The sequence below is a fragment of the Balearica regulorum genome, chromosome 1, assembly GCF_011004875.1.
Source record: "Balearica regulorum gibbericeps isolate bBalReg1 chromosome 1, bBalReg1.pri, whole genome shotgun sequence".
Taxonomy (NCBI): domain Eukaryota; kingdom Metazoa; phylum Chordata; class Aves; order Gruiformes; family Gruidae; genus Balearica; species Balearica regulorum.
This window is the reverse complement of record NC_046184.1, coordinates 50,625,037-51,201,752: the sequence shown is the minus strand read 5'-3', so window position 1 is coordinate 51,201,752 and position 576,716 is coordinate 50,625,037. Positions and strand designations below refer to the sequence as shown.

The 576,716-nt window shown below is 40.6% G+C and overlaps 9 protein-coding genes, 1 long non-coding RNA gene and 1 pseudogene across 27 annotated transcripts in view; 7 read left to right on the top strand and 4 right to left on the bottom strand.

The window, feature by feature from the left end:
• LOC142600060 (uncharacterized) overlaps nucleotides 1-6,027 on the top strand; it is a 7,767-nt gene extending 1,740 nt beyond the window's left edge. Inside the window, exons 3-6 of the mRNA XM_075742872.1 lie at nucleotides 1-494; nucleotides 1,015-1,095; nucleotides 2,809-2,908; nucleotides 5,802-6,027. The exon at nucleotides 1-494 is cut by the window's left edge and continues 87 nt beyond it. Coding sequence (XP_075598987.1) covers nucleotides 1-494; nucleotides 1,015-1,095; nucleotides 2,809-2,908; nucleotides 5,802-6,027 — 901 coding nt within the window. The remainder of the gene's footprint in view (nucleotides 495-1,014; nucleotides 1,096-2,808; nucleotides 2,909-5,801) is intronic.
• LOC142601066 (uncharacterized protein C3orf20-like) lies at nucleotides 5,806-53,529 on the top strand. 3 transcript variants are annotated; one of them, XM_075748951.1, is made up of 9 exons: nucleotides 5,806-6,906; nucleotides 9,744-9,864; nucleotides 11,638-11,769; nucleotides 14,921-15,074; nucleotides 17,006-17,237; nucleotides 19,632-19,911; nucleotides 21,814-21,930; nucleotides 33,458-33,600; nucleotides 53,325-53,529. In XM_075748951.1, the coding sequence occupies exons 2-9, from the start codon at nucleotides 9,760-9,762 to the stop codon at nucleotides 53,467-53,469; spliced, it is 1,308 nt and encodes a 435-aa protein (XP_075605066.1). In that variant the 5' UTR covers nucleotides 5,806-6,906; nucleotides 9,744-9,759; the 3' UTR covers nucleotides 53,470-53,529. The 3 variants fall into 3 exon arrangements, with proteins under 3 accessions (XP_075605066.1, XP_075605073.1, XP_075605082.1); XM_075748958.1 differs by lacking the exon at nucleotides 53,325-53,529 and adding an exon at nucleotides 40,430-45,710; XM_075748967.1 differs by lacking the exons at nucleotides 33,458-33,600; nucleotides 53,325-53,529 and adding an exon at nucleotides 24,063-25,247.
• On the bottom strand, nucleotides 47,046-108,413 carry VEZT (vezatin, adherens junctions transmembrane protein). 5 transcript variants are annotated; one of them, XM_075748824.1, is made up of 12 exons: nucleotides 108,275-108,413; nucleotides 89,868-90,002; nucleotides 82,481-82,570; nucleotides 79,845-80,020; nucleotides 76,770-77,045; nucleotides 71,576-71,725; nucleotides 63,615-63,762; nucleotides 59,642-59,973; nucleotides 58,817-59,010; nucleotides 53,521-53,621; nucleotides 52,098-52,305; nucleotides 47,046-48,242 (listed from the first exon to the last, which is right to left on the bottom strand). In XM_075748824.1, the coding sequence occupies exons 1-12, from the start codon at nucleotides 108,308-108,310 to the stop codon at nucleotides 47,659-47,661; spliced, it is 2,430 nt and encodes an 809-aa protein (XP_075604939.1). In that variant the 5' UTR covers nucleotides 108,311-108,413; the 3' UTR covers nucleotides 47,046-47,658. The 5 variants fall into 5 exon arrangements, with proteins under 5 accessions (XP_075604939.1, XP_075604947.1, XP_075604964.1 ...); XM_075748832.1 differs by having other exon boundaries at nucleotides 71,576-71,713; XM_075748849.1 differs by lacking the exon at nucleotides 47,046-48,242 and adding an exon at nucleotides 48,288-49,037.
• Nucleotides 108,414-108,511: 98 nt separating this feature from the next.
• Nucleotides 108,512-183,779, top strand: FGD6 (FYVE, RhoGEF and PH domain containing 6). Its single transcript, XM_075748811.1, has 21 exons — nucleotides 108,512-108,760; nucleotides 118,245-120,663; nucleotides 137,953-138,100; nucleotides 141,511-141,578; nucleotides 141,671-141,701; nucleotides 150,845-150,996; nucleotides 151,836-151,992; nucleotides 153,219-153,306; nucleotides 158,666-158,716; nucleotides 161,735-161,793; nucleotides 161,906-161,977; nucleotides 162,484-162,552; nucleotides 164,160-164,243; nucleotides 165,374-165,453; nucleotides 170,545-170,647; nucleotides 171,154-171,300; nucleotides 172,033-172,135; nucleotides 174,137-174,264; nucleotides 174,986-175,114; nucleotides 177,807-177,955; nucleotides 180,667-183,779. The coding sequence occupies exons 1-21, from the start codon at nucleotides 108,748-108,750 to the stop codon at nucleotides 180,701-180,703; spliced, it is 4,287 nt and encodes a 1,428-aa protein (XP_075604926.1). The 5' UTR covers nucleotides 108,512-108,747; the 3' UTR covers nucleotides 180,704-183,779.
• A 19,501-nt stretch (nucleotides 183,780-203,280) lies between these two features.
• Nucleotides 203,281-242,642, top strand: NR2C1 (nuclear receptor subfamily 2 group C member 1). Of its 3 annotated transcripts, none has more exons than XM_075748872.1 (15): nucleotides 203,281-203,442; nucleotides 205,872-205,947; nucleotides 210,503-210,610; nucleotides 215,545-215,775; nucleotides 219,157-219,238; nucleotides 221,810-221,989; nucleotides 224,419-224,566; nucleotides 224,648-224,738; nucleotides 226,058-226,242; nucleotides 229,642-229,804; nucleotides 231,923-232,044; nucleotides 235,199-235,338; nucleotides 237,260-237,397; nucleotides 241,473-241,578; nucleotides 242,085-242,642. In XM_075748872.1, exons 2-15 carry the CDS (start codon nucleotides 205,894-205,896, stop codon nucleotides 242,257-242,259), a joined length of 1,923 nt encoding a protein of 640 aa, XP_075604987.1. In that variant the 5' UTR covers nucleotides 203,281-203,442; nucleotides 205,872-205,893; the 3' UTR covers nucleotides 242,260-242,642. The 3 variants fall into 3 exon arrangements, with proteins under 3 accessions (XP_075604987.1, XP_075604983.1, XP_075604995.1); XM_075748868.1 differs by having other exon boundaries at nucleotides 203,281-203,464; XM_075748880.1 differs by lacking the exon at nucleotides 215,545-215,775 and having other exon boundaries at nucleotides 203,281-203,464.
• Nucleotides 235,337-252,738, bottom strand: LOC142601068 (uncharacterized). 2 transcript variants are annotated; one of them, XR_012834648.1, is made up of 3 exons: nucleotides 252,650-252,738; nucleotides 247,734-247,863; nucleotides 235,337-236,364 (listed from the first exon to the last, which is right to left on the bottom strand). It is a non-coding gene; the product is annotated as an uncharacterized LOC142601068 (long non-coding RNA). The 2 variants fall into 2 exon arrangements; XR_012834649.1 differs by lacking the exon at nucleotides 252,650-252,738 and adding an exon at nucleotides 251,872-251,893.
• Nucleotides 252,739-253,076: 338 nt separating this feature from the next.
• On the top strand, nucleotides 253,077-268,007 carry NDUFA12 (NADH:ubiquinone oxidoreductase subunit A12). The gene is made up of 4 exons (XM_075748980.1): nucleotides 253,077-253,237; nucleotides 257,380-257,462; nucleotides 258,423-258,510; nucleotides 267,738-268,007. Exons 1-4 carry the CDS (start codon nucleotides 253,149-253,151, stop codon nucleotides 267,916-267,918), a joined length of 441 nt encoding a protein of 146 aa, XP_075605095.1. The 5' UTR covers nucleotides 253,077-253,148; the 3' UTR covers nucleotides 267,919-268,007.
• Nucleotides 268,008-298,113: 30,106 nt separating this feature from the next.
• On the top strand, nucleotides 298,114-446,590 carry TMCC3 (transmembrane and coiled-coil domain family 3). Of its 5 annotated transcripts, XM_075748931.1 has the most exons (5): nucleotides 397,754-397,976; nucleotides 407,340-407,499; nucleotides 440,069-440,967; nucleotides 442,480-442,615; nucleotides 444,974-446,590. In XM_075748931.1, the coding sequence occupies exons 3-5, from the start codon at nucleotides 440,084-440,086 to the stop codon at nucleotides 445,274-445,276; spliced, it is 1,323 nt and encodes a 440-aa protein (XP_075605046.1). In that variant the 5' UTR covers nucleotides 397,754-397,976; nucleotides 407,340-407,499; nucleotides 440,069-440,083; the 3' UTR covers nucleotides 445,277-446,590. The 5 variants fall into 5 exon arrangements, with proteins under 5 accessions (XP_075605027.1, XP_075605053.1, XP_075605036.1 ...); XM_075748912.1 differs by lacking the exons at nucleotides 397,754-397,976; nucleotides 407,340-407,499 and adding an exon at nucleotides 298,114-298,261; XM_075748938.1 differs by lacking the exons at nucleotides 397,754-397,976; nucleotides 407,340-407,499 and adding an exon at nucleotides 388,248-388,367.
• Nucleotides 446,591-456,437: 9,847 nt separating this feature from the next.
• On the top strand, nucleotides 456,438-482,988 carry CEP83 (centrosomal protein 83). 4 transcript variants are annotated; one of them, XM_075748781.1, is made up of 20 exons: nucleotides 456,469-456,592; nucleotides 457,971-458,034; nucleotides 458,364-458,583; nucleotides 458,718-458,812; nucleotides 461,121-461,211; nucleotides 462,396-462,567; nucleotides 462,935-463,085; nucleotides 464,317-464,409; nucleotides 464,690-464,821; nucleotides 468,244-468,495; nucleotides 469,835-469,966; nucleotides 472,577-472,691; nucleotides 474,250-474,394; nucleotides 474,529-474,678; nucleotides 475,381-475,456; nucleotides 476,569-476,726; nucleotides 479,468-479,597; nucleotides 480,452-480,555; nucleotides 481,203-481,383; nucleotides 482,111-482,988. In XM_075748781.1, the coding sequence occupies exons 5-20, from the start codon at nucleotides 461,142-461,144 to the stop codon at nucleotides 482,294-482,296; spliced, it is 2,247 nt and encodes a 748-aa protein (XP_075604896.1). In that variant the 5' UTR covers nucleotides 456,469-456,592; nucleotides 457,971-458,034; nucleotides 458,364-458,583; nucleotides 458,718-458,812; nucleotides 461,121-461,141; the 3' UTR covers nucleotides 482,297-482,988. The 4 variants fall into 4 exon arrangements, 3 of the variants coding, with proteins under 3 accessions (XP_075604912.1, XP_075604896.1, XP_075604905.1); XR_012834616.1 differs by having other exon boundaries at nucleotides 479,468-480,555; nucleotides 481,203-481,261; nucleotides 482,111-482,247; XM_075748790.1 differs by lacking the exon at nucleotides 461,121-461,211.
• A 2,321-nt stretch (nucleotides 482,989-485,309) lies between these two features.
• On the bottom strand, nucleotides 485,310-558,235 carry LOC104638873 (plexin-C1). 2 transcript variants are annotated; one of them, XM_075748758.1, is made up of 31 exons: nucleotides 558,185-558,235; nucleotides 544,259-544,381; nucleotides 542,737-542,871; nucleotides 540,667-540,767; nucleotides 535,356-535,470; nucleotides 534,217-534,361; nucleotides 530,964-531,033; nucleotides 529,502-529,577; nucleotides 529,328-529,381; nucleotides 524,742-524,881; nucleotides 523,481-523,660; nucleotides 522,107-522,194; nucleotides 521,011-521,217; nucleotides 520,706-520,897; nucleotides 517,102-517,201; nucleotides 515,967-516,068; nucleotides 515,475-515,578; nucleotides 511,571-511,612; nucleotides 510,951-511,075; nucleotides 510,187-510,385; nucleotides 508,674-508,820; nucleotides 501,010-501,187; nucleotides 499,714-499,817; nucleotides 495,445-495,499; nucleotides 494,283-494,314; nucleotides 494,081-494,188; nucleotides 491,975-492,138; nucleotides 491,362-491,509; nucleotides 489,349-489,489; nucleotides 489,185-489,259; nucleotides 485,310-487,487 (listed from the first exon to the last, which is right to left on the bottom strand). In XM_075748758.1, exons 1-31 carry the CDS (start codon nucleotides 558,218-558,220, stop codon nucleotides 487,383-487,385), a joined length of 3,591 nt encoding a protein of 1,196 aa, XP_075604873.1. In that variant the 5' UTR covers nucleotides 558,221-558,235; the 3' UTR covers nucleotides 485,310-487,382. The 2 variants fall into 2 exon arrangements, with proteins under 2 accessions (XP_075604873.1, XP_075604881.1); XM_075748766.1 differs by lacking the exon at nucleotides 558,185-558,235 and adding an exon at nucleotides 555,292-556,380.
• Nucleotides 555,288-556,245, bottom strand: LOC142599998 (plexin-C1-like; annotated as a pseudogene).
• Nucleotides 558,236-576,716: the final 18,481 nt, after the last annotated feature.

Below are 576,716 nucleotides of genomic sequence, written 5' to 3'. Positions count from 1 at the left end.
AAAATATCCAGTTTTGCAACAAGTGTCTTGTCATTCCCTGTGTAAAACTACTACAGAGGACACAAACCCAGAGATCTCCCAAACATCTTTGATCCCACAGGCAGATGAGGCCTCACCACTGAACATGTTGAATAAGTCTGTGGCTGCCATCATGTTACAGGAACTTGGAGAGAAGTTGCAGTTCCTTGCTAGCTATAAGACTGGCTTCCCTCAGGGACTTGTGAATGTGCTAACCTGTAGCTGGAGAGAACTCACTGAGAGGGTTGATTACCGTAAATGGCACCAGAAGTCACTAGCATACAAAAGTGTGAGATCCAGGAGAAGCCAAGCCTCAGAGGAGGTTAAGAGTGGTTCTCCAGGGTCCAAATGTACAGAGCATGAAATCACTGCCATCAGAAAAGAACAAAACAAGGACAGCTTTGCTCTACCAGCCTGCACTACAAAGGCAAAAAGAAAACCTGAAACAGCATCAAACATGCCTGCAGGAGGTGAAGGTAAGGTTGTTCTGTGTAAATGTGCTGTGTTGTAACATTTGGCTGGAAAAGGGAAAAAAGCACTTTGTGTTAAGACTACACTCTCTGTTGGCTGGGTAGGCCAATGTGCTCCACTTTATTGCTGGTTATACTGCAGTTCTCTGCAAAGCATTGTTTTAGGACATGATGAAATAGCTTTGCAGCTGAAGCAAGAGCTACAAACACTTAGAAGAACAAAGCCGGTGAAACTGGGCACTGTTTCAAACCATTTATCAAAGCATTTTTAGTCTCCTCTTTCAAGGTGAGTGATAGAGTCATAACATATTGCGCCAGTAAAAATCATTTGCATCCAGAGCATTTCATTCAGCAAGTGTCAGTAATCTCCAGTGTAGAACCATAGATTGGGGTCAAGCCTGTTCCAGCTCTCCAGGTGCCTCTGCAGTCTTCCTCTTTAAAAAAAAATAATCATCTTTATGTTTTTGAAAGCTGACTCAACCTTGCATGTATGATCATAAGCATTGCACTCTGCTTTCTTGTCTAGCTCCTGTTCTGCAAAATGATGCTGGCCAGTCACTTGTCACAATCAGCTTCTCGCTCTCATCCAACATTTGTGAGGAAAGAGGTAAGAGTAGCAGGCAGCTCGGCTGAACGGCTGGTGCTTAGCAGAGGTGGTTAGAATTATGCACTACCTGGGCAGCTGTTCTGAATGCCTGAATTAACTAAAGTATGGATTAGCATGAGAAGGGAGTAATTGTTAAGCAATAACCCTCCCTGCTTTTCGCATACAATCTGTTTTTAAATACCCAGTCCTTCTCTGATTGATCATCTGCCAACAAGGTTTTCTACATAGCAACTGCAGGTCCACTAGTCTTTGCTAGCAGAATATGCTTTGGGATATTATTTTAAGCCTGTCCCTACTGGAAACCATCTGACCACATATATTTGACTTAATAACTTTTGCTTTGAATGGGAGTACTAATGGACTAACTGAAAAGTTTTTCATAAGGCATTATACCAGTTCTGTCTAAGACGTGGACAAATTTGATGATCTGAAGGGAAAGACTGCTTACTCTGCACCTCTTGTTGGACTTCTTTAAGAACATTGCCATGTGAAAAAAAAAAGAAAAAAAGCATTTGTGCATTTTCTTCCTAATCCTGGCCATGAAGTTGGTCATGTGCCACCAGGACTGCAGAACTGAAATTCCTTGGCTGATGAAGGTTAAAAGTGCTGCAGAGACACCCAGCATTCTAGCATGGAGGATTAGCTCTATAAACATATATATGTGCAGTGAAGGGAATTATACCCTCTTCTGTTGTTTTCTGAAAATGTGGCATCCAGTTTCTTCTGGTTGTAACAAAGCAACAGCACTTCTGAAATGCTTTGCTGTAGACTCTCATGCTCTTGGTGTCTCTGAGCTATTATGTTTGCAAGAGTATTGATTCCACCTTTAGCTCTTGTGCTCACAGGCAGCCTCTTTATTCTTCTATCTCAGTGATTTCAAGATCATGCACACTTCCCTTCAGCACTCCACCAGTGGATCTGCCAGTGCACCATACAGTCAGGCAGCTGTTGGAGTTTTTTTCATCACAGATGAACACCAAAAGGGTCAAGACAACCAGCTTTCCCTAAACCATCCTTACCCTTTCCTATCTCATGGGAGCTCCCGTTTGCTTGGTCTGTCATCACAGTGAGAATGGTTGAGAATCTCCATAAGTTAAGGAACTTCTTGCTCCACACATCCACAGGCCTTCTGAAATCATCCACAAATGCTGCAAATGTGAACTAAGTAAAATACACCTGCCGTAGTGCAGCTGCAACCACAGATGTCTTACAGAAATGCATAGTAAAAGAACTCTCTGCCCCTGCTGCTCAAAGTGATGCATGGTTTAATTTTCAAACTACTTCTCCAGAGTGCTGCTGAGAATAATTTAAGGGTCTACATTACCTGCATTCTTTTTCAGCAGTGATCCTGGGCTGTAAACCAATCAAATTGTGACTGTGACTGAGGTGTGAAGTTAAGGTTGTTCGTATGAAGGTCTAGCCTGGAATTTATCTGAATAATCCATTTTTTCTGGATGACTATCTTCTTCATAGACATAATTTTCTGGTTTTCAATTCCAGGCACATACAATGCACATTCCCTCTTTCTTCCATTGTATTCTCAAGGCAAAGAATCTGTTTAATCTGTTTAAGAAGAAATTCCCAAAGCTTCAGCACTTTGTATTCATATGAATGAACCTTACTTTCTATTGACAGATGCCATAGAACAGGACTGGCATTAACATCAGTCTTTACTTATGCAGCTAATTCTGATCTCTCATTCTGTTTCTCTAGGTTGGATTTTCCAACTTGCTGACTCAAATTCTGATGATATTCACCAGAAGCTGCCTTATGTATGGACATCCAAGAGGCTAGAACAAATTAAAAAACAAATGTAATAAACTGAAGTTTTTACTTCCATAAGCAAAGTTAGAATGAATGGCAATGTTTTCATGATGTAGAATACAGATTATGGGAGACCACTTAACCAAACCAACACTCTAGTTGGGAAAGCATTATTACTTTGAAAACTAGAGTTCTGCTTAACATTTCACTATTCATGAAAGAGAAACATATACTTTTATTTTAGCTACTGGTAATGGAGAGTAAGAATTATCTCAACAGAGACATTTTCAGGGATTAGTGGTGAGACAATCTTTTCTGATTATGATTAATCTGCAGATAAACTTTCCAATAGTTGTGAAAAACTGTTTGAATATCTTTTGCAAAAGAAACCGTGCTCCATGAAAACTATTTTGCGTATTGATAATGTGCTGTGATCTGTAGCCTTTTGCCTTGCCAGGGCAAGGCCTGAAAAGAAGATTGCCATAGCATATCATGGCCAGAATCAGGCCTTTAGACTTCTTCATGCTGCTTATACTTAAGCCTTCTATTTTTATATAGCATGAGATAGTCTTAACCCCTGGACACTCCCTATAGAGAACTGGCCGTGTGTTTAAAATATATGGTAGCTTTCAAATACATCAGCCATTCTCTGAGTACCAACTATAGTGCTAAAATAGTATTAAGGGATGGAGGAGGTGTCAGAAATAGTTAAGATTTACCCTGCCTGATCAATTCTCTGAGGAGGAAGTGCTGGAACTTATAAAGCAGGCTAGGTTTAAATGAAAAAAATCTTTGCTGATAACTAATTATAAGCATTAATTACTTACAAGGACAGTTATTAAAGTTAACCTGTATAATTTTGTATCTACAGCACAGTTGCTGAATTTCAGCTGTACATATTTAACTGACAGTTCCTGTACACTGCCAAATATATAAACATATTCAGATTTAATAAAATCAGCATTGTATCTTAGGTGAAAAATCATCATTCCTAATAATAGATTTAGCAACTAGTGGCTGTATAAAATCAAGCAGTTTGTGGTGTTTAAGAGTGTATATGCTACCATGCGTTGTACACTGTACAATATAGTACACTAGCATATTATTCATTGTGGAATGGGTTATTACCACAGCTTTATTCCTTGGGGAAATGAGTAGCCCGAAGTCCAAAGGAATTGATCTGCAGCAAAAAACTCATCTGTTTTTGTTGTTTATTGTTTGCAAACACATTATATAGCTATTGTATGTCTGCTTCCAATAGCTATATAATGTGTTCACAAAGCCAAGAGAAAGAAAAGCAACAGAAAAGCTTAATATTTGAGGATTATACTGGAAACATCATATTTTCTGATTATTTCAATGGATACTGTTGTCTTCCCACCCATGAGACATATCGTGTCTCCCTACAGGCAAGATGTTCCTTTCACAGGACCTGAGCGTGTTTGCAGGATTTGCAAACCCTGTTGGCCCTTCAAGTGGGAAGTAAAATGCTGTTCCTCATATTGCAGTACCCTGATGCTGTCACCAGATTCCTGTGTCAATGCTATGAGAGTTGGCTTAGTGTTCTTGAATATTTATGCTTAGCCTGGTCAGCAAGAAGTTTATACAGAGCAATATTTTAGGCAAAATTGAAACAGCAAGAAATATTGGCTTAAAGACAAAAATATTCCTTTGATTTCTAACAGCTAATGTTTTATATAATTAGCTTTCCTCAAAATTGATCAGCGTTTGTGCTCATTTTTTTCTTTAATGCTATTGTGATGACCTGCATATTTTTATAACTGTTTGAAGACTTACTTAACAGATAAACATATGGATGCATGTGCTCATGTATACACATGTAGAACAGAACGTCTAATTGAAAAGGAGGTCAGCCAAAGGCCAGCAGGACCAAATAACTGTCTCCTAGGTTTGAGTTAATTTAGCCAGCCTCAAACTCTCTGTGCTTCTTTCTTATGATCAGTCATGGGACTGAAGTAGATATAAATTTGGCTGTTTGATAATGAAATTTTTAAATATTTAAGTATTGTTCTTTCTCAGAAGGTTGAAGTAAGCAATAGTAATGAAGAGTAGCACAATAGATGTATGAAGTACAGGATAGTGAAGGTGAAGAAAAAAAAAATCAAGCGTACAGACTTTCAACAGGGATAAAGTTGGCTGCTCCTCACAATCAAAGGGTCTCTGCTATGTATGTGTAGAGGGTTGGTGCAGTCAGTTCTAGCGCCAGCTTAACCACAGCTGACTTACGTGATCTTGGGCAACTTACTTGACCCCTTTCTATCTGAAAGTAATGTGTTAAATAATATTTATCACCAATATTTACAAAGTTCATCAGGATTCTCATGTGAAAAACAGTTTAGAAGAATGCAAAATCATATTGTTAGCTATAGAGAGGTCCTAATGAGAGGTTATTGATAAAACAGATATCTGCCACGTCAGGCTGATACTGCTTGGGGAGGGAATTGGGCAATCAGCAGGTTCTGCATGAAGTAGGAAGGAGGAGAAGAACAATCATTTGGGCACATTTTACTCATACTGTAGCTGAAGATACAAACCTAGTGACTTGCTAAGGTAATTGTAAGTGCAGAATAGCTGAGACTTTAAACCAGAAATTTTCACTGTCACTCACACTGGCCATGCTGATCAGTAAGAAGTCTGAACCTCCATACTCTATTGCAACTCATGGGCTGAGTCCATTGACAAAGCACTGAAATGTCTGTAACAAAATCAACAGGCAATGGGGCTGTTCACTGACATTTGTGAGGCTGTCTGAATTCCTAGCTAAATTAGTAACCTTGATCATTTCTATCTTAGCTGAGAAGCTCACAAGTCAAAGTATGTTTTCTGCTTAGGTCAAACGTCATTCTAAATTAATGGAAGTCTTGCCTGAGGATTCTGCTTAGCAAGAGCTAATCAGAGGTATAATTTTTTTCCTCCCTCAGAGAAGAGCAAACATCCAAGCTGAGGGAAGTGGGATTTGACAAACCAATTATTCTCCGGCATTACGGTGATCACAGAGAAGAAACTTTCTCCAAGACATGGAAGGTTCAGACTGGCATGACTGTCACACCAGAGCTGACATACGGCAAACCTGAGATCCCAGGGGCTGAGAAAGCAGCACAGAGAAAACTGCACTACGGGCTGAATGATGGCTCATCTTTCATTTAATATCCTTTCCCTTTACACAGCACATGTGAATTCTAGCAAGAGTGTGAGAGGTAGAGGGAGAACTTCTGCAGGGGGAAGACTCAGAATTAATGTGTGGCTGAACAGCTTCTAAGACTCAGCTACATGAAAAAGAACAAGACATCATTCTTTTGTTTGTTTCTTATCAGACTGTATTTATATCATGCCAGAGCTATAGCCAGGTAGTCAGATTATAACAACAAAGCCTAGTATGTGTCAGGTGAGTGGACATGCCTCAGAAAGAAATATTCCAGAATGAAAAATGCAGTTACGAATTAATGGCATCAAACTGCAATACAATTAGAGTATTACCTTGTCTTGAACAAAGATCACTGTATCAGTTGTGGTCATCAAACTGGATTAGGAACAGTCTGCTCTGTCACAGGGAAAACCACCAAAGATACTGTGCTTCATAAATATATTTCTGATTCATATGTTGCTCCTGCAAAGGTAACTTTTGGCCTGTACCAGCCATGTTAGCTTAGTCAGCTGGGTGGATTTTGTACTGAGACCTCTGCCCATCCTCCATCTCTCCCAACCCACTTGTTCAAGGAAGTACATGACTAGGTTAGTAGCTTCACTTACCCGTATGGATCTGGACCTAGGATATAGAGCTGATAGGGTTACTCCCCATGTTCTCTGCAAGGGCATGTAACAGAAGCCATAACACTGGAGAATGATAACAAGTTAACCCCTTGACTCTCATTTTAGCTATCCTTCTGAGTACCTTGCTGTTTGCCAAAGCTGCTGCAATCTCCCATGTGGGGGTTTCTATACCAACATATTTAGCCCTTCTCCGGATCACTCTATAGTTGGAACTTTCACCCCGTTTGGACATGGCAGCATCTGCCTTCCTGGCAGGTGAGTAGATGCACTATGAGCACTTGCTTGATGCTGCAAATCAGAGCAGAGAAGCTATAAAAGGATGTGAACAATATTCAAAACCATCATGGACATGAGAAAAGTGATATGTTGTGTGACACAATTTTTTTTCTGCAGCTTAGAGTCGTATCTTAGTTGGGTGTCTATAGGTTGGGTTTATTTAGGTTCACTGTTTTTCATCTGCCCTTTTCACTCAAAAAAGTAAAGCCAGGCACAGTATTTGGTGACCAAACTTTTGTTCAGACAGACTGCTTGTCCATGGAGAGTTTGGCATTGGAGGAGATTGACATCTACATGTGTGGGAAGATGAAAAGCAACACTTCCATCTTGCTTGCAGGTCACCTGGAGGTGAAGGAACCTGGAGGTGCAGGAACCTGTCCTCTCTACGAGTCCCCTCTAGGAGTCAAACGCCACCGTTTTTTCAAGCAGCCCAAAAGCACTATGTTATCTAAATTGCTAAGCTAGACAGAAATCACTTTGAAGATTGAATTTCCCATTTGTGAAACCAATACTATGAGGACAGGATGCACTTTGGCTTACTAGAAAATTTACGCATACAAAGGAGACAGCAGGCAATTGGGAACCAACCTTCTGGCTGCCTTGAATGCATGATGTCAGCTGCAGATGGATGTTCCACACAGACACCCTCTTGTCCCCTCCACCCCTGCTGCTTCTTAGTGCCTCACAATGTAGTTCATTTTACAGGTCGTAAAAAGAGCTGATCAAATGCTACTTACTCTATGTGTTGTTCAATTATCATTATTATTTTCTGTATTAAAAATAATTGGCATAACTTTATGGAGAAATTAGAGCTACTGACCTAATCTGGAATAATTTACACACAACAAAGAACTTGGTTCTTAAAGAACCTTTGTGCCTGGCCACCACCAAATATTTGCAGAGTTGTTTGGTCCCTGCCTCTGTTTATAAGTATCTGAGCAACTTCTCTAAGTCTCTTCCAGCTCCTTTTTCTATGCTCTGTTTTTAATAAGGATGGAAATTAAGACTATAATTGTCTTCACTAGATCTTAGTTAGATGCATGTTTTAAGAAAAGTCCTTTAAAAAGTAGGTTTTACTCATGGTTTTAAATTTTCGTCTTGATTCTATTTCTTTTGCTAGGTTTCATTTATTCTCCCAGGTTTGTGTTACACCATCTTGTTAAAACAGTTGCAAGGATTTGTTTGGATACTTATCCTATACAGTTTTCTTCCTTTTGTGGGAGGGTCCCCTATCTAAAGGGGCATAGATCGGTCTGTTGTTAAAAACCTTTCTAACGAAAGCTGCAGGATAAACACTGATATTCTCAATATCATCTGTGTCAATTTCAAATGCAGCTGTAAAGAGCAGATCCCCACTTGTGGAAAGCATACACACAGGTGATTTCCTCTGAAGTTTCAGGCCCACCAGAGCGTGTAAAATAAACATCAATAGTTCTCTTTTGGATAATGTTACTATCTGTTGATATCTCTCTGTGTAGTTCTCTGCACCTCTACATGATATGAACAAAGATTATCATTGATTCCTACTTACAGCACAGTCTTTTCCTTGGTTTTCCTCTTTTATGCCCCTTTAGTGACGTTGTACTCAAGTACTAGTGACTAGTACTCAAGACATCTGGCATCAGAATTTCATACTCTGCATAGAGGAACAGTAGCTAAAAATGAGGGATGCATTAACTTGCAGCTGCTTTCATTTTTAAAGAAGTCAAGTTCATTGGCTTACCATCCTGAATGAGCTCTTGGGATTGGAGGAATATGTTTTATTTGAGCTGTGCAGAGAAGGATTGTTCTGCTCTTGTATAAAAGGACTTTAAAAGGAGTTAAATGCCCTCATAGCTAGTGGGAGGAGCTGGCCCTCCTTTATTTAAAAAAAAAAAAAAAAAAGTCTTGGAGTCCAAAATATTAAAAAAAACCCTTTTTAAACAATTCTCAATTAGGATATGAAATCAAATCGAGCAAATTTACCTACACTGGCCAACCTTACATTATGGAAAAGCAAGCAAAAGTACATAGAAAATATAAAGCATTAAATATCAGGATTCCTGGTGCTTCTTGCTTTGTCCTTGTTAATATGTATGTATTTATTTTTCAAAACCCAGTGGAAACTCAAGAAAAACATATTTTTTATTAAAGATTTGGCTGCTGTATTCATTTAGGTTGTGAGAAAAAACAGGAAATCCACAACTATGCCTGGTGCTTTAAACAATAAACCCCAAATTCTCCAATCCCCTGTGTCCAGGGAAGATGATCAACACACAGAATCCATTTAAAAAAACTTTGGTGATCTGAGGACCTTTTCTGTGTGTTTCAAAATTTATGTCTTTCTGCAGGTCACCAAGTGTTACTTGCTTACAGGTAGATAAAAGAAGCATCAGAATACATATTATTCTTAATAAATATTAAAGATAGAGACAGAAAAATGTTCCTGAAACTGTCAAATGAAGTCCCATCTACATGCCATTTTACCTTATTTGTTTCATCCTTTAAATTTACAATAGAATTTGAAGTGTTTTAGAACTCCTAGGAATGTACTAGTAAGTGGAAATAGCATTAAAATCACACCATTTGACACCAGTTTCTTTTTAATTTGAATTATTAAAACAAGAACCGAACCCAACTCTTTTGTCTGTATCACAGGGACAGTAATTTATACCTGCCTCACAGGCCTGTAGCATGAGAAAAGCTTGATGAAGGAGCGGATATGCAAAGTGACTTTTTAATTAAAGACTCATAGATCAAAGAGAGCTTCTTGGATTGCTTAGGCTTTACTGAGATACACCAGGAAAAACAGGTTTCATATTTCTGCTTGTTTACAGCAACACCGTAACAGTGATGTTTAATCAAGACGGAGGTCTGGTGACTAATAAAGATGAAGAAATGGTCAGAGAATGGAAATGGCCTGGGGATGGCAAGCTTGCCCAGCCAGTTATAGCACAGGTGATATTTATTGCTTTACTTTTCTTAGTGTTGTTCTTAGCTTTTTTTTTTTTTTTTTTTTTTTTTAATTTCACATCTTCTGGTCTCTCTGAGGTGTCTTAATTGCAAGGAACATGATGCTTTTCTTCTTTCTTCTTTTACACATTGTTTACAGAAAATGGCTGTCCCAACAGCCTCTACGTGAGTGGGTATCTTAGCCTCTGTTTTACTCAAGTGGCATCTTAGTGAGAAGAAGGAAAAGCAAATTGATTGGAACTGTGGTAATTCAGGATTTCAATAGAACAGAGGCACATCCTCCCTGCTGGAAGCATCTTGGAAGTGTCTTTTCTGAGCTTGGGAATATGAATGAGCCATTCCTCATGTTCAGTAGCAGGCAGTTGTTTGCCTTATTTCAGCTCTGATCCAATTTCAGCTGAAGTCCATGAAAAGTTTCCCACTGCTTTGTAGTTACCAGAGCGGGGCCTAGCATGTTGCAAAAATACCAAAAACAAAGGTAAAACATTTGTGACCAAGTCAGTAAGCGTGCCTTCAGGCGCAGAGTTTGTAAACACACCCATTATTTACAGGAGTTGGATCAGGTGATTTTTCTATTCTTTGCTACCTAATATAGAGCTACTGGCATCATGCTTAGTATTTTATACAAGGCATACATAAGGCCCTGACGGAATGACAGGTAGCCAAATCTGTGCCAGGTTTTCTTTACTTGGCTCCTACTACCAGGTTGGCAGCTGACATGAAGCAGTAACTTCAAACAAATAGCAATAAAATTTTTACAGGTGTCGTGACTGTTTCATATAGGCAGATATTCTCATTTGGATCTGGAGTTTTTTCTGTAAACTTACTTTTGTTTATTCTATAAAATCTGGAAGAGTTTGAGACTTCAAAAATACCATGCCATATCTGCAGTTTTGGTTTTTACAAAGACTGCAAAATTAAAGCAGATAATTATTGAAACAGTTTTGGTTATCAAATACAGATTATGGAATGTTACAGATTATAGAATGTGACTTATGTGCTATATCAGATTAACTGGACATTCTTGAAGAGCCATCTGAGAATGGAAATTAGTTTAGTAAAGCTGTTAGGTTTTGCAACATTTTGAATGGGTAGGAGTGTCAGAGGCTGGAAAAGGCTGGTGCAAAGTGGTTTTGGATTAGATGGAAGTCATTCCAAGTCCTCTGCTTGCTCTCACCAGGGCTTTCTTCATGGTCTATGTGCACAGACAATGCTAGTGGCTTTAGTGACCATAATTTTAAGAAAGTACTTTGTATGTGTCAAAATGCTAATTCTTTACTGGGGACTAAACATTGTCCAAATCCCGCCTACTGGCACCAACAACAGTATGTAAAGGGCAAGCAAGGACTCGAGCTTCCCGAGTCTGTCCATGTCTGACTCCACAGCCTCTGCCTCAGAAGTGTACATGCTTTCCTGAGCGGTTTGAGAGGTAGGAGAGTTTCTCAGGTCTTCCGGCTGTACAGCATCACCTTCCAAAACATGCACAGTGGTGGTGCAGTTGCTTTGGGCAGGAGTTACCCAGACAAACGGCTGGGACCTGTCTCTGCCCACAGTTCTTATGCTACAGCTTTGTAGGATCAAATGAGAGTGACAGCATTAAAACTTGTTTGTAGATTTACGCCTGGAGAAATTGATCATTCCCTCACCTATGACCAACTGTCTTGGATAACCCTTTGAGACTTCAGTCTGTCTCTTCCATCCAAACATAAATACGAAAACTTCTTTGAGTTAATACATCTCCTTTTTTTGCTCTTTCAGGTTAATGAATACATCACAGTGAGGATTGCAGGGCGCTTTGCAATTAGCTTGGTCTACAAGTGGCAACATGAAAGTGTGTGCTTGTCTTTGTCACCGCTGCAGGGTGCGGCTCTTCCACAGTTAGAAGAATTGGTATGTCATAACTGCTACAGTATTGCATTTTATGAAGGCCCTTTAAAAATATTATTTGCTCTGCAAACTCTGGAACTGATGAGCTTTCCCATAAAATACACTTCCCAAGTTTATTTCCTTTTAAGTGTGCTAAGTGCAATGCCACAGAGTGATCGAGTAAGAGCTTCTAGCGATTAAATATAAACTCCAGTGGATTTATGCCAATGTCTACCTACTATAGGTCTGACAGTTACTTCTATGTACTTAGGTTCCTATTTCTGCCTTTTTTTTTCTGACTGATTTCCTTAATTATTTAATGCATTCCCTGCTCACAGCTTTTGGTGGTTGAGTCCTTACCACCCTACATCCAGTGTTTATAGGTGCAGCTAGAACACAGATTAAATGCCAGCAGAACAAGCTTTCCTATACAGAAGAATGGAGAATTTGAGCCTCTCTCAAAGTAAAACTAGGGAAGATGAAACACCATGAGGAATTCACTGAATACCTTTCCCTGGTGGAATTGGAAGGGTCACTGCTCTGAGGGACTACAAGGAACTAGGGAAAATTGGTGTAGCAGGAATAAGTCTTTTAGCTCATTCCCACCCTTGAGTAGGTGTTTAGAATGTATGCAATTCTCAGTTCAGACCTACTTCTTTACATACATAGCCTTCCTTGACACAGCACTAAGGTGGAGAATTTGACTGTAAGAGGATTTGACTTTAAATAGCTGACATAGCAAATTCCACCTGGAAAAAAGTACAGAAAATCTATGGCAGACAGCTAAGGTATGAGTCACAGAGAACCTGTGTCTTTAGTTACCCTACTGGCATGGGGGTGTGTCAGTAAAAACTTATGAAGAAGGTATGACCAGAAGCTTTTATTGAGTAATTTTAGTTTGATTATGGGTCTCTACTCTTTAAGACTCCAGACTGACTCATTAAGAGATACCCCAGCAACACACACCTGATGTATATAGTACTCTGTAATCTTACTGTCCTCCTTCCTCCAAGCAGATCTATGTCATTTTAAACACTACTGGTCCAAAAGAACCAAATATTTTGAAAGGTCAGGCTTTTTTGAAAATGGATATCAGAAGGTGGCATTTGCTCACATCAGAATATCAGCTGTAGTTAGTGGCATTTTTAATACTTGTACCTGTTATTTCATTATAGATTATCTGACAACATCAAAAGTGGTCTAAATTTGAGGTAAATCAGCATTTGTATTTGTACTTTGCCCTTTGTTTCTTATTAATGAAAATTATCTTTCCTCTGAATTTTAAACAGTGCTTCTTACTTATAGTCAGCAAGAATCTCTCTCTCACACAATTAATCTTCTTGTCTTCCAAAAATAATCTCCACTTACAGCAATTAAAATAGCTCTGATTTTTGTTCAGTTGTCAGCAATCCAAATAATTAAAGACACTGCACAGTAAAACCTCATAAAACAACAAATATTTAAATGCCACACAATGAAAACTGAATCATCATAGCAGAAGTGATGAATATTTTCTTTAAAGCCAGTTAAGCATACTGGGTATTTATTCACTGGGTAGATTCTTTATTCACTTGTCTTTATTCAAGTGATAGATTCTAAGAGTAGTATCATTCTTTTTGGAGTCTTTCGTGTCAGTCTGTGCTCTCTATGAAGAGAGTTCTTCACCCCAAGAACTCTCCTGCACTAGGCATGGTGATTGATTGTTACAAGGAGTTAGACAGTAGACAACATAATCCATATTCTGCTGCTGGCTACACCTTTAGAAACCAGTTAATCCTTTCAACTCTTTCTGCCCTAAGTAAGCATAATCAGAGATCATTAAAACCAGATCTATTGCCACTACCTGTCACCTAGTAGTTCCCTTGCATCTATATTTTCCACCAGCAGAAAATTATTTTCTTCAACGCTGAGATAATTTGGACAAACTACGGGAAATTTAGAGGAGATTAGAATTCATTCTGAGGAAATCCTTGTCTCTCTAGCCCTCCAATATGTTAAGCCACAGAGACTTTGTGTTCATTTCTCCTGAAAGGGCTAGGTTTGCAGGGCAAATCTGAAAGAGAAAGAGGAATATTTTCAAATTATATACATGTATATATAATTTAAATTAATAGTCTCACTGCGGCATGGTAGAATCTGTAACGTTTTTAGAGAATACAGAATGTTCGCATGCAAACTAAGATTTTGTTAAAAAGAAATAAAGCTAGTTACATTAACCTTCAGCGAGTAAACTGACAAATTGCATGTAAAGAAGCAGATATTAGGCTGATTTTTTATTTGAAATTAACAAGACCAAAATCTGCACAGAATGAAAAATACACTTCAGTGTTAACTGGAGAGAATCCTACAGCTCTGGAGAAGAGTGGGTTATCTGGTATCTACTCCAATTCAAAAAATTGGGGGAACAAAAATAAAACCACAGTAGTCCTGCCATAGCTACCTTCTGGCTGAAAAAAAAAAAAGAACCTCAAGGGGCACAATATTAAAAATGTTTCTTTTTAATTTAAGAGTATTTTATTTAAGGTATGAAGTAGAGATTCTGTGTGGAATTAATTTCATATTAATTTGAGGTTACATTATGTATATTTTTCAGAGGGGCCTAGCCATCTTAGTTGTTAATTTTCATTTTCCGTAGTTATCAAGGGCTTTTTCAAACATACGCTGATATATGACTTATTGTTTGTAAAATGTTATTGCATGTATCATGCCGTTACTACGTATGTTCAGAACAAATTAAAGGGTAGACCATTTGTTTGGAATGCAAACATTCTAGATGCAGTGAAAAATCTAGCAGTTATATCTGCTTCATGCTTTTTTTTTTTTTTTTTTTTTTGCATAGCACAAAGCACTATCTTCTTTGGCCACTGGAGTTTTCATGAGCTCAGCCAAGCAGACAAATACTAACTCTGTCTGCTCTGCTTTTCAGTATTTATACTTCGTTTTGTCCATGCTAGAAGAGGGCAGGACTTACTATTGCAACCATTCTCCAGTGATGGTTGAGTTGGCTAAAAAAGTTTCTTTTAAAATTACACCTCGTTCTAGCAATAACTTGTACTCAGAAGGTGTTTGTATCTCAGAGGCATTTAATAGTGTTATGCCAGTGTCAACACCATTAAACACCAGATGGAATCATTAAGTTCTTTAATTTGTTTTTTCCATTGTTATTTTTTTAAAGCCAAAGTTGACAGAGCTGTTGGTGAAAAATGAAGTTCCAGAGGCAACTTTAAGCCACATAAATGACATCAGTGCAGCCAGAGAACTGAGGAATTTGCAGAAGAAGATCCGGAGCACTGTGGATGACTGGCTGCGGTATTATCGCACAGCCCTAGGTCAGGCACGGTCAGAAACCAGCTGGGGAAGTGGTTTTAGGAGCTTGTTTCTCTATCAGCAGGTACCAGAGCAGACTAAATAGTCCTCTGAAAATCAGCCCCAGACTGACCACTAGAGAATGCAGACACTGCTGGTTTGAACACTGAACTAGAAAGGAGGCAAATGGGCGACCTGTTACTCAAATTGGCGAGCAGGTATTTGAGATACATAGTTCTGCTGAGGTCAGCAGGTGTTTCTATGCTGAGTGTTTGCATACAGCATGGCATTGAAATTGCCAGGCAAGTGCTGAAGAAGCCCACCCCACAACCGACAGCAGTGGAGCTGGGTCAGAGTGCCACCAGATTCGAGCTCATCAGTCCTACAGGGGCTGGGCCATTTAGCACAGACACAGCAGCCTGTTAACACACTGTACTGTTCCCAGGACCATGCCCTGTGTAGATCCTTGAGATACATTTGGGCTGAACAGACAGTGAATTTCAGTCCTGTACTGAGGAAACTGCTGGGGACAATGGGACAGGTAATGACCTCTGTGATTTCCTACTTCCCTGGTAGTGCAGCTTTTGTTAGAATGAGACTGTGGAGATGGATGAAGAAGGGTTTGGAAAAGAGGAGGAAAAAAAAGGTGTATAGTAACTACTAACCTTTTTTGAAGACTGTTGCTCTATATGCATTAGCTATAACATTTAAATGAACTATCTGATACTGTAATCCACTGTGAGTTCATATAACTCCTGACAGTATGAAAGCCAGCCTGGGCAGAAGGCTAATATAAACTTGATTTCAGCCTTGAATGGAATGAAATTAATTTAGAGAGCTCACGCTGGTGCATTACATGGGAATTATTCTGTGAGTGCTTGATACATAAAAGCCTCCTTAATAATACAAACAAAAGCTATAAGAACATGCTCCAGTTTACTGAACGTGGTTCAGTAAAATTGGCACTGCCTGAATTCTGTATCTTTGCTGATTAAATTAGTAAACTATTCATTCCATATATTGGCGACCTCTTATGGGGTCTTGTTCTTTTGGCAGGATTCATTTTCCCTCTTCTACCTTGTCAACATTATTGTCAACACTGATAATTTTTTTCGTCTGGATTGTAATCTAGCCACCAGAAAAACCTGCCAACCTACCAATTAGTTATACCTAATCCAACAGTAGATAACTGGTTCTGGGCAGGAAGAGGGAGGTATGAAAGGGTGAGAATCAGATTTAAGATCTACCACCCGAGTTAAGCCTTTGGCCTTAGCAGGCCAAGGAAGGTGATTCTTTTCCCCTACTTAGCACTAGTGAGGCCACACCTGGAGTCCAGTTTTGCGCTCCCCAATACAAGAGAGGCAAAGATATATTGGAGAGAGTCCAGTGAAGGGCTGTGAAGATGGTTAAGGGACTGGAGCATCTCTCCTGTGAGGAAAGGCTGAGAGAGCTGGGACTGTTCAGCATGGAGAAGAGAAGGCTTGGGGGGATCTCCTCAATAGATGTAAATACCTCAAGGGAGAGTGCAAAGAGGACAGAGCCAGGCTTTTTTCAGTCGTGCCCAGTGACCACAGGCCATGGGCTCAAACTGAAACACAAGAGTTTCCTTCTGAACATCAGGAAACACTTTTTTTACTGAGCACTAGCACAGATTGCCCAGAGAGGTTGTAGAGTCTCCCACCTTGGAGATACTCAGAAGCCATCCAGTGATTGTCCTGGGCAATTGGCTCTAGATGGCCCTGCTAGAGCAGGGGGGTTGCACCAGGTAATCTCCAGAGGTCCCTTCCAGCCTCAACCATTCTGTGATTCTGTAAATCTATGATTAACTTTGACTATTACTTTTCCAGTTTGGATCACGCAGCAGATGAGTTACATTTATAAGTGCAAAAACGCCATCAGTAATCAAATCAGGGCCTACTTTGTCACTGATTTCAGCAGTGGTGATGTATTTCAGGAATTGACCGCATATGCCTTCAGAAAATGTCTGACCTTCCTCTGCGACCCTTAAGGAAGGGCACAATTCAGTCTGCAGATGCTCTCCCAGTTACTTCAGGTTTGCAGAGATCACAAGGGAAGAGGAAAGAGAACAGCCAAGCTCCCAAGTCAGAAACTCCTCTCCTTCTATATCAAGTGCAGTCGGCTCCTCCTTACAGCATGCAGCAGGAACCATACTCTTACCCTCTCAGGTAAATGAGGGGGATAAGGGGAGGAGATGAAAGAACTACTTTTCTCCCAAGTCACAAGTCACTAAATGGTTCTTTTATGATCACTTACTTACACCACACAGTAAGAATTTACCTCCCTTTTCCATGAGATGTTGTTATCAGTACCTCAGAGCCTTCATATATCCCTGTATGATACTGTAAAAGCAGCAACAACAATGAAGCAGCAGTTGAGAAGGTTTGGAAAAATGCCCATATTAGATCTTTAAATACTATTTCAGCAAATAAGATTTTTTTTTTTATTATTATTATCGGTCAACATTTGTGATAGTAGCATCCAAAAAACTCTGGGACCAATGTCTCCCTACACCAGCATTTATGAAGATGCAAACCCCATGTGTCAGTGGGGTTACATCACTTGACTGATGTTCTGCTCTTCGGAATGCCACCGTCTGCCCATTATAACGTATAGAAAATCTGAGCTTCAGAGTTGCTTTCTAAGAGTTTGTTAGGAGTTGTAGTCATGCTACTTTGTTTCACTTCTTAAAAATATGTAAGGGAAGTCCAAGAAATGGAGGGAATATTGTTTTCAGCATCTTTCTCAAATCCTTGCCTTTTCAGCTACAAGGCAGTTTGTATTTGATTTCAAATTATCTGCTAGTCTCAGACAAATGTCTTTTTATTCAGTCCATTAAAGCAAAGAAGTTTGCAATATCCTTAGCAATTGTCTGAAATCTGACTTCGCCTATCTGTGGCACATCTTGCTAATGCAAGATGCTTGTCTGCTTTGTTTTGCCATTAAACTTTCCCTTGCTGTTATTTTCTCATACAGGACTTCTGTCTTACTAAATAGCAATACTAAATCACAGAAGCTGCATACAACTCGGTTCAATTTAAATAAAAGAAGGAATGTACCGAATGTCATTAATTCATGGTAAGGAAATCTAAGCTAAGATTGGACAATGATGGCTCCAGTGTAAACATTGATGGTAGCAGTTTACTAGCAGTTCGTTTCTGGCTATGGTAAAGTAGTTCATCTATGCCTCCAAGCCATTACACTATTGCATAGGATGCATTGCATGTGGATCAAAAGCAGTATTAACTTTTTAAGCCTAAGTAAAAAAACAAGATGACACATTTCTGGCTGTATTTTTGGTGGCTTAAGGTTCCCTTGTGTCTTTGAGGCAAATTTGCTTTAATTGATAACTTTTCTATGAGTGAATAGCAACAGTGCTTTTTTACAAACTCAACGATGTCTAAAAATAAGCAAAACTAATGGAACAAAGTACTTTTAGTTTCATATGACTGGTTTGTAACTCAACTAATAAAGTAAAAATATCATAAATCTCAAGTATTTTATTATTGCTCCTAGTATGCTGAAATTGTAATCTTGTTTTACATACATGCGAAGCTGAAAACCAAAGTTTTGTGCATTCTCCTGCTGTCTGTGAGATCACCTATGGTCTCTTTTCCCTGATCCATATATTGTATACTTATTTCCTTTTTCCTTCTGCTCTCTCCAGCACAATGTACCCCCAGCAAACATCTGATTCAGGCCAGTGGTCCTCATAGCCGTCTCTGTTTTAGTGCTTTTCTCTGGGCACAGCCATTTAGCGATTGATCCAACATCCCCAAATACAGCAACAAGCTTTCCATTAGCTGCTGAAGGCCACAAAGGATGCCTGTGAGCTTTAGTCTCTTTTTTTTTCTTTTTTTTTTTCCCCCCTTCTTCTAGTCCAAACCTTTCATAGGATTTGCTCTCACTATAAGGAAGTTGTGTTCAAAAGATATCATCACCTAGAGTGGTGTGGCAGGTTCTTATTGACGGCATGATGTCTTCACTAGAGGTATGAAGATAAGGCTCTGGAACTTGGCACTCCTACTGCCTGCTTTACAGGACCAAACAACCTACAGAATCCCCCCCCCCCCCCAAATGTCAAAGGACTTCTCAAACAAATTAGTCTTCACCACACTCATGAAAGACAAATAATACCAACACACATAGCACATACACATGAATATAAAATGAGTATTCTACAATCAGCTGTCAGAGATAAGAGGTGCCTGTAAGACCTTCAAATAATTAGGAGGTAGCCTTTGAAGTCTGATCTTGGCTGCTACCAAAGCCTGCCTGGCTACCTCATCTGGTTAAAACACATCCCTCGTTCTCCTGTCGGCTTGGTTTCAGAGGCTGTGTTTTGGCAGAAGCCAGGAGCTCCACAGCACTTAGGGTTGCATCAGACCTTAAGAAATACCTGAAACATTTAGATGACTGCACGCCTCAGATAACAGGGGATGACTGGGCCTAGGCCTGTCATTTGTAGAGATGATTTTAAATGATTCTTCAATCTGTACTTGATTTATTTGACAATCTAACTTGCTAACTCTTTCCCCTATATTTTCTCTTCCTTGTGACAGGGGCAAGCTGTGGGTCACATCCCAGGTGGCTTGTCCTGCTGTGCTTCGAAGAATTATGATGGGGGAGGAAGGGAAGACCTGCAGGTGTAGTAGCTATCGAATTCCCTGTGTGTCAGACCTGGAGTATGATCACCTCATTAGCAATCAGATGTCCTTTAATGAGCAGATAATAGTGGTCTGTGTCTCATCTTCTTCACAAACAAACAAGGATCCTAGTGAAGACAAGATAGAGCAGCTGTATGAAAGAAAGAACAAGAATAGAAGTATGCCCTGTGTTCAGGTGAGTTTTAGCAGACAGTGGTTTTTTCAGCACATTGTTGAAAACTTTAGAGAGTCATTTGGGAATCATTTTCTGTTTACCTGGTTGCTAAAATATCTGAAAAGTTTTCTCACCAGAAATGTCTAACTGACACCAACTCCAAATATGTGTTCTATAGAAAATTTAATATTAAAAAAATACTTCCAAAGTAGGGAAAAAAATCTATAAATGCCAGAGTTTCCTACAAAAAAGCGCATTTCAAAACAAATTGTTTCTGAAAACTAAATATTATTTGAATCTATATCTTTGCAGATGGAGTAAATTGCAATTCCCAACTTAGAGGAATTCCTCACATCATTCTTTGTTCTGGAACAACTGAGGGAGTAAGCGTGAATAATCCCTTGATGTAGAGCAGGGACCTCAAACCTTGATTAAAAATCCCTAGAACTGAGTCTTGGGGGGCTTTCTAGCTCTGTGGCAGAGTACCAGGAAACCCTGCAGGGTGCATGTGTGACTACTGTGGCATTGTAGGCCCCAAGGATTAGTAACCGCAACAGTCTATTGCATCAGTTAAGCAGAAATCTGTGATTTGGTAGCAGTGTGACAAAAATATCTTTTTTTGTTGAAACATTTTGGCTTCCAGGAATCAGAACTTTCTAATAAAAGTGAATGAAAAATATTCCACACAGAAGTATGCTGCTAGAAAATTTCAAACCAGCTCATTTTCCTTACAGTATAAACTTACTGAGTAGTGATTTAACACAAGACTCTGTCCTCACATTCACATAGCCAAGTAGTAAGGAAATACACAGCACAAAGTATCTTTGTGTAAGTAAGTCCGTATTCAGAAGGACTGGAAATACGAGTAAGTAAAAGCTTAGAAGGGCAAAAAAGCAAAACATAGGTAATATGATAAACACTTTAAAACAAGGAATGGTTTTTGTTTCAATGTCTCCAGACATTGTCTATTATAATTACCGAAAATTTCTCAATCAAGCTAACAGTGGAAGTGGTACTAGAGACTCAACAGGCGTTTTTCTCATCTTGGCATAGCGGGCACGACAGTAAACATCAGTGACTGCTGTATTCAAAATCTTCCGCTTGTCACTAGACATTAGTGGAGCTGCCCTGAGATGAAAATGTTAAGAGGATTTGAATCTGCGTAGATGCAGCTTTAGTACCAACTAAGGCATTAAAATGACTTCTTTCACTATGTCTTATTTATCCATTCCTTGAGAAACTGGTCACACAGCAACTATCATTTCTGATTTGCATTTGAAAAAGTTAGCATAGAAAGGGTCAAATTCTGGCCTTCATGAAGTCTTTGGAAAAACTCCCATGCATTTCAGCACCAGCAGGATTTTTGGTCCAAGAAGCAGAGGCTAAATCTGAATGAAATATCTACAGTTTATATAAAGAGGAAGAAAGTAAGGATGTTTTCAGACCTACATTTTCATATTGTTCTTTCCTCCTGGAAGCCTGACCCAAAAACCTGTTTGGGAAATCAGTAGGAAAAAGGCTTGTGTATTGCCTCCTTCTCTCACGGTGTGGTCCTGTAGTTGGTCCCTGTCTGTTAATGGCAGGAGCACAAGACTTTTGGAAGCCAGGATTGCAGAGGATTATGACAAATCCATAAGGAGGTTGCACAGCTACCACTGGTGTTCTCACAGCTATGAGGTGTAGTTTTATAAATCAGAGGAGCTGTTTCTTTTAAGAAGAGAGAAATACACCCACAAAGAGAAATTGAGAAATTTAGAAGCCTCTGTCATGAAACTTACAGTGTAAAGAACCATTGCTACCTGGTCTGAGATAATACAGTTGAGTTTGTAAGGACTTGTTTAGAAGGAATGTTACCAGCTTAATTGGTCAGGCAAAATTTACTACCTACTTAATTATATAATTTTACTTCCCTTGTTGCTTCAGGGTTGTCTGGATTCCTTTCGTCTCCTCAAATATGACATCACTTCTGCAGATGCATTTACAGATCATAAGGGTTCCTTACTGGAAAAGAGACATAATGTAGCTCCTGGCATGGTTTTGGTATGTTAAAACTATTACAGTCAATTATTGAACTTCTAATGCTATTACTGTGATCTGGTTACAAATGAGTGACTTTGGGATTGCCACCTGTCATGAGTATTTGGGCTATCAGGAGAGCGGAATGCTAGCCTTCCCTCTTCAGGAGTACCAACTGTTGTCCCAGCAGCCCCACCTTTATCTGTTAGCAGTTCAGGATTTACAATGCGTCAGGTTATTCTCATTGCACCTGCAAAGGGCAAGAAGCACATGCTAGTTGCTACAGCATCAGAAAGGGAACATGATTTCTTCCTTTGGACTTGGTTAGATCGAGCCATCTATGCACTTAACCCCATTTCTGCTTCATCTGTGGCAAAAAGTCTTGAAGCACATCCCACAATAGCATGTTTCAGTCTTTAAAAAAAAAAAAAAAAAAGAAAAACCTTTTTTTCCCCAACATTCTGAGATGTACTTTTTGCAAATCAGGAACAAGTCTAAGATGAAACATGCCTTGAAGTTAGTTTTAAGCACTTGTATAGTTTTCATATGTAGTCTGGAAACATTAGGATTTCTTGTCACCTTAATAAATCACCTTAATTCATAGGTGATTAATTCTACTGAAGTTTTGCATGCAAAACATACATAGCATGTTTTGAAATACATGATTGTTGTAACACTGTGAAGAGAGGATTCTCCGGGTCTTGTTCACTGCTGTTGACAAGCTGTTCACTTCTGTCGCAAGCTGTTATTAGGCTAAGAAAATGCAATCTTGTTTTGCATCGCACAGAATTGCGTTATAATTGGATTTTAATAGTCCTCACATCTTTCCGTAAACGCCTGCACATACACTGTTTTCCGTGGTTATTTTAGTTACTTTCTCCCAGTAGGAGAGAGTGCCCACTAATTATTGTTTGGTTATTCTTTGTCTACTTCTTAATAATGGTAAGGAACAAGTGCTGCTTCCTGTGTTTGCTCTGTACATTTTTAGTAGTGGCCATGGCATTAGAATGAAGCACCTTTCAAATATCATCTCATCTTAACTACTGTAAAATTAAGCCTATGTCTATCAGTTAGGAATGAGCTATTCCTGCAGAAAGAACTTTTCTGCATCACATCCATCTGTGATCAACTTCTCTGTCCACTGGGTGACACCAGCAGCCTATCCAACGCTGCTTAGCTGTGTATGAACACATGTCTGAAGAAGATTAAATTCTTAACCACACAACTTCTTTTATCTTGATAATATTAATGACGTTTTCTTTCCTCTCTGGTGGCAAAGTGATAGAACTAAATAGGAAAAACAAAATGCAGAAAATCCCAAACTTCTTCCAAACCTACTACATGTAGTTTACAAAGCTGAAGGAGACGAAGTGGGAAAATGCTCTGTAAAATACATAATAAATTGAGGACCTGTTGTAGAAAAAGAGGAAGATGATATGCTTTAGTATGAATGACCCACAGTTGATGAAAATGATTGTTAACAGCTCTGAGGAACTCAGGTAACTAGTTACAGAGGTGCAGTTTGATTCTGTTCCATGTTATCTTTTTTCATTCCCATATGGAAAATATTTATTATTTTTGAAAGAGAAATCAAGATAACAGGAGATTTTTTGTGGCTGATGAACTGATTAATCCTTAGAACAGCTCATAAACTACTTTTGTTTTAAAATAATTTAAAGACATCCTATGGTATATGTGCAGCATTTTGGGTTGGTTTGGTTTGGGTTTTTTTTTTACTATACCTATAATTCACTACTACAAAGATTAGCCACCAGTACAAGCTCAGTTTCAGTCAGTACCTAGATACAGACAGATTGATGCCAAAGATGCATAAGGAGTAAAACCTGAAACCTAATTAGCCTGTCAGCATGGTCTTAATTACTGTTTTTAAAAACTGAACGGTAAAGGCAAAGTGGCTAATTCTTTGGCTTGAACAAGAAACTAACCATTGTCAAGGAAGAATGGAGTTTGTTTTTAGAAGGAATGTGTTAATAGTCCTTTCCATCAATACTTCTAATGTCTCTCAGCTGGCAAATAATTGGTCAGAGCAAACACAAAGTCCCAAAGGAATGAGCCTATTTCACCTGGTTACAACCCCTACAACCTTTCAATGGTACAGTGGACATCCTATACAGATGTTTCTTTGCTGTTTCCAGAGAGGTGTTCACCCCATCCTCGAGCAGTTCCCAGTCAGACTCACCCAGCTGTTACCATGCTCAGCCAGAGCAGTTTAATCTATCAACAGGAGCAGTAGCAATTCAGAACAGTTTCACATGCCTGGATTTGAAGGTCTAAAAGCTTGACCAAAGCTGGACTGCAGGATATGAGCATTCTGTATGGACCGGGGGCACTCAGGAAACCTGCCAGAGGCAGCAGCTCCAGCTCTCCTTATGTTATCTGCGTACAGTGGTGACTTGCAAAGACCAGGAGAAAGATAAGCTGTCAAATGTAACTCTACCGATCACAAATTACAAAGGCTTACAGCATCTTATATAGTCATTACCACAACAGCTCAAAAGCAAAACAATAAATAATATTCAGACATTCTGGAACCTAAAATGGGCTATGGTTCTTTTCTGTTGGACAACAGCACGACCTCTGCTGAAGAACTGGGAATGGCCTGATTGCAGTTTGGGAGTAATAATCGTTAAAAATGAAGTCACTACATTTAGGGTGGAATGTGGTTTGTAGTTCTGAAAAATCGGTCATGTGTCAGAGATGACAAAACTTCAGGTCACACTTGATTGTCTGGAGTGTTCAAAGCTGATCACAGAGAGCTCCAGAAGGATCGTGCAATGCTCAGTAATTGAGAATCAGTTGGTATATGAAATTCACTGTCAATAAGTGCAGAGTAACTTATATGGGGGAAAAGAATCATAATTATTTATACAGATGCAGAGATGGACCCAATAACTCTTAATACTGAAGTAAGAGATCTAAGACTCGTTCGTTGAACATATCCCTGAAAACTTCTGATCAGTGCTCAGCAACAGCCGTAATGCAAGCAGAATGTTAGTTAAAGGGTAAATAAAACATTCCTGAGATTCTGGTGCACAGCACGTGACTGTCTTTACCACATCTCAAAAAAGGATATAATGTGGAATGGCTGTTTGCATAAGGCAGGACTAAATAGGGTAGCTTACAAGAGAAACTAAGATGAGATACGAGAAAGCTTTATAAAGCAAAAATGGTGTGGCAAAGGAATAAGAAATAATTATTCATTGTTTCTTAAAACAGGAATGATGAGGCACCAATGAAGAGATAAGCAGCAGATTTAAAACAAAAGAAAGTTCTTTTTCTAACAGCACATCATTAAATTGTGGAACTCTTTGCCACAGGATGTTGTGGAGGCCAAAAGCATAAGTGTGTTCAAAATGGAATTAGATACATTCTTGGAGGTTAGCTCCATTGGCAGCTATCAAACGTTATGGACCAGACAAAGCTTTTGGTTGAGGAAATCCCTGAACTGTTAACTGCATATGGCTGCTATGGGTCACAAAGAATCGGATTTTCTTATAAATGCTCTTCCACTCCTCCCCCCAGCTACCAGCCACTCGCAGGGACAGGATACTGCACAGGTTGCCTTTGGTATAATCCTACACAGCTGCCAGTATGTGCAAGGTTATTGCTTTAATTGGGGTAAAACTTCAATAAAAGGATTGGTGGAGGAAATACACAGAGTTCACGAGAAGAAGGTTCTTTGCCTCTGAAATCATCCTCAGCTGCATATATCAAACAATTTTGCATATATTTTAATTTGTAAAGCTTCAATAAAGCAGAATGAGTGTTCCCAGGAAGGGAAGGTCTCTCTCAAACTGTGTAAAAGTAGGATTCAAATTTTACTTAATTTTACATGCTTTCTTCTTGAGGCAGATAACTAATTTTCTTTGGTCCTTGGGAATTTCCTCAGATGATCAGGGAAAAAAACTTCAAAATGAAACATGATTGTCCTCTGTGACTAGTGAATCAAAAGGTTACCTTTAGTACACTTAGAAGGACAGAGTCCATCCTTAATTTCCTACTAAAATAACTAGATTGTTCAGCTAAATAAATACAAGTGAGTTTCAGAGAAGGAATTCATGGTTTCAAAGAAAAAGAAATAAGTTCAAGTTTTAATGAATGTATTATGCAAGAAGGAAATGTTGTATGATATTAAACATTTGCTTTTAGACAGCTTTCTATATAGTCTTTTAGATGCCTCAAGGAAATGGTTTTACAGAAGCATTACAACAACGAAGTTACTCCCAGGGGCAGTTGCTTCTGATTGTGGCATGTACTTCCTGCCATATGGACAATCCCCCTCTCTCCCCCTGCCCCCCATCTAAAGATCTTCAGCCAGGGCTTAATTCCTGTGCCTTCAAAACGTTAGGGAGTTGTGTGTTTGAGGACCAGGAGGCAGAAGCAAACCAAAGTTGGTTGTTGGGGTTTTTTTTTGCAAGAAGTGGCTTCTCAAAAGCATTGTTTGTGCCGAGTTAAAAAAAACAACCACCAAGGACCAAACATTCCTGCTCTTTTCTTTCCCATAGGATTTTCATTCCTTTTTTTTCCAAAGTAGATGCCTTCTCTGTGTAGTTTACAAATTTATAATCATAAATTATTTGTTAAGAAATTACTAGGATAACAAACATATGAACCTAACAATAACAAAGCACGGCGTGCTTATATACATACAGACATGCAAATACACACTGCTGTTCCAGTTTAAGAATGAACTTAAGCCAATAAACTTGCTTTCATCCATTAGTGCTGTACTACATGGGATGATGGTTAAATATCGTGAGAGCTAGCTGAGGGAAACTGGCATCCAATGATTACATTTCTAGATATATAATTATCTCTGGATGTGACTGCCTGAGCCCTAGCAGCACAATTCTTAAAAGGTTGCATTTGCCAATTTCTGGAACGTGTCAGACTGACACTGTGATGCAATGGAGAGGAGAAGGCAACTTGAGGTCAAAACCAGATCCATGGGCCTGGAAATGTGTTCCCGCACTTGAAGAATGCAACATGAGCTGTGAAAGTTACTGACGTTTACTTAGATTTCACTTACAGTGTGGCCATAGAGTCACAGATGAAAAGCAGCAGCTTTAGATTTCAGTCCATTAGTCCAGATTCTCTGTTTATCCCAAACAACAAAGGTAACTGCCCTCTCCAGCAAGCAGCAGTGTGCCCGGTTTGCGCCATTGGTAACCTTCTGCTAAGTGTGAAACACAGACAGAAGTCCCCCAAATGTGTGAGGAGGCTAGAAGAGGAAAAAATAAAAAGGAAACACAGCAGGAAGGAGACAAAGCTTGCCCTCAGTAACACCTGCTGCATTTGCCATTAGTGGTGAAATTTGTACACACCTATAAACAGACATCTGCAGAGAAATCAGCCATCCAAGCATAGATGCAAGGCCTAGGATGAAGACCAGAAGAATCCACGTTTTCCCTCCTCCAGGATGTGAATATGCACAAAACTTCCAGAGAAGGTCAGGTGAAACCACAATCTGACCTTAACCTAACTTCCCCACCCCCAGCCAGCGTTCCAGCATGCAGGTGTGAGATGAGAAATGTAACAAAGATTTCATGAAATCCACCAGTGACTTTTTTATTGCCGTTCCCAGACTTCTACGGTTGAAAATATTGAGACAGCATAGTGATAAGGGGCAGAACACATAGATAACTAGTTGTACAAGCTAAACTATCAATATGAGAAACTTCACAGGTGAGGTTTTCATTATTTTTCTCCCTTGAAAACTAGGATACTGCCCTGAAAAAGGTGAGGGAAAATCACACCGATTCATTTAATTCCAGCTGATCTTAAGATCCAACATATTTAAAGGAAGGCTGGGTTCTATAATTGCATTTACCTTGCAGCAGACTAAAGCCTTGCCAGCTTCTTAAGTGCAATCATTACGAAACAGGCTGAATGCTTCGAGCTGATTGTACAGCTTATCAACAGCATGGAAGGAATTTGTGCTATTATCAGGCCATTCAGTGACTTTGGACTTCTCTGGATTCAAGAGTTGAATGGGAACCTTCTGGGTAATATAATTCAAAATTGTTTCTGCCATTTTCTGCTGCAGATGATCAAGATGACAATGTTTTTAGTCATTTTTCTCCAGAAAAATAACACTTATGAATTGAGCGCAGGGTGTGGAATCCTCTATTTATACACAGAACCTGACAATACACCCAACAACTGTTTGTGTAGTTTTATGTTTCAGAAAAGCGAGTCTGGAAAGGCCATAGTCAGGAATTTACAGGATAATCAGGCTCTATACTTCTACTCTTGACTTCTTTAAGAATGATGGTTTGCTCATTGTGTGGTGATGATGTAAATTGTTTGCTTATTAACAATTTAATTATTCATTATCATCTCATGCCAAATTATTCAGCCAAGCGGCCATCAAACTAATAAATTTCTGTTACTGTCATCCTACTGAATAGGTAACTTCTGGTTTCAGTTAGTCCTTCAGTTAGGCAGACCTTCTGCAATGACAGGTTCATAGTCTAGAAACAACCTCAAGCGGTCATCTAGCCTCGCCATTTTCACCAGTACAAAACGCACTACATCAGTGCGATGACTGGCACAAGAGACGCTACAGTCCTTTGCAGAGCTTTAGACATCTACAAAACAGACCTTTAGAACTGAATCGGTTTTCTAGAGTCTTTCACAGCTCCTGAAGAAAAACAGGCACTTCCATGGTGTAATTCATCTTCCAGTGTATAATGGAAGTGGGTCAAATGAATCACATGCTGGAAATGCCTGTTTGTCTCCCGTGGGATTCAGCCGTGGGTGAGGTGAATTCCACTCTTGCTGCTTAACCTGTTCATAAAGAGAAGCTGTAATATCCTCACAAAAGTATATCTGAGTGCTTTATACTCTTACTGCTTGACAGCTTTTCCCATTTAATTTTTCTTCCTGCAATTAGTCCATTATTTCTTGCTCTGTTTATCATAGACATGGGAAACAGACCGTTCTCTTTCTTTCTGCCATAGCTTTTATTTCCCTTCTATCTCCCATAACTATACTCCCACACTCAGTCTTCACGTCTATATACTAAACAAGGACAGGTTACGCAACCTTTCTTTATAGGTCATATTTTCTGGAGCTCTGGTCATTCCCCTTGCTTTCCTGCAGATGGTTAATAAATATTTGGCCACTCCAGCACTGCTGAGCTTACAAGTTATACTTTGTATTTCACAGGTTAGATTCCTATTTGCACACCCCAAAATGATTAAAAGTTGTATGTCATCATCACCACAGATAATCTATAACATGCAAAGGCCGGCTCAACCATCTTGTTTGTACATTACCAGCCCAAGAAGGGTGGTACTACAAAACCCGAACAGATAACAAAGTTTCATTAAATGTGTTTCAAGTCTGGTGATTAAATTTAAATGAACTTCAGCGTAACCAACTCTTTTTTACTTAAACATCTGAACGCACATGCCCATATACACATTGATTTGTCAAGTTGCTTCTCTAAGGGGTGGTTTGATTCAACAGAATTGTTTCTATAATAAGAACTTGTGAAGTTTGCTAATCTGCATGAAATATTCCTAGACAGAAGGAAGAAGGAAATTAACCTCGAGAATGACCATCTTGGTCAAAAAAAAACAGGCAAAGAGAACTTGTGATAACTTGAAGACAGCCTCATTTTACTCCTTCAGTTAGCTGGAAAGATGCAGAAGGGCACATAAGGGGAAAAATATGGGCTGAACTCCCAAAACCTCTACTGTGGATTGCTTAATGTCTGTGTTTAATATCTAAAAGTTCCCCTTCTTCCAAAGGTTAAAAGGAATCAGGACAGAGATATATATGCTTATAAAACCAACCTACTGTTGCCAATAATAAAACATTTTTTATTTAGACTTTTTTTTTAAATGTTCTGATATATTACCGCTATGAAGTTCAGAATTTCATTAGTATTAAAGTTCATCTTTAACCTTTCACCTTTTTATGTGTAAGAATTAGTCAGGGAGAAAAAAACATTCGTCTTTGCCCTGGCTTGCTTATTATGAGTCCCTCAAGAATTTCAGTCTGAGGCTATTTGCCAGAACTATGTTTAGCTCTGAGAGGAGAAAGAACCTCCCCCCACTCCAAAATGCCGCCATGCAAATTTATCTCTTGGCTTTCACTAAAGACTTGGGGTTTAAAACACTCTAGATTAAATTTACCCCGGTAGGGGTAAAAGAGCTTTGTTATGCCAGTTTATACCTACTGAGAAAAGTTGGCCTTCAGAGCTGCTTGCTGATGAACTTTCTTATTCTATAAATTCCTGGTGTTTTAGGAGTGAACCAAGCCAGAAAGATACCCTGTAGGAGATAAAAATCTTACTCATGCCATAAAATACCAGCCTGTGAAAGTAACATGCTACAGAAGGCCGTAAAGAGAGTGACAGGAATCTGAAAAACACCGGAAAACTTTGACTGGTAACATTGACCTATTATGCAAGCAAAGCTAAGCTTCAAGCATACTTGAATTTTATGCTCGAAGGCACAAATTGATTGCTTGTGGTGGAAGGAATAATGAAATTCCTCCATGTCATAACATCACGGAATCAACCAGGTGAATTGTAATGGAAAGGGCTACATTCCTCTGACAGCGATGGTGATTGCCACAGGCAGCCTTCTCATTTATATTCATTTAGAAAAGTTTCAATGCATTGTGTATTCATGCATCAGATCATCTTTGGAATAGATTTATCTACCCCTTCTATCAGCCTCTTCATTTTGTACAATTACAGAACACATATGTATCGGAGAATAGCAATCATATTTCCAAAGCATTCTGTAGGCAACCCTGCAGTGGCAAAAGGTTCCTTCGCTATCTGCCTGTTAGAGTTTTCATCATTAGCCACAAGGATGAGCTCTAAACAAAATAACAAACCTGGTATGCACCCCACCACTTTTTGGCAGTAGGACAATGCCAGTGGTTAAACAAAGCCAACATGAGAGGGGTGTTGTGTGTTGCTTCCTCATCTGTGAGGCGGTGCAAGGCACTGAAATTGGACAACGTAACACGTCAGGGCTTGCAGCAGTAAGAGGAAACTAATTCAGATCATCTGTATGGGGAAGTCAAAGGCTAGAACAGACCAGGGTGTGGTGACCGAACCAAAGCACAAATTCCTGGCATGTGGAGCAGAGGCAGTAAGCCTGGCTGGAGGTGGCTGGAGGTTTCTTATCTTGTTCGCTGTGCTCCCACCATAGGCAAGGAAAGAACATGCAGAATTGAGGGAGAACAGCAACAGAGGTACGGAGGAGAAGTATGAGAGACTAGACATCAGATCAGAAGGATCTGTGTAATGAGCAAGACGATAGAGAAGGGGAGGTGAGACCAGTTATGGGAAGCAAAGTGAGGCACCGATTAGGAGAGAAAGAAGTAGGGAAAGAAACATATGTACAAGTAAAGAATGAGGGAGAAACTGAAATGAGAATAGGAAAATCAAGAGAGAGTCAGGAAAATCAGAACAAATGAATGCAAAGAGCTTGCCTCAAAGGGAAAACCCACAGGCATAAAGGGGTACATAGCACCAGAGAGTGAGTAGCTGAGGCCAAATGTTACCGTCATATCCGCCTGCTGACAAAACTGTACCCCGAGGAGACCTTACAGGATTCCCTTTGTTTTGATGCTGACACTGCTCACAACGTTGGATTTAAGCAAGAGAGCAGAGAAATGAGGATCTGTGTCATAGTGTAACATGTATTAAACTGTTCACTTTCAAATCTGCACTGCTGTGAGTGCTGCTCTCACACTCAGTTAAACAGAGCTTTTCGTAGTAATGAGACAAGCTACTTGACTGAAAGAAAAGTTTCAGAGTTGAGTAAAACAGCGCTATGTAATAACTTTTGCCTATAAAACTGAAAAAAATGCATGATGTAAAATATTTTTTTTTTCTCTCAATTACCCACAAGTAAAAGCCGTGTTCTACGTCATGTTCATTACTGGATATATTACAGATGAATACATATTGGTGTGAGCATAAGATGAAGACAATTCAGTGGTCCTCTGGATTTCCTTCTAGTGAATATATCCATTGTTACTCGAATATGCATTACCCTGAAGTGTTCAGAGTCTTGACTTGGAGCCCTGCATGCTGTGAGCTTCCATGAAATAAGCCAGATGCTTCCAGTTGTGTAACACTGGGAACATCCCACAACATAAGCAGCTTTGGATAGTACATCAGCTTAAGTGATTCTTATAGTTTTAAAATTGAAGCCAATATTCACTTAAACAAAGGCTCCTTTACACTGCCAGAACAATAACATGGGCCTTCATGTCAGTGAGAATCTGGCCCAATTATGTCACTGTTTCTTTACTGACTGAGAAAAGGCTGATGCTCTCACCTTCATTCTTTTTACATCTAATATTTCAACAGGCTTTTCTTCAAGCCCTAATTCTGAGATCATCCATATGTTACATCTGTGTGGAACACTCTTTGCAACATGTTGAAAAAGTATTTATCTTTTCTTGAACTTGCTCTGGTAATTTTGAGTCTGGCCCAACCCACCAAATTGATCTAAAACCAATAGGAACACTCTAAAAATCCAGAAGGCTGCCGCCCTTCAGTTGTTGAGATCTTACTACAAAATGCATCATTAATCTGGCTTCTTTAAGAATTCTAAGTTCTAGCAGCACAAAACCGAATTTGCCTTTTAACTCATCTGTGTTGTTGAGGATGTCATGATAAGATAGTAATCTACAAATGCCAGCTTTGGGAAACATGCAAATGATTGAGACATCATGAAATATACTTTGAATCAAAAGCAAGTTCAAAACCGCAGAAATAGAATTGAAAATGTTTCTGGATATTTCTGAACGGCTCTGAATTAGCTTTAGTCTCCTGGTTTACTTTTCCAGGGAGAGAAAATTGCTGAAGTTTCAGATTTTTCCCATGTTTTGAATCCTTATGGCTTTGAACATCAGGCCTAGTTAATTCCAGTAGGTTTTACATCGTTTCTCAAATGACCTTGGTCACCTTTCTTCTCTAGAAAACTGTTTCCAATGAGATACAGTACTTAAACAGGAAAGTTTATTCCTACTTATAAAAGTTTAGAAGTACGATACCCTCTTCTACTCCTTCTTAGCAAAAAACAAAACAAAAAAAAAAATCAAAGAAAAATACTTAGTTAACATATGCAAAAGAAAAAATAAATCAACCAAACGGCTGTTTTTTCCTATGCCTAACATATTTGTCTGTGTTCATCTTCAAATATGTCATGTTATGCCATACCTAAATTGAAATATTACCAGGATGGATGGTGGTGGGTTTTGGTAGTCCATGAAGCAGTATGCAAAATGTTGTTTTATACGCTTCAGTATGCTGTGTTTTGAAATCCTGGAGGGACTAGGAAGATACAAGTTTTATTTTTTAATTTTTTCAATGATATAAAATATTTTATATAACAAAGTCATGAAAGGTGAAAGCTGTAAGCCATAACAAAGTTGTAAGTCAGGCTGCCTAACAACCTTCTTTGTTTCTCAACTGACTGTCTTCATTTAGAATAAGAGGTTGCTTTTGCCAAGTCTGCATTTTTTTTTTTTTTGTTCTCTTCTTTGGCAGATGTACGTTCAAGGAAAGCTACTCTTTGCCAACTACATTTTCAATGGGTACAGCAAGTCAGCTAAAGACCTTCAGAAACAAATAGCTAAGACAAGGAGTGATTATCACATGGGTTACTGTCTTCCAAGTGATTTCAAGTTCAGGTATTTTACTTTCCGTCATCATGGCTTTTAATCACTTCCTTCTGAGACCTTTGGCTCCTTTGTCCAGTTTCTTCAATATGAAGCACTGTGACTTGGAGCAGCCAGGACAGCAGTCTCACTATCAAAACATTTGCACCTTGTTGGTGTGTTTACAAGCTCTCCATCTTGTGTATTCCTTCCTATCCCATTCAACAGTTAGGACTGTCTAACCCTAACTGCTGAGCTACACAATCTTTACTGGTGGTTACTGGCGAGGAGGAAATAAGAAAACAGGGATGAAGGTCCTGGGCACATCCCCCATTTCTTTTGTGCACGTCTAAGACTTACTTGTTTTATAGGCTGTTAGATTTACATTTTGGCATTATCCGTAAAAATTTAATAGCAATTAAAGAACCAATTACTTTAGTCAAGTGTCTTCTGGCAACTAGCTTCTTCGTTTAATTAATAGTTGCAGGGAAGCTTTAGAAGCATAACCTGGAGAAACTGCAGCAGATAGTCAGATACTTCACAGCTGCATACTGAGCATACAGCTCACAGAGAGAGCGTTCCCAGGAGCGAAAGCATATGCTGCAACAGTTAGCTTTCTTGTAGAAGTTTCCAAAGCAAAAACAAAGACAGGCAGAAAGGAAATAATTGCAACTTTTGCAATGTATTTATTACATAGCTTTTGGGAACCATATCTTTATTTTTATTTTAGTGGTGCTGCAAACCAGTAATCAAACCAGAACTTCAGAGTGCCTGGTACAAATACAAAGACCAGTGCATTCCACTACTGATTTAAGCAATACATCTTGCAGGGTGTGATGACGATGATCTATTAAACTGCTGTTAATAACTGAGAAGCAGTTGTCAGCAGTGACACAGCAGAAGAACACAGGATGTAGCCCAAAATGAAGTGTGCAGTCTTGTGCTGAGCTGCTCTTAGCTAGCTTTGACAGGTCACAGAATGTCTGTTCCTGTCTTGTATTTCTTTTTAGCTTAACAAAATAATGTATTTCATTTATATTGAACAACAGCAGAAAACAGCATGTGTTATAATTGTAGTCCATTCTTCTCTGAAGGAAGCTTGTCACTTCACATATGTACACAAAACAATTACTGGAATAGTAAATTCAGGGATTAAATATGACAGGTAATTAACAGTAGCATTTTCAAATGCATTAATTATTGGCCTACCGTGCTTTCCCTCCAGGTCAGTGGCAAGATTTCTTGATTGCAGTCAGTACAGATTAGCTTTAGGCTGAGTGTTTTTTTGCAAATGCGTCTCTGAGTGACTGGAAAGGCTGCACTGGCCTGTGGAATCTCCTGTGCTGGTTCTTCTCTACACTAGAATTTTCCTAAATATTTCCCACGGTGGCATCACCCCTAAATGCAACTTTAGAAGCAAATGTACGCAGTCGCACAGATGAGCATTTGCCTAACCAAAATCTAAGTGTAACCAATGTCACATGTGGTCAGAGCCACCACGGTTATTCCACATGCGTGTTTCTGCTCCTTGCTACCACAGCACCGTGACGAGAAATCCTTAAATGGTACCCCTGGGACATTCCACCGGCTTCTTTCATGCACAGGCTGCGAGCACAGGAGCAGGTGCAACTGGGGGCACAGAAACAGTCTTAATGAAGGAGAGGGTGATGAAGAGTCTGAGAGAAACCCAAGGCTAGGTGACACAGCTATTTCCATATACACCACTGTTATTATATAGCTGGTGCTAAAGTTGTCATTAATTTCATCCTTAAGTAAGTGTCTAATTACAGATGAAACAGTAGGTTCTCCAAGAGCAGATGCTCCTGGTATTTTCCCTCTTGCCAGCTGATCTCCCAACCTCAAAAATTGCCAAATACTCAACACACAGGTGCATGTGCACGTTCTGTTCCCTTTGTTTCAATCCCTTGGATCCACTCTAACGGACCTTTGAACTCTTTCCTCCTGCATACCATGCCGTGGAACAGATACTATTGAGAGTACAGCTGTAGGTCAAGGAAGATCCTGCACTGCCAAAAAGGGATTAGCATCAGTGAAACGTTGACAATCTTGCTTTTCACTGGGAGGATAAAAGAAGCACTATCATTTCTCTATCTGTTCATGCAGTGATTTCTTGGGAGATGGCATTTTCTTGTTTGAAAATCAGCTCTTTCTCTAATGGAAATAAGCAAACAGGTCCTACCCTGCATTCACTTCTTCCTTTTCATCTATGTGGAAGAGGAGTTAAGCATGGAGACAGCATTGAGAAGTAACTTAAGTTGAAGGCCACATGTCTAGAAAAAAAAAGTGCCCTTAGATTCTTCTTGCAAATCTCCCCTCAAAACTTGCTTCCCTCAGGAAGATAACAGGTCTCTTAGTGTTATGTCAGCAGAAACAACCATTCATTGGAGTTACGGACTTAATCTCTGAGTAAATTTTTTGTCTTGTCCATTTGCTTATACCATGGATATGCCATTCTAGGTTTCTTCTTCACTATCTCATAAAAGTATGGCCTATGCTGCAAAATAACCTTAGGGAAGTTTCATGCAGTAAAACTGATTACATGTTGGGATCAGTGGAACAATATAGTAGAAGTCTGAATGACTGGTCTGACTCCATCTCAGCCAGACCCACTATACTAAACCAAGTTACCTGATAACGGTGTGAGTATTTCCAATATGAAGCAGCACAGTAGAAGGATGAGAAGAACAGGTTTTAATGAGAGAAAGGAGAAATACAGCAATACAGCTGATACAATGTAACACAAGTGTCTAATAAATTAGCAGAGAACTCAAGAAACAGGAAGAAAGTTTCAGATGGTTGAAGAAAGAGGCTTGCTCAAAAAGATACAATCTTAAGTCTTCATAGATATATATACATTCTTGGCAGTATAGGAAACGTACAGTTCTTACATAGAAAATATTGACTGTCTGAAGTGGTAGTATCAATTCCTGAAGAATATTTGCATATGGTACATTATGAAGAATACACACAGGCAATTTAGCATACAAAAAAATCTCCAAGTAAAGGAAAACATTATGGACCTCTCTTGGTAGACAGGCTTCTCCTTCTAACAGCAGCAATTGGATCTGTTCATATGTATTCCATATGAAAACAAACAAACCTGGAAATAGCAAAGAATAAGCAATACCTTTTGTACCGCACAACAAATTATGCACCAATTAGGCAGCAAGATTCAATACATAAGAATAAATACCTCTGCCCCACCAAGCATCCCCTTGCCTTTCAAGATCAAATTATTTCCATTTTTCTCCATCATCTCTAAGCTTTCCTTTCTGGGCATATGAATTAGGTGAGAGTGAGTCATGCCTAAGTGAGAAGAGTGGTCAACAGCTGTTGACCTTAAAACCAACAGAGGAAAAGTTTACAGGAAGAGGTGTGCATCAGCCACAGCTCCTGACACCAGCAGAACACAGCCTTTGTTCTGATAATAAAGTCTAAGCATTATGAGAGCGCCACAAAGCTTCAGATAAAAGGAGCCAGTCTGTACTGTTGCCACTATTTTGGCACTTCCGAAGCGTACAAAGTCTGTTTCTTAGGAGTCAAGTAGAAGACAAGTAGAAGACATCTGCAGAGCACCTAAGCCCAGTTCCTAGGATAAAGATCTACCTGCGACCAGTCTCCTCGACTGACACATTATTCTCTTCCTAAAGCCCCACCTACCTAGCCATTTATGTGATGCTAAAAAGGGTTTTGCTAATAGTTGCCACATGGCTGCACAGCATACAGGTCTCTGAAAGATGATGGGAAAGTGCGACTGGAAGCATATGACACACAGGAAAACATTTTTTCTTCAGTCATCACTTATTTAGACAAGAGTAACCAGTGTTCATTACTCAAGTGCTTGTACTATGGAGCCAGCAAAATATACTGCAGAAACTAACTATTGCCAGGATTGCTTAAAATTAATTTCATCTTCAGGATGAAAGAGGAATTATACATAAACTTCTGTATAAAAGATCAAAAAAAGTGCTGATACAGCATTTATGCATCCCTGTGAAAGCATTCCCTATTCCATTCACTCATTACTAATTGAAGGACGGATAAGCCACATCCACACCACCTAGGCAGCTGGCAGAGATACAGGATAAGGAGAAAAAGCAATACATGCAGTAGCAAGGCAGAATTTTACTACAGATGCTGAAGAAATAATAGCAACCAAAAAGACTTTGAGAGTGTTAAGCATTACAATTGATAAAACTACTTTTGAAACTGGGGAAACCTAGCCAAAAATTTTTAAAAAATGGCTTAAAAATAATCCTGGTGATGCATATCATCAAATATATAAAAGAGACTTTAGGTCCTGATTCATATCCATGGGAAAAAGGAAGGAAGTAAAGTGGGAACGTAAGAAAAAGAGAAACAAAAGGGTTTGGGAAAACATCACAGGCAAGAAACTCTATCAATCAGAAAGAAAGAGCAGAACCCAGGAATGTCTTCCTGCTACTGCCTACACCCAACCCAGAACTTTAGTTCTTGGAGCCTTAACACAGCCAGCCACCAGGCTTCATACCTGCTTTAAAGACCTGCTGATCTACACCTGCTAATCAACTGTGTTTAAAGCAGCATCAGCAACTGGCAGAGTAGGTGCAAAAGAGGCTCCTGGCAGAGCTACACCACTTGGGTTTTTGGTGCAGTCAGAGGAAAGACACTGATGTCATACGGAGCTTAAAGGAAGAGACAGGGAGATTGTTTTACATACAGCTTGATACACCAGCACAGCAGGACTGAGTCTTTCTGTGGACATAAAATGTGGATAAAATAGAGGGTTTTTTAAGAGCTGCTGAAGACTACCAGTCTGGTGAACATTTCCTGTCTCCACTGCACACTGAAGAGAAACTGTGGATCCTTCCCAGTGTCTGCAAACTTCAGAGTATACCACATGTGATTTCCCTCTGTAGCCCTGCCAGAAGTCTCTTGCTGCAGTTTGTGCAGCAGTGTTTTTAAACATTTCCTCTTATATTTCAGCTCTCATTTATTAATCAATTAAACAGCAGCTATCGAGATTCTTTTCTTTCCCTTCTCTGTGGCTTCCTTGGCAATCTATGCTACCCTTCTGCCTTGTTTTGGGAAATGCTGACTTAGCAGGCAGGAAATGTTGAGGAACGTGTATTTGTTTACTTGTTTAAGGGCAGATGGGCATCCAGGCACTCACAGCAGCTTAGGTGCAAAGCCTTGAGAAAAGAAAACAAGGTTAAATAGCTTTTCTAATTAAGGGTGTAAATTTGATATGAGAAAAATACCACCTCTTTGCTAGATAAGCCGTTCAATGTGATACCTGGCAATACACATGTACGATATGAAATGTGTGTATATATATAAACTCACATAAACCCCTCAAATTAAGACACAATCCATTAATAGTGCTCAATAAAAATTCAAAATGGTTTAATTCAGGGGAGATTTAGTAGTAATTGTGTTCTGAAAACACTTGCTCTCTGACAGTAGGAAAGGTTTAAGCACAACTGCTAGATCCCAGAGCTTCCAGAGCTCAAGGCTAGGCAGCTGTGGAGCCAAAGCACGTTGGCATAGCAGCTGGAGAGCCTGTTTTCAGCGCCTGCTGCCGGAAGAAGCCAGCTGGTCTGGGGGAACGCAGGCTCAGCCATAACTGTGCCACCCTCCTGTTAGAAAGAACAAGTAAAGCTCATGTAATAAGGAACTAGTATTCAAGGATCAGTCTTGCTGAGGAGACGTTACCATCTTATGATCATTAAGGAGGCAGATTTCTGGAAGTGAATGTTCTGAGGTCCAGGAAGGAATAGGAGGGCCAAGTTGAAATGTAGATCAAAGCTCCCTGGAAGGAGAGTCAGGACAGACAAGTTACCAGCCCTAAGAATCCTTCTGTTTACGAGTTTATGACTGCGAATGCACAGCAGTACCTTGGTGTAGATTCCCTCTAACCTGCCATTTCATAAAGTTTAGACAGTGAGTTCAGAAATGAAGGGAAAAAGCGATCAAGTTCCTAAAGAGTTGGGAGCAGAATGCTGGAGAAGAGCTGAAGACTGCTAAGAGGGAAGACAGGCACCACCAGAGGAAAGAAAGGACCTAGCAAAAACTGGAACTTTGACAGATACCTGCAGAGTCATTGAGCCCAGCTCAGCACCTCCACAGTCAATCACCTCAGCACAACCCTCCCCAGAAGCGGTCAAACCAGAAAAGCTCCTCCAGCCTCTGTGCCCCCAGGCCCCATCTTTTGCAGTGTGGCCACTAATGTTTAAGCTTCTATTGGAGATAGATTACCTGGTGCATTATCATAGTAACCTAGGTGAGAAACAAACCAACCAACCCCTGCACAATTGGTTTGTGTGGCCTATGAACAGGAAAGCTGAGAAGGAAAAAGTTTATGAGTGGGATTACATATGGCATGGATGCTGCAATAAAGCAAGACAGAGACAATAAACCCAAAATGCCTGTGGCATCCCGCTCCTGCAGAGGTTTCACTTAGCACTGTTCCGTGATCTCTACAGCTTTGCAGACGTCGAGCACGCAGGTGCACACAGACTGTCTGTGAACACTCATGTTAGGACATTAAAAACTTTTGAGTACAATGTCATAGTGAGCAGCGCAGGAACAGACAGCATGAACTTGTTTAAATTTGACCAGCTGTGGCTTTGGATGAAAGATCTGGAGGACAATTCATAGCTTTCTGGCTTTTATCCCATAATACATTTAAAGCCTTTTATTTTTATTATTATTTTTATTATTATTATTTAGAAACACAGATATCAAATATTATAAACAGTCCTCATTTATGGTGCTTCTATAGAGATCAAATGCATGATTCTCTGTTAGTAATGACTACTGAAGATATTAAGCACTGACTTTTCTCTTTTTGTTTATTTAGGAATGGACCTCTTTTGAATAGCACAAAGTAACGGAAGGCATTGGTCACTTTCTATTTGGAAATTTGAGATCATTTTCAGTTCTTGTCCGTGCAGCTGGAGAAGGTCAGGAAGCAGTCTTTAAATATTAAGATTTGAGCACAAATCAAGCCAACTAATGACACTTATTTTGGGACCTTGTACTAGAATTGCAGTTATTTCTAAACCACAACTGGTGTTTTTCAGTACGCCGGAATTACTTATAAAAGCCAATATACACCAAAAGTGTGGTATAAATTTGAGCTGCTATGCATTATTATTTCTGTTGTGACTGTAGTACTCCCCATTATGGTGTCTGCCTTCTGTTTCAGTTCTCAGGTGGGAAAGTCAGCATACATTTCTAGATCTAATCATTCCAATGCTGAAGATACAGAAGAATCAAGCTGTGTTACACACATACACAAAAAGAATTTGTGTATTACTTTAAAATCTGAACCTCTTAGAAGTGGTGGTAAAGGGACAGGACCATGGGTGTCAGAGGGACCAGAAGGGTGAAAACAGTAAGCAGAAAAACACATGCACGGTAATTTCAGTTTTACTGGCAGTATAGTAAACGATTCTTAGAGACTCTGTGGAATAAGATACAACAGGTCTTGGGCAGCCTGGGCCTGAAGAACAAAAAAAATGGAGTCAAAATAGGCGATGAGTTGCATCATCCTCAATCAACAGAAAATATGGGGATGAAGGAAGCAACATAGAGAGTTGAGTTTATCCCACTTCAGTACAGACACTAATGATGTAACTCACAGCATGTAAACATTAATTCAAACTGATTTAAATTTGACCTATGGCATTCCTCCTCATCACCCAGGCGTGTATTCCCTCCTGCTCCCCTGAGATGCTACTAGTGCTCTTTCAACCACGTGATGAAGTAGTTGAGGGAGCCAGCTGAAAGTTAAAACAGTGGTGCATTTTCAGCCATATCCATGTCCTAAATCGCTGAGTGGTTACAAAAGCCAGCCTAATGGAGGGACTGAGATTGCAGGCAGCCTGGACCTGGATTGGTTTAAGCTGCTATAGAACTGCATCCCCTAAAGCAGACTGTCCGTGAGGCCTTTAAGATTTAAAGCTGAGAAGGTATCAAGGTTGAAATATGCTGATCATGTGAAAGTACTCAAGTTTTGGTCTTATTCAACCCTTTTAAATTAAACCACCTTGTTACAGAAACAAACTCTTTTTCATTGTCTATTAAATTATAGTCACTTCTTCAGAATCCTGTGTTCAATTCAGAACACGTACCGTGGGCTAACAGAGCATTCCAGCTGTTGAGTCAAGTTTTACTCTGACAAACCTGCCGATAACTTAAGAGATGGCAGTGTGAAAGGTGAGGCAGAATACCGAGAACAGTTACATACTGATCTGTAGCTCAAACTATGTTGCTGTATCCATCTACAAAGCAAAGTTCATGGTAGGTAGATTTCACCCCTACCTATGACCCTATCTTGTTATCACAGTTATAGTACCATTACCACTTATCTGATTACTGCAGAAATTTCCAAGTCAAATAAATCAAAATGTGGGGTTTTTTTTTACATTTAAAATTCAAGGTGGCAAAATAAAAACGTATACATGAGGGAATTAAATATCATGAGAATATGACTAAAGCACACCTCCAAGGATTAAAAAAATTAACCACAGAAGCCTTCAGTTTGATCTCTGATATCCATATATCCACTGCCATGTTTCTTGTGCGATAATATATTTTGTGATACATGCTTATTCATCAGAGACCGGAACAGCTCTGAAAAGTCAAGCTGAAATTTAAACAAGTGTTGTTTGGCATCTTTAGTTTGTGTGAGACCAGGTGGCAGCTGTTAGAAGATCATTTTGATTTAACAACTTTTTGTTTTGTTAGCAAAGAAAAACATTGTTCAGCCAAATCCTGCTGACAGTGAATAAATATTTCTCCTCCATTAGACCAAATATTTTCATTTGTCATCCTAATAGCTAGGGGTAAAAGATCTGAGAAGGTTTTTTTTTTTTTTTCCCCTATATGAACTCAAATATATTTGAATGGTACAGTGTTTTATGGGAGGTGATTACTACTCCATACTCATCACTGCTGAGGATACATCTGGAGTACGGCACCACACTTTAGTCATTATACTTCAAAAACTGGACAAAATGCTAAGGAAAGCAACGAAAAGGTGGAAAACATGACCTCTTCAGAAGGACTGAGAGAAGTGGGCTTGCTCAGTTTAAAATAGAAAATTAGAAAACATCATTAACAAATCTTCTCGTTTGTAAAAGACCGTAATAAAGATGAGCGCATACCGGCATTGGGACTAGTAATAACTGACCAAACATAAGACTGAACAAATTTATGGAAGAGAATTCCATAAAGCTGACAGCCACCACCACTGGCTCAAGAAGTCCCTGAGCCACAATCTGCTGAGGAGTAGCTTGGGGAAACATCACTACCCCATCTCCCTTTCCTTGTACTCTTCCCTCAGCATCTGCTATTAGTCCCTGTCACAGACAAGATCCCAGAGTAGCGTGACCCTTTACACTGACCAAGTGCCTTTTCTCACACTTTGCCTGCTTTTTCAGATGAGACAGTATGAAAACCTCCTAATTCTAAAGAGTAATGAGCCCTGGGAACAAACCATTTGCAGAGCAACAGCAGCCCTTCTCTAAATACTTTAAAGAACAAGAGCAGTTTAGTATACTTGACCCCTTATTTCTGTTAAAAAAAAAAGGATAGACTACAAGATTACAAAGTTCAGTGTGGGTCAACAACTCTACACAGAGTTTTTTTACTACCAAAGAAATTAATAAGACAGTTGCAAATACACTTCGGATGCACATAAAATTTCCAATACTGTAAACAGTCAGGTCACACACAGATAGGTGTGCTGAGGGCAAAGTCTGAAACCTCAGTAAAACTGGCTACTCTACCAGATTCCATCTTGTATTTAGAAAACTAAGCGCAAGACTCAGTGATGTCTAGTAATCCTCTGTGGGGAGTAGAACTGTCTCGGGAAAGGGGGCCTACAGGAAAGCTGGAGAGGGACTGTTCATCACGGAGTGTAGTGATAGGATGAGGGGTAATGGCTTTAAGCTGAAGCAGGAGAGATTTAGATTAGATATTAGGAAGAAATTCTTTACTGTGAGGGTGGTGAGGCACTGGAACAGGTTGCCCAGAGAAGCTGTGGAGGCCCCATCCCTGGAAGTGTTCCAGGCCAGGTTGGATGGGGCTTTGGGCAACCTGGTCTAGTGGAGGGTGTCCCTGCCCATGGCAGGGGGCTTGCAACTAGCTGATCTTTGAGGTCCCTTCCAACCCAAACCAGTCTGTGATTCTATGATTACTGCAACTGATAGCAGAAGCCTTCACATTTGTGAATCTTGCTTATAGTTGACACAGGCACATTTTGACTCCATTTGAAAGATGCTCGATTATCTGTAATTCTCCAAATTTGCTTCTGTTACACCACTGTTTCATTTCTGTCATGAAGACTTAAAAAAAGGGACACGCAATCTTCTTATCACAGATTTTTGCCCCCATTTAAGCCTTTACCTAGATCGTTAGCTGTAAAGTTAAGTGACAAAAAGATGTAGTGCTAGATTGCAATCCGACCTAAGAAGCAAATAGCATCTTTGGAGTGCCTTCCAGGTAGGACAGGAGCAGAAGATATTATTTAACCCTATATAATTACTTGCTTCTTCGCAACTTCACAGAGCTGCTAATTGGAAATGGAAAAGGGAAAATGCATTTATTGTTAGCTCTGCTCTTTGCAAAGAGTTTTGGCTGCTGCTATCCTTTGGCATAACCCATTATTTAGTACGGATTTCCCGATTAATGGGTTTCAAAAAGTTACAGACCTCTAAGGAGTAAATGTTCTGTTTTCAAAAAATCCCTGTCTAGGGTAATGAGCCAAAGAACACAGGACAGCACTCAGACCTTGACATGCTCAATATATTAACACCTCTCTTCAGCGCTAATACACATTTCAGTGTGTTCATATATATTATTTTAAATGCAACAATAAATTATGATTGCCAAGAAATCTGTCAGGTTCTTGAAGGAATCTACAGCATGTATGCACAGTCCTTTCACATGACATAATTATGAGGAAATCTGGATTATAACAGACTATGTATATGTAGATGGAACCCGGTTATCAAATCAAGGGAAGCTATGCTTCGTGTGCTGTACACTGTTAGCTGTATTTTTCTGCAAGGAGAATATTAAATCAAAATAAATGACCTGATGGCTGTTATATAGAGATGTGATGAGAGGCAGAGAAAGGAAGTTGAGCCCAAGTGTTCATATGTGCAGCTTCTAAGACTGCATTAAATAAGATCATGGAAATCAGTTAAATTGCTTGTAGAAAATCAGGAAGGTAGGATCAGAACCTGCTCCAAAAAATCATCCGTTGATCATACCCATGTCTATTGTCAAGGCTGTAATTTCACACTACACCGTCTTTGCCAATATCGTAAATGTGAGTGATCCTGAGTCTCACACCAGCAACACGATATGTGCCAATACAGCTGTTTGTTTGGAGGTAGATGCTGTAAACTGCATCATTGCAATAAGAACGATGAAAAGTAACCCTGAAAAAGGGTAGATTTTTGACCCAAGTGGACTCATGAGCTGGTTTATAACATGGCCACAGAAACCTGTGTTGACCCAGCCGATGGGTGAAAATGAACAACTAATGATGGATGGGGTTTCTTAGGCCAGTTTCATCACCAAGACAAGCGTATTATAAAACTAGGTTCCAAGTGAGCCAGCAAAGTAGATTCTCCAGGTCTTTTGCTAAGGACTGCAGCAAAGGAATAAAGAGCTAACAGCTTTTATAAATGTGAGATCTGAAACCTATTTTAGTAGCAATACAAAGCACTCAGGCTACTACTGACCTCATCCAAAACTGTGAGGACAGCGATAATTCGTATCCTAAACCTGATCATTTTTTCAGGTTGGTATCACAGCCATACACATTGTAAACTAAGATCTGGAGCCCATGGGAAAAGCTGAGGAGTATCATTTCTGGGATACACAACATCAAATCATGAAATGGTGGATGAATTAATGGAAAAATACTAAAGGAACATGCATTTCGGCAGAACAATTAGCTAGGAACAAAAAAAAATACCTGGGCACTTTGTGAACTCAAGGATCTCAAGTCACAGATGAGGAAGACTTCTTTTTCAGAAGCATGGACAATGCTTCAAACACAATTTATCCAAAGCAGTTCTAGACTTGATAAAAAAAAATTGCTTATCACAGAGAAAATAAAACAGTTTCATCATCTTAGCCTAACCATTACAGGTTACAGAAGAATACACTCTACCACTAAGAGGAGGCTTAGCTTCTGAATACACTACGAGAAGCATCTTTTTTTTTTTTTTTTAACAAGTTCCCCAAGACATCATCCATCCAACTTCCAGTCACTTACACAAAATTAAGAGCACAGAACACAGCGTTACTGGTTAATGAAGAATGGCAAACCATTCTCTTCCCAAAGTTTGTGTGTTGAGGGAGAAGACAGGCACTACATTGTGAAAGAACAGTGTAAGTCACATACTCCCTTCTCTATCAATTGATATTTTCCTCTTTACGGTCAGTGAAAAAATCCACATATTTAACAGTGTTCATAAAAAATCACTAATAGAAGAGAGGGAGGTTGAAAGAAAGCACTTGTTTTCGGACATATGGTCAAGAATTCCACCCTAACTGGCTGACCTTGGTTAGCTTCCCCACTTCCCATGACAGCATCCTAAGAAAGATACTGCTCCGAACCACTTGTATCTAAACACCCCTTTATTCTACAGAATCAGCAAGAGACAATAAATACCCTAAGTAACTCCTGAGGTGTTTTGGGACTGGAAATGTATTGTATTCCATGCAAAGAGGCAGCTCTCTCACCATTAGACACATGAGACCTTTGCTTCATTTTGTGTCAGAGGGCAAGAGGAAGAGAAGGCTGTGAAACCATTAACCAGCTCCTCTGTGAGGTGAGCATCAGTTTGCTGCAACTCGTAACACCACCACAGAGAAAAATCCAGCCCACATAACCTCATACCAAATATCGAGACTTCAGTGTCAACTAAATTACAAGATACACCTTAGAAAACACACAATTCTTGTTCTCTCATGGATTCTTAATCACACAGGTTATAGTTGTGATCTAAGGAAAAAGGAAAGAACATCAGGGAAAAGCAAGTATGCTGTTTAAACAAAATACTGTATGGTGTTAAGCACTCGGATAATTTTGCTTTAAGAAAATTACTTCAGGACATAAGCAAAAATGTACAATCAATCATTATATCAAATCAATCAATTATATTAAGGTTCCATTTACAAAAGGTTAACAAATAATTAATAGCTGTTTTAATAAATAGGTATTTACTTCTCATCTATTACCAATCCAACAGGTAGCTTCTAGCTGTCTATAGTACTTTCTACTGATGTGCTTATAACCCTTCGTAACATATACTACACGTTTCTCTAACATGAATTACAACATCTAGAAATCATTTATTAACCCTTCATAAAATTCTAAGTAAACCTTAACATGAAGCATGACTAACTTTATACTATTTCAGCCCCATACCCCAGGACACATCAAATACTAGCTCTTTCAAGTTTTTATTTAAAATTCTACATTTTAGTTGGGAGCCACATCACTAGCCACAGAATCATAAATGCCTATGGTGGCTTAGCCAACACACTGCAGACACAAGAAGTGAAATTAAAGTGGTGGGGGAAGATCACAGGGAACAGTTCAGGTTCTTCCAAAAGAAATGTCCCGGCTTTTTTCTTGGAACAAACATTGACACCATGACAACAGAATCAGAGAGAAAAAAACCAAATACAAAACCGGAGTCTGTTGTAATTCAAGGCATTGTTTTTCCTTCTTTTTAGGAAAAAAAATAAAATCAACCACAAAACATTATAATATAAATAAATAAAACAGAAAACACAAAGGTAAATTCCAAACCCCACCACCAGGATCTTAAAAAGGCAACAGCCAACTCCTTCGTGGATGCAGCCTAAACTTCTCTTACCTGCAAATTGTCAATATACTTAGAAGTCCTATTTAGTGTATCAGACTTAGGGAACAAGATGTATTCTATTTAGGTTTCCTTCTTTTCCATTCAGTATTTTCATCTTCAAACCCCCACCTTTGTTTTTTCCACCAAATTGCCTGCTGCTGGTTTAACAAAGTTCAGCTCAGACTTATACTTATCCTTCACTTTCAGAGCCTCTATCTTCATTCTCACAGTCCTCCACAAGGTCTTCTCGCTCCCGTGTCTTCTCTTCCTCCTCCCCCTCCTCCTCCTCCTCCTCCTCCTCATCTCCAAAAGTCTCTTCTTGCATTGTAGTAAAAGCAAAAGACCTGGCAGCAACTTGTGCAGCCAGACCAGATGTGAAATTTAAATCTGTTGATATGTGAAGCTGGGCCAGCCTATGCTTGATTTTCGAATGCAATGCATCCTTAGAGGGAGACTGTGAAACCTCTACTCCATCCATATTGCTCGGCTTGAGTTCTTCAACTTCCCCTTCATGCTGATAACAGATTCTTTCTTCAGCCCCTGTAGAAATACCTTCATCAGTAGTACTGTCTTTGTTTCTCTCCATCTCAGGATCTTCATACAAATATTCTGTCCTGCTTTTAACAGCAGCATTCACTTTTGGATTACAGTCTTTTTCTTCAGATTTATCACAACTTTGGCTGCAGTCCTGCTTTTCTGTATCTGAATTCATATGTGATTCCAAATTATTTAGCAGCTTCAGCGGTTCTACAGGAGACAAGGGTTTCACTGCAGCTTAAAAAGGGGGGAAAAAATTAAATGATAACTAAAAGCAAGCTGCTATATATAAATAATTTATTTGTGTCAACGCAAGATTGTAAGGGTCAAAATGGCTTAAAAAAACCCCAAAACAACAGAAACAAAACCCACAATCAAACAAAACTTCAAATAAAACAGTGTTTTCTAATGACAAAGCTGAAGTGAAATGTGATAGCTACTTGTTGTAACTACTTCTTAAAATCTGTGACATAAAGAGACAGCACAAAATTGATGATGTTTAAAACCGGCATCAAACACAGACGATGCATTCAATGTTAAAGTAAAAAACAAGTAAAACTACTGCACTGTATACAGATTTGAACTGTCTTCATTTTAAATAACAGTTTACCTAATCCAATAAAGACAGCTGGTACATGAAAAAGTCCTTATAGGCAGTATCTGATCTCATACACCACAACATATAAATACAACACGTATTCATACAGTCAGGTAAGGTGTCCTCACAAATAAAGTGTGGTTTAATTTAGCCTCTCTTGAAGTTAGTAGCAGCAGCGAGTCCCATTGCCAGCAACGGGATGCTTGCCAAGAAGTCTCTCCTCCCAGTGTTAAGGGTTAGTATAACTCGGTACAATCACTTCTTGAAGAACAGACGTCTTTCTTTTTAAGAAAACGATATAATGTCCATTTCCAAGTAACAGATTCCCTAAACTGCAGTAGCTCCATTAGAGTAGCAGCACGAACATAAATGATAGCGGCAACAGCAGATTCCCAAGTAGCATTTCCCTTTCTAATTCCATTCTGACTTTACCCCTGTAAGCAGAGATGAAAATAACTCTGGGAAATACACAAACTTTTCACGGGAAACAAAATTTACGGTATTAGGTTTTTTCCATTGCATCCTATTTCAGTAACATTTACTTTAGCTAGCTGAAGGCAGGCGCATCATTACGGTTGTCACATTGATAATTATTGTCATTAGCACACTAAAAGACTGTGGATTTGAATTTGTATGGTATTGTTTGATTTAAAACCTTACATACTAAAGGAGCACTGCACCAGACTCTTCTCAATTGTTAACGGGGTAGTTCTTTCCCCATCCTGTAAAAAACATGTTGCTGCTTATTTCTGCCCATTTGCTTGAAAAGGCAGGAATATGCACAGTAATCCTATCATTTGTTGCCTACTTCCTCCAAAGAATACTTCCAAAGCCAAAATGTCTCAAAAAAATAAAGAGATACTTCAGACTGGTAGCTGGGCAATTTGCCGAGTTGATTAGTTAATAAGCAAGGTGGAATTAATCAATTCTCAGAGTGTAGCTTTCCAAATCTGAGGAAGAACTGTATAAGAACCGTTGTATGGACAAGGTGGGAGAAGGGGAAACAGCTGGGTACAATGCAACCACTGACAGAATGAACTTTTTTGGGGGGGAGATGGTAGGGGAAAGGCTAGAAGTGATTTTGCACCAGAAGAAAGTTGTTTTACAATGTTTGCCAAGTGAAAACAAAGCCACTACCAACTTCACAGACCTTTTCAAAAGCACTTCCATTTTACTGGCTCAACAGGATGTCAAAGGACCAAAAATATAAGCTCACCTACGCTCCCAGCAGTTACATACAGCCCAGACTATAAGCAGTGGTACCCTGGTGCTGGGCTGGGGCAAATTTGCCTCAGTCTGGTGCTCTGCTAAGATGATGTTTTTGTTCTGGAATCCAACCTATCAGCTCCAGTCAACTTCATGCTCTGTTCTGTAGACATATCAGCTTGTTTGGAGCTGACCTCATCAGCCCCTCCTTCAACGAACCAAAAAACCTAACAAATCAGAATGGCTTGCTGGGTGCCTTGACTAACAGATTAAAGCCTTTGAATATTTCAGGATCTTTGTTCACAATAATCACAAGTGAGAGGAACACAGGATTTCTGGAATATGATTGTCCTGTAAAAGCAAGATTTAAGAGGGCTATGGAAAAGTGTGATATCATGGCCATCTATTGGCTTGGGCCAATGGAGACAAGAATATGAACGTTTCTGTGTTTAAATCTTCAAGATAAAACAAGCCACAAATGTGGAAAGCACAGCTCTCAAAAATGTTTCTTTAAGGAATGACTTGTGCATATGGATAAATAAGAGTCTGCAGCAGTAATATGCCAGGGTCCATTATGTCATATTTTACTGGCTTGTGTTTCTTTTGAAGAAATAATGAAGAAATTCCCTAAAAACTAGTAGAAGAAGTTACATCTGCCATCCATAACAGTCTTTCAGATTAGACACACGCAGCCTCTGAGCCAAAAGGAGACAATATTAATTACTTTAATGAACTGCCCCCATGTTTTCCAGTTTTGTACAGGATGGAAGTAATCAATGATTGGTCCCAGGCAGCTGGAGGAAATCACACTTTCCTCCCTCCCCACCACTGAGTCTCTAGTCCTAAGCCAATGTAATACCTACACATGGAGAGAAGCGGAACCAACATGAGCCACAAAGGCTTTCAGGTGAACAGTCACTGAAGACTACAGGAGTCAGCTGACTCTTTCCAGCTATGACCATGAATGACCTGAGGATATCCAGATGCGGACAGGTATCTGCTGCTAACCTAGATAAGGAAATATCCTCTGCAAGCTCTCCTGACAAGAACTCTTTCTGCAGCGGCCACCAGATCTGTCAAGACTTGAACTGGAGGTAGGATTGTTTCCTTCTCCTTTCAACATGGAGGAAAGGAAAACTTGAAGAGATTTAGGTGAAGAGTTGTGTGGTGTTGCATCTAACACCGGAAGGATAATACAGAAATCCTACTCTTGAGCAGACTCTGATGCAATCTGATACCTTAGGTTTTTTTAACTCAGCTAGAAGAGAAGTCAATACCAATGGCCAAGTGATTTCTTTTACCATAGTTGTAACTAAATGGACATAAAGAAGAAGGTTGTAAAGAACAGATATTTTTGCGTGTTTGATGTCAAAAGAAACAGTCTCATAAATAGGTATGGTCTGTTACTGTGTGTTCCCACTAAATTATTGAAAGACACAATCCGTGGTCTTTTTTTCTGGTAGACCCTGGCAGAGGTAGAATCCTTGAATATGTTGCCAGACTTGAGGGTTGGTTTTCATAACACAGAACATGAAGTTTTTTAGAGGGCTTTTCCTATCCTGTCTTTAAGAGGAACGAATGAAAATGGGAAAAAGAAGGGGGAAAGGAAAAAAACTACTGCCAGTTTTAAAGATAATATATCAAATAACTCAAGCAGTGAAAGGAATCAAGTTGTATCCAGTCTTATTGCTGGAACAGAGACAGACTGTCTTGTTGAGGCAAAAGAAATTTTCATATTCCTGCCTTCACATGTAAGTGGATGGAGCTACCCAGCAGTCCTCAGAGTTAGTAAAGGCTAGTTTGGAAGAACTCTTCTTGTTAGTTTTTTTAAAAACATATGCTGTATACTCACTCTCTCACGGAAACAAAAGCCAGTCTTACTCTTTTATGAGCCTTTAATATTTCAAAGTTTAGCTCTTTGCTTTAACCTATATATTTTTGTAAGTCTGTGAGTTACTGGAAAGCCATGAAAGAAAGTCAGTTCAGTTTGCGTGGTTTATAGCCTGACAGTTCTCTTTATGCTGTCTTAATATTTTGTATGTTTAATATTTTAGCTCAATATTTTGTTTAGAGCCAAATTCCCATTTCTCTGAGTTCTTTTCAATATATAGTAAAGTGATTGCTACAAGTAATATAAAGAGATGGAATAGCAAACTAAGGCCACACAGCTCTATCAAAGACACTACTGTAGCTAAGCACTGTCTGAATTCTAACATAGTCAGGAGTTGATGGCAAACAGACACCTACCCTTTCTTAGAAAGGAATTAATTTTCAAAAGCAATGCTTACCATGGTCGCTGAATAGCAGCTGTTTCCATTTCTGCCTTTCTATTTCTGAAGCTTTAAATCCCAGTACAGATTTCAATTCTTGTAACACCCTCTTAGATTCCTGTCTCTCTCGTTCTTGTCTCTCTCTTTCTTCCTGGGAAAAGCAGTAAAAATCTTCCCTTTTGTATTCATTCTCCGTATCTGAATAATCAACATATGCTTCCAATTCCTAAAGAAAGAAAGAAAGAAAGAAAGAAAGAAAGAAAGAAAGAAAGAAAGAAAAAAAATTTGATCTTCACTGCCAGTACAGACCCTGTCCTATGATCTGATGCATGACCAAGTGATCTCAACACAAACCAACCACAGTAATAGGATGGAGCCCTGTTTGAGCAACGCCAGTAGATCTGACACTGCTCTCACTTATATTTGTATACTTTTGGATCAAGTCTGCTCATTGAAAGTTAGCATTATTGCAGTCACCTGATTTACTTTCAGACACAAGTACAATCAAGTGATATACCTTGAAGATGGAAGTCCATTTCCCCATAATCACAGGTGGAAATATGCAATGCCAATGCAGGGTTGTTGGTTTTTTTTTTTTTTAATTTGCTCCATAAGCATTTCTTCCTCAGCCAGGCATCTTGCTAATTCAAAGTATGTAAGTCCTTATTGAGAGGATGTTGAGAAAAGCAAGCTCCTCCTCCAATTTTAACTATATTGGCTCACAAGCATGAAAGAAACAGCTCCATTTCTGTTTTAACAGACAGCCAGTAAAGTTATCAGCCCCAGTTCTTTGATATGGAAAAAAAAATCTAAAGAAAAATACATGTGGGGTAGGCTGGGGAGAAGGTGAGGGAGGGACAGAGCAGAGCATGGGTGTCCAATCTGCTTTCAGAATGCATCTGCAACTCAGTTCTGGGATGGAGGAGACCACCTCTCTTCAAGACAGCGCCACCATCACACACAAGTTCCCCAAATCACACAAAGCTGTTCAATATCACAGTCTGTTTTAAGTATCCAAAACTGCAGAGATTACTCAAACTGAAGACTGGCTGGTTTGTTCTGGAGCTTCTCACTTTTGCAGCTCTGTCAGTTCATCTAACAATACACAAGTAGGACTCTATATACCGCCTTTTAGCAATTCACATTTCTTCTATATTACTCTGACTGTGTTGCTGCTCTCCTTTTGTCACTTATTTTTAATGACAGATATGAGAAGAACTGAATGCTAGTGCTCTTTTATTCCAGGATGGGGAATACCTCCCCATGGAACAGCAAAAGGAATATACATTTGTTTTTTTATAAGTCCAATTATGAAATGGCATTGGCTACCTACTTTGTCTGTCTTGGCAAGACAAGAAGGTCACTGCACAAGCAACTGAAAAAGGAATAGATACAGCAAACAAGCCTCAATTATTATTTTAAATGGTCCTTTTTTTTTTACCTGCTCTTCAGGGATTGGATCTTTGTTTTCTATGTATATGGCAGGCTGTGTTAAAGATACTGTAGTACGCTGTAGGTTGTCACAGGAAACTTCAAGTTTGCCTTTAGGGGGAAAGAAGAAAAGGGATTAAAAAAAAAAAAAGATTGGGTGTTGAATGATGTTTTTGACTCACTCAGGCATTTTCATCAGGCAGGATTGGCATACACAAAAAAAAGTGGTGAGAAGGCTGGTTAGAAAACATTGAAAAACTATGTTAGAGAGCATTTAAATAACTTAGCTATTTTGATATAAGCTGGGCTTGATGAAACTCATCTTGAAATACTTCAATTAACAAACCTCAAATTTTTATAGACTTTGAAAACCTGCAGATGGCAAGAAAAATTGGTAAAACCAGAAAAGACTTGGTGCCCAAGTTTAAAAAGAGACGTAAAATAGTAAAATTACAGGCTAATCAGCTTCAAATCATTGGAAAACATTAGAAGAAATAATCAAGCAAAATTTACAGGAAGCTATTTGGAAGGTAGCTAGGAGGTAAGTGACAGCCAGTGTGGGCTTGTTGCGTAAAGAAGATGTCAAAGCACTCCAATTTCATTTTCCAGTGCAGTAACAGGTCTTACGAATAGAAAGAAGCCAAAGACGTTCTGCTTTTTTGTTTTCAGCATGGCTTTTGACATGCTGTCATGACATACTCATAAGCAAAATGCATAGGTCAGGAGAAGTTGCTATTAGGTGCATAGAACAGTCTCTTGGATAATCAAGGGCGTCGTTACCATTTTCAGACAGGAACAATATATTGAGTGAGGATTTGTCTCAAGTCCAATACTCTTTGATATTTCCAGTGGGTGAAAGAAATATGTTTCAGCTCATTAAATCTGCTGACATTAGGATAATCTGGAAGGATATTGAAAGGCACAATTGGAATCAAAAATAAAACTGGAAAATCAGAGATACAGCCCAGGAAGAATTGGATTTCAGATGCTGCAGTTTGATGACAGTGGCTGCAAATTTTTGTGCTTTGGAATAGTCAAATGCACAAATATATGACAACTGACTAGGCAGCACCACTGAGAAAAAGGTGTGAGGAACCTAGCAGTCAGCTATACCCTGCTGCAAGCAAAAAGCCAAGCTACATACTAGTACATATAAACAACAGCAGTGACTGTTAGACACCTGAAATTACATTTCTACTCTAGCACTGATCAGTCTGTGGATAGAACACAGAGCCCAGTCTCAGGCTCCTTCATTCTGTAATATTGTGGACCTAGTAGAGGGAGTCTGGAGGAAAACAGTGGAAATGATCAGAGGACTAAAGAAAGTATAGTCATCAGGGAAGACTTGAAGGATAGTCAGTCATGTAGAGAAGATAGAAAGAAACATATTAAGTGTCTTCAAAAATGTAAGAGCTATAAAGAGGAAATGGATTTCCATTGTGGGTGGATCAAAAGTATTGCTTTTAAATTGCAGCAAGAGATATTTATATTCAGTAATAACTTTCTACTGGTAATGGAGCTAAATGCTGGAAAAGATGCCTGGAAATACTGTAAAATGTCTCCAAAGAGAGGGTTTTAGGAACAGGTAAACTACATTTACTCATAAACACTGATTTACCCTTGAGAAGGGAAATGGGCTAGATGACCTCACCAAGCCCCAACTATCCCTATTTTCAGTTTCTAATCTATACGTTGAATACTTAGGGATGGTATTCTGAAAGGAGGCAGTTCACATTAATGACAATTTTAGTGCTGCTCAGTTACCTGCTTTTGCAAACAAGGCAAGTATGTAATTCCCTAGCTGGCTGAGCTCGAGATTTGACATTCCAGAAATATCTGAATGCAAAGTTTAAAAGAAAGGTGAAGCATGTACTGAAATTTGAAGTAAGTGGAAAAGTGGCATGAGATATTTATTTTATAACTATCAAGCCCCCTTGTCCATTGCATAACTCTGCCTTGTAATAAAAACATTTTAATAATAATAATTACAGCAACAATAAAAATATGTTCCTGAACACATTTGGAAGAGTATATGGAAGTTACCTATTAAAAGATTGCCTTCCCAAATCAGAGGAGTAAACCAGCTGCTCTAATACGTACAGACCGTTCTGTTTGCCACCTCTATGGGATGATGCCATTGCTAAGGATATGCTTCAAGATCATGAATTCACAGTGTTTAAATAAAACTGCTGCTGCTGCTTTAGTTCCTCTCCAGTGGATCAAAGGACTGCAAGATCCAGGAGCTTGCAGCAGAGTATTATGGCCTTGCTCTTATAAACATCTAAAAAAGTTGTAGACATTTGCAAAGATAGAGACAGTTTAAAAGGAAAAAGGATGGAATTTAAACAGTTTGAGGGGTATTATTTCAAAGATCATTAAAACAAGATTGTAACTATCCATAAAGAGTATTTCATCCTGTAAATTTAGCAGCAGATTACTACAGGCTTAAATTGTCAAGGCCTTAAGTGGTAAATCAGTTTTATTAGTGATGAAAAAAGGTGAAAGAATAAAGAGAAGACAGCTGAAAGTCTAGAATCAATCATGTTGGAAATGAGCAAAGATCTACATGTAGATCAATGATAGATAAGTCTATCATTACCTAATGAATTTAAGTGGAGGTGAATTCCCCTCAAGGTCTTAAAGCCCCCCTTGCTCTCAGGCTCTGTTCTGTATCTGACAGGATCAGTGACTAACGGCACTGGTTCTAGAAATATACCAGTCAATCAACTGATGTTCAATCAGTTAAACTTAAAGGCTTTGCTTTGACAGAGTTTGACACAATGAACTATTTAACATTAGCTGTAAGAAACCTGCTTTGGTGCAGAATGATTTAGGGCAAGAAGCATGCAGTGCTTGCTGAAGGAGACTCATCTGTTTATACAGAAATCAATTAAAGATATGCAAAACTGCTCTGAAAGTAAATGACAGGCAGCTACGTAGGATGCCACAACTAGGATAGCCCACAGTTCCAAACAGCTCCTTAGTGATTGGAAACTTTCAACTCCTGGTTCAACAACAGCACGCTGATGCTGGACAGACCAATGAGTTCTCAGTTTCTTCCTCCCCGCGGAGCAATGCGGGCCCTTTGCTGCTGCAACTGCAGAGCTGGCTTCTACTTCTCATGGAAGGAAACATTCCTGTGTGAGAGCCGTAGGAACCAAGAAGGACAAGCAAAGATACATTTTTGCTCAGTATAGAAACATGGTAAGAACAAAACCCAAACAAACAATAAATTTAAATACTGGATACATTTTGTATTTATAGATGAAGAAGCAAAACAGACTTATCTTGTTTAAATACCAAGTACAATTATGAGATATTGCTAAAAATATTTAACAAATACATACAGCTTTTGTGTAATGAAAGATTTCCTCTCAAAACTGGGTCTAAGCCATCAGAAACAGCTCCCTCTTCAACAGTGTTCATAACTGACATTGAAAATGGTATTCCCACTGCTCTACTGGTTGAACTAGTTAGTTGAACTAAACATCTATTGCAGCAAAAGTGTTGGGCATCCACTTAGACACAATGTTCTACTACCATGGGGTTCTCGCTACAGTTCTTGTCAAGATTCATTTGGTTTTGGGTAATAGTGCATAAAGACAAAAGAAAGATGTGCTTAGCTGCTCTATTATTTCAGCAGGAAGGTATTCTCTTCCAAAAAGCTTTCAGGAAGCATTGAAAAAACCCCGAGATAATTTAATGAAGTAATTCACATAATCATGACTGACAGACCAGCTGTTAACATTTGTGGAAAGACAGAAGAATTAGACTTGATTTCACGCACAGCTTGAAAAGGTCAACTCACAGAAGCTGGACTGCATAGAAAAACACCAAGAAAGTCAAATGTAGTCAGATAAAAATAGTTTTCAATGACCAACATAATTTAAAAGTAGCTTCTGTGGAGTAATTCAGTAACCTTGTTGCAAAATAGAGATTCAACCCCAGCAAATTTCCAGGAAAGTCACTGGGCAAAAGTGAAAGTGAATTATTTTTTTATTTCCCACGCAATCCCTTCTAGATCACACACTCGGTTATTTTTGTACTGAACTTTAAAAGGAAGCAAGTTACAATAAAAGTGCCTGCTGTGAAATTTATACATGAAGTAAAAATAAAACTAAAGTAACTAAAAATACTATGGCGTGCAGTCTAGAAAGAACATTTAAGGAAAAGGGGAAAAAAAGGTCAGTGGAACTGCTGGTTGTGGAAGGCATCAACAAAACACAACGGGCTAGCACATGCAAATGTATCAGACTACATCTAATAGCCTCATAGGTTGTTTTATGCAGCACTGAGAGGGAAGCTGTAAGACGGCTATCAAAGTACACACAAATTTGGTTATAGTGTCTGGACCTGCAGGGAGCCCACATTAGGCCTCCCAGTGCTCCCAGTTCCGATCTAAGCACGAACAAGGTCAGCTTGCACGCCTCTATGCCCACAGCAATATTCATCCATCTACTGGATATCCCACCTATATATCATTAAGAGCTTAGCTCACTACAGATTTGGATTTCTGTAGGTAACTTGCTGATACCCCAAGTCATAATTTTCTAATGCAGTCTCCATTACCAGCATTACTCAGATGCTAGGCTGTGCCTTCCTAGGACACTAAAAAAGCTCCTGGAAAAAAAGAAAGATTAGAAATTATAGGTTCAACTCCATGTCAGAAGAACCTAAGTTCACTTCCATTATTTAAGCTAGTTGACATTCACAAGAACAGCATGGGCAGTACAGGTCATTAAGGAGAGGGACAGAAGGCAAAACTTTGGGAAATGCTGCTCTGTATGACTTTTAAGCACACAGCAGATTAGCTCATCCTCTCTGAGAGAGCAGGTAAATGGGTATTATATGCTCAATACATCCTCTAAAATTTAAAATGTTCCAGAAAATGTCATTGTCAAGAAAGTTTCATGACAACGCCATTGTCATTTCAATTAACTATGTAATTTTTATGCAGTAACTAAATGAAAATCTCAGGGATGACTCATCAAAATCCTACCCCTTCACATGTGATTCACCAATCAAAGGCAAAAAGCCACTATCAGTATACACCTGGGAATGTAAGAATCTGAATCCACATGTCCAACAGACTGAGTTAACATGTTTACACTTTTTGCTGAAACAAAAGCTTCAAGGTCATCACAATAAAAAAGCCTGACACATGTATATAGTTTTTCAAAATTCATGACTGTAAGACCTCCTTCAGCTAAAATTGACACATGGGCTAAATGCTGTCTTTGACATATTTGACCATTCCATCTCTAAAGTGTATCCCATTAGTTGCTAAATTAATCTGTCATATTTACCTTTTTTATTTGGGTTTCTTCCACTCATTTTTTCCACCTGAGAAATGGCTTCTTCCCAGCAGCTGTTGCTTGCCTGGATATGAGGCTGAATAAACTTTAGTTTTTGTTCCAGAACCTGATGGGCTTCTGTTGTCAACTCGGGTGTCTCCTTAGTGCTAACAAGTTTTTCAAGTTCATCCTCAAGAATTATTACCCTAAGTGACAAGGAGATGAACAGAAATAAGTAACAATAAATATTTGACTTCACCATTCCTTCAAGTTTTTCATTTAATATCCTGTGATTTTCTTCAAGTTTTAAGAATCTAATTCAGCCAACTCCTCAAAGATGCCCCAAAATTTTAAAAATAAGATCGTTTTCTCCACATCAAGATACATTGCTCACCTGCATTCATTATAGTAATTCTTATATGTAAGATTGAAGGAGTAAGACAGTTTCAAATATTTCACCAAGGCAGTAACAGATCTTTAAAAATATTTAATAGCTAGTTACTATGAGCTAAACTTTCTTATAAAGCATTTGGTATGTTGCAAAATCAATGATTTTTTTCAAGGGAGTGACAAAAGCTAGGCAAGATCTTAATGCACTGCTTAGCTTTGAATTTTCACCAGATACTTAAAGAATAACCAGGAAACAATAACAGATTCCGTATTGAACCAAGGATCTTTGACCCCATAGTATGTGAACACATGCCTATGACTGCAATGACTATACGTATCTGCCTTTTTTGCTTTTAATCTGGGACACAAGCTGAAAACTCAAAGAACTCCAGAAGTCTGAAGCCACCTTCCTACAGGCATATTCTCTTAACTCATGTGTAAACTTACTCATTGAGCAGTGCCTTGAGATGAAGCTGCAAGCTGCGTACCGCTGTCTGAAGACTGTTCAGCTCTCTTGACTTCTGCTTTGTTCTGGCTGGCCGTTCAAAACCCGACTGATGCTGAGTTTCAAAGTACCGATAAAACTCATAGCTTCGCTTAAGCTCCTCTAAGCAGGCAGCATGTGTATGAGGTAGGCCTTGAGTCACATCAGACAAGATATGATGAGGCAGCCGTTCGGGGGAGACCAAGGGCTTGGGGGATGCGTTGGCTGGGGAGAGGAGCAGCACCAGCCTCCTGAAGAATTCTGAGCTCTGCCCTACCCAGAGCTGAAAGAGGACCTGCAAAACAGGGCAGGGTTAGCTCTGTGCACCTGGGAAGACAGCCAGCTTCCAAAGCAAACGTACAGATACATCAACAGAAACCATTCCTTGGCCAGCCACAGAACTCTGAAAAACTGAGGCAATCCACTGAATGTTTTTGAAGGGTATGCTGGTTTTGGCTGGGATAGAGTTAATTTTTTTTTAGTAGTAGCTACTATGGGGCTGTACTTTGGATTTGTGCTGAAAACAGTGTTGATAACACAGGGATGCTTTCGTTACTGCTGAGCAGCACTTACACAGAGCCTTTTCTGCTCCTCACCCCACCCCACCAGCAAGTAGGCTGGGGGTGCACAAGAAGCTGGGAGGGGACACAGCTGGGACAGCTGACCCCAGCGATATCCCATACCATATGATGTCATGCTCAGCATATAAAGCTGGGGGAAGAAGAAGGAAGTGGGGGGGACAATGTTTGGAGTGATGGCGTTTGTCTTTTCAAGTAATGGTGCCCTGCTTCCCTGGGGATGGCTGAACACCTGCCTGCCCATGGGGAGTGGTGAATTAATTCCTTCTCTTGCTTTGCTTGTGTGCGTGGCTTTTGCTTTACCTATTAAACTGTCTTTATCTCAATCCACGACTTTTCTCACTGTTACTCTTCCAATTTTCTCCCCCATCCTGCCGGGGGGGCAGTGAGTGAGTGACTGTGTGGTGCTCAGCTGCCAGCTGGGGTTAAACCATGACAAGGGGTATACCAGTCCATGTGAGTTTCAGATCTTGTGAACGTTAGGTGACTGTTAATTCTTTGATGAAGGACATGGTATGCAATTTTGCTCAGCAGGTTGTCAGAGGCCTAAAAACTCATATTCTCATCAGGCAGTCTCATTATTTGCTATAATCTCCACATACCCTACAGCTCATAAAGGACTGCCAAAATTCCAGTGTCAGCAGAGACTTTTTTTCTTTATAATGCCAGGCTATCATTTCTGTGACCAACTAAGTACTGCATTGCCCCACATCCAACCTTGAAGCACAAGTCTAATTGTACTGCAGTTCAATAAAAACCATTCCACATCTGAAGAAAGCTGAACTGCTAAGTTGACTTTTTTTTCAGCTGAAGTGAGAAACTTCACCAATGTCACTAAGGAGGAAAGACTTGTAAGAAAGGAATCGATTGACAATGTTATATATGGTACAAAAGAGGTCAGTCCATCTGGGAGCAAGGAAACCCACAATTTCGATTTCTCAAGAACTTCCACTTCCAATGAAATGAAAAGAAGTGTTTTCTTAGTTTAGAGAAGACTGTTGGCTCAGTAGACCATGACAGAACAGTAGCACTTTATGTTTCTAAAATGAAAAGGAAAGGTTATGACACTTCTCTCTGCAATACTGGTCGTTATTAAAAGGAATCAACTGTAGGTGAGTATGAAGTGTAGTCTGAAATCTGTTCTGAAGCATTCCAGACTGAGGAAGACAAAGTAATTACTCATAATGCTTTTTTCTGCCTCCTTCAGCTACAGAGCAGGACTAACAATTTACTTGTTCTGAGATTTTGGATCTAAAGGATTTGTAATAATATATTTATATATTTGTACTCATACTACTATGGACAAGTAACATTTTTTTCCAGTGTGCGAGCAAGCAAAAGCAAAACATCTCATATGCATCCATCAGCAAAGTGATAAAATATTCCAAAAGAAAAAAAAAAATCTCAATTTAAAAAAGATGGTTATGAGAAGCAAGAACACAGAATGATATGAAATTTGCAGCACACATGCAAAACGCTGATTTGGCTGGGTGCTAAAACAAAAAGCAAACAAATGGGCAGCAATCACCCAAGTGTTCCTGAAGGTGTGGTGCCCTGGACAGAAAGTCAAGAGCTTGTGCTGTAATAAACACAAAAGAAGACCAATCCTTTCCACTAGACATAAGCAAAAAGCAATGAAAAAGTAGCACACAAAAGTAGTGAACTTCAGGAATTGACAGTAATAATCCAAAACCTACCTGAAAAAAGGCACAATGATGAGAGAAAAGGAAATTCCAAATCTATTTTGGGTTGCAAATCGCTTGCTCTGCCAATGAGTTTTGATGATTTTTACTGGCATTTAAACTTCACCCAAAACATCCAACTGGTTCTCCTCAGTTTAGATCAGTATTTATTTTCAAGCCAAAAATTTTCACTCTTTAAACTGGTTTAGTTCAAGGACAATGTATCCAAAACATGTAGGCTACATTTGTTATATGGCCTAGACAGGGGCTTGAATGAAAATTAATATATTAACTAAATCTGGATACGTGTCTGTATTCTACCTGCATTTTAATATAATGGCAAGTTCCTTCAAATTTAAAAAAAAAACAAACCAAAGAGGATTGCATATAAATCCAGGGCTCGCAACACAAGTATGTCCCAAGGTTATCTAAGTATATCTATTTTGTTATCTAAGCAGGAATCTGCTTAGGACTGATCTATGTTAATTCAGCTTGGTTCAACTACACCACACCCAGCCTACATCACTGTTACCAGTTAAGGTAAACTGAGATTTACTAGTTGTGAGTTTAACTTTACCCAGAGAGCATCCCAACCAGTTTAACTAAAACAGATTTCAGTTAAATTACTGCAAATTGCAGGTAAACAAAGACTTAGCTTACAAGCTTGGACAACTCTGGCTTCTTGTGCTTAAAAAGATGTGGGTAAATAAGTGGGCTTGCATGGTTGCAATTAGAACTTCAGCTAATGAAAAGGCAAGAAAAAAATCCCAAAAGCTTACATCTGTGTAGCTCTTAGCTTACAACTAATTAGACAAAGCCTCAAAGCTTAGCAACCACTATTACTGGTAACATTTACTGTCAGAACAAAAGAAGTCAAGGTCTAGGAATTAAGTGAATAAAATGCAACATGAGCCAACCCCATAAAAACACAGAAGTCACACAATAATGGAATTTTCCATTTTGAAAAAAATAAATTAAAAGGGAACTGCCTCGGCAGAGAACCACTACAGTGTAGAAGGCTTGCATTCAAATTACATCTTCTTTACAACAACAAACATTTACTCACGCAAATTAAACATACTTAACATCTCAAAAACAAAATAGATAAAAAGGCCATTATATAGTTGTCATTCTGTTCAGTTAAATGTTTTTCAAAGATCAAAGCAGCAAACTGTTTCATGGCAGCAGGGGTCCAAGCCTCTGAGCTCTACTCCACAGTGTAAATAAATGCAGCTATTCCCTTCGGCAATTACAACTAATTTATATCTTTGGATGTCTTTTTTATTCAAGTCAAGAGATTAGCTAAAAAAGACATAAATACAAATCTGGAAATGACTTTGCTCAGCTAGGATCAAATGAAATCAAAGAGCAAAAGATCATGTTTTAGAAGGTGATTGATCAAGCTAATTATAAAATGCTGACTTGAATTTATGTGATTTGCAGAAAAAAATCATCACGTTGTCTTGTGCAACTTCTCTTCAACTACATGCAAGAAGAAATCACTTAAATGCCAATAAATGTAGAAAGACATGATATAAGACTGATTACATCTCGCCCTCAGCTGACCGCGTTACTACGACGGGCTACTATGTACGAGCCACTGGGCTTCACGACAACTCAATGAAATTTTCCTGAGGACCCTGCATGGATGCTCATATCCTTCTAGGAGAGGTTACCTTGAGCGCAGGCAAGCTGAAGCCATCAGTGAGATTGTGTGCCTCCTCTTCAGAGACCTGCTCTTCGCTCAGTCCCAAACCCAGCTCCTTAAAGGGGACTACACAGATGTAGCTGGTCACGTTGTCACTCTCCGAGTTCAGAGGGTAGGTTTAGCTGGAGTTAAGGTGGTTAACACAGCAACTTGTGCATTAAACACACAGAAAAGGAAAAAAACCCTCCTAATAAGGTTTCTTATTTCTGGCAATTTATATGAAAGAACATACAATCCACCCAAATCAACCTGAATCCTGTTTAATTGAACATTTTTGCAATCCTTGTTCCGAGCACCAGTTTTAAAGGCTTTTAAAAGGATGAGATCTAAGACATTGACAAAACACCTATGTCTGAAGACAAACACATAAAAAGAAACAAAACAGACTGAGGAAGGAAACAAAACTGATTGAGCGAGGAAAATATCTTTAAATCTTAAGTTTCCAAGAAGTAGCTCATGGCAATCTTAAACCAGAAATCATAAATTTACCAGAGGAAAGAGGAGAATGATATTTGTGCAATTTTCAGTTTCAAAAGTAGCCCATGCTATAGACAAAACTCAGGATGACGGGAATTCCCTGCGAGTTCTGTCTGTGGAGGTGCTGCTCAGAGATCTCTACAGTAACTGCTCTTTGACATTTCAGATAGTACTGTGAAGAACAGGAGCTCCTAGATTGTCATACCATTAATTTAATTGATTATATGGCTGTAAAGCCACCATGATCTTGGCAGGAACAGTGGCAAACTGTTATCTACCAACGCTATTCAGCACATTTAAATTCTGAGTATGAAAACAAACTTTTCAAGTCCTCAGAAATGATTAAAAAGTAGGAAGCAAACACAATGTAACTGATACCAGAAGACAGATAAAAATAAATCATAGACTAGGCAACATTTATTTTAAAATAGGACTCATTTTAGGCTAACCTCGGGCTGGGGAAGGGGGAGGAGGAACATTTTAAGATTTCTTCACATTTTGGATAGTTACAAAATAGTAAAATTTGCTTTAAGACAGAAACTTACACTTATGGTCATAAGCACATTTGTTCCACAGAAATACATTTTTATAAATATTTGTGAAGCACTCATGAAAATAAGGCCTTAATTCAAACAAGGGTTTTTTCATTTATGTTTTGATTCATAAACTGAACACTCTCAACTCTTGGGGCACGTAAAGCTTAGAAGCACCCATCTCCTGTCCAATTAATGTGTTTTCTGGGGAAGCTACAAGTTTCACCCGCTTTCACTCCCAATTTTTCCACCTGGTAAATTCTCATAGGATTAAACTTGTAATAAGAATTTGCTCAAGAAAATTTTTACCACTTGAGTAGAAGAACATTGCATAAAATAAAATTTCTGTGGCCCAGGAGACAGGAATACTAAGTGTCCAGGCTCTAAACAAACAACTACATTTCTCCCTAATTTCTCCCCTAAGTCGAGGAAGAAAGAAGCCGATGAAGTGTTCTCCAGAAGCATGAATGCAGATGAACTCTTGCAATGCAAATCACTGAGAAACAGAAGATATTGTTGCCACCAGCTGCTGCCTCACATAAACACAGTGTCTATTCTAAGTTAACCTGACAGCATGCCCAGCAGATGGAGTACGTGGAATGAGGATGGTAATTCCACCACAGATTGAAAAGTCAGGTCAAAACCCTTCAGAGACCAGTTATCTCAGAGACTAATTACATTCCTTGTTAATCTTTTTCCACAAGAAGACATTTCCAACAGCATGAACACCATAAAAAGCAGTTTGGACACATGTGAATTTCTAAGTCATGCTAAAAAAAATTTTCCAGGGAACCTCTAAAATATGTGGTTTGACCAAAGGAGCCACTTATTGATAACTATGGCTCAGCTAGGGATTCCCAGGGGACTTCCCTGCCTTCTGCCTTGCCCTGCTCTGTTGTCACCCTCCCTCTCCCATTTCTCTGTCTTAGATGAAAGCAGAGAACTGGTCCCATGCCCCTCTTAGCTTCCTAAGCACTCACCTTTAGAAGGTTTAAAGACATACACATAAACATACACACACCTCCGTCAAGCCCTTTGCTCTAAAACAAGTATTTTTAGTGCTGATGTTTTCTATTAAAGCCAAAAGACAGTAACTAACCTTAGGTTTGTTAACTTTTTCTATGTCTTTGTGAAAATATTTCATTCATCTGTTTAATTTACATTCCTTATTAGCTTGGAAGAAGAGAAGGCAAAGCTACTCTAGTAATAAACTGTCAAATCCAGAATAAAATATCTGTACAGTGAAGATCTAACCTCTGTCAGGAGGCCAATCTTACTTATCTATAGAAAAGCAAGAACACTAATGTACCTCTATATGTAACATTTTAATATTCATACTTTGCTCTTCCAAAGCACATTCCCATCTAAAGATCTAACAGGAGGGCCTCACAATTTCCCTGAGAAATCCAAGCTGCTCCTTTATAAAACTCACCACTGCTGACTAGGCAGGAAGGGATGAGCTAAGCATGTGATGAACTGGCTGGTCAAGGAAGAAACATGGCACTGAAAAAGGCCCATGCCTCTTTACTCAGACGTTCCAGCATCAGAGGATTTCTGATTTAGGCTTTTATGACCCAAAGAGGGTACTACTTTTTGTTTAGCTTACTGATTTCATGTGTGAGCTTTCTCTTTCCCAAGTTAAAAGGTGTGTGTTTTTCTAACATTTCATGATGCAATAACTAAATTTGAACAGAGGAGAAGGAACAACTTTTTACTAGATTTACTAGAGGAAATTTGCAAGTTTCCCTGTGCTCAGTGCACCTCAAAGACACAGAACACATTTTATATCCATCCCACCTTAAAGGGGTAAGATATCATTCAGTTTAAAATACTGCTGTCCAGTATCTGTTTTCATAACACTATTTATGCCTTGCCACCAGAGAACAACACCTTACACTTAAAACAAAATAAAAGTTTTTTCAGTTTAAATGGTCCAATGCCCAGGTCCTACCTATCAATAGAGTTCAATGGAAAAGGAGTATCACACCATCTTGCACGAGCTGAGGGTCAAACTATTAACACCATCCAGTAACATAAGCTACAAAATTTCCTCCATCCAGCTTGCATATAATTAAAGGAGTGAATAAACCATTGATTCCCATGATGCAGAACCCATAAGGCTCTTAAGTATATAAATATTAAACAACTAGCATGCCAACAGAAGTATCGCCCAAGTTACTACACATTTCAATGGAGTGTAGTGCAGAGATTTGTTAAACCAGGAGTGACTGGTCTGCACAACATCCTGTAAATACTTAACCCAAAATACCTAATTTCTAGCTTAAGCTTTCAGCCATTGCATCCTGCTATACCCTCATCTTCCAGATTACAAGAGAAAAACTCTTCTCTTTTTTCCCTTCTGACTTTTTCTTATATGATTTTGAGCAATGTAGTCACATGTATGAATATACGAACAAATCAGAGTAAGAACAGCATGAGAAAATGCTGAATTGCTTCTGCAAGTACCCAACTGTCCCTTCACGTAAGATGTAAGGAATATGACTTTCCATCTCATTAAATTCCTGGTCCACCAAGTTTGATACAAATGCCTGGTATAAGGCTAAAGTATGATTGTATATTTTTTCTGTTTTACATGGGAACAAATTCTAATTAGGACTGTATTAATTTATTCTACTCTCTGAAAGCAGCTGTCTAGCTAAAAGGGGGCACACTAGCCAGAAGCAAATATTGCTGGACTTCTAGTTGTATTGAAGTGAGTAATGATAACATATCAAGTTTATGCAAATTGTATTGCCACGAATATAACTGTGAATTAAGATTTTTAATTCTCTGTAACTAGGAATCTGATCAGACAGATCTCCCTCTAACACATTGAGATATACATTAACATAAAAGCCTAATTTTCTGCAGATATTTTGGTAGGAGAAATAATACTGATGGCTCTAAAATCTACACTTAATGGATTAGCATAGCTCAATATATCCCTTAACATTCAAGGTGTTTGCCCTGATTTATTTTTACTTAGTCACTCATTTATGTCTACAATTAAGATTAATACTTAGATTAGCCAGTTTTTAAGACTCAGCCCAACAGTTACCAGTTCAGGTCCTAAGTCTATTTTCTTCCTTGTCTCTCTTGAAGTTGTAACATAAAGCAAGTGGCTTAAGTTCAAAGCAGTTTCCCTTTGGTTTCCAATAGGATTAGTCTTACTGATTCAAAGTATGAATTTGATACTTATCTCAGAAATAATCAAATACATTAAAGTACATGTTTAGCAACCTACTTAAGATTACTAACAAAAAAAATCTCTCAAGGCAGCATAAAATAAAGCAACAATAAGCTTTGCAGTTTGCATTTGTTGACAAAATGAGATACAAATCTATACATGTTTTTAAGATTAAAGATTTCTCTATTTTACTGTATAGTTTTAAAGGTCTAGATTTAAAACAATGCAAGTATGAAAATTCACAGTGGAATTTAGCTCAAACATATGTCTGTACAACATCATACACTGAAATTACTTGTTCTGGGAAAAATAACCCATTGAAATAGATTTTGCCTATTTCTGAACACTTTTTTGACTTAATATTACATACATGCAACTGTCTTAGAAAACAGAGGCTGTTGGGCTGGTTTTGTTAAGCACATATAAATGCATATTTTCAAAGTAGAGAAAATTATCAGTCTGTATTAAGCCATAAATGAGTAAATTGATCTTGTTGCACATCATTTTTGAAAGGGATATTCTGACATAGTAAGCTTGAAAAATAATTCAGCTACAGATATTTCTAGTAAGTTCTGAATATATAAGGATATTTTAAATGAAAGCTTAAATCAAAGTATACCTTTTACTACATTAGTAAATTTAACAGCATTTTCTACAATATTTTAACCATTATATCTAATAATAGACATGTCTCAGTTCAAGACTTGTTTACCATTGCCTTAAGGCAAGAATTACCTTCACTGCGTTATAAACTTCAATCTCAGATTTCCAGGTTTATTGTAAGAAATGCAAGGATGAAGGAAAATAGGACATACTTCACTTTATCGTCCTTTTGTAGGCCTGTATACCATGCAGAAGGCCCAGTCACAGATTAGGACCTTGTTTTGATAACTGGACATCACAGAGAAAGGATCTCTGGAGTCAAAGGCTCACCACTGTTGTTGAATGACAAGAATCATGCCCACGTTGCAGTTTCAACTGAATACCGCCAACCAAGGAAAGCAAACTGCAATATGGAAGTTTATTTCCCATTTATACATGCACACAAATGTTTCCGTGAAATGCACACTTCATGGTTCAATGGCCTGTCCTTTGTATTTGCTCATGCTCTTAAGAAATTACACCTTCCTTATTCTTTAAAGAGAAAAATCGCCCCAAAGAATCATCAGCCATCAGTTAAAATGGAACTAAGATTCGATCTTTAGTGTATTAGCCAGGAAGATTCAATTTTTGTTGCCCTTGAGACTAGGAGGTGTTTTGCATATTAAATTCCTATTGAAGATTGTTCCAAGCAAAAATAATTCCGTTTTTCACTTGCCTAAATACAGAGATACATCTGCTCTGCAACAAAAATACAAAGCAATATCCAGTAAAACAAAAAATGTTTATTTAAACAGCATTATGATAACCAGGGAAAGTAGATTTTTTTTTATGTCATTTTGTAATATTAATCCAAATTTAAAATATTCGACATGTTTCTCTAATAAAAACATTTTGTTTTGCTATTGCCAGTGTAAATCACTAATAGTGCTACTGCATTCATGTCTCTCTCAATGCTCAGAAAAAGCAAATTTCAAATAGCAATTCATTAATCCATACTCAAATAAACTAGAGGAGTTAAAGTTAAGAATCCCTCTGATTTTGTGCAAAGCAGAATGAACTAAAAAAGAAATGTAAAAGTCAGAATTGGGATCTCATTTCCAGACTTTGGATGGAAGTTCCTTTCCTTTAATTTATCAATATTCCTTTCCTTCAATTTATCACCTCGGTTCTTTATTTAATTTCTCCAGTTCCTCTTTCTCCTTGCTGTAGGCCAGATTTGTACTAACAATCTGATGATGGACAAGGGCATTAAAGTTTTCACAAGTGGCAGCTGTGTTTTTGACATGACGGAATCTTTGGCCCCTCCAGCATAACAGTACTATTTAATTGCACAAGGCACTGGAATCTATTTGAAAGATGCTCCTTGCCATCAATACCCACATAATACACATAATATTTTCAGGCATTCATGATATGCAGGGAAAACAATCAAACTACAGCAACTTGGAACTACTTTAAAGCTGCTCTTAATTATCCTGGTAGGTAGGAGGAATCCTTTACTCACCTTCCTTACATTTAAATTCCTTACTTTCAGTTTTCACGTGCTGCAGAATTGGCCCAGCCTGCATCTCCGCTAACATGCTACCACTGTTTTTGCCACTATGTTCTGCACAAATATAATGCTTCTCTTTCTGTTTGTCAAGAACCTATCTATATACACACAACTTCAATACATTTTTGGCCATCTATTTCTGCTGGCCCTTACTGCAGTGACATCTGCATGGTAATTTGGTATAATGGAACTGCCACCTTAAACATTTTTCAGAGACAGATATAAATGTCAAATTATCCCAAGTAAACAAAACTTTCTTCTCTCCCATTCCTTAATTTAAAAGCCATTCCTTAAGTTTAGTAGTTACAAAACTAGCAGACAGTCTAATACGCACCAATATTCCTTGAACCCGTAACTTTCCCAGCCACGGCAACAACCTACACACCTGTTGTAACCACAGCTGGATCCTCTTTCTTCATGCTGGAGGATATGTGGGAAGGCCATGTTAACTGATCCTATTTTCTGATCTCTCTTCCCATGTTCTTAGAAGTCATTCTTGATTATTTCCAAGCTAGGTATCAGTTGCTCTTATCAACATGTCTGAACCAGTCAGAGTTTTTCTTTCTTTACATAGCAAACACACCTTATTCCTCAGAGCTAAGAGTTAAGTCTTAAGCCTAGAATGAGGATGCCTATCCCTCCACAAATTATTATTTTGCAAAGAAATATTTGCTTCCTTCAAAGTGAATGACACAGCTGTAGCTTTGTGTGTGCCTCTGTGTGTGTGCATGTCATCACTCAATAAATCCATCCGTTTGCCAGGCAAGATATATTAGTCAAATATTATGTTCAAGGAAGACATAGCAAGTAATTTGTCATGTCAGATTTTCAACATTTGCATTACCACCAGCTTTTGTTTCCCTGCATGTGTTTTTTCAGATCAGGAACATACCTGGTTTATTTTTTGCTATAATACGGGGTGAAAACATTGTTATTTCCTATATGGTACAATAAGTAAAATAAATACACAAAAAACCTTGAAATGCTAATGCCATTAAAGAAAGTATACAATTCACTGAAGAAATATAGATGACACTTCACAAAATGGAATCTGAGCAAAGTCTTCTGCTTTGATTCAGAGTAGAAACTCCTTGCTCTAAAATGTGCCTTTTAGCCAATTAATGTAATCAGCGTTTCACCCAGTTTGTCTGAAGCAGGAAATCAACTTACCTTTGAACACAGGGATGTCGAGTGAAAGGCCACAGTGTTCAGAGAAGAGGGTTTTTTGGTGCAAGGGAAAAAGATGGCTAAGAGGAATTATAAAACAAAATCCTGAAGGACTCTGAAACACATTATCAGGACTTACACCAAAGGCATGGGTATCAGTAACTGGGACAATGTTTTCAGTGCACAGAATCTTATCTCACACTGCACAGTACATAAAAAGATAAAATTTTAAAGAATATTCCAAAGCAAGCATAAGCCCCAATTTACTGTGCTACCTTTTCTTTATCTCATTTAGACATGTAATTAGATATTGTATCTTCCTAGACATGCTAGCTCTAAAATTGGCACAATTACAGGTAGATTACATTAATGGAATATCTGAACTGGTGGGTTTTTACAAAAAAGGATATTTTTTCAGCATGTATAGAGTAGCCAGTCTTGAAGCTCGAAAGTTGGCTCTGACAGATCGATAAACGGCTTTCCGGAGACCAATAAGTTGCTGACTAGGATGCTGTCCAGCTTTATTAAATGGGCAAGCGGCACTGACCCTGTCAAGCAAACTTGAAAAGTAAAATGTGATACAACTGTACAGATGTCCTAAAGTATTTTTAAAAGACAGTACATCAGTTTTCTTATTCCATTACTTAGAAAACTTTTTCAAACCACTCAGTAACTATGACAGCAAAAAAATTTCCATCATAGCAATGATATATTTAATAAAAAAATTAGATAAGCAGCTAGGACTCCTCAGTAGTCAGTCTGATTCTGTTCTCATCTAAGCCATGGCAAAACTCCTGAGGATATTTGTTTTCTCCAAAGTTTTCCAAGAACAATACACTAGAGGTAGACAGACCACAACATTATCTCTGGTACAAAACTATCACAAACCCACTCTAAGTTTTGGAAGTTTTAACACACAGATAGCCACCGTATACTTCTTTAGATGCAAATCTGGTTTTTTTCTTTTTTTTTTTTTTTCCCAAAAAAATGTGCTACTACATATTGGTTTTCATGCAAAACACTGTATTCTTTCAGCCTTCTCCAGGCAGAATCTTCTCTAGGACAACAGAAACATTATTTGAGTGGTGACATAGAGTTTATCACCATGGAATGAATGACAGCTGTGTTTGTGGGAGTCTGACAGGTAAACACATGAAAAGTATGCCACTATACAAGTATATTTGAAAAGACATTTTGGTGCCCACATATTCAGGTGAAATGAAAAGAAACTGTGCCATTTGTCTATTAGAATATACTTCAGAATGGCTTTAGAACTGTAAGAAATTGCCTCATCTGGAAATAAATTGAATTGTAAACTGAATGTTAAACATGTTTGCGTAACATTAAGCTGTAGAAAAGGAAAAAAGATTAATATCCAGTTATATCTAGTCATATATCGTTTGATGCCAAAACTATGACTGAGACACTGTAAATAGCCTAGGTGCACCCTACTTGCTGGGACTGTTTTTACTGGAATCAACTCAGGAACGGACCTAGTGTGGACAACAGGACGATGAAACGTGCTGAATTATTTGGGGACTGGGAGTCTACTTCTGCTCTCCCCTTTCCCAGGGGACGGTGAGGAGGTGATTTCACGCCCAAGGGAAATGCATACAGGGTACCTGGCAAGACTGAGGTGGGTTGCTGCATTGGTAACTATTTCTGTAGCCCATCTGACTGAAGAGCTGACTACGCCAGCAGACCTGACCCTGCTGGAAAAATGTCCGTCCTGCTGCATGTGCTTAGCTGGACCCTGACCGGGAGGGGAAATGGCTTATCGCCTTCACTGTCAAACATGAAAAGCAATGCAGCCCACCCAGTAAGCACGGCTGGACCCATATCAGTATGTTAAATATGATTAACACAAGGAGATTCAAGCCAAATACTGCAGTATATTGAATATGCTAGCTGAAACACCATATTAAAATACTGGCATACCATATTAAATTATGTGAGTGATATTAAAATGGTTTATATAACACCTCATAAAGTACTTTAAAATCTGAATAAAATAAAAACAAACTGTGTTAATTTCAATTTCTAAACATAAATTTAAAATGCTGGTCTTGCCATACGTTTCATCAGGGCAGACAGCACGTAACGTAGTACATCCAATCTATGACGTTTCCCTAGCTTTTGAAGGTAACAACTGGAAGTGTTTATATAGAGACACTCTCACATCAGTTTGCAGACTCAAACCCTGGGTGAATTGTCAGAAACAGGCTCAAAGAAAACGAGCAAAATTCCTCTACTGTAAAAAAGAGAGATATATCTATGTTCTGCTATAGCGATATAAGCATTTCCAGCTCCTATACAGAACAAATAAAGCACAACTCATGCAGAGCATGTACTGCCAGTATTCAGCAAAATAATTTGCTTTCCTTCTGGGAAGGCTCATTTCAGTGTTTTTTATAAAAGAATTCTTATTTATTCCAGTAATCTTAAATTAGTATAACTTGCTATAAATGTCAATGTGCCAGACATGCCATATCCCTAACTTCCTAATATTCCATTTATCTTCTATATATTTTAATTGGTTGTACAAAATGTTATCAGCTTTGCACATCAGCCACAAATAGCATGAAGAAAAAAAAAGGTTAAGGGTGAATTTCCTCTTTCCTACTGGTCCAAACCCATTTTGCTTGTAAAGAACAGTGACTTACTTCTCCATTAATCTCTCAAGCCAAATTTTAAATAGGCTCTCAACTTCCAACAAACTTGTATGAACACGTTACAAAAACCTATTACTGTACTCCAACATAAAGCAGTTCTATAAAGATGCTGTACACACCAATATGTGCTCGTGGATCTTGATTCTAGTTTAAAATGCAGTAGGAAGGGAGCATTTGGGAGAAAAGCACGTTATTTCAGTGACAGACAAAGAAATAACTATCTGCTGCTTATTGCTGCAGCCTTTCATTACATATTCCTACAGTTTTCTTTTTATAATGTGCAAGACAATGGACATACTTTCATAACCCAGCAGAAATTCCAGGCTGCAACCCATGATCAGGCTTCATTTGTCTTTGCAAATTGTCTTTTGCAATTAGACAGAAATACTGCCATTCTGCCCAAGCAGAGCACTGCCCTATCTTGCCTACATAATTTCTACAATCCAAACCGTCCTGGTGAGGCCTCAGCTACCTCTGCATCGCAGAGCTTGTACCACACAGACATACCTGAAATGCCAACAGCAGCATTAAAACACTTCTGAAGGCCATTCTGAAATCAGAATATCCAGTTGACTTTGAGAGCAGCTAATATAAGAGAGGCCTGACAGGGATCTTAGTTCCTTTTCTAAGTGGCTGCTGTGTTTTTTTGGGGTGGGAGGGGAATGAAGGCAAAACAATACTTGAATTGGTTAAGCATAAAGCAGTCACTACCACACAGTAGTGAACCAGTGGACAACTGACCGAAACCTCATCAAGAATAATTTAACATGCACAGAGACAGTCAAATGCCAATTAACAAAGGGCAAATAGGGTAGAATAAAGCAAAGCATATGTAAATTAGCCTATGAGAACATAGCAATGGATGGTGCAATGGGGATAAAAAAATGCAGTAGAACACAAGGAACTTCAGGCCATAGGTGCAGATCTGGGCTTGCTGTATCAGAGTTTAGCTAAGTACAGGCTTGCCAAAATCTGAACTCAGTACTATTTAAATGTCAGCTTCGGTATCTTTCCGTTCACAACATGGTTAATGCACAGTCCAAACTATGCTGAGCTACCAGTATATTAAAACAGCAGCATACGTATTGTTGAACAGGGTGCTGTGCTACCTGGTTGAAATCCCATTCCTTCAAGGATGTAAAATGACATAAGAAGATACCCATTAACTTTTCAGATGCATCCATTTCTATTGCCGTGTGACTCTTTCTGAAGAAGCATTAAGACTTTGACAAGGTTACTGTAGGAGAACATACTAAACCTTGCTCTGCTACGGTATAGTGTAGCACAATTCTGGCAGAGGGGTAGCTAGTTTTTTGGGTCATACATGAAGCACTATCTCAAGCAAAGAATTTCATGGTGCCCTGTGCAGCAGCATTTCTTGCATATGCGGATGTGGAAAAGGACACTCTGGAGTTAGAACTTCCTCCAGGTTAAACCAAACCAAAACCTGTACAGCACTGCCTTCCTCACACTGGACAATTGCTCCAATGAGGATGCTGGCACAGTCAGACTTCTCCCACTCCATCCATACTCCAAAGTCTTTTGAAAAGCTTGCCAAAGTTTTAAGTAAAGAGGCTATTAGATCAAGCATCAGCTCAAAGACCAGTCTGTTTTTTGTTAATCTTTTATCTAAGATATGTAGTAAAAGAACAAGGCACCAGCAATTTAGACATTGACCACAAGTTCGTTTGCTTAAACTTAGGAAAAAATCCAAATGTTTTTCTCATCTGTAATTTGGACAAGCCCTAACAATAATTTCTTTTAAGAACCCATTTGCAAAGATAAGACTGCCTATTGCTTAACTATATGCTTCTTCAGCAAAAAACCAAACCAAAACAAAACACATAGCTAGGCAGACTGAAGACATGCTCATGCATTCCAAAGGGAGAAGGAAACATTTCTTCAATAAAGCATACTGAAGGTATCTCAAGCTAGAAAATTAATTCAAAATGTTAAGTCTACAGTTTCAAGCTTGCATGTAAAAACATGTGCCTGAGTGCAGAATAGTTGGTCTGGCATGAACAAACAATTTCTTGGTGCACACAAGGGAGTTTTTTATTGTTTTTAGAAAGAAGTTGACTGGATTTCAGCTGTTGGTATTTCCCACTTCCTTTAACCTTAAGTCTAACTGGCACAGGTATGCATCTAAGCATAGGTTGCTCCAAGGGAAAAGCATACATGGCAATGAGAGCACACAGAAGTGAGCCTGTTGGCTTTGGGACCATTGCATGCACTGCACATGTTCTGATGTCCTTTCACATAGCAAATAAGCAAAAATTACCAAATAGCTACAAGAGCTAAATAACCAGGAACACTTTCACAGGAACACTTGTCCCTTATGCGGACAAGAGGCAAATTAAGCAGTAAATAATTTAAGAATCTAAACATCTCAACAATTGTATGCAGGAAAAGAGTGTAATGTAAACTTTATTTACAGGTGAGGTGGGAAATGACATTTGATCATCTTTGCTGATTGCTGTGTTCTCATTACTTCAGACTGTTATTTGTTAAATAAAAATAGAATGGTTTTCATGTCATCTTGTTTTCTAAAATATGAATGATTACTTGCAGGTCAGTTTATTTACATAGATTTGGTAATACAAGATACAGAACCCCAACCTTCTAAATGACTCCCCAAAATAGTTAACTAAATTGGTTCAAAATACATTTCTTCATGTATTTCATTACTAGCAGAAGGTTTCAAAGGCATATGAGTTTTGTGAGACTTAATTCTCCTTCAGGATGCAGGGTTTTAACACTGAGTTGTTAGAATTCATACTTTTAGCATGAAAATGTTATGAAAATGAAAAGCTTGAAGTATTATGTTTTTCAGTAATTCCACTTGCTATGGAAGAGAGTGTAACAAGACAATTTTAGAAGACATCTGGCTTGAATGGATCTGTGTATTAAATAGAGTGAAATATAGACTCACAGGGTAAATCCTCTGGAAATTACTTCAGTCTCTTGAATGAGTCGTAGAGCTTTCCTCACGAGATTAGTAAAAGCTCGGCTATTCGCCACCGTTTCTTCCAGCTGGATACAGTATTTTCGCAGGGACATTTGCAGCTTGGCTGTCCTCCATGTGCCCCACACTCGAAAGACTGCATAGACAAGCAGAACGAGTCCCCACGGCAGCCACGATGATTCCTTCCACCACGAAGGAAGCATAAGCAGTGCACTTACAAAGGCAAGAAACAGTGAGATATCCCTGCAAACAGAGAAAGTAGCATCAACCGCAGATTCCTGAGGTCAAACAAGTGGGAAAATCATGAAGCTTTCGGTTACATTTGAGATTACAACATCTTATTACGGGGCTTTTATGTAGGTCCTAAAGGGAGCTGTAAACACTGAAAACCACTCCTAGTGGCAGATTTAGATGTGTACGCACACGATATTACTTGGTTGGTATACTCTAAGGAAACATTTCTCTGGCTTTTTTATGGCATGAGTAGAAGAATAATGTACCTCTTTGAAAGGTTAATTTCTCTTATGACTTAAAAAAAAAAAGAAAATTTACAGAAAAAGAAAAAAACCTGACTACTCAGCATTATAAGCCAGTGTGGGTAGGAACTGGAATATCTGTACTTCCAGGTTCAAGAGTACAGTAGGGAAGGGCATGTTTCTTTTGGTCACAAAACTATCAAGTAATGCCAGCTTTATTTTTTCAGAGTCTGACTCATTTAACTTGGACACAAACACACCACTAGTTTTTAACACATTTTTATAAAGATGTCTTGAATTATCATTTTAAATAATTTGGCCGCTTTTGAAAATCCTTAAAGAACAGAGTTACTAGTATCTCAGTTCAGCTATTTCTCAAGGACATCTTAAAAACTTCATTAAGCTGTTATTTTCATCTAGAAAAAATCAACAAAAATAAGTGACTGCTAGAAAATACAGTGTTTCATATATAGTATTATAGTGGCAGTTTTGTAAAATTATGACAGTCTTCACAGAGATGGATGGGATATGGGCTTCAAGGTGCATAACAACTTTATCTTTTTCAGAATTTTTTGAAAGCAAAATACTTTCTTCACCCCTTAAGCTGCATATCCTGTATTTGCTTTTGGAAGCATTCACAAGGATTTTTTTCCCTTTTCTAAAATAACACATGATCTCTGAGTTTCTATTTTCTGGACAGTTTTGTGGTCATATTTCAACAAGCTTTCTAAGTGTTAACCATTTAGGGCTACTGATAGGTTTCAGTAAAGGTCCAGGGTTAAAATATTCCAGATATGAAATTAACTTTAAAAAGGACAAACACACAGCCCATAACTTCCTTGGTACATTAAAAAAACCAAACTAAAACACACACACACACAAATTAATCACAACAATGAGAGACTGGAAGGGATTTAAGAGCTCACTTTGTCCATTTTGAGTTTCTGGTTAATCCAGATCATCACGGACAGATCGAAGAAAAAAATGGAGACTCTCCAACCCACCCAGGTAGCTATTCCAACTCATAAGTACCCTTAGAGCTCAAAAGATTTCCCCCAAGTCCAGTCTGAATCATTGGCAAATTAATTGCATTTTTCTTCCTCATATCCTTCCCTTTTCTGAACAGAATAAACAACAACTGATCACCACCTAGTTATTAACTACCTTCTACACATCGTAACACTGTTCCATCCCACCGCAGTTTTTCTCCATTTTGGCCAAACAATCCCAGCAGACTCTAACATTTCCGAAAGATTACATTTTCTAAACTCATTATTATTCTTGTTCTGCTCTGGCCTGTCTCTAAATTACATAAATGCCTTTCCAAGTGTGGCATCCAAAACCAGATGCTGTAGCCTAACACAAGGTTTAGGGAAACAGACAGAAAAGTAAACCCTCATGTCCTGCATATAACAAGGACACCAGGATGAGATTTGCCATTTTTTGAATAATTTGCTGATGCATTAAATTTATGCTCTTTAAGGATGTGTAGATCCTTTTCTGAAGTAGTACTGCCTACCCAATTATTCACCACTTCGTGTTTGTTAATTTGATTTTTCCTTCCCAAGTGTAGCATTGGATTTTTGTCTTTAGTGACTTTTCTATTGATTTCAAGATATTTCTCCAAGCTACTTCTGAACTCCATTCGGCCAAAACACCTACAAACTTGGTGTCATCCATAAGCCAAGCAATATTCACAAATTTTGTAAGTGTACTTTATCATCTTGTTGTGGAACAGTTAAAAAAACAACGAATAGTGCTAGGACCAGGACAAACCACTGGAAAAATCTGCTTCAAAAGTTCTCTTGTTTGACAGAGAGCATCAATAATGACATATTACAACTTAAACAGTTGGGGTTTTTAACCTGCTGTGGCTTTAAAACAATTTTATCTATTTCCCTAACATATGTATGAAAATACAGCACTAGGCTGTGTTATGAGATATTTTTATCTACTGATTCCTGCCCATTTCTGAGCAGGTCACTCTGTCAGAACACCCACAATCCTTGTTATTTTTCAAATACAAGTGGTAGCTGTTCAGACGCTGCCACAGCTAGCTCCTTCAGTATTCTGGGGTGAATTTTATCAGCCTCTGCTGACATGAATGCATCTTCTTTAAATATTCTTTAGTCTGTTCTTCTGATATTCCTTGTCTGAAAATTAATTGCACACACCCTCCCACCAACGTATTTTACGAAGACCACAGCAAAGAAAACACTTTTTGGTTCAGTCTTCACAATCATGTCTCATTTAGCAACATCACCATTGTATAGCTTTAGAAATTCAGGAATTAATCAACCCTGTTAGTACTTCCTTATAGCACATATTAGGGTTTGGAAGTATCCATTCATGTTCATGTAGCTATCTCAGATTAAAATTCACTCTTTCAATAAAATGCCTGAGGAAAAAACATGCTTATACAAAAATTTGGGGACTAGTAGACCAAAGACTCAAAGACCTGAGAAAAAAAAGTAGTAACTTTATTACTGCATTTTATATAAAGAACACAATATATTTTTTGCTTGTTTCTCAGTGAATATAGTGGTAGATATTCTCTGTACAATACCAAATATTAGGAGTTGCTAGGGAGCGTAGCGTTGGAAGCTGTGTGTTTTCCTGTTGCTTACACTGCCCTGCAGACAGGATACTGGGGTCAAGGAACTCAATCAGTTCCACATCCTCCTGCAGCAGAACTTCCTGTTGCAGGATGGTACGGAGCGTGTCAAATCGAAATCCAACATCCTTACCACAAAGAAGCAGGAGAAAAAAAACCAGCCATTAGTAAAGAATATGTAAATTCTTAAAATTAAGTTAGCAGAACAAGGAAAACACCCGGACACTTTACACTTTACTGACAACAATCTGTTCCCAAAGACTACAGGAATGTTTCAGATGTATCACAAGTAGCTACTTCATTTTTATTGAACTTGGTTAACTTTAAAAACTCAGATACTACCTAACAGTTCAGACTTGCAGGATGCATCACATTGACTTTGTGATCTGACCTAGACAGTAACAATACCTGGAAACATGCCACAGATTATGCCAATATATTTGTGTAAGAATCAGAGAGGTACTATATGTATTAGAAGATCATTAATAAAACAGCAAATGCTTTTTTTTTTTGTCATGACATAATTTACATCATTAGCAAACAAACAAAAATTAGAAAGAGAGATATTACAAATTAATTAACAAAAAGTCACCTGTGGACACTTAAAAACAGTAGGGTCAATGTACTGGACTCAAGCCCTCAGCCAAGGCAATGAAGTCCTCTCCTGCAGGATTCTGTGCCTTTCCAAGGGAACTTGATCCAAACATGAAACAGCATGAGACTCTGAAGACTTCACACTTGCTAAACTCCAGGTAAACTTCAGGGAGTTAGTTACTCATGGATTTGATGCCATGATAAGAATTTGCTATTTCTTCCCCTACAGCTATAGCTCTTCAAGACAAATACACAGCTCTTGAAGACAAAAATATCCATCAGAGAAGCCCCCTGAAATTTTAATTTGCATACTGCACCAAACTATAATTACAAAATACTTCAAGTTAAGAATGTCATAAAAAACCCCAACAAACACTGAACACATGCATCTTTGCATCTAGATAGATTACAGGAGAGAAAGGAGAATATTTCTGTAAAACTCTTTAATAGAAGTTAACAGTAGTATAACATTTCACAGTACAAAATCTGTTTAGTTCTGTCATTGACAGAATGAGATTATTTATGAAAGCATAAGATAGCTAGTCAAAAGTTTAATTCCATACATTGATGTCACTCATGATAACTTGCATTCTACTTTTAATGGAAACCATTTGTTTCAGGACTGTGTGCAAGAGGAAACTCTGCCCTCCTCCAATGCATCCTGTGTCATTTCAGTACCCTGCTCTAGCATGCAGCAGGAGAAACATGTTTTCCGTATTCTTTGGATGTGTCTCCATCTCAAGAAAGTAAGGCTAAAAAAAAGCTGTGAAGATAATACCTTTGATTCATAGGGGAAGAAGGAGGAAGAAAAAAGACAACCACAGATCACTAATGAGAAGTTTCAGAGGGAATTTTCTTGTCTTGAGATAAGGGAGAAGAGATACCAATTGGACTTGGCAGAACTCTCTGAGAAATGGAAACCCCTCATTTCTCATGTTGCTCAATTTTTTTTTTTAAGCTACATTTAAAGACATCTTCCCTATATCATAGTAGAAAAAATAAATAAAAATTCTAACTTTTAGATACTGAAACAGTCTGACTAATGTGACATTTGCAAGGCAGACTAGGAACCTTGAAGCAGCTGGATGCAAGTTAAAGCAGATCTCAGACAAGCCCAGGCTAGACACTGAACTGGCTAGAAAGGTGTAAAGGCAGCATAAAACTATTTTTAACTATCTGGGGTTGAACTATCACCCTTCAGGTCTACCCCACAGAGGCTGACTTGGGCCCTAAAAGTTCCTGCAGGCTCCAGGAGCAGGAGAATACAACTTCTGGTGAGGCAGATCCACATCCAACCTGCTTCTGAACTGCTGAGATGAGAGCACATAGGTAGTACAGAGAACTGTTCTTGCCTTTCCCTATAGCCAGACTGCTGCACATATGTCGTCTGCTCTTAATGCTGTTCTGAAGCATTATAATGGAGGTGTATTAATTTGCTTTGCTCTTCCCAAATGCAAAAGCACTGTGGAGAGTGGTGAAGAAACAAAGAGGCCAGGATGGGTCCAGGGGTTGTACACCTGCACCACGTTTGTCTTATGCCTGAGCTAACAAGCTGAAACAGAGAGTGAAGCAATACTCAAATGAAGCTCTAGAGCCTTCTGTCTTGAGCTGTGCCTGCAAGGCACTAGGCTGCAACATACGGACTTTCTCAGTCAGTGTCTCCACACTGCCTTCCACCGAATGGGGTAGCTACACCATAGGTTAACTCCTTTCAGCTTTCAAGAATTTCTTTAATTGCTCACACATTTTATTTTAATTTGTCTTCCACGTTTTTAACATCTTCAAACTGGCTACTGATGTTTTTCCTGTTCTTGTGTGCCCAATTTACCTGGCACAGTAACTCTGAAAACCAGAATCAGCATTATCTGAAGAAGTAAAACTCTCAGAGCCAAAACCAACAGTACAGACCAAAGATGGTGCTCAGAGGATGAGGCACAGAGGAGAGGAAGACTTGTGGATGAGGAAAGGAAATGAAAAAAAAAGTGATCACTTACCAGTCGGTGAAGTATGTCATCATTTTTCTTATATTGTGGACAAGGAAACCAGCTTCTAAAGAACTCAACTAGTTTTGACAGGATGCCTTGCTGAAGGGAACAGAAATTACTCAAATTAAAAAAAAAAAGAAAGCCAAAAATAAATAAATAACATCAAACAATTTCTTTTTTCGTTAACTCAGCCCCAGGTACCTGTAAGGAAGTTTCGTTTACTGTGTCTGGCCTAACTTCAGAGTACGATAAGGAACATCTGCTTCCCGTCAGTTTGCCTGTACACAAGAGTGTGAAATAACCCCACCTATTTGGAGTATAATGGCTTGTTCTGTTGTACTGTTAAAAATAACTACAGCTAGAATTAGTTTGATCTCAAGTTGGCAGCTACTGCATCGATATGAAAGACTTTCTTTCTCCTTGAGGAAAAAAAAAAACAAAACAGTGAAGTTAAATGGCTGATAGGGACTGAAGAAAAGTTAAAGACCAGGAGAGGAACAACCTCTCCTTGGCAGACCACCACAGCTTGAGGACAAGGCTCAGGAGGAGTTGTGAACAGAGACAGGGAAGAGTAACTGTAAGACGAGGAACTGTCCCAGAAACTCCCTGTCCCAAACTATGCGTGCAGTGAGGTACTTTGTCTCCATGCTGCTTCCCATGCAACCTAAATCCACACTTTCACCTGAGCTGTAAACGTAACTTCCAACACCACTAATTTGAAGGTCTCCCTCTGGGTCATCACACATTTTACTCATGTATCTTCCTAAAATATGATGCATGAAAGACTATAATTAAATAGGTGCATGATTTTGCTTCACTCTTCAGCCATTCAGTGAAAAAAAAAATGGAGTTTTTGACACACACTGTATATCTGCTTTCCTCATACTGAGTTGACAGGAAGTATTTTTCAAAATATTTACTTACATACATATATTTCGTGAATTCTGAGGCCCTACCTCTTAATCTTCAGACTGCTCACATGTAATACAATCAAACAAAATGTATACAAAAAGAAACAAGTGTGGAGCACTTACATTTTGTAGCATATTGTTTCAAACTAAAAAAAAATACCAAACAGATTGTAATAGCTTAATGTATAAAGGGTGTCTGCATTAAACCAGCTTATTCCATTTCTCCCTCTTGTTTTTTTTTTTCTCCCCCGCCCCGTGGGAAATAGAAGAGTAAAACCAAGCAACAGAAGCTTGGAGCTTTGTTGTTAGCCCTGTGATGAGCCTGACAGCCCTATGAAAGGCAGCATGACACGAGTTTGAAGCAGCATGCCAGGGCAGAAAGGCTTTGAGTAAAATCAGAAATTGCCACCCTAAAGCCCTTAGGCTTCAACAATTTTTGAAATAACTTACTTCAGCATCCATTTAGGTAACCTAACTCAAGTTTTTTCTTTACGTATGCCTCACCTTTCTGTGTACAGTTAGAATTGCAGACCTACACCAAAAGGAAACATTTTTTAGGTCAGTGTAGAGAGAAACCAATAATAGGAGTTTCGTAATGATAGCTCTTCCCGATACACAGACACCGTCATGGCTCATTAGAAGGAGATATCCCAGCAATCCACACTTGTTAGACTATGGAATAAATCCAAGTGATTGTATTTTGATGCTGCTCAAGGGCACTAACGTAAGTTGGAAGAGGAGGAGAGTGTCACAAACTGCAACACCAGATTATCCTCTAAGTTTTTTGCACCAAGTGGTGCAAAATAAAACAAAATTTTCCAATTACAATTTGTAGAAAATTGAGATGAAATAAACAAAGGTTCTTGCTCTGCATTTGAGTTGCAGACAGATACTTCATCCAGAAGTACTTTTCCCTGTACTTTGAAAGCAGACTACATGTCCATTTGTTGTCCATTTACTATTTAAAATTATGCCTCTTGGAGCCTACAATTTTCAACTGCTTAGCCTTCATAAGTCTTTGGATTTTTATCATGAACATTTAAACTTACACCAAGGATAATTTTAAACTGCTACCAGCTGACTAAACTAGACTGTGAAATTACTTAAAAAAAAACAAACCACAACCATATTAGTGTGCTATGTAAGTAATCTTTGGTTTATTTTCCATGTTTTAGTTTAAAAATAAAAACCTGAGCTTGCATAAACACTCAACAGGCATGTCACTGCTTGAAAACACCAAACAAGACAACCCACTGTCTTGGGCTGTGACCCAGTAGAGTACAGTAACACATTAAATTATTCAGATCCTTGGAGTAATGTCTCACAGTTTGCATTCCCATTGGGAGTGTTACTGACAAGTAAAACAACTTTTATCAACACACAAGTCAGGTCATGTTGCCAATGCTTCTGGAGTATTCTTCTTACAACTTTAGAACACCACTCAGTCAAACTCTCTGTAAACTGAGTAACAAAGATGTATAGCTCCTAAGATTTAAAAAAAAAAATAAAATAGCATAGGACATGCACATTTTAGGTACACTCATTTGAATCTGAAGTAAAATTCTAAGGACTCTTTCTCTTTTGTACAGGGCAAATGTACAAAAATGGCAAACTAGCAGGTATCTAAAACATCATCATTTGCATTTGGCACCTTTCAATTCTGTGCACTTCAGAAAGAAGACAATGGTACATATTCAACACCTTCCAGCTACCCAGAGCAAGCATTATATGGGTGGGAGCCCTAGACAAAGGCAAAGGACTGGTCCCTCTGCCTTTCCACATTGGGTCACCTGCACAACTACTGATGGCTAGCCTCAACACAATCCTCAGTAGCTGCATCCAACACCAGCCCTGTTCTAGTGCTGAAGTATTATCACATCTCAGATCGGATAAGGTGTGACAGCATAATCAATTGAAACATTCAGATATGCACAGCAGTCTAGGAAAATGACCGAGAAAGGAAAATTGTAAATGGAAATAAATACTTTCCGGTGACATCAAGCAGAATACCCAAATAGGATTTAATTCCAGAAAACAGGTCTAGGAGCTCTTGCAAACAGTGCTTTTCAGTATCAGGTGATGATGAGACCAGAACTTTAGCTGTAATTTTCTCCAGAGATTGGCACAGCCAGGAACACTGCACGTATAATTACCATGCTAAATCACATCTCTGTACTCCCTCAGATGGGAGCTTAGCATTTCATCAGCTCTCAGAACACAACCTTGAAGAAACTTTACAGCTTTTCAGCTCAATGTTCATTAAGACCATGTTCCGATTAAAAAAACCCCACCAAAACCACACACAGAGAGAACTACTTAAGATGCGCTTCAAATTCAACCGATGCCTCTGCCTTTCATTAAGCCTGAACCATATGCTCTGCTTGGCAGGACAGAAAGACACAGCAGCAATGTTTGTATCAGTCATTGGGAACCTTTATTTTTTTTCCCCCCAAACTTAGTTTTTCAGTCGCTGAAGACCCCACACTAGATCTTTGCCCTGCCAAAATCTTCCTACATGCCACCAGATTGTACCTGCACAGGGTTCCTACTTGACTGAACACAAGAGGAATAAACAATCTCAACTCAAAGCAATACTGCAGCTTTTCTATTTTTATTTTAATAAAGTGTTTAAGGCAAGTTTTGTAAATTTGCTTTTCAGAAGGAAAACGATACACACCTACTAGACGTGACTCAGCATGGAACATCATCTACCCCCTGTGATTATATTTTGCACTACGCTAAGCCTCAACTAAGATCATTTTACATTAGGACTGTCTGTGGGTAGGTACACATTCAGAACTCAGAAACCATTTGTTTCCCAGACATTTTGTATTTTCAGTAGATTAGGCCAGTGAAGGTTGAGAGAAGGGAAGTGATAATAGTCTCATGTAAAAATGAGGAAATTATTGATTGGATGGAAATGTAAATTGTTTGCCTGTCTGTCATACAAAAGTTGCAATAAAGTCTCAGATCCTCCTAAATCCAGATCACTTCTTTAAATGTGTGGCCAGCTGCCTCTCTCTCGTTCTCTTCCCTTTTGAGACACCCTACCAAAATGACACATAACAAAAATAAACTTTCTGACATCAGATTACAAAATAAAAGTGTTAACCTTCCCCAACTGGTACTGGAACAGCAGCAGGAAGAACCTATGACATGTTATCACAAGAAATTACACACAGGTTTCTTCCTTATTTCTACTACGTATCCTTGTCTAGACAGAAGTGAGACAATGTGAATGTCATCCTAGTATTTGTAAGAAATGGACAGCCCATTTTCACACACCCACTCCCTTCAAGTTGCAAGGCAAATCATGACGAATTACTTCTTTATCTGACACAATACTGGAGGACTTGCTCTCAACGCAATAAAATTAAGTGTAAAATGCTTGAGGGAAAGAGAAGTGAAAAAAACCAGAATACTTGAGGCTTTTAAAAGCAGTATATCTTAAATACTTTTGAGGTTCTTAACCCCACAGCACTTTTGTATTAAATTTGGTGGAAATTATATACATGAACACAGCATCATACTGCTTTATTGACTTCCACAAAAGTAATTATGCGAAATAAAGTAATGCAACTAACAAGCGATAGGCCATGCATTACTTCACAGCAATGAACAGATAATCAGACAATGAAATATGTCACCCTAATTTTTAATTAACAGTGGTTTAATTAAAGCCTTTCTGCACTAAGCCAGAATAGGTATCTTCAATGTAAATGTACCACAAAACTGCCAATAGCTTTTTGGTTGGTTTCTTGAGGGTTATGGTGAGTGCCAGCTGACAATTCTGAAAAGTAAGGGTAGTGGACCTAATATTTCCATGAATACTTTTAAAGGTAGTTTAAACTAAAGTGTAAAAAATTGTGAGTTAAACCCTGAATTAAATTCAGCCTTGCCTTGTGACCACTGATAGAAGCAATCATTATTACAAATGCAATAGCTATCCACACCAACAGTAACTGGAAATCAATTTATTAATTAAATTTAAAATAATCTTACATTAGAGAAACCAGCCAAGGAAGCATGGAGACACTGCAAGAATCACTTCTCCTCCTCCCCTCAGTTAATCTGTTTCTTGGGTCACAAATCCTCAGCAGACGAGACTGGAGTTCTGTATAAAGCTCCTTTGTAATTTTTTTGAAAAGCTGTAAATTCTACAAGAACATGTCTGAACAATATTAAACTTAGGGATTCTTATTATAGTATGATTATTTTTTATACACTCTGTCTAATCCATGTGCTGGGCACGGAGTGGTACTTACTTACTGGTCTGCTCAATGGATATGCACCCTGGATCTTATCTACATGGTCATCTTTGATCAGAAGTGGGGCATGAGAGAAGGGACATGGCACACTTTCATAGGCCTACAAATCTCAGAAACTGGGGATCGAGGCTGTGAAGCAAAGTGCACAGTGCGCCTGCCCAACAGGTAAACACAAACTATGACCAATCCATCCATGAAGACAGACTCCAAGAGGACTGAAGACCAGAGCAAAATGTTTCATTGTTTATTACCCTGTCTTTGCAAACAGACTAACAAGTGTGTGAGGAAGTTTATATTGTCTATACAGAGAGTGGTTGAAATGAATATCACTATATGAAAATACGACCTACAAACACTTCTCTGAATACTGCTAGATGAATAAGCTTCACACTGTAACTTCTAAATTTCAGCTTCAAAGACTGTGCATGTCAGTCCTTGCAAGTACACCATACTATTGCAAACATTTCAAAAACCACACATTTTCCCCCCAGATCAGAAAAAACCTGATTGATGTTATCCACATCAATTCATACACTTCTGAATTCTACCCCACCTAAGATCCTACACAGAGCAGAACTGATTAAAAATCCCACGAGAAAAAAATAGTTCTGATGTAAAACAAAGGAGGAACAAGAGGGACACATACAAAACTGAAAAAACTCTGTTGAAATAAGGCCTGTGACTATTACTCAGCCAATTCCTTGAAGCATCTTGAGAACTGAGTAGTGGATATAGATCAAGATGGCATTATTTGAGAGAAGATCCTAAGAAAAGCATCAGCTCTCCTCATTTGCCATATGATCTCCCATCCACCACAATCTGCAGGGAGAACTTCTGGAGATCTCAGGGCCACTCATATTGCCTGTGTTTGGGAAAAACAGGATGCTCTCCCCAGTTCACTGCCTACTAATTGGGAGGGTGGAACACTGTGGAGGGTGAAGCAGGGAAGCAGCAGAGCTTCCAAATGAGAGGGAAGGCTTGTGAACTTCTGACTTGAAGATAGCTGAAGAGGTATAAAACAGGAATGAACAAGGGGAAAACTGAGCTCCAGTGGAAGGTTAAAAGCCACAGTGGGCAAGGATCAAATGACCTAAGGTGCACAAAGAGGGAAGCTACAGTACATGGTGAGGAGAGAGGAGAAAGAAATAGTAATTCTTCAGAGGCAACACATCAACCCACGAATGCTTGGTTTGGGTTCCTAGCCATGAAGCGCTGCCCACCTCAGCCTGCAGTGGCCAGGACAGAGAAGTCTGCATGGAGGCTTCTTTCTTCTCCTGGCTTAGCACGTAGCTGGAACATGTCCACCGAAATCTGAACTCTCCACTGTGGAAGTGGAAGAGGTAGGCAGAAAATAACTGTTCTTTGCATGCTCCATGTAGATGCTAAAGAGCAGACAGGTTAACTACTGAATTTTCAATATATTTGTCGCAAAGAGATTCTTACATTAGCTGCCTCAAAAGAGGAATTTTCCTCACCCACACTACAGCTCCTCATCTCAGTCACATGGCCTATACACTACCAGTAACAGTAAAATACCATTTATTTTTAATAAGGAAAACAAAAAATGTGTAGGTGTTAAATGGCCAAATTCTCAAGCTTAATTTTAATACCAAAATGTTTTTAAAAAATCGACAAGCCTTTACTTAGAATGATAGAGAAATAAGATGTCTAAGCTTATCAGTTGATGATTCCTGTCAGCTGTTACTGTTAGACAATTGCCATAACCTAAGCACAGTTCTACTATCTCATTCAGATTGGTTGTTGTATTTATATTTCCCAGAAATCCTCTTTCTTAATGTTTTGTCACAGAGAAAGTGGTACTTAGCAACTGAATGCCTGAGAAGGGCTGGGAACTATAAATATTCTATTCCAGAAAATTACAGGTTTTGTTCCCAGAATGTCATGCTAAGCTAACATAATAATATCCAGTAAATAAGATAATTTACAACACTCAAAAAATTCACTATCAAAGTCTCTTGCTTCCCTAGCTTACATAAGTGCAAAGAAACACTTCAAAATACGCTGGTAATCCCTGCATTTCCAAACACATTTGCAGACAAGATATGACAACTGGTTGGTGGTTTTGGTTTTTTTTTTCCTTTTTTTTAAAAAAATACAGTAAGGGATTTATCTTTATCCTCTCTGATTTTGCCTATTTGTGAAGTAATGTGGTTCTCTTTCAAGAAGATAAATACTCAGGAACAGGAGAGCACTTACTTTCTGGGCAGCATGCACTGTCCGCTCTTTTTGGCTTTCCACTGCTGCACATTGCTCTGCCTTCTGTGACACAGATGAACATACTTCAAAATCTGTGTGTCCCAAATCCTGCAGATATTGGTAGAGTGGGGAATTCTGAAAGAGAGTTAAATAAAGAAAAATGAAAAAAAAAAACCCCAAAACAAACACAAAAGGTAATAAACAGTTTCTATTTCCCACTAAACACAACTGTGACTACAGCAATCACACAACCAGCAGTGAATGGATTAAGAACAGCAGAAAAAATAGACATGAGCCAGCAACGTGCACTTGCAGCCCAGAATGCGAACCATATCCCGGGCTGCATCAAAGGAAGCGTGACCAGCAGGTCAAGGGACGGGATCCTGCCCCTCTACTCCACTCTTGTGGGAGCCCACCTGGAGTGCTGCGTCCAGCTCTGGGGGCCCCAGTACAAGACAGACATGGAGCTGTTGGAGCGAGTCCAGAGGAGGGCCACGAAGCTGATCAGAGGGATGGAGCACCTCTCCTATGAGGACAGGCTGAGAGAGCTGGGGTTGTTCAGCCTGGAGAGGGAAGGCTTCAGGGAGACCTTATTGCAGCCTTCCAGTGCCTAATGGGGGCTTATAAGAAAGACTTTTTACCAAGGCCTGTAGTGACAGGACAAGGGGTAACAGCTTTAAACTAAAACACAGTAAGTTTAGATTAGATATTAGGAAGAAATTCTTTACTGTGAGGGTGGTGAGGCACTGGAACAGGTTGCCCAGAGAAGCTGTGGATACCCCCTCCCTGGAAGTGTTTAAGGCCAGGTTGGATGGGGCTTTGGGCAACCTGGTCCACTGAAAGATGTCCCTGCCTATGGAATGTGATTGGATTAGATGATCTTTAAAAGTCCCCTCCAACCCAAACCATTCTGTGGTTCTATATAACAGGAAAATAAACAACACAGTTAATAGCAAAGAAACCAAAATTTTGCTTTAAATATCTCCCCTAAGTTTTAATTTGACCATAAGGAGAGGCTGCAAGACAGTAAACATAGAAAGCAATGTGATGAGAAATAAGCGTGCAACCAATCAACTTTTTCCACAGCAATATTTTTTCTAGGTTACCTGTTAGGGTTCTTTAGCTTATAACTTACATGTTTTCAAAAAATAAACATGGATTTGGTAATATATTTTAAAACATTCTTGCATGACTCTGGAACATTTAATGACACTGTTTTCCAAAAGTTTATAAAAATTGAATAGATTATACTTTGAACCACTTCTACTGAAACAAACTTTAAAACTAGAGCACTTTCAAAGCCTCAATAAAGCAAGCCTTGGTGTAACCTGTTTAGGTACTTCCAGAGTGTTTTACAGAAATGGAAAAAAAAATTAGAAAAAGGCTTCTGCTCTCTCCAAGAATGGTACTAGCACTTCTGGCAAAGGAGTGACACAATTATTTAAAAAAAACCAAAACAACAAACATTCCTCCACCCCTCCAACTTTTTTTTAAGCTGCTGGCAAAACTACTACTTTACAAAAAGTTCTTAATAAAACTTCTTAGTGAAAGTATGGAATTCTGATCACCAGAGAGTGGGGTTTTACTGTTCAGATATTTATCTATATAGACTTCTGAAACTTCTTGATGTCATCTGCCTCAGATATCAAAATTTACTTAACTCATTTTTCTGATTACATCCACATATATGGCAGTATCTAGGATAGATCTGATGGAAAGGATGTTTATGCTAACTCCAGTTCTACTCAGGACATGTAAAGAGATTTCTTTTTTAAGAAAACCTCTCAGCAATCAGTCTTAAATAGCCTAGTTGGTTAGGGATTCATTTTGACCTCTGAAAAATGTTATCAACATCCCACACTAGTATGTGAACACTAGCAAACTGCACAGGAATAACACAAACCATTTTAGGAATTACAACATACTATCTGAGAGATAACAAAAATACTGTAAATAAAAAGTCAAAACTTTACAGTAAATAATGCACAGTTGTGAAGGTCTGCAGAAAGAACTACCAACAGAACATCTACTACAAATTGTTACATTAACTATCATTAACTTGCTGGTGCAAGTTGTGAAGGTGGCCCATCTACTATGACCATGTACCAACATGGCCAAATCTCAAATGACCGCTTGCCATACAATAAAACTTGGAAGCAATCATTCATACTAGCTGAACAAATTAACTTGTTATCTCTAGGGATTTTTTTTTAACCTCATCACTAAAGTGCTATTTTCATCACTCTTACCTATTTAATACATGTAAATTCATACTTTTGCACGGTCTCCTTGAGTTACTCACAACAGATTCAGTGACCTGTCATGATCTGAAACTCAAACATCCGTACCAACTCACAGCTCTGTACAAGTACTGACAATCCCTTTCACCCACAATGACGATGACTGTGCAAACTGCCTGGATAGGTTAATGCCTCATTTCCTTGTGGGAATTTTTCCAGTGTGGCAACTCAATCCGATCTTTTTTTCAAGTACCCTTCCTCTATGGTTGAGTACTTTTTCAAATGCATCCAACTCTAATTAAACAATGTGCCATTCTGGACTGGCTGGAAAGAAGGTATGTTTCTCTTTTTACCAAAATGACTTAATTAAAATGGAAAACATAATAGACTAGAATACTTCTCTTATTTAAGACACTGTTAAATTCCCTTAATAACTTCAGAACAGAACTTGGAATATGAATGGACATGCATAACCTTGTCTTCTTAAAATGGTTTTCATACAGAACCCGGCTGCGCACTGCCAGCACACCTGGAACAACCTGAACATCTCCACCTGAGAGGCTTTAGGGTAGCATGGAAGTTTCAGTCAGAACCAGCCAGAATTTTCCCCATAGATGAAGACGCATAGACAAAACAGTGCGTGAACAGAGAATGTTTTATTCAAAATCATAGTTTTGATGCTTGCTCTAGGCTGGACTCCAAGGAAATGGTATGTAGGCTCTTGGCAGACTTGTCTGTCATCTTGACCACCATCCTGATCATGCTTGTCACAGGCAAGGCCAGCCATCATGTGACACATGACTATTCTTGTACGTTATTGGTACTCACCTACATACAGACAGCTGGCAAAATAACCCAAATATACCAAGGAGTTTTCCACTAGTATCTCAGGGTGCACCTCGCATCAGGGTCCATGATGAGATAATTTTCTACAAGCTAAACAAGAAAACCCATCTAATGCTGTTTAGATTGGTTCCATCTCCTCACAAAAATGGATGAAGGAAGGCAGAGAGAGACAGAGACTGTCCACTGAAGACAGAGAGAATTAGCTAACATCCTGAACGCTACATTTAGTAAGTGAAATATTGCACAGAATGTCCAGTTATTCCCTCTTACTGGGTGTTTGGCAACATCAAAACTTTCCATCTAACTATAATTAGTACATTTTCTACTGTACAGAAATAGTAAAAAAATGTATCACCTCTCCAAATGTTAATGAAACTTTAGCCCCTAGCTAGGATGAATATTTTATTTGTTCTTGTAATCAAGGTAGAATACAGGCACCTTACTAGTTTTACACAAATTCCTTCTGATTAACTTTTTGAAGGCTTTTACAGGTTCTCATTATGGGTAGATTTGCAATTTTTTATCACTGCTCAGAACTGGAAATCAGTTTGCTGACTACTGAGGTAGCAAATGGTAATTAATTAAAATTTAACTTGAATGTTTATAATTTATTCCTTCAAGTAGGTAAGGTTTCTCTTCTTTCAGTTTCTCAGAAAGTGTTCAGGCTACAATGATCCTCCTCTAAAACATTTCTCTGGCTCCAAATGCTTTTTCTTTCCCATTTTTTTTCTAAAATATTATTAGTGGAACTTAAATGCACTTTGGAAAAATCTCAGTTCTTATTAACTTAAATAACCAAAATCTCTGCTGTGACTAAAATCCCTTCTGCTGTAAGTAAACCCACCATTGTTCCCCGTTCTGAATCCATTAGAAGCATGTAAGATGTGGGTAAAGGAACGCACTGAATAAGAAGCGGGTTGAGGCCCTTGTGAAATCAGATTATCAAGAACCTTAATGAACTGATCATAAAATTCTTCCATTAAGAGTGAGGTCTCTTGTGTAGCACACTCAGCTTTACATTTTGCTTAGAAAATTTGAAGATCACACTCTTCTTCTATTAGAAATATCACTGATGGCATACATTCTAAGTATGGCTTATGCTAACATAAAAATATACACTATTTATTTATTATATTTCATGCCCTAGATACTGCCCAATTTTAAATGATACTGACAAGCCTGTCACTTATAAAGCTGTGTGGTCTGTATAACTTGCTGTGGATGTCTCCCACAGTCTGTAGCAAATTTCTCTCATGATGTATGTAAGTAATAGCTAGAAAATCCAGTAAAGGAATTTAAAAAAAGTCATAAGGTAGATTTTATGTATATGAACATTCACACAGAAGTTCCGATATTATCAAATAATCAGAAAATTACTAATTATGCACTACAGAATTGCAATGACACCATTAAAATATCCTATTCTATATACTGCTTGTTTCAATATGAGAGAAGTATTATACTTAATGCTTACAAAGCATTCTTCATCTTCACAAAGCTTTAAAAACAATAATTAAATCTCATAATGTGTCTGATGTCCCACAAATTATAGCTCTGAATTTCTAGCTTACATTCTTACCCAAACCTCTCACTCCTAAATGCCTTCTTTCCCATAAAAAAGATCAGAGACATGCACGTATTCTTGCACATGCACTTCTAACTGTGAGAAAAATTCATTGATTTCAATTCACACTGTCATTCATCAGCATTATCAGGCTCAGCTGTTTTCACCTACAAATGCCATGATAATATTTAAAAAATCTCCTTCTTGGTTGGGGAAAATAGCAAGGGTCTGCCTTTTGTCCTCTTAATTTTCTTTGCCCAAAATTCATGCATTCCTTTTTTCAACAGTCCAACATTAAAAAAACCCACAACAAACCCAACAAAAAAACCAAACCCAGAGTAACTTATTTTACATTTTTGCATATATTATAGATACTATGCTTCTAGTTTAAGAAATTCAGGACATATCAGAAAGTTTATCGTTGCAAGTAGTAATAGGTTGTAATTTTTAAAAAATATAATTTAGACTTGAGAGAAAGCATTTATGTTAGCATGTGAGGTAAAGGGACAGCAAGATTGTTTCAGTGGATGGCATGAAAAGGAAGTTTAAAATATAAAATCTCATCTTCCTATTGATACATCATCATATTATTCCAGAGGAATCTATTTCCATTTATTTTTGAATCTTTACTTTCAACCACTCTCAACATAAATAATAAGTAGACTAGTTAGTGTTACTCATGTTTGACAGTCAGGTTCGTTTATTTATTTCTAGTTATGGTTGGTAGAATGACATGGTAATGAATCATTTACAAAGTAGAGAAGGAAAAAAATTAATAATTCAGCATATTGTTATGTTACCATCATACTACCAGTTACTGATGGGAAATCTAATCTAAAGTAAGTGAGGATACCAAGATGGGGTTTTTCAGCAATATGCTCTATTTATTTCTGAAGTTTCTTCTAAGTTTCTTCTTCTAAGTCAATCTCTGAGACCACCTAGATGCAAGAAATGGGCATTACATTTACAGCCAGGGCATTTTTTTTTATTATGCTACTTGTCCAAAATGTGTGCTGGAAATGGTAAACAGTTCCAGGAAAGACAAAAGAGAAAATGACGTTATTCTTTAGTGTACTTCATACTGATTATACATGGAAAATCTTGTTAATCAGTGAAGCAAGGTAGTCTGAAACAATTGATATACTGAGTAGGAATATACTTGTTGAAAATTTCAAGAATTACAGGTTTCTGCAGACTTCGCAGAGATTGACAACAAAAAAACCCACTTGTCTTTCTATGACTTTTCGAATTCACTACAGTCAGTCATACTGCAAAGCCATTCAATTGTAACTAGACATTTATAGTACAGTATAGGTTTACACAAGCTCCCATTTCCATCATTTCCAGAATCAAGAAAGAAAATCCCCAAGCGTATTTGTTTTAGATCCACACTACTAAAATTATTTCACTCACACGCATATGTTTAATCACAACTCTCCTTTTTTCACTGTTGAAAGTGGTTGAGTCTCATTCTAAACCCAAGACATACTATGCAGGATTAAAGAACAGTTTTGTTCTTTAACCCTTTCCCAACGCTTACTTTAATGCCACTTGCCATACAGTACTGATCTGATTAGAAAAAACATCACCTGAACTGAAGACTAAACATCGTGTTTGCAACTCTAAGCCTACAGTACAAATAAATTAAAAAAAAAAAATCAAAACCAAACCAAACATTAAAAGATAATCAAACATATATAACATTGCCTACTGCTATGTGATGGATAGGTTGTTACAGGAGAGGAGTCCTTAGCTTGGGAAAAGAGCTTACTTTGATACATATCCATTCAAGTACTTACATCTACTGCAGCCTTGCAAGCACAGATATTGCACTTTAATACGTGAGGCATTTTGTGTGTATTCTGAGAAAAACCTTTGCAATCACAGATCAGATTAAGACACTGTTAGCTTTCATAGCCTTGTTACAATAGCAGCTGAAAAATCAAAGCCACACCCAAATTATTTTTGCTGATGCATCATGAAGTAAATGACTCAGGATTTCTCCACTAGAGACAGGGGCTTCCCACACCCAATGTTCTTTACTATGATAAAATTTACTACCTAGTAAACCCCCTGCTCTGGTTTCCAACCACAGCTAATGGAGCAGGTTAACCTTAAAAGTAATATTTAATGCCATTGCACAAAATAAGAGGTTTAAAGATCTCTTCTTAAAATACAGATATGTTTTTCCAAAGCTGAGGTTTCCAATACGCCAAAAACATTGTGGGAGCTTAAATGACCTCCAAAATAACTACAAGTTATGAATTATGAGCTTAAAAAATAAAAAATGAAAAAAAAAAAAAAAGATTAAACATTTCTACCACAGTGACAGCAAAGGTTAAGATATGCTGAACAGGTGGCTAAACACAGAACAAAATACACAGTATCGAAAAAATCTCTCCCCCCCCCCCCCCAGCCCCAAAACACAGATTTGAAGTTGAGCTAACACTCACAGACAGCGCAATTTTTGTCTCCTGGAAGAGGGTGTTCCATTTTTCTCTTCGGTACTGCTCCCATGCACCTGACAGAATCTCGCCCACCTCCCCGTTTCTTTCCGCTTGTCCCTCCAGGATGACCCGAGCCGAGGATGAGAAGCAGCCGTCAGTGTAATTGCACCTGTGCCCCTGCACAGTAGCATTTTCCTGACAGCATCAGCGGATGCAGTTTGAAACTTCCCAGGACCATGCGATTTCTCCTGACTAATGTGGCTTTCTAACCGGGGGGGAGGGAAACAAGGATGACAGATCGCTAAAGGCTTTTAAAAAGATACTGCTTGAAAGAATTATTGCACATCGATCTTATATGCAGCCACTAATAAGACTTTCCAAGCAACAGTATTTAAAAGCCTTGGTCATATTCTCCTGGCTGGTAACCACCTCCTCCTGTGCTCCGACTGACAAAGAGCCAGGCACTGACAGGGCTAATATTAGACAATGACTTCAAGGCAGCGAAAGAGTCATTTAAATTTCCTATTCTGCTTTCACCGCTACAGGAGCGTAGACCTTGGTTTCTCCTGCACTACTGTATCATCTGATTTAGAAGCAGGCACCAAGAACTACTTTGAAGCCATTAATCTATTACTGTTCTCGGATATTTTCTGATGTGCAATATATATCTAATTCTGCATGCACCCACATGTCCTGAAGAGTTAGGAAAGTTTTATAGCCTGTGGATAGTTCCGTATCACTGGATCAGTGCAAGGGAAAGCTCTTTCCTTTGCATTTTCAGCAGGTGGTTGCACATTGCTGCCACTGTGGAAAAGTCTTAGAAAGAAGTATTACATACTAGACAAAGCCCTGAAACTCACTGAGAGCTCCAGATTATTTACCCACTCAAAAGTGGACCTGCAAACACAGGTGAAAAGCTGAGCAGCATCTTTCTGACAAGGACAGAGATCAAAAATACCTGAAAAACTCCAATTAAAGGTAGTGAACGTGACTTTCCCTGGAGGAGAGGGTACCAGGCCAGCCAGGTTCTGTACCTGGAGCTTCGGGTGGGAAGTCACTGATCATGCAGGTCATTAGACTAGGTTGATACAGGAAAAACAGTTTGGTTTATACTAGTTACTAACAACTCATGGATTTTACCCTTCAATTACATTCAAAACTAAATTAATGAAAGTAATGCATCTGACTGGTAAACTAGTGGAGTATTTCTGAAACACTTTGGAAACCTCTTTAAAACACCAGCTCCAAAGAATTAACTTCCTGGGGAACTACAGACCAGTAAGTCTCACCTCTGTGCCTGGTAAGATCATGGAGCAGATCCTCCTGGAAACTATGCTCAGGCACATGGAATGTAAGGAGGTGACTGGTGACAGCCAACATGGCTTCACTAAGGGCAAATCATGCCTAACAAATTTGGTGGCCTTCTACGATGGGGTTACAGCATTGGTGGACAAGGGAAGAGTGATTGATGTCATCTACCTGGACTTGTGCAAAGCATTTGACACTGTCCCGCATGACATCCTTGTCTTTAAATCGGAGAGACATGGATTTGACAGATGGGCCACTCAGTGGATAAGGAACTGGCTGGATGGTTGCACTCAGAGATTTGTGGTCAACAGCTCAATGTCCAAGCGCAGAACAGTGACAAGTGCCGTTCCTCAGGGGTAGGTATTGGGACTCGCACTGTTTAACATCTTTGTTGGCAACATGGACAATGAGATCGAGTGCACCCTCAGCAAGTTTGCCAACGACACCGAGCTGTGTGGAGCAGTCAACACACTAGAGGGAAGGAATGCCATCCAGCGGGACCTTGACAGGCTTGAGAGATGGGCCCATGCAAACCACATGAAGTTCAACAAGGCCAAGTGAAAGGTCCTCCACATGGGATGGCGCAATCCCAAGCACAACTACAAGCTAGGCAGAGAACGGATTGAGAGCAGCCCTGAGGAGAAGGACTTGGGGGTGTTGATTGATGAAAAGCTCAGCATGAGCTCGCAGTGTGCGCTTGCAGCCCGGAAAGCCAACTGTATCCTGAGCTGCATCAAAATCAGCGTGACCAGCAGGTCGAGGGAGGTGATCCTGCCCCTCTACTCTGCTCTCATGAGACCCCACCTGGAGTACTGCATCCATGGACTTGTTGAGCGAGTCCAGAGGAGGGCCACGAAGATGTTCAAAGGGCTGGAGGATCTCTCCTGTGACGACAGGCTGAGAGCATTGGGATTGTTCAGCCTGGTGAAAAGGTGGCTCTGGGGAGATCTGACTGCAGCCTTCCAGTACCTAAAGGGGCCTACAGGAAAGATGGTGAGGGACTGTTTATCAGGGAGGGTAGTGACAGCACAAGGGGTAATAGTTTTAAGCTGAAGGAAGGTCAATTTAGATTAGATGTTAGAAAGAAATTCTTCGCTGTGAGGGTAGTGAGACACTGGAACAGGTTGCCCATAGAAGTTGTGGAGGCCCCATCCCTGGAAGTGTTTAAGGCCAGGCTGGGTGGAGCTTTGGGCAACCTGGTCTAGTGGAGGATGTCCCTGCCCATGGCAGGGGGGTTGGAACTAGATGATCTTTGAGGTCCCTTCCAACCCAAACCATTCTATGATTCTAACTTGTTCATCCATTATAAATCACGTTAATTCTGACTCCTAATGACAACACAGTGCAGGCAAACATCTTTACTCAAGTGAAAAGCATCCAAGAAACAGAGACAGTCACATTATGAAGACTAGAAGAGTTATTTTTTTTTATTCAAGTGTCTCAAGGAAGTTGATTCATGACTTCAAGTCGTGAGAGCAGTACTGCAGTATTAACCCTCCTGTAAACATGACCCCAGAGTAATTAATATAGAGGAGGATTAAAAAATTTTTGGACCAATAGACCTCAATATTTACTATGGATCATCATGTACTTTTGTCTTCAAATTTTCTATTAAAAATAATAAAGGCAATATGGGTTCACACATCATACGGCCCATATAATACTTTATCCGTTCAGATACGACATTAGTGTTATTCAAAAACACCTGATGAGTTTACTTGGCCTCTGCAACAGCCAGACTGTTCCTTACACAGTTTTAAGCTTGCAGTTTCTTTTTTTTCTCTCTGGTATCACCTGCCTCTCAGTCATGCGATGAGAAGGAGCACAGCCTGTCCTCCCCTTCCTCTTAGCAGACTGCTGAGAAGCAAAACATCTGAAATAGTCCATTCGTCACTAGTCCAGGTGCCTCTACAGTACACTGCAATTTGCAGCAGAGGTATCTCCCCAGGCTGCATTTACATGGTCAATTTGATCTGTCATTACCAGTGGGTATAGATGAAAGCTGTAGTACCATTTCAGAACACTAATGGTAATATTTATACAGCCAAACGGTGAGATGGAACAAGGATCTGATTGTAAAAAATAGCAAAATCCATCTTTTTTTCCCTTTCTTAGCCAGGTTAGTTTATAGTCTAATCAGTCTCCTGAGTCAGCTTACAGCATCACCCACAAATCCAGGTGCCAGCATAAGGAAGAGGATAGGAATAAACCAGAAAAGAGGAGTGAAGCCTGAACACCTCTTCTGGCAACAGCCCACACTTCAGGCAGATGATGCGCAGTCTCAGAACCAGCTCATCAGAATGACAAGTGAACTGTGGTTTTGACAGAACTGTGTATTTAAAACTGGCTTTATTTCATGCATGTGTATAAAATGAGAGTACTACATCTTTAGGCCACCCAATATTCAGTGAGAAAAATCCTGTTGAGGGAGCATTACTGACACTACCATTGAAGTTGTGTGAATGTTCTTTTTCAGCTGCTTCTTCTTCCTAATTTATAATGTTTGAGACTTTTTTTTTTTAGAATACAACATTTATAAGCCTGATGCTTGACAAAAATCACATTACTTTGGAAGTCCTAAGGTTTTCAGGTCTTTGAATTAATGTGACTTAAAATGTTCATCACAACAAAAAGTTTCTGAGGTTAGGTTTCCTGGAGTTTTCATTTGTTTTTGTTTCATTTTTTAAACAAAATAATTTTAGAACGGCTCAATTTGTGTGGAGAAAGCATTTGTGAAAACAAACATCACTAGGTGTTTTGATAAAAGCTATATCTGGTTTAAAAAGGTTCAGATGAGGATTTGAACATCTCCATTTAGTGATGCATCAGTATTCTAAGCAAAGAAATACCATATTTTAGACATGTTTTCTACTGAGGGGATGCAGAGAACACATCAGCTAAAGGCTGTTCTGTATATAGCTGTACTATGCTGGGATTTAGCTGTTCTGAATATAGATGTATTATGCTGGGAAACGGTGGTGCCTCTTGCTGGAATCTCTCTTGAGCCTTACAGAAAGCTGTGTATCAGAACATTATAAGTAAGCATCCTCCATGTCTCTCAGCACCAAGCAGCATCTTGGCTTGTTGCCTAAATAAGCAGTGAGAGTTGTCTTTCTGAACCTGACATTTGAACGCATTATGATGTTGCCCAATATTTCCCAAGCACTTTTGTCCCACGTCCCTCCTACATGGACTCCACCATTCCTACCTCCCCCCCGCACCAGCAAGACACAGTGCCACGTAGTTGCCAGCTCTGCTGAGCCCTGATGCTTCCCTTCTCTCAGGATGGCATGCTGTTTCTAAAGCACCTGACTGTTTTCAGGACTCATTTTTCACACTAGCTTCATCTACTACAAGCAAGAAGACAAAGAACGCAGACCATGAGCCTCCAAACTCTGGAAAGGGTAATTCCATTTCTGTGCATATTTTCCCCCAGTGATGGGAAGATGAATGCTTGAGCAAGGGCTGGCTGAGAAATGAGAGCACCTGATATACGTTCAAAATCTTTGTTCTGAGTTTGTGGGTTACAATTCTAGGTTCAGCAGAGCTGTGTTCAGTATTTTACATTGATATAAACTTTTGCATTTGGACATGAGATTTTTGACACTCTGCATTCATCCCTATCTTGTTTTCTTTTTAAATACAGATTAGTATGGATTCTGAGATTCGATGCAGATAGGTTAGCCAAAGAAAGTCTCATTTTGTTAATTTGGTATTATTCTCCCATTTGCACAAAATAAAATTTGAAGTCGGGAAAGATCACATATACAATTTATGTTGTATTTTTCAGTCTGGGATTGCTAATGGGACAAACAATAAACCCCACATTTAAAAGCCTGGAGTCATATTGGTGATCAGATCCTCTAGATCTAAGAATAAAAGATCAGATTCAACAGTGACACCACCATCATGATGCTCAGCCAGCCTTTACTGAGGCTATTCTTTAACTCATTAGTACTGAAATAGTTAGTGAATTGCAACATTATGTAAATAATATGGACAGAACTGGTTGTAGGAATGGCACAAAACTCATGAGTCAATTAAAACAATGTCTCAAGTGAGGAAAGCTTTCTTTACTAATTAAAATTAAAAAAAAAGATGTTTATGGCAATTAAATTAATTCAGTACTATATTTTACAGAATTCTACATGCAAATATTTATATTTCAAACACTGTGTATGAAAAAGTCCTTAAAAATCTACGGTGGTGACAGTTTGACACTGTGGGTGTCAAAATCTCATTTTTTTGTGCAATCTGGTGAAAAATCTTGCATGGATTAACTTTCTTCTGCAAACACAGCATTAAAATGGAAAACAACAAAAAGTCAGCTCCAATCCTTCCACCAGAGCCATATAGCTGACAGAGTCTGGAAGACTTTCTGGGATTAGGTTCCAGCAATGGGTGAACCTGAAGGAAGGAGCATTTTACACATGAGGAAAGGCTGAGAGAGCTGGGACTGTTCAGCCTGGAGAAGAGAAGGCTCAGGGGGATCTCCTCAATGTATACAAATACCCAAAGGGAGGGTGCAAAGAGGACAGAGCCAGGCTCTTTTCACTGGTGCCCGGTGACAGGACCAGAGGCCATGGGCACAAATTGAAACACACAAGGTTCCCTCTGAACATCAGGAAACACTTTTCCACTGTGAGGGTGACCGAACACTGGCACAGGTTGCCCAGAGAGGTTGTGGAGTCTCCATTTTTGGAGATACTCAAAAGCCATCTGGTCATGGTCCTGGGCAATCGGCCCAGGTGGCCCTGCTACAGCAGGGGCATTGGACCTGATGAGCTCCAGAGGTCCCTTCCAACCTCAACCTTTCTTTGATTTTGTGAGCACAGCTGTCCTGGTTTCTGAAGGGATAGAGTTAATTTTCTTCCTAGCAGCTGTGTATAGTGCTGTGTTTTGGATTTAGGATGAGAATAATGTTGCTAACACACTGAAATTTTTAGTTGTTGCCAAGCAGTCAAGTGCTTTTCAGCTTCTCATACTGGCCTGCCAAGAAGAAGGTGGGGGGCGCCCAAGAAGCTGGGAGGGGACACAGCCAGGACAGCTGACCCACACTCGCCAAAGGGATATTCCATATCATATGATGTAATGCTCTGTATATAACTGGGGGGGTGGGCCGGGAGACAGGGCAGCTTGGGGTCTTGCTGAGCATCAACTTTGGGTGGTGCGTAATTGTGCTGTTCATCACTTGTTTTGTATATTCTTCTTTTATTATTATTATCCTCATCATACTATTCTTTTTCTATCCTATTAAACTGTCTTTATCTCAACCAACGAGTTTTATTTTTTTTCCATTTTCAATTCTCTCCCCCATCTCACTGGGAGGGGGGGAGTGAGTGAATAGCTGTGTAGTTGTTTTAGCTGCCTGCCGGGTTAAACCATGACAACAGCTTTAATATCTATTCAAATGTAAAAAGCCAGACTTGCACAAGCTCATTAAAATATAGGACAAATGACTTAGCTGGAAGCAGAAATCAGGAGTCAAAAATGCACTCAAAGAGCAGTGTTTGGATCACCTTCACCCCAGTGTTCTGAAAGAATGGGCACAGGAGATCAAAGATCCAGCAGAAGGGATTTTTAATAAATCTATAAATTCAAAAGTGGAAAAAGGCAAAACATAGCGCCTATATTTACAAGGAGAAAAAAGCAATCAGGAATATGTCAGGCCTATCAATATGATCAAAAGCCAGCATGCTACTGAGAATAATTATTCTTGCTTGCAAAATTCAAAGCCAAAGAAGAAAACACATGATCAACAAAGAAGATATCACATGGGTTCACCAGAGGCAGATTGTGCCAAACTCACTCGACATCTTTCTTTGACAAGACAGCTAATTTTTCTAGATAAAGGAAATGCAGGAAGTTTATATGGACTTTTTATACTGTGCCATATGGAGTATGGACTTTTGATACTGTGCCATATCAGTCAAGATGAAAAAGACGGGAAAGGAACCAAATATGTAGATGGCAGAGACAAAAGTGGGTTATGGAAAGCTATCAGATCAGAAAGTGGTTACTAATGGAGCTCCTAAAGAATGAGTCTTTGGTCAAAGCTTATGAATTTTCCTTAGTTAACCTTATATTAAAAAAGCACGCTCATGCAATTTCCCAATAATACCAAGTAACATCATATATGCAGAAAAAGATTGAAACATCATACAAAAAGAACTGGATGATGACCTTAAGTGGGTACTGACAATGGCATGCAATTTAACAGTAGACAACAGCAAGACCCTCCACAGAGGGACTAATAAAAACAAACTCTCCAATAACGTGGAAGCTGTTGATAAAAATAAGGACAGACATGAGTGGTTACCCTATCACATCACAGATTCACAGGTGTTGGAAGGGACCTCTAGAGATCATCTAGTTCAACCCCCCTGCTACAGCAGGATCACCTAGAGCACGTTGCACAGGTTGGCAACCAGGCGGGTTTTGAATATCTCCAGAGAAGGGGGCTCAGTACGAAGACTTGAAAAAGTTATTTGTAGGCCTAGGGTGTAAGAAACAAAGTATTCCCAGTCGAAGCAAGTGAGAATAGTTGTACAAGATCCCAGTAAGAAAGACGAACTCAAATTGAAGTAGATGTAAAAAACCCCAAAAACCTAAGCAAACAAACCAAAAAACCAAACAAAAAATGAAGAACACCTGAAAACCTGTTTTGTGACAGGAAGCTAAAATATATTGGATTATTCAGTTTAGCAAAATCCTTAGCCAGGATAATATTGCTTTCTATGGGGAGAGGTAAATTCTAGAGAAATATAAGAACTATATATGCTAACAGACAATATTAGAAGTGCAAGTAGGGATGAAGTGGCCATCAATAAATTTCAAGTCAGAAATTAGATGGCACTTATTAACTATCAAAGCAATGAAGTTCTGACACAGTCTTCCCACTGGAATAATGATGCAGAAATTTAGCCAGTTTGAACAACGAATTTCTTTAATTTATACATTAAAAGACGAAAAAGAAAATGAGGAGATGTCAATGTCCAAACAACAACAAAAAAACTTAACACAATTCCAGTCTCATATCAAAATACACAAAACACTGCAATTTTCCAGAGGACTCTGGGGTACACGGTAGCTGCAGTGCACACTACACTGTAACTATAGAATTCTGTCTTCTAGCTTATTTTGTAAAAACTCAAGTAACTTAAGATCAAATTTCCTATCTCATGATCTCCCTTAATAAATTCAGACAGACATTATTAAAGAATGTGATTCATAGTTCCTCCATTTTTTAGTACAATCTGCTCTACACTGCAACAATTTTTCATTTGACACACTGCTGGCCAAGGATACTAGGGGCACCTCTGCGTTTCTTGGGTCCTGTTACTTCTCCCTCAATATTTGTAGCATTTTAATTACAAGAGCAACTGGTTATAACAAATGCAAGAACTGAAGTGCTGAGGACTATGCAGCTGGTGAATGAAAATGGCTCGCTGATGTAAGAATTCATTTATAAACTGGATAGAGTATGGCAGCACTTATGGGTAGAGTAAACTGCCCATCATTCATTATTGTTCAGTTACAATGATCTGCAATGGCTCTTGAACTGAATGGAAAACACTGCTTTCCCAGGGCAGTGATGCCATGTTTGTGCTTCCCTTCCTTCAGAGATTCATTAATGTAAAAGATACTTTGATGGTGAGAAAAATGATCGGTCCTTGGAAGTTCATAAATATCTATCAGCGGGCCGTTATCTGTTTGATGCTGCAAAATTTGTAATGCAGACAGCTGTCATTAACGTATTCAGGGCCTGCTGGACAGAGCTATGACCTGAAAAACACGCAGAAAATAACACTGGGCATAACTGTGATGTGGAGCAGGTGAAGTATACCCCATGTGCTTTTCTTTCCACTCCTACCCATTCTGTTGGGTATGAAAAACATGAAGAACCATGTCTTTCCTGATTATGAATTTGTTAGCACACCAGTACTGCTTATAATACTGACTGATATCTTGTTCGTAAGAGCTCCAAAAGTACAGAAAAAAACAGCTGCTCACAGCAAGCTGGTCTAAACGCTGAAGACCTCCTTGCAACAGTGGCTGCTGAAGAACAACATGGGAAATGACCTACTGAGGTGCAGAAAAAATGTAGTTGCTTACCAGAAACCACAAATAATTAAGGGGGAGAGTTTGGGGCCTGAGAAAAAAATTAAAACGGTAATTAAAAAATAAATATATTGTAGCATGAACTACCCAAATACTTTTCGGCTCCTTGCTAATTCCCATTTCTGGCTCATCTGTGCGGAGTATGCCTATAATTCTCTGTGGAGCCTTCATTTTACAATAGTATGAACCCTGCTGAGCACTTCTGAAGATAATTTTTGCGGGTATTTCAAGGTACCTGTCATTATCAGTGGGTATCTCACCCAGATTTGCACCCCAACCAATCAACTAACCAAAAAAAATTATCTATTTTTCCTACTATTGCTTATCTGATGCTCTAATACACGAAAGATACATTCCTATGTCACTCAGTATACCTGTATGTGTGTATATACACACATACTAGATATATATACACACATACTGGATAGAGTAATGTATCAAAGAGCCTTTACTAGTGACGGAAACCCATTCCCAAAACGCAAAGAAAACAGTGAAGTGCATATGCACATGCAGGAAAATCTTTTACTCCCTATGCAGCAGAACTTCTTCAATCAAAACAGTAACTGCTGTATGAATTGAAGAAGTCTAGAACTGTAAAACAAGTATCACTTTTACTGAAGAAGTCATGCCTGCCCTCTGCGTTTCCACTCACAAAATAAATTCTTGCCACGGATTTATGTCATTAAAGGAAGTGATTTAACATAGCAGCAATATAAAGAACAGATTTTATTGTTAGGATTCTAAGTTGCTTGTGCATAAACGCAAAACTTTGTGGTACAGACTAAAGCCATGAACAGGTAGTACTTACACAGCTGAGAAAAAAAGTATGCCTTATGCAAGGAGCTTTTTGCGTCCTGGTAAAACCAGAAGCATTATTACTATTATAATAATTAATCATTTTAAAGACAGTCTTTCTCTATAATCACTTTCTCTGTACACCTACAAAATCAGGTGTACCCTCCATGAAGATGCAATTAAATTCAGCTGCTGCAAACCAGTCTGGTTTTGGCACTGAACTGCAAGAGCAGATCTATTTAACCGTTGTTTTATATAAGGCCGGCATGATATTGTAGCCCCATTATCTAAGACGACAGGTAATACAACTGTAAAGGTTTTATGCAAATCCTGCAAATAATTCAAACACTAGAAAAATAAGGTAATTTTAGTACTTACTACACACATAGTGTGCTGAAATGTACCCTTTGCGTGAATTACACTGATTTAGAAGCAGGATTTATTAGCTAGCAGAGCGGTGTGAAGCCTCGCACACGCACCGTCCCTTCTGCGCTCCCCGGCCGGCCGTTTACCCGCCCTCAGCCCCTAACGGTTCTCAAAGGCCGGCGCAGGCGGCTCTGAGGGAACACCCGCCGACACGGGCCTCCCGCTCCGCCGCGCTTCCTTTTCACCGAGATCGCAACGTCGGCAGGCCGAAACCCGGGGACAAGCAGCCCGGCAGCCGCCGACCCGCACAGACTAGGCGGGCCGCCGCACAAAGGATCGCCCCTTCCCCCGGCTGAGCCATCCCCGGCCCGGCTCCCTCTCCCGCCAGCGGTCCCGCTCTCGGCCTTCCGCAAAAGGGCGCGGCGCGGCTCTGGTCCCCAGGCTGCTCTGCAGCTCGGGACATCCCACGCCGTCCCGCCGGTCCCGGCGAGCACCGCCCCGACCTGCCGGTCTTGCCGGCTCCCGCCCTCCTCCGCTCCCCCGCCCGCCGCAGGTTGCTCGTAGCAGGCGGTGCCCCCGGCCGGGCCCTGCGCCCGCCTCACGCCCAACGGTCACCTCGGGCCGCCCGGCGCACGCCGTCCCCGGGGGCAGCGGCGCAACGCCCCGACGAGGGGCGGAGAGACACGGGCCCAACCCGCCCCGGGTCGCCCCCGCGCCCACCTCAAACACCACTTCTTCGTCAAACTCCGGTGTCATCCTTCTCCGCCATGCCACCCCCTGCGGGCACTCTGGGAAACGGAGTCCGCCGCGCCGCCGGCGGCCCCTCCCCTCCCCGCCCGGCCCGGCCCTGCCTCGCACCGCACCGGGGAGAACTACAGCCCCCAGAAGGCAGGACGAGGGCCCGCTTCCGGGCGTCCTGTGGGAGGTGCTGATTCGTGGGCGGGGGGAGGCGGGGCCAGGCCGGCGCGCGGGCCCGGCAGGGGGCGCCGCTGGGCGGCGGCGCTGTTGGGGAGCGCTGCCGGCGCTCACTCTGCTGCCAGCCGCGGGGCGTTATGCGGCGGCGGACGGGGGGTGCTGCTGCTGCTGCTGCTGGGTGGCGGCGCGGGGGAACAATGGGCTCCTTCTCCTCGGCCCTAAGAGGGGCCGTGGCGTAAGGGACGAGGGGGAGAACGGCGCGGCGCGTAGGGAGCACCATGAGCTCCGCCGGTGAGTGTCCGGGGAAAGTTTGGGGAGCGGCGGTTCCCTTCCGCCCACCCGGCCGGCGGCAGGCGGGCAGTCGGCGTGCTCCCGCGGCCAGAGAGCCTCGCCTCACCCCGTGGCGGCCGGCGTGGTCCAGTGCCGCGGGGTGGGGGGAGGATGAGGGAGGGACGCCGCGGCTGCCCCGTGGTGCCGGCGCGGGACGGGAGCCGCCGCCGCCGCGCTCCTTGTCCCGGCGGCGCCGGGCGATTGCGCCCGGCTCTCCCCCACCGTCGCGGCGGGGCCGGGCGCTGCGTTCCCCTCCTCACCCCAGGAGGAGCGCAGGGAGGCGGGCTGGGCGCGCCTGCCTCAGGGAGCGAGTGGAGGGGGCACTGTCCTGGGGGGCAGCCCTTCCCCGAGGTCCGCTGCGGGCGCCCCGCTCCCCCTCCCCGCCTCGGGGCTATACGGGCACGTCCCTGCCCCAGCGGCCGGCGCTGCGCGGAGCTGAGCCTGGCTCTCTGGCCGCTCTCCCCTGTCCGGCGGGGAGACTTTGTGCCCGGCGGCGGAGCGGGTCACTCCGCGTGGGGCTGAGCTGGCGGCGGGTGAAACTTGCCAAGAGCCTCCGCCGGGGGCCGGGTTTTCTAGCGGGAAAACCAACACCGGGGTTTGGGTTATCGCTCCGTCTGACTTTCGCGGAGCTGCGAAAGTTTGTCAGCGGCGAGGCTCCGGCTTTGCTTCAAGGCTATACCTGCCTTGATCGAGCTCGCACGGGCTGGAGCCCTCACGCAGAGGCAGGGATACTGGAAAGGGTTCAGTTCCGGCCTATCCAGCTGCTGCTTTGAACAGACCTACTTCAGTACTTTCCTCACCTTTCCTCCCCTTTTTCTTTACCGCTGCCAATTTTATGGGTAGAAGAGCTGCAAGGCAAATTCTTGGTTTAAAACAAGAGCTCCCCGTGTTTAAGGGAGTTGCTCTTATTTTTTGTTTGGCTGCACGATGGTGTGCTGTTAGTACTTTCGTTCACCCGTCCGTTAGATTAGTGGATTCCTCTCTTAGTCTTGCTTGAAGATGAGAATAGGAGTCGTTTATGCGTTTAAAAGATGTCATGTGTAGGTTATGATGCATTGGGTGGAAACACGACTAATTACAGTGTAAATCTGAAGCAGTGAAGTGCTTCCTGTAAGGATTAGAATGGGAGGTGTTCTACACAGATACCAAGCAAAACCTTCAGCCTAATTCTCAGTGTTTTCCTCTCAAAGATGTCAAATTGTTATCAAGTCTAGCGTTAATTAAATTATCTGGGCTCTCTTCATTTAATATATTCCCATTTTTAATATATATGACAGAACAGATTTTGTTTAGATCTTGGAAAACATGTAATAAAGCAGCATATTATCTCTATTTAACAGCTGCATTGTATATTCACGTTGTTTAGTAGTGACACTTGTAGCTTTTAAAAGTTAAACAGCTTTTCAGGTAAAAGATATGTATTAGGGGGTGCTCAAGACCTTAGAGCTGGGCTGTTAAAATAAATTTTGATGTGGTACTAAGTTTCAGAAAGTTGAGTAGATTTTCAGTGCTAAACAGTGATTTCAGGACTTCTAGAGCTGATGTTGTGTGATGTTGTTTTAGTTGATGTTGTGATGGTGTTCGTGGGGAAGGTGAGGAGGAAGGGGTTCTGGTGAGCAAAGTCACTTAGAAGGCAAAAGAGAAAGGGATGCTAAGGAATATCAGTTAGAAGAAAGTGGGACAGTTTAATGGAAAATGTGAATTTTAGCCAGGGATTTGAAGGGGAAGGCTTAGAGAGAGTCCTGGTCGGCAGGAAGAAGGAAGCTGAGGAGTATGTGAAGGCTGTTGAAGAGGGGAAGAAGAGTATTTTGTGTGCGATGGATTATTTGAGGATAAAAAAAAGAAAAGGGAAATAGCTGAGACAGGATCAAGGATTTATGATTCTGCTGACAGCGACATGACAGCTTTTGACGTCTCGGTTAAGGAGCTCATAGGCAGGGTATGAAGAGACTGAGGACTGCCAGAGGATGGTTCCAAAGGTTAAATGTCTGTATGTCTGCACTGCTGCAGGATTTAGCTCCTGAAATATCTAGGCATGCTTTATAAAGCTATTGCTCAAGTAAAAACTTACCAACTCCTATATTTTAATATTAGTCCTGTGATCTATAGGATCTATTTCCTCATTGAAATTCAGATTGTGAATTCAGTTATTACTCTGGTTTGTGCTATGTAAGCTCGCTTTCTGACAACTGATTGGTTAGACAGCATTTCAGTTAGTGTTATCATCATGTGTGGCTTCAGATGGAACTTGAAATGCCTAGAAATCCTTCTTCTCTTTCTTCGGTTTAACTTGAAGGGCTTGAGTGTCTCTCTTGTGTGTTCCTTTAATGTACCTTTAGAACAAAGCAACCTGGTGCAACCTAATCAGTATTGATTTAACATTTTAAAGTAGAATTTGTAGCTAGAACTTCAGCTTGATATGCAGGATTCTCCGTAAGCGATACTGTGCTACTTGAGGGGACTATGCTACGGAGAGAAATACTGAACACAGCTTCTGTCCACGGACAGAAGTTGTAAAAGATCTGACATTGATAACCCAGCCTTCACTCCGGCTTGCCTTCTGCCTTTCTAAATAATGCAGTGCGTATTCAGTTTGTTGCTATATATCTGTTCTAGTTCCTCTACAAAATTGTTTCAGTTACATCTCCTTACAGAGCTGGACATAATTCAGTGATAGGTGAAGGAGTTCTGCCATAGGTGTTGCTTACATGTATAAAAATGTATATGTAAATCTAGACTTGTTAGAACTAAGGAACTATAGCACTTTTTAAAAATACGTCTAGATAATTTAAAAATTATCTTACTATAGTGATCAACCTGTATGTTGGTTTCTACCTTCATTTATAGCTATTTTCCTCTCATTGCTTTCTCACGTACTGCATATTCTTTATATACGATGCTGATGAATAATGCACATTTACTCATTTTCTGCCTGGAACTATTGTGCTGTCTTCAAGTATGTGCTTTGCCTTTAAAAGGGAAAAACAAAAGCTCAGAGTTAGGAGTTTGACATTTATTATTTCTTGTTGAAGAAACAGTCCTTATATGTGAATCTATACAGCTTATTTAATGTGGGCAGAATGTACAGCTCAGATTTTAAGTCTGATTTGACAACAGCAATGAGAAATATGTAGTGTATTTTAATGTCAAAAATGTAATTCAAAGGGGGGAAAAAGAAAACAGGAACAGAATAAACAAAATCAACATGACTTTTCCAATCAAAATTCATTGCTTTCAAGGATTGAAAAAATGAGGCCTACAGGGTTTAATGTCCCTTTAACCCTCTAATATGTCAAGTCTTGTTAGAGTTACTCAGCTTTATCTCCGCATGTAATCTTAAAAGGTTGTTTATTCATCTCTTGTCCTTACTCTAAAGTTATCCCCAATTTTCCTGTTTTATTTCAACAAGTCATTGAACAACCTGAGATTTTGAAATTAATGTTTTCCTTTTGCAGTTTATTTGGGATGTTTTCTAAAACTGTAATGGCTTGGAAACCATCGTTTTCCCCTGTATTTTAAAAACTATGTGTGTTATCTTCCGGGATGTCATGACTCATTCCTTTTTTTGTTTTCTTTTGAGCATTGTGGCACCTGAGAAAATCAGAGCCTCTGCATAATGAGAAAATAAATACACATTCACAGGAAATAAATTAATGATCTCAGAATACTTTGTTGAGGTGTTTACTGAATGAAAGTTACTTTCTGTAACTGAAAGCAAAGGAATTGAACTGAAAAAGCCCGTTGCGAGTCATTAAAACTTAAGTTGCTGGAGAACGGGAGTTTTAAAATACTTTGTTTCTCTGTGCAGTGTATTAGCTGCCATTGCAATAATATCTGAATGTACCCCAAACATACAGCAATAATTATTTCTCTCCCTACATGCTTTTTAAAAGATGGATTGGCTTTCTTGGTTTGTGTCTGAGAGTTGTAGTATTTTATGCCAAAATAGTCCCAGGAATAGTAAATGGGCGGTTGGAGTTTGCTCCTCCTTCACATAAGACAGAACAGCACATTGATCCCTTGGTAGATATCATATTATTTTCATATGTAGCCCACAGATGTGATTTCCTAACTCTGAGAATACAGTATGCCTATGTAAACAAGGTACCATGAGAAAGCTAATATGTACATTTACAGTAGGCCAGCTGCTAAGCAGTAACTGTTTCAAGCGCTTTTCCTAGTACATGTGAAATAGATATATGAAGTAGTATGTGAAATAGATTTGATCTCATAGGTGAAAAGGAATAAACTATGTCATATACTGTGCAGTAAGATAAGAGTATACATATGGCCAGCTTCTATAGAGTAGCAGGTTTGTTAAATTCACAACTTGGCTTACCTTGTAGTAACTTGATTGTGTACTCGTACCTTAAATTAAGGTCCAGCTGCTGTCAAAATCTTATGTCATACTTGATTGATTACTGTTTTCCTACTGTTTTGTGGTTCAAAAAGGATGTGGCTTTAGGGAGGGTTGCAGGATTCTGCTACGGGGATACCTCTGGGTGGCTAGAGACAGTCCCCCAGGGGACCCAAATACTGGGAGAGAGGCCTCTCGTCGTGTTGAGCGTTGCAAGGAAAGGAATATCAAGTTATGTTTGCACAACAGAATCCAGAACCATTTGTCCCTGTTTCTTTGAGATGCAGGTGAACATAACTTGTTCTTGCTCTTTTGCTGTTCCCAGGTGTAGAAGCTGTTAACGTAATCTCAAAAGTATGGGCGTAAACATAACCTGGGAAAATGTTCCTTTAGCAATAGTAGGGCTTATTGCAGAAGAAGTAGTGCTGTTTGATTCTTTGCCTCAGTTCAACTTCATATATCTTCTTTTCTCCTGATTCCTGTGCTGGGCAAGCAAGATAACGAGGTAAAAATTTGAGGAGAAGATTTAAAGCTATGTAATAACAGTGCTTAAGACTGCACTGTCTTACTAGTTTTCCTGCTCGTTCATGATATTGCATAGGAGAAGACACACAAGTATTTTTAAGTGAGGTTCTCAGTTGCCAAATCCTATCATCAGAAGAACAGAAATGGACACTTTAAGGCCAAAACAGAGAGAGTAGAAGTTGCTCCAGGGTGTTCTCATTGTCCTCTAAAAGAACTTGAAGGTAGGACAGGAGTGCTAGTTGAGCAATAACGAGTGTCGGTCGCAGAGAAGCTCAGCAGGATGAGAATGGGTGTTCCTTTTCCTCAGCACACTGGAGGAGATAATTCACCAGAGGGACAAATGTCTGTTCTCTGTGCTGTGACCCAAGTCGGACAAAGAGCTTATGCATTGACCTGGTGCTAATGGCTGTTTATTGTTAGAAAAATAATACCTTTTTAAAACCACTTTTTTTAAGGGTGTTGACTGCGTTGGTATTTTTAAGCATCTTTTTTTTTTTCGTCAGCACTGCACACAGTGTTGGCTGTTCCTAGATGAGCAGCAGATTTCCTGTTGGTGATGGCAGCTTTGTTAGTCACTTTATTTATGGATTTCTTCCTTTGCCTAGTCAGAGGATATCTCTGGCTGCTTCTCTGGCTCCGAATCATTCAATCTGTTTATGCAAATCAAACTTTGTGTTTCTGCTCTTACATTTGAGTTTATTACTGGTAACACATAATGCTAGTCTGGATGCGGGGGTCTTCTCTGAGAAATGGGGTAAGATTAGAGTGGGGGGAATCATTGTGATTCTCTATTCAAATCTCCTGAGTAAGACAAGCCAGAGAATCCAATGTCCAGTCCAAAATTTCCTCTGAAATATCTGCACGTATCAGAAAGTCAGTTTAGGTTGACTGTAAGTGCTGGTGGGTCCACCACAACCCTAGGCATGATGTTCCTGTAGTTAATTATCCTTGGGGTTTGACGATAGTTTTAAAGCTTTGTTTCTAGTTTGAACTTGTCAAACTTCAGTGGTCAGCTATGGCATCATGCCTGGTTTTTTCCCCTGATTAAAGAGCCATCTGTTATCAAAAATCTTTCACATATGCATAATTAAATATACTATTACCATCTCACTTCTTAAATTTGTGGTTAAATTAAGCAGGATGAGCTTTCTTGGGATTCGAGGCATGATTTTTAGACCTTGGATACTTTAGTTATTTCTTGCATTTGTCCCAAGTTTTCATCTAAAAATGCCTGAAAGTGACATAGCATGTCACTAACAGTCTGGCAGGTGCTGTGTACAGAAATATTTTCGGCTCCCTTCATGTTTTTATATTTATCTCCTTGTAATTTGGAGGATTATTTACCGCTTAGCTGCAGGTCTGCATGGAGCTCTCATAAAATAACTATCTGAAATGATTTCCAAATTCCCTTCAGGTTTTACTCTCCGAAGCATAACCAACCATCTCTCTTCTTAGGTGAACAGCACCAGGAAAAAGCTCGTTGTCCAAACAACTCAGCACTCCATGCATTTGTTGTATAATTTATTGTTTTTCACCAAAGAGGCTTGCTTGTGCTTGTCATTTAACAAAAAGTCATTCTCATATGACTTCCAGTCATTCCTTACACCTTTATATATAACAGTTGCCTCCTACTTAGGTTTCTTTCTATTCAGGATGGGAAATTGTCCCTTTTAAAGCACTGTGTTATGTAGAACTAGTTTTTATCCACACACAATTAGATTAGTTTATAATCAACTGAACTTTAATTCTTGATTTCTAATTGAAATCTAATATACTTTTACCCTTGCCTAGTTGCTGTGATTTTTTTTCTAAGAAGTTGTATTCTTCAGAAAATTAAAGATATGTTGTTGAGGAAAATTACTGGTACGCGTTCCCTTCCTGGAGTCTGTCCTCTCATGTCATATTTATGTTTGAAAGGGCTTTTTATCACATTCCTTTCTGATTGACTGGTTGACTGCAGATCGGTATTGATACCAAGACAGTAATGTGCCTGTTAATACATTGACCCATATCTACTCTAGATGAAATGAGCAATCACTTTAAAGCAGATAGTAGAGTCTTTGTTATACCACACAGCTTGCCTATCTCTTCTGTCTGTCCTGATGGTTTTTAATGTTGAAGTCATTTGAAAAATTCTAGTAGGTTTCAGAAATAGTAGTGAATCGCACTTATTATCAGAAGTGAATTTTTCTCGCTCTGTTCATTATCCAAGTTTCACTGTTGACATGTAAACAACTGTTTTGGTTTTCTTTGCATCCCTTTACATTTTCATGTTTTAGTTTTGAATCTTATGTTCAGGTAATGGTATCATACCTTCTGAATGTCCTCCCTAATGGATACTAGTTGAAAGTCCTGCTGAATAATCTAGTTTGATTGCTATCCAAAACGTTAGGCAGTCCCACTAGAGAGAGAAACTTCCAAGGTTTATGGACTTCAGTTTGCAGAGTGGGCCAGATAATCCACAGGATATCGCTTACCTAGCCAGTGTTTAATCTCCTGTACCTTCTGCAATCTGTTTCTCTCATTTGCGCATCAGGAAGGATTCCCAAGCAGACTGTCTCTCCCCTCTTTTCAGGGAGCTTTAATAACTTAATAAACATTACTGAACATGGCCCAGGTCTACTTCTGCTTTATGTTCTGTGATGAACTGGGCATCCCTTCCTCAATTTTTTACTGTAGAAAACAGGGTCCTTTATTGCCATCACTTCATTCTCCGACTGAATAGGTGGTTGCCTTGTCTCTGAGTGAGTGTACAACTCTTTTGCTCTTCAGGATGAGTGGTTGCCCATCCAAAGGGTTAATTATTTTTTTTCCTGGCAAACTATTGACTTTCCCTGTGTGGGAAGCCTCTGTCTTTGGACAGGAAGCAGAAGGTGCATCCTTTGCAGTAGCTGGTAGCTGGGTCACTCTTGGCTAGTGTCAGTGGCCATAGGGAGCTGTACCTTTGGAAAGAAATTCTGTGTTTCCTCTTGCAAAATGTCTCAAAAATTGTTTCTACCATCAGGTTTACCTCTTTGCTAGTGTAATTGCAGCAAGGGCAGATAGCCTAAGTGTAAGTGGAGTCGGTGTGGATACATCTAGTGATTCATGTCCTGGAAAAACATGATTTTCCTGTTTCTGTAGTAGAGACATTGTTTCTGGCTGTCTGCTTAGAGCAGTGGCTTAGTGTTTGGGAAATGTTTGCAACTGAGGACATCTGCCTTTTTTTTTTTTTTTAGATTTCTTTCTAACAAACAAAATCCTAAACAGAAAAACTTGCAAGCCTGAAACTTTATTCTCGTATTTCTAGGCTAGATATCAGGATATAATTGCATATCTATAATAATAATGGTGATAAAACCCAACCAAACAACAAACCCACAGTTCAAAGGGAATAATAAATCAATGGGTTACCCAATCTCTTTGCATGTGAAACATTCATTAGCATGTTGTTTTGAGTTTTATTTAATGTGTATGACTTCCTGAAAGTATACCAAAATATTATTCAAAACAAATTGATAAATACAGAGGTAATATTTAAAAAAACAGAATGAGAAACTTGCTTACTTTATAAGTCAGTTTTCATATGTCAAAAAATCATTCAAAGCACTTAGAAATATGAAATTATTCCAGCCTATGGACATAAATTCATCATAAATGATCTCCTTCAATGTTAAAATGTTTCAGGCATACCTTAAGAAAAAAACAAACCACCAAACAAACAAACCCCAAACCACCGACAAACACCACCACAATCAAAACTCCATAATCTCCAAGTTCCTTGTGTGCTCTTTTTCCTGCTGTCCACTATTCCCAGGGTTCGTCATCTTGTGCTGTCAAGTGGGTCATAAGTCATACCAGTGGTGACTGTTTCTAGGTCAGACGGTAACATGTTGGGAAGAGTAATTTTGTAAGATGCACAGAAATAGTATTTTACTTTTACAGTAGGAAAGTACTGACTTGCTACAAATCACTACATTAACTTCACACCACAGACTCGTTTCACTGAACTGATAGTAGTGACCTACCAGTTTTACAGCTGGTACAGTAAGCCATCTCAATATTTTTTGAAAAGAGGAGGAAAGGAAAGGGGAATTTTAGGTTACATGTTTCCAAAGGTGGTAGGGGCAGGCACTGAACTGTCTTGGTAGTTACCCTAGCTGTTCTGTTATCTTCATGGCTTATTATGCATCAGGCACTTAGCATATTTGCACTGGTTTTAAATGGTATTATAGTAGTTCAAACTGCAAAACCAGGCTAATATGCTCTGTCTTTATTAGCATCGTACTTTAGCATCTGAGCAAAGACATGTCATAAAGTTTTTATTTAATGAACAAGTTACCCTTGAAGACTTTTCCTCCCGCTCCTTGATTGTATCTGTTAAAACAAAGAAGGGCAACTAGTAAAAAAGCAGTGGTAGGGAGGGAAGGCATGCTTTTAAGAGAAAAATTTATACATACAAACATTGAGATCTTGTAGATCAGATCACATGATTTAAATGTTACAAAACTTCTGATAATAATGCAGGTGAAGTTGTTCTGCGGGCTGATGGTGACTAAAGTCTTTGTTTTCCATCCTTCCTAGAAATTAAGAAGCCACCAGTGGCCCCCAAACCAAAATTTGTGGTAGGACACAAGGCGACACCTCCACCTGTTGCACCGAAGCCAGACGTTGTACTTTCTGGTGTTATACAAGCAGCAAGGAAAACCAAGCCAGCAATTGCACCAAAACCAAAGGTTTTCAAGAGCTCATCCATTCCCGAAGTTAAACCTCCATCCTCTACACAAAAAAGCACAAAAAGCTTTGAGGAGCACAGGGGAGATTCTTCTCAAACGCTAGACCACTTGAACTATAAAAATGAAGCCTCGGAAGGGAGTACTGATAACACAGCGTATATTCTACCAATGTCATCTTGCAAATTTGAATGCTTTCATAAGCTTGGAAATGGGGAGAACACCTGTAAAACTGAGATCATTTTTGAGCGCTTTGAAAACTTAGAGAACATCAAAGTCGGTGAAAAAACTGCACTGGCTCTGGGGAATAGTCACAATGAAAAACTGGCAAATAGAAATCAGGTGGTTTTGAAAGCCAGCATTTTGGAAGAGAAACTTAAGGACGTTCTAACTCATAGTGTGTTTCCTAACAGCAGTCCTGTGAGGCACAGGTATGCAGACAAACTTGGCAAAGGGGACAGCAGTAGTTCCAAGAATGACATTAAAATAGAGTTTATGGAACTTGTACAGTCTTCATCTTCTGAGGTAGCTAAAGGAAAGCAACAAAATACTGACCGTAAGCTCACTGTGGATGAGTTTCAGATGTCTGAAATTTGTTCAAGTTTGACTGAAAATAACCACAGTTGCTCTTGCCCATTGGACCAGAAAATCCTAGAGAGTGAAAATTTAAGTAGCAATAGTACGTTTTCAGGTGAAATGCGTATGAAAGCAGATGCTGATGAAGCTTCCTCTGAAATATCTTCAGTCCTGACCTCAAAAGTGCTTCCTATCCCTAAGCCTAGAAAGCCACGTGCTGCATGTCTAGTCCGTCAGGATGGCATAGACACCACAGGAGAAGGAACAAAGGAACAATCTAATTCAGAGAAGGATTCCTTTGGACTTGTGGAACAAAGCTTTAAAAAGCCAGCAAAAATTAATATCCTTGGTCAAAGTGTTTGTTATAACAATAATACAGAAGTGCTTCATCCTGAAAAATGTGAGATAATTCAAAGCAATACAGACAAAATACATCAGGTGAACGAACCTGCTACAGAAGAGTCAACTTCACTGTCACACAAAACTTTTGATTTGGTGGAAAGTGTCGAATGTTCTTTAGATGCGGATCATAACTTAGTTAACTCCATGGATGAGATGACAGATGATACCAGTATGCTAGATGCTGTGGACAAAAGGACTAACTTTGTCAGATGTGATACTTTGTCCATGAGTTTGCCAAAGCAACTCAAATTAACTTGCAGTCAGCACTCATCAGCTTCCAATAGCCTCCGTGTTTCCCCACAAAAATTGGAAGATAAAGAAGTTAAAATAAAGGATGAAAGTTCTCCAAGAATCGTTCCTAAGAAACCACAGAGGCACAGTCTACCAGCTGCTGGCCTGCTGAAAAAAGCTGCATCAGCAGAGCTTGTGGAGAAAAGTTCTTACACTTCCAATGAGGACAAATTGAACAGCGTTCTGGAAGGATCTCACTTCACGCGTCCACCTGCCAAGGAGCAAGGCGCACTGTCATCCTGTGACATACCAAAACGTTCTTCTGAGAAACCTGTCTGGAAGTTACCTCATCCTATTCTTCCGCTTTCAGGAAACTCTGAATCATTAAAACCTGCTAACATTGCTACCAGCTTCAACCACTTGACTGTTGTGACAAAGCCTAGGGCCAAATCTCTCTCTTCTGTGGACATGGAAAGGACAGGCAAACCTTGCAAAGATCATCAGAAGAAAAATAGCTTGAAAAAATTTCTCAACATGAAACTGTCAGTTTGCTTAATGAAAAGTGACTTCCAAAAATTTCTGTCTAAAGGCAGCCAGTCAATGGATAGTGCTATTGCCAACCTTTCCACTGGGGATGGGTATGGAAGTGGTAGCAACCGGAATATAGCATCTGTAGGCAGTGAAAGGAAAGCTAAATCTGCCAAGGTGCATTCTGTAGAAATAAGTAGTCCAGCATTACAGAAGAAGAGGCAGAGAAACAGAAGTCAACCTGAGATGCGAAGTAACCAAAGGCTTGAATCTTTAGATGGGCATGTACTTTTGGGAGACAATTTGTCACAAATGTGTTTGAATTCTGTAACCAGCACTTATGCCCCAGAGTACGAGAACGTTCGTCACTATGAGGAAATACCTGAGTATGAGAACTTGCCTTTTGCTATGGGTGCTAGAAGAAATCTCTGTTTTGAATGGCAGAACTCCAGCAGCGTGGAAGACCAGAGTCCTGGCCTCTATGAGGCTGAGGAGCCTTGTGAAGCTACAAACAGCCGTTTGAGACTTGGCAGGTAAATTAAAGAGAAAAGGGAAGTTGAACAGGTCCATCGCAACTCTGTTGGTTGTAAACATGCTTAGATGATGACTTGGGAGGCTTTACCGCTTTCGTTAAATGTCAGCAGGACAGTCGTTGCTGTGTATCTTTATATGCTGTTGCTGTTTTGAAAACTATTGACACTTGATAAAGAGTCAAGAGGAAAAATAAGCTAGTTATTCCTCATATATGGTAAAAATTTGGGAAACTAAAGTATGTGCTTTTCCAGATTTAAAGCAAATCAGATACAGTCATGTGTTCATATTCAAGAATACTTAAATGAGGAGGAATGAACCTTACCAAAGTCTCAGGATGAACTCGTATAAGCGTCCATGGAGTGTGTAGTTGCTAGGTTTGTAGGGGGAATTAATATATTTTTAGATCAGCTGATAGAGCTGGGAAAAGCAGACAAGCTTTTAAGTATGCAAATTCTTCATCAGATCTTGAAATCTTTTTGGGTATAACAAAAGCTATTGCCTCTCCCTGAATATAGTGAGTTTTCTGTATCTCCCTGTGCTAGCACATGCAATAAAGGTAGTACTTGTGCACAAATTGAGTATGACTTGCACAGAATATTACTGAAAGACAGAGTTTGGTGACTCTGCGGGTTGCTGCTGTGTTGCGTTGTCTTGGGAGGTGGTGGAGACAGATAATATCAGCAGATACAAAAAGAGATTGGACTGATTCACAGATATGCCCAAAACAGATGCTAAATGGAATAAGCAGGTAATATCTGTAATACTGTGATTGTGGATGCTGGGAAGAGAAACGGACCACAGAGTGGCCAGGCTCATAAGGTCTCCCTAAATAGCATCGCTTACTGTGTCCGTCAGAGTGAGGTAACAAGTGAAGCATTGTTTTGACCCAGTATGGTATTATTTAACTTCTTAACTTCAGCTAATCAGTTGGTCTTATAGATCCTCAAGATTTATCTCAAACCACCAGTAAGGATTTGAATGAAATATGCAGCCTGTATACTTCATAGTCCCCCGCAAACTTATTTTAATTCATTTAATTTTGGATGTGTGTGGAGCAAACATGTGCTACAAAGAATCAGAGAGATGGCTATTCTTTAGGGGAGCATATCCTCTTGTATAGGAGATGACAAATATTTTAAGTGGCATCCTGTATTAATAATTGTTTATGGAATTTATATCCACAACATTGGACTGTTTGATGGAAAGCATGAAGCCTTATCATGGGAAGTAGGATTTCTGGTTATGGGCTTGGTATTGGTATATTTATTCATGTGGTCGTTGAGTGTTCTTCTTTTTTAAGTAGGGTGTTTCTTGGTTTTGTCTTGGCATAATTTAAGTTCCTGACTGAGCGTATACTTTTTGTTTAAATCTAATCTTTGGGTATCTTTTGGGGGTTTTGACCACACTCTCTTAGTATTCCCTTGATTTGGTTTACCTAAGAAGGGTGAGGCCAAACTTAAATAAGGATATATTGTATGTGTTCGTGCAATCTATTTTGGTTTGTGTTGTGGTTCTGGATCAGGTGAATGTATGTCTTTGCTTTAGGAAAAGAAAAGGACAGTTTTGCTGTATGAAGTGTGGTAGGCATGAGACTGCAGTTGCTCCTTGAGTGAAATTCTGTAGTTTTCCTATCTGAACGAGCGTGAGAGGTTTATAATTATTCCCTCTCCACGCAAACCTGGGTTTAAGTGATCTCTTGCACCCTGACACATCTGCAACTGTAGCTGCTCTCTGAGCTGGATGTTCTTGACATAACTGAGTTTCTGTTGTGTTTTCTTTAAAAAGCACATGTAGAAAACCATAACCAGACCCCTTTATGTAATTGTTCAAGGCCAAGCTGGATGGGGCTCTGGGCAGCCTGGTCTAGTGGGGTGTGTCGGTGCCTATGGCAGGGGGGTTGGAACTAGGTGACCTTTAAGGTCTCTTCCAACCCAAACCATTCTGTGAGTCTATGAAATGTTTATTTTAAACTAAATTACATAGTCAGAAACTATCTTAGGAAACAATTAATGCATGTAGCTACTTCAGCAGATCTCAGGGAACAAAGGAGACACAGCAGGGCAGCGATCTCCTGACCTGGATCACTTCTGCTGGAGGAGCAGGTACAGATATTCATTTTGGCTCTGGTCTGGGAGGTGTAAGGGTCCTTGCCAAGCGGAGCCAGGCAGGCAGCTGCTCCAGTTTTTCTATCTGTTATCTCAAATCCTTTGAAGCTTCTTTATCAATGTCATGTTACCTTTTCTGCATAGTTCTTTAAGAGCCTGTTATCATTTCCTGGGCCAGGCGGTATTATAAAACTGGTTAGAGAAACAATGCTGATGTTATTGAAATAACTACTGCTCATGTTTTCCTCAGCCTGTCAGAACATGCACTTAGCTCTTTTTCATAGATTGTGGCACATAAAACTCCTGTAATGCACTGCTAATGGAGATCTCAAAGCAAATTATGATTAAAGCCAAAGTACAAATGAGATTGTTCTTCTGAGAAATTCATGGACCGATTGCCTACGTTTCTAGTCATAATAGCACATATGCAGTGGATTAAGTCTGAATGCCAGATTTACCATTACCAGAAGAGTTTGGTGATGTCTTTACCCCATGTTACATTTCTTTCTGGAGGAAGAAATAAAATTTTCATAATGTACTCAGTGCTTTGGTGGTTACTGAGAAATTTCCTCCCAATCCCCTCTGGTGAAACCAGTATGTTTTAATGGAGAATGGTAATAGCTTCTGACGCTCTTATCCTAAATTCATATATCTTATTAAATTCAGATACATTTTGTTTGCTTGGGCCTTCCCACAGGGATTTACATGCAAATGGTGGGCCTGGGTAATTAATGGTGGGGCATCTGTTGTCACTTACCACTTGATTTTTGAGTTACTTGGTGTCATTGTCCCTACTACTGAAGATGGGCTTGGCTTTGAAAGGAAGAGAACCATTTTTTTGAGAAATGAATGATTCAGGCCTGAAAAGTGAGGTGTAAAGTCAGTGCTGCTGGTACCACCACAATTCATTTTAATGTTGTCAGAGGCCAGTGGTTGAAATGGTTTTGTTTTGAAGTAACACCTTTTTTTTTTTTAAAACTGTCCTGGTTTCAGCTGAGAGGATTGATTTTTTCTTCATAGTAGCTAGTGTGGGGATATGTTTCGGATTTGTGCTGGAGACAGCATTGATAATATAGAGATGTTTTTGTTCTATGGACCTATTGTTGAGCAGTCTTTACATGGGGCCAAGGCCTTTTCTGCTTCTTGCACTGCCCTGCCAGCGGGATGGCTGGGGGTGGACAAGAAGTTGGGAGGAGACACAGACAGGACAGGTGACCCAAACTGACCAAAGGGATATTCCATACTATATGACATCATGCTCAGTTTATAAGGAACTTGGGAGAAGGGGGCGGGGGGGACGGCGGCGTTCGGAGCAATGGCGTTTGTCTTGCCAAGTAACCATTACGCGTGATGGAGCCCTGCTTTCCTGGGGATGGCTGAACACCTGCCTGCCCATGGGAAGTGGTGAATGAATTCCTTGCTTTGCTTTGCTTGTGCGCGCGGCTTTTGCTTTACCTATTACACTGTCTTTATCTCAACCCGCGAGTTTTCTCACTTTAACTCTTCCAATTCTCTCCTCCATCCCGATGGGGAGGGAGTGAACGAGCGGCTGCGTGGTGCTCAGCTGCCAGCTGGGGTAAAACCACGACAAAAACCTCCTAATGAAAGAGCAATATTTATGCGTTGGTTGTCCTCTTCTTAGTGACAAACCTTTATTCTGAGGACAGCAAAATCTTACTTAAAACCAAAAGTAATGTTTGTCCAGTAATCTAAAGACGCAAAGCAACAGTGAAACGTGCCGTGGAACATCTGTCATGCTGCAGAAAACAGAAACTTAAACTGTTCTGGATTGTGTGGACTTCCTTTTGGTATTTGTTATGCTATTCTAGGCAAGAGAATTGTACTTCAGGTTGAGTGAGTCTGCTTCTTCACCCTTCAGGGAATAGCACACTGTATTTACTGGCTGCTTTTGACTGTTCCTTCAAGATGTTGCAAATGTACATGACTGTTAATTGATTTTGATGAAATTTATAGCTGTGTCATCATCATTGTGTTTCCAGCTAGGATTTTTCTTTCAAAAGGGCTGGGGGGAGTACCATGTGACAACAATCCTTTGAGCTCTTAATGTTGGTTTAATTAAACACTGCTTCCTATTTTCCCCACCCCTGCTGATTTAGAATAATCCATTGGTTTTCCAGAAATGGAACATCTCAATGCAAAATGTAAGTTTAGTTTTCCGGACTAAATTCTGCTTTGGTGACTGAGTCCCCAGAGATCAATTAAGTGTCCATGAAAGCCTTCCTGGAATATTGAATTTAGTATTGAAATCTGTGTGGTTAAGCACTTTGCTTTGATACATATTCCTCTTTGATGTACTGAACTTTGTTAGGGTTGAGACGTGCTTCTGATGAGCAGTATTGCACCAGATAAATGTGGTGTCGTTTAGGGATTGGCTACGTTAGAGAAGGGTTTTTCTTGCAATTGCAAAATTCCCATTGAAAAACATTTCAAGAGAAACATTAAATTCATGAAATACTGCAAGGTCTAAATAGTATTTAAAAATGGCTTTCAAACACTTATGCTGAGATTTGAATGCACAGAATACATTTTAGGCATTGAAGGTGTTATACATTAAAACCAACATTTTCTTTTTACTGAATTTTATTGAAGGATATAATTGCCTGATAAGTAGAGGCCAGGTATGTCGATTTTTTTGGATTTCATCTGCTTCTTACAGATGATAATGGCTTAGTTGCTGATCTGAAGAAGGCAGGTTCCTTTTCCTCCATCAGCTCTACAGTCTTGTCCTGTCCTCTGATCTCCCCCTGTGCTTCTGGCTGGTTTCTGCCACCCTTAGTTGTACGTTAAATTCTTTCTCTGCAATTTTACCTCAGGTTTTAATGGAATAGCTTTGATAATATGCTATTTAGGTTTCCTATCAGGCTTCATTATCTTCGGTCATGTGTTATTACTAACTTTCTTTTGTATTCTGCTTCCTTGAGCATGCCTTTTTCTTTTCCCCTCCCTACCTTGTGTTCTCATGTACATGTTATGCAGCTGGTAAGCTTCTGCCAACTCCGAGCGCTTGTCAGTAAAGAGTGAGTCAGATGACTCAAATCTCCGCTTCCCGTCCCCTGCGAGGCTGAATGCAAAACCCATCTGGCAGCTCAGGAGCAGGGAATGGACAAAACAATTCTTGGCTACTGGACATAAGGAATATGCTGTCTTGCTGACTTGTCACATTGTGCTATTTTATGGACTACGGGGTGTCTAATCAGGGTCCAAACCATTGAGAAATGGAAATATTGGTAGCACTGTTGCTTGGGAATATTGATGTTCTGACAAAAGGACTTTGGGAAGGAATTGAGTGTATGCAGATGGTGGGACCCTCATCCTGAGGCTGTATGCTGCTCTCGGAGCTCCTTCTCTTTCCCGGGGCTTAGTCAAATCACTGACCTTGGGTCTGGAATTATTCTATTTTGTAGTGTCAAGTTAATTATTTTATACTACGAGGGTAGCATGTGAAACTACATTAAAGACTTGCAGTGAATTTTTTATCTCGGGAAAGCATATGGGGGTGTTTTGGTATTAATTTTTTTTTTCTTTCCTTCCAAGAATCTTTATGCAAGTCAGTGTCTCCATGGTCTACTTTTCCAGTAAGAGTTTTCCTTAGTATTGGTGTAGTTTTTGATCATACCACTTCATAGTTTAGTCTGCTATACAAACTGAGATAAAATGCATATAGTATAAGAAGATATGTGCTCTGGGAAAATACTTAAATCTTCTAAAGCAATCACAGAATGGTAGGGGTTGGAAGGGACCTCTGGAGACCATCTAGTCCAACCTCCCTGCAAGAGCAAGATCACCTAGAGCAGGTTGTACAGGATATCTGTGTGCAGGATAATCTGGAAGTATGCCAATTCCCCTTTTTTTCTTAAATCAGAATAAATAGGAACTTTATTGCTTTAAAAGAATCCTGACACACACTTGTGCAAGTGTGTTTGAGATGTGCTGATTTCATCTGTTTTGACACTGGGGAAAGATTCTGAGTTCCGATGCTCTCCCTCTTCCATGAGGGAGAGGAAGCAGTTGGAGAACTGGACTGCACTTTTGCAATACCAAGTCCATTATTCTAGTATACAATCCACTCTTGAAAAGGTTTGAAAGGTCTTATGAAATGAAAACAATTGTGAAGATCTCCAAGACTGTCATGAAAGAGAATTTTTGTCTTTGGTATTTCTTTCACCCCTCTTTTCAAGGTCTCCCTGTTCATTTTTGTAAAAGAAAGAGGTGAATGAAGCCGGTTGACATGGACAGAGCACATAGGGAAACTTTTGACAGAGTTGGAGGTGCAATAATGAAGGACTTCTAATTTATCAGAAGGTATTACAAGCACTACATAAAAATAGATGTGGTTTAAGTTCTTGACGTTATCTTTTATTGAGTGTAGTTGGGGCTGGGTGTGATTGTGAGTAGGAGAGGGAGCAATCTGACAGTGGTGGCGGCGGCGATGAGGTGCACTGCCCAGCTGCTGGACAAATCCCTCTGCAGCTCTCCAAAAAGTTTGGTGGTTACTTTGGTCATCATCTTGTGCAGTCTAGAAAATTATATCATGTTAACCTTGGAGCATGTGCAGTCCATGTGCATTAAAAGAGTCATTTTGAGAGTAAATACAATGTTTATTATGAACCAAACAAGAAACTTTGCTGTCCTTCATTTCCCACCGAAGAAGTGCTCACCACAGATGGCAAAAAAGTCCTAACTGTGCTATTCCCATCAATTCCCTCTGGTACAATACAAGGATGTCCTCATCCTTCCTCCCGGTGTCGTTGCCTCAGCTCTGTGTGTCAGCTCTCACCTTCAGGCCAAACGGTGGCATGGTGTGATGTGGGGGAGCCCAAAGTGAGCAAAGCAGTGCGTTAAACCCTGCATCCTTTAGCCTGCGTCCTAACCCCCCTGTTTATGGATAGCAGGAACTCGGGTGTCACGCACTTTCATAAATGAATCTCCAATGTTATCTTCTTCTTTCCTCTTTTATTCCACGTTTGTTTTCTTCCTAATCTCAGCATTCTTTGTGTGTATTTCCTTTTCCTTAAGATGGAGGAAGCTAAGTTAACGTGTATTTTGTCGCTGGATGTTGGCCTCTCTCCCCTGCCTCCAACACGCATGCTCTGTATCCACTTGCCAACAGTGGTATAAATTGCAGGTTAAGAAAATGTAACTCAAGAGAGTATCAGATGTAGAATGGAGAGTCAAATGTGCCATGAGAATTGATGAAAGACCCATTTATATGCTTAACAACAGCCTTTTCCTGTGGGTTATTTTCAGCGTTGGCTCAGGAAATGTGCTTGTGAAGCTCCCTAGTACTCTGGTTTGTATGGTGATATTTTAACTGCAGCAAGGTCTAATGCAATTGTATATAGTAAAACTAAGATTTTTTTTTTTTTTTGATGTGGCATAAAATAAATGTTAGGAAAGAAAACAATCAGAATATTAACTTCAGTTTTTATTTAAATGCCAATAGTGGTATTACCCTGTCTCATTTACCCAACATTTATATTTGATCTTGTTAAAGATCATAGAATCACAGAATGATTTTGGTTGGAAGGGATCTCAAAGATCATCTAGTTCCAACCCCCTGCCATGGGCAGGGACACCCTCTACTAGACCAGGTTGTCCTGTTTCAATGAATTGACTTACAAAACTGTACCCAGCTGTTATTTCAATGCACTAGACAAAATTTAGGTTAAGGAATGCAAGGTTTATTTTAGCTACTAGAATCCAAGAAGTTTCTTTTAAAAACATTGTTGCACAAGTTTTAATTTTTCCTTAAAATTATATCTTTGTGCTTATGAAAAACTGTTCCACTCAAGCAGAAGTGGACTTAAAATCTCGAAGATGCATGTCAATAAATAAAAGGAGTTTTTATCAAAATTGCCATTTTGATAGCTTCATCTTGAGCCTGATGGCTCAGTGATTTCAACTGAACAGAGTTCAGTTGATTTTTCTATTGGTTTGTGGGGGTTTTTTTCCCCTCAGTGGTGTTCCTGGGGGTCGGATGTTCTATATTGATTTTGAGATGAGCTGAAAAGCTTAGAAGAAGTGTATAATCCCTTTATTCTTCTAATTTGTGCAAGAGATTAGAGGAAGAGAGAGCACAAGTCCAATCTTGCAAGCAGTTCATTTATTCTTTACAGCTAGTCTGTGTTGGTCTCAACCAACCTATTTCATCCTCTGTTTTTCGGCAGATTACCCAGGAAGCTGCATCAGCTCCCGTGCATGCAGACAGTCGTGTGTTTAAGAGTTAAGTCAGTCCATGTTTATTTTAGATCTAAGTCACTACCTTTTGAGTACTCTGCTACTTAGCTCTCTTTTGTCATCTTCTAGGTATCTGAAATGTAGAAAATGGAGTGCAATATGTTGTGCGTTATTTTTAAATTGAACAAGCAACTTTTTGAAGAGAGGTATTACAGCCCTGATTTCAGGCACAAAGTCATCCAAAAGTCATAAAAATAATGATGAGTCAATACAGAAGATACTTAGGGCCTTGCGTTAACTCTGATTTTAGTGAAGCAGAAGTAGTTATACATTGGAATGTCATGATAGCTCTGGCGAGGTAAAATCAATTTTGTTTGAAATGGGTATTAATAGCAGGTTTTATTCTCACTTGGTCTAAGTTTTCCCTTTCCTGTTTGATGCATTCAGTTTGAGATTTTGTCACATTTTTATTAGTTTTCTAGAAGTCTGTTCATTGTGTGCTGGAGCTGTGTGGTGGTTTTTCTTTTTTTCTTTTCTTTTTTTTTTTTTTTTTTTGGTGTGTGACTGGAAAGTAAGGTGTTACTTTTCTTCTGATCCTGCTGTCCTTTCCCAATAAAGGTTTTCCCACTAGGATCTGTTTTATAAGTTGAGAGAAGTTAGAATAGCAGGTTCTGATTGTAAATGAGTGCTGTATTTTGGTGGTCCTGTTTTATATTGTTTATCACTTCCATGCCAAGAGTTTTTTTCCAAAGGTCTTGCCCGTGAGTTTTGTTGATGTGCAGCTCTCCCTGTGAAATGAGAATTAATGATGAAGGCAGGCAAAAAGCTGTAAAATCTGCAAAGACTTCCCTCTACCTACCCTGGGAAGACAGGTAATCCCTCACAGTTTTGGGTGGTAATGGGAAGAACTGATGCAGTGACTCCTTCCCCTGTACAAGTCTCCAGGCAAGGGTTTAAATCCCTGGGTTTTGCCGCAGTGTTCCACTTTCCAGTACCAATGTTTGAGACCGTCCCCTTGTATCCTCTTGGATTATATTCTGCTGCGTCTTTTGGCACTTTTTCTGGGGCAGCCCCAGCAGAGAAAGGGTGATGCGACCATCTCCTGCTTGTCACGACGACAGCTGTGCCGCGCTGCTCGGGAGCTGAACTGGCCCGCTGCAGGCACCGCTTTTCTTCAAGTCTTTTAAAACTGAGACTTGTCCTTTTTTTTTTTTTTTTTAAATGTGGCTTTTCTATGGTGAGCGTGGAAACATCTAAAGCATGTGTGTGTGTTTATGTTGAACTTTCCAAGGAACTGAAGAATTGTCAACAAATAGTCTCACTGAAGATGGCTCCTGTGAGCATGGGAGGCTGCCTGTGGGGAGAGCAGTCCTTGGGCGCCTCTGGCCGCGGGGAGCTCGTGTTTCCAAATCGCAGCTAAATATGGAGATAATCTGAGAGCTGTTTGCACCTTTTTTTAAACCCTGCTTCTTAAAATTGTGCAGTGAAGTATGCACATGAATATATTGATCATAGCATGCCTGAAGTAGGGTGACCGACAGATTGCTTAAAAGTACAAAATTTATTAAGTGTGAAACACATATAAATACCTTGCTTAATTTTTTTGCTTAGAATGCGAGTCAGATGTATTTTTTTTCTTCTTTTTGGGGAAAGAAATAAGTGCTGTCTTGGGCTGAGGATAACAAATGCTAAACTAAACGCTGCTGGCTGCAAATACAAAGGATAACTTGGTTCCAGCAAGTCAGGTGTTGCAGTTTGCAACATGCTCAGCCAAGTATAGAAGGAGCTGCCAGTGGCATGATCTAACAGGCTAAATGTGGTGGCAGTTCTCGGCAGTGTTTGTGATATCCTCCATGCCCAGAAAACCCAGGTGTGAGCAGGGAGTGCCAGAGGTAAAGGCCGGGACAAAGAGGGTAGTTCTTGGTGTTTCTCTTGGCAGGAGCAAACTCCTGGCATTCCCACCTGGCCTCTTCCTGCAGCCAGTCAGCCCTTTGCCCAAGAGGCAGCAGACAGCTTTCAAAGTACAAGCAGCTCTGAACCAAAATCCATTTTAAATAATTGTCTTGAACTTCTCTTTTGACAGTGTATCACGGTCATCGAGGATCCTGACTTCCTATAAAATACGAAGCTGCTTATGCATGCATACGCTACATATCATATTGCTTAAAATAATTCTGTTTGAATTCTTGAAGTCTTTAAATTGCAATTTGAAGAAGTAACCTGACATGCACAAAACATTTTCAATTTGAGTTGCTCAGCTGGATACAGGTTGTTTCTGTTTGCTAGCTGTGATTCTTGAGGAGTGTATGCTTGTAATTGTATCCTTAAAGATCCTTAACCAGCCTGGAGAGAATATAGCTCAACTGTTATATGTGATGCAAATAATCGCGGATTCATTGCCCGCCTCTTGCTTCGTGGTGCCTTTTATTTTATTTTTTTTTAAAAAAGACTGGTGGTCTGATTCAGTCTGTAACCATGTCCCCTACAGAAGAGTAGCTCACAAAAGGAACTAATGAATCTCACAGGCATGATCTGTTCAGGCAGTTTTAAAAAATGTAAGTAAAAGGGAGATAAAGAGTAACTGTCTGTCACGTACCTTAACATCAGACCAATAAAAACTCCTGGTCTGTTGCCTTTTATGTTTTTGTTGGTCCTAATAATACAAAGAACTTATTTAAATCATTTAGTTGTCACTGCAGGAGAACAAATGGCATATCTTTAACGCTATCACGTTAAATCCTATTTGAGAGGACACCTTGCTATCTCTCTTGCTGTGAAAAAACACCATTTTTGGTAGAGAAGTTGAAGCTAAACCAACTTGGCTGTAATAAGATAACTGGTCCCCAGTGCTGGCAGCCAAGCCAGCACTGTGAAAGCTGCAGCCTTTCTCACGCTGTCCACTGTGCCTGGAGAGGAGAGACGTGATCACAGCTTCAGATCTTTCCATCTGTTTGTCTGTTGTTAAACCAGAGAGGTGACTGGTGCTGTAGGAATAACTCAGATAAGTAAGCCACCTGGTCCAGGCTGCATTTCATCCTCATTTACTGCTTAATGGTCCGGTATGCCTGCAGGAGAAATGAAAAGCTGGGGGACATGAAGAGGGTGATGAGGGAGGTATTTTTTTTAGCTATACTGGCAGACAGTTACCATTGTTCAGAGAATCTGAAGTTTAAATGATGAGGTGAATATGATGGATTAGGGTCCAGGTGCATCTGTAGTGTTACGAAGTTCATCTTTATGCTTTCCAGACTGGTTTGCAAAAGGAAATGTGTGCTGACATTGGCTGCTTCAGGATGGTTTTGGAGCTGAGATATTGCAGCAAAATGTAACTCATCCAAAAAGTACATTAATTGATGTCTTCATTAATCTTGCTGATCACTAATCCCTTCATATATTTTCTTAAAACTTCCACTAGTTATCTTGGTTAGTATTAATTATTATCTTTGTGTTTGGCCATGTATGCTTGCTTTCTAGAACTGATTTCCTTTTTAAAAAAAACTAAACCAACCCACCCCCCCCAAAAAAAACCACCCCCAAAATACCCACCCCAAAACCCACAAACAAATCAATAACAAACCTGCAGTAAATAAATATTAAAGACATTGAAATGTTTTAAATAAAAAGTTTTAAATTAAAGCAAAAGGAAATTCACTAAACCAAATAAGTTTATTAACCAAGCAATAATTTTCCTTTTGCTTTGGCATTCCATGAGCATCTTCTTAAATTGTTTTGGGATCTTAAGTTGATTTTTGTATTTATAGCCTTTATTTCTACATCAAAAGAAAGATTCTGAGTTTAGATAGGCCCTAACAGAAAAGACGTTGTAGAGCTTTTTTATTTCCCTTTAGTCTTCTAAGTCTTTTTTATCCTTGGGATTTTCCAGAAGTGTACAACTAGGATCCATTAAGAGAACTGGTCAGGCATGCTGCCTTACCTACAGCTATTACAAGTATGAGGTGCTATGAAAAAATACAGCAGCCTTATCAGCCATTGCCTCCATAGAGAGCCAGTGTGCTTTTAGGTCTCGGGGAAAAAAAAAAAAAAAAAAAAAAGAGCTGAACATGCCTTAATTATTGAAATTGATTGCAGGGACTGGTGATACTAAATACTGAAAATGGATGAACAGTAATAGTAGTTGTTGCCTCTCTGGAGGAAAGTGAGATGCAAGCGGCTGTGAAAGGATTGTGAAATGCTGTAGCAATACAAAAAGGATTTGAGGTGAAATATTATCGTAGGATATGCTTATGGGCTCTCTGATGTTTTGGTGTGTGTGTTTTAGTTGAGCAGGAACTTCAGTTTGTGTAATTTTGCCTGTATGTTGAAGGCTTTCTTTAAAAATAAACAAACAAACAAAAACACCCACCAAGTTCGCAATGAAATATTGGAGGAAGAGACAGAAGAAGGATAAAGATGCTGGGACGCTCTTACAAAAAGCAGAGTAGAATGGACACTTCTTTTAAAATAACTAAAGGATGAGAAAAGAAGAATTTAGCAGAGTGTTGAGTGCGAGGTTCTGTTCATTCAGCATTCCTACATATTTTTGATTACATACTGGAAGTAGAAAAAACATCTAAAAATAATGAAGATCACAAGGAAACGTGTAAAGCAGCAGCGTGGATGAATCTATTTTAGCAAATACTTTGGAGCTGTGGAAACTTGCTTTTTAGTAGTTCTGGTGATGCTAACACTTGAAGTAATTCCAATATACTATAAAATTCTGAATGTTGGGGCATTCCAAGGCAGAGAAACTCTCTGAATCATCTCAGTCAAGCTTAAAATTCTAATTGCCTTCTAACTGAATTGGGAACTGAGACTGAAATGTTAATTGTGACTTCAGGCTATAATGTCCTATGCAGTGTCTAAATCAACAGTGCCTGAAAGTGGAGCCTCAGGTCTCTCTGAGGCTTCTATAATAATACAAATAAGCTAGTCTGAACTAGTCTTGGTCATCTTTTGAAGACAATAAGAGGTTTTTATGCTGATTAGGATTTATTTTTCTGGCTGTAATAGCTTGATGGCAGTTCTTAAGTTTTGACAGTTTATCTTGCTTGCATGCCTAACTAGGACCAGCAAGTTTTGTTTCATTAATATTTTACTATCACATTAGGAAAATACAGCACAATGTATATGCTTTATCCCATAAACTGCTCATTCTGAGGCAAACTAATGATCCCTTCATTTTATGTGTCAAAAAAGCCCCACATCTATATTTAGGTAACTTGCTCATGAGATATGGCAAGATATTCTTACTCAGTGGGCAGCATGGTGAGTTGGCAGTGACGGTGTTTCACATGACTGATAATGCAGAAGTTTCTCTTGGTAGTGCTGTGGGTATGACAAAGAATCGTGACGAAGAGGGAACAAGATAGAGATAGTTCACAGTATCCCCAAAATACCTATCAGAAGAGCTGCTTAAAAATTGATATGCGGTAGAAAAGAGTCTGTTTATTTAAAGATTTACTACTATTTCCAGAATCACTTAAAGGCTACAAAGGATACCACTTCGTCCAGAGGTAACTTTAAGAGACCTATATATACACTTACGTTATAGTTGACTTCAGAGGTAAAAGTACAGAAAGAGTAATAATTAAATACAAAACTGCTTTCTGTTTCGACAGAAAAGGCAGAGCATTTATGAGGAAAGGTTAAGGCGTAAGGTACAAGGAGAATCACATGTTCTCCAGTACTGATAAAGGCAGATCAACACAGTGACTTTGTCACCAGTTCCTCTGAAGAAGAGGACGCAACCGCAGATACCACCAGGAGTGCATCTACCCATGGCTATGTGGGGATTGCATCCTATCCCTGAACTGACGGCTGCTTTGATTCTGGAAGATGGCTGGGTGTGAACTGACTTTTGATCATTAATCATTTAATCATCCACTGTGTTTTTTCTTTAAAAAAAAAAAAGAAGAAAAAATTAAAACCACTAAAAAACCCTGAATGAAATGTATTAGGTGGAAGAACCTGAGGGCTGCGTTAGGCTATGAGCTGAGCAAATATAGGATAAAGACATATAAGGACTACTCTGAGGTGCTTTGACTGGTAGGGCAGATACTGTAGGCAAGATTTGGTAGATGGTTCAGCTCTCGTAGTTTCCTTTACGTGAATAGTAGGTGCATATGTACCACAAAGGCAAGAAAAGGAGTTGACTGCTTAGACGTTGTTGTGATTCATAGGAAGGAAAAAAACCCCACATATACATTGAGTGGCTCTCATTTGTGGACTTTTACTAAACATTCGAAATCATCAGTACTTAATTGTTAAACAGTTTTAGTAGTTTTTTACTGAAACTTTCTATTAAATAAGCCGATTCTTCACCCAATGCAGGCCAACTAGTTTGATCTTCATCCTTCAGTGTCGACAGGATTATGTTTGTGCAAGCAAAATACAGCCTCACCTAGAAATATGTTTGTTTCTGACTTCAAAAAGGGCAAGTTTTCTACAATTTTAAATGTTAGTACAGTTGCTCTGAAAAGTTTAAATGGAAAATGATAGCAAAATCTGGGACTGGGCATCCTGTTGAATGTGCTTAGGCAAAAGAACTGTGATTTCACAAGTGTGGCAATAATGTTTTCTTGCTGGGAGGGAATCCTAGTTAAAGGAAGTTAAAGCAGCAATTAAATTAATATTAAGGATAGGAAAAAGGGCAACAAAATGTACATAACAAAAGTAAATGTTAATGAATAGGGGACTAAAAAGTGAATCCCAGTGTGGTTAAAGTGCTTAAGGCATTTTACAGTGGTGGGGGGGGAAATCCCAGATCAGTTGTAGATTCAGTGACAGATGTGAATAGTAAAACTGTAAATAATATAGTAAAGGAAGGAGTAGCAGTAGTTATTTCTGTTGCAGGCTTTGAATAAAGTAGGGGGATAGATCTGCCTCATGTAATATTACAGATGAAATAAAGACAGTTGTCATCTATAAAATGAAAGGATATGAGATGGCATCTGCTAAAATAAACATTCTCAGGCCAGCAGGCCATTTCTCTGTGAATTAGATAGACTAGACAAGGAGTTTTCTGAATTGCTGAAGTTAACAGGCAACTGCAGAAGTCTTAGCATCCTGCCAGTGCAGTTCCAGGGGAAGCTCCAGTGAAAAGCCACTTTTATTCACCTTCCTGAAGCTTGTGGAGGTTCTATGGGATCTGTCCCTGGGGTACTCCATGCACTGTCGTCCTCAGTGCTCGTCTCCTTGGTGGACACTCTCTTTCTGCACAAAGTTGGCAATTTCCAAACTGAAATAACTGGGTGTCTTTTTGCACCCTGGGTGCTGCTGTCTTGGCTCAGGGTCTCATTTGAACTTGTGATAAGCTTGCAGTCTCCTTCCTCCCTCCCATCCCATTCATTTCCGGGAGACAGCAACTGCTTGGGTGTTTCCTGAGTCCTTCCTGTGTTGTCTTAATAGAACCAAGCTATTTTAATCTCTTCTACATCTTTGCAGCTGACCAAGGTCTGTCCGCAGGCCAACTTATCTTGTCTTCCTCTTTAAATATATTTCTATTTATGATCAGCATTTGTGCGTTGTCTTGTTTGTTTGGTCTTGACCACTGAATAATCCACACCTTGCTGTGGCTGCCAGAGCATCCTTACAGAGCTGGTGTTCCTTACTTCTGCTATACATGTTACTGGCAGCCACTTCCTGTGGGATCCATGCTGACATGTTTTCTTACTGGTACCTGTCACATTTGGAGGTTGTGAGTGTGAAGAGTTGCCCTCCATCCCTGCTTGCTTGTGATTCAAAGTTAGGAAAAGAAAAGATCAGTTGTAACCATCCCTTGTGTGGGGAGGCAGAGGGCAGCTACGTGGAGAAGCATGTAGCCCTGACATATGTTGGCGGCACAAAATTAGGTGTTGATCAGCACAGTGAGATCTCTGCTGGCTGCAACAGCTTGGGGACAAGGGTTTCTGGATTTGCTTTTTTGTTCATAGGGTAGCTAATCACTTTTGGCTCATATCACAATAAGCTTGTGGCATTCCAGCATCTCTTTGCAGGCCTTGAACGCAGATTATGTGAATTTAGATGTAGCTTTAGTGTAATTGGCAATTACCGGAGGTTTTTAAGGATTAAAAGTAGGAGCCCAGGGATTTGCTGTGTTTCTGAGTAACTTCACCAAACTTCAGATTCTGTTTTACTCTAGGGTCTGTTTTCTTCTTTATCTTTCCCAACCCCCTTTTTCTTATTTTCTTCTAGAATTGCATTGCTTAAATCTCTGCTGAAGTTGTCAAGGCTAGTTAGAGGAAGAAGGTTGTGTGCCTGTCTCATCCAATTTCTGTATTGCAAATATGGCTGAAACTAATGAAAAGGGACCTCTATAATCATTGTACAGCAGCAGAAGGTTATATTTTATAGCTGTGACAGCTACATGGAAGGAGTCTATCTCTGATGGATTGGAGTGTTTAATCACAAAAGATTCTGCTTTCTTGTTTTTAAGAATTATTGGACAGAACGATTATAATATCCCATCCCTGATGCAGTTGTTTAGTGTATGAGTTGAGAAACAACCCTTTATATATACACGCATCTAAAATTTCAGACAGAAAGCTCTAGTCTGAGTATCATATCTGGAACAAGTCCTGATGCTATGAGGTAGAGGAGAGCAAAACAGCTATGATCTTTCTTTATCCTTCCGGCGTACAGTACAAATGTTGCACTATACGTGCACATAGCAATGAAGGACTAGATTTATCAAACTTTGCTGTCAGGCAAACTCTGATGGACAAGAATAACATAAATACTCTAAAGGTACCATTGCTTTTGCTCGCTGTCAGCGAGCATTGTATCAATATCAGCATAGATAAAACATTGCAGAGTTATGAGTCCACTGTGGAAAAGCCTACCACTGTCATCATCATCTTCAGACTACCCACTACTGGTTTCAGTATTTCTGATACCAAGTAGATGATTTATTGTGGAGTAAAACAGAAAGCTCCTTATATAAATAAAGTATGGTATGTTTATCGACTATACTTATTTTAATTTTAGGTCCTTAGAAGAACACCATGAGCATGCTAACGTGGTAATGGGAGATCTTCAGTCAGATGAGGAAGATATTATAAACAGTTCTGATGAAGATGATGACACAAATTCTGATTCCAGCAAAGGGGAGGCTGATCTTCAAGAAGATAAGCAGGTATCTTTTTATCTTTATATTTTGAAGATATTCCTCACTCTTGCACTTTTTATGTAAGCTGTAACCTGTTGGGATATTTTCAAATAAAAGGTGTTGAGTCAACTTAACATTATATATTTATTTTTTTCATTCTTATTGTTTACTTTTTTCTAAAATTTTAATTTAATATTTGTACATTAGCCTGATTAAGAGGTCAAGTTTAGAAATATGCCACTAGACAGCATGTGTTGCCTGGCATATTTGCTCTTAATCTTTCACCAAGTCGTGGAGCTGTAGACCTGCCTACCATGCCCCTCTAGCAGAGCTACATGCATAGATGTATGTTTAGAGATCTTCAGTTTTGAGACTTGTAAGGACCTTTTAATGAGGCTGTCCCCACCTCACAGATCCTAGAGTGCACAATGTCTCTTGTGCACTGAACAGTTAAAGTCAACTTTTGATTTGTCAGCCTTGGTGAAGCCCAAGGAAAGGGGCCAGGTGAAGGTTGTAAGGTCTGAGAAGGTCCTTCTGAAAAATCTCTCAGAAGCTGTGCTTTCGCCTGGATGCTCCTATTTCAGGGATCTCTGTCATGCAGCAAAGGCTGTGCCCCATTAACCATTTCTGTGTAGACAGCTTTCTTGCATTTGCAGGTTCTGCATACTAACCTGCCAAATCACAGCTTGGTGCACAGGGGTTGGATGACTGAACCAGTTTTTAATTCTTCCTTTTCAATGGCATGATCGCAAAGGGCTCAACCTGCCCTTCAGCATTTTCCTTAATTGACTGCTTTGGTGCTGAGGGGAGGCTGTTGGGGTGTGTGCGAGAGACCTGTCATTGTAGGATTGCAGAGCCACCTCTATGGCCCTTGGAGGAATGTAAGCCACACTTGACTGTTGTGGTTGAGGTCTGACCTTGTGCTAGCTTCTTATTTCATCTTCAAATGAGGAGCAGGAAGACAGCACTAACTAGTTAGAATGAAGTGAAGTTCTGGGGGTCCTATCCTTCTCCTTGGGGGCACCTGCTTTATTAGTAATCAGTTCTGGACGCCCTGACACCAGCCTGCCCATAGACCCGTGCCTCTCCTCAGCACCCATCCTGGCAGCTCTGTTTCCTTTGATAGTAGATATATTTGCTTCCTCTCCTTAAAACAAATAATACTTTAAAAAAAAATGCAATGAGACTTTTTAGTGCTGGAAGAGAAGGCTTGATGATGATATGTCAGACCTGAATGTCATTTAACCAAATCTCCTGAGAGGAATAAATAGGGGGAGGGAAAGAGAATCAAGGAAAAAGCTTGTTCCTGTGAAACTAAGCAGGACTGTACCTGTATTAGAAGCTAACTTACTTGCCTCTAGAAATGCCCTCAATCTTTCAAGACAGAGTTTTACAGGAAAGCGTCCCCAGTACGAGGCTTCTTGGGCAGGTTTCACAGGGTAATTCAGCGCTTGCTGTGCAGCATCTGCTCATCGGCTTGCTTCAGCCACCTGCGGCACGTGCGGCCGGCAGCTGGGGATTAACAACCACCTTCCTAACAGGGAGAGCAGCTGCAGAGGAGAACGAAGCAGCCTCCGCATCGGTCATCAGCTGGGCTTGTTTTTGTTTTTCTTTACCACAAGCATCTGGCTGTTTTGATGCTTTTTTTGTCTATTAGAGCAGCTACAAGGTTCCTTCCCAATGCCACGCCTGAAAGCCCAATTTGTATCCCTTCGGTTCTCCTGTTAGAGACTCTCTTAGGCCCAGACTATCTTTGGCTGAGCAAATGCAAAGTGGCCTTTTCAGTGCCAGCTGGTATGTGAAAAGTCTTTCAAATGGGGTTGAAAACAGACTGTGCTATTTCATTTTGTAATTGTTCAGCGGTAGCATCTTGTTCTCAAAATACTAATTTTCATCTCATTTGCAACTATCACATCTACAGTGATGGCAGATACCTTGCTCTGCATAATTGAGTTACATGTGAATTCAGTCTTGTAGGGAACGTGTCAGCTGTGCTTTCTAAAAAGGCATCGAGGCCTGAGGATGGGTGTTACAGTCTTGCCTGAATCCGATTGACCCTCACTGGGTAGATCTAAGTGGTTTTTGGAAATAAGTTTAATTTGAGATGTAAAATCCCAGCTCTGTATAAAGATATCTATGCAGTATATAAAATAAATGATGTATTTTGCATATATGGGATGCAACACCAAATTATTAAATTTAAAAATTAATTTTAATTTAGTAATTCTGCACTGTGTCAATTAAATACAAATAAAAAAATAATTCAGACTTATTTTTATTTTGAATATAACAATATTAAAACCAGCCTTTGAATAGTACCATCGGTTCTGTGGTTTGATTTCCAGCACTTGAGACTTGTTTATAGGTTCAGAGAAGACCTAAAGCTCCAGATGAACCTTGCAACACCAGTGCTTATGAACCAGTGGTTCTTACATGCAATGCCACCGATATCTGCTTTTCTAGATAAACTGTTCAATGCCTATATTATACTACCATACTCAATACAGTCTCCCCAGGACTTCATCGCACTCATGTTTTATATCCTGTGATGTTTCAGTGCCCCTCATCCATGCTCTTTCTTTGCAGCCCATTGAAATGAAAGCCTGAATATCTAATAGATGTGGTGACAGCTGGCAGCAGAGAAGCATATGGCAAACCATGAGAGCTGTTATGGAGAAAGGTGTTTTATCTGAGGAAAATTGTACATGGGAGTTACACTGTGTAGAAAACACATTTGCATCCTGACACCTACCCTCTTTTGCTTTGCTATACCTGTTCCTTCTATCTGATGTTGAACAGTAGCATTGATTTTTTGGAAGCCAAACGCATATACATAAAACGCAACATCATCTCCACAGTGTCTCAGGTAGATGTTGAGGCTCACACTTCTACGTCTTCGCAGTACGGTTGCTATGTATTCCAGCAGCTCCTTTAGTAGATTGTCAGAAGCTGACTTTTCAGTGTGATTTTTTTTTTCTCCTTTCATCTTCTTTTTCAGTAGAGAAAATGTGTATTTCTTTTAAGATGTTCCTGAAACCCATTTGAATTTACTGCAAATATTACTGTTGCTGTATTAATCAGAAAAAAAAATCAAATAATATAGAAACATTATCTGTGCTTTACTAGTTTTGCTAAACAATAGTTGTCATTTGCTAGAGCTTCATTCATTATGGGCTTCAGTGTTTCCTGTAATAATTAAACAGAAAGACTGATAGTGTTATAAAAACTACTCTTAGCTGATGTTGTTGTTTCCAGCTACAAGCTAAATTGATTCTCTCACAGATCCTGAAGAGCCAGAAGATTTCAAAGCAGTATAAAATGTTTTTATTAGAAATAACTATTGTATAATTACATTGGATTTGAGGAACTAGTAGCCGGAAATTATGTCTACAACAGTTTTAGTAGGTGCATAGTATAACATATAATTTTATTTGCAGAGTAAGGCAGCTGGAAAGAAAACAAAGGTTTACCATATTGCCAAGGAGATCATGAGCTCAGAGAAAGTGTAAGTGTCAGTGCTAAACTTAATAGCTAGTCAATTTAATTTAATTGGGCTATTAAAATATAATTATTTGCTTTTTCTTGCTTTTCTGATAGGTTTGTGGATGTGCTAAAGCTCTTACACATTGTAAGTACTGGAAAAAAAAGTTTCCTCTTCTGTTTGTTTAATCTGTTAAAGTTCTATGTTTAGCCTTTATTGTAGTGAATGTGACTTTTTTCTGCTGTGTTTACATGTTCAAAATATAAAAATTAATCTATGCAGAACTTTAAAGTTTTGGATTTTATATAATGGACAAATATTTTGGTGGTTCCTTCTGCATCTCCTTAATTAATGTATGCAGTCTTCCAGCTGAGTGGGGGTATTGCTTGAATATTGAAAATGGCATGAAAATATCCATTTATGTTAATCATCATCATATTTATAAGCCAGCTTGTACCATAGCAACCAAAATAAATCTTTGATTAGAATAACTTTTAAAGTAGTGGGAAGAGGCAGGAACAATTTACCTTTAGAAATGGTATAGAAAAATACACATTCTTTAGGTAATCTAACTAATTAGCTCTAACAGTGCATCTATCACCATGGTAGCATATTTTTTTGGGCTGCAATTATTTGACAGATGCTTGCTTTCTGATAACAGCTGTGATTGTAGTGCATGCAATGTGTTGTCCACAGCAAGGGTTAAGTATTAATGCTAGGCTTATGCGGACCAGTCATCTGTTAAACATGCTGTGTTGAAGGTGATAACAATAAATTAATGAAGAATTTAGCTTTCTTTAGCTCTGTTTTATGTGTTTTTTGTTGACTTCTAAGTGATATGTGTTTGTACCATTTTGTCACTCTATTAAGTGCAAGCATAGTGATATTTTTTTCCTTGGGCAATAGAAGTGGTTATATTGCAAACAGATGCATTGGTCTATCTCGGTCTCTTGAGAAGCATGTTCTGTGAAACTGGGAACAAAGGCTCTTACAGACGGATATATACAGTCCTGTAATACAGAGGTCTTTCAGGAAACAAAAAACTTACCACACCACTAGCTGATTCCTCTTTTGCCTTCCATTTTAGTAATTGATTTTCTTATTCTGTTTAAGCTTGGTTTTTAAAAGCTGGATCAGGCAGTTGTGGCCAATGTATAATTTATATTCAACATGGTTTCTAGTACAGAACTCAAGCTTCAGTACTGGTTAAAGGAAGAGAATTGTCCTAATGAGCATAGACAAGTTTTAAGCTATATGATTTTTAATTATCATTTTTTTCAGGCATATAACTTGTCTTAAAGGTGTTTCCACTTTTCAGTGTACCATTCTTCAGGTAACACATGCAGTACTGGAAGGAAAGGCCATTGGTGAGGAGGATGCAGGCAGGCGGAGGAAGAATGTGGGAGAGGGAAAATAGTAGGGAGATTAGGAAGTTTCTGGGATAAACTTAAGGTTGTCTGCACAGTGTAAATGTGCAGTGCTGTAGGATGCTTTTTGCTTTGTTTTAATGGATAACTCGCAGCTCTGTTCATGACACTATGCTAGTTTCTAGCTGCCAAATACAAACCATTAGAAATGTTTTTGTTGCCCAGCAATAACAATCAACATGTATTCACCTTGGTCTAACAGAGACGATGCTAGGCTAGGAGTCCAGGAAATACCTTGTCCTCAACTTGTCCGTGTGCCTGCAGCGTGAGCCTTGGTGAGTGTCCTCGTCAGAGTGGGCACCAGTTTTCAGGCTCTGTGCACTTGCATTCTTCATTACATAAAAATTGCCGTATCTGATAAAGGTTGCAGAAACACATTTTTTTTATGTCTACAGAGTGGTATGCCTGAGGATTTGCATATGTTCGTCACAGACATTATTAAATCTGTTCATTTAATCATATCTTTCTTACAGATACTATTTAAATGTTGATAAAACTATCCTTTTGATTTCATGTGCACTGAACCACTTTGGCTTACTAGCTTCAGTGTCCAGGTTCCAACTGCCAGTGAAGCAACCTCTGACAGATTTCTGGAATTAAAACTTACGTTTTCCGCAGGCTGGGCTGTTTTACCCTTAGTAAAGATTTGGCTGGTCAGGTGAGGCTCCATTACACATTCTGAACACTTTATCAGTGGTTTTCCAAAGAGTAAATACTTGAAATTTAGTGACTAAGTCCATTTAGTGATGATCTGAAATTAACAGTATTCTTCTCAGCCTGTCTTACCAGTGGCAGTTAATGCAGCTCATTGCTCTTAGTACAGCCAGGGAACTGGACTGTTGATGCAAGAAAGAGGTTTTTAAGTTGCTACTGCTTAGAGCATTTGAAGTAGAATCTAAAGCAGTTGAGAAGGTGGGAATGTGGTTGCAAATTGGTTACAAGTACCAGTGAATATTTGGTTTTAGCATTTTTTTCTTTTGTATTGACAAAGTCAAGTTAGGTGGAGCAACTCTTCCAAGATATCAGAGTGCCTGCCTGTTTGGACACTGTCGTGCTTGTTAAGTACACGTGACTGCTTCTGTTGAAGACAGACTACAAAAATTCTCTAGAAAATGATAAACACTTGGGGACACTTCTAGAATATGAAATAAGCCGGTCATAGCAGAGATAAGGGACTTAACTGACTGCACGCTGGCACGTTCTCAAACATACTTGGCGAATGGGGTTGCTGGAGGAATCAAACATTAGATGTAATCTTGAATTCTCTGTATTTCTGTTAACTGTTACAATGCTCTTTTAGAGGATGAGATTCCAGTAAAATGCTGTTAGAAACTCATGGAAACAGAGGGGCTTAATTCAAACTGGCTCATCTGCATGTATCTTTGTGAGATGGTTCATGTATGGCTTCCAGAGAATAAACAAGGGTTGAGAAGATGCAAGAAGTGCTATTTCTTCCCTAAGGGCACTTGCAGGAATAAAAGGAACCGAGAATTGGATGTAAAACATAAGTGGCAGAAACAAGTAAGCTTGTCACCGCTGTCTGAGGTGCTTTGTGCCCAATAAACACCCGGTGTTCCTGGAAAAGGAGTAAGGCAGGAGCGTGCCATTTGTACCTCTTTGTTGTGGGATTTTTTGGAAATGGTTTGCTTTGCACAAGTGAGAGGACCCCCTCAGCAGCACCCTGTTGCTGTAAGGGCAAGCTGCCTGGCTTATTTGCTGTGATTTCTTTTGTACTTTTTTGTTCCTGATTTTGTTATTTTGCCAAAAGCCACCACTCTTTTTTGTCTTTACATCCTTTTTGATTTCGTTTTCCCCCTCCTGCTATGGTATGGGCAGTGAGGTTTCTAGTCCAGCTGAGGAACATGCTTTTTGGGGGATGGCTCCTTCCACTGCAGGGCTTAATATGTGACTTTGTGCTATGTGAATAAAGAAAACCTTAGGCTTGCAGGCTTTTGCATGAGCCTTTAGATCTGTGCTTCTGACTTACACCCCAGTTCTATCCTTATTAGGACTCTGAGAGCAAGTAGGAGGTTGTCAGGAGGCACCTGTAACTTTTCTGCAGCCACAGGATCAGCCTCTTATTGGAGAAGGCAGATAAGAAGTCAAACTTTTTTTTTTCCCCTATTGTGTATCCTTCCAGAGGCACTTTTCAGTGGGAAATTCTGTTTTAATATGTTTCCATTTTCAGAAGACATTTGCAAAATTATATATATATATTAAAACTATGTATATAGTAAACTTAGACTTTTTATATATTGTAGCCAAACGTTATGAAAAATAATTCATAGTAGACTTGGAAAGAGAATGTACTAGGCATATTGAGGAATAAAATAGCTATGGCTTTTGGAGCAAAGGAAGTCCTGACCTCTGCTCCTGGCTTACAACTGACCTACTGTTTGGCTGTGAAAAATGCTCTCAACCTCCAACTCCTCTTTTGCCAACTGTAAAACTTTAATATTTGACCAGTCTGTGGCGAATATGTTGCTAATTTTTTAGTCTACTAAGTGTTTTTAAATTGCTGATTGAGGCATTTGATAATGAATTGCAGCTGTAGTCATCTTATTAAAAAGGCTAATGAAATAGTTTGGGTTTGGAAGGAAACATTGGTCATCTACCCAGCCTATTCCTTGAAATAACATTCTGGGAATATGCCACAGTTATATCATTGATTATTGTAAAAAATGAACTATATTATGTTGTTAAAGACTTATTTTACTACCTGAGAAAAAGGTGTGAAACTTCTTGACAGCTTTCCAGAGACAATCTCATATTTTTGAAAATGTCATGATCCACTGCTCATACTCATGGTCTTCATTGACAATCACTGCTATAGTTTAACTTAACAGTCTATGGCTAATATAACTCTACTTCAGACTGCCTATTTATATTTTGAATAGTGTATTTGTGAAATCTTCTGTAGCAGTCATGTTTACAGTTTGTCACATACAGCAGCCTGGCTGTTCCCCAGAGCGTGAAACTTCCTCCCCTTCCCTCCTCCCTCGCGTAGGATGTGTGTGTATTCCTTGAAAATCGTCCAAGCGCAAATATATTTTTTTCCTTAAATTAAACTGATATTTGAGCTATCTGCAGGTGTATTTAGCTGGGAGTTGTACCTCAGCGGAAGGGATTATGGCTTGTTTTTGCTTTGCTGCTGGTATGTTCTAGGAGAACAGATCCAAGATGAATATTGGTTGAAGCCTTAGGAGTAAAATACGTGACCACGTTTAGATCATGTAGTTCTTTCTCTTCCAGTTAAATTTACAAGAAATTTTAATTTCACCCATTTGAAATTATCTTCATTCAGCTATTAGATACCTCAAGGTGCTCTTAACCTGGTCAGCAGGTGAGCGAGGGTTTAGTCTGGTCAGTACCTATTTTGGTTTACAACTAAACTTGTTCCTTTGCTCCCTAGACTGATGTGGGCAGGTTGCTTCGTGGTGTGCTGGGAATCCTCTGGTGGAGAGAACTGAAAGGGACTGTGAGTCAGGGCCTTTGCAGAGGGGAAGTGCGTGGGCTGATCACAGATGATTCACAACATGGTCGGAATTATTTCAGATATCACTGCCCTTTGCTTATTTAAGGAAGCTGCGTTGAAGGAGGGGCGGGAGGAAACAAAAGCAGTGATGGTGGTATCCTCTTCAAATGTTGTTTAAAAGCTGAACAGCTCTAGGAGGATTGTATACTAATACAATAAATAAAATTATCTAAACATTTTCAAGTTGGGAATGTCTTATCAAGCAGTAATTCAGCAACAATATAGAATCATAGACTGGTTTGGGTTGGAAGGGACCTTTATAGGTCATCTAGCTCCAACCCCCCTGCCATGGGCAGGGACACCCTCCACCAGACCACATTGCCCCAAGCCCCATCCAACCTGGCCTTGAACACTTCCAGGGAGGGGGCATCCACAACTTCTCTGGGAAACCTGTTCCCGTGCGTCACCACTCTAACAGCAAAGAATTTCTTCCTTATATCTAATCTAAATCTACCCTCCTTCAGCTTAAGGCCATTACTTTGTCCTGTCACTACATGTCACTGTAAAACATCCCCCTCCAGCTTTCTTGTAAGCCCCCTTTAGGTGCTGGAAGGCTGCTATGAGGTCTCCCCTGAGCCTTCTCTTCCCCAGCCTGAACAACCCCAGCTCTCTCAGCCTGTCTTCATAGGAGAGGTGCTCCAGCCCTCTGGTCATCTTTGTGGCCCTCCTCTGGACTCGCTCCAACAGCTCCATGTCTCTCCTGTACTGGGGCCCCCAGAGCTGGACGCAGCACTCCAGGTGGGGTCTCACAAGAGTGGAGTAGAGGGGAAGAATCCCCTCCCTCAACCTGCTGGTCATGCTTCTTTTGATGCAGCCCAGGATATACAGGCTGTATCAGAAGCCTTTAAAACTGCCTAAACTAGATTTTGATATAGAGAAGTATCCAGTGGGATCCTGTCTCAGTTTAGTATAGACTGAGACTGTTTCTGGCTTGAAAAGAATGAGCTTTCCAGGGACAGTGATGAGTGCCATCCTCTTAAAGTAGCTGTGTGAAGACAATTGCCTTTGTCTAAGCAGCAGAAAGTGGTATCAGAAGATTACTATTGGACCAGTAAACTGTAAACCAGCACTTCAGAAAGTGTACAATAGCCTCTCTGCTTCTGAAAGGAAAAATTATCCTGCTTAGAAGCTGGGATGATTCAGTATAACTAGCATAATCTTCTGTTTTCTGTTGTGCAGCATACAAAACTTTTGTCTAAAGTGGCAAATGGTGTTTTTCAGTGAAATACGCACATTAATTCCAAAGCATGGCAAGTTGTTTGGGGTGGGTTTTTTATGAGTAAGATTGTAATATTTGAAAGGCTCATTTTAAATTATAAATCTCTGTCTTTAAAATTCACTGTAAGGGATTGCTACATTGCTTCAAACAGAATAATTTCTAGGACAACTCAGGTGATTGAACAGACTGCTGAAAGCAGTGTTATGTAGTACTATATGCTAAATATGTTTGTAACATGAATCACTTCGTGCAGGTATATATAGATATCAGAGCAATGTGTATGTTATTTGCAACAGCAGTTCTGTTTTTATTTAGCAGTGAATGGATTTAGTTTTAGAAGGAATTAGGTTCTGGTGCATGAAATTACTATTACTGCAATTTCTAATCTCTAAGTCATTCACCTACTTGTATAAAAAGTATATTCAGTTGTCCGAATACCTTCTGCCCTTCGGAGTGAAATTTCAGGGTTTACTTTCTAGGTTAACATATTTTATATTTGGTCATTAAACCAGACCTATTCTGTCTTTTGTCCTTTTGGATAAGAAATTACTTTCTCAGAAGGCCAGTACCTCCAAGTGTAAACACTGTTAACTCCAACCTTGTTACATTTGTTTGACTTTTCCTACCCCCCACTCCTCAGGCATGTGCTCTCTGCCTTCAACTCTTAAGTTTATCTCAAGATGAACTTGGCATGACAGTTACTTCACACCCACTGCCAGGTTAAAAATAAATCTTAAAATGATTACAGTAACAAATGCATTGTACTGCTTCTGTAGTGAAGACTTGATAATTAAAAAAAAAAAAAAAGCAAAAGAAGAGCATTGAAGTTTAGCTCTTTTGTTGTTTAGCAGGCTGGTTTGCATCATTTGAAAGCTTCACATTATCTTTCTTCCCTGCGTTTCCTCTCTGTAGGGCTTCCTCTGTTTACTCGGTTGTGGAGGGGGACGGAGGGAGTGATGAAACAAAGTTTTGGTTGGCTGTTTTAATGATGGAGTCTTTCATGGTGTGATCCAAAGCCTGATGGACTTTGGATCAAGCCAGTCAAAAAACCAAATCTGTATTTGGAAAACATCCTGCAGACTCTTTGAATGCTATATCTAGAAGTTAAATAAATGCTCTTAACTACAAATGACATTCCTGTCTTATCTTCTGGTACTTAAACCTGGCTCCCTGCTCTCCTTTTATTGTTTGGTCAGGGAAAAGCCTGGGTTGTTGATTACACTACAGAGAAAACTGCTTTGCTTTTCATCGTGCAAATAGCCTTTTAACATTCAGACAAAATTCTTGTTTCATCCCATAGCAAAGTACATAGAGTATATTATTGTGTGTGCATGTGATTGGGGGGTAGTGTAGAGAATATTATCATAATATGATGATGCATTTTGCATGAAGCTCTCCAGAATGCCTCATTTGAGCTTTTGCCATTGTAATTCCATGTATCATTTCAGTGTTAAGCAATGCCCTAGGGTCAGGAAAACCCATAAGATGCAGCTGGTAGTTAACCTATGTGTCACTAGTCTGCACAGAGGATGTAAAACAGAACATTTCCATATGAATAACGCCATCTGTTTTTTAACTCCCTTGCATTTAGTTCTCAGCCTTCCCCCATCACAGCCATCGTCCTGTATCTCCTTTCAGTTTCTTGTCATAACTCTGCCCAGTCACAGCCTTCATGACCCAGAGGGTCACAAAGCAAGAAAGTGTGTCTGGAGCTCACGCTGCCGTCAGAGCTGATGTAATGAGGAGACAGGGCAAGGGAAAGTTGAGACTTAAGTTTGAGAGACCCTAAATAGTGCCAGATGCTGGACTGATGAGATAGCTGTTAAGACCTGTAGTAGTAGACCTGGGGAGTGGGAAGGAGGGGGCTTAATTTTTCTTTCTCCTCATCCCTCTGTTTCTTTTTGGTTTTGTGTTGGTTTTTTGTGGGTTTTTTTTTCAATGTGAGAACCTTACAGATTTTCAAAGGCAGGTGTGGACCCCAAGCACATTTAAAATGTAACTCATCATTGTACTTAGGAACACATTGGTCACATTTTCAGGCCACATATAGATCATGCACGCATTATCAGGTTTCAGCAGACCACAAACTTAAAAAGAGCTGTTACAGATTGTCTTTTTTCTGCTGCTGCCCAAATTCAAGTGAGAGATGATAATACAGCACACCACCTAATTTGAATTTTCATTTTTGTCAGTTCAGACAGTATTATTTTTCAAATGAAATGCTACATTGCCAACCTTTTCTGAAAATTGTGTTTACATGTGTTTAGGGAAAATACCTCACCTAATGGATGCTAAGTTTTATTATGGATGCAATCCTGGCCATACTGACTTGTGTGGGGCCAAGATTTTAATTCTAAATAGTTTAATGAGGACCAATAAGCCTCACCTCTGTCGTCTTGGGAGCTTGTTATAGCATAAAAATGCTACAAGATGATCCTTCAAGTGTAGGTGGAGTTTTCCTCCTCCCTGTAAATGTTTTGAAGGCACCAATGTCGTTTTTGACCATTATTAACAGTTGAAATCTCATGGTCCCTATGTGTTCTTACAATATATTTTTGTTAGCTGTTAATTTTCCTGTATATAGAAGAGCTGCTACATATAGTAACTTTGTGATGCTACCTTTTAATCCGAGGCACGTCTTCCGAAAGGACATTTGTAGATGACTTATGGAAACTAGTATGATTTTAAAATAAGATATTATGATTGTATTAGCTGATATAACATTTTTGGGTTTTGACCCAAATTTTAGCAAGAAGGTACTCAAGGCTATCAGTGCCTTTGCAGATAGAAGCTTTCCCCCTCTCAGTTTCCTCGTATGTAGTACCAGCACGTTTCTTAAGGGCGTGTTATAAAAGTAATGAACAACTTCTATAGTAGGCATACAGGAGCAAGAAAGTAAAGCTCCAGCATCAAACCAAAGGGATTAAGGCAGTCCCAGGGGAGTAAGTTGAAGCTGCAGAGAAACATAACCCAGATGGTACCCGCCTTGCCTTCGGTAATAGGGAGCAGCGCCTGGAATGTCTGCAGAGAAAATGCTTGTCTGTGTTGGTGCTTTGAAGGCTGCTCGCTCATGGGAAGGGGGGTTTCTGTCCTCTTTGTACTCTGGCAGGATTTCCGGGACGCTGTGGCACATGCCTCTAGGCAGCTTGGAAAGCCAGTGGTTGAGGACAGAATCCTGAATCAGATCCTGTACTACCTACCTCAGCTGTACGAACTCAATCGGGACCTCCTGAGGGAACTGGAAGAGCGGTTATCTCACTGGTGACTATCAATAAAGGGATACTACTCCTTTGATGTTGTTGAAATTTATCTGTGGGGCTTACGTGACTCCACGTGACCACAGTTTGACTCTCGTTTGTGTTTCATGTGCCTCCTTAAATGACAGAATTGACTTTGAAAGTACAGGAGATAATTTTCTGTTTAGATGTACTTTTTGCCATCAGATGCATCCAGAAAGGTCCAGAAGGCATGTCAACACATGATTTTAGCAATCACACTTTTTTAAATTTAAAATTTCATTTTTAATTGAAAGTTCTGGTCCCTGCACGGGCATGATAAATGAACTGATTTCATTAGTGGAAAAGGAGGACTGTCCTGAAGATTGGTGTGCCTTTTAAAGGCAGTTGAGATCTACTAACCAGACACAGTACAGATTGACAGTTGCAGTCCCACTGAAGTCCATTCTCAATTACACTGGTGGGTGGATCTAAATCAGCTATATGAAGCATACTGACAAAGGCACTGAAATGGGTAAAGACTGTAATCCCATCTTCCTATTACGGGATGGAGACCACGTCTTGAAGTTTGAAGATACGTCTCATCAGAAGTCCGGCTTGTATTAAGGTGTACAAATATTTCAAGACCATTTTAAGCAGACTGTGTATCCAGTGGTTGTGATCTAAGACTAGTGTTAGATGGAAGTGTGCCTGGTAAGATTTTTCAGAGTAGTTACTGAGATGGATGCCTGTCTGCTGGACTTTAAGCTTTTTGTTCAGAACATAACATGGCACATCTTACAGTGAAAAAGATTGATGTTTTGCTGTAGAGTTAAGATATACGCTCTTTTGAGCTCTTTCTAATTGCTCTGTTCTTGTTTCTAGGCTCGAACATCAGAGAATTGCCGATATATTTGTGAAAAAGGGTCCCTATTTAAAAATGTATTCAACCTACATCAAAGAATTTGATAAAAATGTTGCACTGTTAGATGAACAGTGTAAGAAGAATGCAGGTTTTGCATCAGTAGTCAAAGACTTTGAGGTACTATAGTCTTTTGTAAGAAATACCCTATTTTATGGCTTTTCAGCCGTTGTGGTCTTCCATAAGGCTTTAGATACCATCTTCCAATTTGGTGTTGTGGGTTGGTTTTTTTCCTTCTTTTTTCTTTTTTTTTTCCCTGCAAAATCTTGGCTTGAGACTTAGTAGGGTGGAAGTGGAAAGAAGTAAATTCAGATTTTGGCTACCACTGTGAGATATGATAAAGAAACTTGATTTTCAGAAAATTCAGCACTTGCTACAAATTATATGAAAGACATTAACAAAATCACTAGCTGCTTTTTTTTAGTTTAATCTCCTGGTCATACTATGCACTGATTAACTGTCCTATTTTAACCAGGTTGATTTCTCTACCACATCATAGGGCAGTAGCTTACTCATGGGAATGGTGTTTCATTTCAGTTGGAAACATAAAAAAGTGAATTTTCTGATCTGCATATTTCTGGAAGTTTCAAACTCAGCACATGCAGCAATCAGATGAAAGATGATTCATTTCTCTTAAGAGCATTGCCAGATTTTTACATAATTCCCTTTAAAACAAATCAGAGAAGAGGTGCAAGCTCCCTAGAAACATGATCCACTCAAACTGTGAGTTTACCTCCTATTAGGTGGGCTTCCCCTTGGGTAATCCCTGCTCTGTTTGCTTACGTGGATCAAAAGGCTACTTACAGTGGGCAAAGGAAGAACTTGAGGTACTGTCAGCAAATGCAGGAAGGAGATAAGAGGCCTTTTTAAGGACAGATGCGTATTATTATGAATGCAAACTCAAGCTAATTAACATTTTGAAGCATGGATCTTTTAATTCTGCCTGGTCTTTTAGAGGTGCGGATTAATTAAAACTTCTGCAGTGAGCACTGCTGTCTTCTCTGCCTTTCTGCCTAATGGGTGTTGACAGCGATTACAAAGGAGCAGTTGCCCTTGACACTGGTGTTTCCTTTATTTCTGGAAAGCTTCACCTCTTGTCCTTTTAAGCAAAAGCACCTGTTTTGAATCCACAGAGAGCATGAGTGCTTACCAATGCCTGTTAACTCATGATTAATTTTGCATACAATCTCCCAAACAGGGAAATTCTTGCTCTGTGGTGCAGTGTAACACTTAAGTAGTCTCATCTTTTCAAGATAAAGCTTATCCGATGTAATCAGTAGTTGTTTTCTTTTGTTGGAACCCTTGACTACCACGGAATCATTACTTATTTTGGGTGTTTCTTTCAGATGAGCCCTCGCTGTGCTAGTCTGGCCCTCAAGCACTATCTGCTCAAGCCAGTTCAGAGGATTCCCCAATACAGGCTCCTGTTGACAGGTACAGTCAAGCTCTTTTACAGGCTTACGAAGCCAGTCTTCACACGTCCCAGGAAACTTGTTTTCAGGTGCTTGTATCTGTAAAACATGTTTATCTGACTTCAGATACGTGAAGCTTTTTTAAAAACATGGCATGGGTTTAGAGGCTTTCTTTGTTAATATTGATTACAGTAAGATACACAAGCGAGGTGCTAATATTCCCAGTGCTGCGATGTGTTCTCTGACGGTACGTTCAGCAGCACTTGGAAAACATGAAACCTGTGGTGGTTTTGTGGTAATAGAAGCCCATAATTTCCTTAGAGGATTGGAATGCTCCTGTTTTGCTTTGGGTTTTGGTTTTTGGGGACTGTTTTTTGTTTGTTTTTACGAAGGAAAAAGTATGGAAAATTGGGACTAGGAGAAGGAAGAGAGAGATGTCTCTGCAACTGTGAACTTCTGCAAGTAGCCATTTCTCCCCCATCCAGGTGTTTTGTCTGTAAAATCCATTCTCTTTTAAAGGCAAAATGCATGTTTTTAGTGTTTGTTACCATTAAGTGCTTAAGACTTGTTACAGGGGCATTGGAGGCTGAAGAGCTGGCTTGGGGTTAGGAAATCTGGGCTCTATACCCTGCTCTAGCACTGACATGTTTGGGTGACCTTGAGCAAGTCATGTCCATGATGCAGTGCTTTCTTTTCTGTAAAAGGAGGGCAACGATAGAGGCCTCCTTTGTGAAGTATTTTGAGATGTGTTTGTTGTAAGAAGGGGGGATGGCTCCTGTAAGGATTTGGAAATACTTAAGGCATTGTTTTTGAAAGCCATTGCTTCTTGATGAGCAATTTAAAAATAGCCTCTGTTTATGTAGTAACTGCAAAATAGAATGCTCTGTGACCTTTATTTTTGGCTCTGTAGCAGCTTATTGGCATTTCCCCAGCAAGTACTTAGACTAGTGATGCTATGGGAGATACAGACTTAAGCGTTATACAGCAGTTACCAAGTTATTAACCTTGACTATTTTCATTTTGATCATCTCATTAAAGTCACAGGTGTTGAAAAAAGGGTGAAAAGCCCTTACTAAATGGACTACTTCCTAGGGGAAAATCTTAGTGACCCTTAATTGATGAAATCAAACCATAAAATGGCATTTGGGGAGCTGCTTTATTTTAAATGCTGACTTAGGGCATGGTATAGGCTTGTTATACACTCCAAAATCAGTGGAGCTTTGGATAAGTTCAAAGGTTTTAATTAAAAAGGTTGAACAGAGGATCAGGATGGAGTAAATGCCTTTGTCAATATATATAGCAAACTGAGAGATGTCAGGGGTGAATGGCACTGAAACGAAACTCAGATGTTGAAGAGGAATTCGTCATGACCATTAACTATCATTGTGGCTGGAACAGGCTGTTTTAGACCTGAAAAAACTCATTTTGTGGCTGATGAGTGTTGCTGTGGGTGTCCGCAGTCTGCAGACCTTACTGTGGCTGCCCAGCTTTAAATACACCTGCAAATGCAAATACTACTGACGGTAATGGGATTGCAATGCTGGCTGCTGATTTAGGAAAGTAATTGTCTCTTGTTCTGTTGGAGCAATAAAAGAGGTCAGAATAAGAATTTAGTTATGCTGGGGCTGGGGAGTGTTATTTGGGATCTGTTGTATTTTCAGTCTGTTCAATCTGTCATGCATTTCTGTTTTCCTTGAGATTCTTCTCACTCTTCCGTATCTCTGTGGATGACCCATCTGCTCTGTTACCTTCCAGCAGCTCTGCATAATATTGAGCAATCTCTATATAAACATGTGCTGCAAAACCTTTGGAGGACACATAAAATATTTGGATCTCTTGTTGCAGTGGGTGAGATGCAGTGATGCAGCAGCTAGTCCAGCCGAAAACCAGGGAGGGGGGGGATCTCTGGGCAAGGGATGAGGGGGCAGCAGGAAAGAGCAGGGGAGCGAAAATAATCCAGGAAACGAAGCTGCTAGGGTTGAGTCAGCAGGGATTTCTTCCTATTTAGATGTTCTGTGTCAGTGGGACAGCTTTGTACTGGTAACCTGCTGCTACATGGTCACATCACAAGATTGTGGCTGTGCTTTGAAGTGGAGTTACTTTTACGCTAACAAAAGCAGGAGCAGGTGGACTCATAAATCAGCCAAGGAGAGGCACAGCTGAGCTGTGTTTCTGTTTTAATTTTACAGCTTTTCCAGTCCAGCAAGTGAACTTCCACTTCTCCACATACTGGCCCTGAGCTCTGTGCAGCAAATATCAGATGGGTTTTTTGGGAGGTTAATTAGAGGCCTCTGATTTCTAATAGAAATGAAGGGGAGGTGATCCTCTCCTCCCAAAAACCTCTGATTTGAGTAGATGACTTGAGACTCTACAATATGAACAGGGTCTTTGTTGTCGTGGGATAAGCCTCTCTCCTTTTTTTCTGAAGATAAGGTTTGCAGAGAGAGAATCTTTTATTATCCTTAACTGGTATATAGTGAGTGGAGGCTGAGGGGGATTTAGAAATAAGCCTTTGAGCACACTGCTCCTTTGCAAGTTGGAAATAGAGTTGTCAGACTTGAGGCCAATTACGTGTTGAGGAACGATTGCTTTGAGTTTAACGTAATTAAATTAGACAACCTGAGACAAAAAGTAGTTAATGAAGCAGAAGAGAATTTTTAGCAGGAGAGGCTATAGTTGCTGCCCCCCAGCAAGAAGGAAGAGAGAATTGCTGGCTGCTGTCAGGTAGAAGCAAGGCATACGGCAATTTTGTTCCTCACAGAAGCAGTACTTGTGTGCTTTTGTGTTGATTTTTGTTGTGTTTTGGAGTATCTAGCAGAGTTATGAATTTTAATTTCTAAGTCTGCCTTTCTAAAGGTATGCTTAAGGTCTTCCTAGTCTGAACAACTAAAGTACATTTCAGAGGGGAAAAATTTTGGCAAAGACAGCAGATACCATTCCACCTTAATGTTTGACTTGTGTATTTATTTTATCTAGGAATATTTTTGCTAAATTTTTACTGTAATGTTATTCATGTCTGTGAAATCCTCTTGTCAGTATAGTATAAGCCAGTACCTCCAGAATGTTGTTGCAAGCACAGAATTTCCAGTGTCTATTCACAGAAGAGACCAAAAATATCTGTGCTTCCCTGGAGCTGAGTTTTAGTTATGAACTGAGGTCCACTTACCAGATATACGTAGAGAGTATTAAGATGAAAATTATGTATTTATCACTTTCAGTATTTTACAGTTGCAAGTTTTATTGGCTGCTTCATTTTTGTAGTGCAAAAGTTGCCTTCATTTAAAATTCTGTATTTAAAAAGGAAGGCAGTTGTGTTAAAATCTCTAATTTTCCCTCTTCTATTCACTGATTAGATGATATAAAATGCTAGAATATACCTATTCAAAAATGTTTTTGACTTATATGAAGTGTCATTGTTTTGGGGAATGTGTCATAAAGTATGAATATACCAAGAAACATATTTTTCCCATGTTACGTCTCTGGATTTAAGTTTCTAGTGCAATTACTTTGGATATTAAATTGGATGCCTCCATGTATTAGGGACAGTTTCTTAGAGTGCCAGCAGTACATTTGCAGATGAGTAAATTATACCCACCTCACCTCTCGTTCCCAGCCTGTAGAGGTGGGTGTGTGGTTGGCAGCTTTAAGAAGCTGGTGTTTCTCTGTACGCTGTAGGGACTCGTTCTTTGTTCTGGGAGGTTCCTACTGGCGTCCTTCCTGCTGGCCCAGATTAAGATTGAGTTGCAACTGTAAAGCTTTAATTTGTTTAGTTTATGGTGGTCTCCCAAGAGTGCTCTGCCTGGGCAGCGTGGCACAGTGTTGCACTGGAATGTCTGGTAGCTACTAGGGCACAAGATCTTGAGGGACATGAAGGATGCAATATTTATGGAGAGTAGCTGGAGAGGTTTTGGTGCCATGTCAGACTTGTCTTAAAAGATCACGTGTTGACTGGTACCTGTTAATGAATGATCAGACAAAGCTCTGAGGAGAGCAGAAAGCTGTGGGTGTTCCGCAGCCCAGCCAGCCAGACCTCCCAGTGCTTCTTCCCTGCTTCCCTGCAGGAGACCCCAGCAGTTCCTTCTGCTTCACCCCAACCTGCTCTTCATGCTTCTCTCTTGGATCCTCCCATAGGTCTTTGCCAAAAAGTAGTATTTCACCACCAAATATTTCTCTTCCCGTAGTTCTGTTTTTCTCAAAGCTTTCATTAACTGTGACAAGGTTTCTCACTCTTCATAGCGTTTCTACTGCAGAAACATGTTTCATAATTTCCCCTCCTTTTTTTTCTTTTGGCATAAGGAAAAGATTACAATACACTGAGCGGTCTCAGAGGGGCATGCACGAAGCAAGATATCTTATGAAGGCAGGAATAATTGGCTCCTGATCCTTCTTGAGTAAAAGGATGAATTTGGGTAGGGCAAGCATATGGGAGTTGAATTATTTCACTCCTACATGAAACTTGTACAACTGCAAAGCTAAAACTGAATGCTTGCTACATCACATATGATTAATTTTCAGTAGATCTGCCAGAATCTTAATACCTCATTTAAAACGTAATTATAAATCAGTATTTGTTGATGTTATCAATCTAACACGTATATGTCTCTGAAAGTTTCTGATTTGGTTTCTTTCAATATTAAGCAGTTCAGAGCTGTAGTTTATAGAGAATAGATGCTCGACTTTTTACTGAGGATATATATTAATCTTTGATAGGATATTGTACTTTTTGGTGAACTAGACACTCAACCAGAGAATGGAAACTCGAGGGGGATGCTTTTCTGTATAGTCATACATTTGGAGTTAATTTTAGCTAAGTGAAATAGATTTTAGAAGTACCAAGGCTTTAATGGATTGAGGGTGCCATCTCGTGGTTGAGGAACTAAATTTATGACTGAAAACTAAAAATGTCTATGTGAACATTTGGGGGGGGTATAATAGTTTTATTATTGAAAACTGTTAATCATAATCAGATCTTCTGTAATGGACTACCTTTTTTCTTAGACAAGTTAGGTGCTCACACAAATATCTGTAATTTTCAAATTTGTTTGCACAAGCTTAAATCTAAATGATTGCAAGTATGTACGTATTTTTCCACTTACTTGTTTTGTTCTGGAATAATATTTACAATATATCATTTATCTTTGGAGAAGGCCACTGCCTTAATAACCTTCTCTTTCCTGAGCAAGATATCATGATATACTTTTATTACTGAAACGCTACTTTTCCTTTTGTTATTAGTTTGACAGATTTAATGATTAAGTAGTAGATCTTTGTGGCATAGATCTGCCTGAAAAGCAGATTTCCAGGAAAAAGGTGGTTTTTTCTACTTTCTGGTGCTGTTTATTTCTTTAACAAAACTACTTCTATTTTTTTTCTTTCTACAGATTATTTAAAGAATCTTTTAGAAGAATCTGCAGACTATAGGGATACTCAAGGTAAATGTCTCTTTAAAGAAATAACAGCTTATGTACATATGATGTTTCTAAATTTTAAATGCATGCAAAATGCTAAGCCAGTAATAGAAATGTTTTCTATTTAGTTCTAAGCTTCTCAGCGGAGATACTGAAAGATTGCAAACTTGTGTTTCAAAAAAGTTTGGAGCTGACAGTGGTATCAGCTCACCCTTGAGCTGAAACCAAGAGATAAGAGTGAAGTTTCCACAGGCAGTTTAAGCAGATATTTTGGCCACTGTTATTGAAAGAGACAGTCCTTGCACCTGTAGACCTTTGATGATAGGCAGTCTGGTCTACCAGCTGTTTTCCCCCAGCTATGAGCCTTTCTGGCCTCCTCCTCTCTCTTTGTGCCCGGACATGTGGCAGGAGTGAACATGATCAAGGAGTTGCTCTGGGTTATATTTAACCTGAGGAGTTCTCCAGTTTGTCTTGTCACAAGTTGCACAAACACAAGCGACTTCCACCAGTTTACCTGCATGCGAGGGGAAGGGAGGTACGAGGAGATGAGAAGGAATGGCTGCTGATGGAAGGGGACGGGACTACATATTTCATGGTAGTTTGGGATTAAGCTGGTTTAGCTTGAGTATAGCAATGCAATGCACATTCAGACTGCTTCCTTCTTCCATGTGTGTACCTCAGCAGTACTAAAAATACTCCCAGTCGATGTTTCCATTTCATTTGCATGAGCCTCTGTCACTTATTTCAGTCTCTTTAGTGACATTTGTGCAAGCCCGTTGCCTTTAGGAAGGTTGTGCAGATGTAGTTGATTGGACTGCACTAAATGAGTGCCTTCAATGCACTCAGCCAAGTTTGCTTTCTTATTGCTTTGTCTGCTGATACAGTACTGTAAAATTTATAAGTAAATATCTTTCTTAGGATATTTAGGCATACTTGTTTGAATATACTGAAAATATAAGCCAAAAATATTTTAAATGATGGCTCTTTAAGAGATATAAAAGTTGTGTCTTGCATTTCTTATGGCTGTGAACAAACTAATGCTTGCACTGCACATTAAACAATTGACCACTTGAAAAGTGAGCAACTTAAATATATATTTTACGTTACATTTTCTTGTGATTTCTCCAGCTTCTATGGGGTTTTTTTTTTGTAGTTCTACCTTCCACAGTATTCTTCCTTCACATGTCAAAGCTAAAAGCAGAAGCTTAGTTGTAACAACAACAGTGTTAATTTTATGCATTTGACATGTTTGATAGTCTATCTTTGGGTAAGAAAAGAAAATCTAATCTTTACTCACCAAGATCTTTCTTGTGATAACTAAGCTTAACTTAGTTCTGGCTTTGCTTAGTTGGTTAATTCAATTGCAGGGAGGGGGGAAGATTAGATTTGGTTGTGGTTAGTATTCTTGGAAAACATCCCAAACAACACAATTCTTCCTGATGACCTTAATTTGAATACATGATATAAGAAGTAGAATGCTCTTCCCTGCCAAAACCCACTTTGTTTATGGACTTTGACCCTACAGATTATTTTGTGTTGCTGTTTAGATTAATTTAGTCTTGACTGTGTAAGTAGCCCTGAGATTCTGGAACTTTCCTTCCAATAACCAGCAAATTTTCTCTAATCTTTCAATCTTTCTTGAAGTCAATGACTACAATTTTAAGTTTTTAACACATATAATAGCTGATAGATGAAGGAAAGTATAACACAAAATTCAGGTACTCATTCCTACCTTTGTGAATTTAGCTGAATTTCCCTTCATTGTCTTTCAAGTGCATGGGAGCTAGGGAGTGTTTTGGCTGGAGCAGCTCCAACATTTCCTACTAGGAGACCACCAGCTATTTTTCAGCAGGCTCAGTTGACATTGTGACATCTATATCTAAGATATGTGCTGTGCTTTTTAACTGTTTGACTCCTGTGCTTGCATTGTCTTGGTGAACAAAAATTCTCCTCAGATTGACTTAGGAGGAGCTTTTTGTTAGCATCTCAGTTTAGCTTCTTACATGGCTTCATGACCTTCTGAACCTTTCAGTTCAGAAAGCTGTATGTTTTTACATGCTTTCTTTCTGAATACGAACTTAACAATAAGGGAAATATATCCATTTTACAGTACTAATACTTCAATGATTCTCTGGGAAAAAAACCCCAAGGCTTTGGTTTTGCCTGGTTTGGTAGGCTTCTCACTGGACTTTTAAGCAAATGGAGTTTCTTTATTTGGAGTGCCTGACTGCACTTCAATTACTCAGAAGGTGATAAATGCTTTAGAGACTATATTTTATCACAGTAGTTGTTCTAGCTTTCAATTAAATGAGTATCTTTTTTTTTTTCCCCCCATACTTAAGTAAATTACAGGTTTTTGGATAACATCCTTGGATGGGTTCTGTCTCACACTCGCTGTTCAGTAATTTACATAATCTTTTTATGTAACCCCTTTCTGCAGTTACACCTTAGCATGTACTACAGTTGAGTTGCTAGTTATTAAATATCAGTACTTAATAAAATCCCTTATCTTTGGTAACTTTCAGAGAATTTTTTTTTTTGTTCTGGTATTAAAAGTTTGAAATTTAGAAATTTGAACGTTATATGGTTATCTTTAGGTGCAGCAAAACTAAAGGCAGACGAAAGAAATCGCAAAGATTTTTCTATGTAGTCTTCCATGACTGACGCTGGAGGCAGTTGTGTAAAATGGAAAAAAACTTAATCTCTGCATATGACTCAGTTAAAATGTTGTTAATTTTTCTGCTCTAAGTTGAGACATTGAAATTAAAGTAATTCTTTGTGTGAGCAACTAGAATTTAATTTTGCTTGTGGACTGTTTTGATTAGCTGTAAGAAATGATTGACACTGTTGGTTGAAGCAATGGCTTGCTAGGGCACACTTATTAAACCACAATCCGAAGACTCTGGGATCTGTGGGAAGTACTCCTGAATGCAGGTCCTTCAATCTTGGCATGATGTGGAAGGGCAATATTGTACCTGTGCTTTACATAATACCAATGGTAACTAGTCTGTATAACAAAAGCATAATTTCTTCATCCTTCAGATGCTCTTGCTGTTGTCATAGAAGTTGCAAACCATGCCAATGACATCATGAAGCAGGGAGTAAGTATTTTGACATATGAAGCTGATTAAAGCTTTTTTTTCACTTTTTCAAAAAAAAATAAAATCTTGGATGCAAGGGCAATTACTTACCTTTTGCTTTTTCTCCCTGTAGGATAACTTTCAGAAACTCATGCAGATTCAGTACAGTTTAAATGGACACCATGAGATTGTACAGCCAGGAAGGGTAGGTCCTCCAGATGGCATTCAGCAGATTGCAGTAGAAGTGCAGCACAGATGACATGCAAGCCAAGTACTGAAGCTGACATATACCAAGAAGAAAAATGGTCCATCGCTTAATTATTTGGTTCTAACAGTCAAATGAATACTGTCTCTCCATATGTGTATCTTTTTTGTTTGTTTGTTTATTAGACATTTATCTGATGAAAACTTAAGATTTTTAGAATATTATTCCTTGCCAAATCTTGCAGGCAGGTTTTTTTCCCTGAAGCTTAACCTTGTATTTGTCATGGTTTCAAGTGCAGCGTGGAAAACTGTAATGCAGCCATTCATACTCACTTTCAGAGAAATGTAAGGATGTACAGCCTTTCTTAGAAAGGGAACCTTGAATCCCAAAACTTCTGCAGCACTTCAAGTGTAATAGTAGTGATAATGATGATGAAAAAGTCAGCTCATTTGTACAACTTGTGCCTTGTAAGGCTAGGTTTTGAATTGCTTGTTTTAATTTGCTAGGTCTTTCTGAAAGAGGGAACACTGATGAAGCTGTCCCGGAAGGTCATGCAGCCACGAATGTTTTTTCTGGTAAGACGCTGTGTATGTTGCTGTGTGCGTAATACTAGTGTAATTTTAAGTGGCTGAAACATTACATTGCAAACATAAGTAACTAGTAACTTCAGGTAGTGGAAAAAATGACCAATAGTTGCTGTTCTACTTGCTCAGTTCTAATTCAGAGAGATCATCTGTTGCAAATACACTAATTTTAATAGAAAACCATTTCTCACTAAAATGTACTGTTTTGAACAATGCTCATTTAAAATTTGAGCATTCTTATGAGAACACGTTATCTGTGGTAGTGGGAAAACTAAACCAGTTACTCCATCCCACTTAACCTTACCAGATCTTAAAACCTACAACTCCTCCGCTGCTATTGCAGCCTTCCCTCCTCTTCTTCCCCTGCACGAGCCTGCTTGCATCTGAGCAGAGCACTGGGCTGGAAGTTAAGCGCTGGGTTCTTTTCCTGTCTCTGCTACTGTTTTGTTTTGAAACTTCTGTGCATCTCTGAAGTTTCTGTTTCCACTTGAACCCTTTATCTCTTCTATTTAGATAGTAAAGCAACCATTGCTGTGTGTAATTTGTGGCATCATTGGTCCACAGTCCCGGCTGAAATCTCTCTTGTAGTTACTGTAGTACAATAAATATTTCCCTAGGCAGTCACGGAGGTTGTATTCTAAGCTTTCAAGTGCCTGTCTCATGCTCTGGAGATGACTTTGTAGCGTATAAAGCACTGAGATAACTAAAATTATCTCAGTTAAGGTCGTACTCTCAAAAATCTGGTGCTATCTCAGCCACTAAAGGAGATGTTGCTAATTTGAGTGTCGCTAGCTCAGATTGTCTTTGGGTTTTTTTTTTTTAGTGGGTTTTGGTTTTTGGATTTTGGTTGGGTTTTTAGATACAAAATGTGCAGACTAGTGTTTAGACACTTAAGCAGTGATTTTTTCCATTGATCACATTGTGAAGATTTAGTAAGGCTCGTGAAACATTTGGTTATTTTGCAAAGAATCTCATAGCAAAAACTTATGAGACAGTTCAGTTTTCTGGTCTGTGTTTATGTGCAATAAATGAAATTTTGATCCATGTGTTGAACAACACAGAAAATTAAAAAAAAAATCTTAATAGCTGTTCAGTAAGTGCATCAAATGAAGCCAAGTTTGGTAGAATGGGAAACAAACAGTAGGTGTACATTTAAACCAGTAAAATTCACATGGTACATATAGATAAGTTTATCCTTATAATCATCAATTGCTAATCTTAATTTTGCTGTCTTCAAGTTTCTGGAATGTTTTGCTTTGGTTAATTCTAATATCCTTTTAAAGTAGTTTGTTAGACAATATAGCTGCGTACATGAGAAACGTTCTTTTTGACAGCCTGTTCTTTGACATCCATGCACTATTTAGTCATGTGCCAAATGTATATTTACGCAAGCAGGATATAAATAGACACCTATTGTTATCTAAATTCATACATGAAAATGTTTCTTGGGTTCTAAACAGAATATAGGAAGTAGAAGATGTCCTTCTGGTCAGTTGGTCTCAGTGCTGTATGAGTTCTGTGCTTCAGTAAAATGCATCTGAAATTACCTATCTCTAAACAGACTTTGGTCATTAAAAAGCATTGCTTCTATATTACAGTTCAATGATGCCCTGTTGTATACTACTCCAGTTCAGTCAGGGATGTATAAACTCAACAACATGCTGTCGTTGGCTGGAATGAAGGTGAGTCACTTGTTAAAATAAGTCTTTCTCCAAATCTATTTAAACTGAGGCCTTCAAATTTTCAAAACACAACTATGTTTATCATTTGAAAGAGATCTTGAAGATCCTCATGTTACAGAGGAATCCTACAGGCTTAATGTTTCTTGCATGATGTGAGCTGTGGGATTGCTGTCTAGATGTCCCTAAAAAAAAACTCTGTAGCCCCAGGATCATGTCACCTGCATTTCATCCAGTATTGGCCTACTCTAAGATAGTCTGCCTACTTATTTTTTGGTTTGTATTTTGTTTAGACTGCCTCACTTTTGCCTTGTAACTGTTTTTTATTGCCCACACCCAGACATTAGGCTTCTCTGCCTGATAATCTTCTGGTGGATCAAATCTCCAAGGTTTATAGAGATCTGCTATAGGTCTTTTGTTTCTAAGCCTTCGTGAAAAGCATCAAAGTTAAGCCCCGAGCCCCTCTGGGTAGTGATAAGGGACATGCATGCCATATATTGACACGGTGTCTGATGTGACAAACCGATGCCTCGGAATTAAGCACCTTGTCTCTGGTCTTGTCAGAGAAAAGCACCAAGTCCAGCTGCAGTCCAGCTGCAGATCTGGTGCCCAGGTCCAAGCTTTCACAGGCAGAGCTGCAAAATCTCTTCTGCCAGCAGATGTCTAGTGGTGGCTCAGAATCTTTCTTAAATTTTAAACCTTCTTATGTTTGAAACTCGGTAGCTCAGAAGGGTCAGCAAGATGATCCAGCCCTTGGGGTATTGGGCAGATGCTACATCTTGTCCTGCAGCAGCAGCAGTGCCTTTTTTTGCCCAGTTGCAGGAGATGCTTAGTGGGCAAGGGGCCTGGGCGTGTTGAAGCACAGCAGGGAGATGTCTGGCAGCTCCTGAGCTTCGTTCCCCCATATGTCTCCAGTGTTCGTATGGGGCCACAGTGAAATAAAATGGTGGGCTGCATGTAATCTTAGTGCAGCTGGGCCCTCGACTGGTGTATGATGATCTACTTTTGAGATTTTCCTCTCCAATATACCCCCTCTGCAATAACAATGTAAGAGATTTTACAGTAAGTAGAACTAAAACAACTATAAAAGTACTGTTTCAGTTTCAGTGTCAAGTTTTCTCTCTTGACTGAAGGTTAAAAAGCCATCCCAGGAAGCATATCAGAATGAACTGAACATTGAAAGCGTAGAGAGATCCTTCATTCTTTCAGCAAGGTAAGTCTAACAAATGAATAATGATTTAAACCCCATGTGATTTCAAACAGGCTATGTAAGTTTTTTATACCTTATTTGGCACTTACATAATGAAAAGTTACCCTTTGCTAGGGTAATTGCAGAATAGAGGGAATAACAGACAGGTTTCTGGAAATAAGGTAGGCTTTGTTCTAATTTACTTTTGTTCACATTCAAAATCTGATTTTGAAAATTTAAGTTTATTTTTAAATGGGCCAGCAGAAAGGACGCCTGGTCACATGTAATAAGTTTCACAGATACCATATGAATTTGTAGTCCCTAATACAGTTCACCCTGACTTGTAAGGAAGACTGCCCATTGTGAAGTGATGGATAGAAGCACAAAAGCTATAGTAAATGTGGCCGGTATTTGAGCAATTTGGGCTTAAGGCTGCAGCTGGGAGGGATTCTGCTGTCCTCAGGACAGTTAGCTGTAAATCAGAGTGAATAAAACTCTTGGTTCCTCCTTTTCAGCTTAGCTACCCCTTCAGAAACTTGAAGTAAATTGAAATATTATCCTCTCACTGCCTTTCCTTGAGAGGAATAAGAATTAAAACTATTTCAATTCCATTAATTTTAGGCTTTGCTTTTCAGTATTTTTTTGTTGTTCCAAAATTACTGATATGCTCTGTCAGTGCATTAACAGGACAGGATATGAAGCATGACAATAAATTTTGATATTACTGGTAACTGATATAAATTGGAAGAAGTGATCATGGTCTTTTAGCTAAAATAACAGTGTTATTGAAACAAGAAATGGATCTCAGTGAACCTGAAATTATGGAAATCGCAGCAGTTACTGGAGTGATGCTTATCTTTACCCGAAAACAAAATTGTGTCATCAAAAGGATACACGGTCACTAAACCAGAGCAGCTCTGGTCTGCCTTCCCCGAGGTGCCTTTAGCAAAGACCTGGGTTCGTGGATTGTTGTTTTTACTGTGTTTAAATTGGAGTTTTATATGTTCTGACATTTGTGACAGTGCTGATACCAATGAAGACAGACATGTTTTGTCTTTTGTTTAGCAAAGCTGAAGCAAGGGCAGACTGCTTCGTTTGATGTGACCTTGTAAATACTGACACGAGGATGTCTGCACAAAGATAGCAGTATCTCTAGCTGAAGGGTAGACCAAGGTTAACCTTGTCAAAGTAGCCAAAGGAAGTAGCTCAGTTGTCTGAGCAGTAGTTATTTACAACAGACTCAAAAGGAGTATTTTTATAGTTTTTCAACAAATCTAAATGTTTCTTATGGTTCTTTTGCACACTGGGAAAATAAGATGCATTCCACAGTGTAGGGTATGATTCTCCTCCAGTGTAATATGAGCAGGTCCGTGCTGCTTAGGTGCCTTGGCGGCTGGGTGTCACACACATACGTAAAGACATTTATGGGATTGCAGTAGACAATGTGGATTTATCTCTGCTTGACTTGAAACAGCATTTCACTTTGAATTCAGTCGTTTTAAAAGATTGTAAAATAAATCATTGGAACTTGTGAAAAGATTATCATCTTGAAAAGCAACCTACCTACCTATTTTCCACAAAACAGGATAGACTTGTCTTTTTGAGGAACTGATTAAGCGGTAGATTAAAAGCACCTCCTGTGAGTTGCTGGTCCATAGCAGAAAACCCCTCTATATAACATTCTCATCAAATTGGACAGAGTTTGTGATGTGCTTTTGTCTTGACCTTGAAATTACTGGAATTATCTTCACATTACCAACTAAAGCTGCTCTGATTTGCTCTTTCTTTTTTAGTGTTGTTGATCTTGCATCTTTGGAGAGCATTCAGCTCTGTTATTTTTATATTTGCTGGAAGCCGTGTGTGTACAAGAGCCCTAAGTTACACAACAGTGACAGAGAAAGGTTGCATTTGCTTGGGATGAAGGAGATGCTGGGGGCTGCAGGTGTAAATGACGATTTACAGATTGTTATCTGGCTGCAAGCGAGACCTGGGTCTGTTGTAGTGTAGGAGGGAAACAAGTGAAAAACTACCAGAAAAGGGTGCTTGCATATTTTTTTTCTCCAATTAAATTATATTGTTCCTATTGATAAATATCCTGGATGAAGAGAATCAGTATCTTGTCGATACAGACTGCATCTTCCTTTGGATGATACCTCATTCTAACAGCTTCTTGGTTCCTATGTGGTAAAAATCTCAATTAGAAAATTGTTCAAATTAATCTTACAGATGTTGGAGACAAATTCCACTTCTGTGGTTTTTTTAAATATTATGTGGAGTGTACACCAAAGAAGAGATTCTGAAATGATCCTGGGGGCAGAAATGGAGAAGGGAGCAATTAAGCTGGTGAAAAATTGCTAGTAATAAAAAGTAAGCCAGTTAATAACAGAAGTATAGATTAATGCCTAGGCAAGAGTCTTTGTCACTTTGGGTTTAGTTTTACTGACTGCATTAGTATTCTCCTTTATCTAGTCTGGGTTGAGGTTTCAGTTTTCCTGGGATATCTGTAGGAATGTGTATTGCTTTACGCAGTAAAATGCAGTATTGTACTAGAAATGTCTTAATCAGAGAAACAAGTTAGTGCATCTGCGCGATACAGCACTGTGCAGAACTAAAGCTTTGGTCCTGAAAACAATAGTCGTGCCAGCCTGACGTGGTCGGAGGCCAGCTGGCTCCGTCCCCCTCAATAAGGCTAACGAAGAGCTACCCCAGGCAGACATAGCTGCATCGCCTCCCCTAACGTAAGGATAGCTCATGCAAGACTAGCTCAACTGGGAGAAGAGCCCTAAGGCTCTCATCCTGGAAACTAGAGGGCTAAACTTCTGTGAGCCCTCCTGGGACCACCACTGCTTGCTTAGCTCCATTGAGCACCTGCGACGTGTGCCCCTAGCACGCATGTTTGCCAGTAATAACAATTGCTGGGGCTCTCTGCAGTCCATTTAAAGCTTTCTACTGTGTTGTTAAATCTTAAATGAATTTTAAAAATAATAATTTAAAAAAAATAAGAAAACCTTACAATTTTAGTAAATCGACTTTTGGAAGGATGTAACAAATAGTGGACCTGCAGCAAGGGAGGTGGTAGGGCTTGTGCAGCTGTGGGGGAGGGCTGGAAGTGACAGCAGAAGAAACACTGCCTGTTTTGCAGCTGCAAACCATTACATAAATTCAGTTGCCGATGGCACTGCCTTTGCTCTTGAGTTCTGAAGGGTTGTAAACAACCCTAAAGGCTAGCTACCACTAGCAAACCTACCAAGCGCAAGCTCCCTCGTGAAATATTAGGATGTAAGCCATGTAGGTCGTTGTGCAAGCAGCCCTGTATGTAGCAATCCCCACGTGATGGGGGATGCTTAGTCTCAAAAACTGGGCCAACTTTAAACTTAATTATTTAATATAGTTTTAGGAACCTAATTAATCATAACCAGATTTTGAAAAAGCCAAAGGAGTTGTTTTGAGTTATGAATGTTACGTAGCTGACGCAGACCAGTTCTTCTTACCGGATGAGGAAGCAAAGGTAAATAAACTGAACAAAATGTTCTACTCAGAGGGTGAGGTATTGGGACAGACAATAATACATTGCTTTGCCCTTGCTTGTATCTTATTTCCTCTCCTTTTGCTCTGATTTTGTTGCTGTGTGTGCTAGATTGTCTTTTTCCCTCGTGCCTCACAGGCTTCCCCCGTGTTTACCTTACCAGATTTGTCCTCTCTGATTCTGTATAGCACTCAATTTCATGCAGTTCAAAGTCCCAGCTCAAAGTATTTTCCTTAAAGGTTCAAAGATGATCAAAGCTTCCAAATTCACCTACAAAAGCCATTAAACACTAATGAGTGTTCCACACCTAATTTGTGTAAATCATTGCTTTCCTCTTCCCTAACTTTCCTTTTTATATATTCATCATGTTCAATCCCTTTGTTTAAAAAAAATGAATTTATTTGACACTATTTAAGAAGTGAGGAATTTTAAAAATGTTGGTAGTAGATACTCGTTTAAATTTTAGAAGCCCATTTTAAGTTGGCATAGCATCTTAAGCGGTCTAGCTGTTCCTCTGCCACAAAACTGCTCCTTCCTTCCTCAGAGCCTCCTCCTTGGCGCTGGCACAAGTACTTGTTCAGCTGCGTGATGAACCCAGTCGGTAAATTGATCCAGAGGAAGGGCCGGTCGATGGCTTGCTTTAATACGGATTTGTTTCCCAGTCCAGCTCATTGCGTAGACGTGTGTGTTCTGGCACAAGGGAGAAAATAAGACCTAGTGACTGAGAAGGAGTATAGTAGGCTGCCCTTTGCAGCAGCATCAGCACGGATTTATATTATATGAAAGTGATGGTGTGCCCACGGCCTGAGGAAGTGCTTTGGCGTTGCACGTAATCCACTGTGGCTGCAGGCTCCTGCAGTGCCAGGCACTCCTTGTTCTCCCCGCTCCCCATGCCGTGCCCCTTCAGCCTAATGCTTTCCTTGCACTTGATTAGTGATCCACCAGCTGTGGGATAAAGAGATACAGCAAACTCATCTGTTTATCTCCTTGGGTTAGCTAATCTGGTGGAAAAAAAGAGAATTATTTCAAAGCAGCATGACGTAGTAGGAGCAAACACACAGGAGCACAAGGCTGGGGAAGAGACAGCACATTTTTTCTGACAGAAGCTCAGGGTTTCACAGGGTTAGGTATAACAAAATGCACCCTGAGGCAGAAGGAAGAGGGGGGGAAGGCTTGCTGAAATTTCAGAGTCCCTCTCAAGAGGAGGGCCCGTGCCTTTGTTCTGGGAGCACCATTTACACCAGTGTTACTCAAGCTATTCAAGTGTCCAGGGAGAAGGGGGAAGCAATGACATACAAGCCTTGCAACAATCACAGGGTGTTTTGGAAGGAGGAAAGGGAGGGAGGGAATCCACATTATAACAACACACACAGGAATCTTTTTTAGTATTAGTCAACACAAAGAACTGACATCATGCACAGTTAAAAAAACAATGCCAGTTTCAGTAGGAACTGGAGATGGTCTATAAAACTGAAATTGCAAGAGAGTTAAGTCAATGTAATAAAGCTAATGGAATTCTAATCAACACTTGCTTCTTAGTTTTAAATGTTAATAATAATAAAAAAATCGATTTTTTTTTTCTCCAACAGTTCTGCTACAGAAAGAGATGAGTGGTTAGAAGCTATCTCCAAGTCAATTGAAGAATATACAAAAAAGAGAATCACATTTAATCCTAGCAAAAGTCTTGAAGAGGTATGTCACAACATTAATATTGGTTTGTTCTCTTTTTGAATATAAAGTTTCTTTGCAGGTGTTTAAAGAAACAAGAGGCATTCCATAATGACTAATAAAACAGGATGGTAAATAAGTGAACAGATGATAGAACAGAATGATATTTCCTAATGTTATCTACTTCATAAATTTAAAATTATTTTCCTCCAAATACCCCAAACACACTTTCTCAGTTCTCTCAGTAATTCTGCAAACAGAAAGATGAAATGAAAAGATTTTGAAATATAGCACCTACTAATATAAATAGGCTGGTAAAGCTTGAAAGTCACACAGCCTTTTTGAACTAATTAAATGCAGCTCTGTCTTCAGGCTTGCATTATAATGGTCACTGATGAAATAGTAGATAGCATTTAAGACCATGACAATTTATCAGAGAAGGCTGATTATAGTTAACCTATAATCACTGATTAATATTTATCTTATTTCTCATCGCTGACTGTAATGGTATTCTGCCAATGTTCTCTCAGGCAGACCCAGAGAAACAGGAAGAAGATAGTCCGCTGGGATCAAAGGCTCCGATCTGGATCCCTGATACTAGAGCCACTATGTGTATGATCTGTACAAGTGAATTCACATTGACATGGAGAAGGCATCACTGCAGGGCATGTGGAAAGGTTGGGCAATTTTCTGATTATCATTTCTGTTTCTCATTCAGGCTTCTTGAGTAAGGTGTTTTTAGAGTAAGGTGTTATGACAGACCAGTGTTCAACCTTTTATCCAGTTACATGTTTCTTATTTTGCATTTTGGAGTACTATTTATGGTTGTCTTCTGGTTCTGCAGTTATGTAGTGCAGATGAAGAATGTTAGCTGAAATGAGAAAAATATCTCCCTCACTAATTTTTGTAAGATAAATAATGATTTTATGTTAGTACCAAGCTTATTTTATATTCAACAATTATGAAAGGTATAGCTAATAAGCCTTTATTTTTCTTGTTTTAATCAAGTGAGAATACAGAATTCAATGCAGTTGAGACATCCATGTTGTGGAGAAATTGTCAAGAGAACAATGACTATTTGTAGTTACTTCTTTAAAAGCTTATGATTTAAACACTTCAGTAACTCAGTAGGCTTGTTCTACTTTTCATGTATTGTTAATGTTGGCTTATTGACTTGTGTAATTCAGTGTTGGGGTTTTTTAATATTTAAATTTTTATCATTTATAGGAGGAAAGAGCAGCATGTTGAACATAAGGACATAGGGAAAGCTAAGATCTTAACCATTTTCAATGTAAAATAGTGCTTATTTCAGGTTCTGTTACAGGCTTAACAGTGCTGAAGTGAATGTCTTTGAGCATTTGGTGATTTACAGGTGCACATCATGTACAATAATGCTTTTATGTTTCCAGATTGTCTGTCAAGCTTGTTCATCAAATAAACATGGTTTAGACTATATGAAAAACCAGCCAGCAAGAGTATGTGATCATTGCTTCAGGGAACTACAGAAACAAGGTAAAATCTTCACAAACTGTCTTATTTTTGCGGCCCTTATTAACGTGGTACATCTATGCCTCATCGTTACTGCTGGGTTCAAGTGCCTAATTCTGCTAGTGCCTGCAAAGTGATAGGCATCTCAGGTTGTAAGAGCCCAAACAAGTTTCTGTGGAGTAAGCTGGGAAGTGAATTTGCAATACATGGGCTCTTCCTTCCAGAAACACACATGCATTTGCCCTACTGTAATGGTCTGTAGCTGATGCTGCTTTCTTTTTGAGATAACTAGCGTTACGCTGCTTTCCATTAATCACAGGGTACAAGTGTACGTTAAAGTCCTTGCAGCTTATCATGACCTCCCAGTGGCTTCACGTGTACTTTTACTCTCTGTAACTTGTATGCCTGTAAACTTCATTTTTGTCAGCTAAGCTGCTGAAATAGCTGAAGTTCTGGGTCTCTATAAAGACATAGGCTTTCATCTTCCTGAAGCTGAGTCTTGTCAGCCTCAAGCCTCAGCTCATCTGGAATTCAAGAAGTTGGCATATCTGCACCTCGGTTCTGAGGGCAAACTCCTAACTGTTGCCTGCTGCACACTGGCAACATGGATTTCAATGTAAAACACCACAGCTAGAGCTATTTTCATTGAAACGCTTTCAGAGAACATGGTACTACTGATGCCTGCTGGAAAACAAGGGTTAGATAGCCTGGTGGTAATAACATTTGCTTAGAGAGGAGGTCCAGGGTCAGTTTCTTCCTCATCCTGAGAGAACTCAAATTCATCTCTTTGAAGGAGCTTCATATCATTATGCAGAAAACAAATGTAAAATCAATGGGGGCACATCCCAGTGAGGTGGGATTCCAGTCACATCTCACAAGGCTTGCTCTGAATTCGTGGTCCAAAGATTCTAGTATAAAATACACAATTGAGCCATAAACAGGAAATGAAACAGTTTGCTGCCCTTCCCTCTGGCAGGGGCTCCGGTTCGACATGAGCTCTCTAGGGTATCAGGAAATCTGTGATACCCCAGTGAAATAATCAAGCTGTGGCTTCCGGCATGCTGGGGGTGACATTTCTCATGGGGATGTGGAAAGCAGCATCGACAACCCTTGAAGTGGAGGTGGGAGTCTGTGATGATGAGGAAGGTGGATTGTCTGGGCCACCTGCAGGTCTCTGCATTGGGCACTAGAGGCTGCTGTGCTGCAGGCAATTGCAGGTGCTTTTAGCTGGGAAAAGAGCTGCAGAGCAGGTGCAGTAGAGCTGGCAATCCAGTTACTCTCCTGCTCTGCTCATTATTTCAGAGCCTCATCATGTTCAGGGACAACTCTAGAAGTAGACTTAATGAAGCTACTTGTTGCAGGCTGGCTTGTAAAATAGTGGTGGGTGTTGCTAGAAAAGGAAGTTTTAAAGGAGTGAAGTGTTGCGGAAGTCTTCCAAGAGAGATGAAGGAACTGCCTGCGGCAGTGGAGAAAGACAGCACGTTGTCTGGAGATGGGAATCTCCAGAAGTGTGTGTGTGATGGCATGATGCTGAAGAGGAGTCCTACAGCATCCATACTGAAAAAAGCTGAGAAGATAACAGATGTAGAGAATTGAAGGACAGAGAGTTGGGGAACAGAGGTAAAGCACAAACTGGACTGCAGAAGATGTCTCTAAAAACTTGGCGTGTCTTGGGTTTTTAGATGTCTCTAAAAACCTCGTGTATGGGCAAAGGTAGTTCAACATAAAAAAAAAAAACCAAACAAAACAGTCTTTGAAAACAAACTAGACCAATCTGTTTAGTTGTAAACTTCTTGATTTGGGTTTTTTTTTTTAGCCTGACTGTGATTTGGGAGATTCTAAGTCATGGTGTTGATGATAATACTGGCAAGTGAATTCAACACTGAATTTAATGTTACTAGGTGCTAATCTGAAGTACTGTAATCAGAATAAAAATATTAACAGCTTTTTAGAAAAGAAGTCCAAGAAGGCCTGTGTTTAGTCATGTGTGACATGAAAGCAATATATTCATCCTATACATTTTAGATAACCAGTGCACTCCTAAGAGCGGATCCCCAGTCAACCATAAATCTCCATCAAGTGCCTTGTCTACAGTATTACACAGCATTCCCTCTGGAAGAAAGCAGAAAAAAATTCCTGCAGCCCTCAAAGAAGTAAGTGGTTTATTGGTCAAAAGTAATGCCTTGTTGGTATTATATCAATATTAACAATGAAAAAATAATTCCATATTTTAGCCATCTTCTCTAGAATCAAAAGTCAAAAGTCACCTGTAACAGTGGTTTGAGCTGTAGTTTTATATAGGCAGGGAACTGAACTGTGAAGCAGTATATAAACTGTGTAAACAGCTGTGAGACTGATTCAGAGAGATAGTCAGAATTCTAATTTCCTTCTTGCTTCCCTTGTTTCAAGGACTTGTGATTTAGCTCCGCACCAACAGTCAATGAGAAGACTCCTACAGCAACTTAGCTCTTGGCTTATGATTAGGAAAGGTAGAGCTAAACTCTGCCTGCCTACACTGGAGGTCTTGGGAATGGGAGGATGCAATTTTTCTTATATAGGAATGTATGTTCTCCTGCTGTATGTTGTCATCAGTGTTTCAGCCCTCTCTTGTCCTGTTGCATCCAATTTAAGTTCCAACCCTTAGTGTCTGCAGAAACCTTTCTTCCAGCCAGATAGGTGGTGGCAGACAAAATAAATTTTATTTCAGCCATCTGTGTTAATTAGGAACATGAACTTGAGATCAGGTAAGAATTTGAGTCTTCGACAGGACAGGGCTCTGGACATCTGTTTTAAAAAAGCTCTACTGCAAAAACCTGGACAGATGCATAACTCTTGGGTGGTGGGTTGGTTTTGTTTCTTTTTTTTTCACTTCAGGTTTCAGCAAATACAGAAGACTCTACAATGAGTGGCTACCTGCACAGATCTAAGGGCAGTAAGAAACCATGGAAACACCTATGGTTTGTTATAAAAAATAAGGTGCTATACACATATGCTGCTAGCGAGGTAAGAGCCTACATATTAGAAATCAAACATCCAATGATAATACCATATTTGTAATAAAATTGTTTATGATCTAGAAACAAGCTAAAGATTAGATCACTTTACAGTGATGGATTTGATTGCAGTGTAGTATTTTGAAAAGGCCCAGTGAGCTTGGTACCATAATACGCTGATACAGCTATGCTGTTTCTGATTCCAGACCTAGCTTTGAGTATCTGCACTGCACACCGTTGCACAGTTGTAGGTACGTTCTGAGTCAGTTGAATACATGGGGGTCTCTTTAGATGCATCGCACTGGACTAGTGGCAAAGCCAACATAATAAAAGCATCTTGAAGTATCTTGTTCTGCAGTCCCATAAAGTATTTTGAATGTTTGGAAAATAAGCAAACTAAATCTCTTGACTTCTCCTCAAACTGTCTTCTTCAGCCTGGAGTTACTATTTAATATACAGTGCTGCAGTAGAAAATAAAAAATGCATCTTGTCTAATGGCATTTGCTCTTTTTATTTAGAATGCGTAGTCATATCGCAGTGTGGATTAATCTCTAACCAATACATACATAAGCTCCACACATTGCAGCGGGTCCTGAGGATGTAGTTTTATTGCATCTTAGAACGTTTTGCAACATACATGGATGTATTGTAGCACTGGAAGATCTTGGGTTTCACTTTTTTTATTGTATGTTCTAATTAGCTAATAGCTTTCAAGAGCAAAATATCCAAAGCATCTCTTTAAAGATACTGCGATCCCTTACTTTCTTTAAAAATGGTTAAGCCCAACCTATCCTGACTGTGTGAAGAGTTAGCCTTCTTCACCTCCACGCCACCACCCCCCTGGTTGTTTCCTGGTTTGTGCTCAGATTTGCTCCTGGGTTGTTCCTGCTGTAGCGCCAACCTTTATTTTAGCACTTCTGAACTACGTCCAGAATCTGTGATGTTATTTCCATCACAGTGTTGGCAGTAGTCAAAAAAGCCAAGTAGTTCTAAAAATATCCTAAATAATTAAGTACAAAACAACTACTTTTGCAAAGATTTGAAAAATATTTCAGGGCATTGTGTCTCTTCTGGCAGTTGCAAAGGAGACTTTGGCAACTAAAGAAAAGGCATCTTAGTCTGTGACAGTCACCTTAAATTTTCTTTTGCTTGGCTTCCTTTGAGATATCAAACTTCCAGAGTAGCTTCAGTTTGCAGTTTGCAATCACGAAATTAACTCCTTCCTATTTTCTTAAAACTAAGGAATATCTGTCCTTATTTTTCATCTTGATGAGCAGTTGCAGGAGACATTGTTTGGAGAGTCCCAAGGGAAGGTTATGATGGCTGGTCCAGTGTGGCCTTAGCCAAGAAGCACCACTTAAGCCACTTACAATAGTTCCAAGTGATATAAAGATTAGTGGTAAAAAGACCACTTATTAGTGGTATAAAGACCTAAGATAGTAAACCAGATTGGTAAGCCTTTACTTGATTATTTTCCAATATCAAAAAATGCTGCTTTCACAGGATACTGTTGTTTCAATGCAGAGGCAATTACCAAAGTCTTCACCTGATGTGTCCATGTTTATGTACATTCTTTGTTTATTTTTTTTTCTATCCAGAAGCATTGCAGGACTGTGCCTAGTTACAAAACAGTATTTTGGAATTTGCAGAGGATGAAAATACTTTTTTTTTTTTCCCCCCTTCCAAAAATGCTGTGCATTGTATTTATTAATTAAAAGACAAGAGTATAAAATAAGGAAGTAATTGAGATGAATAAGGAAGGGAAAAGGTTGCCTTTTTAGCCAGATTTTGAAATTAAATGAAAAGGTGGTAAACAGGTCTAGCTTCTCTTGCTACTCTTTCCTAGCTAACCACTGTTAACAAGCGCATGTAGTGATAGAATGAGGGGTAATGGTTTTAAGCTGAAGGAGAGTAGATTTAGATTAGCTATTAGGAGGAAATTCTTCACTGTGAGCATGGTAAGGCACTGGAACAGGTTTCCCAGAGAGGTTGTGGATGCCCCCTCCCTGGAAGTGTTCAAGGCCAGGTTGGATGGGGCTTTGGGCAACGTGGTCTAGTGGAGGGTGTCCCTGCCCATGGCAGGGGGGTTGGAACTAGATGATCTTTGAGGTCTCTTCCAAGCCAAACCATTATATGAACACTCAGCAACTTTTTTCCTCATCCTATTAATTTTAAGCAATAGAAAGCAAAATAAATTCAGCTGTCAAAAGCACTAGAGTGTGACTCCAGTGCTTGAGAACATAGGTTACATCCATAGCTCCTCCTTTTACCATCCTCAGTGCAGTTAATAGCATATCTCATATCACTTTTAAGACATGGAAACTTACCACTAAGGTTTTTGGAGAGAACACTGGGCTAGATAGACCTTTCGTCTGCTGCCAGGTGGTAGCTGATCTTTTGATGTAACAAAGTCCTCACCAGGCAGGAGGATGAGACTATACAATGAAAGACAAGGTAGATGTTATCAGGAAAATAAAAAGAGGAACGGCAATGGTGAAATCTAGGAGGTTTTGTTACTTTCTGTCCCGATTCATGCATGGAGACTATAAAAAGCAGCATTTTGTGCATGACTATTTGTAACAACTTGTTTGTTGTATAATCTCTTGCAATGGTATGGTGCATGAGGAAAGTCTAAATGCATCCCTTAGTATGTCTTACAAACTCTAATTTTGTCTTGTTTGCTTTCTTCCCCTGTAAAATAGGATGTGGCAGCATTAGAGAGCCAGCCTTTACTTGGATTCACAGTCAGTGAAGTAAAAGATGAAAACTCAGAGTCTAGAGTGTTCCATTTACTGCACAAAAACACTTTATTTTACATATTCAAAGCCGATGATCCCCATTCAGCTCAAAAGTAAGAAACGATTTGAATTCATTTGTGTTACTTTTTCTAGAAAATATTTCAGAAGTCATAAATGTTAATATTCACAGATTAAGCATATCTACAAAAGATGCATATCATATAATATGTAAACAAAACTTTTAGAGTACTGAAACACAAGGTCCTGGTTTCATGAGGACTTCTGAAATGCTTTAAAGAAGCAGACTGTCCTCTGGAAAAAAATGAATGAAGGAGAATGCAAAACTCTAAAATAAAATAAGAAATCTTTCTTTTTCCTAGCCCATTCCTCTATCCCGGTCTGCTCAAATGAAAATTGAATGTTTACCTTTGGAGAAAGTCAGAAAATGTGTTTTAAGAATTAACTAGTGTGTCCCTTTTTTATTTCCAGCTGTAAATTGCAGTTATTTTTAATGAATATGGCAGTGAAAAATAAAGCAAACCCTAAAAAGCAAGGGACAGAAGTCTGAAGTGTGTGTGCAGATGTGCATAAGCACCTAGGCACGCTTAATATGTTCAGACCAAAAGCCTGAATTCAAATTCAAAGAACACTCACACAAGCTATTTCAAGTCCTGCTGATGTGTCTGAGTTTGGAGTCATATTTATCAATTTACGTACAGTGTGCTTTTATATAAATAACCTAGAAGCTTGGTCATTAATCAGCAGAAAACATTTGCTATATGATTCATAGAGTAAATTAGAAATTAGCATGGAAGCAATATATTTATGTTATCTTGCATATATGCCTAGCTTATCTGACTGGTTTCACTGCAGTTTTCCCAAATGAATTTTACATTAAAAAAATAGATTTCATGCGCTAACTAGTCCATTATTAATACTTAAGCATTCAAATGGCTGCAGGTATAGCTTTGTGTAAATAGGGATATTCTAAAAAACAAAGTAGCCAGGACAACTGAAAATTTTGAACAGCTGAGAACGTGGTTAATGACACTTCTCTATGCACAAAATCTGGAAGTCTTTATTTGAGATTTGGGGGTATTTTGACCTGCAGATGCACACAAATGTTTCCTTGTTAATTAAGATACTATTCTCTTGTGTCCACTGTGTCCTTGTTTGTACTATATAAAACAAAACTAAAAAAATGCAAGGCATTCAATAGCTTTGTTTTCCTATTCAGACAATGGCTTTCGTCATCAGTAGGAAAACTTGAAATTGGACATACTCTATTTTGCTGAGCCTAGGAATAATATATTAAGTACCTTAAAGTGCAAGCTTTCTCCAACTATTTAATATCCTTATGAGATTTATGCTGAACCTCCAGAATAAATGCTGCTTTGATAGCATTAAAAGAAAAAACAACATACTGTGGGCCTGTATGCATCAGTGGACACTGTTTTTTCCTGTTAGAGCCAAAGAAATATCTGATGTGTTTGTGTAAGTGCAGTAATAAATTTTAACAGATGTTTATTTTTCTATGAGCTTTTAAATTTCTTACTCCAGTATTATGTTCAATGCTTAAGCTGTTTATGAATTTGTTGTATTTGTATTCCATTTTAATTATTTTTGATGACTATATGGCTGTGGAAAATACAGTGAGCCCTAAAAAGTCTGGGATAGAAGTTTGAGTTGTGTGTGCAGACAGGCATGAACACTTACACACACTTAATATGTTCATACGAAAAGCTGGAATTCAAAGAAGATGCACACAGTTATGAAGTCAAACAGTCAGGGCAAGGAATAGCCAGTGTCTGTGACTAACGTTCAGATACCCTGTGGATACTAAGACAGGGTTGAATTTCCATGATAAAGATAATTTTACAGTCTGTCTCATTCAGTTCTCGCAAGATTTTCACTCAGGAAAAAAAATCATCAGTATGTGGTCCCTTAACTTTACATGCACACAGTTTAGCCCTTGCTTGGAAGACAGAATTATTCAATTTTTTACTGTATTTGTCAGTGTAGCATCAGAGTGTTTCAAAACATAAATTTTTGCAGCACCATTGGAAGGTGAGGATGTATATCACCCTCATAATCAAGTAGGAACAGAAACCACAGCTATAGGGGGCAAAAGTATCTGAATATTAACTTTGAATTTCCAGTTTAAGACACCTTGGATCAGCTGTTTGGGACTTCCCCCCTCCCATTATATATTCACAGATATAATGTGCAGGATATCTGTTAATATGTGATTCAGTAGTAGCACATATTTTGCGTGTGAACACAGGGAAGTTCTTTCCTCATGCAAAGGCCCAGCCCGTGTACCCTGTGGCTTCCTCGCTCAGCCCCTCACTAACACCCTCGTACCAGCTGCAGAAGCAGAGTGCACGGGTTATGCAGATGGCTGCCTCAGCTGTTGTAGTGTCCTGATTCATCCCAGATCACGTTTGCACTGAAGTAAGAGAAGGGAATACTGTTTGGTTTGGTTTTTTTAAAGGTATACAGTCATGGCATTAAAGTTGGCAAAACCTTGGCATATCCTACTTTTTGAGCATTTGATTCCCCATCTTTACTTGTTATTTATGCACATAACTGCAGTATGGAAGAGGTACAACAAAAGGTTTTTATCATCTGGCCTTGTAACAATAACTAATACATCTCTAGCAAGCTCTGTATGTTTGGACTCATTGAAAAGATTTCTGGCATTTGCACTAACAGACCAACTAGTAGTGGAAGTATGATGTTACTTTTTGTGTCAATCTAGTCACCACAGTGTGATTTATACTTTTATCAGCAACTTCCTAACAGCGTTTGATTTTTCTAATAGGTGGATAGAAGCTTTTCAAGAAGGCACCATATTATAGCAGTGTCAGCATGATGTCTGCAAGTTTAAAGGAGAATGTCCAAGGATGGTGGTAAAACAGACTACCGCAGCTGTTCAAAGAAATGGAATCCTGCCGTCTCAGCCTACACAAAATTGTGTATTTGTCAGGATTAGAAGTTGTTGCATTTTTAGTGTAAGGTAGTATTTTTTTAAAGAATTGTGTGTATTTCTGTGTTGATACAAAATGTGTTATTTATTAAATTCCAATGTTTACTTTAATGGTCAGAATTATTTGTGAGGTCTGCAATGAGGCCCACATCTTCAGAATGGCAGGTGGTTGGTCAACATATTCCTAAAGTTTGTGCTTTTTTAAAAAAAAAAAAAAAATCTGTTGCAATTGTACAGTTCCTCATGATTTGTGTATAGGTCTTGAGTCGCTGATGCTCACTTTGCAATTTAGCAAGAACAGACCAGAATAGGAATTTCAAAGGTTTGGGATCTGTTGGCTGTGTAAACTCCTTTATGAAAAGTTGTATAATATTGCTGCTCCTCTCCTTGAATGGCAGTTAAAGTCTTGCATACCAGTACATTAAAACAGTACAATAAATTCTGTATCACAGCAGCAATTGCAAAGTACAGTTCAATTACTGAAAAAGAGAAAAGGGAAAAATATTTTCAAACAGACTTTGCAATTACAGAGATAAGGCACCAGAGCTTTTACAGTGCTACAAATGCCAAAGAGACTAAATGAGTTATCTTCAAACAATTGCAGGACAGATTTTCTTTTATGTTTCCAGTAGTAATTTAAAGTAGAGTAAAAATTAAATTGTTGATACACAGGGAAAAGACAAAATATTTGTTTCAAAACTTTGTGTCAAATGAGCTCTGTGTGCAGTATGAAACTGTATAAACGTTCAAAGAATGTTAAAGAAATATATGCACCTCCCCTCCCAAAATTTTAAACTATCGTATATTTAAATATTGTGTTTAAACTGGAATTGCCATATCAAGAAAACTCAGCTTTTTTAGTGCAGACGGCATTGAAATGTATACCATTCTTTGAAATACCTTTTGTTTACACTATGATTTGTTCTGTTTGACACTTTAAGACACACTGCAGTTTTAGGGGTTTGGAGGTTTTTTTTCTTTAAGAAAATTGTCAGTATACCTCAAGAGGAAATACTTACTGATGATTCTGGTGCATTTATTCTATTTAACTTTTGAAACAATTTTAACACTGTAATAGCATAAATGGAACTAAAACTATGAAAAACACATGAAAGTAAGCCATTTTTACGTCAAATGCGATGCATATGTAGCCAGTTAATTTTGCTGTGTAAAACACTTTCAGTAGTCCTCTGAATCAAGAAAGCTGTGGTAACAGAATCAAGAGCAATTCACTTTTAATTAATAGTTTGGATCCATGTTAATAGCTATTCTATGGCCTCACAAAGGAAAGAGAATAGATGTTAGAATAGTTAGTAGTCATCACAGAAAGGCCAGGAATGAAAATGCAAACCAAAATTCTCTTATTCCCTCAGATACCTCAGGATCGGGTCTAAGATACTAACGTAGCTCTGAAGAAGCTTGATTTTCCAGAGCTTCTGTTAAGTTAGTAGCAGGCTTGGAAGCCTAATGCTTAATATTAAGTATACAAGTAAAATTTCACTGACTTCAAGCATTTCAGTAGAGTACCTTTCTGAATCAGGGACTTTGGGCTGTAGATCTGGCTTCCCTCATGAATACTAGAGATTTGACCAGACAGTGTTTGAAATTCAGTGGGAGCCTGATCAAAGCCTTTGTTCTCTTTTATTTTAATACAAGTGTGATAAATGAATATTTTTCTCTTGTTATATATAAAGGGCTTTTACTTAATTTTCCAAACCAGCTGCTGACTGAAGCCACGTAAGCTATTAGCATGTCTCTTTCAGGGTGATTCCTGACATGGTTTTTACTGTATCCAAAACAAAACTGATACCAATGTAACATAGATGTGATGTGGCTTTTCCAGTTGATATTATCAAAGGGAATAGCTTCTTAATATTTTTATAGATGGAAAGCCATGAACTGGCAAATGAATCAGAACTCTAGCTAGGAGCAAGCTAATTTAATTTGAATTTATGGTTTGATATTGATCTCCCTGCTGCAAAACAGAGCAATAAAAGTCAAAACACATACTGCATAAGGTGCCCAAGTTCTGCCTCATGTGCGGCGTCAAACTACCTCTCAAGGATTTGGTGCAGAGTGAGAAAATAGTTTAAAGTGTTCTGTAAAAATCAGAGGACTTCTTCCAGAAGCAGTTGATCAATCAAAAAAATCTGTGACAAAAATAGATTTGAATGGAGCCTTAAAAACAATAGTACACATATAGCAGTCTAATTCTGTGTGAAGTAAATTGTCTTTGCAAACATGTTAGTCTTTTCTTTTTTCTCCAGCACTCCAGTGCTGTGTCATAGGGAGAACCCAAAACGTAGGCATTTTCATAATGCTTTCAGATGGTTGCTTTTCAAACTTACCCTATTTCTCTAGCTCGCCTCCCATTTTGATTAATTACCATCAACAGTAAAGCATTCACTTGATTTGACTAAACACTAAAACAAGACCAGAAGGTTTTTAAACACCTGGCTACCTCTTCTTATAAGAATCTATAGTTAATAATTAATTTAAGATTGGTTAGTAGAGTATGAGACAAACATTAGCATTGAATATTAGTTCTAGCCTCTCTGTTCTTGGATAAATGAAACATTCTAAGATTCTGAATTCTCTTTAGTTTAAAACTATTTGTTTTTCCCAAAGGACTTAAATGGATAGCTGAGTAGCTATGGAACACATTTTACTAAATATTTTTTGCGTGTGGGAACTTGATTACTCGATTACGTATATTACATCATAAAGTAAAGAGATGTTTGGAAAGACACATTCAATGCATTTGTTTGCCATAACTGCTGTCCCCCGTATTTGCCATCCAAATAGGCTTTTATTTGGAGCAGTCCTAAATTGTATTAAGTGAAAGAATAGAATCTTTATTTTGTAAATGAAAACAGTTTAAAGTTGTAAATATTCCTGTGGATAATGTATCATTTTGTATAAATAAATTCACATTAGTTGAGTCTGCATGTTTTTTAAAAAATATTTTCAGGTTTTTATGTATTACATAATTTGGGTATTCATTGATTTTTCAAATGGCAGAATTTGCTGTCATTATCCTGCACATCAGTCTTGCTTTAAAATTCCTACTATGTATTGCCTTTATGAACAGAAAATGGCTCTGTGCACATGATGACGCTGTGCTGGACCTGACCACCTGAAGCATTAGCTTTAAGTGAATTATCTTGTTCATGTCAGCCAAGACACTACAGTCTCACTATCAAAACTGGTGTCTCTGCTATGAAAATTATTTCCATCTTCCTGCCCTCCTGTCTTTCCTTAGCTGCCTCGTGCCATCTAGTTCTTCACTTTCTGTTCCTTCTTCCACAGCCCCCCAAACTAAAAGCCCATGCTTTCACAGGTCCATGAGGTTTGTTTTCCATAAAGCCCTTCCACAACCAGGCACAGAGTCTGTGCTGGAACACGGCCTCCAGACAAAGCACAGCAATACAAAAAATTGCTCCTGAGCAAGCCCCCACATGTAGGGCACCAGGCAGTGGGGTTTTATCTCCTGAAGCCCCCTCCCAGCCCTGGGGAATGACGGCCCATCCCAGCTTCATCAGCCCAGGAGGGAACTAGGCTCCTTATGCCAGTGTCTTATTTTTGTGAGGATGTAGGATTTTTATTTTTTTTTTACTTAAAGTAATCCCATCATCCTTCTCTTAATGGTTGCTCCATCTGATATTCAAACTAGTTTTTTAAAATCTTTAGCACATTGTTTTGGATAGACATACCGGTGGCAAAGAAAGCATCCTAAGAAACCATCATTCTGAAGATTTAAAGGAGTTAGTCTGCGTGAAGGTCAAATGAAGGGTGTTACATTAAATCCTTTTGCAAAATCGAGTTCTGCTGTAGCTATTAAAGTGTGCCTCAATCACAGTTTCTGTTGGCATAAGTATTTGAGCAGGGCCTGTGAGGGAGAGAATTGTCTGTCAGGTTAGTTATGCTGCCTCCTTTACCTCTCCAACAGATGTTTGAAAGCAGTTCGTTGATAACTTGCACTAACAGCATGAAGGGTTTTGCTTCTCTGCATGTTTTTGATAGGGATGTGTCTCTGGTAATCCTGGCTGACACAGCTACATAGATGTGCCTCTGTCATATAGATCCAGTATGAATTGGGTCACTTACTAAAAAAATAAATCAAGACCCATTTTATTGGTTAAAGTGACATTTCTGCTGTATTGAGGATATCAGAATACTTGCGTGAAATAAGCTTTAGTACAAATTCTTGGTGTGTGTTAAACTGCAATAATCTTCATTTAGAAAGTGGATGTGCAGCTCAGGCTAGCGAGGAAAGTGACAAGTACTGTACATTGAGAGTGCTATAACATTTGGCACTTTAAGGAAATGCTTACCAAGTTAATTGCTCCAATTTAAAAATTCTTCAGAAGGTTCATTTGCATTTGGCTTTTGGGAATGCATTTGATTAAAAAGCAAAATATGATGCTGGCAAGTACTGACTGCACTAGTGATCCTGAGCTAGATGCAAGTGTAGCTGTGGGACTGGGGACAGGAAGAAAAGCAGTAAAGGAATTCTCAAGACAAGAGCAGGAATGATTTTATTAATGTTAACACATAAATGGCTTGTATTCTTTGGGTTTTTTTCATATCTCTGCTTCTCAGATGTTGATGCTTACATCATCTGATTCAGAAGAAATTGCATATAATGGTCTAAACAAATTTCAGATAATGAAATTGTGCATACAGCCCTGATGGCCTAAATGATCTTGAAGTTCCTGCTGATGTCTAACCACAGCTATACAATCTTTTGTTGAACAGACGGAAGAAGAGGGGGGAAAGGGACATATTTAAAGTATAAAATTCTTACTTAAAATCAAGGTCACTAAAATAATCAACATAAACTAAGTAATCAGCCAACACAACTTTGGTCCAAATGAATGGCAAGACCTAGCCAGAACAGCAGTTAAGTCGTTCCCTGGGCACTTTTTCTGAAAGACCTGCTCCAGGCGGGAGTGCACTCATTAGCAGCCAGGCTCCCCATTGCCTTTCCAAACCCTGTTCAGAGTAGTGTTGACATCTAACGAAGTCATTTGCTGCTGCCACGCTGGCGGAGAAAGACAGCTCTTTCCAACACCGCTGGCTGAAATGCTCCAGTCGTATCTCCGTCACGTTGCACACGTTTCAAACCCCATCTGCAAGGCTCACCTAGGTATCTGCCTCAGTGGAAGACCCCACCGAGCTATCCAAAGGCAAGAGCACAGGCTTTGCGCCTGCGGTGTTGAAACCCGACAGGTTCCCGTTTCCTTACAGAGAACCGCAGCGGGGATTCCCAGACTCAAGTCCTCTCGATGGGCGCGATAACGCCCGCAGGGCTGTCAGTACGACTTGGGGCAGAGCCACGTTTCCCCATCTGTGAGGGTGCTCCGCCTGAGGCGCCCCCTCCGAGGAGCGCTTTGCTCCGGGCCCGGCCCGCTGCCACCTACCCCAAGGCACCTCAGCTCTCGGTGCTCCCCGCGGCACGCTATGTCCGGTGGCGGCAGCGCCCGCCAGTGCAGACAAAAGGCCGCCCACACCCGCCGCGGCGGCGCAGGCCGCAACACTGCCGCCACCCCGCCCCCGGGCGCCGTTAACGGTCACCGGAAGGGTGGGGAAGGTGAGGCGGGCGCGACAGCGGCGTCCCGGGCCCCGCCCCGCCCCGCGCGGACCCCTCCCCGGCGGGCCCCCAGCCCTCCCCGCAAGGCGGCCGGGCGCGAGCGCAGGCGCAGCCGCCGGGGCGGGGCGGGGCGCTGCCGAGCGGAGGGGGCGGGGTCGCGAACTCTGACCTCCGGGAGCCGGAGCCGCCGCCGTTACCACCACCACCACCAAATAAGCCCGCTGGAGAGGCCGCTGGGACCCCCAGGTGAGTGAATTCTCTGGCAGCGGCTTAATGGCGGCGGCGGCGGCTGCGCATTAACAGTACGAGCCCGCGCGGCTGCTGGCCCGCCGCCTCCGCGGAGCGGGGCGCCGCCCGTGCCGTCCCGTGCCGTTCCGTCCAGTCCCGCCTCAGGCCTCGGCGCGTTCCGCGGGCGGTCCCGCGCCCCCCGACCTTTCACCTACAGGAACCGCTTACGTCTCCCGCCGTCCCGTATCCGGGCGGCGCCGGTTGCCGCTTCCCGCCGGCGCGGCGGGCTCCGGCCCCTCCTGCTGGGGAGAGGGAGCCGCGGGGCGAAGCGGCGGCGGCGGCAGCAGAGTAGCGGCGGGTGATGCCACCCTCGTGCTGGGCTCCGGCCCCCCCCCCCCCCACTGCCGCGGCCCCGCGCAGCCATTTTGTGCGGGGCGCCGCGCTACGACCCCGCTGGCGGCGGCGGAGGGCGAGCCCGGGCGCTGGCTCCTTCCCCCTTCCCCCTCCCCGCGCCGTCTCGCCGCAGCCCCGCCAAGCCCGCCCCCCCCCCCCGGGGAGGGTAGAGGCGAGGGCCGCCTGCCGCGGGTGAGGGGAGGACGGGCTCGGGCGCTGGGCTGAAGCTTGGCCGCGCTTCTCCTTCCCGGCGGCCGCCGTGCGCCGTCTCAGCGCTCCGGGGAGGGGGGGAGGGTGACCGTGTTCCCCCTTGCTCCCGCCACCCCCCACCCCCCCCTCGCCACTTTGTGCCTGCTGATACCCTCGCCCCGCCGGTTCGCTCTTCTCAGCTTTCTCTGGCGCCTGTCGAGGATCATTTGGGTTAAGGCAGTGTGTCATGCCTAACACTCGCTATTATTTTTCTTGGGGCAGATGATCCTGTCGCTGTTCCTGATTTTTGTCTCGTTGGGTGGGGTTTTTCTTTTAAGCTGTGGGGTTTGTGCATGCTTTCTTTTCTCGGTGCTGCAATATATTGTCTTAAGTGTAAAAAGCCCAGCTCTGTACCACAGGAAGAACTTATATTTGCACGTTGTGGAAGGAAGAAGGGAGATGGCATGTGTTGTGCAAATAAACTTACGCAAGGGGGGGGAAGTCTTTTTATAGTGGTTTTACTGCAAGACAAGTGTGTGGACATGATTCATGAAAAACTGAGTTGGACATTCTTCATCTGTGAAATCTAATGTGAAGCTACTCATATCAGCATCAGCAAGGTGGACTTGGGAAAGTAGTGTAGTAGGAAGAGCTGCACCCCCGCCTATCACAGAGAAATAAGATGGCAAAAAAATCAAATAGTTTTCTGTAGGACAGCTTCCTGGGTTTGGAATCAGCTTTGTGTAAGTAGAAATGTACGTATTAGAGGGAGAGGCAAAACATCACATTTCTGTGCAGACAAGGCAGTGCTCACCAGGTGACTTTTTTCTATGCTTCGTAATTTTGGATGGCCTTTTCTGTAACAGCACTTCTACCTGAAAATAATTCTATAAATATTTTTCTGCCCCCTTTAGTCCATGGTAGCCAGCTGTGACGTGAGATGTCCAACAGAGCATTTAGCCCACAACTTACTCCTTGCTATACAACTTCTGTCAGGGATGCTTGTTTGAGGGAAATCTTAAGGTCTGTGAAATGTTTGACTGCTGCTGTCTGTAGCTCTTTCTCCAGAGACATTGCAGACCTCGTCTTATCACAGGACTAAGTATTATCATGTGATGGTGTGTTCACATGCATGGTAGTCTAAGCAACATAACTGACATCACCCAGTGGGGTGTACAGTCCTCAACTGCTTCTGCAGTTCATGCAAGCTGCTCTAGCTGGATGATTGGACACAGCTTGCTAAGTCTGTTGCGTTCTGCAACAACGGATCAAGTTGCTTATCATAGAAAAGAGCTTGCAGTAGATAAATTAGCTTTAACTTTTCCCCTCAATTCTTATTAATGTTTCTGGTTTTCTTGCTGGCTGTATTTTCTTGTGAAATGCCTTGAAGGGAACAAATTTGGTGGGAGTTCTGATATCTTTGAGTAGCCATAGGCCAAGGCTAGATTGTGGAAGAGGAAGGGGGGAGGTTGTTTGGGTTTGGGGTTTTTGTTGGTTTTTTAAGCCTGCCTTGATTTTTCTGGTCGTTTCTTAGCCTCTGAAGATAAAGCCCAAAGCAACGTGTGTAACTCTGAAGCTGACTTTGATTTCAGGGGAAAAAAGGTTGGACCAGATGACTTCCAGAAGCACCTTTCAACATGAATTATTTCATGATTGTTTTCTGTTATTTGGGGGGGGGGGTGTGTGTGCAAAGGAAACCAACACGAACAAAAACCCACTGGTACTGTAGCATGCAGGTAAATAGTTCACATGCAAAATATGATTACAGAATGCTTGAAGCTAATCTGCTGGTCCAGTGAAAACTGGCTTTCATCTATAATGTAATGTGAAATCTAAATATTTACACTGGTAAGATTAGCTTGCTTGTTCCCTATGCTGATACTCAATTTTCATTTTGATCTATTGTGTGCTCATTGTGTTACGCAATTAAAGTTTGTGCAGCCAGTGAAGTTGCTGGAGTTTCCTTACAGTTTGTGAAGGAATGCAGTCTCCCTACGGATAGCAACCTGTGTCTAATGTTTGGGTCAAAAAAACCTGAAGAAAACCAGTACCCCTTGCTTAAAGTAGGGAGCTTGACTGTGTATAAGGAGTAGAGCAGTGTCCAATCTTTAACTTGTACATGTTTATAATGCTGGCAGACAGTGTGGATTTCAGCTGGCAGTGCTGCAGCTGACAGAGGGTATGTGTGCCTTTCCTGCTTCAGCAGCCATCCTGGCTTAAGCAGTTTTAATAGTAAGCTTTGGTAACCTGAGTTATTTTGGTTGATGCAGGTCAGGGAGCTCTCCTGTGAGATCTGCTTTCCCAGACCTGCGGGGGTATTGACATCCACTGTGAGGAAGTAGTGAGCAGCTGGCGTGGGTGCAGGGGCCGCAAGCTCTGGCTGGCACAGCTGTCTGCGTGTGCTTTTGTGTCACACACAGGCTGCAACAGTGACCCTCAGGGAAAACTAACCAATACCTGTGTTACTTTCTGGTAAACTTTTAAAATTTTTTTCCTCAGTGCTGTTTCAAGCTGCTTTTAGCACTTGAAACTTGTGCCTGTACATTATTGGCATAAGGTAAGCTGCTGCAAAACAGTATTTCATCAGTGTGAAAATCATGGATAAAGCTGCAAAGGTGCAGTTAATCAAATTCTTACTCTTGTGTATGCAGACCTGTCTTGTGTTCTTCCCTGTAGTCAGCAGCTTTTGATTCCAGAGATTGCTGCCTCAGATAGTACTTGCCAAACCCTTAAATGAATAAAGGGATTCTTTTTCTGAAGAATCAAACTCTTAATTTCCAGTGCTCTGAGATTGGAAAATTGGTTGTGCTTTCTGAGCGAATCCTCTGTATCTTATGATGCAGTGCTGCAGATTTCATAAGGAAGTAAGTTCCTTCCTGAAAATCATGGTCTAAGAACTACCTTTCTATATCAATATTTAGATTAACTTTGTTGGTTTGGCCAGGCTTTCTCTGAAAGGCTGTTCCAATTTAACTTGAATTAATTTTATTTAACTTGATAGTAAGACATGCTGGACCAAGCTAAATACTTGACTGCCTTCGTAGGAAGCTAAACCAGAAACTTGAAAAACATAAATGTGGTGGGTTGACCCTGGCTGAGGGCCAGGTGCCCACCAGAGCTGCTCTATCACTCCCCTCTTTCATTAGACAGGGGAGAAAAGGTACAATGAAAAAAAACCTTATGGGTCGAGATAAGGACAGGGAGAGATCATTCTCTAATTATCATCACGAGCAAAACAGACCGAACTGAGAGAGGGAATTCATCTTATTTATTACTAAGCAAAACAGAGTAGAGGAATGAGAAATAAAACCAAATCTTAAAAACACCTCCCCCCACCCCTCCCATCTTCCCAGGCTCAACTTCACTCCCGGCTTCAACCTCCTCCCCCCCCAGCGGCACAGGGGGACGGGGAGTGGGGGTTACGGTCAGTTCATCACGCGGTGTTTCTGCCGCTTCTTCATCCTCAGGGGGAGGGACTCCTCTCATCGTTCCCCTGCTCCAGCGTGGAGTCCCTCTCACAGGAGACAGTCCTTCACGACCTTCTCCAACGTGAGTCTCCCCCACGGGGTGCAGACCTTCAGGAGCAAACTGCTCCAGCGTGGGTCCCCCACGGGGTCACAAGTCCTGCCAGCAAACCTGCTCTGGTGTGGGCTCCTCTCTCCATTGGGCCACAGGTCCTGCCAGGAGCTTGCTCCAGCGTGGGCTTCCCACGGGGTCACAGCCTCCTTCAGGTGCCTCCACCTGCTCCGGCATGGGGTCCTCCACGGGCTGCAGGTGGAATCTCTACACCCCCTCATCCTTCCTCCATGGGCTGCAGGGGGACAGCCTGCTTCACCATGGTGTTCACCACAGGCTGCAGGGGGATCTCTGCTCTGGTGCCTGGAGCACCTCCTCCCCCTCCTTCTTCACTGACCTTGGTGTCTGCAGATGTTCTTACATCTTCTCACTCCTCTCTCTGGCTGCAAAAGCGCTCTCTAGCTGTTTTTTCTCTTTCTTAAATATGTTATCACAGAGGCGCTGATGGGCTTGGCCTTGGCCAGCGGTGGGTCCGTCTTGGAGCCGGCTGGCATTGGCTCTGTCAGACACAGGGGAAGCTTCTAGCAGCTTCTCACAGAAGCCACCCCTGTAGCCCCCCCGCTACCAAAACCTTGCCACGCAAAACCAACACAAACCACCAAAATCTAAAGCCAAACCCTCTGCTATTGTCATATTAGCTATAATTAATGGTTATTTCATTCCATATAAGTTGAGGTTGCTGTTTATAGCTTAGCAGTAACTTTGTGGTGTGAAAACTGCCCCATTTGTTTTGGTAGTATGTTTCCTTTGAAGTACTTAGTGCCATGTTAATATCAACATGAGTATGCTTTCGCTGTTGACTGACTTCATCTGAATATTTTTTCCAGAGTGCTTTACATACATGTTTATAGGAATTAAAACCACAGTTTCTCTAACAAAATCCAATCCTGTGGAGTTGATAAAGAAAAAAAAAAAGAAAAAACAACAGGGAAGATGTGTGTGATGATATTTATAAAGGGATATTTTTATCTGAAACAATGTCAACGCTGATTTACTGGAAGGATGTTTGTGTAAGGGGGCAGTTAGTAGTAGTACTGGTGAATAGGTTTGAAAATCCTTTCCACAGTGTACCTTCATGTATCAGCTCCCTCATCTGTGGCTGTAGTTCAGTGAATGCTCCAAACAGTCATGTCACACTACACCTAGATGGGCAATTTAGTGTTATACATAAGCAGGTGTACCAATATGGATTTTTTTCAAAATAAATGGTCTTATTTCTGCTTCTGCCTGCTTTTCTTGTGTTACATATAGCAATTGTAAGCTGCAGGGTGAATAGCTTCAGATGATGAGCTTACCTTGCAGGTCAAATGCAGAGGGAGACAAAGCTGTTGGCTTTGTGGGGCTACCCCTCTTTGTGAAATGCTGTAATTATCCCATAGTGAATGTAATGCCTCAGTGTGTTTGGAAAGAAGGGTTTGCACTTGCTATGCTGTGTTAGTGTAATCTTTCCGTGTGTAGGAGAACGGACCTGGCTGAACCTAATCCAGTGACGGGAAATCTTGATGAACTTCCTCGTTCATTGTGCAGCTTGAGCTCTGGTGCAGGGAACCCATCTGGGGTTTTTTCTTCCTGTACCAACGCAGGATTTTGCAAGCTTCAGGTGGAGATGCAGGCTATGGCTGATACTACACAGTGCAGCTTGACCTGATTAACTGTCAGTCTCCTTACCTAGCGCTGGCATGTAGCCAGTGCTCATGTGAGTGGACTCAGCTTGCAGACAGCCCCCTTGCCTTTTCCTCCTCCTTCCTTTCCCCTGCTGTTTGTGGGGCTGGTGAGCTGAATCAGCTCTGTAGCTGTTCAGGCAGGTTCTAGAGGTGGCAGGATAAAAGCAACAGGAGCCCAGGGCTAAATTGAGACTGTCCCTTTGGTAGCCCAAACTGTAAGAATGACTCGGCAGTCTCCTGAAAATTTATCCTAGCAATTCTGTTTTCTCACCTCTCCTCCCACTGTAGCACTCGCTTACATGAAAAAGCAGTGAGACCAATGGTTCTAAGTTAATTGTACAGGCATGCCTGCAAATGCATCTCTTTCTGTATTGATGTGTGCCTTTTAATTATTCCCTTATGCTTTTACAAGCATCTCATCCTCTCCTGCTTGCCTGCAGGTTTAGTGGCTTCAGTTTCCGGTGTTACCTGTCTCTTACATATGTACTTTCTAAATCTTGATGTCATGCAAATTTAATAAACAGTATCTTACTGGGTGTCAAGAGTCACATAAATATTCCTTAGTTCACTGATAAAGATAATGTTATCCCTTTAAGTATCCCAAGTGTTCTATCATCTTGAGCAACATGTCTTAGAGAACCATAATCCAAGAATAGCTCTGTCCTGGTTTTGGCTGGGATAGAGTTAATTTTCTTACTAGCAGCTGATATAGTGTTATGTTTTTGATTTAGGATGAAAATAGTGTTGATAACACTAATATTTTAGTTGTTGCTAAGCAGTCAAGGATTTCTCAGCTTCTCATACTGGCCTGCCAAGAAGAAGGCGGGGGGCACCCAAGAAGCTGGGAGAGGACACAACCAGGACAGCTGACCCAAACTGGCCAAAGGGATATTCCATATTATATGATGTCATGCTCTGTATATAGCTGGGGAAGTTGGCCAGGAGGCAGCATGGTTCAGGAACAAGCTGAGCATTGGGTCCAGGTGGTGAGCAATTGCACTGTGCATCACTTGTTTTGTATATTGCATGATGATTATTACATTCCTTCCTGTCCTATGAAACTGTCTTTATCACAACCCGTGAGTTTTACCTTTTTTGTTTCAATTCTCTCCCCTATCCCATGGGGAGTGAGGGAACGACTGTGTGGTTGTTTTAGCAACCTCCCAGGTTAAACCATGACACTCTTTTGGCTTCCCGTGTTCATTGAGCTTTTCTTGTATGAAGCATTGAGCAGAGTAGCATCATTTTTCACAAATGTTTGGATTCCTTGGCTTAATTTATTATCTATATAGCAGAATACTGTTCTGAAGTATAAAGAACTTTAGTGTTTAAAGCAAGTTACAGAACCCCCTAACTCTGGCACTTTTAATCACGGAGGGGTTGTTAAGTGCTTTCTATTTTAGGTGTAGGTATTTATTGAACAAGTTTGGCACAAGTTACGCTGAATTCCTAATTAGTACATGATGAGTTGGAGAATGGAAATGAGGACTAGTTTCCATTTTAAGATACAGAGCAGCTGTAAGCCCAGTGTGATGACCTGAGCTAAAACAGCATATCCTTAGTTCATTTTCTGAAATCTGTTGAAATCATTTACTACTGACATAGTATGATTATAGAGATTAAGACCATCTCTTCTAACAGGGGGAATACTTTTCCAGTTAGCTTTCCATTATATTAACCTTTTGAGCTTTCCTAAAAAGTCATGTTGATCTTCCAGTATTTCTCTTTACTGTGATATAAGAACAGAAAGTAAAGTTCACAGTAACTCATGCAGTCATAACTAGTTAATGTGCCTGTACCTCAGAAGTATCTAGAGAGTTCTTACATAACTTTATTAGTTTAAATGTACATCTGATCTTCTACAGGTGGATTTAATTTAGGAAAGACCCCTATATTAACACACTTCCATACATATACATAGTCATTACTTGGGTCATTATGCATTCTATACATGCACAGAGTCAAACTGGTTTGACAGTGCCAGCAGGGTAAGTTAAATTACTCACATTTTACAAGCATTGATTTTTGCACCAGAAAAACTACACAGGCCAGGGTCATGACTTTTTTTTTTTAAAGTAAACTGAAAATCTCTAGTGTGGACAGAATTTTCTCATGTTGTATTTTCATACCAATGCGGTTGGTTCTTACTCATTTAAAGGGTGTTAAATCAGAATCAAGGTACTTGATAGTGGGGCAGCTATACCAACAGTGCAGTGTAATAGAACAAGAGATGTTACCATTTGTATCAAATGGAGAGTCTGAAGAAAGAAATGCTCTTCCTTCTACTGCTTTTAAAGTCTTTAGTCTACACTAGTATATTTTGAAATACTATTAGTAGGAACTTCCTACTAGGATCAAGTTGTATTAACGTTTGTCCCTGGAGAAGGGTGTGAGTTAAACGTTGATGTCTTCTGGGTATAACTGTACTAGTGGAGAGGTTAGTGCTTCCGATTACCAATCCTCAGATCTGCTGACTGTTCTTGTGGGAATGTTTCCTAGCCATTTCAGTTGAAGTAAGGCAAAAACAATTTAAAAAGTAAGTCTTTCCTAAGTTACCATGACTAAAACATTGGGAGAACTCTGGCACAAAAAAAAACCAAACTGAGGAAGAAGTCAAGAGTGGTGGATTTAGTACAAGCTAATGAAAGTTTTCCACTGACATGGTGGGTCATGGAGTGCTTACATAAAGTAGCGATGGAAAACCATTGGCAATGACACCAGGTTCAACACCAACAAGTTTGGGCTAACACTGGTGATAGTGGTGTATTTAAAAATAGTACTTGCTCCTCTTGCCAAGAAGGCTCACTAACTCATTTACTTGAGGCATAAACTAATGATATTCACATAGGATTTATGTATAGAAAGAGATTTTTTTGCATTTCGAGTGTGAAGATTGAAGAGAGTTGGAAAAAATGCATTGTAAGTAATATGGAGGAAGTCTAATGCCCGTCTTTTGTCAAAATGCCTGCTTTTAGGTGGTGCTTCTAATAAATTGGGTTGAGGGACTGAGGTTTTGAAGAGATGGGTATATAATTCTGTCTCTGAGTTTCTTTTTTCAAAGATTTTGAAAGAGCTCTTATTTCATTATGTGGGAAGTAATACTGTCAAGAACTCAAGAAATAATTTTGAAAACAAAGCAAGTTTGTTTGTAAACTTGTAAAGCAAGTCTAATCAATATAAATACAGATGTTAATATTTGTGTTACTGTCTACCTAGAGCAACAGCAGAGTAGCCTTACTGTATTGGGTATCTTCTGAGAAATTGATTTTTTTCCCTGGCCCCAGAAATTTACCACTAATGAGAAAATACACAATCAGATCATCACAGACTGAGGGAATACAAGGGTACAAAAGTAAAATATACTGGACAGTTGGAGAGGCAGTGGTCTGATCATGTTGACAGTCTAAATGGTGTCAGTTTTGATGTGGTTGTCAGCAACATATCTCCTTTAAAACATTTGTTTTGTAGAGTTTTAGAAAGAGTGTTTCCAGTCATAATGGCAGATCTGCAAAAAGTCGTAGAAGAAAGTAAGAGCTTAAGCACTGACCAGTATCATAAGAAATGCTTTGTCCATGACCATTTAGCTAATCCCTTCATTTTTCAGAACCTTCATGGTAAAAGTACAGGTAAGGACCCTAAGTCTGATGTGAAAAAGGGAAACCAGTAGAGCAATTAAGCAATAATTGTTACAAGCAACTATAGCCTCACTGGTTGAAACAGTGAGTGAAGAAAATAATTTTTGCAAGAGTATTCAAAATGAGATATAAATGAGGTAAAATTTAATTGGGCAATGTTTGCAGAGAACTTCGTGCTTGATGTATTGGCTGAAGCCTTGTCTCCCCTTTCCGCTCTTGGAGTAATAATATAACTAATATTACAGTTCTTTCAATTGTGGGACAGTATAAAGAAAATACTAATAGTATGTGCAGTTTTTTCATGTTGTGTTCTCTGGTCTCTTTTAGAATTCCTGCTCTTATCCTTCCATTGTTTTAGATAACTTTAGAAAGGAAATATAAATGTGATTACCAGTCTTTAAAGCAAACTTTATCTGGATGCTAGTTATCTTGATTTGTCTCATTCCCTTTGAAAGCAGAACAAAGCTTTCTCAAGCAAGAAACCATCAATTATTTGACTCAATGTACTTTCCTATGCTAGCGATAATACATATGTTGCCTGATGTGTGCTTTGAAGGTGTGTGGCATGGTTTGGACAAGTGTAGAAAAAAGAAGCCTTTCTGAAATCAGGAAGATTCTCATTAGATGAGAACACCTTGAAGATTACTTCCAATTATTGAAGATCAGAACTCAGACTGTGGTGATAGTTAACGTAAATCTTTTTCTTTACCAGGAAATTAAGGTTTGTTCTAAAGTGTTTAAGGAACATTTCCCAATTTCAGATAGCTCCGAGTTTAGAATATATTCATCAGTTCACATGAAACAATGCGATCTCTGGGAATGTTGGCTGGAATAACTCAGGAAAAGAAGCTTTTAAAAACATATGCTAGATTTGTAAGTTTACATAATAGAAGAGGAAACAGCTAAAGTGTTTTTTCTACTTAATTCTTTGCAGGGATCTGTAAAGAGTGATTAAGCATACTTGATGTGAAGTCTAACATAGATACATTAGATAAGCAAAAGGTGAACTACAAAACTTTACATCTGTCCCAAAGTTAGCTTAGAATTTGCTGATAGCCAGTTCTCCTTGACCTGTCCTGCCCCCCCGCGCCTTCTCCAGTGTCAGTGCCCAGCCTAACAGGTAGCTGCTGCTCATGGGTGGCTCTGCTGCTTCGCACAGCTGGAAGCGGAACTTGTCTGACTCCACAGTGACCAATGTCAGGTAGCTGGACAGGCCGAAAACAAAGGGTATAGTTTCATGGTGCTGTTGAACTGAATTACCAGCTCCCCAACAACAAGCGTGGAAGGGGAGGTTTGCCTCCTTAATCTTCCTTTTTTTTCTTCCCTCCCTTGACTTCTAACAACATGTTCTCCCTTTTAGCTGCAATGGAATGAATCTGACTGCAAAGTAAATTAGTTCAGTGTGCTTACCTAGCAGATGTTAGGCGTGTTTCTACTAGGTTAGTTTTGTGTTTTTTTAGTGAGTTGAATTGGCCTAGTGTGTGGTCACCACCACCACCGCTTAGGGTGAGCAGGACCTTATCCCCAGGGGAGAGCTGTAATTCTGTTCAAATTGCCTTTGAAACTGTGCCCTGGCTCTACAAATAAGAAAAAGGTTTCTACCAGTTCAGTTCCTTGAACTGACTCAGGGCATTACATGTATAATGATGCCAGCACAAGAAGTGATGAAATAATAAAGCAAAAATGGGGAATGGGGTAGGAATACCTGTTTCAGCTAGCCATCTCAGCAGTTGAGCTGTGGCATGAAACGGTGTCTGAAAGTATGTCTTTTAAACATTGAAGTCGGTGAACTTTTTCACCAGTATACATGTTCTTCAGAGCAAAGTCACGTGGCTTATTGGAGGTGATTTAAGGCATTTCAGTACAGAGTACCATTGTTACAAATACTGGATTTGTCAGTTAGTGGCCTTATGTTTAGGGATCACCAAGTTAAATAAAGCAACACACGGAAGAGCCTACTACTGAATGTTTATGCAACTTGAAATTGCAAGTGTCAAAATATAAACTATCATGTTATTAATCTGTATATTCTTGTCAATAATACTCTTTAATGTCACATTAAAAAAACCCATAAGGGAATAATCCTGTAAAATGTATCTCTTCTTCATTGTATGTAATTACAGTTTACACTGGTTACAAAGCATGTGTTTGCAGTGCATGAAGTTGCATGGCAACATGAGCCATAGCCTCACTTACACAATGTCAGGGAAATGAGGGAGGAACCTGATTTTTCATTAGCCTTTATTTTAGGATGTAGTTGAGTGTCGTATTTGCAAATGTCAGAGACACTAATCATAGAATGGCTTGGGTTGGAAGGGACCTCAAAGATCATCTAGTTCCAACCCCCCCTGCCACAGGCAGGGACATCCTCCACTAGACCAGGTTGCCCAAAGCCCCATCCAACCTGGCCTTAAACACTTCTAGGGATGGGGCATCCACAACTTCTCTGGGAAACCTGTTCCAGTGCCTCACCGCTCTAACAGTAAAGAATTTCTTTCTAACATCTAATCTAAATCGACCTTCTTTTAGTTTAAACCCATTACCCCTTGTCCTGTCACCATGCTTCCTGATAAACAGGCCCTGTAGGACCCTTCAGGTACTGAAAGGCTGCAGTTAGGTCTCCCTGGAGCCTTCTCCAGGCCGAACAACCCCATCTCTCTCAGCCTGTCCTCACAGGAGAGGTGCTCCAGCCCTCTGGTCAACTTCATGGCCCTCCTCTGGACTCTCTCCAACAGCTCCATGTCTTTCTTATACTGGGGCCCCCAGAGCTGGACGCAGTACTCCAGGTGGGGTCTCACAAGAGCCGAGTAGAGGGGAAGAATCACCTCCCTCAACCTGCTGGTCACGCTTCCTTTGATGCAGCCCAGGATACGGTTGGCTTTTTGGACTGCAAGCATGCATTGCTAGCTCATGTTGAGCTTCTCATCAACCAACACCCCCACGTCCTTCTCCTCAGGGCTACTCTCAATCCATTCTCTGCCCAGCCTGTACTTGTGCTTGGCATTGTGCCAACATATGTGCAAGACCTTTCACTTGGCCTCGTGGAACTTCATGCAGTTCACACGGGCCTGCCTTGGTCCTGCCTCAAGCCTGTCAAGGTCCCTCTGGATGGCATCCTTTCCCTCCAGTGTGTTGACTGCTCCACACAGCTTGGTGTCGTCAGCAAACTTGCTGAGGGTGCACTTGATATCTTACAGTTTTGGGTTTTTTTCTTAAAGTCCATTCTGTCTCCTCAGTCCAAAATTAAGATTGTACTCTACTTTAAGAGCTCTGATATGTAATCAAGGACAGTTAGTACTTCTTGCTGTCATCCCACATATAATATACAGATGGCCAAAGTGCTGTTGAGCCAGTTGCTGAGCGTTACATTTTACTGCATGGTGTTTTAACACAAACAGTAAAGACGGACTTCAGAATAATACATTACTCTCTCATGATTCAGCAACCAGTTCAGAAGTAGCTCATCCACATGCACACTTTGAGGAAGAAGATGACATGGAGGATTAATGCAGTAGGGTGTTCCAAGCTATGCTGCTTCTGCTTATAAACCCTGTTAATGTCTGAGCAGTGTTTCAGACTGTTCACTTGCTTCTGAGAATTTGAATCAGTGCTTGACTCACTGGCAAGAGCCATAGTGGGACTGAGATACTGACTGCTAAGGAGTATTAATCTGCTGGTAGTTCTTGCGTGCACAAAGGAATTTCACCTGCTGAAGTGAAGCTAGCGTAAGATCGTATCCTCATCATCAGTATAACTTCATAGATCAGGCCTGATGTACATAAGTTTTAAGAAGTCACTGTGTTAAAAAAATCCCCGGAGGGATATATTGGCATTTTTCCATTTTAAACAGTCTTAGTTTAGTTTTCTTTACAGGCTTGTTACAGTACAGAAGTTTAAAAACGCCATTTTGCGATAGTATAAATGCACCGATACGCTGTTATGCCTGTAATAGGACTGTTTCTAACTTAACTCTGAGCTTTTAATCTTAACAATTTGCAAGTCAAAGCAATTGAAGTTTCACAGCTTCTCTGTAAATGGATTTATCAGCATTTATAATTCAAGAACTTTACACTTCTGCAGTATACCCTCAAAAACATGTTATCACAAGCTCAATACCCTCAAAAATGGAATTCAAATGAAATAAATAAATAAGGCTTTACCAGAAGAATGGTGCTTCATGCTGAAAAACCCAACTCTCTCTATATTTTTTATTATTATTATTATTCAGTGATGGCTTTGAATGACAAAACTTCAGCACAAAAATGTGAAGAGCTAATAACCCCTTCCTTTTGTTCAAGTGATAGGTTTTCTAAAAAGAATCTGGAGGATGATTAATGTCACTTCAAAAGAGGCCTCAAATTGCAGAATTCTAATGCATGCATGAAAATGTAGAAAAATGGAGTACATTCTTCCAATGCATCTATTACTGTTGTAAACACTAATTAAAAAACTGCTTTCATAGCTCTTTTGTGATGTAGCAGTTGTCAGTTGGTACCAATCTGAATTATATTTTGGAAAGAACCTAGTTATTCTGTTAGTCATTTTTTTAATAGTTGTAAAAGTATGGTAACAAATTATGTCACTTCAATTATCCCACTTAAGTCTTATAAATGGACTTTTTTTATACATACACATACATACACGCTTGATGCTACTGCAATACTTTCATTGTAATATTTTTCTAGGCAACAGATTTTTGTGTATAGGTTATAATAATAACATGTCAGAGGTGGTTTGCTTAATATTTTTATTGATTACCAACATGGTTTTCAGGGCTGTCTTCTAAGTTACCAAGAGCTAGTGTAGGCTGTATATCTACTACCTTCTCTCCAGAAATTTTTCCATTGCTAGTAGTAATAGTTGTAGCAAGAAGAACACTGACACCATTAGTGTTTTCATTTCAGTAGTCTGAACTAAGGCAACAACATGTTAATAGTCGATACAAACTATTAAAAATGCACTGTCAGTTTTACATAGCAACTCTTTATTGTAGTCTGGGCGTAGTAGTTGCAGATTCTTACTCAAGTGAATATTCCTTTTCCATTGTATGCATGCTCCACATGCTCACGCTCAGATGATTTGTCTGGCTTTGACAGCTGGTTCTGTATCCATGGGTTGAGTTTCCTTGTGCTTATTTCAGACAGCGTGAAGACGTAGGACAGCCTCAACCTGTTCTCCAGAGTCCTCTTCATTGTAAGAGCTCAGTCTTGTTTGTATGCTTAAACTCCTCTGTACACACAAGTCTAGTTCAAATGAGAAGCAGATGCCTCTTTTAGATAAAGTTTAAAAAATTCACCTCTAATGGTTTACACCTCTGAGAGTTAGTTTCCCTATGTCTGGAACATAATAGTTGAATACATGTGTATTCCTTCACTGCTTTACTGCAAGGTAAAACATGTTAGTTTAAATAATTTTCAGTTTTTAAGCTAACTTGTTTTACTAGTGCATCTTAGCTGTGAGGGCAGTTGCATCTGGTTTAGGAGAACTAACTAGCAGGTGCAAAGTAATTCCTTAAAGCACAGACCTCTTGATTCTGAAGGTTGGTCTTTTTGTTTTCTACCAAGATGACACGGCAGAAGCGTGCCTCTGAGCTGCGGGGTGATCTAACTAGCAGCACAGAATGATTGGATAAGCAATTGAAAAGCGTTTATTTTGGTTTGAGATTTGTGTGTCTCAACAGGTTTGGGATGTATGGGATTCATACTTTAACCATATAGCTGGTGAATTCATGACTATGATCAAGAACTTATGCCATTTCAAGATGAGTTTCCCTCATATTTTTTCAATTTTTATTGTTAAATACTTGTAGGTAAAAGAGAATAATTTATTTTTTTCTAAGATACACTGTCAGGTATACAGTGAAACATTCTTAAAAGCTGTCCTTATGTGGACCCTCAACAATGGACACTTAAGTGTTTGTTACGCTTTTTTGAGGGATTTTGATTTTTTTTTTTTTTTTCTGAGAGCTATGCCATTTACAAGTCTTTCTCTAAAGATTATAGTTGTTGGGAAAAATCTCCTTGGAGGTGCTTTGAATGGAGAGGTAACATTCTTCAAGTCCATAAATAGCTGGATTTGAAAACTCTTGTGAACACAGATTTTACTTTCTTGCTTCTGAGAATCATATTTCAAATAAAATGTTTTTGACCAGTAAAATTCTTCTGATTGGGGTTTTATTTAATAGTCACCACCATTAAAGCAGTTTGATTCTAAACAGTTTGTCGAAGGATTTGCTTACCACTGCCCTTTGGGTTTTCTTTAGTTTTGCTTATTTTGGGGGCATTTAGGCTATATTGCCACAACTGAGTACATCTTGGGAGGTTGTGACTGAGTATCACTCACTGTTCCAAATTCCTCCCTACTTTTTTCTTGTCTCTAATTTAGGATTCCTGCAAAAATAATACATCAACAAGACAGGGAATCTCTTTTAGGGAACCTCTTCCACTGCTCTTAAGGGTAAAACAGAGTATACTTCCATTGCTCCTAACAGCAAGAATAAATGATACCTGTGACCAATTCTGGATTTGAGTGAGCTGAGTATTTTCAATATTTTATGAGCGCTGTTCGATAACACTGAATTAGTAATGTAAAAATACCTGCTCTCTCTCATAGCCATTTGTCTTGCTCACAAGAGAGACACGTTGTTACAGAGAGGTGTTAGCACTAATACAGAATTCTGCCATAACTGGTCAAACTCTCCCCATGCTATTGATGAGGCTTTGGCAGTGTGGCAAAGAGCACAGTCCAAGCTTGAAGAACTCAAAGTTCAACATCTCAAAGATGAGACACCATTTAGGTCTGTGTTGGGACTTGAAAGGTTAATATCTGCTAACAGGAGGGCTAAAATCTACTAAGAGGTTGAAGAATCCGAGCTGAGGAGTATTTCCGTTAGAGAATACGAGGCTTAGCTATAAATAAGCTCATGTGTGTGAAACTTTTATAACTGTACTGCTTTCCTTGCATGTTTTTTAAAAATAGCTTTGGTTCTTAAAATTAGAAAATTTTACCCTTCCTAGAAATAGGGGGTGAGGCAAGAAGGTAGATCCCTGTCAGTCTCCTAATTGTACAGTGCTTTAGCTTATGGACCAGAAGTCTCTGCTAGGCCACTTCATAAATGTTGCCTGTTTTGTCCTGTGGGTGTATGTTACTTTTTTTCATTCGCTGTTTCTTGTTTTTTTCACCAGGTTCATCTGTAAGATCAAAAAATAAGTGTGTCTAAGCTCCAGCTCACCTCGCAACAATTTACAGAGCTGTGGGAAAGTATGGGAGACTTCAGATGGCTTAAGATATAAATTTCTGCTGCTGTGGAAGGGTGTGATCCTCTCCACCACTGGTACTGCAGTAGCATTTACATGGTAATATAGCAAGTGCAAGTCATTCCTTGGGCTGAGAACTAACACGGACAAAAATAAAACTTTGCTGCTGGCTGTGAAGTCACACATGTACCAGTTCTGGCACCAGGGAGAGAGGCTGGAAACCCAGGGCAAAAGATAGGTTAGGGCTAACCCTTTTGGTGGCAGAATGGTTTTGGATAATGTAGTAATGAGTCTGCAACATTAAAAAGAAAATATCCTTGTCTTCCTTGTATAAGACTGTGGCCAAAGTACTCATGGAGGCTTGGAGAAATCAGATCTCTATCTTTCATTTACTGAGTTTGTGGCAAAAATGTTAATGTGCTGATATGTTAATTTAAAGTAATTGTATGACAGAGAACATTAAAGAGAATAATTATAATTTTGCAGTGTCACAGATATGATAAGGAAGAATTTTTTTATTTTTCATGTCTAAGTCAATTTTTCTAAAAGTTATTTTCCATATTTTGCCTCCTGTGCAAGTTCAGTGTTTGCAAGCTTTTGAACAATAAATTAAGCTTTTCACTGTACTGCATTGTTCATTTCCATGTGCTGCTGAGTTGGTGCAACACAGCTATAGCAGTAATAATTAGTATGCGGTATTCTTGGTGGAACATGCTAATTCCACAGGCTGAAACATTCAGAGTTTTAGAAAAGCATAAAATAAAGTAGCCCTAGGCTCTGTTGGTAAATATGACTGAAATTGAGAAGTATATCTCTCTTACCCAAAAGTGCGTCTGTCTTACTAAATAGTTCTCTAATTTGCTTTTAAGACATTAAGCTTTTCTTTTTAGCTTTTTTTTTTTTTAATGAAATATACTAATTTCTGGCACTGTGCGTGCAAACAGTGCAATATTTTGTTGCTAATAAGTATTTTATTTAAAAGAAGAAAACATCTGATATGTTGCCTGACCTGAGAGTGCTCTTTGAGTAGTGGTTGTGCTGCAGTTCATTGCACGCAGAAGTGGGTTAACAGAGCGCTTCTGCAAGGGTGCTCACATGTATTACATCTTCTAAGGAGATAATGCTTTTCACTATAAGCTTCAGTCTCCTATGTTTTATGTGTATGTGTCTCATATTTGTCTTAATTTAACTAATGATGCTGCAGGCTGGTGGGTGATTAAGAATGGTCTACAGTGCCCAAATATTTCTATAACCTTCCTTTCTACATCGATCAGGATTTAGTATACCACTGCACACTTCAAAGGCCTGCAGTTCTTGCCCTAGTCACAAGAGATCTCTCCAAATATATAAGCAGAATGAGGTTCAAAATTAGTTACATTTTTATTTGCATAGTTGATTGGGAAAGTTTAGAGATCACTGGGGTGGGAGATAGTTCCTAGAAGCTCTAGCAAAGTTTAATGGTGAAAACCAACTAGCTATATATACAGCTTTTCTATGTGTGTAATTACTTTCATTAGCAGTCTAGCTTTTTACATAGCTACACAGCACCATTCCTGCTTAATCAATCAATCTTTTATACCATGTAAAAAATCCTTTATACTGACACCATTTATTCTTACGTTAATACAGGAATATGTGGGTTGGTATTAAACATCTTTATAACTTTGTCTGCAATGAGAAGGCTGTATCTCCTGAATACATTGCATATTTGAAACAAAGGAAATTTATTATATAGACAAATCCTTTAGTGTAAGGGTGTCTTGGTTCATATAAGAAGTAGATATTGCACTGTTTTTAATACAGCAATGTATTTCTGTCAGGAAAATTAAGTATTTATGGTGCTTTATAATTTGTATGTATTCCTTTTAAGTACTGCCTAGTGAATATTTGTAAATTGATGCCCAAACAAACAAGGCATACATCAGAATGCTTCATATTGCATTAATGTAGTAGTGGCTGTTAAATCCTACAAAATTCTTCGTATGAAGATTTGGACTTCATACACTGTAACTACAGTATTGATAACAAAACAGAATCTTTTTCTAAATGTAATGCCTCCTATTAATTACAAAATTGACCTTCAAGCACTCCTGTTAATACTAAAAAAATCAGTATGAGTTCAGAAGTTAGACTTTTCCCCCTTTGATTGGCATTAACAAAATTACCTCTGTTCCAGTTTTTAAGATGTTAAAGATGTCCCTGCTGATGTCATGGTCAGTAACACACTTCTGTTCTCAGAGGAAGTTTATTATATTGTTGCTCTTTGTGAAAGCAGAGGAGGAAAAATAGGAAGTCTCTATGTGAGTTGTTTGAGTAAAAAGATACAGATGTTTACAAATAGAAAATAAATTATTACTTTTATAGTATAATCAAACTTTAAATTCTGTGGGGATGTCACCTTCAGACAACTATGAACATACTTTACTTATGTGAGCTATATTTTCCCCAAGATATTTTTACTATTGAGGCTGTAGGTGTTAAGCATCTTCTTTCCTTTCTTTCACAGGAAATTCTGGTGGTTAAAGATCATGGCAACCATAGAGGAACTGGCCCATCAAATTTTTGAACAGCAAATGGGAGAGGTACATAAATTTTGAGTCCTATTTAAGAAACATTGAATATTAAAATATACAGACTCATATGTAAAAACCAAAATCACAAGAGAAAATAATTTTTAGTACATCCAAAGCTTCTGGAGACTCTCCCATGGAAGACTAGAAGAACTTACTATGTCCGTTTTAAAATTATGCTGCAAAGTCTTTTTTGCCAAAGTTTGCCCCACAGAAATGAAGCTAAGGAAAATCTAGCAGTGTTTCCATTAAGTGACTAGCTGTTCAACTCTGCTTTTTGGCCTCTCGTGGTCTTCAGAGAGGCGTCTGGTTGTATCATTGCTTTGCTCGCTTTCAGTTACAGAATTTACAATCAAGAGTTGTCAGTACAAAAATTGTCAGCTTTTACTTTCCAATTAAGCAATTGCTTCATTTGTCATTTTTGTGTTCACCAGTAAAGGTTTGCCATGCTCTTCACTGTAAAATATTTGTTGGTATTTGGTATAAGTCAAAAGGAAAATTGAACTCTTGTTTCTGCTAACTTCTGGGTTTCACTTTCTGTAACTTGTGTGCAAAATCTGTGTACTGCAGCCAGAGAAACTTCTGGAGATGCACAGATTAATTATAGCATAGTTATTTAAAATTAGTACTGCTTTTCATTTAAAGCAGTAAGATAAAAGTAGTATCTTACTTATCTTAAATAAATGGTATTTTTTAGCTTGAAACATCCACTCTTCGTTTCTTGTGTAGACACAGACTTATTTTTCAAGTAATTTTAGTTCCTCTCACAGAAAGGTTGGGGATGGGGATGGGGGTGGGATGGTTAATTCTATTCCATATATTCTTATAGCTTTTATTGTTATAGCATCTGAGTGTTGCTAAGGCTATCTCAAAGGACTTAGGTGATTTATGTGATGTATGGTGTTTTCTTTCTGTACTCGTCCTCTTTATAAGTGAGAATGGCGTCTCTAGTGTAGTTTTGTTTTGGTAATGTAATTCCTTGTGAAAGTCTAAATAGGTCTGTATTTCCTGTTTTTTGCATTGGTTTTGTTCTGGCTTTTTGTTTGTATTTTTTAAAGTACAGGCCAGTCAAAGCTAGCTGCAGTGTCCATTTGACTCAGAAAAGAGGATGGTGTGATGATGGTGTTTAGCCTCTATGGGTTTTTTTCCTCGACTTCATAATGTGATTCCACGAGACAGCTGACTTAGTGTCTCAATGCCATGGGAAAGCGAAGGGCCTTTTTCTGTTTCTTAACCTTATTTAATTTCCACACCAGCAGCAAGCTAACCCAGCCAAAAGAAACAGAAGGTTTTCTGCTGGGTTAGTGCAGAGTTGAGTAGGGTCTGAGAAGGCTCTAATGAGTACCAGGGCCAGAGTAAAGGAGATGGCTGGTAGCCAAAGGCAGGCAGGGGAGAAGACAGAGGGAGTGGTGGTGCGACACTGCAGAGTGCTCTTAGCTATTTCTGTTCATGGTGAAACTGCAGCCTTACAGCTTTCATGGATATCATTCTGCCAGCAGTGTAGATTAGGATTTGTCTTTTAGCAAGGTTTTGCTGAGCCTGAGACTGTCACATCTTATTTGGCAGCAGTGTGGCTCAAGCATTCCCCAGTCCTCTCTTAGCCACTTATTCTCACACTTGCTAGTCTTGCTCATGTAAGCTCTCTGTGTCATTGTGTGGTTGCCAAAACTGGGAGCAAAAAAAAGATGGGATAGTGGAGGAAGGTCTTCTCCTTCCCAGTGGGGTCAGCTCCTTTATCTGGTACAAGGTGCAGCCCAACCTGGCACATGGTTAGAAGGACTGAAAAGTATCACCCAGAGCAGTGCAAGGCGGGACTCTGTAAGCCAAAATTACTGCCAAAGGAGTGGAGTGCTCATGAATGCACTGCCTGAAAGGTGGAGTCAGCCAAGAAAATTATCTTACTGGGGCCTTCATGTAATATCTTACATTCCTACCTGCCTGTGATCTACCAGCTGTAATTGCTTGGTGGTGTTCCTATTTGATGTGAGCATTGAAAAACATATTTTAAAGTCTGTGGAGCTTCAGCAGTGTTTTTGCTAGCATCTGTAATTGTCTTGAAATAGTTTTAATTGAATTTACAAGAAGAATTTACATGAGTAGAACATGGAAGGAAAAAGACAGGCGTTCCCATTCTGAGGAGAACGGGAAGTGCTTCTGAGCCTCATTGAAATAATGGTCAGAAGTGTTCTGTAACATAGGTTTTGATTTCTTTATAATATTAATTCTTCTTCATGAAGCATTTTAAAACACAAAATTATCACAAATTATTTTATTATGATGTTCACAAATGTGTTTGTGTTAATTTAGGACTTTTTTTGCATAAAAGCAGGACTTTTTAAAAAAAGAATTTATAGCCTTGCCTATGTGGAGCATTGCACAATGTTTATCTTTTCTCAAATTCTGCCAACTGCTAATCATCATTTGCTCAGTGTGAGATAATTCATATTACTACATCAAGACACATTCCTTGATTCACATAGGGAAGTTGTCAAGAGCCTGCAAGAATCTTACTTCTTTATTCTGTGGTTGGGTACACCAAGTATATGGTGGTATGTTTACACAGTCCTGCCAGGTAACAGTAACAGAGGAAAGCTAAATATTTGTCGAAATAGAGTCTGTCACACACATACAAAATATAATTTTTACAAATACTGCGGTTATTTATATCAGTATTTTTTAAACTGCAATAAAAACTGTATTCTATATAGAAGTAAAGCTGTCAAGCTGACACTTTGTGGGGTTGAAGAGCAGTTTTAGCTTATACAACATGTAGATTGTGACATTTAAGGCCTGGAATATGTAGGTTATTGTGTAAAGCAAAGATAAATTCACATAAAACTCGAATTGCCTATAAATCACTATGTGTTTATGTCATTTGAAAGACTGATGTAGAATTTTACTGCTTGAAAGTATCTCTTTCAAACTCTAAATGTTCCTGTATAATGAACATTTCTTTGTCCTTTACTTAAGCAAAGAAGGGGATGAATTGTTTGAATATGGAAAGTGTTCAACCTCGTGAAAAATCTATTTTTAGAAAGCAGTATTCCAAAATGGCTTGGGCAGTAGTTTGACAAGCATTTCTTTTGATGATGCTGGCAGCTTAAGCGATCCCCCCAGCAGCGTAATCCCACTCTCATTTGCTCTGATGCATCTGCTTCTGAGCATTGTGGAGATGGGGATTGAAGGTTTGAGTTATGCTAAGAATAGCCTTTGTTTGTCTGTCTGTTCACTGGGCTGCTTTGTAACCTGCATCAGTGTCCTATTCCAGATCACTGAATGACTAACCAACCAGTTTTACCTATCAAGCTGAAGGGATAGGAGTAAGTAGATTATAAGAGCTGAGACTGGTACCAAATGTAATGCCTTTTTGGATAAAATTTCAAAATCAGCTTAGGCTGATGCGAGCTTGTATTTTTGCTGTAAAGGGAAGTCTTTCCCACTGCTCCTTCCCCTTGTCATACTCCCCTCCAGCTGCATGTTCTTGCCTCCTTTCTTCCGCTGGTATTAGCATTTACATGGTGGTGTGGTTGCAAAATCGGGAGCGAAAAAGCTCTCAACCTGTTATGAAACAGTACCTTTACTGCGATATATATTCTCGATATTAATTCTTGGGGAGAGGATGGGACAGTTGAAGAGGAGCATTTTTATAATGGTGTAAATACTGGGAATTATTATTAAGACAGAATTGCAGGATGTTCCAGACGTTTTGAACTGTAAAATGTTTAGGGAGTTACTCAGGAATGTAAGACAAAAATTTCAGTTTGAAGGTATCTGTAAACTCTGTGAAGACAAACTTCCTTTATACTACAAATAGTCCGGCCTTCCTGATCAAGCCTCTGCAAATAGCAGCTGTACTTCTTAATTTTTATTGGCAAATAATGAATAATATCTTCTCCCATATACCTTTGGCTATAATTTGAAGAATTTTAAAATACCAGTAATCATTACAGCACTTCCACAAATTGTGTTTGAGAGCATTCACACAGATTTAAATTTGTGTTAAGATACACTGTTTGCCAGCTTCATGCATTTAATTAATTTTCTCTTAACTTTCTTGATAGTTCCCCAGTATAGAATTCTGTTGTTCTGTTTTTGCTGCTTTAACAGAAGAACAGAAAAGGTCAATTGCTGTTTCCACACCAAAAATTGTTTTGTCACTTTAAGTAAGCCATTAACGTAAAAATATTTTAGCGTGAATGTAGCAGAGCTATGATGAAAGGTATTATCTCTTATAAACATCAACAGTAATAAATATTCAATTGCCTTACATGGAGCTGTCAACAATGAATTTACTTAACATGTTTCTAAATTTCAAATCGGAAGGTATTTCAAAATGGGTATAAAACAGTGAAATAAATAGAATTTTCTAACTAGCAAAATTAAGCTATTAAATTAGATTACAAGCATTTGCATTCTGTATACTATAAGAGTGTCAGACTTTCCATAGCCTTGTGCAGAGAAATCAGAAGTTGGTGAAACCTTAAGGTTTCATCCATTAAGGTAGTGTATCCATCCTTAAGGGTAGTATATCCATTGTCAATCCATTACATTTATTTCTTCTTTCTAGATTACCCATTCCCAGGGAGCTGTTACACAAACACTAATGGATGGGATAGCACAACGAATACAGATTGTCCCTGCAGATTCAGGCCTCTCTTTACCACAACGTATACAGGTATGCTTCATCTGATATGTTTTAAAAGCAGAGATGAACTATTAATTTCTGCCAGTTTTCACATATGGTTCTTTTCTTATTTGTGTCATATTATTTGCTTGAATGTAAATATTCAGCCCTGGCTGGCATTTCTGTATAAACAGGAATAAAACATCCCCCTTTGTTTTTCTTTTTTTCTCCTAAGAATTTTAAGATTTACAAAAATACTCTAATGACTGAACAGAAAAAGACTTTTCACAATACTGTAATGATACCGCTCTTTAAAAGCTGAATAATTTTTAGGTTTGGCAATTCAACTGAGTTGTTGGAACATTTCTACATTTTTGGAGCAGGGAGGGAGGGAAATACAATGCATTGTATCATTGATACAAGTCATGAAAAAGTGCAAGGCAGCCTGATGTCTGAGAAGGATGCTGGGTTTTGGCTGTCCCAACCAATGTTATATGTCCCACTATGCTAATTCATAGCCTGGCCAGGTAATAATCTCCAAATCAAGTAAAGATAGGACGTTCTTAGCAATGTGGGCAGTTAAATCAACATAGATGTGTGTATATGGAGATTAGGAGGATTTAGGGAATAGAATGTTATATTTTATCCCTTAGAAGTCAATGCAAGCCCTTGCAAACTTTTTATTTTTAAATTTCATCCTAGAGAAAAATACCAACTGCAGAATAAATTTTAAAAATATTATCAGATATATGTAGTTGCATACAAAAACACTCTGAGCCAGCTGCTAGTATAATCTTGGCTCCCTTTTTTTTTTTTTTTTTTTTTGCTGGCTTCACTCGTCAGTATTTTCCACTGTTTTTTCCTGTTTCGGTGCATTGCATTCAAGCTTTGTCCTGCCTTCCAAGACTCTTCGCAACTGCCCTCCATATATGATGCTTTGTTTTATCACCCCCTTCCTGCGCTCCAGTCATGGTGCCAGTCTTATCTATCCAGTAGATCTTCATTCTTTCAGCTACCTCCAGTCCTTTTCTATGCTTTGTTTACAGCTGTACCCTTTATTAACCGATTTATGCTAAATCGATTAACCACCATCTCTTTATCCTCTGTTTTCATTGTCAATACTTCTATGCTATAATGTCCCCATAGTGTGAAGCCATTTACTGTAATTTCAGCACCAGGGTCTGAATTTGGGACAGTGACGTATAAACCCATGAGCCTTTATTGTTGAACAGCAGGACAGCTCTGTTGGTTCAAAGCCAGTGACAGACTCTAACCCTTCTGTGTCAGCTTTTTTGTGGGAGGAGAACTACTTTTGGTTAGGCTCTGTAATTACTGCAAATACAATGAACATAGAAGAATTGTATTTCTGGGGACAAGGACCTTTATATAGTTTTTCATTGTCTTATGTAGCTGGAAGATCATTTGTTTCTAACCCAGCTACTTTGTCCCTTGTCTTTTTTCACCATGCTCATTGATTCTTGCTTCAAAATGGATGGTAAGCGGTTTGGAGCGGTGGTTGTCTCTTGATATGTGTGGAACAACACTCAGTTGAATGGCATCCTTCCTGCAGCAGGCATCTACAAACATGTCACCAGTATCAATAATAATAAATTAGAACTGAGCGATGAAAACTTTCCTTAAAGCAGAATTTATTTGAAGAGTAAAGTACTTTGTAGGAACAAATACATCTGAGTAAAATGTTCAAAATGAATGTTAAATTGATTCATTTTCAATTTATATTTTCAATCAATATTTTTCCTTTATTTTATTATTGTTAAATGCACATCAATAATTATCTGAAATCTTGAAATACAAAATCCTCAGTAAATTGTTCTTTAAAACGTGTTTCATTAGTCACCCTTTTTAGGGAATGCTAACATTTCTCTAGGACAAAAGTTGAATGTCACATTTGTTGTTAAACAGACATTTCTGATCAGAACCGGCTCTGCTATAAACAGGTGGATCAGTCCTCTGTGTTTAGACACTTCTTTTTTTCCCCTAAAATAGAAACACAGAATTATTGAGGTATTTAATTTATTGAAATGATGTTCAAATAGAAGCCAAAAGTTGTTAATGGCCAAGGCTTAAAAGCAATAAAGGAAAATACTATCCTCCATTATCATCAGGGTGCTTAAATGAAATACATGGGGGAAGTATATTTTTTCAAGCAAACAATCCTCAATTAATATATTCCTGGTTTATAATATAATCCCTTTAGCAATACTGAGTTTCACATTATTAAGAAACATAATGTGTTGTCACTGAGCCCTGATGGATCCCCTTGAGAAAATAAGTGGTTTTTTTTTTTCCCTCTGATTATTTTTTTTCTCTTATCTCAACATTTAGGTACTGCAAGTTGTTATGCTTTGGTGAACTGCTCCACTTTTCAGAGTCCCATTGTGATTTAGGTGGAGTTTTTGCAGGTATATGGCCATCAGAGGTCAGCTGCAGACAGACTGCTTAGTTGTTTAAACTGCTTTCTTTTATGCCTCTCTCAGTTGTCAAATGCTTGACAGCTGCAGAAACCATTTGTGCAGATTGAGTAGCTTTGTGCGGATATTAACGTAACACTATACCTACTATATCGTGTAGTGAAAACTATATGGGCATCCTCCTAGAATTGCAGGAAGCCATTTGAAGAATTGGGACACTATTTATTAAATAAGAGGTGAAGGGAGTTGTGTGAAGTAGCAATGGGTCTTTTGCCTACTGTCCTGCCATATTTATCCACAAATGCATACCTTTTTAAATTACAAAGCTGGACTAAAATAGGGAAAAAGATAATTTAACATATATGTGTGTGTGTATATATATATAAATTTCAACTTTAGTTCAAATTTGTATCTTCACTGTTTGGAACATGCTGGTTTCTGAGTTAGTTTTATACTATACTTTTTATAAACCTAACTAGATGAAGTATATGCCTTTTTTGATGTACACATAGTTGCACTTTTAAGTTTTGATAGGGAGACAGATTTTAGATAAGACTGTCTTTCAAAGAGCAGGTCTAGAAATTCAAGAAACAGCACAATATTCTGCGTTTGGCTTTTGTACATGTATGCACCCTACTGAGGATAACATGCATTGGATTTCTGCTAATCCAAATAAAGTTCATGTGTTTGGAGAGAAGGGGAAGGGAGCATCAGCTACTTTGAAAATAGCCAGAAATGGCACAGGAGAAGTAAAGATTGTAAATGAAGAAAAACAGAATGGAAGGAGAAAGTTAAGCAAAGAAGAGAATTAAAAGGGCAAAGAAGTATGTATTCTAAAGAATATAGAACCAACATAAAGGAACTGAAAGGAAAAATAAGGGACTGCTGTAGTCATTTGTGGTCCTGGACATGTGGATATCTGAGAAAACTGAATGGAAGACCCTGTATTAATCATGTTCATAACTATTGTGGGGGTTTTGCATTGTCTTCCCACCTTACACCCCAAATATCATAATTTACATTCTTATATCTTTAGCATCTGGAATTTTATCATTTTACCTGGACTTCTCTCTTAAATAAGCTTTTAATTGTGTTTTTCAGAGAAAAAAAAAAGAAATTTGATCGGTTGAAATGTTAATAGCAAAAGGCCACCTGAAGGAAACACATTCCTTTTGTGTATTTTTAAACTCGTAATTTCTGAATATTTGAAAGTGGCGATATTTGATTTATAACTGTTGACATTAGATACTCTATAACTTAGATCTCTCACTGCTTATCTTTTTAAAATGTAAGCTATACACAGGTTTTTGAAACAAATTCAGGTATATTGAACATTTAGAAAAAGTAATAAGCTAGTTGTGAAGGTGCAATAGCAAAGTTGATAAAGGCTTGTGTGAAATTATGCCTCATTCAGGTTCTTTGTGCCCCTGTTCTCCACCTAGAAAATACAATTAATACTGCTGCCCTGGTTACATCAAACTAGTTACTAGTTAGACCTTGAAATAATTTTATCAGTAATAAGGACCATATAAATGTTAGGGATGGATAGATGGATGTAAATGTTTGGTTATAGGTTTAAAAAAATTAATAGGAGCTATTTTATTGATCTGTAATTCAAAAATTGCAGGAAACAGTTTGTGTAGGATGATTCTCCTTAGTCTCCAAAATAAACCAGGCACTTTTCCATACAGGCATTTTGATGGAGAAAGGCAGGAAGTGACTAAAAGTTAGATTTATAATGGAATATATATGGAATCTTGATTATTTTCTCTGAGGATTATAATCTTCTGACAAAGTTGGCAAGAAATGGAGTTCAGTGGAGGATTATTTAATAAAGTTCTGCTGTATTTGTGCTTGAAAATAGGGATAAAATGGAAGAAACAGTCTGTAGGTCTGTACTTGATTAGGAAATGAAACATGAAAATTAGTTTTTCCTTTAAAAGAAGGAAAAAAAAATGGTGGGAGGAGATTCTGTTTTACTTACTTGATTTAGGAATATATATGTTAACAAAAAAAAAAAGCCCCTCAAAAATGAAGCCTAAAATGTATATACAGGTGCAACAAGATTATTGCTTTTTTGTTGTTTGATGCTTACTTTTTTCACTTGGAAGTCTACATTTGTGTTTTTAAGAAGTTTTTTGTTAAGCAGCCAAACCTAGGAGGTGCTAAGCACTTCACATGGTATGCAGTGAAGTCAAGAATTAAGATTTCACATAACCTGATGGGTTCTTGGACTGAGCTACAGACATACCTCGAATTCTGGATGCTAGAATTGTCAAGGGTTTTGGTAGTGTTGTAAAAGCACACACCAGTTCTAAAACTTGAGTGTGAGCTCAGGTTTTGACTTCAAACACCCTCAATTGAAATGTGTTTCAAATACAGTGAGAATCCAAGGTTTTGCCTGAGTTTGCTTCACTCTTGTGTGTCAGAAGGGAAAGATGATCCTGCTTCACAAATGTCAAAGGCAAAATTCCCGTTTTCTTTAAGTGCCCAGATTGGGCCCCAAAGGTGAACTTAAATTACCATAACAATTTGAGATAAATGTATTATTAGATTGTCACAGATCAGCAGACGGGCCAGAAGATTCAGATTGTTACAGCACTTGATCAGAGCTCAGCAGGCAAGCAGTTCATCTTAACAAATCATGATGGCTCTACCCCAAGCAAGGTGATCCTTGCCAGACAAGATTCCACTCCAGGAAAAGTTATCCTGGCAACTCCAGATGCTGCAGGTGTCAACCAACTGTTTTTTGCATCCCCTGATATATCTGCACAACACATCCAGGTAGATAATCCACTTTATTTCATAATTTTGGTTCAAATGAGATAAGAAGAGATGTTTTATTTCCAAATATGTCTGTCTCGGTTCTCCTTTTTTGAGTTGTTTTTTTTTTTTAAACTATATACTTTTCCTTGAATTAGAACTCTGGATGGATACTTAGAAATTAGAAAAAAACTTTCTCTTTTTTCTTTAAATTTATTGCTTTGAAAATTTATACCCTGGCTCATGAGATTAGAAAGAATATTGTTATTTTTATTGTCATTTCCAGCTCCTGCCATACCAACAGTCCCTCTTTATTTCTGCTTCATCACTGTTTTCCTATGTTGTTGAAAACATACTCTGTTCTCCCTTGTCTTTACCTCTTACCATTTCCTTCTGCTTGTTTTCCTTTTTGTACACTGTTGTAACTACTGTTCAGCTTTCTGAATTGTTCTCCAAGATAATTTCTCCAAGAGACTATTCAGTAGGGAAGTACATTACTCAGTAGGGGTGCAAAAATAACACTAAAGGGTTTGGGTTTACTAATACGAGATTGTAACTAGTCAGGGTTGTAACTCCCTAAACTGGTCTCCAGTGTACCTTACTCCCATGCACGTTGTATGTGCTGCTTCCTTAATCCTCACCCTCCAACTTCCAAGCTTTCTGCCCCATATCCTCCCATGGCAAGGATGGGATGGCACCGATGTGAATAGTGTGAAGAATGTGCACAGAAGACCTGGGAGATGTGAGCTCCTTCAGCATGAAGTAGGAGATTACTGCACTTCAGCTAAAGCGTAGTTATTGCGTATTTTTTTACCCATGTAGATTTATGCTGCTGTTAAAATACATCAGTGTGGTAGGCCAGGCAACATTAGGATAGCTACAATCCATTTAGGCCAGTATCTTAAACTTAAATGATGGCCAGAAACAGTTGCTTAAAGAAAAATACTAAAAACTGGACAAGTAAATAACGATTCTTCTGAGCCTATCCTTTCACTCCCATGAGTTGATGATTTAGAGCAACGTCCTGATCTGGAGATTGCAGTGAGACCATCATATTTGATAGCTGCCACCAAAGTTAAACAACTTTATTTATATAGACCATATATGCTTTGGTCTATGTAATACCCTGTAGTATAACATCAACTTTAGTTGATTTGCTCTTCTGAGAGAACTATTTAATTGGGTGTCTCTTGCACTATAAGAAATAGCCACAAAGGATTCCGTTGTTTTTATAAATCACTATTACATCCTCTTTCAAGGATCTTTTCAACTGAAGACCCCTGTTCTTTTTTAGTTTGTGCTCTTCTGGGACCCAGTCCACTACTCTGTTTCACTACCCAGATGTTGTGCAAGCTTAAAACATAGCTCTGTATTATATATTACTTTTTTTTTTTTTTTAAGCTCTCAAATCTTTGCAAATAGGCATCCAGGTTCCTTGCTCCAAATAATTTGATTGCTATAAGTAGGGGAGTAGTAATAAAAGTCAGTCTATCGAGAGGCATTTAAGCATGTTTAGTGGTATCATGCATTTTGTATTTTAAGTAAACCTTAACAAAAGTATAAACCAGATGAGAAGTGTGCCACACTGATTTAAAGAGCAAAATTCAGGTATAGGGAAAGTCCAGACAAAAAAATTAAAAGCTCCAGTTCTGGTTGTGCAGTTTGGGCAAACAAGATTCGTTTGAGAGACAGCACAGTATTCTGTCACTTTAGTTAGATTTTACTGTTGCCACTTCATATGTATGGGTAGAGATTTTTTTTCCCCACTTAAAGTTGGTGAAATACAGACTACCATTCATTTGTTGTTCAACTGCATCCTCTTTGGGATCTTTTCATGTTTTCTCCCCTAAATGATCTTTTCATCTGCAATTTTGCCTTTGTTTGTTGTTCTTCTGTAGCCTTCACTTGAAATGCCCGTTCATTTGTTTTGCAAGAAACCTTGCCTTTATTGCATCTTATCTTTACATTCTCTCATTTGGCAAGGCCTTTTTTCTCATCATCTGTTTCACCTTCAGTGATTCTTCTTCATCTTAATAATCAAGCTCTATTCTTCATGTTCAAGGTCAGTTGATGAGTTCTCCAAGTCTGGGATTTTTATGTCCTCATGGGCCAAATTCTGTATGTTGAACTTCCCATTTCAGTGCAGGTTTCATTTATGAACGGACTTAGAATTTGTTGAGAGAGAGAGAGAGATATTTTATAAACTATCATGAAAATACATAATGTTAATAATAGAAATTAGGAAGGAATGAAATGTTAATATTCTTTTAACTCATCAATATTATTTTTCTTAAAAAGATGTTATGTTAAAAGAAAACTTAGTAGGTGAATCTGTGAGACAGTATTGTTAACAAGGGCTAACTAGAAAGAAGTAGGCTTGTTAAACGTTACTGTATATATCACCTATACTATCTTCCAAACTTTACCAAAAAAGTGATTTCTTAATTTTCCTACAGAGAATAGGGTACTTTCTTTTCCAGTAAGTTATCTTGCTTTTTATCCGAGGTCCTGTTTTGAATATGCAAAGCAGGAATGAGAGTCTGACTTCCCGTTAAGACAAAGTAGAAATTAGAAATTCCTAAAGCTTCTAAACTATAATCTCTTTTTAATAGGAAGAAGAATTTTTTTTCTTTTCTGCTTTACATAATTGCCAAGATGATGTTTGATTGTTATCCGTGATATGTGTGTTTCTTTTTTAAATTGAATTTTTGCTGTGCTTTATTTATGTTGCAGTGAGATACAGTTTTTAGAGATCAAATAGAAGGCTATAGCGCCTACCCTGTAGTGCTGGGGTTCTAATATTATGTGTTTAATGTAGTTTTACAGGAACCAGAGATAAATGAAACAGGACAAGAATACTGTGATGATGTCAAACTGTTACTGAAAGCCAAACTATATTATACCACTTGATATTTAATGGTAGTGTCCAGAGTACATTTTCTGTCGATCCACCATTTGTGTGTATTATAAACAAAGGAGTTAACAAATCTGACTGTAGCTATAGTAGCCTTTACACTTCCATCTGGTTAATGCTTCAGCATCTTTTGTAGTATGAACAAGTCATTAGGATACAAATACAAAATTGAACAAAAGGTAAAATGAGAGTATGCAGATGCTAAATGTTTTTCAAAATGTCAGTCCATTCTGCAGAGGTAGTATTGAAATAAATCTTGAAATCTTTTCAGAAGTATTTAAAACTTTTGTTCCATCCTGAAAAGGAGCACAGTGGCATGGCAGGTAGCTCCTTTGTGTCTATGAAGACTGTAAAATGTAGTCATGAAAACTTCACAATTTGTAGATTTCATCCCCTATCTTAGAGAAAAATGACAAGCATGAGATTTATTTTAATCTTTCTTGAAGGTAAGAAAAAGAAAAATGAAATTCCTTCACACTTTTTTCCAGATTTTAACAGACAACTCTCCCAATGAACAGAGCCTAAATAAAGTGTTTGATCTGTGTGTTGTATGTGGAGACAAGGCATCAGGTATTTACTTTTTTCTTTCTTTTTTTTTTTTCCTAAGGTGGTGCAATTTTATAAAAGCAGTTTAAAATTCTTCTGAAGCTATATAACAATTTGCATGTATATGCATCTGTATATATACACATGTACAAACAAAAAGGGTACAGTACTCTTTCAGTGGAGAATTACACTAAATGTTACTTCAGTGTCCATGTCTGGGACTTATTTATTGTTGGTTTAGGTCAGGAATAGAATAGAACAGGACAGGACAATTTCAGTGTTTTCTACCAGATAATTTTGGCCCTTTTTTCTTAGGCTGATACATTTTACTTTCTATTATAAAAAGTGGGCTGATAAAATTACTTAAGCAACACTGTTGAGAAGTTTTTCTTCCTTAAAATAATGTCATGCAGTAAACTTTGTTATTGACAGGTTCTCTGAAAATATATGAGGAACTTGTTCATTATTTTAAATACGAAACCTGTAGGTAAGGAAGATTTTGCAAGTGTGTGAAAATAGTGCTAATGTGAAATTTATGCGGGACAGTTATTTGAAGAGCCATTATTAAAATTGTAAAAATGCATTGTAATTCTAATAAAATTAAGCTTAAGAATGGTATATTCATATATTGCCACCAAAGTTGAGTGCTAAGCTAAGAAAAGAATAATGTTTCATGCACTAAATTTTGTGTAATGATATTAAGAGACTGGAAAGAATTAATGTGGGAGCAGTATGCTGGAGAACTCTTGTCTCCCACGTTCCCTTTGCACGTGCGCCTGCCATCAGGTGTTCCAGATCTGTCAGAGGTGGAATTATTGAGAGAGCATCTTGTCTTTTTATTTTAAAAAGAGAGAGAGAATTATAAGGACTGTTCCTCAACATGGTTTAGCTGAAAGCTCCTTTTTGTTTGCACTTTCTTTGTTAGAGAAGATAATGGGGTGTACAAGAGATGAGACGTTTAACTTTGCTCTTTACTTATTTAGCTAAAATTAGACTATGTAGAGAAATGGTTGCTCCATCAGAAAATTCTTAGGGTTTGTCAGTGAAATCTGCATGATGGACTTCCAGTGATATCAAAATATGACAGCTGCAGTTAAATGCCCCTTTTGGGAAGTGATAGGAATAAAGTGTATAAAAATGGGAGGCCAGAGGGAAGAAGTAGTTAAATGTTGTTAGGATATCATCCATCATGACAAGTAGTAGGATGTAGAGCAAACTACTTAGAAAATAAAACCAATTACATTTTTTCTACTGCAGCAAAGTTTAGCCTAAAAGGTGTAGTTCTAGAGCTCTAAATACATGTCAGATTTTACCTATCGCAAAGGAAATTTCTGCAAAGATCTAATTAGCCTGCTGCAATGGGCAAGACTCTTCTGGCTCCCCAGTGGAGGGCTGGAGATCCCAGGAGCTGTCCCTCCTGTCCTGGCCCAGGGATATCGAGCAGTGGTAGTGAATTTGGGGTGAGTGCCGTGTGTCCCTGAGCAGCTGTGAGTTCTGGGGAACCCTCCAGGTGACAAGCGGGGTTGTGCAAACTACTTTGCAGACACCTCCACGCTGGAATCCAAGCAGCTGCCTCAAATTGCAGGTGAAGCAGCAGCTCAGGCACTCTGCAGGATGGATATGAAGTATTCACAATCCAGCTGCTGTTAAAATGTTCCACTTAGTGATATTCTTGCAGTATATATGATGCTTTATAATTTCACATTTTAATAGTGTAGTGTTAATACTGTGTGATAAAGGAATCTAGAAAACCTATCAGAATTTCTAGAAATTTCAGGTAGGCAAGATTGATGTATCTAAAAGAAAGTTTGTGAGGAGTGAGGAAAGAATCTAAAAATATATTTTCCCTTACATTAGTTCATATTTGAGATTTATTTCTGTAATATGCCCTACTTAGTTCAAAGAGCAGCCTTGGTGCCTCCGCAGTATGTATTTTGAGTGTTTGTCAGGGATCTTCGGTTTTAGATTTATTTTTTCTTTAGGATAGAAAAAAAATATAAAAATTACAGAATTAATATTGTTGGAATTGCCACACGTGCCTTAATCAAAACCAGTACATTTAAGTAATACTTGTATTTTGTGCTAATCTAGAATCAAAACAATTTACTTCTGAAAAATAATTTTAAAGCTTTTTTTCTGTAGTATATCCTAGAAATTTTTATATGTTAGTATTATAAATTAGAAAATTCACAGAACAGCTGATTTTTAAAAAAAAATATTTAGCTGGTTTAGATTATTCTCTCATTGAAGTTTTACTGAAAAAACTAAGGATGTACCATTTCTTGTATGTTCTTGCTAACCTGTTTTCTTAGCTTTTTCGAACAGTGCTGTCAACAGATTCAGCAAGAATTTAATAAGCAACTTCTCTATTTGTAAAATCTGTCCTGTTTAAGTGCTTTGAACTAGAAAATGGTTCACGTTTGTATGTTGTTCTATAGCCACGATATATTTTAAGATCTGTAACCTATGGGGCAAAAAGTGTTATTTTTCTGGGTAAAATAGCAAATACTTTGTTTTTAATAAATAGGAATTCTAAAAAAACCCCAAAACTACAGTGCAAAATTAATGTCATGATTTATGTTGTTCTGTAACTAGGGCGTCACTATGGAGCAGTAACTTGTGAGGGATGCAAAGGATTCTTTAAAAGGAGTATACGGAAGAATTTAGTATATTCGTGCCGAGGAACAAAAGACTGTGTCATTAACAAACACCACCGGAATCGATGTCAGTACTGCAGGCTGCAGAGATGCATCGCATTTGGAATGAAACAAGATTGTAAGTCTGAAATAAGTGTAAATTATTTTAGCTGGAAGCTATGTTAAAGTTTGTGCTATTAATACAAATTGTTGTCTTGACTTTATATTTTTAAATCTTCGTATCTTTCTCCTTTAAAGAATCATACAAGTTTGGTGTATCAGAAGTCTGAAATGTTTTCAAGGATACATATTGTTTGACAAACTTAATAAGCACATTGCATGTGGTAAAAGTGAATGAGTTGTTATTCCTAGGGGGCAAATGTCAGGTATGTCTCCATGTTCGGTTTTTATATGTGCAGCTCAATTTTTCTATGTGTCACTTAAGCTACTGAATGTTTTCAATCCTTCTACCTTCTTGTCGCTTTTTCCACAACTGAGATTACTGGCAATTGCTGTTCACTTTTGGCAAAGCTCTGCAGAGACAGTTATTCACAAGGCAGAGATCCATAGTGATCTAGAGTTCAGTTCTTACCGATTCCTGCAGATTTCAAGTTCCTTTTTAGATTTCCATACACTGGATTTAGTGATAATGCAATACCACAGCAGTGTCAGAGTAGTAAATACCCAGAAAATCAAGGAATGCATGAATTCTTCAGCCCTGATACTGCCATGCTGTTGCAATATGCAGAGAATTAGTCTTGTGCTCTGCTCTCTGCCATCCAGCTCTATTTTGCTGACCCTCTTGAACATCTATAGACATTCCCCTCCTTACAGCCCTGCTTCTGTCAGCCAGTAACACTTCTCCAGCAAAGAGAAAATGAATTCAGAAAGGGAGAAAAAGCTGAGGGAATGAAAGTGGATCTTTACCCTCTAGTTCAGCTGGAAGTACTTTGCCCCTCCACAGAAGACTTTTCAAGCAGAACAAAATTGCTGGGGCTGGGGGGTCAGAAGGTAGGAAAAGGCTGTCTGGATCGAGGCAGAAGACTGAGCAGAGGAAAGGATTGTTCTGGGGTAAGAAGTCTCGTTCCTCAGTGGAGTGGGGATAGGAAAGAAAACTCAGCACCATCTTGTACTGTAGCTCCCTCAGTGGGGTTGTTTGTCCCTTGAAGAAGTCTTGGCCCTTTCTCAGCAAACTCCCAAGCTCCAGCCAGGGAGCACAGGGTTAGCAAAGGAAGAAAAAGACTTTTGCTTCCATCTCCCAGCCTGTCAAAGCACCATTTGTGTGTTACGGGCTAGCTTTAATGGCATTGTCAATACTTGGTGATGTTATGATGGTTGGTTTTATGATACTTATTGATGTAAAAATTCAGATAGCCTCACAGTCCTCTACTAACTTGAAATCTTTTCCGTTTTTTTTCTTTAGTTACACATTTTCCAAAACTGCATAATTGAAGAAAAAAATCATTAGGTTTTTTTCTTATTTGCCTTTTTGTTTTAAAATAATGAACATTCAGGATTCTTTTTATAGGCTTAAACAGTTTCTATGTGCAGTACAATATTAAAGAGGCTCTGCTAGCCAGTAGCCAGTGTTTATCAGGCTGGTGAATTGATGTGTATTTTAAATTACGTACAGGCCTCGTTTGTGCATCTCTTCCAGGATCTTATTCCAATCTATAAAATTACTTGCACCATTTTAAAATTGTGGAAGAACAAATTACTGCATATTTTTAAAAGATTTGTACTTTGCAAATACCTTTTATTAATTGTTACAGTAAGAATCTCATGTTACTGTTGTTTTTCCAGAAATTAAATTTTCCTTTTAAACTTGTAAAATCAAACTGTAAACTGATTTCTCTTTGTTCTGTAGAGCTACAGAGTTCCCCATATGGTATAATACTGTAAATTTCATTTTAATGTTCTCTAATCCATCCAAAGCAAGGTGATATATCTGTAAGCTAAAGCTCAGATTCATTTCACTTAGTTCCACTGAGCTATTCACATTTAAAATCTGCTTGTTGTCTAAAAGTCAGTGATTTTGGATCAGGGTGTTGCCCAGATCTTAAATGGTCTGAACTGAACTTTGTGAATGTCCCTTTTCCCCTGTATTGTCTAAGCTTCTAACTTGGGAAGCTTCTTTAAGTGCATAAAGTTGCATGGGTTCAACCCAGACCCACAGTTCATGGAAAAGGGTACCATAAGTCCTTTACGGATGAGCTGAGAGGGTGGGCTAGTGAAATTGAAAGAGGAAGAATCCATAAGCTTCCAGTTAAAGATCCAAATTAAAAATAAGATGTAAGGAGATTTCTCCCTTAATTGTAACGAAAAATTATTAAGTGTCTGTATGTTTGGTCTCAGACTTTTGACTACTACGTCATTTCATTAAGAACAAATCAAGTTGGTGTGTTAGTTTTTACCCAGGTTATTAGTTTATTGGTTATGGGTCTTTTTAGTTATAACCTTAGTAAATATTCAGAATAATTATTAAAACTGCAGATTAAACAGAGAGAAAAAAGGAATTATTTCTTAGTCTTAGGGCTGTGACCTAATAGTTGTGTGTTGTTTTGTTAGCTGTACAATGTGAGAGGAAACCTATTGAAGTATCAAGAGAAAAATCTTCAAACTGTGCAGCTTCTACAGAAAAGATCTACATTCGGAAAGATCTTCGTAGTCCGTTAGCTGCAACTCCAACTTTTGTAACAGACAATGAAACAGCAAGGTATGTAAAGGCTACTCAGAAGTAGCTATCTCCTTTTCCTGAAAGCACCTCAGAATTAAAATGCCTGCTGTTTTGTGTCAGATCAACAGGTCTGCTGGAATCAGGAATGTTTGTTAACATTCATCAGTCTGCAATAAAAAGTGAGCCTGCTGTGCTGATGACTCCAGATAAGGTGTGTGATGATACGACTGATATATTAAGCGGAGTTGATTGCCGTAATGGTGTATGTGGGGAGGGAAGGTTGTTCTCTTTTGTTGTACTTCTGTGTTGTTAAATTAATTTCTAAAACACTCCTTTACAACATTAGCCAGTGTTGCAGATGCCTTCTCCTCTTCATAAGAATGCTTTTAGCCTTGCATAGTAGAAATGCTAAGAACTCTACAAAGTAAATACTTTCCTCCCCTTTTTTAGAGAGCTTTAAGGGCTGCCTTATTTTTCCTCATATTGGGCAATCCTGACATTTGGATATTTCTTTTCTACCAATAGAGTAAGATGTTTGCAAAACCTCACATGGCATTATCACAGTGCATTTCATAAATACTGTTAGGTTTTTTTCCCCCAAATCACTCTTTTTTTTTTGCAAAGCTAGTAAGAGCTATCTCAACAACAGTCTTATTTCTGAGCTGGTTTTCCTTTGTTTCCATTTTGTTGTTACACTTACTGATCCACTAAAGCCATGTGATAACTTTCCTACACATGCACAGTAGGAAGCTTTTGTATTTTTCTAGCTGATATTAAATTACCTCATACTGTTTTCAGGCATTTTGCCTCGCTTGCTATGTCTGCAAAGGGCCCATCAAAAGTTGTTTATTTCATTTCACTTTTCTGGCTCCATCTGTAGAGTATGACAGTGCAAGCTAAATGATGTGTAGCATGCTGGTGTTAGTAGCAGCATACTTGTCTGTAATCATCTGCTTTCCTTATTAATTTTTTTTGTGGGGCAGAGTGGGAAATGTGACTTACTGCCTCTCCGAGTTGCTGGTCACTACTGAATCACCTTGTTCCCCTGCAGTTAAAAACAGACATAAAACCCAAAAAAGCTGCAGCAATTTTTTTTTCTGCTTGCTTAAAGGTGACTTTTTATCCATTTCTTCTTTTCTAACATTCTCCTACCCTATTACTACTGACTCATTTACATGAGGAAGAAAGGAAGATGCTAAAAATATAATCTAGGGCAGTCTTACGGTCCCAGTAACTGACTATTGAGTGGAGATCATAAATTCTCTTTCTGCACTTGCTTACCATTTGTAGCATTCTTTCTGAAAGAAATAGATAGCTATTACTTGTAAAAGTCAATGTCTAAATATTTCATATTTTAGAAGTAGTGCAGTGTCTAATTGCTGCATTATAATTACCCATTTACTGAAAACAATAATTTTCTTACAGGTCTATTCACACGCTCAATTCTTCATTTATGTAAAATTTAGATTCTTCTATTGCACGTTAACTGCTGCCAATATGAGAGAATTAAAAGCTATACTTTTCCCTTAGGTTGAAGCATGCCAGGGAGATTTAAGTACACTGGCAAACGTGGTGACTTCATTAGCAAATCTCAGTAAATGCAAAGACATGTCACAAAGCAGTACAGAGCTATCTATGATTGAGAGTTTAAGTAATGGAGATGCGTCATTATCTGAACTCCAGCAAGAAGAGCAAGGTAGTAGTGATGTTACAAGGTAAGGCATGTTAAACTTTAAAATATTATTCTTTTTGAGGTCTCTGTCAATTCAGACCATTAATTAAATCATCACAGTGTAGGTAATTTATCTGCATTAAAAATAGTAGTAATAGCAGCCTGAGCTCATGTAAAAGATAAATCTTCTAAGATTTTTCCAAGTGAAATAAGGAAGTTCCATTTGAGAAATACATACTTTTAGTTGTTTGTGCTTGAAATCGATTTCAGAGTAAATCTTACAGCTGATTTTCTTACCTTTTGGTTTGCCTTAATAATGTGTGTTAGATCTTACGCTGTAGTCTTAGTACTTTGTATCATCCTGGAAAACTGTTTCTTAGAGATCTCATCTGTGTAAATAGTTTAATGCCTGTAACTATTAATTGCCTTAAAAGCTTGAAAAGCAGGAGAACTCAGAGAATTCTTACCGTCAAAACAAATGCATTCACTGAATATCTTACAAACTTGTGTCTTGCACTGGTTTTAACTGAGCTATTTTGGCAAGCATATGTGTAAGATATTCTGTGTAGTATGTACTCAGTTATTACGTCAGTCACCATTGTGTTCTTCCTTGGTTGTCGTCTCATGCAGGCTTCTGACAACCGTCCCAGCAATATTCCTTTACACACCATCTACATTGTACATACTGTTTTGAAAAGGTGTACGTGCAGTAAATCTGTCAAGGAAAAAAAAAAGAATTGGTATATACTGAAGTAGTTTGTACTAGCTGAAATACAGGATTTCCCCTATAGACTCTACTGCTTTGTATAACTGCGAGCAGAATGCTTTTGTTCTGCTCCTTTCTTTATATGCTGCTTAGAAAGTCAATATGACTTTATACAGGTGCGGATTTGGGCCTTTGCTGGGTCCTCCTAGGTAGAGAATATAATATGCTGTGTAACTAGTATTATTGTACATGCTGATAACCTTCATTCAATACTATGGCTGTTGAAAAAGATGCAGCAATCTCATTTCTTTATTTCCTGGCACTTTCAGATGCTTGCTGTTGCCAACTTCAGTGTTTCTGTTCAGTTTTAAAAATCTGACTTTGAAAGTGCATCGAGTTCTCTCAGCCAGAGAGCTTGAAGCAGCTCTGACTCAGCTTAATGCATCCTCTTGTCCAGTACGTTACCTAATAGATTTCCAGTGGGGAGGTTCAAGTTAAGTATTCCTGTGAAAGCGAAATTGTTACCCAAGCAGAAACTAAAATTTTTATTTACATCTTTGATTTCCTTGCCAGGCCCTATGCCAGCTTCATCTAACAGGCACAGATGTTTACTGAAGAAAAGGAGTTTAAGGGATTTCAGGAAGCAAGTTTTATCCATCCATGTTTTTCATTTATTTTATTATATTCCATTGCTTGCAGCTACAGTAGTTAAACTTTCACTTTTGCTGACACAAATTTAGGGTGCAACTTTTCTGCTAGCATTCTGCTGCCTCTATATCGTAATGTTATATGCCTCATCCTCCAACGGCTTCATTATCTGTGGTCATTTTTTACAGTTTATCAGCAGTCCTATGTACCTGTTAGCGACTGGGCCTGATGGAAAGAGAACCAAAGCAGTTTCTAGGAAATTATATCAATACCATGTATTTTAATGTTGATTAGACCTTTTTTTCCTCACTTTGTGGGCTGGGTTTTCATAGCTTCCAGGCAAGTTTTGTTCTAGATTCTCTTTTCCTTGGTGTTTTACCTTGCAATCATTGCTTATGTTGGGGCTTTGTGTATGAAAAGCACCCATAGTGCTGAGCTGTGAGGAAGCAACGCTGTTTTTGACTTCCGCTGGTTTACTAGTGCCAGTTTGTGAGATAGGAGGGAGAAGATTTCTTTGAAAGCAAACATTCAGGAGTAAGTTGGAAACCAAGTATCATGGGCAGATGTGGTTAACCAGTGTACCTGCCCACCCTATATAAAAAGGACTCTTCAGCCTATAGTAGAATAAATACAGAATCATGGCAGATGCATATGACATTTACCTTTTGGGGAAAGGAGAGATCTTGTTCCTCTCTTACCTTCCTGGCCCTGCTCTGTCCTCTGCCCTGCAGAGATCCTATTCTTCTGAAGAAGCAGCTGCCACTGAGCTGCTGCATTTGCCTGTTCTACCTGAGGCTGCCAAGAGTGACCCATGCAGGGCCTGAAACTTAGATCTCCTAGCCGGAGTCCGATAATATAACTTCTAGAGCTTACCCAGGGATGTATTCCCTTTACGTCTACTTTCCATATACCAGAGACAGAAAACATCCCAGGTGTATCTGTGTTGTCCACCTGTGCATGATCCAGCCACTCTTACGTGTACACATCAAGGTATAGAGGCTAGCATAGGAGCAAAAGCTAGTTTATTTACTGCCTCAAGGTTGAGGCAGTGGCAGCAGCTCTTTTATTGAGATGTTTCGTTTGGTTGCAAATGGTTATGTCAAACATAGTAAACATTTAGATTTTTTTTTTTAGCATGTTAATGAACTAAATAGCTAGGGAGTGTGGGGAAAGAGAAGGTGGCAAAGTTTTACTCCAGACTTTGGCATTAAATCAGTGATTTTAGATTCTGTGGTAATAAACATATCTCTATAAATTGAGAATCAGCTCTACATACAAGCAGATAATCAGCTTCTCTAAAGTTTTCAGACCTCAGTGCGTAAGTTTTTCATGCAGCACTGTATACAAATGATACTGCTCTCAGGATATGTCATCTGTCTGTAGGCAGTGATCAAGACTGTATAATTTTGATTGAGGATATATCAGTTGTGGTTCTCAGGTGTATTTGTGAACAGAAAAACAATGGATCTGTCATCAAGCAGCAAAATAAGCAGTAATATACCTGTGCTTATCTTGACATCTCCCCTATAATGTTTGTGCATGTGACAGGAGTCACTGCCCCACATCAAAAGGTACTGAGGATGGTACTGAAAGAAATTAAGTTGAATAACCTAACCACAACTCATTACTTTTTAAAAAAAAAAAAAACCAACAGACTTACTCTGTTTCTGCTTCATAGCAGCAAAAATCTGTAGAATTTTTATGTGCATTAAGTTGCTTTAACAGCAGTCTGATGATCATGTGCTTAAAACGCTCATGCCAGCACTCAGTAAACATCACCAAAGAGATCTTGAAAGGCAAACTGTGATTCAGCAGCACAGTCAGTGTGTCAAAACTGTGAATTTGTTGGCAACTAGTGTGAACAGGATCTGCTGCTAATTTTTGTTTCAGAGCCACTGTAAGTTGGAGTTTTCACGGATTTTGTTCGGTGGAGTGTCAGGAAAAGCACACTACCAACTTTTATTTTCCTGATCTGGTTCTTTGAAACAGACATCTAAATACAGGTTTCAGACATGTGCAGGTTTCTCCTAAATTGAAATGATCTTTAAAATGAAGTTTTCTTTTTTTTTGTTTGTTGTGATCTTACAGGGCATTTGATACTCTTGCAAAAGCACTAAATCCAGGAGAGAGTGCAGCGTGCCAGAACTCTGAAAGTGTTGAAGCCAGCGTACAGCTCATTGGTGGAGAAACAAGCATGAATGTCGTTGAAATAGAGGGGCCACTACTCAGTGATGCACATGTAGCATTCAGGGTACTTCATACTTTTTTTACCATTGGCTATTTCTACCCACTTTAACATAACTGATTAAATCTTACTTTGAATTTCTTAGAAGAGTAACTATTTATTCAGGTATTGGCATTCATTTCTGATGAATGCACCACTTTTGTTCACTGGTTCACTATTTTTTTGGGAAAATGTATAGCTCTTTTCAGTGGTTTAGCTGCACCGTTTATTTTATAGCTTCTTACCTTAAAAATAACTAGGTAATCCATGCAAAAGGATTTACATAGACAAGAGTCAGACGAAGCAGAGAATCAGCATCTACATTCTCGCTTGTTAACAGGTGGATCTGATGCAATCCGCAACTGGATTTTGAGACTCTTAAAGGATAAACTGACAAATATACTTGTGTATGTACCCTATGTTAGTGTGGTATTAATTGACTTTTATCATTAAGGGAAAATACGGTTTCTTTCTTGGCCATATTTTTTCTGGTTTTATTTCTCATTTTACAAGCCTGCAGCAATTCTTCTATCTGTCTTTTTCATCATGTTCTTATTCATGGGCAAATCAAACAGCTTGCTCATCTGAAAAGTTCTTCAGTACCAGACATTTTATTAAACTTTGCCCCTCTGTGCTGGTTTAAGCTGGGAGTGAGTTAATTTTCTTCACAATAGCTGGTAAGGAGCTATGTTTTGGCTTTGTGCTGGAAACAGTGCTGATAACACAGGGATGTTTTCCTTACAACTGAGCAGTGCTTACACAGAGCCAAGGCCTTTGCTGCTTCTCACCCCACCCAACCAGTGAGCAGCTGGGGGTGCCCAAGAAGCTGGGAGGGGACACAGCCAGGAGAGCTGACCCCAGCTGACCAAAGGGATATCCCATACCCTATGATGTCATGCTCAGCAATAAAACTAGAGGGGAGGTTGGTGAGGAGGCCACTTCTCAGGGACTGGCTGGGCATTGGTCAGGTGGTGGTGAGCAACTGTTTTAATTTGCATCACTTCTCTTCCTTGGGTTTTATTTCTCTCTTTTTTTTTTTTTAATTATTTTTATTACTTTCCTTTTCATTACAATTTTTATTATTTATTATTGTTGTTACTATTACAATAATATTTTATTTCAATTATTAAACTGCTTTTATTTCAGCCCACAAGTTTTGTCACTTTTACCCTTCCAATTCTCTCCCCCATCTCGCGGGGGGGTTTGAGCAAGTGGCTGCGTGGTGCTTAGCTGCCGGCTGGGGCTAAACCATGACACCCTCTCATCAGCACACGTTTTGACGATTCAAATAAACATCTCTCAAATGTAAATGTATTTTGTATTTTTTTTTTAATTGTGTTAGCCAAACCATTTTTTAAGAAGTATTAATTTCTGATGATAAAACTACAACACTATATTTAGCAGTTTTGGGTCAAATCCCACTTTCTTCACATACGCAGGGAACGCCACTGATTTTACTAATGTACGTTGAGAAAGGTAGAGCTGGTTCTTTCTGATCTATATTGATTATACTTTTTAGGACTTGGGAGCAGCTGTATGTTAGGTATTTTACTCACACATCAAAACATTTTTGATGTTTTTATTTGTAAAATATTAGTTAAAAGTACAAAAAAAGATGTTTTGTGAAATAGAATCCCCACACACACCCTCCCCAGGAATTGTGGTAGCTCCTGTAATTTTTCAGGCCACTTACTCCACTCCTCTGGGGAAAGCTTTAGAAAGTAATGATACCTCTGTGTTTGTATTTTTTATGTATTTCTCTCTATATAAATGTAAACAATTCCATTCTAATTACAATGATTCTTCTGAAACTTTTGTTCTTTGAGAGTCTCTCAAAAGTTGAGTTTTACTTGAGATTTTCCATCTCCAGATGTCCCAGGCATGAATATTTATCTGAGACAAAGATTTAAAAATTTTGCCTTTTTTGTTGCTTTGTAGTTACTATAGGGTGTAACACTGTGGCTAATAATGAAAAAAGGAGTCATTCAATTTTATTTCAGGATTATCTCATGTTTATTTAAAAAAACAGTGTTACTTTTTCACTTAAACTCTAAGAGTGATTTTTTTCTTACCATGGTTTTTTATGAAGAAAGTAAAATAACTGACTTGCACCTTGGTTTTTTTGTCCTTTTTTTTTGTTGCCAGCTCACCATGCCTTCTCCTATGCCTGAATATCTTAATGTTCACTATATCTGCGAGTCCGCCTCCAGGTTGCTTTTCTTGTCCATGCACTGGGCACGTTCCATTCCATCTTTCCAAGCTTTAGGGTAAGTGTTCAGTCACTCTGTTCGCTCATGTTGTGAGTACACACTTCTAAATTTTTTATTTTCTATGTTGTCTTCTGCGACATTTTGTAATATAAATATACTTACTAAAACTGCTTTATAGATCTTCATCATGAAGGTAAATTTTCTGAATCAAAACTACTCCTAACTTCAGTCCATTTCAAGTACTTTGGTTGTGTTTTGAAGGAAAAATGACTAGATTTATAACAATGAAATGCCTGCACACTGCTGCTACTGTAATAAATTTTTAGTATATAGGACTTCCTATTGCTTTTTAATAGCTGCATCCCGAACTAAGATGCTTATCAGGCAGTCACCAAAAAGAAGCTCCTCCCTGGATCCCCAAATATTGTTATCTTTATAGGCGAATTAGTAGTAATAATTTTGTCTTTAATAACCTATATGAAGAAAATGGTTACCTAGATTCAGGAAGCATTCAGGATTAAGTTGTTTAATTTCAGGGGATTTTCCAAAAGCAGATGATTGCTGTAACCAGAAAGTAATACTTATTATTCTTTTTACAGTTTGTATAATGTCCTGCTTTTCCAGCAGAATTCAGTGTTTCACTTAAAATTCTTAAGCTAAATGTAGTAGTACATTGCTGTTCATGATGAGAAAACATCTCAAAACAGCATGGGGAAAAGTGATTTATGTTATTTGCAGAAGTAACTTTATGGAGACACATCAAAGAAAGATACTGTATCAGCTCTGACACAAATGGAGTATAAATCATGTTTGTCTGTTCTCATCTACAGTGTTTTTCTTTAATTCAATGTCAAAATAGTGTATGACTGTGGCAGCAAAGAGAATTCCTTTTTAAAGTGAGGGATTGTCCCCTTTTCCAGGAAGACTGTCAAAAGCGGGATGATCTGTGATTACCATTTGTGTTTGAGTAAACACACAGATTTTTAAGCCAAATGATTCTACAATGTTTAAGGAAAGATACTATATTGTGTGTAATTGAAGCCTGTTTTTTGGAGAAAGAAAAAATAAAATTCTATAAAGTTAAACAATAGCAAGGGTAAAAAAATCAGGTAAATATGATGTTTTGTTTTAGTAGAAAGTGTTGCCCTACAGAATTTCAAAATTTGCAGGAAATTAATATAGAACATTATATCATTATGTATTTTTTAAAGGTTTTTGTAACAGAGAGACACTGCAAATGATTGTTACAAGTGGGAATTGCTTTATAAAAGTAAAATGTTGTACAGAAGACCTGTCTCTCCGAAAAGATTTAACAAGAAATGCGTATAGAAAATCTGCATATTTTTTTGAATATGTTACTTCCCAATATATTTTTCTGTTTGAATAAAAAACGGAGGAGTAGGCTGCCTTAATAGTTACTGTGCTAGCATTTACAGTCCCAGTCCAGATCATGGGCAACAGCATATTTAAATACCATTTAACATAAATTTACAGTTTCCCTTTTGAAGAGCTTAGAATATTAACTTTTTTTTCAAGTGGAGATTTATTTGAAATTAATGCAGCTTTTTTAGTTTGAGCTCATTATGTACTATAATTTTGACTTTTAGAAGGGTGACTCATTTCACTATGAAGAGGAATTCATGGTACTAGTAATTGAGAGGAGTTGACGAGCCAAAAAAACCCATAGTAATGGTTTTGTAAGGAAGATAGATAATTGTATCCAGGTGGTTCCCTCCTCAGGCAATGTTTTCTGTAGTGTCTTCTGTAGTGTTTTCTGTAGGCTTTGGCATACAGAATTAGTTAATGATACCACATTTTTGCTTAGTTCATCTTTCTGCATGAGGATCTTTGTAGGCAAGAGAGATTCCTACTGAAATGTTCATCAAGCTGGTTTACAGCCTCTTAGTTTTTTGAGGCTGCCTGAGTTTGATCAGCTGGTTCTTGTCTAAATTTGATGAGGCATAAAGTTGCTCTAGATGAGACATTTTTCTACACCCATACCAGCTGAGTAGCCAGTACAGCCTATTTTCACTGTTTCTCAGCATAGTCTCCCTGACGGGAGATGAAAGGGGATGTGACAAATACATGTAGAAGATGCATGTACAGTATCATGTCTACCATAACAAGAACTGGATCACAGTAAAAAATATTACCCTAGGTAAACTCTGTGTAATCCAGTACAGGGCAAGTCTACATTAATCTGTCGTTTGACATATTAATAGTATTGCAGTAAATCATCAGAAACGTTCCTGAAGATTTCATGAAAATTCTTGCAAAAATCCATTCCATTGTATTTTTTTTAGTTGAAATCCTAGTTTTAATATGCTTTACTTCTTTGATAGGTCTTGTGCTTCTTTAAACTTTCCATTATTTATATTTACTGGCTAAAACTGTGAAACATGGTACCTGAATTTGACTTCTCACTTGTAGGATTTCCTTTTTAAGATACTGAGCTTTTGTTAAGCTCTACGAGTTAGAGATGCTTGGCAATACTGAAAGTTAGGTTACTAATATGGAAGTGCCTGAATATGGATTGATACAGCTAATTTTAAGCTTCAGCATTTGAAAAAAAATACTGACTAGACATGAAATCTAATTTAAGGACTAATTCCAGCAAACAAATCTTCATGACTTTTATTTATACTTCAAAGTCTGTATTTCAATCCTGAGTCAAACATGAAGAGGATACAGAAAATAGCAATCAGGAAGTTCAGGAACTTGATCTCACATGTTCCATTTCACATGTATTTTTAATGAAGAAATTATCCCAACCTGCCTGATTTCAAGTAAAAAAAAAAAAAAAAAAACCACCTTTGAGTCTAATCTACATCCACAATACAGGAGCAATGCAAACTTTTTTTTGTCCATGCATGTAAATGTTATCCAAAAATGAGCATAAATCCTAAGAAAACTAGCATGGTGGAATACACCTAGACAGTTGTCATTTACTTCATCTTGCTTTTGTGATAGAGATCTATTTCCTTTTGGATTATTAAAACAAAAAATACTTCTTTACAAATGTCACTCTAAAACAGGTATTTTAATCCTAGCATGCAAATAAAAATACTTTTGATGTAGGGCTTCATTTTGGTACTAGTTCCAATGGTTGAATTAGATGAATGTTTTATGAATTGTTCTTCAAATTAAAAAAAAACCTGTGTGAATGCAAATGGCTGGTTTTATTAAGTGAAATTATTGTATTTTTTAATAGACAGGATAACAGCATATCATTAGTAAAAGCCTGCTGGAACGAACTTTTTACGCTTGGTCTTGCACAGTGCTCACAAGTTATGAATGTGGCAACTATATTAACTGCATTTGTTAATCACCTTCATGGCAGTTTACAGCAAGGTAAGGTGTATACTATGCACATTGCCAGATTTGGGGAATTACTTCATGTTTTATAAGTTTTGAACTGTGCAGAAATTTTTTAATTATCGTTCAGTTGTTAATGAAAATTTACTGTTTGTAGAGTTTAGCAATTAGTATTGAAACAAAATAATACTAGAAAATACAGTTCACAAGATGGAATTTTTTAGTAATTTTGCAGAAGTCAGCTATGCTAATACTTCCTTCCCCCAAATTAAAATATAAATAATAAAAATTACCCATCCTTCTAATATAGGTTAGCATTTACTTTTTTTAATTGTGTGTCTGTGTAAAGTCTAATAGCGTTCTGCTGCTAGTATATGTCAGCTCAAATTAGGAATATTTCAGGCAGCATCAACATTAAGAACACAAGAGTACTGTGAATATGAATCCTCTGTATCAAGGGTATAAAGAATGACCCACCTGTCCTTGCTGTTCATACCGGTGAAACAAAGCAGCCAAATGCCAACATGGTGATATACTTCCTTTACATAACTTGGCTTGTTGACTTCTGTATACTAGTTTTAGACTACATGCAAGTCTTCAACAGATCTTCACTAAGTATGCTTCCTTTCTTATTAATTCTACATCCTGCATCTTCTGTGTGTTTTTCATTCGACTGAAAGATGTCAGTTGGCCTCCTCTTTCGTCTGCAGCGAAGGAAATGTTCTTCTCAGTGGTAGGGGAGTCTGTTAGCTAATCGTTAGGTGCTTGTGAACGCTCAGGTTTTCAGCACTAAAAGCTAACCAATCAAAAATAGTATAGTCTTCATTTTTTCATTGACTTAACACATTTTTAATAAGGTAGATGCACATACAATAATTGTAGCATTTTCAAGTTTAACTAGATTTTAGGGTTATTTGCTGTTATCTGGATGAAAATTCACTATCATTAATACTATGCAAAAACAGCCCACCAGACTAGATTTTCCCTGTCCTTTTATGATGAGGGAATTAAAGAATTATTTCTGAGGATTTTTCATGATTTAAAAATATCCACAAGATCCTCCTATAAATAACAATAGTTTATAATTAAAACAAATTTATTAAACCACTAAATGTAATGGATCATCTAAATATACTAACAAATCTATGAATGTCTTTAGGAGGGATACAAAAATGGAATTTGGGAACTTACTTTGATCTCTATAATTTTTAAGCCTGTTCACCAAAAAGGGTATTGTAGTAATTAATAATGGTTTTATCATTGCTACAAATACATATTTTTGCCATCTAATTTGGGAATTCAGTTTGAATGCAAAAATCAGAAATTTATAACCAACATCTTACGGTTGTGTAGTATGCCAGCCACAGCATCTCCAAGAGATAACAAGTTTGGCCCAGGGACCCTCGTTTGATGGATTGTGAGGGGAATGGGATTTTGAGGCTGCTCAACTATTGCTGACCCAAGGGGAACAGCTCTGCACCAACTGCATTCCCCTAGATGCAAATCAGGAAAGGTGTATAGTGCACCTTCTTTTTCAGCAGTGGCACAGTCTTTGACTGACTAAAATTACCCATGAAACTGTACACTAACCTGCCTCATGGCACCTGACCCTTCAATGTAGACCACAGGTCTGCAGTAGCAGTGTATTCTTTATGTATAAGTAGTCTGTCCCTTCCTTGATCATTTCAAGCTCTAGTCTGCCTCTGATTATTGGAAGCTTTAGCGGCAAGAAGAAACCTAATTAATTGTACAACGTAGAGGGGGAAAAAAAGATTGTTATAGTCCATAACTGTTTGTGTCAAGATTATTCAGACCTAGTATGTGAGTTTACAGGTGGCGTAGATTTCCCACTGTTTGAATCTAATACAAATCCTTATTTTTAAAAATCCAGTGTGACCACATTTTTTGCATGCACGTTGACTTGGAGGTTTTGTATTTTATGTGTGCATTGACTTAGATAAGCTGCCAACAGACAGAGGAAAATTAGTAATGGAGCATATCTTCAAATTGCAAGAGTTCTGTAACAGCATGGTTAAGCTTTGCCTAGATGGATATGAGTATGCATATTTGAAAGCGATCGTCCTCTTCAGTCCTGGTATGTAATAATTCCAAATGTAAAACTTTGCCATATAACTTCTGCCTGTTTCATTATATGCAATTACTATCACCTGTAGAATTACTGCCTGTATTGTTGAGGAATCAGGGAAGGTGTGTAATGAGGATTGTAGGAAGAGGAGGGTTAGTCTTTTAATATAAATAGTTGAATGCTGCTTTGGAGACTTAGTTTTACTCTCACCTCTGCCATTGAGGTTTGGGTTTTTTGATACTTGTTTGTTTATTGTTTTTAATTCTGTGCCTCCTTTCTGGGGTACTTTTTCTGAGGACCTGCAGTTTAATTTTCAGAAGCGTTGCTCTTGCACATCCAGCTGAGATGGACTGAAGTTGTGTTTTTAATGCATGAAAGGCTATCTCTCTGGGCATTGATTCCCACATGCAAAATTAGAATCATAGAATTGTTTAGGTTGGAAAAGATCTTTAAGATCATCAAGTCCAACCGTAAAGCTAGCACTGCCAAGTCCACCACTAAACCATGTCCCTAAGCACCACATCTATGCATCTTTCAAATACCTCCAGAGGTGGTGACTCAACCACTTCCCTGGGCAGCCTGTTCTGGTGCTTGACAACCCTTTCAGTGAAGAATTTTTTTCCTAATAACCAATCTACACCTCCCTTCATGCAACTTGAGGCCATTTCTTCTTGTCTCCCATTGCTTGTTACTTGGGAGAAGAGACCAACACCCACCTGGCTACAGCCTCCTTTCAGGTAGTTGTAGGGAGCAGTAAGGTCTCTCCTCAGCCTTCTTTTCCCCAATCTAAAAATCTTTTCCCCAGTTCCCTCAGCCATTCCTCATAAGACTTGTGCTCCAGACCCTTCACCAGCTTTGTTGCTTTTCTTTGGATGCGCTCCAGCACCTCAGTGCCTTTCTTGTAGCGAGGGGCCCAAAACTGAACACAGTAGTCGATGTGCGGCCTCACCAGTGCTGACTACAAAGGGACAATCACTTCCCTAGTCCTGCTGGCCACAGTATTTCTGATACAAGCCAGGATGCTGTTGGCCGCCTTGGCCACCTGGGCACACTGCCAGCTCATATTCAGATGACTGTCAACCAATACTCCCAGGTCCTTTTCTGCCAGGCAGCTTTCCATAACATCTACAATATGGATGAAGAAGGGTCTTTTGGTTATAACAGCTAGTGACTAAGTACTTAAGATTATGTAGCACTTATGCCTGAACTACAGAAAATTACAAAATTAATTTTCTTTATTTGAAAATTGTAGAATTAACTTTTCACTTAAGGCATTCAGATATTATATCAGTATACTGCAGGTCTTAGAGTCATCATTCAGAATTTAGGGATTTAATATAAAACCAAAACCAAATCTTTGCATAAAAGAAAAATGTATAAACCTCAAGTACTTTCTGTATCTCTGGGGATTTTTCACTGTCACATTTAGAAAGTAAATCTTCAGTCACTCCATTTTACATTAGAAAGTTTTTAAAGCATCAACAGCTTCATTAATCCTCACTGCTCTGCCTTTTTTAGATTCTCATGTCCCATAAAAAAGATCAGAGAAAATTTTAAAAAGCTATCTCCGTTTTAGTGACCTACTCCCCCCGGTCAGTAGTGTAGAATATGGAGGAGGACTGGGTATTTGGTTCTTGTCAGTTCCGTAGATTTATTAGATCTGAGAAGAACCTTCCATTCAGTTGCAGCTCACCATTCCATAGAAGAATTAGTTGAGGTGAGAAATCTTTTGGAACTTGGACACATCAATAATGTAAAATTTAAGCAGGTTTTCTAATATATATATATATATATATAAAAAAAAAAGAATTATGGGGTTTTTGCTTTGCAGTTTCCCTCATATTTATGTGATCTTTTTTATATGTGATATCTCCAAAGAGTATCCACATCTCATAGTAAAAGTGGCAGCATCAGCAGGAATTCATAGAACACATCTGAGTACATAACAGAACCCTACATATCTTCCATTTCTATTTTTTTTTTAAATTGCATTAATGGAAGACTTCTGAAATGGAAGACCTTCTTGCAAATAAGAAGCAGCAATGTCAGGACCCTGGAGTAAAGATGAGAATTTCCCAGAGGCTATTCCAGAGATATTCTTCTATTGTGGATCATTAAGGAAAATCAGATACTGAGTGTTTTCACTATAGAAAATAATCTTGAAGTAGAGGTGGGAAGGTGTTTGCTTGTTTAATTTTAGCAGATCGTGCTTGCAGGACACTTTCTTTACCCCAAAGTAGTCCTTCCATGCCATTCCAGGATTCAGAACAAAATGATGGAAGAATACTTCAAGCCCATTTTTCTAGCACTATGTCTGCTAGGACTTACGTCAGAATTTAGTGGCCTGTCTGAAGAAATCAGTCATTAGAAACCAGAAAATATTTCTCTAGAAAGCATACACTTGCAAAGCAATATCTACTTATTTGTTTAGTCTGAAGTTAATTTGTCTCTGTCCAATTACATTTGACAACAGAAAAGGTAGAAGGAAAAAGATCTTGGGAAAACACTATATCCAGTCACGTGATGAGATGAATTTTCTTTAGCTCACATGCTTTCAGGATCACATTCCTAATGATGTGTAGCTGCTTTAATGGCAATGTGTTGTCAATATTCTTGTATCCTATGAGCCACGTAACAAAATCTTTGTAAACCTGAAAGTCACGTTCAGTACCGTGAACAAAAGGGATATTCTGGCAACGATTCGCAGGCCAGAAATTACAATTTTGAGGATCTTACTGCTGTGCTATAGGACGGGGCTGGGCTGCACATGCAGCAGTCCTAAGGTAAGAACATCTGCTTTAGTAGGCCCTGCTGATTTGCTGTCTTCCATAGCTAGAGACTTGAAGAGTACAGAAAATCTTCTGTGTCAAGCCAGCTGTTTGACTGTCACAAGACAGCCTTGGGCAAAGAGATGAGTGTAAAGGGAGTGCTTAGAAGACTTTGCATCTTTATAAATGGCTACTAGTGCACTAGCAGTGGCCTTTAAACTACTGTTTTTTGGAAGTTGACTTCTAGCTGTGTTTCTGACATTGCTTTAAAAGTAGCGTCATGAAGCAATGCATATGGCATGTCAACAACAACCCTTCAAAATATGTTGCTTCTTTATGACCTTGTTAACCTCTTGTCCTCTGCATAAATTTGAAATCATGTTTTCAGAATGACTGAATTACTGTATAGGACAAAATATTTCTCTGTGAACTTATGTGTTCCGTCATACAGTCCAATGCATCACATAACTGCTAAATTGCTCTGAAAGCTTCCGTATCTGCACAGCTAGACCAAAAACTCCTGGTTGACAGAAGGCCATATATTTGGAGAGAAGGAGTGGCTGTTGGAAATAATCTTTTATCTGACATAACTTGGCATTAATTTATGATCCCATTTCTGAAAAATAAATTCTGCATGATTTGTCATGCTACTATGACGGTAGCATATTTACATTAAGATAGATGGATAATAAAAATTACACACCATGTAAAGTGTTCAGAATTACCAGATAATAGTTTCCAAATGTGACTTGGCAGTTAGGTTAATATCCTTTCATTTTAGCAAGATTTAGATTTCAAGTGTTTAAATCACTGCTAAAAACTAGCATGTTTGAAAATTTTGCACCACAGTTGAAAAAAAAGAATGATCTGCTACATATCTTCTACAGTTTTTAGGAAACAAATGGTTCATAGGCTTTTATTCTGCTTTTTTCCACTGATCTTAATTTTATCCTTCACTTCCCACCCAAATGCTGTTTGTGTGTACAATATTCCAATAATTGTTCGTGTATTGAAACGATGCTGTTCTACTACTACACAGAGAACAGAGCTGTATCATCAGGATTGATGTAAACATTGCAAGCGCTGAATTTATTTGAACTCTTCAAAATGTCTGGTTGTATTTATAAAAAAACTAAGTAAAACATAAACGTAGAGGAAAAGAAATACAAGGAGGTAAAGCAGTGTCCTCCACTAAAACTCTGAAGTTGCTACACCTACCAACTAATGATTTCAGTATGCGTACAATTAGATAGTCTGTATGGATTTTAGTGCATCTTATATAGAGCAGGTATAACAATGTAGAGTGTTTTTTTCAGATCACCCAGGTCTAGAAAATGTGGTACAGATTGAGAAATTTCAAGAAAAGGCTTACATGGAGTTCCAAGACTATGTAACAAAAGCATATCCAGATGATACTTACAGGTCTGTAAACTCTCTTTTCAGAGCATCAGTGACACTGATTTGTACACTATTTCTTGTAATATATATGTACATTTTCTTCTTACCTCCTTAAAGGTAAGAAATTACCTTTAGAGAACTTGAAATATTATGCATGTACTCAATAGACTGTATTATTTATCTACTCATTAACTATTAATTTCCAAAATGAAATATTGGAAATAAATATTTTTTATGTTTTCATTTTGAACTGCACCTACTTGAAATATTTCCTCATTCTAAGTCCAGACATTATACAGTCCATGTGACCGACTGGCATATTCACATTTTTTGTACTGTTGAAGACATGACTGAACTTTAATTTAATACTCTACTGATTTAAATATTAAAGGCTTTAATGAACTAGATAGAGCAAATTTTGACCAATATTATCCCTTAAGTTTTTTCTTTTCTCTTACTGATAACATGATTGTGAATAACACTAAAATCTGTGACCACAAGTAACGCTTTTTACCAAACTTATTTTCTAGACTGTCTAGACTTCTTCTCCGATTGCCTGCTCTTAGGCTGATGAGTGCTGCCATCACTGAAGAGCTATTCTTCGCAGGACTAATTGGAAATGTTCAGATTGATAGCATCATCCCATATATTCTACGAATGGAGACAGCGGACTACAACTCTCAGATAATTGGTCATGCCGTATAAAAGTAGCAATCAAGGATTCTGCACCATGGCAGTCATGGTGATGTAAATGCATACCCTGTCTCCAAGAGATGGCAATAAGCCTTCCCGTGCACCTTTCCAAAGAAGGCTGATATTTCTCCTTTCCAGTACACTTGGGAAACGTGATGGAGTGTATTAAGGAATATAGGATCGCTTCCTATATTTCATCTGATCTTCAAGGACTTGTAAATTAATGATATCTGAAGAAAGTCAAGAATTGTCCATCCTATTTTTGTAGATAGATGAACTTGGAATATTTGTTTATGAAGTCCAGGCTTGTGAAGAAACTGAAGAAGCTTTGACTGAACTAAGGTATCTCAAATTAGTTTGATGTTTTAGACAAATAAATTAACTTTCCTCTCTGAGTTGTGTTTTCAGTGTTTTGCTACTAGTTCTTTCTCAGTGATCAAATGGAAAATACATGATCAAACATCCTGAAAAGGCCAGTGTTTCCATGGAAACGAGACCTTTATAACCAAACGTAGTTTTTTCGTGTTGTTTTGAAAAAAGATTTGTTTCTTGTTGGATGAAACACTGGACACCATTACAAGTGCAGGGAAAGTAGAGGAGGTTCACATAAATATTCTGATGATAATTTTGATGCAGTTAATCAAAAATGAAGCAGCAAAGGGTCACTACTGACTGTTATGTGGATGCAAAGGAATACTGTGTTGTAGTATTACATCTTGGTAGACATTAGCTGTTTTATACTATGAAAAACTAACAGAGAAGTGTATACTGCAGGTATTCAAAGACAGCATCCTGTTTTTTCTGGTCTCAGAAGTTAAAGCTTTTTCACGCTGCTTCTCCCTCTTTCATACTCGGTGCACAACGATGGAGGCATTCTAGATGCCTCTTAACTTGTGTTCATGTCGTTATTTTTTTATTCTTGTTAGCCTTTGGCTATGTAGTTCTCTTTTCCAGCCAGTCTCGTACAATTATTTTTTAAATTTGAGTTTGTCAAATCCAGTGCCCCTCCCTATGGGAGCATGGTCTCTGTTGCTTTTCCTTTCCTTATTAGAAATGGATCTAGATACTTCATGTATGTTGCCTGAATCATATTCCGTAGCTCCATCTAAGGATGGGTTTAAATGTTTTTCTATCTTGAGGCATGTGCCTCACTGACAAGTAACACTGACATATGGTTGCTTCTTGCTTCCTTTTGCAACAGGGTTATACATCCCTAGTACGTTCAATACCTGTTGCTTAAAATGAGAGAAGTATCCTAGTAAAAGTGGTGGTCTACCTCTGACACTAGCATTTAGGATTATCTAAATCTTGGATCAAGGCTAAGTTCTATTTATCATGAACCTTCTCTTTCTCTGGCAACATTGGGTGAGGAAGAGCCTCACCCAATCAAGAAATACATGACTGCACCAGAAATTGCTCTAGCCAAAAGGTCAGCTTAAATGGGGGCTTTTGCTCACTCTGCACTACCAGCTCCAAGGCCACCCTAACACCAAGAGACTACTAGATGAGGCATGGGGCGAGTTCTGTAGTTTTTCTCAGCACCTGAAGATCTCAACCAGCCAAAAAGAATTGGGGAGCTGCCTCTGACACTGAATTTCTGTGTTCTTTTTAATTCCACTAACTGAGCCGCTTAGATCTTTCTCTGCCCGGGCTCTGTAATCTGAGACTGAACTATAGGATCGGTCATATCCGATACCACAGACCAAAGCACTCAGTGCTGAGGACCCCAGATAGGATGGAACCATCCTCCTGCTCTGCTTTGGCACTTACTGACTTGCTGGAGGACAGCCTTCAGTGTTGGATCTGGCCATGGCAGCTGAGCTCTTCCCACATTCCACCTTTCAAAGGGCGCAGGATTCAAGCTTTTCATCTGTGTTCCCTGGAGAGCAGTATGAGGACTACTTCTCTGCATCTCAGGAGGTATGCGTCTCATCGGTAGGGTTTATGGAAATATGAAAGACAGTTGCTGCCAATATGCTGTGCGTGTTCTCTCCCCAGTGGTTACAGGCCCGTCTTGCCATCTGTGGGACCAAGTTGCAGATGGGAGGTATATCATTCTTAACTCGGTTCTTAGAAATTCTGACCCTGCTTTCTAGCCCTGTGCTATCCCTAACCCACTTCTGGCCCTAACAGGCATGGGAGATTTAATCTTTAGTGTTAAACCTTTTAAGGAAGCTGATGGCACCGTTACTCCTGAATATTTTGGAGGTGGTTTCCCAGGCATTCCAGTACTCTTGGAAGAGTTTTACTCCAATATTCTCCAGATTCACATAACCCAGATAATAGTAAGATGGAAATAAAAGCTTGTTTTCCTTCTAAATGCAGTATGTTGTGCAAATCTCTTTCACATCCTTGCAGAAATCTTTTACTCCATAGCTTGAGCCTCAGGTGTGATACGCAGTTTGTTGTTTACAGCTGGCCAAAAGATTCAGCTGATGCAGTCTCTCACATGGTATTGTCCAGCTTCTAGAAACAGCTGAGAAAATACCAGTGTTTCTACAGAAGTAAATCTTTAGCGATTAAATCCCTCAGCTCATCCATCTTTATCATAGAACTGCCCAGGTTTGAAGGGACCTTGAAAGATCATCCAGTCCAACCTTTCATGGGAAAAGGAGCCTCAATGAGATTACCTAGCACCCTGTCCAATTGAAAACCTCAGTGATGGAGACTCCACCACATCCCTGGGGAGGTTGTTGCAGTGATTGATTGTTCTTAGCGTAAAAAAATTCTTCCCTATATCGAGATCTCCAAGACTTTTCAAACATTACAGCCTTGCACCAATGTCAGCCACTTCTCTTAATGCCCTAGGGTGGATTTCCTCTGGGCCCATGGATTTATGTGGGTTAAGCCCTTCCTCCACTGCTGGTGGGTCAACCCATCTGTTGTCATAGCTACTTGATCCTGTGCTCTGCAGTCCAGCTATGCTGGTAAAGACAGAGGCAAAGAAGATATTGAGAACCTCTGCCCTGTCAGCATTATTAGTGAGCAGCTTCCTTGCCTTGCTTAGCAATGGGCCCGTGTCTTCCCTGTGCTGCTTACTGCTCATGTATCTGAAGAACCCTTTCTTCTTGTTCCTGACATCTTTGGCCAATTTCAGTTCTAGCTGAGCTTTAGCCTCCCCGACCGCATCTCTGCATGCCCTAGCAAGGTTCTTGTAGCCCTTGATGGGTATTTAGCCACTTTTCCATAGCTGATATGCTGCTTTTTTGCCTTTTTTTTTTTTTTTTTTTCCTGTTTTGTCAGAGCACTGTTTTGGAGGACATGGCTTCAGAACCTTATTTTCTCTGGATTTCTGTTCTTGCTTCCTCTTTGTGCCCCAGTCTGTATGAATACAAGTTAACCTACTTCAGTAACATGTGGACTGCCATTACCACTGACTGCTGGGTCAAGGCTACTTTATTAGGATGTGTTAACTCAAAAGCACAAGAACCTTGGTCATGTTTCACATCAGGTGGTTTAAATTCAGGTGTTTGAAACATGTCCTTGGTGTTATTTTTGATGCCCATCACCACAGCTGGGCAGCAGCAGATCCAAATCCTGATGGCTGACTTTTTCCTCTCCCATACCTTTTACTGTTTTTCTCCTGGCAAATTCCTTGGACTTCATCTGGGATTTCTGCCAGATCACCGAATCAGGAAATTCCCCCATCCATGTTTTGCTTTTTAAATCCTGTATTTCAAGTCTGAGATTTCCCTTTGGGTAGCAAGTGATACTGTCTTCTTATTTGCATGGGACAGAGACTTTCAGATTAATCTAGTTCTCTTGACCAGGTGAGAAATGAAACAAGATAACCATCTCCAGACTAGGTAATGGATTGTATTACCTCTCTTGAAAAGAGTATGAGTCACCATCAGTAATCAGGATATACTCCAGTAGTTCTCAGACTACATTTGGGGCTTTGCTCAATAATATCTGTTTCATATCTTTACAAACTGGACAACTAGTTCAAGAAATCTTCAACCAAAGAACCAAGAAGTCTCTGCCAGCCACCTTTTTCTGAGAATACTGGGACACTTAATTATTCATGGTATGGCCATGTATATGGATATGCTCATAAAGAAAAGTTGCTCATCTCAAAGAGATGCTAGCTGCTTGTGTGTTGTCCATATATGTGATAAACACATACCCTTCTTCCTCACTATGTGTGGCTGACAGCATATTATAACTCTATGCTTGCTGTCAAGTCAAGGAAAAGGGAGAGAGATGAGTATTGTACGGGCCAAACATTTTATGATCTTGGATACCTCTGACGTTTGGACCTCTGTAGAGCAAATGTGCATACACCCAACACATTGCAAAGAGCTCTGGCTACTGGTAAGTAACCGTTTTTTCCCCCAAAGTTTTCGTATATTTTTTCCATAGTAATAAATTTTCATCATAAGTTCAGTATTGGTTAAAGGTAGGTGCAATGGGTCTACGCTGCCTGGCAGGTAACCTCTTTTGTCTTTGTGATCATCTAGAAGGTGGATCCCATACTGCAGGTTGTTACTTCAGTATTAGTCACTTTGCTTATCAAGATTTTTCATTAATCATTTAAAAATCATTCCATTAATCATTCTTAAATTATAAATTCATACTTTTTATAAGGAATGAGGCATAACTGGGTTTTCTCAGGAATGGGAGCTTTAAAACAGGTAAATTAATACAGGGATGAACACGCTTTTTTCTTATTTCCGTCTGTTAACCATTGCAGTTATCTTTGAGAATAACGCACCATCTCGTGGAAAGGCTGAACAGTGAAGTTCTGGTTGTGTTGTTTTGTGGTTTTAAGATAACTGCTGCTCAGTTAAATGGAGCACATTAAGTTACCTTCAGCTCAGGCCCTTAGTGTTTCTAACAGCTGTTTTTTACGATTACATCATTTCACGTTACCACCTGTGTGATTTGTTGTCATTTTTAGTCTTGTGGATAAACGTGCTTTGCTACTGATTGAAAGGCTGGCTAATATTACTGGTTTCTTTCATGCTGTTCAGTAACATTGTTAATCAGCTAACAAAAATGTGACTACTGAAGCTCACTCCACCATGGATGTTAAAATATCTCATTATTTTTGTGATCTCTTCCCTTAATTTCTTTTTCAACCTTTTGATCTTCAGCACTCCAACAGTTTCATACCCAATCAGCATTTAACCAAACTGTGATACTTACTAGCCAAAAAGTAAGAAGTCTCTTTGCCAAGGACAAGTTTAGTTTCAACAGTTTTAAAATTTTCAATATTAAGAGCAAGAAAATTCATTTTAATATAAATCACATGAAAAACAATTTTACACATTTTAGAATCGTGTCATTTAAAGATGGGCGCAATCTTACACATAAATAAGCTTACTAGTTCAAACATTTTTCATGAAAATATATTTTGTACATATATACATGAGTTTAGGTTGCTTGTTTCATACTGGTAAAGTTCCTGGTGCAAATAATTGTTATATTTAGAACTTTTTTTGAAAGTACATTCATTGCAATACCTTCTGCAGTTACAAACTTACCTGTCCATGCATTTATTCTCTTTGTGTCATCTTCAGTATCAGTGCAAGTCAGTGTGTTCATTTTGTTCAGTCTTTGCAGTTTGCTAGTGTATCACGGTATAAGCATTACAGTATCACTGTAGTTGTCTCGCTGTTGTATGAAAAAAAAATCACTGTAAATGTCTTGAAACCTGGGTAAATTGATAAATTCTATTTTGACTGTATTTTTTAAAATAAATTGTAACTTTCTATTACAGAAAACAATTGCAATAACCTATTACTTTGTTAGTGTTTTATATGCATTGACTTACAGACCTAACAGTGTATATGATTACAAAGAGTTTGTGAATCTTTCACACTTTTCTTACACAATGTAGTACTGTCAATTATATTCAATCTCTGGGATTTGTGATAGCTGCAATATCTTCCTGGTTTTGAATCCTTGCTGCTATTAACCCTTTGTTTCCATGCTTACTACTTTCTGGCCTAGGAAATTGAAAATGTAATAATTTATTGTAAAATTTAATTTACCAATTTTTTGCTTTTTAAAACACCATATAGAAGTATGTATTGTAATGAACCCTGATCACAGATCTTCATGTAATATAATGCAATAATATATATTTGGAAATGATTATTTGATTCATTATGGATCAGTTTTAGGTTGGAAGTTAGAGTATGGTTGAACACAGGTTTTTTTCTTTTGAAAGAAATACAGACTTCAGATGTTCAGGTTTAATTACCTCAGTTTTAAATACTACTGGGTAAATAATGAATTTATTTGTATTTAAAGTTGTGAAATTATCACAAGTTTTGGTCTACTCCATAATTGATTTCTCAATGATAATTGATAAACTATAGGGTTTTCTTAGTCTTCTATTATAAATGAATGTGCAGATAACCCAGAACAGCATCCCAAATGAGAAATGAGCTACCATTCTTTCCATGTTTAAATTCTGGAATGTTTTTATCATGAAGTAAATTAATTATCCACTAACACATTGCAGAGAGAACATTTGTAAGGTGCACTGTTAAAAGATAAGTTTGGATGGTGCAATGAGCTTGCTAATTAGAGAGCATGAGACAAGCATTTAGAGTCTCTTCCCCATCAAAACTTATTCCAGGTTCTCTCTTGCCTCTGTTTTAAAAAAATACCATTCTCAGTAGTTAGAATCATAGTATCACAGAGTGGTTTGGGTTGGAAGGGACCTTCAAAGATCATCTAGTCCAACCCCCTGCCATGGGCAGGGACATCTTTTAGATCATGTTGCCCAAAGCCCCATCCAACCTGACCTTGAACACTTCCAGGGAGGGGGCATCCACAATGTTTAGGCAACCTGTTTCAAGTGTCTCTCCACCCTCATTGGACAGAATTTCTTCCTTATGTCCAATATAAATCTACCTTCTTGCAGTTTAAAACCATTGTCCTTCGTCCTGTCGCTACAGGCTCTGGTAAGAAGTCTTTCTCCATTTCTCTTATAAGCCTCCTTTATATTGAAAGGCTGCAGTAAGGTCTCCCCAGAGCCTTCTCTTCTCCAGGCTGAACAACCCCAACTCTCTCAGCCTGTCTTCACAGGAGAGGTGCTCCAGCCCTCTGCCAATGTTTGTAGCTCTCCTCTGGACCCTCTCTAACTTCTACAGAGCCCTGTTCCCCAGTTAGACTGCTAATCGAGTACTCTCTTATATCAGTAACTTTCCACAGGTCACCTCTGAAGAGAAGAGTGCTGTAGGAAAAAAGTGCTGTTCTGGTGAATAGCAAAAACTTTGGGAACTCTCCAACTTTGTTTCCCTGTGGCATCTCCTTTCTTCTCTCTGCTCAATAAACATCCCTAGCACCCACTCCTGCCTTTCCTCCTCATACCTCTCTATCAGATTACCCCAAAGAACACTTGTACTTCATCATATGAACCCTTCTCTCACAAGCTCCTTTCTTCATATGTGTAAAAAGTCTTGTGTTGATACACACCTGTGAACATCCCTGCCTCGGTCTTCCTTTACCCTCTGAGCTCTCCAGTGTGAAGCCCTACCCTCACTCTGATCTACAATGGCTAATATGGAATATAATTTTCTACTACATGAATATTGGAAGTCAGGGTTGTGCATTTCAGCTTGAGTGTAGGAACCAAGTGTGTTGTCTGAGTCACTGCGTTGGAGACGAAAGCAAGTCATTTGGACCACTAGAGTATCACTCTCTTCAAGTATCGACATCTGGATGCTTACAGTTTTTGTCGCTGTTGATACCGGCTGAACTAATGCATTTCCTGATTATTTTTTAGTAATTGGATCTTGTAGTAATGCTAGCTCAAATATATTTTCAAAGTTAACTGTGCTTGGGTTAGGGGAACAGGTGTGAGGTGCTAATAAGCAAAGATTATTTTGTGTGGAGTGGTGGGGAAAATGGGATAGCACCAAAGCAATGTTCTGGGGTCCCTTTTAACTAAACTTCCATGCTGGAGTTGTCTGTGCTAGCAGGGAAACTAGATGGAACCACTCCACCATGGGTCCTTCTGAGTTAATACAGCACATTTCACTCAGCAGAAGTGTCCACTGGACATCTAGAGGACCAACCTGCCTTGCTTTGAACCTCCTGGTAATACCAACTTCCTGAACAAGAAAGTTGGTTGGCAAGAGACTTATGAGCAGCCGACCCTGTGGCCTTAGTCCCGCAGATTTCTGGTGCTCTGTAGACGTGCAGTCTAATCTCTTCCAAGAAGTTGTTCATGAGGTGTCTAAGCTCCTTTACAATTACTTCATCTTAGAGTTTTATTAAGGAGCAAACTGAATAGCCACATGCTTTGGTTAATGAAGGGTAGTTAAAACGAGTTGTTCTTTCATGCTGTGACCAGCAGAATTTTGCCATTGGGAAATGCAAGATGAAATTACTGCTTGAGACGTAACCCAAACAGCTCCCACGAAGTGGCCGGTGTTTTCTAAAAGTGCCAGTGAAGTTATTATTATGGGGGTTTTGAGTGTTTTACTATTGTCATAGAAATATATACATATTTCAGTGGTTTTTGAAAATTGTAAAATACATGTGGTTTTCAGTAGATTATGCTTTAGCTCTAGGCAATGAATTTACCTTTTAAAGCAGTTGAAACCCAGTGACAAAAATGTTTTCATTGTGCTTTTAGAAAATAATACAGATTATAAGACTGGCTAAAAATCCCTTAGTGAAAGCATTAGAGATTGTATTGTTTAGACTAGAGGGAGAGAAACTGTGGTTAGAGACTGGACTTGAGTATTATAGGATACTGCATTGTGGAGACTTTTGTTGTGGATTGGACAGGGCTTTGCTTCTGGAACTTTGCAATTTTAGAAGGATGGGATAGGAAGTGATAACATTTGGAGCAAATGATCTTTGAGATCACTTCCAACCTGGTATTTTATGATTGTATGATTTTCAAAAGCTATATAGTTTGGTCTTGTTAGTCTGTCTTCTGTTGGATTTCTCAGTTTAATTAAGAAAAGGAATTCCAATTAATGTTGCAAATGTACGTTTCACAGTGGTGAACTATTGCAGAATAAATGTATGTGACTTTCCATACTAAGAGGGAATGGCAGTGGTATAGACAAACATAGTAAAAATAGTTCTTCTAAAGTAAAATGTAAATACTGAATTACTCTGTAGATCGGTTGATTTTTGCACTTTCTGAGAATATATGAACTTAGGTTTTTCAAGATCAATTGTACCACTGAATAAAGCTCTTTAAATAAAACTGAAAATATGTAGGATTCAGTGAGACTGTTGTGTGCTATCAAAGTCAAGGGAAGTTGCATGTCATCCTTTGAGTCATTTAGGAAATGGGTTTGTTTATCTTTGAAAAATGTGTTCTTTTCTGTTACACTCTGAATCTGGATTAGAAAAGAAGCAACTAATGTGTTCAGAGTTGATTGGGGGTTTTTAGCCCTGAAGAGAGTTCTGCTAGTAATTCCATGCCATTTACTTGGACCACAGGAGAAAGACAAGGCAGCATTAAATGTGTTTAGCAAGTTTTTGAGGCAGTGAGGTTCAGTGTGCTAAACTTTTGGGAAACAAAAGCAACACCTAACAGAGTCTTAAATTTTCAAAACTTGGAAATAAAAATTTCTGATGGGTGCATCAGTTTTCTAAGTTACTTGAGTGATGAGAGAGCTAACTACAGTGAAGTAGTTTCTGTACCTTGCCAGGCTAGCCTTGCAGCTAGAGAGGACAGTGGGACAAGACGGAGATGGCGGGGTAGAGAGGTAAGAGATAACATGTTCCTTAATGGCCTGGCAGAGTTGGGAAAAGCCAGGGAGAGACAAGACTGTTAAGCTCTTCTCTGACCATCACCAACAGTCTGCATGGGGTGACATGTCACCTCCCCTGTCTCCTAACTTGATCTAGGTTATCCTGGACTCTTGGCTGCCAGCCTTAGTAACCCTTTTCTTATCATGCTTCTTGTGACCTGTATGAAATAAGGGACAGACTGTAGAGATTTCCATAAAAAAGGGAGGGGAGGGGGGTGTCCATATCTTGAAGTTGTTTCTTGCTGACCTTCACATGTGAGCAGTAAGTAGGCAAATGCTCGTTTTATGGATCTAGACACTATGCAGATTGGAAGCCCAAATATCAGTGTCTTCATCAGAAAATACCCTTCGGCAACCTTAAAGGCCAGAAGAAGGATCTCGCTGCTGACTAAGTTTCTGGATGGTTGCTCTGTTATCACAAACAATGCAGACTACATGCTAGCTGTGCTGGTAGCCAGTCAAGGGAAATTATCATCCCCTTGGCTGGCGAGGCAGTACCTGGGATACCAGGGTCCTGTTCAAGTAGGATGTTGAGATCCTGCTCTAGCAGAAGGTCGTTGCAATGGCCCCCAGCTGGGGACACGTGCACTTGAGAAGATGGGTTTTGAGGGAGTTCTGCACCTACAGCCTGGTGAAGAGGTGATCAGGGGCATCTAATTGCAACCTACAACTGTTTGCAGGAGAGTTAATGAGGACGAGGGAGCCATATTCCACATCCATGTGGATCACAGAGCAGCAGGAGATGGCTGATGAGCTGCTTGGGAGGCAGAGGCAGGATCAGGAGTAACGTGCTCAGCAGCTCGGCAGGACAGTACGGGCTGCCCGGAGACCACTAAATCTTCCTCCTTGCCCATTCTCAGGGGCAGGCTAGGGAGAGCCACGACGGGCCTGCTCCAAGCCGAACGCCGGCCTGGACGGCCCCAGAGGCCGCGTCCAACCGGCCCAGGCAGCCAGCCGCAGCCGCGTCCGATCCCGCCGGGGGGGTTTGGACAGCCACCAAGCAAATGGCGGACGCTGAGGCACCGTCTTGACCTTGCCGCTCACCCTCGGGCGTTGGGCGGACGAGGCGGTGCTGCCCGGCTGACGGGGCCGGGCCGCGGCACGGGAGGCGGGGCGGCCCCGGGCCGGAACGGCGGTGGCGCCGGGAGCGGACGGCACCGCCCCAAGATGGCGGAGTACGTGCAGGTGCTGAAGCGGGCGCTGAAACACCTCGGCGGCCACGGCGGTGTCCGCGGCGCCCTATGGCAGTTGCTGAGGTAACGGGGCGCCCGGCGCGCCCGGAGCAGGCGAAGGGGGACTCCCCGCTCCCACGTCGCCGCCCTGCGGGGTCACCTTGGCGGGTCGCGGCCGGGCGGGCGGGTCGCGGGGGTCCTGCCCCGGCATGAAGCGGGGTTGGCGGGGGTGGGGGGACGACACGGGACAGCAGCAGCCGCCGCCGCCGCCGCCGCTCACCGCAGCGCCGGGGTGGTCGGCGGTCTCTGGCTCACGCCGGGCGGTGTGCGGTGCCGGGCCAGGCCGCATGAGGAGGCCGCTCCGTGCAGCCCTCCGAGCGCTCTCCCGAGGGGCGGTGTGCCGGAGCGGTAAGGCTCGCCGCCCTGAGTGCCAGTCGCAGCCGATATTGTGGTCAGAGCATTCCCCAGGCAGGCTCCGGCGGTTCTTTAGGTTTCTTAGTGTGTTCCTCGATGCCGGGCTGTCATATCGCCCAGGCAGGTTTTCTCGGTGTCCAGCCTCAGTCCTTAGTCCCGTTGCTACAGCCGTGTTTGCCCTGGTGACGCTCTACTGCCGCCGCCTCCTGTGCTACTGCGGACCACCATCACGCTGGCCCACCGGCTCTTTGCTCTGGACCACTTCAGGTTGGCAGCAGCTTTCTTGAACCGTCCGGTGCACAAATCTGAAAGCTGTGCTTCTGCTGAAATCCTGCGGTGTAAAGCAGACAATTAATTAATCTGCCTTACCGGCTGTAATTCTTTAACACTTCAAACCGTACGCCTGCCTCTTTGGTAACGGGTTGTCACCGTTGACCTGTGTCCAGCGTTGGGTGCCCTCTAGCCCCAGTGGTGTTTTCTGCAGAATTAGTTGCAGCCTTTGTTCCCAGTCGTGTCTGTGTACTTGGTTCCCAAGCATGGAACCTTGCACTCGTCAACATTAAACTTTTCCCTATTTTTTTCCCCACTCACATCTCATCTCTACCTTGTAGAGAGTATTTTGAGTTGCATTACAGCATGCTTGAAGCTCTTGCTCAATAGAAGGAACTGCAGATTTACAAAGGTACTCTTTCATCCAGATCCTTGATGAAACATACGGTTGAATTCTGAATGGTGTACGATCCAAATTGGACAGCATCACTAACCTGTGTTACCTCTGTAGCTGATCTTGGAAAAGTAATAGAGCATTTCTTTGGGGTATGGTGAATGTTGTAGGCCTGACCACATAGCCAAAAAGCCTTTTTTTAATTAATAGTGGGAAGTCAGGAGTATGGGATAGGGAGGATTCACAAATGTGAACTTCCTTATCAAGGGCTCTCTTACGCCAGAATAAACAAGCCAAGCTTTCTGAGTCTTCTTGAAGACTTTTTTTTCCAAGTCATCATAATAGCCCTTTTTCTGTTATTTCCTGTAGTTTAAATTAATCTGTTTTGAACAGTTAAACATAACATTTTACACAGTTGCTCATCAGGCCTCATCAGTATTTTCATACAGTGAGTTTAGTACTTGGTTTGTTCACTGAAGAAAGCTCAGTTCACCTGGGACATCCTAGGATCAGCTTGTCTTTTTTTCCTCACGTGTCACTTAATTGGCAGCTTGTTATTGCCTTGTGATATCCAGATGTTTTCCTTGTGATTATGCACACAATGCTTCAGATCTTATTAGTCTCCAGATGCATCACCTTGTGTTATGACCTTCATACCGTTGGTTTTCATTCTAGCGGTATCAGTCCAGCCCTGAAGACAGTACAGAACTACCTGTACAATAATGTGACCTTCCTCTGTATGGTAATATCATAATCTGCCAGACCCTTGTGCTTTTCGGGGGTTCTGCTTTGGTTTTGTTTTGGTCAGGAACCCTGCAAAGTGTTAAATAAGACTACTGACATCAACATTCTTTGTGGAACTTCACTAGTAACTTTCAGTCAACTCTGTATCTCATCTTTCAGCTGAGCACATTGTCATCTTCCTGTCAGTCAATGTATTGTTCCCTTTATAATTATTATACCATTTTTCATTATTTTCTCATTTATTTTGTGGCACAATATCGAATGCGTTTCTGAAGTCAGCTTGACTTCCAGGGGCGGTCACAAGTCTCAGTTTTGACTTTGTATTCCTGCTAGCTGTGGTGACAGGCAGCTTCTGGCTTTTCTGTCTCCACTGTAGAGAGCAGCTCAGATAGACCTTCCTCTTGCAAAACTTTTTAGAGGGAAATTTCAAGCTGTTAAGCAGTATAAGTTAAGACAATATATGATTTCCCCAGCTAGTATTTTACTATTATTTTCTGTCATCCCCCGCAAGTTGTTTTCTCCACTCGTTTTCCTTTCTGAGTCTGTAGCTATTACACTGGCAGTTCTCAAGAGGAAATGGAGCTGGGGAAATAGAAGGGTAGAAGAGTTTGAGTATTAGGTTTCACCTGACTGCCCCTTCCTAAGCACATGGTAATGAATGTCTTGTCAGGGAGCTTTTGTGAATCAGAGATCACAGGCTGTGTTGATACCTTTCTGCTATGCAGATAAAGGGAGCAAGGGTGGAGGCAGTGCTCTCCTTTTTCTGTCACAAGACCGAAGTTAGAAGAGAGGTGTGCTGGGTGGAGAACCACACCTGATCCTCATAACCATACAAGTGACACAGCTGCTGCCTCCCATTTACTTTTCAAACCATTGAATCCTGTGTCAAGGGGTAAACTTGGCACTTACAGGAAGAGTAATCAAGATGTATCTCTCTTGCAACAATTGGTGTGTTTAAGAAGTAACTACTGGTAACTTGGAAAAATGATTTACCCAAGTCAGGAGACTCTTTCTCTACAAGGCTTTTGTTCTGAATTTCTCTGCTTTTTTCTATATGCTTCCCACTAAAGAGGCTGGAACAAGTTCTGTGCAGTAGAAATCAAATTATTAAGAGCCTATATGCCTGGAAACATCTTCCTTACTCAGGACTTGGTGAAGTGGGATGGAAAATGTCCTCTGTAAACCATAAATAGATCGTAGTGTTTGAGATCAGTGTTCAGGACATGAAGTCAGGACAAGGGTATAAGAACCCTTACAAGAAAGGGAGAGCAGCAGTGAAATTGCTCTTCTTTTTCTGAAGCAGGGAGCTCAGTCTTGCATAGTTGAGCCAGAGACCTTGGAGTGGTTTTTTTGCTTGGGACCACAGAAGTTTAAAATGAGTACTTGGAGGAGTGATTATCGTTTTCATGCACCCTGGGAGGATGACAACAAAAAAACTTTAAGGGTGGATTCCCAACTAAGGAAGCATGCATGTGCACATCCCTTCTGTCACTTGGGACTGAGTTGAGAGTGCATATAATATGACAAACAACTAAAACCTTTGAGAGTAAACTTTTCCTTATGTAATTCTGCTTGGGATTAAATGTCAGTAAAAAAGCAAAGCATTTTTGACAAAAATGTCAAAAAAACCCCAAAAAAACCAAACATGCAGATCTAGGGGGAAAAGAGCACTTCAGTAATTTTAAGGTTTTATCAGTAGAATGTAAATCATAGGTTCGGTTTAACTATTGATATGTACAGTAATGTTAAAATATGTTCTGTATAAGGAGTTGAAACTGATATGTACCTTATCTGGTATATACCAGAGTGGCAGGGTAAATGCTTGCATCTTTCAGTTATACAGCAGCTAGAAAGTAACAATTGCAATTTAGATTTTAGCATGCATTTCCTTAGCATGCAGCTACAATGGCTTAAAATACTACTATTCCTCTCCTGGAGGTTAGTGCCCAGAAGCTGCTTCAGTGCTGTCCACTTTCCATGGCAATTCAAGCTGAAATGGTAGTAACACATAGCTAAGAAAGATGGTAACATCTTCAACTAAGTGAATTAACATGGGTCTCTGGGACTCCCTTCCACGCTATTTAAGGTTTTTTGGGTGTTAAATTGTGCTGTTTTGCAGAATTGCTTTATCTTCCACTATAAAGAGCTTTTAAGTAAATAATGGCCCCCAAAAGCCTTTTATTATCCTGTCAGTGGGGCAGACAGTAAAGGCATGCTGATATTAGTTGTAGGAATTGGTGATTATGTTTTGCAATCCTTAAGATTGTATATTTTTTTAAAATAGCTTTATATATATGTGTTTAAGGGTTTTCATTACAGATTTTCACCAACCCCTAAGAAACCTCTATCACAACTTCATTCTAAGATGATGTCAATTGAAACTTTCTGTTTTGGGAATTCACAGGGTCAATGATTTGAAGACTGGTACGCTGATAGGAATTGACAAATATGGAAACAAGTACTATGAAGACAAAAGAAACTTCTTTGGTATGTGAGCTAATACGAGACTGTCCAACTTCATACAGATTGCATAGTTTCTGCTGGTGACATAGAACTTGCTATCTGCTTGACTTGTGTGTCTTAGAGAGGGGACTCATAGAAATACTTTGACATCTTCTGCCTCTCTACTGCTTCCCTCAATTGCTTTGCAGACATACTCAATCTGACATAAAAAATGTGGGATAAATCTAAGTCAGTCAAATGCTTTCCATGCAGGTATGCCTATATGATAATGTGATTGAGAGCTGAGTTTGGTTCTTGACCTAAAAAGCTGGTAGTTTAACAGGTGGGAGAAGAAAGAGAAGTGCTTTTAAAACTGCTTCACAGCTCTACTTATATAATCACTTCAGGGCAAAGAAACACAGATTAGCTTAAACTTCCTATTACCTCAAGTAGTGGGATTTTAAGTAACGTTTGTAGAGTACTTAAAAAGGTAGTACTTAAAACATGAAGGTGATGCATTAGCAATCGACATACTGGTTAGGCCAAGCTCTGCCTACTGTAGGTTAACTTGTAGGGTACCTGGGGAAAGTAGTTGCTGGGGCACATTGCTTGATAGTTTTATATGGCTGAAACTTAGTTTGATCTTTGGTTTCTAATAGCAATCTCATTTTGCAAAAGACTCTTAACGGGGAAAAAAAAAAAAAATCCCTAAATCTGTTTCTCTGCCTGAAAACTTCGTAAGTTCCTATTTCCTGTTACTTATACAATAGCTAATACTTGCTTCCTCATAGGAGTATTAGATTTAGCCATATAAAAATACGGTAACAGTAGAAATACAGAAGACTTAGAAAAATAAAAGCTGTACTGACTTTGAAATAAGTGCCCATAATGGTAGATAGTTTTAGTCAGAATACTTTTCCTTGTGTTTTCATGAGTTCTCTCCTTTATATGAAAATAATTATGGTTTTTTTGAGCTAATAGAATATTTCTGTTTGTTTATTTAAGGTCGACACAGATGGGTCATCTATACTAACGAAATGAATGGCAAGAATACGTTTTGGGAAGTTGATGGAAGTATGGTGCCCCCTGAATGGTAAACCATTTAGCTTAATAATGTCGACAGATACCAATTGTGTAGTTGCCTGCGTATTTTCTTGCGTTACAAAGCAGAAGATTAAAAAAAAACCCACCATAACAATTTTATAGTAATAAAGTTTTCTTGGACACAGCTATCTTATATATGACCAGAAGATTTCAGACTGATTACTTTTAATTTTGAACTACATTCATAATGTTATATTGCTCACTGTCCTCACAGTGCACTCACTGCTTCTTGGAATAAGAAAAGCATTTTGTCAGGCAGATGGAGCAGGTCAAGCTAGTCTTCCAATTTTCCTTATTAGTTGTGATTCCATCTTAATGGCTTGGCAAAGCCTACAATAGCATTGAGCAGCCTGACATAGAAAAAATATTTTTATTATCCATTCTAGTCAAGAACCTAAAGAACGTGAGACAATGATGGAACATCCTTAATCCACAGCCATTAACAGCATAATTATTTCAGTTGATATACATTAATACTCCACAAGATGATGACAGCAAAGGGCCAGGATGCTCTGTATGTTGACTGCTACTTGACTATAATTTTTTTCTTAAGGTTTCGTTTTCTATTCATGCATTTAAGTAATAATTCTGTACAGCCTCGAGTTTCAGAAGGTCTCTGGCCACACAGCTGTTAATACTTTTTTTTTGTCTTCATAAATAACTCAGGAAAAACACACACCAAATAAAATAACTGTATGTCAGCAAAAACAATCTCTTCCCAATTCTCAAGGAATGTGAATAGCACTTCAGACACTAAGCAATGAAAGGTGATATGAAATAAGAGGTGCTTGGGTATACTGGACATTGGTGAACATTGGTTTTTATTCTTACCGTGATAGATGTTCTGTGCCAAGGCCGAGATTGATTATCTAAACTCCCAAACTGTGGCTCTCATTAGAACATTTGAGAAATGCGTGGGTAGACTGTCTAGGCAGTCAATTTTGTTTCATATTCTCCCAGCCATAAAATTATGTTTAATGCCGTTAATGTTGATTTCTGTCTTCTTCAGTAAGAGCTTAATGGCATTGTTTTTCAGAAGTGACGTTAGAATCTCCAAAACTAGCATGTTCCTGCCAGTGTCGAGCTGTTCCTTGTTATCTGCGTAATAACTGTTGTGTGGTTCTAGTTTTTATCCTCTTGCTATTAGGCTGTGCTGGTTTTCAAGATTTTCTTTATTTTGAGGCACAGGTTTTGTTGGTCTTTGTTTTTTTTCTTTGCTCATGCTTATATGTTGTTTATTGTGTCCTTACAAACCTTGATAAAGGGTTTCTTCCTGACTATCAAAGTCATGTTTCTAGGATTAAGTCGCTTGTTTAGATCACATAAATTAGTGAGGTAGAAAAACTTGTTTTCCTATCAACATGGAAAAAATTGTCCTGGAAGAAACAGTAATGTTTCATTATTTTCAAGACTGCTTAGTGCAATGCGGCACGAAAGCGTAAACAATCCTGTGGTCTGAGGTATTTTTGTCAGGCAACTTAGTTGTGCAGTACTGGTCAGTTCTTTGGGGGACAGGTCATTGCTGAATAAATTTGTACGTACATGGCAACCTTAGATGTTCATGGTTTTGTAGTACTCTCTTATAAAAATCCTACTCTGTGTGGTTGCACTATTTTCTTGGGAAGTATAGAGAACTCTAGCGGATGTGCAGGAAAAACACTTCCTTTCTTTTTTTTCAGTGTAAGTCATACTAGAGGTTGGGTTTCTCTGTGTTTCTGGTTGTTGAATACACTGTGCATCTTGCAGTATAATTTTGTGGTCAGTTGTGTGCCTTCAGGATTGTGGAATATGAATGATTGGTGAAGTACTATCAGGTGGACCTTGCATTTCATGTGTGATGAATTGGAAAAAAGCATTTTGGTATACTGAAAAGTTCTGAAAACAACTGTCTGGAAAAAATAAAATGCAAATTCATTTACCCTTTACCTTCTGTCAGATAGTGGAGAAAAGGAAAAAGCAGCAAGAAAAACCATCTCATGTAATAACATATTGTACTACCATTTTTAGGAACTACTGAATATTTTCAGTATTCTGAAATAATTGGTATAATGTCTTTTGACAACGGATGTACTGAAATCACAGTCTGAAGGAAATCAAGAGAGTTGTTTTGACATATGTCTACTATACAGGGAATTGAGACTGTTGCTTTTTTAAAATGTTGCCGCACCAGAATATGTAGGCTTGTGGTTTATTCTGATATAGTTGTGTTATTTAACCTCTTTGTTACTCTGGGGTTTCTTTTGTTGTCATCAAAATCAAGATGTTGGTATCCACTTAGTTGGAGACAAGTTAATCAGATTTTTTTTAAAAAAAAATTATAGATCTTTCAATACTTGCATTGGGAATGATTAGCATTAATCTTCTTGTAATGCTGTACAAGATATTTGGCACATTTTTTTTCCTGCACAAAGACATCTTTTACACTGTTAGTTATGAAAGCCAAAATACTTGTTTCATCTCCTACTGTTCAGAGCATGTTGTTTGCAGAAACTTAGTACTTCCATTTTTGAACACACTGATTGGGTGTGCTCTGTGAACATATAAACAATAAAAGTTAAATCTGCTTGTACCAATGCCAGTAGGAACACTTTATTTAGTACTTTCATAGAATTCTCCATTACAGAATTGCTCTAATCATTGGGCTGTGTATTGAGCTCATTTCCATTTTACTGTTGTGTTAGAAGGCCCAGTATCACCTTTTGTTCCTCATTCATTTATCCCCAACCTAAAAATATTACAGTTAGCAAATCGTCTCCAGGAGCACCAGGTTTTATACTATTTTATACAACTAGCATATGCTGCTTCATGCACTTACTCACATTCATGTGTAGTCACAACTGATGTACAGATGTACTCATTGCAAGCAAAACTTTCTTGTGTTTGCTTAAAAAAAATCAGAAACCAAGCAGGAAGATGGTACAGATAAATGACTTTCAGGTTTAATATTTTATACTTTTGGCTCTGTAGAAAAGCTTTTTGAAAGGTTTCAGGGAAGAAAATGTTAGTGTTAAGATTAAGAGGAACGCATGACTCCTTGGGAATCCCTGAGCAGCTTGTAAGTACTAGTCAGCGTACCGAAAGTATTTTCACAGGCAAAGGGTTTTTGTAGTAAAAACTGGCTGCCTTGAATGTGTACTTCTCGATAATATTGCAGTTTGCTGTCTTCCTAGGGCAAGGGCTGTAGGGGTTATAGTTCTCTCCATTGACCCTCCCACTTGCCCTGCTAGAAGCAGGCTTGGATCACAGGCACGCTGAGACCTGGGTGAAGTTCTGGGCAGGTTAGTAAGGAAGTGTGCTTAAAGCAGTGTTAGCTTCCCTCCCCCCCCCCCCTTAACGAAAGGCTGCACAGAGAAGTCAAGTATTAGGGGTGTAAAATACAGACAGATGAATCAAAGAGCTTAGTGCTGCTTTTTTTATCAATGTTACTATCAGCTGCGGATTATCTGCACTCAGTTTAGCAATATGGCAAGTTGCATTGTCTCACTTTGCAATCACAAGAGGAAGGGGAGGAGTGAAATCGTACAGCTGGGTGCAAAGACAGAGAGCAGGACCCTACTCTTCTGGCACCAGCAGCCCCTTACCCTGTGGTGTGCAGGAGGAGAGCCGACAGGCAGTGCTGCAGGATGAGCTAGGTGTTATGGGGATGACAGGTTGAGTAAGTCCACATTATCATACTGCTGAGAAAGAAGTGTCCTGTCCTGAGAAGTGGGAAGAATTAGTGCCTGCACTCATGCAAAGTGACTCTTCCTTTCTGCTTATTACCAGGAAGACTTATATAGGGTATAGTGCTCGACACTAGTACTGTGCTCTTAAAAACCAAACAGACACACAATATAGACAGTGGAAGAAGCTTAGGGAAGAGCAGGAAGAACAACCAGACAGTTAGAAAGAACTTGCTTAAAAAGGAGAAGAAGTGACCGTGGATATAATCTTGAAGCATTTCACGTCTTGCAGAAGGGAAAGGCATAGTCTGTCTTCTGCAGATAGATGGGTAGAATAGGAAGCAGTAGGTTTAAATTACAGAGGAAGTGATACGGATTGGACATTACTATCCTTACCACTAAAAAATTCTACTCATCTTCACTGGCATAAATTGGTTTGGGAAGATGAGGAAGCCAGTATTACAGCAACTCCATAACAACTTAAGGAGGTGTCTGCTGGGAGTGCTGTGGATATAGCTGATAGTTCCTTGGGTCTAAAGCATATGCAGTGTCTAAATGCCTTCCAGAATTTCTAGATTCTTTGACCCTCACAATTAAGGGTTTGTTGATTCTTTCCACTGAAACAAGGTGAGGGGAAAGGACTGAGTATCTTACTGTCCTTAGTCTGTTTGGGATCAGAGGAGAGAATTGCATTTTTTTCCCCTACATTTTCTGTATCAGTCTTGATTTTCAGGTTATGTTCATATCTCACGCAAAAGTTCCCTATTTGTCTGCTTATTCCCGGTATGGGCTCCTATTTGCTATTCAGTGATCAGAATACTCCTGTAGCTGAAATTTGGAAGAGCATGAGTTTGCATTTGGAGGATTCTGGGAGGTTCAGCTTAAGCCCACTGAGGGGGGCAACTTGGAACCTGATTCTCTGCTTTCAATAGGGTTATGTCCAGGGTTTCAACAGGGAGGAAGGCTTCCTTTCGAGAGTGTATAAAGTCCAGGCAAGTCAAGGCCCAATATCCTAGATGCTAGGATGCTTCTCTTACATCACATTCAAAGCCTTTTGTGGTTGTCCGCACGCTGTTTGTTTACCATTTATCTAGTTTAATGTAATTTGGTTTGTGTTTTGGCCAAATACTGCAAAAACAAATTGACAACTGATTTATGTGTACAAACTAGTTAAAAATAATATGCTCTTTCAATATGTTATGTCCTGTGGGGAAGGAAGAACTGTAATTTGAGAATAGTTTTCTCCTTTTGCAGGGACACTTCATTTTGCCAGCATTGTCCCTTGTATGTGTAATGTCTGTCCTGTACTTTGATGTTTGTTTCCTTGTGGTGCAAATCTGACATTTTTGGAAGGAGCTTCAGGAGTGCTAACTTCATACAATGAAATACTTCAAATTTAACTTCAGTTTAATAATCTATATCCTCTTTTTTAGTTGATCTGACAGCCAGCGGAGGGAGGAATGTAGCATCTCAGACTTAAAGTGCCAACATACTAAGAAATGTAAAGAAATGTGCTATTCTCCTCTAAAAATGCTGCTTTTCAAGTCTGCCTCTAAGGAAAATAAAACAGAAAGATTGGACAGAAAAGGAAGGGGGGATAAAAATTTTATCAGTAAAAATCTTTTCAGTAGTTTCACAATAAATTTGTGGGATTTACAGCTAGATTAAATGCTGATGTGGTGTTTTCAGATAAATTGGATGCTGGTTTATTGCTGTACAATGGTATCTTATAGTACCTTTCAGGAGAAATCAAAATTGTTTTCCATGTGTACCCAAATATAAACATATTTCGTGTCCCCTGGACATAGACCTGGAATAATAAATGAAGACTGTCTTTAATAGTTAAAAAAGCTTCTTTTTATGCTACTCAAAGTCAAATCCCTGATTTCTCATTCACTTAAAAATACTTGGGAAAGCACTGAAATACGTTTTGCTCTTTGACCATAACACACATCTTCACTTCTCTTTCGTCTCATTGCAACACTGTTAACTTGCTGAGAAAACTGGATGCTGGGAAGTTGGTAAACGTCCTGAACTTTTGTAGACAGTGCCTGAACCTTGCAGATGCATATACAGTAGTAGCTATGGAGTTTGTGTAGCACTGGTTCTTGTTTGACAGCTTGTACATCATATAATTAGGTCTGGTCCTTTGTAGCTTCAGTTTGAAATCTTCTTGCTTTTAAATATTTGTCTGACTTGGGAGAAGAAAATTCTACATAATCTTGACAGCAGCTGGAGATACTTTAAGGTGTCTTTTATCTGTTTACCTCAAGAAAAGTCCAGAGGCTTTGCTAAGCCTCAGTCTGCTTGGTAGTGACTCTGCTCTGTGATTCAGAAACCTGCTTCAGCCTCTTTAGAGCTTCTGCTGTCCTCTTTATGTTGTTTGTTCTGTGCAAGTTCTCTGCCTCTTTGTAGGTTTTAAGTCATTAATTGCTTTTCAATCCTATTTTTCCATGCCTGGATTTATAGGCAGAGTTTGTATAGAAATCTGGCCATCTGCAAGATGTCAAATCTCTTTATTCGTGCTGTTCAATCTAGTGCAGGAAAAGCTTTTCTTGAACATCTGGGAGTCGAGTCTATGTGACATCAGGGCTTCAAAGGACTGTTTGAGGGAGGTTGTGAAGGGGAAGGTCTTCCCAAAATAAAGTTTTCAGTTTTTACATGTTTTGCATAAGTGGAGAGTGGGAGCTTTTGTTTGAGGGAACAGACTCTTTGCAAATCAAAATGCTTTTATAAGTCATGTGTTGGGCTTCTAAGGGGAATGTGTTGTGACCAGGCTTAAGCCCTGAAACTCTTAAATACAAGTGTACTTAATAGAGTACTAAACAAACTTTTGAAATCTCTTCAGGCATTTCCGTACCTGTGACTGTACTGAATTATCTTGTAGATGAACAATTCTTTTTCTACTTTCCAGTGAGAACATGGAGTTTAAGGATTGTTTTTGCTGATCTATTTAAATTTGAGCCCAATTTTTTAATTTCAGAAAATCCTGAAAGCCAATATAGTAATGCTTTAATTACTCCAAAATACTGTATTTTAGACAACTTCATGGATTTAGTCTTAGAAAAGCTGCAAAACAATAGTTTAAATAACTGAATAAAACTATTGTTTTCTGTCTCCTGAGTCAAATGAGTAAATAAACTCAAGTCAATATTGTGATAATTTTTCTGATGTTTCAAGGAGTGAGTGTACAACATAAGTACACTTGTAACGAAAGAGATATCAGATAACAAGCAAGCTTGAAATCTAGTTGATTTTAACTGAGCTTTAATGGAGTTCTTGTGCTCCACCTGCTCTAGCCTGTCTTTCAGGGCCTTTGTAACTACATTTCTGTCTGAGAAAACAATTTTGTTTGTCCTGTCGGTGTGCAGGACTCTGGGGGGAGCGTGAGGACAGTGAGGCATGGTGATAGGTGTATAAATAAGGGTTGATTTGCAGGATCCCTATCTACTATTACCAGAAGCGTCACTAGGTGAAGGTGTGTGTTTTTAAGTTGCCTCTGTATGTTATGGTAAGCGGGCTTGACAAACTGAGCTTGCTCTGGAGTGATACTGTAAAGCATTTTGAAATGCAATACTTAAGTCAATATTGGCAGAATGGATATGGACACATGGACTCTTCTTTTCCCCTTCCTCCTATGCCACAAACTGTTTCTTTGTGTTTCAATGGAGAGCTGATTTGTTAAGTATGAGCATACGATCCCACCTCTGTCATATTAGCTGTTTTACAGCATTTCTCTCAACTTTGATGTTAGCCATCATACAACGCGTGGTATCTCGGGTAGTGTGAAGCCCACTAGTAGTACACAGCATTCTCCTCCCAGACATGAATTGGGAGTTCACGTAAGGTCAGAGCTTTGTGCAGTCTGGACAGGTCATTTCAGAGGCTGGTCATACCAGGGTTAAAATCGAGCAAGGCCTGATGGCGTAGCCTCAGACTACAGTGTGATTAGCAATATTATGGGGCCACCTTCTTCCAGATGGAAATCATTACCCAAAATCTTCTTTTTTTTATAGAAGTAGTGGGAAATGTATCCTTCAAATGATACCAGATTTACAAAGGAGAGTGAGAGGAGAAAAAGAGGGATCCCCCTCCCACCCGTGTTGCATTGGGTCACTTCATCTGAACGTGTGTAAAGCTTTCAAACTCATAAGTGGATGATTTTTCCCATAGGAGGCCATTCTTTACCTCTAAACAAGCTTTTTCTTCTTACTTTTAAAGGATCTTATAGTTCCATCTGGTTTGGTATTCAAGCCAGTTTCTTGGCAGTCCTTAGTCCTACAACGTGTGGCTTTCGTTTGGGGTTTTTGTTTGTTTTTTTCCTTATAGAAAATGAACATATGGCTGACACATTTTTAAAATGAGATTTTTGTACTAAAGTTGTATCCAAGGTTGTGAGGTTTTTTCTTTTCCTGAAATAAATGTCTAGAAGCTATTTGACTGAAAAGATAATCAACCTTCTGTAGAGCTCTTCAGATTTAGAATATACTTGTCAAACACATCTATTTCTCACTACTTTTATCGTGGTTTTGTTTTGGTGTAGTGTGCTGGATTTGTTGCTAAAGGCTGAAGATGCAATTCTTAGGCTTTCTCATAACAACTGGAATAGAAGATGACTTATTTTTAGGTCACATCCTTGGTGAAAGCTGATTAGCAGAAGCCTCTTTAATTCCACCTCAGTAAAAATGTACATAAGCTTGCAAAAAAAAAGTCATAACTTCACTTCTGTCATAACCGTGCATGTATACAGTATGAAGTACATGTAAATTGGCAGCTTATAAAAATGTTAGTCGGGTTTGAAAGTTGCTTTGGGCATTGAAACCGAGATGGAATGAAATCAATTCAGTTGATCCCTGCTGTATTGTTTCAGTGAATTTTTACGGAAAATACTTTGCTTGATCACTAATGTTGTTTGCATAGGGGAAGCTTGACGTTTAGTTCATAGCTAAAGGATAATCACTATAATTACTTGGTAATTACTCCATTACTGATTGGTATTAATAATTTTATTGTGCAGTCAGTAAACATTTATGTGATTGTTTTAGGTGAACCTGCATCATTTATCCATATCCCAAGTGGTAGCCTCATGAATGCTTTGGAGATGGTATTGAAATTGTGTGGCGTATTCTTCTGGTAATAAAAAAAAAAAATTAAAAAATCCACCAACAACAAAAACTCAGAAAACAAAACAAAACCTTGTGGCTTTCTCACATGTAGTGCTTGCCTTGACCTGGCTGGCTAGTTAAGGCCATACAAACATTTAAGGCCAAGCCCAAATACTAAGCGTACAAAGGAACAGGAAATCCAAACTCAGATGTGTTTTCAGTTGCTTGGAAGCAGAACTGTTATTTATCAGTTATGTTTGTGTAATTTCTTTAAAGCAGTATCCTGTAGTCTCATTCAAAGTCATACTAGATTAAAATGGGGGGGGGGGGGGTTCTCCCTACAAAATAAACAGTGTCTCTTTACAGAAGGAACCCTTGGAATTCAGGAGGAAGGCTTCTTATAGATCATGTAATGGTCCTAAATAACAATGTGTCTTTTTCCTCTTAAGGCATCGCTGGCTTCACTCAATGACAGATGACCCTCCAACTACTCATCCGCCAGTCGCTCGTAAATTTATTTGGGAGAACCATAAATTCAACCTCAGTGGCACTCCCGGACAGTATGTACCTTATTCTACTACTCGCAAGAAGATACAAGAGTGGATCCCACCTACAACAGCTAGTAAATAGCAACAAAAAATGTGACTTGCCTCAGCTTTGGCTTTCAGTGTAAATTGTATTTTCACTGGTTTTGTTCAAAATAAAAGCCTCCTATAACACCTGTAGTTTAGTTTACTGAATTGAGGGGAAACTAAGTGAGAAAACATTGGGAAGAGGTAGAGGACAAAACACATGGCAAGTCTTAATTTCATCAAGATATTGGGCTTTTAGTCATATTGTCAGTGGCTCTTCACATAAACAGCTTTCAAACTATTTTTAGCATGATAATCATTCTGTGACAGTCACTTCTCACATTTGTACCATTCAACAGAATACAAATATAAATTTGAAATACAGGATTCCTGTCTTTAACCTTATCCTGTTATAGTCTCTGCATGGCAAATAGTGTATTATGCCTGTACTATATTAGGAAGCCATCTCTTTAAACATTTATGAGACAAATTAGACTAATAAGGCCAATCAAGGATTATAGTTTTTATTCATAATTCTTTGTGCATGAGTATGCATGCATTGTTGTATTACAATGTGGTATGATACATAGTATAAAACTTGTGACATCTCACACCCTAAGGGAGCTCAGCCATAAGCAGGCACCAAAGCTGTTCCCAGGCTCTTTGATTTTGGACTAAGACCCCCAGGTGTTGACAGTGGAGAACTTGCTTAAAATTGCCTGTTAGGTAGGGGTGTTTGGTTGCCATATGACTAGTCAGTGCCTGACCATCGGAAACTTACTGAATCAAGGGGGTGCAAAGATTGGACCCCATCACAAAAATATTTTTTGTTGCTTCTGTGTCACAGATTCATTAGAAGATGTTCTTACAGGCATTTGGGATGGACTGCTTGCTCTGTTGTGGTGCGACTTTAAAGGTGTAGAAGTTTGAGTACGCATTTTGTTGGAAATTAGAGAAGCAAAATGGACCAGAACCTATTCCCAAAAATGTGAAGTTTACAAGTTCACACTTGAGAGTTGGTGGGGCTGTGGCTTTATTCTGTATCTTGCAGTTGATTGATTCTTATTCCAGCCTGCTAATAGTTTTTAGCAGAGCTGCCATCTCCACAAGGGTTGCTGTATCTGATGACCCAGTCTGTAGAGAACTGACTGTGGTGGGATGCCCACCCAGCTCCTCACGCACTCCTCCACCTCAGCTGGATGAGGGAGAAAATAGAAAGCTCATGGGTCGAGATAAAGACAGGGATACTGCTTACCAGTTACCATCGTGGACAAAACAGACTTGACCTTAATTTATTGGCAATTAAAATAGATTTGGATAGTGGTAAACAAAAGCAAAAAATTTAGAACATGACCTTCCTCCGTTCCCTTCTTCCCAGCCTCAACTTCACTCCTTCACTTCCAGCTCCTCTACCTGCCCCACAGCAACACTGGGGAATGGGGGTTGTGGTCAGTCCTCTCTGATACTCCTTCCTCACATGTTCCCCCTGCTCCAGCATGGGTCCTCTCCATGGCCTTGCAGTCCTTCGGGATGAACCTGCTCCAGCGTGGGCTCTCCACAGGCTGCGGTTCCTGTCAGGAAATACCCACCTGCTCTGGTGTGGGCTCCTCCTGGGGCTGGGGGGGAATCTGCTTTGGTGCCTAGAGGCCTCCTCACCTTCCTGCTTTGCCTTGGTGTTTGCATAGCTGCTGCACCTTTCTTTTCCCTTCCTCCCCTGCCTGTGCAATGTTTTTGTCCCTTCTTAAATACACTTTCCCAGAGGTGCCTGCACCTTGGCCGCGGGGCTCAGCTCTGCCCTGGGGGGTGGGTTGGAGCTGGCTGGAACCAGCTGCGTCCGGCTTGGGGCAGCCCCAGCCTCTCCTCACAAAGACCGCACTGCAGCCCCCCACTGCCAGAGCCTGGGCAATTACACCCAATACACTGATGTATAAAAACCATTGTTAAAGACAACTAAGAAGGGGTTTGAATATATGATATGCTTGCAGTCACCTGCCAAGAAGAAAAACCCTACTTCACTCCCTAAAAGCCACCCCAGCAGCTGCACTGCTGGCTCTATGCTGGCTTCTTTTCCTTCCCATCCCCACCTGACTGGGTCACTTAAACCCCAGTTGATTCCTTATTAAATCAATTTCTGTATTTGTTATTTAAAGGTGGAGGGTTTAGCTTTAATTGCTTTTAACTAGTCCTAGTCTTTAAATGAGTAGGAAGTAGCACTTACTGAGATCTCCCAACCTATCTAATTAAAAAAGAATAATGTTTAATTTACTTTAAGTCAACAAAAGCACCAGGCACAGCTGAAAAGCAATTTAAGCCATACTGAGCAGCTTACATGGAAAGGACTCTTTCAACAGTTTCATCTTGATTATTTGACTTTAAGGACCAAGTTTCCCCCAGCACTGCTGAAGAGCTTCATTACCAACACTCATCTCTACGTGCCCTATGGGCACAAACCTGGGTAGAGCAATTAACTCTATTAGTTTTAGCCTCTACTTCTTTTTAATGTGTTTTCTACCTATTTCATTCCTCTTCCGTCTTTGTCGTGTGGATTTTTTGGATTGCAGCCTGAACACACGCCAGGAGATATGGTTGGGAATGAGCCTCCGTATTCAGGGGACAGAGATAGATGCGTAATTCTTCCTACACCTCCTGTGCCAAAGAAAGAGACCTCAGAGCTGGTTTGTCCTTTTGTTGTCAGCTGGAACAGAAACGTTGAGGGAGCAGTTTTGAACATGTTTGTGTGCAGCAATACTCCACAGAAAGGCAGGAAAATGGGCTCGTCCTCCTGCCCCACTGGGCTGAATGAAGCAAGCCTAGGATTCAGTAGCTTCGTTTGGAAAATATCATCAGTCCCGTTTCTGGAGAGGACAGAAACTTGCTCATCCTGCTTTAAGCAGCAGGGACCACAAATGCTGGATTTTAAATGCAGAATTTCACTGACATCTCTTGTAACATTGCTTCTCCAAGGTAGATTGCATAAGGCATGTACAGCAAAAAAAAGCGTATGCAGAAAAATCAGCGGTCTTCCACAGGGCTCTCTGCAAATGCTTCTGCAATTCAGTCTTTTTATCAGCAACCTCATTCAGTTATAGAAGTTCACCTTTGCTGATGACATCTGCCTCAGTATCCAGGCTCAGTTGCTTTCCGGTCTAAATGACATTTTAAATGCCAAGCTGGCCGAGTGTCACAGCAGATGGTGTCTTCAACCAAGTGCACTGAAGCACTGACAGGAATATTCCCCTTGCACTAAATGTGAGTTTTAAAAGAGGCAACTTTCTGACACAGGAACCGTCTCATTAAGAAGGCAAGTAGCTCTTCCAGGAGCAGCAGAGTACTGAAACTCACTTTTATTTTAAAATTGTGTCTTTACCAGCAGCTTTCCACAGCCCCACAGTCCAGGGCAGCCCTTCGCTGTAGCTGCCTCTGGGCTATTGCTGTGCTGACAGCACACTTGGCTCAGCCCCTTGCATTGGCATGGGGCCTGGGACTGCCCCTCTCTGCCCGATACAGCCGAAACTGGCCATGACACATTAAGGTGGAGAATCACAGAGAAAGGAGCTTCAGGAGACCATCTCCCCATGTGCAGATCCCAGTAACAACAGGTCAATACTGGGGCGTGCAATACGGCTCTGCAGCACAGGCCCTACGGCAGCTGCACCACTGGCTCCCATGTGCCACCTTCAACCCCCTGCTGAGCCGGCTGGCGCTGCATGGCAGGACGCCCTGCCCAGTGCCCATCACTGGGGGTGATGCTTTGCCAGCAGAGTTTATCAAGACCCTGGTAATCCCACAGCACAGGCCAGCACAACACAGCGTTGAAATAACAAGAGTGGGTTCCATCAACAGGATCCATTGGTGGCACGCCACTCACTGAGCCTCCAGATTTTGACCTTAAGACCTAAAAATTGTCCTGGCTACGTGGGTCTGGAGCAGGTGGAGGTTGCCGCGCAGACAGAGGACCTGTGCTGTAGGTGAGTACAAAGAACACTGTTTAATGCCCTGGAGACTTGATGTTGGCTGTGATGTTGAAAGCAGCTAATGGATCCGCTGTAGCTCTGTTTGACAAAACATTACTTCACCAGATGAGTTGGATGGAGGGGAGAGGCAGCACTAGCATCGCACCAAAGAGCTTGCAGCAAAGACTTAACATTTCACAACCGTTTCTAGCTACAGCAAGAGGAGAAATCTTTGACAGGTGAGGACATCCTAGACCATTTAAGAGAGCTGGAAGGAGAGAGGAGGAGGCCTTGTCCTTTCCTGTCCAACCTGTGTCGTACTACTGCCTCCTGCATGGTGTGCCCTCCCAGCTCCTTGAGGGCACACGGAGAACATTCAGATACTTACCACCTCGCATTTTTGTCATATAAGCTCAGGCTTTAGTTTTTGGGATGTTTCCTGCTAAGGTTGGTGCTGGGAAGCAGTCTTGAATGGGAATTACAGGATACAGCTGGAAGTCATCAGCCCAGAAAGCTGGGGTGTATTTTTTCCACAGCTGTGATGCATTCAGAGTGAAACCTTTGAGTTACTAATTCTGTGGGGCTTATTCTGCTGGCAGCTGAGGTGGAGAGAGGGAACAGATTCTTGGTTTGCTAAGAGGTTAAACCAACTGCAAGTCTAAAGGCTCTCCCTTCACCTGGTGTGTTGCAAGGGGTGTACAAAAGCGGGTACTTTGAGGTGAGGGGGGGAAAGTGGCAGCCTTTAAATGGCACTTCAGGTTCCTCATGGAAATCTCATAGTAAATGCTGCATTATGCTGGGGGAAGCCTATCTCAGTGGAAGAGCAACGCATGTCAGTGGGGGAGTGCCCAGCAGGGATATCCTCCCAGAGACCTGCTGAGCTTTGAACATCACCCTCCAGTTCCCAAGCAGAGCTGGGCCCACACACCGGGGCTAATGGTGGCTCTTGCTTTCAGCCGAATTTCAGTGTGGAGTCCAGGAAGGGGAGTGTTTTGCTGTGTGTGCCATTCCCAGCTGCCAGCAGGACCACAACCACGTTCAGCCCACAGAGGATCTCGGAGCCCCTAGAGACCTCCCTTTGCTGTAGAGCCAAAACCAGGTCTGGCCATTTCCTTTACTTATGTTTTTGAGTCATTTGAACATACGTAACGTCATTTCCCAGACTGATGAATTTTGCAGGCACTTTTAGCTTTGTTCACATGCGACAAACGCAAATGGCAGAATCAGAGCAGGATTTTGAGAAAAAAAAGCAGTGTTTTCAAAATTTATATATGAAATAATCACCTATAAGTAAGTTTAGTTATTGAAAAAGCACTTTAATGGTTACGTTTATCATTTCCTCTATGCATTTTACTTGGAGGATTTGGTTCACAATTTTTCTCCTCTTAAATATCAACAGAGTAAAAAAAAAAAAACCATGAATACATGTGTGCTAAGCAATATGTGTATACACAAATGTGTATAGATACACTTTAAGTAGGAAAAAGAAATATCAAATTTAGCATAAAGACCATATTTAGTTGGAAATTTACATTACAAAGTTTCCAACAAACAATGCTAAACTTTCTTCATCAAATTATGAAAATACATAAAATAAGTTAAAAACTGATATTCAAATCCAAGTTTCTTGCTTGTTAATTAAAATAATGAATCATTTCATTTAGATCAGTTTATCCTGCATGACAAACCTGATAAGGCAGAAGAGATTGATTTTGATGTTGCAACCAAAAATTTGTGTTTGTGTGCATAAGAGCAAAAATACAAGTTGCTGGCTAATTTTTAAGTGGGCATTTAGAGCAGGAGCAATGATTAAAGGACAGCTTCACAAGCTGCTTCTAAAATCTAGTGGTTTGGAATTTGTTACGATTAAGAAGGATATGCAGCAAACTAAAATTTTAGGAGTCTTTTTCTTTATGTAAATTACCCACCAAAAATTACATTATTAGCTTAGTGTAATTTAATATCTGTAATGACAACAGCGCTTATAAAATCTATTTAAGTAATCTGTACTACTGTTAGCATCACTTGAACAAATTGCAGCTCAAGAGACTTCTGTTTTATATTGATTTATATTGCTAGAATATTATATCTATTTCTTTCTCTTTGCCTCTGGTGTAATTTCTTTCCCACTCCTCTAATGGACTACTCATTTTTTCCCTGTGATATATATTTTAAATATTAGTTTTAGGGCAAGTGGTTGGAGGACTGTTTTATGTCCTTCATAGCCCAAAGGACTTTTAGTTGATGGAATAGCAATCCATCAAAACACAGCCTGAATGTAACAGATGAAGTCTCATGTGGTTGAGCATTCAGACATAGACCTATTAATAGTTTGTTTTTTGAGAGTAACCATCCGTAAACATTCAATGAGGCAAAACCAAATTCAGCAATATCTGTCTGTGTGGCGCTTCCCTCGTGTCTTGCAGCGCAACAATGGCCAGAGGAAGCAAGAAAACCATAGTGTGTTCTAATTTGAGGCAGCTGTGTTAAAAAAGAAAAGGATTTATTTACCCTGGCTGTTGAGTTCATTGAGCTGCTTTACTTTCCAAAGAAAAAAAGCTAAGTAAGTGCAAGATTTTTACAGCACAAGCCTCAGGTACACCTTGCTTGCCCGCAACGCAGCAGCAAGGCCATTGTTGGCACAAGTGAGACCTTTTTTTTTTTATTTGGCAGGTCTCAATTTGACCTTGAACATCTCCAGTCTGACCTTTGCGTCTTTCTGGGACCCAGCCTAAGGGTTGCTTGGGCCTCTTGGCACAAAGCCGCCCTGAGACAGAGACCTCTCTGCCTCTGGCAGGAGAGATCACCTCCAAATCTCTAACTGAGCCTCGTCACTGTGGGTCTAAATCAGGTGCTGACTCCCAGCAGCACTCTTGGCCTTCTGGGTATATCAAAGCTTAATTTCTGGATGTCTGTGCCCCAGAGAGTCCATTAATAATATAAATCTATGCAGAAGAGCAAGTCTGAAAATAGAAACAGAAGCCAACGAAGGAGTTGCACTCCCTCTTCTGTTCCATGGACGGGAGAAGATGCAGATAACACCAAGAGCTCTGCACGGCACCTGGAAGCTGGGGTAGCTTCAGAGGTGTCTCCAGCTGGAGTCTGGCCAGGCAGTTGGAAAACACATCTCTCGATTCAAGAATTTGCAATTTTCTGTGAATAACTATTAAAATGGAGGAAAAAACCCTGCTGCTAAAATGAGCCTGTTACAGATCACAGAGAGGGAATATATACTTTGAATGATCAACTCACATTTGTATATTTAACAGGCAAGAAATCACAAAGAGTAAAGCAAGATTTAGATTTCTTATATTAAAGTGTAAAAATTCAAACTTTTTATTCATTTGAAAAAGGAAGTGTATCCTGGTTTTGGCTGGAATAGAATTAATTTTCTTCCTAGTAGTTGCTATAGTGCTGTGTTTTGGATCTAGAATGAGAATAATGGGGGTGCACAAGAAGCTGGGAGGGGACACAACCAGGACAGCTGACCCAAACTGGCCAAAGGGATATTCCATACCATATGACGTCGTGCTTAGTATATAAACTGGGGGGAAAGCTGGCCAGGGGGTTGCTGCCTGGGAACTGGCTGGGCATTGGTCAGCAGGTGGTGAGCAATTGCGTTGTGCAGCACTTGGTTTGCATATTATTTTATCGTTGTTGTTATTATTATTTCCCCTTCCTTTTGTCCTATTAAACTGTTTTTATCTCAGCCCACGAATTTTAATTTTTTTTCCCCAATTCCCTCCCCCCATCCTACTGAGGCAAGGGGGTGTGAGCGAACAGCGGTCTGGTGTTTAGCTGCCTGCTGGGTTAAACCACAACAAAGGATGAGAGGAATATCCGGCTGATGTGGTTTAGGCCCAGCCGGCAGCAAGGTACCACATGGCCGCTCGCTCACCCCTCCCCCAGCATGATGGGGAAGAGAGGTGTAACAAAAGGCTTGGGTCGAGGTAAGGACAGGGAGAGATCACTAATTATCATCACGAGCAAAACAAACTGAACTTAGAAAAGGGATTCATCTAATTTATTACTAAACAAAACAGAGTAGAGCAATGAAAAAAAAAAAAACCCAAATCTTAAAACACCTCCCTCCACCCCTCCCATCTTCCCAGGCTCAACTTCACTCCCGGCTTCAAGCTCCTCCCCCCCCTCAGTGGCACGGGGGGATGGGGGGGGAATGGGGGTTGCGGTCAGTGCAGCGCACGTTGTTTCTGCTGCTTCTTTGTCCTTGGGGGGGGGGGGGGGGAAGGACTCCTCTCATCGTTTCCCTGCTCCAAAATGGAGTCTCTCCCACGGGCTACAGTCCTTCCCGAACTGCTCTGGCGTGGTCTCTTCCATGGGGTGCAGACCTTTAGGAGAAAACTGCTCCAGCGTGGGGTCCTCCACGGGCTGCAGGTGGAATCTCTACACCCACTCATCCTTCCTCCACGGGCTGCAGGGGAACAGCCTGCTTCACCATGGTCTTCACCACGGGCTGCAGGGGGATCTCTGCTCCGGCACCTGGAGCACCTCCTCCTGTACTGACCTTGGCGTTACATCTTCACACTTCCCCCTCCGGCTGCAAAAAAAACTTCCCCCCTTCTTAAATATGTTATCACAGAGGTGCTGATTGTCTTGGCCTTGGCCAGGGGCAGGCCCATCTTGGAGCTGACTGGCATTGGCTCTGTCAGACGCTGTGGAAGCTTCTAGAAGCTCCTCACCAGAGCCACCCCTATAGCCCCCACCCACTACCAAAACCTTGCCACGCAAACCCAACACACAGGCTTTATTTCTTCTGCCTTAGAAAAAGCTTTCTTCACTAACTCAATATCAGCTGTGAGAATGAAAGCCTATGGGAGAATCACACAGAGCTGACACTGACTCAGACACAGGGTTGAGACAAAAGCCATGGGCTGTCTGACACAATCGTATGCTGTCTTGGGTCAGGACACAATCTTAGGCTGTCTGAAAGAGCTCAGTCTGAAGATATTAATAGTTTTAATTTTTTTTTAATTATTTTTTAGCTATCATCAAAATCTACCTGGCTTTCCTTTAAGTCCTGCTATTTAATTTGCATTCCCCTCCAGTGGGATCAGGTTTCATTTTTATAAATAAGCTTTTTCAGTTTGGGGCGCTCTGTCCTGCAGTGCTGTGGCTGTAAATACTAACAGGAAATGTTAATTTGTGTTTTATCAACTTCAGATGATTTCTAATGGACTTCAAATGATGGACTTCAAATAATTTCTCATGTATTTTTTCTTCAAAAAAATTCCTTATACATCTGTTAGTCTTTGGTCTTTTAAAGCTTGATTTGGCCATTAAAGTTTAGGTTCTGAAAAGCGATAACTGAAGCCAGTGTGTCCTGGCAGAATCACTTCAAACTGTGCAGTAAATAGCAACGTGTCTTGTGACACATTTGAAAGTACAGAGCTTGAGAGCGCAAAAATTAATTCAGCACCCAAGTATTACTTGCTGTAACCAATTATCAGAGCTGAATGAAGAATTAAATTAATCATGGCTTTTTTTTTGCACTCATGAAAGTGGGTTGCAAAACTTGCAGTCAGTAGGTTGGTTGGTAGGTCGGTACCTGGCAGCGCAGGGCTGCGGACCCAGACCCGGACCCTGGCTGGTCTGTGCATGCACCAGGAAGGGGCTCCTCAGGACACATCGGCGTTGGCCTCTGCTCAGCACCGCAGCTGGGTGCTCTGCTGTCCTGCAGTAATCTATGGTTATTTACATCTGTAACGAACAAAACTGAGGTGCAGAGATTAATCCCAAATGTAACATCCAGCTTTGGCTGGTGACTGGGGAGCTGTGTTACCTATTGAGCTTGGATCTGCGTACGTTATCCCTGCTGTGCTCACACAAATTCACAGCAACAAGTCCCCTGCAGTGCAGGGAGGTGTCTACCTGGCTCTGTTTATGCTTCACCCCCCACAAATCTGTCCTCCTGCCAAGGTGCTGGCCGCTCACTTGGATCCAAACAATCGTTAGAGCATCTATAAACTCTGTGCTAATAACAGCCTTCATCCACAGAGCTGGAAAACTTCTCTGAAGCACAATCATCTCTGCTGTTTGCTACTTACCACCGCAGCTTACAACAGAAAGGACAGTAAGTAATTGCTGTGTAACCCACACCATAATGACCACCTTACAGCTACAACCTTACCACAGCTACAGGGGGTGGTGGCTCTATCACCTATCCATGCTATAGCTGTGGCCCTGCTTCTGGCAGCTGAAGAAAAGTGCAAACTGGTTTCCAAACAGCAAACATGTCCATCGCAGCCAAGCACAGACTGGATGCTCCAAACCCAACCTGTGAGCGCAATTACATACTTGCAAAAGAAGAGTGGTGAGCGGCAATTAATCTGTGCTGTAACACTTGTCAAATTACACTGAGTAAACTTTTGCTTCTTCTAAAGCCCAAGTGGGTTCTTATCTGTACTTGTAGCTCCTATTAGTCAGGATTGTAATTGCTGTTGTTACTCAGCAGTAGGAAAACACAAGCCATAACTGACCATCCAGGCCTGATTGCGGCAACAAATCTTTTGCCCATTTCTCTAACACCACGCTGGGCAAAATGAATGCCCTCCTGTCACAACGCATAATTCCACAGTATAATTAACAAATTAGCATCTTGATACAGAAAGGTATCAAGGAAGCAACTTTTATCACCTGCCACATGCTGCCTAGAGTCAAGCATTTAAAAGTTGCTGTAGACTAGCAGTTGTGTATCGTAATTCATACAGGTCTTTCAGAGTAGATGACGTCTGCTGGAGGGACAACACAGCTGAGCGTAAGTGATCCAGGAAGTTCCTGGAATGTTGGGTTTGCGTGGCAAGGTTTTGGTAGCGGGTAGGGGCTATAGAGGTGGTTCCTGTGAGGAGCTTCTAGAAGTTTCCACGGTGTCTGACAGAGCCAATGCCAGCCAGCTCCAAGATGGGCCCGCCCCTGGCCAAGGCCAAGACAATCAGCGCCTCTGTGATAACATATTTAAGAAGGGAAAAAAACCAGTTGGGGGAAGTTTTTGCAGCCGGAGAGAGGAGTGAGAAGATGTAAGAACATCGGCAGACACCAAGGTCAGTGCAGAAGGAGGGGGAGGAGGTGCTCCAGGCGCCGGAGCAGAGATCCCCCTGCAGCCCGTGGTGAAGACCATGGTGAGGCAGGCTGTTCCCCTGCAGTCTGTGGAGGAAGGATGAGTGGGTGTAGAGATTCAACCTGCAGACCGTGGAGGACCCCACACCGGAGCAGGTGGAGACACCTGAAGGAGGCTGTGATCCCGTGGAAAGCCCAGGCTGGAGCAAGTCCCTGGCCGGACCTGTGGACCCGTGGAGAGGGGAGCCTATGCCAGGGCAGTTTGCTGGCAGGACTTGTGACCCTGTGGGGGACCCACGCTGGAACAGTTTTTCTCCTGAAGGTCCGCACCCCATGGAAGAGACCACGCTGGAGCAGTTCATGAAGGACTGTAGCCCGTGGGAGAGACTCCATGCTGGAGCAGGGGAATGTTGAGAGGAGTCCTCCCCCTGAGGATGAAGAAGTGGCAGAAACAACGTGTGATGAACTGACCGCAACCCCCATTCCCTGTTCCACCCCCCCCCGTGCCACTGAGGGGGAAGGAGTTTGAAGCCGGGAGTGAAGTTGAGCCCGGGAAGATGGGAGGGGTGGGGGGAGGTGTTTTAAGAGTTGATGTTATTTCTCATTGCTCTACTCTGTTTTGTTTAGTAATAAATTAGATGAATTCCCTCTCTAAGTTCAGTCTGTTTTGCTCGTGATGATAATAATTAGTGAGTGATCTCTCCCTGTCCTTATCTCAACCCAAGCCTTTTGTTATACTTCTCCTCCCCATCATGCTGGGGGAGGAGTGAGCGAGCGGCGGTGTGGTACCTTGCTGCTGGCTGGGCCTAAACCACGACAAATGTGTCGATGATAACTTTCTCCTCCAACTGATAGAGGAGCCCATGAGGACAGGTGCCATGCTGGACCTTATTCTCACCAATAAGGAGGGCCTGGTACGGGACGTGAAGCTCAAAGGTAGCCTTGGCTGCAGTGACCATGAAATGGTGGAATTCAGGATCCTCAGGGCAGCGAGGAGAGCACTCAGCAAGCTCACTACCCTGGTCTTCAGCAGAGCAGACTTTGGCCTCTTCAGGGATCTGCTTGGTAGAATACCATGGGACAAAGCCCTGGAAGGAAGGGGGGCCCAAGACAGCTGGCTAATATTCAAGGGTCACCTCCTCCAAGCTCAGGAGCGATGCATCCCAACAAAGAGGAAGTCAAGCAAATCCACCAAGAGGCCCCCATGGATGAACAAGGAGCTCCTGGGCAAAGTCAAACAAAAAAAGGAAGCCTACAGAGGGTGGAAGCAAGGGCAGGTACCCTGGGAACAATACAGAGAAACTGTCCGAGCAGCCAGGGAGCAGGTTAGGAAAGCCAAAGCCCTGATAGAAATTAGGCTGGCCAAGGATGTCAAGGACAACAAGAAAAGCTTCTATAGGTATGTCAGTGATAAAAGGAGGACGAGGGAAAATGTGGGTCCCCTCGGGAATGAAATGGGTGACCTGGTTACCCAGGATATGGAGAAGGCTGAGGTACTCAATGACTTCTTTGCCTCAGTCTTCACTGGCAAATCCTTGACCCACACTGCCCAGGTCACAGAAGGCAGAGACTGGGAGAATGCAGAACCACCCACTGTAGGAGAAGAAGATCAGGTTTGAGAATATCTAAGGAACCTGAAGGTGCACAAGTCCATGGGACCTGATGAGTTGCATCTGTGGGTCTTGAGGGAACTGGCGGATGAAGTGGCCAGGCCACTCGCCATCATGTTTGAGAAGTCCTGGCAGTCTGGCGAAGTTCCCGCCGACTGGAAGAGGAGGAACATAACCCCCTTTTTTAAGAAAGGTAAAAAGGAAGACCCAGGGAACTACAGGCCGGTCAGTCTCACCTCTGTGCCTGGCAAGATTATGGAGCAGACCTTCCTGGAGGTTATGCTCAGGCACATGGAAAACAAGGAGGTGATTGGTGACAGCCAACACAGCTTCGCTAAGGGCAAATCATGCCTGACAAACTTGGTGACCTTCTATGATGGGGTTACAGTGTCGGTGGATAAGGGAAGGGCAATTGACGTCATCTACCTGGACTCGTGCAAGGCATTTGACACTGTCCCGCACAACATCCTTGTCTCTAAATTGGAGAGACGTGGATTCGATGGATGGACCACTGGGTGGATGAGGAATTGGCTGGATGGTCACACTCAAAGAGTTGTGATCAATGGCTCAATGTCCAAGTGGAGAATGGTGACGAGTGGTGTTCCTCAGGGGTCGGTACTGGGACCGGCACTGTTCAACATCTTTGTCGGCAACATGGACAGTGGGATTGAGTGCACACTCAGCAAGTTTGCCGACGACACCAAGCTGTGTGGTGTGGTCGACATGCTGGAGGGAAGGGATCCAGAGGGACCTTGACAGGCTGGAGAGGTGGGCCCATGTGAACCACATGAAGTTCAACAAGGCCAAGTGAAAGGTCCTGCACATCGGTCAGCGCAATCCCAAGCACGACTATAGGCTGGGCAAAGAATGGATTGAAAGCAGCCCTGAGGAGAAGGACTTGGGGGTATTGATTGATGAGAAGCTCAACATGAGCCAGCAATGTGCGCTTGCAGCCCAGAAAGCCAACCGTGTCCTGGGCTGCATCAAAAGAGGCGTGACCAGCAGGTCGAGGGAGGTGATCCTGCCCCTCTACTCTGCTCTTGTGAGACCCCACCTGGAGTACTGCGTCCAGCTCTGGGGGCCCCAGTACAGGAGAGACATGGAGCTGTTGGAGCAAGTCCAGAGGAGGGCCATGATGCTGATCAGAGGGATGGAGCACCTCTCCTATGATGAGAGGCTGAGAGAGTTGGGGTTGTTCAGCCTGGAGAAAAGGCAGCTCCAGGGAGATCTAATTGCAGTTTACCAGTTTCTGAAGGCAGCCTACAGGAGAGATGGGGAGGGACTGTTTATGAGGGAGTGTAGTGACAGGACAAGGGGTTATGGGTTCAAGCTGAAGGAGGGTCAATTTAGATTAGATGTTAGAAAGAAATTCTTTACTGTGAGGGTGGTGAGGTACTGGAACAGGTTGCCCAGAGAGGTTGTGGAGGCCCCCTCCCTGGAAGTGTTTAAGGCCGGGTTGGATGGGGCTTTGGGCAACATGGTCTAGTGGAGGGTGTCCCTGCCCATGGCAGGGGGGTTGGAACTAGATCATCTTTGAGGTCCCTTCCAACCCTAACCATTCTATGATTCTATGATTTTGCAGGCATCTAGACAATGTCTTTCCTGAGCAGCCTCCCAGTGTTTACAAGGAGCTGTGAGTGAATTTGTAGGACTGTCTTGTGCTCCTTTCTGTTGTTCCCTTTCTGTTCTTCCCCTGTGCCTCAGTCAAAATAACATTAGAATAACAATTACAATAACAAACTCTCCTAAAAGAGACACTAACCTTCTAAACAGACTTAATAAACACACATAGCTTTATACATACATATGTGATACAGGAAATATTTGTGTTTATCACTTGAGTTGCTTGAGCCTTTGTCTTTCGGTAGCTATTTAGCTTTGGTATATGTTTAGTCTATAGGGGACCTATTCTTACCTCCAGCATTGCCTGGAACTCCCACTTCTCCTCATTTACTCCCCAAAAGCCATGCCACAGTAGGTCAAGAAAGCCCAAACCCATGGGGTGCATAAATGGTTTGTCTCTACATTTTAGTGAAGCATTTAAGAGCACTTGAAAAGCTTTTCACTCGCTGCACTGGATTGTTCAGTTTTTGCTGGGAAGCCCCATGCTGTCAAGAGCACTGTGGCAATAGCCAGTGAGATCCAGGAGCAACCTCTTCCCTGCAGCTTGGCTTCTCCACAGCAGGATGTATTTACGGCGATGACTGTAGCAGGCAGTGGGAGGCTGGTAGTGCAAACAGATTTTATAGTTGTAATCACTTCTGAGAGGAAAGCAGGGGAAAACTCTCTACAGATAATAGTTATGCTTCTCTTGAACCAGTCAAAGGGCTCACATGTTACTGCTCTGCAGTGCATCTTTCCAGCTTCCCTGTAGTTCCCTGCATGCTATCAGCCTCCTTCCCTCCTGTTCAAGGCAGCTCCCGTGCTGTGCTGCCTCATTCCAGGGGCTGGCACTGCAGGTCTGCGTGCTGCCTCCTGTCCATCTTTCCTCATCAACAGCAGAAGGGTTTTGTGCCACCCCTGACTTCCTGCATCAGACTCTGCCCTCCCTTCTCATACCAGTAGCTGTCTGCCCCTTCCCTTCCCTGTCTAATCCTGCAAGGTTGCCCTTCTGTGCGTTAATACTGTGCTCATCACCAGTGGAGCTGAGTGCTTAATGCAATTGCATCAATCCAATCTCCAATCTAATTAAAGCTGGTCTCTTGTTTCCTTTCCCCCAGACATCTTAACTAACAGGAAAGTTGCATGCTTACTTACCACTATGAAGGAACTGAGCAAGAGATGTGAGATTTCTATTGTGTCCTGCTAGCACAACATTCTTGGCCATTTTCCTTTCAAATATGAGTGGCTCTTTTGTTGGCCTGCAGAGACGGGAAAGATCTCCTGTTGTTCTCCTAATCTGACAGACATCCATGAATTGAGCAAAATAGACTCTTTTTTTTTTTTTTTTTAAACTAGGCGTTTGACCATTTATCATGGTTTTGCCCCAGCCAGCAGCTAAGTACCACACAGCCATTCATTCACTCATTCCCCTAGCAGGATGGGGGATAGAATCAAAAATGGAAAAAAAAGTAAAACTCATGAGTTGAGATAAAGACAGTTTAATAGGATAGAAAAAAAAGATGATGACGATAATAATAAAAGAATATACAAAACAAGTGATGAACAGCACAATTTCTCACCACCCAAAGTTGATGCTCAGCAAGACCCCGAGCTGCCCCACCTCCTGGCCAACCCCCCAGTTATATACAGAGCATGACATCATATGATATGGAATATCCCTTTAGCCAGTTTCGGTCAGCTGTCCTGGCTGTGTCCCCTCCCAGCTTCTTGGGTGCCCCCCACCTTCTTCTTGGCAGGCCAACATGAGAACCTGAAAAGTCCTTGACTGCTTGGCAACAACCAAAGCATCAGTGTGCTATCAACATTATTCTCATCCTAAATCCAAAACACAGCACTATACCAGCTGCTAGTAAGAAAATTAACTCTATCCCTGCCAAAACCACACCACCATTTAATCTCTCCTCTTAGAAATTACTAACTTGAATTTATATTTCTCAGAGTTGAGTGAAATGCCTCAGGTATAGCTAAAGCTTGTCTTCCTGCAAAGCATCCTGTCTTGTACTGCAGAACCATCTCTCCTTGGTCACATGTTGTAATCAGCAGTTGCCTCCACTGTTATAAAGCCAGGCCTAATTTCTAATTGAATTTGTCTGGCTCCAGCTTTCAGCTGCTGGATCCTGTTGTCTTTCTCTGCAAGCTGAGAGAAGTGATGACTACCCGGTATTTTCTGCCTGGGAAAGCACTTGTACACTATAATCAAGTCACCTCTCACTTTTCTTGTTGACAAGCTGAACAGATAGAACCTTCCATCTCTCCATGAAAAGCACTTTTCCCTTGTTTTTTGGTTCTCTATCCTCCCTGATTTTTCATCAGTCTTTTCAGAATGAGGATTACCTACCATACCAATCCTGTATACAAAGTGTAAAAATCGTCTTTCTCCTCCTGCTTACTTTATTCCCCTCACGCCTACAGCAAGGAGTCAGGGATGTACTAGACTTTTTTTTTTGTTTATTTGCTGCAGGATTGCACAGGGAGCTTGCTTTAGGTTGCCCCGAAGGCAGTGGTAGAGCAGGTCCCATCTGGGAAGCTTGGCTGTGGTTTGGCACTTTGTGTCAACCCCGGGCTCCTGCAGCTCCAGTGCCGAGTACTGTGCACCCTGTGCTCCAGACCCACCTTTTATCCTCCTGTTCTCATCACCCATGTCCTGCTGGGTGCAGCTTCAGCTCCACTTTCAGACACATCCCTCTAGTTCAAGAGCTGCTGAATTATATGTTAGCAAACACTGAGAGGGAGACAGGATGGGACGTATACTTGAGATATAGGGGGAAGAGCTAAATAACAAAATATATCCATGGAACTGCTGAATTGGCTGGTTCATAAACCACTTAGCAAGCGCTTTTCTGACATGGTATATTGCTAACTTTTCATCAGGTTTTACACAGTACAAAATTAAACCCCTTGCAATCATCTAGGTGTGTTACATCTCCACGTTTACCTGTACAAACCTGCAATCTGAAATGATGATATAAGGCTTCTTTGGCAAGTCTCAGAACAATCACAATTGACACTCTGTGCCTATCATTAATTCTTGGGAGCGCTGTCACTCCCTGTTGTTTCTACCAGTATGTTTTGTCCACACTCCTGGTCACTGCTAGGATATATTTGTCTTAGTCAAGTCACTTCAACATTTTATTTACTAGCACAGCATAAGTATTCTTCCAGTCTCCTGGAATTTCCCCAGTACCTTCAAAATCAAGGTCAGTGAAAAAGAAGGATCCTCAGCCAACTCTTCTACCACTCCTGGGGTTCACTGGCATCTAAAGGTGCCAGGTTAGTAATGTTCATCCTACATGTCCTCCTTGGTTCCTGATGATCAAAGAACAAGTTCTCTCTAATTGTTATGAATTATATGAATCCTATTTTTTTTCCAGATGCAAAATAAAAATATTAAGCTGTTCTGTATTATTAGCACTTTCACCATCCAATTCTGAACCAGCTGCTCTCCTGAGATGTTTGGCTCTTCATGTACTTCTGTATTGACATTAGCCTCACAGCTGGCATGCAAACCTCCTCAGTAGGAACTGCCTGACCTTTACGGACGATGTTGAGAAGCTAAGTGCTTGCATACCTCGTTTTTTCCGCGTGGTGGAATGTAAGGACTGGGGAATCTGCTCTCTGAGAGGTGCAACAAGGCTGATGACAGCTGTGGGCTCTGCATTGCAAGGCTGTAGCAAAGCCATAACGTAGGAAGCAGCTAATGCTAAAATTACACCTTGTTTATATGTTTAGTGAAAAATTACTCTGCAGAAGGCTTTGCTGACTGATAGGGGAGTGTGTGTACTCATTTCGCAGACTGGACCAGGGCTGAAAACCCCAGTGAGGCTGCTCCAGGCAGCCACTGAGCAAGCCATAACGTGGTGCCATCATAAAACTGACAGGGTGGCTTCGCACCAGCTGGAGCTGCACTCTTAATTTAGCATTTGGTGGCTCTAAAAATGTAGTACTTTATAGCTGCTTGTCAAAATCCCCAACTGCATTAAAGTATCACATTCTATACATCTTACCTGATGTGTTAGGCCTTACTTCTTTAGTGTCACAAGCTTTATTTTTATTCTGTTACTCTTGATTCACCCTGTCATTCAGAAATTTCTAAAGGAAACCTAATTACACTGCCCTATTTCTGACTGCAATAACTGCTATACATTAGGATTTTTTTATCAAGACCAGTGCTTTCTGAATCGTTAGCTTCCTAATGTGTGAGCCCCATGAAGAATTTGGCACCACTGTAATGCTACTTTTTGCTTTGAAGATAGGACGTCTGGTGCTAACCTTTTAACAGAGAACAAGGGTATGGTGCCAAGCAGAAAATGAGAGGTACAGGTACCAGGGATATCAAGTTCCTGCAAGTTTTGTAAATGTTGACACCTGGGTAAAGGAGAAAGAATGAATTAAAACCTCACCAGGAGATGGGCTGCTTGCGTGAGCTTCACAGTCACTCGTGATGCCTGGCCTGCCCCTACGCACCAGCCTGCATGTCCCAGCTAGCCAGTGAGCACGGGGTGTGAAGCAGTGTGACGCCAGGCAGGGAGCACGGAAAGCAGAGGGGAATTTAGGGTGTGCAGAGAAAACAGGGCGTGTGATGAGGTTATGTAGGGAGGAAAAAGCCAGAGCTATTTTGGTGGGTGCATGAGGCCATGGGGGCTTCCCTAGTTCCAGCACTCGTGCAACAGTGTTTGTATTTACCCACATTTAACATTTGACCTATTGAAAATAATAAACCAAACCGTGAGGTGAAAGGTTGCCTCATCATTACCAGTTCTCCACGCCATCCAAGATCCCACCTATTTTTTCTAATCAGAAAGTAATGACCTTCTATGGCTTGTGTGAATCCCCCTACAGTAGGCACATGGCCTTTCCCTTCCCTTCTCCTGACAGCCTGCAAGAGCTGAATCAGTTTAATACATGCTGCCACAGACGATTTATTTACATTTGTTCAAAACAAGAAGTCATAGTCTGCTGTATAGAGTAACTGCTAAAAACAAAAATTAAAAAAAATCCTATGTCAAGACACATTATATATTGAACTTCTGGTTCTAGCATTTGATTTACTATCCAACAGCCAAAATACATAACAGCAACCTCTGTGATGGGAATTGATTTTCATATGATGGGTTTTATGAAGTGGTAAACATTATGGTGCTTGGCTAATTCAACACATCCATCCGTGGCTTTCCATTTTGCTCTGCACAGCCCATATACCACTCACAGAATACTGCGTTGAGTTAAAAGACAGGAAAATGCCAAAATGTTGTCTTTTCAGTGTCTCCCTTTTGAGTGCACTAGTGCTTTCAGTCTTCGATCTGGTCACAGTTTACATTGCTCAGCTTTAAATGGAGATTATCTTGACGAACGCCTTTTTAAGTCTGAGAGGTTCCAATTTTGTATTGAAATACCAGATGTCATCCCAAGATTTAATATATTCTTTCATTCTAATTGATGGCAGACAAACTGTTTGATCTGACACCACACACTGAAGTTATTTTTTTTTTCCATGCTGTATGGGATCACTTTAAAAAACTGCCAGTAGATGCCTGACAGCTTTATTTGTACTTGGTAATTAAGTGGCCTGATTTGATGTCCAAATGGCTCTGGAAAATGTTACATTTTCTTTGCCAAATTTTTGCTTATTGCTTCTTATTTGCTTCTATTGTTTTAAATAGTCTTTTCTCTGTTCTATAGGAGGGGGACTGGCTCCAGTTATTGACTTGGGGAGGGGGTGTTGAGTGGGAGGGATATTCACGCTACCTATTTTAAGTAAATTTACCTCATTTGTCGTACAAGAAGCCTCCCTATAGGCAAGGTAGAGGTAAACAACCTGCCAACAGCTGAACTAGGTACTGAGCATCTCACGTGTGAATATCCACCAAAAGGTACACAAACTGGGAAAAGCAGAGCAATACTTGTCCATTCGTTCTGAATTGCCATGTTCCTGAGTCCTTGCTGCTATCAAAAGTAGGTCATCGTTACAATTTTGAAGTTGACCGTGGTGCTTTACGTGCCCCAAGTTATGCTATATTTATAGTTTTGTGTGGTTGTACACACCTGCTGGGACTGTTCAGTGCTACGCCCTGTATGGTAATTTGTGCTAAGAGAGGATCTGCTCCCTTCATGTGGAGAAGATATTGGTAGTGGATTGTAAAAGAAGACAGCAAAGGAACATTTCTAAACTGCATTTCTTCTACAGAGGCGGTGGGAAGCAGTGCTAGGAAAGACAGCAAGTCATTTCAGGACAGTCTAGCGCTGTATGGTGTAAGTGCAGGAAATCATTTCAACACGGAGTAAACTTTAAGCCCTTTAAGCAAGTGCTTAAGGGACTCAAGGATATTATTAAATGCTTTCCTGAGTCAGGACGAATATCTGATCATTTAAATAAAATTAAGAATTCTGTAAGCTTAGCTAGAATGCAAAACTGAAGTCAAAACCCAGTTTGATAAAAGATCTACAGCCCAGGCAGCCTTCCAGAGGGCAGGCACTCTCAACTGTCAGTGCAGTTAAGAGATGCAAAATATTTCCTGGATGCTGCAGCGCCATGTCTGAGTTAGTTAGCCAACCCTGGGAAAGGCTGGGCTCATTTTTACAGCAGCTGAAGGGGAGAATTACTTTATCTATAGAGCAGGTAAAGGCAAATGCAAATGTATTGTTGTATCTTTTAGAAAATCTACAGGCTCAAACTAGAATGGCAGTTACTGAAATTGCTGGAAATGCAGTGTTCTCAGTTGAGCAGAGTTACATTTAGGTAATCTCGTAAGTAGCAGGGTAGCTACCTGCCATCACACCATGAAAGCATTGGAGGAGAGCATAAATTCTGGCTGAACTTGTTTCTTTAGCCACAGGATAATGTATTTCCATTAATTCTAGTCTATTCTACCTGACTGGAATATTTTGTTCCTTTCAGTAGGTTTTTAGTCCTTGAGTTTACTCATGCGCTTCAAAATACATGCTTCTGTGGTTTGCTTGGTCCATATTTGCTTTAATAATAACTGCTGGGTACTGGTACTAATGCCATCACTGTAATAATTTTGATCATCTCATGCCTGGATAACGATGTTGAAATAGTGATATTGAAAGAATATATGTTTGCTACTACTCCCTTGTCTTTTCTTTTCTGGGGGAAGTTATCTTTTTAGTATCAACTCTTAACATTGCAGTTGAGTTCTTCTGCTAAGACCTATCTATCTAGATCTCTCTGGCTGTCTGTTGTTCAAAATATATCAAAATAATAATACCATAACCAGTTACTGAGCTACGATCATATCATACTTGCTTCTCCTACAAATAGATTTGAAGTATAAGTTCTATTTTAAATGTGATGCTTATTTAACAAAGTCAATCTCTTTCATCTTGCATTAGCTCAAATGAAAATATTCCCATGTAAAATTTTCGACTCCCCTGCAACTGCCTATGGAGACAGAAAAGAAAAGGCAGTTTCAAAATCTTTGCTGGCCTGAAGCACTTGATTCCTGACTGCTAAACAGTTTGCTAACTCATCTAATTCAAATACGCAAAAGGGTGAGTAAGCAATAAACCATTTCAAATCAATCCATCTGGCGGTAGGTAAAATAGTTATAATGAACAGCATGTTTACAGAGCACATTTCCTACTCAGTCTAGTCATTTGCAGGATTTAGGCCACGGATGTCACAGGTTGTCTGAGAAGCATTAGATGCAAGGAGTTGACTGCATGTGAAAGGAGAGTTTGAGGATAATTTATGATGATGGATGTTTGCTGTTTATGCGCACTTCATTAGCTAAGTCAGTCTGGCTAGCGCTCCTGGGACTTCTCTGCTTTCCTTGCTGCTCACTGATGGCCATTTGCTCTGAGTTCATAGGTGAGTGAACAGAAACATATGTTTTTGGAGAAACGATTTGCTTTATGATGATTAAGGAATGCATGTGACATCTGTTACAGAGCTATTAGAAGGTGCCACGTCCTTTGGTACAGAAGCTGGGAAGAATATATCGTAGTATTTCCCTCTTCTGCAGGGAGAGGAAAGACACAATCTATGAAGTTTCTGTTTAAAATATGGCAATCTTATTCTGACTTAAGATGCTCTAGGATCTAACAAGATCCTAAATTCACTCCCAAACAAGAAGCTTTCTATTTGCCTGAACCAATGCTATCAGCATAATGTCTTTGTATTATGAATCTTTGGATTGCCTTCAATGGGAACACATGTGTACATAAATAATAGCAGGATTTGGCTTTGTGTATGCAAAATTATTAGGCAAATCAGTGGGAGCAGCAAAACCAACCAAGTAGCTGTCTGAAAAGCGAGAACATGAAGTGCTCTTTAACGATCTTGAACACGACAGCTAAATTCACGGCGAGTTAAAAGTTATACCACAACTGTGGTAGCATACTGTTTAGCAAGTACGAACCAATTCTTTTGTTTTGTGAATGAGGAATAACACTAAATTTTTACAGTTACAATCAAATTCTTTGTGTAAATACACACAGAAGCATTCATAAAGGCAGGAACAGGTACAGTTGCTTGATCGACGTCATGTATCTTCCAGATTTCTAGGAACAAAGGACACTGTAAATAAATATGAATTTTGTAATTATATCTTGTTCTGAAAGACACCTTCCAGGAAATACTGACAAGGACAGTTCTGGACAGAGCATTAACTCAGGTTGCTTAATGCAACTTGAAAAGTGCGCATAGCAAGAGAGCTGAAAATATTACAGTAAGATGCAATATTGCAAATGATAAAACAAAACCCCTTAATAAATTCAAATTACTGGTGCACCATTTGCCATTGCCATCAAGGCACCTCTGCAGGTGAGACCAGACAACCAGTATGCATCAGCAGGAGCTGAGGCTGCGTGCCCACCACACAAGCATCATCTCAGTAGTAAAACTGTTTTAAAGATGTGCTCCCACTTCCTTCCCAACTCTCCTGCACCCCACATGCTTTTTCCTTCAGTTACGCTGCAGGTATTACAGCAGCTGAACAAGTTCAGCGTAAGAACTGAACTGACAAAACACTCTGTGGATAGGCACAATGGTAACAACGTGTTATCCTGGTAATGGAAGTACTTAACGTTGGGAATACTTGTCCTTGAAACCAAGATTCACTATCCTGGTATAATTGTCTTACACCAAATAGCTTCCTTATTGTACCAATATTTTTTAAGTTAGGACAGCTGCAATAGCAAGTGCTCATACTCCTAATTGAGTAACTGAGCTAAAAAACCTGTGAGGTGTAGAAAAGGCCTCAGGACCTTCTTCCATGCTTATTTTGAAACATCTCCCTTCTCCTTTCTAAGGTGTTATGATTCACACACTGCAGTACTGGGCATCTCCTCAGTTCACCGTGGAATACAAGTGAGGAGCAGCCCTGTTTGGTCCGCTGCGTGCGGAGCACTCCAGTGTTCAAAGCCCTCCTCAAGTCAGGTCTCTCAATATCCACTCACTCAAACTTGGTGATATCTCAATGTTTAGGGCTGAAGTCTGCTCGGGAAACTCATCCACTTCTCTGGCTATTTATGTTGTATGCATGAACAGAGCTGTACATCTCTCCTGTGTTGCCCATCCTAGGATTTGCACTTCCCACAGCAACAGAAGATCTTAGCATCTCTGCAAAATGGACTGAGCCTAGAACCTACCCTCTTGTTTGGAGGTAGCACGACATCTGACAACCCCCTGACTCGCATGAGAAACACTGAGGTCTTTCCATAATGTAGACCATTGCGATTTTCCTGCTTTAAATCTTACTGTTGAATCAGGTTCAGCTGATTTTAAAAAGTTTAGTTAAATAACACTTATATTAGACCTGAATGTAGGCTGATCTGAAATTCAATAATTTATGTCACTATAATTTCCTATATACCTGTAAGAACCACAAACCACAGATCATTCTTCTGCATTTGGTATGAAGAAAATAACTAAGATGATGCTCACATTTTCTTTTTATTATGGGCCTTATGAGCAGACAGCTACTTCCTTTCTTCTATGGACTGTCTCATAGCTTTAAATTGACAGCTCCTGGAGGAGAGAGACAGCATGTGACATGTGTACAGAATCCAAGATTGATAAGGGTACGCTTTCATTCATTATAATGACTAAGAAGGAGTGAAGATTGACAGTTCAATCACTCATTAATAAAGACTTACTCTATTCCCCTTCATGAAAGTGTTAGTCAAATTCTAAAACATTTTTAAAAGGTTATTATTATTATTAAAGTTTGATTTAGTACGTTCCCCCCTTATATGACAGTGTAGAAAAATCTCTATCAATACACAGAATTTTACTTAATCTGAAAACTAACCTAAAATTACTGATCTTTTCCCTTTTTTTTATAATTTTGGGAAATATGTTTTCTGCTTACAGACTGAACAAGAAGCAGGACTTAAATGTATGCTTACTGTAGTTTAACAGGTCACTAAACATCAGTGAAGCCAAAGAACTAATACACCATTTCAGACAAGACAGGATGCAGCTAGGTTATGTTACTTTTAATTTGCTGTGGATAGAGGTCTCTGACTCAGATTGACTGAATGAAAACATTAATGACAGAGACTAATGAACTAATGAGAGAGTCCACTGTGAAGGACTTGGCAGAGCAGGGTACGAGCCTTGTCTCTTTCCACAGCCCCTTTTCCTGGAGGAGGTGGTGCTTGGTGACGGGCTGGTCCATGCTCCTGTGGAGCAGCAGTGCACACCCATCACCCAGGGAAGCCAATGTTGACCTCGGCTTCCACAGGCCACCAGGCTGTAGCTTGTGTGAGAGCAGCCTGGACACCCCTGTGGTGGGATCGGCAGCAGCAGAGCTGCTGTCTCGGGGTACACGGTACCAGCTCATGGAAAAGAAAGTCATCACGTAAACCCAGTCTCAACATGCATGCAAGGTAAAGGAGGCAATCGCACAAGCATGTTAAGTCTTGTCCTCTGTTAAACTATTCCTCTTCCAAATTCTTTGAAGACGTCGTCAAGATTTCTCTCCCAAAACAAGATTTAGTTAGATTTGAGCAGTTTCACACCTATTTCTTTCCTTCATTCCATTGCCAAATGGGATCGATTTGTCAGTTTGTCTTATTGTCTGTTCATGTTCTACAATAAGATGGCAATCTCCCATCCCTAAAAAAGCTTATAAGGGTTTTTTTTGGCAGTGAACGAGTCATATTTTTCCACTGTTTGGCAGTGAAAATGATTGCTCTCTGCCTCATGTTGACTGATCAGGTGAAGTGCCGATATAGACAATCTTGTTATTTTAAAGAAAAACAACAAACCACCTCTTGCTTCAGCTGATTGGGTGAAAAGAAGGCTTTGTTCCCATAGCAACATTTTGCATTTGAGCCTGCAAAAATGAGGCTGGCTAGAGGCATTTCAACCATGCTGCATTTAAAGAGCAAGTTGTGCTCTACAATGTGTTTTCATTTTTGCATCTGACAGAATTATTTAGTAAACACCAGAGAAACAAAAAGAAAAATCTTTGCATCCCCATATGTGAAACTGGAACTTGCTAATACTAGGTATGCTGCAGAGCATTGCTTGAACTGGTCCTGTAAAACGCGCACAGTGAAGCAACCTGACCGCGTTACTATCAGTTGTCTGAACAGACACCACAACTTTAAGTAAAAATCAATCCAAAGCTCAGATGCCACTTTTGTAAGCGTTCTTCTCCTGCCTTCGGCGGAGACGACAACACTGAGCACGGTGTTTGGAGGGAACTGGCTAGTAGGCTGAGGAAGAGTAAAACCCATGCAGGAGGTGGTATCTCAGAGACACGGGGCAGCAGGAGGGGAGGGGCTGTTGAATTCTAGCAGAAGTGGCAGATAGGGTGAAGGAAAAAAGTCTTTCCCAATACAAGGAGGTGCTGGAGGAAGACACCGCTGGAGAAAGAATGGATGGCAAAACCAATTTAGGTTCTAGTTTTCTTGTACTTCACACTGTAAAGGTTGATCATGCAGTAGCAGGGGTAATTTTTGTGGCTAAAGAAGAGGCAGTTAGACTTCAGTGATGACAGAGGGACAAGACAAGGAACATATTTCACTTCAGGACTTCTGGTTCATTTGTGAAATACTGGGAAAGAAGAACAGAGCAAAAGAAATTTGTAGTATTCTTTAATGGAGATGATATAAACGGCCCTTCCTCTGCCATCTCTCTGTGTTTCACCAGACATACCCTCTCACTCAGAACAAATCTTGTTCAGACAGAACTAGAAGATTCCACATATTTATCCAAAATTTCATTTTGGGAGGTACAGAGCTCGGTGGCACAGTACACACCTGCCAGAAGCACAGTGCTTTGGGCCAGGAAAAACACGATGGCAAGTCACCCAGGAGCATGGAACTGCAAACAAAATGAGTCAACGTTACAGTGTTTTAGGAATTACCTTGCTAATATACAGTGATACTGTATTAGGGAAATCGAGTCACCTTTTCTCTGTGTTTACCTTTGGGCATTGAGAAGCAAAGTAATAAAATCAAGAATAAGAAAAAAGTTTGTGTTATTGACAAATATCTTAGTGGGAACAAATTGAGAGAACGTTGCTGTAGCGTGGCACCATTCAGTTGGTAACCTAAAACTGTAAAATGGCTCCAGTATGAGAAGGCAGTAAATTGTTACCTAAAGCTTCTCTGGGGGAAGAAAACACAGGCAGATTGATTTCAGAAGTTTGGTGGAAGGAAGACACCTCAGACCAAAAAATATGAGTTAAAGTCATAGGAAATGTGAAGCTGGAGTGGTCATGCTGAATGCTGGTTGCTCTCCAGTTACCCAAGCTTCATCTGAGCTGACCAGTATGGGCTGGAGTTCCCATCTATCATACTCTGATTAAGTAGCATTATTGCATGTGAGAAAAGCTCTTTGAAGACCAGCAAACTAACATGGCTTTGTCAAAACAAGCTTGAAAAGAATTGTCAATACTTGTCAGGCATAATTTTTATTAGAGGGTTTTTGGAGGAGGAAGTAAGTTTGTGTACAGGGAAACTGAAAAGGGTCTGTTCCTGGAGGTCATGGATCAGTCCCACCAAATCATGCATTGCTTCATGCCCAGATTTCCTCTGAAGATGCCTGGTATTGCTCAAGCAGGATAAGTGGGCTAAAACTGTAGGAGAAAGGGGCACACGGGGTGATGTAAGAGTGAGTGTACCGAGGAGGAACGCGGAGAGAGCTTGCATCACCAGAAGAACAGGAGAAAGGGTGGGTGCCAAGAGCCATTTAGAGTCACAACAACTGATAAAGATCATGAAGAAAAAAGATAGTGATGGGATGAAAGGGTGGAAGCATAAGCAATCCTGATGCCCTGAAATGATATTATCTCAGGCAAGACAAGACAAGTCAGCAAAGTTAATTATTTGCTGCTGTTTGGCCAGATGGCCCTGGAGTTGGATCAAAAATCCCTGCCCATCACATTTCTTTATAGGTCTGGATTCCAAACTTTTCATCTACCTTAAAATGCTTATGTTTTCAAAATAAAGGGATGGGCTCAAATTTTTACAGCTCCAGAAAAAATTGCAGAGGCCAACAGTGCAAGAAGGAGGCAGCAGTATTCCTGCTGTTATGAGAACACAAATAAAAAACCAGGCTAAGTTATCTAATACAGCTTTTGAAAGATACGGACATCAGGGTCTGTCTCCAGGGCAAATGGCTCAGCCCTGCATTCTGAGAAGACTAAAGCTCTGGCCTTGAGGTGGGAAGCCAGACTTCCAACAACCTGTTGTTAGAGATCCTGAGGAGGCTGCTATAAGAAAAACCACGTTCAGTTGCTGACTTTAGATCGTTTCTGGCTCATCAGGAAGGGGAGATTGCTATGAAACCTGTTCCAAGGTTTTGAACTCTCCTAATGCATAAAAAGCCAAGGTACCAAGCACTGAGGTTTTGGGTACTTTAAGAACCCCATAGCTGTAAGGTTAAGCACTGCAACACCTGAATCTTAGGGCTCCAACTCTCTTTTAATCATACGCAGAGATCTTCAGAAAAGAAGTGATTCCAGAGCACGTGTCTTTTCATGAGTGTAACTACAGAGAAAACAAACCCAATACCCAGAGCAGATTCCCAAATGCCTATGGTCCAATATGCCCAAATGCCTACTGCTGATGATCTTATTCCTCTCCATTTTCCCATTTCACTTATAGTTAAACTAGTAATTGTATCAAGCTTACACAATCAACCCTCACACAAGAAGGACACATGCACTTCAGTGAGAAATGTCCGAAAGAAAGGAAAGTTTGAGACTCTGTCACAACCAGGAGTGACAGCAGATACATGCTACATGTCGCATAGCATTTTACACCAGGCAGCGGACAAGAAGAGTCAATGGCTGTAGCGGGTAGTATTCTTAGAAACATCACTGATTTCTGTGAATACTCATCTACAATGACTATGAAAACATCATGTCGTACCTATAATACAGAAATCTTGACAAAATGAGGATTCGTTGATTTTTCAGAAGAAAGGAGAAAGGGAAAAGGCAACCTGAGCAAGTGACTAGAAGCATGACTGAAGCCTGTATAATCAGACCTGAGACAGAAGTAACAACCAGCATCATGAGACACAAATTAACATGCTAATAGGAGCCCAGGAAATCTGAGCCCAATAGCTGTCACCGGCAATGTAACAACCGTTGGTTAACCGTAACCAACATAAAAAACCCACTAGTCACATAGGTTCCACTCAAGGGACCCCCCTCCATTTTAGCACCTTAATGCAACATTGCGCTGAGTAGTATCTTACACCACAACATCAAAGGCAGCAGCACCTGATTCTGTGCAGCATTGCAAACGTGATGGCTGAGATTTGATGGCCAAGTACTGTGGTGTCACTCCCTGCTCTCCATGACATAAGGTTATGAACTGCCACCTGATATTCAGTCGCTTCAGCTAAAATGCTCCTGTCAAACTAATTCCAAATGTAAATGCGGTGACAGTTTGCTCTAACTTCTTTGTCTCCTTTTTACTTACTAACTAGCTTGCTGGAAATTAATTTACCATGGGTCACTATATGCTCACAGGACTGAAGTTTTATGAAAAGTTACTTGAGAACATACGAGGATACAGGGAAAACTTGAAATAATGGCTTGCTCCAAGATAAGCCACATCTTTCAGAATCTGAAACATGTGGTCCTGTCCTCCCGAGACACGGCACAACCTGCTGCTCCGTTGTCCGGGTTCAGCTGCTGGGCGCACAGGCTCAGCTGGGGGGTGCGTGTGTGCAAATGTAACATGCCAAGCAATGATTCACCTCCACACACCGGACAGCAGGAGGACCGGGTCCTTTCATTTAATATTAATATAGAAAGTACGTTATAATTAGCGCTAAATACCTTTTGTGATCGGATTCTATTTTAACTTGAGAACAGCTTGTAGCTCTGACGGTGTACTACAGCTTGCAGGAAGAGTAAATTGCTCCTGGAATAGGTGTAATTTGCTTTGGGTGAGACTTCCTTCGTTACTGGAAATCGGAGCACGATGACCACGTACAGAGTGTTTGAGCACCAGACCAGGGTGGTCCAAGGGGCTTCCCACGGCCCGGATCTGGCCGGGGCGATGAAGCCCTCCAGCCTGGCATCTCCCTGCTCCCCAGGAGGGGAAGCAACCCTCAGCCCTGCTTTGCTCTAGCCCAGACCAGCCAACGCTGCACAGCTGGAAAGCAAGCGGCTGCAACGGGGACGGAGCCCCGCACCTTGCTTTCCGTGGGGTGCCGCCGCGGCTCCTCAAAGTGCTACGGGCGCCCACGCAGCGTGACTGAGAGCCGCCCAGAGCCAGGCTTGGCCCCCCACTCTCCCGGGTCAGGCCACCCCTTCAGCCACGGCTGCCCCAGCTCCAGGCAGCGGGCGCCCGTTCCGGGCGGGGGCTGCAGCCGCTCCCCTGCCCGCGGCCGGGGGAAGGGGCCGGGCGGCGGAGGCGGGTGGGCCCGGCCCCCCTCGCGGCCGCGCTGCCTCGTGGCGGGCGGCAGCCGTCGCGCCGCCGCTCAGTGTGGGCAGGCGGGCGGCGCGCACGGACGGCCGCCGCGCCCGCGGGCTGTGGGCACTGCGCCGCCGTGCCGGGCCGTGCCGTGCCGGGGCGGGCCGGGGTGTGCGCCCCGGGGCGGCCGCTGCAGCCGCTCTGCCCCCTGCATGGCCGCGCCGTGAGGGGCGGGAGAGCGCGGCGCCGTGGCGGGGAACCCCCGGCGCTGTCTGCCAGCATGCTGCGGAAGGTAAGAACTCCACGCTGCCCCGCCGGCCGCCGGAGCGCACACCGGAGCGGGGGCCGGGAGCGCGGGGCCGCCGCCGAGCCCCGTGCGCCGCGACCGGGAGTCGAAGCGGGGCGGGGTGGGGGGGGTGGGGGGGTCGCGGTTAGCGGCGTGTCCGCCGGGGTCCCGCCAGGGGGCGCCGCGGTGCCGGGAGCGTCCCCCCCCCGGGGGGCGGTTGCGCCGGTCCGGGCGGCGGGGGGCGGCGCGGGCGGCGGGAGCCCGCCGGGCGCTGTCCATGGTGCGGAGCGGGGCAGCGGGCGGGCACGGGAGGGCAAACTTTGCCGTCCGCGGCGGGCGGCTCTGCGAGCGGGGCCGTTTTCAGGCTGGAGTTGCCATGGATGCCTGAGGCTGGCAGCACGCGCCTTCGGTTAGGGCAGCGCGGGGTGCGAAGGAACCGGGGTGCGGGGTCACCCCGCAGGCCGCCGCCGCTGGCTGCGAACCCGGCTGCGGCGAGGGAGGCTCGGCCGGCCGGCGCAGGGTGGGTGCCAAGGGCCTGGAGCCGCCCGGGGCTGCTTGGGGGAACGAAGCGCCGCTCTGTGCATCAGCCGTGCGGAGAGACTGGCGGTCCGTGGCTCGCCTGCCCGCCGCTCTATTGTTCCTTGCACGGCAGCAGACGATCCCTTTACTGTAAAATCTCGGGCAGGGAGAGACTTCGGCGAATGGAACAGCTCTTCGTTTGTACACTAGGCAGCGGCGCTGTTTATTTCGTGTGAAGGCGAATGCAAGACTCTCATGACTGGTGAAGGTGCTGCTAAAAGCTTTAGAAAAATAACCTGAAGGTCTGAGCTGAGAGTGGCTACAGAGCAGCACCAGATCCCACTTTGGAGCTGCAACCAAAAGTCAGTAGGAATCCTTTCCCTGTCATAAGAGGGTGTGCATGTAGACCTTCCAGCTCCTATCACAATTTTCAGTATTCCTTCCGAAAGGCAAGCTTTCCTTCTAGGTAGACCCGGGCTGCTCCCATCATTGCTGGAAACTGACTGTAACACGAAAGTGCCAGTGTAGAAGGAGCGTTATCAAAAGAATGAATCACGCAACTACTCAGGCTTCTTGTCCCCCTGTTGTTCCTGTCTTGCTCTCATTTTGTGTTACCTTCCCAAATTTTGTTGTTACAGCTTTGGGCCCGCTAGCCTAAGTGCGCAGTAGCTTAGACAGCTGGAGTAGCAAGACATCCCTCAAAGTTTGTGATAAAAGACCTGGGAAATCGCTAGCCTCGCTGCGTGGTGAGTGAGGTGGTTGGAGCCTGGGGTCCTCTTCAGCGCTTCTGAGCCGCTGCTCTGGGCTCTTGGTTTGGCAGAGCCCGAGCGACGGAGAACAAACCACATGATTTAGGATTTCCCTTTGTTCTGGAGAAGAACCCTGCCCTTAGCCAGGCTCCTAAAGCCTGGCAGTGCTAATTTCTTTTTACAAATATTCCTGGATCAGTATTTTATACTGTTAGTGTTAATTACCCAGGCTGGGTAAGAGCTGATTAATTCTGTCCTTGCATTGTGAATAATGTGGAACAAATGCTTCATTTGAATTTTACCTTCTTCCACTACCCATCATACTCCTGTGCTTACAAGGAGGGGGAGTGCAGAGATGGTCAAGATTTGAAATTAAGGGTTTATTAAAGGTCAAAATGACCTTGGGGATTGTGGGTACAAAGTATTCAAGCCTTGTTTCTTTTTCATACCCAGTTGTGCGACTGCCCAAGGGTCTGAATCAGGGCTTGAGGGTTGGTCTACGCTGGCAGCCTGTTCTGTGCTGCACGTTCATGAGCCGCCCATTGTAGACTGACTCCACGTGAATCATGGGCCACCTGTGCTAAATGCCTCTGCTGTACACAAGAACTAGAGTGGTGCCAGAAGAAGTTAAACTAAGCTAACTTTAGCTTAAAAATGATAAAATTTGTAATCCCTGATTGTTAGGCAACACCTCAGGGCTAATGAAGGCTGCATGAAGAACCACCTGAGAAAGGGAATCTCCTTTTAGGCAAAAGGAGCAAGAAATAAAAAGAAACACAATTGCAGCCCTCACTTTGGATCATCAGTGCCCCGATCCTACTTTAGGCATCCCATTGGAGAACTTTCCTCACTGAGTTCATGAATCACGTCCTTAGCATGTCTTGGAAAAACAGTAGTCGTGTGGGCACCCAACAGTTAAAATTAATTTCATACCATGGGCCCTTTAGGCTGGAGTATGAAACCTGAGCGTCAATTGCTTTGTGTCCTCTTTATTCTCTGCTGTGCCAGAGAATTTTCTGCCATTTGTGACTTAGCGTCCCCTTTTTGATTTTATATCTGTCAGGACGGGAAGATAAAATAGGGAGAAACCTCTGATTTTCTATTTTTCTGCCTGCCGCGTGATTTTATGTCCAACAAGAGGAAGCCTAACATTCAGGACCTCTCTGACTTTGCTGTCCCTAAATGCAGTTGATGTTTCATTGATTGCTTCAAAAATAAATTAAGCTGGAGAGGACTGGGCCACTGAGATAGAACGCTGAAATGCTTGCACAGAATTTAGTATGGGTCCACAGCTCAGTGCTAAATCCACACTTTCCGTTTGGATCAAGTTTTCCAGTGCCATCTACGCTCATAAAGGAGCAATAAGTAGAAGAGTTGTTTTGGATGTCTCAGAAGCATAGTAAAAACCTGGGTTTTGTTGCTAGAGACAGATGAAATAATGTCCTTGCCCTTTCTTTTGGGGGTGTACTGAATTTCAACTATAACGTGGAGAAAATGGACCTGTGAGGATGGGTGAAATCAGCGAAATGTTAGTGTCCTGGTGGAGCTGCTGTTGAGTTGGGGGGGGGGGGGGTGGGCTTTCCCTAACCTGAGCCCTTGGATCCTCAGCTGAGCCGATCTCTTCAAGGAGCCTTCCTGCTCCCTGTGCGTCAGTCACCGAAACAGGGTGCGATCCTTCTGGCAGTGGTGACCTGAAGCCAGCAGTACTACGCAGGTGCTGGCAGTCCTGTGGCTTCAAGAGTGACACAGTGATGCTCTGTGCAACCTCCTCTGCACTTTTGCTCATCAGTGCAGAGGCACATCTTAGGCAGACGACCCTCCATGTGTTCCTCAGGTCCCTGCTGTAGCCCATGGAGAAAAGCAGAGCAGCTCGGGCTAAAGAGACGTCTGGCACTGTACGCATCAGAGCTGTGTGGTAAGGATGAGAGGCCACCACGGGGAAGGACGGGCAGTAGCAAGACACGGCTAGCCTGCTGCTTCCCGGGCTCTCTGCTGAACCTGGAGCCTAGCTCAGCTCAGCTTCGCTCAGCAGCTCTTACTGACTGCTCCTGCTAGGGAGCAGTTTAGACCTCCCTGCCTGCCACCCCCTCCCCTCCTCCTGCCCCCTCCAGCCGCATATGTCCAACATGTCCTGCATGAAGGGAGTGCTTTCTACAGTCCTCTGAGTACTAGTGAGGTCAAGGTTTCCTAATTATCCTAACACCATATTTCACATGCTTTACAGGAGTTTCATCCTTCCAGAGAGCGTGTCCCCCCTCTTGTCTCTACAGCTCTCTTTTCAGACTTGAGAAACACGACAGCTGTATGTACAGAGTTTCCTGGCCATCTCTGCTTTTCCTCCCTCCTCAAGCTGTTCAAAATAATTAAAGATGACATAGGCATTTCCAAGTACTTTATTGCTTGAATGAATACACATTATTAAGAACACCATTGCGTAGTATCTAGGTGCTGCAGCTGGATGTACAGCTAATGTCAGCTGAGGTTGGTCCAGTTGATTTCATTCCAGGTGAAAGACCTGATTCTTTTCTTTTTTCTGTATGCCCCTCGCTTTTCACTCAGTTTCTTATTAGTAAGAAAATACTAATGCAAGTATAAGCAGGAAGAAAATCCCTGAGGTCTTTTTTCCCCTGTTTTTACATACCTCCCCCTGAAACCAGGACACTGGTCATTCAAATAAAATAGATTGGCATTCCAGTTAATAGAGACAAGCTGTCTATTAGACACTGCAGGAAGGCAGTAGCAGTTAAGAGAGGGGAGACTACATTTCCAGGCAACGGATGGAAAGCCAGTTCTCCAAACCTCAGCCTTCTTGGCTCTTTGGACTTGTTTCTCTTTCAGCTTGTCTTGCCAGATGACCTACCTATCTTAATTGACCATATTAGGAGCTAATTTAGTCAGCCTAGACAGTCCTCCACCAGATCGCTGGTACATATTAGAGATAAATTCTCATTTGTATCTGCTTTTATTAGCTTTTTGAAGAGCAGCTCTGTGTATCTTGTTCATTTTCGCTAGGGAAAACAAATTCACTTGTCAAATTCTGCTGGAGTTATTTCTTCAGGCAAGATGTACTCACACTTGGAAATTAATGGAAATCAAACACGTCAACAAGAAATTAGTATTTAGGTACAAGAAAAAGATGAAATTAGTACGGGCAGAATATACTGAAAATCCAGGCTGGGCTAAATAAAGTGTGTAATAAAGATGAAATTGTGTACTACTTCTGTTTTTATTATGTCATTTAATGTTCTTAGGTGGTTTTGGCTCTGACACTCAGTAATCAGTAGCCAGTCTTGTAGGAGGGAAAGGGAACAGCCTTGCTTGGTAATGCCATGTTTAATTCATAAGGTAGTTAGGAGGGACATATATACCTTGACAGGTACAGATCAGTGCTATATCTTGCTATAGATTTTATTCACCAGATGTTTAAGCAGAACGACAGCTTGATTTTTAACCAAGTTGTCCTTGTCTGGTCTTTACAACCTGTTGGGCAAAACTGGACATCCTGGGACAATTTGGGCTAATGGGAGTGGGTGACACCCTAGCTCTGCTGGGGAAAGAAAGTGCCCATTTGGTGGTTTTAGTTGCTCAGAGATTCTCTTCAAATAGTATGTAGGACTGTCAGTCAAAGACTACATTTCAGGGTTGAGGTAATGATGAGATTTTCCTTATTCAGCTATTTTAGAGGCTCTACTATTTTGGCTACCCTTGGGGAATATAAAATGTGTTACCAGTTAAATCCATGACAACAGATCACTTACTGAAGCATTAGATTTAGCTGAGCTAACATGCAGGCAATGGAACTGGTTAAGAGACAGGCCACCCTGGCATGAGGGAGCATTGAATAAATCCTTGCTCCAAACACAGCACAGTGGGGGCTTGAATTGGGGTCTCTGGTCTTTGGGAGAAACAGGACAGACAGGCAGGCAGTCGGAGATTTCTGCTAGAGCTTGGGCAGGCTGTGACTGGGGGGTGGTTAAGTGGGTTTTAGTGGATTTTTAGTGAATTTAGGTGCCTGTAGGCATTTAAGTGCCTAAAAGGTTACATGATGTGTGAGTGAGGATTTTGGTGGGACATCAGCGTTGGGTTTGAAGGACTAAAGATAAGAGGATTTCCTGCCTTTACCTCAAGCACTCTTATTTGCTAAAGAGTTCATCTTTCCCATCACTGCTGCTGCTGTGGGAAAATGAGATTGAAATGGCTGACGTGCTTTCAAGCGTCTCTCTTACTGGTCGTATTTTTATCTACCACCTCTGTTGGTAAGCAGAGAGGAGAGCAAGGTGTAAATGGCACGGGGAGGAAGCATTAAGGAGTGACTGCTTGTTCACTGTCTCTGTCAGGAGAAGAACTGGGGGTGGCAAATGAAACCGTCAGGCCCCAGGTTCAGAGCAGAAAGACGCGCTCCTTGTTTAGCGGTGCAACTCCTTGCCTTTGGGCAATCGTTACACGATTGTTCTGGTTGTGAGAGTCTTCCTGAGGCATCTGCTGTTGGCCACTTTTTCAGTCAAGATACAGTCATGGATTTACCATAAGCCAGTATGCTCCTTACAGTCCAGCACCACAGGACCGAGCTTTGTTTTCTCCTGTGGTTGCTGGTGAGATACTGAGCCTATAAGAGTCATACTGTTGATTAAGGAGGTCAGCAGAGAAATGTTTTATGAGTCTATGTCGACTCAGAGAATGCATGCGTAGCATAAGACTGAAGCAGTGGGAAAACAAATGGAGGAAGATTAAGATCGCTTCGGTATGTTGGCTTCATTGAACTAAAAACAGAAGGATTTTTTTTAAAGTAATTTCTTCTGTTTGTGATTCCCGTTCAGGATGCTGGGTAGGTCGGAGTGGCTGGTTGCACATTTCTTGACAGGCTGCCTGTGCCAGGACCAACATTCCCCTGTCTTCATGTTCTGAGCTGGGGACAAAGCAGATTTTAGCACAAAAGACACAAAAAAGGGCAGTTAATATCTTTTCCTCTGTATGTTCCCCACTGCTGGAATGTTATCCTGGTGAGAAGACAATAAAATCTTAACTTTTAAAAATATATATGAAAAGAATCTGCCCACAGACATGCGAAAAAAAAAGAAAAGGGATAGCTGTGTCGATTGACCTTTTTGGTTGTGAGGAGAGGCGGGAAATTTTGCCTCCATTAGCAAAGATGGTTTCCAAGTCTGCCCAGTGATAAAACTGTGATTTCCAAAGGGTTTTTTTGTTTTCATTGTTTGAGGTATGACTCTGCTGGACTGAGTGGCCAAATAAATGGAGCTAATAGGTTCACCTTGGTATAAATTCCTGGTAAGTAAGCCATGTGTGACTATTTTTTCCTGTCAGCCCTTCCTGCAGTAGTTAGCAATTAGTGCAAAAATGGATTTCTTCAGTCTGCTGCTTTACCACACAGCAGAGGTACATTCAGAAATTGGCATTGATGGTTTGTGTTTTGGTCTCCACGGCCACCTGTTTCCTCTGAGAGAAGCAGCGAGTCTTGCTTGGGTGAGGATGTGGCCGGTCTGTCCACCCAGCGCACCAGACAGTAACACCTCTCTTGCAAATAATTCAGCTGAGATTGAGCAAATCTGTGTATTTTGTGGACCAAATCATTTGATATTAGATTCCGTGTAATTTGATGACAACTGAGGTCTCCTTAATTATAATATCCAACTAACTGATATGGCATCTTGACTGTTCTGTGGTGGGACTTCTAGGCCAAATATCCCAAATGTTTCAGACCAGCAGATTATTGTGAACTGTTAACCCCTGTAAAACTATATTAATAGTTTTTCAGTTGGAAACTGTTACACATTTCTGGTCTGTGCCCCATTTGCTGAAGCCTCAGCGATGGTTTGCAAAAAGCTCCAAGCATTCAATGTACCTCCTCCTTGCTGCCTGAGAAGTCATTTCCATCCTGAGAGGATAAGTGGCACCAACCTGTAGTCTTGATATGACGATGTCTTCCCTGAAACAGGGCTTATGGCTCAGTGGCTTGGGCTTTGAGCTTGGTTAAACAGCTACTCTGTTTTTACTGAGCTGTTGACCTGATATGTGATTTTTTTTTTTAGGCAAAGTTGTCTGATATTTTTTCTGCTACGGTCTGTCTTGGGCACATTGTTGGTGAAGAAACCTTTTCTTTTGTTGAAGAGTAAGAAAAACTTCCAAAAATCTTTGATAGTCTCCAGTTGTAAGGTGAAAATGGCTGGGGCTCACCTTTTCTGCCCTACTACAACATCTGCGTGTGCCCTGACAGATCTCATCTGGCTTCAGGACCTATAAAATTATGACACTGGCTTTTTGGTCACTGGTTTCCTGCTTCTGAACAATTGATATTAAACTCTTGTATTAATGTAGTCGAGCCTGACCTTGAATACCAGAAGCCATTATAAAAGGAAATCATAGAATCATAGAATGGTTTGGGTTGGAAGGGACCTTTAAGATCATCTAGTTCCAGCCCTGCCGCTGCAGGCAGGGACGCCCTCAACTAGACCACGTTGCCCATGCTTCACTGGCCCATATTATTCTTGTCAAAGCTGTTTTTAATAGAAAATAGGGTTTTGATTAAAAAACAACAGCAACAAACCAACATAGAAAATATATTTCTGCTGAAAATACTGATTTTTTGCTGAAAAACTAACCTCTAGTTGAAAAAATGGCTTAAAGCTCTTTATTTTCAATGGGAAATCAACATTTTTTCCAGAAGGGAATTTTTTTTTCCCCAACTAGCAATGCTTGCTAGTTTGATTCAGATATTCTACTTTTATCTTTTTTTCAAATAAATTAGTATTTACATCTGGTTTTTCTTTTTTTATTTTTTATTATTGTTCTTCTTGGACATTTGCTCACATATAATTATTCATACCAGTAATTGAATTTGCAAATCTCCCAGTAGTTCTCCATTCTGTTCAGATGCTCTAAAAACTGTTCTATTACATGTTCTTTTTGCCTTTTTTCAGCTTATTTCTGGGCAGATGAATAAACACACTTTTTAATGCATTTCAGTTATCTTGCTTTTTGTCAAGATATATTTTCAGATAACACAATTAATTAAAACTCCATTAACTGTTTAAAAAGGACATATCCCCTAGTGGAAATCCTTTGGTACTGGCCTACTTGAGTTAATGAGTGCAAATGAATGTACAATACATGTTGACTTAGAAATAAAGGGAGATTTTTGTCCTTTTTCTTGCTCTTGGATGTATAAAGGAAGCCTGAAGAGATGCCCTTTCCATTGCTTTTTACCATTTACAGTCAGTCTATTTGGGTCTTCCTGAAGTTAGATTGCAGGGCTTGTCTTGTATTCTCTTGTATTCTCTTCTCTCTTCTCTTCTCTTCTCTTCTCTTCTCTTCTCTTCTCTTCTCTTCTCTTCTCTTCTCTTCTCTTCTCTTCTCTTCTCTTCTCTTCTCTTCTCTTCTCTTCTCTTCTCTTCTCTTCTCTTCTCTTCTCTTCTCTTCTCTTCTCTCCTCTCCTCTCCTCTCCTCTCCTCTCCTCTCCTCTCCTCTCCTCTCCTCTCCTCTCCTCATTTCTTTCTCATTTCTTTCATGTTGCTGAAAGCAGGGCTGGTTATACAGACTTGGGATGCCTTCTCAGCAAACGGATTCCCTCTGACCTTTAGTAAGAAAGAATTAGGACAACTTTTCTAAGCTTTTTGCTATTTGCATCCGCTCTCAGCAAAGGTGTAACGGTGCCCAGCCTTGCAGCTGAGAAGCTGTGTCCAGCCTCAGAGGCTTTTTTCCCTTCTGCTGCCAGAGAGACCTGTTCCCTTCCCCTGCCGTTCCCTTCCCACCAGAGCAGTCAGTTGCTGAGGATGCTTGTTCAGGCCATGGGAAAGCTCAGGTAGACCGAGTTGTTTTTCTGAACTGCTTTGCAAGACAAAGAAAACTTTTCAGAGAAGGCTGCTTTCACTTCCACTCCCTGCTGCCAGGTCAGCTACTGGTCTGGGCAAACTGGATTTTTGTGGCTTGCAGAGGACCTGCAAGGGAAGGTCCAGTGGAGCACGGAGACTACCTTGATGAGGAAAGGGAGCAGGACAAAGGTCCTTCTGCAAAGTGGTAAGTGTTATATTACATGAATAAAGTTTGATTTTTTTTTTAAATTACTGGGGAGAAGTGTAACCAGAGAGCTTTCTAGGCTGTAGCCCCAAGTGCCGTCACTGCAGAAACTATGTGGAATGAGTTGAGCATATGCAGAATAAACAGCCCCTGGCTTTGGGGGATAATAGAAGCCCCAGTTTCCTGACAGTTGTTTATCATCCCTCCTTTTAATGTGTGATCCAAAAGAGTTTTTTTATCTGAAAGGATGTTTTAACTTAGCCCTACAACAGGTGACTTCTTTTAACTACTGTTTTCAGATCCTAAAAAGTAGGAGTGTAGCTTTAGCAAGCAAGAATGTGTATATACATACATAATACTTTGGTAATTCACACATTTTGGGAGAAAAATAACAGATTTATATCCTAATAGCCTTGCATACCAGTTCTAGAGGTGGGAGTGAGTAGTCAAGACTTCTGTACTTGGCACCTCTGCTGCCAGACTCTACAGAAATTGGAATAATTCAAGAAAAAGATGAAGTTACTTTTATTCAGTATGTCTCTTACAGAAATACGGCAATGGTGGAGAATAAAGGAATTTTGAATCACTGGTAGTGGATAGTAATCTAATGTAAATCCACAGGCAGGTTAAGTTAATGTATTCTCGGCTTGGTGCCCGGAGTAGGGTGGGGGGGAAGGGATGGGAAGGGATGAATCAGCGCTGATGTTTTGCAAGATCCTGCCTTCGAGTTCAATATTGTCTTGTTTTCTTTGCCTGAATTTATTCCTGACAGGTGGTGACAGAATGTTTTCATTAAAGAAAGGCAGATACCTTCCTAGAATCACAAAATTCATATAAAGTCTCCTGTGGCAAACTAGTATTCAGACTTACAAGTGGCTGGATTCTCTTCGCTAATTCTTTAAGTCTTTGAAATTCCTCATTGCTGCCTAAACCCCTTTTTTTTTTCCGGGCCCCATTCTCCAGCAGCACAAGGACGAGAGCACACAGGCTATATCGCTTGCTGCCTGCCGCTGCCCGGAGGGAGGACAGCTGCCTGCAGGAGGTCTGGTCGGCCACCACGGGGTTGAGCCTTCTCCCTACGCAGCCTCACGCAGCAGTTGTGCTGACGTCCAGGTGGGCTGGGAGCAGTACCAGCACGCCTCCCCACCTACTTTACACTGCTTGACATTGAATTACAGATCTGCTATGGCAGTCTTTTGCTAGACCCTCTGAGGTTAGGGTACAGTTTTAAAACTACTGTCAAAAGAGGGTAAGCTGGTGCTTTGACAGGGTGGCCATAGGATGCACTCCCATAACAACGCTGCTGTAAGAATAACATGTTATTAGGACTTGCAAAGGGTGCTTGTGCCTCCTTGGTACATGGCTGGTGGAGCCAGGGTAGATCCTGATGCTCAGGGAACAAACACGTGAAGTTTGAATCTCAGCCGTGCAGGTGGGGTGGCTGTGCATCACCTCATATGGCCTCGAGAGCTGGTTGCTCGAGTTTGTTGGAGCCTGTGCCACCTGCTCTGGTTTCTCAGTTGTGGTTCCCTGGTGAATTTAAATGAGAATGTGGGTCACTGTCAGACTGCAGCACTGCAGGGACAGAGGAGAAATGACTGTCTGTACCTGAGCAGGGTGGACAGTCAACCAGATAGCTGCTATTTCCAGCTTCAGGGCCAGGGACTGTGTGTGGGCCAGGTCTCCATGTACGTCCAAGTGGAGACCAGTGACAAGTGGCATTCCTCAGGAGTCTGTCAGTACTGGGACCAGCGCTGTTTATTGGTGACATGGAGAGTAGGTGGAAGACACCCTCAGCAAGTTTGCTGATGACACCAAGCTGTGTGGTGCAGCTGACACGCTGGAGGGAAGGGATGCCATCCAGAGGGACCTTAACAGGCTTGAGAGGTGGGCCCGTGTGAACTGCATGAAGTTCCACAAGGCCAAGTGAAAGGTCCTGCACATGGGTCGTGGCAATCCCAAGCACAACTATAGGCTGGGCAAAGAATGGATTGAAAGCAGCCCTGAGGAGAAGGACTTGGGTGTGTTGGTTGATGAAAAGCTCAACATGAGCTGGCACTGTGCGCTTGCAGCCCAGAAAGCCAACCGTGTCCTGGGCTGCATCAAAAAAGGAGTGACCAGCAGGTCGAGGGAGGTGATCCTGCCCCTCTACTCTGCTCTGGTGAGACCCCACCTGGAGTACTGTGTCCAGCTCTGGGGTCCCCAACATAAGAAGGACATGGAGCTGTTGGAGTGAGTCTAGAAGAGGGCCATGAAGATGATCAGAGGGCTGGAGCACCTCTCCTGTGAAGATGCACTGAGAGGGTTGGGGTTGTTCAGCCTGGAGAACCTGTGAGGGTGGTGAGGCACTGGAACAGGTTGCCCAGAGAGGTTGTGGATGCCCCATCCCTGGAAGTGTTTAAGGCCGGGTTGGATGGGGCTTTGGGCAACCTGGTCTAGTGGAGGGTGTCCCTGCCCATGGCAGGGGGGTTGGAAGTAGATGATCGTTGAGGTCCCTTCCAACCCAAACCATCCTATGATTCTACAGAGCAGGAAAGGAGAGAGGAAGAGGAGCTGCCTGATGAACCAAGCACTGTTGTCATGAATCTTAGCAAAGCCGAGTGTGCTGGAGGCGGTTTTTAATTGCTGGTTCTGGTGTGCTGAACTGCCACCTCCAGAATAGCCTGCCTGTAAGAAGTGCCCAGGTGTTCAGGCTGCGTTTACTGTTCTCTATGGTAACTAAATTTAGACAGAATATAATTTAGAAATGAAAGACACAAATCACTAAATCAGAGGGAGGCATGGCATTGAATCAAATGAGGAAAAAGTAATACTTTCCCCAAGCTAAATAACAATCAGTTCATTTGTTCCTTGCTTCTGGAGCCCATCTTGATTTAATAAGCACATTTTCTTCCTTGGCACTGCCGCCGTAGCGATTTTGAAAGTATATGTGTGTTCTTAAAATTTCTGCTGTGCCTGATATCAGCATTGTTAACTTTACTCATGTGAGTGCTTGGTTCAGTCCTCTGGGCCTATGGAGGGATCGGCTTTGGCTGTCCTACAGGGCAGATTTTGGCAAACAACGGCTTTAGGGATGCTAACAGGGGGTAGTGGAAGGGGAGAGGTACTCACCACAGGGCTAAGTGTGCACTGAAGACCTATTGCCTTGATGTACCTTAATGCTTGTAGGACTTCTCATCTTCACAGTGCTTATAAGCATTGAGGAATCCTCATGACACCACTATGAAGTGATGCAGATATGTTTTATCACTATGGTACATGAGAGGGCAAGAGAGAAAATTTTCTTGTGTAAGGCTCACCAAAGAAGCCAAGGGGAAAACCAGTAGTTTTAAATGACTGTCTTATCCAACACAAGTAGAATTTGTCTTTCTACGACACTTCATTGTAAAAGCATAGACTTGTGTAGGCACATGCATCAGGGCTCTCCTGAATAAAGAAATGTTCCTAAACTAGCGCTTGGGAAGTCAGTGCAGCTTTGAAATAGCTGAATGATTCTACAGGGAAGACCTGTCAGATTTTTATATTTGTTATTGAGCTTAGTAAGGTTTTTCATCCTAATAGGGTTTAAGATTAGAGCTTGTTTAGCAATTTCAGACTTTTCTCATGCAATTTCTCCTTCCCCATACCCCAGTTTGAAAAGGAGGATGGAGGGGAGGGTAAGGAACAGCACCTCCAGAATATATGAGGAGTGATGCTTGGGTCGCCGGGCAGTGGATGGGAGGAGAGAGAGCAGCTGAAGGAGGTGGCTCGGGGCTGAGGATGCCTGACAGGGCTGTGGTCATGAAACTCCAGCTAAGGGAGGAGGCATTGCTGGGAGCTTCGGAGTCTCTTCTGCTGGAGCAGAAGTTTTGCTCCAGTTTTGCTGGAGCATCCTTGGCTGGGCTCTGTAGATCCTGGGCTTTGTCTGCTCCTACTGCCTGTTGTCATCCTTTTGTAGCCAGAGCCTTTTCAGCGTAGTTCCACCCTTGCTGCATCCACCTCCTCCCATCTGTATTTGTTCTCTGCTCCTAGCAGCTCCTTGGCAACCTGCCGCACGAGATATGATCTGCAGCCTCACTTAGAGAATTACTCTACTCTGACCTCCTCTGTACTGCAGATTACTTCGGCTTCATAGGGCTTAATCCTGCAAAGAGCTAAACTCAAACTAGGCAACCTGAGCCGAGACTGCCTTCCCAGAGGTGGATTTCTGGTTAAAAAAGCAGCACATGTGGAAGTACATTAACCACTATAGGGTAGAAATCAGTATGCTGAATTGAATTTTTCAAGTGAAGGCTGTAAAGTAATTCTAGCTGTATCAAATTGCTTTTTGGGGGGAGGATCTTCTTTCACAAATAAAAAGCTAAGGTAAAAATGAAACCCTATTTCAGTATTACTGATTCTAAAACACCATAATGTATTTCTGTTACAGGTAGCACTAATGTTTTCTGATCAGTGGTCAGTGAACATCATTCAAGATTTTTTTTTTTGTGTGTATATATATATAGAGAGAGCATAAATCTAGTGATGCATTGGAAGTAATATCTTGTAAGACAAATACTTAGGTATAGCAAAGAACTGGGACACAGATAATTATGTTTCTGATCAAATTAAGTTTCTGCATGCTGAAATATCCGTGAAATGACCCTTCTGAGGCATTTTAAATGACATAAAAATCACCAGCTGTGTCCCTGCTGATTCTAATGCCCCTTGCTCTGAGCCCCGTGTGCTCTGAGCTCTGCAGCCTGACACCGTGAGTGCTTCACAGAAAGGTTGACTGGGTTCATTTGCTTGCAGTAACGTCATTTCAGAAACTGTAAAGGCCATCTTTTTTTCTGTACCTTGGGTTACTCCATGGTAACCTCTTTATTTTCTCTCCTCCTTTGAAGGAGGTGCTCCCACAAATGCTGCCTCCCACCTAGGGATCGCCCTGCTGTCCTCTTGGGGTCCATCCACCAGTGCTGCCTCCTTTCAGACTGCCTTGTCCTGCCCCGGTAGGCTCTGCAGCTCTGGCTTGCCTTAGCCCTGGTCCCTGTCTCCTGCTATGTCACCTTTGCGTAGCTCTTCCCGGTTCCCTCATGGCTATTCTGTTGTCCTCTCTGGTTCTCAGCAGTGCTCCATGCTCCTTTCTGCAGTCCCTGGGCTGAGATGGGTCCCAGATGTATTCCTCCTCCTCTCCTTTCACTGAATCCCACTTCCCACTTCCCGAAAGCCCCCTCAGAGCCAGCGCCCTTGCACGACGTTGCCCTGTGACTAGGACTTTGTGTACAGATCTGTCTCAACTATCTTAGGATGCTTTTCAGATAATGAGGTATGAAAGAGTGAAACGATTTACTCTAAGAGCTGGATTAGATTCATGTATCACCTGTAAACTTGTCTTTCTGAAAATAGAGCAGAAGCAGATGTCTCAATTTTTGCTAATGGCATATTTTGATAATTTTTCTGTTAGCCGGTGGGACATGCTGCTACCCGGGAACCAGGCTCTGGCGATGCTTTGGCAGTTGTGAACCTCCTTACGCTCTCCGTGGGCTCTTCCCAAGAAGATGGACTAATTGATTAGTAAAGTGTTTAGTTTCCCCCTACACTTTGTTTTTGTATCTCGTGGGTTTTGTTTCCCCTTTTAAGAATGCCAGGCAGATACTGGTAATGGTGATTAGTGAGTCTGATGCCGTGGTAGTGTTGTTTGAGGTAATCACATGGGAATTAATTCATTCTGAGGAGTTCTGCGTAGTCCATTGCCAGTATATAAAAAAGGGGGAATGTGAACTCATACGCTGAGCTCGCTCTGTTTGGGTGTCGTGCATTGCTACAACAGACTAAGAGTTAGTATCTGCACGTCACATTTTTGTAGTACTAGTTTAAACTAATTGAGCTGTGTATGATATGCCTTCTGGACTCTCACTCCTACTAGAAACAGCTGATGATCAGTTCCAGTGTAAGTTAGACATGAGTAAAACACCGTTCAGCTAAACAGCTTGAATCACGTAACAAATGGTGCCATTTTGCATGCCTGTTCAGAGCGTAGAAAATCAATCTGGTTGCAAAGCTGGAGCCCTGCCACTTGATTTGTGGGTTTCTAGCAGTTTCAGACCAGTTTGCCTTATAGTTAGCATAATCACGCTGTCCAGTCATGGAGCATATAAACTGCGCAGATTATGCTCGGGAATTACATTGTGGAAATACAGATGGGTCTGTTTAATGAGGTACAAAACCTGTTTTGCATGAAATGTATAAACTTCAATTATCCGTACGCCACAAGGGACAAAGGATAATTTTGATAATCATGCTTTCAGAAAATGACAGGAATATTCAATGTGATAAGCATTAAGAATCATGACCTCATCTGGGATAACACAAGGCTTGGATAATTGAAGTGCTTCTGTATCAGATTCTAAGAGTGTAATAGTATTTAATGTCTGGGCTCCAGTTCGGTAACTGCTATTAGTACCCAACTCAAAAAGATCTGTAAGAGCCAAGTAGGTCCAAGTGCTTCTCATTGCCACTGGTAGTCTTCACTTAGCTATTATCGGGGACAGAAAAGGAGAATTTGATAGCCCGCTTCTTAAAGCCAATGTGTTATTTTTACACAGTTAGTGTATTTGCTAACTCAAAAATAAATTAGTGGGCTTAATTTTCTCTGAAAGTTGTATTTTAAAGGGAAATCCTTTTTTTAAGGTTTGGAGCTCAGAGTGTTTTGGAATATTTTTCTTGCTCATTTAGAGTAAATCCCACTTCATTTGAATTAATTATTGCTCCTATGGTGATATTTGAAATGAAGACAATCTTGGATGTTCAAAACACGAAAAAAAAGACTAAAACTCATCATATGAGTCTTACTTATAGAATCTTATTAACTCTGCATGCTGATGTTCACAAGTTCCTCCATCCTCCTGCCTCCCACTATCGCTGCCTTTTGGTTTTTAAATGCATGAAGGGTTTTTCAGAGAACTCCAGTAGAAGTAAGCTTCACATTACCTCGCCAGAGTGGTAGGGATCAACTCAAAATCATCGCTACACACTGAAGAGATGTATGTTTACATTCTTTTTGCGTATTCTCCTGTTTGAAATACCAGTAAGTTTATAGTAAATGAGGACATCCTCATGTTTATATGGGTAGACCGTTTTGGTCGCCAGCTGTTTTACCTGACTGCTTTGCATTCTGCCAGACTGTGTACGAGCGTGTCTTCTGCTCCGTGGGCAGGACGAATAGATGAATCCAAACAGATAGATGCATGAATGAATGGATGGATGGATGTTGTTTGTCTGTTGAGATGCAGCCTGGGTCAATTCACTGGCAATTGCACATCCTGAAGTCAGTCTGTAGCTGACACTGCTTCGTTATTCCACCGCACAGTGCACTCGGAAAGAGGTCTGTGGCCTGTCTCTCATCTCACTGGCTTTTTGAACACCTTAAGCCATGGGCTAAAAGGATGTCAGTGCAAGGTCACTACTGGGATGTAATGCTAGATCAAAAGTACCTGTAAGAAAGAAAATGTCTAAGGCTAGGCTCAGATACTGCTGCTATAATGTGTTCTTCTGCATAGCATGTGGTAGCTGGAGGTGGGCCAGCTGTACTTTGTGGTAGAGACTGCAAAAATAACAGTGGTTCAGGACCTTGCATGTTCATAGTAAAGGGCTGTCTGAAAGCTGAAGAGTTCTTTGCAGTGCAGGGGACCAGCTGGATACAGAAGATGACGGGGGGACCTGAACCCATGGCCTTGCTGTTTTCAGATCAGTTGGGCTTCTACGTGACAACCCTGCAGAAGGTTCTTCAGTTGGTGAGCATTTATCTTCTGACCCATTTCTCTTCCTTGTGCTGGGAATAACTGGCACTGTACACCGACACACAACCGGCAACTCATTCTCTGTCTGTGCACAGGGTATTTGGCAGCTATGAGCTGTTTAGTAGGGTCCTTATCTTTGCATTCGAGATTTGTTAAGATTCAGTCTTGCACTATTCTCTCCCAGATTGTCATCAATTCGTTCCTTCTTATACCTGGTTATAGGTCCCTTTTGCCATTCATTTAAAATGGTGCCTGCACTACTGTGTTGTTTTACAACAGCAAATCAATAGTCACAGGGAATCTCTGTAGCTGATTTTACCATAGCCACCATTCATTCCCTGTGACTCTGATTTCCCAAACCCTCTGCCACTCTTGTCCTGAACATTAGAGGTGAAACAGAAAATTACTTTGTAGAAGAGTCTTTGTTGGCTGTTAATGTGGCACAGAAAAAAAGCATAATCTTTATGGTATTACATACGAGAGGACAGTCAGTTGTGCAAAGTGGCGAGGGGATCTTACATACACGAACGTACATTTTGAAATAGGAGGCGTGGTGCTTGAACAAAAGTATCTGAGACATTTTGTTTTTCAGGAGAAAACTTAGCAATTTAAAAGTTGTTAATATATGTGAAAGTATATATGCCAATGATGTTAACCCTCACTATATCACTGGGATTTCTGTAGGATGACATTATTCACATTATTTCAGTGGGAACTCTTTGTGTTCTTGTAGAGTATAGAAAGTGTCGGGGAAAATATTTGGAGGTAATGTTTCAAAGCAGTGCCACCTTATGGTTCATTTCAGAATGGGAACGTGTGGCCTCCCCATCATATCTGGCTGGACTCTGACTTTCTGAGATAGTCACCTTCTGTGCTTCTGATGACAGGGGTCAGTGATGGTCTATACCTAACACTATCAGGACTAACTGCAGAGAAACAAATGCAATTATTAGCCTGCTTCTCAAAGAAGAGTCACTCCCTCTGTACAATAAACCATCCCACTGCTCACATGGGCAAAAAATCCTGCCCCAAGTCCTTTCTTCCCAGACTGCTTGCAGAGCTGCATGCACAATGTCTAGGGCTCCCGTTTCTGCTGAGACGTTGCGTTCCAACCCAATGTCACAACCTATAATCTTGATAGCTGCAGCCCATATTCATCATACCCACCCCTGCGGTCCTGTCGTTCACACCACAGTAAATAACCTCTGACTGGCCAAGAGCGGGAGGAAAGGCTTTGAAGTTCTGCAGCACTGTTGCTCACCTAGATCCCTGATAGCTAAGCAGCATGGGTTTCATGGGCCTGGATGTGACCCTGTACCCAGGGAAGATGATCTTAGAAAAAGCCTTGCAGAAGAAACCGGTCTTCTTGGTCTCTTCCTGCTCTTGTTCCAGTTTCTGGCAGGACTAGCTGCTGCCTGGATGCCAAAAGCTTGTCAGAGCTGCTTGGTTGTGTGGCTGCACAGAGTTCCCTGGGAAGTCAATTACATATTGACGTATGCTCATGTGTTAATTACAGCTACTCGTGCAGCTTGGAGACCTCTTTCGTCTGCAATAGCCATAACAGTTTGCAAATAATTCTGGTTAGCCTGTGAGAGAAGGGTCACTGAATTACAGAGCGAAAATCCTGGTGATACTTTAATTAAATCCTACATTTAAAAGTAGCAGTTTCTTCCAACATCCACAATGCGTTAAGTCCCAGAAGCGGGATTAAGGAAGATGGGATTCCTCACTACCCCGCTGAATGCAGAGGAAATCCATTTCTCATGGAAATTGCTGTTTGAACTGGAATGAGAAGTGGCACAGGGATGGATGTGGCTGGAGCAGCTGGGACTAATGTTAAGCCATTACTGCACTGCTGCTCAGTGCAGGTTACACAACCATCACCACCGCCATCCTCAGTGTCAGCCTCCCACCGGTTGCAATGGGGGTACAATAAAATCGGAGCCATTAGCTAGGCTTCAAGTCTCTGTTGGGCTAGTTTATTTGTATACAGCCCTTTCTTCTTCCTTTTAGGCACACAGACACTGCACAGCACCTTTACCGAGCATTGTGCAGAGATGACCAGCCCAGCATGACCACTGAATTCCTTCAGATTCCAGCAACAGGCCTATTTATTGTGGAAGACAGTAAAGCTTAATAATGAAAATCTCATAATTAATATTAGCTTAAATATAGCTGCTGGTATGAATTTGGCTTGTTCACAAAGCCGTGTATGTTAAGTCCTGGGGCTACAGAGAATACTGTGGAAACTCAGTTTCCTATGGTCTTGAGCCTTTTCATTCACAAACTTTTAAAATTAAATTCTATTATTATTTTCTGTTCTCACCGTACATCCTATAAAAATTCCCATCCTTTCTCATACAGCCTTTCTTCTGCCAAATATTTTGACAGCTACATGCACGCTGCCTCATTTGACTGATTTGGCCAACAGAATCAAACCCTTGGCCTTCCCTCACTCTGGAGTTATACAATACACAGAGAGCTCATCATATTTAAGATCTCCAGTATCTGCCTGATTGGTCTGAAATCAACATTAAAGGGTTACTACAGACACATACACCGACTGATCCTGGAAATCTGATTTCCATAGGGAACAAGGCTAACTAAACCAAGTCAAAAGTATGGCACTTACAACCAATGGAAGATAAAAATTAAAATGATGAGAGTATGGAGATACAAGAAAACAGTCCAGAAATGAAGGTGATGCTACTCTAGCTGCCTTGTAAGAGCATCTGAAACCCTTCACATCACTGCCTTCCATGCTTGAAGGCATATTGCAAACTTTATTTCTGAATGTCTTGACTCACAGATTTCGGTCAGGTTCTTCTTGGGAATAAACTGTTACAGCTTTGCTGATGGCAGTTTCAACACCAGCACCATGCTGAACACCCGCCGAGGATGAGTGCATTTTGGAACAATTTTGCAACGTACCTTGAACTGTGTATTTCCAGTGTCACTTCGAAAGAATCGTGCTGCTCTGCCTCGGGTCATCCGTAGCAACTTTAATACGTGGTACTGGTTTGGCAGGCCTGTCTATGATTTACTCTTTTGCTTGACGTTATTTCTGTATAGCTGATACTTCCCTTTCATTGTAATACAGCTTTTTTTAATCAAATAGTGATGGTATCTGTTATAAAAAAGATTTATCCTAAATGAGAAAACTCATCGACAGTGAGCTTAGTTTCTCTGTGCCCTCGACATAATCTTTCAACATCATCAGCTGTTCATGGAGTGTATTCTCATTCCAAGATGATGGATTTATGGGTGTCACACAAACTATTGGGTATCAAAATGATATATATATGGGGAATTAAGTAACTGCAGTGTTTGAGCAGTTTCTGGTAAGTAATTTCAGTCCACATTCAGGTAAGTTGTAGACGCATACAGTAGGTCATACAAAAATTCTGAAATATCTCAACATGCCAGTGACCACGCGTATGACCATGGCTATGACAAACTGTACACCGATTGCCAGGGCCAGATGTCGGAGCTCCCTGCTCCCTGATTGCAAGGGCCAGATGTCGGAGCTCCCAGCTCCCCAGGCTTCTCTTGACATAAACGGGAACCTTACTCAGCCATATAGGACCTGGTAACTCACAGGTGTATAGCTCTGATTGGGTTCAGCAGCATGTATATGTTTGTATGTATGGAGACTCACTCTGCATTACTAAATTAATGGAATGGTTTTACTCCTCCCTTTCTTTATAAGAAAGGGGTGTAATTTTTAGGAATAAGCTGACTTTGAAAAAATGAGCATATTCTCATTAAAAGTGTGATATTAATGGAGTAATTGTTACAGCTTTGTTTTGAAGTCTCATTTAACTTGTTAGCATTTTAAGTGTGTACATTTATTTTGTTATATGTATTTTTGAGACAGCAGTTACTGGTTTGACTTTTTTTTTTAATAAACACATTTTATGGAGACAGAAGGTAATTTTTATGAAGTATTTATTATTTTTAACATTGCATTGTTGAATTTCAGAGACAAAGAAACAAGATTTTCAAAGAGTCTGCCAGGTTCTTTAGTGCCAGGCTTTCCTATATGAAAGACAACATTTAGATAGGATTCGAGATTATAAGAATAGAGAAAGTGGGGTTTTTTGGGGTTTTGGGGGTTTTGCTTCTGAAGAGGCAGTATCCAAGTGTACGACTTCCCAAGTTCAGGAGGGCTCATAGTTGCACTGCTGATGAGTGCTCTTCCGCAAAGAGTCTTCTTCTGGTGGTTTTCTTCTATCTTTCCTCCCTCTCCCTACTTTTCTTACCTCAGATAGAGCAGCCTTTTGTCACTGTTGTTTGTTTGAACGTTCTCTGGCGTCTAACTATCGTTTCAGGTATGAAGCGGTGACACACTAGTTTTCCAACCCTCTTGTTGGTATTCATGGCAAGATTTAAAGATGTGCAGATCTTTACTTGCCTCCAACAGCATCCTCAGGTTTATAACATCTCTGATTGTCAGCCTTGAAGGTTTGCTTACACTTGCATACAAGATCTCACTGCTGTATATGTAGCTGAATGTTGTTTTATTTCTGTACAGCTTTGTGCAAAATGAGGAGACTGAAAACCATGCCGTGTCTTGCTAGTGGTTTTTTTTTTTACATCTGCTAGAGCATTGTAATTTCTTACGCCTAAACTGTGGTCTGCTTCTAATTGCACCACCAGTAGATACTCATGGCTTATTTTTACGCTGTTTACTTTTTAATGCATTTGAAGCCTGCGTATTGTTTTCACATTTTTTACAGAGTATTGTTTTTTTAAAAATTTTATCTGTATCATAAAAAGAATCAGGCTGCTTTCTCACCCTTTTTACCTCAAAGATGCACAAATGTACAATAATTTGTGCAAAGTGATTAAGTGTGCAACACAACAAATAATGAACTATACGTGCTTCTCATGTGAGGGCATTTTGTTTCAGAGTTACACCTCTTGGTGTATCCTCTGGAAAATTATTATGGATGCTGCAAGCCGGATGGAAAAAATAGTGCTGCTAAAGGGCATGGGGTAATTAATGTTGTGTAGGACTTCATGCTTGCGTGGATCCTGCTGCAGGATCAATGTGCGATGTCAGTGTGAATGTGGGTGAGAAGCTCAGCCTGCGAAGTGGAAGTGGCAGGCTTAGGGTCTAAAATGCAATATAAAGCTTTGTCTTCCAGTTTGTTTTTCTGAGCTCTGCAGTAAATGCCGCTGCTTGAATGCTCTCCACTTGGTTTCCTCTTTCTTAGAGGCCCTGCTGTGCTCAGCAGGAGCGCGTTGGCACGGAGAGCTTTGGGTAGTTGAGCTTTCAGCTTCCTGGTCTGTTGCATCCTTCCCAATGCAGCTCTGCAAGAGAAAAAGAATTCTTTATGAGAGAGATCATACTAGGAGTTAGGCTCCCTGCAGGACACAGCTGAACCCCATCTCCTTGCAGAAACTGAGCCTGTCTTGTCCTGTATCCTAAATTCCTTGTATACAAAATGACTTTAAGCTGCCACAAGCTCTGGATCTGCCGATGCGATCAGTCCCATTTGTTCTTGTACACTCAGTTTTCTGAGGTTTAGGTTTTGTACAGATGTTGCACTCTGAATCCAAAGCTTACAGAAAGCCATGAGGTACCCAGTGACTTCAGTGGGCTCTGGGGCCACTCCTACATCCTAACTTCACCGATGCCTTTCAAAGGAGCAAATCATTAGATGGAATTTTGAAACAGGTAAATCAGCAGGATCTTCATACAAGGTACAACATTCGAATCTTTCTGCTTCACCTGCTCTGAAAGTTATTGCCTCCCCTCAGATTAAAGGATGTGATTTTATACCAAAACTAGTTTGTGATGTGAGACTGTAATACAAATTTCTAATTTCTATAGATATATAGAGTATACATAATATGTAGACAGATAATTGCAGTAAGACCTTGGTCACACAAAGAGCCACAGAAGTCAAATGGAGTAATTTTTTCTGCCATCTCTAATGTGTTTTTGGATTAACCCCTTACAAGGAACAATGGCTGGTGGTGTTCTTGTGGGTAGGTTCCTCGTGGACCTTCAGGAGACAGGCAGCTCACTGCATCTACTTCTCTGTGAACACTGTGGCGGGCAGACATGTAGATCTGTGTAAGGTTTAACATACTTAGAAGGAAAAATAAAGTACAGAACTGCCTGTAGGCTGCCAGAAGAGACGACTGCCTTCAGCTGGCCAGTGCAGTGTTTTCTAAGACTATGGGGGCCTTGAAATGGAGCTGGAATATTGGGAAACTTATGGAGGGGGGGCATTGTGCCTCTATCGGCTACAGTCAGTTCAGGCAGGTGCTGCATCTTGACTTCCAGAAATATTCGCTTGCTTACAGGCACTTGCTGGGCCTGTTTTCAAGGATGGATGGTAGTATTCCAAGAGACGTGAATATAGATTTTCATTTAAAAATGCCATGAACTTGTAAATTCATGCTTTTTTAATTTTGTAAAAATAACAACATCACATTTATTTGACACAACAATAAGGATGCACAGGCTGAGAAACCTTTGTGCTGTGTTTATAAAGGGAGACTGGAAAGTAACTTCATTCACTGTAACCATCTCCTTTTCAGAAGAGCTAGAGTGCGAGTGAGCTGTAACTGGGCATAGCTTTGGCCTTGAAATTGGTAAGATGGAAAATATTTCTTTTATTCTTGATCAAAGACTTCTCTGGTAGCACAGAATAAAACAGAGGTTCTTATGGGGAAGTGCAGTGTCGTTCTCTGGATTTAGCAGTGGGATTTTATTGTATTCTTATGGCAATTTTACCTCTGGTCTGTTCAGATCCATGTCGAGACCTCCAATACCAAGGTTGTGTGACTAAGAAATTCAGATCTACCTCCTTACCAGGAGCAAGAAGCGGTGAGGCTTCAGCCCGGTTCTATTTTTTTCCCAGTGTTTAGTGAAAGTTTGGGCCCTGTTTTTGTCTGATACTCAGATCTCACTCACTGAAGACCATACCTAGGATCTGCCACCGCTGAGCCTGCGTCGCTCAGGCAGCCACGGAGAAAGCTGAAGCTCTGTGGGTGGTTGTGCTGACTCCCACCATCCCCGGGCGCAGGATGCCATGCAGCTGCCACGCGTGCCACGTGCCTCCGGTGCCTGCCGTGCCACACGGCTTGGTCCTTCAGCGTGGGGCTCCCCTGCCCAAGGGCACATGCCGAATTCGTTTCCGATGGTCTCCACTGCCATGTCCCGCCACCCCCGTGGCTGGGAGGGAGGTGCTCAGGGAAATACTGGCTGTCCAGGGCAGCGAGAGGACGCTGGTGTGAACAGCCTTGGGAGGTGTTTGTTAAGCCTTAGCTTGTATGTAGCATCACCAGCCACAAGCCTGCTTCATCAAAAGAAACAGGTTCCCCCAGGTCTTGTCTTGAGACCACGAAGAGGGGCTGGTGTTCTGGAGTCACGACAGCCTCAGGTCTGCAGAGCAGCCTGGCAAGGAAGGTACAGCGGGTTTTTTCTAAAGTTACTGCTCTGTGACTTCCAGGGGGGTCATTGCAGTCTTCAGTGCATCATTTACTCCCCCTTCCCTGCAAAAAAGAATGCCATTTAATGGACTCTGCAGCATATTTTGACATCCTTAAATGTAAAACAATCTACAGAAATGGAAGAAGATCTGTTTACACTTAGCTAAAATGGAAAGCCTAACTAGTCCTTTGAGTTTCACTTTGATGATGCAAAATTGCAGGACCAAAACTATGATAGAATAAATCTCCCAAGATCACCCGGTTCAAAGATTTATCTTATTTTGAACAGTATACGTGCTGTGAAAGATTTGTTGATTAGGGTTGTTTCTCAACCAGTGTCTTCAAGTTTTGCATCTAATCTCACCATAAGAGCATAAGGTTAAATAATTCTTTACACCTGCTCTTGCAGTTCAAAAGAGGTTGCTTCACAGTTGCTGTTTGATCTGATTTCTAGGTCTGCCACAATGCAAACAGAGTTATTATTTTCCTACCTTTGCTGAGGAGTCATACAAGTTTTTTCAGCTACTGTTGCTTCATTTGAACAAAATAACAACAAAACCTTCAGATCCAGCATTCCTTTCTGGAAAAATGTTCAAAGTCTGCTAAGTTATCAAATAAATCAGCACCTAGAAACAGATCGCTCAGGATATGTATGGATGTGATATGATTCAGTAATAAACAACTTGGGGATAAATACATTGCCAAATCTTTTTTGGCACTACAGGACAGCCGTGCCAGCTTGGGATCTGAGCCTTATGATTTTTGTTTGTTTGTGTCACAGGTAGGCAGTGATTTTCATTTCACCCTCTTACTTTCTATAGCTAGCACGGTTTCTGCACAATCTGGAAAGAGGAGGATCCTACCGAATCCAGCTCCTGTTGCGTGGTGGCATCGGCAAGTGACAGGTAGAATTGGGTGGTGCGATGGTGCAGTGCCCGGCTGGGTGCTCCTGATTCACCACCAGCTGGCTCGAAGGGGAGCCACCAGATGGGTCCATCAATCTCCTTGTTTACCACTGATAATCAACAATTTAAGATCTTGACAAGCTGAAGAGCTAGAAAAGGGCTTGAAAGGTGTGGAAGATTCCTCCTTTCCCCTCCATTTTTCATTTTGGCTGAAGAATCTCATTATGGGCAGCAGCAGTGACTGGTCTGCCCAGGGAGAAGCGTTTGCTGGGTTTGGTTCAGGAGGTGGATCTGACAGCTGGGGGGGGCCACGAGCTGAGCTGAGCCTTACCCCAAACTTCTTCCATGACCCCCAACGCACTCATGGGGTTTCACAGTGCCTCTTCCTCCGCGGCAGAAGAAGGAACAGCCTCTGTCCTTGGAGGTTGCGCTCATTAGTGTTGGGAAAGCCCTATGAAATACAAGTCAAAATACCATTTGTTGTCTTACACATTAGAATAATTTACAGCAAATACTTCCTTTTGAAGAGGACAGCAGTTTGTTTAAAGGTGCAGCTCACAGTCGTGTTCTTAGCATGCTTTTAAAAGGACTCGCTTGTTCCTGTTCTGCTATTTCAAGAGTGATTTGGTGAACAAGAAAGAGGAAGCTCTGAAAGTGGCTGTATGAAAACTGCCATCAAAGACACAAAACAAATTGAAAACCAGACAGGCCATGCTACTCTTTGTTAACATCCTGTACTCCGATAAACTTAGGAGTTGCCGCAGCTATGGCAAGTAAAATATGAACCATCAGGGTGCTATTTGCGTGTCTAAGACGATGTTTCTTTCCCAAATTGTGGCTGAGAGTAGCTGAAGCATTTTATTCCTCTGTACTATATGACTTAAATAGCCCTTTTTAAATAGTAAAGGGATTAGCTTCCATTTGTGTGTTTGAGCCTCTTTACTAGGTTTGTTATATCAAATGATCTAGAAGCAAAGGCTCAAACCCCTGAAGATACAGCACAGTATTCAACACAAAAAAATAGGAAGAAAATAAAGTTGCAGTATTGTACTTCAGCAAGTTTTTTTATACTAGAGGAAATATTATTTGTATTTACAAGTGCAGGAACTAGTTTTACAAGATATGCAACATTATCGGTCCACACCATGGGGCCAAATACAAACATAAGGTTGGGGCAAAGAGAAGGGAAGGGGGACTGTGCAGTGGATGGGCATCCTTCTGTGTAAGACCAGGAGCTCAAGTAGTATTGCTGAGGGTTGGTGCTGCCTGTGGTTATCTGGTGCCACTTAACCTTAGTTCAATTGCTTCAGGAAAAAAAGAAAAAAAAAAATAAATATATATATATATTAAGCGAATCAAATCTTTAAAGATACAAAGCGGAACAGATATTTTTCCCAAGAGAAAAAGCAGATTTGGTGGCACTATCACATTCCATATGTATGAGTCAGATTTTTTGTTCTGAAAAGCCAAGGTATCATTGCTTTTCTATAACATCACATATTTTTTTAAGTACAATTAAAAGTTTTAAACAATAAAGAATGATTTTGTGGAACTTGAGAATACTTTGAATTTTTTATTTTCCTAGGAATTTAGAAAATGCTTGTTTTCATTTTGTAACAGAACCAAATAATCTGGGGGGAAAAAAAGAACAATATGAATCAGTTTTTCACTTACCAATGCCATCAAATGCTATGGGAGTACTAATTGTTTTTATTAACTTTCTCCAACAGAAAAGCTAGCACAGCGATGTACTTCTCCTGTCAGAGACCCAGCAGACAAATTTTAGGAGATTCTGTGACAGGTGAGGTCTCTCAGAGTCCTTCAGGATCAGCGCCCATGGCTGGATTTTTTGAGAATCATCCATGTTTTCCGGAGTGCCTTTGGTGGGTCTCCTCAAGCAGAGGCCATCTAAGAAAACCAAGATGTGCAGTGTCCACGAGTTAAGTGTCTTAGCTGCATCAGTCTTTGTTTATTTTCAGTTCTTCAGGTTGTGTTAGTGGTTTCATTTCCTTTCGGTGAGCACTGTGCTCAGACGCTACTGTTTCTGTCGTGCAAGTGACATCTGACTCAACTAAACCTCATTTTAAATGAGTGTCCAAAATGGCATTTCATCTTCAAAGGTGAAGCTTTGTGGGGTTTTGAATGCTTGCTTTGGTCTCCCATCAGTGCTTTAAATGCAGGTCTGAGAGTTTTGAGCAAGCTCCTCTCCTCCTTCCTGCAGAAATCAAGGAAATAATAAGGTTTCCTTTAGAAAAATTGTCATATCAAAATGTTCCCAGTTACTACAGTCTTGTGTTGTTACCACTACGTGTGCACAGATTTGAGAGTTCACAAACAGCTTTAGCTGTACTGGATAGCTTAGTACAGCCGAACGCGCTGTAGTAGAAACGCTGTAATAGGAGAGGGGAAAGAAAGAACGTTGCCTTATCTGATGTGCAACGCACACAGGCAAGACCTTAGCTATGTAGTTTAGATATCTCCTGGGTGTTAGGAGCCACAATTTTTTGGTCTTCCATTCTAATTAAGATGAAGGAAAGAAAGGATGGGATGAACACCGCCGTCATCTCTCGCAGCGATAGACTGTATGGCATAAGGTAGCATTTGCTTCTTGCTGACAGCCAGAAAATAAAAGATACTGAAAAAGGTCTGAACGGATCATATTGTCTACTTAAACAAATTACCAAAGTTCTGTATTTTAAATAAATAAAACTAAAAAATTTTGTTCACCTGTAGCCTTTTCTTTTTCTAAATCTTTTTCAGCTGCCTCACTTTTGAACTGTATTGTTCTGGATTCCAGAAAATAGAGCATTCAAATCATTAGTGCGAAGATGTATTTCCTGAGGTTCTTACTGTGTATTCTTTTCTTCCGTGTTCTTATAAAAGATCTGAAATCCTATCCTGAGGCACAGAAACAAGGTTATTTGATTTCAATTTGATGTTCTTTAACTAATTAACTTACCCTCTTGTTTTGGCTGTCTCGTGGTAATTGGTCCCAGATTCTTGGTATAAGCTCTGCAAGCACCTCAGTAAATAGTAAGAAAACCCTAACCTGTAACTTGGAGAGGGCCACTGTGAAAGACTGACCATGACACAGAGCAGTGCCAGCTCAGGGAATGTTTCTGTATCAGTGGAGATAAAGCTGTGTGACTGTGTACTTTCAAACCACTTTTATCCTGGGTTATGCAGGTAAAAATACAGCTCTTAAAAATGGCTATTTTAAGCTGAACCCATTAAACTTGTGTGCGTGCAGGCTCGAAGAAATGTGCAGAGGATGTTCTGAACAGACAGATATGTCAACAGGCCACAGTTCACCCTAAGAACTGAATTTCTCATTCCTTTGCATCCCATGGGTTTCTTTTCACATCTGTGTGAAGTGAGTGACAGTGTTTCACGCTGAATTTACCCAGAGCAACACACAGTCCACGAAGCCTCCAGTCCTGCAACCTTGGACCTTTACCTTCTAAAATGTTTGCACTTCTTTTTCATTGTGTTCATTCAGACTTTTTTTTTTATATATATATTACTAACGTAATGAAATGTAGGGCTGCGGGCTAGATTCTGATCCTGTTTATAGTCTTTCTTCCAGTGTAACTTGGCTTCTTGATGACCCTGGTTCTCTCCATTGCGTACGAAACAACTTGTTGCTAACACATTTGTGATTACGATGTAATTTTTCCCATCCAGACTGCAAACCCCCCCCCCCCCCCCCCCCCCCCCAGTTTCCAGGCTGGTTTAAGATAGTCTTTGGTGAGGGATGGTAAAGAGGAAGCTGCGCTTGCTCAGCCCATCCCAGCCCTGCTACCACCACCGTGCTCAGGCAGTAAATACTGTGTTGGTTAGAAGGACCAGGATGTCCCAGGCAGGAGGGATCTGAAGCAGAAGCTATAAGGCCACTGAACTTTCTCCTTTGTTTTTATTTAAACTGCCAGTGCTACTGGTTAGGAGCAGGGACAAGGCTTGTTTTCTCATCCGTTCACTCTCTAATCCTTTAATCCAGAATAGGACAAAACTCTGCTTTAGTGCCTGGCAACACTTAATACGTAGGTGAGCAAAAATACCTCACTTATGGTGAAATGTGCTGCCAGCTACAGACTTTGAGGAAGTCAGAGTCCTCAGGCTGACTTATACTACTGCAATTTAGATTCTTTATCCTGCTTGTTATGGAATATTGTTCCTGTTCTTAGACAAGCATATATTGCTCTAGACAAATCCGAACTCATCAAATTGTGGTTTTATAGTACATTTGTAGCATCAGGGCTGAAAGGAGGAAAATGGGGGGTTTTTTCCAATGCACCCCAATAGAATTGGCATGTCCTGCAGGACTCTCAGACCGTGCTGTTAAATAGCCGGCATCCTCATCACCCTTCATCTCCACCGCAACAACAAACACAGCGACACTTGTCTGGGTGCCAGATAACCCTGCTGTGAATGAAGTGGAAGGAGTAAAGGCTGCTCACTGTCATCTCTCTAAACTACAACAAGGTGGCAGCGTACCTCAGGACATTACTGATGCATCCGCATCTGCAGCTGACTGGCCATTAGCTGCCCCTTCTCTGGGACACCACTGCGTATACATATATATCCTGCATCCACCGCTGCAGCAGCACCCCTAGGCGCACGAGAGTCGTGAGATGTTGTTGATTACCCATCTGTGGTAGAATAATGGCCATACCAGGTCACACTGTAGGTCTCCCATGACGATCAGTATTAGATACTAAAAACAGGAATTTAAGCATCAAGCTGCATGGGTGTGTGTATACAGATAGAGCTATCGGTACATATGGAAGGGAGCATTGCTACAATAGCCCACTTCTGGTAACCAGTGTTGTTACGGGAGTGTCCTGAGCCAAAGGTTGTGTCCACGCTGCCATTCTTACTAGCTACTGATGGTCACAGCCTCCATGAGGTTTCCACATTTTAGTCCATTTCTACTTCCGTCCTCTAGAACGTCGCTGCCAATAGCGACCGCAGTTTAACGCTGCCATGCAACGGGGGTGGCTCTTAACCACAGGCAACTGGGGGTAGTTGTCACAGGCAACAGATCAAAGTGGATGGCAGAGCAAAATTGGTTTTGTTGGGTGCTAAAGCCCGTAGGTCTACCTGCACTTAAATTAGGCTTTCAGGAATGCTAATGCTGCATGTTCTCTGGCTGCTGGGAAGAAGAAACTGACTTAAATACCACTGTGGTGTCCTCACATAGATCTGTAGAGCACCTCAGTGTCATGCCTCATTTGTTCCTTCTGACCATTGCTTACTTTTCCCACTTGCTCCTATTTGTGCACAGAGGAGCTCTTTCTGTATCCTGAGCTGAGGTCCTGTGTGTGGCTCTGCATATGCCAGCAAGGACCTGCTGAGCATGGGGACCTCTACCTTTGGAAAGATCTCAGAGCCGGAATGAGCGTGTTTGTACCTGGCTGTGTACAGACCCAGAGCAAGTATCCAGTACTCTGTGGGAAAGGAGAGGAGGAGATCCTGGTGTGCTTTCTCAGCAGCATGTGGTGTCTCGTGCACGTTGGTCTGGCACCCCTGCTTGCCTCAAGCTGCAGCCACCAACATAGCATGACAGTCCTCAAGGACTGTTTTGGCCTCGTAGTGGGCACAGATTACTGGGGTGAGACATCCTCTGCCACCCAAGAAAAGGGGACACTAATCACAGCACCCAGAAGGGCTTCTTTGTGTTTCTTCCACAGCTTCCTTGCTCCCTGCTGACTGTCTTCCCTAGCTCCTAAATATTCCTCCATTTCCGTTCAGTCTGGTGCCTTGGGCATCTGCTCTGCTGTCCTTCACACAGACTTACATTTTGCAATGCTGACTGCAAGCAAGAAGCCTAGAGCTGGCTCTGTATTACAATGTGGTACGTATCATGATAGATGAAGGTTTAGAAAGCTACCTGAGATTGACACCAAGGTGTATAAGCTCTAGAGAGGTGAGAAGTCTAGGACTATTTGCACCCTTCCAGAAGACATGTCTTCACCTGTGTGTTTCAGAGGAGCAAATCTTTGTGGTTTTTTTTTAACTCTGATTGAATTTGCTTGGCTGCATGTAAGCCCGGATACATCATTCTGTAGAAGACTGGGAAAAATAATTATTTGGAAACAAGATAAAAAGGGGAAAAAAGGCATACATGATTTTAGGAAGTGTAAAATGGAGGACAAATATCACTATGAGCTTGTAAAGATGATACCAATTTCTCATTCATTTGGAATAGCTTTTGGGTTTTGGTTTTCCCAGCCGATATCTGAGCTTTTTGCTTTTTATTGCATATACAGGGTTCTGATTTACAGCTGTGTGGGAAAGTAGCATTGATTCTTTTAGTTACAGCAAGATTCTTATCTGAGGTAGTTTTGCCTTCAAACTTCTTCTCAGAGTCAAGATACCTGTTTTCCACTGGAATTACATTCTTGAATTACATTCCAGACTGATTTTGTGGTTGGAAGAAATTTGGCTATTCTTTTGCAATCAAAACAAGAACATACTTCTAGTGTTATTTTTGCTTCTGAGTTGTTGATTTGGTTTTTTTTCTCCAGGACAGTGCATAGACAAATACAAGCTTCCTGAAAGTACTTTTGGAATGACACAAGCTTAAACTGATGGCTAGTCACAGAGCTTTTTCTGATACTGTCGAGATTTTTCCCCTTAACAAGTGGGCCTATGGTTTCAGAGGAAATGACTGCAAGAATTGGATTCAGGCTTGAATTCATTGGAGGTTCATCATGGAATTATTAACAGCTGTTTCTGTTGGTTGTAAATCATGGTACAGGACATCAGGGTTTGGTCTTAAAGGTGAAAATTTCCTCTACTAGAACCACCTGAGGGAGACAGCCCTGGCTAGGAGAAAGGTAAGACTAGAACAATAAGGTGGGTGTATGTTTACCTGAATCTTTCAGCAATTTGCTATAAAGGAGTGTAAAGCAGAACTAAAGCTGTCCTCAGTCTTCTGGAAGATCAGATAGCAAAAAAAAGCTGCCTTATCTTTCCTGAGAGAGGTGTTTGGTTGGAGAATATCTATTCAGTAGGAACTCTTTCTCTTGAATTCTGATTTCAGATTGGAAAAAAATTCTATGTGCCCATGGGTAAGGGGAAAAAAAAAATAAATTTTGGCTGTAGTACAATACACAGTCCTTGACTGAAATGAGTATTTGGGATCTGGTTGGGAAAATGGAGAAATCAATCACTGTGTGACAAGTCCTGGGACATGTGTTTGGTAGTTCCAGAATGTGTTTCACTGCTTTAAACTGCTTGCATAACAGCAGGAAATAAATCCAGCTCTGAGGTTTAAAGTGTTTACCCTGTGAAAATCCTCTGAGTTCAATCTTCTTCAGATATTTATGATCCAATGAGAATTAAACCTTAGCAGAAGGTTTATGAAGCATGAGCATGCACATAAGCAAATGCATGCACTTGATGCGCATCTGCACGTTCTGCATTAAAGTCCTGATTTTCTACTTGGAAAAGAAAATAATTGGCTCAGAATTACACAACTGAATTTAGTTACTTGAAGTAATTAGGGCAGTGTTTGTGGCTTGCGGAGGAGGCATGAGGGTGACTTTTTATACAAAATCATAACTTCTCCTGAACTTCTAACTCATTAAAAGATGAAGTATATAAACTGGCTCCCTTGCTTCAGTGGTCTCCTGGGACCACAGACTGAAGGGCCTTGTTGAATTGGAGCTGCAACTGCTCCACAGTATGGTAATGGTTCAAAAAGGACTTCCCAAATAGCGTTTTGAATCTATCAGCATACCAGCTACTTTGAAGATCATATATAGCTGTGAAAGAGAGGGCACGCTTTGCCCCAAAGTGGCCTGCATAGAATGGGATATGAGGGGGCTAATAACATATAGTTCTATTTTCAGTAGCACTTGTGTAATTTTTGCACAGAGAGAAAATAATTTAATCCTTTCTGGCAATCTCTGCTTTCGGAAATGCATAGGTCTAGCATTACGCACGTTGTACATCTGCCTTCTCCCCTTTTGCACTTGGGGGGTGTGTGCGTGTGGCGTTAATCCGTAATAACATCTGGGGAAAGAATCACAGTTTTCAAAGGTTTTCTTTTGCTAGTTTTTATTATCAGTTTTCAGCTTTTTTGTGGCATACTGTGTAAAAGATGCTGTGTGTACAGTACACGCAGCAGTAGCAGAAGATAAACTGGCCTGGAAAAAAGAGCAGACTTGGGAGACCTGGAAATACTAACACCATTTTGAACTAAATTACTAACACATACTTTGTAGTAGACAGAAATTGTACAGGAGTAATTTGCTGGCATTCAAACATATATCTGAGAACACCTCTTATTATAATTTCAGCTTTATGTTCCAAGTGAATAGAATCCAATAAATGTTACATTTTGTTCTCATTTTCCATATACAGACTTCAGTTTTGATTTACAGAAACCATACCCTGTGGAGTGTTTTTTCTGCTTCCTCTGTTTATCGTTCTGTGTATTTTCTTGTACAAGGTAATACTTTGAAAAGATTTGCTATCTTTCTGAGGCATACTGAGTGAGGAGATGTATTCCTCTGATTTATTCTCCCAATGTTAATTGTCTTACTCTGTAAATAAATCTAGCAAGCCTAAGCCAGAATATTACATTTTGTATTAAAGATGATGATAATCAAGCGAATTGGCAAACACACAGAGCCGGTTTGTTCTGTGCTTGGTGGTACTTGTACTGCCAGAGTGTTCTAGGTTATCTGTCTTTGGTCAACAAATCAAAATTTCGTAGAAGTTTGTTTATCCCATGTTGTACTTCTGAATGCCTTGATCTAGCAATGCATGTAGTGCTTGGCGGGCTGGGAGCCTGAAGTTAGAGAACATCTTCATTTACGGTACAGATGGATAAAATGATTCAAAAGTTGGTTCTGTTGCATTTTCCCCACTCTGCTGCTACTTCTGATTGTTTGAACTGTACTTTCCTACTCTTTCTGCTAATGTTTGGTAATGCAAGTATTAACAGGTTTAATAACAACCAAGTGAGATACAAGTTTTAATTTGAATTTTAGTTTTTACATTCACATCATAATTTTGCCATTGTAACATGGAGTAGTAAAATATTGCTTTGTTAGCTATGTAAAAAAAAAAGAGAACTTGTTATCATCTTGTGTTTTAAAAGTAGGCATAATTAAATCATTGCTAACCAAGAAAACAAATTAAAAGTTCTTTCACTAAAATACTTTAATTTGCAAAAACCCAGGGGATGATGGGGATTGATTCTGTGATGGGTGTTTAATTTGATGCTTCTGGTGCATGCAGCGCTTTAATCCTAATGACTTTCAAATGATGGAAGAAATGAGTTGTGTTCATCTGCCATCGCCTGAGAATCTGGCTTGCATATATCAAATGCTGCAATCAGTTGAGAGGACTGATGGAAAATGACAGCACATAATCTCATTCCAGTGAATCTGTGTGCTCCCTGCAGGTTATTACTGGGTTTCTCTTGATACTTGTAGATTTTGCACTTTTATCTTTCTGTTTTGTCATCTTTCAAACTGTCCTTCCCAAACCTGTATCACTTGTGCAGATGAAGGCTGGTCTCTGGTTCCTCTCTTGCTGTTGCAGAGTTGCAAAATGGCTCTTGCAGATAGGAGAAAAGCTCTAAAAGGGAAGGAGACCCTTTGCTCATGTAGCTGCTACACATGCTGCAGGAGCGCCAATGTTTTGATTAATGGGAGGAGAGCTGGGGAGAAGGGGGCACAAAGCCTTGTGGTGTCCCTCTTTCTCCCATGCCCTGTGGAGCAAATACTGAACCTGTAGCCATAAAAACTTCATATGGCTGCGCATTATCCTGCAAACACCATGGGAAAGAGATTTTTATTTTTTTTTAATAAAATTTGCTAATGTTATCTTTTTATTATTTCATGATTCATCCCTCATTTGTCTTTAGAATGGTCTTCTGAATAGAGAATTGGTAATGAATTAGCTTCATGTAGTTGACCAGAAGAGTACTGATGACAACTATGTATGAAATACGCTGGTTTATGATGAAGGTTGAAACTCTTTCCCTTGACTCCCATGGCAAACTGAAGGAGAGGTGGCTTGTGTTTGTCCTCCATCACAAGCGTGCGTTAGTAAGGACTGGGCGACAGGGATGCCTTTGTAAGCAATGTCCCTTCTCAAGGCTATAGTGGTTCTGCTTTCCTTATCAGGCAGCAGTATCTGAAGCAAACAACAGAAAAAAAAGGGCTCGTAAGCCAGCAGATATCTTGCATGACTTGTATTCATACAGAAATTGCTGTGGCCTCTGGGTTACCTTTGCCTATGTAAGAGAGGGGATGGCAGAGCGGGAGGAGGGAGGTGTGCTCCCAGCCCTGCCGTGCAGCGTGGGCACAGCATGCTCTGCCTGCGTCCGGCACGCACACAAAGCCAGCGTGGTGGCGGTGCCTGGGCTTCAGGGGAAGCGAGAAGCCGGAGGTCTCTCTCAGGCTGGTGGTGGAGGTTTTTCTCACCATGTCTCTGCCCTCGGTCTGGGAGCGCAGCCAGCCCTGCTGCTGGGCTCTGATGGGAGAGCAAGCACATGCTGCTGTGGAGATCTTACCCGTGGCAAAAGAACTTCATGTTTTACTGAAAACAGTAAATAAAAAACACTTTCTGAGGCAGTGCGGGGTGGCCTTAGCTTCCTCCAGGCACTGGCATTGAAATGGTGATGGTTTATGCTATCTGGTCAGGGATAAACTTACCTTCTCCAGATGTTTCCATAACATTCCCTCAGCCTGAGGAACTGAGGTTCCCAAACCAACACTCTTACTTTTCTCCTCCTAAGGTATGGTGTTTCCCAAGCATCTGGTGAGCTGAAAACAGAGGTGTCTGCAGCATCACACAGTAGGAAAATGTCAAGGCTATTTGATTAATCTCTTAAGTTTTTGACATACTAGTGAAGTACAACGAACAGGCATGGGCCCTCACTAATTCCCATGCTGCTTCCAAGACCTCTGTTGCTTCTAATTTTTGTCTGCTTGGTTGATATTAATTAACAGCAAAAAAAAAAGCAATGCTTTTCTATTTCTTTTGGAGCTCTTTTTGGTGCTAGAGTTGCCCATGAGTGCATTTGCACTCTCCAGGACTGTCAGATGCAGGGAGTTCTTCAATTAGCAGCCTCTCTCTCCCACCGCTGGCTTTTTTTGCTCTGTCTCCATAAGTATGCCACTTTTGTTTCTCCTCTTCTCTTTTATGTGATTTCCCCCCCCCGCCCCCCCCCCCGTTGCTTTACAGTAGAGGCTGTAAGTCAGTGAACCACTGCTGTGCCTCCCTGTCCTTCCTGTATCAATCAAGTCATCTGGGACAGAGAGAACAGCCCAAAGGTCCCAGCCCCGCCTTTGCTCTGGCTGTACATTGAAATAAAGGGGTAGGCAAGAAGGAAATTAGCCGTGCTTTTAGTGGGGTGATCTGAACCCTGGGCCTCGGTTCTAGTTCCAATGCTGGCCGTCCCATTTAGAACTTGCAGGCGCATTTCCCTATGAGAACAGTGCTATGTGCTGGTTAAAGGAACTAGAATTTCTGTAGAACAAAATTTCCCATGCTGCAATATGGAAAATCTCATCTGACCAGTTTGTGATGCAGGATGAGTAATGGGAATGGGAGTCATGTGGAAAATGTAATACGGTCAGAGATCCTCAGCAGTAGCAGAGAACAGAAGTAGAAAAGTCCTAGATTAAACACAACAACCCCAGTCACTGTTCTCATGACACTTCGTTGTCTGTGTTCTTTGGCGACCCTGCAGTCGTCCATGCTTTATGAGAAGTGGCCATTGTTCTCTTGTCTGTCTGGTTTTGCAACAGCATAACACGGACATGTATTTGTGAACCTATCTGATCTCCACTTCTACCAATTCTCCATGTTGCACTTGTGCAGCTGATAATACAGTATGAACAAATGAAGAAGTGGTTATTTTAAGTCTGTTCCAACCGATTTCTCAAATCCTTTTAACTTCTAATTCTGTCCTCCCATGTGCTCGCAGCCCCTTCCAGATGCTGTCTGTACCGTGTATGGAAAATGCATGCTCTCTATTTCAGTGTCTCAGTCGACCTAAGCGAGTATCAGACGGCACGGCCTTCCTGTTTTGCAGCAAACCACTGAGAAGCACTTTCTGGTTTTGTATTGTGAAGGAGCATAAAAAGACATGTATTAACTGAAGATACAGAGCATCTCCTACTTCTGTCTTGCAGAATGGCCTTTTATCCTGATGTAGGAGGAAGAGTGACACGATCTGTCTCTGATAAATGCTTTTCCTTAGCACTGTATAACTTTCTGGGTGCTTGCAAAGAGAGATCTCATTTCCGCTCCTGTTTCCATGTTTCCTGTGAACTGAAGTTCAATGGGGCCAGGAAATTACTGATCAGTCAGCATTATTTGTTACTGCCAGAAAGACAGCAAATTTTCCGCTGAATGGAGGTTCCCAAACGCAGTCCGCTCTGTCTCACACGCGGAGATAACTAGAATCTATTTCATTTTGATTTTTTCACTGCACTTTTACAGAAACTGTGTTTTCCATCTATGCTTTTGATGGAAAATTTCTGTCAAGCTTACTTTCAATAATCACTGCTGAATACAATGATGTCCTTTATTTAGTGAATTACTATGGCAGTGGAAATTGTGGTAGTCTACTTTCCAAAATAGTGGGAGTCAGAAAGCAGAGTCCTATCTCTGACGCAAAAGCATTGATCTGCCTGTAGCTGTTACTATTGGGAGATCCAGATACATCAGCCCAAATTCACTCCAAAGAATATGAAGCTCTTAAATGACAACTCATTTCTCTTTGCACAGAATATAGAGAGTACTTGGACAGCAATTTAGGTGCCACAGTTAAAGAAGACAAGTGAGGTGGATGAACTTGGGCAACAGGGAGCAAGTAAATGCACTTTGAAGTCAATGATTTACTGCATTAATTGATGCGGTCACTTAACCTCCTGAAAAAAAAATGAGGACCTCACTAAAAGTGGAATGGCCTGAGGGGGACTCTTTGTAATCAGTTCTGGCCACGACTGTGACTATCCAAAATGCTGAGACTAAAAGGACAGGCTGATCAGCCAACTAATTTGGGTCGTGATCCAAATTGCACTAAAATTAATGGATGAACCATGACCTCATGAGAGCTGAATTGAGCTCTAATAGATAAAAGAATTCACCAAGCACAAGACACTTCAGAATATTTTTCTTGCTGTTTAAAAGTTATATTTAGTTTAAAAGTTTCAAGACTCTTCCTTAAAATAGTATCTGCCTATGGTGAACTGCAAATGACTGCTCTGGATTACAGCAGAGCAGAAGTTAGTGAAATCTTTGTCTGTTCTTGTCTCTCCTCAAAATTTTCAGTTTAAGATTTCTTCCATATCTTAACCCTACCAAATATAACCTCCTTTGACTTTTTACCTTCATTATTTTTCATGTTAACATCTTGCACAATTTCAGCTTGCTAGTTTTAGGGGAGAGATGAATGATGGAATCAGGTAGGTTAGACAGGACCTCTGGATGCCTCTGCTCCCACCTCCTGTGCAAAGCAGGCCCAGTTAGAGCAGGTGGCTTAAGTAGGTCACTGTTGAGTTTTGAGCATCTCCAAGGATGGAGACTCCATGGCCTTTCTCAGCAGCCTGTCCCATGGTCTGGCCAAAACTGAGCTCTGTTGAGCAGATGACATCCAAAACGGAGCCCTGAAAGGCATTGCCATGATCTCAGTGGATGGACAAGTATACTGGGTTTCCTCTAGAAACAAGCAAGCATTCATAATTGTAGAGAGATTGTGTTTATTTTTTTTTTTTTATAGCCTCAGTTAGGGTTTAACTAGTGTGTACACAATCTGTAGTCTTGGAGTTTTTCAAACAGGGAGAAAGCCCTGTCTCAGCTTGACCACTGTATCTCCCAGTAAGTCTTCTGGCTGGATTTCTCTGTTGGCTGCTACAGAGTGTGGTATTTAGGGCTGATCCTTCAGATCAGTGGAGAAGATCTCCAAGAGGCTGTGGCGGACGTGGAGTTGTCTGAGCTGGCTGCTGAGTCCTTTACCTTGACCCAGTCACAGTGGCACTTTCCCTGGTTGTGTTTGACATTAGTTTGGTAGAAAGCCTGTCTGCATGCAGGCAGGAGGGAGAGCATTAGCTCTGACAGCCTTCCAGCAGACGCTTGGGACTGAAGTCTGCCAAGGTGCTGGCCTCCATCCCTGCTGAGCTGCAAAAACTGGTTTGAGGGGACCAGAAAAGTCCAGAGGAACAGTGAAGCCTAGGCCTAGAATTCAAGGTGACTTTTTTGTGCCAACCCAGGCCAGCAGACTCTAGGGGTTGCCTCTTACAAGGTTTTCCCTCCTCATTTGTAGAGGCTGAGCCCCTTTTTGCCAAGGTGGGACTGCGGGCAGCTGCCAGGACTGCAGGCAGCTGCTTCCTCCCCTCCCTTTTAAGGTCTGGTAGTAATGCTGCAGTTAGCACTTGGAGGGACGGAGGCTGCTTTTTTTTCCTCTTACAGCCTCCTGGAGATAACATCAGTAAACCATGTGCATCATGTTATGGGAAATGTTAAATGCAATAATGTTCTCACAAGATTCGATTTTTTTTTTTTCCTTCCTCAGTAAGCATTGTATGAAGATTAAATATAATATTAGCTGAACAGGTTACTTATATTACTAGCAGCATGAACTCACAGGGACACTCGCTACACTCTGCTGGTTTTAGTGTGACTTCTCTTTGGGATCATTACACTCAGTTCTCACCTTCCAATACCATACCTAGTTTCCTGAGCTCTGGAAAAACCTGGGAAAATAAGAATTTTGAGACCTGTAAACCAGAAGACAAAACCTTTAAAAGTATACAATCTAACATCTCCTGTTTGTGGTTTGGTGTTTTGGTTTTGTTGGGGGTTGGTTGGTTTGTTTGTTTTTTCCTTTAAAACAAGGCCTTCAATCTCAGGGACTCTTTTGGTATTTTAAAATACTGAAATATTGCTTTGGCTAGCCTTGCTTTGCAGCCTTATACTGTCTAGAGTCATTAAGACTAACCTCAGTTTGGATCTCAAAACTCAGATGTTAATACCACTAATTAACTTCTGGCATCCTAAAATGGCAAGAGTATTAAAATAGTTTTTCATTTTGTGTCCCTGTTTTGACTGATTGGATTGTTTGGATGTCATTAGGCTACTTATTTATAGCAAGAGTATGAGCACTACACTGTGAGCAGTGGAAGTGATTTCTGGCTGCTTAGTAAGAAGTCCAAATGTTAATTTTTGTTTGTATTTAAATTAAATGAAAGCACCATTTTGTTCAATTCTTCAGTACCCAAAATAAATTGATTACACAAGTGCAATTAAGACAACAAGCTTTAATCTCTCCTTTTATTGTGCAAGTTGACCATGCCAGTATTAGCCTGCCGTCTTCATGACTTGCTTATGAATATTGTACACTGCTTCGCAGCCACTTAATAAAATTAAAATTTCTGAACTGAAGAAAACCAGTTCAATTATTTTTAGAATAACAGCCCAGATATCCATAGCATGGAGAGAAGAGTCATATTTTATCAAAATACATCCTCAGTAGAAGATACTTTGTAAAACATGTCTTAATGGAGATGGTGTTTAATCTCACTGTTGTCTCTGGATTTCACGTACGTGATTGAGTTACTGATTCAACATTGTTTAAGCCAGTGGTTATGCGTGGTACAGGGTCCTCAGATTGCAGAGCTCAACTCTTAATTAAAGCAATGCTTTAAGGACCTAAAAAGTCTTATCATGAACACACACACACACCAACTTCCATGCCCCCTTCCCCCCCTTGCCCTCCACACCCCCCCCCCCCAAACCAACAAAAAAAATCAAAACAAACAACCAAACACAATACCCCCAATAGTTCCTGATAGGAAAAAAATTAGGAGCAACCCTTCCCTCCTAGCAGAGATCCTCATTATGGACTCTTGGTGTTCTTCCTGCACCAGATCTCAAGTAATGAACACTTTTTTATTTTTTTTTTAATGCCTAGAAAGACCTCAGTCTTAGAACTCCTACCTCCTTCCCTCAACGCCATTTTTTGGCTCTCTTTGTCTCTTGTTCCCCTCCATCTGTAGAGGAATAGCACTGTAAATTTTTTTTTAACAATCTTTGGATTCTAGATCAAGAAGTTACCCGTTTGTGTTGAATTCTACCTTGAAAACTGTGTGTAAAACTTGGGATCAGCTAGGGACTTTGTTCTCGGGCCATCCTGTTATGGACTGGTAGCTGTGGAGCCCTTCTAGCTTCTGTGTGTAGAGACTGCAGCACCTCGCAGGTCTTTATATGGTCCTCATCACCATGACGTTTGAGAAATGGTATTTGGTTGCACAGCAACCTGGGGCTGAGGTAAGAACAGAATATCAGCCCCTGGAGTCTCATTTTGGTTTTGCATCTCCTATTTCCACCCCAGCAGCCAGGGCAATGCCTATGCCCGGAACTTTTCTTGTCTCTGGAGTTTTCTACCCATCCAAGTCCAATGTATATTATTGGTTCTGGCTTGAAGCCCGGGGGACTAAAACTGAGGAAATATTCCTGGGCTGATTAGTGACTGAAGGAGGACAATTGATCTAATGATTCTGGTTTGCTAGATGTATGGGGAAAATTATTGCATTTTAGAAGTAAAAATGAGTTTCTAAGTTTGGGAGGGTTGGGCGTTTTTTTGAGTTACATTTGTTAAGGATGCCTACTGGCAATAAATGGACATGCAGATGTAATCTCTATGTAAGTAAACCAAAGACGACCATGATGCTATCACCGATGGTCCATGCTTTAGTATTAACAGGCAGTTATGTGTTAAGTGTTTAAGTGAGACAGTGCTCTGCAACATTAATATGCTTTGCACCGAAGTCGGTAATGTGATGGTCCCTAGCTGGAGAGTAAATGCTGCACTTAACTCATTGTATGACTGTAGAGCTAAAATCAGATTAAGATACCTGACAGAAAACAGTGCAGAGAATGTATTTACTGGAAACACAGATAAAATTATTTCTAAAAAGGGAAATTTAATTGAGTGGGAAACAGACTGAAAATGCTAGTAAGCTAAGTGCTACTGGTACGTTTTAGTTGTCCCTCAAAATTCCCTCAGTAGGGATTACGGTTTGGTGCTGGTTTGTGGCCAGAATGCCAAGCAATGGCATAGAAAGCAGATCAGGTCGTTCATAAGTCTGCTGATTTTACAGCATGCGGGCACAAAAGGCACTAGGTGTGAGCAACAAAATAGTCTTCCTTTGCTGTATCTGTAATAAATAATAAAGCTGGAATAGTGCAGGATCATGAAAGAACTAAATGAATGTGCTTAATGAATGCTTGTGTATAGACTTTAAAATAATTCAGTGGAAACAGAAGAGTCCTGAGGTTTTCTTTGGCTGGTGTTTTGCAGATCAGACTGGCTGATGAGTATAATAGTCTTGCCGACCTTAATATCTATTAATTCAAATCATGTCAGTCATTAACTATGCTTTTTCCTCTTCTTTTTTTAGAAGAGATACTCACATATTTGATCAGTTCTTAATGAGGTGTCTCCATTTGATTTCTTCGCGTAATTGCAGTTCGTGCACATCTGTGAGTAGCGATTTTGAGTTTTGCTTTTCATTTTTTCTTGTTCCAGTAAATCAGTCACAGAAGAAAATGTGGAGACATCTGAGGGGAAGAGCTAAGTAGCCTGCCAGGCTGCCTTAAGATCAGACATCTAGCAGACTGGCCTAGAAAGAACAATACCATCTGGACATGGAAAGAACCCTTAAGATATTTTTACGTCACACAGGGTTATTTACATGGTAAATGTGCAGCCGTAAAGCCTGCCAGAAATCTGAGAGCCAGTCCATGTGCTTTCCAGAAGCTGTGGGTGTTAAAACTCCCTGGACTAGCAGCCTGCAGCTGTACGGTCATTAGCTCCCCATGAGTTTCAGCTCTCACTGAAGTTCAGTTCCTACGTGGTAGGACTACTTGAAGAAAAAAAGCCTCATTTGATTTATTATTTTTTATTTTGATGAATCTGTCCCAAAAGCTTTTTCAGTGTCCACAGCTGAAACATACCGCTTTATCCAATTTAAGAGAGTGCTAGTATTCAGGGTCTATTTTTCAGCCATCTACAAAATTCAGCTATTGTAACTAAAATTGTTCTTAAAGCCTAAAGAGTAAAAATTCCGTTCGTGACCATTAATCCAGAGTTGTCCCTAGCAGATGTTAAAACTTCTTGTCACGAATAAACCTTTGAGATGGTTTCATTCAAACGTTTGCCTAGCAGAAGCTCAGCGGACCCATTTGGTTCGCACGGCAAAGGCAGGCAGGTGTCACGTTCAGCCCGGTTGCTAATTTGGCACAGATTGTCATCGCTTACAGGGAGGGTGCCTGGGACCGGGCTTTGGAGGACAACTGGAACAACGTGTCAGTTCTCAGCGAGAATGAGCTGCCTTATCAAGTTCACCACTGTGACCAGTGCTTGCTACTTGTTTTAAATTCTAAATCAGTATTTTAGCCCCTGAACAGCTAGTGGGACTGGTTTTTCAGAAGCTCTCTTTCCAGGTCTGGAAGAAACAATTTGATATTACCCCTCTGATTTGAGGAAAGATGATATCGTATCCTGCCATTCAGCTGCACTCTCTGATCACCCTTCAACAACTGTCTTGGCTTTGGGGAAATTCAAGCAATGCCTTCAGCATTCTGTTAAGCAGAACCCTTTCTAGGAGCTAATCCAACCCAAATCAAAATGTGATGAAAGTGAACTTGAAAGGAAAAAGGCTTAAAAGCCAGCCCATGCTGTAATCACCTCGTGAACCTTTCCCTCCTCATCTGGGTTCATTATCCCACCTGAGGAAGCTTAAAATCAGACCAAGTGCAGATGTTATCAAATATGACTCTGTGTATTCTGAAGGCAGAGCTCTGTGCCGCCTCCTGACTCTGCTCCATTTTTAGCCTCGGAGTAATGTAGTGCTCTCATGATTTATTACACAAAACATTCTGGCAGCAGAAAGGATCAAGAGTAGGTGGGGCCATTATAGCTGTTATCTAATTGCTTTTGAATGTTAGAGACTAGTAAAAAAAAAAAAAGCATAGCCTTTTTTTTTGTGTGTTCCAGGGTTTCCATTTTGTGTGGAAAAAGAAGTGGTCTATCTAATAGCTAGCTGACCCTCCCTAAACAGGGTAAGATTCAAACACTGAAAATCAAGAGCAAAAACTCCCAGTAACCTCAGGAGGGGTAGGCTTTTTAATCGCTTTAGTATGACCACAAAAGAAGCTTCTCCCCAATCTCTGGAGGATGGCCTGGACATCTCCCCTCCCGTCTGCCCGTACGCCTGCTTTTGTGAGATGGTGCTGGAGGGGCACAGGCGCTCCCTCCTGCGTCTCCTCCTGGAGCACGGCTCCCCCAGCAGACTCCAGAAACTACCTGGATCATGGTGCAAGGAAGGAGGGGGTAGACGAGGACAAACTTGTACCCAGTAGTAAGTCTCTTAGCTGCCTCTTATCCGCTGGACCCTGCAAAACATGGGAGCACAGGAAGTACTGGCAGATGTCAGCAACCTCACCTTCAAGCGCAGCATAATTTTTTTCCCCAGTAGAGAGGCACCACGTGTTGGATGATGCAACGTGCCACTTGTTGATCATGTGAACAGGGAACGGCCACAGCACTAAGTCACTTCTGCGGGTTGTGTAGGGTGACTGAGGAGAAGGAACAGTGTCACTATCTGAAATATCCTCAGCAAGTATAAAGGGCTGCGGCCCCTCTCCTGCTCCGTATCTACTTGTGTTGGGTTTGGCTGCTCAAGGAGGCCACGTATCACGCCAATGAGCTCTGTACAGCACATCGGTGCCCAGCGTGGCGGAGGGACGTCTGTGCGTAGCATAACCCAGGCCTGACTGAAGACAGGTGTGAGGTAGGAGCTAGCACGTGCTTTGTACTCAGTGCAGCAGGGAGCAAGTGCTGTGCCCTCAAGATACGGCTAATGCAACCTGCAGCACCGAAACAGTTACAACTGGGTGTAGTAGGGCTATGCATAGTGTGTCTCTTAGATGCAGCTAATGCAGAGAGCAGGAATGAACTGGCCCTTAATAAAAGATCTAGAAAATTTGGGGAAAAAACAGTATTATAAAGTAGAACAAAGGCAAGATGGTGGTTGCAGTCCTTTAGAGAAGCTTGCTCTGCAGTGCAGAAGTAATGAAGATTGCTTTACTATTTTGTTTGATCAAGAACTGCATTAGTCAAATTTTTGGTTTATTCTTTTGCTTTTATTTATAATAGCCTGAGAATGAGACATGGCCAGTCTCTCCATGGGAGAGCTTAGGGCATCTGCAATCTGTAAGCATTCATGTCTGTTGAACTTTAAACTTGATTGTGTGTGACTGGGTAGGGAGGAGGAGCAATGGGTTTATCTGTCCCTCACTGGCCTTAGAAATCTTATGATGAAAACTCAAATCGGTGTACATCTTTATAAACTTCATTTAAGTCTATAAAAAGGGGAAGAAAAAAAAAAGCATAACTGGAAAAAGAGCAAACCCAGGTCCTCCTTGCGGTTTCTGCTTCCTGTGTATTCCTACAGGGTTTCTAGCCTTTTGATAATATTGAGGTAGCAAAATTAAACCTGGAAAGGTTGTCCACGCATCTTTGCTCTGAAAGAGCGGCCTCCAGATAAAGTGTAGGCACCGCATGCCCTCCCGCACATTCTGTCCATCCCGGACAGCCAGGGCGAGTAGGCCGGTCGCTGGCAGACCTGCCGTCTGGGCTCAGTGCTGGGCAGAACACGCTCCTGCAGCGCAAGAGGCTTTGCATTCGTGCAAGAGGAGGAGGAGTCTTGTTTTGAGGAAGGCTTTCAGGCTATGTTTAGCAGACAGCGCTGCTGGGTTGCACTTCCAGAGACAGAAACAGCCCTCTAGTCTGACTTCAGTGCTGTTCAGATCCTTCCTGCGCAGCTCACGCTTTCGTTTCACTCTAGGGGTAAACCCCTACAGACGCTACATCCAGGCAGAAACCATCTACCTCTCCAAGTTAACGGTACCTACTTAACCCTTCTCACCTTGCTGGGAGAACATTATCCTTCTGGACTGCTTAGGGAAAACTGTTGGCTTCCTATGTAGAAGTTACCTGTATTTAGATATTGCTTTCATCTGCTTTTCCAGCCAGGACTAGGTGGTCTGCTGTGGTTGCAGTCTAGGAGTAAAGATGTTCTCCAGACACTCAAACATTTTTAGTTTTGACTGTCTTCTGCTCTCTTACAGAGGTCCTATTCTTTGCCTCCACGACAGCAAGCAGTATTGTGTATGTGCTAAACGAGTAGTAGTCAGACTGAAGAGGTGACTGTTAACGTAGGACGGATTGTGTTTGTATCCTGACTGTCAAGAGTTTGGCAGTAATAACTACCAGTGAGTAATTGGATGACATGAACTGTATGTGATAATACCGGTATTTACTGGGGTTGTTTTACTTTTGAAGTTCATGCAAGATCACAAAATAAGTCAATCGGCATTTCTGTAGTCCTTGTTTGCAGCACTTACTGGTAATCACAGTCATTTGGCTTCGTGTACCTCACAACCTTCATTCAATTTGGAAAAACGGAGAAAGACTTGTGTTTACAATGTTCCAATATATTTGTCATGTTCCTCACTCGTCTCTTGTTTTGCAAGGACTAGTTTTGAGCATTTGTTGCTTAAGTTAGCAGTTGACTCAGTTTATGAATCTATTATCATATGTTTTTGAAAAACTGGCCAGGAGATAAGTTTCACTGGTGCTGACGTGAATGCCCACATACAGAATGCAGTGGTATAAATGAGCAACAAATTTACCAAAGGTCCTAGCCTGTTTTATCTAGTACTAATCTTTAAAGTGGATTAAAATCAGTGAGAGTTGTCACCTTCCTTCCTTTAAATGTAATACGGTTTTCCTTTCTGATACATAAGCCAAGATACTTCACATCATATGTGTATTCTTATTGTACTGACTATAAGAGAAGACAATATGGAGTTTCTTCAGAATAAGAGCATATTTCTGGATTTAATGACTATATTCTGAGTAGCAGTTGACAATGCAATAACCTTGGATTTCAAGGGTGGAAGTGTTCTTGTGAGGGACAGAAGACACTAATTAAAGTGGGACAAGTTATTTCACATAATTATCCCCTGACGGAGTGGTCATCCATAGTAAATGCATCTTGTGGGCAGAACAAGGCTGGATTTTATAAGCAAACCTAAATAGGAATAGTTTGTGAGCAACACATGCATACAGAGGACAGAAAGCAGCTGACCCTATGTGAGTAAGAACTGGGAAAACTGAATTGGGAAAGAACACCAGAAGTAGAAACCAAACAGATAAGCAAAATCAATTTTAAAAAATGTATTGTATTTTTTCTTTATATGCAAAGCAGCGCAATGTTGGGATTTGGGTGGTCCAGAGGGAATTCCTGCTCTGTTGCAGTGTAGTTTGGAACTCACTGCCTGGCTCGGGGTGCTCCTTGCCTTACTTCAGGTAGCTGAATCTTAGACAGGGACAGCCCAGGTCAGCCATCTAATTGCCAGTGGTTATCAATGGGGTTTTAAATATACAAAAGCCACCATGCAATGGTGTAAATAATACAATTTAGACTCTGTATAAAAGAAAATTGTTTACAGCCTCTAAGTTGTGTAGCTAAACATGCACAAGGTAGCTCAAATGATGAGGTAAAGGGGATGCGTATGACTGGATTTCTCCTGGGACTGCGAGAATTCTTTCTTATTATCAGTATCTAAGCGTCAGGCTACAGCCTGCTGGTGAAACCCTGAGCACCTTGGGGGTACTGCGAAAGGAGGCCTCTTGCTAATGCTTTAGCAGTAACAAGGCTGTGCCCTCTCTTCTCTGCTCCATGGTGGGAGCCCCGGGCAACATTTCCTCCTAGTTAGGTGCTGCTGTAATTAGTGTGTGTAAATATGCTGGCAAAGTAGTAGACATTACTCCTGACAGTCTGGGGCTGTATGGACGTTGTGTAGTGTGCCTGGCAGGATCCATCCGTGCAGTACAGAGCGATGCTGTATTTGGGAGCAATGCATCTTTGTTAGGAGCACCACAGGTAGAAAGGTTCCTAGAAGAAACTCGTTGGTTCATCTATCCTCTTTGATAAACTGAACTTAAGTATTTAATGACTGATGTGACTGTTGAGCATACTATGGTGGTATTTTGCACTCATTTCAACACTTTTATTTCTTTGAATGCAGTTCTTTTAAGTGGCCATACAGGACAGCGTGCTGACAGAACCAGGTGATACTGCCAGAAGTGTGCAGAAAGCTCACGTTCCACAAAATGATATATCATTGTGCCCTTGTTTTAAAGGTAGTCACCCAGGGCTTAAAAGCATGGCCTTAGGCATCTTAAGCCAGCTGCTGTTCAGGCAACTCTCGCTCTTGTTCTGTGTATTGGGTGGCAATAACCGGGGAAGTCGGCTGTTCCAGAAGATGACTGACTGCATGGGGTGGGTTGGTGGTTTTCTCCATATGTGTGCCTGTGGGCCGGCACACGGTGAGACTTGGCCTTGCCTTCCATGTTAGACTCTGTGTCTGAAGGTTTCATCCACTGATGTATATGTAGTTCCTTGCCTGTATAAGGATCTCAGGATTTCTTGGGATAAGAGTAGAGGCGGTGCACAGTACCTGTAGCAGGGAGACCTTATCCTGTGATGTGGATGACATGTTCTAGGGCTCTCCCACATCTGCCCTGCCAGAAGGAATACTGCAAGGTCTCGGTTCTTTCTTATGTCATCAATTAGTTTTCTTAGTAGGAGGAGATTTAAGAAATAGGATCTCAAATCCACAAAAAGGGATAATTAACCATAATAATTGACATGCAGCATGTGTGTTAAAAACATATAGGTAAAGGGACGCTATTAAATCCTTGGGGACAAACTAGCCTGATGTGCTTGGATTTTAAACTTCATAAACGTAATGCATTGTAATAGCATTATCATTGCGAATATCAGTGAACAGTTGCTCTTGACTTCCTCTGGCCTAACATGGTTCCTATTGAGAAGACTGAGACTGTAGCATTTACATCCAGTTCAGTCTTTGTCAGTCCCTCCATCTGAAAGGCAGCAGCTCCCTTCTGACTTTGGAGCCTTGTCCATAAAACTATGCATCCATTGATACCACTCCTGGGGCTAGAGGTGTGCTGGGTTGTTCTTTAGCCTTCTACTGCTCAAGGTTGAGGTTCACATAATGATTTAAGTCACAAGTAGTAGCATATTCCTCCAGCTTATGCACCTCGGAGAATCTGTGTTGAAGAGTGAATTACATTTAAGAGAGTAAGAGATTGAGACGCAAAGCATGAGATGCCTTCCCAAGAGGGGCTGGACTTTTATTCTTGCATCTCCAGTCTATCCTAGTGAGGTAAAAAAGCCTTGAATGGATGTAGGCAAATCCATTAGTGCAGATCATAACCAGCCCTGGGATTTACTTCATCTACAAACTCCTGAGGTCAGTGTTTGCTCACAAGACTCAGAAGTAGTCATCTCTTTGCTGCGGGGATTCCTGGGTGACTTCTGTGTCCTGTGTGGTTCAGAGATCATTGTGGTCTTTGCTGGCCTAAAATGTCTGTGCTTCTGGGAACTGGGAAACAGCAAACGGTGGAGCAGTTGTTAGTCAGAAAAGCTGATAAACTGCATCAGCACTGCGTTTAAAGCAAACCCTTATTTTGCCCCCGTTGTGTTAATTAGGTGCTATTTTGAGTTCAGTGGGGGATGCGGTGTTAACCAGACCCTTGTTTTGCTGTTACTTCTTTAAACAGTTAACTTGACACCAAATCCCGCAGCACAATTATCTCCATTATTAATGGCTTTCACTGTTGAAGTATTTTTAGCCTTGTAAGAAAATACACAAGAAAAAGAAAGGCATCCACTAGCAGATAAACGTAACAGCTTAAGTAGGGCTTTCACTGCAGCAGTTTTTCTTACTGCCTTCGATGTTTGGCTGCCTGGAGCGTGTGCAGGAAAAAGCCTCCATGTGACTGTGTCCTACCTGGTGGCGTCTGTCTTTGAGATACAGAATTGGATGGGAGAATCTGGCACTGCTGTTAAAGTTTGCTCTTTTTTGCCGTTAGGCTAGGAAAAAGTTTCTACCTCTGACACCCACTTGCATACGTAGCCCTCCTGGAAAATTAAAAACATAACACAAAGTGTCAGCCATTCAGGCCTTGCAAATTTACACCAGTCTTGAGCTGTAAAAAAACCATGGCCTTCCTCTTGCTTTCTGGTTAGAGGCTTCAGGCAGTGTTGCCTGTAGTTGAGATGACTTGGTCAACTAATTCTGGCACTTGCTAAACAGGAGGCAGAAAAAGAGAAGTTTGTAAGAGAAATACAGAAGAAAGAATGGCATCCGGCTCTTGGAGGGGTAGGATTAAGTTTATGTTGCTAAGAATAGAGATTTTGCATGCCACGTCACTCGCAAAACTTTATCTCTGCAGTTTTCATTAGTGGGAAGAATGGAAACAAAAAATACGGTCACTTCTGATCTTTCCAGACCACCCATCCTCATGGTCCTTTGACCCTTTTGTGTCTTCTAGATAAACAATTTCCAGAAAGCAGTGGTAACTGTATACACTTAAAATTTACCAGTCTGAACATAGCATCTGTCATACTTCACTCTAAATCTCCTATTTCTAGAGTATTCTTGGGTTTTGGGGGTTTTGGGTTTTCTGTTGTGGCTTCCCCTCCTGCCCCCCCTCCCCCCGCCACTGTAACCCATAAAGGCACCCAAAACCTTGAAGAAATTTGATTGGTTGTTTTAATTTAAAATACCAAATTATATGAAGTGATTTCTTTCCTGTTTTTTCTCAGTTTTATGACTCTTGCTTTTATAGGTGTGTCTCTGTGTGGTGGACTGAGTTGGATTTCATTACCTTGGAAAATAGGCATCTGTGTCACACCCTTACTTTCATGCACAGCTGAGCTGAAAGCTGTGCATGTTTACTCAAGATGGAAACCAATAACATACATGCTCTGAGGAAAAAAAAAAAATCACATTTTTTCAAAATGGAGATATTGCAGTGTGATTGCATTATTGATGGGACACTAGTTAAAGCGTGTCGGTTACTTTTTTATATAGTTTCTAGATCGTATTCCATTCCATGTTCCTTTTGCCTTTACAAACTGATAGATTTTTAGATATCTTGAAGCAAAGTTACTAAATGTTTTAGTTTTGCTGTGGGGAAAAAATAAGGACACTTACCTTCCTGCAGCTAACACATTATTTGGCATTGCCAAGCCTGTATATAAGTATGTCCAAAATCCTTCATGGCAAAAAGAGCAAAAGCTTTCCAGTACCTGGGCTTGTAGGAATATGCTGGGATTTGTGGCAAAAGGTACAAATGGTTGCAACAAAGCTCTAAAATCTACTGGCAAAATCTATAGTTAGTTTTTCATTGTTTAAACAAATTTGAAAACCCATGCCCCTTCCCTCAAATTCTGGCCTCATTTGAAGCCCAGTTGAATTTTGCCTTTCTAGGATCTTCAGCAGGCTTTGGCTCACACTGATAATTTAAAAGGTAAGTGTTTATCTTCAGGGGACACATGTGAAGAGGTAGGGAAAGCTTGTTGGATCATATTCTTCATCACTGTGAATCCACTGTGAATTTTCCAACTATATGTGATTTTTTTTATTCCCCCCCGCCCCCTCTAACTGGAAATCGCCTAAGGAAAGCATCCCGCACTTTGGTAAAGCTTTTTTCCCCACAGCTTAGCATCCATACTCCCTCTCTCAGTTGAAACCCTTGTTCTTGGTTACATCGTGTGCTGACAGATCGTACAACATCTCACTTGGAAAACCTGAGCTGACCTTTGAGGATATGGGGCTATTGCCTGTCCGTGAAGCTTATTTCTAAGTATTATCCTCTTTCCTCTCTCAGGCTAGCACTAGTGAGGGGCTGCCCTTGCCTTTTAAAAAGGCAGTTGCCTTGGAGGTAGGAGAGGGGATAAGTCCTGTTTTGCTCTTCCACCACTGTCCGCCAGAAGCAAAAGCCTGTGCACCAGCTGGGATGCTCTCTTCCTCTATTCCCATCTTTGGGGCTGGGTGAGCTCCTTCCAGCACTGGCGGGGGAAGGAGGGATGGTACTCCCAAACCAAGTGACCTGCATTCCTCCTGTTGGGGGAATAACTGCTGCTGTTACCATTGCTAATTTTAATATAAATATTTTTGCTTGCGTGTTTCAAAGAGCATCAGTAGAATCTGGCGTAAGGCCATGGCTCTGCAAACAAAACCACTTGGATTATGTATTCTGTTCAATGCTTGTATTGTGCCAGGCACAGTGGGGCATTGCCCTAGACTGAAAGTGCCACTGTGTTATAACTATAAATAAAAACATCTGACAGTAATTGTTTCATGACTTTAAGAGTCAGACCCTTTAGTGGGGGATTTGCTAATTGACAGACATGTTATTCAGCTCTGCGTTTCTATGAAGGAGACTGTACCAGGCTCTTCTGTGTCTTTGTACTGACATGGATACTTGAAGTCATTAATCATCATAATAAAAAAAAAAGAAATAAGAAATTAGACAAGTAAGTTGGACTTCAGTGCTTAATGGCTTGTTTCAGGATTCTCCCCGATGCTCCGGGCAAGTGAAATAGATCATGAGGGATTTCCCATGCTGGTCGGAGCCCATGTCTCTAGGTGACAGGAGAGGCAGGAGGCCAAGGGAGGGTGGCATGGTGATCATCACAGCTTGGTTTTGACTTGCCAGCCCTTGCAGCCACACAGCTGCCCTCCCTGCCAGGGGGTACCTGGGGGGTAGTGGTTCTCTCTGCCTTGGCCACCTGAGGCTGCCTTGCTTATGCCAGGGGCATGCTCCAGAGCACAGAGAGGCAAGTGAGATTTAAACAAACAGAGGTGTGATACTAGTCTGAAAATGGAAATTCCCTTCCTAGTTCTGCCACGCAGTTCTGGTGATGCCTGGAACAAGTTGCTTCTCTCCCAGTTTCCAAAGAACTATGGAAATACTAGTTTCCACCACCTTGCTCTGTTTCCTCCCACAAATGTTCTTTCAGGGAATTCGGAACATTTCTGCACTTACTGATAAAAAATGTTTGCTTCACTTCTGCAAAATGACACTTAATCCATACTGATATCTTCTCATGGAGGTGAAAGACCTGTCAACTCTGCAGTGATGCACTTCTCAAGAGTTTCCATCATGATTAAAAGGAGCAGTAGTTCTGACTGGATTGCTGGGCTTGTGTGTGGATCTCGCTATATTAATTTCTTGTTGCATATACTATTCGGAACAGCTTGGAAATTGTTTTCCTGCTTTATGAATAAATCTGCCTTTGACAGAAGAATGCCCCTTTTCTCCCTTATGTTTTTTAATTCAGTTTTTATCTTCCATCCTGGTCACAGATTGGTACGTTTACAGTTATCAGCTGAAGTGAGGAAATACTGATTTGATGGGTTAGTCTCAGATTACTGTTATCGGACTCCCCTCCAATAAACTGCTGCCTTGGTTTTGGCTGGGATAAAGTTAATTATTCTAATAGCTGGTATAGGTTGGATTTTGTATAAGAATAACGTTGATAACACACTGATGTTTTTAGTTGTTGCTAGGCAGTTGTAGTGTCTACACCAAGTCAAGCACTCTTCAGCTTCCCACACCCTGCCAGCTGCAGAAGAAGCTGGGAGAGCACAGCCAGGACAGCTGACACAGACTGGCCAAAGGATATTCCATACCATATAATGTCATGCTCCGTGTATGAACTGGGGAAGCTAGCGGGGAGGTGTGATCGCTGCTTGGAATCAAACTAGGCATTGGGTTTTCTTTCGCAGGTGGTGAGCAATTGCATTTGTGCATCACTTTAATATATTATTATTTTCTTTACTATTGTTGTTGATATTTATTATTATTATTATTATTCTCTTCCTTGTTATCCTATTAAACTATCTTTGTCTCAAGCTGTGAGATCCGCCCCCCCCCCCCTCCATTCTCTTCCCCATCCCACTGGGAGAGAGGGGTGAGCGATCGGCTGTGTGGTGCTTAGTTACTGGCTGGGGTTAAACCACAACGACTGGGTAGCACATGTTTGGTTTGGTTTGGTTTTTTTTCAACTACTAGATATGAAGTGGAATGAAATGAGAGGAACTTGTGCCAAATGATGTTCCTGTTCCATAAATCACATTTCTTACTCTGCCAGCTGTGAGTCCTCTCATGTGCTACATTTGTAGCTCTAACGTCAGCCTACTAAGGCATAGGAGGATTATCTACGTTAGGGTATGAACATAAAAGCAGAAGTGATTGAATTGCTTTCTCTCGAGTCATCCCTACCTGTCAGCTGAGCCCAAGGAGCTGCTTGTGTACTTGGAGCAGCCTGTTGGGAGCAGTGGCAGCCAGAAGGCAATTATTGCTGTAATTTATGTTGAGATGGACACGAACCCGGAGGATGGGGGAGCCAAAAAGCAACTGAACCTTCTTGAGCATTTTCTACCTCCTCTTGGTGCTAGGCAGAGTTCATGTCTAGTGACTGCCTTTTCTGTGCTTGGGTGCCATCAGTGAGACTTCTTAAACCACACTGGGGGAAAAAAAATTATGCTGAGAGAAACCAAAGACAATTGTTAGGATCCAAACTTTCTTTAGACAGAACCCCATTTTACCATATGCTGCAAAACTCTCCTGTGAACTCCAGTTGAGCCAGACTTTCCCAGATCAAGCTTATTTTATTTTTGGGACTTTGCAGACTTGGAGCAGTTTGGGCAGTATTTAGTCATCTGTGATGTGAACGTGTAAAGCTGTGTAATGAAGTAAAGTGAAATGAAGCTCTTAGTTTGCAAAACTCTGCGATGAAATTTTTATGAATTTTCTTACTGATCTTGGAAGGCAGAGAATAGCTCAGTACCACATAGTCCTCAGCATCAAACGGTCCTGTTGCTCTGCCAGAAGTTTTAACATTTCAGTGTATTTATCAAATATATTTTGATTTCAAAATGAAGTAAACTGAACCATGTAAGTAACTTCTACTTACGAGAATTATGACACTAAATTCATGCAAATGTAGTCCCACAGGTGCAAGAAAGTTTGCAGGACGTTGCTCAAAAGGAAAATGGCTCTGGCCCCATTTACAAGGTGCAAATATCCTACTTTGTAACCAAAAAATGTCTTTAATTGAAGCATGACTTTCACTGGCAACTTCTGGTTTTGTTTTCAATACATGCCTTTGTGCTCACTGATGGGACAAAATTTTTCCATGAGCAGAATTCAAATGTGCTGTTTTAAATTCACGTAGTGGAAAAAGGCCTATTAAATATAATACTGAAAGGACCACTAGACATATTTCAAATTTTAGTGGGTACAGGAAGGGAGGTAAAATTAGCATTTATTCATTATTTATCTACTTTTTAATATTTATGACTAGCTCTAATTGTACTCTACTTTATTTTTTGAGAGTGCCAGTATAGTTAGAAGTGGTATTTTGGGGCAAATAGCAGAATTGCTGACATCAAGTATTTATGACCAAAAAACCTGCTTTCTTCATTCATCTTGTGATTCCTGAGTCTTCAGATGTACTGAGATCCTGTTTCACACTTTCTCTAGGAGAGCTAAAAACTTTGAACTTGGCATTGTGATTTTTCCTACTGGCAGGTGATATGTTCATCTGATGACACCAGTTCAGACACTGGGTCCTTTAGCATCACTGTGGGATTCATTATAAAGTTATGAGAGCCGCAGTAGCGCCTTGGAAGGCTTGTGTTCCCATGGTAGTAACTTTGTGATCCTTTAGGCATCTGAGCAGAGATGATAATGCTGAATATCTGACTTAATGCTGAATATCTGACTTGGACTGAATTCTTTGTCTAGAATTTGAAGGGAATAAAAGGGCTCATCCATTTTGAGGGTGAGATAAAAGAAAATAGTTTGGTCTTGTCTGTTTGCTGGCCTTTGAGAATAGGCTGGTGGGCTGCAAGCAACTGGTCTCTTGTGAGGAAAAAGAGCAAAAGCTTTTTGTAATACACAACAAAAAGGTTTTTGGCTCTTGCAAGGAATGAAGGATGCTGCACATGACTGTGGCTGTTTTGCCTCCTGTCTCACAGTCTTGGGGAAGGGGCTTGGCTCCCAGATTTGCCTTCAGACTCCCCTCTGCTCCAAAACACAAATCCAGAAACACAAATATCCATTTGGTTTTTGGCTCTTGCAAGGAATGAAGGATGCTGCACATGACTGTGGCTGTTTTGCCTCCTGTCTCACAGTCTTGGGGAAGGGGCTTGGCTCCCAGATTTGCCTTCAGACTCCCCTCTGCTCCAAAACACAAATCCAGAAACACAAATATCCATTTGGTTTTTGGCTCTTGCAAGGAATGAAGGATGCTGCACATGACTGTGGCTGTTTTGCCTCCTGTCTCACAGTCTTGGGGAAGGGGCTTGGCTCCCAGATTTGCCTTCAGACTCCCCTCTGCTCCAAAACACAAATCCAGAAACACAAATATCCATTTGGTTTTTGGCTCTTGCAAGGAATGAAGGATGCTGCACATGACTGTGGCTGTTTTGCCTCCTGTCTCACAGTCTTGGGGAAGGGGCTTGGCTCCCAGATTTGCCTTCAGACTCCCCTCTGCTCCAAAACACAAATCCAGAAACACAAATATCCATTTGACCCCTTTCTGGCCAATGGGTTAAGAAAGTCCCCAGGTAGTGCTGTTGAGTTTCTCTTCCTCTGAGGATAGCTAGGCACAAGATCGCTCGCTCCTGAGAGGCAAGGGATGCAGCATGACGTTCTGGTATGCCTAGCCTGGAAGGGGGAGGATGAGGACATTTTTTTTTTGTGTGTGTGTGTGCAGGCAGTTAGCTCTAGACCACCAGGTTTGGGCCTAAAAGGCAAGATGGGTGGAAGTCTTAGTTCTGGGAAAAGCTTCAGTGGGAAAGGTCTTGGAAGAGCCAAGTCAGAGCTCACAAGCACCAAGGCTTCCCAGCTATAAGACACGAGAGTTCAGGAAGCCAGACTTTGCTCCTGCTCCTTAGAGAACTTTTTGTCTCCTTAGAAAATCTGTGTAGAACTGAGTGGTCCAACTGTAAACCATATCAATTAGAGATGCACTTTGAATGTATTAAGTGCTATAAAAGTGCAAAGTTCTGTGCAAAATGAAACCAAAATTGGTGGATATTATGACACTGATATTTCTGTGTCTTGTTTTCCCTCTTGTAAAATTGTACCCTGTAATTTTCTAATGCATTAAAGATAACTTTAGAAAAGTTTGAGAAGTCTGGGAGTCTGATGATCCTACAGTAATGCCCTTGCAGAAGTGCAGGGTACAGGGATTGGGAAATGACATTATAAAATAAGAAAAACACAGTTGGAGTGTTGGATGGATAACAACAGCCAATGCCATTTTCTTCATTCAGATGAATGATACAATCATTTTGTTTAATTATTGTCCTTTTCTCCATATCCTTCAGTGTCCATCAAAATTACTGCTGTTGTGGTATGCTCTGACCAAGTTCCCTGCAAGGGCAAACAGAAGTCGAGGATGTGTTTTGCAGTCCTGGGAAGCATGGCAGAGCATGGCAGGTCCTGCTCATCTAGGCATAAGCATGTGGCTTTCCAATGCAGGCTTCATCTTGCCATTCCTGAGAGTGAGGATGGAAGTGAGAAGTGTGGGCAGCCAGAAAACAAGTGTGTGCTAAGATGTGCTTCTTGCTGGGAAGCCAGTGTGTGCGTGCTCCCCCGGCGTGGAGAAGTTGCACCACCTTCAGCAGAGATGGTTACTGTGACTAGCTGGTGTGCCCCGCACTGTCTCCCAATTTACAAGGCAGGAGAGCCACCAAGCACTGTAGAAGCTTCCTTGTTTCACGATATGATTTCTTGCTTCCTTCTTACCCAGCCTTTGATTTTCCTCCTCCTCCTCGAGGGCTGATAGTTCTCTTGTGTTTCAGGAGCACCCTCTTTCCCCAGTCTCCTGGCAAACACACTTTGCCATTCTCTCCCATCTTTGATTGCACTTAGTCTACTTGAGCCTCCCTTTTCATTCCCACTCCTCCCTTGCAAGGTCTTTGCCTGCCCATGATGCTCCCAGCTCTCTTTCCTTTGTCTCCTGTGCAAAGAATGCTAACGGGCACTCTTAAACCTTTCCTCTGTACGTGCTGTGTCTTGTGTCCATACCACGAATTGGTGGATGGTGATGCAGCTTTGCTGAAATCACGGAGGTCACGCTGACCTGTGCTTGCTGAAGCTCTGGAGGTACTTAATGAGCAGCTCTGGGAGGCTGATCCCAGAAGTGGCAGGTGAAGCTGGGGAAGAAGGTGTACTGTGAGTTATTTATTGTGCATTTGTTTTAGCCTGCCTGATCCTGTAAATGAAGGTCTGGCGTTGTGGAGCCCAGTATCGAACCCTGGAGATTACTGAGTAGAGTTATTTGTAGGTACTTTGGCATCGGTGTTCGTATCAAGAGCTATTAAAAATAATGAGATGCTGCAGCTTTACTAATGATTTAAGAGATTCTCCTTGCATCTCAGTATGAGGCTGATCTGATGCAGCCATCTTCATGATAGCATCCCACAGTGTTTTGTCTTTATGAGTACATCTTGTTCTGGCTTGTTTCAGAAATCCGCTCTTAGCTCTAAGGTCTGCAATTGTTGGCCTGTAATTAGTACCAATATTACGGTGCTATTACTGCACTGGTCTGAACTGCTGGTTATTTTTAGATATGACATTGTTCAGGTTTTTGTTGCATAGCTTATTTCTCTCATCATGAATCAGCAGGCCACTGAGTATAAAATAACGCTGCGTTTTAGAACAATTAGTGCAGGCTTATGTAGATACCAGTTACTTAGTATTTACACAAATGTATCTTTGGCTGGAGACTGTGGTCTAGTCCCAGGCTGAGGGGGCCTCTGGTCAACATTGTCTTCTGGTGGCTTGAGAGACTGTGTACCTGCCTTGCCTGTAGGCCAGGTAGTTGAGTGGATTTAAACTTAATCTGCAGTGAGATCAGATACTTAGCGTGCACACAGCTTATGTAGGTAACATCTACCACAACTGAAACCATGATCTGTTTGTCAAGAAGCTAAATACTATTAACTTCTTATTGAGAGAGAGCCAAGTTTATGGCTTATGGAGGACTGATAACAGGAAGCTCGATTTCATGAAAACTTGGGTAGAAACTAGGACATGTGCTGTGTCTGAACGCTACAGCTAATGTCTGAGTTCTCTCAACTTGCATCTTTTCTTTGACTAGAAAAACATTGGCCCTCCGGTGGCTGTAGTGTCCTTGAGTCCCAATTAGTATTAATCATAGATTGTGCAGCTTTTGTAAATAAGTGGCAGCTTCATATTTCGGAGATCGTCTTTGAACGCCCTTGGGTTTTATTCACAAATAAAACTGTATTCCTTTTCCCTTTCTCAACGCTGTCGTTAAAGAGAACGTGCTTTCTATTACACCTCTCAGCCAAAACCAAGAGGTGCTAAATGTAAAAACCCACTGAACCTGGTGAAGAAAAAAACCCCATGCAGTTACTGAAGATACAGTCCTTGATTGTGCAGGAGAAACTTTTAAGACTTTAGTATCCTACAGAGCAGGCTGGTCTACTTAAAGGTGCAGGCTGAATGAAAGGTAATTAAAGCTAAATTAGAAACAGGCAGTTTCCATCTGTGATTTTAGAATCCCAGAAAATACTTACATTAGAAAGGAAGGCATCAGAGCACAGAACTAGGAAAATAGAAATCAGGAGGCTGCCTCCAACACGGATGTTCACTGCCCATGTGTACTAAGCAAGTCATCGCAAAGAAAGATAGAAATGAGGTCAGAAAACAAATGGAATTCACCCTAAAATAAAGCTGGATCCGGGGACAAATTTTCATAGAAAAAGAAATACTTGAAAGGTTTAATTTTGAAAAAAATCCCAGGAGTGAGAGCTTGCAGTTCATCAGCTATGATGTTGCAATTAATATGAATTATTCTTTATAATTTGATAGCATTCAGAGGTATCAACAACAAATGAGCATTTTATTTTTTTTCTATAGATTCTGTCATTGTTTTACCTATACTGGCTGGCTAATTATTGCTTAAATCTCAGGAGTGTTATGAAGCTTAATTCATTAATGTTTTTAAAGAGCTTTGATGCTCTGTGCGAAAAGATGGCATCAGTATAAAAATAATTATAAGCTCTTACATTTTAGTACCATTTCTGGATTTAGTTAGTTGATGAATCTCTCTAACATGTGTCCCCATGTACGTTTATGAAAATGTGCACGTTTTCAGCTTCAGATTACAATAATTTGTATGCCGCTCTAGTCTTTTGCGCTGTGCTTTAGAAGGAAAGTTAGTGATAGTTATAAAAACTGTACTTCTATACAGTGGCATTTTAAGCCTTACTTACATTTCAAGTGAGAAAAATACATCCTGAGATATGGGTGACCAGGGTTGAAACCGCTGCTTATCGTGAACAGACAGCATGTGGCAAGCTGTGGGTCCAAGCCCGTGACCCCACCGTCTAGAGGGTTGCTCGCAGCTTTCCCTGTAGAAGACACGAGTCCGTTCTGCGGATGGAGAGAGGATGTTTCAGCCCTTTCTGTACGTAGCTGTCGGAAGAGAGAACACCTCATGACTGGAGTGACTGAACGTTGTGACGTTCAATAGCAAAAACCAAAGGCGTTGTAAGTGATTTGGTGAGACTGTGGTCAGGGCACTCCTGAGCACCTCCAGCTACAGAGATCACGGCCTCATTTCTCTGGGTACAAACGTGAGCCTTCTCTGTAAGTAAATGCAAGAAATTAATAGCACTGATAAAACTATCCTGTGGACACTCATGCAGAGACATGAAATGCTAATATGGTTGTTCACTGGAATTAAAAACTGCCTTGCTTAAATAAAGGGACTGCAGCTAATAGAACAGAAATATTTCTCAGGCCAGTTTTCCTCTCTCTGATAACTGAGCAATCTGCCCTCCACAGGAAAGCAGAAGAGAAACCCTCCTAAACAATTTGGTTATTAACTAAATTGAAGTGTAGGGGCTTTTTAATTTTTTTTTTTTTTTGTTCTGTAAATATCTCTTCTCTTTAGGGAAATAAATATATCTTTATTAACCTTGCCAGGAAATACTGCTAAAGATCATCAGCTCTTTTTAGCATTTCATTTCTAAATGCATACATATGAAATTTCTAGGCCTCAGTGAGCTTTCTCATGATGAATATAACTCCTCATTTTGCCCCACTGCACAACCTGCTTGTCTTATGTGAGCTGGATCTAGCAGCTTCTTTCCAAACTTCTGGAAGTCGTGAACCCCATCAGGGCATTCCCGTACCTCATGCTACCTCATCCTCAACATGAATTGCATCTGGTTAGGGCCTTTAGTTAGTGCCTTTCCTCCCCTTCACCTCCTTGTGTGGGTGTGTTTGGGAGGGCAGGAGGACTGGGAGGACTTCACGGGCACCACATGTGCATCCCCTCCTTCCTCTCGTTGCCCCATCCTCTTCTGCAGCTCCTGGCTTCCTGGGCTTCATTCTCAAGGAGGCTGCCACACACACTTGACTTGCCCAGCCTCTCTCTTTTTTTCTGCTTCCTGCTATGCTAGAAGGTGCATAGGGCAGGCACCCCTCCTGCCCCATTCCTGGTGTGGCTCTGTCTTGAGAAGTCAAAGTAATTTTATGCCAGATCTTGCATTTTGAGTTCTTGGCTTTCTTGGCCATTGGGAGCCCACGGGAAGGTGCAGTATATGGGGAGAATGAGTCTTCTGGAATGTCCTAGAAAATGGAATGCTGCTGACTTCCATTGGGGTGGGTGCTCCAGGCTCCAGAACCGAATACAGAGCACTGCCAGTCGGTCTACCTTTATTCCGTGACAGAATACAGTTTGGGATTAATATGGTGCAAGGAGGCAACTCCAGCTGCTTCTCATTTCCTCACTAGGAGCCCATCTGTCTATCTGCCAGGTTGTGACACAGTTGTATTGCTAGTTGCATTGACTCATACTCTCTTTTCCTAATGATGCACAGAGATCAATTACCCATATGTTGTTTCCAGTGCGCGTATCTGCCTTTCATGCAGTCCTTCCTGAGGAGGTATTGACGTTCCCGTGGAGCATGAGAAATGGATGAGACTCTTGCAGGCAGCCTCTCTACTAATCTGTGAAGAGATCCTGAGGAGGGAACTGGAAAATTGTTTCCCTTCCCTTACAGTGTTGTGTGATATATATGCATATGAGCTCTCTCTGAATGGGTTTTCACTTCTTTTTGATGTCTTCATTAAAAGGTGTGTCACATATATCTTTTTCCTATTGCTTATGGCTAATATGTAGCTGAGCAAGTTTTTCAGTATCATGTTGAGACTGGAAAATAGAGGAGAGTGAGCTGGCTTATTCTCGGTGCAGATGAAAAAGGCTTGGGAAAAATATGCTGAATATGCCTCCCCCCTTTACCGCGAGGGCCTCAGTTAGACTCCCAGATATGGCAAAGAATCAGCGTGTGCTCATTTATGGTACTTCTTTTATTTGTATTCATTTGCTACCATTTGCTGTTAAACTTCAACGTTAGAGATGTTTGCAATTAATTATATTCTGACTTGCTGCTTAGTTGCTCCAGGACTAAGCAATGTACAGCACTGTTAAACAGAGCATCTTGCTTCAATCATATTATACTATGTTTTGCTTTCTTACTGAAGGCTCTTGACTTTTCATTAGTTTTTTAAAATATTGATGTTAACCCTTAGTGGACTGGGATCTGCATCGTGAGAGAGAAAGCCTATCTCAGGCCATATTGCCACAGATGAAACATAAAAGTGCTCGATTGAGCTCATTGGATTCATTTTTCCAGAGAGCCAAGTGGTTGGATCTGCTGGACCGTTTGCTTGCGGCAGCCGGAGCAGGACAGTCTGTGGTGGGTCCCAGATACGGTGTTTATCAGCGAGGTTGCTCGTCATCCTTGCAGAGCCTTACATCTTCTGGCTTCAGTAACGTGCTGAGATGCTAGATTACAAAAATGCCTCATTGACACTTGTTACTTTTAGTAGGTTTGTTTTGACTGGACACAGTGAGGTGATAGGAAGTAACAGGACTTTCTGTACAGAAACAGTGTTAACATTATTTATCTTAGCTTAACTTGGCAGAAGCAGAACCATGCCACTGAACCTAGCTTTTGCAATATGTTGGACTTTGAGTAGTCCTTCTTAACTATATGAAACTTCTTTACATGAATATATCCTCACTTATGCTGAACAAATATTTTAAAATGCTTAATTCTTCCCTAATTTCATTTTTCCAGAGTCCTTAACGTGAAGGAAGGACCAGAATCAAAGAATAAAATTAAGTGGTGGTGTGGTGGCTCTGTCTTGTGGTTACACGTGCTTTCCAGTAAGCAGAAAAGTTTTGCCTTTGTGTTTTGCCAGGTCAACACTCTTGTAAGAGGTGACATGGTGATGATTTGTTAGGCTGGTTGGTCTGTTTTAAAAGAATTGAATTACAGTCTGAGGTGTGCACAGCATGTCAGTAAATAGCAGCGTTGCTATCTGCAGATATTTCTGGGGTTTGGTTTGCTTGGTTTTGGGGTTTTTTTCTGTTTCATTACTTAGACTTAATGAAGGGAACAGACTACTTAAAGACACATAAGAGTTACCAACTTGGATCATCACACTGGTAGTTCGCCAACTCTAATTACGATCACAGCTAAGTGCATCAGAGGAAAGTATAATAATATGCAGCATACAGCGTACTTCACAACCTGTTTCCACAAAAATGACCTTCTTAACCTCTTCTGTCTGCTCCCTTTCCCCCTTTTCAATTGTGAAGATGTAGTTTCTAACGTTACTTTCCAATTTTCTATTTGTAAGCTGCGGTATTGTTCCTGGGTTGTTCTTGTACAGAATTGTTTGGGTCCACAAGTGCTTCTTGTTCTCCTGTCTGAAGCCATTTCCTAACCCTGCAGGTTAGGTCCTGACCACCTGGGCAGGCTTCAGGTGGCAGCTGACCCCCAGGGAACCACGACAAATACAGAATGTCTGAGAGATACCTGTAAAAGGAGGGGAAATGTCTTTAGGACAGAAAGAAACCATGCAGAAAAGCTAGGAATAAACAGATTTGGGAATTCACCTTGCATAGCAAGGAAACCAAAAATCAAATTGGGTAAGAATGGAAACTGCTTTGTGAGTTTTACATTCTTTGAATATAATTCTGTCAGATGACAGTGGGATGTGTCTCAGGCTGAGTGGAAATACCTTTGCTGTCTAGTATTCTGTGGGAAATCCACCAACCTCTAGTGAACATTTTCTTGCCAGCTCGCGTTCGCCACTCCTTGCTGCGTTACTAGCTACTTGTGAGTCAGGTGTTCACAGCACAGCGTTGACATTTCACATCACCCAAATGAACCTAATAGGATATTGAGGTGCTTGATCTCATCCAGACCATTTGACAGCTAAACATAAAGGCTGTGAACTTCATTTCCTCCATCCGTCAGGTCTCTGTTTGCACAGACGTCAACAGGTGTCAGCAACGTCTTGAAACCTGTGCTGACACCAGGAGGCACCTCTACAAGAGGTGAGCCTGGCCACGCTGTAGAGGCTGTGCACTTCAACTGGTCCAGCTAGGAGAAGAAAACCCAAACACAATGGAATCAGGTATTTTTGTATATTCTTGTAAATAAACATAACTGGATCAAAATCCCACTTCCTTGAATGCCAGAGGAGTCAGTCAGTAACCCAAGGCAGTGTCCTCGCTCGCATCCCCAACACTCAGGACAGCGGGTAACTCTCCAAGGCTTGCTCTGAAAGCTGCTGGAGTCACCTCCTGCTGCACTTGTTTAGCCATGCTCGAGGTTTCTTCTGATGCAAAGCCATCTCTCCAGGCTTCTCATGCTGAGCTGTCACTCACACACACATTTCTGACCAAAGCCATTCTCTGCAGAGCTTCACTGTTCAAGGTTCAACAGCCTTTGGCCTTCCCCCACTTTGGGAGGGGAGGAGGGATGTATACATATATCTCTGTCAAGAAACATCTGTCAAGGACCGTTTAACTAGCTGGTCCCCAAGGCAGCTCTGTGTCTCTTTAGCTCCTTCACATTTTTTTTAGGTTTCTGTGAATTTTGGATTTTCTGGATTTTCTTTTATTCCTTTTAGGAGGCTAGTTACTTGCCCATAAAGGGACGTGATACCACCGTCCCCTCATTGGTTTTATGGAAGGTATGTACGTTTCTTCTGAATTTAGCTGGAAGATTGAATGCTTCCGGACATAAACCCATTAAACTGTTAGTGTCAGGTATTCGTAAAGCAATTAATTTCAACTAAAGCTTTTCATTGACTTCTGGCTGACTTGCAACTTTTGCTGGGTCAACTGAAACAGCACTTTTTCTGCAAATAAGCTGTTAATATCCTGACCCAGTCTTACATGCTAGTCTAGTGTCCTGTTTACAGTGAGTTGAAATCAGCTCTGCCTTGATAAAATACGCATGCTTCCCGTGGTTTTTTAAATCAATTTTATCAATTCATAAAAAATTGAGAAATTTTATCAATTTCTCATCACTGTCATGGAGGCACTACTCTGGACACATGAGAAGTATGTGTATCTGTCAGAGTTTCAGTTTGATTGGAAAGGTTGAGCATCATCAGTTAAAACAGATCTGTGAAGTGGACACTCATTAGAAATTCAGGAGTACTCACTGAAAGGTTAAATGAACTGGGGCAGACTATGTATTTCCCTTTCCTCTTGCTTCCCCCCAAGTAGAAGAGATGGATGCTGTTTCCCAGAGAGGTGCATCTTGTGGATGAATCCCTTTAGAATTATTTTACAATAGAACTGTGGCTTACAATGTCTTAAATAACTTTTTTTTCCTAAATATGCAAGGAACCATTTCCATCTTTGATAAAGGTGTTTTCTAGTGTCTATTTTGGTGTTACTAAAACAAGACATTACCATTTAAATTACCTTAAAAGAGGCAGATTTTATAACTGAAGAGCAACAAAACCAAAACAATATACCTCTAATACATACCCCAAACACATGCATATTATTTAAAGATATTTCAAGGACCTAGTTAGATTTGGCACCTTTTAATGAGAAGCTTAACATTGAGCTCTACTAATGCCACAATTAACTTGGACTGTTACTAATAAATTTTCTAAATACATTTTTATGCAAGTTGTTACTATCCATTTTCTGGAGGCAAAGGAGTGCTGGGGAACCATACAAGCAGTCGCAATAACGTCTGGGACTAATTGCCTCTTAGGCCTTAGTTTTCATCAGCTTCAGTGATTTATTTTTCACAGAATCAGAGTCAGAAAATATGAAAGCAATCAAGTAGGCTTGGTTCTGAAAAGCATCATTTGTTGTTCATTTCCAGGGAGTGCCAAGGCAATGGTATCTTTGGGCTGCTGCAGATAGAGTCCAGTTCTGGGCTTAGTTGAACTTTGTGACTTGAGTGAGTTGTTTCTGCCAAGACAGTTCACAGTATTCATTAATTTTTAGCTACATCAAAGTTTGGGGGCAGGATGTACAACTTCTTTGAGGCAACATTTAGATGTATTACGTCCCCTCTGCCAACTTTTGTACTTAGCAGCCGTGAGTCAGACCTTCCAAAGTAATGAGATTAAAAACAGTGACTTTTTTCTCTTCGCCATCTGTTTTATGAGTCGTCAGGTGACACTCTTAACAGATTTTTAGCTTTTCTTTGTAATCACGAATTTATACTATTAAAAAATATGAAAGCTGAGAATCTCACTTAGTTTTATCATTCTGGGACTGGGAGCTTTGAGAAACTCTAAGTGTCAGGAAATTTGGATAAAATCATTAGAATTGACAAGGCTGTGGCAGGACAATAGAGCCCTCCCTTGGTTCTGCATGTGAGCCTGCAGGAGGGCTTACTTCACTCTCCCAGTGATATCAAGGGATCAAAGTTTGTCAAGGGATCAAGGTCTCCTGACTCAAGAACCTAAGAGGACACAAGCCAGGAGTTGCTGACAAGTAAATGATGCTAAGGAGACACACACCATGAGAGTGGTCCCCTTGGAAGGGTTGTGTGGGATCCCAGCCACTGCTTGCCCACATCCTCTATATTGGCCAGCTGTGTATGGACGGGGAGTTGAGAAAACTACCTCCTTCTCAACTTTACCGAATCCCTGTCAAAAATTGATTACTTGGTCCGGGTGCAGCTCTACTGTGGAGACAGCTGGTCTTCACATACTTCTTCTGAGTTACGTGCCATGAGAACTCTTACTGTTGGTGTAGGAAAGGTCACGATCTGACCTAACCTTGGTCTGTGACAGTGGTGCAGTGTTTATCTGCCCTTGAAGAGAAGAAAGTAGTATCTGAATTTCTTCTCTGGTGGTGAGCGTAGGGATTTACTTGTTCTTCATAGAGAACTCTGCAACATTAGGAAAACAGTGTTTACAAGGCAGAGCTCCTGATGGCATTCAGAGCTGGTTTTCAACTGCTTGTCAAAGTGACTGCAGTCTGAGCTACTGGGGCACAAGAATAAATCCTAAAATTAGCAATAGTGGTTTGCAGTTGCACATTCTGACCCCCTCAAGATTTTGTAACTGCCTCCAATAAGGAATTAAAAACAAAGGGATGCTGTTAATCTTGTATAATTCTTATGCAATGGCCAAATAGGAGAATGATTGGAGAAAATTTCAAGAGAGAAATTACTCTTTGCATTTCACAGAAATAAAGTAGAAAGCTGTTATCCTTCTAAATTTCCATGTTTGCATCACATTTGAAATTGGTATTTCCTAACATGATTTAAATAAGTTGTGAATGTACTTCTCTGATTTTAAAAAAACCTGATTATTTTATCCGAAGGAAGATCTGTGCATCATCTGAATGACACACATTTCAGGAGCTGCTTTTGTTCTGCTGAAAAGTCCTTAGACTAAGGATGAGGAATGGCATATGTTAGAAATGCAGCAATGCAATTATATGCAAGAACTCTGCTACAGCCTTTGGTGATAAACTACGGTCTAGATCCAGTCCTTGAGGATCCAGACAGTATTACCTTATAAGTTACTTAGCCTGACTCACTGCTGAATCTCTTGTCTGTAGTCTAATGCTGTGTGGCGTGCTCCCACCCTGTGGGAAACATGAAGGCAGTGACCAAAAGAGCAAGTGTGTGATAAAACCATTTCCTTTCAGTATTTGTATTACAGTCTCGCTTCCTTTTTTTGGATGCGTACAAGTGAAAAGTGTCAGCTTTGCGTGCAGAACTGAAATACTCTCTTTTCAATTAGCCAAGCTGAGACTTGGTGACATGTATTAAAAAACAAAACCCCAACAACCAAGTAGCTGGTAGTTTAGGCATTTTGGTTATGATGCACAGGTGCTCTTTGGTCCATTCAGGCACATGGAGTCCACAACCTGTGTTCTGGAATTGGGAGAGGTTGAGAAATGAGCATTTAGAGCAAGATGCATTGATTACACAGAAAGTTTGATTTCCCCACCCCTGATGATGCTTTTGCTTCATATCAGCTCTCTCGCTTATGCACTATGTATTTGCTGTTCCTACGAGACTCTGTTGGTGCTTTGCGTGCTAACGACCAGCTGCTGCATGGTGCTTATGGAAGTGGGTTGGCTAGAGGGAACGATGTCAAGGAGAGGAGGCACAAACCACACTCAGCATGCAAAGAAGGCTTGAGAGGAAGAGGTGTGGCATTGACTTCTCCTGCTGTTCTGGCAGATGTGTCTGCTCAGAGGTGCAAGAAATTGCCTTTTTTTTTTTTTTTCTTTTAAAGCTACTAGAGGAGTAGAGCAATGAGAGCTTTAATATTAGCAAGGAACTAAGAAGATCTGGATCTGTGCTGAAATTTGCAGTAGGTATCATATTTAGTATATATTCAGAGGAATTTTTAAGTGGTGAATTGTCTGTATTTCTTACTGAACCCATTATGAATCCTTGGAGAAGATAATCTGATTTCAGAAGACTAAAGAAATTCAGAGGGGAAATGGGACAATTGGGCAAAACAATGGGAGATCTATCAGGCTGAAGGAAACCAGCTTTTTCTCAAAAAATGAGGTATCTTTATGTAAAACCAGGAAGCCCAAACCAAACCTGCTACAGGCAACTGTTTATTTTTGATGTTATAACTCACATGGATTATTTTGAAAGTGGCTGGCAAAGTTATCTCTGTTTTCACACCTCCGTCCAACTTAGTTACTGGCTACCAAGGCTGGTAAGAAGAATAGGACCGAACTTTTGTTGAACTATTGGGGATCCCAGAAATGTTCTTCACTGGATGATTTTTAGGTATGTCAAACTGTTTTGATTAAACTAGCATTCTACATTCCCTAACACACTTGTTATAAGTCTTTGACTTTTCTGAGCTTAGTTAGCAAAATTTGTATTCTCTGAGTTTTACTCAAAATTAGGTTTAGCCAGTCACATTTGTGTAACTGGAGGGTTTTTTTCTTGAAAAATGAGATAATAATTAGCCATTTCTCCTTGTGTATTTGATTTGCTCATGTGGAGTGCAAGCCAACTTTTTTTGAGGCCGGTTATTTTGCTAGAATGGCAGATGCTCATCTATGGTCTTCATGAAATGAAGACCTTGGGGAAAAACTGGGATACTATGTTCAGGTGAAGGACTCTGTCCTCACACCTAATTTAAATATTCCAGGCAATTGATAAGCTGGTGAGAACAGATGTTTTGGCAATGCATATTCCACTTATGACTAGAATAACTTATGTCTACGTGTGCCATTGTGATCTGAGCTAGACAGGTGCTTTAGATACGCCTCAGAGCCTTCTTTTGCAGGTGACACTGGGCAGCTCAGGTAGCAAGTCTTCCTCTTGTACTGGCAACCCCCAGGCATATGGCACAAAAGTAGCTGGAGACGGTGGGTGGGCCGCTGGGTTTGAGATCCCTGAGGAAATGGCCTAGAGGAGGCTGAAGGCAAGTTTAGGTGCAGTGGGACCCCCCCGTGGCAGCCCTGTGGCTGCTTCTGAAGGGTGGATCAGATAGGACTGGTTGAGATAACCTTTCAGCTCCCCACAGATTTACATCTATATTTGTCTTTTCTGTGGCAGTTCAGGTACAGGAAACCCCTTTGTTTATGTGGGAGTTTGGACATATGAGTGAGGAGCCTTATGAGTGCACTGTTTGCAGAAGACTGCTTTGAAGACTTGTGGTAAGTCTCCAGCCTTCTGCAAATCAGCTAAAATGTATTGGTCTATTTATTTCTGTCTTTCCTAATCCCTGGGAGGGATTTTTTACCAGACGAGAGCCCAAGTCACAGACTCAAAGACTTGCAGCTGAATTTTGTCATTGACTCATCACATGCCTATTGCTAAGCCATCTGCAAATAAGATAATTGTCTGTAATTTGGGTTATCTAATCTAAAGACCTCAGTTTCCATTGCTAAAAAATGAGCCTAATGCATATGACACAAGGATATTGTGTAGAATAACTCACTGTATCTAACTATTGAAGAGCTCTTTGCAGGTGTAGAGTGCTTGTTAATGGCTAATTAGCGTTATTTAACTGTACTACGAGCCATTAAAACTCCACTGTCCCAAATGAAACCAAATCAAGCTTTTATTCTAACCTGTACATAGAGAATAATTTTTCCAGCCATAACTGTGTGTAGCTTGCCATTTGCTCTCATCTGATCCACTTATTAGCTCTTGACAGCAAATTGAGTTCAATCTCATCTATCTCAGTAGCTCAGATGTTCCTAGACTTCATCCTGAAAACCTCTGCACACATTTAACACATTAATTCCCCATTTTGTTTAATGGAGTAATTGTCCCATTTCAAGCAGTTGAGGGGTGAGAGGCCTACTCAATAAGTAGGGGCACAGGTTAAAAAAATCAGTATATGCCACACTCAGAAGGGAGCTTTTTAGATTGGCAGAAAAGGAACATGGTCGATTGGACTGCTCAGGCAGTAGCTCACCTGTTGCAGGTATCACAAAGCTGCAGAGAGCCTTTCTCCAAAGAAGGTACCTGCTTTGTCTGTTCAGATATGCCCCAAAATGGCACATGCATCATCTCCATATATACCAAGACACAGTGAACTAGGATAACACAGGATTTTCTTTCTTCTTGGTTTCACTGGCTGGAGACAAGGTCATTATTCATTTACTCAGAACAAATGTCAGAGCAGGCTGTGGAGAGTAGCACAAACATACCGATCATTATCTGTAATTTCACTGTGACATTTATTACCATGTTTCACAAAATTTATTTTCTTTATAAAGCATTTCATGCCTTACTACTTCCTAATGCATCTTGCTGCTACCTTCAAATGTACAATTTTAGAAGACATTTCCACAAAATCCTTCTCGGTTCCCAAATTTTAAAATATTCAATATACTCCAGCATGAATGTCTTTAGGCTTTAGAAAATATATATTACTGTGTTTAGTTTTGAACTTCCTTTTCTATAAGTAGTCAGTTAGATATAGCAACATATGATGGATTCCACAACTGCAGAAGTATCATCAAGTTACTTAGTTCAGCAAAAGTTCACTTTTCAAGGGGCCGCAGTGGGAACACTGTCTTGGAAGCAGTTTTCAGCAATTTCCTATTTTCTGCTCCTTGCACGTATATTGTGGCTTTACCTGGCAGGCAGCTAAAACCACACAGCCATTCGCTCACTCCCCCCCTCAGTGGGACAGGGGAGAGAATTGGAAAAAAGTAAAACTCGTGGGTTGAGCTAAAACCAGTTTAATAGGACAGAAAAGGTAGAGAATAATAATAATAAAAGAATATACAGAAGAAGTGATGCACAGCACAATTGCTCACTACCCAGTGACCAATGCCCAGCTACTTCCTGAACCCTGGCACCTCCTGGTCAACTCCCCCCAGTTTATATACTGAGGATGATGTCATCTGGTACAAATATCCCTTTGGCCAGTTTGGGTCATCTGTCCTGGCTATGTCCTCTCCCAGCTTCTTGGGCTTCCCCCCTCCCCCCCACCTACTTGTTGGCAGGGCAGCATGAGAAGCTGAGAAGTCCTTGACTGCTTGGCAACAACTAAACCATCAGTGTGTTACAGACATTGTTCTCATCCTAAATCCAAAACACAGCATTAGACCAGCTACTAGTAAGAAAATTAACTCTATCTCAGCCAAAACCAGGACAGTGTCTACCCCTTATTCTATACCATCTATATCATGCCCAGGTCCCATACTTTCCAATTAATCACCACTTTTCCTGTCTTTTGATATACACACACAGATACCATTCCCTTAGTCCATAGGCCATCCCTACAAAATGTCCATTGAGTTCGTTTAGTTCATGACTTTGGGCTCCATCTGTCATAACAGTCCCTCAGGGCAGGAGAGATGGTATGTGGTGTTGGACTGTTGCAAGCCAGAGCCAGCTCTGGTTCCACTATTGCTGCATTTTGCTTGGTTTCATTGAAGTTCATTAATCTGAGCGGTTCTTACTATAATACCATTGATATGGCATATAGCCACCATAAAGTGATGATATACAGTATTATATAGCAATTAATACAATTTAATTCATTAGCTATTCTCACCCAAAATCAAATCCCTGTGAGGTGCACATCGAACTTCCCCATCCTTCCACATTACCCACCAAGGTCTTTGAGCAAGAGCAATCCTGTGGATGGGTTTGTCTTTGCCCGAGGCAGGAGTAAGCCCGACTGTCTTCACCAGCATATTCTTTATGTGCGCTACTGGGACATTATTCCCTTCCACAGTACGTAAAGGTTTTGATTGGGCAGGACCAGCTTGATTGGGAGATCCTCTAGTGTTGACTAACCAGGTGGCTTTTGCTAAACGTGTATCCCAGTGTTTGAGAGTCCCACCACCCATTGCTCTCAGTGTAGTCTTTAGCAGTCCATTGTATCATTCCATTTTCCTGGAGGCTGGTGTATGACAGGGGAGGTGATACACCCACTCAATGCCATGCTCTTTGGCCCACGGCTCTATGAGGTCCTTTCAGAAATGAGTCTCATTGCCTGACTCAGTTATTTCTGGGGTGCCATGTCACCACAAGACTTGTTTTTCAAGCCCCAGGATAGTGTTCCGGGAGGTGGCATGGAGCACAGGATATGTTTCCAGCCATCCTGTGGTTGCTTCCACCATTGTAAGTACATGGCACTTGCTTGGTGAGTTTGTGGGAGTGTGATGTAGTCAATCTGCCAGGCCTCCCCATATTTATATTTCAGCCATCGTCCTCCATGTCAGAGAGGCATTAACTGCTTGGCTTGTTTGATTGCAGTGCATGTTTCACATTCGTGGATAACTTGTGCGCTAGTGTCCATGGTCAAGTCCACCCCTCGATCATGAGTCCATCTATATGTTACATCTCTTCCTTGATGGCCTGAGGTGTTATGGGCCCAGCAAGCTATAAATAGTTCACCCTTATGTTGCCAGTCCAGATCTACCCGAACCACTTCAATCTTAGCAGCCTGATCCATCTGCTGGTTGTTCTGATGTTCCTCAGTGGCTCGACTCTTGGGTACCTGGGCATCTACGTGACATACCTTTACAACTAGCTTCTCTAGCCAGGCAGCAATCTCTCGCTGTAATTCAGCAGCCCAAATGGGTTTGCCTCTGTGCTGCCAGTTCCTCTGCTTCCATTGCTGTAACCACCCCCACAGGGTATTGGCCACCATCCATGAGTCAGTATAGAGATAGAGCACTGGCCACTTTTCTTGTTCAGCAATATCTAAAGCCAGCTGGATGGCTTTCACCTCTGCAACCTGGCTTGATTCATCTTCTCCTTCAGCAGCTTCTGCAACTTGTTGTGTAGGACTCCATACAGCAGCCTTCCACCTCCGATGGTTTCCTACAGTGCGACAGGACCCATCAATGAACGGGGTGTATGGCTTCTCATTTCCTGGTAGTTTATTATACTGGGGCCTCTTCACTGTGCGTCACTTCCTCTGGCGATATTCCGAAATCTTTGCCTTCTGGACAGTCCGTGATCACTTCCAAGATTCCTGTGTGACTGGGGTTTCCTATTCGAGCCCACTGCGTGATCAGTGTGACCCACTTACGCCTGTATCATCAGTTGCATGGTGCATAGAAGGGGCCCTCCCTTTGAACACCCAGCCCAGCATTGGCAGTTGGAGCGCCAGGAGGAGCTGTGCTTCAGTACCAACCACTTCTGAAGCAGATCGAACCCCTTCATATGCTGCCAATATCTCTCTTTCAGTTGGAGTGTATTTTGCCTCACATCCTCTGTATCCCGAACTCTAAAATTCCAGAGGTTGGCCTCGAGTCTCCTCTGGTGCTTTCTGCCAGAGACTCCAGGTAGGGCCATTCTCCCTGGCTGCGGTGTAGAGCACATTTTTTACATCTGGTCCTGCCCAGAGTGGCCCAAGAGGTACTGCATGAACTATTTCTTGTTTAATTTGTTCAAAGGCTTGTTGTTGCTGAGGGCCCCATTTGAAATCGTTCTTCTTCCGGGTCATCTGATAGAGAGGGCTTACAATCAGACTGTAATTTTGAATATGCATCCTCCAAAACCCCACAATGCCTAAGAAAGCTTGCGCTTCCTTGGAATAGCCACAGGATTTGTTTTCAGCTATTCTGTCACTTCACCAGGATCCTGTAGTTGTTTAGGAGTGAAGCTCCAGACCACTGGAGGCAAGAAGTTGTCTAGGTACCTGCCCATACTATCCCACACACCCTGCCACCCATGACTCTCCAGCCTCGGGGCAGATCTCTGGGTGGTATTCTTAAATAGTTGTTTAACCCTAAACAAGACCTGAAACACATTCAGGAGACATAGCAGTAGGAGCATGCTGGTTTGAACACCCTAAGGATATTCAAATTTCTCAAGAGCTATTTTAACCAGCCTGAAGGAGAAAGGGAAGGTGAAGGAGCAGGAAAAGTGTCCCCCTTTGCCTCCCCCATAGATTGGCTCTCTGAGGAGAAAAGGTAAAGAGTGTTGTAATTATTAATCGTTTCCATGAGATAGCCTCCGAAGTACGGAGATGATGGCAATGTTGAGTAGAAATACCAGATTAGTCTCACAAACAGTAATTTTATCATATAACCCAGTGTTACACAGGACAACAAAACAGTAACCTTGATCCATCTTGCGGACATGATAAGCAGCACTGCAGGGAATACATACAGCAAGCTAGGCGTTACAGAGCACAACCCTGAGAACAAATAACACAATGTTGTGACCAGCGACTATTGAACTAATATAATGGAAAACTAACTTGTTTTAACACACTCTGGTCAGATCTGTCACTATCTCTAACCCTTTGTGCCCCACGTTGAGCACCAAAATGACTGTTGTGGTGTAACCCGGCAGGCAGCTAAAATAACTACACAGCCGTTCACTCACTCCCCCCCGTCCCAGTGGAATGGGGAGAGAATTGAAAAAGAGTAAAACACATGGGTTGAGCTAAAAACAGTTTAATAGAACAGAAGAAAGAGAATAATAATAATGATAAAACCATATACAGAAGAAGTGATGCACAGCACAATTGCTCACTACCCAGTGACCAATGCCCAGCTACTTCCTGAACCCTGGCACCTCCTGGTCAACTCCCCCCAGTTTATATACTGAGGATGATGTCATCTGGTACGGAATATCCCTTTGACCAGTTTGGGTCAGCTGTCCTGGCTGTGTCCCCTCCCAGCTTCTTGGGCACTCCCCACCTACTTGTTGGCAGGGCAGCATGAGAAGCTGAGAAGTCCTTGACTGCTTGGCAACAACTAAACCATCAGTGTGTTACAGACATTATTCTCATCCTAAATCCAAAACACAGCATTAGACCAGCTACTAGTAAGAAAATTAACTCTATCTCAGCCAAAGCCAGGACAATATACTTAGCATAACAAATACTGAAACAACTGTGCTGAAATCCTGTCTCTACAAACTCAATTTCTACTCCAGGTGGATGGTGTATTCTTATTTATACCCTTTGAGATGTTGTGGCTGAGCTCGCCTTCTAAGCAAGATAGCAAAGGCTTGACTTAGAGCTCTTTGAAATAAACTTTTCTATTTACTCTTATTGGGCTTTATACTGAGTTAACAGCATATTCCAGTTAGCTGCAAAAGCTGCACAGCCCTTGCCCCAGCTTTTCCTGCCAAAAGCCAGGCACAGAGCAGGTTGTCACAATTTCATTCATCCTTTACCAGTTTTTTTCAGTTCAACCTGAGTGTCTGCTGTCTGATGTTTCTGCTATGGGATGTATGTTTTAGAGTAAACAAGGTTTGTTTTAATTTCTCCAGGATAAATTACCTGTTAAAAAAAATAATAATTGTTGCTTGAAAAAGGTAATTGCACTTAGTCTAAAATGTATCAGTTACCGTGTCTCATTTCAGAGCTGGAGGCATTTGTCCGAGCCCCTTGCTCTGCTCTCATGTCAAAAGCTGTTCCTAGTGAGCGCAGCTGGAAATGGGTACCCACTTTCCCGTGTGCCAGCAAAGCAAAGGTACCGGACACGGTACTAACCCCATCTGAGTGAGCTCCTGTGCTCCACGCTACAGAAGGGAGCATGCTTGCTGCACCGTCTGAATTGGGGAAGGGCTAGGAAAATAAAAAGGAATCAATTGGATGTGCCTGAAGCTGAATGTGTCATTTGTTTTAACATGGAAGTGGGAACGGTGCACATGTGTCAGAGGGAGAGGGAGAGAGAAAGAAAACGTCACAAATATTGGAAAACAAAAAGTTAAACCCCTGTATGTTCAGTTCTGATGCTAGTCGAATTTCTTAGTAGTTCTGAATGATGATGAATGGAAAGCTAGAACCCCCTGAACCTAAATATCCTGATATTGTAGTTGGTGCTGCTAGATGTACATGTAAATCTAACAAAAGAACATCTGTGTCCACAGATGAAAACATACCTGTGTAAATCCTCTCACCCCTTCCTGCCACCTTGCCCACCTTGAATTTCTAACTAGGAGGAATCGGGGACAGGACACTGTGTTGGATTTACAGTAAAATTTGGCTATGGACATATGATGTAATTATAGGTCAAGCCAGACAGTAACTGTATTATGTCACCCTGATTAAAAAATGGATTGCTGTATCAATAAGCTACTGCCTATCATGATGTCAGTCTGCACAATGCCATTGATTTGGCAGAACTTTTAAGTGAAAGAATTATAACTTCTTTCCTCTTGATCACTTTATTAAATCCTGATTGATCTTTCATCCAAAATGTCAAGGAATCTGCCAGCAGCTTAGCAATTAATGAGAATAATGACCTGCTGTAAAACAAACAATGGTGAATTAAAAGTACAGGTCATGTCTGCGTTTGCCAACAAGATACAGATAACTTTTTTTTACAGCTGTTCTTAATTCTCATCTTTAAAAAAAGACATAGATACTGGGGAGAGTCTGTTAATTGCAATTGAACTCAGGTTCCTATTTGAGTGCTCAAAGATTTTGGCTCACAAATAGGGACAGCTTATGCGAAGTCTGCTGCAGTGATTCTGGCTCCAAGCTTTTCACTCTACTCTTCAAAGATTTCTGCCCCTGCTGCTAAGATTGCTTGGCTAATCATAAAGCACTCACAGATCTGCTTAAATCATAGCTGGATGCAGTGGGAAAGACCAAAATTGATGCTGATTTATGTTAATACACCAGAGTGATATAGCATCTACTTCACCAGAAGCTGAACTGGTCCTGCAAGGAGGGAGGGAGACATCTAAAATGGGGAGATTGTTGGGACAGAAAATTCTTCTAAGCTTTCCTAAGCTCATCTGTATCTGCTAATGAGTCAGAGCTGTAATTCCCAATGAATTAAACAGATCAACTCCGAGAGAGTTTTGTACTTGAGTATTTTTAAGAATCCAGCCCTTGAATTCTTAAGTTATTTTGGCGGTACGACTGAAGCTCCTGAATCACTTAGACTATGCAGTGTTGTACCTAAAATACTCTAATTCCATTTAAAAAATTCATACAATTCAGACACTATCTGTAAAAAATGTTCTCGATGAGAAAAAAAAGTGCATACTGTGAATGTGTTTCTGGTTAGGTCTGTTCAAACGCTCTATGTTCTGTGCTCCGAGACATCTCCTGACCACTCAGTTGAAATTGGTGATTAATTAGATATCATCAGGTTGAAATGTAGTTAATTACAAAACCAGAGATAATTGTTTCAAGGATGATGCTTGCATACATAATTTTTTCCTGTTGGTTTTCTTCCCCCTAATTCTACTGTTGAAAAACAACGTGTTTTTTGTTTTGCTGTGGAAAGGCCCCATACAAAGAGGAGACACAGCGAGAACTCAGTTGTGCACAAAATGTTGTCAAATGAAAACGTGAGAAAAGGAAGAAAAGGAAGTAGTTTTTTCACTACCTCTTTGAAATCTAGTAAAGAGGCCTGAGTCTGGTAAAGTTCATACTTGGCCATTTACCTGAAATTAGAACATTGAAAAACAGGTACTTCTAACAAGAAATTTCTGTAATTTTTCTTTATATAGTGTGAACTTGCTTCCCCTGAATAGAGAGGATTTTGGAGATGTCCAGGGTAGTAATACACACCTGTGTTGTACCTTATTGCATGGAGCTTCACATCCCATTGCGTTTATCTGGTATGTGGTATTTAAGTGGCGGTTGTGTTTCATTTATCAGCTCATAAATTTTTATGCACATAAACATGACAAAAGGCATGCCAAAAGAAGTATCTGTGTTTGGATTGAAATGATGCATTAATATGAAAGACCAAGACATATCAATGTAATTTGTATTCTGTATACATGCATATGCTAAATAATTTTGTTTTCAGAGCGGATATATTATGGCTTTCTGACTGAAATAATTACAAGCCTCAGCTATAGCTGAAATGTTAGTCACAGTGATTTAGCTCTGCCGGTAATGTCGTGAATATATAGAATATTAATACGGTGTGGGGCAGCAATAGTGAAGATGAATCTGTGGCTGTAGTGAGTGTTCACCTTTCCAGACAGCAATGCTCATCTCTCTGTCAGTCCTTGCACCCATCCATGTGTGTAAAACTGAGAAATACTATTCAAGTCAGATCCTTGTTTTCAGTAAAACCAATTTTTTTTAAATGGCTTTCTCAAAAAAAACCCCCACATTATATTCTTTAGTTTTCCAAAATCTTGTGTACCGAGTCCCATACCCATCCTCACATGCCTTTGTGTCTCGGTGCTCTCAATACTTTTCAGTGCTGTGCTTCATGTTAAGACCAAGATGTGCCAAAAGCTGTTTATTTTATTATTCTGACTATATTATTTTGCTAATATTTTCGTTTCTTCAGCTTTTCTCAAAATGGCTAGCACTCACAGCTTCTTTTATTCTCCAGTGATAATTGCGGATACTTGAGCATATCTAGAAATCATGGTGCAGGTAACTAAAATAGGAATTCAAATAAGCTGACGTACTTCATTTGGAAACCTTTGCCACTGACTTGTTCATAGGTGATGATCAGTCTGAGCAACAAGTTTTATAGTCACCACTATAAATTATGAGTTGGTTTTTTTTTAAAGAAAAAAATATTTCGAAATGAAGAGAAAAAGGTTGCAAGTTTAGAGAGGTTCCTCAGAAGGCACTCTGCACTGCACAAGTGTAGTTACCCAAAAAGACGAAGGCTGTTGCTCCCCCCCTTAGACAAGGAAGCAAAGACAGACAACCACATCCTTGCTGTGCGCTTTGTGTTCTCAACGGCAGCTTGGGGTTACCGAACCCGCTACTTGCTCGTTCAGCAGAGACCCGAGCTGGCTTCGCCTGTAGGATTCTCGCTGCTCGAGACAAACCTGAATGCTTCACTGCCTGGGGTGTACTGTTGAGCACGTCCTCTACAGGTTTTTACTGTCTGCAGAAACCATCTAACTACTAAGACAGTGTCTTATCATATACAGCAAGTCTTTTTTTTCTCTAACTAAACAGAATTTATATTTTTAGCCTTTTAGCCACTGAATTTTTTAACATTTTTCCTCATTCAAGTGAGTAGCAGTTTATTGAATCTTGCAGTAGATGTTCAGTTGTAGCTTGTACCCAGCAAACTGGTGAAGTTACATCTTCAGTGAATTACATGGTAACGATTGAATTTATCAGAGTAGAGTGCCAGGACAGCACGTTTACTACATTATTTTTTCTAATGAAGGAGGAGAAGAATACCTGTAGGTGGCAATAGTACCGAAGCTGTAGCCACATGCCATTGTGCTTTTTTAATTAGTAGATTACCATCAAGTTAATTTTCAGGTTAGCTTTCTGCAATTCCAATTCACTAAACTACTTTACTGATGCCAAAGGCCAGGGCAACGTGGTCCCTAATGTCTGACTGCAAATCTAAGTACCAGATTCTCCACACAACCAGTACTGTCTAGCTTAGGCGAATTCATAGGTGGCTTTAGAAATTTTGTTTCAACATTTATCTATTTGTATTTTTATATTTTCAGTCGGTGAGTGCTGACACGGGTTTTTAATGCCAGCGTTGAGAGAAATGTGACATTTTTATCATTAGCATTATTTTCATTCACAATACAAACAGCTACAATAATGTAGTCACAAATTAACGAATTCTGTCAGTGAACTGGAAAGATAGAAAGTTCTGCGTACCCGAAATAAAAAACCACCACTGCGCATGGATGAGGGCCCAAGTTCTAGCCTCTGGGTTGCTCTTCCAAGATGAACTCGTGGTGCTGATGGGTAACAGCAATACCTGGGGAGCGTAACGGTACCCGTGCAGCTCTGAGGGCAGCCCAGGGAGAAGGTGTGCCGCGAGCATGAGCAGCAGCACAAGGGACCGTGTCAGGGTTTGCATGTGATGGGCACTCCGGGTTTCAGCTACGCTCAGGACAGACCTAAGGCATTTTATACGTGGGCTGCTGTAACCCCGGATTGCTACAAAATACTCAGGGAGGTGTGACTGGCACCAGGTCTGCCAGAATCGGAGCAGCATTCCTGGGGGTTGTGCAATGCCTTTCGCAATGCGCTTCTTGAGCAGGCACACAGCTAAAGTGTCAGAAGTTACTAATTCGGTTGGTCATTGCACTATGATGCACTGGATTTATCACTGCAGTGGCTTAAGACCAACTAGGATTACAGAAGTATTGTAAACAACTGCACGGGTACAAAGTAATAAACAGTTCTTAATTTACAGTCTATATCGGTATTTCTTCTGCATCATTATTACTTGGTAGGTTATTTAATTGCCTGCTGAAAATTAAGAAAGATCTTACTTTGACACAGACAGTTTGCATTAGATGAGGCAAGGCGAACTGAATAGAAAAATCTAAGTTCTATTTATGGCCCATTATCTGTGGAGGCATTTTTATTAAATTCCGCAAAATGGTGAAGCGACACATCCACTCAAAATTCTAGTTGCCACTAGAATAACTATTTGTCCAGAATATTACTTTCTGGGGGAGTCTAATTTATGCATTCCAAGTACTTTGCTGGCTGATAGTAGTTCAAAATAAAGAATGTATTTTGCAGAAATTTAATCATTACCTTGAGCTGTGAATGCCCATTGCTCAGAGAAAATTGTCCCTGTAATTGTGCTACCATTTTAACTGGCATTTTAATTAAGGCTCTTCTGCTTATCAGTGTAAAACCAGGGACCATTTGTTGTGCACCTGAATCCACTGACTAAAATGAACAAGTTGGAGAAATGAACTCTATGTAAAATGTCGGAGAGTTATTTGAAATAATGAAATAGCTGCAAGTGCCAAACTAACGTGTGAAATCAAAGCAAAAGAGAGCAAGTGTGTTGTGACTCTGGGAGCAGCAGGTGAGATGGTAACTCTGACCTGCTTTGCTGCGATGATTTATTGGCATTAGTCATCCTGGTAGCCGAAACCCCAAATTCCACATCTGTTGATATTGTTACCCAACTGTTTGTAAAGGAAAGTCTGTGATGGCGGCATGGCTGTGATTTCTTTCTCTGTGATTCACTATACCTGACTAGACTTGTCCTAGAATGTTGTTCTCCTTGACATATTTTATCCCTCTTTTTTCAATTCTTTTTGCTCTGCAGCTTCAAATAGTCCAGGCCATTAAGAAAACTTTTATGGTAGTGGAATTCAGCAGACAAATATCAGGAAAAATACAGCTAAGACTAAGCTTGCAACTGGTGTGTGTAGGTCTTGTGTTTAATTATTGATGCTAAATTACTTGAACTACCTTGTACCACATGTCTGCTTTCTCCACAGTCTTAGAGTTCAGCCTTGCGAAGGGGCAACGTTACAGCTTCCAAAGGTTAAGAAAAATTAGCAGCCAACACACATTAGAGGAATTTTATAACAGTAGTTGTGGGTGGAAACAAGGTTAAAAACTTTTCTCTGAACCAAAGATCAGGCACAGGTTTCTGTTGTCAGGGCTGGGAACTCAGTTCTAAGAATGATGACCTCAGCTGACCTTAATTACCTTGTTGTGTAATGATCATAAAAAAGGGAGAGGCTTAGAAATACTGCCTTTGCTGTCCTTGTATAAATGCTGGGCAAGGAGTTACTGGGTTACGTAGAAGTTGAAGTTGACTTTTTTGTGTGTATGTGCATGCTTCAAATCTGTGCTACATGTTTGTGGGTTTTTTAATATGGTGTTTTAAAAAGATGGTGAGAGAATTTAAAATCTTGACTTGATTACACAGTTTAACTGCTGAGAAGCCCTGGGGGCCACCCAACCCATGATAATTGTGCTAGGCAATATAGATAAATGGTTTACAGACCAGCAGTAATGTTCTAAAAATACATTGCACCTTCTCAGTTTTACAACATGGGCAGATCCTCCGCATAAGCTACGGGGTTCATAGGGCATATCAAAACATCTTTTGGCAAGTTACAGATTTCTGTGCTTGCTATGCTGCCATTTTCCAACTCACCGCTGTCCTGTCTTGCAGCAGCCCTCAGAGAGATGGTTCCTCCTGGGCCGTGGTGGGAGCAGCACTGGGGAAAAGCACACCTGGAGGTATTGCCTCCAGCTCTCTCCATGATGAGTGTCTGTCTTTTGCCCTGCTCCACGTTACCAAAGGGAAGCATGAGGGATAACATTACGTCTGTCAGGAGGGATGGTGCTTCTTACAGTGGCAGAGCTAACTAGCCTCTCACCTGGCCATTTCGCTTCCATCTTCCTACCTGACACCCTCTCCACGTATGATGGTATACGGCCAACGGACCCTATAACCTGCCCTAACCCTCCGCTGGCCGGTGTGGGACTCGCACAGCCCACTGCATCCCCCCAGAGGCCGGGGACTTTGCAGGTCAGTGAGAAGTCACGCTCGGTGTTGCTGCGCGCTCCCACGCTGCGTGTGCCAGGTGGTGCTGCCATGTCTCACTGGCTTCTCTCAGCAGTTGGCGTCTTCCCTGGGGAACTTAAAGTGGGGATGATGGTGTATTAAAAAACCAATGTGCTTGTTGCTCTGAAAAATGCAAGCATATAGCCTCTGCTTGAGTTTTCTGTCTCCTTTCTTGCTCTTCCCAGACTGCTGCTTCCTTCCTCACGCTATTTGATGTCCTATCACTTTCTCCTCCCCATATGTCCAGATGATGGTGCAATGCATGGGTTAAAAATAAATCTTTCAAATGAGAAGCATGTTTACAACAACAGCAGACAAGGGAAACAAAAATCAATAGAAATGGTTTTCTGGTTCACAGTTTCATTAATGTCTTCAGCTTTAAAGGGATTTGAGATTTTTGTGAGGTAAATGGCCCGTTGTAGGCTGCCCAGACATTTCAAGTTACATAAAAATTTTAAGGCATAATAAAGCGTTCCCACATACTCCTGCTCCTGGGGATTTGAAAGGTTACTGCAGGTTTCTTTTCCTGTTGCTACGCACTTTATTTTGATTCTTGGGAAGTATCGATGAAGGCAAAGGATGCAGCTGCGTCAGGAGGCTGCCCATGAAGCAGGAAAGTTTTGTCAAAGTGTTTTAGGTGCCTTCTTCCATTGTTGTTCCATCCTGCACAACAGCAGATGCTGAGTACCATGTGCTCTCCTGTTTTGTCTTTCATCATCTTACGTAGGATTCCTCTTGCTTCTTGTGTAAATGCCTCCAAGTAAGGCTCAGCCGCTGAGCCTGTTCCCCTGTCCCCATCCCCATCTCCATTTTGTAAAAATGCACCTGGAGAAGGGTTACGAGATTTTATGTGCCCCAGTAACTTCCCATGACAGTCCCCGCGGTCCTGTAGAAGCAATGTAACACCTGAAAATATTTGAAAAACATAGCAACAGAAAGATGGGGCTACCGATGGTTGACCTCTTGTCCTCCCTAGATGAACTAGTGCAAATCAGTCCTTGCTGGATGTTTATCCAGGGTAACTGGCATTAGTAAATAAGGCCACAGGCAGATTTTAACAGAAAAAAATAGCTTGAGAATTTATCATATCTTGTCAGCAGAGGCAACAATATCTCTTGGCAGAGTTTCCACCCACCCCATCAGTGGATGGAGCAGGACACGCGTCTGCACGTCAGCTCCTCGAGGACACGGTAGGTGACATCTGCCACCCCAGCCCTGTCCTCCTCTGCTCCTGCTGGAGGAAGGATCAGACATGTAACTCCAAGGCAAATGAAGCGATGTTGCACTGAGAGAAAGTGCTCGCTGCCCTCTGCTTGGGACAAGACGACACTCTTTTTGCTGGAGCTGCGGCTAAAACATGTGCCATGCATACTGATTTTATTTTTTTAGGCTTCCAGTTATCATGATACATTTAAAGATGAATGTTGACAAATACAAGGAGATTGTTTACATTGAGTTTTCTCACCTCAGGGCAAGTTTAAAACATGGTACTGCTGGATTACAGCCTGCCAACAGATGCGGTGGATCGTTTTAGGCAAGCTTTCATGTGTCTTGCAGTATCACCTACGCAGCAGATTGCTGAGTTTTGTTGCCATGCTTAGTATCAGCTATAACTTTCTCAGTGCCCACGTGCTTTTAACTTCCCTTGAAAACTGGCTGCTGCCACAAAATAACCCAATTTCTGTTATTATTATAACATTTAAATGACGCAGCGTGGTCAAAACAAACCATCTGTGCTGACAAGAATTTCCATTGGTACACAGCTGAGGCATCAGCCTTCAGCAGCAGAAGAGACCCAGTTAACAACATCTATCTTCCTTCAAATTTATTTCAAATTCATCTGTCCAACACATCTATCCCGTGTCTTCCATCTTTCAGAGAGGCTGGCAGAAATGAGATTAGATGGAAACTCTCTGAGGGGTGAAATTCATTCTTTGCTGATGACGATACCTCTGACAGTGATATGGAGCCCAACGCAGAGAGAGGTCCAGAGGTTCTGTTCTGGGAACAGTGTTATCTCTGATTTGCTTAACAGTATCACTTAGATAAATCTGTTTGTGTTACAGTAAAGTATAACTGCTATAAAGAATTTTTATAAATATATACAAAAAAAATAAAAAGTATCCTTTAGACTGGTATTTGAAAGATCCCTGTATGTATAAAGTCTTTCAAGTAAGCCGCAAAATCAAAGGATGCAGAAAGATCAAGGTTGAATATTAATACAAGGTTGCAGCGGGAGGCCTTTCAGACTCCCTGTTTAGCAGGGTTAGTGCTGTGGCCATATCTGAAAGTTAACTCAGGTTTTTTTCTGTTGTTTTGTTAGCACCAGATCTCTTTTAAGGAAAGACAGATAGATTAAAAATGAAGTGAAAAGACCAAGTAGATTATCCAGGGAGTTTTAATAAATGATGCATGTCTAGCGCTGAGTGACAGATAATTCAGTAAAATATCAGCGCGCCTTTGAAATAACCTTATGGAAGAGCCGTTGGCCATAAATTAAGTCAATAACTTCACGTGTGCATTTCTAAATCTCGAGAATAGTTTCCATGTTCTCTCTCGGGTGCCACGTGATCTGATAAGGTCAGCATATTCTTGTACTTCCATAAATACATCAGTGTCTTTGCAAAACTACGTGAAATTGAAAGTCCGAAGAATTAGTCCTGAGTATCCACTGCAGCAAGTACCTCACCTACGTGGTAAATTCTGCCAGAGCTGCTCCAGGGACTGATGCTAACACATACTGACAGCATGATCTACAAGGTCTAACTAAATTGCGATGTCTCATGTTGGAATCCCCGTATGTCTAAGCAGCAGTACTATATGCTGATCAAATCCTTGATGATCAAAATCAGTTTAATTACTATCATTAGATTTGAAGCAGAGAGGTAACATACATACAGAAACCTAGAGACGTATTTCTGAAATTTCTTACGGGGAACAAACTGTCGTCATGTATATGGCTCTTAGGTAGCTTTTCTGCACTCATTCAATTAAATCCTAGTAAATGGAATTAGGAAAAGCCAGCTAGAACAAATTATGTATTTCTTCCGTCCTCCTTAGACACTGTCCTGGTAAAAGTGCTCCTGCTAGCTTGTAGCCTACCTTTTAATATAAAAACACTGCAGCTGCTCAGTATTAAAACTGCAAGTTTTCATACAGCTTCTCATACTTGCGATTCAAGAAATGATGCTATTGCATATTCTTTCTTTTATATGTGTATATATATTTATCAGTAAATATATGTATATAAATATAATTTACGTATATAAATTCTAGCTTGAAATAGCTAGGCATACACAAGTAAGTGTGACAGAGGGCTCCATATCCAACATTCAAAGGTATCCAAGAGGCCCAGAATTTGTGGTGAAACAAATTTCAAATTTACTAGAGGCTGAAAGCAAGATTTTATTGCACATCTACGGCCGGGCTGTAGTAAACTACAGACGCTGATGCTGCATCTTATTTGAATGGTTCTGCAGAACACGAGAAGAACTTGCTCGTTCCAATTACAGGTCTGATTTTTTCCCTACTTTAATGGCTGACCACAACGTATTGAACTAAAACCCATCGGCAATAGCAGAAGAGATTTGGGAGAGTCCTCAGCTGTTGAAAATTGGTAATGTTCACAGAAGTCAAAGGGTTGTCCCAATTTCAGGACGTTTTAAAAATCTGTTGCAAGAATTAATTGCTAAAAATCAGCTCAGAAAGCCCTCCAATCAACCTGTAACATGCAGAACAAGTCCAGTTATTTTTTTCTTCTAGGGGTAAAATATGTACCAAGACCAGTACAATCTTTCTCAAAGAAACTGTTAACTTTCTCCCACTGCCCAGTTTTACCATTTACTCTCCACCCCCTGCAGTGCCCAGTTGACAGCTGCTCAGGCTTTTGTCAGACTGAAGTCAAGAAGGCACGATGTGGGTGTTCCCCTGTGCACTGCGCAGTGCCACACGTAAACTGCTCACTCTGCCTATAAAATACTGTAATCACTGGGGAGGCATAAATTAATAATGTTTTTTTTATACATGCGCATGTCTGTAGAATACCTAATGACCAAAGAGAAGGTAGCTCGAGCAGTGTATTTTTAACCTCAAAGTTTTCCGTCTAGTGTTTTTCTTATTTCTGAGATTACGGGGCAGTATAAAGCTGCGTTGAAAATAGTAGGGATTCGTTTGCTGGAAGTGTCGTTCACAGCTGCTGAGGAATAGTGGAAAACTACGGGAGGGGGAAATGCTCATGTGCATGTTTAGCTACGGACATTTGACCATATGTAGATCTACAAGTTACAAACAAGAGGGCTGCGTCGAGAAGTTTTGGGGGAACCAAGTCAAAAAAGAGGTTTGTCGCAAGGCAAACAAGTTGCAGGGAGTTTAGCTGTCTGCATGTGGAGAGGAAATACAAAATTATCCATAAATGGAAAACACACCTTGTGGGGGGAAAGCATGCTGATTTGGGGTCTGTTAATCTCTTCTGGTTTAAAATTGCTGTATGGTTTTGACAGAGAGGCTGAAGATGTCTCGCTGACAGCAGTTACTAAACATTTATTTGTTTTTATTCTCATCTTAAGAAGAGGATTCACTTTAAGCTATTTAAATGTTTAGGGACATTGTTTATCTTTTAAATGTTTATGCTGCTGCCTGTCTCCATTCACTACAGAGGAATGCAAGAATTCCCTGCTGATTTAGTTGAGCTTATCTACTTCTTTTCTGCATTAGTGAAGCTGAGTTGTGTACAGATGCCCCCTTATTTCTTACTATTGGATGCCTTAGAAAAAGAAATACATTACGGTTTTGGGGACTGACCAGATGAAGTGCAGATAACTAAAGGAAATTTCATTATCAGTAGCAAGAGGAAAGTTTATACAGATTTAGTGAAGCATCCCCTGGAGATGACACATTCTTAGAGAAGACAAGAGCATATTCCTGCTAGGGCACTTATTTTATTTTTCCCTTTTCTAGCAAACCAGATAATTGTTTGTATACCTCAGATGCTTTATCTCCACAGATGTTCTAATGCCACATTTGCATTATTCTTGGTCCTTCAGGCAGTCCTGTTAGTTTTCGTCTTCCCCTCATCATGATTTCAGCAGCTGCTATTATGATACTCATATAATTGCTGATCTCAACTTCACCAAAAGATTCACTCTGAAGCTTCCCACTAGGTTTTTGCTTGGATAAAGCTGTTTGTTATTTTTACAGGGCCTGAATGAATCATACTATTATTGAAGTTCTGTTAGAAAATGAGAAAATAGTTCATTTTAAAGGTTTAATAGTTCATTTTGGCGTGCCCATGCTTTTAGAGATTTCCATAAATGTTAGATGGCTTAACATTTGACTGTATCTTCACTCTCTATCTTTTACAAGGATAATTAACCTTTAAAAAGATCCACAGTATATTGACGTTATGAGCCTTTGGACACAAACATACTCAACATGCTATGACACAATTAAACCCTTGGCAATTAAGAATGTGATTGCATGATCAACTTTAGTTCTTACTTCTGACTTGGGCTAGGTTCTGCCTTCTGCCCTCAGGCATGATTCCCTGCCCACTTTCCTGAGTGGAAACACCACGGCTCAAGGAGCTGTGCAGCCAGTCAGATGAGGGAGCTAATAGAACTCTTAAGTATGTATTTCTGCAATCTAATAATTTATTTTGTTTTGACAGAGGTAGTTTTCACCTGGATCAGCTCTCTGAGCAGCTTACCATTGTTGCACCCAAATTACAACCCAGCCTCAAGGATAAGTGTCGTGGTTTAACCCGGCAGGCAGCTAAAACAACCACACAGCCCATCACTTCCCCCCACCCTCAGTGGGATGGGGGAGAGAATCGAGAAGAAAAAGGTAAAACTTGTGGGTTGAGATAAAGATGGTTTAATAGGGCAGAAAAGGAAGAGAATAATAGTAATGGTAATAGTAATAGTAACAATAATAAATAAAACAAGTGATACACAGCACAATTGCTCACCACCCAGAGCTGATGCTCAGCTAGTTCCTGAGCTGCATCACCTCCCGGCCAACTCCCCCAGCTATATACAGAGCATGACATCATATGGTACAGAATATCCCATTGGCCAGTTTGGGTCAGCTGTCCTGGCTGTGTCCCCTCCCAGCTTCTTGGGCAACCCCTGCTTTCTCATTGGCAGGCCAGTATGCCTACACTGCTTGGCAACAACTAAAATATTAGTGTGTTATCAACATTATTCTCATCCTCAATCCAAAACACAGCCCTATACCAGCTGCTAGTTGGAAAAATTAACTCTATCCCAGCCGAAGTCAGGACAGTAAGATACTAGACCAAACACAGGCATTAAAGGTACATCTCTCTGCCCTGGTAATACATACAGATGTAGCATTACAGGGTACCAGTCATCAGTTCTACATATTAGCTCTGAAGCAGTGGCATCCAAGCAGTCAGTGGGTTTTGGTGCAGCTTAAGTACACAGTATAAATACTCCTCTGTCTGTGGGCAGCTCTCATCAGTTGTTGCTTCTAGGTCGGTATCAGTAACTGGCCATTTGTGTTTATGGCCCTGGGGACTCTGATATCTTCCCGTACGGTAGTTTCAAGGCTGCTGATGTCAGCCGGTGGCTGTGCTGTTGGGAGGGCCCCACCTGTAGCTGGTTTCATTCTTTATCTACGTGACAGGGGCATATATAGAGAGCGCCCTTTTGCAGCTGCTTGCTATTACTTTCTGTGCAGTTACAGCAGAGCTACAGGTATGTGCCCAAAGCAACTTCGCTTGCCAGCCAAGGCAGAACTGTGCCTCTTAGCTTAAGCAAAACCTCAAACCATGCCTAGAGTTTCAGCGGCGCACAACAGAACTGCTGGAAAATGGTAAGTTATTTTCACGAAAACTTATGACAGAAATGAAAAATAAGTGAAATGAAAAATTAAAATGGAAAAAAACCCCTCTCTCAAGAGTTTTTTTCCTGTTAAGTTTTCAAACAGTGAAAGGTTTGTGACATGTTGTTTTAGAAGATAGAAAATGTGAGAAAGTGTATCGTTTAGAAAAAAGACAACCTTTCATTGAAAGAAATGCAAAGTTTGGGGGAGTGTAAATGATGAATATGCTCTGTTGTTTCGTAATTGTATCAGACCCGAGTGTTTGAGATGCTGAAAATCGTTGGAATTGGTGAGCACCAGAGTGAACTGCAGGGTTGGCACTTTCCCTTCATGTCTTATGTCTTTGTGTTACTACTTGCTTCAGAAGGGTTTGTCTCGATTTGTGTAGTGTGACTTCCCTCAGCTGGGTTACTTTGTTGTAACTTTTATATGCCTGGTTGCTAGGACTCTTAATTTCTTATGATATATATCGTGTTGCTATTAGAGTTTTTATATTGCTGTTAGAGTTTATGTATTGCTCCAATGCTTTCTACTGAGACTCCTAATTACAAGTGTTTCAAAACCTACATGTAATAATTAATCTTTATTAGCAGAATGGGAAAGCTGGAACATTCAATTTCTCCCCTTATAACACTTTAAATAAAATTTTTTGTAAGGCTGTGTATGTGTGTGAGATACACACACAAGCACAAATAAATTTAAGGGAACATTGTAAAAGAGCAATTTAACTAGTAAGCCTATAATTATTACAGTTTTCCCCTCTGTTTTGATTTGTAAGCATGTCTGTGAGTTCTTCTTGATAATGTCATGCCTTTATACTGGGCTTGAAAAATCTGTTTGACATCTGTAAAATTGTTGGCCTGAGGTGGTTACCAAAAAAGAAGTGGGGAGCTCAAGCAGAGGCGATTACTTGCCGACCTTCTAGATCAGATCAACCCAAACTCTGCTGCCAAAATTGGATTTTTTAGGCAGGAAGAAGGACGGCTTCATCTTTCAGTGACACTTGAGGCCAGCTGGTGTTGAGCAGGGCTGAAGCTCTGTACACAATGGGTGCTGGAAGGGCAGAGAGGTTTCAGCTTCTTCCACCAAACAGAGCTGTCTGGCTGCTGCAGGGTGTCTTCTGCTTGTGCCGTCAGGTGTCTGTGGACACTGAGGTTCTCTATGCTTCTGTTGCCTTAGGACTGCTCTACGTATAAATGCTTTATCAACATAGCTGTATCAGTAAAGATGGTAAAGAAAAAGAAATCCCACCCTTCACGGATATAACTTTAGTAAGAAAAGCTCAGTTACAATTATACTGGGGAAACAAGTTATTAATTTTGTTCCAGAAAATTATATTCTTAAATAGCAAAATAGGATTTTTATTGGCAAATGTTATATCTCCACTGTTGCATTTTCTAGTGATCTCATGCTGTAACATTCCCCATTCATGGAAGTTAAGGGGAAAACCCCCCTGAAATGCTAGGACTCTAACTTGTGTTGCTATGGTTTCCAAAAACATTGCAAAATATGCTACTGCTTATATATTCCTGCTGAAACTCAGGTCCCAGGGATAAGAAAATTGTACTCTGTGATATCTCATACATTTCATTGGTTGCATAAGAACAAAGCAGAAGACTTCAATCTTTCAAAAACTGTCTCCAAAATCTCTTAATGAATAATCACTTATGAATATATGATTTTAAAAGGCCCAATAGGATGAGTATATGTTAAAAATTCAGACTTATTTTTTCTGCTTAAAATCTGTATTCTCTTACAGACTATGCTGAAGCATCTGACAGCACCAGGATAGTTAAAAATAGGAATCATGTTATATCTTATCGCTTGCCTCCATGGTCAACTAGTTGCATGTCTAAACTCACTAAATCTAAATTCCAGTCTAAGTCATGATTCCAATAGTCACAGTTGTGTAGTTCTGATCCAGGAACATATGCGTACAGATGCTGCAGTTTGATGTTGTTGAAAATGCTTACTTACACAGAGAAAGTTATGAAGCTCTGCACCTATCTTTGGGACATGAGCAGTGAGTGAATTTGCTGTGGAATATGCAGAAATACGTGATAAAGGCCTGGCATGTTGAAGCAATTGGCAAAACTTTCATCAATGAACCTAAAAAGCAGTATAAAATGAAAGTAAAAAGCATTTAATACCTGTTAGCGATGCAACCAAGAAGCAAATACTTCATTCAGTGAAAACTATCCTGAAGAATTATATACATAGTAATAACCCGGAACCTGCTCCTTGATAAATTACAATATTTAGATGAGTAAAGGCACTGTGTTGCTTGATACTTATAAATGATGGTTGATACAGATTTACTTACCCTAATGCAAATGTCTGTGCTATGCTGTGGTTTTTTGTTTTCAATTTTCTGCCTTTAAAATATTTGTTGTGAAAATCAGGCACTTGGAAAATTTATGCTAATTAAACATAGTGGCATTTGGGCTTTTCTGCTTAGTTGATGTTAATCTTTCAAGTTCCTGTCACCCAAATTGAAGCTGAATGTCATATGTTTAGGTCTGGCAGATTGAGAAGTAAACTGGAAGGAGCTTTCTGTTTTCATTACGTTTATCTTAAATGGGCTCTTAGCCATATTTATCTAATGGCTTTTATTAACGCCCGGTTAACCCGCCAGATAACCGACTTAACACACTTCCCTGTTCATGTGCCTTTAAAGGAGTTTTCATATTGCATTGAATTAGGTTTAGCAGAACCACAGTTCAGCAAGTTAGTTGTAGGTGGTCGACTTTGACAGTGATGAGGGAACCTGAGCTTCATGTCCCTGTAACTTGCATCTCTGTAGAGCGTCACTGTAGTGAAACCCAAAGGGCTGCGTTGTAACAGCACTCACCAGGAAGAGGTGTAGGCCAACTTGTATAATCATTAATGTTTCTGTCCTCTCATAACCCACTTGTGTTTTCTGGTTGACTGGGAAAGAAGTCCTAATCCTGCATCTGACATCATTGTCTCTTGATACGGAAATAATTGATGTCACACATTTAGCATGACATAACTTATACAGAGCCACAGCCATGCAATGCACTTCATAGACAAATAAAATTGACAGGTTCCTGTCCAGCACAATCTACAATCTCTGTGGGCAGCTGTCAGCCACAACCTGAGCTGTGATGTCTATGTATGGCCATAAAGCAGTAGGGTGAAAGCTCATGTATGGAGCCTTTAGGAGCTCAGGCGTCAGCTACCCAGCTACCATCCCCTGCTTCAGGGGGGCTGCATGCCCTTCTCTGAACAGTGGGTAGAGATGGCACAGCCTGAGAGCTATTCTTGTGCTCGTGGGCTATGTCTAGTTTGAGGTTTTGGCTTGGTTGTTTTGATTTGGGATAAAAGGTCTCACTGATGTGACCACCAGGATATGCAGTAATAGGAGATTCGGGCTGGCTGGCTTCACATTCCTGTTTTGGAATGGGGTACACCTTTTTGTGCCAACAGGCTGCAGCTGTTGGTCCTGCATACCTCACGGCAATAGCAAAGCAGCTGATTCGAGACAGACAGGCTGGATACACATATTCCCAGGAGGGCTGCGAATCACGTACTATGAGGCAGAAGAAAAATTGTAAGCTGATGAGCAGCAACCACTCACATTGCCCGAGGGAGATTTCTGTACTTGCCTCTGCCACCCGGGTCATCTTTAATGTGAATAGCTGGGCTCCAGGCAAGTTCTTGGGTATACAAAACAGCTGTCATTCAAGTCTGTTAAAAAGGTGGCTTTTATTCACATAACTTGAAATGCAAAACACTGCCACCATCCTGTAGGTACCGTTTATACTATTGCTGTCACTCAGCAGCCCAATGAGGAATTTCTGTAGAGGTAATTTTCTAGGCTGTACCAGAATGAGAAAAGGGCTGGAAATTGTTTCTTATCACACAGCAAGGGACACAGGATGGTAGGCAGGGGAAAGGAAGAAGAGGTAGAACTTCTGTTACCCTCAACTGGAATTTTTCCACTTGCTTCTCTATCCTTCACCCCCTAACAATGCATCTCATTAATGCACAATGATCGCCTTAGTTTTGGAGTTTTATAGCAGCCTTCCAGTACCTGAAGGGGGCCCACAAGAAAGCTGGAGAGGGACTGTTTACAAAGGCATGGAGTGATAGGACAAAGGGTAATGGCTTTAAGCTGAAGGAGGGTCAATTTAGATTAGATATCAGAAAGAAATTCTTCACTGTGAGGGTGGTGAGGCACTGGAACAGGTTGCCCAGAGAAGCTGTGGATGCCCCATCCCTGGAAGTGTTTGAGGCCAGGTTGGATGGGATTTTGGGCAACGTGGTCTAGTGGAGGGTGTCCCTGCCTATGGCAGGGGGTTGGAAACTAGATGATCTTTGAGGTCCCTTCCAACCCTAAACCATTCTGTGATTCCATGATTCTATGTGTTTTTCCTGTGTAGAAAATGGGTACTCACAGAGTGTCCATGACTGTTATATCCTGAAAGCACATAAAACATTTCTTAATGAGGAGAGGACAGAGGAGGAGAGGAGTTGATTTAAAATTTTAGTTTGATATCTGAATGTTTATCAGCATCTTCTGAATGAACGTCACAGCTTGGCAACACAATCTGTAAGTGCCAGTGTGATCCCTTGGTAGTTTGTGCTGGCTACAGACAAGCGGAGTATCTCCTTTCCTGTGGGTGTGAAAGGCTCATGCTTTGGCAGATAAACTGAGAAGTGTGGCAGTGAGCTCACGGATAACTGCAAGACCTACGTCACTCAGCACTGTCCCATTTGCCGTCAGATTTAGAAACAGCACTGATTCTGTCATCACATAGACCTTTTCCCTGGAGGCTTGTTGCAACAAGCTTTTGGAAAAAGATTTGGAGGGCATGTTAAAAACTCTCTCATAAGAAGCCCAGTATCCTGTTTAGAGTACAGATGTTACCATTGTGGAAAAAGGGACCTTCGCCTTCTTCCTGACTGTGCCTTTGAAATATATGCTTGACACCGTATGTTTAATTTCTCCCAAAAACATCAGAATGCAACATTTAATAATAGCATTTTTAAGTCTGGAAAGCTCAAGGTTCTCCACAGAAGAAAGACGTGCTGTGCTTCTCCTTTTACAAATGTGGTAGTGGAAGCCCAAAGTAGAAAAGTAAATTGCCAAGATCCAGATTCATGATAAAACCGGAAAGAGAACAGGGCCAAACCTCAAACCAGCATCCTATTGATAGGATTTCCATGCCTTCCATCTCCATAAAGGTTTCCTTTCTTGTGATATTTCCCAGTGTGCGTGCATGATGCCATCTCTGGGATTACATTGTGTAGGAGTTGGGTTTTGCTAAGTAATCCCACTGTCGCCACTGCCGCTTCTTTTCCCTCCACGGCCTAGACATAAGTCAGTATAGATAATTCATGGCTCGCAGGTGGGACTGCTGTATCCGCTGTGCAGGATCATGCAGCAGGAAATGGATGGCAAAGATGCAGCTTTTGCAGGGAAGAGTGCAACAGGACTCGTCTGTAGAAAGCTCAGACTCTGCCTGAGAGGCCTGCTTTGGGCAGTGCCTCTGCTGCCCCTCCAGAGATTTGATTTTCCTAAAACAGGGCAATGTAGGCAAACCCAATATAGATGTCTGTCTCTCTGAAAGCTGAATACAGGGGTGTATGCCCTTGTACAGTGATCTTAAGTCTAACCAGGTCTTTCATTCCTAATTGGCATTATTTTTAAAAGGTTGCTTTAAAAAGGTAGGCAAAATAATGTAAATACCAGGAGTTAAGCATTGTGGGTCGTGCCGGCATGCTGAAGTGAGGGAAAGCACTGGAAAAGGATGAAATTACTCAGTGCCTCTAAGGACAGCTGGGCAGTCAGTGAGGGATTTTGAGGTACCTGAACTTTAAAATTGACACAATGGATGGCTGGGATGATTTAACACTTTTATCATTAATTTAAACAATAGAAATGAATTTTAAAAAAATACTTTGTGAGAAGAGCAAAGGATGAGAGAATTCTTCTATGGGCTACCACTTCTATCTATGTCACTGTGAGTCCAGCCTCATTTTCCTGCCAATATCTGGAAGGATTTGCTTTAGTGGGTTGAAGGTTGGAATAGGTGCAGTGTGTGGGAAGAACATTTATTCAAACTCTGTGGGCTTGTGAAAATAACAGTGAGAGAAGTACCTGGTGAGGCTGTCAGAAGTACTGTGCAGTATTCTGCCACATTCAGGGAGTCATGTCTCTGTTTTGGAGTGGTGAAGGAGAGCTGTACAAACCAGCTGTGCGTGTGAGAGGAGGGGGAGTTGCTCAGCCAAGCAAAATGAAATGTATTGCACAAACATGCCACAGGATAACAGTCTTTCTGCTCCTGCTACAGGCCAGGGAGGACCTAGCGGCACATGTGTGAGGAGGAAAGATAAAGGGGGAGAAGAGCAGCTTTTCACCAGAGAATTGCATGTCACTGTAGTTTGATACACGCTAAACTTTGATTCCGAAGACGCAGATGATTTAACTCCGACATATGAAAAGAACCATCTATTGCGATGTTTGCAAAGTGAGGCATCTGCAGAGACTGCCAAGACAGCAACAGCTCCTAATTCAGCTTGTGTGGAAGGGCTCTCTTGACCTGTGGGACAGGTGCCTCTACCCAAGCAGCTATTTCTGCTCCACCGTAACTTGCTGGTGTGTGCAGCAGTTGTTCCAGCCTGGTGCCCCATGGTCACAGCTCCTCCAGGAACCGCCCAGTGCCAGGGCGTTCGCTGCTGGTGCAGGACACGGGAGCTGTTGTTGCTGGTATGCATGGCAGTAACCGCAACTGCTGAGAGCATTGCCCAAGAAAACGGATCCATGGGTTTGATTGGAAGGTGTGACTTATGCAACACTGAGGTCTTGCGAGACTAAGCATATTATCCTCTCTTCTTAGAAGTTACATTAGCAGAGAGTGCTTTCTTTGTAAATATATTAGTATGTATGTTAATACTACTGAGCCCAACCACACGATACACCTCTAAATAGACATTACACATCCCTGTCTCTCTTCATCTTGAAGAGAAGTTTCATCATTTTGTGGTTAGCCTGCTGCTATTATTTAAATAAAACTCGTAAACTTTTGAATAAACTATGATTTATAATAAAACTTGTATTACTGAAGAGCCAAGCAGTTGAAGCCTCTTATGTGCCCCTTCTCCACCTACTTACCCTGTCTGTGCTTTGATCAACTACATCTGGCAAGGCTTAAAAAAACTCCCAAAAGTTTCTGAGGAAATAAGGATCTTTCATCCTAGGTGCTGGAAACTGCACAGTCCCCTTTGGAAATGTGCAATTATGACTTCAGTGAAAACCCCAAACCCACAACATTTGCCTATTTAATTTCTTACTGACCTTTACTTTCAGAGTTCCCTACCCTCTGGCACATTTTGAGTCGTGAATTAACTTTCATGTCTGAGCTGAAGGATTGAAGAAATCCAATTCCCATTTTAAAGCTTTTTCCCAGCAGCCTTCCAACTCCAGCTATCTCCTTCAGCTGCATAAGAAGTACAGGAAGGATGGCAAGTCATCGCCTGTGTGCTGGTATCCTGCATTAGTTTGGATCCTTTGAATACTGCATTGGGGAAATAATGCTTCCCTTAGTAATCCCACTCACTACTTAATTTGGTATAACCTTGTAAAAACTAGTTTTAGAGTTGAAGACAACACACCTGCCAGGGTGAAGTCTAGGATTTATTTTTACTTTGGAATTTCAAGTCTTTCATTTTTGAAGACCTCATTACATAAAAACACCAAGGAGGCCCTTGTGTCAGATAATTCACCTCTGATAGTAGTGTTATCTCAGAACAGTTCAATGTTCAAGATTCCAATAAAAAATGAAAATGGTATCAGGGACATAATTTTTAAAAGCTGCATATCCCCTGTAGGATTGTTAGCCATGCTGATTTATGTATGTTCGTATATGCACATGCCTTGGGACTGTTGCTGTCTCCAACTGGAGAAGAAAAGCAGTGTGACTTGTGCGTGAGCATCGTCACAGCCGTACCTAAAAGGTGAAGTCCTGCTGCTGGTGCAAGGGAGTCATTCTGAAGGAACTCCAGATTTACTTTGTGTAACAAGGTAGAAGTGGTAACCCAACTATTCTACTTATTCCAGAAAAGCAAAAAGTACATCTCCTGTACAACTTAATGAGTGATTATAAAAATGGTATTCTACTTACACTTTTCAGTAGTTTAAAATGTGTTACGTGCTGATTTAAATGCATTCCTCAGCATAGGTATTCTGAAGATAAATGCAAAAATCAGTCAGGAACTCTGCTCAGCTCTTAGGGATTTAAGTACATTGGCATATGCCTGCCCTGGAAAAGAAGTTTTCCTTGGGTGTTCACAAGTATGGTTTGAAACTCCCCTGTGCTAGGACGCCAAAGGATTTCTCTCTTATGTGTAATGTGCAGAAATGGGGACTGAATTGGTTCTGTGCTTTGCTGACCACTTTGGGAAATGCAGACCCTGATTATTTAGTTGATTTGACAGAGTTTTTATAACATGTTTATTCTGGAAACCTCTAAGTATCAAGGGCTTTCCAGCAGCGGCACTGAGCTGTGTCCAGGGTGCCTTAGGCTACTGCAGTCAAACCCTTACAAGTGAGTTTTCCCCAGAATGAACAATATACTTAATACTGCTGGTTTCCTCCTTTCTTTCCCCTTTGGACTTCTGAACCTTTAGGATGTGCTGCATTTTGTGGGGTTTTGTTGTAGCCACAGGGTCTAGATTTCTTTTTAACAGAAGTTGAGATGGCCACTTGAGTTTATTTGGATGCTAACTCCCTCCAAGAGCTAGAGCTACAGCGAAAAGCCTGAACCAAAGCAGCTGTTGTCAGCAGGAGAAATGGGACCGTCACCCCTCCGTTCAGCCATACCTCTGGGAAATCATCTTTGCCCCGGCTACTGCTGCACAATCAGAAGTGCCAGCCTTCAAAATTAAAAAAACAACAACAACCACCAAACAAACAAACAAACAAACAAAAAACAGAAAAAAGCGCGCAGTTTATGGCCCGCTCCCTCTGACTCAAGCTCGCTCCCCCCGTCTTGTCCCCTCAGGCGTCGTTCCTTTTTCGAAGGGGGGGGAAACACCACAGCCCCTCACCCCTGACGACCCGATCGTTAGGCGCCACAACGCGCTGCCGACGCCCGCCTCATCCCTTGCGGCGGGAACCGGAGCTCTGAGGGGTTAATCCGGGTGTGCCGGCTGAGGAGAAGCGGAGCCGCTGCCGCCGCGGTGCGGGAGGGCCGGGCACGCCCCTACGGGCGTGCCCGGCCCTCCCGCACCGCGGCGGCAGCCGCAAGCCCCCTCAGTGCCGCGGCCGTTGGGCTGGCGGTTGGGTGGCCGCTGTACGGGACCCCTACCTGCGTGCGGGCTTTTGGCGGGCACCGCTGAGGAGAAGGAGGCGGCGGCGGCGGGGCAGCATGCCGGGTAGCGACACGGCGCTGGCCGTGGATAGGACGTACTCGGACCCGGAGCGGCACCGGCGCCGCAAGACGCGGGTAAGGGGGGTGAGGGCACGGAAAAGGTTGTCGGGGACACCCTTGGAGGAAGACGGTCCGGGGAGGTGAGGGTGGTGGGGTTGCCAGGTGGTGCCGAGTTCTGAGAGGCAACCACTAACCTGCAGCGTGTTCCCCAAGAGGTCTCCGTGTTTGCTACGTTGTCGATCTAAAGTGAAGTTTTTCATCCGTGCTTTTTTCATTTTCCTGCTTTAAATACTTCTTGGTATAAGAAAATCAAATGAAACTCCTTGCTCACATAACAGAAACTGTTGTTCAAGATATAGCCACAACAGAAACTAGTTGGAGGTGAGAGTAATAGAGAACTTACTCACTAAAGTCAACAGAGCTGATGATTTAATGAGGTGACTCTGTGTCTAGATCACACTGGTGGATATCTGGTTTTGGTCCTGTTTCTCAAGGTTTCTAATAGACTGTGGATTAGGTGATTCTATGTAGCAGCTGGGAATGATTACGGTTCCCTTCCTGAAGTTACTTACAAGAGGGTTGTGGCAGGGATGGAGGTGGACAGAAAAGCTTATCTGTGTACTAGGGATAAAATAGGAATATGTTGTATATCCATCATATATGATATTATGGGATAGTTTTTCTTCTGGTCTGCTGGCAAGTTCATCTTTCTTTATCTTACTATTTTGATGGTTTGTTCCTACAACATATGATAATTATGTATAGGCAATGCTCATGATCCTTTAATATATTTAGTAGCCTTTGTGGTGAATGTCATGCTGATGAAGGCAGTTGGGTCTCTAGTTTATGCATAGATTTCAAATTCTTACCAAAATGCTCAGATCAAACAGGTGTAAAAGAAATGGCTCTTTCTTCCCATGCACTGCTGAAAGACATGAAGAAAAAGAAGGTTGCTCTAGCTGACTTGGGATTTCAGCAGAAAATCTATTTTCTATGCTAGGATGAGATCCTGCAGGTGTCAATAAATGAGCTTTCCAGTTTGAAGTGTAGGGATTAGCTATTTGTGAAGGAAGACTGGTTTTTGGGGGGAGGGTTCTTGGGGTTTATTTTGGTGGGGTTTTTGTTGTTGTTTTTTTTTTCCTTGTACTGCACATTAGCCATTCTTTCCATCCCTCCAGCCCATTAATTGACAGTGCTGGAAATGAGATGGTGTGCTTCAGATTGTTGCTGCATAATGAAAGGTTTTAAAAATAGGTAACCCTATACACTACAACATGCCAATCATAACCCAGTTAAAACTTTTATATATTTCCTTCGTTTTTCTCTTTGCAAGTTGATATAAGTAGTTCTTAATTGTTCTTGCTGTAAGAATAATGTGCTACCAAGCTTACTGTGTCCATGAAAGAAAGTTACATGCATTCAAGGATGATTTTTGGTATGTTTAAGAGTTAAACCTGAAACCTCCACTCTATAGTCTAGCTGATGTGCTTAAAAGCATTAAGTGTAATTCAGCCTTGCGTATTGCACTTGCATATTGAAAAATAAAAATAATCTCATGCTTAAGACAATTTTGTGAAAGCATTGGGCTTTTGTCTGATTTTGAGTTTCTTTTCATCAGGACTAGCTTCTCCTTCCCTTCCTGCGATCATGAGGACTGGAAATAAAACTCTTAACAAGTTTGTAGAGTTGTATGTAATTGCATTGCTCCAGGATTTAGGCTTTACAAGTTGTGTCAGATATTGCAAAACTTGTAATATAATTGCTAGAGGTGGTAGCAGCAGGTTGTATGTTCCAGATTATGGTAAGAGCTTGCATTAAATCTGTTTGTGCTTATTCTGGACAAATAGGAATTTTTCCTGCGTAAATTGCCTGAATAACTTCAGCATTCCTCTTACTGCTTTAACCAGGGGAATGGAAATGGTCACGCACTGGAGTGGCAACAACTGGTGGTATTATGTAGGAAAGAAGCAAGAAAGCAGGATGCTGTTTTTCTCTTAGAGACTGAATAAAAGCATCAGAGCAGCTGGGAGTTAAAGCTGTCATTCCCAAATGTTCATGGAGAAAAGCAACGCAGAGCAATACAGAGCTGATGAGAGGATGCTCAGAGAACCTGAACAAACTAGGGAGACTTGTTTCTCTGAAGAAAGTCTTGGAGCTGCTTTTGTCGCAGGATGGGGACAGTGTATAGTAAGTAGAGTGAGATACATTTAATAAAGCCTGAAGGAAAGAGACATGTCAAAGTAGTTGTTGGATCTTATAGTCTGTATAATATAGGCTACTGAGTCCAGTTTTTGGGTGGACAGGTTTTGAAGGATTTCTCCAGCCCCATAGTTTACTGCCTGTGTCTTTCAAGCTCATCTAAGGATTTTTCTTATGAGAAAGTGGAGTTTTCTCTACAGACAGGCAAGACGACTGTTCCAAAATTGCAGCTATATATATGATAGGAAGGCATCACCAAATTCAGTTTGCAGAAGTGCCAGAACAACTTATTGTGAATATAGCCTTCTGAGTTTGTAAACGGTAGAATCTGAGGGGAGAAGGATTTTAAAATTCCTTCTGCAGCTAAAAAGCTCCTTCATTGTAAGGCAACAGGTCTCCTCAATACCTTCTTCTTTGAGGCCATTTGAAGTATAAGATACCCTGGGCTCTGCTAACAATTCTCCAATGAACCGTATGTCTGCAGCTCGCTCGAGTGGCACAAGTAGAATCAATGTGGACAAAAATGTCCATGCAGCAGGACAAGATTTGGAAACAAGGGTTGCTTTTTTAGCTGTCATGCACAAAGTACTGTTCTTGCTGGAATGTCGCTTGCAGGACAGCCAAAGAGTGTTATAGTACTTTCTTAAGGGACTTGTGTTTGCAGTAAGTACTGTGAGAGACTAGAGGTGCTCAGACTCTGGCTACACAGTGCTTCTTAGGCAGTAAATCTGTGCAGAGGTCTATGCAATTGCAATAGTAACATTCCTGATGCTCAGACTAGCTTGGCTGTGTGAACTTATGCTTCATTGTGTTGGCTTTTGCTTTTAAAGTATTGTGTCAAGAGTGCTTTTCAAGGCTCTGTTAAAGCTGTCATCTCTGAATGCTCACCAGGTTGTCCTATTTAGACCTCAGAGACCTGTGTACCCAATTTTTTTTGCTGCTTATCAGGGCATTGCTCTTCACTCTTGATCTCTTACCCCTAGGGTACAGAACAAGAATCCTCCACATTTCATCAGGATTATAAATTTATACATATGGCTTTGTAGGAGAAAAATGCTTTTCTAGTACAAATAAAACACGAGTTCCTTTACTGCATCCCATTGGCAGTCCATGCAGTGATACGTCCTGCTTTTAACAAATACCAGATGCTTTAGAGAGAGATGCAGGAGGTCCTAATTACATAATTTCTTGCACATCAGAGCCTGTTGAGAACTTTCTCTTATTAGTGGTAGACTTAATATTTGAAATGGCAAGAATTGTTCCTTTATTTAAAACCAAAACGACCTTACCTGGAACAGATGAGGTTTATTTATTAACAAATAGAGAATCTTAATTTCAGTCTTCTTGTGCTTTCAGCTTTAGTGAATCTAGCAATAGAATCAGCGTTTTGTGGATGAACCGATTCTTATGTGATCACACACACACAAAAAAAGGCTTATATTAAAAAAGAATACAGAAATACACTTGCTTTCTAGTGATGGAAAAACATTCTGTGGAATGTCTCTTCTCATTTTCCATGTCTTTTTTATGATGCCTCCTATTCATCTTGTCTATAAGCAAGGCAGTATTTTAGTAATCTCTCCTCATATGGAAGTCTTTCTAAGCTTCTAATCACTTTCATCATCTGTCCTTGGATTCCCTTTATTTCTTAAAATCTTTAGTACGTTTAGAGGAAATAACATAAAGGGACCTGGAAGGATTACAAACATTAAAAAAAAAAACCCCACCAAAACCAAAACAAAAAACCCCAAACCAAACAAAAAATACCCCACCCAAAACAAAATCCCTCCCCACTCACAGTTTCAGGAGGAAGGGAGATTTAATCTCCTGGTGATCCTTTAAATGCAAAGATCCACTGTAGAAGAAATGTTTGTTCTGGGTTTTTGTGACTTGTAACCAAACCTCCAGATATTTTGTGCTTGAAGAACTTACGCACACTTTTCCCACAGTTCCCTCATGTTTTGACACAAGATGAAGATAATTTGATGAGACAGAATATTGTTAAGACCTCCAAGCATTGGTTTTAAATCCATGGTGTATCTAGAAATGTGTGAAACCTGTCAAAGAGTAGGCTGTGTGATGCAGGAGTATTGGGAATAAGAGAGGGAAGCCACAATTGTAATGTAAACCCAAAAAGACAGAGTAGCTGATTAGAAGTGAAGAAAAGCCTGGTTTGTTCATGTAAAATAGTAATCATGTTTTGATTTTTTTTGTCATTGTAGAACTGTTTGGAAAACTGTAATGTAATTGCTTTGCTAGTGCCAGAAAGGAATGTTAGGAAGTTTACAAAGCTGGTACCTTTTTTTGGTGTACTTTGAGTTTAGGGATTAAATATATCTAATAGCTAAAGGTCAATGTTAGGTGTAATTTGTTGTTGCCAAACAAAAAAAAAAAGGGGGGGAAATTGTTGCTCTACAACTTAGTATAGTATTGCTGTGCTCCCCTTGTCCTGCAAGATGAACCTCTTTGGTAGAGTTATATGCCATAAAGGTTGATTCATCTTCTCCCTTCCAACCCAAGAAGATAGTTGTAAACAGTAAGTAGAAGTTGAGACGAATGTTCTTGTCAAGGTTTAAGCTCACTTTTAGGTTTGGAAGTTTTATACTTAGACCTTTCATAGTTCTTGGTCTCCACCTGGAAAATTCATGTCTCTGAAGATTGTACAGTGTCTCCTTTGCTGTGCTTTTGGTTCATCCTTATTGCAGTGGATGGTAGTGCTTGCAGGACTGGGGTATCTGTTATCACCTTTTAAATGTTAGGTATATTAAAAAAACCAGTCACTGAGGGAAAACAGCCAACCTTCTGGTTTGTTTTCTTTTTGAAGGACATGTAATTGTCCTTCTGTCAGGTCGCCAATGATGCTGTAGGGGGGTGCCAGCAGCTCTAGATCCTTAGCTTGCTTATTGTCGTCATCTCCATAGGTAAGGCTTTAACTAGGCACCATCTGACACAATGTCTGCATAGAGGCTGAGCCTTTTAATGTTTTGGCTGGATTTGATTGTCCAGGCTAAAAAGATTGTCACTGCCTGTTGTCCACTTTTAGGTGTTTCAGCACCATTAGCAAGTGTGCAGCTTTCATCTTCACCCCCACGGTGAGTGTGGTTTTGGGAAAGACTTATGTGGGAGATGAGTTTCTATGTAGTGTTGGGGAACGGTGGAACATAATTCTTGCTTTTCATTTATGTATCTAGATAGAGAAACTTTGCTAAAGAGCATTTGCACTATTGCTGAGGGTTGGAAATATCTTTACTATTGAAAGTTTTCTGCTCTTCCCTTAGTCTGAAAGAAGAGCAGAGGATGAATATGCAAAACCAAAAATAAACCTACCGTTCTAAAGCCTTGACATATGGGACCTGGTATGCAACTGGGATGGCTTGTAGCTGTGCAGCTAACCTTTTTCAGACACTCAGCAAGTGAGAACTCCTCTAAGGTAGTTTTTTATATCATTGTGCATAATCTAAGCTTTAATTTAGGGACAAGGATGAGAGTGGAGGGATGTCTCTACTGGCTGAGGTGTAAAGAATATCTACAGATTGTGAGTTGTGATGCTGTTATTGTAGAAAGCTGAAATGAGACTTGCTTTTAAAAAAAAAATTAGAGAATTCTAGAAAAGCTTAATAATATTGAGAGCTGGCCCACTTCATTATTGTTCTATTTAGGTGTTGCAACTGGATAAAATTCTAGAGGGCAGAAGTTACAGAAACCACTGCTACTAATATTTTCTTAGTTACCTCTGTATTGGACACTGAGACTATGGTGTATTTTAATGGACCTTTGATATAAAATATTTGGCATTAATTCTAAACACTTCTTGGTTAACCTGTACTGTAGTAGGCACCTTTTCCTTGGTTTACCTATTTGTGTGCAGTTTAGTAACAGTTACCTTCCTTTGTAAACTTTTGTTTTGATAGCTCTGGATGAAGTAGTTACGTGGGGATGCAAAGAATTGACACTGTGCTACTGAGTTAAAATAAACTGAAAATGTGATCCAACTGGTGCTGAATCCATTGGTAACTTCTGATTGACATCAGTGGCCTGTGAAACCAATCCAAGATGAATTAGAACAGCCTTATGGAAAATTCTCTAGATATTAAGTGTTCTTTATAGGATGGTAGATGCTACTTCCAATTCATATTATAGTCTCATCCAGCTTAACCAGGATAGTGTAGGTGAGTTTTCATCTTTGTTTTTATTTTATAAATAAATGTTTTTGTAGTGGGTTTGGCTAAAAATGTATGGAAACCCGTTTAGTTTCCTGGCAAAGGTTGTGACAAAAAGAGCAGCCTGGGCGTATATCTAAGAATTGCAACAATTAAACACTCTGATTATGTATGTCATGTGATTTTTTGTTAATGTTAATAGGACTATGGCTTTCAGAAAGGCTACTCCATTTACAAGACACTACACTATTGGCTTCTCAAGCATTAAATATTTTCTGTTGACTTGCTAATCTTGTGTTTAAAACAAGGCTTTTCAGTTCAAGATGAAGCGTTATGGTGGAAGCTGGTGTTTTAAAGATAAGGAAGACTGTAATGCTCTGGAGACAGTTTATATGCGCAGGAGGTGTTGATTTATAAGGTGAGACAAAGCATTGCACAGAGCTGGTGGAAGTGTAAGTCCTCCATTCTTAAGAAAAAATTGATATTGCCTGCCACCATCAAAAAAGCAAGTAATGCAGCTTACAGGAAATGTGAGGAGTCAGTGCTTTGGGGTCTGTAGATTATTAGTTTTTAAATCTAAGTGAATTTCTGAGTGGGCTTTCAGTGCTACACTACAAGAATTTCTGTGACAGGAAGAGAAACCTCGTTAGGGTAAGTTGATGTAGCAAGTTTCACTGGTTTTACAGCATTCACTCCTTTTATTCCAAGTTATTCCAGTACATGCAATACAGAAATTACAATTAAGTTAGTGCTCATTGTTCAAATGCAAAATGATATAAATATGCAGAAAATGTGCTGCTTTATACCAGCATGTCTGTACAGGTGAGTGACGCCCAAAGATCAAACTGCAGACCAATTAGAACTGACTCTTAACATTTTTCTATTTCAGGGCCATACAGCTTAGTAGCATACTGTACTGTAAGTGTGCTAAGCAGTTCTGAAAATTCACTGCTTCACCCTCACTTCCTAGGAGATAAATTTAAGTCAAATGGGAGGTGGCTGCTTGTTGGACACTTTGACTGTGTTTTGGATTACAGTAGACAAAAAGCTTTGGTTGCAGGCTGCAGACAGCTGTAATGAAAGGTGGAAGCTTTGGAACTGAGTAGGATCAAACGCAGTACTAGTCACAAAGAAACATTTAGTGTTAGAAAACTAAATTAATAGATCTTGTTGAGTCAGGTGTGAGGAACTCTTCTTACTTAAGGAGAACCAAAGATGACTTTTGACTGTGCACTCACTCACAGCTTCTCCAGTCCGTTGCAGGTTGCCACCTTCACTCTGCCAGCTTTCCCAAAACTGCTCAGAGCTATCTTGTATCAAGTACATTGACAGCACCCTAGCACCGAGCTCCTTCACCCCCACTGTGGTCATATTGTGCTTACAGATTGTGTACCCCTCCCAGTGCCAAGTTTCCTCACTCCCTGTACTAGGGCTGAGGGGCAGGGAAAGTGTGTGGGCAGCTCTCATCAGCTTTTGGGCATGGTCAGGGCAATAGCAGAGATAGTAGGGAGACATGATGGAAAGAAGAATAGAGGTGGGACGTCACGTGCTCTGCCCAGAATGGAGTCACTCCCACTCTCTGTCTCTTTCACTTTTTTTTTTTTTAAGAGAAGTGTCTAAATGTGGTTGATGCTGTGAGACATGGAATTTCATCTGCAGTAAATTTTGAATGTACTCATCTGGAGCCTTTGAATCCACAGTTTGATATTTGTGCTGTATGTGGACACTGAATTATCAATGTCAGTAGTGTCATACTAGTGTCAATATATTATAATTATTTTTGTAACATAATAAATTATCATTTTCTTACATAAGTCTAGAAGAAACATGAGTTCAAATCTGAAAATTATAGTCACCACAAAAGGACAGGAGAAATGCTTCTTAGTGTTGGGGGCTGGGCACATATTAAAAAAAGCAAAGGAAGAAAAGGTAATAAAATACCATTAGTGTGAGAGTGACTAATGCAGTAAAAATGTTAAGCAAGAAATGTACATTGCTCCTATGCTCTTTTTGTTAAGGCATTTTGTTGAAGGAAAGCTTTGTTAAATGTCAACTTCTGGAACGCTTTCTTCTCATATCTGCCTCAGTTCTACTGTTTACCAGTAATTGTCTGATACATTGGGTTATGAAGAGGATGCATCCTGTATCACATGCCTGTGGATCCTCTTTGGTCTGGCAAAATAAACTGGACTGCACTTATTGAATTATCTATCTGGCTTTTGTTTGTACTTAAACCACTAAGAACAATCTGCAATGTATTGAAGCAAGTGTGAAAAAGTGTATTTGGCTAGAATCAGGCTAAAAATTTATGCCAGAGGTGAGATGTAATTTTCTTGTTTCCCTTCTTGACTCCACACAGTTGATTTGAAAAATAAAATAAAATGCTTCAGCACTTGGTATTACTCCAGTTACTGATGCATGCGCATAATATGGGGGCATGTGGCTCTCACTATGTTAGGAATCTTTGTTTTACTAGAAGTTTTGGCAGGAATAACACAATTCTGTGTCATGATTGTCCCTGATATTTGCTGCCATATCAGCGAAGTATCTTTTTACATCATCAAATTTCTGATTTCTTTCTTCCCCTTTCCCTCTTACGTCCAGAAAAAGTGGTTATTTTTGTTCATTCCCCTTCCCCCCCATATCTTAAGGAAGAAATCTGGTTACATCTTGTCACATGTAACCAGTCCTCTTTTGGAGCAAATTACGCAATTTCAGTTTTGATGAACAAAAGAAGGATGACAGTCTGCTCCTAAGAGAAGAGTTAAAGGCATATTCTTAGGAGTGTCTTTTAAAGCCAGGTAGTAAATGGCAGCAGACTGATTCAGTAGGTGCCAGGCTCCTGTTGTGCTAAAATGTGTCCAGAAGGTTGACAGTGAGTTTGCCGTACCGTTAAGTTGTTGTCCTGCTCAGCTTTTTGTGAAGGTCTCTACAGTCAAACCCTTTCTTCACACATGAATTCATGCAATTGGTGACACTTGGGCCCTTCTGATATACAGCATCATCACAAGAAGGTCCTGTTGGACCTGATGAGGGCCTGTGATCTGTACAAGAATTATGCTCCTTCTGTCCTGTGCAAGTGGATTAGATTTGATAGACCTTTGTACCAGAGGCACAGGAAGGCTGGGGGAGCAGACAGAGTGAAAGCATTTCTTAACAAGACCTGAGGAAGATTTAAAAAAAGGAGAAGAGTGAAGACAATGAGAAGATCTTTGATAATCAAGTGAGAGTTTCTCTTCTCTTTGCTGGTAGGTATATGAAGAAATTCTGAGGCTGTCTGTGTTGGCTCTTGCGTGTTTTGTTCTGTATGGATGTGGTTCTAAATAACTTGTCTTGGGAAGCACCAAGGAGCGTTACTGTCTGTAAGAGCTAGATGCTCACTGCTACTGGTAAAGAAGGTGTGCCATTATCAGGCCATTCCATTGTGTCTTTCCAGTGTTAACCCTTATGGTGTTCTCTCTCTAGTGCACAGGGAGATCCTATTGACCAAATCTTTTATTTCTGATGTTCATGAAACTGGCTTCCTATGGTTTCTTACCTGAGGAGCATCATTGTGTCTTGCAATATGAATTTAATGTAGAAAAAAAGATGCACCTTTCTTTTCTGTGTGTTTTTTCTTTGCATCCAAGGAACTCTCTTTTTTCTTTCTTTTTACCAAGGAACTGGAAAACCTTGGATTGCAGGTAAGTATTTGGGAGAATGAGTAAGACATGAACTGACAAAGCTCGATCTGAAAGTGATCAAGTGGAATCTCTAGTGACATTCATAAAACTTGGTGTCAAGCTTTTGTTTGTGATTTGTTGATGCCAGAAGCTATAATATTCTTTTAGGTTTGGGAAGGTGGACTTTGAATGCGGTAGCTTACAAACTGTTCTTTCACAAAACTTTTTGACCTATGTCGCCACTTCTCATGCATACTTTAGGTGGCATTTCTCATTTACTACTGAATGTGTGCATTACACTGTAGCATGTATGCAAACTGCTCTTTAATTTTGAGAAAGATCCCTTGCAATGACGATACAGCCACTTGTGATGTTTTGAAACAAATAGCCAAGCCTTTGTTTCAGTTATTCTTGTCTGGACTTGAGAGAGTCAACTAGAATAATTTTTGTGTGCTTTGTGCCATTATGCAGAGTGGCAGTTAATGTCAGAGAAGGTTGAAATTCAGTGATTTGCTTGAAGAGCATCTATGTTTTTAAATAAAGTCTAGAGCAGTGGTGACAATGGTAGCCTAAGGCTCTGGTGACATGGGCTCAGGCTACTGCGGCAGCTCTGAGCCCTTGTGTAATGATGGGAGTCATTTAACCTCTCTGAAGAGGACATGATCCCAGTGTGCACAGGGGAGAGGATAAATAGCGTGAAGGATACATATTTCAGAATCATTAGCCCTCTGGATGGACTTCAAAAAAATAAACAACCTCTGACTTTTTTGTGGAGATCAAAAAATATGCAGTGGATGCATGTTCCTGCTTTCCACATTGGGCAAATTTTAAGACTATCTGCCACAGATGCTTCTTTCCCCCAAAATTGTGTAAGTTTTGTGTAAGTATTTGAAATCGAGCATCTGCTGGTATCGTAGTTGTGTAGGGCACCCTCTGTGGCTGAGAGGAGTACAGCTCTTGCAGGTGATCTGTCTGATCTCTGTTGATTCGGTAGAAGCTTAGAAGCTTAAACTAAATCATGTACAGGTGAGCATCTGAAGCTGGGTAAGACTAAATCCACTCTAAATAGCTGTGTAGTAGTGGATAGTGCAGGCACTGCAGAAAAGATGCATTTTTCACCATTTTTCATGCATTTTAGAACTAGATGTATGTACTGAATATCTAAACATCTGTGCCAAATCAACTTTACTCTTGAGTGAGACTTAAAGTTCCTTTTATTAGGCAGACAAGCAAAAGACTTTTCTGGCTCTCCCTCTTGTATTGTGCACTCTTAATATTACTGAATCTTCATTTCATTTACCCATAACTGTACTGTTTTAGGAAAACTTTTTTTTTTTTTAAATCTCTGTCTTTTGCCAGCTTTGCCATTATGCATAGAAACCATTGGTTTCTGGTTGCTTAGAAATTTGGCGGTACAGGATGTTACCTTTCCTTTCCCCTCTTCTCTCTGTTTTGGCTCAATTATGATTATTATAGAGTGCTCCTGCTGTGAGTACTCTACAGAAATGCATTATTTTTCTCTGTGTAGGTAAGCCAGAATTAAATTGTGGAAGGGTTGTTTTTTTCTTTCTTTTTTTTTTTTTTAATGAAGAAAGGTGAAAAAATACCAATATGTGACTTGGACAGAAGGAGAGTAATCTTAAGTATACCTTATTATTACTGCAAGAAAGTAAAAGATTGCTTCTGTAAATCTGTAGGGCTCTTTTTTGCTTCTGGTAGCAGCACATCCTTCTGATAATGGTGTTTGGCAGTGTTTTGCACTTTGTTAGTGGTGCATTGAATTGGAATTAGACTTGTACTGACTTCCAAGTGTTGTCTTGTGGTAGACTTGAGGCTGCAGGCAGATGAGACCACTACCAGGGCATTCTCATCAGCTGTGTCCTGCTCTTGGGTAAATAGGCAGCAACACTGGGTAATTTCAGTGGTGCAGGATTAGGCCTTCCGCAGATGCTATTTGAAATAATTTCATTGATGAAAACAGGCATTTATGAACTCGTAACATGTCAATAAGTAGTCAGAGATAAGCTTTTAGTGATAGGAACTGGGAGCACACAGCCACAGAGTAAAGTATTTATATTGTCTTGTTATAGGTGTTGTTGATGCAGCAAGATAGGCATGACAAGGTTCAGAAATTCAGAATTTGATTTTTAAAAAGCCTAAGGCAGAAATCTCTGTATTAATTTTTAGAACATGGAATTGGAAAGTGTGATTGAACTTGTTTATTTGTGTATATACAGTACTACTTTGGGTTTGACGTAAGCCTTTTTTTTTTTTCCCCAGTACATTTTTCTGTTGATTTAAGGAGTTCACCTTGGCCTTGCCTAACATACAGCAAAAGATGTAATGATAAGCCATATTAGACAGTTAGACCTCAGTCTACCTCGAGATTTTTGGCAGGTTCTGTCAATTAAAATGAATCCTCCCTAAGGAGCAGGAATCTAGTTTTCTAAGACTAGGATGTAAAGTTGTATAGTGTTTGAGCATATGCAGTGAGTCTTTGCATCTTGGCAAGAACTGCTGTGCGGTACGTTTTCAATGTCACTCTTACATGTTGTTTGTGTGAGACTACTTTACTTGCCAGTGTCTGGTCATATTAGTGCTGTCACGTTCATTTTGTGAAGTAGGTGGTGCTGGAAAAGGAACCCGTATAGCACAATGGCAGGGGTAGAAGGGCAAAGAAGGCTGCAGTTTGAGGTGGAAAAACTGTCTTGGAGCACTGCTGTTGAATTAAGGCACGTATAGAACTTGTACTCAATGACTCTGACATATGTCTAAACTGGAGGGTGCCTGAGACAATATGTAACTTAACTTGCATAAATCCCGGCCTTCCAAAGACAGATGATACTGTGCCCTAATTTCTTTGAAACTTTTAGTCTTTATGATGATCTTCTAATTTCCTCTGTTCCAGTCCTGAGTAAGAATGCATTAGTTCCCCTTGTGCTTCTTCAGCATGTACTGTCAGTGAATTCCCAAAACTGTAATGTCTTCTTTTCAGAATGTGCCCAGTAATCTTCAGTATGTAATTGCTTTTGCTATTCCTGAATGGACATTTTGAAGAGAACGGGGGAAAGGAGGCAGCTGGGGGAAAGCAGAAATTTCTTCCCTTTATCTACAGGCTCAAATCAGTGTCTGAGTTAAGGAAATTTAGGTCTGATGGTTGTTACTCCTCAAGTGTATCTGTTTAGTTAGTATTTGTGACTGACAGTGTGTAGGGAGTTGCAGCACTGGCCCCTGTTCTTATCTTGCAACTTTCCCTTACTTTGCCTTTCTCTAGCAATGAGAAAACAAAGGTTGTTCAGCCTTATACCATTATTACACATGCTGACTGAAGTAACTTGTACAGAAGTTGTTAATATGGAAACTGAAATCTTAACTGAGGACTTGGGTTAGAATTTGCATATTTAAAAGTGGAGAAAGTAATTTCATGTGTAAAACAGAGCCCTCATCCTGGTGTGGGTTTGGGGTTTTTTTGTAACATTTATGTCTGATTGTAGGAAAATAAAGGACTACAATTAATATGTAGACTGCCCAGTAAGATGGCTTTAAAACATCACATAGAGTTAAATTCATATTATTAATATCCCTTGCCATTACAATAGAGTCTTTAATTTCTATTTTTAAGAAGAAATTTTTGTCTCTGGTTACATCCAGTGTAGCTTGCTAATTTTAGGGGTGTGAACTCCTCGTGGTTTAGTGAGACTAAAGTTTTAATAGCTGTGTCTGAATACTTGTTTAAAATTTATCACTGTATGTTTCTATGTAGGGCCAAATATGTTGCTTATGATGTTGCTGTTTTGGTGACCAACAGGCTGATGGACTGATAAATACATAGTTTTATTAAAGTAGGGTTAGTGAATTGGAAATGGGAAGAAATTCTCATTCCAAGATAATTTTGAACAATCTGATGTCTTAATATACTGAATTATTGTATCAATGTGTTTTAATGCTACAGAGTTAGAACTGGCATGGAAGTACTGTATTTGAGCTGAGTTTTTGAAATTTCCATATAACGGGCAGTGAACTTGCCATATATTTTAGAGCCAACACATGAAGCAATCTCTTTATTTCCTTTAGTAATTATTCTCTGCTAAATTTGGGGAAGCTTTAATTTTAGAAGGGTAGTGGCCTGGTACCATCCAGTGCTGTGATTAATATACTCAGAAGATTCAGTTCTGAGTTCTCTGAGACTTTTGTGATGAAGTTGTGTCATTCTCTGAAATGTCTTTTCCTCCTGGGGCAGACAGATCTATCTGTTGTCGTTATCTTCGCAATAGCAATAAGATTTAGGAGTCAGTCATGTTGACAAAGGTACAAAGTGTCCTCAATTCAACAGCTCATTTCCAAACACAAAAAACCCTCAGCACTATCACAGCACATGTGCTTGCTTTTTTGAATGTTGAATACTCAGAAGTATTCCTTAGGCTAACCTATGCTCAGCTTGCTTCTGCCTGAGCAGGCTTTGCATTGTTTATTCAGCCTTTTGTCATTTTAAAAAGGGAGAATGACTAAAGATTATGCTTATGCATTATTTGAAATTGTAAGTTATATATTCTGGGTCACTTGTCACTACTTTTTTTTTCCAGAAGTGAACAAATTGACAATGTGAAAATATTGCACTGTTCTGATATTGGAAATTCCCAGAAGACACACTTCTATTTTTAATCTCCTTATTCTGAATTAAATCAAGTCATGCCCCTGACGTGCGGAAAGCAGACTCCACAACTTGTAAAGTTGTAAAGTAGGTATTTTTATTCAGCGCTGGGCAGCACGGGGGTCATCCCACCACAATCCCAGTATAAAGCTCTTTTCTGGCTAGGTGTGTTCTTCATGCAACATGGCACTCTCAACTATTTTTCCTAAATGGACTCAGAACTTTGTGTTATTGGTATGCGAGATATTACTCTGGCAGGTACTAAATGAAGTTTCCTAATTGCTAGACATTAATTTAAAATGACAAGTTTGCACGAAATATGTATTTTCAGTAGTAACAATTTTAGACTTGGGGTTCTCTGTGTTTTGTGGGAGAGGACAAGGACCTAATCTTATTGCCATGATATATGCCATTGTGTGTGTGTAATTTTATACATACACATATATATGCACGTATAAAATATTTAAAATAGTTATAACCTTTCTATATGTATTTAAACCTTTCTTTTCCTTTTAGAAAAATGAGCACAAACAGAACTGAAGGATGAGTATTTATCTTAGAAAATCTGGCTTTAGGGTTTTGTTTGTGGGGAAAAAATGACTGTAAAATTACACCATGCGAAATGCATGGAATATGATCATTTTTCTTTTTTTTTTTTCTTTTTGTGGGATCTGTATTTCATACCAGTTCCTGCAGTTTTCCATCTCTGGGAAATCTTGTATAGAAATTGTAGTTTATCAACTTCATTATGAAAGGACAAAGTTGAGAGAACAGGGACGAGTGCTATGAAGATTAGGAAGTCGCTGTTAATCATTGTTCATCTGCAAGCTCCCACAAGAAAAGAGAATTTTATTGCTGTTGGCTCAGGACATATCCTCTTTTGGGATTTAATGGCCAGTATGAATTACAGTAGCAACATGTATTCGTCATTTTTATTTAAAACATTAGTGTTTCAGTGGCTAAACTGCTCCTACTCTTGCAGGTGACACCATGACTTTAGCCAGAAGTCTCATAAATTGAATTGCATGTGAAGGTTGTAGTGCTGACAGTACTTAAGATTTGGTAACAAAGAACCTGTGCTATCATATCAGCATATATTTTTCATAACATTACAGAAAACCCAGAAACCCTCTAAGCAGCCCTAAAGGTTCCTTACATTACAGCTCTAAATCCTGTCCAGAGCTTTTATGAAACTGATGGATCACTTCTCAGATTCTTCAGGCATTTTTTTCCCAGTCTGAAGTGTGCAGATTTCCCTTCACCTCCTAGACTAACCTTTTCCTTCTCTTCCCTCTGCATCCATTTTACTTTGGACTAATACATTCTTAGCTGTTTTGTGGCTTTAGGTTTCATCTCTCTTCAATACCTTTAAATTGTTTAAGAGATTCAAATACTTGTTTCCAAAGTATTTACTTTTTTTAATCCCTTAGAACTAGAAACAGTATGTTCCACTCTGTAAATAAAAAGAGAATAGGTAAATTCCTCAGCGAAGATAAACTGGGAATGAAATTAGCCTATTTAGGTTTATGCATAGAATTTAAATTGTTAACTTTGGGTGTTTGGCAAGACACTGGTGTTTAAGAGTGGAGGCAGAATGGCAAATCAGAGTGAAAGTGTAGAGATGAGAGGCACTTGTAAAAAAACCCATGGACTTTGTCTTCAGTCTTTGTGCTGGAGAGAAAACTGCAAGAACTTAGCAGGACTAACCTCCCTTCAGAAGAATAGCAAGTGTACGACCTCTTTACAAGAGAGAAAGGAATACTCCGAGTAAATAAAGGCCTTAGTATAACCTCAGTAACTTGGAAGGCTTTAAAGCAAATAGATCTTTGAGCAAATTTTCACGGAGAGAATAATGAAAGACTTAATTAAAGACTTGGAGGTAAATAGAAAAAGAAATAAGTTTAACTTTTTGTTTAACCAGTGGTGGATCCTGCTAGTTAATATGGTCTATTATCTTAGCAAAGGTAAAAACCCTGTCTGCGGAATTCCCCATGCTTAGTGTGAGTATGGCCCTGAGTCAGTCTTGCTATAGTGCCACGTAATAAACAGTATGTGGAGTTTTCACAGGAGACAGGGAAATAGAAGAGAGATGGTGTTAAAGATGGTTAATAATCTTGCAAAGCGCCTGTTATAATTTTCCTTTAGGAAAGAGAGGAAGTTTCTACTATTAAATTAATTTTCATTTAGTGTATGTCATCCTGCACCTATGCGCCAATAACAAGGAAAAATGGTTAAAATAAGGTTGGGCGTAGAAGAGAAAGATCTAACTGCAAATAAAGGTAGTAAATCAAGATAAAATTTTTATTCATGGACTAATGATGTTCTGAAATTACTTTCCAAACTGAAGTAGCAGGAAAAATACATGACTTCTTTGAAAGGAAGCCCGTTAAGTTTATGAATGTAACTTCAATGTTAGGAGTCAGGAATTTCCTTTAGGTCCTTTGTTTCTGTCCTGGAAATTATTTTACATGTTTCCTGAGGCTTTTGCATCATTCAGGTGTTAAAGTGAATGTATTCTGTCTAAGAAATGTGACAGAAGACGAGTGACTTCAAAGGTGATGAGCCCAGACATCTTGTGAAAATAATTTTTGTGTGTCCTCACCTGGTACTTATCCATTCTCATAGGGAGTGAAAGTCAGACACAATTTGCTCATTATCCACTGGCAGGCCTGCTGGTCCGTCAGTAGGCTGATAGTTTAAGGTTATCCACAGAATATGCTTTCTTGCCCACCTGCCGGGGCAGAAAGGTTATGCAAGGGACACTAATGAAGTTGGAGCCATTATAAAGGACAATTAAGGACACAGGAGGAAGCAGAAAATATTCCATAGCATTTTAGGGACTTAAGAGAATCTGAGGATACTGAGGTGTGGGGAGTGAGGGGATCTGGGAAGATGTTGCTGGTATTGTTGCTGTGGGAAATGAGTCTAAGGTCTGTGTGATACTACGTTTCCTTGGTTTTCCTGAACTAGTGCTTCTGCTGGATTATGGGGGATTATACAGCATACCGTCCCTGCAGCTTCTTCTCTATCAATTTCAATGTGTCCAAAGGAATACAGCAATAGTTCCACACTGTTAATCAGGCTGAGCTACGGCTCAAATCTTCAAAAGATAGTGGATAATTCTGCATTATAGAACACTTCAAAAAATTCCGTTTGTGGTAGAGAATTGTCAAGTCCCCTATCTTGTGCTTTTCCACACAAAAGAATGCACACATACTTGTATTTCAGTTCAAATTAAATTACTATGTTAAACTGCTTAGCTAACAATCCAATCCATTTAGTGGTAGGAAAGCCTTCATTTTGCTTATTGGTGTTAGACTAGAATACTATTCACTGTCGCCCTCTGCCCCAGCTGCTGGTCCTGATACCCTCCAGGTGTATTGTAAAAAGTTATATGATGGGCAGTATGCTGCTGGAGTTTGTAGCCTGGGTAATGTAAGCTGACCGCAAGTTATTGTTTAAAAAATAGTAATGCTGTGTGAACATGTAGATGTTCTTGCCTATAGTGCTCATGAGTTCAAGCATTAAGCCACAGCATGACAGAAGATTAATGTTCCAGGGACATTCAATCTATTATTAAAAATTGGATTGGCTAGACTTTGTGGGCATATGTGGTTTCTAGCAGTGATTTAGAGATGATTCTTGGAAAATTTATAAAACTTGTCAGAGTAATTGTTGTTCAGCTGTCAGTTGTCCATTGCAAGACAATTGGGTTGCTAGTGTCTTTAAAGCAGTTACTGGTATTTGCTTTTGAGCTGTAGAACTGTAGACAACTTGTTTAACATGCAGGCTGTGCTCAGGTATGAGGTTTCCTATTTAGCTTCTTTAGTAACCTTAGAAGCAGATGCCTGACTGCTGGTTCTGAACAGTCTGATGCTGCTGTCTCTGGGTTGACCATCAGTTTGCGTGTAACCAGGCCTGCAAAAGAGCGCGCTCTCTCTCTCTCTGTGGAAACAAATTTTTAATCATTTGTGGTCTCTTCTGCATTGCATTGCTAACAATAATGACACCATTCAGAAGAAGCGTGGAGTTAGTATGGGATCAAGTTAGCCACCTGATGCATAACTGGTGCTTATTCAGCTGCTGATCAAGCGTAACATGCCCTCTGATAGTGCCTATGACTACCGTGGAGCTCTCCCACAAAAGGCAGTTTTATACTTTAACTTGAATGACATTTTCATATCAGCAGGGTACCGAAGAATTGACATAATTTTGTTAATAGTGAAAGCTCTATTAATGATGTGCCCTAAATGCTTGGACGAAGGTGCTCTAGTGTGTCACATTGGAGTGTGCCAGCAAGAGCTCTGTAGGAGCATTGGGAAGCCAAGTTTGATTTGAACACAACATTCCAGCCAACACTTGTGCTTTAGCAGCAAATAAAGTGACTGGTGAAAGCACCGCAAAGGAAGGTAGAATGACTTCAAAATAAGATGGTGTGCCTTTGCGAAGGCAAAACATGTCAAGTGAAGAAGCAGATATTGACAGCAGACCGCTTTGATCTTCTGTGGTGCTTGGTTTTACTCAAAGTGCTTCCTGCCACAATTGATGTGCACAGTTATTCTTGTATCCACTGCATTTTGATGTGCCTGTTTCCTACCACACCATTGCTGTCTTCATTGAGAACAAGTGCCCTTCACTGAGAACAAGTGTCATAGGAAGTGTTTGTGTTGGTACATAGAGTACGTACCATTGAAATTTTAGAAGGGGCCTCGTTCCTTTTTTTTTTTTCTTTTTGACTGTTTCCATGGTTGCATTTGTTATTGGAAACTAAAATGTTAGGTTTGGGTTTTAAACAATTATTGATCTTGGTTTTTTTTTCACCCATGTTCAATGAAGTAATTTAAGATTCACAGAAGACTAATGTTAACTATATTTGGGCACATACTTCATGTGGCAGGGGATAAACAGAAAATTCTTGTCAATCTACATTTTTAATTCTCTCTCCAAGAACACAGCGTGTTCATTGTTATCTAGTGGTTTGGTTTTTTTGGTGCACTGTTTGACAGCGTTTCATTGTCTTCAGGTGCATAGTATAGTGATGCTCCTGCTAATTTTTTTGAGAATCTGGATTCATCCATGCTTGTGAACGCAAAAAGCAATTGATGTTAGTCAAGTATTTGAAATGCCTTTCTGCACTTCTTTAGCTGCCACACGGTGTGGAAGAATGGTCTTTACTGAAGTAGCTCTGGTTGCTGCTTCTGAAAATCTGGATCTAGGTGTCTGGACAGAGCTCTGGGGGTTTTCAGTATGCCTCATTCCTGAGCATGACATTAATATTTCACTTTCACAAGCACTGAAGCAAGAAAATCATGACCTTCATGAAAAATTAACAAATGTTGCTTTTTTTGGAATGGATTGTTGCATAGTATCTTACCCAGTGTTACGTGTTTAACAGCTTGTCTACGCTTGGTGCACTTTAATTTTAAAAAAAATTTAAAAATCTGACTTCTAATAAGTGTTGGGCTTTGCTGCATACAAGGCTGAATATTGCAGGTAATTTTTCAGTTCTTCCTTGCCAAACTTTAGACATCGATGTCAACATTTGTAATCTGAAGAACTGAAGCTTCAGTTGATACAGAAATATCTTTTTTCAGAATTTTCCTAAGCTATTTAGTGCAGGTACTTGTTGTCCAGTGACTAGTTGATGAAAATCTCTTTTGTAAGTATATTTCATAGAAAAAAAAAAAAAAAATCAGTAGAGTTTTAAAATAAGGTGGAGTGCTCAATCTTAACAGTTAAAGTTGTAACCAACAGCTTGGGGTTCTTAAATAAGAAAATGTGCACAGAGGAGTCTCAACAGTGACAGGCTGTTGTGGCTTGATTTCAAGTGCAATCACCTCTCTTCAGTGGTGAATTATTTAGGTATATAAGCCAATTCCAGCCTACCGTGATTTTAGAGGTAACTAGATGGCATTATTTGTGTTACGCATTTACTGGAGACATAAGAACAGTGTATGGAAATCAGGTTCTGCCTGCAGTCCATTTAAGCACTCTGGCTTGCATGCAATACCATTTTTCAAGTTATTCCTGTCAATATCCTGTAGTGATGGATGTGTTTTTTGGTAAGCTCCATTCAGGTCATGGCTGGTGGGGAACATCACAGCACAATTGCTCTTTTAATGGGAGAGATGTGTGGCTCAAACCCCGCTGATTGATTAACGTACTGCAAAAATGGTCCAAAATACAGTTTTACAGGAATAGGATAAAAATTAGACTCCACATACTTTATGGAAATACTGCAGCATGAGTAAGCTGCTGCTGAGCTAAGGAACGGAGTGTGTTGGACACCTTGTGTATTCCCCACCATCTTCTTTGATGAGCTGCTTGGGCGTCTGTGTTTCTGAGGTGTGCAATCTGATGAAGGCCTCTGCACCTCCCAAGGCAGGTTGGCCCCAGCACTGTAGGGACTCAGGGCAACAAGCTCCCTATTGAAGAATGACAAGAGCAAGTCCGAGAACACAAACAGCAGGCTAGCGTGCTCTCTTACAGTGACAGCACACTTCTTCAAAACATGTCCGTGGTGTGAGGACAGTTTTTCCCCTGCTGGGGCATGTCCTCACTGTCCTGCTGTCTTTTGTAATCTTTCCATAAATCTCAGGGTCCCGTGGCCAGAGATCTTCAGGAGAAGCAGAGGAATGCTGTTGTCGTAGCTGTCAGTTTGGTGCTTAGGGTGTCTTCCTTGAAGCTGTGAGTTTGAACATGTCTTAAACTGAAGAGAGCCTAGAACCCAACTGTTACTCCCTTGATGAACAATCTTAACCAATAAGCAAGTCTACAGGTTATTTCTTTGTCATGCCTGTTGCTGAAGGCACATATGACTAAACATGTGATTCATCTTTGATGGAGTATTTCTTCCCCATTGATTTCTGCAGTGAAGAATGCCTCCCCCAGACCCATTAGTTTACTATTATGAAGTAACTGCAAAGAAATCCCTGGAGAATGAGGGAATAAACTCTTCAGGAAAACAGGTTTTAAAGCATGTGAAATAACAGGAAAAGAATTCAGGAAATGACTGGCTAAGTGCCTCTCACTTGAACCAGTGACATTTCCCTTAGTACAAAGTCTTCAGGCTACCTACGTTAGTTCTCTTGCAGGTTTTTTAGAATCACTGCTCTGTTTCAATCAACTAAAATTGCTTTTGAAGTATTACTTACCATCCTTCCAATCTTTGTTATTTGAGTGGCACAAAAGAGAGACAAAAAGATGTTGGTAATTCTTTTCATTATACCACAGAGCTTTAATTTATTTTATTAATTGCTGTAAGCTTAAAAAAAAGTTTTAAAAAACGGGAAGTATATTTTATAGTTCAATTGCAATCATCTCCCCCTCATGCAATGTCTACAGTACAGTGCAATGGTAGGTTTTAAAGCAGATGTTATTTTTGCTTGACAGGCAAGTGGCAGCCTGGATAGCCTCACAAGTAGATTATGGCTAATAATAATATAGTGTTTAAGCTTTCAATATTGGCTTGGCTTTGTTTGGGTTTTGTTTGTTTGTTTTTAATATTTGATTCCTTTCATACTGTATTTGGCTTCTGAGAAGTTACGCCACATACACAAGAGACTAGAAAGGAAAATGTTTCTTCCAGGCGCTGGTAGGCTGATGGAGAAGGCTGAGTGTCAGAGCTTGTTACGTGGCTTACAGAGCTGCTCGTTCTGCATTCACGCTGGTTCTTATTTCTGCAGCTGCATCATATTGCTGATGTTAACTTCCTGTTAGACTCCTAGAATTAAAGCTGTTGTAAAGTTATGTAAGCTAAAGAGTATGTGTATGTTTGATAAAGTATCTTTTGAGAGACTGAGAATGACCTACTAGAAAGATTGTGCTTGTATTATTTTCTTCAAATTTCCTAAAGTGAATGGATACTGATACGATTTACAGGAAGTTGTACCACTAATGACAAATTATATGCTTCTGTTATAAATGTTATAAAGCGAGATCTCAGCTTCAAGACCCCTTGGTTCAGAGATGAGCAAAATCTAAATTGAGTCAGGAAATTTTGGAGAGTAGGTAGATCCTGCACAAGCTCTGGGTGAGGGGAAGGTACCCACCTATTACAAAGTACGTAGATAGGAAAGTGGGAGAGAAGCAGTGACAGAGAAGGAACTGAGAACTGAAGAGTTCACAAAAAAGTATACAGAGATAAAGAGACAGAGATAAAGGAAGGGTGGAAAGGGGTAAGGGGAAAAGCCTGATCTCACGTGAGGTAGAAACTCACACGAGCTTCTGCCCACATGAATCAAACTCATGAACTTGTGCATAACCAGTAAGCTGTGATTTGAAGGAAAGTCCTTCTATGTGGCATCCTCCCATCTTCCAGGAAAGAGCAGAACAGGTCCTGCAATGTCCTCCCTAAGCTTAACACTTAGAAAAATTCCAAGCCTTTCTGCACTTTTTGCTTCACCCAAAATAGCGACTGTTTCAGCTTCCATCTGCCAAAGTGGCTACTATCATCATTCATGGATGCCAGCCATACCATGGATGAGATAAAGTGAAGACATGAGAGCCTAGGTTATGATTTGCAGGTAGCAGAATCACTATGTGCAAGATGTTAGATGCCTGTGGTATCAGACTGAGGATGAAATTTCACCTGAGGTGGCTGCAGGAGCTATGTGACATCTCAATGTAAGCACAGATCAAGTGTCTGTGGTTGTCAAAGACACAGTTTACTTTTGGCCTGCCAGGAGTCCTTGAATGTTTCAACAATGAAAGCAGTTGTGATACTTGATCCTCTGTGGGTGGGAGATCACAAAATCTTCATCTTAGGAACACATGCTGAGCAAGGTCAGGAGGCAACACTGACCAAAAGGAAAATAAATAGACCATGTTCTAATCCTTAGAACTTGTGATTGGTTTGAAAGAATAATGTGGTCATTAGGTTTTGTTCTTTTCATCTCTGACTCATATATCCCACCAGTGTGTCTGTGTGCTGGGTCGGGGGGAGCAAATTCTGATGGAACGGATTGTTTAGTACATCTGGCATGTTTAGTACATCTCAAGGCAAGCTTTGAGATATAGTTTGTCACAGAGGCTTCTCTTGCAACTAGTGGCGTTTTTCTAGGATTTGTCTTTTGGCAGGTCAGAAGTACAGCTCAAATCACTCTGGCAGGTTGTGCCAGAGACAGGTATCTAGAACTACCAGCTGTAACTTCTAAATTCTACTATTAACAATGGGAGCTCTTCAGAAGGTGATCATAAAGGCATAATACCCCAACTCTGAAAATTTTACTCTCAAAGTATTTTGACCTTGCTAGACTTGCTCACTGTAAGGGATATTGGCAGGCTGCAAGTCTATAGGTTGTGATTTTATGTACATTTAAATGTAGTAGTCTCTTACATGACCAGTCTGAAAGTGCATCTACTGAATCCATTAGATTTTCTTCTAGTTGCACTATGAGATTTTGTCTGACTTGTAGTTGGGTCTCAGTGTTCTAGGCTGTAACAAAATTTCTCGGGTTGGGTTAAAACTTACATAGTGCCTACAGTGGTGTTGCTGCGTGTAATGAAACTATACACCTTCTGGAACAATGCTCTTTCCAGAAAGATTTGTTTCCTTTCCCTACAGATAATAATAAAACTGTAAGAAAACTTCTGATCAGTTCTGACAGAAGTTTCATCCCTAATACATTAGGTAACCAAATATCACAATATTGTGATACTTTAAACACAGTAAGAACTTTGCTTATCTGTTACCTTATGTGACCCAGAAGCCATCTAGAGAACTTGAAAAGCAGTGTTAAAATGGTATAATTTTTTAATTACACTGCATCATAAGTGTCTTTGGTTATTTGCACTCTTCTAACTCCCAACCCCAACTCTGCATGCTAAACTAGAATATACGCACAGCATTATGCATGAATCTTGTAAAACCTGTCAATATCAGAAACTAAACGCGCTTCACCACACTAAGAGGAGTAAAAGAGCTTTTCAATAAAAAGCTAAATAAATGACAAATAGTTGTTTTTACTAGTCTATTTTAAACTACTTTAAATGTGCTTAAGAGCTGTTACATGGATATACTACACTATAGTGGTCCCAGTATCTGTGGCTAGGCAAATCTGAAAATATTTGAACATATAGCTGCTTTTATTTTGGTGAATCTTTGGCTTTCAGCTAGCAGACAGCCCTAAAAGGCTTTTTCAATAATTTTTACTCTATCTTTTGCTTTCAGGCTATATGTCTATTGTCTATAAATTGTTAAATTACACAGAGGAACATAACACCTGGTGTGTTTATTTCTGTACTGACTTTTTTTTATAATGCTCTTATTAAAGCAGTACATGAACAAGAAAGATAATCAAAAGCAAGTAAAAATCCTACAGACCAAATGGGATGAATAATTAACTACATCAGTTTATTCCATAAAGTTAAAATTACATAGTGTTGCTTGGTTAGTACCAGAATCATATGTAGAGACAGACTTTTAAAATCTGAATATGGAGAGCACACCAATTAAAGAGGTGACTTGTCATTTGCTCTTTTATTTGGGGGGTGGGAGGGAGGGCAGAGTTCCTTCCATTCATGTTTACATGGCAGCTTTTTGGCCTGTGCAAATCACTGCAACTCATTAAAGTTTCCCAAAGCATTTAATGAATGTATGCAAATCTACAAGCTTCCACCCTAGCTGACATGGAATGTAAGTCATTGAGGCCACCTTGAGTTGCTGAAATGCTAGGTATTCTTCTTTTTAGTTTACTACCTGTTTCCCCTCCCACCTCCCCCTTTGTTTTATTATAAGCAGTGTTAGGTGTACTAGACTGTCAAAAGCTTCTTGACGCAGAAGCAAATACAAATTGTTCTGGGAAGGGACTCTCCACTATCCGTGTGGCTCCTGAATTTTTGGCCTTGGCCATAGTTGCGAAACCTGGATATATGATGTGGAATTTTCAGTGAGGTAATGGGTAAAAGCACTCCTTAGAAATAATGGAATTGAAGGTGAGGCATGACAGACTTCATGGATAAGCAAAGAGCACTAGTTGAAGGGAAGAGCAGGACTTGCTTGAGGAGCTATTGGCAGCATTGGCTTGTGAAAGAGCTATGGTGTGATTTATGGGTTTCTCAAACTTGTCAAGTAACTGACTGCAGAAACTGAGAGTATTTGTCAGTCCGTTTCTTTAGGAAGAGCATCTGGAAAATGTTTTTTCAACATGTTACACAGTATAGAATATTAATTCACTGTGTGGAAGTTGTAATTAGGCTAGCATCATTTGGCTAATCTCACAGGAGGCATATTTTTGAGGGTTTAGTAGTGGATATAGAGCTTCATCTGCCTGTTGAGACCACTAAATATCTGATTTATAGATGGTAGTTTATGCAGGTTAAATTACTCTAAGGACATGACCAAATGAGAGAGAAAGGGCAAAAATATTTAGACAATTTTCTAATGCCTTGATCTTTTAAAATGAGTACTGTGTTTTGGGTTTTGTTTTGCTTTTCCACTTTCAAAGGTATGAGATCTCCTGTGTTGAATGTTAGGCTGTTTATGACAGGATTCTGGAGCCTGTAGCCAAGCAGAGCTCCCAGCTCAGGTACGGAGCTCTGGCTCAGTGCAGTGCCAGTAAACATGGTCAGACTCCAAGGACAGCATGACTCTTGTCTGCTTCCTTTCCCACTGAGCTCCGCTTTGTTCCTTTTTTCTGTGCTGTTGCTATGACTGAATATGGTAATATGTTTATAAATCTTTTACACCAAAGCCAACTATGTGATAAAGCATATCCTTTTAGGCTGTCTGAATAGAAACTTAAGAGAGGAAAAAAAAAAGAATCTATTTAGAAAGTTCAAAGGAGAAGGAGTCAGGCAGGCTAGGAATGGAATATTGATTGCGGCTTCATTTCTAATCAAATCGTATTCGTGAATAGACCGCTAACATCTCCACAACTCTAAAAATAGGAAAATCTAATATGAGTGTAATAGGTAGAAACTAGCATTAGAAGACAACTGGCAACTAGTGGTTTTGTCTATATGCTTTTGAGAAACCCTCTGTGTTTAGCTTGAATGTAAGCTGAACACGTACCATTTTCTGTTGATAATTTTTGTTAAACGCTCTGAATTAACATGACACTCTACCTTAAAAAGACCATTGGGCTTACTGCAGTATTTTATGGCTTAATAAAATTATATGGGGAAGGTAGGTAGGGAAGCATATAACTGAACTGCTTTAAATTGTTGTGCGGTAACAGCCAAAGAACGTGGACAACGCTTGAGTTGGGCAGCCTGTAGCTTCATACAGAAATGTTAGAATGGGATGAGTGCAACTGTTTGACTATGGCAGTGGTTAGAGAGAGGTTCTGGTTGTCTGTAGTTAGATAAGGGAGGCAGTGACTTTAAATAGGCTGAAAAAATAACTTAAGAATGCTCTGAAGCATCTCCTATTGTTTTCATACATTTAGCAGAGAAGTTGATTGGTGAACTCTGTGACTCAGCTGCTGGAAGGTGAGTCATGGATGGTGAGCGTTTGTGCGACAGCTTGACCAAGCAGAAAAGCAATAGCCTGTGCTCTTGTTTCAGAAGTGCGTAATTATTATTGCTATCCTGGTCTAGCTAACACGAGTTATGGCTATATAAGAATCTGAAATACCTATTTGCTTTATGAAGTTTTTGTTAGATATAATATGAACAACTCCTGCTACTACTTCTGCTTAGACAATATAAGTAACTTTATGTTTCTTCATAGCATGCAAAGCTTACCAGCAATGCTGGAAAAGATTCTCAGGGCAAAACACAGGTCTATACTAATGTCTGTGCCTCAAAATTTTGGTTTTATCATATGTATTTATACCAGTTGACTTACTGATCACTGTGGATTTAATAGTACACACTACTGAGGATATATCAAAATGCAAATTGTTCTGGAATAGTCTGAATTTTCTATATCTCCTTCTTTAAGACTTAAGAAACATTAATGCATAGATTGGCAATTTTTGTAAATCTTGGTAAGTATTGTACCAGGTAAAATATATCCCAGATAAAAAACATAATTAAACTAATTTCAGATAAAAAGATGAAGTTGCAAAGATTAGATAAGTAAAAGCAAGAAGGTAAGAGGAAAGATACAACTGAAAAGAAAAATATAAAAACTTAGAGAGTGAACAAGCACATAACTGTCAGTGTAGATATTATTTCTGTAGTAAGCTATACTTGGTTTTATTTATGTAAAGTTGACTGTACTAAAATATTCTAATGACAATATTAAGGTTTCCTCTTCCAAAAAATCTCAGTTTGATTAGCCAGTGGTCCTCGTTGATATGAATTGACAAGTTTGCCTGTTTTGTCTTTGGACTCTATGGTTAGTATGGCATCTGGCCATATAAACATAGAATCATAGAATTGTTTTGGTTGGAAAAGACCTTTAAGATCACCAAGTCCAACTGTTAACCTAGCACTGCCAAGTTGTGTTGGTTTTGTGTGGCAAGGTTTTGGTAGCGGGGGGGCTACAGGGGTGGCTCTGTGAGAAGCTGCTAGAAGCTTCCCCTGTGTCTGATAGAGCCAATGCCAGCTGGCTCCAAGACGGACCCGCCGCTGGCCAAGGCCAAGCCAATCAGCGCCTCTGTGATAACATATTTAAGAAAGAGAAAAAACAGCCAGAGAGCGCTTTTGCAGCCAGAGAGAGGAGTGAGAAGATGTAAGAACATCTGCAGACACCAAGGTCAGTGCAGAAGGAGGGGGAGGAGGTGCTCCAGGCGCCTGAGCAAGATTCCCCTGCAGCCCGTGGTGAAGACCATGGTGAAGCAGGCTGTCCCCCTGCAGCCCATGGAGGAAGGATGAGGGGGTGTAGCGATTCCACCTGCAGCCCGTGGAGGACCCCACACCGGAGCAGGTGAAGGCACCTGAAGGAGGCTGTGGCCCCGTGGGAAGCCCGCGCTGGAGCAAGTTCCTGGCAGGACCTGTGGACCCGTGGAGAGAGGAGCTCACGCCAGAGCAGGTTTGCTGGCAGGACTTGTGACCCCGTGGGGGACCCACGCTGGAGCAATCTGCTCCTGAAGGTCTGCACCCCGTGGAGGAGACTCACGTTGGAGAAGGTCGTGAAGGACTGTCTCCCGTGAGAGGGACCCCACGCTGGAGCAGGGGAACGATGAGAGGAACGATGAAGAAGCGGCAGAAACATCGCGTGATGAACTGACCGTAACCCCCACTCCCCGTCCCCCTGTGCCGCTGGGGGGGGGGGGCGGAGGTTGAAGCCAGGAGTGAAGTTGAGCCTGGGAAGATGGGAGGGGTGGGGGGAGGTGTTTTTAAGATTTGGTTTTATTTCTCATTCCTCTATTCTGTTTTGCTTAGTAATAAATAAGATGAATTCCCTCTCTAAGTTCGGTCTGGTTTGCTCGTGATGATAATTAGAGAATGATCTCTCCCTGTCCTTATCTCAACCCGTAAGTTTTTTTTTCATTGTACCTTTTCTCCCCTGTCTAATGAAAGAGGGGAGTGATAGAGTGGCTCTGGTGGGCACCTGGCCCTCAGCCAGGGTCAACCCACCACACAAGTCCACTACTAATCCATGTCCCTAAGCACCACATCTACATGTCTTTTAAATATCTCCAGGGATGGTGACTCAACCACTTCCCTGGGCAGCCTGTTCCAGTGCTTGACAACCCTTTCAATGCAGACGTTTTTCCTAATACCCAATCTAAACCTCCCCTGGCATGACTTGAGGCCATTTCCTCTTGTTCTATCACTTGTTACTTGGGAAAAGAGACCAACCCCCACCTGACTACAACCTCCTTTCAGGTAGTTGTAGAGAGCGATAAGGTCTCCCCTCAGCCTCCTTTTCTCCAGACTACACAACCCCAGTTCCCTCAGCCATTCCTCACAGGACTTGTGCTCCAGACCCTTCACCAGCTTTGTTGCCTTTCTTTGGACATGCTCCAGTGCCTCAATGTCTTTCTTGTAGCGAGGGGCCCAAAACTGAACACAGTACATCTTGATAAAGTCAACCTCTCTGAACTTTAATTATGTTTCAACAAATATTATTTGAAGAATAATTTTATCATTACCTGAGAGACATTATCCCAGAACAATTTAACACTGTTAGTGTTGCCCTATTCAATTAAATAAATAATCCCTCTCACACTATCACATCCTCTGGAGGGCTAGGATGAAACAGCCAAGATATCCTTAATAATGCTGAGGTCTAAAATGAGGGGCCTATAACACTTATCCAAAGGCAAGAAAAGACAGTAAAAGCAAAGGCTGCAAAGCTGTCATTGCATGTCATTTTCTTATGCGGCTCTTACTGCTGCTGTTGCATTATTTGTGTTGCCTTTTTAGCCTGGCTTTCTTGTATGATAGTTCTTGTCTAGATCTGTGCCACATTGAGCATGATTTTACATAAACCTATTAATGCAGCAAAGAAGTTGCATAAAGTTGGTCTATAATGTTTTATCGATCCTTTCAATTACAATATCTAAGATAAGGGGGTTTAATTTCACTGTATTAAATGACTTTGAGATTAGCAACATGGTTTTAGCAGATTAAGAAAGACCAGTGTGAACACAATTTTTCTCCTGAATCTATTCTCTTGTAAGCAGTTTCATGTGCTGTGCAACTGTACAGTTTCTGAGCACTTTCCAGTAATCTGTTAAACAAAGTCACTACTGTTTCTTGTCTGTGATTCTCATCTCACAGTCCTGCATTTGGGAATGATTTTTGTGTTGGAAGGCAGAGAGAAAAGAGCAGGGGTTTTGCTTGGCTTGTTTTTTTATTTAGTTTGAGCACTGAATTTGTGCTTAAATTTTGTGCATAATATACATTCTCCTGTGTATTTATGCTACATAAAGAGATGTTCACCAAACGTGCCCTGTAGTTGGAGCAGAAGGCAGTGAGCTTTGTAATGAGGCTTTAGTATCCACTGGAGTTCATTTCAACCTTGACATTTTAGTTCTGGCCAAACAGAGATGTATTTTCAGTTTGCAAATATCTCTGAGAGGAAAAGTCTGCTTTGATTTGCCAGTGCTACCCTGTCAATACATAATGGTTACTACTCAAGCTTGTTCAAAATGACATCAGAGGCTTTGTGCCATGCTCTCAAAATTTTGTGAATCACCGTTAAAGGCAGTTGTTTAAAAAATAGTTTCTTTATCCCTAAACCAAGAGTGCTTTAACACTTTTGGCACATGTAATATGGTGACATAAGTGTAATTTAACCTAGTTTATCTTCCCAAATTGTTTATTGTTTGAATTGCTATCTTAAAGTACTTCAGTTTAATAAATCTCACTAATTGGGGAAGTGTGGTCTCAGGATAGGAATATTGTTAAGACTAGATAAAAATTTTACTGTAGGGTTTTATTCCTCTCTAACTGAATGAATCTCTTTGATTTTCTTTTCAGTTAGACAAGTCTTCTGCATTTTGGCTTTTTAATTAATTGATGTTATCTCATTGACTTGAACTTCTCTACAATACAGTTTCTTTTACTGGTTAAGATATCTTCTGTAATGTGCATTAGTATTTGAAGTGTATGGTGTATACAAAAATCTGAAAGAAAAGGCAAAAAATTAAGTATGAAGATGACTCCTCACTATGTACAAATAGTGGGTTATTTTATTTCCTCAGATTGAATATGCAACAAATTTGGTATAACAGTCTTAGCTGAACTTGGTTCAGAGAGAAAAGACTGGTTGGAAAGTTGTTTACTTTTTTTAAAAAGAACCACAACACAAACCCCTCAACCTTTTATTGGAAATTATTCATGACAGGACAAACTTATAAACAATTTAAAAGATTGTGTGAGAAACTGTTCAAAATCACATGCTATAGACAGTGTTTTAATGTACAGTGATTCGTTCAAGACACTTAACCTAAGAGTTTATTTAAATGCATTATAGGCTTCTAAAAGGATCTTCTTCCTTTACAACTAACAAATAGGCAATTGGTGCAGCCAATATGTTGACCAACACATTGCTAACTGTGGCCCAGGTATGAAATTGGATTGTTTCTGTGATTGTATTAATCTTTTGGCAGTCTGTAAGCGAGCAGGATGATTTCCATCCTAGTCGCCTCAAAAGAAGAATAGTCTATTGGCTGAATAATGTAATTTTCATCACTTTAGACCTGTCATGTCAGTTCAAGTAAACTTTCCTGAATATTTTTCACCAAGAGATTCAAATCTGCAAAAACGGGAAGGTAGAAGGTGCTGCCTCCACGCATCTAGGAATCAGAGCAGTTGCAAAGTGGGTCAAATTCAGTGCATTCTTCTGCACAGGGGATGCCAGCCCATGTGAAACATGTTTCTGGAGAGCACACAAACACTAGCTGAGGTAGTCATTTACTCTGATGTGTTTCTATTAGGTGCATATGGAGCCCCTTCAAAAAGGATTCAGGTAGATCTGCTTGTAGAGGCACACTTATCTTCAAAATGTGTGCTATTTGTTTGGAAAAGTTATCTTTTCTGTGAATTCATATTTAGCTGTAACTATTTGAATTGATTCTTAGGGTTTAAACTTACAATACCATGCCAAGAGCAGATTCTGCAGAAGGTGCACATCAGCTGAAACATGGCTTTATTTTTATACATACATATATATATATTAAAAAAAAATTTAAGATTTTCTGCAGACTAGTACTTGCTTATAATAATAACTTTATGTATATATTTCAACATACTTATAAATGCATATTTTTATGTGTACATTTATATAAATGGGAAGATATATATGTATTTAAGCATACTAATAATACTTGAAGACATTTCCTCCAGAATAAGGAAGACTGTTATAGTTGCTCTTGAAGATCTGATTAGTTCTATTCATAAATGGAAATCATCGCCTGTGATGCAGTTTAGTAGCATAGTTACAGCAGCAGAAAACCTTGTTTCATTATATTTTTACTTTTCAGGAATATGTTATTTACATTAACCTCGTAGACAATGTTTCATTTTCTTCCAGGAGGAAGATACTGCAAAGAGTACTGCCTGAGTAGGAAACTATGGTTCTGTTGCCTAATGCTTTATATTGCTCCTTCATTAAAAATAAAGGGAAAGATTTTTTGCTATTTTAAAAAGAAATCTGAATAAGAAAATGCTCTAAAGTTCTGTTGATAGGGTCCTCAGGAGGTAGAAAGTTAAATCAGTTGAATCTGCAGAGGATTTTGACACTTAATGCACTGCGATTAAGATGTTTTCTCCAAGTTTATTCAGAGCAGTGTTAATCAATTAATCAGTAGCTTAAAATACCATTATTGCAGCAGTGTTTTTTGACTAACAAATGACCTGTATAGTAATGCATCTGTGTGGTTCCACTTTTAGTTTTCTTTATCTTGCATAATGAAATACAGTTTTGTTAATAAAAATAATTTTAAAGCTTTTTTTTATATATACAGTAGGCTTTCAAATAAAACCTTTCATAGCTGTCTTCTTTCTTTACTGGGCTTGTCATCTTTCTTTTCCTTTCTGTCACTATATGTAGATCATGAAGTATGGCCAAAGTTTTGGGATTTTGTTGGCCAAGTCCCCCTGCACTTCTCTGTCCTTGGCCTTATTTGTGGTCTTGGATACAAATACAAGCATTGGATATCAAGTGTGACACAAAAAAAAAAGTACTCATCTGTGTAATGTGGCAAATAGGGAAAGTTTGCTTGTGTATATAAATAACTAAGCTTTAAAAAATAAAGTTGCCTTGTTGAGAGAGGTACTAGTTATTATGGAGAGGTAGAATGCTCTTCAAAATAGAGATCCTTTCCTGGAGAGCAGCCTGAAGTGTAAGGCAGGGGTGCAGAGGAGGAGAGGGGAAGGAAAGACCTTGTCGTGTTCAGCACACTTTCAAGTTCAACTAGATTTGTTTGTATGCTGCTGATCCCTGGAAGGAGGGCTACCAGGTATTGAACTTAATGGACAAGCAAAGCTGAGGGCCCCTAATATCTAAAAGTCAGAGAGATGTGAGGAATATCAGGTATGTGTGAAGTCTCCTTAAAGAGAACTCAAAGCCACAGCTGTAAGCCTTTCAGTAGTTCCCATAATAGTGAAAAATTACATCTAAGTTGCTTATTAGGCAGCCTGTGGTTGTTAGTCACATAATACAGTGAAGCAGACCTTATCTTTTGATTAGGCCTTCATATCAAAAAATGAACTGGAAGTGCTGTGTATAGGCAGAACTGCTGATGTAACAGAAACGTATGTTTGAAATTTTACTTTATCAGCCCAGTGTGGAGAGGAGAGGGGAAAAAAGCAGCAGCAAGCAGACTCCTTTGAATAAGTGACTCGGTTCATGTACAGGACAAGATGTGATTGTTTATACACTCAGGATGTGCTGCCACAGCATTAACGCAAATGAAAAGATCTTACGCGTTATGGAGCTATTGTTCTCTTGTTTATAAATGGAAATTTGGCAATGGTTAAAACAAACAAAAGGCCCACGTCTTGCGTCTTGTGCATATGATGGCCAGTCTATCTGAATTTAGATTATTTTATCTCTGAATGGTAATACTTCCAAATTTCACTGCTACTGTAAAGTCTTAATGTTCCTGCTACAAAATAGGTTTAACATAAGTGCTGCTAGCTCAAAGCAATAAGAAGTCATGATTTAGACTTTCTAGAATCAGTATTGGGTTGTGGGTTTGATTTTTGTAGATCTGTAAATCACATATTTAAAATTTCCTTAACATTGTCTGTATTTTGGGGGAGAGAGAATTAGGTTGGTTGTTGACTACTAAGTTAGATGTGGAAGTTATTTCTCTGTAACTGAAGGCAAGAAACTTAGTAATATTCCCTGGAAGTCTCTTGTACGATTGTACAGTTCCAGGAGCTGGGATTTCAGGAAATGCCTAGACAATCTGAATAGCAATGAAATTAAGAGTTGACTGTGAAACAGAAAGACCTGGGTGGGAGGAGCGGGTGACCTGTTGTAGCTTTATCAAAATGGAATAGATAATTTGTGATGTGGAGTTAGACAGTGGAGTGATATGAAGGAAAGCACACTCTAAATCCTAAGTGGTGGGAAATCAGAAGCATGTGCTCTAACTATGAGAAGTGGTTAGTCATGGCAGGGATGTGTCTGGCTTTTTATCAAATTCTCATTCATAGAAAAAGATTTAATAACTGAAAATGTATAGCAGCTGGCTCTTCACAGAGTACTTCACAGTATTCTGGAAAACTTCATTCTTGCAACCTATTTGAACATCTTTAGAAAAAGAAAGCTTATTATTGAATGGGAGGGGAAGAAAATCCATAAAAGCTAGTGGGAGGGGGGGAAGCACTTATTAGAAACACTGAGTTGAACAATCAGTTTAGAAGAAGAGATACAGAATGTCTTGCATCACCCTCCAAAAATATGCCACCCCCACACTGATTCATAGTGGCTGTATTTTGAGAGATACGTGTCAGGTGAAAGGCACTCTCTTGCAGTGGGAGCAGGGGTGCAGGCTTCTCATAAGCATTTCTTGATGGAACCACCTGGGGCTCCCAAGTATTTCCTTAGATTGTTATGGAAACCTGAGGCAGAAGGAACATACACATAAGTGACATTTATTTTGAGTTAATAAGTTGGGAGAGAGTATTTTAATGACTCCTTAATTAATGGTGCTTATCTAAAGAGGGACTGATCTGAAGTGAAATACTTCAGATATACTGTGGGGTTTGCAGCCTACCTCTTGCCTGCTTAAGAAACTTAAGCATAGTAAATCTGAGTATTAGTTCATTGCTGTATTGTTTTCCCTAGCCAAGACAGTGATTTTTTTTTTTTTTTTTTAATGTGACTACTGAACAGTAAATGGAAAGTGGTTTGCTTATTTTTATAAAGGCCTGTTGAGGTTTGCAGTGTCTAGGCACAGAGGTTGTTTGTATTGGAACTGATTTGCTGGTGTCATTTTTAAGCTGTGGAACAACCTGGAACAGGATTGAGTGCAAGTCATGACACGGGAGACTTTTCAGTGGATGCTGTTGGGTTTTGAAGGGGCTGGTGTTAGCAATGAAGCAGAAAACTGCCTCTTCCCCTCATTGTTCTCTTCTCCCATTGTTGTTTTAATCTGAAATAGTACCATATCTAAAGACTTATTTACACACAAGCAGTGACCTAGCTAATTTGGCCTTAGTTCAGTCCTTTAATTAGAAATTACATAAAAGGTTATTTCTGGGATACTCCTAGTTTAATCTGAGCATGTCCATAGGATTTGAGGCAAAATGATGTTGGTGTGAACTTGGCTGTTTGGGTCACAGGTTATACATGGCTATTTGGTGTTGACCAAATTAGACCAAGAGAGTAAAAGCTATCTTCCTAGTAACAACAGAACTTAGGTGTTTCTTTGACAGTTTGTTTTAAATAATTTTAAACTTTTTTTTTTCCTTAAACTAAAATTACAAGCACATTTACATCTTTCTTGAGGTGCCTGTGCTTGCAGTCTCAACTCTGTGGTGCTAATAGAATTAAGATGGAGGGAAAGATAGGTGATCAAACTGACCCTGAGAAAAAGTAGGTTCTATACTTGAGGCCTTGCCTACATTACTTAGTGTAACAACTGAATTTTTATAGTTACCAGACCATGTTGGCATAATAGGGAAAATTTTCAAAAGTATCCAAAGTTACATGCTAGTCTGCCTCTGTGAGATGCCTTACTCATGAAATAGCCTTGAAGTTCCCCAGCCTTTGAATGTTGAAGTGCAGACCTACCAAAGTCTAGGTACTTCCAGCTATTACTATTAAGTAGCTCTTTAAAAAAAACATGAGCAGAAGGTGTTTTGCTGTAATATACTGTACAGCAATTTTGGGAGCTGGTTTTATGTAACTTAAAACCTTTTATGATGATGAAGCACTGTTTTAAGCCTTCCATGAAGGACTCTCCTCTTGTGTGTTTTAGAAGGAGCAGTGAATTTGAAAGAGATGATATAACTCTCTCCCCAAACACATTCTGCTTTGGAATATACTGTAAAAGTAACAAAACCTCCTCTGCATGCTCTTTTACCCATTGGAATCCCTGTGCTTCTGGTATATGTATACTTCTTGACAAAAAGATAATTACTCCTGATTATTTTTGTTGCTATTGCTAAACTCTGAAATGCTTTAGAGCTGCCTTAATCCTATTTTGTATGTTTCTTGTGAGATTCTTTTTCAAAGCACTAATCAAATACCCCTCTAAAAGTCTTGCATGATAGACTTAAATTGTCACCGTATAGCTGTGCAAGCTAAACAAAAGCTTAACTGGTGATGGTAGTGAGGCTGGGAAAAGAAAAAGTTAACCACCTTTAAACTGAGCCTATTTGAATAAGTAGATCACTGTGTCTTCATGGTTTGCTTCTGTTAGTGAGGCAACCCAAAGATGTGTGCTTTCTGGAGCCTGATGTGTATATGCAGTCAATGACTCTGTCTTGCAAATGCTTTTTCTCTGTGCTTCTTTCAGCCACTTCTTAAAAAAGTATAAAAGAAATCTATGACATAAACAGCAGAATTCAGTTTGACACCTAAATATAGGTAGCTGAGTTCTCACTTGGTGGAGAGCTATTGACAAAGTCCATGGAACAGAGGAAATGATTCATCTGAGCAGCCATGAGATGTGTGCTTAAGGGCGGGCTGCATGCTCTCTATGCTCTATTCACTACAGATTTCTTCCTCACAAATGGATCTCACCCAGGATCTTTGGGGAAGAAATAACCTTCTATGTCTGCTTTTCATTTTGCAACCAGAGGATATAATGGCCAATTTACATAGCATGATGTTCTCACCCATCCATTCCTGTCCATATGTAACCTCTTTCCAACAGTCTTACCTATGGCATTTGGGCACATGGGTCCTTTTGTACTCTGGGCTCTGTTAGCATGGCCTGCAAACCTGAACTTTGGGCTGCTTTTGCAGATGGTAAGTGAGAAAACACGTGGATCATTGTGATGCCAATAAAATCCCTATTCTTGCTTCTATGATTGGGTTTTCAAAGCACTGTTGTGCTCTGAATGCCTCTTTATGAATGGCAGGTTGCCTTTTGCCCAGTCTTCCACTTACCATTTAAGACATAAAGTATACCTGCCAATTCGTGTGTAATGAAGAGTTCCTAGCAGTGCACCTGTGTTCATTGCACCAAGCAGTTATTCTGCTATCCTTTTTGAAGCTCTGGAGTTTAGCTTGGGATAGGCTGCATGAACAGCTTGGGCATGCAGCCAGGGATCTGCTTGGCTCCTTGGAAAAAGGAGGGTTGGGGCAGAATGAAGTTGCTTTACCTGTGAGAGGTACCTATCTAGTCATCTGTGATGTCTGGCTCTGATGCAGGCAAGGAGCCTGAATTGCTGCACCCCTAAATCACTGTTTTTAAAAGCTAGTGTTTGAGCAGTACAAACATTACAATCAGTTCTCAACTGGGTTGTAGCAAAGTGCATATATGAACTGCTCCATAAAATGCAGTGGTCTCTCCAAGCCCCAGATTTCTTCTTTCAAGCTAACACCAACTATGACTACCTCAGTTACCATGTGCAAATTGTTTTTTCCCTGTTTTTCCTAGAAGCCAGATTCTGGACATGTCTCTGGTATTTCCTCAGACTCTGGGCTGGTGCATCGCTTTCCTTGTGTTACCACTTGTCTTGGGACTGCTTCGTCTCATCTATTGCTAATCCTTAACCCCCTATTAATTGTTACGGTGATAGGAGAGATGTATGATGATTCCATTCATTTTTCTGTAAGTGCTTCTCACTTCCAAAAATACTGCTAGTCCCAGGTAGGTTGTTTTGGCTATTGGGGCCACCACTGTGTGTGTACATATTTTTTTGTTTTCTTTTGGTAACCACAATGAAAATCTTAAAAAGCATCTCTATTTCTCAGCAACTTCTGTATTATTAACAGCTTGGTACCCTTATCAAGTGCTGGTGACCCGAGAGTCACAGAAAGAACTATGGCATGGATGGCATTCATCATCTCTTCCTATAGCATAGCTGGAAGAGCAGTCACGTAGTTTGAGGGGGATGTGCTTTCAGTCTCCTGCATGTGGGGGGATTTCAGCCCGCATCACAGGGGAGTGCGCCAGTCCCTGTGGGCATGAGGTAACATCCCAGGCTCCTACTGACAGTCTTCGACTTGGTATAAAGAACTGGGCGTTCAATACAGCAGGAAGTGCAAGCTATGTTTACAGTGCTTCAGGAATGTATGCAGAGGGTAATTCTTCTCATCTCAAGATGACTGTTGCAGCAAAGAGGATTTGGGATAGGATTTGAAGTTGGATTTCTGGGGTCTTGGGGTAACAATAGTGTTAAGCTGTAAAGCAATCACAAATGGATTTTGCAAAACTGTTCTGCATTGTCAGTATAGATGACAGGTGATAGGCTGCTTGTTTAGACAAAACAAAACCTCAAAACAAACAAACAAAACCCAACAAAGCCCCCACAAAAACAACTAACCCACCCAACAAACAAACAAAAACATCAAAAAAAGTGTATTACATCAACAGAAGATTTCGAGAGCCTCTGTAGCTTGATCCAAACTTGTAGCATGATGGTGAGAAGACACCTGCCGTTTTGGCCAAATATACTCAGACAGAGGAATGTCTTGGATATGACTCTTCTGCATCCTTGGTGAGCTCTCAGTCCAGTAAGCTAAAAACCTACTTCTAGCAGGGCTTTGGGAATTTGGGCACAATTCTTTTCTAAACTCCACTGAATTTAAACTGATTCTATGATTAATTTTACTCATTTCAGAAGTAGATTTGTGCCATGCTGCCTGATTTCCTCAACTCCAAAAGCAATTCAGCTTTCAGCTGATATATTCCCTTGATGCTATTGTTCTTTTTACCTTTATTGCTGTTGTGACCTTGAAGTTCCAGGAAGGCAGGGGGTGCGTGGTGATGATAGACCTTGCTGACTGCTAGAGACTGCTGTGAGGGAGAGGACATAAGGCAGAAAGGCTCTGGTTTGGGCTTGTATCCAATTATTACAATATATTTTTAAACTATTTTGTACTAAGGAAGTAAACACTTAATACTGTGTAAAGGTTAGAGATAGACCCACCCATTCTTGGAAGTATGTACATCTTGTCCTGAGTGACATCAGTGGTGGATCTGTCTTGCATGTATATGCAATTCGATGATTTATTACAGTATAATTTTGTGCTAAAGCTTATTCAGAAATGTCTTAGGTTGTTTCAGGAAACTATTGTTTTATACTGAGCTTTTTCTCTTTAATGAATTTGTCCAGACGCAGTAAATCCATTTAAAGAAATATTTGCAATATGGGGTACAGATCTAGTATCTATGCTTTTCAGCTATTTGCCTTGATTGCTTTTCTTTGCTGTATGAGCCTTTGGAAAGATACAAGTGTCCTATGTCAAACTATTTTTGCTTATATTAAATGCATATTTTGGCTACAACAGTATTATGAGTGTTAAACTTTAAAAAGTGGTCTGTAAAAGCTGTATTTTTCTATTACTTATATTTCTAAGACTTGTTCAATTAAAAAAAAAATCAATAAAAATGGAAGTTCATTTTGACACTTGTGATTTTTGTCACTCTTTAAATTAGGTATCACCCTGAATATAGAATGCCATCCATTTGTGTCATGTGCAAATGCTAAAGTGAGATCTCATCAATAAAGTGGATTTTCTGTGAAGGACATATGACTGATGATATTAAATCATATACAATTTTTATACACTTTTAAAAATAGGTGCAAGCTATATTTATTAATTAGGCATATAGCTCAATACAAATTATTTTTAACAAACTGGTAAAGTGCAGAGCTCTTAGGCCACAGCACTGGTTTAATCCTTGGAATAGAGTCAAAGTCTTAAAGGTCACCAATACCAATATTCTCCAGAACAAATTGTCAACTCTTCAGTTTGCATTTTTCAAGTGTCCATTTCTCTAAGAGGTTGGTGAATGTGAACTTTTATGTTACCTGGTTTGCACCCTGAGCAGTGCAGTAGCAAAAGAAAAAGGAAGAAAAGTACTGTAATCATCCGTAATATAAGGATAAGAATATAAGGTGGAAGATGATCTTGTCTGTGAAATGGTCATGTACAGATCCAATTTTATGGCTGTATTACTCCCTTTGTATTTGTAACCCATCATGATAGACACAGGGTGAGAATAGTTCTCCTGATCAACCTGTGCATGATGCATGTCATTAACAGCAGGACATCATGTCTGGTTCCTGAGCCTGTATTTTAAGGGCAATACAGGAATGCTGGAGAGAATTTCCAGAAGGACCACCAAAACTGTACAAGGATGGGAAAACAAACCTTACAGCAATACTTAATGATGGTTTTATGGTTTTTTAGTCAAGAAAGATCAAATGGTAATCACTGGCCATGTACGTGTGCATAGGTCTTGCTGCACGATCTTCAGTATGACAGACAATAATAAATACTGTAGTTGGAAATCAAACTTTGAACATAGTGTCTCCAGGCATTTTGAAGCAAAGAGTAGTTAAAGCATTTCACAAGTACATCTTTAAAATATACTTTCGTACACCTTCTGCCTTGACTCTGCAGTGGTCTCACCTGAGCAATTGTATTAGTTCCCTCTGCTGTTAAAGCTCTGAAAACCCGCTGTCTGGAGTGTTTGTTAAGCAGTCTCTATAGATACGGTGTTGTGGCAGCTTTAATGAAATGTACATTTGTCACAGAGGCTAGCACGAGATGGTAATAGGGATGAAGCCGTTTGGGTTAGATCATTCTTGTCGCATGCCTCCCCCGTAGTTTTGACTTTATATGAGGAAATACTTTTACATTTCATATTAGACCATCTTGCCTTTCTGTTGAGAAAGATGAATAATCTGTTGCATGTACACTGTGACCACATTGCCTAATTGGTTTTGTTACATTTCCTGAGAGCATTGTTAAGGTGTATGGACCTATACTTGAGGGAATACATTTTTCTTTCCAGAGTTTCTTTCTGTAAATCCCACTCAGTGAATTTGCTATTGAAACAGAATTAACCATAGCAGATCAAGTTGTTAAGCATCTTCATCAAGCATGGAAAGTTAAATGCAGGCCAATTCTTCCTCTCTGCTCTCTGCCCTAAAAACTAGCAGCTGCTTCCTGCTGAAGCACGCAGTAAATTTCCAGGAACTTTCAGCTCATTGTGCAAAAACTTTCAATTGTGTGACAAATTTGAATGGGAGGAGCACGTATCAAAAAAGGACTTAACCTGGTAAAATATACTGATCAGTATAACACTGCTGTAGAGGGGAAAAACCTGTTTACAGCTCTATCAGTGTTTGACCATTTCTAAGAGAAAGACTGAGTAATTATCAGTCATGATCGCTTTGAAACTCTTAATAATAAACAATATATGTTAGGAACTTTTTCTAACAAGGCGTTCTGATTTTTTAAATAACTGTAAGTGATTCTGAAAAACTATATACTTGAATCATTTTCACTCTAATTAATCCTGCTGCTTTTTTAATAGACACAGGCAGTTCCTTGGGCTGTTTATCCACCTAGGGAAGTCGAGAAAAATGCTTCTTAATTTCAAAGAAAAGTGCCTTATATTTTGCTATTACAATCTACTTCATATTGTGTACTTGCTGTAATTACATGCAGAAAAGGAAACTGAAAGTTGGATTTAAAAAAGTAACATTCAGATTCCATTTTTCTCTTTTCTCTCTCCCCAGGTGGAAAGACATGACATGAATACCCTGAGTTTACCACTTAACATTCGCCGTGGAGGCTCTGACACTAATCTCAACTTTGATGTACCAGATGGGGTCCTGGAGTTTCACAAAGTCAAACTCAGTGCAGATAGCTTGAAACAGAAAATCCTCAAGGTTACAGAACAAATTAAAGTTGAACAAACGGCTCGAGATGGAAACGTGGCTGAATATTTAAAACTGGTAAACAGTGCAGACAAGCAACAGGCTGGGCGCATTAAACAAGTCTTTGAGAAAAAGAACCAGAAATCTGCCCACTCCATTGCCCAGCTGCAGAAGAAATTGGAACAGTATCACAAGAAGCTCAAGGATATTGAACAAAATGGATCTTCCAAAACTGCTAAGGATACTTCCAAAGATAACTTGAAAGATATTCAGCATGGAAAGCCTCGTACCTCTGGGCATGCAACAGAGAGTAGCAAGTCGGGTGTGCCAGGTGTATCCTTGACACCACCTGTCTTTGTTTTCAGCAAATCTAGGGAGTTTGCAAACCTGATCCGAAACAAATTTGGTAGCGCAGACAACATTGCCCATCTCAAAAATACTTTGGATGAGTTTCGGCCGGAAACAAGTTCTAGAACTTATGGGGGCAGTGCCACCATTGTTGCCAAACCAAAATATGTTAGTGATGATGAATGCTCAAGTGGGACCTCTGGCTCAGCAGATAGTAATGGGAATACTTCCTTTGGTCCTGCTGTGGCAACTACCCTCGACAGTCAAGGAAAGCTTTCCATGATTTTGGAGGAACTAAGGGAAATCAAGGAGACACAGTCCCAATTAGCTGATGATATTGAGAATTTAAAAACACAATTTAAAAGAGACTATGGCTTTATTTCTCAGATGTTACAAGAGGAAAGATATAGGTATTTTTTTTTAAACTATTCTCTTGAAATGACTTTTGAATGGATATAGAAGCTGTTTGGAAACTGTAAATGTGGGTGTGTGCTTGCATGTGTGATATTTTGGAACGAAGAGGAAAAAATAATTCCAATCGGTATCTGGTCCCAAAATGTTCCACTCCTTCCAATAACTGAAAATACATGTAGAACGTTACTATTTCCCATCAAATGATGTGGTAGTTCTTTGCCTTTTGTCGAAGGCGTGTCAGAAAATTCTCTCATCTGACATCTTACTGGCATATTGTATTATGTGAATACTGCGTATAGATGATGCCAATTACTTTGTAACCGGTGGAAGAATTCTGATCTATTGTGACTTGAAAATGCTAATCAGTCTACAGTGCAGCAGAGCTGACTTACAGCTGATAAATATACCCTTTAGTCCTGAGTACCTTGTCCAAATACATCTCAGACATATTGCTATCTTGTGGAGGGAAGGTCACTTTGTACCCTGGTGTAATGCAGGGCTGTGAAATGTAATTTTAAGTGCTGTAGCACAACTTCTGTTGCATTTGTTACTTAGCAATTAATTCCTTTATCATCCACTGTGGGAAATGAGATATGTTCTACAGAGGGCTTGCACCTGCTGTACCTATATCCCATTTGTCATATCGCTTATTCAAGTAAGTGTTGAATCTTGAAGTCTTTACTATGCTAGTGGGGAAAAACTCAGTATGAATTGCAATATTTAATGTTTCCCTTCTTTACATTTCTTGAAATACAAGGGAAGGCTGGATATCAGGTTGGTAACATGGGGGAGGAAAGAACAGAGCAAATAGCTTACTGCACTCGTGACTTTGTTTCAGGAGGAGGCAGAGCAGCCTTTTCTGACAGCTCACTGCCATTAAGATCTCAAGCCTCCTGCCACCATTTCCACAGCTAGACAATTTTGCCTCTGTCATTTTTGTGCTGACTGCAGGGTTGGCCTGTTTGTATGTTAAACCAAGTTATAAACTCACCAAAAAAAAATTGAGTTTTCTGATGGTATAGTTGAAATTGTTTACCATGCGGAGACATGCCAGAACAGGCAGTATGTGAATGGCAGGACCTTGCAGTTGTGTTTGAGGGGGAATCCAGGGAATATATTTTTCCTTTCACTACTGGCAAGCTGTTAACTGGCTCAAGCTTACTTCGGAAACTATATCTTCTTGTCTAAATGAAAAGTGAGGAGCGGAAAAATGTGAGTTGGATACCCTTAGCCACTGTTTATAGTTCGTATAATTTGCCAATGATGTACAAATATTTGCTTTTTAACACCTACTGCCAGCAAGGAATGCTCAAAAAAGGCTTTCAGTTTGCTGAATAAATGCTTATGGAGAGTTTCCAAAGTTGTTACCGATTTCTCTGTGCTCTGTAATGCCAGTCAGATGAATTCATAGTACACCGAGAAGTTACCTTTTAAAATGTGTAATTGTTTTCATGATTTAGCATTACTTGAATAGAATGCACTAAATTTAGACCTTTTTTCCTGATAAGATACGAAAGATTGGAAGACCAGTTAAATGATCTCACTGATCTTCATCAACATGAGACAGCAAACTTGAAACAAGAGCTAGCCAGCATAGAGGAGAAAGTGGCATATCAGGCGTATGAGCGATCACGAGATGTTCAGGTACTTTTTTTTCTTTCTTTTTTTTCTATTTATAAACTTCTAACATCTTGTAGACATCTCTTACTGTAAAACACTTGCATCTTTCTACGTCTTTGTATATAAGGATTGTGGGGAAAGATTTAAGCCCATGTTTTGTCTAAGATCCAGCACATTTAAATTGGTGACAGTCTTCATTTCTTTCAGTGGATTCAGAATTTTTTTCTTCTGGAATTGATGATATAGCCTAGGCAGACTTATGGATGAAGAATGGCCTTTTTTGATTTCCTGCACTGGAGGAGGAAGGAATTGAATCTCCTTGTACTGTGTAAAATGCCACTTTTGACAATGTCCTAACACACACCTCTCAGACTTGCTCCAATATGTAACCATATCACTGGCAAGATTTATTATAAATTGAATTTAAGATAAAAAATGAGAGAGCTAATTGATAAATAGACTTGTAGATTTGCCAGCAATAACTTAAGAGTTTTACTCTATGGTGACAATGACCTCGGTAGTCAAAGCTGTAGAGTGTGTTCATCTCCAAGTAATCAGTTGTAGTCATGTCTGGCTTCAGTCAAAAGCCAACTATAATGTCTGTAAGTTTGTCCTGACTGCATGTAGTTACATATTTGAATATTTATATACAATATAAGCATTTATATATTGCATAATATTTCTATTCAAAGTCTGAGCAAGCAGTGAAAAACGGTGAAAATGTTTTGCCTTACCTTGGGTTTGAATTCACTAACAGCTGAGGAATGCTTAAAACCTGTCTTTGTATTGGTTCAGATGGTAAAAAAACCCTGTCCTGTGCACCCTTGTGCCCACATTCCTAAATGTTGAGAGTGCAGGCAGCAGGATGGTCACCCTGTTTCCTGATTGCTGTGGGAGACAGGAACCCCGTGGGAATGGGATGGTACAGAGTCTAAACGTATCATAGGTTCCTTTGTAGGTTTTAAAGAAGAGGAGGTCTCTTGTACAGGACTTCTTTCTGTGGAGGTATCTTGAGCATGTGAAAACTGAGACCAGAGTTCTCCAGCAGAAGGGCTGTGAAATGTTTGCTAACTCATAAGCAGAAGCCTGGAGGGGTGTCACAGACTTTTAAAATTAATTGAAGTGCTATGTTGATACAGCCTTGTTTCTGTTATCTCTGTACAGTTAGGCCTGTTTAAACCTGTCTATAAGCTAAAATAGAGTAAAAGCATTAAAGTTGTGGATATTTTAAATAACAACCTAACTTCGGAGCGCTCTGTCCCCAAGGAATGGGCAGATGGTTTTTAAAACACCTGCTCAGCCTCTCAATGCAGAACTGCAGGTATCGGACTTCTGCAGCTGGACTTTCTCTAAAGCAGCACGAGATGGTTTGAGAATAGTTTACGATCACAGTGGGAGAAGGACCAGGAAAATTCTTTAGTATGTAGCAGAGAGTGTACGTGAATCTTAAAGGACTTTGTGCCACCTATTAGGAACTGTCTTCTACGTATTATTACTAATTCCTGGAACAGTGAAAGGAAGCAGCCTTTTGTAAGGTGCTGTGCACGTGCTTTGTGCTGACTTTGGTGCCTGGCATGGTAAGCCAGTTCAACTTGCTGAAACAAGAGAGAACTGGCCTAGCCAAAGAAAGCTAGTAACTCTGTGTGCAGTGCTTTTGCGTGTGTGTGTTTTTACATGGAGGATTGGGCTGAATCAGCTCATGGTGTGATCAGGTGAACACCCCTGCCAGTGCAAGGAAAGTTGTCAGTCTGAGAATCCCATAAAAGCATCACCACAGATTTCTCCGCTATCTCTGCTGCACGCTGCCCACTTGAGGTATGGATTATCACCCTGACAGAGGGATTGGGCAATCTCTTACTGAGAACTCCATCCCAGCACTGTACAATGGGTGGCTTTAAGAGAAAAAATAACATAGACTGGAGAGGTGGTGTAAACCAATTTGTACACGTTGCACAGTAGATTTAATTAGTATCTGAGCAAGCCTGTACTACCCTAATGTTTTCTATAATGTGTACAAAGCAACTTTGATGCTGTTTTAATGCAGTGAAAGTTGCCATGGCAACAGCTTTACCAGTACTTTATCTCATCAGTATATGCAGGAAACATTATCTGTCATGAACATTAAGAGTTATGATACTTTTTCTCAAGCATGAACTACATTTTGGACAGTGCTGTCACACTTGATTACACCTGAGCAGGCAGTGATACACACATGCAGATATGTTAAGTGCATTTATCTTTAAAAAGTTAATGGTTCATTCAAGTTTTAGGAGTCTATAATAAATTACACTTCTAATCTAGCTGATGGATGGCTCTGCAGCTAAAACAGGAAAAGTGGTATATGGAAATAGAGCTGCCCTAATTCTTGTTTTCTGTCTCCAGGAAGCCTTGGAATCATGCCAGACCCGGGTTTCAAAGCTGGAGCTCCATCAGCAAGAACAGCAAGCACAGCAGTCCGAAACGGTTAATGCCAAAGTGCTCCTGGGGAAATGTATAAATGTTATCCTGGCCTTCATGACTGTCATCTTAGTGTGTGTTTCTACAATTGCAAAGTTCATTGCTCCTATGATGAAGAGCCGTTTTCATATCATCTGCACTTTTTTTGCAGTGACGCTGCTGGCAATATTTTGTAAAAACTGGGATCATATCATATGTGCCATAGAAAGGATGATTATACCAAGATGAAGCTGCTGGTCTGGCTGCTTTCTTTTTCTTTTTTTTTTTCTTTCCCTCCCTGTTTTTTAAGTGCTGTGTGTATACGAATTATTTTTTTGTCACTTTAAATGTGCAGACTGGATGGAGAAGGCTACAAAGACTCTTGGACTTTAAGGTGTAAATACATAAATACATACTTGTTGGCAGTCAGTTGCCTGTTCAATCAGATTGTGTCTAATTGACTATGTCTGTGACAAACTGCTCGCTTATGTCAGTCTTCTGCCTTAATCCAACTGGTTTTCCACTTCACAAACCCACACCTGCAAAAGATGGTATGATGCTCAGGGAGGGATCCAAGCAACTGCAAGTGTCAGGTGTGCTTTTTACTAGACCAGAGTGCAGAAGAAGATCAGAAGAGAGTGCGCCATAATGTGTGTCAGCCCTCTTAGACTAAGTTAATTTTCTTTCTGAATCCAATTAGAATGATAAGCCAAATTATGTAGTCATATGTATTAAGAGTTCTTGATTCTAAATTAATTGTATCTGTATATGGGGTTTCTAGTTTTCTGGACCAGCAAAATTTGTTGCTTCTGCTAGTAACCCTTTGCACAGAGACTTTATTGTTTGTAAATTAGACCGGTGAGGACTATGGACCGGTTAGCAGTTGTTCTATTTTGGCACTGTTCCTTATCACACTCAGGAAACAGATAAATGTGGCGTAAGACTTCCAAAGATGAACTGAATTGAATGACAGGATCTCCAGACCACTATGTAGAGGAGTAAAGAAGCAAGTAACTGGTGGGTGTGTTGCAGACCAAAGCACTCGCTTCAAGCCCTGCAGCCTGCAAGGGGAAAGGAGTAGACGGAAAGGCAACATTTAGGTTAGTCCTTGATAGCACTGAACTCTTCGGGTGCTCTAAGCAGACAGGTGGTGGGACTCTGGGTACAGTGCATTTCTCTTTCTTGTGTCAGATTAAGGAATGTGGAAGAAACATGAGGGAGCAGGGAGTTAAACTTCTGTAAATATACAAACACTGTGCAGACTCTCTTGACAAACATTCCTGAATATAATGTATTAGCATACAGTACCACTACTAGGAGACAGGGTTGGTTTTGTTTTCTTACTGGAATTTATTTTGCTTGATTTGAGAACTGCAAAAAAAAATTCCCTGAAATCTACTTGGCTTTCAGCCATGATGTAAAGCAAGATCTTTAATAAAAAAAAAACAAAAACCAAACCAAACCACCACAACCAGAATTCTTCTCCACTCGCCATTAAATGAAAGAAAAAAAAAAAAAAAAAGTCTCCAGTTATTTGATGTTCAGTGTTGCTTACTTTGAAAATAATTGTCATGACAGATTTTCTTTTCATTTGCAGTATTTGTTATGCTGGTTTTACCGGGGGGGGGGGGGGGGGGGGGGGGGCGGGGGCAATGGGATTACTCAAAGTATGTATTTGTTTTTATTCAAGTGCAATAGTTGGTGTAGAAATTCAGAAATCCTCATTCTGAGGAGAGGGAGTGGGGGAGGGGAGGCAGGGGAAGAACTCTTGACATTTTACCACAATTAGACACCAGTGAACACAGTTACTTTTTGTGGCTTCAGGGACTGAAGGAAGGACAGAATTAACTGTATAAATAATGATATGACTTAGCATTTAGAAAATTCAATTAAACCACTTTAGAAATCATTAAAGAATTCTTTATATGTGCTACGTCTCTGAACAGAGAAATCGGGAAGGATTGTGCTGGCTCGCAGGCCCTGGAAATGGATCCATCAGGCACACCCATGTTATCCTAACCCAGCCCTGCCTCATCTTCCGAGGAAGGTGGAGTGGAAACTCAAGGTCCTGCTGAGAGGGATATGCCTTCATAAAGCCCAAACTTACCATTGGTTTATCCCTGGCTGTGTCAGGAAGAATTATTATATAGATAGATTCTTCTTTTCCTTAATGTTTTTTGGGGTGTGTGGTTTTTTTTTTTTCCTCTGCCTTTACCCCTGTATTCCTGGTATCCTCTGAGGAAGGCAAGAGGTATTATGTTACGTATAAAATTTTTCTGTCTAAATTGCTGCATGTGCTTCTGGTGGTGTTCGGTTCAGGGATACCTTTCTTCTCATGTCTCTTCACTCATTTCGGTACTATATGCGTGCATTGCAACAGGCCTTCACCCCCACCTTCCAAGTACCTGCACTCAGCCTCCTTTTACAGCCAGCTCGTAAACTGAGGGGATTGCTTCCACTGATGGAGCTCATAAACTTATCTTCACAGGAAAGTCCCTTCCACAATGTTAAAAAGATTAAAAGGAAAAAAGTAGCAACTCTTTCCTGGCCTTTCATAACAAGAAAGGGTTTCCCTTGGTTTGTTTTTATGACCTTTTGATGTGTCCTGAGATCCTCTTGATCTTTTCCACTATTTTCATATAAATTATTCCTATCTTCATTTCTGAAAAGGCGTACCGTGTCTTTTTATAGTCTGTACTTTCCACTTCTTTAGCCAATGAGTGTGCTTCTATTCAGAGTCCTTTCCTGTCTGAAGCCTTTCCCTAAATTCTACCACCCATTTTACTAATTGGCCCTATGACTTCCCCCCCTCATTTCTGTAGGCCACAGGATTATACATCCATTACAAAAAAAACCAAGAGTCCTGGTACTGATCCTCAGAAAGCCATGACTCTTCATGGTGTTTTCTTCCCATTTTTATTATAATCTCCAGTCTTTTATTCAGTTTGCACAGCCACCTTCTGGTTTGGCCATTTGAGAAAACAGTTTGTCTAGCATTTTGTTAAATGGGCTCAGAAGGGTACATATGCAAGAAATAAATACCACGTGTTAATTTGTATGTAAGAGAAACTCCTTTGCCTGTTGCATGGTTACATATTTAAAGAGATAATCATCCCAGTTTTAGTGTATGCAGTTAAAAATGTAATGTCAGATAGTCTCAAGGTCAGGCAGGGAAAAGGTTAGTCATTTTTCTGATAACAAAGGAAGTTGGTACGGTACAACTTGGGGACATTAAGGCTTCTGCTCCAATGGCATCCTATTACAATCCTGGAAGATGACCTCAGTGCAAAATGAGGGTAGAACAAAAAATCAATGCCCCTACGAAAGATTGCTCACTGTCTTGATAAAATCTGACTGGGGCCAAATTGGAAACAGAAGGGTCTTATGTTTCCATATTGGCTTTAGAGCTGGCAGAGGACACAAGAAAAGTTGTACAGGCTACATAATGTTACTCATGCAAATTAAACTAATCCTAATTGGTAAGTGGGCACAGCACTTCTCTAGGTTATTTTCCCTGCCGGATTTACATCACTGGAGGATGTCACACGCATCAAGAAATTAAAAAAAGAAGTGAAGGGCAAAATCCTGCCTTTGGGTGAAACTGCTATAGTTCTGCCCAGAGTAAGGCTGTGGTGCCAGGAGGTCTGCCAAGGGGAGAGCCACCTAAAGAGGGGGAGGTCTCCCCTCCTGCCTTCACCCTCCTATTTCTTTCTGTGGTGCAGTCTTCCATAGGCCACGTTAGCTCACCTAGTGAAAGAGACTTACAGGGCTAATGGAAAAGTCTCACAAGTGCAAAACAGGGAAAAAAAGGGAGGTGACAGGTTTTTTTTCTTCCTGCCCCTAAAACTGCGGCAGCAGTGGGCATCATCCCTGCAGAATGATGGGGCAGCTTCAGCATAGAAGGGTTCTTCCTAGGTTCTTGCCTACAAGGAACAGATCCAAACAGCACCAGGATGTGGCGGTACAAGCCAGCCAGCTGTGCTTGTACCCAGGATCAAGAGCAGGCTGGTGGCTGGGCTGGCGAGGGTTGATGCCTCTGCCCCTACCTTGGGTGTGGGCATCGCTTCCACTGCTTAGGCAGAGATGATGTGAGTGTACATATCTGGCCTGTGGTCAGAGCTCTGCTTGCTGTGAATGTACGCCTGGGCCATCCCAAACAGTTGCAAGACCCCTCTTAATGAGAACTTTGTTCAGCTTCTCAATCAATTAACCACATTCTGTCAGGACACCATTTGTTTTTATGCTCTCTTACAACACATTAGAGATTCTTAGTATACTTACGCTTACTCATCATGAGCCTCTAAAACACTCCCACTCAACAAAAAGTTGCCAGACGGTGTCTTCTTTTGCTTAGTGCAGCCTGGTAGTCAATTATTTCACTTCACTTTGACAGTAGTTGTCCAACTGGAAAGCCCTTCAGTTAGTTGTTAATACCTGTTCTACAGGCTTTTGGCAGCTTTTTTGCTCAGAGGTTTCTGGCGATTCAGTTTCTCGTGAAGGTTAGCACAATTTTCCTGATCTCTTCCATTTCAGCATTCAGGTCTAAATTAGGTTTCCTCTAAAACTTGTCTGATGGATCCCTCCACAATCTTCAGCTGTAACTCCATTGTTGTTGAACATCCAATTAGTTGCTGACAGCACTGAATGAGACCCAGTGTAAATCCCTTCTCCTTTCTGTTTCACGTTATATGCTTTCGTGCAACTTCTCATTTTACTGCACTCCTGTGATGTCTACTTGTTCTGAATTCTTAGAGCAGCACTATGAAACCTGACTGCTTTTCAGTTTAATATCAAAACGCTTGTATGACACAGTGCCTCTGCTGCAGGACCATCACATACAGATCTGATATCTGCACCACAGGGAGGAGATTTAAAAGCCAACAGTTTTCTCTGAACAAACCACGACTGCTTATCTGAGGAATAGAAATTCAATAGGTGAAGGGAATTTGCTGTAGGAAAGATACATGATCCACTGACTAGGAATTGAAGCTAGACAAATCCAACCTGAAGAATAAGCTTCAGGTTTGTAATCATAAGGGTTACCAGCTAATTATTAGCTACCAAATAATGTAAACAAGGACTCCAACATTTGAAGTTAAAGTTGAATGCTGCTGTTCAAAGAGCAATCAGTTCAGGCTTATGTCTGATACAAAGTCAACTGCATAATCACAGGTAGTGCTTTCTGGAGTTAAAATCAATGAATAAAAAATTATTTGGGGGGAAAAAAACAAAAACCAAAAAACCCCCAAAACCCAACCTACAGAAGCTTGTGATTCATTTAGGTGGTGTGGAAACCAGTTTTCAAAACCAAGCCCCTTTCCACTATGATATAGACGTTTTACTTCTGGATTGAATGCTACAACAGAAGGTAAACACAGATTAATGTAATTAAACACTTTAATTTGGATAACAGAATTTAATCACTTCTGCAAGTCCATCTAGGAATAGCAATCAGGCAAGTTTATTCTCTTTTAATCGAGCAAATATTTATCTGCTTTTTTCATTTACCATCATGCCAGAATGTGGCCTTTAATTATATTGCTTCCCTTTAAAATACAAGAGATTATAAAAGGCTTGTTTTCAGATAAAGTTTGAATGGTCTCCCTGATGGTGAGTAGAATCCAACAGAAAGAATCAGACAATTTTACATCACAGCAGGAAAGATGTAAGAAGAGTTTAATGGAATTCCTTATTTTCCCTGAAAAAGCAAACTGAGATGATGCTGTATATAAAGACTGCATGAGGACTAGTCAAACTATCTTGTATGGTTGATTTGCTGTATGTTTAGTGTATTAAGTTGTACTGTTGTTGGAAATTTTTGCACAAAGCCACCTTTCCTTTTTACCTAGGCAACCTGGGTCTGGTAGTATTGAGGTGTACCAAAAATTGTCTGGTTTTATTGACTAAAGTTAATTGTCTCAGTGTGTGATCTCCAGTGTTTCTCATACCATTTTCATTTTGTGCAGCACTGTGGGAAGATGCAACTACGAAAATGTAATTTTTGTATATTTTGTTGTGTAGTCATGACTGCCTTTAAGATGCCACTAACATTTTTTAAAATAAAAATATTTACATTTATTTGATGATGAACCTTGTTTCTTAACCTTACTGTCTGATCACTCAAGCCCCTATCAGTTTTTCTTTGTCAGTAACAAAGTTATTCAACTGAGCATAAGCTCCAGCTTTAAAATACTGATGAAACCGAGCATTCTGCTTTGCTGGAGTTTTGACCAAAATTGGTAATTTGAATTTTATTTACAGCTATGACATAGCAAAACTGCAAACATCAAATGAGGTATCATCATTGCTCTTCTCCAGAGCTTGTGTGAACATGCTATGCAAACGTGATACTATTGTGCCAAGCAGTTGGACTCGCTTTGGATTATTTTTTTGGAAAACTGAATTAGAAACCTAAGCTAAATTTTTACATTATTGTCAGAAATCTTGGTCGCATGTGCCAAAAATGTAATACTGGCATGCCTAATAGTTAACATAGCTGACATAAAGCAAAACATTTCCATTTATTTTTCACAAAGCAGAGGTCTTGTCAGCTGGTGCTGGCAGCCATTCGGAATGATATTATTTTTACACCAAGAACAGAGCAGAAACACTGCAGTAGCACCATGTTGCTTTGCAATCAGGCCGTACTTCCTATTTCCTCCTATTCCAGGAAATGGCATACAACGGCTCCCACGTCACTTGCAGATTTTCCAAGGTCTTGTCACACTGAGTTTCACGTGGGTGCCTGGAATTCAGTCTATATTAAGGCTAACTCCATTCACAAACAGCAGGTCCCCCCAACTGCTGATAACGTTTGCCTGTTTCTGTCGTGGCCGAATAACCTCTGCTAACACACTGGTAAATCAGATGTAAAAAAAGGCATCACACTCATCATCAGTTCTCTCGATTGTTGCTAACTCTGGCTTTGAAGAGTGCATAACACACCCTGGTAACTGTTTTAGCACCCAGAAATAGAAAGGCAGAGAGGAAAATACAACAGTGCTGTTTAACTTCGCACAGAAAGAGAAGTGTCACTCATAGACAAGTAGCAGTCGATATACAGTGTTAGCAATCACTGGGTGAGACAAATAACCCTTACCAACAACACACACTGAAAATACTTCATGTCGGTGCCCCCAATACCTCCGAGAACCAAAGGCATACAAATGTGCCAGAAACCGTCTGAAGGCACCCAAGGCTTCATCCGCTACTACACTGCAACTCATTTTGCAACACCAAAAACTGCTTTGAGCTAGCTAGTTCAGACACTGCTAGCAGTGCAGTTTAACCTTAGTGATAAATGCTTCCTGAATGCACATGTGCCATCGCTCTGCTTGTGCTACTGTGGAAGAGTACAGCAATCAAACGGCAGGTTCTGCCTCCCATGGCAACTAGCACAGAGCTGATGTAATTCAAAGGAGAAATTCCATGCTGTATCCTCCTCAATTTGTGTTTGCACTGTGTGCTTAGGTGAAAACTCATTAGTTTTGTGAAGTTACTTACCTAGCGGATCGATGTTATGTTACCTTTTATGTGCAGCCTCTCAGATTCAGAGAGAAGTAAAGCAGAGGCGCTGAACTCCCCTGCCTTAGGACAAGCTTGAGGCTGGCTGGTGCTAACCTGCTGAAGGAAGCATTGATACGCTTTTGACAGAAACTTTAGGAACTGAGCTTGCATTTGATGTAGTCGTGATCCCTTCAGTTGGTGAGTGCATGGTTCTACCCATCTGTGTGTGTAAATTTGGAAATAGTCTTTTTAGTTAGGGTGGCTAGAATGAAGTCAATCTAATGGAAATGAAAGCACAGTCAGCACTGAAGCCTGTAATATATGAGAACAATATACATAAATGTGAAATTTCCTTGTAGCCCAATAAATTCCCTCTGTATTTTTCTGTTGAATACCGTTTTAATAAGTTGGTACTGGTCTGGGAAACATCCCTTTTCCCCATAGCCACAGACACATGGTTAAAGGGGAAGGATGCAGATCACTATGAGCATGAGATACTCTATGAACATGCTGAACAGAAAAGTAGAGAATGCAATGCCTGTGTGATCAGCAGTCCCATACAACACATTTGCCTGAGTAATGGCTTCATAAACTGCCTCATGCTTTATATCTACTGATGTCCCACGTGCTAAAAATTTACATTCTGGCCCCACTGAGCTCAGTGGTAAAAACTCCTCTGAGTTTAACAGGGGAAGACTCGTATCACAGCACTACGGCACTTAAAAAGCAGTGTCAACTTCTGATTTTGCAATGCCAAAAATATTCTTTTTCTCAGGCAATCTACACACAACAATGTATGGTTTTATCTCTCCACCACAAATAACACGCTACTCGGTCACAGACACCTCTGCTGCAATTGTAAGAGATGATGAAACTATTTGGATGCTTTCAAGCTCTGCTGACTCAGAGGCTGAACAGAGTTTGTAGTCCCAACACTAATTCCCCACTTGGCCTCTATCCTGCTAGGTTGGATTCAGGTCAAGGTGACATAAACTAAGCACGGATTAAACTACAGGTATGACCAGCAGCATGTGTGCATAACAGCAAAACCCTCTCTAAAGATATGCTGCTGGGCTACAGGAGCTTGAGGATTTATCTAATCTAGCAACTATTTTCAGCTTGCTCAACTGAGGCAGCAGGGAAGTCTAAACAATCTTTCAAACTCATCAAGACATTTTCTGACCATACTTACAAAGTATCTTCCTCCAAATAGAGTATCTGCAAAATGCATTGAAATATTTTCCTGGGCTTCTCTACATATTTTACAGCTCTTTGTATGTTGCTTTCTTTGTGAGAGGATGAACCTTGCTGCTCTGTGAAATGCTGATCTACCCAGAACTAATATAAGATGACATTTAAAGAGACATAAATAATCTCTAATACTGTCAACCAAAAACCTTGAGGTCTCTAAATGAAATCTCTTTACTTTCACTTGAGCCACACTGAATTTAAACAGTGTACCTTAAAGAGATGTTACTTTTTTGTAAAATAAACTACTGAGATCTGTAGCTGCATAAATTTCTGTTTCTACAAAAAGCTTGTTTTGTGGCAGAAGTTTCAAAAAGGGGAATTTGCCACTGTTGGAATAATCCAACATATTATAAAGGTATTACACGTGCTTCCTTTAGGTACTGGCTTAATTAGAAGAGTAAAACTGATAGAAACAAAGAGAAAACAAACAAACCCCAATATGTGTTTCCCCTCTCTCCTCAACAGGATGGCTACTTTTCATATTTACTTCTTTTTTTTTAATTTGTCTTGTAATATTTACAGCCTTCATTTTCTAGCTGTTTCTCCCTCTTGCTTTCTAGGCTCATCTCCTGACTGACCCTCTTCTCTCTCTGCTGTGTCCATAAGCCCCAGGCACCTGCTTTCCATTTTTCCTTCAGCCATCTCCTCCTCATGCCCTTGAACCCCATCTTGTCTCTTGCTTTTTCTCTTTCTTTTTACTCTACAAGATTCTCAGGACAAGCCCATCTGAGTCACTACAGGAGCTCTATTTTTAAAGCAAGCAGAGGTAGGAGCAGGTTTTCAGCACTACTTCTCACATTGGTGTGAGAGATGGAGAGAGATGGTCACTGTGACAAAGAGGAGCATCGTTACCACCTGTACTTCAGAAATGCTAGCTATCAGGTGATTAACTAGAATTACCTAACTCAGTGGGCCTCGAAGGGAAACAAGTATCCTTTTTTGATCAATGCAAAAAACATGGAGGCAAAAATAAAGTAACATGATTTCCACCGTCTTGAGTCATCCACTTAGAACAAGATTCCACTTTGGAAAGGATTACACAAAAATTGCACCATTATTCAACAAATTAGCTGGAAAGAGACACCCAACCCTGTCTGTTGATTTTAGTTACCTAAATAATTTTAGATTTTGTCATTTTTTTTTGCTATGTACCCCACAGAGCTCACACTGAGTGACCTAGATACTTGACATCATGTTTCAATGTAAATTAATTGTTTTCCAATAGATTATAGCTGTGTAATCCTGATGTGAACAGACACTAGTACAATCAAAGAAAGAATCTGGGCCATGCTACCATTCGTGTTAATGAAGCCGTGCAAGGGAGGAAGACTTCTGTTTTACTTTAGTTAGCATTAATATTTGTAGAGCTGATAGTAGAAAAAAAGAATTTAAAAATGATCAAATTTCATACAGAAAATGTCAGGCATGCAATTTCATAATAAATTTTAAAAATATTTTTGCATTGTAAAGCTGTGCAGAACTACAGCTTCTTTTTTCTTCATCAAAACCTGTTTTGCATCAAAATTAAATTTTAGTTCATCTTGGAAAACGAACTTTTAAGTTGTTGTAATGTTACTTCAGTATAGGTATATGGGTATAGCTTGAATACTGTTGATATTTCATTTCTAATATTGCAAAGGTATTGACCACAAACACAACATACATGTAAAACTGTACAGGAACATCAATCTGCAGTGTCACACTTCCAGTGAAGTATTAAACTCCTGTCATTGTAGCTATGGAAGTGACTCTAATACGGTCTAGACATATTCTTATTAACTGAGCCTACAACCACCTCTAGGGGAGCTAACTGTAATTGTATTTGTAACCTCCGTATCTGTATAAAACCACTGGCAAATTCAACAAATTTAACATTTGACTTTTTCTTTTTTTTTTTTCCTTGGGGATGTGTGTATCAGTAGTAATACCTTCTAATATACCAATTGAAGCCAATTTTAATCCTTATTAAAGGATTGTTAATCTTATTAAGGCAGTATCAATACTGGTCTGATCAATCTCCCACTTCAGTCAAAGAGATTTTAGAGAGAAATTGAGGAAGTTTACCAGAAGATCATGTTTACAGTTTTTCAACTGCCCTTACAAGCCGGCTTCTGTCAGAAAACAGCGACCATTGCCAGGAATGTCTGGAATGTACTTTTCTGCGTACGTGGCTATGTAAGTCCGAATGTTCAGCCTGGTACTAGCAACCGGACAATAGCTACTTAGTACCGCTGAATACAAAATAGAATGCGTACGTTTTTCCTCACCTAGAAAGCGTTAGACTCAGTTACCTATTCTCAGACACCACTCTGAGCTGCACGCCTGCGCTTTCCTTTCCACCAGCGCTCCCAGGCCTCCTCTCCCTCTCCCCTTCAGAAGCCAAACTGCAACGACTGGCGCAGAACTTCGTGAATTTGGTACAGAAGCTTAAAACTGCTATAGAGTGACACAAAAAAGCCCGCATTTTCAACACATCCCGTTCACCAGACGGCTGTTATTTTCATACCACCACCCCCCCCCTCACCGAAACCCCGGAGCAACCGTTAGAGCCAAGCCCCGCCCCGCGCGCTCGTGTGGGCGGTGCTGGAGGGCTCGGGGCGGGGTAAGCCCGCGGAGGGCCGCAGAGGTCGCGCGAGCTCGTTTCCCCGGCAACGCTGCCCCGCCTCCATCCCCAACCGCTCGCCTCGGCCTTTCCCGGCGCGGCGGTGCCGCGCTGCTGCTCTCCCAGGATGCTCCGCGCCCCGCGGGACCCCGGCGGGCGGAGGCGTCGGCGGGAAGTGAGGCGCCATTTTTAAATTCCTCGAACCGGTGAGCGGGCCGGGCTGTGAGGGGCAGGGCACTGTTGAGGGGAGATTGGCCTGACTGACTGGGGTCTTCCTGCTTGGGGCTTCACCTCGCGGCGTACGAGCTGGGAGGGCCTTCGGTCTTTGCTCCGGCCCCGCTCGCTCCTCCCCTGGGCCGTTAGTTACCAAGCAGAGAGTTGCAAACCCGGGAAGAGAGGTCGGCAGCCCGTCCTAGGGTGCGATCGCCTATGTCTTATGTTCTGTCTGGTGGTAATAGCGTGCTGCGGCCTCCTTTGGCTGGTCGTGAGCTGGTGGGTTTGGGAGTTAGCCTGGGGCGGCAAAGTTCGGGGATAGGAAGAGCCTGCTCACAGGCAGGCTTTCCAATGTTTACGTTCGCATGCTTTCTTTTCCACGGGTGAGCTTCAGCCGTGTGCAGATTGAGGATAATGGTTCTTTTTCCACACTTCTGGATGTGTGCCGCCCGTATTAGTGTTGTTCTTCTGACCAAGCTCCTATGTCCCTAAGTCATAGGAAAATTAACAGTAAAAATGTCATGGTGACTTACATGGCTCCCTTTGCCTCTCTTGCATATTTTTGTCCACATACTATAAGGTGCATATAATCATGTTTTTGCCTAAAGGAGGTGTAGGATATGTATACTAACATGAGACCTATGCCCTGTCTGAACATCTCTATTTTTAAGTCAATGTGAAAGGGAAATGATTTTTCAGAAGAGTTTTGGTTGTGGACTATAGAACTATTTGTGACAAGCAGCTATCTGTATGCCTGACTAAAACATTAGAGTAAGATTCTAGTGAGCAAAAGTTTCTCATGTGTGTTTGAAGGTATCCGGTAATGAAAAAACAGTGGAAAACATATGTGGCATATGTAGACTAGTTGTTCTTGAGTACAGCAAGATTTACCAGCTGTAGCTCACATACAATATTTCAGTTTGATCAGTAACTGCTGTCAGTTTGACTTAGTAATGTACGTGGCTAAAGCAAAAATTTTAATCCTGAGTTAAGATATAAGTTTATTGCTTTTCAGCTAACAATTAACCATATCTCTAGTATAAGACAGAAATTGAGAGGGTGATGCTGTGTGCCATGTGTAAGGATGGACACTGAAATAATGTATGCTTAATTGTTGTTGGAATTTGTACTTTGAAGAGTGTTGTGGAGGAAGTGATAGTAATTTGAATGAGATTGACTTCTGTGTTATAGAAGACGTCATACAGATGTCCTCCAAAATTTCTGCACTTAGGCACGCAGAGGTATTAAGTGACTGGATTCCCTACAGTGGTATCTGAGCAGTATCCAGAACTTCCTGTAATAAAGGTTTTCATGTTTCTCTTTGATACTTTTTTTCTCCTCTGTCTCTCTTTCTCTATATATCTTTTTAAGGTGTTAACTTTGGCAAGTTGCTGATGATGGATTAGTAGAATACGGACTGTTAAAGTAATGAGAGGTATGCTATCATATTTCTCAAATTATATATAATTTTGTGTTGTTTTTTATTCACTTGATGTTCATGGGAAGTCTGATCTCTCATTAGTGTGTTGCATAATCATTTAAGGTAGGATTTGTTTCACTTAACTTTGAGTGTCTAAAAGCTGGATATCTAGTTGGAGGCTGTGATTTCATGAACATCTGAGCTCATGATGTGACAACTCTTGGTTCCTGAAAGGAGAAAGCCTTGCTCCTCCTCCTGTCTATTTACTTGACTCTTAGTTCCTGAAAGGAGAAAGCCTTGCTCCTCCTCCTGTCTATTCACTTGACTCTGTTCCTTTCTTCTAGCCAGTACCAGCTGCCTGCTTTCACTGATGATGTAGCCTGTTGGATGTTTCCATGAGCTGCTGTGACTCAGTGACCTTACAGAAAAACTATTGAGTGTTTTCTGCTTGTTGAAGTGTGTTGGCTTCTTGAGTTAAATCAGCTCATGGAAGGCTCTGATGAATGACAAATCTAGGAATGGGGATGAAGAAAGGAGGAGTGGAACCTCCTATTCCTGGTGACAGTGAGCTCTTGTGTCGGATTACACTTTTTCATTAGTTCATTATCTAGTCACTGTAGACTCTTAAGCAGGGGTGAGAAGGGGTAGTCACTTTCATGAGGCTGTGCTTCCTTTGAGTATCTCACTTATTCTTTCAGGCAAATAATTTATTGTTTCACAAGACCTTGGCTGATTTGATTAGAAAAAAGAAAAGAAAGAGAGTATAAAGAGGCCTGGAGTTCGACAAAAGCAGGTGAATGGATTAAACCATACATTGTGTGAATCAGCTGTTTGGCTTTCAACAGATTTTACTGAGAATTTTACTGCTTGAACAAAACACGGCACTAGATACTGTTAATTTTTGCATCAATAGATGCAAAATTACTTCATTGTATCATCTGTTTAAAACAGTGTTCAAATACGATCAATATATGTGTTTTAAGTGTGGCCGTGGTATGGAAAGCAGAGCCATGAGTGAGTTATATATGTCACCCAAGTGAATTGCCAATACATGCTGAAATCATGTAACTTGACTATGCCAGGTAAGCAGGAAGGAAGTGTTGTTGTAAACAACATAAAATAAAAATTGTAATATAAATAAATAAAACTATATTGATATCTCCATATTTTTCTCTAAAGGCAAGTATTCTCGCCTTCTAAGTGCTTGTAGCCAACAAAAAGTTAAAATAATGTAGCTGAAAAATCTTGTAAAAGAAGAAAATCCCTTTCATGATGTGTAGATATAAAGGAGAGAGAGATGTGAAGAAGGTCTTTAAGCAACGTTTCTCTCTATGAAAATAAACAACTGGAGAAGAAGGCAAAAAAAGGTGATTCTTGGAAATGTAACTGAGTTACTTCACTTAGCTAGATATTCTACAATAAATATTGCTATTTTAGCTGCTGAGCGTGTGCTTCCTAGATTTCAGGACTGCACCAATACCTTTATATGTATATCCACACAAACTGATGTTAAAATTTCATAGTATGAATTCAGGGCAACTGATGCAACTTTGCAGTTCTGTAACATGATAAAATTTGGCAAATATATAAATGGAGAATTAATTTTAGATGTGATGTGGTTTTAGATTCTTTAAAGAATGTTTTATGGTTCTCTATTTCTTGAACAGATCTCAAAGAGAAAGAAATTTTAACTAGTGTTCATTTAAAGTATTTCTCAAAAATATGGGTGTAGTCTTGTGTAATTTTGAAGATTATTTAAGGTCTATTCATTGACTATGAGCAAGTACTGTAAGTCATTAGCACAGAAGAAATTATTTTTAGTACTATACTTAAAATATTCGTAGCCCTGAATGATGTTGACTATTGACAGTTCACTGCCAGGAATTATTTTATGATTTAGAGGAAAAAAAAGGGGTTTATTTGTAAGAATGTGAGTAGGTTAAATATTACCAGTTGCTATTAATGATTTCAAGGAAAAAGCTCTCGTCAAGTAATGATATCTCTGTTATTGTAGTTTGTTCCAGTTGTCACCACGAATGCAAATCATGAAACTTGCCACTAGATGTCCCTGCAAGCCAAAATAGATTTGTTTCCTTAACTACCTAATGCTTAGGTTTTTGAAATCTCAAACAATGGTTTTGTAAGCTACAATTTTTTCCCCTCGGTTCTTCCCTTTTTTCCTCATGCAGATGAATACATGCCCAAGTGTGTGACTGTCTTGATGATTTATGCACTCTTTCATAGTAGTAAAAGCTGTGAGGAGAGAATGTATTTCCCACCTGCAGCAGCTTGGAATTGAGAGCACAAAAAATTGCATTTCCATTTATCTTTTTCTTTTGGCTGATAAGCTCTCAGAAAACACTGTGGTTTTTTTGTGTCTTTGACTGTATATCTGTTATGCCATTTCAGAAGTACTTCTTAAGTAAGCTGCAGGATTCAGACCTGACTTTAAAGCCTGTGTTCCTAATTCTCAGCTTTGGCTTACAGTTCAATAGTTACATTTGGTATCTCTAGCTTATGAAAGCAAAGACCTGAGACAGAGAAAAGTACTATTGCCTGCTGGCTGGTTCGTTTTGTTTTTTCTTACAGTGATCATGGTAACCCTGTTGGTATGCTTAGAAATTCTTAGGGATGTGCTGCCTTGGGTTTTCTCTGCGTACCAGAACTTTCTATCCTCTCACGTGGTTTATTGTTCTTAGGATCATTGACCATTTCTTCTCATACAGCTGTTGGCTTAGCAATTGAAAATGTCTCTATATTGAGTTTGGAAATTGCTGTTGTGCTTTGTTTCTCAACAACCAACAAAATTCAGGAGTGAAAAATTAGAAGGTTCTTCAGAACTTGTGCTATTAATGTTTGAAATTGATTGCGCATATAGGACAGTCACCAAGGTGAATGTTCTTTATTCTGATTTCTTCCCCCTTATCCTCTCAGCAAATATGAGTGAAGGAGAATACAAAGTTGCTGTAGTCGCTTTGCCTATGCTAGTGTTGTAACTCTGGTAGATTTTCCTCTGACCTTTTCCCATTTTAGTGATGGAGGAAGGAAAAATGGGAAAGAAAACTTAAATATAAGACTTTCTTGACCGTTTTGTCTTTTAGTGGAATGGACACTGACATGCAATGTTTATTTTCCTAGATGGAAGACAGATTTTCATCTTGCTTATAGTTCAGTGGTTTATAAAACCGAATGGTAAGTGTTTAAGATAGGTCCATGAAAGATTTAGAGTGGAATGGTAGAAAATGTTACATATTCAACTGTATGTGTAAAGAAAGTGAGGTATTTGCAATGGTGGAGATTTGACGTTTTTCCTGTTTGAGTTTTACTTAGTACAAAGTTACACTTGTAACTTTTTAATTAAGCTTTGTACACTGCAAACATGGAGCTCTTAAGCAGTCCAGTTATGCCAAAAGCTAAAATGGCAGAGTAGTTGGTTTCAAAGCTTTGTAACTTCCCTAAAATTCAGTTACAGTTCTCCTTCCCCCAGATCCATTAGAAGTGTCAGTAATGATCAGATTAATTCATCTTGCTTCTAATATCGAGAAAAATTAATGAGGCATATTAGAATACTTCCCCATTTCTCAGCATCTGTCAATTTGTAGCTTTCTCACACCAATCTGATATTGTCACATTTAGCAAAACTCTTTCTGGAAAGGTCACAAGAAACCACCAGATAAACTTTGAAAACAAGGAAGTGACATGTATCAATGATATTTCAGGGTTGAACTTTGGGTAGGTATCTTCCAGACTGTCTGTGAAACCTTAACTCTTCTCCCAGAGAGGGCTTGATAAGAATTTAGCAGTGAGAATTATCTGCTCTTCTTCCAGCTGAAACGATGGTGTATTGAGTAGTACAACTTGTTAGGATAGTGTGACAGACCGTGACTGTGATAAATAGTAGTAAAAGCTGTATGTCTCTGATGTCTGTGGCCTCTGCTTGAACCCTGGTTAACAAGGTATAATTAGGGCATTACTAACATCATAGTTTGATTCTCAGCATACAGCATAAGTAAAAATAACATTTCATATAATGTGTCAGAAGTGCTTGTGCTTATTTTGTATTGACTCAAATAATCTCCGTGGTTAAGTTTATTCTGTGTCCCTGGAAGGGCTATTACTTTTCAGGACAGGCAGAATGAGCAGAGAAGAGTTGTCCTTTCGGTAGAGGTTTCTAACCTGAGTTACAGCAGAGCCAGGATTCTTCTGTACTGAAAGCAAAAGCAGCGTGTGAAATCTTTGAACTGTGAATGTACTTAATTGCTAATTACATGTCCTTGTATTTGTTCAGGTGACTTGATCTTCTGGGATGTCAGCAGAAAAAGTGGATGGCCTTGTAGATTAGTTATAAGTTAAATTTTATTTTGTCCTCTCCATAGTCATAGTGAACAGTCATCATAAAATGGATGCTTTGGACAGTCTCCTTCCTCCTGTGGTTGGAAATGGTGATACGGCTAATTCACAAGAATTACAAAAACTTCTGATTGATGAAAAAATGCGATGTGAATACCATAAAGCAAATTATCAAACTATGAAGGCAGAACATCTAAGGTACACTAATTTAAACAGGTTTCTTCATTTGAGCTGTTAAAAGGTGAAACTAAATGTTAGGTGGAAGGGATTTGTGTGTATGTGTGTCTGTGTTAGCTATTTCTGTATTTAAGGACAGATTTGAGCATTGTTCATGTTAGAAAAAAAACAAGTCAAAATACCTTAAGACATTGCAGACTAGGTTTCCAAAATACTACTTATGCTTGTAAATATGGGATAACTTTTCAATATATAACAGGAAGAGAATATTAATAGCTTAGTCATAACTTACATGTTTACATGCTTGCTTCTGCATGTGAGATTTTTGAGCTTTAAGATCTAATTTTAGAGTGTAAATATAAAATAAATACGTATTTTTATCTTGCAGATTACAAGAAGAATATGCAAAATCACAAGATGAACTGCAGCGGTTGTTAGTTGAAAAGCAGACTGTACATGACAAATTTCAGTTACTACTTGCGGAATATCGAGAGGAGTTGCTGGGTAAAACACAAGAGGTGGAAAAACTGAAGATTCAGGTGACATAATTTACTGACAGGACTTAATATGAATTTAATCCTCTAATAGGGCCATGCATATATTTCTGTTTATGTAACATGTATGTTCCTAGCTTGAATATATTTCAGATATTTTGAAATTGACCCAACTCGAGTAATGTTTCTTCTCTAGAGTGACTATCGGATGAAATTACTGTTTTCTTGTTTAACTGAATCTTCCAAATCCTGTTGTTATGTACTATGTTAATAGTAAGACCCTCATTCTCTGTCTGCGTGCACTCTCCTGTTATGGGGAGAATCATCTGCCCTGGAGGATAACTTAGATGCCTAAACCTGTTGGGATAAGGGACTGGAAAAATAGGTATTTTGTTTCTCTTCGTGATGACAGCTTTCCCCATCTTAAAAAAAACCAAACAAAACCAAAAACCAAACACCCCCAAACAAACAAAACCCCCCCAACATTTAAGATAACTTGGATGACATTTTCCATAACTGTTTGTTTCCTTAAACTAATGCAGGATATAATTCTTAGGAAACAAGTACAGCATCTAACAAAGGATCCCAGACTCCGAATGGAGATGTGCCTTGGTACCATAACTAGAATTAGTTCTCAGGGACTTCAGGCTACAGAAAAGTGGAAGAAAAGTATAATAAATTATAATATGTGACAGGCTGTGGATTATTACTTTTTTTTAAAGCTTTGCCTTGGTAGATAGTTTGCTGTATTAACTGTACCCAAGAAAACTTAGCAAAATACCGTGCATCGTGGAGCTTAAGGCAGGGAATGTTTCCTGATACTAGTTTCATTTCAAAGCAGTACCCATGTATCTTTTGGAGAAGATGCATCAAAACAACAAAAAATTGGTTTGGTATTGCTCATTTTGATTCTTTGGGGTTGATTCACTTTCTGTTTAAATTTTTTGAAATGCTAATTCTTTATCTTTTATGTGAGACCACTTTTCTTTCCTCCCCTCCCCCACAAAGGAGATAAATCTCTTAGCAATTCAGCTTGACATTTGTATTGCTTCTGCCAGTAAATACTGACATTTTAAATGCTTCTGTTATCTTCCCAGAATATTTTTAGTTCACTAATTTTTTTTTTTTGCTTCTGTAACTACTATTGAAAATTCTTTAGAAAAACACAGAAAATTAAGCAGGATTACTAAAATCAGATTTGAAATACTTTATTGCTGCTATCACAGTGTAAATAAATGGATTTGACTACTTATTTATGATACCTTTCTGTCTTAAGGTGCTAACTCCTCAAAAATTAGAACTGTTAAAAGCACAAATACAGCAGGAATTGGAATCTCCTATGACAGAACGTTATCGGAAGCTAGAAAATGTACGTAGTAAGTATTGAAATTCTGTTTCATTTAGAGTAGTGATCACCAGTTTATAGTTGTTCCTAAAACCTTAGGAAATTAAAACTGAAAGGGGAGCAAAGTATGACATTGTCTGGTACTGTTGCCCCAGGCAGTGAGGCTGAAACCTAGGAAGAGAGAGAAGGGAGGATTTAGTTCATCAAATATAACTTGTGAAATGATAGGAACATTGCACAGACATTTGAAGGAAATAAATCTGAAAACTTCTCTGATTTGATGTTTTTGGGTTTTTTGTCTTAGGAAGTGGAAAAATACAGAACAGAATATAACAAACTTCGTTATGAACATACTTTTCTGAAATCAGAATTTGACCATCAAAAGGAAGAACATACACGTATTTTAGAAGAGAAGAAAATAAAGTATGAGGCTGAGGTATATAGAATGTTACAGAAGCTTAAAATGTATCTGATGACAAAGTCACTTGCACATTGTGAAAACGTTGGTACTTGATGTGTTGTCAGTTTGACATAATTTCATAATGTAGTGTTTGTTTCCGTTCTCTTAATTCTCAAAACACTTTTATGACTTAGCCTAAAGCTGTCTCTGTAAGTTTGTTCAGTGATGTGTCGCAGTATCATTTGTGCTATTATAAGTAAGAATAGACTTGCCTTCTGATAAATGACAGCCAGTAGCTTTGCTTAATGTTTTTTTAATCGCATTTGTGATGGAATTTGAGACATTATGCTAGCCTGAAATTAATAAGTTATCTGAGCGACCGATGTAAGTTTAGATTTTAAATTACTTATGTGGCAACTAATCCAAGAAGGCAACAGAAGATTTTGTTAATACCAGACAAGGGTACAAGACAAGGGTACATTTTGCAACTAAGCTGGATCATGACAGTGGTGGTCAAAAGGATGCTGAAAACTTTGGTAACTTTATTTTGGTTGTATTAATTCTTGAATAAACTGTTCATGAATTTTCTGTTTCAGAATTGGAATTTCAAAAGTGTAGCTAAATAAATTGCCAGTTTATTTATGTTTTAAATATATGCAGCAGTGTAAATGAGTGTTGCATATGTCATTTGCATATTCATTTAAGTATTTGTCTGGGAGCATATATCCTAAGATGCCAAATCTGAATGTATTAGTCCAAACATGAGACACAAATCAAAGCAATCGTCACTTTCAAAATCAGTCCAAATTTGCAAATGCAATGCATTAAAAGCAGAACAGCTGTCCTTCCCAGAGCTAAACCCGCATGCTGCTTTACAGCCTGCCTCTCTTGTGGGCTTGTGGAGTTTGTGCTAGTCTTGCAGCTAATTAGCACACTTTCAGAGAATGAAACTACCTTGAGCCCAGGGTGCAACGTGATCTAGTTTCTCTCTCTTAGAGCTTTTTTAACCTTCCATGCCATTTAGTACAAGGAGGCTACAAAAACATCCTAATTCTTAAATGATGGCTTGCAATAAGTGTTTAAATCTCCTCATAAAAGTGATTTGGAAGGGCTTTTGCTGCAGAAATTGGCTTTGCTCCATAGAGATCACTGATGCTACTTCTAAAAGCACTGCTGCAGATCAGAGTTTGGACTAGTCTCCAAATATCAAGAGAACTCTTACATACCTTTCTTACTCTTTTGTCCCAATATTACATGCAGTTCACTTAACTCATTTTGAAACACTAGACTCTGTAACTAACAAACATATTATAAATATATGGTCTTGAGATTAGTTTGTACCTATTGTACTAGCCTGTATCAGAAAGATTTTTTTTTTTTTTTTTTTGCTTTCTGTCTGACAGGGCCCAATCATGTTGGCTGTATTGAGTTACTAGCATATTTGATTTCTATTGTTATAGAATTGTGGAATCATAATATAAGTTGGAAGAGACCTCCTTCTAGTCCAACATCCTGCTTAAAATACTAAAGTGTAATGAGATCAGGCTACTCAGGGCCATGTCCAGCTGAGTCTTGACCATTTGTGAGGATGGAGATTCCACAACCTTTCTGGATAAACTATTCCAGTATTTAACTATATTCATGGTAAACTTTTTTCCTAATATCTAATTGGAATTTCACATGTTCTAACTTGTGTCCATTGCCTCTCTTCCCATCACCATGCATCTCCTTCTCTCCTCCAAGCTGAAGAGGCATAGTTCTCTCAGCTTGTACTTATATGTTATGTTCACCAACCCCTTGACCATCTTGGTGGCCATCCACTGGACTTGCTCCAGTTTGTCATAATTCTTTGTGTACTGGACAAAAACTCCAGATGTAGTCTTGCAAGTACTGGAATGGGACAAAGGATCACTTCTGTGGATCTGTTAGGTACCCTTCTGCCAGTGTGCAGTTGATCATATTTGCTGCAAGGGTACTCTGCTGACTAACGTTCAACTTGTCCGCTAGGATCCCCAGATCCTTTTCTATGGAGCTGCGTCTTAGACCGTTGCCCCCAGCCTGTACTGTTACATTAGGTTACTCCATCCCAGATGCATGACTAGCTCTTGTTGAAGAGGTTCCAGTCAGCCCATTCCTTCAGCCTGTCCAGATCCCTCTGAATAGCAGTTCTGCTTTCCAACACGTTGACCATTTCCCCTCAATTTGGTGTCACCTGCAAGCTTGCTGAAAGTGCACTCCATCCCATCATCCAGGTCACTAACACAGACATTAATCAATATTGCACCCTATACTGATCTCAGAAAGACCCCACTAGTTACAGGCAGTCACATGGGCTTTGCACCACTGATCATCACTCTTTGAGTCCCAAGCAGTTTTCTGGTTGGCAGCCTAACTAGTTGGCAGCCCAACCACTTTTCTATCCACTTTTCCAGCCCGTATCTCACCAATTTGGTGAGAGAAGATTATGGGAGACTGTATCAAAGACCTTGTTAAAATAAAAGTATGCAAGATCCACTCCCCTTTCCTTGTCTGCAGTACCAGTCGCTTCTTTCTAGAAAGCAGAGAAGTAGGTCAGGCATGATTTGCCCTTGGTAAACCCTGCTTTCCATCATCTTGTTTTTCATGTTTAGAAATGGTTTTTAAGAGGTTTTGCTTCATAACCTTCAGAGACTGATGTGAAGCTGACTCTTCTGTAATTATCTGGACCTTCTTGACCTTTTCGCTCTTCTTGATGATGGGCGTGCTATCTGCCTCTTTCCAGGCATCAGGGACCTTCTCTGATTGCCATGACTTCTCAAAAATGATAGAGAATAGCCTTGCAATGATACCAGTGAGCTCCTTCGAAATGGTGGGATCCATTCTAAGGACTTGTGTGTGTCTAGTGGATTAAATGGTCCCTAGCATTTTCTTCCTCTACTCTGGGTACTGCTTTACTCCCACAGATGACTGTGGGGCTCAGGAACATCTGAGGCCTGAGGACAAGCCTTATCAATGAAAACTGAAGCAAAAAATGCATTGAATCATAGAATTGCTTAGGTTGGAAGAGACCTTTAAGATCATCAACTCCAACTGTTAACTTAGCACATACATTTCCACCACTAAACCATGGCCCTAAGCGCCACATCTACAAGTCTTTTAATTACCTCCAGGAATAGTGACTCAATCACTTCCTCAGGCAACCTGTTCCAATGCTTCGTAACCTTTTTGGTGAAGAATGTTTTCCTAATACCCCATCTAAATCTCCCCTGACACAACTTGAGGCCGTTTCCTCTTGTTCTACCTGAAGTATGGGTCTGTTGATTTTCCTACTTTCAGAAAGAAAATAAATGTGAATGTAATTTCTTAATATTTTTAAATGCACATTGCTGCTCTTTCCTGAATTGTCAACTGCTGTATTTGTTGCTGCCTGATACCTAACCAGTGTAAAAGCTTTTATTTTTCTGATTAACAACTATCAGATTGCAAGGCTGGATAAAGATAAAGAAGAACTCCATAATCAGCTGCTTAGTGTTGATCCCACAAGGGACAGTAAACGTGTGGAGGCACTCTCTAGAGAAAAGGCACAACTGTATCAGAAATTAAAAGGCTTAGAAGCAGAAGTAGCAGAACTACGAGCAGAAAGAGACAATTGTGGTGTGCAAGCAGAAAGTGTTCAAAGAGTACAAGTACGACAGTTAGCTGAGATGCAGGCTATGACAAGGTCTCTAGAGGTAAGATTCTTTTTTTTTTTTTCTTTTTTTCTTTTTCAATTTTTGCCTCCTTGTAGATTGTAGTGAGAATAACACTTGGCCTGATAGAACTGTCACTGAAATCACTGATAATTTTGCCATTGAATCCACAATTTGAATTTGTACATTTCAGATTTAAAAACAAATTGTAAGTACATTGGGAGTCATGTACTGCCAATTGCACTTTGGAAAGGTGGAGAGCTAAAATGAGAGATTCTATTGAATAATCTCCTTTCTAAAGATGTGAGTGATATCCATGTTTGCAGTCAATAAGATGGTCATGTCAGCAGTTGTCACTTGGCTGGAATTAGAAATTGGTGACATGATGTTAATAATCTGCTATAGTAAATTTTTTATTCTTTTCAAAAATGTCTCATGATGCTCTCCTATTTCTTTAACCCTTTCCTCATGTGGTGTTGTCTTCCTTGCTTATCTGTGTCTCTCCTTTTTCCCATACATGTCTGCAATTTTTTAGTTCTTGGCTGTTGCCCTCTCTTAAAGAAACTTCGGTATTTCTGGCCTGTTGTATGTTTCCCAGGGTTCCACTGTATTCCTCATCTGTGGTCTTCAGTCCTACTGTCCATTCTTGCTATCTCTCTAGGTGGGGAGTCTTTCTATGTAGATTTCTTGCACAGTTGCAGCATACAGATAGACGGTTCATTTTCCTTTTGTACTGTTATCAGTTCTGTATACCTTTGTTACAAAATGCTCTGATCACAACTGAAAAAGAAAAGTGTTGTAATATTCTTAATTTAGAAATTTTTTTTTTCTTTTTTTTAAAAAAAGGTCCTGCTGGAAATAGGTCAGTTCAGAAAAATGAAGGTGAAATCATAGGTTAGATTACCTTTTTGATACTTAGTAAAGCTCCAGATCTTGAGTCTATAATATTCACAGTAATTCCATTTTATTTTCTCTCCATGATGTTAATTCTTCAGTTAATGTAACTGCATAGGCCAACATATGACATCTTTTTGAGCACACCATTTACAGTCATATTGGTGTCTCCCACCAGTAAATTACTGGCCTGTAATACCTGCTGCCTCCTAACCAAGTCAGATTACCTCTGCCTCTTGTGAAGTAGGATTGAAAATGAGTGTGATTCTGTGCAGGCAGTGTTAGTAAAACTAGTTGTGACTTTTGAGTAAAATTCAAGACCCTTGTTGTATTGGAACATATTTTTGAGCCAGGATAAATATTGATATATTATTTTATAATATAAAGGGTCAGTAATATCTGAAAGTCCGGATCAATTGAACCTTTCAAGTCAATAGCAAGAGACAGCCCTGCTCCAGAAATCTTACAGATGCCTCCTTTATTCAAGGCAGAAAAGAAGTCTGCTGAACTACAGATTGATCGAATTGAGAAAGAACTGCGGATGAGTCATGAGCAAAACATTCTCTTAACTAGCAAACTTCACAAATCTGAACGAGAAGTCAATTCCTTAGCTGCTAAAGTAAGTGTTTTTATGGTATTTGAAATTCATTTTTCATATTCAGTTATGTTTAATTTTTTTCTGTTTATATTTTACATTAAGAATAAAGTAAAAATGTCTTCTGCTGTGACAAAATAGGTTTGGAATTTTTTTCCCCAATTTCAGTTGGAAGTTATAGATTATGTGACTTTACAGGAAAAACGTCCCTAAAAGTATCTCTAAAGATTGAGGTTATGCTCTTTTATTTCATTTTCTAGATATTTTCTCTAAACAGAGAAGGGCTCGAAGAGGTGTCTTTATATTCATGTTTTTAGTTCTCATGAAAATAGTCAGCCTTATTTGATGGGAAAAAGCATTACTTTTTCATAAAGTGCGTAAAGGGCAATAGAGATTTAAATTGTTGTGGGTTTTTTTTTCTTTTTTTAATGGAGCTGTAGCTTCTGGAGATCTTGAAAAGTATCCTCTGATTCGGCTGCGTTAGCTGCAGGAAGCAAGCTGCATTGGAATCACCTGCAGAGATTTAGGTTATATTAGAAGCAGGATAGTCACATTAACATAGAGTTGCAGTGACTCCTCAGCTACAAAACTTACAAAAGACAGACCCTTTATGTAATTTCATATGTGATTATTTGAATAAACAAGAAAAATTGAAACACTAGTAAACCATTTGAGCTTCAAAAGTTGCAGAATACTTACATTGCTTTGTGTCAATTTGAGTCAGGATACTAGTCCTAATGAAATAGTTACTTGGATAAATATTAGCTTTCTTCTGTCTCTTACTCCTTCCTATCTGGAGAGAATACTGGGTAATAAATTTTTATCACATCTGTCAGTTCCTGGTAGCAAATTTAATACCCTGTGGTTTCTTACCTTTCTGGTGAAGCTTTAGTTAGTTCTGAACTAACTGTAAAGCCACTAACTTTGGTCTTGTGTATCTAGCTGAAGTGCAGAATTATTTTAAGCTCTGTTGGCTTAAAGCTATCCTGCATTTCTGAATATACTTTCCAAAATAGCACTGACATGCTTTTTGTCTGAGTAGGGCAGCTAATATTGTCATAATATGCCTCAAGAAAGATACAATACAGGAAGAAAACTTTCTATGTAGTTCTTCAACAATCTCTGATTTAATTCAAAACAGGCTTTATTTACAGTGCATGTTCACAAGTGTGAAGTATTTCATTTTGGTCCTTAATCCAAGAAAATTCTAATTTGCTGTAAGAATAGGATATACCTATACCAGTATTTAAAGCCTCTTTATACCAACCGTCATGCTTGTTTCACATGAATAATAAATAGGAGGGGAAAACTTCTGTTAAACATTTTTAATCAAGTGTCTGTCACAATATATAGCAGATTGTTACAGTCTTTACTTTTTGTATCAATTGGTGTTCTCTGTTCACCTCCAGAAGTAGGAGAAAATGAAAATGTTCAGTGGTGTTTCTTGAAGGGAGGAAAGTAGAAACTAATCTCTATACTAACCTCCACCCACTTCTGCACCCACTCAAACTTATTCTTGAGCACAGGTGCACATATTTGTCTGCCGGATTTTGTGCCTTAAAAAAGCCACCTTAAATCTTTACGAGTTGCCCTGAAATGTTCTCAACTTAGTATTTAAGCAACCAAATCCACCATGTAGTTACTTAATAAGCTACTGTGTCATTCTTAACCTTTTGCCACTTGTATATGCTAGCAGGTTGTAATTACATTTGTCATTGTGAATGGATTTTCATTATAAGTGCTTTCCTCTAGGTATTTAATTCTCATTGACCGTGTAATTACTGCATATGACTGCCTAAACTATAGAAGGTTTCTATGCAAGCAGTAATTGTCTTTGATTTGATGTTCTTAAAGCTCCTGCTTTTATGAGGCCATTTGATGTGTATGTTACAGTTGTAGAGAAGTATTTGATTTAAAATGCACTTTTAAACTATGAAGACTTGGATTTTGAGAAAGTAGTGTAGCACTCCAGGAGGTCAGGGGGACCATAAGCAGTTACCAAATTGAAATTACTTGGGGGAGTCTGTTTTTACAATCTCTGTTTTGTTTTACTTAGGGAGATTAAATTTAAACTTTATTTTCGCTTGATTTTGAGAGGGATCTTTAGTCCAAAGTGAAGTATGTATAAATTGATATGCTAATGCTTGAGTTAGCGAGGCATCAGGGTCTTATGCGATATTGGATCAGTGTCATAGCAAGATATTTCCAATGAGTAGTCTTTTCAGAAATGCCCCAATATTCAGAGGCTAGCTTGTCAAATGCATAGTATTTACTCAGAAACCAAGTTTTCACAGGCAATCCTGTACATCTGTGCATATGTCACCAAGGCTTCTTAAAAGAGTAACTTTTCTACACTGTAGCTTGCAATAACTGGCTAGTTAAAGTTTAGTAAAGCTTTAGTTTACAGTATCTGTATAATCACCATTAAAAATTATCTACAAGAGTGCATGTTCTGGATTGGCTTTAGGAATGCAGTGGATGAAAAAAATATTTAAGGTGTGTTTAAAATAAGCATAGTCCATGATTATTTGGCAAATTTTCTTGTTAGCAAAGTATCACATGAAAAAATTGCAGTAAAGCTGTGAAAAAAAAAAAAAAATTTATTTTAGTTGATTTTTTTTTCCTAATTCATAGGTAGAAGAACTTAAACATTCACATAAATTGGAAGTAACAAATGTCAAACTGGAGGCAGCAAGAACAAAGAGTGAGGTAGAAAGAGAGAGAAACAAGATTCAAAGTGAAATGGATGGTAAAATGTGCAATTAATTTCTAATGTTTTCTTTTGTAACTTCTAGTTAGAATACTACCGTTACTTTTCCTCCAAACATTCCCCCGCAGCCTTCACCTTCTACTTCTGGTCTAGGTCCTAGATCTGACAATTCATTTTGTATCTGAAATAACTGTGTTGTGTCACTTGGTCTACCAGGTTAAGAACAACAGTTGCAGAACAATTTCTCATTTATGTAAATTAGTGAATTTGTGACACAATTTGAGCATAATCTGGTTCAAATCATGTACTTAATATGGTTATTTTTTGCCATTATTGTCTTTCATACTCTTCTTGAACATACCATAGGGCTTCACTGATGGTTTTGTTTTCTGATTCTGTGTCTGTGGAAATGATAACAATTGGGTAAGGCTGCCATGTGAAACAAAATACAATTTCCAGCTTGTTCTTTGAAGAAAATAGGCGATGTTCTAAGCTACCTGAGTAGCTGAGCTGAGCCAGCTGAGCCAGCTGAGTATGTAGGCAACTTGAAATACCTTTCTAGAGTGAAAAGGCCAAAGTTTTCTAGTACTAGTTATGTGTTGATGATATTAAATCACTACACAGCTTTTAGTTATGTGTTGATGATATTAAATCACTACACAGCTTTTAAGTGGACTGTCCTCACTGATTTGCCATAACCCCAAAATAGTACCTTCATCTTCCTAGAACAGTTGTGTCTGTTCACTTGCTTTAATATTAAGTTCTCTAAGAGCAACTAAAACGCTGTGATTTCTGGATCAACAGCGGACTTAGACTGTCTGGTGAACTAAAGATGTTGGACCCTACGAAATATGAAACTAAATACAGGAAAGATTTAAACTAACCTGAACTTGCCGTGGAATCCAGTTTGCGTCACTGAATTAGCTAAATAACCAGGAGTCATTGTTACAGCATGTTGGCTTATTTGCCAGTGAGCATAGGTGTCTTTGTCACAAGTTTTTAATTTGCATCTTTTGTTCCTGCATATAGAGTCATAATTTTAGAAATGCCTCATTTGGTAATATGAGTGGATTAAAATGGGAGATTTATTGTAGCCAGGTTACTGTGGGTTCACTAGTAACCAGTTACTGTTTACCATAAACTTTTCCATAAAAAGAAAAGAAAAAAATTTCTTCCTTGACATTTACATAAGCTATTGTGGAACACCTTTTTTTTTAAAAAAAAAAAAAAAAAATCCAGACACAACTGCTCACCAGAAATTGCTTTAGAGTTTAGATTTATAATAATATCAACTGTTTTATTACTTTTGGATGTAAAATAATAAACCCTCATGGACAGAGATGCCAGTGTAACAGTTACTCTTCAAAAGTTTTTGAAATGTTGCTGTTATACTAAGGAAGACCATGTCTCTTCTGTTTTTCTTGGGGTTTTTTCCCATTCATTCATTCATTCTGTCATTCTGTCATTCTGTCATCTGTATTGTGATTTTATTTTTTATTTTAGCTCCCTTTTATCAATTTGTAAAGTTATTTAATACTGGATTTCATCAGGTTGATATCAATAATGACATTTTAACTTTTTTTAATGTATAATGCAGGATTGCTGTCAGACAAGGAAATTCTTAAGGCAGCTGTTGAACGTCATAAGGTGCTTTTAGTAGAAAAGGATCGGGAGCTAATTCGTAAAGTGCAAGCTGCCAAAGAGGAAGTTTTTGAAAAAATTGCGGCCTTACAGGATGAAAAGTATGTCTGTTGATTTACTGCTCAACTTCTAAAAGAGGAGTGCTTTGAGTAACTTTTAAAAATGTCATTCTTAGCAACTAAACACTTCTGGTATTTTGTCATGATTCTTGTGTGCATGTTGAATAATGTCTCAGGTTAGAACTCGAGAACAGATTAGCTGATCTAGAGAAGATGAAACTGGAACAAGATACTAGGAGGCAATCTGAAAAGGATCAGTATGAAGAGAAACTACGTGTTGTACAGATGGCAGAAGAATCTAGCAAAAAGGAACTTCAGCGTTTGCGGTAGTGTGGCTTTTCTAACCTTAACACAAATTTTTCATTCCCCCCCCCCCCAACTTCTTTACAACAGTCAGTATCAAAGTTTGCTATTCATAGATACACAAATGTTCATTATGGTAAATTAAACAAAATTATCTTTTGCATTGTGTAAAAAGAGGCCAGAATTAAAAATGTGCTGTTTAAAAATAAAAATAAAAAAATTCATCCAAACCTTTAAAAATTATATGATTTTAATGAACGTTTTTAAGACATAATTTTACAGTCTTCGTATGTGTTGAGATTGAGTCCGTGTTAGCTGCTGGCATAGCCCCACTGTTAGAGTAAACCATTTCTCTTTCCACAATGACACCATATCAGCAGTGATATTGCCAGAGATATTCTGGCAAACTGAGACCCAGAAATATGATATCTCTTTGAGTTGGTTATTATAGTTCTCAGTGAAGGTGCTTTACTATAGTATTTGTATGAAGGTCAGTATGACCAAAATGAGCAAAAGTCATACTCCAAAAGCAAACAAATCAGCGTATTTCTTACTCCTAAATGAATTCTAACAATCAATAAAAATCTATTTTTAATCCTTGTTTAGTTAAATATTTATCAGCCTTTCACATTGTGCAATATATTCTATTGTCAGACTGATTTGTCTTAACTACTAACATCCATATTTTAATTAAATAAGAATAAGGATGTCTTACACAATTTTAGATTAAAAATTCAACAGCAAGCCACTCAGACAGAGGAGTTGGAAGAAAAGAAACGTGAAAGTGCTGATCTGAAACAGGTAAGGTTTTATTGCATTGTAATGTTTTATAGAGAAATACAATCTTTCCTGCAGTTACCATGCCTAGTGTTTGAAGATTAGATTGAATTTTTAAGGCTTTTTATTTTTTTCCTGAGGGACAAAATGCATGCAACAGATATTTAAAAGCAAAAGTATTCAGAAATCAGTCATGCTTTCTTGGACCTTTATAGATGGATTACAGCTTTTTGCTTCATGTGTTTTGTGGGTACCAAGGATTTCAAAGCTGAATGTTTATAGACTGGTATATTGAATACAGTTATCCACTATTTAACTGCAGATTCAGTTTCCATGGAGACTTATAAATTGTTTCTAGGTAATGCTTTGCATTTACACTGCATCCCTCATCTGAGGTTCAAGTGCTTAACAGATGTTTCATAAATGAATAAACTAGTGTACAGAGGTATATTTCTATTGCAGAGTGAATTGATGGCAGTGTTGAAAATCAAACCTAATTCTTTTAACTCCCGCTTGCCTGTGATGTTATTTAGTACGTAAGAACATAGCTGTGCATCAAAGTAGTCTGCAAGCTGTGTGCACTTGCAGTTCAAGGCAATATTTTTTTCCCTCCAGAAATCGGGGTATCTGAGTGTCAATGTGGGGAGAGGAAAAGGAAAGGGAAATCATCCTTTCTATGGGCTGGCTGCACAGGTTGGACTTTCAGACTCGACTTACTTCTTGTTGTGAACTGGTTGGTGCAGCCACTGCTGGCTGTAACTCATTGTGTGTTACAGAGAGAGGAGTCTCGGTAGCTCCACAGCTCCACTACTAAATGTTGTGTGGTGCTCTAGTTCTGTCCAGCCCTGGGGCTTAATGTTGGATTTCTTAAGTTCTGGGGGACACATCAATGACTGAAGACTCCTGCCTCCCTTTCTCTTTCTCATTTGAACTACAATAGAAAACCTTCTTTGTCTAGTAGTGATTTACTGTAAAGGTTCTGGAGAAGCTGTTGAGTAAGGAGAAAAGGAACAGAAAAGAAGGCTTATGAAAAGCTAATGCAGCCAGTTGGTGTCTCCATTTTGCTCTCAGTATCTCAAAATTAATTGTTAGTTATTTGCATGCCTTCTCAAATGGAAAAATTTCATTTTTTGTAGCAAATTCACAACCTGCAACTCCAGCTTGCCTCACTTTCTCAGTCAGAAAATGATTTGTTGGAGTCTAATCAGAAGCTGAAGGAAATATTAGAGAGATTGAAACAAGAATGTCAACATGCAAGGACTCAGGCAGAAAAAGCTCAACTGGAAACAGAGAAGTAATTTTTTTCTTCCTTTTAGCTTTACTTTTCCTTTTCATATTGCTTGTGTTTCTTTCACATGGATTACTTAACTACGGAATGTAGGTTCTGAATAAAGTCAGAAATTAAAAATGAACAGGAAAAATTAGACAATTCTAAAAAAAATGGTGATACCTTCTGTTATGCAGTACATATAAAAGATTTGCTTGTGGTAACTTCAAAAATAGGAGTTTGTTTCCATTCATATCTGTTATAATTAATTATTGACTAGTGAAATACACTACTTAGTATAAATAGGATTTCATTTTATATGAAGTGAATGTGAAACATACTAGTTTAAGTGGATCCAGAGCGTCACACAGTTCTTTTAAGAGCGTTTAAGCATTAAGGGTGAAAAAAGCATTTAAGCATTGTATTATGCTTTGATAAGGTTTCAGGGACTGTCTGTATATGTGTGTATATACTTCCCCCTCCCCCCTTCCACTAGATCCTTTTAGCTGATATTAGGAAAATAAAAGCTTATCGGATATTTTCTAGTTGCTCTCATCAAAATTAAAAATAATCACTTTCCTTTTTTGCACAAGCTTGACCACATACCATCAAAATATGCTAATAGATGCTGAAGGAAACCAAATCTTGTTCAGACTTCATATAGCAATGAACACTATCCTGGAATTTAAAGATTAATTTGTCAGTCTGAAATGGCTATTTAGTATTTCCTAGCCTAATAATCAAATACATGTCTAACTTGTACTGGGTTATTGTGTGGTAGGTTTGTAAAAAAAGTCACTGTCCCAGATTATAGCTTTTTGAAGGTTTTTATTTAATGTGGCATTTTTTGTTTTAACTTATCTTCTGCTACGAATTGGTACTATAGTTGCTTTGTTGTCATTAAAGTCTTGCTTTTCAGTTTAACATTTGAAGAAATTATCTCGTGGGGAGTGCAGAATACGTTCACCTGTCAGTAACATGTTAAATACTTTGGATATTTACTTTAGGAAGGTGTATTCATATTTTGAGTGAGATTGTCCTGTTATTTGAGTGAGACTGTCTCATGTCATTCATGTATTTACGGGCCACAGACCAGTCAGGAGTAGGTATTCCTGGGAAGGCAGGGGAAGGAACTTGGCAGTCCTCAGAGATCATTGTATAAGTATGTAGATAACAGGAAATGCACCAAGGCTGCTACTCCAGAAATTAAGCAGCTTTGCAGCCTACGTGTCAGTCCTGCAGGTCTGTCCTACTGTTACCCCGGGAGCCTTGGGATATGTTTCCATTCTTTTTCTGACTCTGTGGGTGATAGGACTTCCTTCCTCTGTTCAGTGATTCTTAGGAGCTTGAACTCTAAGAGTCAAGTTGCACTAAAGTAACTTGCCTTAAGGAGGAAGTGAAATAAGGACCAAAAGGTAAGAAAGCCAAAGATTAAAAGTTTCAGATAAATAAAATAATGCTAGTTGAGCTGTGAGTAGGCAAAGCAGGTGCCTGCATGGCTGTGTCAGTCTTAGGCTTGGAAATGAAAACGTGGAATGAGAAAAAGGGCTGAAGGCAAACTATGAGACTGATACAGATCAGAGATGAGCTCAAACAGGCACTTGTTAAGCATTTCAGGAACAGTGTTAGTGGCATTTAAAAAAAAAATAAATCTCATGGCATTTTTAAGCAGTGTCTCAATTGAAATTCTTTTATGTTTAAGCAGTGCTTTTCAAGAAAGCTCTTTGGTTCCTGGGTAGTAATAGTAATTTATAGTTAATAGCAAGGTACAAACTACACTGGATCTCCTAAAAGAACTGTGATGGCTGCCAAGTGGGCCGGGATCCTGGTTCTGATTTGAGAGTGGATGATTCCTAATACTTCTGCTGTGGGGAAGGGAAAGGGGGTTTGGTGAGAAATTTACGGAGGCTCATTCAGAGTCCCTGTAGGAAAACTGCATCAGCCCAGGAATGGAGTGGTATGGATGCACTGATACCAAGCCTTTGACTGCATTTCTTAAAAATTGCTGCTTACACTCTCACCATTTGATTTTTTAATTTTTTTAATAGTAATGTAGTTAAATATGCAGTTAGTTCTTGTCTACTTTGACCCACAATGCAGATAGATAGCCTAAACAAACAAGGCAGCAGAGAGAAACTGGCTCCTTTCCTATCCACTGCGAGAGAACACAGCCTAATTTTAGTATATTTTAATCACGCAAAGGCCTAAACAGATAACATATGCTGTCGGTGGTGTGTGTTCAGCTGGAATGTTGTCTAGGAACCATATCGGTGGAAGCTTCCTGTTGTGTTGGCATTTGTTCTGGTTGGGAGGAAATAGTCTGTACTTCTCCGCTACAAAGGCATAGTAGACCACACAGGGCAGCAACCTATTCTCTTACCAGAGAAGGTAATTGTCAGCTCTTCTGACAACTGATGTTTGGCATAGGTGTCTAGTGTTCCAGTGTGATTATTTGATCTGAAATGAGAAATTTTCTGTGGATGGTTTGGCATGTTGCGAGCAATCGACAATTAACTAGCTTGTCAGAATCGGTTTTCAAAATTTGCCTCATAGTTGAACAAAACCTAGGATGATGCTAATGTGCAGGGTTCGAATGTTGTTAGTCACAATTAGATTGTTAGCACAATCAAATTTAAATCAGATACTTTGAGTATATAAAGGTAGGAGGTGTGAAAAAATGCATCTGTTTTAAGAGCCTTAAGGCATTAATCGAACGTGCTGCTTTGTCTGTGTAACCTCTTAAGCTTTTTACCTGATTTTTTTCAAAGGGCTTTAGAATACAAACGTATAGAATGGCTGGAGGAGAAGCATGTGCTTACTCAGCGCATCACAGAGCAAGAAGAGAAATACAACCAAGTGAAGAACAAACTATGTCGAGCTGCTGTTGCTCAGAAAAAGGCACGTTGACTTTATGAATGATCCAGCTTATGAAAAGTTCAGCTTTAATTTTGGTAGCTAGAATTGTTTTACTATTAATAGTTTATTTGCAGTCTACTGTATATAATAAAAAAATATATCAGGTTCTTCAAGATTAGCATAGAAAGAGGTTGAAGTGATACGCAAAAGAACATTACAGCTAACAACTTTGTTATAATGCCATCAAAGATTTTGTGAGGCTTTTTTTTTTGCGCGCGTGCATTTGTATATGGTTATTTAAGACGTGGACTCCTTGACTAGTAAGGAGGATGTTTTGGATACTAGACAAATGATGTTCTACTTTTCCTTGATGGAATATTAAAATTTTATATCTTTTCCTAAGCTTGCTTTTTGTGAAATAACTTGAAAGGAAAAGCTGATTGTTTATAAAAGCAAAAGATTTATTGGCAGTTTTAGACATTGGACGCATACAGGTTATGAAAACTACCAGTAGCTTTTAGGGTTGTAAAAAGTTGAGGTCAGGGGGAGAGAAGAAAAGAAGAAAGCATACTTTTTTTTTTTTGGGTCATTTTTATACTTATTTATACATGGTCATTTGAAGAATGAATTTTGTAATTCTCAGCTACAGTTAGTGTTTGGTACAATTAGTCACTGACCAACAAGTGACTGACAGCTGTGTATCTTCCAGTTGCAGCTATGGATAATTTCCCATCCCTTTTGTTTCCCATCGGGGGATTCAGAACCTTCAAACAACACAGCACCTCTTCTTAATGAAGGAAAATCCTAAGAACTATCACAGCTTGAAATAATATACAGTGTAGATTTAATTTTTACAGGATCTAATTATTTATCTGTTTGAAATGTCTGTTTGACAGAGAAAGACTCTCACTGATAATAAACAAAGGAGGATGCAAGAGAAACTAGAACTTTTGGAAGCCAAGATAGAAGAACTAGAAAAAGAAAATCAGGTGCTAAATAGGTAATAAACTGCTTTTTCTTAGCTTGAAAACTGGTATATGCCCAAGATCTGACTTAGAAATATGAAGTATTTTTGAAGATACATGACACTTAGTAACTGGAGTCCAATCTAACGACATTTTCAGCATTAGAATTCTTGGAATGCAGTCCACTTAGCATGGGCAGCTGAGAGCTTATAAGACAACTGCAGGGCAGAAATAGAGGAAAAATACCCGATAGATGCAGTTGCAGGAATCCCTTCAAAAGAAGGAAGTGAAAAAGACTTCAGAATGGCAAGAGAAACAGACTTAGCATCCTCTTTGAAAGACAAGCACCTATTTTTTTCCTCTTCACTGAGCACCCATGGAGGGCTTGATTCAAATAATTAATTTAATGTGGCTCCTATGGCTCACTACTGTGAATGCTATTAAAAGCTTAATTTATTCCATGTAAATGCTAATCTGTAATACAGCAGATAGTTTAATATGTAGAGGGACTTTTAGACAGACATTTAGGCAGAAGAATATACACAGATCTTCCACCTTCCAGATCTTCTGGTACGTAGTTTTCCTTCACAGGGATAGCAAACAGCAGAGAACTCGTGGAGAGGTACACTTCTGTGTTGGGATAATATGGATTTTGAGTGATAAGAAATCTCTTATTTTCTAGGCAGAATGTTTCCTATGAAGAATATGCACGCCTCCAGAAGAGACTAAAGGACTTGCAACGTAGGCACAATGAATTCCGGAGTTTAATTCTGAATCCTAACATACCGTCACTCAATCCAGTCGGTATAACGTCATCACCTGCCTTGCCTCCTGGGCCTGAAGTGTCCTTCCCCCTTCTTCAGGTGGTGATGTATTACAAGTTGCGAAAATAATACAACAAAAGAGGGTACTGGAACAGTCCGTCATTACAGACCTTAGTCTTAAGGAAGGAGTACTTGATCTTTGGGCAGAGAAAGGAAACTTTGAGGAATACTCCTAGTGATGTTTCCTTCCTCGCAATAGGAAGGGGTTCATGAAAGACAAATTATAGGTTACAGAATGTAACGAACGGGCAGTTTTAACCGGGTTCTCGGTACTTTGTCCTTCCCCTGAGAGGCTTTAAATGCCTCCTTGTGGGCAAGGAATACTACAGTGGTGCTCTCACACCACGGTTTCATTATTAAATAGCTGTATTGATGCTCCTGATTTCTCGTGTGGTTAAAAGAGTTTTATTTACTCTGGTGAAGTTCTGAGGGCGAAAAATCTCTCTGGCTGAGGTTGACCTGGCTGACTTTACAGATTCTTGATAACCGAGACCTCAGATCGGTGTGCCTCTTCATCTGAGAGGGGAACGCCTGCGCGACTGTTTCTTGCTGATGCTGTTCATGTTGAATGTCAGAACAGTACCCACAAACTGGTCAGGAGTAAAATTTAATAAATAATGATATTTTGGACTTCACATTTTTTATTTTAAAACCGTTAATTGAAGAAAATGAAATTATAGCTCATTTTGGTCCCTTGTAGGTGTGTAAAATGTAATGGAGCCTTTTTTTTTTTTTCTCCTTTTTTTTACTTTTTTGGAATTTCAAGGAGGAACAGCATCAAAGAGAGCTTTCCCTGCTTCGCAAGCGGTTGGAAGAACTGGAAACTACACAGAGAAAACAGCTGCAAGATCTTGGACCATCTAGAGAGCGAGTAATGGTGGGCGCATACAGGGACTTGGCTAGAAGCAAGCTCGCTGGAGAAGGCGATGCACAAAGTGAGGATTCCAAATAAAATCTGCAAACTCTACAGACTGTTAGTTTTCCATAGCTTATCCTTTGTATGTGCTTTTAATATGGTGCCAGAAACATGCTTGTTTGTGCCTGAATAGCATAAAATATATTCTGCATAGTTTTTTCATAAATTATCAAATATAATGATTCAAAAGCATTGAAAGATTAACTACATTTTGAAATGTTTTTATATAAATTATGTAAAATTATTTCAAAGGTAAAACATTACAAGACAAGCTCATGACATGAAACTTAAAAAACATTTATCAAGGTTTGGGTTGTGCTGACATTTAAAATAAATATTAAAATCCAGGATTTTTTGATAAATCCTTTAAAACTTACTTGATAATATCCTCTTACTCCTTCAATGTAGAAGTTACTGTACCAGTGTGGAGTTTTGCTGGGCTGATTGTTAACAGTACTGTAATCCACGTGGGAATTGTTATTTTGAAGTTCCCATGCAGGTAGAGAGGATGAAATGAAATGAAATGGAAAAAGTGCCGACAACTTCTATTTGCTACCCTTGACAATGTGCCTCTTGTGGTTTTATAACGGGAATAAGCAATAATCAGGGTTTTTAATATAACAGTAGAGACGAAGTATAACAAATTGCCTTCACATTACGAAAATGTAAGTTTGTATTTCTTGCTACTGTAATTTGTTTACTTAACTACAATAAAATTATTTATTCAAGGTTGAATGTATTTATTTAAAATTTTTTTTCTTCTGCCTTATCAGTTTAGTAACAGAAACTTGTAAAGGATCAATTAATTTTTATGACTTGATAGTGAAAGGGTTTATTGGTGTGGGTGGTTTTTTTTTTCCTTCCAAAATACTGCAGTGAAAGTATGAGACAGTGAGATATGCAGTGTGGTTTCTTTTAATAGCTTATTCGGTTTTGTTATTAGACTGTAGTAACAGACAACCGAATAACTACATTGCATGTGGTGAGGTCGTCATTGATGGCACTTTTCCCTCCAGCGGCTGCACGGTTGGTTTTCCATACAGGAGGTAAGTAGAGGGATTGTGCTCTGCTTTCTTGGGGAAGTTGTTAGACTTCTCTGAGGAGAACGGCGTCACTATGAGAAGTAACGGAAGCTCTTTCCACTGTCTCCTGGAGGATTCATTTGCAAAAAGTGCCTATCTGTGCCTCTGCCAGCTTGCTGCATGTCCTGCTGCTCGCCGAGGGTTGCCAGGCCATCGCTGGTCACGACGAGCTCTGGCCAGCCTCGCAGCTCTGTGCCTGGCTCCGGTGCTGCGGGCTCCTGTGAGACCTTTGCCTGGTGTCAGGGGGCTGGGGGCGGTTCATACCCGCTGGGGAAGCCTTGGGGGGCAGCAGCAGGGTAAGGGCAGGAGGAAGAACGATGGTTTTCCACTGGTTTGTGGGCTCCCTTTCTCGGGTTCTGCCAGAGGGAGTTCCCTGTTCCTGCAGCACCCTCTCCTGAAAGAATGCTTCTCGGGTTACTGGGTTCTCCTCCTTTTTAACATTTTTAGCTTTTCAAAAGTATCATCGGCCTCAGAGCCTTAAAGCAATTAAGGTGTTGCGGAAGGCTGTGCAGGTGCAGCGGGCACCGCACCGCACCTCCGGCCTGCAGCCGGCAGCCCCCCAGCCCAGGGAACCCCCGCCCCCCTCCCTGCCCCAGGCCCTGCAGCTGCTGGGTGTTACTCCGGCCGGCACCTCTCTGCCCCAGAGGCTCCCTTCTTTGCGGTTTGTAACACGCCTTGGAGCCGGGCAGGGCTGGGAGCGGGACAGTGCTTCTCCTGAGCTGGTCCTGCAGCGTCCTGTGGCCCTTCCTCGCAGAGCCCCGCACTGCTACAAGTGGCGCTTGCTCGCTTTTCACCGGTGTAAAGCACATGAGTTAATCAAAATAACCTCCAAAAGCATTTTATTCTAGATAAACCCATACAAACACCAACATGGATTTGTCATTTGCACTTTTTTTTAACCATTCATTTTAAACAACAGGTTAACTTCTGTACAACAGGAATTACTTTACACATTAGTAAGATTTGACTTTAGATAACTGCAAAATAATGCTCTGTAAGCTAGTGTTAGAAAATATGCTGTTTGCCATAGCAGTTTGTCTGTAAACGTGTGAAAATAAAAGAGAAGTTTGCTTTCATTTCAGAGAATGCTATTAGAATTGTTGGGTTGCTGTAACACAGCTTTAGTCAGAGGTGGGTGTGTTGGTTGTTTTTTGTTTTTTTTTTTGGTCTGTGAAACAGCAACAGCAGATTGCGGAGAGGGAGGGTGTGCCAATGGTTTGTGTCCTGATCCAAACCTACCAAAAGAGCCACAATCACTTAATTATACTTCACATCACTTCGTGAGATCCACTTGATGGGTTACAAAGTCCCAGCATGACTTTTAATGGTTTACTAACAGAGTGACGATGCTGTTTAGGAGGCTTGAAGAAAAGGCAATAATCCTATTCCAGGCTGTAGGCTAAAGCTACGGGGCCTGCTTCAACACATACTTAATCTCTAGAAATTATTAAAGCTATTGTAGCAAACAAGCAGTAGTACAAATACAGAATAGGACTGATACTTTTTTTTTGTTTCCTCATCATATAAACACATATAGTGAAGTTCACAGGATCAGACCCACGCAAACAGACTATATTTTACAGCTTTTCAAGCAGAAAAGTTGGGGATTTTTTTTTCTTTTTTTTTTTTTTTCTGCCTGTACAGAAGGTTACCGTTGAACAAAACTATCACAGTTCATTCAAATGTACTGCCAGCAAACACCTGAAGTGGAATGGAACTGCTGAGACATCTGTCTAACCAGAAAGAGTAATCTGCTCATGCCCCTTCTTTAATGTTAATTAATTACTGTGCTTTTTTTTTTAATTATTTATTTGATGCTGCTTTAAAATGTTAGGTTAAGAATGATAAAAATCAAGCCCTTAAGTACAGGTATTCTAAGCTTAAGTGCTACTCAAGCCATGGTCCACTCCTTTAGGACAGAGGGCAAGACAGGTTAGGATTGGGGTGGGTGGTTTTTTTCCAATTAAAATTAAACATCAAAATACATTGTGCCAGGCAGAGAACTGCTGAAAGTACTGCAACACTGTAGTGCAGTTTCCTGAACAAAAAGTCATACATTCCATCAGGTATAAAGTGTAAACTTAACAGCAAGTGTAAGACTTTTGAATTAAAAACCAAAAAAAAGCCATCACAGTATGGGTTGGTGGCTCCCCTCTCTGATATGCAAGAGATCCAAGGTGTGCAATCGCGTGGTGGGGAGGGGCCAGACCAGTAGGCAACGTGGTTTTGTCTTTGCTTTTTTCCATGCCAACAGGCAGCCTTGCTTCTGCCGAAGCGTGGTTAGCGTTTGCTGCGGTGCCGTGGGATTGTGCCCGGTACCAGCTTCCAGCAGCCTTTGCAACCAGCCCGGCCAGCTTTAGCACTGCTGTTCTGCAGCCTCTGGGCTCCTCCGAAGCAGCAGTAAATATTTTGAGTGTGTCACTGCCTGGGAGCCCCAGGGTTTCTGCTCTGAACTCAGGCCACCCATGCCGGTCCCAGCCCAGGCACCCTCGCCACCGCCACAGCAGGGAGGGGACAACACCTCCCTCTCCTGTGGGCCACTGCGCTACGCCACTCGCCTCCAGTGGGAGGTTCCTCTGGAAATGTGGAAATGTAGCTCCCTCTTCTCAGGGCCTTACCTCAAACCTAAGGGCAGGTGGGAGCCTGGGTAAGTGCCTCTGTGTGATTGACACAGAGTCCACGGCAACAAAACATTGTGGCTCTGAGGCGGAGGGCAGGACTGTGCTGTCGTGGTAGCAGAGCCAGTGCCACGGCTGCTCTTCCATGGCTTTGTGGGACAGCTACTGCACCAGCCGTGTCTCAGCAGCATGGCCACACACCTGCTTTCCAGCTAGGCTAACTGTAGCCACCCATGCAAATGCAATGGATGCCCTCCTTTTAAAATGGCCAAGCCTCAAAAAACACCCCAGCAGGCCTAAGGCAGACAGTTAACCCCTCCCCACCCCAGCTATCACATCTGCATCAGTTTCTCATACACAGTCAGAGATTACACCAGCCCTCCTGTTCTTACGTATTGTTACACTAACCCTCTTTTGACAAGCCTTTGTGTGGACAACCTGAAAAAAAAAAGAAATGCTGGCTTCAGATTTGTGAGGCCCTTGTACCCGGATGGCCAGGACTGTCAGCACTAATGCATGGGGCCATCACGCACCTGAGTACAGGTTTGTGCACCAAAGTGCAGCCATCGTCAGCTGCTTCATCGGCTCACCACAGTGTTCCGATGTGGAGCAGCCGCATGGAGGTTTCACGTGTGAAGTCGCTCACAAGTGTTTCACAGCTTATTTAAGGATGGAAAGGTAGAAATGTAAACACCGACTGATGCCGGTCTAGTGCCTTTCTCCAGAAGCCTCCCCCTTACTCAGTGGTTGGCTTCTCTTTGTACATGGAATTTCTAACCTAAGGAAGAAATGGCCTGCCATGTGGCATTTGGCCTTCAAACCTCAGACCCACTTTTTTTCTGCTAAACACTCTTGTCCTAAGTGTCACTTTGGTGCTCTTTGTTTTGTTGTCTTTTTTTTTTTCCCCAAACAGGAAACAGTGTACATTTGGAAGGAAGGAAACTGCAGCTGACCCATATTCTGAAGCCGGAGCTCAACCCACAGTTTGCCAAGGCTGCTGAAAGGATGTGGCGAACCATCAGCTTTCTCTCTTAAAAAAAAAAAAGAGCTAAGCAACTTACAAGCTCACACAGGCAACTCGGAACTTGCAGTGTGTTTTGCACATCTCCTACAAGCTTGTTTTTAAGTAAGCGAGCTGAAAGCTTACTTAAGGCAGTATCTTTGAACCAAAAGGTGTCTTCAAGTACTTGAAAATGCTGGCCCTGCCAACGCTAGACTCACTTTCGCTTTGACATGCCCACGTTTTAATATGTAACCCCGCCCGTACTTCAGTCCCAAACATAGATATTACTTGGAATGGTCAGAGTGGAGAAGAGTGTCCAAGTGTTTCAAACCCTGTACATATAGTCAGTCACAACAGTTCTGGGAGCAGTAGCGCTTATTTAAAATCCCCCACAGTGACGCTGTGAGTCAGTGCTCTGCTCAAAGCCATTTGCATTTTTTCTTTTCATCAAATAAGTCTTTTACTTGCTGGAGCTGTTTCTGGACTTCTTCAAACCCCCGTTCTCGCTCAAGTTTGCTGACAATCTGTTAACAATTAGCAAAAAAAAAGAATAATTTTTTTAGTGCTTATTTTACTTGCTGTTTTTTAAAGCCTGCTTTTCTGCATTCCAACAACTACTGGTGGAAAAAAAACCCCATCTGAATGCCTGCCTAAATGTAAACATTCTTTTCTGACTTTAACACTCCATTTTGGTAGTTTTCCTTTCAAGTCATTATGATTACAGGATTTGCAACACTTCCACAAAAAAACGACAGAGCCAAGCAAAAAACCCAAAACAAATCCAACACACGTTCATCTCCTGAAGTGCAAGGCAAAGCCAGTACTCCAGTTTTACCCTAAAGCAGATTTACAAATGGTATTTTATTTATCTTCCTCTGCCCTGTAAACTGAAGGCAGTAAACTGCCTCTCGTCTTCTAACTGGCCCACTTGGCACCGGCCCAGGTGATGGGAAGGAGCATTACTGCTGTCTGAAAAACTCTTTGCTGGCAATTCTACAAAGCAACTGAGGTCTCAGCAAACAATGAATGAGGTTTAGCTGCTCCCAGTCAAAAGCCAGAGGGGAAGAGCAGAGGGAGGGTTTCCTTCTGAGGATGGGGTAAGTTTAGCCAGTACTAGCTTCAAAAAAGCAAAAATGGGCACTGAGATTAGAAAGTATTCTCAAGTCTCCTCTGTCAACAATTCTAATGAGCTTAATAAAGCATAGTGCCACTCTGAGGATCATCCCAAGCTTCTTTTAAGAGGCAAAGATTTGATGCTGAACCCCGATAATTTGAGATGTTAGAGATCAGAAGCGGTAAGCTGGCTAACGGGTGACTGCGAGCTGGATGATTACAGGGAGTGCTGATGCTGTGCTGCTGGGGATGAAAAAGAAAAAGGTCTGGTTGCTGGGAGACCCAGACAACCTGCTGGAAGTGGTAAGGAGGCCTTCAGGCTACACAACCAGCTGGCTCTTATCTGCCTCCCTGTGCAGGCACACACAGCCTCTGTTAAGGATGCTGAGCAAAATGGAGTGGAGAATCCTGTCATGCAAATTGGAGGGCAGGGATTTTCTTACAAAACAGCTTAGAGGTAGCCTGTGACTAAGTGCTCTCAGTTGAGAAAAGATTTCCTTTGTTAGCAATAGGGACTGGAAGCTATAGCTTCTTCTCTTTAAGAGGAAGACGATTAGAGCAGAGCGTAAGGGCTCTGATGGGAAAGGAGCAGACACCTTTTGCTGTAAGGCTGAGCGTGCTCCGCTGAGGTGTTTGTACTGACTGTTACATCAAGATGCCTGGTGCTACAGTCTAATCTGATTTCTGCATCTCCAGGGAACTGGAGCGCGTGCACAGGAGTTGTGACAGGCGCTAGCAGATACTCTGCAAACATGGTTAAAACAAGAAGTCTAGACTATATAGGAACTTTCTCAAAACTGCAAGGAGAATTTTATTGCTACTATTGCTGTGAAATACGGTGACGACAGTAAAGGTCCATTTTCAAACTTTTGGCCTGTGACCCCCCTGAGAGGTGGGGGCTCTGGCCGCCCCAGGGGCTGCATTGCTCTGGCCCATGCAGCTCAGCGGGAGGAGCACTGTGGCCGCATCACTGAGGGTTTGTCTCTGGAGCGGCATCCTGCAAGTCACAGGCCAGGCCAGCCCTCGGTTACTCTGTCAAGCCCAACTTTCAAGCCTGAGGTGGCAAGTTAACATGAAGGGGTTAAGCGGGAATAACAGAGCTGCTTACCTCATCATAATATTTCACTATGTATCTGTAGATTTCACTCAAGGCCACTTTCTCATTAAATTCATTTTCATGTTTCTAAAACAGAAAACAGTTCTGGTCAGACAGTTCTCCTTTTTAAAAAGCTTAACATGAAAGCAAATGAAGTTCCCACTTCTCAACCGTACCTTAGATTCCTGAGTTAGAAATTCTTCAACCTCTGAAGTGGTCAATGGAGGCAGATCCCTGATGGCTTTATAGTACGCTTTCACCTCCTTCTTGTACAGTGGAATGTCCTTAGCGTAGAGAAGTTTATTTGTTGGTGCTTCCTTAAAAGAAAATATTTGAAGCCTTGTCAATTTTCACAGCACAGATTTCCTAAGGTTCCACCTCCACATAGTTAATTGCATCTCATTGTGTCTGTTCTCTGTGTGACTCATGTCTCTTTGCAGTGCTAATACGCAAGGAATCAAGGTTACGAAAAAAAGATGAAGAACAGACGCAGGACCTCAGTAACAGTGCATTGTGTTTCATGACAGTTGCCATGTAATTATTTCCACTGGAATCAGGAGCGATGAACATTTGTCCCTTAGACATAGATTTCTTTCTCACTTCCTCCTCACCTCTCCCCGGACCTGAAAGATTGTGAAAGCTAAACCAAAGGGCTTGAGGCCTACACCTTATTTACATACAGGATACAGCAGTGCTGGGGAAAGTTCCCCCAGGGTGACATGCCAGAGAGGCTTGCTAGATCCTGTCCTGGCAGAGGTTCCCCAAAACCTTTTTGGTCCCTACTACTCCTTTGCTCAGGGGTTGGAGAGCAGGGAGAGCTGACTGCCAGGCATGCACAGCCAAAGGGATTTATTTTTTTCCCCAGGGTTTCAACAACCCAGGTCAGCACTGACCTACCAGGCGGCTTTAGGCTCATCCGAGGAAATAGATGCTGATGTTTGTGGTAGGAGCTCAAGCCCCACCTGGAAACCATGTTTTCAGTGTGTGCAAGTGAGGGCTGGTAGTTTCCTGTCACTGCTCTAGTTTAAATTCTGGGCAATAAATGACACAACCATGTGATCTCTTGTCACTACTGTTTTCACTGTGTGATGAAATGATTTAAATGTTTGTTTTCTACGTAGCTAAAGAATGTTTTAAGATAAATTCATCAAAGTAAATACGTTTGGTACTAAAAGGCCACAAGATGTTTACTGCATTGCAAACCTCTGTCAGGTTTCAGCCTCCCTTTCCAAATGGCTAACGGGAGCTATTGTATCTACAGTACCTCACAATGGATGTTAAACATAGAAACCTAACACACCATGCCCATTTGCAGTTTTTTCCATCAAGTAACTGATGTGATTAGTTTTAATTCACCACACTTCACTCCTAAAATAAGATAAATAAGCACATTATGTGTTATTTGAGCAGTTTGTTCAGATCACACAGGAAATTAGTCCAGTTTTATAACTTTTTTTTAAGGCTAAAAAATCTCTAGTCTGTTTTGCTTGGTAGTATAAGCCTGAACAAATGCTTCCTGCTTTGGTACAAAGAAAAGGAAAATACCCTTGGGAAAAATGAAGTATTTCTGATCCCCAGAGTTCTGGACACTGTACTAAAGAGCTTTTGAATGTAAGATTTCTGGACTTGTTACTCCAGTAAATAATTTTGCATATAAAAAGGGAGTAGCTAATACATGTGAAAAGAACTGTTTCAAACTTCAGAGCTCTTTCAAGTATTCTTACAGCTCCCAGTAGCTTACTATGTGTGTTTTCTGCACATCAGTGTGTGGCAGACAAAATCTGGACTGCTTATCAAATAATGTTAATACTTTTAAGACCTTTGTTTAAAAATTCTTTCAAACTTTCAAATTCTTTCAAACTTTCAAATTCTTTCAAACTAAAATCTTACAATTTCCACCCTCTTCTACATATTCTGTAAACACACTGTGCAGAAACTAACTGCAGAGAAGACAAGCAACAGTTAACGATAAATATGGTAGCCTAGTAGCTCTGTCTCCTCCAGTGAATTCTTCAAAGTCTTGTGAGACGGAGCAACAAGGAATGGAAACTCAGTTTAATTAGGCTTTAATTAATTAATTATTTTTGCCCCCGATATCAGCAGATCCAGGACTGCATCCCTAAATCACTATACAATTGAAAAAAGACATTGGTTGAGAAGTTTGCAGAAGACTATCAGGGTAGCGTTACCTTTCCCAGAGTCTGTTCTGCTAGAGAAAAGGCATCCATGAAAGCTTGTGCGATTACAGACAAACAGCCATCTATGTGTGACGTCTTCTTAATATCAAAGACAAATTGGGGATTCTTCAGTATGTTCACCCAGAAGCGAAGAGGAAGACTAGACAGAGAAAGAACAAGCATCTTTAAATCTAACCACTCAGGTAGCACAACTGCTTTAAAATGGTAGTTTAATTGCGCTGCACTCATGGAAAGAAGCACATTTCTGGGCTGCGTATTCCTGTTAAAAAAGGGATCAGGGAACAAAGGCTACAGTGCAAACACATCAGGCAGTCACTCCTTCATCTTCAAATAATGCTCTCAACCTGTAGATACTTCTTTCTGAATGTGAAGTCAGGATGCAGACTCAGAAGTCCGGATGCAGACTCAGAAGTCCTGGAAGCTGTCGTGGTTTGTATTGGTATCCAATAAATCTACTAAAATTACTGGGATCCACAAAGCCAAACCACATCTTCACCCACCCATGCCAAAATTTTAATTCTTCTCGTCCCAGGTGACCTGTTCCATCTTTGCAACTACATTTTCAGAGAGCGTGTGCACTCCTGCGTGTATCGTACGGCCATACCTGTTGGTTTTCCATATGTGGACCACATCCGGGTCAGTAATTTTTTTGATCTCAGCCTGGGCATCCAGAAAGTCAAAAAAGTACTTGATGGCAACAGGTGCTTTATTGTTAGGTAAACTCCAAATGCTCCTAAAGAGCTTTTCAACAACTGAATGAATTGCAACCTGAAAAGTAAGAAAATGAATGGTGCTGTTATTGCACAAGAAATAGGAATTCTTGTCTTAGAGAGCTGAGCGTGCCCCAAGGCAACCACACACAGAAACTACAGTACTCTTGTGGCAAACATCTGGGCCATAGGTTATTGGGAAACAAAACAGTCAATAACAAAAATGAAACTGCAAATGAACCATAATGAGCTGCTTTCAAATGTCACATGTTTTATCACTTTACTGACAGGAGAATTGTGGTGAGCTTTGTGATAAATCGTAGGTGGAAGGAATCACGCGTTGAGTTTCCTGAACAAAGACAACATCAACTCTTCGGATACTGCTGGCATCGTTGCGAAAGGCATTTGGAACTTGTGACTGGAAGTGAGAGGGACGTCAGCAAAAGGAGTTTAACCGGTTTTCTAAGGTACTGGTCTTCATGGTGCCATCTGAGACACACGTTGAACATACATGCTCATCAACACTCCACAGCCAAGTGACTGTGACGCTTGATCTCATTCTGGGATAACAGCTTTGGGTGGCATACAAAGACACTAATATTAGAGAGAACTGGAAACTGGGTATTTCTGATCCAGAAGTGAAGTTATTTGACTCGCAAAAGCAAGGGATTGGTTTCTGATGGTCTCACTGACATCATCACAGAGTAATCATAAGTAGAGGCAAACAAAAGAAAACACTGTTTTGTGCTTTTTTTCTTCACATCTGTTCTGAAGCTCAGTTCAGCCCAGTCTTCTCTCAACAAGGATTTAAATGTATCCCAGGGCGTTGATGCATTACTGGCCAGTTCAGTTCAAAGTGACAAACTCTGCAATTGTGTCTGTGTGCATGCATGGGTGAGAGAGAGAGGGAGAGCTGCGGTTCAATGCAATTTCCTTTAGTGCACAGCGTATCATGGGTGGAATTTCAGAGTGAAGGACATCACAGCACTGTTGTTCAGAGCACTATCCTACTTTGGAGGAGATTATTAATTTAAAGCCCTTTAAAAGGACTGTTCCTTAGCCTGATCTTTTCTTTTGTACTTCAGTCTTCCACTATAAGATATTACTGGTTTACTCCTGCAGTTCCTAAGGGCTTATATTAGTTTCCATAGCTAATGAGAAATGACCAGTCTTCACTCCCACTTTCGGTAGTGTCCCAAATTACTTCAGATGCTATCAACAATCTAATTAAATAATGATTGATAGATTTTTAAATGCAGGAAGGCCATAATCATCATACCTTCAGGCTTCTTGTATCACACAGCTCTCAGTGTCATGCAATGATTAATATTTTAAGTCATATGCTGTTGCAAAGAGCTTTATAACCCGTTCGAGTAAGTCAGAAACAAGATGACATTACCACAAGGAGTAAGCAGGGCTTATTCCTAAGGAATGTGCACTGTATAAATTAGGTAATCGTATTATAAATCCTAAGGACCTTGTTTTTAAAATTAATCTAGTTCTTTTGGATACTTAATTTGAGACCCTAAAAGATTATTTCATTTCGTGGGCAGTATTTTGTGAAACTCAGCCCTTGGAAGTTGTCTCTAAGCTGGGCAAACTCTAGCAGAGAGTGAGGAGATTGCTGATGGAAAGCTGTCTCTCCAGAAGGGATCATTCTCACTCTAAGGGACTCAGTGGCAAAACTCACTTTCTATAAGCTCGATAACTACCTTTTTTCTTTAACCTGAGAAGAAAGATTGTGCTTACTGAGGAGACAGAGAGTGCAAGTAATAGACAATTTTAGAACTCTAGCATTAGAAAATCTGCAATGTGGCCATCTTTGCAAATGGTCATAATCCATAGTTAGCACAGTGATTCTTATAGACTACCTTTTTATTTAACATTTGATACACATGCAGGAAGTCTGCATACTTTCTGCTTTAATTTCTATTTCTGTTGTGCCAAACTAGCCAAGCCTAACATCGGCCCTCCCCCAAAATAAGGCTTTTACATTTTACCTTGGTCGACAGAAGCTTTGTCAGATACATTTCTTTCACTTTGAATTTTTGCTTTCCTTTGTGACCTGCTCCTTTCACATCTTTGTTTGCTTCAGAGTCCGGTAAAATCTATCATGAAGAGATTAGAGAGATTATACAGATACAGATACAAATACAGCTCAGTATTAAATCTACCACTTAACAGTGTAATGACTGAACTCACCAAATGACAGTGTTCATCCGAGTAGTCCACATCTAAACAACAGAAAGCAGAGAGCAAACAGGCATTAACGAAATGCACAGCTACAAGCTTGTGAATTCTGCTGGGCTCTGGGCTGTGCAGTGGGGTGCATGTCAGGATGCCAAGCAAGCAGGCTTGGTGTTACCCTTTCCTGCCTGCAGTGTGGGGGAAGCCTCTGAGAAACGCACAGGTCCTGGCTCACCTCCCCAGTGCCAGCCTGTAGCTTGGACCACTAAGCTAGGGCATCATCTGCTGCTGCTGGAGTAAGCTGGCAGCAAATCACAGCTCCTCGGAAAGGAGGATGACAGACAGCAGAGGAGATGATTGCATTGGTTTAGTGTCTGTTAAGACTACTCAGCACAGGTGGGCTGAGGTCTTGAAGGCAACGGCTGAGAACGGACAACCCTGTTCTTGCCAAGGGAGAGAGCAATGCCATCCCAGTGACTTGCACCTCAAGGACACATCTCTCCTAACTTTAGATGTCCACTTTGACGATGAGGTGAATCATACACTAGGAGTGTCTTTTTCTCCCCAGGGTCTAACCGAAAGTCCACCTCCCCTGAGGCACTGGCTGGGTTGGAGCAACTTGCATCACAGGGGTACGAGATGAACTGACCACCTTGTAAGCACTCTTTAACTCCTGCCCTGCTGGTGAGACAGCCAAGTCAAAGCTTTCAGAAACACAGTCAAGAGAATAAGGAAAATTCCAAAACTGTGGTTTTTTTGGTATGCCTGTCTCTGGACAGCGCACCTCTGTGCCCGTGATACACAACGCCAGACGCCAGACCAGGGCATGTTCCCTCTGTTGGTCTCACCAGTCAGTGCTTTGTGTCACCCGGGCTTCCCTGCCGTCATTTCCTGCCTATGAGTGTGCATCTTTAAGCACATTCACTTGCCAAGGACTCTAAGTCCTTCTGTCCTCCTTTCCTGTGCCTTCTTCCCTCCTCCTAGGCCCACTGTGCCTGCTCCAGGCCAAGAGTCAGGCAAATGAAGAGCAAATGTTGCTCTTCATTTGGCTCAGCTATATCAAAGTGCCAATTTTTCTGACCTCCTTTGACCAAGATACAGCCTGTCATAGCTCAGCTGTCTGCATTCCCAGCCCATTACCCATGTAAGATTAAATAGACTGCAGTTCCTTTGTTACCTGATTGGGTATTTGTCTTCTTTTTAAAGACTTTTATGGTTGCTCCGTTTGAAATCTGAAAGTGAAAAACAAACATAGCTTGCTGAAACAAGTGTCTAGAATTCATGAAACCCTCAGTTTCATTTCCTCTGTCCTTAAGTTGATGGCAGCACAGGAGCATGCCAGCTCGTTCTGTTCTCAGCACAGTGTGCAGGGGTCTCAGCAGGTAGCCAGGTCTGGGCTTTCAGGCACCTGCAGTTTGTTAGCCTTACCTGGCAAGGTGGGAAGGCAGTGCTTCTGACAACCCAGCCCTTAAGGCCTTTCCTTTTCTTTGATTTTTCTGGTTCAGCCTCATCTGGATATTTTCATTTTCACCTACTGCTTTGTTCTGCTTCTTGCACCCATCTTTCTACAGATTGACCAGGCTGAATTCCCTGGCTCCAATGCAGGAAGGTGAAACACAGAGGAGAACACAGGAATGATTTCTCTTCTGGTCCCATTTCTTCCAGCTCAGTCCATTCCAGCGCTTTCTCCCCATGCCCTACAGAGGGGCCATGTTGAGGGTCTAGCTTGGTCCTCCCAAGAACTATTTTCAAACTTCAGTTCCCAAAGGAAGCAAAATATTTACAGCCCCGGCGACTGTAAGGTCAAGATCCACATCTAGCCGCCTTGGGATTTCTAGGAAGAATCTTCTCCCCTCCTTTCCTCAATTTATAGTGCTGCCAGTAGAGTAACTATTATCTTTAAAAGAAACCGGCAAGTCATGCTTTTATTGTCAAAGAGTAACTCAAAAACAGCTCCCACTGAGAACTACACCAGTGCTCTGCTGTCAAATGTTGGGTCTTGCCAAGTGCTAGTGTACTTCCTCTGTAATTACAAAAACAACTGGCCAGTTCTAGGAAAGGATCTCTGCCAGAATAATTTAAGTGTTTTTTATACCTTGGCAGCCAGCCCGGTGTGAGAAACCAGTTTAAACATTAAGATACTCTATCAAAAGCTGTGTCTTGCGCCAAGAAATCTGCACTTACTTACACTTGCTCCTAGAAAGTAAATGTAATCTATTTTATAAATATGATTTTTTGCAGGGTTTCCATTTATCATACAGTGTTTCATAGCTCTTTCAGATAACACAGAGCACTTTTTAAAACCACGCTACAAGTGGGAATATGCTCTGAGGCTAGCTTGTGAGGTGACACAAACACCCAGAGAGAACAAGAGTCCTCCTACTTGGCCCTGAAGATAGGTAAACAGGAACAGGGCTACCCAGCAGCTTACTCCCTCCCAGAGTGGCATGAACAATGCCTCTCCAAGAAGCAGGAGAGCAGCTCAATGCTGAAATGTGTCAGCTCCTGTCCTGAGGGAGATGGGCACAGCTCGGAGGGAGAACTGTGCTCCCCTCCAGGAACCAGAGGCATTGTGCAGTGCAGCCGTGATCCAAGCCCTCACTTTGGGTTTTATTTCTGGGACAAATGTTGCTTTTAGCACTGAGTAGAACATGCTTTCCTTTCTTTATCATTACTGCACTAGCCATACTTGCTGTTTCTTTCAGATCCATTAAAAAAAAAAGCTTATTTTTGGGTCCTGCTGGCTAAATCACTTTTCATGGTGCTGCTCCCATGGGCATCTTCACTTTGTCAGGTGCACTACTGAGGGGGACAAACAGGGAGAGGGGAGATCTGTTCAGATCCATACAACGCGGACTACAGCTGCTTTGCAAAACAGAAGATGTAGTAGTGTAGCTCTACACCTCTTCCTCGTTCTCCAGGCCTCCTGTCCTCCCTATAATCCAGTTCTGGTCACACATTCAGATCACACATTCAGATTTGCTCTCTGGGGCTGTGCCTGCTCCTGGAATGTATGATGCTGCTACAGGTTGAGAGATTTGAGATCTGTGACTGGACAGCAGATCTAAGAGCGGTTCTCTAGCTTTCTTCTTGCATGGGAAATAGGACATCACGATAATCAGGAACTTTCTTGTCAAGGCTTGTGGTTATTCTCATGCGAACAATAGCTCAGACTTCATAAATAGTCACATCAATAACGCCGCTAGGAGCGAAAAATTAGAGCGAAAGGGCACATAAATCAGAGACGCATGAAAGTCTAATAAGAGTACAATGGATTTTTCTTCCTTCAGAAACACCACACAAAAATGCAAACATCCCCAACTCGCACATTTTAAAAATCAGTGTAGAAACTAAGTCTGCTTTTTCAAGAGTGGTTGGTGATTCTGAGACCTTTACAACACAACCCTTGTGCTCCAGTATCTTAAAAAGATTTGACAGTACTTCCCAGTTTCAAAAATCTGGTTACTTTCTAGCAATTAAGGCTGGCAAACAAACAAACAAACAAAAATCCAGGCTTGCCACAAAACTCTAGGCACTGTTGAAATCTAAGCTGGAATTCCTCAGGCAACGTGACTACCCTCACACCGTGTATGCAATGTTCCCTTTTCTTGCTAACTAGATACCTTTACGTTCCTTTTTGCATTAATATGCATACAGAAAATAAACTAGATGATATGCTAATGGCTGATACTTGCCACTAAGCCACTGCCTAAACTGCTGCTAAACTTCTGCCTAAAATGTACGTTATTTTGTCAGTGTCAGAAAAAGTGAACTAAAATATCTAGCAGAGATACCCGGCACAATTTCCATAAGGCAGCTGCTCAGCTATAATTAGTGTAGTTACAGCTTTGCAAAAACAACTGAACCTCCAACCTAACTTGCATCTGCCTGCAGAAACCTCAGATGAAAACAAGGGCTGGGACAAAGATATCCAGGGATGACAGTGACCAACTGGAGCAGACTCATTTGCCATGAGCTACGGCACCCATGAGCCGTGGCATGCCACGAGCTCAGGAAGTGCAAACAGCTGCCAGGTAAAATTAGGGAGCACTTGCAATAGCTGCCTGCAGTAAGGAGAGCAGGCACATTGGCCAGAAATTCAAATATCTAATCAGATTCAAATCCACATTGACCATTGCTGCATAGATTCTGACTGCAACACTACAATGTCCTAATTTGTACAAAATCATTACAAGTGGAGTGAAGTCCCACGCTAATCTATAGACAAGATTCAAGAGAAGCACAGGAAAAGCTGTATTTAACACACTGGACGGTGACTCAGGACATCTGGGTTCACTGCTGCCTCCCCGGGAGGTAAGGAGAGCAACAAAACGCCTACAGAAATCTGAAAATGACTCCAAATGAGCTTGCTCCAGATATATGCAGCCTTGTGCTGTGCCCAAGCTACAAAGAGTCCTGCTAGGAGTCCTTGTTCCTCTCTGTGGATGGCACTTGCTCATGCAGACAGCAATGTGCTCAGGGCTGGCTTAGGTTTCTCAGCACCGTAACTGCATTGTGTGACACAGACCTATGCTCATCAGCAAAACTTCTAAAGAAATAAAAACTGATTATCGTGTTGAGAGCCGGACTTTCAAATTCAACAACAAGGTATGAAAAAAACTCAGTAAAAGCACTCAGAATACTAACTTCATTTCCAAAATCTATCTGTAAGCACCAAAATGCGAGCTACCATATCACGTGAAGCCAATCATCTGCTGCACATCTTACCCCAGCCTCTCACCCTCTATTCTGACTAGTGTCAGCGGAAACTCCTTAGACAGGCAGTGCTGCTTACGATGCTTTTGCAACGTGCTACACCCAGAAGGACTCTGCCACCAGCTGCGGCCCTGTCTGTTGCAATGATGGACAGATTATTGTGGCATTGAAAAGGACTGGTTTACAGGTGCAATTGGAAGTGGAAGAGAAAAATTAGGGTGCAAGTGGTGCCAGCTGATGGAAGCAGAAACAGAGAGAAAAAGGGAAGCTCTCAAAAGAAAAGCAAGCAAATTCATCAGTCGTTTTTATTCTGACTCTCAGTGAGCTTTCACAAGTATCACATCCACCTGCTCAGATAATCAAAATATGAGGTGGGAAGAGGTAAACAGTTGCTCATGGTGCAACAAAAACTCAGCAGCAGAGACTAGAAAAGACTCAAGGCAATGTTCATAGTTGGAAATCAGATGCTCTTTTAACTGAAATGCTCAACTGAAGAGACAGTTTACCTGGTATGCCTGAACCAAGCAACCCTGCAACAAGCAAACCTCTGAAAAGTAACAGAAAACATATGACTCATTAGCAAGGAAGTTGTGTCACATTTCTTTCCTTCTGTTGATGATGCTCAGCTATCTGTTCAAGATTTTGATCAATCAAGATACTTCTGTGCAGAGAGCATTTGGGAGTTGGGAGAAACTGCTTCTTGATTCATTGGTATGGCTTCTGTGCTTACCTCGTAATGACCGATGGTATTTAGCTTCCTTATCCCATCCTCCATCACCTCTGAGGAACCATCAATATCTAATAATTCTCTTTGGTGCTCCTCAGACACAAGTTCTGCAGTACGACAGCAAGAGAAAACAATTACATCCTAATGGCATTCTCACTGTACAGATGTTTGTAAAGAAAAGCAACACATAATTATATTTGGACCAGTGGCTCCCAACTGAGCTCTGTTTCTCTCTATCCTTGTGTGAGCTCACGTGGGAGTGGTTTTGCACTCCTGCACTACAGATTCCTTTCCTGAGGTGACAACCTGCATGGCTTCCATTACTGCAGGCTGCTGGTGCTTTACTTTGTGTTGGTCAGGGCAGAGTTTTTGGAGGTGTTTTACCTAATTTAGCTATTCTGTAGCACAAGCGTGCCCTGGTGTTATGGCCACGTTGGAACTAGAAGAAAGGTTTCACAAGCCACTTCTAAGAGATCACCAAAATGAGCTGCACAAGACCGACACAGTATTTGTGAACGGTGGTCAGGCACTGGTGGTGGGTATAACCATCAGATATGAGAGTAAATTATCATCACTTGCCAACATAGCGTCTAAGAAGGTGAGGAAATATCAACATCTTACGGAGCAAGTCTGGGAGGTGACAAATGCCAACAATGTCGAGTTTGTTTGATTTCCTATTGGAGCACCTGGGAAGTGGTATGGTGGCAGGCTTTTCTCTGACCTTGAGCTTTTGGAAACCCAACAGGAAAAGGTGGCTTGACTCATCTGCTCAAATGGCCTTATTTACATCTGTAGATATTGTACATATCTTTGTGAGTAACATGCAAACTATTACAGAAACCTAATCTGACTGTAAATAAACTATATTTATTGGGTTCTTCTGATCAAGGGAAACGTAGGCCTCTTGGAAGGAAGGGCAGTGGGAGGGACAGCAAGTAGGGACTAAAGTACTTGGTAATCATGATGTGTCATGTTACCCACTGACAAAATTTATCATCCAGCTGTACTCAGGTGGACAGGCCACCTTACTTAACCCAGAAGAGGAACATGTAAATTATATGTGTTCAATAAATAACATATGTTTGTTAACTGCATGCTGAAGTCCTTGCAGATGTAGTTCCAATGTTCTAACTGATGGCATAAATGATGTAGTATCTCCCCAGAAATTCCTTACAAAAGCTATGTTCTGCCTAAATGCTAAAAAAAAACATCAAAGCTGAGGTAGGAATTCCTAAAAAGAAAACCCCATGGACAGACCAGTGAACTCCATGAGAATATAACACAGTGACACTCTCTTACCAAGACCAATTTCATCCAGCTGAAGACCATAGAGAAAGCCATTCTTATTAAGGAAAGCCTGAAGGCTCTTCTCCTTGGCTTGGCCTATGGTGTCGCAGTCCAGAACATTAACTTGGATAGTTTGACAGGCATCTCCACTCTCATTTTCTGAGATTTTTTCAAAGATAATGTTCACTGTCTGGGGAAAGAAACACGTTATTCTGACTTACAGGGAAGACCTGGCATGGGAAACCTACAAACTCCTGACAGCAAACCTGAGACATTATCAGCATATTTATTATTAAAGCTATTTTGAATAAAGATTATTTGAAGGAATTATACAATGAAGCAGTTAGAACTCCCGTGTCTGAAGAATCAAAGATATACAGCTATATATTTCCAAAAGTGCATTTTGTATTCTGCTTTTATGCATCTATTTCAGTGAATTACAAAAAAAAAAAAAAAAAGACAAGAGACCATGAAAAATTACAATGCATGTTCTAAAAAAAGCAGATCTTTTATTTAAAATGAATGCCTTAAAAGCAAAACTGTAAGCTACTAGAGATCTGATAAGGTTGCTAAGTAAGTCGCCATGGTAAGCCTGACTGATTTTGAGTGGATAGGAAGCAGTGTTAAAATGCATATTTACACCAGCAGATTATGCCGAGTACCTTGTATCATACAGAAAAAAAAAACGCCTCCCCTGGAGATGTCAGAGTCTGTCTGCATAAAGCCATGTCTCTAGAGGCAGCAGAGATGGGGCTGCTGCAGAAGCAGTGGAAAGGGAAAGCCTGTTGCAGCAGACAGCACCCAAAGTGGTCCAGATCTGCACAGAAAAGTGTGATTTATTCTGCTAGTTATTACTCCAGGTCAAACATCCACCCAACCTGTCCAGTTACAACAGCCCTGCCCTTTAGCTCACAGCCACTACTCTTGGCTGGGACACAGCTCATCTGCTGGGCTGCACACAAAGGCAAGTATGGGCTAGAGGGAGGTGCCAATGAGACTGGGTGACCATCTCCAGGGAACGTTTTTAGTCACGTCGTATTTCTGGTCAGGTCAGGCAGATCAACCACTTCCAAAAGGCAGGGAAAAGGGATGAGCACAGGATTGCTAATCCCGAGTGATAACAGCACTCATTTCCAGTGCCGCAGCCTGCTCCTTGCAGAGACATCACTGTTCAGCTACATGGATACAGACATTCTGCTGCAGATGTCTTGCGACAGAATTAAAACAAACGTTTAAGTTGTCAGCACTTGACTGCAAGTGGCATAGGAAAATCTACATATTCGAACCATTCTGGCTGTTGGACATTTCTGGTATAATACATATCTTTTGACTGAAATGTGAGCACTGCAGGTGTGACTCAGTGAAGGAGTGATTGTTAAAAGAGGAAGCAACTAAATTTTTTTTTTTTTCCCTGCTGTCATGTGAAGGAGAGAACTTCTGTCCAGGTTGCTGCAGGGGCAACTTTTCTCTCTTCTTAGAAAAATGGGCAGTTATTAATAGTTGTAGAATGCTATTTTCTGCTTTATTACCCAGCAAGAATGGAAATTATGACACAGTGGTGGTGAAAAAAAGTAGTCCAATGAGACATAAATTAACTTTACTGTTTCTACAGAAGCCAAAGGAGCAAAACAGGTTTGCAAAACTATGAAAATCAGGATTTAACAAAGACTAGGATGTAACTGAAGTAACGGAGAATAAGTTAGTCAGGACACTGAGATGTTTAATTGTGAGGAAAATGAGTCCATGGAAAGGACAGACGGAACAGAAGAGGAGGAGATGCAGGAATGGTGCCTGCAGAAGGAGAAGCAGACTGGATGTCATGCCTCGGGTTGGGATTTCATGCGGAAAATTAGTAAAAAATATATTGGCACAGGAATGAGGGAGTCATGCTTGGTTAGGCCCACAGACCCACTGAACAGACAACAGTCCTGTCCTTGACTTTGACTGCCCTGAGGTCATGGTCTCGTAGGATAAAAATGTGGACAGTGACTAACTGTATTTTGTCTTTGAAAAACTCATTTTAATCAAAGTCTTTGTCTCTTCCAGTCTCTGAACTGATCTTTCAGGAGTAGTTACTCACTCTTTAACTGTTGCTGATTTGTCTTTACATCTTTGGAAGCATTCCTTCCTTTAGTTGATCCTTTCCTCCTAACATTATTCCTACACTGCAATATTCATGTTTCTGCATCACCTTCATTTCCTCTTCCTTTCAGACTGTCAAGAGAAACTTTTTCTCTGCTGCATTTCCTTTCAGCACATGGTCTCACACAGATTACACATAAATGTGCAGCCTCTTCAGTTATTAGCATGTGAGAGTCCTCCCATCCCCGCTCAACTCATTGTAGGATAACAGGACAGTGAAAAGAGAGTAGTAGTCCGTTATGTAGGTGGAATGCAAGTCATCTATGGACTCCTTAATCAAAAATATCCACAATGTGAGGATAATAACAACAACTTATGACTCAAAGAAGTGGTCAGATGGGAAGAAATATTTAAATGCATAAAAGTCTGTAAACCAAGACAGCCATACAGGTTTGCTGATATGATTTCCTGCAGAAGTTAATCTTAAGTGATGAAGCAATTGATGGGGAGCTAGGAAAGCCAATTATTATTATGTCTTCCCTCTGTAGCTGAAGTTTTCATAAATCAGATGCAACCTGTCTGACAGCACAATCCCTGGCTTTAGAAACGATTAATCAGAAGCTGACAGTCACAGTCACTGCATTTAGACACAAAGTGTAGAACTGGAGAAAGAATCAGAAATGAGTGTAAAATTATGAAAGCCCTTTTATGATCAGCTCTGAAGGTCAGAAAACATTTAAGAGAAATCACAGGAAGACACATGGTAGTCACAAGGAAACATCATCAGGCCTTTTTTTAAGCTCTCACTTTGCAAAGGAAACAAAAATACAAGTTAACTTAGGGAAAGATTCAGGAAGAAATTACAGGACATGTGGTTCAACCTAGTAATATCTAGAGTTGAGATCTCATGCACTAGAAATTAGTGGTTAGCAACACAAAGTCACAGTGCTCTTCAGCAAAGGCTTAACGCAGGTTGCAAGAATTGTTAAAGGCTACTTAAGGAGAAGGCGGCAAGTGTCTGCAACTACTTGTATAGAAACTGGCTTGGAACCTAGCTAAAAGACAGGAACAAATTTTAAAAACATTTTTTCACTCATGCAGTGACAGTAATAACGGCATTTGCAGACAATGTTTACAGATTTTTTTTTTAGATTTGTAGTTTTCTTGAAAATGAATTTCAAACAATGATTATTTAGTAAAGCTATTAATAACCATAGCAGATAATAAATGAGATGTGGTTTAACAAAGAAATGTGATAATACCAGATTTCCTTAAAAGAAAAGAATTCAAGGGCTCTTATTCATTACCCTGTTCTCTATTCAGTTATGCATCTGAACAAAGCATATTTCCATTTATCAGACAGACTGAAAAAAACAAGAAAAACTTGTGATTGGTAAAAGTTAGAGAATTATGTAAAGGAGACAGCCCCATGACACACAGCACAACTAAACTGCCTTAAACCCACACCTCTGTCTCCCAGACTACAAAAAGCAATAAACAGGAAAAATCGGATTGATTGTATGATCCTTCTGTAGCAGCCAGAAGTTACCCATGAAGAGGTTATAAAAAGCTAACAAATTGGCATAGAAAATGATACAGGCATTAAATTTAGGCTAGATGGGCATGGGCGCTATGCAAAGCAAGGGTTGTACTCTTGATGCTACAATATGGTACTCAATCTGTATGTAATTCAGAAGACTCTCCTGTAGCCAACATCTGCACTGCTCGCTCCCTAGCAAGGGCTGCTGCGTCCTTTTCTGCTGACGAAAATCCCCATATGTCAGATGCTTTTAATAGCTTCCTTATCTCTCACAAAGTGTGCCTAATAATACCACAACCATGGCATCTTACTAGGAAATTGGGTTCCCTGCCTCTGCTTTACTCCCTTACAGCCCTCCCACTCCTTTTAACACCCTTCTTTTAACTCGTAAGGCAGTTGAACACTTTAAACAACCTTCCATCACGTGGCTTTGCTTCACTTTCAATAAAAGGCTGTTGGCTGAACAGGTGAATCAGATCATTTCTTCCCATCTAAAAATGCAAATTCATTTCAGCAAAGAATTTGACAGCCCAAATGCCTTTTTTAAAATAAGCAGTGATCATTTGAAAGAAGTTTGTAGCTCTTAAATGCCCAAGCATCAAGTCTACAACATGAAGAAGTCTCCCCTGATTTTCCATAGGAGATATTCCACAGAGAATTTCTCCCACACCAGGCTGGCATTGTGTAGCTTTTCTATTTAAAATGAAATGCCTCAGTGAAATGCTAACACTCAGCTGTGCACCCTGCTTCTTCATCAGCCCCGGAGGAAATTATCCACCAAGGGGTGCAGCTGCTTGTCTGCCTGTGAGAAAGCAGGCTTGCTTCCTTAGCCTGCGAAAAGGCTCCATGACACATTCAAGTCTCTTTCAAGGCAGTTTTATTTCTCAGTATTCAAATATAAGCACAGCATGAAACCACACAGCTCCTCAGCTCATACTGGACCAGTGCTTTCAGAAACATCTTTCCTTCAATTCCTGTGCTTGAGTATTTACTTCAGCAGCCTATCTCTGTTCAATATCTGACCCCTTCCAGCAGAGAGGGGTAACAGTAGGGGGCTGGCTGGTCCCAAGGTCAGTGGCCTTTTAAAAAAGACATGGGGGCCGGCCAAGGGACAGCTCTAATACAATTCAAAACCAACATGTTTCTTAGTTCTCTTTCTTTCTTGTTACAAATGGCCTGAATTTTAGGAAGTATCTCCCATCCTTCCTTCTTTCTCTATGCCCAGCACTTCTTCCTTCTCCTGCCCCAAGAGTTTATCTGCATAGTGATATGTTTAGGAGAAGACCTGTAGAGCTACCCCTGATTTTTAGGAGCCTGTCTGTATCCTGCTTTTATTGGTTTGGAACTTAAGTCCCAATCCTGAAAGGAGAGATTCGGATGCAGAGTGCCTACACCTTTGATTGTGCTCTGCCACTGATTTGAGAATTGAACTCCCTACCAGATACCAGTCTGTGTCCTCAAGTGCCTACACACCTGAAAAATCTGGACACTGAGTGTCTGCAGATGTGCTTCAGTATCTATCGTCCTCTTTTTGTCTATGCTTTTATACTTTGCTCTGGACAGGTAAGCTTTAATGTACTGCTATTGTGGGGCTGTGGAAAGGGACAAAATAAAATACCAACAGAATACTGCAAGATTCAGAATGTAATTGCAGTGAGAAAATGTGCAAATGCATTTGAAAACTCAGCTCAGAACTTACTCCTTTTAGAAAACAAAACCTGCAATCCTTTAGGCAGAAATTTTCTTCCAACGAAAGGAGAAAATACTTGGTTCCCTGTTTGTGTGCTCACAAGTCCTGCATGTCATTGCAGTGCTTGTGAAGTGGTGTTAGTGACAGAAGAAAAGCTGACTCTTTCCACTTTAGTATCCTGTTAAATGCTATTCTTGAAGAGAAAGCTTGCACAGCTGGCCTGCTTCCCCAGCCCAGAAAGCCTCACTGTTCCACCTAAATCTCTTTCACAGCACAGTTTTAGTTTCCAGTGTAAATCTTAGACAAAACACCAAACAAAACTGTTTCCCTGTCCAGCCAGAGCTACAGTCCTTGGGCTCCATCTCTCTAATTTTACTGCAGGATCCTCTCTCCTTTTCTGGAGACTTTTAAAGGGAACATTCAGCCACCTCTCAACTAGTCCAATAAACTGCTGGACCTCAGTGGGGAAAGGTGACTTATTAACCCTGTAACAGTATCATTATCCCCTATTTAAAAGCAGGAACACAAAGGCAGCAAATAACGTTTGAGAAAGGCTATCTGCTCTCTCACTTCCTCATCCATCTGCAAACAGCCTTCCCACTGATAGAGTCCTTCCAACCACTTCCCCTCTCTCCACTGCAGGCTGCCCATAAGACCCTATCAGCAACTGCATGCCTAGATGTAGCACTGGGAAAAGTATTTAAGGCAGTGTTCAGCAGTTTCAGAGTCAGCTGTCCCCCCAAGGTGCTCTCAATTTAAATTTGTGCTATAAATAAGAAAAGTCAATCAATTCCACAAGACCAGCTGTTCCTGCGCAGTCTACTAGTAACAGGCATATTGAGCTTGCTTGAAAATTGTTGCTCTGCATAACTACTGGGTTTTGTATCCTATGGCTATATATAGCAATCTATTTAAACTTACCCTGGAGCCCAAACGCATGCCAGAATGCAGCGCACAAACAAGGAAAACCAAAGACACGGCATTATGTGTTTAATTTTTAGTCACAAACTTCCTTTCTAAATGCACACAGTGGTAACTTAGCTTGAAGTACCTTCAAATGAACCTTCCAACAACAGCTTTGTAAACAGCTCTGAGAAGATTTGACTATAACGTTGTCAATCCAAGAGCTTGCAGCAGAAAATAACAATTCAGAAATGTTTCACAGAAAGGCGGTCATTTCAGTGAGCTTCCTACACGACGCAGTGAGCTGAGTCCAACAGATTGCTGACCAGCCAAAATTTCCAGGGTCATGTAGACTACTCCAGTATCTGGCATCTTAGGACCTCCAGGTTCTTGCTGCACAGACCTGGAAGCTCCAGCCCTACCTGAGGCTCAGGATATGGGCTCTGAAAAAGGCCTGATTTCTCCTCCAAAGCCACCAGCACTTGCAGCGTCCCTGCTATGACAGTTGCTGCCCTGGCAGTTTCTGCTCCCATGATCTGAAGCCCACTATTCAGTCACACTTTTCACACTCCTAAGTATGTCTGGTAACTCCGATAAGAATCCAGGAGGTAAGAAGCAAGGAAGCTATGGAAATTACTGGAAATGCAGATTTTTAAGTTCTTAGATTCAAATTCATTTGGAAATTCTGGAAAAATGTACACTGGTTATTATGAAAACCTTTTTCAGGTGTCCTACTCAAAAAGTCACAATTTTTACATGCTTCAAAGTGCAATAATCCTTGCTGTCCCTTCTCCCCTCAGTTTCAGAATGACAATCAGTAACGGAATCCCAGCTTTCAAAGAATTCTGGGTGCAACTGTAAAATAGGAAGCCCTCTGTAGCTGCTTTGAGAAAGGCAAGAAATCTATGGTAAAGTTCAGAAACTGAGCTAGGCTTACCAGATATCTTGGTTTTAGCCAATCAACTAATTAAAATCCACCACACCGTAACCTTGCTAATTTGGAGCTAATTTGGAGCTAATAACATGGAAACCCACAGCAAATTATTGCTGCCTGAAGATTAGCCACAAGTAAACACAATAGAAAAATAAAATCTCTGCATTCCATTCTTTAATTCATCAGAAAAGCGTAATTTAGTTTAAATTCTAGCTGTATGTTTATATTTTTGTAGCACACTTTAAAATAAGAAGGAATTTTAATACCCTGAGACTTCATTAAACCTAACCTTTGGCGATTAAGGCATGCTGTGAAGCGAGGAGTGAGTACTGTTTGTGAAATGTATATTGGTGAAATACCAGCTAGTTAAACTCCATTGCATTTTGAAACTTTGTCAGCAACAACAATTTTATTATCTGGGTACTTAACCATGACCTTAGTGTCTAAGAGCCTTAATTTAGCTTTCTAAAAAAAGAGAAAACATTGTAGTTGTCCGTGTTTGGAGGAACACAAACTGGCAAACATACCACTGTTTTGAATTCAGACACTTGCCACAGCAGCCAGTCTTCATTAAGCGTGTACAGAGCTTTGCAAGTTATCGCGTCAACAGGTCCTTTGTTTATCCTCTGATTGAGGGTTGTCACTAGCAAATAGAAAGGTTCACCAATTGTCTCCTAGGACATGAAACAAACACAAGGAACATGTTTATTTTTGCAATCACTAAATGGGTATGAATAACTAGAAAAAAATCAAGTGTAAGAAATTGAGTTATTTGCTTTTAACTAACTTGTTATCTTGCAATTAGAAAAGAAAATCCCTCTGAGCAGATTTAGCTAGTTATTTGTTTAACCTCCATCCTTTGCTTTTCAGTGTGAAAGTCTCATGCAAATAGCCAGGGACAGCTGGAGTGTGTGGCAAGACAGCTCACAGCCCCTTGCTGTGCAAAAGCACACTACAGACAAGCTGCTCCTACTCCACCTGGCAGATGCTTCCTAGTTCCACCAAAGAGCGGGTGCGGAGTGAGACGTGCATGTGTTCGCATACATACTTCAGCTATTTCTTCCTTTTTCAGTCTCATGAGAAACAAGCTAACAACTACTTTCCTTTTGAATTGGCGGCTCCCTGAAAAAAAAGCCTTGGGAGCAAGGCGATGGGACGTGCACTGGTGTATCAGTGAAAGAGGGAATTAAGTTGGGGCTTCCCTCTCCTGCCTGAACCCCAGGCTTTGGGCAAGGACCTGAGAAAGGAAGGATGGATCGTTGTTTCCACGTGACACCATTCCTGCAGCCTGACTAAGGCATCTCACTAGCACAGCTCTGTAAAGATGACTGGTGTATTGAGAACAGATCTCTGACAGTTCCTTGGCTCTTTCCTGGGGTTTCAAACAATTCTGCTGCTGTATTAATGGCAAGTGCAAGGAACGATACGAGTGATACCAACAGTGCGTATGATCACGCTGGTAAGAGAGACAGGAAGCATAACCAAGCACTGAAACCAAGAATTAAGTGCTACCAAGTGGGCTAAAATAAACAAACAGTAAAATGAAAGAAAATGCTTATTTTGTTTCCACTTGAAGTCATTTAGTTCTTGAAATGTGCGATGCTGTTTGAAGGTTAAAAAGTTTGAAAAGAAGTTCAGTCTTCCAAAAGGTGGTATACCTTAAATCTCCATTACACGATAGCTTTCCAACAGCTTGCACAGAAAGGTACAGCTGCATTTTAACAAGTGTGTCAGTCTTTAAGTATGATCACAGTACATCTCATGGAGATGAAATAATGTCTGACATGAGAAAAGGATATGCTAGGGTTGCAAAATTACCCAAATCTCAGCCAAACAAATGACACGATAATTGCTTACAGACCTGCATTTTTCCTACATCCCCTTGATGATAGCTAAGTCACCTAAACTAGAAGAGTGCACATTAATAATGTTGGAAGTTAGATTGGATGTTTTAAGCTGATTCCTCTAACAATTCTTATGGAAGAAGTCAGTTAAAAAAATTATTTCTGTATCTTACATAGTGAAAAGATGTATACATACCCGGAGAAATCCAGAAAGGCAGACAGACATCCAGTTTGTCAGCAATTTTTCCACCACAGATTCAGTTCGTCTGAGCAGGAGCTTAGGCTGTACATTACTTGATTGCTCCATCAGGTCCTTTGTCAACACTTCCAAAATATGGGTTAGATAAACTAGCTTAGTTTGTAGTGCAATAGTCAAGAAGGATGCAAACAAGCACCTGTTAAAAAAAAAAAAAAGAATAAAGAAAAAAGAGAATGCTATAATATTTAGAATTTGTCTTCCCAGTCATCTTTAGTAAATGAAACACACTTTAGTGTAGTTCATATCCTAAGTTTTCCCTCCTCAGGCACGGAAACTGTCCACTGATGTCTACAAAAATATAAAAAATGCAAGTCCATCTGCTCTTGTTATTATTTTTTAAACACAGAATTTGTGTCTCTAAATTTAATTCTGCAGAACAATACTTGCTTCAGTGACAGAACATTTCTAAACTGTAGAGTTGTTGATCTAACTGCAGGAAGTGTTTACAGTTTTGAAGTGAGTTTTCCTGCTCCTTTGCCTCTTTGTTTACATGTACAAGCATTCTGATTTCTCTTTAATGGCTTGTTTTAATGGCAATGTTTTTTCTTCCTCAGTGTGTGCAGATGGAGAAGATGGAAAAATACTCTGGAGCAATGCAAGCTTGTTTTGCAAGTAGTAGAAATTATATTAGTGTAACAATCCATGTTGGTTTTTCCTGCTAATTCTTTGTCTTGAAGATGATAAGCATAATCATACTATACCTGTCTTTCACAGAGAAATTTTTCTGCTTTTCAAGGGTGTGAATGAGAGTAACAAGAAAGTTCTTGTTACAAATTAAAGCATGCAACATGTTGAAGCTTTCATCCTTGCTCGTTTGGTCTCTGCTCTGGAATAGTTAAACAAAAATAAGCAAACTGTAGTTTGGCTACGATGGATTCTTAATGCTTAGAAAAATGGTAAGCGACATATGGGATAAGATCCTGGCCTCAGTCAAATCAGCGGGAATTTTGCATTTACTTCATGGGTCTCAGGATTTTACCGAAGATGCATTTGCGTTTGTGTACAACACAATACACACATGCAGAGCATACATTTTCTGTCATATGCACATAGTCATGCCAATAGTTAAGTTTGCCTGTCATTTCCCATGACTAGATTCTGGTTATTTTATTTAAATAAGTAGTAATATACATTAGGTAATAGCATCTCAGGTATCACATTCTTTTTATATACATATATATCCATGTAACCCTCCTCATGAGGAAAAGGGAACATATTGAAAATGCAATCTGATGTGTTCTAGGACAACACTGAGATAAGGGATATAATCACTCTTGAAAAATATTTATTAGTTAAGGGACATCACACTACATCATCTTACCTGTGGCATGTCTTCACTGAAGATGGATGCAAAGCCTCCTGACTAAAATATAAGACAGGTGATATTTATCATTCTTATGTACACCAAAAGTTTCTAACCCATGCACGTTAAAGACACCGAGCACGTTCCTGATGGCATACAACTTGAAATAAAACAATGGAAATGCTGGCTTCTAATGCGGCTACAATATAAAAACTCTACACAATAACTTCTGCAAAGGTGCTGCCAAGGTTCACAGAAGAGTGAACTCTCAAAGATGACCTGGTATTGACTTCAGTGTTACCACATGTGTTACTCTATGCTACTGAGGAAGCAGCAGGAAAAGCTGTTCATTACCCTCATCTGCAAATGTGCTGGTGTGCAAGGGATGCTGCAGGCTGCATCTGTCTTGGATAGCAATGATAGCCTTTGGTATATGGGCTTTCCGTAACAGAGCGACACTTGAGTTCATCTGCCTCCATTCATTTCAAGGCACTTTATGAATGTTCACTAATGAACTCTCCAGGAGGTCCATGCTGTCAGTCTCCAGAGAGGCACAGCTGCCACCACACATCCAGTCCTAGCGAGAGCTCTCACAACAAAGGGAAGTCCCCAGTTCTCAAATACCTTGTCAATGCCTCTTGTCTGACTCTTACAGCCTGTAAGGTCCCAACACAGCTGCACGTTCCCAAAGCAGCACCCTTGAGCAACAAATTCACACTAGTAACATTTACTGTCATCTGCTTTATCTGTGATGCTGGCAGTCCCTAGTTTCCTTATAGAATCATAGAATCCAGAATGGTTTGCATTGGAAGGGACCTTCAAAGATCATCTAGTCTGATGCCCTGCCATGGGCAGGGACATCCTCCACTAGACCAGGTTGCTCAAAGCCCCATCCAACCTGACCATGAACACTTCCAGTGATGGGGCATCCACAACTTCTCTGGGCAACCCATTGCAGTGCCTCACCACCCTCATTGTAAAGAATTTCTTCCTTATGTCCAATCTAAATCTATCCTCTTTCAGTTGAAAACCGTTGCCCCTCATCCTGTCACTACAGTCCCCGGTAAAAAGTCTCTCTCCATCTGTCTTAGAAGCCTCCTTTATATTGAAAGGCTGCAACCATGTCTCCCCAGAGCCTTCTCTTCTCCTGGCTGAACAACCCCAACTCTCTCAGCCTGTCTTCATAGGAGAGGTGTTCCAGCCCTTTGACCATCTTCGTGGCCCTCCTCTGGACCTGCTCTAGCAGGTCCATGTCCTTTTTGTACTGGTGACCCCACAGCTGAACAGAGTACTTCAGGTGGGGTCTCACGAGAGTGGAGTAGAAGGGTAGAATCACCTCCCTCAACCTGCTGGTCACGTTTCTTTTGATGCAGCCTAGAGTACAATTGGCTTTCTGGGCTACAAGCGCACATTGCTGGCTCACATCTAATTTTTCATCTACATATCTGATTTTTCATCCTACCCTTTCCGCATGCCTCCTGTTCTCTTCTCCCCTACCATACTCTTCTCCCTGTTCCTCCCCTGGCTATTTCCATTTTTCCAGAACTTCTTCAGCACCCCTAACACTACCTACCCATAAAACACACGCACACAGAGTGAAACCCCCAGAACCACGTTAAAGGTTAAAAATGTTTGTGAACAGGGAGCAAGGATGGTAGCATTAAACCAAACAATGTGGGAAATTAAGGGAAAACAGAAAAAAATATCCAAATTTAATAAGTAAAGTGAATATCAGGCTGAACATAAGGAATATTTTAAGAATAGATGTAATATCCATTTAACACCTACAAGCATTAAGCACAAAACAAAAGCTACCAAGCCAGATTAAATACAGAAAATTGAAGCAGCAGGAAGAGAGAAGCTCAAAATGAAGATGGGGTCCATCACTCTTAATTTTAGGTATCTGACTTCCTCTTTAAGCAACTCATCTCATCCTGAGACAGATGTCTCAGGCAAGTGGGATGAATCACTTTCTTGAGCTGCCTGAGTGTCTCTGCACTGACTACAGAAGATGCTCAGCAAACAACTTTGATGACCGTGTTTGAACAGCTTAGATTAGATGAGACAAAGCCCATCGAACACACTGGAAGGCAGAAAGAATACAGAATGGACATCATTCAAACACCTGAGGTTAGTGAGGGAAGTGGTGGTTTGTCACTTCGACCCTTCTGTCAACCCTTCTGGCACTCAGTTGCAATTTACTACCCCATTGCCTTTTCTGTTCATCTCTAATATTTGTTTAGTAGAGCACTGCTCTCCTACCACATTCATACAGCACAAGGCATGTTTGGACACTCCTGCAATGTAAACGGTAAGTACTCAGCAGGAAAAATTGGTACACAATGCTAAATAGCTTGCCTGACACTGCATGTCTGTAGAGAGCTAATAGAGGCAAGTTTACCTTTGTGGTATCAGTATTTCAAACTGAGACAAAATCTAATTGGAATGATTTCCAGGAGGCACAGTGGCATGAGACTTGCCAAGGCAAAATGGGAGTCCTTCCCTTTCTGATCTCACATAATGCTACAGAGTGGCAGACTTCATGCCTTTTTTTCTTTCCTTTTTATTAGCATAAAGCAAAGCAACTCCACCCAGACGGCTTCTACAGATTGTTACTGTTTTGACAGGGGACTATCACTAGGAAAAGATATATTCCTAAAAATAAAAACACTATTTTAATGCTAATAAGCCTGGCAACGAAACAAACAGAAAGGAAAGAGATGCAAACAGTAAGGTTTCCTTGGTCCACTTTCTTCAGATCTCCTAGTGACCCCCTACAAATTAGACTGGGGGCATCACAGCAGTACCAGAAAAGATATTCCCAGCTTCCTTTGGTGTGAGAACTGGACTCAAAATGTACAAAGGTTATGCATCTGTAATTGTTAAATATTATTCTTGCCTTAGTATCTGGTATTTGGTGGTGTAAAAAAAAAAAAGGCCCTGATTCTGCACTATCACATGTGTTTATCACAATGAGCTTTTAGTGGGATCACACATGGCAGTAAAGTGAAGCAGTGTGCAGATAAGATTGCAAGACTGGGCCGCAGCAGTGATGAGTAACACATGAAGTAGATAATTTGCGTACATACTAGCTATACTCTACAAGACCACAGGACTAACCAAGGGTTTCTACTCAGTGGTGTCAGTTACACAGCAAAGTATCACCAGCTGAGATCACAGCTTCTGCCAATTAGTAAATGCCAGTAAGCACTGGTTAACATCATGATATAATTTTGAAAGCTGTGGCAAATGCACTTATCAGTATCGTAATGTGCCGCATATGCAAAAAATTAGCAAGAGAAGTAAAACATTCAAGAGAAGGCCTCTTCAGTCCTCTAACGCAAACTGCATGAAAATATTCCCCTCTGAACTGGACAGCACTGAAGTACTTATGTAATTTTTAAGCATTTGACCTGCACTCCTTTGAATCAAGGTCTTACCATTTCTGTCAGCAGCTTGGAGAAGAAAGTCAGCACGACCTTAGAGCCACTTCTTCATCCCACAAGTCTAATGAGGAAGTGTCATGATGTTAGCTAGCATGTTAGCTAGCTTGACTGTTAATTTAATTAGCTATAGCATGGAAAGTGAAAGCATGAGAACAAAAAAAGCAACGGATAAATAATAGCTTAGTTAGGATGGCCTGAAAGGCAAGCAGCTTAGTGAGGCTGGGCAAAAAAGAAATGGATGCACATACAACCCTTGAAAATTCAACAACGGTGCTTTATCTACACCATTTAGGCTTGGTTAAATATAGAGATGTACAGCCTTAAGTGTTCTTTGGTAATTCTTGATTTAAGAAAAGTTTCTTGTGAAAACAATGTGCAATTACTATGTTGTATTTACTATAGTTATTTTATCCTGACCTTCCTAGCTTTTTCATTATTAGGCAGGGCTGACAACTGAAAGACTTGTAAATATTTACCTCTGGAAAGAAAGTTCTAAGAGCAAAGTGTTTGTAGTCAAGGAAGGGAACAGTTCCAAAACTATCCACCACGTCTAATTCATCCATCTGCAGTTCAGCAAATCCTGAAAAAGCACCCCCCCTCCCCACCCAGAGTGTTAGTTTAGTTGACACAAAATCATATTCACAATTATAACTTGGCCCCAACAGATCTTCCTTAAAAAACAGTTTTCAGGGAAAAGGGGTTGTTTTTCTAGCTGAAGCTCTTATGAGCAGGAAAGTACCAATCCATTTTTTATTCCAACTTTTGTTGAAGGAAGTATTACATGCAATCCTATTAGCTCAGTGCTATCTGCTACCATAGTGCACATCAACATTAAAGAGGAACTCTGATACAACACAAAAATATTCTAATAGCTATACAATGAAAATGTTTATATAATGTCAGCTTCTTGACAGTTTCAGTTCAGAAATTATGCTGTACTTAAGCTCTGTAAAGCTCTTTAGACCTACCCTCACGGATTTCCTTCCGAATCTCATATTCCAGCAGTTCAAGTTGCTGACTCTGTTTACGAGTTAACTCTTTGGATTTGTATCTAGTAACTATGAATGCCGCTAAAAAGGAAGAAAAAAAAAGATTCTCAGTACAGAAATTGCAGAACAGACAACCCCTCCACAAGACATTTTAATGTGATTTTAAGAAACAGAAAGATCAATATACACTTGCACTCTCCAGAGGATTACTGTTTCTACTATTGTCAGTGTGCTAGTACCTATGAGCCCCAGTTATCTGGATCTAAACCCTTGGTTTAATAAAAAAACATTCCTTTTAACAAGGTCTTGGAATTGTCAATCCAACTTTATTTGAAAGTACAGCACACCCCACTATGTACAACCTGCACAGTGAGACACAGAATCTAACAACTACTTCTATTACTAGCAACCTACTTAAAGTAGCACTGATTAAACAGGAAAAACAGTTGTTTAGAACAGGAAATCCACTTCCAAATTGTTAACTTCTCTAAAGCTTGTTTTGGGAGAGTAAAGGCATGAGATATGGTTCCTGCAAAGGTAATGCACTTTTTAAAAAGAAACCCAAACAAACCCCTAAGTTTATTACAACAAAGGGAAATTTATCAAATATATAACCTGGTCAAAACATTCGGAAAAAAAAGGAGTGGCAAAAAGAGGAGGGGATAACTATTTACCCCCCACAATTTAGTAATGACCTACAAATTCATGAATGATCCAAATAAGACTGAGCAGAAACACCACAAACACTGCCTGAGGATAAGCAGTGTGTTAGGGAACATCTGCCCCAGGGACGGGGCGGGGAGCCCAGCTCTGACAGCTGGAAGAGCCCAAGTTGTGACACAAGGATGTCAGTCCTATCGCTTGCCTGACTAAATGGTGGTGAGTAATCCCAGCAGAACAGCCAAAACTACTGTCTTGTAACATGCTGTAGTCTGACAAGATGGGCTTCACCACCAGACCAGAGTTCACTTTGTCCACTCTTATTGGGAACAGGGGAAAACCACCAGCCTGTTTGTGACAGTCCCAAACATGTATGTGTGCACATATATGTGTTTATGTGTCATGATTATACCCTCCAGCAAATGAAAAATTGAAAACACATTATTGTACTTACCTATAATGACACTCACTACAATAGGTAGCAAAATAAGAACATATAAATATATGTGTGATGATGTTGGTTTGACTTCATGCTCAAAATTTCCTAATTTTACCTGAAGAAAAATAATGGCTGTGTTAATAGGGGACAGGTATTTTATCAGTGCTTAAAATGACATTTAATGTATTAAAAGAATATGTATTGAGGCACATGAAGGACCCTGGTTCTGGAGATTATTGGGGAAGACAACAGCAATACGGGAAACCATATGTGAACCAAAACAAACTTAACTTCTACTGTATTTGATGTTTCAGCAGGATAACAGAGCAGTGACAAGAGAAAAATTTGGAGGTCCTCACAGAGCACCAAATTTTGCCATTGCTCTTGCTGCAAACTAAAGCCCTTCAATGGCAAAATCTGGCCTCCAGCTGGCCAAGTGGCTCATGCTCTTCAGAATCGCTGCTAAATGTTCTGGCATTTTGAAGTGAGGAAGGCATGTGTTGATTGATAGTTAAAAAAATTCCTTTGCACTCACAGTGTTACTCTGCTGAGCAGACAAGTAAGATAAGACTCACACTAATAATGAGGGAAGTAAAATTTTTGATAGATGCCTGGCCCATAGCCCTCTTCTCTATTTCTTTGCAGAAGTTTCAACCTCTTTATGTAGGACGTAAGGTGTTCCTGAAGGTCCACTTAAGAACAAATACAACATACAACACCTGTACAACATCCCCCAACAGCCACTGAGCTTGTCAAAGGCAGGACAGACATTAATTCTTAGGAATATACAAAAGTGCTGTAGTCTGCCAGATGCCAAACTGAGGCATTCACCACTCATAATTATGGCAGAAGAAATCTTACAAAGGAGGATCTCAAAGAGGACTGTGAAAGCACATAAATAAAGGGTAGCTAAGACGATAAACAAACTAGAAGTAAAAATATGCTGTGACACAGAAAAAGAATACCACCAAGTGCCAGAGTTAGAAATGAGCCTGAGATAATTGAAAAGGAGGGTTGGGTTGAAATTATTTTGGGTTACAGCAGGGAAGGCAGAGATCTGGTGATTTCAATCACTGGCTTGTCACAGGAGGTGAGCAGCCAGGGCAGCTGGATGCTGCCAACTGGATAGTGTCATCGCAGCTACACAGACATAAGCAAGCAAAGAAACCCCACAGGGGCTGGAAGGACAGCCTTCGCATTTGTAGGGCTACAAAGAACACAAGGCAAAGCAGACCTATTTCCGCCATGAAATGTATTTTTTCCTTGGTTGTTTATGTGTTTTCACAGTTACTATACAAAGTACTTTCGGTCTGAGCCTTCTTAGGATCCCATTTGCCTTTACTAAGGCTGAAATGCATTGGTGGCTAAATACATTAATCATCCCATGACTAATAGACCTGACTTTCTACACTTGTCACGTCCAACCAAAGCATTCCTAAAGCAGAAATTCCTGTTACTCATCCCTGCTTACTGAAAACCGAGGCAAAGCATTAATTGAATTTTCCTTTCATACTTAGATTATATTTAATCTTCACCATAACTTTCATACCCAGTGGCCCCATTTCTTTCCTTATCTTTTAATTTATCTTGCTTATGAATCACGGACTAAATAAGGTACACCTGAATTCATCCGATTCCTATTCCTGAATTAATTTCATTCTTCCTACATGACGTTATAAAACCTCCTCTGGACTGGTAATGCCTCTGAGCTTTATGTCATCAGCAAATGTTATTAGTGCATGCCTTATTTTTGTGCTCAAGTAACCAGTGATATTAAATAATAATCTGTATGAAAATCAGCATTGCCCAGAGTCAGCTCCCCCATACACAGCATCCAGTTTTTCTAATCCCTAGTGTCTTCCTAATCACCACATTAAGCAGTTTACTGAATGACTTCCAGGTACATGTGATCTACTGCTTTTTTGTTGTTGAGGAAATCACTCATCTTACCAAATAAAGATATCTAGCATAATCTGCTTTTATTAAAAAGAGGTGACAGTGATCCCATTTTCCATTTACCTCCAGGTCTTTCATGAGTTGCTCATTCAAAATACATTATAAAGGTTTACATAGAGCTAGGATTAAATCAGCAAGCCTCTATTTGCCTAATTTTTTTTTCTTTTAAATACTGGTTTTATATTTGCTGCTTTCCAGTCATACAGCACCTCTCCTGACTCTACGGTTTATTTAAAATCTTTCCTACTAAGCTCACAATATCATGTGCCAGTTTTTCTCAGTGCTGTGATGGGAATGATCCTGTTCTGGCTGTCTTGAGCCCCTCCTTGATCTATCTGAATCTTGCTTCTGTCACAAGAATGGCATTTCTTCTTTGACACCTCCATTCATACTGATAATCCTGTCTTTGACCCCACACTCAATATCCTCTTTCTTCCTGGAAACTAAAGCAAGAGATACATTTATTCTTAGGCCATACCTATCTTTATACTCAGCTCATCCTTTCTTCAGAGTGGCCCTACTTCTTCTATGATCATTTATTTATAAGATTGAAAAAACATGTGATAATTTCCTACTTTTACATTTTGCTTGATGTTGGGAAAAATAATTTTTAAGGTACCAGAAGTGAAATGCTACATTATAACTATGGCATTTGATTTGCCTTAGCAAAGTGGTGACCTTTCTATGACAGTCGCTGCTTTGAAGCTTGCAGGATGAGCATGTGACATTGCAAGGCAACGTTAATATTTAAATGCAACACCAATCTCAGAAAGGCTTTTCCATGCCATAACTGGCTCAGACGGCAGGATCCACAGATGGGGGATCAGTTAACAGTGATATGAAATTGAGAATAGCTTCGTTAATCTTTACTATGAGCCATATGCCTTGAAGTCAATAGAGTTATTTCTGGTTTATACCACCATACACTGCAATAAGAGTCTGGCATCATTTTTCTCCCTCATAAATGGTGATGATTGCTTTATAAAATTTCATCTTATTCATGGAGCAAATATCTTAAGCTGCCATTTAGTTTTGATATCCATGCTAATGTTCTTATATTTGGGGCTGGCTTTGTGCCATATGCTCATAGCATTTTGGCCTCCTTCATAGCATTTTGGTGCGGATTGAATTTACCCCCTTTTTCATCCAGAAATGCCTTCCTCTTCTGTCTCAGCAATGACCCCTATGCACTGTTCACCTTATCTACTTCAGTGGGAAAAAGTGAACAGGACACAATTCTTTTCCTCATAGCCACACTGCAGCAGCAGATTGCTTACAGATCTAAGATGAGGGGCTCTTCTGGAGCCAGTGACGCTTTATCAGTGATGTCTGTGCTGCAGCCAGAGGTCAGCCAGAGGTTTGACAAGCTACTACTCTCCTGGAGCAGCAGTGAGCTCAGCTTGGACTGCAAAGCCTACCTCTGACACTACAGCATAACAAGACAGTAAATGAACTCCATGCTGTTACTGGCACTTAAGCTAGGCAGGCATGCTCAGATGTGAGGAAGATAACTGGACTACGAAGTACCAGGAGAACAAAAAAATGTATCCAGTTCCTCCCTCTATAAAGAGCATTCATGATCAGAACATTAATGCTACATTTTAGTATATTTGCATAAACACTCAAGCATTGTTAAATTGCAACAAAAGGGAATTCTACTTACAAAAACTTTCACTGTGGAAAAGTCAATCTTGTCTGTTCCTTCCCTTTTGAATTTGCACAGTATGGTGCTACGATCTGGTTTTTTGGTAATATTTTGGACGCTGAACCATATCCTTTTGGTCTGTGAACCACTCATATATGACAGATAAACCTCTACCTCAGTTTTAGAAATATTCAAGTTGTCGTTTTCTTTCTAGAGGGAAAAAAATTGAAGATAACAAATAGTCACTAAATACAGTAAGAAATAAAATTATACCCAATTACTATTTTAAATAAGGAATTATAGTTTATTACTTTCAAACTTACATATATTTTTAATTCCAGATCAGGATCCAGCTCAGTGTGTAGCTGGTAGTTAATGAACACTGGGTCAGGGTGATAGTGTAATTTCACACATGGTATAAAGGTAGTTTCCACTTTTAACATCATATCAACAACTTTACCCTCTGTTGCATGGCTCAGGCTTGGCGTTAAGTAATGATAGTCAGATTCATTTCCAGGACACTTAGAGACCTAGAAATGCAATAGCAAAGCTGTAACAGTCATTAAGCACTCAACAGTGGGTACAATTACAAACAGAGGCACTCAAAATCATTTTAACGTCTTCCTGACTTCACACAGATATCTGCTAAATCTCTTCTCCGTGATCAGGGCTGCAAGCAGAGCACCTGGGAAAGTTTCTGTGTTGAGCCTGTGTCTACCTTTAAGCACGTTTATCACACACGCTGCATGCTTCTTTAAGGCTGATTGCACACTGCTAAGGCAGCTATTTCCTGCAGTGAGACAGGAATAGTGACAGAGATTTCTCCTTCCTTCCCCTCCATGCAGGTGACAAAAGAAGAGCAGGACCAGCTCTCCAGCACCCCTGGGCATTGGCTCTCCCCACCTTAATTCCTGATAGAGAGGGGCTGCTACAGTCACCCCACTGGTTACTCCATGGGGTGGTGCTGCTGTTTTCTGGTCTCTGTGCTGCAAGCCCACCTACTCACAGCCTCAGAGGAAGGGTTTCAACCCAACAACAGCTCCGGTCTCCCACCCCTTGCTGAGACAGTGGCACCTGAGTTCTCAACACAAAGCCACAGAGAAGTACACCACCTCCTCCTCCAACAGACCCAGATATGGAGGCTGGGGAGGCTCAAAAAGGATGGATTTGGAACACGTCTCTAGAGCATTTTAAAAAGGCTCAGGGAATTATACAGGAGAGTAGCTTATGTGTTTCCATGATCCTGTACTCAGAACATGCACAACTGTAATCCTACAAGTGGTCATATTTATTTCAGGAGGGTGATGATGTGTGCCCGTAAGTGTTGGAAAAATATTGAGATCCTCCTGAAACCTTAGGAAGAAAACCTAATCCCTTAAGAGACCTCTATTTGGTATTGTAAAGGAGATTAAGACTTACAGTGAGGTTTGATCTCTGGTCATCTGAAATAATCACACTGTCCACCACCTTAAAATTTCTACCAATTGTAGTAATTCTGCGACCACCACTGTAAAAAAAAAAAGGGGAAGGGGGGGAGGAAGGGAAGTTAATATTACCTGTTTTGCTGCACTAAGGCTTCAGCCACAAATAAACTACTCGTGCATTTTGCTTTGGTAGCAGTCAATATAATGAAGTCAAACTGCAGAACAAGATAATTTGAGCTATACAGTACTTCCATTCTTTCCTCATAATGTAATGGTCAATGCTTTTGCTACCGCAAAACCAAATGACTTGATAGCATACACATGCATATTCCTTCTCAGGGACTCTCCACCTTGTTTTCTATTCATGCAGCCAAAGAACTAGACAGTGAGTTAATATTGTCTCTTGAAGAAAGAGCATCATGGTATTTCACTGCCCAAGAGCAGCCCTGCCTGTGCTTAATTCTTGCCTTCTTCAGGACTGACGGTGCCAGGCACCTCACAGGAAACATTCTCAGCAGTGTTCAGACCATCTGTCTCAGCACACACAATGGTGCTTGTGTCTGAGGGCTCTGGCTCGCAATCTCTGCTGAACACAGTTGGAGTGGTTTAAGGTATTATTAATTTCCAGCTGCCTGCGCTGCCCCTTACCTGGAGATGAGGGCATGCGTCCTAGCTGCTCAGCCGCTGCAGCTGCCAGCTCAACTTATTACCTCAAATCCACACTTCCCAGTGCTTGACGCCAAGATATCAGATTAAGAATGTGAAAGCGGGTAAAAACTGTGCAGGCAGAGGGACAGGTGGAAAGCTGTGCCTGAGAATATCTTAAATCCATCCTGTAAGCCTTCCACTGGAGCCATGAGTCTCCCACAGAACACAGCAGAGGTTGAAAAGGGCTCTTTTGGCTTTAGGGAACCTGGTCCTAAAACAAGTCTGCGCGTATCACTGCAAGTGGCAATTATTTTCACTTCATTTCCAATTCAGTGATACTTTATACTGTTTCAGAGGTGAACGGTACATTAGTTTCAAGAAATCAAAGTTAATTGAAATTTGAATTCATGTGTGCTACCCATATTTTGGATTTAGCTTTAGAATGAAGAGACTATTTTTGACTTCTACAAAGGAGCCCTGGGGTGGGCAGGAAGGAGTTTACAGAATCCTTCAGAACATAGAACCTGTCTTGCAGCTATCACGACTCTATCTGCGTGTTAAATGTTAAATCGGTTCACTAGCATAAATTCATCCTCCACAACAGGTTACAGCAGTCAATCAAGTTTACCACAGCTGCAGTCAGGCCAAGGAAGGAGGCTCATATTGGCTCAGTGGGACTACATTTTAATGTATAAATAAAATTATAGAAATACAAACTTACCTGATCCAGGAGCTATTTGGTGTGATTCCAAGACACGACGGCAGTGAAACATAATGCAAGGTCATTGGTGGTGAACATTTTTTCCCATTAGCCTGTATACATATACTTTTCGCCTCTTTACGTGTTGGTGGGAGAGCAAATGTCATTTGTGTATCGTTTAGTACATTTCTAACTTTAATGCTGGAGGAGAAAAAAAACAGACGCTGAAATGCAGGTGCCACTATGCCACTCATTGGCATACTACTACATGAAGCCTATAACCTAAAGTGAAGGATGAGGGGAGAAGAGGAATGAATTAATCTTTGAGCTGCCAGATGGAGGTGGAAAGAGAGAGCAGGGAGTTGAAAAGACAAAGTAGGGCATCTTTTGAATGAAGTTGCTATGTGTCACCATAATCACGGAAGACCGTACAGATACTGGTCTTGTGGTCTTGGGATGAAGGTATGTAATGCAATGTGTGATTCTGCTGCGTAAACTGTGCACTTTGCTGTGTAGTTCTCTGTGCTACCAACACATTAGCTTGTCAAGAATGAGAATCTTCAGTTTCCTTTTCTTTCTTCTTTTTCTCTCTTCCCCTCTTTTCCTCCTCCTTTCTACCTTTCTCCCCTTCCTCCCTTTCTGTCCTTCCTCCTCTCCTTTTGTTTTCTGTTGTCCCCAGGAAATTCATGGTTGAACTAAAAATTGAACTGTACCATATGAATACTTTTTCAAGTGCTAGCTATGTAAAATGGGATTGGTAATCACAGGCAGCCATTGCAGCTGCACCTGAAAATGACTGATTCAGAATAAGACGGCATAATTATCTAGGGGAGTACACTGTGCAATCATCAACAGAGAAAAGTACAAGCTGTTGCATGAGAGATTCTCTTCCCTGGCATGGAGTCTGTGCTTTCACAAGCAGAATCCTAGAATATATGGGGGATATTTTGAAGCAGAGGAGAGTCAAACAAAATGTGAGGCTTTCCTGTGACCTAACTTCTCATTGCCTGCCACAAGACACGGAGAGCCACAGGTACAGAACTGCCCTAACTACTGCTGAGAGCTACCTGCCTACCCATCTATCCCTTGTATTGTAGCTAAACACCAAATTCATTTCCATCCTTCGGGAATTTAAATTTGAAGTATGACTAAGGAGTGCAGAGCATCCCTCTGCTGAGGAGAGGTCCATGACAACCATTCACACAACTGTACTGCTAGGGCAAAATGAGCATAATTTTCACCATGCAGAGTAAATAGTATTATTTTTCAGAGCTTAACTCACATGTCTGGTTTACAGCCGGTGGTTCCAGTCAATATCAGTTTTATGCCTGATGCATGTGTAAAGTTTTCTCCTTTGACTGTTATTTCACTTTTGCCTAATGTAGAAATCCACAAAGGTTCAATGGAATGAATGCTGATATGCTATTAGAAAACAAAGCAAAACAAAATCTGGTTATAAAAAGGCTAGGCAGTTAAACAACAGCTGCAAAACCAACCACCACTCAGAAATGTGGGTTTTATGGCACTGGGATATATTTTTCTTATTAATTCCAAATCTTGTTAAGCTTGATCCTGGGAAGTACTGAGAGTCACAACTTTTTTACAAGCCAACTATTTTTACCTACATATTTTATATTTCAATTTATCTTATAACAAAGTTGCCCAAAGGAACCACAGTCTGACATACTGGAAGGTAAGTATCAAAAAACCCCAGCTTGAAATGATATATTTTGTGTCACCCTTGAAGAACTAAGAAACAATGCAAGACATGTGCTGTCACTATGAGAGACCAGAGAAACAAATGAAGGCATCTCTCATGACCTGAAAAGGGGAAGCAGGGTCAAATCCTAGAATGAAAAGTCGAGAAAAAGCCCCAGAATGAGCTTTACTAGAAAGCTTTTTTTCAAAGTCATACATAGAGCTAAAGGTACAGCACAACTGTGGGGATTTTTTGGTATTCCATTTTGATGCTAAGAAGTTTACAAATCTATTTTCCAGCATTTAAGAATAATCCTAGTTTGCTCTGATGCTGTCATAGTCTTGCAGAAATGTGGCCAATTTTTAAGCTGTGCTTTTCTTTGTCTATCTTTATATTTACTTATTCTAACTTACTGACACTACCAAGCAAGAAGAGAGATTTTTTTCCCTAGTGTATTTACTTGATACATTTGACAGCATCTCATGTTTAATCAGTTTTGTTGCTTCCCCAGTTTTATAATCACACAGACGGTTTCCTCTCTGTGTATCTTTCAGACAACAAACTGAAAACATTCAAAAAAAACAGGAAAATACGCATGTGAAACCACAAACTGTTTGGGACCTTCTCAGGCAAATGATTTCTAGCTTGCTTTTAGACTGCCTATAAAACTAGTTTAAAGGGAGTTTTTAGAGTATTGTGGTTTCTGCCCACTGGGCAGTCCAGCCTTCCCAACCCAGAGAAGAGCACTGGTGCAAAACCTCTAGGAAAGTCCTTCCCACAGGGCTTTTCTCTCCACTAATCTTTCCATCCACCTAGACCAGCACCAAGTCTTTGGGCTGGTGGCCTGAGGGGACCATGGAGGTCACATTGCCATCCCCTGCAAAGACAGCATTTGCCCGTTTCAGAAAAGTCCCTGGCACATCATCCCCACACACTACCAAGGCCCGTTGAATGCTGGAGCGCTCCACAGCAAATGTGAGACCTGTCACAAGTGACTGAAAGCCACAACTTGTGCCTTAGGAAAGGGCAAGAGAGTGCAAAGGCTGGGGCCAAAGGGCCTGCAAAAGGGCTGCCAAGATGACCTCCTGGTATGGATAATGGAGGAGGACAAAGGAAACTCCTGACAAACAGCCTGAGGGGGAAAATTCACTCCCGCCCTGACCTGGGGTTCAGGTTAACTCTTAGTATGCAAGCAGGGCAACTGAAGCAGAAATCTGAAAGACTAAAGCCAGTGAAGCACCAGTGCTTTTCTCCACCCGCGTCCTATCCCTCTGCTTGTCCCCAGCCTCCAGCGCACAAACTACAGAAAGGAGTAAAACACTGCCTTGGGACTCACAGCAGGGAGTCCCGAAGATAAGAATAACACAGTATCACACAAACACAGGGAGATCCCCCAGAGCTGCATCAGGGCTGTAAGCGCAGAGGTGCAGTCGGATGCTGTGGTGCTTCGGGGCTCGCGCTGGTGTCTCTGCCAGGCACCGCACACCACAGGGCACTTTAGCTGCTTAGCTTGCCTTGTTTCTTTTTCTTACACCAAGAAGAAATGGTGGTAAGAATGGTTTACTCTGGAAGTTTCCTTCCAGAAGAAACCCCCTGAAATCATGCCTTCCCCATGGCTACATGCCACAGACTCCCTCGCCAATGTCTTGCCTCGGATTCATGGCATCAGTGCAGTCACTCACAGTGCTGAGGCAACATGGCCTCGGCTACTGGAGAGCCTGCTTCCCAGCTTGACTGTCACGGTCCACGACACTTTCCTCAGCAGCAAAAGAAATCATGAATTTCCACACTGAATGCAGGAGGGACCAAGCATCCTTGCTGGGCTCTGTGGTGCTCATTTCCCCAGCACCAGAGAGCTGCTGACCTTCCAGTCACTGCGTGGCAGGGGGAGAGACACCCGGCAGCAAGAGGGAAGGGAGACAGCGGAGAGGCAGTAGGATATGTGAAGCATGCGATGAAAGCAGTGTAAACACACAACGACACATACAGCAAGTGTGCGCCAGGTCCTCAGGTAATGTAAATCAGCACAGCCCTGTCAACTTCAATAGAGCTCCACAGTTCTGAGCTGCAGACCCCCCCCTTGCCCTGTCCCCCCTTGTCCCCTGGACAGCCTAACACTTCCCTGGGGCTGTGTAAACAGTGGCAGCCACATCCTCAGAGGTGTGGTTAGCATGGCTGCAGGTCACAGCCAGAGATATCTGGCAGCGGCCCAGGTTAAGCAGCCTCTGCCACCCCAGGGAGCTCAGCCTCAGCCTCCATCACCCAGGGGAGCACAGCCTCAGCCTCTGCCACCCCTGGGAGCTCGTCCCCGCTCCAGCACAGCCCTTCCTGCACTGCTAGCATGGGGCCCCGAGGGCAGGTGAAGAACTGGATTGGGGAACTGGCCCAGATGAAAAACAACCTGCCGAAAGAATACAGTTATTTCCAGCCAAATCAGTTCGCCAGCCAAGCGTACTCGCAAGAACATTCCGACTGCTGCTCAGGCGCAGGGAGGGGGAAGGTGCATGCATGGAAACCAGCAGCTGGACTCAGGAGGACGGCTGGGGCTGCCACCAAAAAAAAAATGTATTAATCTAAATGCTTGGCTGGGGTTGTGGGAAAACACAAATCCTCTTTCTCAGCTCTCCAATAAGTTCTCCTTAAAGCACGAGCAGTCAGAGAGCAGGATTTCAAATGCAATTTCAAGCCCTCTGAATGGATCAATCACTTCTAAATAAACATCTGCCTTTGGACTGCCTCTAGTGCTTTCACTGCCTTGTCCATCACTGTCTTTCCAAGATAAGGCGTATGGAAGAAAGCCATCTCCCAGGCAATTCTGACTATTTACCGATGTCAAATTAATGCACTTGGAAGCAGAGCAAAGAAGAATTTCCTCTGTTCTTTCACCAGCCATAATGCTTTATATGCAGACCAAATCCAGAATATTAATGCTCAGAAGCACAAGTATTACAATCCCACTCGTCTCTGTGAAAAACAAAATGGATTTTGTGATTTTGTTTAAGAAACCTCAGCTGAACAGCTGAATTTAAGAGGTAATTCCTGTCATCACAGGTAAAAGTTTGGGTAGTTCTAACGAAACATTTAGAGATAAGAATACAGTCACTATTTATACCAACCGTGCTATAACTCACAGAAAAGCAGAAACCAAAAAGTGTAGGCAGCAAATCTTTATGTACTTACTCATCAGTCAAATTTCTCTTCACTACTCATATCTTTCCTAACACCTGCATATCATAAGCAACCACTGATGACAAGATCGCTCAGTTTTATGAAAAAATAAAACCATTTTGGCACCATAAAGAATGACCTTGTGGTTAAAGGGCTGGCCTATGAGGCAAATCGTATAGACTGTACACTCACATAAAGTCTACATGATTTCAATAGAGAACTCAACAACCAGATTCAGACGGTACTCTGGCACCAGCAACACTCCTTCCTTTCCAGTGATCCAGCTTGAGCAGGATGGATGGAGAGTAGCTCCATCTCCAGTTTTGCCTATAGCCTGGAAGCAAGGAAAATTTTTCTGGAAGCGTGAACCAAGGATTTACTAACACCCAGGGATTTCAGTTCCTGGATGCATCCTCTAGCCACTTGTCTGTTATGCAGAAACTGGGAGGCACATCCTCCCCCTCCTTCTGCTCCCCTAGCAGCTATGTTTCAGGAGAAGCTGTGATCTGGGTGCATAAAACGAGGAAGAGGTTTGAGACTCTGAAACCTAATTTCACAGAGTTGTCTGTGACAGCGGAACTCAAACATACATTTAAATCTAGGTAAGAGATTAAGTCTGAGATGTTCTCCTTTGATTTTTTTTTTTTGCTGGTCCCCAGCCCTCAGCACGCTGGCTCCCATGGAGTGCCTAAAGACAGCATACAGGGGCTTGGGCATTGAAAGCAATATTGCAAAATCTGCATGTAGAGGTAGGCACACAACTATTGCAGTGTTCACTATCTCAATGCCTGGATCTGAAATGCAAACCTGTGTTGGTACCTTTAAGCACCAACAAAGCATTAAGAAAAAAAGAGTATCAATCCAAGTTCTGCATTGCCAGAACCGGCTGGCTGCCTCCCCATCCATATCTCTATTCTTCCTGCAAAGTCCTCTCATTTTACATATATTTCTCCCCCAACCCACAGAACCCCAATAATGCCGATCTTAAAATGCTAACTAACCTCTGTTTCCTGCGCTGTGGCGATCTCCTTGGAAGCAGGTGCATTACAACTATCCTGAAAAACATCAGTATTTCTCCATGTCAGGACAAGGAAGAGACAGATTGCTGTTCAGATGTAAAAAAATACAAGGAGAAGGCATCACGGGGGATTCTAGCCCTCCCCAACAAACTTCACCTGGCAGGTGGTGGCAGGAGAGACAGGTGTCCATTTACAGCTGGTACACTCACCCTTGTGTATACACCGTGAGCAGCTGGTAACACAGAAAACAGAGTTTTTGTAAGACACAGGGACTCAATCTAGATTCAGCCATGAATGTGAAATTTCAAGTGACAGAAAAAAAGCACAAACCCAAGAGAATAGCCTGGGAAACATGTAATGAAATGTGTAAAACACATAACCTGTGTTTACCCTCCAAGCCTATTGTTCTGTAGTGCTTATTCTGAGGACAAATTCAGTATGAAATACAATCTGTGCTGAGATGCTGAGAGTCATAAATTTCCAAAAAGCATAAAGCAGACAGAACACTTTGGGTTTCATTTTGCTGTGGTTTTCTCTAGTACCTAAGTGGCCAGATAGACAGTACTTTTCAACTTTTCAGAAAAGGGCTGAAAACCATCACTGAATCTTTCACAGCTTGCCTGAACTTCTGTTCTGTGTATGTATTGCTAACAAGTATTGCTAGTTTGCTATTGCCTTCCCCTACCAAAAGATATGCCTGTTGGGAGACTAGTGTGTTCTTGTCTTGCTTTGCAATGCATCTATCAGCATGGAGGAGAGCCAAGAGCAGCACAGGCCCTCTCCACGCATGCTGAGAAATGCTCTGATTTAGAGAAAGACAGCTCCTTCCCTGTGTTTCTGCAGGTACAGGGAAGTGATGTGCCACTTTCCAAAAGGCAGGAGTTCACTTTCATCCCAGGTGCCTATCGATTAGCCTCTTTGTATAGGGGAGGAGCATTCTGAACGGGAACACTGTAGTTACCTATGGCATATGTCAGCCAGATCTTTCTAAATTTTAACAACCACATATTGTAAAGGGTTAGGCTATGTGCTGGGCACAAATGCTTTCTACTGCAAGCTCTCAACAAAGAACGTGGCTCGGAAAAATAATATGTACAGAACAATAGGTATTCACTATTCTTATTAGCAGATTAGATGTGACTTTCTGGTTTAATTGTATTCATGTTACCCATGGACCACATTTAAATTGTATTCAGCTCAATTAAAAACTAGTGCCATAAAATGACTTTTACAGAATCTCTTGACTCATCTGATTTAGGTCTTATCCTGAGTACCAGGGGCCCACCTTTTTCACAAGGACGAAAAGGATTTTAATGTCATTGTGACATCCTTTATTATCTCTTCAGGCACTTGTCATAAATTCAGTCATTGTAATGACTCTCCCACAGCTAGCTGCCAGGGTCCCGTTAAATAAAAGAGTTATCAGAAGAAGTAGCTTTCTAAGGACAATAAAAAAAGAGAAGGAGGAAATGGGCCAAGAAAAGGGATTTGACTGTCTTTAGTGAAATTTATTTCCTTAATGAATTAAAAAAAAAAAAGGATGATCATCCTTCAGCCCCCCCTCCCCACACACACATGTAAAGCCCTCAATAAACTTCAACAGGAACCAGGCTCTTACTTTGTCAACTGAAATGTTTGTGTGATATTCCAAGAGCTTGAGGACAGCGATGCTTCGAGAACTAGACAATCTGGAAAAATGTGACTGTTAGACATATGCTGGATATTACAAGAAATAGCTGGAATAAAAAATTGAGTTGAAAACTCATGTGCCTTCAGCTGTTCTCTACATGGTATGCACCTTCTCACACACACATTAACTCACACTTTTGACTGATAAAAACCCCTAGATTTTGTCCTTCCATAGCACCCTGCAGCTGAGTTATTCCAAGACTTTATACACACTCACTAATTAAGCTTGATGCCACCACTGCATGACGTACAAAAGTAATGTTATTGTCAGGATACAGATAAGGAAATGCTACCATGGAGGAGGGATATAAAATCATCTCCCGAAGGGCACACAGCGGTATACTGTGGCACAGCCAGACCCCGAATTCAAGCCTTCTAACACAACAGACTGTTCTAATGCAAGAGACCCCAACATACCATACTTCTCTCTTTCTGTCTCAGAGACTTGGTTTCAGAGTCTTCTTTTGTAATCTATGCAGTAGCAATTTTCATCCTATTTAAATCTTTTATGATTGCATGAGTCAATTTGCCATTATTTCAGCTAGCAATTACTACACCAACAATTCACTGGCAGCTGTGGAATGAAAGAGTATCTTCTCCCATGAGCAGAATACCACATCGAAAAGCAGAGTTAGATATATACCACTTAAGCCATGGTTTCTTTCATCTGTGTGCCTGCAGATGTGTACGTCTGTGAAATGAATGACTGTCTGAGATCAAATGAAACCCATGTGCGCAGACTTCTCTGGCTTCTCTATGCTAAGAAGTAGATAGCTTTTTAATCCAGGAAAGTTACACAGATTTAAAGTATACCTACCTCACAAAGGTGGAGAAAGCTTTGTCTTTATCACAGGCTGGCTTGTTCAGATGAAAACCAGCTTTGGCTACATCTACATTGTTAAATCAGAAGTATCTCCTGCTCCATACGTCAGCATGGCACTTGGGTGCTCGCTGCAAAGGTCACCTGCACTGCTTGTTAGAAACAGCCCTTGAGACGGGTCATATGCTTAAAAACCTTACTAAACAGACAGCAAAGAGTCTGGTTTTTAAAGGTATTTTAATGCTTGAAGATGTGGGTAAGCACACATAGACTATTCTGAAATCCTTCACCAAGCACCTATTTGCATCTCTAGAAATCTATGTATCTGCAGAAATCTGACATGTTGGGCACAAAAGTGCCTAAACCACTTGCCTAAATCACTTGCCTAGGTGAGTGACCCTATATGAGAAGGGTCTCAAGCCATGAGCTACTGAAAAACAGTATTTTACCAGGAGTAGTAAGTAAAAGTAAGGAATTTATCTGCTTCTAGCAGAGCATGTCTTCTATTTTAATTTTGTATAAATACTTTAAAAACAACACTGTCAAATCTGGTTTCCTGATTTTGTCTGTGTTGAAATTAATGGAACCTATTATTTTCTGTGTGGCCTGGGCTGACCTTTCAAAACGCACCAGACTGCACTGAGCAGCAGGTATTTTCAAAATGTTTTTTTCCAGAAACGATACCTGAAGGAGTTTTGCAATGGCTTCTTCTTGTGAGGCTGAGGTCACTTTACATGAGGTACCATCAACAGTCAACGTAACTTCCACACTTGCATTATCCACTAATAATCATCTCACCTCACAGGAGCACGTGAAAGGTAGTAATACTGGCAGACACAAGCTAAGCTCACAGCCTTCTTGTTAACACTGTCAAAGGGCTCATCTTTGGCATAAAGCACAGGTAAGATGAGCCAGCTTCTCTAACACTATGCTCTGAAAACCTGCTAATGGAGTAAGAGAAAGCCTTAGTCAGAGAAGACAGAGAACCAAAACAATGTACTCCATAATTTTAAGAAAATGTGGCTTTTGGAACTGGGTCAATAAAGGACATTTTTTTTTCTTCTCTAATGCATCTGTCCCTCTTAAAAATCCACTAATAGTGTTTACTAAAGACAGCTTAATAGACCAGAATATTCATGGATATAACCCTAGCTGTCACTTGCTAGTCTTCTCAATTCCCAAATCAACATTGGACAGGAACTCTACACGTAACACTTCTGTGATGCCAGAGGAGCTTTTCCCATACAAAGGCCACAGGATGAGTTCCTGAGATCCACAATATCCCAAGGAACCTCCTTCAGGTGCACGGGTCCCCTAGAGAGAGAGCTCTCTGCAGAACTGAGTTCTTCAGAACAACAGGTCACTGTAAGTTCTGGTTAACATTTCATTCCTCTTTCTACACAAAGGTATTATAAGACAATCAGATTCATGCAGAGTATTACATGCCTTTTGGGCTATATTATCTAGGAAAAGATAAAGGCAGGCATTTATCTGAATTTTCTGTTTCCTCTTCAAGTCACTTAAGAGCACATGGTATCCTTGAGGGTGCTATCTTTGTCGCTCAGTTTAGATTAAAACTCTCTTTTTTATTCTAACATAAGCAACTTAAAAAAGGTACAAGGACAACCTGTACTGAAAAAGCTTTGTGTTTCTATTCCTTGAAGCAATGCAAGGGGAATGTCTTCCTCCTATTAGTCAAATAAGACTCTACTGTGAAGGATTATCATCTGATCTTTGAGACCAAAGCCTAGAGAACAGCTCAAAAGTCTAGACATCCAGCAATTTACCACCTCATTCCAAAACTTGTAGTTGCCCATAAGATGCACAAAGCAGATCTCATGCATCATGTGTTCAATACAAACGGCTCAGGTCTCCAATTCTGAGAACTACTGACGAATTAGTGCAAAATGATTCAACCAATAATTCAGAAAGATGAATGAAATCAAGTCAAAAAGATGTACCAGCCAAACTGTCCCTGAACCATGCATTTTTCTGCCAGTCCTCTACATGGGACAATCACTTTCTCACAAGTATCTAAGTTAGGTGGAAACAGTTAATTGAATGTTAAGATTATTTATTGTACAGGCATTCATAGTCACATGCTCCTCTTACCCTGCTTCTAGCCACAGGTTAACATGTTTTATTACTTCTACAAAGGATTCCATATTAACAAATCTTTAATTATCAAGAATAGTGTGAGTATACTCAAATCACTTGAAAAAACAGGGTATTTTTTTTTTAATGACATTTAATAAAAAGTATTGCCTAGTCTCACACTCATTAGGCATCTATTTATGCTCAGTTTGCCTTGGCAATAGAGGACAGTGAATAAGCATTAAATACATGTAATAGTAAAACATACCATTATCCGTTATCACTGGAGTGGTTAGATTGCAGAAACAGGATGAGTTTTTCAGCACTACATTTTCATAAAATGTTTCAACAGGTTTTACAATTTTTATCATACAGGAAGTAAGGATTTTGCTTATGCTTGCAGTCACCTTAACCTATAAAACAACAAAACCAAGAATACAATATATTTCTTGTAATACTTGTTAAGTCGTCACCTTGCCTTTACAGAAAACTACAAACTACGAAATGTACAAAATGAAAATTTTTGTGGTGGAAGCAGACAATTCACCAGGTAGCCTCTCAAAGGAGAGGGCCTCTCCCAGCTGAAGAAGCAATACAAAGAGTCCTGAAAGGAACAGCATTGCTTACTTCCAGAAATTAAATGGATCTGTAAGGTATGTGAGGGGAGCAATCTGGAATAATTTTGGATTGCAAACCAAGAATTTTGCTATATATGCTGTTATATTCCCTTAAAAACATTTGAGCAAGAATGTACAACAAATCCTCACGGAGAGATGACGTTTGCATCCATAACCAAAGTGCACTTAATTATGAAACAGAATTTGCCTTATAATGAATTATCCTTTGTTTCTGGCTGAGAGTGCTTTACAAATATGATCACATTAGTGCATTCAATCAGGAAACCAGAAACAATAGCATGCAGATTAAGTGGCCAGTCACAATACTTGATAATCAAATACTCAAGGCTGTGCGTGCTGTGAACAGATACTGAGTAAATACTAATAACACTTAAAGACGCATTTGTGTTAGCATATGTGTCTCAGTGAATGTTTTATAACTTGTTACAAAGCTCAGAACTTACATAATGCACTTGATATATAGTCACTAGAAATATTAAAATAGCTGATAAAGTGATATAACGGAAATGTTGCCTTTGTCAGCATAGTGAATTTTTGACTCAACGTCATGAAGCATAGCTTCAGGATACATTTTATAGGAGAGAAAGAGAACATCTATCTGATGGACACATTCAACTTACTGGGTTTTCTAATAACATTTGCCAATTGTTGAGATAAGAGGGACTAATATATGGAACATGGTGACAAAAGAGGGGAAGCTGCAATAAGCAGCAAAATAACACATTTTAAGTCACAATAAACAAACACGCATAAAACTGGGTGTACATACCTGATTTTTGGCAGGGAAACTTAGCAGGACTTTCAGATCTTTATCAGGTGCATGTGAAATGTTATACCAACCCTTTGTGCTGTTTGAACGTGTACAATTTTCTTTTAATGTGCACCTAAAAGTATACATAAAATTATACTAGCCTCCTGATGGTGGCTTTGACTTCAGACACTGTACTGCAACTTATTTAATGTTATTGATTTTTTTTACAGGAAAACTATTGATTTTTTACAGGAATATGGTTACAACTGCAAAAAGCTTCAGAAAACAATCAGTAAAATCTTCTGCTTATCAAAATAAATTGCAATGCATTGATATATGCTCTAGGGTCCTGATTAAGTCAATTAGACTCAAGCAAATATTAGATATTTGGCCAGTAACAGTGGATTTGGTAGCCCGGGATGGAGTTCATCACCCCTGACTTTTGATTGCTCCATTGTACAGCTCTAGATCTGACCCCCACCCCCCCTCAGTTCCCTCTACACTTAGTGGGGAGAAATACGCTTTTTCACCTCAGCTATTTTCAACATTCATACAAAAATGAAATGAATCACACTATAGAATCTGCTCCTTCTCTCCAAAGAGTATAAAAGGAGATGGGGATGAAGCTCAGATGTACAGCTATGCTACAAATATGTACAGCTGATGAGATGCATCCTCCTTTCTAACCTCCTCTGTCGTCCACTGATGTGAATAGTAATCTTTCCCTTTTACGTCAGTGCACTTGGTTAAAAACACCAGGTTTGAAAAGGTAGTTCAAAATAGCTTTCTCTGTCTTGAAGAATAAAATCCATCCCAGAAGTAGGATGCACAAAGTACATAAAAATGTTACAGATGCCAAATTGTAGGAAACAGAAGCTATACAACAGAAAATTAAGGAAGAATGAGGAAACACTGGGATATACAAGTACTACAAAGATTACACATATTAAAAATGTGATTAAAAAAGAGAATATAGGCATACAAATTAGATGGACATCACTGGGTTTGAAAGGTGAATCCTTAAAACACTGTGTGCTCTGAACAGTTAATGAACAATCCATAGATTAACTCCCAAGTAATTTCATACAGCTAGCAATTAAAGACAAGTAAGTGCTAACTGCATATATTTTATTTTAATATTAAGATTGAATTTTTATAAATAAATGTAACATTTAATATTATTTTAATAATCCTCCTTTTCTACCAAATGTAGAATAACGTGTAGCTTCAATCATGTGATCAGTGACATGTGCCTTAATGAACTATTCCTCTGCTAAAAACTAGAAATGAGTACATACTTGCAATGCATGGCCCTTTTTCATGAGGAGCTCACTGTATAAATGTATTTCTCAAACAATGTGTTTTCCCTCCAGAAGGAATAACACATTAATGACTTTCAAGAAAAATATCCACCACTTTCCAAAATGCCCGAAATAATCCCACAAACCATAGAAACCATAAAGCCACCTTCTTGGGAGATCAAGACGTTGGCAACTGGAGTACAGTTAAACGCAAGGTCACTTCCTTTGTGGTCTTACTCAGGAAACTGAGTTCCTGCTGCAGAAGGACCTGGAGGGGCTTTGCATCTGAATACATTCAGCTCATAACTATACTGTAAGAAATTGGGACTATGCCTGACTGTCTTAACTAGGACGAATTTCAGGCTTGTTTATATCTCTCTTCACCTTACTGAGATCACAAAGGTCCATTAGTACCATAGTTTTGGAACCACAGAGGATGGGATCTGTCATCAGCAGATGTGCATAAACCAGATGCTCAGATATGTACAGGTAGATAACTCTCACTGGCAATCCTATAGTTTTTGACAGGCTGAGGATCATAATGTTGAAGATGCAAAGCAAGACAGTTGCGATAGTTGGCACTAAGTGTATGCATTTCAGTGACACTACTATTAAAATATTAAAAAAGAAAACTGTTTATAAAGCTGAATATTTAAAACTGTCCTAGGACAAAGTTATTTGCCTTCTTAGACTGCCCGAAGAACACACGGACTGAACCAGTTTCCTTCATGTACAATGAAGAATCTAAGAGTTTAATGGCAAAAAAGTAATGCCACCCAGAACCCAGGGTTATGCGTGTCTTCATGCCTGGAAAAATGCATCTGTTGCTTTAAAAGCTGACCTTTAACACTCAAACCATGTGCTATGGAGAATGGTCATTTTGTAGGAAGCAGTTGCAAAGTGGGAAGTAGAGCATCTGATGCCCCGAGCATAAATTCTCACAATTGCACTGCATAGGCCAAGAGTGACATGAATTCCACTCACCTAAAGATGAGACTGTTTTGTTACATCCTTATTTTTAGACAATCGATATTGTTTGCAAGCACATTGGAATGAATATAACAAGATATATTATCAGATAAATATTATTTGTGAACCACATGGTTCTGAAAATTAACATACAGACTCAGACATCTACTAAGAAAGCAAAAATATCAATGCTGCAAAAGTAGCTGAAAGTTTCTGGAGTCTGGCTTTCTTGGAAAGGTGGGCTGGACTGGACCTTATACAAGTATGAAGGTATAAGGTATGAAACTCTAGGATCAGATTTCAGACATACATAGATATGTGTACAGAGAAAAGCAGAGTCAAGATTTTTTTTAATCTTTCACAGCAAGCTAGTTCTTTATGCTACTAGAGAGTCCTCTTCACAATTGGAACCAAGTTCCTCTTATTTCATTATGATAACATGATACCTATGCATACCAGCTCATTCATATTTACTTAAGACTCTGCTTCACTAATCTTGTATTAACTACGGATCCTACTGAGCTTCCCCTCTCTGCCTTCCTAAAGCATACTGATTTCCTCATGGAATGAGAACATGGTTTCTGAGAAAGTTTTGGCTTCCTTTTCCAAGGTATCAGCCCCTAAATGAAGTCCACAGATGTCACAAACACTGACCAAATTCAAAAGTAGGTCTGGTCATGTCAGATAACTAAGACATATCATGTTATTTCCATATGGAAAATACATGTAAAACATCAGTGCCTTGTATTGGAATAATTTCAACATACTTCAGGTAAAGCTGATTCATCTATAGAAAAGCTATAAACATTAAGAGAAATCAGACAATGCTATGACTAATTGTTCTGAATGATTGTAAGTGAAAAAGGAGAATTTATATATTTGTCCCAATGGAAGAAAGAGCAGAAATAGGAACAGTAGAAACATTCTGTTTCATTTTGTTTTCACTTGCAATACGATGTACAGATTTTTTTCATCAAAATACTGGATTTGAGTTTACGCTGTCTTTAAAATGAAGCACTGTTGGTAAGTTTCATTTGAAAAATGGAGTGCATATTTAGTATAAAATTTATTTCCAATTCAGAGTATAAAACATATCATCGATCTCAAAATTATTATGGAATATATTGCTTTAGTGGACATGTATGGACTTTGATTAAAATGCTGGCTAAAAACACGTCTTCCTCTTTTTCTAAAGTTTCACTCAGAGCTCTCTCTTCACAAAACTAAGTGCTTAACAGTGAAAAATTATGTGGGTGTTGAATGGGATTCATATTAGAGTAATTCATTTTTTCTCCAAATGACTAAATTATTTCTGTTTCAATCAAATAGAAACTTTTGGTGATTCCCCTTATAAACAGGGGATTTACTGACTAATAACTGTTACTCACAAACTCTTTATAAGGTAACTAAAAGCCTGAAAAGCTTAGCACCGTAACATATACAGTTTCTATCAAGGTAGCAAAAGAGAGTTTGAAGAAAACAGATTACAGAATAAACACCTACTCTCCTCTAATAATGACCTCTGCAAACACAAATTAGCAGTCTTCAGTAAAATCACATTAACATTGGAACAAACAAAAATGGGTGGTATTAACCTTCTAAAAGAAGGCTACTAGTGAAATTCCTCAAAAATCAATCTTATAACCACTTCTGTTTAATGTTTTAATCACTGATGAACTGGCATAAATGAAAGTTTGCACTGTTGACATCTGCTGATGATACAAAGTTGGGGACGTTACCATGCAGAGGAGGATGAGAATATCACATAGGAAAACTTGGATAACCTTGAAATGGGATGACATTTCAAAGCATAAAGTACAAGAACATGTACTTAGAGCAATAAAAATCTCACAACCCATATGTGCTATAGACTGGAAACTCATCAGTCAGAAAGAAAACAAAGAAAGAGAAGGGCCTGGGGGCATTATTTGATCATGGATGATTGTGGCCCATCAATGTGATGCAATCATGAAAAAGATGTTTGTGATCCCAGAACACACTAAGTAAGGTGCTTCCTGGACAGACTGATTAAATGCCGTTGAGCAAGGCACAGCTGAAATCTCTTCTGGAATACTGTGACAGTCCTGGCCATCCTTTTTTTAAAAGGATGCATAAACTTCACAGAAGGGCTACTGGAGTGGAGTTAAGAAAGGAGTGTCTTATGCGAGAGGATCTTAGTGAAGTTAGCTGTTTTAGCACAGCAAAATGAAGGTGAGAAAAAGAGATTGCTTTCACAAAAACATTGAGGAGATAAGCGTGAGGGAGGGGGAAAACCTGTTTAAACCAAGGCGATGTGAGCAGCAGAACAAATGAGTATAACCTGTCCATGAACACACACGTGATGAAAATGAGCAGACAGATTTTATCCAGCAGAACAATGAGACTCTCAGATAGCCACACAGCCAGGGCAGGGAGGACAAAAAGCCTGTGTAAATTTAAGATCATCCTTGATCCTATGAGTAGGTTTACATGATGTGGTTGCTTGCAATTGCCAAGACTAGGCCTGATGACCCAGGAATTTCTCCAGTCCAGGCCAAAGATGTACAGTAGTTTTCAAACCTGCTTCAAGAAAGCAGCAAAACTAATGAATCAAATGCAAGGATGAAGTGTTTAGAAGGAGATTCTCCTCCAGTCTAAACCAAAGGCAGTGGTTCCAAAGCGAGGAACTATGAATACTGAAGACAACTGAGCACTCTTTCCCTGTTCTCACATGCAAGATGCTCCTAGCTATTAAGATGCTTCAAGCACGAGTATACAATTTTATCCCTCAATCAATTTGTAAAGCAAAAACATCTCTTCTAAAACCAAAGTAATTTCTTCTTTTTAGCCCAACATGTGTTTTATGGGTAGATCTCAAAAATCTGAAGGTTAACGTGGACTTTAAAAGGTGCAGAGCTCCCTGTCACGTGACCATAAAGTGCCTCACATTTATGGCTGTGACTGATTCCATAAAAATTCAGTAGATATAATCTTGATACTGGATAGCCCCAAGCCAGTCAAAATGTACACTGACTAATAATGCGTAGCTTTTATAGGAAAGTCTAAAATACAAAAAATACCTTTGATTCCAAGAACACCACCCACAGTAGGGATCCTTTGCAGATAAGCATTCTTGCTCAGAAACATATTTACCACAATTTGCAACTGGTATTCTTCTCACCTAAAATCAAAGAATGCAATAACACACTGAATTAAAATAGCCTCCATAAATAGGGAAATTGAGGGTTACCATTAAAAATCTGACAGCAACCAAGCACAATCCCTTCGGGAAAGCTTCCTTATGAACTCTACTCTGCCAGAAGACCTTTGGATAGAAATATGCAGCTCTATTTTGCCATCAGATGATGAAACTCCTCTGACAATGACAAGGCCAGCATGGACAGAGTAATGCAGGAAAGACTAATTAGCATAGTGAATTATAGATAACAATAAAAAGGAGATAATTTTTACAAATAATGTTCTGCTTAACAGAACATCGTTTTCCTCTCATCATAACTGAGATTTTTTAAATGATTGATGAAGGTGCATCCAAAAATGCATGCTCAAAACAACATGCATCTGTGTTTGCATCACCACGTCAGGTAACTGCATGTGTACACTAGAACAAACGCATGCAACTACTTAACATGCATGAAAATGCCATTTCAATAAGTAAATGTAGATAATTGTGGCTATATTGTATGTAGCTATACTTGTACATTCAGCTCGAATATCCTAGCCAGCCATTTTCAGAAAAGGAAAGGAAAAAGAAAAAGAGAAAGCTGATTACAAATACTGAATACAAATACAAATAATGTTATTAATAACAATGTTAATTAATAATATTAGTAAGAAAAATATTCTTAATTCAAACAATTTTTTTACAAATTTGCAAGAATTAAAAGTTCCTCTATTTTGCGAACAGAAACAGAGATACATGGCTTTCTGCAGAACTGCCATATCTTGTAAAATTCAATTTATCTGAAGGTGTGTGAGATAATCAGTTCAGAAACCAGCCAACATCACAGACAACTAACAATTTAAAAAAAGACAGTGTAGAAGGCTTATTTAAGCTCCAAGAGATGATCAGAGAGAGGCATTTATTCCTAAAAGCTGTTCTTCCTCTGTAACAACTTGCTCTTTTACCAAAGCTAAAGAAAATCCAAGTCTTTACTTTGAATACCTACACACACCTTTGACTGAAATTTTGATCCCTTCTGTGTTTGTGATAGATGGTTTATATCAGCCAGGAGTTCTACCAACTTACCCACTCTCTCAGACGGCAGGCTAAAATGTTATGTTCACTCCTGGGAAAGTGATTTTATTGTATGAAGGTAATCGAGTGCTGGGTGAAATCCTGTCCAGCTAAGATGGACAGCCAGCCCTTATGCTTTCACTGCCATCTTCCCGCTGCGGGCGAGACAAAGGAATTTGCTGAGTTGATGCTCAGCAGCCCTGCTGCAGGATGTGCTGCAACAACTGCACTGGCTCCTGGGAGCCGCTCTCTGCTTGGGACCCAGCTCTGACACGTTTGCTCCCATGTAGTAGCTCCCAGTGACTGCTGAACTCCTTGGCCTCACTATGCATACGCATCAATCACTTCTGATTGTGGTTTTGTTTTGTTTTTTAAAGTTTATACCTAACTGAAGGTGATGATAATTTTATTACTGATTTCAGCAGAATTAAGACTTCAAACCCATCTCTCAAATTAAGAGATTTCTCCACATTAGGAACTCCATAATTGACTAGCAAACCCTGGCCTACCAATACTTGGATTGCCAATTCAGGGGAACTCAATCTCCAAAGAGTCTACAAGTTTTTTTTCTACCTCCAACCTGATTCTGCATGATACCTCGAGGAAAAAGAGAAACAAAGACTCTCTCGACAGAATGACATAAAATAAGCATGGGCTTAAGGGTGTAGCAACAACAGTGGGCAGCACCATGAGAGTGGAGGCTCTTCTAAGCTCTGCAGAAGTGAAGCCCAAACTTTAGACAACATAACCAGATATTAGATGCAAAGTTGGTAACTGCAGTTTGGACATTTAAGGTCTAACTCTGACCCAAACGGATGCTTCACTTGCAAAGTGGCAGAAATCCTTAAAGCAGTAGTTTACTTGAAATTATCATTTTATTTAATATTGTGCTTACCTTATTGGCAGAGGACAGATAGATGTAGTTGTTATCTACTGGATCAAGTCGAAGTTTGGGGAAAATAGAGGTTTCTTCCTTAATTTCGTATAAAACCTCTGGGCAATTAGATTCCATATCCTCATTAAGAATAGCCTACAATACAGGAAATGAAATTATTCACAAGTCCTTGTATTGATCAGTCAGCAGTTTAAACAAAAGCCTAATTTCAGCTACATCAGAACTTCTGAGATGATTTACTGCACCCTGATTCAATTCACCTACTGCACTGGCTCTCACACTGCAGAAAGATGGAGGAAAAGACCACCAGAACAGAATTTCAATAAAATCCACGCCAGACACATTTTGCACTGAATCTGGCACAGGTTTAGTGTATGAAACATCCCTCCCACCAAGTATGTTTCTGATTGACACAGAAACTGAATGTGGAAGAGATGCCAATATCCCAAAGTCATCATGTGTTAAGTACTCCTATGAATCGAGAATAAAGTATTAGCCTTCAGAAAACAAATTAACATCCAGACACCCATAATGTAAAAGCAAACCTACGCAAGTTACTGACAACTGTCTTCAGGACATGTGGCTTCTGTGAGTATACATCTGAGGTGGTATTTCTTTTTCTTACCTTGCCCAACCCTACAGTTTTCCACCACCCTTCTCATAGAATTCTAGAGAACCAGAGACCACAGAAACTTTATTTTGCAAGTTAATAAGCACACCAACACTGATAGAAGATTTTCCATAAACATGACTAAACAAGGGAGATATGTTCATGATCTCCGTGCTAAGGAGACATGGAAGACTTCAATTTCATTTTTCATTATCAAAAGCACAGTGATGAAATCAAATGGGCAAAAGCTTTTCAAGCTCTCTAATATATTCCTCTCCAACTGCCTGCTTAATAAAAACAAAAAATGAGAGTCATCCTTTGCAGTGTAGACAGGAAATGCATATTCTTACAAAACCCAGAAAAAAATTAAAGCATAGAAGACATTTGACTGGATGGTTGAAAAGTTTGATAATGAGATAAGATGTCTTTCACTTCCAGGTGATTGATTTAAGCTAGTGTAGGTCAACTATTCAGAAGCTAAGGCAAAATGAATCTTGAACTTTCTCTCTAATGGACAGCTATTCATATCACACAGATGGGCTAACAAACAAGTATATATGCTCCCCTTCCATGTTCCCAAAATCTAACAATATTTAACATTTCTACTGGAAAAATCAAAGCAAGGAAAGAAATGAAAGACAAGAACTCCACATTCCATAAATTGATACTATAGGCATTAGCAGTTTAATGAAATGTTTCCATGAATTTTAAGCAGGGTACGTAATTGCTTTTGAAAGTTATCTTGCTCTCCAACAACAATACAGCAGTTACTTCACAAACAAACAAAAAACAGAGATTCAGGGATTATTCAAAGGATCTGTTTATAATACAGTGCCTAAACAAGGAAACATTGACCCACTTGAATATGGCAGCAGCTGACGGAGAAGGGAAGAACTGCCACGCTCAGCTTACCTTCAGTAACTGTCCATCATCTGTTCCCAAAAAGAGAACTATCTGATTCAAAACAACTGTGCCATAAACAGCCGCTAATCCAGAGTGAATCAAGGTAGGCAATTTCTTGATTGATTTAGCCTCCTGAAAATCAGATATAAGAGAAAGTTATTACAAAATCATTCACCTATACTGCAAAGTGTTAAGAAAAATAAAGAATCTCTGGAAAGATTCACAGAGATCTCAACTTTAGACAATACTCTGGGTAACATTTTATTCCTGACACAATTTCAGAGCAACATATCATTGGAAGTAGCACATGAATCATGAAACTACTTTCTTCTCCATGGCAAGTGGTCACGTCTGTGATAGAGTTACATCTACTGCAGCTAAATCACTGACCTTAGCAGGAAGACAGATTTGGCCTAAAAGCAGCAAGTTACTTTGCAACAGAATTTCTCTTTTTTGGGACATAATGCCCTGGGCTTATTCTGCATTGCCAGCTCTTCTCAATGAGGCCATGCTTTGCCATCACCTGACTGCATCTACCATGAAGGCTACAAACACACTCAGCAGCCACTTTTAAAGGCAGCAAATATTCTGGAGAAAGGAGGCACTTCAAACACATAGACTCTTTTTTTTTGTGCGTGTGTGTGTCAGAAAATGCAGAGCTTCATCCTTCTCTTTCTGGTTTCCTGCTTTACACTAAAGGAAGTTGAGACTTGCATATTACATAAATATAAAAATAAGATAAAGCAGCAGAAAGTTCATGTCAGGGAGAACATAAACGTATCTGTGTGAACTTTAAAATCAACATGTTCCCTACAATTCTCCATCCAAGCTGGAGTAAGTTAGGTGACAAACACATGTAAGCAGCTCATGAAAGAAAAACATCATGCAGGAAATCCCGTATCTTGTGAAGGAAAAATCCAAACCGAATAATCCCCGACTGTAGATGATCAAGGTGCTGAAAGAAAGCCCCATGTGTGAGAATAACGTCATTCCCCAGGTGATAGAGATGGTCTCTACCCCAAACTCCCTACAAGCCCAGATATCTCCTAGCAAGCAGTACCTCAGGTTTGCAGTCCTGTAATTGCTCTAAGTCAATCTCCATGGCAGATGCTGCCAAAGGTGTGATTCTCACCTGCTCTCCACATGGGTCCAACAGCAGCCAGGCTCTGTTCTCCTCACCTCCTCTTCCCCTCTATTAGCATAAAGCTTTCCAGTGAGCTTGGACTAAGGAAACAATGTGCCTGTAAAATGGTCCTATAAATCCATCTACCTACCTACCTACCTAAATTCTACCTACCTAAAGACTATCTGTCTTTCTCCTCATCACATGGACAGTGGCTACACAGACACCAGTGCTGGCAACAAAGGAGTGGCAGGAAGACCTCAGGTAGGATCACGTCCTTGGGAACAAGCCCCATAGGTCAGCTTACAAAGCCAAGCATCTCAGCCTCTCAAGGATGGATTCCCTACACCTACAGGAACCCTCTGAGTGCAAGAACCTATTTCACTTTCATGCACAAGTCAAAGTGTGAGAACTGGACCATAAAACCTGACATTTGCAGAAAGGTGAAGCATTTCTCAGAGTTATGAAGCAAATCCATAACACAGTAACAGCTGAATTCAACTCGTTGCATGCTAGGATGCTGGCTTAACCCAAAAGTCTTTTCCACATCAGAAATAATTTTTTTCTGAACTGCAATCCTAAGTCAATTAACATTTTTTTCAGTCATCGGTATTAGTTTAATTAGCTTGCAAGAACAGCCACATGGAATAAAAGACTTGATTACACTTTCATGTTTGAACATTATTTTTTTTCTTGCAGGAGGAAGAAGACACAGGAACTGTCATGTACTGGCACAGAACTTCAGTAAAACCCACTTAGGCATGAGACTCCAGTACCATGGAGGTCTGTTTTAGATATGCCGAGGGAAAAGTGATTGCAAGCATTTTAAAGTAGAAAAAGTTAACTCACTTTTTTATTAGATCAGAGGGTAACGGAATTCCAGCACAGGTGCACACAATAAGCCTTCACTCAGGCTAAGGAGTGAGGAGGTGAAGCTTCCAGGCTTTGATTTCCACTAGAATTAGGATTTTTTTTTTCCGCAGTGCACTGCATAGTAGTGTAAGGAAAACAAACCACCTCACAGACTCTGTAGAACAAGATCACAGAAGAGAGGAGGACTCACCCAGTCTCTGAAAAGCTTTGCTGCCAGATTTTATTTTGACCCACATACTGGTAAAATAACTAGTGTCATATCAGTGCATCCTCCTCATCTGACTGAAGAACCAATGCTGACAAGTGTGGAAGCCTCCTCCCCTCACTCCGCTTGCTAGAGGGAGGGTCAATGCGACATTGAGCTAATACAGATAAGAAAAGGGGGAATTTAGATGGGGGGCAGTCACAACAAAAATTGCCTTCTCCCTTTTGCAACCTATTTCTCCAGCTTACTCGTTCCCTCCAGGGTGCAGCTGCTGCTTTCAACCTTCTGTCACCCCTTTTCCATGTGCATTTATTTTTTTAACAAGCCCTTTTACCTCTTCCACTGTGACTAATGGGGTTACAGCACTGTAGGGCCTTCCCAAGCTTTTTCTTTTACAGTTAAATCCATCCTTAAAATGCATTTACAGTCTAAACTTCCTTTATACTTGAAGAGTCACTCATGTCCATGATCATCTATTTGTCTATCCTGTAACATTTTCAGGCTCATACAAAAACAAGAAAAGCAAAAGAAAAGACAATACTGCTCGAGAAGACCTTTCTTTTTTAAATTCTTCAGTTCCATTGTCTGTTCTATTCTATAGTCTCCCAAAATCTTCACATGCACAGGTAAGCCTAGAGATCTCCTGAATTAACTTCCATTTTGCTTTTTAAGTTCACCCCCCCAATGCTGTTTGGTTATTGGCATGAAAGGTATTTAGACTCATTTTCTATTTTGCATCTCATTTTCAGATTTATTTCCATATGATTCCAGCTGCAGCAACCATATTCACAGTGCTACTTTCTGTCTTGATTTCCTCCTGATTATTTTAGATTCCGATCCTCAGAGGGAAGGGCGGCATTTTTAGCTCACGCAGCACTCAACGTAGTGCAGCTGGCCAAAAAAGTAAAAATAAAGGGTTTGAGCCATCAGAGTGACTGAACAGATGCAGCTATACAAAAGGACACAAGACTTGTGAGCAGTGAACAGCAATAGTCAACGCTGGAACAACATACATATGTTTTTCCTAGGGGGGAAAAAACTTCTGGAACCTCATTTTTCTTTCTTAACTCCACCACCCCTCAATGTCTTGCATCAATTTTTATTATATCAGAGGGTAACAAACTTAAATATTGGTGCATGCAGTGAGCCTTTATTAGGGCTAAGGAATGAGGAGATGAACTGTTCCAAAATTTTATTTCCATGAGGTTTTTTAATTTGTGCACTGCATAGCAATGCTAGGTGGACAAACCATCCCAGGCGAGCAGACTGCAAAAAATCAGGGAGGATGACCAGGAAATGAGAGGGTCTTCACAGAGACCTTGCAGAGGCAAGATCCTGATCCTCATGATGCAAGGCAGGAGGGAAAGTCAGAGGCTATGCTTGAGCAAGAGGTTGATGGAGACTCCTGGGATGGGGGAGGCCAGAAATTTGTGACTTCTTGCAGCAGCAGAAACACTCCTTCTCTGCCCTCAGATCTGAGTTTACGGAATTTATAAAGTGTCCTAATAACCAATGAGGGAGAACAAGCTCCATTAAGGAAGGCTTTGAAATCAACTGAGCTTGAACAGAGTATTAGCAGAAAGCAAGAGGAAGTGGTGGGTGACCGTGGTTGGAGATTCCCTCCTGTGAAGATGAAGACACACAACTGCTAAATCGTCATGCTATTACAACAGATTTCTTTTTTTTTTTTCTTTTCAGAGGCCCCAATCCATTACATTGCAGAGAGACTGCCAATGATTTTCCATTCCTCGGACCACTACCCATTGTTGCACATCTACACGGACACCCAAGACATTGCAGATGAGGACTACAGAGCTCTGGGGGCAAAGTGAAGGAGATGGGACCCCAGGCTTTGTTAACCCTATGGGGTTGGTGAAGCATGATGCTCTTCTGGATTTGCTACTCACAAACAAGGAAGAACTGATTGGAGATGTGATAATCAATGGCAGCCTTCGCTGCAGTAATTATGAAGTAACTGGGTTCAGGATCCTGAAGGCGGTGAGGAAAGAGCAGCAGAGTACAGAGCCAGGGACCAGGCTTCAGCTTGTTCAGGGAACTGGTTAGCGGGATCCCCTGGGAGGCAGCTTTGAAGGGAAATGGAGCTCAGAAAAGCTAGTAGGTCTTTCAGGACAACCTCCTCCAAGCACAAAACTCAGGAAAACAGGCAGACATATCAGGAGATGGCCCCTAGCTAAGCAGGGAAGTCATGATTGAATGACAATGCAGAAAAACAGTATAGAGGAAGTGGAAGCAGCAACAAGCAGCTAAGGAGGAACTGTCTGGACATGCAGGGATGGTGTCAGGAAAGCCCAAGCTCACCTGGTGTTGAAACTGGCAAGGGATGTTATGGGCAACAAGAAGAGCTGCTATCACCACATGAACAAGAAAAGAATAAAGAATGAAAATGAGTGCCAGCTGCTGAATAGGTCAGGTGATTTACTGACAGTGGATGCAGATAAGGTTCTAACTTTACCAGTAAGGTCTTGTGGTCCTTTATACCTACAAGGAGGAGAGAAACTACCAGTAGTGGAAGAGGATTAAGCCAGGGATCTCTTAAGAAATCTCAGTTTATAGAAGTCCCAGGGGAACCAGATGGCATCTGTAGGAAGATGCTGAGAGACTGATAACACTGCGAGGCCATTCTCTCATATTTCAAAAGTTGTGGAGATCAGGGGAAGTTTCCAACAACTGAATAAAAGCAAATACTGCACCCATCTTCAAAAAAAGACAATGATCTGGGGAGCTACATATTGGTCAGTCTCACTTTTTCCCTGGGTAAATCATGGAGCAAATCCTCTTCGAAGCCACTTCTAGGCACAAGAAGAAAGTGACTGGGAAAAGCCAGCATGGATTCACCAAGGATAAATCATGCCTGACCAATGCGATTGCCTTCTGTGATGAAACGTCTCTCGACTTGTGGAGGAGGGGAGAACAGTGGATATCATTTACTTCCACTTTAGCAAGGCTCTTGACACCATTCCCCACAGCATCTTTGTATCCAAGCTGAGATGTTACAATTTAGACAAGGGGACTACCGGATGGGTGGAAAAACCGGATGGATCATCAGACTAAAAGGGTATTGGTTAATGGTTTTTACCCTACCTAGACACTGGTTACAGGTGGAATTCCTCAGCGAACCTACCCTGGGACAAGTCCTGCTCAATAGCTTTATCAATGACCTAGAGGAAGACAAAGTTTCTGGGTTAAGCTTGCGGATGACATCAAAATGAGTTGTCATGCTTGAACGCAGGGCTGTCATTCAAAGGGACCTAGATAGGCGGCAGGAATGGACCAACAGAAGCCCCAAGAAATTCAGCAAGGACAAATGCAAAGTTCTGCACCTGGGATGGACTAACCCCCTGTGATGGTACAGACCAGGGAGCAGCTCTGCTGAAAAGGACACAAGGGTCCTGAAGGGCAGTAGGCTAAACGGTGTATCCAGGCAGCAGTGAAGGTCAACAGCATCCTGGGCTGTACTGACAGGAGCGTAGCCAGACTGAGGAAAGTGATTACTTCCCTCTACCTGGCACATGTTCAATTGTGTCTAGGATACTGCACTTAGTTCTGGGACCCTCAGTACAGCACCAACCTTGATAAATTGGAATGAGTTCAGTGGTGGGCCACTGTAATGGTTGGAGCCTGAAGCACCTGCCCTATGAGGAAAGGCTGAGGGAATTGGGCTGGTTCAGCCTACAGAAGACGCAGTTTCAGAGGGAGCAGAGAAACAGAGCCAGGCTCTTGACTGAGGTGTATGCAGGACAACAAGAGAAGATGACACAAACTGAAGCAGCAGAGGTTTCCAGTGGACAGGAAATTAAAAACCATCACTATGAGGGCAATTAAGCAGAACAGGTTGTCCAGAGAAGTTGTGCAGTCTCCATCCCTGGAGGTTTCCAGATCTGACAGGACAAAGCCTCGAGCAACCTTGTCCAATTTCAGAGCTGACTCTCCTGGGAGCAAGGGGCTCGACTGGAGACCTCCTCTGAGGTTCCTTCCAACCTGAATGATTCTGTAATCCCAGAGAAGTGAGCTGTCTGTTCAAGAGCCCCCAGGCTCTGAAAAGTTTATGCTAAGAACACCTGGTGAAGCCAGATGACTAAAAGCAACTCTTCTTACTGACAATGTTACAAGTCTCCTAGAGCTTACTTTCCACACCAAATGGATAAACTGAAAATTCATTGTAACCAGAAATATTCACTCTAGAAATGTTAACTCTAGAAATCTGTCAAACATCAGATGAAATACTAGCAGTCTGGTAATAGAGAGGAGATGACTTTACTACTAGAAAATTACAGGATTAGTTTTGATACCAAATGATATTTAGAAGTCTGTAATTCTTTCCTTAGATAAAAGACCATGAATCATTTTGGAATTAGTTACCACACAAATTCAAATGTCATTCCTGCAAGTTAATGGCCAGGATTAAACTGATGTGACTCTGTTGACTTCAAAAGCTCATTTCAGTAGAGCTTATACCAGCTAAGATTTGTCCTAGGATTCCAAACTATGCTCGATAAATTAAAGGCCATATACCAACCCACATATTTATCACCCACTGAAAAATGCAAAAATTCAAAGAACAGACTGTTATATATCTTTACTTACATTACATAGTAGATGAAAAGCCAATGAAGATAGCTTAGCATTCAGTAGCTATCACAGCTACTTAGCCTTTGCACATCATAATATAAACTACAGCAACTTCTTTCTGCCTTACAGGTATATGCATAACACTTTTTTTCGTTTTCTCCCTGAAAAACTGTAGAGTCCTTTACTTCCATGCAACTTTTTTCAATGGCAAACCTAATTTCCAGACTTGTCATTGTGGTTAAGTAACACCCTACAACTCTTTCCTGTTGATGTTCTCTAATTTGAGCACTTCTTCAACTCATCTGCTTGGCTGTGATCCACAAGACCCAGGGATCTCTGGGAGACATCTGAAATTCTAGTAGCTCCCATTCAGCCATGGAACAACAGAGGGAAAGTCCTTCTTAAAGCTCACTAGCTACTGGAGCAAGCTTGGAACAAATTCCAACATTCCTCCTACGTACTGGCCAAGGAGCTTCAATTTCATAACTGTGATCCACCAAAAATGTTTGTCAGTGCTCAGTCAGGTTTTGAAAAGAAAAGGAGAATGAGATATTGCAAATTCACAGCTATTAACTAAGGAAATTGTGAAGAAGATGCGCTTATGTACACGCAGGTTATGCTAGGGAGTCCATTAACGCACACACCTCGACAGTGCGTATAAGTAGATATAATCAAAACTAAGAGATATAAGAATCAGAAGAAAGCAAGCTGAATATAGAGCTGCAAAATGTTTTCAGAGTAGTTTCATCTAAGACACCACCTGTCTCTTGCTCGTTAGGGACCATGTCTCTGGGAATCCCGTATTACGTATGTCCAGAATAAATACATCCAACTAGGACAAAATGCTTTGTGCACACTACTCCACAAAATGAAAGCAGAAATAGCTAGTTCTCATAAGCAGCAATTCCACAGAATTTTTAACAGTCACATAGTTTTTGATCAAGCTGGTAAGCAAGGATCTTAAAAATTGCTAATTTTCAATGACAGACTCAAATCCAGCATTAAAACTTAATGCAAGTGTCAACTTCGGCCTAAGTAGCAATGCGAGGCTAAAGAGATTACACGCCTACAATGAGTACCTACAGGATGCGGAGCAATTTGGTTCCAATCCAGTGAAGTACTCAAGTTCACGCTTAACTTTAAATGCATGGCCAGTTCCCGTGAAGACGATGGAACTACTTATATGCCTACTGTTAAATATGCCCTTAAGTGCTTTACTGGGTTAGGGCCAGAAAGCTCAGTACCTTACAGGAATGAGTTCAGAGTAGAACACGCAGCAGTAGCATAGCAGGGAATTCAGGACCACAAATACCTCAGGTTAAGTCCCTCTTGCAGTGTACTGTTGAGAAGCACAGTGCAAATACAAGCAGCTGTGTGAATAAGAGGATGTCTTGCCTAAAGGTAATCGGAGTAATTACAGAAATCTGAAGAATGACAAGATCAGAAGGAAAACAAACTGCCACTACTGCCTAACGTATACTCTAACTATAAATTGTATTCCTGCAGTGAAAAAATTTTGTATCTTGAATTCCTACATAAACTGACAGTCTGTGCCAATGATCATGATCAGTGTACCTCACATCATGACTGAGATCCAGAATTCAAGTGAACCCAGTAAAGAAGACTAAGACCCGCAGCACCCTACAACACATGGCAATGCAAAAGTCAGGCTGACGTTCATCATGCTCCACCCGCCACAAACACCGATTGGGTCTGGCACTCCAGGCAATCATTCATCTGCTCAGTACCAATACTGTCTTTAAAAGATTGGGCTTTAAAGCACAGGTTAAGTACTGTTGCTTGCTGCCATTCCTACACATTGTACTACAACGTACTCGTGGCAGCTCCGTGCTACGAGGCATTCCTTTGTGGCCAGAGCCACTTTTCCTACGAGCTGTGCACTGACGGACGTGCTGCACACCACCCTCCTGCCAGTTCTGAAACCCGCGCGCTTCTGAGTCCAAGAAGAGCATGTTCCACGTTTGCAGGGACTCCCATGATTTGGTGAGAGACAGTAGAAGGATCTGAACTAAAACAACCCAGAAGCAGTAGCATATGGGCCTGTCATCTCCAAACTTACTCTGCAATAGCCTAGTCTAACCTCCTGTAGTATAAAAAACATATTAAAGCTGAACTACATGCATTTATTTCTATGTTTATGCACCACAAGCACATATAATTAGCTTAAAAAGGAAGCATAATTAGCCATGTAATGTTATAGGTCATACTACTACACCAACACCCAGATGTCCTGCTATGTTACAAAATACTAAAATACCACTTTCCTGTCAGTGGTAAATTGTATTTATTGTTGTGCCACAATATCATGATTAATAACATCACCATAGTTAGGGACATAATGTTAAGCAAACAATCCTTTTAATCATTTTTAAAGCTGGGATTCTTCAGCACTGTACCCAAATATAATCTAAATTTCCAGGAGGGATGAGCCTTTTGGGACATGAAAGTAACTTTGGAGTCCCAGGAGTCTGACCTGAATAAGATCAATCCTTAAACAAGGGGATTGTTGATTTTTCATATTCAGGCACTGGAAGGCAATGAGGATGGGGGATTGAGAGGAACAAATACCTGCCTCACCTTATGTGCATTATCTTATTCTATGAAATTCATGAGACTTCTCTGTAATTTCTATTGTGGGGCTTTGGGAAGTGTTTATAAAGGATCTCCTGCCCAGGGAGGTTTCTTTTGTATCTTTGTGCAGGCTCAGAAAGCACCTCGTGAAGACACCCCACCAGTAATTAGTAACAAGGAATACAAATTTAAAATCCAGCTAGCAAATAGGTATTTTGGGATGAAGATGAGACTTCAAATTCATTCAGCAAGTTTACCTTGTTGAGAGAACAGAAATCATGCAGTAAGGCACTGGAAATCAAAGGATTCGCTCTGACTCTCTTGCAAGAGTTTCACTATTTACTTCATGACAGTTGTTTCACCCACATATGGGGTTCTCATTTACAATTACGTCCTCTAACACTGGCAATAGTCTCACAACTCTGCAGGGAGATGAGCAGACTGCATCACACATGCCGTCCGGCAGTTTGTATTTGGAAGAATCTCAGCACTGCGCTCTGCTATGAGCTAGATTTGAGAAGCCAAGAAGCAACAGTAAATCTACCACACTTCTTTCAAGGAGTTTCCAACAAACTCCCATCGTAACACAGCAAGGATTCAGGGGTGAAGCTGCAAAGTCCCTGGACGGCAGGGGAGCTGCCAAAGGTCAGGGCTTGCTTTAAGATGGCTTGCTTGATCCCCTACGGTTGTCCCTGATATTTTTCAGTGTTGTTCCTTTTGCCACAGCTCTGAAAAGACTTCTGAGTGTGACTTAAAAGCATGGACGGGCCTTGAAAAAGCAACTTCTTCTCCTGAATTACATTTTTAGCTTCTTGAATTTCATTTTTAGTTCATTCCTTTACAAGCTACCGAGACCACAGCAAAGCCTTGCCCACCCTGCCCTCCATGTGCACAGCTCACCCTCAAAAGGAGGAAGGAGCTGAAGAGAGAGTGTTAGAGAAGTAGGTGACCAGGGGATCTCCATGGGATAACGCTGCCTGTGAAAATGTAACCACTGCAAAAACAAAGACATATCATCTACCGCTGTTTGCTGTGCATACAGCTTTGGGGGGGTGGTGGCTGTGAGCCCTCTCGAGCAAGGCCAATCCTGGGAGGTCTGGGAAACACCTACCACCGAACAAGCAGCCATAAATAATTAGTGAGCAATGGGGATAACAACACACACAGCCCAGTGCACAGGAGTCAATTTGATGGGCTTTTTTTTCATTTCTGATCTAGCTGCAATGACATGAGATGTGAATGCACAGAATAAGGTAGGAGATGCTTTATCTAGGCTGTATGGAAAACACAATGAAGTACGACTAATCCTTGACAGAAAAGGGCGTATTGAGTGAGGAGCCTGAAACTCAGGCCTGAGCCAGGATGCCCTCAGGTGTTCCCTCAGGCATGTCTTTCCCAAGATGTAGGTGGGAAGGACACTCCAGGATCTGGTAAGAGATCAGCCTTTCAGAAAAAGAAAGTGATGCAGAAGTTATCAGGGCTGATGGAGCCAGGGGTGATGTGCAAAGCCTGGTGCAGCTCTGAAGTTCCCCACGAACTTCATGTGCGTTCAGGTCAGGGACACGCCACGAGTCATGCACAACGACACCAGCCACAACAACAACAGTGTCAAAAAACGGCGTGCAGGACGAAAGCTTAGCAAAAACGATGCCGACTTACACAGCCGTCCCCCGCTCCTGCTGAAGTCTGTGAACGCAACAGGCTTGGTCCTTCATCTCCTCCATCCCGAAGATGCAGACGGCAGTGGCGTTCCAGGCCTTGGTGCTGCAGCTATGGTTGAAAACACCCACCCACCAGCCCCGCTTGCCCTGGCGGATGAGGCTGGAGGGAAACGATGAGGCTCCTGCACCCACAGTCCAAATACACGTGCCTTTCAAAGCAAAGCCAGCCTCTGAGGGGTTCAGCTGGTGCAGGACAGCCATGCTTGGTGGCACCAAGTCCTTGGACTCACTGGCATTCACCTTATAGTAGGGAAGAAGAGGTGATCTCCCCACAGAGCGCGTCAACAAAGTGCAAAGGCTCGTCCTTGGCGCTTGATGATGCCCAGCTCCTCCTTGGACTCCAGGTTGTACTATGCTGCGCACCGTGATCACGGTCGTCTCGTCTGACTGGGAGGGCTCACAGCCCAGCTGGTTCCTGCCGGACGAGTAGGTGGCCGCCACAGCAAGGGTACCAGGCGTCAGCCAGCTGGAAGACGACGCCGGCAGTGGAGCCGTCGGGTAGGCAGCTGACCACCTCGCTGCGATTCAAGCGCTGCCGGTAGGCCGGCTGCTCCCACACCTCGCAGGTGCCATCCTTCTGGGTCCAGCGGCCAGGGCAGGATGCCCTTTCCCCTCCGGCCATCCTTGTAGGGCAGCAGCAGTTTGCTGCGCAATGCCGGGGTGCTCCCCGCAGCCCTGCCCCGCCGCCGCCGGCACCACGCGGCGGCTGGGCTGCAGCTCGGGGCCGCAGCTCGTAGAGGCAGCTGCCGCCCGCCACCAGCACGCCGCCGCCGGTCACCTCGATGTTGTCGATGCGGGCCCCCGGCAGCTCGAAGCTCTGGGGGCCGCCGGCGCCCGCCAGCGCCGCCAGCAGGGGCAGCGCCCAGCTGAAGGCAGGCAGCGGCGGCGCCATGGGCGCGGGCTCTCGGCTCGGCGCCGCGGGGCGCCTCAGGCGGCGGCGGGCGGCGGGCGCCCCTGCGCCATGCTGAGCGGAGGGGCCGGGCGCGCTGCCGCCGCCGTTACCGCCGCTTCTCCCTCCGCCGCGGCCGGGCTGCGCGCGGGCGGGGAGTTTCCTCTTTCGGGGCGGGGAGGAGGGGGTGCCTGTACGGGAGAGGTGGGCCGGGCTCCTCCGGGAGGGCTGCCGAGCCACCTCTCCGCCGTGCGCCGCCGCTCCCCCTCCGCCCCCCGGCCCCGCCGGCCCGCCTCGCCGCGGACGGGGGGCGGCGGCGGCGCCGCGGGAGCCCACCTCGGCCGCCGGGCTGGGGCCGGGGGGGGGGGGGCGGCCCCTTCGCCGCGGCGCGGCGGGACGCGGATGGGTGCGACACCCGCCTCGCTTCGGCGGGCCACCTTGCCTGGCCGCCGGCCCGGGACAGCGGCCCCCCTGCGCGCATCCCCCGGCAGCGCCCAGCCCCCGGTCCCCCATGGGGACCCGTTCGGGGCAGGGCGGCGCCCGCGCACCCCGCTTTGCTTCGCTCCCTGCCCCGCTGAAGCCTCGCTGCGGCCACCGTGCGGGCAGCGGGCGGAGGAGGGAGGCAGAGCGGCCGGGGGTGAAGGTGCTAAGCGGGGGCAGGCCTGTGGACCGGTCCGCTGGTGGGTGCAGGCGCAGGGTCAGGCTTCCTGGGCACCGGCAGCGCCCGTCTCTGCACGCTGCAAGCTTGGAAACCGGTCTTATTGCCGTTAAAATACTCTGGGTAACCGTCCTGCTAAACAGCACCCCATAGCCCTGTCAGTCGCTGCCACCGTGAGCAGGAAGATTGAGGTGTCAGAGCTCTAGTTAGAAATCTCAGGGTCTTGCCTGAAGTTGAACAAAAAGCTCTAGGCTTTTTCCCCGAGTTCAGCAGGGGAAAGTAGACAAAAAGCCCTGCCCTCTCCTGCTGTGCTCCTGCGAGGTGGACGCCCATCCAACAGCGGGCCATGTTGAATGGCGCAAACCGATTTACTTCATTTCCCACTGGGTCATTGCTGGTACAGGCTCAACAAAATGAGAAGTATAGACTGCATGCTCAGCTAACAGTAAATTATCGTTTTGCTGAATTTTAAATGAAAAAGGGATTTATGAAAGGTAACAAAGGTACATTTTAGTGTTCTCTCTTGGGTGTCTCGAAATTCTGGGTGAGGATGGGCATAGGGCCCATTGCCACTCTTACTGAGAAGAGGACGTCATGTTTAAAACCGAGAGGCCATCTGACCCTCCATTTGCACTGCTTTTATCTTAAAGTAGCTTTACAGTGGGAATAAGTGGAACTGTAAAAACTAGAACAAAAGTAACCACTGAATAAATGAGTCAAGCACAACATTTTCAAGTAGAAAGAGTGGCATATTTAGCAAATTTTTATTACTGTTTTTCCAGTACTGTACCCAGCAGCAGTGATTGTGCAAGAATTGAGTTGCTCTGGTCAGCAAAAAATATTTGACCATAGGACAAATATTGCTGTGAAATTCAGAGCCCTCGACAACTCATCTGCTTATCTCTTGTACAATGACTTCAAAATACATCCAAAATCTGCAAAATGTAGCAGAGGATGTGGAACTGAACCGTTGCACAATTTTTCTTGCCGGATGCAAAGAGATGCTCTACGTACTAACAAACACTGCCTGCAGCCCCCTGTGCAGGACTGAACTTCTAGTCAACACATAAGCAAAGTAAATCTTCATGCCAGTATCACCAAAATAGATTGTGTACAGAAATGCAATTTATACAGCTTTGCAAAGGAGGCTGAACATGTCACGCTGGAGTGCATTATGCACTACCTTGCCTTCTAGTTGCTTTCAGTGCAAATATAAAGCTCTCAGTGATCTGTGTCTTGCTCATAACCTGTAAGGCTAACCGGGAAAGCACACCAACCTCCTACCTGCAAGACATCTTTGGTCCTGGCCACAGAGCACATCCAGCAATAGGTCTCCTTCTGCGGACATCCCTCCCTTTGTAAAATCGCTGAGCTCTGCATTTGTGGGCTTTCACGACTGACCAAATGGCCTCTTTCTCAGGCATGTACTTCACCAAATGACTGATCGGGTTAAATGGGTGAGGCCAGGCTTATTCCTGTCTTAGAGAACAGTGATGACTCCTAAGGCTGCAGAGTCCTCTGACTGCCAAAATAGCAGTGTGTTCTGCTTCAAATTTTGCTTATTCAAGGACCTGGGAAAGCTGGACTGCATACAGCTGCTGTCACAAGTGTCTAGTAGTGCGGGGTAGCAGGTGCTACACAGTGGGATGGGATGGAATGGGATAGGACAGGACAGGATAGGGTGAGAGGGATGGGATGAGACGGGATGGGATGGGACAGGACAGGACAGGACAGGACAGGAGGCTGCACCCCATCTGTCGCAGGGACAGCCATCGGAGCCCAATTCTGCAGGTTCTTCCCTGCCTGCATCACTTTTCTGTTTTTGTTCTTTCCTCCCTCTTCCCATCTTGCAACATTTAATTTTGTACGCACTTCTGAGAGCCACTGAAGCAGCTTTGCACTGAGAATTAGTGCACAAAATTTTTGCATGAGCGCCCAGTTCTTGAAGGGGTAAAGTATTCTCAATTCCTTTCAAAGCCCCTGAAGTAAATAGGAGCTCCTATCTTCAACCCATTCTTCCAGAGATACCCGTCAAGATACCGGAAGAGTTGAGCTTCTGTTGATGTTATGGAATAAAAGGGAGGCTACAGGGTTTATGTTGTAATGCCACAGAGTATAATATTTGTTATTAATACAGCAGACCAGAAAACAGCGCACTCAGTCATGACCAAACATCAGTTGGAATCATCAGAACTAGTCTTCAAAGGTCTCTTCCAACCCAAACCATTCTATGATACTTTTATAAAACTAAGCAGAAAATGGCAAATCGTCTTGCTGTTACTTTTTGTCTGTCAGTTCCATAGTTGGTGTTTTTATCCTATTGTTGCACCATTGTTTATTTTTCAGGCACTGAAGGAAGGCAAATATGGGAGTCTGCCTGTTAATGTTAGACTTACAAAGCGTTGCTGCCTAACTCTGGCACTCCGACCAAGATTTCTAAAAAAGCCCGGGAACCAAATCAAGGTTCCTTAGCTATCCTAAGCAAGCTTTATGTATTTCAGTGAGGCGTATGAGATCTGAAGTTAGAATGTGAATCACACCAGGACTTGGTTCTACACGTACAATTTAAGGAGCTCTCATTTAGATCTTCATCAGTGTTAGGCAGAACATATTCTGAATTAATTTAGGATTGCTTTCCCACTACAGTACATCTGCCTGCTTCCCTCCTCCTTATTTCTCATCTGCACGCTAAATTTCTCTGAGTTTATGACTCTGCAGAGAATCTGACAAAATATTACTCAGTAAATGAGATTTATTTTTTATGTTTAATTTATTTAGCTTAACTTTGATATTTTCCCTGTTTTGAAACTTCAAGCCCAATTAAGGTTTGATTTGATTTGTTTATTTAATGCATGTGGTTACCTTAGCTTGGTTCCGAAATGTTTTTTCTCAAAGAGTAAATAACCTTCCATTTACAAAGTAATAATAGGTAGCATTAATGTTAACATGCATTTTATCCTCAGTGTAATACTTGAAATAACTGCTTTTCTCATTATATAGTTAAGTCAATTTTGTACTGTAACTAAATGTTGACAAAATAAAAAGGAAACACTGGGCATTTTTTCAAAAGGCTTTGCTGAGGATTCCCTTTCTGGCAGAGTAAGTGTATTTGAATACTGAAACTGAGTTTGCACATTTGGATTTTAGTTCTGCTTTTCAGTTTTGTTTCTATGCATCATTTAATCTAAAAGTTTCTGATCCTTCTGCATTTTTTTTGGTGGTCTTCACAATGAGGAAATGGCAGATTCAAGAACAGGCGCCTTTGTGACCCTCGAGAGGAAATTCCAGTCACTATTGCAAAAAATGAGCAATTAACTGTGAAAGGTCTGCAGATAATGCAATCGAAGGTAGAGGACATTGACCTGAATTCATGAATGTACTAATCACATATTTGCCTGTATTAAGATATTCACGGGTACTAATACTTTCTGTATTGTGGGAGGGAGAGGGAAAGAAGGGAGGGAGGGAGGGAAGGAAGGAGGCGGACAGAGAGGGAGGGAGGAAAAAACAAAGGAAGGAAGAAGGTTTTAATCCTATCTCCATTATAAATGCTATAGAATTTTGGATAAGAAATCAGGAAACCACAATTATATATCTAAACGATATTTTTTTCAATCACATTATGTTTCCTTTCTTTTCAAATGTGGTATTTTTGAGATACAGTAGTGATGTTACAGAAAAGGAACTGAGGAATATACACAAAGGAAAAATATAGTTTGCTCTTCTCTATGTCAAAAAACGTTCATAATCTAAATTAAAGCGACACCGAGAAGGTTGATTTTGTATCAGAAACACAAGCAGGAAACCTGGGCTCTAGATGATCTGTGCCACAACATTCATATATAACATTGGACAAGACAAATCCCTCTCCGAACCCCATGTTTGTCTCCTCTCTTTATGAAAGAAGTGAAATGACTTACCTTTCAAGCAAGCTCTGGGAATCCACACTAGTGAAGGCATTGTATGCATGGGAAATAAAATTACAGGATTACAGGAAGGCACATATGCTGTACAGGTAACATCATTACTGAAAATAATGTTTTTTCATCCTCAGCTTATCTTAACTTCCAGATCTGATGCTATGTTTTACCTAGGATGTATTTTCTTTTCATTTTATTTATTATAAAAGTTTGTACCATGGCATCCAGCAAAATGTCTTCATGAAATAACTGTGAAGAATGAGAGTTGAATAACACCAATCTCCTGGTTTTCCTTCACAGCTGGCAGGTTCATGAGTATTGCTGTCTGGCTTGTACCGTGCTGAAGCAGAACAATGCGACTGGACGGTGCTGGCCAAAGCATGGTAATGAACCTGAAACTGGTATTTGCTGGTGTATTTGCATCTGCCATTTGGATGCACACAAAGAGTACCAGGCACAGAAGGATTTCTGGATAGACACCTTTGCGTATAGTCACTTGGGGATGGGTTTAGTGTATCAGTGTATTTTGCCAACATCCAAGGCAATGCAGAATAAGGAAGGCACAAAGGTCTCTCAAAACCATGGTAGGTCCCTCCGTCCTCTGAAGGTATGCGCATTGTTTCATTTTTCTGGTGCTGCCTGTCTGTGAAGGCAAAAAACCCCACCCAGTTGGATTAAAAGGTGCCAGGGCTTGAGCAAAAGAAAAGCTTTGTGGGTGTGACAAGAGGGAATGTGGACACTGTGAGGCTAAAGCTGAGGGTTACTGAGGGAAAGAGGTTGAACCATGGAGGATGAGAAAGGATGTGAGGCAGATGAGGGGAGGGGAACAATATCTTTTTAGATAAGAGAGAGCAGAGTAGATAAATCTGGAGAGAAGGCTGATAACAGCCAACAAGGACTATGCTGTTACAACTCCATGTGGATCTGTGTGGGGCGGTGTCAGCAGTAGCCACCAGTGATGTATCCATGGTTTCCAGGGAAGATGTTGCTTTGCTGAAGTCCCACTAATGCATCTGAGCCACTTGCCCAGGGAGATACTCCCTTCTGATGAAATGCTGGAGCTATACGCAACGCCTGGGCATCTCTGACCTAGCAGAGTGCTCTGGATGCTGGTTAATGCTTCCCTTTATGGGACCAGCACTTTATAACCAACAAATTCAGCCTCCAACTAACTGGAGCTGGAAATTTAGGGATGGGTTCTGCCTAGCAGAACATGGTCTTCAAAATTTTTTAACAGGAACAATGAGTACAGGGAGCGGCAATGCTTTTGGAGTGGAACTTCATGACTTTATAGTGGTGGTATATGACATAGAAACCTGCATGAATTTATGACTCAGAAGGCTCCATCCAGTGCTTCACTCTTATGTCAAACTGGCCAGGAAGGGTGGTGCCTGCTGTTACTCAATGCGTTTAAATTCGACCCAAGCTCTTGACTTGGCTGTGTCTTGAGTGAGTGATAATAATCATGCAGTAGAGGGACTTCAGATCTAGGGTGAGGTGTGAAGCAAGAATGATTTTGATCAAATGAGAAAAGGGCAAACGCTGTATGATATGGCCCTTCCTGTATGAGCCAAAATACAAACCAGAAACTTCGTATCAAGTCAATTCCTCAGTATTACACAAACACGCCCTGAGTAAAACAAGGACAAATTTGATCTGCCCCATCTAACTGTGACAGTAGAAAAGGAAAACTATCAAGAACCTGTCCTAAACTCCTCCTCATTTTTCCCCTTTGCAGCTTTACACCTACAGAGGAGATGTTCATCCGGGGTCTTACTAAACCATTTCAAACAAAATCTGTCAGGTCACCGTGTTTACTATTTAAGCTGTCAAAACCAGCCCTTCCGATTTGAATGAGACAGCTGTAGGACAGCTTGTGCAGGTTTTTCTGTTGGCAGATCTGAAGGGATGATAAATCTAAGCGGAGGGTTGTGGTGGTAAACAGCTGGGTATGGGCCAAGAAGTGATAAAGGAAGTGGTGGCTGACCTTCCAAGAGTCTGGGTATGTCTCCGTTAGTGCTTTGTTGATGTGAACTGAGGCTGAGTGAGATGCATACATCCCTTTCACAGATGCCTTGAGTCTTTCTTAATTTACCTTTTCATTAAAGACTCATCAGCTGTAATTAAGAGAGTCTCAGCACAAAAACACCATAGTACTGTCTTCCATCAGCACAGCCATTTGCAAATTGACCGTCTGCCTAAATCCTTAATATTTTCTCATCTCTGGCACCCTGCCCTTATTCAGTTTTGTCCTCACCCTATTTGTTTCTAACAAATATAACTAATGGATTTATGAACAATGTTTCATAGATAAGTTTAGCAAGACCTTTTTTAAACTAGAGCTTTTTGCACCTGGATTCAAGAAATTTTCACTTAGTAGAATTTGAAAAGCCTGTGTCATTCCATTCATAAGAACCTTCAAATCATAGAAAAGTCATAAAATGCATGCTAAAATTCATTCATTGAATTTATTTCAAATTAAACTTGGAATACTCACACAGAATTGAAAAAAACCTCACCCAAAACACAAGTGCTCAAAATCAGTGAATAAGATGCTGTAATCTTCCTCAGGGACAAGCAAAATGAATGACTGTTTTATAGAATAGTCATCTCAACTTTAATTATAGACCTGGTGCAAGAGCTGTCATAGTATTGTCACATATTGATATGCTCCAGGATTAGAATAGGTTCTGAATGGATCAGGTGCTACTTGTTTCCACCATTCTTTTCTCTGATTTCCCAAAATGCTACTGATTTTGTGCAATCCCACTGCAGATATGTGTAAATATACTCATTTTTATTTACAACTCTGTGTTTTGGTTGTGGTTGTTAAGCTGGTCACAGAGTTTCATCATCTGACACAAAGACATCACTTGGGAATTGAGTCAGATTACAGATATATGCCACTGCAGCAGATAGATAGAACTATTTGATAACTTTATAAGAGAGATGCTAAAGGGTATTATATACAAAGGAATAAGCCTTAATTATATATAGCTTCCAAAGTATTCAAATACCCTTCCACTAATCCTGACAGTCACTTACAATATGAAATGTTACTTTTGCTTGCCGATAGACCCACTTACATCAGCTGGATCTAAAGTCAGATAGTGGTCCAAGTCCACCCTTCAGCACTGTAACACTGACATTGCATCCTTTACTTTCCAGTGTGTTGACTAAAAGATACCAGCATACCAAACCTGCTTCGCCAGGGCAGTTTGGGAAAAGGATCCTCCACAATCTCTCATGTGCCAGAAATTCCAGCTCCCTCTAAGCACTTTTTCTCCCTCAGCCTGGGAGTCCTACCATCCTACAGCCCTACCATCCTACAGCCCTACCATCCTACAGCCCTACCATCCTACAGTCCTACCATTCTACAGCCCTGCCATCCTGCAGCCCTACCATCCTACAGTCCTACCATCCTACAGTCCTACCATCCTACAGCCCTACCAGCCTACAGTCCTACCATCCTACAGTCCTACCATCCTACAGCCCTGCCATCCTGCAGTCCTACCATCCTACAGCCCTACCATCCTACAGTCCTACCATCCTACAGCCCTGCCATCCTGCAGTCCTACCATCCTACAGCCCTACCATCCTACAGTCCTACCATTCTACAGCCCTACCATCCTACAGCCCTGCCACCCTGCAGTCCTACCATCCTACAGCCCAGACGCTAACTGTGGGAGAGATCCCATCTGAAACACCGACTGCAGCATCCAGTCATTACCAAGTATACAGGCCTCCACATACCCACTTCGACAACTTAAAATACTTACCTATGTTAGAGAAAGGTCCAGATGCAGAAAAAGCATCTTGGATTTTTCTTTTGTAATGAAAGATGTAAACAACATACTGGTGCTAAAAGGTTTACTACAGAGAGATGCATGGAATAAAAAGTTGATTTTGGAATAGAAAACAAAATGTTTTTCCAAATGTGTGTTCATTTCAGTGACTGTGTAACTAAGCACCTGTTTATGTATGTATCTATTTGTCCTTGCATACTCACCTTCATCTTTTGAAATACTGTTGGTGCGAGAAAGAAAAATAGCTGTATTGTTTCCCAAAGTTAAAGATCTATGCAATTATGCTGTGAAATTAATGGCTTATCAGGAAAAAATAACTGTGCAATTAGCTGTGTGTAGGAAGGCAATGAAAGATGTTAACCCCGCTTGGGGGGGTAATCTGAAAACTATTCTGGTGTTCTGACCAGTCTTGTTCTCTCACTGCTGGTGCTTGACCTTTCTTCCCTGACTCCATGGCTGGTTTCCACAAGCAAGTCTTCAAGGAAAGGTAAAAGCTGACCCAAGTTTAACTCCTTCTTCATCATTCTAGCAATTGTTTTCAATTCCAGTCTCACTTCCCCCTTTTTGTTTGTGCTGAAGAGACTTTTGCATGGAAACAGGACGTTCGAGACAGACAAGCTAGCCCAATGCTGCAGGGTGTTCAGAGCTTGAAGGCTGCAATCTGCAAGCTGATATTTTTTTTTTCTACAGTCATCTAAGAGGAATCAAAAAGACAACAGAGTGGAAGACAATCTTGGCACATAAAACCCCCCTGTTTCTATAAAGAATATTTTTCAAAGTTGTCTGGGTATCAACAATCTTTTAATGAGCATTTTAAAAAAAAAAACATTATCAACATGACACCAGTACTTTCTTTGTTTTTTCATTGGTTTTAATGAAAGTCTGATTAATTAAGTTAGCCAGATTAATTAAGCTAATGAAATTAACCAAGAGAACTTTCAGTTTTGTGTCCAGAGGCTACAAAGATAGTTTTTGCCCAATTATCTCCTCAGTGTTCCTACTCCAAGCTAATCGAAAGACTCAAGATATACACTACCTTTGCCATCAGAGAGCAGGGAAATTAAGTATTTTAATTACAACAATAATTGTTTTTAATTAGTGCCATGCACTAAATGCAAGAGCTTGCCTTTCCTTGAATGCTGTTGAACAGTGGGTTCCTCTGAAGGAAACAGGGACAAACCCCTTAATTTGATATGAATTTGCTTGAATTTCCCCCCCCCCCCTAATATTTCCCTTCATTCTGTTCATTCTGAGAAGGATCTGATTGAATTGTCATTGTTTTTGATGATTCACCAACAAATTTACCCAGAAGAGCCTGTTAGTTGATGGTTGTACCCCCGGTACATCAATCTGGAATACCATTTGGAAAGCTGGTCCCCAGTTTTTTCATTGTTGCCGCTTTTGCAATGAAGAGCCTAACAGAGAGACTGCTCTGCCTATTTCCCCTTCTCTCTCTTCTCTCTCTTTCACTCTCCTTCCTTCCTTCTCACTGTCCTGCTTGCTTTATTTTTATTTCTCCTCTTCTTTTTCCCTTCCTCATCACCCCGTATTTCAGACATGTTTGTCTTCATGCTTCTAAAAATGCTGCCTGTTCCTTGCAAATTCCCTCTCTTGTGGGCGATTCTTACACCCCAGTATATGAGCATGTTCCCACAGATTCCCCCTCTGTTCCTACCCTTTCGGTCTGGGATGTTGTTCAGTGCCAGATCTGGGCAACAAACCTGTGCTGCATGCCTGTTTCCCCTCTTGCTCGAATAAAATCCACATTGTGAATGTGAAGCCAGAGGATTCCTGATTGCCGGAGGAAAACAGGGATGGTGGATTCTATACCTGAATGAGGGTTGGTAGAAGTAAGAAACCTTGCTGTATATGAAATGGGTCAGCTTCCCCATTACAAATGCCATTCAGCTTATTTATTATTTGCAGAAATATCTTGCTTCTTACATATCTTCTTACAAATACCCGTGGCTTTTTTCATCATCCATAAATGTATCCAGGATCTCTTTTGTTCCCCATATCCTCTAACTTCAGTAATTCACCACATAACCTACTAGAAAATCTCCTATGCAAATAACCATCTAGATATTATAATGACATCAGTTATATGAAATTAAATGTTTACTGTACAGTCTGAAACTGAAATAGAGCTTAAATTACTGAAGCATACCATGCTTTAAAACCTTCCGTGACTTAATCTACATGAAAGGATACCAGATACAGTTTCTTTTTTTTTTTTTATGTGAACAGTATGTTGTTTTAATATTCTTGTTGAAGTTTAAAAAAGGCAGATCCTCAGCTGATATAAAATGTCACAAGTCTCCTGTGGTCAATGAAGTAATAGCAGTTTATCCCAAAGGAGGATCTGAAACAGAGGAGAATAAAAAGCCATAATTTGTCTGCAAAATCAATGCCTGAAAGTTGGTGATGTTCTCTATATCTCTATATACTTATCATTTTATCTCATAATCTCTGTATTCATTAGTTCACCAAATAATCTATTGTGAGACCTCCCATCCAAATCATTCTCCAGATAAAATGACACCAAGCCAAAAATACACATTGAAAAAAATGCTACTCTGTGATAGTATAAATTATGCGCTAATGATCCAAAATTTACCCTAGTGAGAACTAGTTTTCTGCATGAGCACTTCTGTTAAATATTTCTGTGAACACTCAACATGTACAAAAAGCATTGTCTTTAAAAAAAAAAAAAATAGACATGCAGTTAGGCCTGGATTCAAAAAGACAGTTTAAGAATTAGATCTGTTACAGAAGTATGTGGAGGCCAAACAGTGGTTCAAAGAACAAAACACAAAGCTTGCTTTTTAGACAGGGAAGAGCCGTAAGAAATACAGTGTTTGCAAGACTGCTCTGGATTAACACAGTTTGCCAGCCCAGATGTCTCTTCCTTCAAAAGAGTAGCAGTAAATAAAATCTCTCCCTTTTCAAGGTTCTTGGAGTCTCTTAATCCAGGCTAAGGAAAATAATTTCCAAAACTGACCCATAGGTGATGCAGCTCAGCAAAAAGTCAACATTTAACAGCTGTGTTCAAAAGTCTCCTGGGGTCATTGTTTGCAATGAGTGTTGGCAGCCACCAGGCTGGGAGGGGCTTCAAACAGTTTGGAGGACAGGATTATAATTGGAAATGATCTTTACAAATTGGAGAAGTAGCCTGAGGGAAAAACAGAATGAAATTCAATCAAGGAAAAGAAAAACACACCTAATTTTTTTGGCTGTAAACCCCATGACTAGAAAGATGATACAAGTTCCTTGAAAGTAGAAGGTTCCACATGTAACTGAAAAAAACAGTGTCGCAGGCACAAGATTGGGAGAAACAAGGTAACCCACAGTTTTACAGAAAAGGATCCATGAGGTATCCTATCACAAGCTGAAATATGAGTCAACAGCATCACGCTTTTTTGCAAAATCACTTGGAGATGAAACTTCTGTATAAGCAGAAATACTGTCTGCAAGAGCATGTAGCAATCCTTCTGCTCCGCTCAGCAGCGACCAGGCTGCAGCTGATGTGTTGCCTCTGTTTTTGGGCATCACCCTTCAGGGAGGAGGAGAACCAGTGGAAAGCAACAAAAACCAGAATGGGCCTTTGAAGACAAGACTGGATTAATTAGAATTGTTTTGAATTTATTTTTCTCCAGAGGAAAAGAGAAAAGGGTAAACAGAGAAGGTTTGCGATGAACTTCAACTCTGCAACAGGAAAGGAAATTGTTCCTCTTATCTGTGGTTGATTGCGTGACAGGAAAACTACAGTGAGTAAGGTTCAGATTTGACATTAGGAAATGTCAGGAAAGCAAAGTGTCCAAGGGTCAACCACTGGGCAGTATTTAAAAACATAAACCTCGGTCAGGAGTGACAGGCAGAGTTGATATTGCCTGGGTGGTTCCACAGCATCCCACCAAATTTGTGATTGATGTTCTGACTCCATCTTGCTAAAAATAACTGGTCCTGAGCAGACAGGAGTAATGAATAACTGGAAGAGGGAGATGCATGTGTGTTTATGGGGATGACACCATTTATTGGGGAGATGTGTTATGCATTCATGTTTCGTATCCTCATCCCAAACTCAGGCCAATAACATTCTCTATGATGTTAGGATGGCATTTGCTTCTATCTCTCATCCTCTGTCAGCGCCCTGTATTTGCCATTTCTCCTCCCCCTTCAAACTGTTTTTTTGGCCGGGGGGGTGGGGGTGGGGAAGGGGGTTCTCACTCTCTCATCTTATTGGAACATCCTGAATTTTACAGGGATTAGGAAAAAGCTCTCACAAGTCCTCCTGGGGACACTGACCTCTCTGTTACCACTGTGAGAAAAGGGAAGGTCCTTCGTAGTGAGATGGCTGCAGAGGCCACTAAGCTTGGGCAAGGCAAAATAAGGTCAACATTTTGCAAGCAGAACATTTTCAAAGTATTGTCTGGGAAAACATGAGAAAACATCTCACTAATACGTATTTATTAAAGATAGAAGAATTATCTCAGATATGAAAGACGGCAATTACTGAAGCATGAAAAAGGGATGTGGATCCTCTTTTAAGTACAAGTTTAAATGCAACACAGACTGTATGTCATGTATGAATCAGTACTTCTTTTAACTGACCACAACTAATCAGCATTTAATGGACTTAAGTCAGCATAAGACTTTACATTTCCTACAAAGAAGAATCACTGTTCTTGGTGTACTGGAGTTTTTTGTTCTTTCTTTTTTGTATTGTTGTTAGGTATTGTAATCAATGTAGAAAGTCCCTTCACATCAGTCAGAGATCTCTAGAGACTGAAAATTTCAGTCACAACTAGAAATCATAGACAATAGGGCTGAACAGTACTTTAAGAGGTCCTCTAGTCCATCCTCTTTCTCATAATGGATGAACAGTTACAAGTAAATAACTCTCAAGAGATTTTTGTCTCTCCTATTTTTAAGAGTCATCAGCGGTGGAGAGTCCTCTACCTCCCAAGACGAGCTATTCCTGTGCTTCATTAACCATACGGGCAGAGCCTCAGTGAAGCAGGCTGAAGCAGGTCTTCTCTGGCTGTTTAGGAGACTATCGCTAAAGGTTTCCAGTCCCATCCTGCTGTCTGAGGTGTCTGCCCAGCAGCTGGAGAGTGAAAATGGAGAAAACCCCAGTGTATCAAGTTCATGGTCCAGCCTGTGAAAGTACCCGTGAAGGTGGGTGGCTGAGATGCATTTGCTTCTGTGGGTAGAGGAAACCCGGGGGGGGGGGGGGGGGGGGGGGGCGGTGTAGAGATGGGGATATCTCCAGCTGTTTGCTTCTTCCTAACTCCAACATCTTCCACTTAGAAGTGATTGTTCGTACAGCAGGATATTGTCTTGGCCAGTAGTTCCCACAGGAGGAACAACTCACCAAAGTGAGCATCACCACATCTGTAACTAGTTGAGCAGTAGGTGTGTTTCTCTCAGGTGCTTAAAGTCTGGAGTGGTAGGAGGGAGACTTACAACTAGGAGAAACAACTAGAACAGAAACCAGTTTGGAAACTGTCCTGCCAGGCGTTTACCTTGGTGCAGATGGGACAAGAAAACATGGCACCTGCTGGTGCGTGTTTTTAAACCTCTTTATGGTGAGTGTGCTTGGCAGCTTCCCCTTAGCTTCACAGATGGCTTTGCGAGGGCAGCGGTGATCTGTAGTTATGACCACAAGCCAGCAGGCAAGGGCTGGGCTGTGGTGAGCCCTCAGCAAGTGCTCACTCTCACTGCCTCTCTGCATCAGTCAGCTTTTCCTTTCTTTTCTTTGTGCCTTCCCAGCTTACACACACCAGGTTATCTCTCTGAACTACCGCGGGTGGCCACATATTTGTCACCGCCTGCACCTCACACCACCTGTGTTCATTATCTTGTGTGAAGGGTGTGTTGGTGGTTTTCATACTAGTACTGATCTTCCACTGCCTTGAAAATGTTATTTTATGTGGTGTGCTAAGAGCTTTGGCTGAGTATTTAGAAATACACTTATAGCAAGATGTTTCTGGCTGCTGCTGTCAGAGTAGGTGCCTCTCTGCAGACGAGCACCCCACTGTCCACCCCAGGGTTGAGCCTTGAGGGTCCTGAGAGGGTCCTGGCACTCAGTGCAAAGGCCCAAGGCCATGCAGTGAGAAACCCATGTCTCGGGGAAGTCCATGAGAGTTTTGCCAGCAGCAGGGAAGATACAGCAGCAGAAGCCTTCCTACACATGCTCTTAAGCGCTTAGCACATCTCCAGTTAACGTAGGTCACAGCCTGTGCCATTGGAACTCTGCTGCTCCTGTTACCTGGACCAGGGAGTGAAGCCTACATGGGACCACGAGCATCAGCTGCCCTCATGCCTACGTGGGGCGGATGCGTTCGGGGATCAGTATTTCAGCCCCGGTGTTTCCTCCACAAAGACTGATTCATGAAGTGTTGATACTGCACAACTTTGTGTCAGCTTTTAAATAGTGAATGACATGAACCAGAAAACAACGGATTCTTGGTATTGATATGCTGGGTCCGCCTATTTGTTTTCCTACAAAATGCTCCATGTGCATGTGCGCACACACGCGCATGTGTATAATTATATATAACATGTATGTACATATATAAATAGAAATATATATAATGTCAAAGGCGGGGAATATTGTAGTGGTTTATAGCATAGGCTATATATAGCTAGGAGCTCACTGCAGATATTTTGCTTCCTATTTGCAATTACGTGGATCACATCCCTTCCCACAAATTGTTATATAACCCTCCCATGGCAACTGCAGCAGTTGCACAGGAAAATAACGTAAGGAAAATGTGTATATTTAGCTGTTTCAGTAAAAAAGGACATATTCCAAGGGTAATTAGATACCTCAATGCCTAACTCTTTTAGTACTCCTGAGAGAGGCTGGAAACAGTTTCCCCTTGCTCGGATCTCCCTGAGCTTAGCTGGAAGCTTTTTAGCGGGTGGACACAAGTCCCTTGGATTTGGGAAATCTTTCGGTGAGTAAAATTTGCAGTCTGTATTTTAGCCACTGGGTGCCGCTACCAATTCAGTTGACAAAACAAGTTTCTCCAGCAAATACAAGATCGTAATTTTAACAGCATGCCTTTTTCCAACTCAGCCTGCGACACCAGGCTTTGTGGGGCTGCCTGTTGTCCAAAGGTTCGTACAATAACCCTTTTCTCGCCAATGGGCTTCAGTTCAGCTGTAGTCAAGATGTTTCATCACAAAAGAATGGCTTTTTATTAAAGTGCACAAGTGAAAGGTGAGCAGAATTAATAATAAAAGAATCTAAAAAAGAACTTTAAGAGGTATTTCATAAACATCATATGGTTATAGGGGGTTAAAAAACCTGATTCTGATTTGAGATGAAGCCACTGAAAATGAGTCATGCATCTCTGCTCTTATACAAACTCATAAAATTTGTTAGTGAAACAAGATGATCAATTAATCCTATTCCAAACTTGAAACATCTTCTCCGTCATCATTAGAAAAGTGCTATTTCAGATATTTTTTAATCAGCTGCAGATTTTTTCAAATTGCTTCCTCACATTATCCTCACTATTTTAGCCATCTTTGCTCTGTTGGGAACTCCTGGATGTAAATGCAATATCATCACGGTAGTCTAATGATACATTCAGACATGAGAACATTTATTTGCAGTCCTTGGTGGTTAAGAAAATGCATGTTTTCTAACAAGGGAAAAGCATACATCTCAACATATGCAACTACTTACTGAAAAGCCCATCAGCATTTTGCAGCAACTTCAGATACATGGAGAAAATGTGATGCTGTTAGTCAACTCTCCAACAACAGCTGGGCAGATGCCAGCTGAAAATCACTGGCAGAGCACTCACCTGGGTCTCCTCTGAGAGGCAATGACAAAAGGCAGGGAGAGGAAGATGTGGTGGGAATCCTGTGTTGGGTGACCAGAGAAGAGGGGAGTGGGTGGCAGCAGCATTAAGGACGAGTGGCAGGAGTAAAAGGAGCAGGATGTGGGGGAAAGGGAGCACAGGCATATAATTTTACCAATTTTCTCTAGTGAGCCTTTCTTACAAAACAATTGGGAGCCACTGACCTATAATTTATGGTTCTGCAGGTGACAGAGACCACATCATCTTCCTGGAAATCATAAATTTTTCCTGGAAATCATAACTTATTGAATGCTGCTGGCATCTGGCCAAGTCAGGTATAATGTCACTGATCCTCTACCTGAAATCAATTTGTGATAGTGCAGCATGGCGAGAGCCTGACAAATAACCTCACAGAGCTGTTCTTGATTGCAGAGGGCATTTCATATTTTAAACAGAAATTTGCTGCTATTCATAGCCAGTTGCTTTCACTTGCCTGATATTAGCTCATGCAACAGTGAGTTTCAGGCATGCATTTCAACGTCAAGCCTTTGAAAAGAATTTCATATTTTTCTGTTAGTTATATATCACCTTGTTTCACTTCCCTGTATTCTGCAAGATCCTGGATTTAAAAAAGTAAATAAAAGAAATTAAGGGCGACTTCATGCCATTTCCGTGCAAGGTATGGGATTGATGTTCCCACAGGAAAAGAGTCTGCTCAACTCCCTAAATGTGAGCTCAATAAAAATCCCCAGATTCTCATTAAATGGCTGGAATGTGTCAGACTGTAGAAATCAAAACACTCTGCTGAAATCGTTCAGAGAAAGCTCTGGCAGTCTCCTTCCTGCCTGATGTGCGCGTGAATGTGTGCATGTATGTAGGCATATACGTGCTCGTGCCCTACCCTGTGGCAGCACAGCTGGCTTTTGGTGTGGGATCTGAGCGGTCCGTGGCTGTTACCCCCTTTCAGAGAACGTGAAGCAGTTTGGTATCTGCTCCCCATCTCTAGGAAAACACCTTCCAAAACACCCAAATCCTCTTCTAAACAAATTCATGTTGCTCTGGCAAGTCCAATCACCATCTTAAAACTCTTTTTTCCCTAGAGAGGTGTTGCAAGGTTTTTTTATTTGCCTGAGCTATTGACTCACAGCTTCACTAATGCCATGTGAAGTCATTATTGCTGTCCATGATGGCCCCCAAAACCTCATATGCAGCCAGGGTAGGAGCTGGGAGGGCACTGGCAGTTACTGGAAAAGAAGAACAGGCATTCGACCCTATTTGCAAATGTAACTGGTGGTGTGTTTTCCCAGGCTGATAACCATGTCCCCTTTTCCTTAATAAAGATAACTGCATCATTTCTCACCTGCCTGCTCGCAGCAGGTGTAAGGGCAGGCAGGGCCAGTGCCTTTAGCTTCTGCAGGTCTCAAGACGTGGGCTTAAGTTGCTAAGCCACTTGGCAGATGATTGACAATTGCATTCACAATGGTGGGAAAGAACAATATTTATTTAAAGAATTAAGCTGATGAAGAGTACGGCAGAGGATAGGGGAGGAGGGAGTAACACAACCCAACTGCCGCAGGACCTGCTGGCAGATAGCTGCGGATAAACCATAGATATTTGTGCTAAACAAAGACAACTGATTTTGTCCTTCAGGGTTTTTCTAGTTAGAGCACTGGTCAAACTCGACTGTGCTTTTTTAAAAAGATCTGACGGGAGAAAAAGTGCAAATGCATGGAAGGAGGCCTGACTCAGTCAGTCATTTTTTATTGATGCCCCATACAGGCAAGCTGGCAGGAGCAGGAATCTAAGATTTCCTGGGGAAGAAAAAAAAAAAAAAAAGCAGCATAGTCTTCTGTAGCAAATACTGGAGAATAAAACAGTGAGAGATCTACTAAACTCCTCAGCAGGGGGAAGAGCCTGCACACCTTCACGTGCACAGCTGAACAAATACTCTGCCTTTGCTGTGATCCAAAGATACAGTGCCTGAGCCACCTTCCCGCTATTAACTTTCTAAGCACGGCACAGCAACAGCAGGCTTCAGCTGAAGCTTGCACAACTCTTGCAAAAAAATCAGTGCTATTGCTTCTTGGCTAAAGCTGGTTTGGATATTCCTGAAATACGTTGAAGAAATAATCATAGTCTGACTGCCTTCTGGGGATCTTGTTCTGAATCGAAATTAAAGCTTGGGGAAAAGAAATGAGCCTGAAGGATAATCCAAACGCTTCAAATGGTCCCTTACTCCTGTGTGGATGGTCCCAAAATTGGGGCCCGAATGTAACTGCCATTGCAATTAGTGGCTTCAGGGGAACAAAGAAGGGGCTCTGTTTACTACAGTGAGACTGGTAAGATGATCTCTTTCCCAGCCCTAAGTTCCCACTGGTCCAATAACAACCAATAACTGGGATTTCCATCGCTTGCATCCTCTGGGAGACACTTATATATCACTGATTCATATTGCAAGTTTCCTTGTTATGTGACTGCCATAAGCCTGGCAAATCAAAGCGCGCTGACAGCTTATTGAGGGAAGGGATACTGAGCAGAGCCGGACAGGAATTTTTCAACAAAACAACATGTCAACACCAAAACATTTAAAGGAAACAATAGGAGTGCCAGTGAAAGTTTAATGAGGAAGGTATTTCGGAGAGAGAGGCATCCTCTTCCGATTGATGGGTGCCCCATGGGGAGGGAAGTTATCTGGCAAGCAGGAAACTACCGCTCGCTGAATTCGTGCCCAGGAGTCTCCCTCTGCCCTGACCCATCGGAGCTGCTGCCTGCCATGCAAACTGCGGGCATACTCCCTTTAAAGCCGGTATGCCAGATGGCATGCTCCCTTCTCAAATTAGAGATGAAGTGTGTTGGCAGAAACTCCTGGGGAAGCAGGAAATGTCTGCACGATGCTTCCCGCTCCCTTCCCAGCCCGTCTCCTCGCTGCCTTACCACTGCCTGAATCGGCAGCTCCCACCGGCGGCAGAACTCAGAGCTCCTTAGTTTTCTGAAATTACAGAAACAACTCTGTATAGCTGAGCCCTCTGTTCCCACCATTTTATTTCTAGTGCTTCAAATCTCTGCTTGATTATGTGCTACAAAGGCAGTAATAATTTGCAGATCTAATTTGATATGATATAGTTGAATTCTTAAAAGTAAACTGTTTTTATAGTACCTAGAAGCAAAAAAATTCCACTTCTTAAAATATTCTTTTAATAAAAAACTTCCCAAGTTTTGAATTATTTGCAGGAACTTTCCACAGTGAGATACTTGGTACCAAAAAGGTTGCATTTGACAAAAGAAAAAATAGGAGATAAAGTACATGTAGCATTTTGGTCCTGTGGCAGTGATACTGTAATCACGCTTCTAGCCCAGAACTGCTCGCCTGATTTCCACAGGCACCGTTTGAGAGGAACGGCTGGCCTATTCCTTCGTGCAAAGGCCAACTTTCATGTATTAACTAAAGCACTCGCAACAGGTGTAAACAACTTTCCATTAGAGGTAAAGTTCCCGATACATTAGACAACATCACACTTCAACCTTCCAAGATCTAATTTAATTCCTAGGATCAATAGCTCATGTTACTAATACATTTTGCCAAAACCCTGGGATCATGTCCTACATATTACAGTAATTCTTTCCAGAAGAATTTCAATTTGTAAATAATGAAGAGCTCGTACAACTCCTTCTGTTAGCAGCGCTGCCGGGCCTTTTGCCAGTTTGTAAGCTGAAGAATTTTGGTGTTTAGTGCTCCCATCTGTTCGGAAAGCCTGAGGGTGAGTAGTTATCAAAAGCAATATGTGGGCTTTTTTATTCCATGTCTGAGATTTTACGACACACTTTGTCACAAAACGGGCCACTGGGGAGAAGAGATTTCTCTCCTCCCGAGTCTCTCTGCCTGGGGAACCTCTGAAGTCCCACGTACTTGATTTTTGCCCAGTCTCGATCGAAACAGACCAAAATTTGCACAAATATCTAATAATTCCCATCCCGATGCCTCAGATAGAAATACGACCGAGCGTTTCACAGTTACGAAAGAATTAAAATCTCAGGCATGTATATACTCAGCGCAGAGGAATTCGATAAACACAGCTCTGTTTGAACGAGGGCTTTAAAGGCGGCCCCGCTGTCAAGGTATAAGGAAGCTTTTGTTCCCCAAATAAACACTTCTGCCGCATCAAGGTTTGGAAGGTGAGGGCTCCTCTCCCCGTGGGGAAGGCAGGGTGCACGGGGGGGGGACACAGGGCTGCAGGCAACCTGCCTGCTCCAGGGGGACTGCCTGCCTGCTGCA

Excerpts from the sequence above, each read along its gene's own strand:
- NDUFA12 (XM_075748980.1), top strand. The coding sequence starts at position 253,149 with ATGGCGGAGTACGTGCAGGTGCTGAAGCGGGCGCTGAAACACCTCGGC. Across the intron at positions 253,238-257,379 it reads GCCCTATGGCAGTTGCTGAG|GGTCAATGATTTGAAGACTG; the intron begins GTAACGGGGCGC and ends GGGAATTCACAG. Across the intron at positions 258,511-267,737 it reads AGTATGGTGCCCCCTGAATG|GCATCGCTGGCTTCACTCAA; the intron begins GTAAACCATTTA and ends TTTCCTCTTAAG.
- LOC104638873 (XM_075748758.1), bottom strand. The coding sequence starts at position 558,220 with ATGTGCTCTGTGGCCAGGACCAAAGATGTCTTGCAG. Across the intron at positions 517,202-520,705 it reads TTTCCACAGTGAAAGTTTTT|GTAAAATTAGGAAATTTTGA; the intron begins GTAAGTAGAATT and ends ATTTTTCTTCAG. Across the intron at positions 492,139-494,080 it reads CAAAGCTTCTGTCGACCAAG|GTTGCAATTCATTCAGTTGT; the intron begins GTAAAATGTAAA and ends CTTACTTTTCAG.
- FGD6 (XM_075748811.1), top strand. Across the intron at positions 165,454-170,544 it reads TCCTTCATTCTTTCAGCAAG|TTCTGCTACAGAAAGAGATG; the intron begins GTAAGTCTAACA and ends TTTCTCCAACAG. Across the intron at positions 170,648-171,153 it reads CTAGCAAAAGTCTTGAAGAG|GCAGACCCAGAGAAACAGGA; the intron begins GTATGTCACAAC and ends ATGTTCTCTCAG.
- LOC142601066 (XM_075748951.1), top strand. The coding sequence starts at position 9,760 with ATGTTTAATCAAGACGGAGGTCTGGTGACTAATAAAGATGAAGAAATG. Across the intron at positions 9,865-11,637 it reads CCCAGCCAGTTATAGCACAG|GTTAATGAATACATCACAGT; the intron begins GTGATATTTATT and ends TTGCTCTTTCAG. Across the intron at positions 11,770-14,920 it reads TTCCACAGTTAGAAGAATTG|CCAAAGTTGACAGAGCTGTT; the intron begins GTATGTCATAAC and ends ATTTTTTTAAAG.
- NR2C1 (XM_075748872.1), top strand. The coding sequence starts at position 205,894 with ATGGCAACCATAGAGGAACTGGCCCATCAAATTTTTGAACAGCAAATG. Across the intron at positions 219,239-221,809 it reads ATGTGGAGACAAGGCATCAG|GGCGTCACTATGGAGCAGTA; the intron begins GTATTTACTTTT and ends TTCTGTAACTAG. Across the intron at positions 224,739-226,057 it reads TGCTGATGACTCCAGATAAG|GTTGAAGCATGCCAGGGAGA; the intron begins GTGTGTGATGAT and ends CTTTTCCCTTAG.
- VEZT (XM_075748824.1), bottom strand. The coding sequence starts at position 108,310 with ATGACACCGGAGTTTGACGAAGAAGTGGTGTTTGAG. Across the intron at positions 71,726-76,769 it reads ATTTCCAGAGGATTTACCCT|TTTGCTTGACAGGGTCAGTG; the intron begins GTGAGTCTATAT and ends TTACTTTTCAAG. Across the intron at positions 53,622-58,816 it reads AAGAAACCCAAATAAAAAAG|GCAAACTTGAAGTTTCCTGT; the intron begins GTAAATATGACA and ends TTCCCCCTAAAG.
- TMCC3 (XM_075748905.1), top strand. The coding sequence starts at position 397,890 with ATGCCGGGTAGCGACACGGCGCTGGCCGTGGATAGGACGTACTCGGAC. Across the intron at positions 397,968-440,068 it reads ACCGGCGCCGCAAGACGCGG|GTGGAAAGACATGACATGAA; the intron begins GTAAGGGGGGTG and ends CTCTCTCCCCAG. Across the intron at positions 440,968-442,479 it reads TTACAAGAGGAAAGATATAG|ATACGAAAGATTGGAAGACC; the intron begins GTATTTTTTTTT and ends TTTCCTGATAAG.
- CEP83 (XM_075748781.1), top strand. The coding sequence starts at position 461,142 with ATGTTTATTTTCCTAGATGGAAGACAGATTTTCATCTTGCTTATAGTT. Across the intron at positions 474,679-475,380 it reads AAGGAACTTCAGCGTTTGCG|ATTAAAAATTCAACAGCAAG; the intron begins GTAGTGTGGCTT and ends ACACAATTTTAG. Across the intron at positions 475,457-476,568 it reads AAAGTGCTGATCTGAAACAG|CAAATTCACAACCTGCAACT; the intron begins GTAAGGTTTTAT and ends CATTTTTTGTAG.